Genomic DNA, 480,000 nt, shown 5'->3' with positions numbered 1-480,000 from the left:
TGTGCACTGTGGTAGTAATAGGCTTCCCTCTGGGCTGACTGGGAGCGGGAGGAGGACACGGTGAAGGGGAGAGAGTAAGCCGTGCGCTCCGACTGAGTGATGAGGACAGCGGGAGACAGAGGCAGAGCTGACACAGGTGCTTTAGACACGGACAGACGGGAGGAGGTGACGGGGATGGAGGGGGAGACGTGAAGAGGGAGGTGGTGATCGAAGAGGACGGATAATCTTCACAGAGTGATGACTGTGTCTGATATCCGGATGGCACAGAGAAACAATGTGCGACTATACAAAGGGGTAATTTACCAGTATTGTCTGTCTGTTTTACAGTTTTACATTTAAAATCTATGCGACTCTATTCATCCTGGATCATCGAGGTGAGCTCCAAGTTGATCGAAATGCGGTTAACTTCATCTAGGTCTCTTCAATTTTGTGCACACAGCTTTTTTAGCAGCAACAGGCAAATAATTTCAGTAGTTTCACTTCTCAGCCTCAAGTTGTTGGGGCTGGACCCTTCAGACACTATATTGCAACGATTGGTTAATTAATATGTATGTCAATCAGCAACTTTTTGATAGTCTGTTATTTGCCTGAGGCCTTTGTAGCCACGCTAGTGTGGAATGAGTCAGTCTGTCCACCACTTTGGTCCAGACAGAAATGTCTCAACAACTATCGACATTTTGCATTCGTGGTCCCCAGAATTAACCCTACAAACGCTGGTTTCCTTTAGCGCCAACACAAGGTTGACAAAAAGGGGTCCCTCTCAGAATTCATTCTCATAACTTTGGCAATCCCCTGATTATTTATCTAGCACCATCATCAGCACTGAAAAACATGTATCCCCAAAATTAATTACACACCCAGGGGCATTTCAGGACATTCTGGGCTTAGGTTCATGAGGATCCTCTGACTGGAAAAAGCTCTATTTTTATGCACTTTGGCAGCTTATGTACATCCAAAGTACATATGTTAATAATTGAAAAAATTAAGTATGTACCACAAAAACAGTGGTTTACTTTACTTTAATTATTTACTTTAATTATGAGTTGTGATGTTGAAAAATATAAGTTGCTAGTATTTATTATTATATTGAGTAGAAAAAGAAGATTTCACAAGTGCCATCACATTTATTGACTAGAAAACAGTTAACAGTGGCTGAGGGAAATATAATAACTTTTACTCAGCTATATTTTTCTGAGAGTTTGACTTTGCAGACTCAGATTATTAAAACAAATATATAATCAACTAATAAATGATTATCTATTATTATAGATTTAGCCACCCAGCAGTAACGTAGTGAAAATGAGCTCCACTTTTACCAGCTGTAGTAATTAAAGTCATGAACACATTAATGCAATAATATGACATATTATTCTGCATAATGAGTCCTTTTACTTTAGAATCTTTAAGTCCATTTTTATTATACTTTTGTATTTTGACTTGAGTAATATTTTGAATGCAGGACTTTTACATGTAATACTCATACTGTAGTATACTTAAGTAGAGTGTTTCTTCCATCACTGTATGCGAACACCATTTTATGGAAATATTAAAAGGGTTTTCTCTCAGATGATGCGCTGTTTTCTCTCTCCACGGTGACTTTAATAAAACAAATTCTCCCTGATGCTAAAATGAGTCGCTCAGCGATGCAGTTTGTTTTGGAGACACTCAGTAACGTGGAGAGGTTTGTAGAACAAAATTAAACGGCACCCGCAAACATCATGAAGATGGAAATGTAGCCTAAACGTCATATCATAAATCATATATACTCACTTCTTGCTGTTTCTCCTATAATCTCCCTGCTTAGATGATGCACACTTTGAATTGCATGTTACCTACTCCATATGCTTCTTCACACGTGGGTTTTAATTTAAATTTAATTTAAAATTATATTTTGGTGCTATAAAACATTCAGGGATTAATGTGGAGAAATGACCTGGTGATGGCGCTGGCTTACACTATTCTGCCAATTCATATAATTCAGCATTTCAAATGATTTTGTTTGACTTATGGAAGAAACAATGGCCATTTTCATTCAGTTTTTTCTTGTGGTTTGAATGCAGACATTGCTCCCTTCTAAAACCAAACCTACACCCTGTGTGTTTATGTGTGTGTCTTATACGTGGTCCGTGTGTGGTACGTGACAGCGGAGGTCGAAGGACGGGGTGCTTGCCCTCTGCTCCATGTTATGTTGTGATGTAAAATGGCTGCTCTCCATTGAGCGAGGTTCAGCTGAGATTAGCAACGCTTGAGAAAAATAGGGGCGAGAGAGAGGAAGAGCAAAAAGAGGAAAAAAAAGAAAAACGAGGACGAGGGAGCGAGTGTGGAGGAGCTGGAGTGGATGGTGTGTGAAAGAAGTAATCAAGTGAAGTTAGGCGGCAGCAGCGGGAGAGAGACTGAGGTATGGAGAAGGTGAGAAAGAGAGAGAAACTGTGAGAGGCTGTCAGATAAAAATAGTCAGGAGTCTCCCACTTCTAATGCTGCTACAGAAAATGCTCTTTCAAATGTGTCACATTTTGGGGGGAGTTTTTGTCAGCACTGCTGCTTTGTGGTGCGTTCAGTGCTTGTTGGTGTGGTATTTGTTCCTCAAGTTCTGCCAGGTCCAGCTCCCACTCAAGGGTGAGAAGTTATCAGCATCTTAATTCATACGAGCTTCTTTCTTTCCGCCATCTTTAACATCGAGCGTGGACAATCACATAAACTGAGGGCTTCTTCTTGTTTTGGACACCACTAACTAATCTGAACTAACCATCTCTGCGTGAAAATGTAGATGATATGATGACTTGGTTTGCGACTACTTCATGCTGCCAGCAGGGGTCTCTGTCTCACCACTAAACCAAGATGGCAGCAGTGACCAGTGCCTCGGTTGCTGTAACGCCGAGGTTTGATCCCCGCAGTGAGCTGCTGTCAGTTAATGTCTCTACAACGGCAAAGAGATGTTTTGATGTGTAGGGACTAGTCTGTCTGACTGATTCATCTTCTGCTCTCTCTCTCTCACTCTCTTTTTCTGTCTCTCTCTCTCATTCTCTCCTGTGAACCCTGTTTCCTTGACAACCGTGTGCAAGAATGTAGACCTGTGTCACTTTCTACATCTGTGCACTGCCACTCCCAACGCTGGTGATGTTCAGTGAGCTTTTTGAGTGTGTTTTTCTTGTAATTTACCGGAGACGCAGCATAGAACCCGTGAGTGGTTGAGCCCGGCGAGCGGTTAAGCGCGAGGGAATAGCAGGATGAGAATTAATGAATGCATGAAAAAAAGGGGGGAGAAATGCAGGTTGAAATTAATGAACAGTCAAATCAGCTGTAACTAATTAGACACTGGCTCATAACTTAATCATCGAGACGCTCTACTGTAAAACACTTTCTGCGGCCCGCGCTTAAACCACTTTAGCCGAAGTGTGTGTGTTCGCTGAATTAGAATCGGAGTCGACTTAATCGTCCAAATAGTTGATACAGGATCAGGTAATGTATGATTAATACGTTTCTCTATATAGAGGCATCTATTTCAAATATGCATGGAGTTCATGAGTGTTCTCCTGTCAGGGCATTGCTTGTTTCAACTAAAAGAAGTGTGGAGTGTGGGTGAAGAAATGACACTTACACCTGAAAACACTTCATGTTGTTGGTTGCACATTTATAATAATAGTACATGGTGCTGGTGTATACAAGAAGCAGCATCAGTAAGATCACACAAACTTATAATGCTGCACATTACTGCACAAATACTGAGTGTTGTATTCGGAAGTTTGGGGACTTGCAAGAATCACACTGAATGGTTCAAATCAAAACTTAAAAAAAGGGAGTCCCCCTTAATGATGCTGTCTACTGTAGGTGGGAAATGTGATCCATTTAGTTAAATCAGACAAGACTTTAACAGTTTGTGGTGAGAGGTTAACAATCACCAAGCAAATGACAATGACAACATTAACAATACGGTCAAATTGATATTCCTTTGCCGTATAAAAGCACTGGAAGGTGTTTCTGACTCCATTCAAGTGGAGGCACTGTGAACTCCAACAGAGAGGGGAGGGACAAAACAGGCTGTCATGTATAAATAGAAAGAATCAGCGCACACAGTGTTATGCTGGAGGAAAAAAAGGGTCTCTTGAATTTGAGTTGAGTAAGCAGTGACTGGGGGTTTTTATTAGGAGGAAATAGAGCGTTTAATTTCATGCTAATTCTTTGCATTAGTTCCAAATGTGGCTTAAAAAGTCCCTCTGAGTGCCTGAACTTTCATGTGCATGTGTGTTTGAGACACAGAGAAAAGGGGTCTGAGCCCCCAGCAGTCCTTGTCTAAATCCTGCCTCTTCCTTCCTCCATCAGCTGATCACAAGCTGCTCTGTCTCCTCCTCATCCTCCTCCTCCACCTCCATCCTGCATCATCATTTTTGTCTCATTCTGTCTCGTCTTTCCCTCTGATCAAAATCATCCATGTTTACGTCAACCCCTACTTGTCCCTGTAAATCCTTCCCTCTCTTCTCTCTCTCTCTCTCTCCTTACCCCTGGTCCCTGCTGTCTCTCGCCCCGGCTGCAGTTAGAGCCGGCTGACTAGCGGAGTGCTGTTGTCCCGAGTGGAGGGCAGAGGGAGCAGCAAAGAAATCTCATCTAGCCCTGCTATACTCCGTGCCGATCAGGACTCAGAGGAACTAGCCTCTTCTCTTTTTTTTTAAATCCTCACCGCCCACTCTTTCCATCACTCCTCGTCCTCTCTACCTGTCTCTGTCTCTCTTTTTTATGGGGGGTCTGTTTGAGGGATCTGATATGTTTAACCTTCACCATGAACCCAACAGTGAAGATCCACCTTCAGAATGGGACCCACTTTAACACCTACATGTACCAGGTAGGGACTCGGCACCCTTACGGCTTGTGGATGTTACCGGTGAAGGATTGTCTCCAGCTCAGATAGCTCTCTCTGTGGTCTCCATGTGTCCTTGCCTGAGTATTGATTTCACTGCTGATGACTGTTTTCTAGGACTGAGATATGGCCTCCTCTCCACCTCTTCCTTTCTCCTTTTCCACCACCATGCCTCAATCAAGCTGCAAACAGCGATTCATGTTTTGCAGTGATGCATATTGCCTTTAGAAACGTAGGCACACCCCCCTCCACTGAGGCTTTTCGCTGTTTAATGTGACTAGTTGCATGTTTTCAACCTCCAATTGTCCAAGAAAATAAAGGAGATTAATATTTCTATCGTGCACTGATGGGAAATTCTCTTTATTTCCCGTTACTGCTGTGCGTGCTTGGTTTTATTTAGCAAGTATATTGCAGCATACAATGCACGCAAAGAGACAGAATCTGCTGTGATGCACAACAAAATCTCTTTGTGTAGCTCCTTTCATGCGAGTCTTCCCTTCTCTTCCTCCCCGTGTGTCTTTGCCCCTCTTTCCGGTGCAGGTTTTGTTTTTCTTTACTGAAGAAAACCAGGATACATGAATGGATGCTATTCTGGGCTCAGGCCTTCAATGGGCACAGAGGAGGAGAGAGAAAGTTGGAAAACTTGACACTCGTGTTTGCTGAACTATAAGAAAATGATATTTTGAGAAACAGACGGAGAGACACAGTCGATGTGTCAGCTATGCAGTGAAAATGCTGCGTCAATTAACTTAATGGCCAACAGTCTGGGTATTAAATTACTTTGAATATGCATATTTACACAGTGGTGGGTCCAAAGTAGTTAAAACTCTTCTAGTTGTGCTTGGGATTACACATAGTGATCCCCCTTTGTCCAAGGTGTTCAGAGTGGGATTTATGGTGTTGTATTCAAAGCCAAGCACGTTTGTTGATGCGTTATCGGCGCTTCAGAAGTGAGTCCAGAGCTGGCATGGCTTCAGTCAGTCTTGGTATTATCCCTGATGTGCTTCACTTAGGCTTATGACTCACAAATATTATGCAGACGCATAATTGTACCACATCTGTCTCAGCCTTGACAAATCTTTTTTTTTTTTTTTTTTTTGCTTTCCTTCATTTACTTTTCTATGTTCTGCATTCTGCAGGCTTTTTAGAAAAGTTTTCAACGGGAGCTGGGGTGGAGATCTGTCAAGTGCTGCAGTCAGCTGCTTCCCTCCGCGGCGTCTAGAGCCGTCACACCATCACACAGGAGGAATCACTCTCAGCAGCGTTGTGCTCCTTTGTTTCAGACAACGTGTGCACCCACATGGTTGTGTGTCCGCGTCCGCCTGTTGAGACGATCACGCAAAGTTTGCATGCTGCTCAGTCGCTTCCATTTCCCTAATGAGTGGTCGCCATGCCAACAGCCACCGTGTGCTTGGTGGCGTCATCGACGGATTACTCACAGCCCCGTCGGGCCGACACCCAGGCAAGGTGTTGTGGTGGCGTGTTTGTGAGATTTGCCAGAGGAAGGTCGAGTCCACCTCTCTGCCGCTTGCTGCCTCGCTCTCTCTCTCTGCAGTGGTGAAGAGTTACAGAACTGTGATATCCGAGTCTCCCCCGGGGACTCGCCCCCCGTCACCGGCCCCCGCATTCATCTTCGGTGTGGCACTCCTTAGTGAATTACCTCGATTTACATCAGAGTTAATTTAGTGTCTTTCGGTGCGAGCGGGCGAGAGGAGGTCGGTTACTCAGGGCGATCTCTGATGAGATATCTCCTCCGTCTCCCTCCTCCACAGCAAGCGATCGTTTCTGTTTGATTCACTGGCAAAGCTCAATCTCATCGGTGAGTCCGTTTACATTGTGGAATTTGTATCACTTTCCTCCAGTTTAACACCTTGGTTTCTGGATCACGCGTTCTGGAACGCAGCGCTGACTTTTTGTGACATTATTACTGAATGACTGAAGGAAACACAGCAAAAGCAAAACTGACGAAGTGACTCCAGTTAGTAATGGAGGCAATGCTAAAAATATAAACAACTAACACCCATTACTGTGCTCAAGAAACATGAATTCATCTACTCATGTTGTTTCTTTCCGAGATGCCAAACAATCCGATTGCCCGCGATATGCATTTGGGCTGTTAGCATCCTCACATTATCAGAAAAGATACCGTGTACCACAAACCTACCCTGTAGACAAAGCTGAGGGCTTGTTGCTCTGTGCATTCATATGATTTACCGTGTCTGTTATCGACAATGCATCCCCAGAGTTGTTTGTCGATGGTGTGTGGTGATTTACAATTCTGTATCTCTCACCCAGCCTCGTCTAAATGCACTTTTGTTAGTACTTTCCTATTTTCCCCTCAACGACCTTCAGCAAACTGCAGCGAACAAAGCGAACTACTTTCATTCATACGTTCCTATTTTCCCCCGAATGACCTTCAGCGAGGTGCAGAGAAGAAAACGTGAACTTTCTGCTGAGAGCGAAGGCAAAGACAGCAGTAGTGAAAGCAAACGTGTGTTGAGAGGGAGAGGTTTTTCTCAGAGAGAAATATTAATTATAAATATCAATATTAATGAGAAAATAATGTATTCAAGACAACAGATTGTCTGGTTGCATTGCAGTCAAACAATTAGTAAACAACATTTAGGTTTATGGTTTGTGAGGTTACAGGAAGAAAATAGTAAAATATGTAGCAAAACAAAACAAAAACAGACATAAAAATGAACAAAAATATAAACGCAGCACTTTTGTTTTTGCTCATATTTTTCATGCTCCTCTTTTCTCTGTTTTACTGACTAACCCTGATAGCCTCCATGCTGTAAGCCTGTGTTGGACATTGCAAGTCATATGGCCAGTCAAAGTTACAGCATTACAAGTAATTGAGTAGCTCTTATGAGAGCATTCTGGAAGATATTGTAGAATAACACCGTCACACCACAATAGATATTCTATCTTTTCTTTCTCTTTTCTCGTTTCACACCACTTTTAATTGGAAAAGGGTTTCTTCAATTGGTGCTTAAATGATAGTGAGGATGTCACACTGGGCCTTTAACAGCAATTATGTTATTACTCAGTGTAGTCATTATTAGCTACTTGATTAGTGGTGCAGTTTTCAATAGAAGTAATTGTACTTTTTTTCATTGAGATCAAGATCTCCTTTGCCAGAGAGGACATACGAATAAGACAACAAAACACAGCCAGTCATAAACAAGCACATACACACGCCATCAGAAATATCCATCCATCCATCCATCCATCCATCCATCCATTGTCTACCGCTTATCCTGTATTCAGGGTCACGGGGGGCTGGAGTCGATCCCAGCTGTCATTGGGTGAAGGCAGGGTTCACTCTGGACAGGACACCAGTCTATCACAGGGCCAACATGTAGAGACAAACAACCATTCACACTCACATTCACACCTACGGACAATTTAGAGTCACCAATGAACCTATCCCCATCCTGCATGTCTTTGGACTGTGGGAGGAAGCCAGAGAACCCGGAGAGAACCCACGCTTACACGGGGAGAACATGCAAACTCCACACAGAAGGAACCCGGGGATCGAACCCGGGACCCTCTTGCTGTGAGGCGAGAGTGCTACCCACTACACCACCGTGCAGCCCCACATCAGAAATAATCACAAATATATGTAAAAAAGGTTAAAAAACATGATTTCAGCCACATTAACACAGTCAAATGCGTCCTGCCACAGTTACCCATCCCATTCAACTCAGTGGATCTCTCTCTCTCTCTCTCTCTCTCTCACACACACACACACACACACACTCTCACTCACACACACACACACACACACACACACACACACACACACACACACACACACACATTCTTACTGTATATTGGTTTCAAACAACACAGACGTATAGTTGAAATGTTGAAATAAAACGTGGGTGTTGCTGACCATTGTATTGTGTTACATGGTTCAGGTGTGTGGTGTATTTCCACTGTGTTGACATTTCAGCACATTACACACACGGACACAGACACACACATCCTAGTACAGAATAAGCACACTCTCTCTCTCTTTTTTTCTCTCTCTCTCTCTCACTCTCTCTCTCACACACACACACACACGCGCAGCATTTTTTTTCATCCTTTAATCCCAAACTGCTTAAGGAACCGAAGGGGAGAAATCCCTTTACAATGTCTGTGCTCAGCAGTGTTCGGTAACCACTTGCTATCTGGCATTGTGATTGGAGGCAGAGGAGCTGCGTTCCTCCAGAACCTCCGCTCTATATACCTTCTCTCTGACAGATGTGTTGTCAGAGAGCTGCTCTCTGTATCACACTGATGCTGGGATTTGTCATAGCTCATGCAGTTTAGGTGAAGCTGATTGCACAGTGTGCATGGTGGTAGCATGAGTGTAAGTGTGTGTGTGTGTGTGTGTGTGTGTCAGACAGACCTCCATAAGAAATTAAAGAGGAGAGTGTTTTCCAGACAGCGGTGTGTTATACTTTATATCTAGCATGTGTCTGTTCTGTTACATAATATCCCTCGCAGGTTATGTATTCATACCTTGATCTATTTGTTATATGTCAGTGCATGTTCCCACGTGTTCTGAGGCAGTATGTGGGGAGATACGGGCAGAAAGCTCCTGAAAGGCAGAAGGATGAAGGGATGAACTAGAGAGCGCGGGAGGTGGCCTGTTGAGCTTTTTTGCCATGATTGAAAGAGACAGCGAGCTCTAACATCTGTTGGTGGATTTGGGCTGAGCTCCTGTCTATTGGTGCTCCCCTGTGGAATAAGGGAAAGTAAAATGAACACGCTGACCCATTTCCCCCCCCCCCCCCCCCCCTTTTCCTCCTGATGCTCCTTCCCTTTCTCTTCCCACTCCACTGATTTGTTTTTCTGGTTGCAACGTGATGGGCAGGGTCAACAGAGATCCAGATCATTTTAGATGAGTTTGTGTGTATAAAAGTGTGTGTTTGTCTCAGATCTGTGATTTACATTTTTATTATCATCCCAGTTAAGCTTGTATTTATGCTTGCCTTGACATTAATGCTGTTTTTATATCTTTTATCAAAATGTAAAACACTACAGGTCAGTTTTTAGGACAAATATTCACATTTTTCTCCTGATCCCTTAATATTGAGCATCCAAGCTTGATTTCTTTTCATTAACCTACATTGGGGCTTTTTTCCTACAAAGTACAACTCCACAATGCATACTTAAGCTATTCTTGTCTGCAGCAGTCAGGAGGGATGCCTGAGTCAGTCAACCCCCCCGCGGGTCTCACAGGTCGGGCAGGTTCGCGCCGAGCTGAAGATAAAATATCACTGGGTCAGACGGCTGGGTCAAAAAACAAAGCAGTGCTCTGACGAAGCTATTAATAACTTATAGAAAGATGACATGCATTAGTCCACCTTCTTGTCCCCTCACACACACACACACACACACACACACACACACACACACACACACACACACACACACACACACACACACACACACTGCAGTGTGTTGGTAGTTTGCAGGTCGAGTTGGATTCGTTTGGTTAACGTATATTTTTACAGGTCAGGCGGTACAGATTGGCTCTCATGGGTGGGTGCTTGTACTAAAAAAATGCTGAGCCGTGCAGCATAACTCTTCAGAGTGTGAAAAAAGGGGAAATATTCATAACACACCCACATAGCAAACCGGGGTCTCTAACAAGACCACACTTTCATTGGCCGTTACCATCAGTTTACTACTGTGAAACCTAAGACCAGAACACGTTATAAACAAGCATCTTGCCCTGAAATTATAAACTATGTTAATAGTTTTTATTGTGGTCAGAGACCCTCTTCGTACTTTAGTTATCCATTTACACCTGTTCTTGATAGGCCCAGCCAGGTGTCAGGTGTATTGATGGCAATACAACTTTGATTTTAAAGTTATTTTTTGGGCCTTTTTGCCTTTATTCAGATAGGACAGCATGAGAGTGGAAGGGGGAGAGAGAGGGCCGCTGCAGTGAGGACTTCGCCTCAGTACGTGGGGTGCAAATCTACCGACTGAGCTCTCCGGCGTCCCCATATTTTTAGAGCAGCAAAGTGGAACGCTCACACTTCCAACTCTATAGGAGAATTTCTTCGTCATGCCAAATGTTTGGGTCATCATCAGTGAGAAACTTGTGATATTAGTTGTACAGTATGGGCAAAAGCAGGGACTCACATTTCACCCCTTTTCTTCCACTGATCTGAAGAGTGTGAGAATTAGTTTACGCTGCTGTGATTTATCGGAGCAGGACAGAATGTGGAGACATTATAATCCCAAACCAGAGCAGGTGAAGCTTATTATTTTCAGCAAAAGACATCTGACATTGTCAGGATTTATAAAACTCTTTACAAATGGTTTGACTGTTGTCTTGCAGTGAAGTACTAGTACATCAAGCTGATTGCTACACACATATTTTTTTTTTGCATATATATATATATATATATATATATATATATATATATCAAAAATGAAAAACTGCCAGGTAAAAAGCTATTAAAGTTTATATACTGTAAAAACCAAACACACAGCAGGTTACTGCTGCAGTTCCATCACAGCTTTCTCCCAAACTATTAAATTTAATGAAGCCAACTCTTTACAGCTCCAAAAGGGCATAAAATGTCCATCAATATGTGGTTGGTGGTGGAGCTGTGGAAAGGTGGTGCCACTATCTTGATTGGAGTGGGAGACGGCTGCCATGAAACTACATGATGTAACTCACTGCACGCTCAACGCGCTTGCGGATGTTAAGGGGATGATGTGTAACGTTGGTGAACTAAACACCTTTAAATGTTGGGAGCTGTTTCCTTGCTCCATCCGGCATTTTATGCATCCATTGCAACTACATTGCAACAAAAGGATGATAGCATTACAGCATAGAGTATTAACAAAGAAGTCATCAGTATCTCAGAATTCTGTCTGCACTGCATGCCATCCGTTCATATAAGATGATTGAATTTCTGACAGACTGAGTGGATCCCGATCAACCAGAAACCATTGCAGTCCAAATTCTAGTTGCTAATTGGTCGAGTTTTTCCAAACATGGATATTATGGATGTCTGGAGTGCTAAAAAGCTTCAGTGAAGTGCATGGCCATCTGTCCAAATTGAGGCACGGGAATATCAATAAATCAAATGGCTCTCCAGTTAAATAGGCCTTTCTCACACAGCTGAGAATGACTTGTAATGGAAAGTGAAAGGTCCATCTATCATTACCGGGGACTGTATTTTATGGATGAATATGATTGTCAGAGAGAGGAAGATGACTCTGTTTTCATGCCATTGTATTTGCTTTTTGGACAACATGGACTTTGTCCATATTCAGTGCTGCATATTTATGAGTAATGGGAAAGACGACATGGACTGACAGTTGACTGTAATGAATATTGTATACCCTTGTCCCATTTCAGCAAGAAAAATAAATTATAAAGAATAAATTAAAATCATTATCTGTTTTTCAGATGTGGAACAAGCGGTTTAACCGGAATGTGGTATTCAAATAAAAGTACTGTTACTTTATTTGACTCAAATGTTAGAAGGCTTCTTGTTTAAAACTGAACTTAAGTAAAAGCAAAAAGTAGGTCAGTTAAAGTATACTATGAGTTAACTGATGATATATATTTCTGTTAAACAAGAGAACATATTTAGGCTAAAACAAGACCTCTCCTGTCCAAATCAACAGACACTCTGCAGTCTGTGGTCATCAATTATATAAATATATAGCTGCCTTTTTAAGTGTAGGATCACAAGAATGAACCAGAAACAAGACAAAACTCAGAAAATGTAACAAAGTTGATTGAAAATAATTTAAAGTTGTACTCACATGTCCAACACCGCAAAGTCCTCCACAATCTGCTCTTCACGGTACTCACTCCTCTCACCTATAAACGGTCCCAGTATAACCAGTCCACTCGGCCTCTCTGGTCCCAGTACAACCAGTCCACTCTGCCTCTCTGGTCCCAGTACAACCAGTCCACTCGGCCTCTCTGGTCCCAGTGGTCCACTCTGCCTCTCTGGTCCCAGTACAACCAGTCCAATCGGCCTCTCTGGTCCCAGTAGTCCACTCTGCCTCTCTGGTCCCAGTATAAACAATCCACTCGGCCTCTCTGGTCCCAGTATAAACAGTCCACTCGGCCTCTCTGGTCCCAGTACAACCAGTCCACTCGGCCTCTCTGGTCCCAGTCAGTCAATGAAGTGAAGTCACGTTGGAGGATCCGAGGAGGATGTTAGCATTTAGCATGTTAGCATTTAGCATGTTAGGCGGACCTAGCTTGCATCCTGACTGTTCAGGTCTCGAACATCGTGATGTCACTTCACGTTCGCGATGGTTTATTAAATCAATCATTCATTAAGATGGATGCAGCCTTTTCTTTCACAATGTCAAAGTTCAATAATGCTCTTTATAACCACACCCACTACGTGAGGCTTCATGTGATTGTGCTTGGAGTGACCCGTTAGACCCGCCAACTCTGCGAACGAAAACATTTATGACGTATCATTCGGAGTGTCGCCTCTCTGGACGGATGGACGTATGGAGAGAAACTCTGCCCTCATGCGGCCGCAGACACAACTGCAGCTTCCTTTTCCTCCACATATTTTGAGTTTACCGGCAGCCAGCATCCGTTATTTTGCATTGCTGCCACCTTGTGGAACTAGTCCGACAGGCTACTGTTGGTAGAACTCCAAGGTTGTGTCTAAAATCACCCATTCAACCCGCACTGAGTATCCAGGGAGTTCTGTGTCCAAGACTATAAAGAGGAGGAAAAGAGTGAGTTGTGAGTTTTTTCGGACAAAGTCTCAGTGAAATGACCTGGAGGTATCTAAGTGGCAGCCATGATAAGAATTCTCTAAATGCGTAGGAAATGTGCTTCCATGCTTCCTTTCCTATCTCCTTTGCACAAGCAACATTTAAAGTGACACACCTTTTGGCCGTTCTTTAAAATCCAACGATATGCCCATTCTGCATTTTTCCTAATGTCCTCTGTCCTCGCGTGGTTTCCTTCCATCTCTCTAGAGAGGGATTTAGATGTCTTGTAATCCTGACTGAACGCACAACTCCAAGTTTCCCTTCGACAAACTTTCTCACCACGTGGGACTCTTTAAAAATCGTGTCTGTTGTCGTCACAGCAACGATCCTAACCAGTGTCCCTTCTTTTCTCATTGACTGAGTAGAATCACTTGAATTATAATTCCTCTTCCTATTAATTTCAAATCCTCTCTCATTTCGTGCTCCGATGCCTTTCCCCCCTCCATCACGTAAATCCGTCACCAACGCGAACGTCGTTCCCCCTCAGCCGCGCCGTGACCCTGCAGCTCCTTCTCTGCTTATTCTCACCCAGTTCATCAGGACTGTTCATGGAACTTTTGTTTCTACTCTGTACTGGAGACAACACAGTGTAGAGAACAATACTTTTGATAAACAGTAAGAATTAAAGTAAAAATACTGAATTGTGTTTGCCTGTTTTTTCCACGTAGTCACACTGCTATATGGCCTCTTCCTTTTGTACTTACTGCTGTTTATATGGCTTTGAAAACCCAGAGGTGGCCGCTGCGGTGGGCAGAGACAGCTGAGATTGCGTTTATGTAGATCAGATAGCACATTGCCATTTCAGTCATCTCCACCCACTCAGACCACCTCTTATCGCAGGCACGCAGAAAGCTTTTCCCAAACAGCAGACAACAAGTTTTCTTTTAGGAAGCCGGCCTGAACTGCCCACTATTTAAGCCCACCCTCGCTTCACCTGCTGAGAAGTATTCTTGTGTGCTTGTGCCACCAAAATTGTGTCAGAAACCTGTCAACCACACCTACCTACAGATTACAGCTGCATCATGTGCATCATGTTGATCGCTGATACTATATTAACCTGTTTGGATGTGTGTGTGTGTGTGTGTGTGTGTAGGAGTTTGCCACCCTGACGAAGGAGCTGAACATATGCCGGGAGCAGCTGCTGGAGAAAGAGGAGGAAATATCTGAGCTGAAAGCTGAAAGGAACAACACCAGGGTATGTGGGTGCATGTGTGTGTGATGATGCTGATAAAAACAAAAAAACATTCTAAGCTTGAAATTAGTATTCTCTGTGGGTGTGTATGGATTCATGTGTGTGTGTGTGTGTGTGTGTGTGTGTGTGTGTGCGTAGCTGCTGTTGGAGCACCTGGAGTGTCTGGTGTCTCGTCACGAACGCAGTCTGAGGATGACAGTGGTGAAGAGACAGGCACCCCCACCTTCTGGAGTCTCCAGCGAGGTGGAGGTCCTCAAAGCCTTGAAGTCGCTGTTTGAACACCACAAGGCTCTGGATGAAAAGGTGGACACACACACACACACACACACACACACACACACACACACACACACACACACACACACACACACACACACACACACACACACACACACACACACACACACACACACACACACACACACACACACACACACACACACACACACACACACACACACACACGGGTTGCAGTCTGTTAGAACAAATAAAAGCAGGGGAAACGTTGCCTTATAGTGTGTTGCCCTCCTCCTCACTAACTGATTCTGATTTATTCAGTTTTTCTGTTTGTTTTCTCATTGCTAAGCTGTTAATAAACCTCATCACTTCCTGTGTTTCTGAGTAAAACTTAGAAAAAGTTAAAAGGAAAAGATTGTTGCTGAAAGGCTTTTAATAGGGAGGAAGTCTTTAGTTTTGCATTAACAGCAATATACAGTGTATATATATATATATATATATATATATATATATATATATATATATATATCCCCTCATGCTTCTGGACTTTGTGTTTATGTGTGTGTTCTTGATTTGGTTGTTAGGTACGTGAGAGGCTTCGGGTGGCTCTGGAGCGGGTGTCCACTCTGGAGGGACAGCTAGCAACAAACACACAAGAGGTGAGATGTGAGAATGTGACTGAGTGTGTGTGTGTGTGTGTGTGTGTGTGTGTGTGTGTGTGTGTGTGTGTGTGTGTGTGAGTGTGTGTGTGTGTGTTCCTATGTGTGGTTACTTGAAAGTGAAACATCTGTTCAGTCCCTCGCAGATATCCTGTCTGATCTGATGATGCTTCAATTGTCACACTGGGCAGGATGCTTTTCTCAGCCCTCACTCACACACTCTCTCTCACACACACACACACACACACACACACACACACACACACACACACACACACACACACACACACACACACACACACACACACACACACACACACACACACACACACACACACACACACACACACAAACTCGCCTTCCGTACCCGTCTCTTTATAAATGTAGTCAAAGAAATGATTCTAAAGATAAAATGATGCTAAATATTCATAGCGGTCTTTGTTCAAACAGAATCCCAGTGAGTTATGTAAGATTTAAAGTCAAAGCTTGTTAAGTTGCACTGATCACACAGTTTTTATAAGAGGAACGGACCCTCACTGAAGCGACCCCCTCCCTCCTCTATTGTCGTTCGTATTTGTAGTTATGTAAAAATACGGTAGGGCATGTTGTCTGAAGCTTGCTGGCAGCCTGAGAGCCAGGCTTCCCCTCTGGGAGGCACATTTTTTTGTTCTTGGATTCACTGAGGGAGAAGAAAATCTACTGTAGTAAACGTGTGAGTTTATTCAATGTTCTTTTTATTCTCTCTCTTTTTTAATCTTCATTGCAGTTGAACATGGTGAGACAAAGGAAGGATGGTGACTCAGTGGAGCGAACAGATGGATCCAAACCAACATGGAAGGTCTTCCTGGCTGTGTGATTGTTTTTCTGCTCTGTGCTATCTCATGTCCCGCCAACAGTATTTAGTCTGTCTGGCTGTCAGTCACTGTCTTTGCGTCTTATCTTTCCTCACACACACACACACACACACACACACACACACACACACACACACACAGACGGTAATACCTTAATGGAGTTAAATGCAGCATGAATCCTCCTTTACCTTTCTGAGAAATCTGATAACGTGTTACATTCTGAAAACATTAAAAGCACGGGGGGACAAGGCTCTTTAGCCGAGGCCTGAAAAGAGCACGCGTTATGTAAGTGTGTCTGGATGCGTCCACGGGGAGTAATAGACCTCCCTGAACAGCAGAGCCTCTTTGTATCTGGATGGGCCGGCGGCCGAGGAGGAACAGCACAAGAGCCACTTAATCCATCCCTATCATTTTGACTTCAGGATAAAGAAAGCAAACACAGTGTCAAAATGTGGGGCTTTCAAGGAATAATGAAACAATGACGTACTAATAAGAGATCAAGGAGAAGACTGTATCAAAGGATGGCCGGGAGAGGACGAGCGTTAGAGGAAGCATGTCTCACTTTCATGCCATCAAGTGATCCCGTCCACATGTACGTTCTCAGCAGGAACCCTAACCAAGACCATCTTAGAGCCATGATGTTTCCTTCACACTCACCAGGGGCCGTGCAATGCCGTTTCCAACGTCCCTGGGAGTAAATCTAATGAGTTTATGTGGCTAAACTGGAATTATGCACAATTGCAGAAATCACCAGGTGTTTTTATTACACAACCTCAGACCCTTTAGGCCTACCCCCCCCCCCCCCCCAGCGTCTGTATATGTTTCTATACGGTATTCATGAGCAGGCATAATTGGAACATGAGGGGGTGGGGGGGTCCCACTAACTTTGCTGCCCACTGTGTTGCCTGTCTGTATATGCGTCCCCGAAGGTTCGCTTAATTAAGGCCCTGGAATTAACGGCTCTTTGAGTTGTATAGAGGAGAGAAACAACATCAAAACAACAAGATGGCAGCCTAACCTCACACAGCCCACCCTCGTATGCAAAACACCCAGCACTTTTATATCTAGGTCATCTAACTTTGAACAGTTCTGCAACAACCCTCAGTACCCGTAGAACGTGCATTTATTGCCAGTCGTTTTGTGTGTGTCCACCTCACAGAGACTTCCCAACGGCTCCATAGATGCCCACGATGATGGCAGCCGGGTGTCTGAGCTCCAGGAGCTGCTGGATCGGACCAATAAGGAGCTGGCCCAGAGCCGTGACCACTCTGCCACTCTCAGCGGCCGCATGGCCGACCTCGAGGCGGAGCTGGCGAACGCACGCCGAGAACTGAGCCGCAGCGAGGAGCTGTCGATCAAACAGCAGAGGGAACAGAGAGAGGTAACAGTAAATAAAGGAAACATGCTTTTGTTCTGGGAGTGAGGACCGAGAACAACGGGTTACAAAAACCTGACGTTTTTAAGGAAAAAGATCATCAATTTAGTATTACATTCTTCTATATTAATACATTACTTCATTATCTTTAGAAATGCACCTTTGTTTCCCAAACTATTGAGATTGTCCTGTATGCTAACTGTAAAAATAGAACATATTCTGAAAGTGTATATAGATAATGTATATTAAATTATATAAATTTGGACATATGTGTTGAGATAACACTGGTTATGGCTTTTGGCCTCTACATGCACTTTGTTGTAGTTTGTCTCTCATGATCTCCCTGCTGTTGTTGTGACTCTGCACCCACAGAGAGAGGATATGGAGGAGAGGATAACAACGCTAGAGAAACGCTACCTGGCAGCTCAGCGGGAGACCACACACATCCACGACCTCAACGACAAACTAGAGAATGAACTGGCCACCAAGGACTCGCTGCACCGACAGGTAATACTACAACAATACTAGCTGCACAGTGTAACTGAACGGGATTCAAGCCCTGATAATAGAAACTACAACAACACAGTGAGTGTATTATTGTCTGTGTGTAAGCGAGTAATAGAAACATCCTCCTCAAAGGTTCATGTGTAGTTCAGGATCAGTTCAGCCTCACATAACACCAGGAACATCCTCCGTTTGTGACCGGTTTTTGTCATGCCCTCGCTACTCGCTGGCTGCACACTACACTGATTACACCTCGCTTGTGATTGCACTAATGTGTCCTTCTTCTTTCTTTGCCCTGTGTGTGTGTGTATGTGCATGCTTGTGTGTGTGTGTATGCATATGTGTGTGTCAGAGCGAGGAAAAGGTGCGCCAGCTGCAGGACATGCTGGAGATGGCAGAGCAGAGGCTGGCTCAAACCATGAGGAAGGCTGAGACACTTCCAGAGGTGGAAGCTGAGCTAGCACAAAGAGTGGCAGCACTTTCCAAGGTAACGCACACACACACACACACACACACTGTCCCAGAGCTTACATTGGCAGTTGTACTTACATGTAAGTGTCTCCCCCTGCAGGCTGAGGAGCGCCATGGCAACGTGGAGGAGCGGCTCAGACAGCTGGAGTCACAACTGGAGGAGAAGAACCAAGAGCTCGGAAGGGTGTGTGAGCATATATATATACGTGTGTGTGAGTTTGTGCGTGTGCACCCGCCCTGCAGGGTTTCTCTGACCTCTCCCTCTGTGTGTGTGTGTGTGTGTGTGTGTGTGTGTGTGTGTGTGTGTGTGTGTGTGTGTGTGTGTGTGTGTGTGTGTGTGTGTGTGTGTGTGTGTGTGTGTGTGAGAGAGAGAGAGAGCTGATGGTTCACATTAGTTGGAAGCCTTGACTCATGGCTCTGTGCTCCTTCATGCATACGCATACACAAACACACAGGACAGACACACATATCAAGAGCACTCCATTTTCCCTGTGCATTGTTGCGTGAATTTGAACCAAATCCACATATCTTGCTGCAACACAGTCCTGATTGGCTGCTATCTTTAGAAACTGAATAATTCACACAAGGCTAATTTCTCTCTCTCTCTGTGTGTGTGTGTGTGTGTGTGTGTGTGTGTGTGTGTGTGTGTGTGTGTGTGTGTGTGTGTGTGCACTGCCATCACTATATTTAGTTAAAGGAGGTATTTGAGGGTGAAGATATGTTTGTTTGTGTGTGTGTTAATTTTAACGAAATTAACATTGAATACATGCACAGCATACCAATTTAAGAGAAGGCATTTAACCCTTTTCATCGTCACGTAGATGACTGTAATTAAATCACTGTGGGCCAAGAGGACCCACGTATATCTGGTAGCTGGTGATCATGGGCTAAATACACACTTCATCCTTTAATCCATGCAGAGATGCTTGATTATCTGCACAAATAAACCCCAAATGAGTGTGTATCAAAGAGAAGATTTGATGATGTCACCCCCCCCCCCTTCAGGCTCGTCAGAGAGAGAAAATGAATGAAGAGCACAACAAGCGCTTGTCTGACACCGTGGATCGTCTGCTCACCGAGTCCAATGAGAGACTGCAGCTCCATTTGAAAGAACGCATGGCTGCCCTGGAGGACAAGGCAAGGCCTCTACACATGCATTCATCTAAGCAGTTCACAATGCTGTTTGCCTCACAGGACAAATGAATATACAGTGTGGCACATGTTCTTCTTGGACGTGACATATTTTGTTTTGACACACTTTCGTGATCTCTTTTGTGTAGAACTCCCTCATTCAGGACCTTGAGAACTGCCAGAAACAGCTTGAAGAATTCCATCACACCAGGGTCAGTGAGACTCACCTATCACACCCAACTTACATGCCCCGTATCAGCAGCATATTCTCTCAAGTGCTGGCTAACTCAGCTGCAGCCCATGGGGCAATCACAAATGAATGCATTGTTGGTGACAAAGGCCGGGCAGGCTTGTAAAGCTAACAGGAGTCCAGACAACCTAAACTAGCTCATGGTGTCGACACATGCATAATGAGAATAAGAGGTCCGACCCTTGGGTTTCTGAAAATATGGCCCCACTGAGCAATATAGTTGAATGTTCTGTTAATACCTCTCTACTTTTAAGTCAAATTATAAATGCACGACTTTAATCTCTACTTTTACTTGTAATGGTGTACCCTTGAGGAATAGTTATTGCTATGAATACATTGCCCATAATGCCCCTTCTCCCCCCCAGGAACGGCTAATTGGGGAGATTGAGAAGCTGAGGAATGAGATTGACCACTTGAAACGCCGAAGTGGAGCGTTCGGAGATGGAGCTCACCCTCGGTACACGCGGAAAACACTGTACACCTCCTCCACATGTCACTGCATACACACACACACACCCTCTGAAATGCTGCTGTTTACATCACTGATGGAAAGCTATTCTGTGTATATCCCAGGTCTCACCTGGGTAGCTCCAGCGACCTTCGCTTCTCCGTGGTGGAGGGCCAAGATGGCCACTATAGCACAACTGTGATCAGGCGGGCACAGAAGGGTAGAATGTCAGCGCTACGAGACGACCCCAACAAGGTGTTAATGATGTCTTTATCGGGCCGAAGCATACAGATCACAAGATCATGTGTCAACTGTTCTTTCTAACCACACGCAGCTCCTTTCCAAGTGCTTTTTTCCAAGTTCATGTCTGCTTTGCTAACAAGCGTCGGTGCTTGGCTGTCTGACTCACCATTCTCTACTAACCTCTCTGTCTCTCTGTCACCTGCTGCCATGGACATGCTGTCTGATGTAAGTTCCCTGTTCATCCATTTCTTCCCATTACTGCCCACGTACCACGAGTGTCGTGATGTATTTTATACATGTATGTGTTTTATCAAAACGAATGCATACAGCACATTCTTTTCCGATGCACTCATTCTTGTATTTAACACGTTTTACTGCATCTACATATGTAAAGACTCTTGTTTGTTGTGTCCAGGTGTGTGCTGTGTTTGAGCAGGACTACCCGTCTCTGCGCGGGAGCGTCAGCCACCTCCTCGGCAGCGACATCGAGGCAGAGTCGGACTTGGACGACGACGTGAGCTCCACCCTTCTTTCCCCCAGCGGCCAATCAGACGCTCAGACTCTCGCTCTCATGCTGCAGGAGCAGCTCGATGCTATCAATGAAGAGATAAGGTGACAAAGCGCAGGCACATGAGAAAACAGCACATGACGGTTTCATGAGCCCCATGGGGGGGGAAACTGGGCCAGCGCAGCAGCCAGATAATAACGGAGAACAAAGTATTCAAGATAACACGGGCAATAATTACAAGAAAATGAACATATTGGTGACTTAAAGGTGCTGCTGCTCTTTCTAGTTAATGCAATGCATGAAAGCCTGTAGTCAGACACATCTGATGGTGGACTCCTCACTCTTGGGCTCTGTTTCCTGCTGGGAGAGGATGCTGTGTATTGCAGTTTACAGTAAACTCAGTCCTCTTGTGACAGAATATGCTTCTGGGGAGGAGTTGCCAAATAGATGGTGATTATGCTGCAGAGGAGCCAGACTGCCTTGAAGAAATACAACAAAAAAATGCCTGTATGGGAAATTGTATTTTTATAAGGCACTATTTGCCAGGTTTTTTTCATACAGTAAATGATAAATGATTATTCCCCAGATTGATTGAATAAATAAGAAAAACAAATACAAGTCAGAGCCAAGAGATTTCATTTTGAGCTTTTTAACTGTTGTTAGTTGATTGATTGATGTAATATAATAATAATGTGTGTGCGCAGGATGATCCAGGTGGAGAGGGAGTCAGCGGAGCTCCGCTCTGACGAGATTGAGTCTCGCGTGAACAGCGGCAGCATGGACGGACTCAACGTGACGCTTCGACCCCGGGCGCTGCCCACCTCCGCCACCGCCCAGTCCCTGGCCTCATCGTCCTCCCCCCCCACCAGCGGCCACTCCACACCTAAGCACCACTCACGTAACGCCAGCCATCAGCTAGGCATCATGACCCTGGTCAGAGAGCACACACACGGGCCCGTTATGTCACACAAGCAGTATGTTCCTTTTAAAAAAAGCTCTCTCTGTAACCCTGTGTTGTTTTGTTTGATAGCCAAGCGACTTGAGGAAACACCGCAGGAAAGTAGCAGTAAGTTTGCAAACAAAACAAAACCTTGTATTGTTTTTTCTTTTCGTCCAAATGGCTTTTGTGACTGAGCTGATTTTTTTTTTTTTGGCGACTCTTCTAGTCTCCAGTTGAAGTGGACAAGGCTACCATCAAGTGTGAGACATCGCCCCCGTCGTCTCCCCGCAGTTTACGGCTAGAAACCAATTTCGCCCAGTTCACAGGCAGTCTAGAGGACGGCAGAGGGTAAACACACACACACACACACACACACACACACACACACACACACACACACACACACACACACACACACACACACACACACACACACACACACACACACACAAACAAGTTGCATGGTGTGATAAATCAGCATCAGTACAGCAGTCAGATCATTTTACGAGTCATCTTCAACTTTCCACCAACAACTTTGGAAGATTGTAGTGACTGGAACTGGATGTAAGACTTTCTCTCTGCTTCACACACAAAAACGAGTGTTTACCTGCCTTATTCAGAGTCGACAATAATAAAGACTTTGGTGTAGCATCGTTTCCTCTGTTTAAACTATTTGCAGCAAGACGAAGAAAGGCATCAAGTCATCTATTGGCCGATTGTTTGGGAAGAAGGAGAAGGGTCGAATGGAGCAGACTCTCGGGAGGGACGGACAGCTTATACCGACGTTAACAGGTTAGACTACGTACCGTGTGCCACACAAACAGTGGGAGATTGTGTGTCATTTACAGAGATACAAAACTACACCGTTTTTCTTTTTTACAGACTTTGATATGGGCATCGGTGACACCATGACTCTGGGAAAACTAGGCACACAGGCTGAGAGGGACCGCAGGATGAAGAAAAAGTAAAAGCATCCTTTCTGTCCCTGAATGTGTTCTTTATGTTCACTGAGCCTTTTCTTCGTTACGTCTCACTTCTATCTTTCTTTGTCCTTTTTTTAATTTCCATGTTAAGACACGAGCTTCTGGAAGATGCCAGGAAAAGAGGACTGCCGTTTGCCCATTGGGACGGTCCGACTGTCGTCTCTTGGCTAGAGGTACTCCCCTAATCTACCTTTGTATTGACCAGGGAATAATGTATTTCACAAAAAAACACTTTTTGTCTCACTGCTTATACATCTAATACGATGATAAATAGTTATAACTCTAGACTGACCATTATAGCCTTAGCTGCGGTCGCTTGCCCTTCTCTCTGACCTTTTTTTGGGTGACAATGGTGGTGACGTTGACTGTCTCGATGACCCTTGCCAGCTATGGGTGGGAATGCCAGCGTGGTATGTGGCAGCCTGTCGTGCCAACGTGAAGAGCGGGGCCATCATGTCAGCTCTGTCCGACACGGAGATTCAGAGGGAGATCGGCATCAGCAACCCCCTGCACCGACTCAAACTCCGCCTGGCCATCCAGGAGATGGTCTCCCTCACCAGCCCGTCTGCACCACTTACCTCCAGAACGGTAAAACAATACAACAGATTCACATGTGCAAACACGAAAACAGCAATGACATATAAACGAGCAACATGTATAAAGAAAGAAAAGTGACCCAGAATTGTGAATATGAACACATTACCCGACACAAAACCCTCTAGAACCTCCTCCACTGTTAGACGTAACCTTCCCTCTGCACCCTGGGGTGATGACCCCTTCACTCTACACCTTTGCTTTTTTTTATTCTTCTGTTCAGACCACAATACAGGGTTGACTTGTCCTTTTCCACTGCCATCAATTGCATGGGCTTCTGTGGAAAAAACGACACACACAAATAGTGCCCTATATAGCTACCTGCCTGAAATACACTCCCTCCCTTGGCATCACTCAACACCATGTTTGTCGGTGTGTGTGTGTGTGTGTGTGTGTGTGTGTGTGTGTGTGTGTGTGTGTGTGTGTGTGTGTGTGAGAATGTGTTTGTGCACATGGGGGTCGGTTTGTGTGAAAATATATACGATTGCATCCTTGGATGTGTGTTTTTGTGCGCATATGGGTGCTTGTTGTGTGCGTGTGTATGTGTTCGGGTGTGTGTTTTCGTCCTCTGCGCAGTCCTCCGGAAATGTGTGGGTGACTCATGAAGAGATGGAGAACCTGGCTTCCTCCACTAAAGCGGTCAGTACCATCTGGGTGCTCCCCCACCACCCGACACTCTCTCACACTCACACTGTCCCCACCGTGACACACATATGTCATCTCCCGGAAGACCCCTTTAAATACACCCTACGTCATACACGCACACGGTGCTCGTGCTGGTATTTGTATGTGGGTGTCGGATATAACTGTCATAACTGTGGAGGTATAATGAAGGTTAACTGCATCTGAATGTGGAATGTGCTTGTCTTTAGTCATCCCCTGTCTCTCTGATCTTGTGTATTGTCTCTGCCATGCTGCCACTCAGGACAATGAGGAGGGCAGCTGGGCACAGGTGAGGTCGCTGATCGCCACCTTCTGGCCAACACCTTTGATCTACAATGCTGTTTCTTGATTATATTTCTTTATGACTTTATTTTGACTAAAATCAGAGACTTTTTGTGTGTTAATTTGCTTTGGATTTTCAATGTTGTGGTTCTTTAATATATTTTATTTTTGATTGTTGATTCACTGACGCTCACTTAGGGTAACGCTTACCTTAGAATTAAGGATAGGCACAATCAACTGAGGCTTAAGCCTACAACTTAACTTCTGGCGTGCACGTTGTTCTTTTTAGTAAGCAGTGGCTTCCTTCGTGGTGTCATAGATACCCTGCTTGTTCAATGTTTTACGTATTGTAAACTCATGAACATGAGATGTTAGCCAGTTCCAATGTTGCCTACAAATCTTTGGCTGTCATTCGGGGTCGTTTCTTTACCTCATTGATGAGTCTTCGTTATGCTCTTGGTGTCATTTTGACTGGGCGCCCACTTCTTGGTAGAGTAGCAACAGTCCCAAAGTGTCTCCATTTGTAAATTGTATGCCTACCAATAGACCGGTGAATTTCTAAAGCCTTTGAAATAACTTTGTAACCCTCGCCAGCTTTATGTAAAATCAACAATTCTTGATCTTAGCTCTTTTTGGCGAGGCATGGCTCACATTAGCGTGTCCTTCTTGTGCAGAGCAAACTCCAAAGGTTTGAGGGGTTTTTATCACTCAGAGTAGCTGTAGTCCACACCTCCAAACTTATCATCTTAACGAGACTCCAGGTGTGCTAAAACCTGACTCCAATTAGCTTTTTTGAGGTCATTAAATCAAGGGTTCACATACTTTTTCCACAAGCACTATGAGTTTTTTTGGTTGTTTTCATTACATAGACATGAAAGTTCAAAAAATGTCATGTTATTATTTCAGACACATTATATTTGTCAATACCCTTGACTTAGATGAAGATCAGATCACATTTTATGACAAATTGAATCAGAAAACCATGAAATTCAAAAAGGTCCACATACTTGTTCTTGCCACTACATATGCAACACATTTTGTAACATTTTTATCCATTTAGATATATTAAATGTAAGATTTTATTAGTTTTGCCACTTCAGTAGTTTTTCTAAAACTGAGATCAGCCTCTCTCTCTTTCTGTTGCACACATTAGTAGCATTATGTACTCTTCTCCCTGTAGACTCTGGCATATGGCGATATGAATCATGAGTGGATAGGGAATGAGTGGCTGCCCAGCCTCGGTCTGCCTCAGTACCGCTCCTACTTCATGGAGTGTCTGGTGGACGCACGCATGCTGGATCACCTGACCAAGAAGGACCTGAGGAGCCACCTCAAGATGGTGGACAGCTTCCATAGGTCTGTAGCTGTAGGGCCGTTTGATCATCTGCTAACTGGACATATAGGCTAGCAATGGCAATGAGATGGCTAATGATGGGCTTGTGTTTTTTCTGTGTGTGTGTGTGTGTGTGTGTGTGTGTGTGTGTGTGTGTGTGTGTGTGTGTGTGTGTGTGTGTGTGTACCAGGGCTAGTTTGCAGTATGGGATTATGTGCTTGAAGAGACTCAATTATGACAGGAAAGACCTGGAGCGCCGGAGAGAGGACAGCCAACATGACATGAAAGGTACAATTTACACACACCCTGATACACACAGTGACAACAAAGCAAGCGCACACACACACGTTCAAACACTAAAGCGCACACATCCATAGTCACATCGGGCCACCTAGTGGATTTGCCTGATACTGTCAAGTTGGCCTGAGCATTGAAACAGCTGCACCTCAGACTGTCAAAAAGCCAGCTGAAGCAGGCTCACAATCTTATGATCCAAAGCCCCACATACCAAGAGACACAAACACACACACACATGCACGCATACACACACACTTAGCTAGCCCTCTCGCCCTTTTGACCTTGAGTTCTGCACATGAACTTGACTCAGCTGTCATGTCAAATCAGAGTCCTGCCCTGGTTATACACACACACACACACACACACACACTCACACACTCACACACACGCCGCCTGTTCAAACTTGGAAAGCTGGCTAACAGCTGTGCTTTAAATGAACAAAGGGAGTGTGCCGTTGAGTTGACACTATGTGGACATGCACATTATCTCTTTATCTCTCTCTCTTTCTCTCTCTATCTCTCTTACTCAAAATCAAGTTGCTCATATTTTTCTGGAAAGCATTGTTTGCTGTGATGCTCGATATAATTTGACGCTACAGTACCTGACGCCTGAGCTGCTCTCTGTTACTGTAGACGTGTTGGTGTGGACCAATGAACAGGTGATCCACTGGGTGCTGTCCATTGGTTTAAGGGAGTATAGCGGCAACCTGTTGGAGAGCGGCATCCACGGATCGCTCATCTCTCTGGACGAGACCTTCGACTACAGCAGCCTGGCGCTCATCCTGCAGATCCCAATGCAGAACACACAGGTGGTTACAGGGGGGGAGAAAGTTAGTTCTCTAAGCAGTCTTAATGTAATGTAAAATATGTTAAGATTTATTTCATTTTGTATGACAACATCCTACACATTCAACACTTTTCTTCCCAGCCAAGTGAGCTCATGCCTGGACCTTTTGGCCTTTCTAGACCCGATCCATCTTCCAACAGTCACAGTTGTCAAGTTTTTAATGAGATTAGTTGATTTACCTTGCAGTGACGGGGCGGTTTGTGAGCTTTTCACAGCCGGCCGCATGTCGCCAACATTTACTTCCTCCTGACATTCTGTATCGGTTGTTCTCTGATCAAATAGCCTCTGTTCGTTGTCCCCCCCTACAGGCTTCACTAGGCCTACAGATTACCTGCCAACAGTTTCATATTCACAGGTGAAAATATGGCTCGTGGTTAAAGAGGCACTTCAAGAGCTTTCGCTGACATTCTGCCAGCAGCTCCTGTTCATTTCTGACCCTGGTTGGTTAACACACGTCTACACTGTATCTGCTGCTCCACAGGCCCGGCAGGTGCTGGAGAGAGAGTTCAACAACCTGTTAGCCTTGGGGACCGACCGTCGACTAGAGGAGGTGACCTCTGAAGCTACAGCTTTCATCAAATACTCATTGGAAGAAGAAAAAAGGTCGCCTGACCTCACTTTCTTCTCTCTCCCTGTAGAGTGGAGATGACAAGACTTTTCGGCGCTCTCCATCGTGGCGCAAGAGGTTTCGGGCTCGCGAAGGAGGGTTGGGGATGAGCATGATGGCGGGCTCCATGGAAACGCTGCCTGCTGGCTTCCGCATGCCCTCCATGTCCATGCCGCCCTCTGTGAATTTGATGGCCAAGAAACAGCTCCAGCCTGAAGGTGTGTTCCACCGCTAACCTTGTGTTGTCCTGAGTGTGTCGACATGCTTCTCTTCTGCTTGTTCCGACTGACTAACTGCACGCTGTGTCTTCTCTGTCCCGCTGCGCTCAAAACCCCCTCTCTGCCACGCCCGCTCAAGCTCCTCCCCCGGCCACGCCGAGACTCGACCCCTCAGCCGTGCGGACCTATTCATGCTAACTCCTCCGCTTACTAACAGGAGCGCTAATGCTAACAGGTAAGCTAACAAAACACATAACCGGAAACCGCTGCACTTACACGCTGCTTTCAACCAGCATTGCCCAGCTGTACGGCACGTGGTGTGAACTTCACAATACCATACTTATATCATACAGGTTTACATCTGTAAAAGGAAAGTGCTATTGATTTTTGCTAAGACAGTTGCTTACACCGATTTAATTTAGCTACCTGCTTGTGCTACAAAGCACAAATTCAGCCTTTCTCTTCCATCCTTCCTCACTTCCCTCACCTTTTTTCTCTCCTCCAGTGCATTCTCATTACCTATACGGACACATGCTTGCGGCCTTTTGAGAGTGATATGCCAAATCTGGAGAGGAAGTCCTGGGTGCCACTGGGGAGGGGTCTTTAACCCCTTGCTGCTGCCCGGCCTCGCCTCCCATCCTTCACCTCTCACCTCTCCTTCGGACATGTGCAATACAGAGGCCAACTCTGACCTTTGAACTCTTTGAGAGTGCCCATTGGCTGCGCTCGCTGCTGTAAAGGAGACTCATCCCCGTCTCTCCCAGTTTACCCCAGTGCTCCCAGTAGCCTTGTTGTTGTGGTGTTGTGCTCCCGCTCCCCTGGTCTCAGCTCTCGGTTCTTGTCCTGGTTCTAATCCCTCAACAAGTCCAAACCAATCTTCCAGTGTCATCATGTACTCGGCAACACAAACGTTATTTTGTGTAAAAAAACAAAACAGAAAACAAACAAAGATTAATAGGGATGGTGACAAGTCGTTGATTTGGACTTGGGAATGATGAATACTTGTATAAATGGCAGATCCCACTGCACATTGCCCCTCTACCGGTTATGCAAGGTATTACTCATTTAGCGTCTGTACATAAAATGGATGACTTATGTTTTTTATAGAAATATTATATATATATATATATATATATATTGGAAATATATATGAAAAATAATATAATATCATTGCTGTATGAAACCCAATGCCCTGTATTCAATAGTGACTGTTCTTTCTCTCTCTCTCTCTCTCTCTCTCTCTCTCTCTCTCTCTCTCTCTCTCTCTCTCTCTCTCTCGTTCTCTCTCTCTTTGTCGGACCTTTGTGTGTCTTTTTGCTGTATGCTGTAAGTGTGTGAATTGTTAGTGGGATGGTCTCACTAAGGAGGGGGTGTGTTTCTACAAGGACTCTTCACAGGTTCATGGGTCCAATTTCAGACTTCTCTCTTTTGCCTCTTCTCCTGTACTTTCCTTTATCCTCCACCTCCTCCTCCTCTTTTGACACTATGTAGCTGTTACCTCTCCTCTTTTCGCCTCTCTCGCCTTCAGTATGACACTATGTAGCCTAGAATAGAGAGAATCCTTTAATATGAAGTGTGTGTGTGTGAGTGAGTGAGTGCGCATGTGTGTGAGTGAGTGAGTTAGCGAGTCTCTCTGCTCGAGACTTGTTGTGTTTGAAAGGCCGACCCCAGCCGTGTGACCATGACTTTTTTTTTTTTTCTGTGGATGGGTAGTGTGAACACTGTAGCTCCTCTCTGTTGATTCCTTACTTTCTCTCAAATCAAACTGTAAACTGCTGCTCGACATCAGCCAATGATATACACGTTCAACTGCTCAATGTGACGGACTCTTCTTGTGCTGTTTCCGTCACCTCCCGTTTAGTTTCCATGGAGACGTGCCACTGAGCAGTCAGTACTCTCGGGTGAGCGACTCTTCATCCAATGAGAACACAGCATATGAACCAGTAAAGTGCTGGATGGGTGTACAATCGTTTTATTTATTTTTGATTTCAAAGTTTTTCCAAGGTGTCTAAAAGGTGTAATGTGCTATGTGGCAGCTACGAGTACTGTGTCTTTATTCCAGGTGTGAAACAATGCTGACAAATCAAGATTTTATTATTTGGCTATTTAAAAAAAGTGAACTGTATTTATGACACTATATAGACATGAGTAAAGCTGTTTTTTAAAGATGTTGGCTGTTGTGTTCATTTTGAGGTTGTCACGGTCAAAATATGTACAAACAATGTATTGAAAATGGTCTTTATTGGAGGAATTGGACAGAAAATATCACTTTTCAGAACATCTACAAGTACACAACAAATCTTAGTTATAAAAGTCAAAAATAAGTTAGCAAAAAATAAAATGGCAAAACCACTCTGTAGAAAAAGGGAACGTATTTACATCACTAGCATTCATAACCAGTTTAAATTAAGCAGATCTTGGTCAAAACTGCCATGGTACATATTGGCCCCACAAATTAACACACACAAAAAGAATGAAAGATCAGGGAGAGGTTTCAAAAAGAGGAAAACGTAAATTAAGTAAGGAGAAAACCAGGGTTTTTCATTCCTCTGTGGCTCTATCAGACTGAAGGCAAGCCCAATGGAGATCCACTCTAGTTACTAGGCTTTGGGTTCATGCAGTTAAGTCCTTGAATCTCTAGTTAGACGAAGCCCCGGTGGCTCTGACACGTCTAGACCGCAGGATAAGGCAGGGAATAAAGGGAATAAGGCCTCATTGTGAACAGGAGGAATTCGGTTTGGCTAGCAGACCCATTGATCAGCAGAGATACAATTCAAATAAATCAACATCTTAAATTTGTTTAGCATAAGACACTCAGATCAGTAGAGTTGGAAAAAAATAAATTAAATTGGACCAGTTATCAGCGTGCTTTGCCAATTGTCATTCTCCTTTTTGTCTGTGGCTCTCTGTGCATCTATGGGTCCGCTGTCCGGAGGGTCTATTTGGGAATGTCCACAGGAAAGGTCACGGGTCCGCCTGCTGCGGTGATGCCCTCCACGATGGAGGTCAGGGCACGCATGTTCCCCTGCTCTGGAGAGTCAGCAGCGCTCAGGAGATCTGCAAGGAGACCCGGTGGCACGTTAACTGAGCACTGGGTCTGTTTTATGCTGTCTTAACGAGAAGGTGCGTGAGCTGTACTCACCCTCGCTGCTGTAGCTCTGCGTGCACTGCTCTGGAGTGCTGCTCCACTCCGGGCTACTGCAGCAGGTGCTGCCTGAACTGGGCTCACTCGACGACACCTGTTACCATGGAGATGCACACACAGACGTTGCTGTCAGTCACTCGTGTGTTATGACATGGCACACCCCCCCTGCCCCGCACAGAAACACTGCCACACACTACAGCGCGGTGTAATACCACACACGCACCGACACTGAAGCATCACAACATGATGAACATGAGCATCTCTTCCATCAGAAAACACAGTTGTAAATAGAAGAGATTTGCCAGATTGATCTATATTCCTGTCTGATCAGTTTGCTATCGTTGTGTCTTTGAACCTTCAAATAAGTGAAAGCCTTCTATAGTCTTAACACAACTGAATACCTCGTTCTAATCTTAAAAATGTCTTTAAATAAATGTGAGACAATGAGAGGAAGTGAATCTGTTCATTCTATGCCTAAATGCGTAGACGGATACACCAGCCATTCACCCCAAACCGTCATGGTGATCTAATGGGAAGCAGGCTTTAAGTATCAGTTTGTCTCACATTGTCAAGATCATTTACTTTAACCATTTTTTAAATTTTTGTATCACTTCCTCTGCTTCACATCTCCTCTTTGTCTTAACATCTCCTGCCTTTATGGATTTCCCTGCCTGTCCTCTCTGTTTTTCTTTTGGCTCTGCTCTCAGTCATCAATGAGTGACCTTCTACTCCCAATCATCCGTCCTCCGTCCTACTCACTCTGGGCTGGGCAGCGCTGGGTCGGTAGTGCAATCCCTGCTGTCCCGTCTCAGTGTCCTGCTGGTTGAGGGAAGACACCAGGGCCTGCAGCCTTTCGATGTACTGGATGGCACTCCGCAAGATCTCCACCTTGGGCAGCCTCTGGTTTGGGTTCATCAGGGTGCTCCTCTTCAGAGCGTCGAAGGCCTCGTTCACCTTCTTCAGACGCCTCTTCTCCCTCATCGTGGCAGCTCTCCGGCGGTCCATGGTGACTGTCTTCCTTTTGCACAGCTTACAGGCCCAGGGCAGGCACTGACCCGGGCAGTGGGGTTCGGACTGAGGTGACAGGCTGGACGGAGAGGCTTTGTCCTCCATTCCTGTCACCCCAACTCCAACACCCCCAGACAGACTCCCGCACAAGCCCATCATGGAGTTCCTATCCTGGTAGGTGGATTGGTCATACCCCCCAGGCAAGCGAGAGGGGAAGTAGCTGTCCCCTCCCTCGTAAAAGCGCTGGTCGGGGAAGAAATACGGGTTGGTCTCGAAAAGCTCCATCCTGGACAACGCTGTGGTCTGAAGGCGGTAAAGATTCCTGCTTCCCCTGGACCTGCCCTACTGTACGTGTGGTTCGGTCCTGTGCCTGGAGCGTGTGTGTCGGAGTGTACGTGCGTGCGCCTGTCTTCGTCTGACTTTGTGATGAGTGGAAGACGTGTGGAGAACAACTGGTGTGGAGCAACTGTAGCCTGGCATTTAAACCCCTCTGCCTGCTGCAGGATCACAGGGTTAAATTTAGCACGAGCCCCCAGAAACCTGACACGACGTTTAGCTGTTGCTGCACATCTACACTTCACATCTCTGTTGGGCCCTGCCCGGCGAGGGCTTTAGGGCCCGTCCCTGTGTGTGTGTGTGTGTGTGTGTGTGTGTGTGTGAGTGTGTGTGTGTGTGTGTGTGTGTGTGTGTGTGTGTGTGTGTGAGTGTGTCTTACGGGGCCGGGATATGATCAAGTTGCTGAGGAAATGGGAGAGATAACTCGGGATCAAAGATGAGCGTCTTAATGAGCTAATCCTAGACTCGCGCCTCCCTCCATGACATACACATGAAGTCCCCCGCCATGGGGGGCTGAGGAGCGGGGGCACTCGGGACAGTCTGGGGACAGCTGTCACTTCAACTAGGAGCCAATGATAAGCAATGACAAGAAGTTGTTTGGCTCCTAGTTCTAGAAGGGAAGGAAATGAGATTGTTGGTTGAGAGGGATCAACTAGTGCTGAATATGTAAACATTTAGGAGGTAAAGAAGCACATTCCTTTGTTGGGTCTTGATTTTTTTACGTAACCACATTCATATCTACTGACTTTCCTTCTGAGATGATTGCACAGGGTGATGCAAGTGACCTTCTGGGCTATACTGGACTCAGAGTCAGGCAGGCCTGCGCAGGACCAGACAAAGCGTCGTACAGTAAGGCGAGTTGACACCGGCTCCTGTTACTCTCAGAAATCGCGGGACAGTAATCAGATGTCCCCACAGAGGTACAGTCTTCTTCCTTGTCCTGACCTCTTCCAGTTAGTCACAGTGTTAGCCTAGCCACCGGGTGTTAATCCATCCAGGACATGTCTCACTTAATAGCTCACCGGCTAATTCGGACCGGCTTCCGCTAACACGGACAAACAGCCAAAACACACATTTCTGTCATCAGAGAAGTGGCCTGGAAGGACAGGCATAGTGCGGGATGTGTTACATTCCTGTGTATTATTACCATCATTTCATCACAGTTATACACCTGGAAGGAAATGTTGGTGGAGACAGGGAGGCAGTGGCAGCACTATGTGGGCTATTGGTGCCTGGTGCATACATACTACGAAGTCAAGCCTGAGACATATTTGTCTTTGCTTTCCTTCTTTCTAACAGAGACTTAAAAATGCTAAGAACTACATTCTTAATACTATTTTTCTCAAAATGAGAAGACACAATTCTAAAAATAAGTAATAAGTAGCCAAACATCAATAAATACAGTTAAAACAAAACAAAAAAATACTGTTCAATAATTAAAATGGAGTGTAAAAAGGAATATAGAACTATATATATTTCCTTTAACCTCCAATCAGTTAATTGAATCTGATGTATTTAAATTTTCTATAATAAAGCTCATTTCCAAAATTTCCTATGTTCGTCACCATGTTTCTAACTTTCTGTATGCTAAATAGAGACAATAACATGAACACAGGCCAGATAGGAATTAAGAGGAATAGTGGTCAGCTAGCTCACCTGAAAACACACACACAGCACCAGCCTTTAGTGGCAGTAATGCTGTACTTTATATCGCTGTCGCATCACTAAACTCTAGTTAGAGTTAATGGTTAACATTCTAGTTGGCAAGCTAAATAAAATGTAATTGATTACATTTTAAATGTAGCTGTGAAACTAGGAAATAAAATTTGAGTATGGAGGTATAACGGCATAGGAGTAAAGAATATTTATGACTTTCTTTATTTGGAAATGTGTTTCCTGATATTCCGATGAGGCACCTGTAGCAGCTCGCTAATAGCTGACAGTAAACGGTACAGTTGTAAGTCACTCTTGTAAGACAAACTAAGAACACGGACTGTTTATCACGTAACAAATATGTCAAGGCAGACATGTTGACATTTAGAAAACATCAATAATGTTATTTACTGGTGAGTTTTATGGAAGTGTGTCAGTTCCAGGATGATGGCATGGTGCATGCTGGCTCAATGGGGCAATCATTTACATGCACACCAAACGCAACAGAGCAGTGATGATCATTGTAACTAATTACAGTCTGTGTATTTCCTGCTACTCTGAGTTTAAATGGCTGCTGTTAGAGAGCGCTCACAGCTGTATGGGACTCTTAATTAGTGCTTTATTAGAGGCAGCCATGTAGGAGACCCAAATACATGTAAACACACACCAAAAGACAAATATATGGCATTTCATCTGCTACTGGTGCCTGTTTTTTTTCTCAATTCACTAGTATTTGACCTATTGTTATCGCATTATGAGTACTTACTCCAGTCCTTTACCTATTCTTTATTTATGCTTCCTAATTTAAGGAGATTAACAATGTTGTTTAAAATCTGTTGCCCGTTGAGTGAAAGTTTCCCACTCAATGTAAGATGAAATGATGTGTTGATGTAGACACAGGAACCCTCTGGGGTGCAAGGCATCAGTCTGGCTGGACTGGCTGGTGGTCTAGTCCCGGGCTTTGGGGTCTAGTTTAAGACAGAGTGCAGAGTGGAGGCTTGGCGCAGGGCTGCGATGGGCTGTCAGGTTAGTCCGTGATGGATCGCCACTGATGGTGGAGAGAGTACAAAGACGGCTGTGTTGCTCTCTGGGGTCCAGCAGGGAGGGGGTCTGCAGTGTGTCAGAGTCACTCCTAACCCTCTGTCATCGTAACCCATTGTCAGCAGAACTGGTGAACTGTGTGTGTGTGTGTGTGTGTGTGTGTGTGTGTGTGTGTGTTGTAGTCGTTTTTCGGCACACTCGCGTGTCTTGTTTGAGGAACAAGTCCCCTCTCAGCATTTTGAAGTGAACACTTGAGATTCAGTAAACCGGAGACCGGGTGTTTGTATATCTTCCATCCTAAAGTCAGTGAAGACGTCAAACTAGACTAAAATAATACAGATCTATATTTACTGAAGTGACAACTGGTATTATAACTAGATTAGATGTGTCTATCTTTTTTGAGACTTCATATTTCAAAATATTTCATAATAAAATATATTTGAATATTTACAATCACATTTGATTTTACTTTTAAGAGCACATCAATCAATGGAGCAAAAAGCAATAAACCTCCCATGTGCTGTAAGGTCGTTTGAAACGGAGATAACTGGGATTTAAAGCAGTAGAAGCCAAATCATTTACACTTATAAAATATTTACACTCAAAATCCCCTTTGAATGTGTGTTTGGGTCCCTGTGTGTATGTGTGTGCGTGCGTGTGTGTGTGTGTGTGTGTGTGTGTGTGTGCGTGTGCAGGGATTGCCCTGTCACTGGCAACACTGTTCCACTTCTCCTCAGTGACAAGCAGCAGCACATTGTGGGACAGCTGAGCAGGGGGGAGGAGGGGGGAGGAGGGGGAGGGATCAGTCCTCCTCACCCCAGGTTCGCCTCAAGATAATCACTGACCTGGAGAACTGTCATCTGAGCACAGTTGGGAAATCTCCAATATGTAAGAGGAGAATAACACAACAACCGTAAAGGCGTGTCGATTAAAGAGGGATAAACAAGGACCTCACAGATACAATATGATACAAACTAAAGATTGCCAAATTACACTACATTCAATGGAATATGTGTTTGGTGATGATTTTTACAGTTATATTTTCTTAATGAAGAAGATTCCAAGAAAATAACCATATGATGTGGTACAAATTATAGGGAAAATACAGAATATTTATGATACACCTTAGAAGCATTTGTTGTCCTCCAGAAAAATATCCTAAAGCTGAAAGCAATTTATTTAAACCAAAGTCATTTATTTGATTTAAAAACTCCAAAAACACATTGAGGGAGAATCCTAATCTTCAGTGGTGCCAAGGTATACATACATTAAGTGGAGACAAAAGCAAAATCAAACAGTAATAAAAGAAGAGTGCATGGCTATGAAATTATTAATTGTTTCAATTATTAATAATTATTATGTGTTTGAATTGTAAGTTGCTGCTGTGCACTGACCAAGGTTCTCCCCGGGTTAGCTAGCAATTATTTGGAATTAATTCATTACTTACAGCAAACTGGGAAAGAAAAAGATTGTTGGTACCTTGCAAGTACATTTAAGTATAGAACATAGTTGTAGGAGGAATATGGGATACATATTTTAAAGAACACGCAGTAAACTGTCGTTCTGTATTTCTCCTCGTCTGCTTTGTTCTGTTTGACTGGATTCATGCAACAACGTTCGTGGTCTGGTTAAGTGCCTTTCAGAGGGGACACGGTCACCATAGTGACAGCAACAGATGCCAGACTGTGTCACCTCAGAGACTGTATCTTTACTGTCGCCATCATAGCTGCACATCCGTTACTGAACCTTTTGACAAGGTTTTACATACTAATACATTACTCTTCTGTCAGATTATGTCGATTCTATAGACGACTTACAATAAATGCTGAACGATGACAACGCAGATGACCGGCAACACAACACAACCAAAGCAGATCAATCATCAACTACTCTGAGGTATATGAATGGGAACAGTCAGAGATTATTACTACTCTACTATGTTACATGCACTAATTCTGTTGAGTAATAGGACCTTACATAAGCTGCAGTGCTCTGCCATTTGACTGATGCCTCAAGGTGATGTGACACTACTACGGCCCAGCTAATCATCAGGAGAATACTCCCATTCATTGCCGTTCGGAATGAAGTGCCCACACCTGTGTTTTCACAGGACTCTGGAGGCCCGGAGAAAGCTTTCTAAGTCAGGGGGAAACAGTAGTTCTGTGGCCCAGCCATGCTGCTGCTCACTGGGGCTTTTATCGCAGGGTAATCCCCTACAACAAACAGAATGGCCGGCATGTGCATACGCAGCTGTCGCCGTCTTAGTGCAAGTGGTGTCATGTTAAATCACAGGAATGGACTGAGCCCCTGAGCCATCCGTTGCCCTTCCCTTCGCTGGCATCCCGCTCACTGCGAGGCTCCGGCACACATGGACAAACACATATACATGCTCATACCTACGTACGTTACCCACTTCCCACCAACATACTTTGCGGCACATGGCAGCCCCCTAAGTTATTCACTGTGAATAACCTGCGCTTGACCGCCACAAACAACCGGATTGTTTACGTGACATATATTCCAATACTTCCACAGGTTGTAGGGTAACTCCAAATAGGCGCGGCATGTCAATCAGGGAGGTATCTGATAGGGTAAAGCCAGACCCTCATAAAAATCTATCCAGCTTAATTTGAAGGCAATTTACACCTCGACATTGCCCATGTGTAAACCGCAATCTGCATTGCTCCTCCAGGACGACACAGCTGAATCCTGTCTGAGGCCAGTGATGTGTATACGTCTGCAGTGTTGTGAGATATGAGTGGATACTAGCTATGCGGAAACTATGTCCTGAACCCAGTCGGGCCCAGCTTCCATATATCATCTTCCATATCAGTCCTGCTGCTGTTGGTTCAAGGAAAGCTCAATTGTGTTTCTCCTCTAATCTCATTTTGATGTGTCGCGTCACTGTTTCCCCCTTGTGTCAACTCTTATTTTGAAATTCTCTTTGTCTTTATGGCTTTTTATGTATCTCTAGCTCCACTGACCTTCTCCCATGTCAGCAGTGGGACAAATTTAGCGGCCTGGTTTCTGGAGAGACCAAATAGTCGGGACACAACAGAGGGAAAGTGTGTGTGTGTGTGTGTGTGTGTGTGTGTGTGTGTGTGGAGGGGAGACAGAAAGGTCCAGTACACACAGATACAGTTACAAATATCCAGACACACAACCAGAAGAAAGAAAAGACGGGTAAACATGCTGGAGGTATGCAAACGAAGGACACAGGAGGACGATGACGCAGAAATACCATGTATATTTATAATATTTATAAGGTATTTATAAAGTCAGTAAGAGCAATAAAATGACAAAAATGGGCAAAAGCATGGGAGCAATGTTCAACAGAAAGCTTCCACTTAACTATTTTCCCCTCTAGGAAGTATTGCTTACGCCATAGGGGATAAAGAGAGAATGTGTTGTTATTCTGGGATGTTGGGCTGGAGGTATTGTTTCTATGGAAACATGTAGATCCCCTACCACTCCCTGTGCCGTGCCATTCTAGAACTGCCGAGCTCCGGGTGCCATTTAACCAGGGGCGTCGAACCATTCTTCGTATCTACGCTCTGTGACGTGCCAGGCGCTGCGGACAAAGCAGTATGCCGTTCTTGAATTAGATGCAGAGCGAGGAAAGCATTTTAGTCAGGCTTTTAATTCTGTGGGTGAATCACAGGGAGGACAGCATCGTGTGACAGATGCCACCAAGTACTGCATTATAAAGGCATGCATGACTTTTACTTTAGTATTAAAGTGTATTGGTATGTTTACCAAAGTAGGGGATCGGAGTCCTCCATCACTGATGTTCACTGTGAAGCACTTTGAGTAAAACTAAAAAAATGGCTTTAAAAATGACACATTTAATGGAAATATCTATACAAGAAGGCTTTAGTCATCACTTTCAGATGGTTGAGTGGTTCACGTGGGACTTTCCACACTCAAGGAATATTCCCTAATGGGTAATAATTATAACACCCTGGAGTAACATAGCTGCAGTACGCACAAGTCAGAAAGCAGAAACGTTCCTACAAAATACAGTATGTACTGTACTAGAAGATGAGGTGTCTGTCCCAAAAATAAGGGGGACACACGGTGGTTGGAAAGTGAGTAAGAGTTACAGGTGCCGGAGTCCAAGCAAGAAAGAGAGGACACATGACAGCTGTCCTGTCATACAACCACTTATTCTTCAAAACACACAAACACACAGCTTCCCTTAGTAATCAACCATCGCTCTGGTCAGCGAGTGAATAAATGAAACGCTTGATGGCTTTACAAAACAACTCCTTTTATTCCATGACAGGTAGAAAAAACAAACAACTATATTAGCTGTATCAGGTTTGAACACATTAGAATCTTAATGTCAATAATTGCAACAAATCAGTCATTCTGAGCCACTATCAATGGTATGTTTAGGCCAAGCTATTTTATGAGGTCTGTATCAGGAGAAAGTTGGTTTCTCTTGCACAATCAGGATGATAAATACAGCAGGCTACATTAATCTGTTATATATCTCTCTCACCAGCTCAGTGCCGGCTCTAGTCACGACGGGAGGCATGCTCTATATATGCTTTACATGTTATTACCGTTACTTTACAGCGTCTGTGGGCACCAGATACCATACTGAGACATCTCCCCACCTGCTGGCAGAAAGATAAAGCGCAAGTAAAGAGCAGATCAAAGAACTTTGATATTCCTTCTTTGCAAAGCAGAGCCAAGAGTTAAATGCTTACTGTAACTGGACATCTTGCTTTGCTAGCGTCGTAGAGCAAACTATCTGTATATAATATCTGGAGACAGCTCACACGCTTACAGAAAGCAAATCATTTCTACGTGGTCAGGCAATATAATCTTCAAAAGAAAGCGGAGCCATTAAAACAAAAGCTATAATAATATACAAATTAATGGTCAAAATCATTACATGGCAGTGTAACGCTGAAATCAAACCTCCCGACTCACAAGAAGTACTCCAATGTCATTTTCATACAAGGGACATCTTGTACAACTTAGCCTATTTTCTTAAAGACTTTCCGTATATATCTTTTGAGAAATCGTATCTGTAAAATTACATATTAGAGCTCTTTAACAAGTGCCGCCTTGTCCTGCTTCATTAGAGGTCATGGTCATCTAAATAATTCAAACTGAATCATAAATATATTAAATACAAAATATACAGAAATTGTTCCTCATACAACCAGGAAGAGATGTAAAGTACCCTTTCTGAATGACAACATTTAAACATTAACCAACAACATAACACTGCAGGCAACTGTCAGCAGTGGCTTGGCAATTGTAAATACAGTTTTGAATACATATTAACATCAAATTTCTACCCCCCTCCCCTAGAGAAAATTACATGTAATACTTCAGCTGTGCATTCTCAAGCAGGTTAAATTCAATTCTACATTTTAAAATATAATGTTGAGAGGAACAGGACTTAAGCCACCCACATTTCTATTTTACAGTACATTCAATTAAACTAATTACCTTTTTCTTTTAAATAAAAGCTTCGGAGGATACTTCTATGGTGCTGCAACTGTTCACAACAAAACCACGGATTTAAGACCGTCTCCTGTTCTTCCTTCAATATTGTATTCATAACTCAAATCTCTGAGCCACAACAAATTGCGATATAAAATCTTTTTTTTCTTCTTTTAAAAGAACAAAATGGCCCAGAAGATGCTTAAAGAAATACTCTTTTAGTTAAATACCTGCACTGATCTTTCTATTTCTTACCAGATGATGGCTGAAGTTAAATCTATGGGGAAAGAAAACCAAACAAAACTAACAGAACTAAGGCAAGCAATACTAGTTTTAAATGGCACTATTTAATGCAATGTAAAAATGAGAAAATACACAGCCCTAAAAAAAAAAAGTCTTCATGAAAGCAAATAGCTTACATAACCGTGCACTCCTAGGTGACCCTCTTATAAATAAATAAATACTTCTGCCTTTATACGTCCCTCATTTAAATGTGGCGACAAAACAAACATTTGGTATGAAAAACTCTTATGTCCAAGGTTTCATCTAACAATACTTCAGAGGCAGTGTGATGAAGAATCAACCATGCAACCAAGAGCAAGCTTCGCCAAGTGCTATACTTTGTGTATAACAGTGTACGATTTAAGGGTAAGGTGCACCGTTGTGTGCGTCTATGAGCAGAGTGTGTACCAGCATGCATCTGTATGGTCAAATGTGTTTGTGTTGTACTTTGTTCTTGTTGAGGTTTCCAGAGCCTGACAGATGTGAGCGTGTGCTTTTTAGAGAATGAATATCTTAATAACTTTTTGAATGATCTTCCCACATCCTGGACAAGGAGCCTGGAACTTGTGGAGCTTTCTTGCACATGGGAAACAGGTTATCAGGTGCGCCGTACGTCCATGTATTATATTTCCATTGCGTGGTCGCACTCGACACAGCTTGCAAGGCTCCAGCAGTGCCTCAGGCCTAACCTCTTCAATCTCCATGCCCTGATTTTCCTGACTGCCCCCTCCTGAGAGGTGCTGATCCTTGTGGAAGCTGGAGAGCCAAGGCCCCTTGCCTTTTCCCGAAGCCATAGTGGGCAGTGGTCGGTCAGCTGTCGAGTGGGAAGGCAAGATGACAGGGTCAGAGACTGTCCTGCTGCAGTCTGGGACATCAATACCCGTGTCACTGTCATCTTCCTCATCATTGGTGGTGAGAGAGCTGCACACTGGGATGTCAGGTACAGAAAGGGAATGGGCGAGTCGGGGGACATCTTTATACCAGTTCTTACGTAGAGCCCAGCAGCGAACACAGTACCTCTGCAAAGGTGTGTTATACTTCCTGCACTCAGTGCACTGCCATGCGTCCTAATGATGAAGGTAGACAAAAGTCACACATCTAAACAAGTTTTAGTCTACAACTAATCACAACTAGGGATGCACCGATACTGTATTCATGTACTCATACTCATAAAACTACTCCAACACAACCCTAGCTGAGACCAAGTAAATGAGACATTAACCTCTCATCGGATGAGCCTAACAAGTTGCCCAGCTGCAACAATAACTGGATGCACAGCATGTGGACAAAACACATTCCCTAGTGAGACTCCACCACATCAATTAAATTAGCTGTGAAGTTGTCAGCTGTGGGTCTGCAGTACAGCGAGTATGAAGTCAGCAGTAACATTACAGCTGTAAATGTAGCAGTGTAGTGTGTGTACAGTTTATTTGTTGGTGAATTAATGGTACAACTCCTCAAGACCTGCAAAGACACACAAGCCAGATTCCTGTGTCTTGCTTGTCAACCAGCTTATAATTAAAGTGAAGGAGGTTAGCCCTGAAGTGAGAAGCAACTCTGGCTGCTCAGGGACACTTTAAGTGGGCTGAGATTTAAGCTGGACCAGCACTATTCTTCTGCACTAAGTGACAAGCTGGTTATTGTAAGAACTGTACTGGAATTGTTGAGTACTCATATTGGTACTCTGTATTGGCAAATACTGACACGTAAGTACATGGTCTGAAAATAGTGGTATCGGTGCATCTCCAATCAAAACCTGGAAAAAAAAACCATACAAACCTGTATGGAGATCTCTGTGTCAGTGTCATCACTTAGGCACTGTAAATCCTCATCTGGCTCCTCCTGCATCTGGATTAATAAAACATTTTATTGAACATCTCATAACAGAATCCTCACTCTCATCTGGTAAGGGCATGACCAATGAATAAGTCCTAAACAAACTCTAACCTCTCGATCTGCTTTCTCCTCCTTCCCTCCTCCATCATCATCCTCAGGTAGAGCCTCCCCGTCTCCTGCGCTCCCTTCCTCCAGTGCAGCCTCTTTCATCTCCACACTCACCTGTTCACTCCCGCCCTCGGTCAGAAACCAGAGGTCATCGGTGGTGTCTGACACGATGGCTGTGTCCTCCTCCTGTGCAGGAGACAGCTGAGACATCAGTCAGACCACCACTGTTTAACTCCGATTCACAGCAATTGTCAACAAGTGTTTTGTGTTGAAGTGTGAAATCTCCCAACTTAACCCTGAACCAGCAGTGATGAGATGAGATGAATTTTCTAACACATGGTTTCTTACTTGGTTGGTGTGGATGTCAGTGGAACCATTGCTCCTACGGCTGTAGTTGCTACGGAGATTACCCAGAAACCACCAGGGCAGGCCAGAGAGGTCCCATTCATCCAAAGTAACATCCAATTTGGGTCGTTTGCACGCGGACCGTGGCAGGCCTTCAAGGGAGTCTGAAGAGGTTTTGAACCGTTAAATTCAGCAATTTGAGCAGGTCTTCTCCTGGGCATATTTGGGACTGTTGTGCTTACCATCGTCTGCCTCCCGAGGTCGTCGCTGGGAAGGGGTCGGCAGGAGAGGCACATCAATGTCAGCCTCCAGCCCTGCCTTGACCACACCTCCACACATCTAGGAGCAAATGTGAACGACAAAAGAAAATTAGAACACAGAGCCATAACTGAGTACTTGAAGGACTCGCAGCTCCTTTTCAAGATGGCCTCAGGGTATGGGGTGGTGGTATAGGGAACATGGGGCTGGGCAATTAGGGTATGGACCAGTGGGGAGGGAGGTAAAAAAAAAAATTCAAATATATATAATCTTGTGAAAAGAAATTAAGAAATTGTACCAATTAAAACAGTGATGGAGCTAGTGCATCAAAATTAAAAATCCAATCCAAATTATAGGATTTAAGTAATGACTTATTATAAGAACATGTTTTCACATGAGAAAGGAAATGGAAGCAGTGAATCTCGTTTCTACCATGATAACAGTTATTCACTGCTGAAAGAGGAAATATAAACCTTGGTAGGTGATACATGTATGATTTAATAAAAACATGGAATTTGAAACATGCAGTAATTGAAAATACAGTAACTAATTTGATAAAGACAGTGAGGACAGCCTAAAATCTGATAGCTAGCTCAACAAGGGTTAGACAAAGCCTAAAACGTAAGTAGGTGTTTCCAGGTGGATTTTGGAGGGAGTTGGAAAGAAAGGGGTAGGAACACGGGGGTGGGTTATTGTCAGGCCTGTAGCTGGATCAGGAGCTGAGATCCTCCAGTTTCGGAGCAGAGAAGAGAACTCTGAGACAGACAGAGAGGGTTTCTCTGCCCCCCATCCACTGGGTGGTGCTGGTGGATTGATAAGTGTACCACCAGACCAAACCAAGGATGGGGTTGTACAGAGACGGTGCCACTCTGTACAAATGCACACCAACGAAGACAGCAGCCCTTACCTCCCCTCCACATTACACACATGCAGACAGCAGCTCATCTTATAGTCTTAGCAACCTGGTATTCCACCAAGCCGACTGGTCTCAATCCAGCACTCTGATCAGTGCATATTTTGACCAACAAAACAAATATATTATTTATAAATAGCTTTGCCTGCCAGTCCTGTCCCTTTAATTCACAAGTGCTGTGTGTAATGAGGTGAGACAAGTTTTGGGGTCTCTGTTTCTCCTTAGCACCATGCTTCGGTTTTACCTGACCACGATCCTCCACTCCGCCCTCTACACATTCACGGCCCACAGAAAGATTCTCTGCAGCTTCTGCATTTCAGATGAGACACAGTAACAGAAAAAGGACACTCCCACCCTTTAATTATATCATAATAGACTATAGTAGCTTTGTTGGACAAGCTGGAAATGGCGTTCTGGTCCCCCCATCTCCAAGAGATGCACAAACTTTCACAAGCACACAATGTATGCAAAAAGAAAGCTGAAGAATATATATATATATATATATATATATATATATATATATATATAATTACCATATACTCATAATATACCCATTCAAGAAATAGAATGTTAAAGATGCAAATAAAATTTTGAATCAAACACAAAAGGGAAGAGGAAAAAGACAATTGAATTTCAAGTCATTATAAATGTTCAATATACTAACTACAATATACAAAATATATTCATACATTGCTAGTTTTGACGATGCCCTGGCAGAAACATTACTTCACATGAATAATGAATAAAGCATAAAATTAATGTGTCACTTACCAGAACAACCAAGCACAATTAAGTATTTCTTGAGCATGTCGTACACGGGGCTGTAAATAGAGAATAGGAGAGTTTAGACTGGACCTCCATATTTGAGATGTATACGTTTAGTGTTATAATCGAGCATCTCTGAGCATTAATCAGGAGCTCCAATTTGGGTGCAGTGATTACCTCGGGTTTTTGACGGAGAAACTCTCCACCTCCAGCAGTTCTCCCAAAGGGTCATCCTGGCAGTGGACTATGTGCTGCCTCTGTTTGTCATACAGCTGCTTCCCCATGATGTACTGACCCAAGTAGTGCATCACCTACACGAAATACTCAATATCAGATATCACAAGGCACCTAGAGGGTCCAGTTTTAAATGACTACTAAATACTGGAATAACCATTTCTCAATTATGAGCTGGTAAAACAGGCTACATACTAACACACTTGACATGTCACCTAAAAACGTACCTCTTTTAGTGTGAAAACTTCTTCCTGGGCTCCGGCAACACGCAGAATCTGCAGGAGAGGGGCTTTTGGTTGTACCTGGGGGGGATGGGGGACACACACAGGACATCCGCTTAGCATTAAATATCAACATATGTTACAGTCCAAGCAGCGTCATAGTTTTGTTTAATCGTACCTGACTTCCCTCTCCAGGCAGCGTCCTGCATGATGAGCTTGGTGCCGGAGGCTGGGCTGATAGGGAGCTCATAGTAAACGAACAAAGTCTGAAATACAGAATTATAACATGGAAGATGACTCGGCATTCAAATTACATATAATCCCCGAAAATGCTAACGTTTTATATCACATAACGCTGACGTCTTTACGTTACACGCAATACCAACGCCCACAAGGCCATATTTTATCTTAAGTTGGTCACATCATTGTACGCAGTAACATTTTTCATTAATTACATTTAATGGCAACGCTTATGAAGCTAAAACAATTTAGCAACGTCAAATATGTTTGCAGCTAAAGGGACTGCGCCAAAATGAACCAGCTTACCAGACAGCTGCCTGGATGGTTTCGTTACACCACTCCACCATTACTTATTCCCCCTTTTGCCAGTTACCTACTGTCTTCAAATAACAAAAGGCCAACATTCCGAGCCAGCGTAACGTTGAATAAACTGATTAAAATATATATGCACAATTCCAACCATTAACGTTACGCGCTATTCGCATGTGGACTGGAGCATCTGGGTAACAGTGGCAGGTGACAAAGCAACGAGCATTCCCAGCAAACGTGTTAGCTAGCTAACGTAACGGCAGGGCTAGCGTTAGCTGAGCTAGCTGGCTAGCTACTTCCTGAACTATAACGTTCGTTGAAAAAGTATCTCACCGGGATGAGTTGACATTACTTAACAGCTACTACATTGTTCCGCACGCACTGTTGCCGTTACAACCGGCCGGCGTCTGGAAAATACGCAGATAGCTTATAAATATTGGGGTTTTCAACTCTAGCTTACTCTTAACTACCAACGGACAGTTAGCATAGCTGAACTACAGATTCAAAATGACAGATATGGCCACACAACTTCCGGTTGAACATCTACGTAGACTGAGAGTGTGGCGCCCCCTACAGTTTGAACAGCTCGGAATACTTATAGGTAACTCGATTAGTAATTCTAGTTTCCACTTTGCTAAATAACGTTTCATGTAAAAAATTTGAATCATATATGGTGCTGCGCTGGTCTATCATTTATATTTTGTAATATTGCCGTATTAATAAACCCTAGTTACAGCCTAAAACACATTTATAAAGCCCATTTTTAAGTGCTACTGACATTTGCTGTCCTTAAATATTAATATATATTAAGTAAACACTGAGTTAGTAATCTGCTTGCGCTTAATTCATATTGATTGTTCCATCTTTGTTTATAACCTTGGTGTAGCTAGTTGTGTTAGTTGGGTTAACGTGTGTGTGTTGTGAGTTTGAATGGTTGTCTGTCTCTACATGTCAGCCCTGTGATAGACTGGCGTCCTGTCCAGGGTGTACCCTGCCTTCGCCCAATGACAGCTGGGATCGGCTCCAGCCCCCCCGCGACCCTGAATACAGGATAAGCGGTAGACAATGGATGGATGAATGGATGGATGGATGGACTTTGAATCAAAAATGACTCCTTTTGTAGAAATTGCAGGAACAATAACCCAAGTGAACAGATGTAAGAGAGATTTTGTTACTTCCTTGAATAAATGCAAACATTGTTATAAATCATTTGTGCTACAGAATCGTTTAATTCAGATACACTCATCTATGATATTCTAGCAAACGGTCAAGAAAACAAGACGGAATGAAGATCACAACTAACGGCCGGAATACTTTACAAAAATTAGATGTACAAAGAGACACAAATGCAACTTTTTCACAGATCTGTAGTTACAGTGCAAATAAATCATTGAATCCAGTAAATAGCTGGGTTTGTTCTTGCTGACAGTTGTGTAAATAAAGAAACGTCAAGCATATGAATTTGCTGTCATATCTGACAAAGTCTAGCCAACAGTCCTTGAGAATACGCCTCTACATTAGGCCAGCTTATAACAATAGCTTATTCGCTGGGATATTATTGACTCTGCTAGAGAATACAAGCATTGGCCGGAAGCCCTCCATGTGTCAAAGTTACAGCTTTTACATTAAAGATAATAGAAATGGTAGCCAGCATACATCTCATCTTAATAACTCATATATCACAGTGAAGTGTCTACTGGGGGAAAATATGTAATTCAATTAATTTAATAACGTTTATGTGTATTATGGCCACCAGACACATTTCTTAAAGTAGTTCTGTTATCGTTATCGACTATTAAATTCAGATGCACAGTGTATATAAGAACACTGGCTAATAGAAGCTTTAATAAAGCAGCATCAGTATCATCAGAATTGTTCATACTGCTAATATTAAGCTGTACAAACAGCATGATGCGACTATTTCTCTGTTATAATATAGTAACAGGAACAAGCCGGCATGGTCTCTAAAAACACTTGATTATCTTGATGATTATGCCTACACTTAAGATCATTAGACAAATGCATATTGGTGTTGGCTGATATGGGGAATGTATCAGCCAAATAAAAAAAAATAACACAATAAAATCAACATATTGGTGCATCTTGTTAAGCAAAGAAAAAAATTCAAGTAAAAGGTTGGGTGTGAGCATTACTTCGATACTTCATATAATGCTGGGCTAAGGTCAGGTTTGACCTCTACAACCTCACCTCTACAATTATAAAAGTGCTTTGGCAATAATTCAAGTCTTTCATTTTCAAGACACATACAGGGGAGTAAAAGACATTGCTTGTATAAAGATGACCTGTATAAAAAAATAGTTTGCATGTTATGTCTTCACAACGATGGCGGGCCTTTTAACATTTATTCAAAAGATTTAAAAAGGCACTATAAATGAGAAACTAGCATTAATTTCTTCGTTACTTAGTAACTCATTTCTTAGTAACTACTTTTATTGTTTGTCGACATCATTTATCTGGTAGCTGATATAGTGACAAGTTCTTCTGAAATAAGCACTAGTAGTCAGTAATTTGGGTTTTACTATCTAAAAGGTATTTGCCCTTATTATGTCCTGGTTACATGTACATTCTAGTCTGACTCGTCCATCAACTATTTAATAATATTAAAAAGAAAACAAAAATGGTAACAGTATAAATAACTTTTGACTATTCAAATATCTGTAATACCTATATATTTTTTAATGAAATTCAAAAATAACCTTCTCTATGAAAAATATATTTCTATTATTTTAATAAAAGACGATGATAGCGTACTGTAAGGTTCATATCTAAAGTGCATCGCTTGATTAAAATTCTGGTCCATTTCTACTGGAAACAATATACTGTGTATGGTAAAAAAAAAAAAACACATGTCAGAATTAGTGACCCTTAACATTAAAGGAGGCACTATTGCTCTCAGAAGCTGCTATTAACATGAAAAGTGCTCATTTCTAAAGAACTTGTGACTAACAGGTAACTCACAGTGAGAAACGTTTGTGTTCAAATGGCCGCCATGCACAACAGGACTGTATCTTGTATTACATTTACTAAAGTACAAAAACTAAAACTAAATATCTGATTTAAAATACCGATTATTATTTGCTGTGTTGTGTTGCTTGGCTGTTCCCTAAGTCTTATCGTATAAAACGTTCTGCAAGCCTCTATCTAGCCTCTGTATTGTGCTTCTGCAGTGCATCACGATATGGAAGGCCGTCTCTTCTCAGGTCAGCATGAAAAAAAAACATACAGAGCACAATAGAGCACATATTCAGACTCACTGGTCTTTACAGAAATCTTTGTGACAGAAACAACAAAAGCTCTCCGGGGACCCCAGAGGATTTTCTTCCGTTCTGCACTGGGTTAGTCCCCCTCCCAAAACCACCAGTTGGCCTTTTTGTAGGAAACTCAGCCGATAGGAAGCCATGTTGTTGAGTCTTCCAGCCACCAGGGGACAGCAAGAAGTGAGAAGCAGATGTTAATCGGCACGTGGGAGCAGCAGGAGTGCCCAGGCATCAGGAAAGACTGTGTTAAATTTAGAGCCTTAGTGAAGAAATCCACCTTATTCTAAGAGGTCCTGTGGAGAGACATAACACAAGTTCATTATTTTATAGATAATCACAAACTCTACCGAAAGTAGGGACTTGTACACAGTATCAAGATACCTGATCTGAGTCTTCGTTGTACTGCACTTTCCCCGTCTCCATGTAGTGAGTGTCAATGTCATCGACTCCTTCGATTTTATCTGCCTCAACATGTTCCCTCATAACAGAGTATCGGTGCACAAGAAACCTGAAGATGATGACATGAGCGCATATTAGAAACAGAATTGAAATACAGTGTTTGCAGTGTTTTAAGTGTGTATTAGGGGTGTATGGCGAGATGAAATGTATTTAACTGACCGTCCTCCGCAGACATACTTCTTCACAAGCCAAACGCCTGCGACGGCGCTCGTCAGAAGCATTGCTATGACAACCATCACTATGACAGCGGCGTTTGGTGCACTGTCTTCAGTCTGTTAGTAACAGAAACGTGAAGAAAAATCACAATGCCGAATAGAAAATCATTCACATGACAAAACATTTACCAAGCATCGTGTCTCTCACAGAACATGCAGTGACTGTGATTATGCTGCTGAAACCTGACACTCTGCAACACTGGCTATTTACCATCCCTGTTTGTTACTGCATGGACAACAGGGTGTGTTCAAGAGCCTGAGGATGCCAGGTTGTAAAAAAAGAAGACATTTACAATACTGGTATAGCTCAGTTCATCTTTTGATTTGAGTGAAATTCGTTCTTCTACAATGGCTTGATAGCATCCAGCTGGAGAATAACCACCACCAACTTGATGCACCCGACTCCTAATATGGGCATTAAGGCCATCAATTAACAAAAACATTAATTTGCACTTTCTTTTGCAGATTTTCTAGAAATGTTAAGATTTACACTCCATTTGGGAATAAACTTGTCTCATGTCACTTAATTATCCAGTCTTGCCTTCAGTGTTGAAATGCTGAAGAGCAGATGATGTTCTACTGTGTAGAAGGCCCACATAGTCTGATTCTCAGAATGAGCAGAACTGACCAGAGAATTTGGTTGAAGGGCGTTGCTGGTGCACATCCTCCTCATGTTCGTCTCCTTCCTGTCTGGCTGGAAGTCTCCTTCACACTGATCTCCTGGAATCTTCCGGTAGCTTAAATGTTCGGAGAAACAGAGAGGTAAACTAAAGACAAGATTCATACCACTTATTTTCTGTGTATTGGCGGGCAAGTTACAGCCGAAGAAAGAGAGAGCACAGATGAAAACAAGCATCCTCACCCACTGGTCTGCAGCTGTTCGGTGGTCCCGTTTAGGCAGAACTCAAGAGGACGACCCTTCATCTCCTCCTGCTCCACACACTCAGAGCTGTTCTCTGGCCGGTAATATCCAAAGTCACTGTCAAACAAAGCAGAAGCTTTCTTAGAAATGTACAGAGACAAATTCTGTTCTCTCTTCTAATGGTTGCACGAAACCCAGGATGAAAATAGACTTCTTTATGTTGTAGACGGCTCAAAAAAATTAAAGGAACATTAATTCGTTCATCAATCTGATTTGTGATTTAAGTCTCCCCTTGATGTTTTCAAGCGGTGCGTTGCACAGAAACATACCAGTGATAATCGTCTATTGTACAGGGACACGGGGACAGCTTCTTAGTGGCGGCATAGTCCCTTCCGTTCCAGCAGACGGAGTCTTTCCGCAGGCGTAGAAAGGTCTCTTTATAGCCCAGCACGCAACCATCATTAGACCCACTGGGGTCTGCAGAGTGAGCTAGCCACTGGACATAGTCTCCTTCGGTACCTGCACACACATTGACAAATATATTCATATATATACACATAGCTATATGTTGCATCCATATATGGTCATATACTCACAGTCTCTATTGAGGAGCTTCCTGAAGTCTACGGTGACGACCACCCATTTACTGAAGTCGCTGCTGTAGCCCCACAGGCTAACGTTCATAGAGCGAGAGCCGGGCTCACTGTCCATCCCGCTGAAGTGAAGTGGGTCGCTGGTGAAGTTGTATGTATGCCAGCACTGTCCCTCATCTGTGGAGAACCTGAAGGTGTCGGGGACAAAGAATGGGGGGGAAAGAGCCCATAAAGAAAATAAAGAATACTACAATAAACACATTGACTAGTATACTCAAGTTATATTCACTTGATCTGGTTGATAGGTGAGTGGGTGTGCTCCATAGCCACCAGAAGCCCCCCAGAGTCCAGTATAGCATAATGGTGGGGGCCTTTGAGAGCCAGCAGCCACGAGTAGCCCCCATCGTCAGACACGTACACATCAGGGGAGAGTGTGGACTCCGCGTCTCCAGTGCTGCCTGAACAAACAGAGGCCAGATGGTGTTATGCGACATTTAATCATGCCGTGAGTGGAATGATGAAGACATCTTTTTTTTTTGTTTTTTTTTGTTACCATGGGCCAGAATGAGGCCCACGGCACTGGGCTGAGAGAGAGGCAGCATGGGGACATTCATCTTCATGGTGGTGCTGTAGGAGGCATGAATGTGCAGCCTGCACTGTAAAGACAACAATCATTAAGGCAGTGTTGGCACCAAGTTCACATGCTCACTGAAGACGCTCTAATACATACTAATGTTAAAATTCCATTAAAATAAAACAGAACAGATTTAATAAAAGTCATCACATAAATAAAACACACCAGACATAATGAAGAATACATGTACATCACGATTAAAATCTATATATTAATTATTATATACTTTATATTATCATTATATTATTTAATATACTGTCAATAAATCTGTAATTGGCTCACTCTGTTAGGCCTGTTGGTCAAGGTCTCCGTGTCACAGTGGCTGTTCTGTGGTCTGCGCAGCATCTGCCATTTTGCTCCTTGGTCAAAGGTGATCACCGTCTCCATCGTACCATCTGCAATCAATGACAAAAATAAAACCGCATTCCCAAGCTCGAACCAAAGATAGCCAGAATGGAAATTACTTTGTGTTATTAAATGAAAAGTTGATCATATGATATTTAAAAGTGTTCACCGAGCATAACCAGAAGTACATATTGTGTAGAGTGCTGACCCACCCTCCGTGAGCACGCTGGTCATGTAGACGCCCCTGAGTGAACTTATTACAGTGAAGTCGGTGTCGCTTCCTGTTGTCGTGTAAAGATGGCGCTCCAGAGACTTGGAGAACACAAACCCTCTGTCATCAGACACGTAGATGGTTCCAATGCCGGAGTCTGGTACACACACACACACACAGAGACACACACACACACACAGAGACACACACACACACACACACACACACACACACACACACACACACACACACACACACACACACACACACACACACACACACACACACACACACACACACACACACACACACACACACACACACACACAGGTTTGGATTATCCACTGTGTGACGTCCCCCAGCCTTCTTCTTACTGACATCATCATCTATCATCTTTAAGGCCATCCTCACTGGTTCTGACCTCCAGGGTTGTCCACGTGCATGAATATCATGTCCTGATTGGCCGCCAGGATGGAGTAGAACTGCTCGTGGTTGACTGTAGGAAGCTGGGCCATGTTCCACACCTCCCCACCGTCCACCGACACGTGTATCATACGCTCTGTACCCTGTACACACATTCACATGGAAATGTTGTGATGGCTACTTCCCTACAGCTTCATAACGTACACAGAAACATGGAAAGAGAAGCCACGTTAAAATGCCAGTGCAACCAAATCATGATAACGGGTTGGTTGCAGGAGGATAATATGCACCAATCCTGTTTCCTACCTGCTGTTAACATGCGATTTGTATCTGGATAAAATATCTGGACGATGGCATTCCATCCACAGGCCTTTGCATTTACATCTTGTATCAATACAGTTTGATTTTACCTGCATTTTAACTGCGTGATCAGACCTAAATATGCAAATGAGTTCATTGGGTCTGGTGGTCAATAGTCAAGTCAAACCAAGAAATGCCGTGGAAAGGAGTCATTCATTTTGAATCACTTTCTGCTAGGGGACATCTGATAGCTCCAGCTACCAAATGTAGCTTTAGCCTCCCATCTCCAGCCTGCAGGTTTTGATCAGAATGCAATGTTGCATAGTTTACACCGTACATTAACATATGCTTTTTCTTATTCAGATATATATCGCATGTTAACATCAGGGGCTAAATGGGGTTAAGAAAGGCTGGAAACCACTTGTGGTAAGTGAGAAAATGTGTTTTTAGCTGACCGCTTGAGCATTTACCTCATAAAATGCACAGAGGGAGGTAGTGTTTTTACAAAAATGTTACGAGTGCATGTAGAGATACTCTGCGAAGAAAAAACTGCAAGGAAGATTCACAGCAAAACAAATATTCTGCCCTCAGAATCAGTTAACGGGAAAGAGGCACACAACACACACACACACCCACACAACACACACACACACACCTACCGTGCCAGTCATGATGGAGGCAAAAACAAAGCGCCCTCCCAGTACAAAGGAGTAAACTCTTGTTGCAATGGTCTGGAAACTTCGGCCATAGTCTGCCGTCTTCCTTAACTCCAACATTCCTTTATTATGATCTAACAGAAAGAGAGTGGAGTCACCAGAAGCATCGCAGAATTTTAAATGTACGGATGACTATGCTGGCTTTACTTACTGCATGATCCATTGTAGTTTGTTGTGAAGTAAATGCTGTTTTTTGGACCCCTAGAGGTGAGAAAAAGAAACGGTGAAGGAAGGATTGTGGGGGAAGGAAAGATGTAGTTGTGCTCACATTTTTAAACATCTAAAAGTTGTCCAAGTTCAAATATATATCTGCGTTTGGAATTTGTAGAGATCACAGATTACGGTGGTGGTTTCTTCTAATTACTGTGCGGGCGAGGCTCACATCGACCCCCAGGCCTTCAAGGCCTCTCTGGCTGCGTTTGCTGCCAAAGGGGTCGAAGGTTTTCACGCTGCAAAGATTCTGCCAGTTGAAGGACTGTGGGCTGAATAAGAATGCCTCTGCTGACTCATGGTTCACAGTTACAGCAGCCTCAGCTCCCTCTTACTGCAGTCAATTTAAGTTAGGAACCTAAATAAAAGCTGTGGTAACACAGAGCTATCACAATGTTCCCACAATGCAGCGCTAACAACCACAGGCTGACACCGCAACCTCACATGAACTTTGGTGGCCAAATGAAACAAGTCAGGGGAGTGATCCAGACCGTGGGGAGAAAAACAGCTGGAATAACAAAAATGGACAAAGAACACACAAATACACTCCTGTGATAGCAAAAACAAAGATGCAAATGGACATTGGCCATCTATTAAGGCCCGTATGAAGGTTAGAAGGGGGGTGCTGGTGTCAGAGAAGGAGAAGTTATGTATTTGTTATTTTATTAATTCATATATATATATTCTTTTCTTGCAAGAATAACCTCTTTCTGTATATATCAATATATATAATATATATTTTCCATATAAAGAGTGCATCAACAATCAAGTCTCTACATCATCAGGGCCAATATGATGATTTATAGTTGCACCATTATACTGGTCAACGGTTGCCTCCACTGTATTCTGTATTTCAACAGAACAGTAAAATTAAATTAATCATAAAACTGCGATATCATCAGGGTTTTTGCGGGGGAAGGACAAAACCAAAGGAGGCCCCCTCCCCCACCACAATCATTCTCTTAAAGTCTGCTTTACTTGGTTCTTCATTATTCCACCCGTTACATATCTGCACCAACAACCCACATGTCACATATAATTTATAATGAATTATGCAACTGATGATGTCGAGGACAATTCTCACCATCGGACCAAACAAACACTGTCATGGATCTTCCTCCAGGTGGCACCAAAGTCCTCAGACAGCCACAGGTCCAGCTGGAGGGGGAAGGATCGGTCAGTAAAAACAAAAAAAAACAAAAAAGAGTTCATAAACTTCTGAGTAATAAGTTACGCCTAATCAAGAATGTAGTCATTTGAGAGAGTACTGCAACATCCAAATAAAGAGAGCTGGGCAGGTCCAGTTAAGTATATTTCTTTAAAACTCGAGCTGAGCCTCGGTTCGGTCTGAAGAATGAAGCTGCTACCGTGATGCTGAGCGTCAGAAGAACGCTGCAGTCTCCGGGGTTGTACAGCATCTGAATGAGGGGCTCGAACGGCAGGTCGGTTGGAACGAAGGTCATGCCAAAGTCCTGTGAGCGAAACAGTTTAAACCCCCCGATTTCTGACACATCTCCAGTGAGCATCACCTGAAAGCGAACACAGAGAGGAGCTGTGAGGAGTGTCTGATTATGAAGCAAAAGATACGAACCATGATAACAACACACTTGGGCTCACCTTGCCAGAGTGGTCGGGACTGATGGCGATGCCGAACTCACTCTGGATGAAGGTGTCGTTGATCAGGTGAGTCACGTCTGTGAACGTCTTCCCGTAGTCTTCACTAACACGGCGACAAAGTTGCAGTTAGACCCTCCAAGCACACTCATGACAAATCATTTAGTTTAGTGTGGGCTCGACCGCCGGGCGTCTCTCACCTCCTGTAGAGGTTGGACTGGCCGAAGCGCATCATGAACAACGGCACCTTGAACGTCGTTAACACCAGCAGCACCTGGAAGGAGAAAAGCAGGGAAAGTCTCCATTTCATCTTTTAGTTTTTATTTATTTTCATTCATACGCGTTCACTCATGTAAACAAACTCACCCCAGATCCATCTCCCACCCAGGCCAGGGACAGGGAACCCATGTTCCTCACTTTGAAGGTGAACTGGAATGGAAAAAACAAAAAGGAACGTTCTGAGAAAAATATCAATGAGTCATTCTCTATAAATGTTTCTGCGCTTGGATTATTTGAGTCCCGTGTGATATTGTTTGCCTAATACTGTGTGGAAATAACACACCCAATGTTCCAGAGTTTAGTCTGAAATATACAAAATACAAGAGTTTGTTTGTGTGTGTGTGTGTGTGTGTGTGTGTGTGTGTGTGTGTGTGTGTGTGTGTGTGTGTGTGTGTGTGTGTGTGTGCGTGTGTGTTTCCGTCACTTGCTGATCGGAACAGAATGAATTGTTCTTACTGTCCAAAGTAACTCAGCCATTTGGATGCGCTCTGCGTGTGTGACCTACATTCCCCCCTAAATGACAAAGCCGAGGCCAGAGAACAAAACAATTACCGATGTCCTACGCACAGCAAGACACACACACACGCACACACACACACACACTCTAGACTGGATGCATTCTATTCTGGGAATAAACAACATTTTCACACATGCATTAATAGAGTAATAGAACTCAGTGTTAACACAACCGGATTTGTTTTATTTCACAACAAGGGAACTGACTGCAAACAACATTCCAGGCTATTCATCCAGGACATTCAAGTGTTTGGTCATTTCAGCAATGCACTCAGCCACCGGTTTCTCCCCTCCTCTCTTTTGCTGGCAGGGCAGAGATGTTTACAAGGTGAGCCCAGCCCCGTAGAGTCTGCATACAGCTCTATAAAGCCACAGGAGACCGCCAGGTCTGGCTGCTGGAAACTCCTGGTTAATAGGTCCAGTGGAAACTGGCCGGCCCCCGGCTGTCCAAGTGTGTGAACACAACTTTCCATCTCCCTCCCCCCCCCCCCCCCCCCCCGAATCCAACTTATTCTTTCATCACTTAATCAGTTAATTGCTTGACAACTCAACCTCCCCTGAATTCGCAGTCACCCGTTCAATCTGTTGATCAGCTAAAAAATGTAAAGCACGATGTGTTGATTTCCTCCCAACGGTCTCATTTAACCAAAATCGGAAAATCTCTCTCTCTATGCCCATATTTCCTACTCTTCTCCCTTTGTGTCTAGTTGGTAAAAAAAACAAAGTAAAGTAATATCTCTTGTGAATTAAATGTCAGTGTTATGGTCAGACTTGAAGTTTAAGACGGACACAGGTCTGGATTCACAAAATGTCTAGTTTGATTCATAATACTTACTGATGTCGGTAGACAATGTCATTGAGTCGTCATGGTAACTAAAGAAGTGGGCACACAAGCAATATTTCTGGGCCCTCCCATCTGTAATATATAATAATGTACTAGACATGCTAGCAGCTCTGGGAGGCTATAACAAGCCCCCTTTACATAGTGGCCAAATGGTGGAATTACAACTAATGGGTCCATCATGTGATGCCATGGGGCCCAAAAAGACTTTTCTACATATAAATACATTAGGAAAGAGGTGTTTGTACTGGGAAGTTACTGTTACTGTTACAAACACTTAACTTCTTATTTAAAATCGTAACATCTTATCTTATCTTCCTTCCTCCTGTCATGTGAAAGCCTGAGAATGAAGCTGGATCGAGGTCTGGGAGGCGGGGTTAAAGGGTCGGCTAGGTGCACTCTACCTGAAGATCCCAATGACTTTAATCAAACTTTTTGTGCATCATGCCCACTGAGAAACATTCATAGTAATGAACTGTCCAGTTGGTTTTATAGATCCATGGGCTTTACTTTGTACACTTTGTGCTAAATCCTAATGTCAGCATGCTCACAATCTGAACACGTTGCATTTTTATAACGTTCTACAACATTCACAAATTACTAAACATAACAGTAATGATGAAATGTACTTATGTTTAAAAATGACTACAGGTAGATATGATGAAATGTGTTTTTTAAAACTCAAAAATCTGCTGTAGCACATTGGGTAAGCGCTCCAACAGAGGAAAATCAGACAAAATGTAGCTACCCAAAAAAAGCAAAACCACACAAGCTGCACACCCGTCCTGGAAGTGACTGGTGGTATGCAAAGACCTGCAGAAACATGGACAGGATTCAAGTTGTGTGTTGTCTTAGGATCAAGCTTTTGCAAATGTTGCTGCCAGTTTGACACCGGCGGGGTGTTTTCCACATGAGTTCCTCTGAACCTCGACCAGCTACAGTTCACTGAGACTGGAACCCAAACAAATCAACAATATCATAATAACACGGTTCAGTGAGAAAGTTATGTCTGAGTGAAACCGCAGAGACAGCGAAGAAAAGACACTTATTGGACCGTGAAAACATCAAGAGATAAATGTTAGACCCGCCTGGACATGACCTCACAAACCAGACGTGACCTCACGATGTATCATGCTGAAGTTAAGGGTTCACATCTGCTCTGAAAAAAGGCTCCTCAGCTCCTTCAGCATTGGACACACACACACACGCGCACGGTGATACACACTGTTGGTGGGCGGGAGCACAGTGAAGTCCTCCCTCAGAGGTCAGACACCAACACAATGAGCTCCTTATTGCCTCCGCCCCGGGTTTTAACCTTTCTGCTTCAGCCATGTTTACACACATATGACTTCAGAAGAGGAGGTCAAACACTCACGGCTCTGATCTACACATTAACCCGTTTACACCGATCCTCCGACGCCAGGCAGAGATGTAAAAGGGGGTCATGTTAATGTCCATTCAGTTATTATTGTTCACGAAAACCAAGAATAAATGCAGAACACAGAACTACACACAATACACATCATTCCTACGCCTTTTAAATCTCTCTCTCTCTCTGTGTGTGTGTGTGTGTGTGTGTGTGTGTGTGTGAGAGTGTGTGTGTGTGTGTGTGTGTGTGTGTGTGTGTGTGTGTGTGTGTGTGTGTGAAATATCATCTCTGCTGCTTTTCTTGGTGCTCCAACAGCTGGCTGTGACCCAGTTATGCTTTATACTGAAAACAGGACGTACTACGTTCTTTTGGCCAGAGGGGATAGAGGATGGGATGGAGTGAAGGGGGGGGGGGGGGGGGGGGGGGCAAACAGCAAGCTACTTATAAACCAGACCGTCAACAAGAACCCTAAACAATCTTACAAAAAAATAAAATGAGGCAAAGATCGGGCTGGCTGACAAAACACATCCTGTCGTCTATCTTGGGCCCAAAATAGCACAGAATGTAGGGGTAGGTTGGACTCTGATCTGTCAACTTACACAGCATATCAAAATCTAAGGAGTACATACTACTGATTTACATGCGGTTACTGTCCCCCCTGTATATTTGTGAGGGAGAGAAGCCCAGAAGGAGACGGGAGAGACCTGCTGTCAGCGAGCACGGCGAATCGCTTTCATGCTCAAAAGATAGCCCAGGTGTCTGAGCCACAGACATGATGCAATGTCCACACACACACACACACACACACACACACACACACACACACACACACACACACACACACACACACACACACACACACACACACACACACACACACACACACACACACACACACACACACACACACACACACACACACACACACACACACACACAGGAAGACTGTCCTGTGGAGCTCTGAAACTTTTGACCAAGCTGTTATTCTTGAACATTCCTCCGGACATCTGGGTTGTTCTCGTTGTGCTTCCTATTACAACACGGTCCGTACTGAAACAACACAAGGTGTCCTCTGGTCTATTATAATGTGGAATCGGGGTTCAAATGAGAAAGAGTTCTAGAAGTCTAGAAGAAAGGCAATGCAAAAAAAAAAAGACAAAAAAGAAACAGCAACAAAAGATGCTGATGTTGTCGAATGCTGTCACATTGGTTTTGGATGTCCAATAAATCTGAAGACTTCTGTTAGGAAACTGGAAGAGGACCAGCATCTAAATGATAATAATGAAAATGTAATTACATCCTCCATTCATCATTAGACAATGGGAATAACGGATCTGACCTAAAACCAGTGGAACAGGTGACTGTCAGGAAATTAACTGTCAGATTATTTTGCCATTCTTAAATCAAAACATCTGTCAGTTTCACCTCCAATACACTCATTTTCTCCACTTTGCATCATGTTGAAATTGATCGGATTTTTTGAAAAATCTATTCATCATTTCTGTAATTTTTACACACGTCCTTGATTATTTTCTCTGTCAAATATATCAGTAAATTGATCTTCAGGTTTTGTTATTTTCAGGCAAAACAAGCAAATTGAAGACATCACCATGAGGTGGTAGAATTTAAACTTTCTTTCTCCAATATTTCTTTTAACAAAACATTTTTATAGACTAAATTATCAATCAAGAAAAGTGTGTGTGTGTGTGTGTGTGTGTGTGTGTGAGACCATGTGCTCTGGGAAACGATTTTCATGTAAAGACCATAATTTAATCAAACAATTAATTGAGAATAATCAATTCATCCATACTTTAAACCCGTATGATGCATCAAGAGAATTTGATCAACTAATTAATATTCATTATCAGTTATTGTGCAATGATTTAGTCGATCAATTAAAACTGTTTTTGTGACAAATAAAGTACTTTTATTACAGAGGAGAAGCACAAAACCTTTTCTTGCATCAATGAGGTCGATCTGTTTGAGTGTGTGTGACGTGAAAGTGTGAGTGAGGTTGTTTACAGTGACGACGGACTCCATGTGCCGAGTGACCAAAGACGCGTCGAAGAAGCCTGCGAGTTAAATCCGACTGCAGCGAACACAAAGACTACTCCCGGTAGAAGTTAACGTTGTGATGGTGGGTTAAAAGCGGGACCTCGTTAAAAGTCACTTACAGAATGGGTGTTGTTCTGCAGTGTTGCCTCCATTCCGGGCAGCGCGGTGCACGTCTGTTCATTCAGTCCAGCGCTGCGTTTCGAGAGCTCCGACTCCTCCAAAGCGTGTCGCTCCTCATCACTGACCGACAGCAGCCTCCTCCTCGCCTCGGAGAACTTCTCTCCCTCGTGGAAGTCCGTTCCCAGCGCGGACGTAAACAACCCGAGCGCCAAAATGCAAGATACGGAGATCATGTTTACAAGAGCGCTGCCCCAACTTTGTTTGGACTCGGAGACTCGCTTTTTCAGTCCCAACAGTCCGGCTCCACATGCCCCCCGCTCATTAGCGAATGCATCTTCAATAACGGCCCATCCACCGTGGACGAAGATTGGTCGGGACCAGAATAACCTGCAATCTCATTGGACGACAGGAATCTTCCTCTGCCGAGATGTCAAGTGTTTCCTGGTGTTACGCTGCCCCCTGGTGGAAAGACCGTGCAAAGACCAGGAGAACTTTTTTAATCGTTTTTTTTCCTTTGAATTTGAATTCCAAGAAACGAAGAACAAAACGTTTTGATGCCAATGCTCAATAGGATTCATTCAATTTAGTCTTAAAATAAACATATGCCAATATTTGATTTTTGTCTGGTCTTTTTGAATACGACAGCACATTTATCAGAGGCCATAAATAGTCGTATTAGTTAAGTGATCAAATGGAATGCAAAAAGAAATATTAAGCTTAATAATTTCAACCTCCAATCAAATGGTTGTAAATGTGCCCCCTTTTCACCATCAATCAGTTGGTTTAATTAACTAAAAACAAATGTATTTTACACTTCTATTATTAATTAAAAGTTGTGAGGAATTTAGGGCATTTTGAGTGAGGAAATAGATACATGATTAATGTGTGTAAATACCCATACATACACAGTAATTGCAAAATGAATTAGCTAGTGAAAGATACAATCATCAAATAAATGAAGATATTTTATCAACTGATTCATTTTATAAGAAAATAATAGTTTTGAAGTTGCTTGCAAACAGTGGTCATAAAACTAAACTGTGATGTAAATAATTGATATTGTTTGTATTATTAATGGAGCCATTGGGGGAAACAACAAGATATTGGGGATGGCATAAATGGTCAGCAGGCTGCACCCCCAGTGGGTAGCACTGTCGCCTCACAGCGAGAGATTCACGGTTTAGGTTCCTTCTGTGTAGAGTTTGCATGTTCTCCCCGTGTAAGCGTGGGTTCTCGCCGGGTTCTCCGGCTTCCTCCCACAGTCCAAAGACATGCAGAATGGGGATAGGTTCATTGGCGACTCTAAATTGGCCGTAGGTGTGAATGTGAGTGTAAATGGTTGTCTGTCCTCCCCCCCCCCCCCGAGAACCAGATAAGCGGTAGACGATGGATGGATGGATAAAAAAAAAATATATTTTGGGTTGTTCATACTTGAAATAAGAAATACACAAAATATGAAGAGCCAGACCTTTGTGAATACAACAGTTTAATTGAAGTATTGATTCGTAACAAAAAATACCCCCCCCCCCCCCCCCCCTCCTGCCACTCAATTGTTAGCACTGGTCACAATCCTGTAGAGTTGCACAGATTGCAGAAGTACAGTAGACAAGAAGTAAATTAGCACATTACAAAGAGAAATCTCTATGCAATCCAAGAACAATGTGAATGTAGCAAGGAGAATGTGCTGATCCGATGGAAAGTTGTGGTTGTATTGTGACATTGAGCCCAGGACTTCTTCCATACTTCCATTTCCTCTCCTGCCAAGAACTCACACCAAGACTTTCAGGTTTTCTAGATATCCTTGATTACATCTTCCAGCTCCTCTTTGGAATACATGTGGAAGGTCTTGCCGGGCTCTACCGTTGCCAGCTACACAAGAGACAGATGAAGAAAACCTGCATGAGAACTGGGGAACTCTGGCAGCACAGCACACAGAACCTTTAAATCAGTCATTCAGAAACTGGGCGAGAAGGAATGAACGAACCTCAATGTTGGTGGCGTTGAGCTTCTCTTCCATCACCTGCTTCAGAATGGTGAGAGAAGACTTGATGGCGTCTTTTAATGTCATGGACTGCAAGTTATCCAGGGAGAGAGGGACAAACAAAAGATACAACTCATCAGTCCTGATGATTTGCACATCTTACCTTTACTTGATGAAAACATTTTTAATTTCATTAGATCTTTGAAAACAATTTACTAAGTAACACACAGGATATCAGCTCATTAATATTGCAATTGGCTCAGCTAATGTTCCTGTTAAATAAAAACATGTGGTGTTTACCTTGTGGTAGACCTCTTGCAGAGAGCTCTGTGCTCCCTCAGATGCTGAGCCAATGGCCCGGGCATCACACTGCACAAAGGTTCCTGATGGGTCCATGTGGTACCTGCATTCACAAACCAAGAACAGTGAAGTCTCATTGAAGTCAGAATTAAAGGTGAGCATGCTTCTGTATGTATGGTGCAAAAATGGCTCATCTTTACTTACAGCTGGGGTCCTTTTTCATCAACTCCCCCAAAAAGAAGTGCAACGCCAAATGGTCGACTCTGGAAAGATGACAGCACAGAGGAACAGAGCAGAGAGAGGACTGCTGGTTATGGTAGTTTACTTGAACACCATGAAACATTATGCTTTAAATAAAAAAACAAACAAACATTGGCTTGAGCATGGGTATTTCAGCATTGGAAATTAGACAAGTTACTGACCATGGCACCAGGATCAGCATCCTCCTCTCCAAACTGCAGCGCCAGGTTGGACACAGCCTGAGTCACACTCTCCACTGTCATCGTCTCATTGTACGTGAACCAGTGGTTCTGAGGAGGGATACATTCAAATTTAGTGCAATAAAAAAAAAACAGATCAAGAAACTACTCATATTACAGAGTACTCAGGATTCATACCTGTGTTTCCACTCTTGCTTTGTCAATCAGAGTCTTGGCATCAGCTATCAAGCCACTCATGGCACACCCTTTTAGGTAGAAAGAAAAAATGTTCATGCTATAGCGTAAAGCAACAACAACAAACAACAAAATGTAATTGATTCATGTTATCTGAAGGAACATTATTATGCAAGATATAGGGGTGACATGTAAGGGATATGACTGAAACAGCATCATATCAATTAAACAATATGATGAAGGTGTCTGTTTTACTGCGGGGGAATAAAAAACACAAAATATTTGAGCAGCTACTCAACATTGACCTAATACTTTCATTTCATTGCTATTTTTTAAAATCATGTTTAAATTAGCATTTTGTTGCTTCCTCTATTTACATTTCTGTGTTCCTCAAAGTTTGTATGTAAAACTAATACAAATGTGTTTTGTACATCAACTGTTTACCGTATCTAACTGGTTATCGACCTCATAATTACAGAGGCCGGCAAACGACACTGTCAAGTTAACGTCAGTGAATACACTCAAGCACTCGTCTTCAGTCAGGTGCACGTTTGAGGTAAATCTGTGTTTGAGCTGAAGTGCAGTTTAAGGTCAGTCTTGTCACTCACCAATATGACTGTCAATCTCCACGATCTTTTCAATGCTGTTGGGTTCCATCAGCGGAGAGGTGATCCTCTTCTCCACAGCCAGACATACGCCCTCTGTGGTCTGGATACCGATGGCTGTGGAGCCCAACTGGGAAAGGAAAGACATGTGAGCTTCAAGGTGGACTTTTTTTTTTGTAAAAAAAAAAAAAAGAGAAAAATAGTTAACTTTAGGTGATCCGTATGCAATACTCACTTTGATGGCCTCTATGGCATATTCAACCTGGAACAATCTTCCTTCAGGAGAGAATGTGTTCACACCTCTGAGAGACCGAAATGAAATGATTAGTAAGAACAGAGGAAAACAATGAGTTGCCAACAAATCAATAGATGTAACATTAATACGTTGGGATTGTGTTTAGATTCACCACGTAAAGCTATCAGTGTTTTAGTGGCCTGTGTTGGGCGGAATACCACATTTAAAAATACATTACGTTTTCCTGGTTGAATTGATTTTTTTCTATATAAAAGTAGCGATACCGAAAGTGAAAGCAAACTAATTGTTTGCGAAGTGACTAGCTAGATGGAAACAAAAGTACTTCGATGTTTCTTCGAGCAGGGAAATGCCAGTTAAAATAAAAAACATCTTAACATAATTGTGCTTTCTTAGGTTTGCTTGTTCCACCCGAGAAGCGCTCAACAAATGACAAAGCAGTTTGCATCAAACATACCTGTCATATTCCGATCTTGTCAAAAACATCTTTCAAAGATTGACACGGGGCCTGCAAAAAGAGAAGATTGGTTTATGTAAGACTGCAGCATATAAATACTTAAAGCGATTGTTTGCTTCGAGTTTGCGGTGACACCGGGTGATTAGCTGGCTAAAGCTAGCTGCGATACAGAGCAAGCATGCTAGCTAACTGACGCAGCCGATTACTCAAACCGACTGAAAAATGCTCACACAAGTCTAACATCGACATGCGGAAATTAAAATAACATTTTAAATAACAGACATATACAATTCTGAGAGATTCTTCTGAATAATTACACTTGTTAGACTTATTTACCTCCAAACATAAACCCTTGAATGAGTTCGCTTGTTTCAGGGGAAGCGTCTGAGGTGTAACATCCAAACGCGTCGGTTGACAACCAAACCGGAAACGAAGGTTCCGCCTGTGCAGCCGTGAGCATACATACCACCACACACTTTTAAAAATCAGTTATTATAACACTGATGTGAAAAATCATGTGATACATTCACCTTGTACATAAGAGGGCTGATAATGTGTGATAATGTCTTTAACAAAAATAGAATATAAAATGATGTCCGTCTATATAATATAGGCCATTCACTGTCACGGAAGCCACGGAATATAAAGTGTGTACAATACAAAACAGAGTTTATAATCTGATACTACTGATATTCTCAGGGTATGTCACATTTTGAAGGCCGCTTGGGCAGTTCCACACTTCAACCAGAATCAGGATGGTAAAATCACAATGGTTACATGACGTCAATAGTGATATTTCTAAAAACCAGTAGTGTTAAACCCGTCCACTACGGTCCCATATGGTCTAGCGGTTAGGATTCCTGGTTTTCACCCAGGCGGCCCGGGTTCGACTCCCGGTATGGGAACTACCTTTTTAGGATAACGTCATAATAAATTAAGCAAAAGGAGAACGTCCACATCTGATCACACGAATTGACAAAGAAACGGAGAAAAACACCTCCTTATAAGAGCCTTCATTTTTACAGAGCGCGTGCTCGTCGTAGCATGAAATCAGCCACTAGGGGTCGCCTTTGAGCTGAATCACAAGCAGTAGTACATGTGGACACTGAGCTTCGCAGGTCAAATAGGTGAAGTATTGCGCTGGACAGTAAATGTGATATGGTGTGCCTTAACATGCCTTACATTGTTACGAACATCGTGTTTGGAGGAATAATAAAACGATTAAGTGTAGTTTATCGTCTCGTGTAGGTTTCATCACTAAGTTTGACCTCTCTATCAATATTACTATATGTAGAGATCCAGCATTGGTGGAAAACGTATTTAGATACTTAAATATTTACAACAACAATAATAATAATAATAATAATAATAATAATAATAATAATAATAATAATAATAATAATAATAATAATAATAATAATAATGGGGAATATTATATTTATTTATATAATATTTCATATTTCACATTATTATTATTATTATTATTATTATTATTATTATTATTATTATTATTATTATTATTATTATTATTTCTCTTGGGATGTTGTAGGCTACTATTATAAATGTTGTAGTTTTGTGACGAGAGGTGTCGTGCAGGCCGGTGGTGTTGGGTTTCATTTCCCGGGTGGGATCAGTTCAGTTCGCTCCTGGTTTTGTTCTGTGTTGAAGCCCTAACGTGGCGGCGCCTGGTACTTCTTCAAACTCTGAACTCAAATCAACTGCTGCTGCTTCTGCGAATGGATAAAGACTACGTGTTTTCTCGCCATCGGGACCATCTGCCAGGTGCACAGCCTTCACGAGCCTCCGTACCATTACAATTGTCAACATGAAGCCCGAGAGGGAGGACATCCTTTTTCAGGCTCTCCTGTTGATCCACAGTAAGTAGACGGGAGCTTGGTTTGTGCAGCATTAAGTGCGTGCATCCATAACTTAAAACAATTATTGTTGTAAAATCGTAGCCTATCTAAGAAAAAAACAATCTACACCTGTAAACATTTGATTAAATTCATATTCATTCATTGTTTTCCATATTTCCTCTTTTTCTGTGAGTTAATTCAGCTTTATAGTTTAATTTCACTTTTATCTGAGTATGTATTTTTCAGACTAATATTGAAGCCAGACCTGAAGCTTTTCTCCCGTCCTCCACCTTCACACACACATTCCTGTCAGATGAGTTTTACTGACTCAGTGTCCAAACCATCAAGAGTCATTCTCTTAACTGCACACTATGAATATTAGTCAAAGAGTAGACTTGCCATTAATGTTTTCAATCGGGAAATTGTGTGTTGTTGATCTCATTAGCTGAATTATTTTATTAATTGAACCAAATTCACCTCTTGTTTTATCTGAATGTAAAGCCTTCCAACATGTGGGAGTTACACATTTCAACACTATATGAGGTTGCAGTCTGACAGGGTCTGTTGAAGTGATTATTACTGTTCACACTCCCACTGTTTCTGTTTCAGTCCATGTGGCCTGCCTCTCCACTGCAGGTATGTTTCTCTTTGTGTGTGCATTTATGAATTGTATCTATTCTTTAGTAAATCCAGAATGCTTCAGAGTTTTAACTCTCTCCGTCCTTCAGTGTCGGGTCAGTCGGACAGCAGCAGCAGTGTGGTGGTGGCAGGGTACAATCTGAGCGCTCCCACCGGGTCCAGCGTGGTGCTGCAGTGTGTGAGCGGTCGCATGGTGTGGACCAGGGACAGGGTGAGGGACAGGCAGAGGGTGGTCCACTGGGACATGTACCGGACCCGTCCAGACTACGCCATGGAGAGGGTGCTGGACATGTTCTCCGCAGGGATCCAGAGGATCTACAACTCCTACAACCAGGGCCGAGTCGGCCTCAGCCAAAGCGCCTTCAGGGATGGAAACTTCTCCCTTGTCATCAAAGGTCAACCCCACTGTCTTTGACTCTCATGTATGTAGCTGTTGATGAATCAGTCGAATTATAATTGACATTCCTTTGTCAGTCTGATTTATCACAGCTCTATTTTTATGCCATTTTCACTACTGCTCCCTCAAAAAAACAAGTTGCATAAACTTAAATATATACTTTTATAATACTTTTATACTTTTAGGATGTATTTTGTAACTCTCCATCAGTTTTGGTTCATACCAGAATCAAAATCCAAATGTAGAAGAATTGTTCTTGAGATGGGTTTTACATCAGTGACCATAAATTGCCTTCCTGTATTTGTTGAATTTGCATTTTGTCTGGTAACCCAGATCTTAATGTATCCCATCTCAAGAGACTTAATACTTTAATTCACAAAAATGTGCTCTGTGGTCAGTCTTTGTTTTGGGCGGGGTGAATCACCACATGTTTCAAAACCTGCTGTTTTAAAAAGTGCATTCAAGGGCTTGTGGGAAAACTCCATAACATCCAAAATGTGTAAGGTGATGTTTTTTTTCCGCATGTGATCACAGACGTGCAGATGAACGACAGAGGTCTGTACTCCTGTAACCTCCACCATCTCTACTGCCACCTGTACGAGACAGTCAGAGTGCAGCTCAACGTCACTAAATCACGTACGTATCGCACCAACAATCAGCATCCTCAGACCCAACAACTATGAAGCTGACTCGGTTTTGTCTTTTGCACACATAAAGGTCGTAAAGAGCAGCGCTTCTGGGACGGACACAAGGCGGTGTACGTGGTGCTGCTCGGTAGCACCGTGGTGCTGCCCTGCGTCAACCGGCGTAACGTGTGGACGGACTGGAGCGAGGAAGAGGAGGACCAGCAGGTGAGTGGACTGCCGTGAGCTTGTTTGTGGGTTTTCTTCAGACGTTGGGTCTCAGTCTAGACTTGCTTTTCATTTAAATGCGATTGTGTGATATTTGCTGAACAATGTACCTCCCTCTCTCACCTCTGTGTCCTCCAGGTGGTTCACTGGGACCGTCAGTCCCCAGGGATCAGCCACGACCGCGCTGACCGGCTGGTGGACCTGTACGCCTCCGGGGAGCAGCGTAGCTACGGACCGCTGTTCCTCCAGAGGAAGATGAACATCAGCAATCAAGCCTTCTCGGACGGAGACTTTTCACTTTCCATATCTCGCCTGCAGGTGTGTGTGTGTGTGTGTGTGTAAACATGCTGTGTGTGTGTACATGTATACAGTGTTTCCAGAACACGTGGAACCTTCATTAGTAACGCAGCTCTTTATTGCTCCATCGGGAAAATGAGGTCGGCAGTCAAAGTGAGTTGAGCTCCATCTTTTTCTTCAAGACACTAACGACAGTAACATACCAGACTAAACCTGTCCAAAACGACTTCCTACCGGCCCCCGCGTTGTCATTTGTAGTGATAGCAAGCAGGGAGAAGTTTACAGACACGTTTTAAGAATCTCCAAGTCCCTGGTATTTTTTGATAGAGCATATAAATCAGAACATTTTGGTTAAATGCAAGCAAAGCAGGCTCAACAAGGTGTTGTTTTATGTTAAAAAGTGACAATGACTGTTGTCAGTCGCTGTAATTATCCAGGCAAGAATGCGATGGATCATTTCTCTATCGGCCTCTCAGAGTTTTGAAGTGTTTTCAAATCCCCATTGCACAAATGAGTGTTAACTCGACACAGATGTGGACAAACAGTCATTACTTGACTCGACAAAAAATAATGAAGCTTATAAGCAGTGAACAAAGTGAACGAAACATGCCTGCCTTATTCCGCTATCTGTGGGATGCTAGCACTGTGTAGTACTTTTACAGGCAACCATTTAGCATTCATGTTAGCCACGCTAGCAGCACGTCTCTTAGAATGACAATGTTGGCGGGTCATCCTACCACTTTGATTCCCATCAGCCCCAGCTGGACTTTGTGTGTGCAACCAATCAGTAATATCACAACATGCATCCATCAATCGATATTCAAACTTCGAGGAAGCTGTGTGTGAAGCCAGTCCACTGTAGCTCCATATCACTCAACTTTTTAATTAATAATTATAAATATAAAACAGCAGAAAAACCTTAAGTTGGATTTAGGTGCTGTCTTATGTTAGTGGTTTTCATCGGAAGGCACATAAAGTATAATATCAATATGTGTGTGTGTATGTGTGTGTGTGTTTGTGTGTGTGTGTGTGTGTGTGTGTGTGTGTGTGTGTGTTTGTCTGCCTGTCAACACACAGCCCACAGACCAGGGGATGTACTCCTGCCACCTTCATCACCATTACTGTGGTTTACACGAGAGAAGAGAGTTTCACCTCACAGTGGAAGCACCAGTGATTCAGACCACCCTGCCAGCCAAAGCACTGCCCAGCGAAGACAAAGGTAACACACACACACACACACACACACACACACACACACACACACACAAATATACAATACATCCACCCAACACAAACACTGGCTCCAGTCGTCAGTGTGAGTGCCATAGCAGAGAAGATGTTTTATGACTTAGTGGATTTGAACTATCATGTGTATAATTAGGATAAAAAACACCCACATCCGTTGTTTCCTTCACTATTCCCCTCTGCCGTCTTGTTTTGTCCTCATGCTTCATCTCTGCCTCAGAATGTCCACAGAGCAAAGTTACAGTACAGAGGAAGAAGAGATGAGAGGAGGAGGGGGGGCTCTTACGTCTGAACTTTTCTGTTTATTCACAAGAGATTTCTTTCTTGCGCCGTCAGCCTGTCTGACGCCAGACCCCTGAAACCACATGCTCCCTCTGGACCCAGTCCTCCAATCCTCAACCTCATCACCTTCCTTCTCACCCTCCGCTCGCCACTATTTCACCATCATGCCCCTAAACAGTACTTTTTCTTTGTTATGCATATATGGGCCATGAGGGAGACGTTTGTCTTCAGTGCATTTCTGCTTTGTTTTCTGCTTGTTCCTCTCTGTTTCTCCTCTCTCAATGCTCCTGCAGGTCTGTGCTTTGACCTGAATAAGAAATGATTTCTCGAGGTTCATAGAAAGGGGGGGGGGGGGAGAGACAGAAGAGATCACGTTGGCATGCAAGCTGCCTACCTCAAATTCTTGTGGAATGAGAGAATTTTTCGGTGCATGTGTGTGTGTGTGTTTCCAGTGAAGGTAACTGAAGCAAAGCCCATAATGACAGATATATCAATGTGGGAAAGTCATTGAAAGAGGTTTAGGAAATTAGAAATGCCTGTGGTCAAGTCCATCTGTGTGTGTGTGTTTGTGTGTGTGTGTGTGTGTGTGTGTGTGTGTGTGTGTGTGTGTGTGTGTGTGTGTGTGTGTGTGTGTGTGTGTGTGTGTGTGTGCGCACCCAAGTGCGATCTCATTTCGGTGGAATTTCTCGGATGAAATCTTTGGACACAATTCATCTTTAACTCCCCGACTTGTATTAATACAGTAGGATTGCTCCATGGGAATTTAAATGGTAAGAAACTAAATGCATACATGATTTATCGCCACTGCAGGAGTGGGTTTGCACAGTTTCTTCCTCTTTGCTCTCAACCCACTGTAGACTTTTCTAATCGTCTTATCTGCTCCCGTTTTGCCCTCTCCGACTGTCTGCTGCTCTGTTGATTTTGGCGCAGCTTGACATTCTGCAGAAGTTTCACTCTTCCGTCCAGCCTTCTCTCTTTTTTCCCACATGCTCAGCTTTGTTTATTTTCATCACACTCCTTTCACTCGCTCTCTTCCATTTTTTATTCTTTCTTTTTGCCTTTCCTTACGAAGAAAGAGAAGTGTTTTTGGTGGGGGTTTTTATGGACAAGAGCAGGAAGTTTGCTTCATCTGCGCCGCAGCTGACAACACAGACAGACTGAGACGGACAGTGATGAAGATTCTTGAGAGGCAGATGCACAAAGAAAGAAGGAGGGGCAGGGGCGAGGAGTCTGTTGATGAAATAAGGAGAGGAGATGTAGGTCATTCCTCCCTCCCTCCCTCCCTCCCTCCCATCAGAGTAATTTCACAGGAAAACCAGTCTAAACACAAACACATATGTTCCCATCCAGCCATGAGTCAGCAGTAAATGGCTTTAAACTACATAAAAGGATGTAATGTGATGAACATGTTGTTGTCGTGTTCTCTGTATTTGTTCATTATGCTCGTGTTTGGGATCAAGGACTTTTCTAGCTTCTCTTTGAGAGGCAAACCTCGGGAGAAACATCTCAGCATCCCCCTTCTCTCCCTTGGCTCTCCTCCTCCGTTCCACCCCTCTGTCCTTCCTTCACTCCTCTTCCTCTCCCGACGTTTCTGTGTTTTACTGCCAGGAAAAGTAAATCACACCATGGCTTTCTGTCTGGATTCCATTTTGGCTCAAATATGTTGAGTCTGAGGTCCACAGCTGCTTCTTGCCTTGCACTTTAAAAAAGAAAAGGGCAAAATGAAAGCAGGCTTTTTTTTTCACCCCCTCTGCTTCGCAACACTTCGCAGGACCTCATATATCACCTCATGCTCAATTATTCCAGCCCTGGAAATGTGGTCAGCATTTATTTATAGCCAGAAAATGTCATTGCATGAAAAAATGTTTTTACGATTCACAAAGTGTTAGAGCTCATATGGAATCGCACACACACAACAACAAATGCACATGCAGCCACATGCACACGGAAAAGGAAAATGATTTTTGTTAGACGTGGATTCTCCAGCGTTTGATGTAGCGTGACACTGTAAACACACATTAGACACAAGCCACAGAATGCCCGCGGAACAGAGACCAGATTCATTTGATCCAGTCTTTGTTCAGTTTAAAAACAAAATGGTAGCAAAAATGAGGTTATGTAAGACATATTGGTTGGGACTAGATGATTAAAAAACAGATGTATCATTCATGCACTGAAAAGAGAATATTTTCTTCTTTAAATTGTTTCCTTTTTTTAAATGAAGAAATCATCATTTTTTCCCACAGTTTCAATCTGGTCACTTGAGCTAAACATGAGCTTGCTTAACAAGCTCATAATGACAACATGTTGATAGTTTGCAAATTGTTAACACTGTTGTTATCTAAGTTTAGCCAAATACAATGCTCAGCCGAGGTTGATGGAAGTGGTCGCTGAAATATTTCACAACTTAAAACTTAAACCTTAAAGTTTGCAGTGGATTAAGTGTTAACCAAAAATAGAACAAGTCATCCAAAGAGGGATCTGAATATGCCCACATGTTATGAGAATCCATCGAATAGTTATATTCCAAACGACTCAAACCTACAAAAGTCAACTGTTTAGAGGAGTTACAAGAAAAGTCAAGGGGTCAATATTGAACAACTATTTAACAGGGAACCATGAACGTCTGGACCAAAGTGTCAATCCAACAAGGAGATAAAAGAAAATTGGCCTGCTGGTGGCGCTAGAGGAAAAGTCAGAGTATCACCAAAGCAAATAGGATTGATTCTCTAGTTGTCGTCTGCTTAAAATGTCCAAGAGTTGTCAAGATTTCAGTCCGGACTGAAGTGCTGCATGGACACAGGGAACCTGCAGAAAGTTAGCCACTCCACAAACAAAGTGTTGTGTTACTCATGAGGTGTGTCATGTCAGTTCGATGTCTGATCTTGTTGATTCGAGAACCTCCCGATGACACATGCTTCTGTTTATGAGAGAAAAGCTGGAGAAGAGCGGAACATTAACTGCTGACTGTTGTGATCTCTGCTCTGCTCAGACGCCACTAAGCCTGAATCACCGCGAGTCATCAACGTTATTCTGCCAGACCAGAGACACCACTTTCTCCTGCCGCTCGGCTACGTCCTCACCTCCTTCCTGCTCCTGGCCTTCATCATCCTCATCATCATCCTCATCACACGCAGACGTAGAACCAAAGGTCCGCAGCTGCAGTCCCACTGTAGATTTACATTAACATTTTCTGGATCTCATCTCATGTTCTTGTGTTTTCAGAGTTTTACCCCCAGACATCCATGAGGTGAGAACACACACATCACGCACACACACACACACACAAGCGTTCCCTTTAACACACACTTCTCTGTCTTACCATGGTAGGTCCAGCAGAAGTCACAGCAGCTCAGAAGAGTTTGAGATGGACGTTACTGAAGTGACTGTAAGCAGTCGGGAGGAGAGAAGACTTGGTGAGTCAGAAGAAAGAGGGGGAAAGTGGCTTTTGACTCTATTATGTGTTTTGACTTCATCCTGTGTGATCTTAGACTACAAGAACAACCTGCTGAGAGAGAAGGTGCACACGAACACTCAGCCGAAAGTCATTGATCTTGACAAAGGTAACGCACACACACACATGCAGAATCAGCTTTCATGCCTCACTTCCGTCCTCCTCAACCTAATTCTGTGTCTTTTTTTCTTTGTAGAAATGCAGAAATTTTCCAAGTGAGGACGGGACGTAGAAAAAGCAGACGTGGAGTCACTGGCTGGTCCAGAGGCTGCACTCCGAACACGTCCACGCTGCCGCCTGCACAGGCAGGAGAGACGGCAGGAGACGTAACTTCATGAAATGCAGAAAGTCTTGCGTAGGTCTTGTGTTTTCAAAGTGTATTAGACGAAGAAAAATTGATTTGTTTTCTTTAATTGTGCTCGGACCACTGTGCACGGCACAATAGCGCCACCCAGAGGGGAGCCTAAACAGAGCCTTGACTATTAAATGGAGGAGCAATTTCTGCATAAACTAAATAAAGTTGCGATTGAGGGAATTGGAAGTATCGGCTACATTACAGCTTTGATCATTATTCCTCAAGATTCACAAAATATATTTTCCCTTCTTTTCTACTCACATATCCATCTTGGCTTAACTGACTGGACTGAAGCACCACTGAAGCTGCTATCAGTGTGTCTGCTTCTGTAGGCTTCGATTAGCTGCACGATAACTGACCGATGAAGCCGTGTATGAGTAATGTTTTATTTCGCTGCTCAGACTGTGTTTTTGCGCAATTTTACTTTCTTACGTGTATTAAAATGCAATGTTTGACGCAAATGTTTAACTGAAGTCGGTTATTATTACATTGTTGCATTAAATTGGCTTGAGTGTTATAAACTATGCCAATGGAGAAATATGTAATGTTTCGATGTTATCCTTGTTTTGCCATCTTATTTTAGATAAAAGATATTGAGTCAGGGGATAGGTTGATTGATGACTCTAAATTGCCCGTAGGTGTGAATGTGAGCGTGAATGGTTGTTTGTCTCTCCATGTCGGCCCTGTGATAGACTGGTTACCTGTCCAGGGTGTACCCTGCCTTCGCCCAATGACAGCTGGGATCGGCTCCAGCCCCCCCGTGACCCTAAATACAGGATAAGCGGTAGACAATGGATGGATGGATGGATGGATATTGAGTCAACAATTTACCCCAATAACTTGTCTCGAGCCACCATGTGATTTTGTAGAAAGTAAACTCTGTCTCTTTGTGGTTTCAATTACATTCATGTTCACACTTTGCTGCTGATGTGGGCCTTTTTTGAATGTTTTGTGTTTAGCCTGCACCTACTGGTAGCACTCATGAGCATATATAGTAAAATTGTATCAGCATAGCTATTTGTTATGGTTTGTGTATTGTGCTTAACAGACAGCCACACGCTAGTACACGTTACGTACATAGTTCATTTATTCATTCCTTTGCGTCACAAACAAACAGTCCCTGAATTCAAGACAAATGGCTTTTTGTACATGTTGTGGAGTTTGTTTTGTGTCCTTTTTTCTAGAAAATACATGACACTGTAATATACTTAGAATTTTTAAAAATGGTAGAAAACCCTGGGCTGTCTTGCACCGTTGCACAACTGTTTCGAAGAAAGCAGCTCTCAAAATCGCTCAGCGTGGACCCTGTTTCTCTCCCCCCCACACACACTCTGACGCACACACACACACTCTGACGCACACACACAATCTTAAGTACGTGAAAAAGAGTTACAACATTCACAGATAAAATGGGTTTATTTACCCGCTATCTGTCTCTTTCTCACACACACACACGCACACACACACGCACACACGCACACACAGTCAAATAGACACAGAGCCTAAGAGGAAATTAAATCATTAAGTAAACCCAGGATCAGAGGACATTTGGGGCTGTGCTGTGTGTTTACAATTAAAAGGTAAGCTACAGATACTGTAGGATGATAACCAGGACACTGAGGGAGAAAGGACTCGCTACAGGCGTTTTGGACATTGGGGAGGACTTGCGTTGTAGCATTAAATTCACTTTGAAGTGATCATCATGTGTGCAGTTGTTCGTGAGTCAGAGTAACATAAAAGCGGAGGTTCTAGATGAGATGAAAACAAGTCATGAAATAAGAGAATACACCCCAATAACAATCAACAAGAGGAGAATCTGAAGATCATTAACGGAGTGCAGCGAATGCGTTTTTGTCTTCGTGTTCATCAAAACAATCTACCATCCTCCGACGATGGTAAGTTACTATGCCGTTGAAGAAGTTGATTTGGTACACGTACTGTACAACCTGCACTCCAAGTCTCTGGAGAAGAGTCTGGCGTGTGTTCTGAGACTCAAACTGGGCCAACACGGTCTTTGTCAGCCAGTCACACTCGTCCGTCAGACCGGGCGTGTGCTCATGTTCAGGGGCAGCCGCCGTGGGACCATCTTCCAATATTGAGTGTCATGTGGTCCATGTTGCCAGTTGGTCGGTTTTAAATACAAGGTAAACCCCTACAGGGGTCCATGAACACAAAAAGTAGAGCGGTATAATATTTAAAGTTCTAGAAAGGCAGCCACATTAGGCTGACTGAGAAAAAAAAATGCCCATCTCTTTTGCTCCCTCTGTTCCTCAGAGCCTGATCCAGCCTGTGATACCTTTGTCACACACGTCAAAACGTCAAACTAAAGCATAGGGACCCACTCCTCATGATTGGTCAGAAGAGATGCATGGTGGGAGTTGTGGAGGTTCCTGGCAGGGCTGGTTAGCTGTGAGCTGGGTGGTTGGTTGTTTTGGGGTCTAGGTCTCTCAGTTGACCACAGGTGCGATGTAGTCCTGGTGGGGGCTCTCTAGATGGGGTGAGCTATCGGTAGCAGTAGGGTGGGGTGAGTGGGAGACCCCTGGTCCCGAGTTGCAACTCACACAACCCTGTGAGACACAAAGATACAATCAACATGTGTTCCTGTGAGCAGAAAGATTACTTTGTGGTGAGTGCCTGCGATCGGAGATCCCAACCTGCGTGTCTATCTCCTGCGGGATGGTGTGCTGTTGGATCCAGGGATGGACCTCAGCCAGCTCCTCCTTCTGCTCCTGGTTCAACCAGGGCTGGAGGGGCTGAAGCACCCGAAGCTTCTCCCTGTCCTCTGCCAACACCTCGTTCTGGTCCCTGGAGAAGAGAAAAGACAAGATACAAGACCAGTAAGAAGGGTTAAATCATCTACACATGTAAGACAATACATTTTCTGGAATTTACATTTACAAAAGGAGGGACTGCCATCCCCAAAAGATGGTGATTCAAATCAAACTGATGCACTACTTGGGTTGAAATGTTGCTTTTATGGTCTCGTTTCAATGTGTGATCCCAAGGCAAATGCTGACATTTTATTTGTCTTCATCGCGAGAGGAATGGAAATGGTATTGTGCATGTACCTGGTGTGGATCTGGTATGTCATCATGACATGCTCAGGCGTCTGCTGGATCATGTCCCACAGCGAGTTCTCCGCCCGAGTGTCGAAGCCGTGTTGGTTTTCTGCCGGCGCCTCCTGGCTCTTACGGGCTTTGTGCGATGTGTCGGATGAATCATTGCTGGCAAAGTATTTGCTGCTGTTGCTGCTGCCTGTAAACCAGGGAATGCTCTTCATCAGTCACTTCAACCTACTAGTAAGTGAAACTGTTGCTCTTCTGTCTTGCATTGTCCTCGACTGCAGATTTTTTCTACTATCAATCTTTTTTTTGTTTTTCTTTTACAAATATTGCCGAGGGGACAGTGTTTGTTTATGTGTGTTGAATGCTTGTTTTCCCTCTTACCAGTGTGTGAGGTGGAGGTTCCATTGGAGCCAGATCCAGATCCAGAGCCCAGGGAGCCTCGGGACTCCCCTGACCCAGACCCTGAGGCATTGGAGCCGGTCCCTGACCTGGCATCCTCCTGCAGCAGCATGTCGAGCAGCTCACTGGATGTAGACTGGGCATCATGGTTCCCAGCCACATCAGGGTTATCACCCTAAACAAAGCAAAGGTCAGAACAGCCGGTCAGAACTAAGTCAAGTGCTTGTGCTGTGAATACATTGTAGTGTATTTACCGGGCATGTATGACTGACCTGATTGTCATGATGTTTGTGGAGGCTGTCTGCACGGTTGTGCCCGGTGCTGCTCTGCCCTTCACTCAGCTTTGGAAGCTCCTCCTGCAGCAAGTTGAGCTGCAGCGGAGAACTCGAGCGAGAGCTGGAGAATAAAGCCCGGGGACCAGCTTCCTCCTCCTCTTCCCCGACAGAGGAGCTAGCTCTAGGTGAGCAAAACAGAGGGCCCGGGCAGGTCTGAGTATGGGGGCCAGGCTGGGCTTGGAACTGGGGCTGAGGGAAGGGTACATTCTCAGGAGCAAAGCCTGCCATGGTGACAGGTGCTTGGGGAAACATGGAAGGAGCAGACTGTGGGTAAATGGACGGGTAACCTGGAGTGAATGTTGGGTAGCTGGGCAGGATGACAGCCATAACCGGCGTCATGTAAGGGTTGATGGCCTGGACAGGAGCAATGGGCTGCATGTGGGGAAAGTTCTGGGTATTCTGCAGATTCTGAAAGGGCTCCATCTGGAATCGCTGCATGCCCGGCAGGCTCGGAGCAGACTGCATCATATTGAAGTTGTAGCTGAGCTGGGTTTGGTCAGGAGGCTGCAGCACCATGGGGATTGATACAGGCAGCTGTTGTGGTCTTGGCGGTTGCGCCGGACCAGGCTGCTCTGCCATCATGGGGAAGAATGGAGCCTGGAGTGGGGGTGCCTGGCTGTAAGACACCCCCATCTGGGGCTGGGAGGACTCTGAGGAGGGCCAGGAGGATTTTGGGACATGGCGAGGAGGGCCAGCTGGGGAAGCATAGCTGTCGGAGGAACCCTGGGGTTTGGGGCGCTTATGTCTGGGCTTTCCTCTCCGAGAGCAGTTCAACCCACCAGCACTCACTGGGCGTAAGTGGTCGCCTGTGGTGAGACGGATATTCGTTCGGTTAAGGTGTCCTTTAAAAATGTATATTTAGAGGTCACTAAATCCACACATGCCGTCACATTTATATATAAAAACATACCTGGGGTTTGGGAGTGAGCCATCGAGCTGTTGTCCAGCTGCAGATAGGAGCTGTAGGGGCTCTGCAGGATGCGATGGCGGAATCGATCCACATATTCTTGCTCTTCGTTCTGTGTATGAGCTGACAGCACCTCCTTGGTGAGACCTATAAACCTTCGTTCCTCTGTGGAGGGGCTCGGAGTGGGACGGACCGGGGTCGGAGCAGCATCAGCAGGCTCGCTGTCCATTGGGACGTCCTCCAATGCCGTAGCCTCTGTGGGAGAACATTGAGGAAAAAAACAACTGTCAATAGACGGTTTACAGGCATTTCCTCCTAAGAAATTCCTAATAGATAATAGGGATGCAACGGTTCTCAATATAATATTTAACCGTATGGTACGCCATGCGCGGTTCAACATGCAATTGTGAATTGAGGTATTTTTTAGAACCGTGTACGTATTGAACCGTGGGCTAACTCTATTGCATCACTAATAGATAATGATTCAAAATATTTCTGAAGAAAGATTTAACTGTCATGTGCAGTTTACTAACCCTCTGAGACCTGAGGGACCCTTCAATCCCAGCTAACATTATTGTCTTTAAGAGGCTGTAGTGGGCTGAGGAGGGAATTTCCCCACAGCGTATCTGGGATTTACTGGATGTACTGGCATGTACAAAACTGCAAAATTGGTTATTTCAGCCATGATTGATGAATCTTTCAATGTCTACATGAAGGTAAGTGCCGTCCCTCTCCGGCATGTACAGCCTCATTTGGTGTCACCTAGAGTGAAGATATCATGGTATCATATGAAACTACTTCCTAATGAATCCACCGGTACCAACCATGTCATGCTAGCTTGTCGGGAAGGGGGCTGAATAATGTTCCAAATATAGGCCAAAAACCATTAATTTTGTTGCATGCAGTATACATTATATAAATATCCCTGGTCTCCCCCTTAAACAAAGAAAAAAACAGGTCTATGTGGGTCTCTAAGGATTAATATGCAAGATATACAAAACAGTTGCAAAAGAGCATCTGACTGACCACCAGGATCTGACACACATATGTAGGGGTATATGTACCTGATTCAGGCTGTGGCACATGGACGATGGTGCTGCTGTACGAACACTGGCTGGTGACAGAGACTACACTCATGGCCTTAGTGGACATTGTGATGTCTGTCAGAGGTGCTCCAACAACCGCTGCTGACGACGGGGCCACCGACGCCGCAATGTCCAACACCACTGGTCGATGAGGAGAAACAAGTCTAACAGTTAATGTGACCCAAATAAGCCAAGAGTAAATTGTGTGTTGTATGTCACATGTTTATACCATCTGAGCTGGCCTGAGCTGTGTCAGTGGCTCCAGCAGGCTTGTCATCTTCTGAGGAAGAGGATGAGGAAGAGGAGGTGGCCAGCGAGTGAGAGTCACTCTTTCGTTTGAGGGCTGGGCCTGTACAACTCTCCAAATATCTGGAACACAAGCACACACAATTAATGTTGACAGAAATGATGTTCTCTAGCATGAGATGTACTGAAATAATCGATAAAAGACGATGCAACACCTGATGATGTTGTCCACACAGTTGATCTGCTGATAGGAGGGAATGTGTGTCTGCTTCCTTCCTTCTTCGGGTTCTCGGACCTTAGGTTTAGAGACCTTAGGGGGCAGACGTGCTGTGGGAATAAAGGATACTTTTAATATAATATTGAATTATTTACATAATAAAATAAAGTATGTTTTGCGTTTTGTATTCGCACTTGGGGGTGCATTACCTTTGGCTGGTTTGCCAAGGAGACTGATTTTGTGGTTGGAATCCAGGAAAGCCTGCTGACCCCAACCCTTGACTCTATTCACATCAGCACAGATCTGCTGCAAAGTCACCTGCAAAAACACCCATACAATGTTTTGCATTATTATCATCCTTGGCGACACCATTTCCACTGGCTTCCTGGCTTGTGATGACACTGTGATGTCTCACCGGTTGCTGGTGCGAGTCCTCCCACATGTTCCCGTTGCTGTCACTTGAAGAAGCAGCGCTGATGTAGTGCTCGTGAGAACCGTTACTACCCAAACTGCCATAACCACTGGAACCATTGTTATGGACCGGCTGTGGAGGAGAGACACAATTAAGTGAAGTTACTGGAGAAACGGACGCAGAAATAGACAGTGTTTGTATTAATAATCTATGGATATCTATTAGAGTTCTCAACGGGCCTGAAAATTACAGCCCGACCCGACCCGGCCCGCGGGTTTTTAAACCCGAACCCGACGCAGCCCGACACACCAGCATGAATTGTCGGCCCGAACCCGACCCCCCGCGCGCCTGCATTGTTTTCCTCATACACTTGTTATCACGATCAGACAGACAGCAGACGTGAATTCAAATGAAACTTAAGGTGCGTGTCCACAGGGGCGATTTTAAACGCGAGTGGACGCGCTGCTTCCCGGTATTGCACACTTGGCAGGCTGCCACGAGAGGATGATTGACAGGCGCTCTCCTTTAAACAACACATTTTTGCGAGCGTTTGCGAGCGTTCCCGAGGCGGCGAGTCGAGCCCGGCGCCTCTGATTAGCATAAAGTAGATTCGACTTCAACTTTAGGCAAATGAGGAGCGGCCAACTCGCGCGCCGTCTCTCGACATTCGCCGCGACGCTACCAGAATGCATTGCACAGCTTTTCACATAGACAATGAATGGGACGCGGGGAAACACCGCTGCCTGTGGACACGCACCTTGACTCTGCCCCATGAAGCAGGCAGCCAGATTGACCAAACGTGAACAGCGATGATTCACAGCAAACAATATATAATTTACAACCTACAATTTTTTTTATTTTTTAATGAAATGTGTTTTATAAAAAAAGGAAGCCCGAGGCCCGACCCGACCCGGCTCATTTGCGTATTTTTTCGGCCCGGACCCGGCCCGAAACTTCGGGTCCCGTCGGGTTTGTCGGGCTGGGCCGACCCGTTGAGAACTCTAATATCTATGGTGTGTGGTCCAGGACTGCAACTTGCTTTCACTATCTATGAATCTATGTGTATATAAGTAAGCCAATATGTATATAGTTAGGCAATAAAAGAATGGTGAAAAAGACCCATAATGGCCATCAAGTCAATTATTATTAATGAATACACTATGACATCTGGGAGTGTGCAAAGGAACTTTTGTACAGCCTCGTCTCTACAATTATTCATCATAACATGTTACCGATTTGCAGTCTAATAATGCTTATAATCACGTATTAATCAAAGAATATAACTATACACATCAGAAACAATAAAGTACACAAATTCTGTCAGTCACTAGAATTTGATTCCCCCAGTTGGGCCCCACACCACAACTGTCCAATGTCCAAACACCGGTCAGTTGTTATTACCATGTTGACTCTAAAACGTCAGTGTCAACAGGAACTGAGAGGCAACAATGTATATATTTTTTCCATTGGCATTAACCAAACTCTCTGAGTCACTAGAATTGTATTCTATTAAATATTATTCTGAACTCCACTAACCTGCAGGAAAAGCTTATAGATCTTTGCTTGCAGATCTTTTATTTCCTCATGGCTGACTGGGACGTCCTCCGTAGTTGGTGCAGCAAACACATCCTCATTCAGTGGACTCCTGGTGACAAAAGATGACAACACGTTGATGTTTATTAATTTAATAACCAATCACCAACAACAATGCTACAGCGTTTTCCAAATAAAATCGGGCAGTTACAGGAGAGGCAGTGCAAATATCAAACCCTCGACCTGAGCACATAGAAAGCAATAAATAGACTGTAGACTTTAGTTTCATTTTGGGCTGCTGCTACTTACGTCCTGACTTTGTGCCGTCCAATGATGAAGGCCACTTTGCGGCTCCAAGGGTTGATGTAGCTGGACCAGCTGGTGTCCAAGGTGATGTGGTCTCCATTCTGACAGCGAAGACGTACCGGGGAGTGCTCAAACGGAGACTGGCCGGCATACTTCAACACTACACGTGACATGGAGAGTGTGAGTGAGGAAACAGAAAAAGAAACGGGAGTTGTGAAGATGTAGCAGACTATATTACTGATCAGTCACTATAAGCAACACTGTGTGAAACCTTGAGTGGATTAGGGGAACAACTAAGTTTTTAGTCACTGGTTAATCTAATTATTAGGTTTTCAATTAACCAATTATTTGTTTAGCATGTCTAATGTCAAAATCAATAAAATCAAATCAAAATCAAATTCTCATCTCATAATAATATGTTCTATTTTTAAACTTCCTCTTACCTTTACGGTGCATGGACAGCATGAGGAGTCGGTCGTCTGGGTGAATGCAAGTCAGCAACGATGTGCCAATCAGATCCTGGGGAAGGTATCCTAGCAACGGCACTGCCCTGTGGTTTATGAGCAAATTAGCTTCATCAACACACCGCCATGTTTAATTCTCAATGGAAACTCTTGATTGTGAACATGTTTGTGTGTGTACTGACCTGTCATCCACTTCCAGGAACACACAGCCAGGTGAGTGTGTGGTGGTGAAGATGCGCTTGTCCATGGGGATCCGAGGTGCTGCATGAGATCAATGATTGGAACGTGTCAAAGGGATCTCGTTACGTTACGGATGTGTGTCCAAACACAAGACAAAAAAAAAAGTAAATCAATTGTTGTCTACTATTCATTGGGAAAGGCTCCCAAAAATTGTACCCTCATATCCAGAGATGATGCGTTCAGCCAGCGCCAGACAGCACGGCTCCTCCTCTACCCCGCTGCTTCCTGTTTTCTGCACCGTCAGTAGGTAGGGTGTCACCCGAAACGGATTGTAGCGCATCTCACCCTCACAGTCCTTCCCACCCCTTAAACAAGCAAATTAAATTAAACTATTAACCAGCCGTTCTTTACGGAAATATTTTGGTAAAGATTGCTGATTTTGGTCTTTGAATTAATGTTCTGAATAAATCTGTAGGATTCATATTTCCATATTTATTGTGAAATGATGAGTGAATTTAAGAAAATCCTAGAATATAGATACTGACCTGATTCTGCAGAAGAAAGACTTGACCTGGGCAGAGTCAAACAGGACCCCCGCTGAGACAAAGAACAGGGAAAAGTTAGTTATCACCCAGTTCTTTGGATACTTTCAATTACCTGCAATAATTCAATTATATATATAAAAAAAACACTTAAATTAAGACAGAAAATATCTATTACACATGGTTGTGAAATCAAATTTACAGAAAATCTAAACAGAACATGAAAAAAAAATGTAACTTCCAGTTATTCATATGGAAGTTACAACTACCACACCTAGGGAAACAATGCAAAAAGCTATATAGCTGCAAAAACTGCTATCATAAACTAAACAAATCATAAAAAAGAGAAAACATAAACAAAAAAGAAAGCCTTTTCAAAACATGATTAAAGCACCTGTGTGAGAGTTACTCCAGGGTGGGAGATGTGGCTGGGCCGTGTACGAGTAGAAGACATTCACATCCTGGTGGAAGAGCAGCTCCACAAACTTGGCCGACTCCAGGAACTTCCTCTTGCAGCAAAGGATGCTGGGAGTCTGCTCCGATGCGTGCAGCACACGGCCGCTCGACAGCGAGAAAACCACAACGAAGGAGTCCTATAGACAGACACAGAAACGTACGCACGCACATGTAGAAACACAACCACACAAGCGAGCCAAGTCACGGACACACAAAAGCAGTGAACACACTCACACACATGCCAAGGCGTGAGGCAAATAATCATGTGCATGTATGTATGCGAGTGTGTTTGTGAGTGTGATTATACCGTGTTTTTAAGGGTGTGTTCAGATGTGACTCTCTCCAACTCATCCAGGGTGCAAACAGTGGCATCTCTCCTCTCATCCTGGCTATTTTGCATCAGCAGTTTGTAGTAGTCGCTATTGGCTACAGAGGACAACAAAAACACATGCTGCTTTGAAACAAGACCAAATAATAGCAGGCTTGTTGGAGAGAAAAAAGGAGAAAAACCCATTTCGTTACACTACACTACCATTTCAAAGAGAAACTAAGCGTAACATCGGCTTCCGTTTTACCTTGTACTTGTTTGACACAGTTGAGTGCGTATTGTAAGGCCTCCACAGTGCTGGCTTTGCTGCGATTGCGTTTTTCTGATGGAATCCTCTTCTTCATCTCAGCCACGGTGACCATCACCTCTCTGTGGGCCTGCCCTCGGCTACCATCCGTATTCTCACTGCTTCACACACATCCAGAGAGTTGGACTTAATTAATGCAGTAGCAAACAGGTTGTAAGCTCTGATTTAAAATTAATTAAATTTGGATCTAAAGTTTTCTGGGGGTTTGTTCTGTGTGTACCTAGAGATTAATATTGCAACGGTATTGTAGAGTTGACTATTGGTGCTTTCACAAAATAATAATTTGGTTTAGAAATTAGAAATGTGGATATAATGTCAGAATGGATAAAGGCAAACAATCGAACAGACTTGTCTGGCAAGTTCTAAAATCAGGAAAAGACAACAAGTATGCTGTATTAACAATTCCACAATCTAAAACTATGTTAAAATTAAATGATTTAATATTGATATATTTCACAGCCCTGTTCTCCATGACAGTTTTGATTCTGGGGACAGTGAGGTGAACTGTCTCAGACGATCTGAGAGGTCTGGAGAGTTCATAGCAGAGCAGCAGATCAGAAATGTATTTTGTCCCAAAACCATTTCAAACCTAATAAACTAACAATAAAAACAGTTTGACAAATGGGCATGTGGTAAAATTACAATCCAATATGTGTAAATATTCATCACAGTTACAGACAAAATGTTTCAACTTTGACCTTCCGATGTGTGCATTCATGGGTTCACTGTAGAATTAGCAACATGTAATGTTTTATTTATTTATTTGTTTGTTTGTTTATTTCGGGCATGTCAATTAAATCTCATCACACTTCATCTTTGTTCAAATAATAATGTAACAAGTTATCCAGCCAAACTATTGACTTTTTTAAAAATCTGTATGATCAATTTGACTGAGTACAAATTTATTATGGATATAGCTGAATGCCACTGCTATGGTGCATTTTAAAACTTGTTCTAAGATGAATGAAGACATGTGGCAGCATCTAATGTCACTGTTGTACGATGCATATACAAAGAAGTTAAGGCACAATCAGGTAAATACCTCTTGGTTGAAGCTGAGACACTACCAGGGCTGTGATTGGCTGAGGAAGAGAGGTCATGCGATCCACTAATCATCTCCTCGTCTTCCTGCCCCACTTCTCCACCTGAAGCTCCGCTTTCCTCCCCCCCGAGGGGCTCTGAATGCACCCTTCCGTTCTGTTGCCCTGACAACAACTTTGCCTCATCTCCACTTCCTCCTGTGGCTGATGGAAATACAGGCTCCTCCCCATCTGGACCGCTGTCAACTCCAGGCATCTCTGTGGTTTGGTCAAACATCAATACAAATTTGTCCAATTGTCAGTAGGGTTCTTCATATGTTCAGTGAGGTTTCCATGTGGTGACAATAGATTGTTGTTCATTCAATCAGCGTTGAATGTAGGATGTGAGGATCTGCCCTGCACACTGTAAAATAAAAGGAAATAATGCGAGGTGATAAGAAACAGTATCAAAAGAGGTTTGCAGAAACATTGAAAAAAATAACACATTTCTTGGAAACTTTCTCAGCTGAGAGTGTTTTGAACAGCCTTCATTTTTCCAGTGAATCATCAAACCCTCTCAGAATGAACATGTTGTACAAAACTCGGACACACCTACGTTTGGGAAGTATGATTTCATACAATGAAAAGCACAGGAGTAATTAATAACATTAGTGATTGCTGCATTCTATTCAGGTGTGCCAACTTCCAGCTTGGCTTCAACTGGAACACTGGAGGAAGCAGATCATAAATGTAAATAGTTAAACCTGTGCTGAGCTTTTCCTGCTACAACTGTCAAAATATCTACTGAATAAGGGAAATCCCCAAATTAAAATGTCAAAATCTTCAAAAAGTCAGACATGGCAAACAACGACAAAAAAAAGAATGTAAAAACAAAAACAACAACCTAGACCTCTGGACAACAAGACCATGTTTTTCACAATGTAAAAAAACCACAATGTTCTCGTTATCAAATGCTGTTGGACTGACTATCAAACTGGCTCACTGCTTTCTGACTGACTACCATTTTAAGATTCACATGTGGGCCATATTCCATCTATCAATACTGCCAACATTAATAACAAAATAATAATGTGATATGGGATGGGACGATAAAGGATTTTATCGTGCATGATATGAAACATAATTAACGATCATGATGCATTTCCATTATCAGGATTGAAAAAGCAGTTTGGCTCGCTATCATTGTAGAGAAAAATAGAGCCTGATTAAAAACTACAGGATACAAAACAAATACAAAAACAAAATGATTTATTACGTAAGGAGACCTTATGATTCATGATGATCTTATTTCAGATTATTTGTCACTAAAAATTATTTTAACTAAAATAAGTTATCTTAACTGTGATGCAATGAAACAATATTTGTTCTTAATAAACTATAAAGTGATTCCAGTATGTTTTAGTGCCATTTTAAGCACATTTTGATGATTGTAGGGATGATATCGTGAATCACAATTATTTTGGCCAACATAATCAATGTAATACAAGCATAATCAGTGAGAAACTTTCCTCATCTTTCCCCTGATTCAAATACAGCACAAATCCCCTGCAGACAGATAAAGATTAGGCTAACCCATCCCACATAGGTTCAAATTCAGACACAGTCCAAATGGCCTGTTTGTGTTTATGGTGTATTTTTCAGAAATCAAGCCCAAAATAATAATCATTACAAAGAGAACTTAACTAAATTAATTTAGCTATTCCAGACAACTGCCTTTGGGCAGCCATCATAAAAGCAGTTATTAAAAAAACAAAGAAAAACTACAGCTACCGCCACACACAGCTATAATGTCTCGAGTAAAAGAAGGATAGCTTATACACTCCGAATTGAGCAAGCTGGTTATGTAATACTGCAGTGACGACCTGTTGAACGACACAAGATATTTTCACTGGCTCTTTTTTAATCTCTCAGTGCGTCTCCCTCTTTGTCCGTGTCTCACTTGTTTTGTCTCACTACTGTGAATCAGAACCAGGTTCATTAGGCCAAGTACGCACGCACAAACAAGGAATTGTGCACTGTTTTTAACCTAAGCAAAAGCTAGGACAATATAAATAAGAAATTAAATTAAGAAAAATAAAGAAATAAAATGTCTATAAACAAGTTGTAAATAAAACAAATAGTGCTAAGAAATAAATACCGAATAGACTGGATGATTATATACAGTATTTATATGTAAATATAAATATATATTACAAATTAAATAAATATATATTACAAATTAAATGTCCTACATTTTGACAGAATAATAGGTTGTACATATTTTATACTATATTGTATATACAGTGTACAGGATTTATAGATTGACAGATAATATGTACATTAAAAAACTAATTGTATATTATAAACTGAAAAATGACAATATAATGGCAGCATTGGATATTTTTACCATGAACATTTGCTTATAATATCTACGTTATTGGGGGGAAAAATTATGTGTGTGTGTGTGTGTGTGTGTGTGTGTGTGTGTGTGTGTGTGTGTGTGTGTGTGTGTGTGTGTGTGAGAGTGAGTTAAAGGTACAGACAGAAGAGTTGTGGCTGCCCTGTCGCCAACCTTCAGTATGTTTATTGTTTACAATCAGATTACACCAGTTTAAAAGCTCACAGCTCATGTTCTTTTTAATTTAGTAACTTTAAACATGCTATAGTGCTGTGAACATGTAAACTTATATGCTTCAATTATATGACATTGTATAGTTCCATGCTATTTTTTTTATTTATTAAATTGACAATTAAACTAACTATTATGAATCTCTTCTCATTCCTTTAGGTGATGATAATAATAATACAAATATTACTATCAGAATTATTGTGTAATGCTGTATTTCCCAGGGCAACAACATTTGGTTATTAAATCACAATGTTGGCCTATGTAAGGACACAGATTGGCAAAATATAAATGTTGTCTGTCTACACCTCATTGTTATTGATTTCACAAATGAAAATACTGCACTTGTTAAGATTTTGGTGAAAATGGGCTTCTGTCAAATATGTATGTGTTGAGGTACATGCAGTCAAAGGTAGCATAGGGACCCTGTAAGGGCATCTATATATATATATAGGTGCACCTCAGACCCCAGCTTACTACTACAATTGACTAAACATACACAAATACAACTCATATGAAAGAGCTTTTCAGCGATCATGCCTACCTGCTTAAAAGGCTTTCACCCAGTAGAAAAGAAGACCTTCAATAACAGCTCACGACCCACTGTTCCTACTCAAAACAAACCTGACACTAGTTTGACGACTCACTACCCCCTCCCTTCATGAACCCAGTAACCTTAGTAAACCCAGTAACCTTAGTAAACCCAGTAACCACTACTAACGTGACACCATCCACGTCTTCAGGCTTAACGCCGGCAGTCATGTACGCTCCACCACCTACAACTCAAGCGCACAACTATGGCGTTATTGAAACGTCATTACTGCGTGTGTTGATTACGTTTATGACGCACGAACATGTGAATATCAATACAGAATGTGAACATTGGTAAATCCGAGCACCAGTAACATTGTAAGTAAGATACGGTTTCGTTAAATATTGATCACTGTGTAACGTCATCTGCAAGTGCATACGCTAGTATGATGAGTGCACTTGTGATTTGTGTAAGCGTGTCAGAGCAACAGTAGCTAACGTTCAGGTTAGTTACTTCACCGCTGACGTATGCAGAATAAGACATTATTTAGTTAACATATCAGCAACACACACTAGCGACCACTGCTTACAGCCAAGTCACGTTGTACTATTCGGAGTTGTGAAGTATCCCGCTAAAACTACACGATACACAATGAGAAGAGTATGCTGGGATTAAAATAAAAAAACAAGACAACGGACATATTTCATTTGTTTACATCCTGTTCTCTCTGGTTGGTGCCGTGGGCGAGGTGACTAGCTTAGTCTGTTTAGCCAACTCGCTAACGACACCTCAAATCACGGGTGCTCTGATGGGATATTTACCTTTTATGAATCCATGTTGGTCTCCGCTTCAATATCCGATAAATAATATTCTATAAAGTTGATCACATGGCCGCACTATAGGTATTGTTTTAATGATGTCCAAGTCACGTACGTTAGCTAAACCGTCATCGATTTCGAAGCGCTTCACACATTTGTGCAACGTGAGGCCGCCGCAATATAACCCCGCCCACTCCACGGCGATTGGACAGAATAATTTGCATCTGTCATATGATTGGACGTACAACCGGTCAGTGGGCGTGTCTAACCATGTGTTCTGTCTTGTCCTGCTGGTTCACGTGGAACTCAGTGTTACGCAACAGAAGAACAACAAGAGCGCTGTAGGCTGCGCCAGCCCCGATCCACTACTTGATCGTTGCATCCACCCTCTACTACTGAATGGACAAAACAGCTATACGGTTCAGTTGATGCACTTCACACATCTTGTTGCATTTGACAAGACATGTCGACTTTTATTTTTTTGTAATTTGTATTGAATTGTACATACTGTCATGGTGCTCATATGTGAATGTTTGCCTGTCACCCATGGCCTGTTCATATCTGTTGGTTTTGGAGCATTGGTCAAACAAAAACGAATTAAAAATGCCACCATAGGTGCTCTGAGAATGCTACTTTGGTGTTGTTTTATTTATCTCATACAGTGTTGTCTGTTATGTCTTTGACATGCATGTTAATAGAGCAGGCAAGAGGATTACTAACTGGGAAAAGCCCACTGCCCCAGACTCTCAGCGGTTCAAAAGAATCATTCCCCATGTGATGTTTGGAATTAGCTTATTTACACAGTTCATTTGTGCCTTAGGTCCACCTCCATGATCAATCCAGACCCGATTGTTGTTCAAAGTTTTATGGCTGGGTCTCATGGGTCTGCTAGTAAATAGGCTGAATGTTCATAAGAGAAAGCTAGACATAAGATGGCATTGGTAATAACAGACCATTTATTTTTTCTATGGAAAAGTTAGCAATGACGTAACCCTACATAACTGCTTTTCTTAGAATATTTCTGGTGTCAGTGAGAGTCAGGTGGTGGCCAGTGAGCTGCTCAGCAGTGAGCACACTATATGCAATTTAATGAATTAATAAGGAAGTGTGGCTGTATCCGGCTCCAACAGAGGAATCAAGGATGATACAGCCACCAATAACGCTGGACCAGCACTAGCCATGTGACAGCAAGTCATAGCGCTAAGGTTGATAAGAGTAACCTTTGTCACTGATAGATAAAAAACAAACTAAAAAAGCAGACGCTTTGAGAATTAAGTTGCATCATCTTCTTTTCTTTCTTTTTTTTGCAAAAGGCATTCATGGCCAAAGATGCACTTATTTTCAAATCCAGTCCCAGATGTGAGACATAAGCAAGGGCTGGAAGTGGCTGGGTGTGGACATAAGAGAATGATGACAATTCCACACTACTGTGATAAAAGCCTGTTCCACGAATGCATTTTCAGTGGCCTTGAATATATTGTTTCCTATATTGTTTAATCACTACAGTTTGGGTATATCTACATTAATTTGGAAATCATTTTTAAGAGCCCATCCTTGTATACTGTTAATTTTAATTAACATACATGCATGCACTGTTAAGGCCAACTAGCTACTAATAAGATAATGTCATAAAAACATATTGAAAAGGCAACGTCAACAGTTGTAATGTCATCATTACATTTTCAGACAGAGTGAAATGAATGCACAAAATAACTCCAAATGGTTTTATCTCATTAAAATACATTTATTTTAATAAGATGAAGGCAACAGCAGGGAATGCAATCATCCAGTGTTGGTACATAACACCGTCATTGCACAACAAAGTTTTTCTCTACACTCAAACGCGTATGATCTTCGGCAGTAGTGAGCCCCGACACAAATACTATACTATCTTCTTAAAGTTAATTCTACTTATATTGCAAAAAAAGAACAGCTATCGTTAGAGATATGATAAAACTAAAATATCACACGTGAGAAGAGCTTTGCATTGATCTGCTACGATGAATGCAGTGTGACTAAACAAAAGACTTTATTAAAGGTTAATAAGCTCAGCTGAATAAGCAAGCAGCACAGTATTTGTTTTGACAGTTCAGTTCACTGGTTTGTATACGTATATGATCCATAAGGCACAGCTGTAATTTGGATGTTCTCCATTGGATTGGAGAAACCCAAGGCATCTGTCTAATACTACATTTGTACCATTTGTGTTTGAATATAATCACAAAGGCAAACTGTCTGGCACATCCTTCAGAGCACCTGACTGAGACACTTTGCCACTTTTAACCCAGTGTAGCACTTATTTGACTTTTTAAAACACAGTTTTCTAGCCTTGCCTAGCTGTGAGGCTGTAGGCCTTAACAGAGGCACTTATCTAAAGACAAACTCATACTAGTTGTTTACTGTAACTAACTCCTACCTGAATGGAAGATGACAAGGTCAGTTATGATCAGTTGGTTCAACAGTGTGATACTAGATAGCTTATTTGTTGTTGGGTGACCAATGAAGTTCTTCTTTATTAAATCCAAAATCAAACGTCTCACACAGAAATTAGACTAAACCATGTGCATAAATAAAATACGGGATCACATCCCACCATTCCACATCGACCGTAACCACCAACGGGAGGAGTCTGTCTATATGTATGTATATCTGCCTGTTCTACAACCATTAATCCAATCGACTTCACACTTGCTGTTTGTATTGCTGGGGGCCAGAGTAAATGCAGTGTCATGAGATCTATGGGACATATTTATTAGCAGTGCGTTATGTACTCACTGTGTAGTGTATTGAGAGGGAACTCCTAACTGTTACACTGCCGAAAAATATGCTGAGTCACAGCTCGCTCTCCGTCAATATTGAGCTTTTCCACCCAATTGAGGTGCACTTGGCACCATAATGACCTTAATAGGGGATGCAGCTATGTCATGGCATGTGTATCGCTCAGGACCCAAGGAGGCGCAATGTTGAGCGTGAAGTTATTTGGATGAGTGGTTGTCGAGAAAGGTGCAAGCAGCAACACCGGAGGCCAAGCAATTCAGTTTCTGTTTGAACAGGCACAGCAAAAACTCATGAAATGAGTTACCAGAGATTTCTTTAAATGAGGGGGAAACAAAACAAAATATTGGCATCTGTACAAAGGTGTATGTATTGGAAAGGAGCATTTGTTCAATGATATGCAAGGTTACTGTTACAATCTAAACAAACACAGAACAGCATACTCTTAAAGGCACTTCTCTTAGCCTGGCACACAAAATCAATGGCTATTAATAAAAAACAAAAAAGTAAATATGAGTCGAGGAGTTTACAACAACATTCTTCACGTCCAGTCCTGAGGTTGAAGTAGGTGTGTGTGTGTGGGTGTGTACATGCAATTTGATGATTCAGTTGTACTTTTTTTTTTTTAAATAGGTAATGGTTGAGTTTAATTATCAATCCGTTCCTGTTTTCTTTGGCAAGTGGCATGGAACTGTAAGTTTAAAGATGTCTGTTATGGTGTATTAATGCAGAGTAAAACTCTGGTATTATGACAATCATTTACTCAGGCACTCAGGCACACACACACACACCAAACCAGGACAAAGAATGAAGACCCCCCCTGGGAGGAGAAAAAGCAGCCAGTGATCATTGGACGTCTTCCTCCGAGACATTAATTATGTACGTTGCTCCCCTCCTCTTCATCATTTCCTCCCCTCCTTCTCTTGTTTCGGTTTTAGGAATACCTCCAAACTATGAATAAAGTAGATAAGAACATTTTAGATTAAAGACTTATATCAAGTAATTCGTTTTACCAAGAAAGTAAGAATGTAATGACAAACAAGAGTATTTCCGATTTCATTAAAGTACCTATGAACATATTGAACATGACAGTGACATCTATATCCAAGATCAATTAAATAAGGAATTAAAATGACTACATAAAGTTCTATGAACATAAATTAATTGAGAATCTAAGAGAATCTTTTGAAAATCTGAAGCAACACATTCTGATACAAGTGTCGATGAAACGCAGGCTTGATACTCACTAATAATGATGATGATGATGATCACAATGACAGCTATCAGGATGGCCCACATCTGTAAGGGGTAATGGTACAGCAAATTCAGTGCCACACACATTAAGTGGAATTAGTATGGCAATATATTATTTGATACTGATTTTTTTCCCCACTCAAGTTCACTATTAATAGTGGTACATGTATGTAACATATGTCGTATAGGGTAATTAAATGATTCATTGGGTGAATATTAATTAAAGCTGTAGGGGGGGATTGTGGGGAGCGATCGCCGAGCAGTTTGGGATCGGGGACGTACTGCGGTCGGGGTGAGAGAGAAATACTTTTTTCAAACCTTTCAAATAGTAGACTACAGCTATAAGGGTGAGGATTTTTCAAGACTAACAGAAGACAACTACCTGTAGGGGACTTCAAGTAGGGACTTCATTTTAGATCAGTTAGTGATTTCATTTACAGTGGTAAAAAATTGGTGTTTTTATGGGAGCCAAACTGTATTAAGGCACCTTGCAGTTCTTCCACCAGTATTTCCTTTTCAGCTTGGCAGCACTGGTCTCGAACTGGGAGGCTCCAGCCTGCAGTGCGTCTGCTCTGTCATCCAGTTCGGACAGCTTCTGGTCACGTTCCAGCACTTTGTCCACATTGACGCGCATAATATCCACCACCTATGCGCGCCACAAAACACACACACACACACACATTGTAAAGTATAGGAAAAAAAATACTTTTACCTTTTCAGATCACTCCCCTGGTCATATAGTGCACTTAGGTTTCAATATGTTTTGATATCAAAATAGATCTTTTTGATAATCATCAAAGAATCTTTTCTTCATGTAAAACAAAATCTGAAGTGTGTTACATAAGCCAGTACCAACCAATTTCAACAAATAATATGATAATCCATCCATCAATTATCTTAAAGGGGCCCTATTATGCTCCTTTTCAACAAGTTAATATAAGTTATTGATGTCTCCAAACCTGGTCTTTAAATTACTCAAATGGAAAAAACAACCAGAACATGTATTTCAGAGTGGCTCATACTCCTCATTTTCACCCCACCCCTGCAAACTGGTGATTCTGACGGGGTGTAGACTTATGCTAATGAGACCCTGCTCCTCCTGAGGAAGTGGTTGCGTCTCTCCGCCCCGTGCTGTCCACGTCCTGCTTGTTGCCATGGTTATGGTTCTACGCTACAAACAATACAGCGGTTCAGCCGTACCGCTTCAAACCAGACTCCGACCCAGAACAAGAAGCAGCTCCTGTAGAAGTTCTGATGCCGTGGATGCAGCCGGACGTATCTGAATGGTTAGTTAACATGTCTGTGTAACGTTTTGGACGGTAACTCAATGTGTGTGTTAGCGTAGCTAGCGCTAGCCACAATGACGCTAATGCGGCTTTCTTCCCTCTATAAGTAACGTATCTGTGAGATATTTTGGCAACAAGCAATATCGTAAGTAGTGCTGTGTTGTTGACAGTTTACAGTTGCATGTTTTCCAAATGGGGACGTAACAGAATATTTAAACGGATGAAAACCCGATGAAAACAGCGACCTGTATGCGGGCAGTTTGTTTACATCATTAACGAGATTAAAAACCTGATCCCTACAATACAAGGGACAGGATTAGGTCAGTATCATGTCGTCCTCCAGAATTATGTGCTGAATTTTAAATATAGGCCGTGTGCTGTGTTTTATAAACATGATTGTGCCTCATCTCAACATTACGAGCCAAACTTACTGTTACAAAATTCAAACATGAAGTTTACTGCTCATCCACCTCAGCTTGTCAGTAAAGTTACCATATTCACACGATTTATGTTGTTGAAATGCTCAAATTATGCACTATATTCGTTTAGGTGCATGTTGGGTAATCTTGACTACTAGACCTTATTGAAGATCAACAAAGCATCATAGCCTCATTTTTTTAATTTTTTTTTACACTTTGTAGAATTGATTGGAAATGCACCCATATAAGATAAGATAAGATAAGATAAGATAAGATAAGATAGTCCTTTATTCATCCTGCAGTGGGGAAATTTACAACGTTACAGCAGCACGACAGTAAAGATAAGGATAATAATAATAAACATGCATTAACAAGAAAAGTACAATATAAAAAAGTACAATATAAAAAAAGATATCAACACTAAGACTATATAAAGAAAGTGCCCATAATGCCAATATATCTTACTGTACACAGTAAATAAGGTGCTTAATGACAGAGTTCACATAAAATCAGACATGCATGCATGTGCACACACACCGTATTGCAAACTACACATAACCCATATGTTCCACTGATCCACAAACCTCACAACTGCCCCTCCTCTCAGACAGAGCAGCAGGAGGGAGACAAGTGTGTAGGGCCATGCAGATCTTACATAACCATGGAGGCAGTGATTATATAAGCCTCTGGCAGCCAACTGGAGGCTTGGTGTGACATGCTCAGGTTAAAGTTCTGTGTAGGAGGGGCTAACATCAGCAATATCACACCAAGAAAGAGAACAGTCAAGAAGATTTAGAACAAAACCACAAGAGGAGTGAGATTTAGCAGCAATTTTTTCCTGGTGGCCTCACTGACATGGTTTTGAATATAATTTTTCTCTGGCATGTGAGCGGACACGTGGAGGTAGAGCATTAGAGAGCTACTAATTCCACATTGTGGTGATTCATGACACTGTTGCCAAGGGTTATGCAAGTCTCTTCTTCTCCAGAAAGACATTAGGGAAGAAGGGAGTCTGAGGGGAGGGGGTTTCAATAATACGAGTGGGCTCATTGTGGAAAAAATTATGCATCATACCTCATCCACCTGGGCCTGGGTCTGCTGCAAGCGTTTGTTGCCTGACGCTGCGCCAGAACCTTCTGGACCGGCTGCTGACCTGGTGAAATTATGACAATTAAGTGTAGCTATTAGTCTTCTATTGTCTTCTGTTACGTTTCACAAAGCACAAGTTGTCTGTCCCATAGCTATTCCCGAATCAGTCAAAACCATTGAAAATATTTGTTAATAAATGAATTAGTCATTACACACCTGTGACTTTAGAAGTTTTAAAGAAACACTGAAGCACAAAATACAGTCTATTCAATCTGATATCAACACAGATATGATGGGTAATAATGGGCCTTGGTATGCCCGCCCAATTAACTTTAGTAGAAATGGCACCAACGTCTGGCTCCAAAGCAAAATGAGAATGCTGTCACGATGAGGTAATGGTGTATTCTGGTCCCCACAGTCCTTTTCTTGCAGTGGTTAGCTACTGCCACCCTCTGACATGAAACAGCATTGCTCTGCCCAATTCATTTCCTCAAGTATAACAATCCATGACGTAACTCTTTCCAAAAGGAAGACAAACACCAAACCCAACAATGATGAATAGACGGGCTAATCTTTATAATTATGTGCCTCGTCTAAATCAGTGTGTGATGTCTCAAAATGTCTTGATCTGTTTGAACAACTGTCCAAAACCCAAATATATTTAGGTCACTATTATCGAAGACAGAAAAAAACCTGTGAATGACCTGTTGATTAGAAATTGATTAGATTATTAATAAACTGTTGATCGAATAATCTGATACCTCACTTTGCAATGTCACCATATTTATCCCTGTAATTTATATATTTTTTTATAAAATAGATACGCATGACAAATGACAAACAGCACAGGTGTAATGAACATGAATAGTGACTTAATTCAATTTTAGATATTGCACAGTAACAGGGCACAAAAACTGTATGACATACAATATAGCGCCATACACTATATCGCAAGTATTCACTCACCGATCCAAATAATTGCTCCTAAATATTCCACAGTCAACTGTCAGTGGGATTATAACAAAGTGAAAGTGATTGGGACGGAGCGGGATAAGCGGATGCTGAGGCACATAGTGCGCAAAGGTCGCTAACTTTCTGCAGAGTCTACAGACCTCCAAACTTCATGTGGCCTTCAGATTAGCTCGAGAACAGTGCATAGATCCCATGTATCCTTCCACTAATTTCACCAAGTCCATGACTGTCACCTCTCTCCGACCCATTTTAATACATTTACCGCCAACCGATTTGACACAAACATTACAAGTGATAAGAGGTCAACCTTTTGTTTTACTAGGATAACACAGTAACTATCACCTCACCTTTCTAATTATATGCATTTACTTAAGGGTTTCCGCAAGATTGAGATGTATTCATGTAGCCTACATAAAACTGTCCAAAGCAATTTCCTGGTCTGTTAAGGCAGTTTTTTCTCGTCACTGTCATGCTGTAAAGCTTACACTTAGGTGATGTTAAGACTCTGAAATTAATCGACTCTGAAAAGAGCTTGTTCTAGTCCTGCTCTGTATGAAAAATGTCCTGATATAACTTTTGTTGTGATAGGACACTATAAGTAAAATTACATTTAACTGAATTATGGGGCTTAGTTTCACTTCAATGTTTTACAGTTTGTTCATGCAAATGCATAAGGAATAGAATCAAAGGGCTGTATGCTTCACTTCCCTTTATCAGAATATTTTCTGTAATTTGTCGTGCGTCTCAATGTTCACATTTTCACATACACAAAACACAACTTTTAACCAAACAACAACAACACCCTACAGTGTGCCATTTGATTGCTGCCTTTTACATTCCGTGTTTTGTCCAAATTCACTGCAATTTACTTAGAACCCAAAATTATTTAGTAGTTTGAGGAACAAAACGGTTACTCAACCCGTTTAGTCAAGTCTATGGATCTCTAAATCTGTTGTGTGATGGTAAAAGCGGATATTCTTTTGGTGTAAAATGGAACAGGTCTGGTGTAATATTACCATCCACAGACGAGTTATTAGGAATCCCACTGCTTTTCTTGGCAAGAACCATCCTGTGTAACATTCAAGTGTGAGGTGCCCATGTAGTGGGACTGCCACGTACTGAATAGTGAACTGTGAAACTGCAGCATATCAAACACTTTTTCATGACAATCAGTGACAATATTAATTTAATAAATAATCCCAACATTAAGACAAATTGTTTACAACACTGTGTCAATTGCTGGTTTAATAAAAACACCATATATTTCAACAAAATAACGTTGAAAAATCGAGGTTATTTATTTATTTATTCTACATTTGGAACTAACTTTACATGAATCACTTTAGACAGAATTCCTACGCAGGGTGCTAGGTAGGAGTAGGGTGCTGGGTGGGAGTGGATGAACGGACGGGGGAGGTTAACAGGAATAAGTAAACAAAGGAATATGACTTGGCATGTGTTATTTCCATTGCAATCACCAAAGTTTGATAGAGTTAAAGATGTCAACAAGGCTTTACTTACTCCTAGTAACACCACTTTAATTACCCTCTCGTACTCACGCTTATTGACTAAAGTTACTAACAAAAGGTCAACAACTAATACATTTCCTGTTAAAAATGGACATTGTTAACACAAACGCTGACGTTGCTTTGCTCAAATTGTTAGTTATTCCCAATTACAGTTGCAATACTTGAAACCGCAACTTACTACGAGATGTTTTAAATTCGCCTTCATCGTTAACTGACTGTTTTCGCATAACTTAGGTATTAACTAGGTCAACCAAAACGAAAGCCCAAACCATAAGGTAAGGCTAAGCTAGCATTAAGATCATTGTCCAACGTTTACATTGAAAAATGGCACATGTGGACTTTAGAAAAGCCCGCTATTGTATTCTTTAATTGTCCACTTAACTAGCAAATCGACGTTCACGCAGTTTGTGTTGGGCAAACTTACAAAGCTCTAATGTTACGCTGCGATAGTTAGCTTAGCTAAATCTTGAAACAACCGTCCCAGCACTTGTTGCGTGCTAACGTTAGTTACAAAGTTTTGGGCGTTGCTCTTTTTCTTTTTCACCAAACTAACCGGAAGGCCTGTACGTTAGGCAGGTTTCACCAAGTAAGATTTGTGTTTACAAAACTTTGTTAGAAACTTGATAGACTTACATTGTGAAGAGAAAATTCTTTGAACGACACCGACGCTGTTTCTTCCGCAAGCTAAAGCTAAAGTGTCAAGCCGTAACAGTTACTGGTTGTTATGCTGCCTTCGGGTGCTATCGGAAATAGTAGTATTACACATGCAAACGACAGATAGCGTCCATCAATCTAAAAACACAGTCAATTGTGAATCTTCATTGGTATTTACTGAACCAAGATGTTATGACAATTCATATTAAGATAATATTTTCTTACATTTGACCACAATTAATATATTAAAACTACATTTCAAAGCCGATGTGTGGTGTTCCGTATTCACTGTGTTATCATTTCCAAAGTAATCCTGTGCTACTCGATTTCTCAGGTAAAGTATCATTCAACAAGTCGAATCATATCAACCGGTACATTTTGTTATCAGATTAGAAGGTATTTGTATTTACTACTTTTAAAAAAACTTGTGATTTACGGTGTGAACGTGGAGGCAGCATTAAAGAGGCAGTAGCCTTTCGTCCTCCGTACATAGTTACAATTATCACCGCATAACATTGGATTATGACTTTAAAGCGAGCTTGTAATTGGAAATATGGTACGATAGAGGATTATTCATTAAAATAGAGAAGTAACGCCTTAAATCTGTCTATTTTCACTCTGCATTCATTCTATTGGTCAACTGTCAACAAGACATGCGAGGAGAAGCTCGTGATCAGCATGTGACATGTGGGAACTAAAACGTTACATTTTATATTTAAAACGTTAGGAGTATCCTTCTACACGTGTTTCATAGCTGTAAAAATGTTACTTGACGTGGTCCCAAAATGATTTCTGGAGATTTTATTGTTCAAATGTGGAATATTTGGAATAAGAAAGAAAACTGCTGGATCATATTTTGTGCATTCCTCTGACTTAAAATAGAAACTACAGAAGTGTTTGTTTCTTTGTTTCGGATATGAATTCATTACAGGAAACACAGTGTGAGCTGATAATAATACCAACCCAACAATAACAGCACACAGGACACACGGTCCAAACAAAGGAGATGATGACACAGGCTTGTTGACAACCCTCTGGAAAGATTTTGATCTCCCAAGAGCCAAATAATTAATTTTGTACACGCCCTGTGACAGCATTTGCAAATAATTCACGTCATGGTGGCATTTTACTAAGACCTTTAATGTTACAGTCCTTTTAATTAACAAATGATAAAACAAAATGCATGTAGCAATGTGTATATGTATGTATTCATATACGCTTATATACATTTATTAAAAATATTCATATAAAGCTTCCTATTAAGAATGGTTAGTTTGCACTGAATGTGCTCTGAAGCTTCATGGGAGGTCAAATATATATTTAAATATTAGTCACAACATTATACTACAAAATAATCCAATATTGAACCTTTTTAACCATTGAAAAATTACATTGTATGTATTGAAACAGTGTTTACAAGATATCATCAATTCAATTTTCTAACACTGGATATTTTTCTACTTCCAACTCAGTAACAAGTCAGTTACTGAGCTGTAAACAAGTAACACTATCAAGTACAAAACTTAAAACAATATACAACTAGAGATAACAAAGAAATGTTCTTCATCACTGTTGTTAATATTTGGATGAAATTAAAGTCAGCATGCAAATTAATCCGTGAAACAAACCTTTGATCATAGGTTCATATTTGTGATTATATTTTATTCTTGTGTATCTCTAGTTGTAAAGTTTTTGGCTGATATGTAATCAATCAAAGTTGCCCTTGTACCAGCACACACTCGAGCTTCCCTCGACCAAACAACATCGTTGCACTCTCCCTTTTGGCTACATTCCAGATCCTTCACCCACCACAGCTTCTCCCCCAGGCCTCTGCAACAAGACATACTTTGTTGTAAAGCCTTTATTCATACAGTTCTTGTATAATATAACTTTTATTTATTCATCAAAAATAACACAATGAAGTTAACATTCAAAGCTGAACTACAACTTACATCATGTTTTTCTTTCTGAGCAGCACCTCCATTATACAGCAGGCTGGACCTCTCCTCCTATAAATAAGTTCTTATATTTAGGCCAAAAAATGTATAAAATGCACAAAAACACCAGGCTTTCATTGAGAATAGTATCCATGAAAAAGTGGTTAATGGCATGATGACTTTATGTGAAACAGAGAAACAACATGCGTTTAAATCTTCTACAAAATGACAAATCCTAGTCGAACACATTGCTCCTCTGTTGGCTTTCATGCTGGTCACCTGATATTCGCAGCAGGTGCACTAAGTAACAAAGATGTTAATGGCCTGCCTTCACTCTGTCTTCTCATGGCAAGCCTGGTATGTAGGAACACAGTAATGGTAAACGCCTCAGTGACTTGTTCGATTGAGTTACACCATATGCCTGTTGAGTGCTTCTCAACCTTTGAATCCCGACTTGGTCATTATTTGCATTCCCATGTGGATAAAATATCTCTCTGGGCAGAGACCCAGCTACAGAGTGATGGCCCACTTTTGATTGAAACCTTCCTGTTGACATTGTCTATAGTTACTGACATCTTCATTTGTTTTGGAAAAATGAGATCCTGCACCGTAATTCTGTGGTAAGATCAGATCAGTCTAAATTTAAATTGGAACTAATTTGATTTAAAATATATGTTTTTTCAGGTATCTTATACATGAAAGTCCCGTTTTGCATAAAATGTGAAAGGAAGTACTATTTGAAGAGAACTTACATATCCTCCATCTTCGGCTTGCATCAGTTCCCCAGCCTCGCTGACCTCTGTACTGCAGCCTCCATGAAAGCACTCAGATTCACGCTTCTCTCTTGTTTTTTGAAGGAAGTCTGTCGCTGTTGATTTTCTCAGCAGCACTGTCATGGGGAACACAGATGCATTCATGTCGCAGATAGCTGGTTACATTTTCTCTTGATACCAAGTCATGCCATGTCACAAAATCACCTCACCTCCATTACAGATATAAGGGAATACGAGCATCACGGTCAGCAGTGTTGCAGCCATGTCCTCGTGCAGACTCTTCAACTCTCACACACTTGAGTTTTGAGCCCCTTTGTAGCCCTTGGATCTTTGTGATGGTCACCTGAGAAATGTCCACGCCCACCACCCGCCCAGCTTCATTCCCAATGGGACTACATCCATCACATGGATTCATACAGAGCATTGGGGACTGGGGGGAACAAATTGTGTTTTGAAAGCCTCGAAAAAGTGATGTTGTGTGTTATTTTAGTCCATGTGCAGATTCCTAAGAAGTGGAACATGAACAAATGGTAGCTAACTGGTATTATTTAGGTTTAAAGCACCTACAATTTTAAGTACAGCTATGAATCGAGAGAACACCTCCACCTGCCTGTGTCTGACCTGTATTTACAATGAAATCCAGCAATACTTAAGAACTGTGCTGAGTGCCAAGGACTCCTTACATATTATTTTCGAATCAATATTTGTACATGTGGTATCGGTTTCAGGTCATATAAACTGTGACACTGATGAAAAGTCCACTCAGGTTGGAATCGATCCATTCATTTTCTGATCCGTAGCGAGAACACCGACTGATCCTTTTATATGTAGACTTCAGCGCCTGACGGCCCCTCTTGAAAAACGCGAGGAAAAAGGTGAAATCTTGGACATACGTTCACAATTCGTGTTAAAAAAGAACGAGCTAGCCAGGAGTCGAACCTAGAATCTTCTGATCCGTAGTCAGACGCGTTATCCATTGCGCCACTAGCCCGTTGCATAACGCTGCTCCTATGAGATATATATAGACCAACTGCAGTCTGATTAACGGAATCGCTGATTAACATTCTCGAGCACCAACTGAGTAAATGTGACAGCAGGCATGTGTAATTATCTTTAAAATGCTCACAGACCCTGAAGTTTGCAGTGAAACAGCCAGGAAATGGATTCTCTAAAGGAAAAGGAAACTCCTCGAGCGATCCTGTGTCCGTATTGACACTAGAGGGCGCCACTGATTCATTATAAACTTAGTCTCTCATCGTTTGTCATTGTTTGGTGCCGAGACTTCAAGAGCATTATTTGTTGCATTAAAAAAAACACCACTCTTACACCGTTGAGAGTTTTACTGCGAAAATGAACACGCAGATCTGAATGCATGCGTCCTTTATGTGTTACTCCTGGTCTCATTTCAAAGGCCAGATGCACAGTTGCACATTTGCACAGTGTGAATGGGCTGATCCATCGATTCAAGGTATTGAAGCTGGAGGAGGGAGCAAGGACCGCTCACTGCAGAGAAGTTACCATCTTTCTGGAGCTATTTCTGCTGTGTAAGGCGTTTGCTTAAATTTGACTCCTGTGAACGTCAGTGGAATCAGCATTGACGTCTTTTTTCTTCTTCGTGATTTCATCCACCAACCGCATCTTGCGCGCCCCCCTAAACCAACACTCGTTTTAATCTCTCTGTCGGATTATGTGGATTATTTTGCTGTTTATTCTGGCAGCGGCGGGTCCTGATGGGAGCTGGGGGTGTCAACTGCCCCGCGACTGGAGACCGCAGACAGAAGCGTGCCGCGCCGAGCTGGCGCAGATCATAGTCTTCGCTAAGGTGTTGGCGCTGCACAAGGAGTCTTACAATGTGTACAACAACTACCTGCCCGTCCTGCCGTCCGACGACGACTTGCTTTTCACTGCCGAGATTGAGCTGCTGTGCGACCAGGCGTGGGGCAGCATGCTGGAAGTCCCCGCCGGCTCCAGGTTCAACGTCACCGGCCTGGGCTACTTCACCTGCTTCTCCTACAGTGTCACCAAAAACAACAACTACTACTTCTTTCTGAGGTGAGACCAATATTTTTGCTTTACCAAATTTTCTCCTCAAGAGAAAATATAATGCTGTTGGAAGTGTTGCACAAATGTGTCTGTGTGCTTGAGAATCAGGCATCATCCTTGTGAAGACAAAGGATGCAGGACTGCTTCCTTTTTAGTGAAATGCATTGCCATGAATGGCAAAAAGTTACTCTATAAATGTAAGAAACAATGGGGCAAGCATACAAAAGAAAATGATGATTTCATATGCAAATAAATACACATTCATCACCATTCCCTGTTTTATGCATACCATCATTTTCATTATTCTTTTGAGAAATTGTATTCCAGGATTTTTGGGGGCATCGTTGCTTTTATTCAATAGTGAACAGATGAAAGAAGACAGAAACTATAGGGAGAGAGACAGGGGGTGACACTGAGTTGAACCAGGGGGATGTAGCCATCACAGTATTTAGTCTTAACTGCTATGCTATGCGATACTTGAGTAATATATTGATATGTTATAAAATCCATGGATTGAACCTCACCTCCTCCTCTCTCCAATGGAAACTCTTCAGACCTGGAGATCTGGAGAAATAAGGACTCTCACAGGATTCAATCAATCACCAGTAATGAAAGGATGTCAAGAGCAGAAGATTGGCATCATCCACATATATTCTCTTTTAATCAACTGTCCGTGTGTTACCATATTGATTTTAGGTTAATAATATATTCAATATACTGCCAAACAATCCACTTAGATAAAAAAAAATATGGCAGGTTCGTGCTGAAATGTCAGCGTTGGACAGAAACAACACTGTTCCTCGGGAAACGTCTATTGCATTCCAGCCAGTGTAATTACAGAGCCAGACATTTCCCAAAAACTTGAAGGTAAATCCAGCCGGTATAGGAACACCTTTTGTCCTGCTGAAAACACACCAGTTCCCCACTGGAAGGGAACGTGTGCTGACAGGCCTCAACAATATTTCTCTCTGCTTTTTCTCTCAAACAGATGAAGAGTTAGATATTCAGAGGGGGGCACTGAAAAGCATTCCTGGAGTTTAATGTTTGGGCTGTCCCACATGAGGGTCTGCAACAGGGCCAACTACAATAATATTCTTTATAGCATATGGTACACATCATATGCACGGACTCGCACTCACATTGTGCGATGGAGAATCGCCCGATGACGGCTAAAAGACTGTTAGGATGATGTCACTGGTTTTAATTGTTTACACCTCCAGGGATGACTTAACCAGGTGAAAACATCCGGACATTATCCACGTCACCAACAGAGCTACCTCCATCGGAAAACTTCCTGAAGCTAAAGTCCCAGCAAAGCTGATGATTAAGAAGCAATGATTGCTCCGGTAAACTGAAGCAGTGGTCTTCTTCCAGGGTTTAGTGCAACTTCCCATCCTCCCTGGAAAAAGACTTGAGCCTATAGACCTATGGGGGAAAAGTTCAGATGGGTTTTGAAGCAATGTTTGTGTCCAACCAAATTCTATTAGTGAACTTTTGAGAATTTTATGGTGAAAGCATGATCTGCCCTACGCCTCTGATTGGCTTACCCCGTTATTTTTACCCTAAACCCTAACCAATCTCTCTCACTCACAATATCACCCAACCAACAGAAGCAACCAGTACCAGCCAATCAGAGGCAGTGTAGGCTGTGTCATGACTTTGCCATCCTGGGGGGTAAATACGGGCTATTGGTCTTCTCATCTAAGTGAAAAAACAAATAAGAGTATTTCTGTCTGAACTATTTTTAACGTTTTCATCGAGCTATTGGTAGATTTTTCAGACGTTTCAGATTAAGGAGTGTTGTTGTGGCCACTCCACGACGCCGAGCCAGATATACGAGCCAAAACTCAAAAGTTCTCATCGCAGTCTCCAGTGGACGTCTATTTCCTGTTATAAAAGCCCCAACAACACTTATCTCAGACCAAAAATAGTCTTTGCAATCAATCATGAGTATAAGCTCCCCGGACAGGACAAATCTGAGTCTGTAGCGTGGAGGAAAATGCAGCTCAGGATCTCCCTTGGGCCCTTTAACTGAAACAGACTGTCTGTTCTATTTGTGCCTTACATAAACTGTCACTCACTATCAAGGTTTTTTCTATGTTACATTTTTACAATGCGTTGTAAAAAAAAGGGTTTTATGTCATTATTAAATCCAGATTATCCATGTCCAGATTGCTCTGGTTCCTCTGGATCCCCAGTTCCTTCTGACCTCCTGGTCACTGTGCTCATGCCTGACCTTTAACCTCTTCTGGTGAAGCAAAACATCAGCTTTCTCTGTGCTCTCTCGACATGCGCACACACACCAGCGTGCGCACGCACACATCAACACACAGTCGCTGAGGAACACCCAAACTTTTGATGTCCCTGGAGGGATGCGAGATGGAATCCAGATGTATGGAAACATGCTGCTTCAAGACTTCCTCCCTCGCACACTTCACGTTGCAGGAGAAGACATGAAACATGCACAGTAAAATAGCATTTGCTTGTCATTTCCTGGCTTAACTCATCCACATAATGCTTGCATAAAAAAATAAACCAGGGTCATATGTCTGTTTTCTTTTTAACTGTTGACATATGTCTGTCTGTCCTTTATGAATAAGTAAAACCTGTCAGGTTGCTTGCATCTGAAATCTCGACGACATGAAGATTAAGCGCTACATATCCTTGCTGCTCACGACTGCTGCATCTGCTCCTGTGTTTGCACTCGTCTAACTTTTTACCATACGTTTCTTTTTTTCTCTGTCTTTGTTCACAACTGTATCAATATGATATGTTCCTTTTCTGCCATTCAGGATGGATGAGGACTACAATATTATCCCTCATGGAGTGAACTTCCAGGACCCCATCTTCGCCGACACCGCAGAGAACCACCGCACGTTTGCCAGCCTTTTTCAGTTCGCCAACTGCACGTCCGGGACTCAGGTCCACAGCTACGCCCCAGAGTATGAGGCTCAGGAGGACAGTCGGGTACGTAGCCCCTCAGAACCACGGCCCATTAGCTGCCTCCTACTGTGGTTTGCCTCTTTTGAAGAGGAGAAGTTGGTGATAAGGACATTTACTTGATTGGCTCCACAAGTGGTTTGGGGAAAATAGCGAAGGGAGCCACAATAGCCTAAAGTACTGTGGTACACACATAAAAGGATTCAGTATTACATCCTGTTGTTTTCAAAGGAGTACTATGTAGCTGGCAACCCCCGATGCATGGTAAAGCACACATTTTCTGAGGTTTTTGGCCACACAAAGAACTCACTATGTTTGACTGAAAACTCGACTTTAAACAGCATTGTGTTAGCCGACACTTTGGCAGACCGTTTTGTTGTCTAAAGGAGTATTTTCTTATGGCCAAAGATGACAGCTCCCACGTAGAAGTAAGTGACGGTCATGTGGCGACGTGTCCAGTCGACTACAATGGCCCTTGTTAACTATAAAACACTAAAGTTAGAAGAAACAGTGTGTGGACCAGAACACAAGTCTAACCACAAGGTTTGATGAATATTGAGTGTTTTTGGACTGGAACAACCAAGGCTCTAAATGCTAGGAAATCACTGACTAAAGTAAAAGCATGGAAAGCATCACAAAAGCAAATTCATCTCAAAATAGCTCCTGTATTACACAGGACAATGCAGATTGATGTGTTTTATTTTTTTAATGCTTATGACAAAATTACTTGAATCAATAAGCTTCATTGCTTCACGTTTGATTGATGAAAGCTCATTTTTACTATAACACCGTTGGCGAACACCAACACCTGGTGCTCCTTGACTCTGTAAGTTTCCTGCATCGCGTCCCAGAGTCCATGTGTCAGTATATAAATGGTTTCCAGCCACTGAACGCTGCTTTTTCCCCCTTTAATGAATCCAAACCTTTTGCCTAATCCCCATGATTTAGGTCAGTCTTCTTCGTCTGTTTCTAATCATTTGCTGACTACTCATAAAAGCAAAAATCCACTAGGGGAAAAGAGAATGCAAACATGGTTTGTATTTCCACTAAGTACAAACGTTTGGGTGATTATAATTGCAGAGCAGCATTTAGATATCAAGGCTGCTTTCTTAGATCATTCTCATGATTCGATTTCCTCTCCAGCAAAAATAAAAACAGACTTTGTTTTCACTGGTACTGCGTAACCAATGTTTACACATCTGACCTGAACTTGCAGTTAGACATCACATTATTCAGGTTCCACCAAATTGAATCAGGATGCAGTCATCTTGACATCTAATGCCAAACAGTATCCGTAATACAAACATTATGTGAACAATGTACTCACCAACACTAATGAAGAAACATCAGCCTTTAAGGGCTACACACATATCCTGCATACAAAGGCAAAATGAGTATTTCCCCCTCTGATGTCAATGGAATCATTGTAAAATCTAGGCGTCATATATATGCGACTGTCCATCCGTAAGCCATTAGAATCTATTAAAACTTTCACTCCCAAGTTTATGACTGGAGGTCACATTTAAATACCGACCGCTGCATTTGATATGATACATGAGATCACTTTCACTCATTGAGAGACTTAATCACCTCTGGTCTATATTTATCTCCAAAACACGCGTTGGAAAATTGCCATATCATATCTCGTCTTTGTCTCTCTGGAGCTCCGGCCCATACTTAATCTTCCCTGATGATTGATTCATGCTTATGGAACAATATATCAAAATACGACTGTAGGAAAGAGTGCTTTTCCTGTTAGTGCAGTGGTCTACATATGTATCTCCTTTAATTGAGCCTTCTTTTTCATCTATTATTCTGTCCTGTGTATCTGTCTGCTGTTATTATTCTCTCTTATTTCTCAATGTATCTGTAATTAGCTTTTTTTTATCAAGCTCCAACCCAGACCTGAGGTACACACACGTGTTTATTATTACCCTTATGTAGTATTTCTTCTATGAATGTCACATTGATGAAACCCAGAGGCGGCTTTATATTGTCTGTGTCTCATTTTGGAGTATTTGTCCACACTGCAGCCTAGCCTGAAACACTGTAAGCCTGGACTAACTGAAAGGCGACCTTGTGTTTGAGTGAAGGTCGTACCTGAGTGCTCAGAATGACGGCGACGTGCCATTTTACACCTCCAGCTTTACACAACTTGATCGTTCGGCTCCAGAACTTCATCTATGGAACTATGGAGTTTCATACTGCTTTCCAGTCCCTAATGGGACATAAGTAAGAGCACACGGGAAAGAATCAGCAACTAATATTACAGAGAGTAATGCACTAACCAGTGATGTGGGCTGGCAGCCAGCGGCACATTTTTAACATTTCCTCAAAACCCTCAGCGGTTGTTATCTGATGGGAGGGAATATACATCAGTGTTTCACGCTGGTCCCATGTGGAAGCATTAGGATCCGTAGAGGAAATCCACACTCAGGCAGACAGGCATGCAGTCAGGGGCAGCTGGATCTCATTTTTTCACCTTGGAAAAAGGTCCGGGCCCTTTGGATCGTCTGTCGCAGGTTCGCAGGCATGTTGGGTTTCATCTCGCAGTGGTGTCTCGCTGAATATGTTGTGTAACAATTTCACATCAGAGCATAAAGTAACTCTTAAAGTTTCATCCCACTGCAGTTTTTCCCTTTTTGTTCTTTTATCCGGCTACAGCATCCAAACTTCCTTTCACTTTCTTTGACTCACTCATACACAAACAGTGGAATATGCTGAAAGACATGGCACAGAGCCTGCCAGATGTGTTCTCTCATAGGAGTCGTACAAAGGAACTAAATCTGACACTATTATTTAGTATGTGATGTAATGACATAACCCTCTGTAAATGATTTCATTCAAAAGGCAGAGCGCGATGAAAATCTGTTGTAAATCTTGCAGAATATAAACCGATACTGTCACCTGAAAGTGACAATAGTAATGTAACACTTACTCAAATGCTCCTCATGCTTTTCCTGATATTTCAAATGTATTTATAGTACAAATTGTAATAAACAAAGCGTTTCCTCTTCTCCTCACAGTTGTTGTGCTCCGCGGTGCAGAAGGCTCTGTTCGAGGAGGAGGAGCGGGTCTGGACTCTCTCCCAGAAGGTGCGCTCCTTAGAGAAAGCCAATGACCACCTGAGGGAGAAGGTGAAGACCATGAAACGTCTGCTCCGCCAGGCCCAACGAGGGACAACTAAAGAGCAGCAGACCCTTAGCCTCAAACAGCTCTACGAGTCGAGGACGCCCCAAACCCACCCCGATCAGGACACTACCCAGGACCGGAGGACCCCGCCGCTAAAAAAGGTCCTCTCCAGGACGCTAAAAAACTAGACTACAATTCACAGTAGTGATGAGTTACACGATCTAATTCCATTCTCCATGTCTTAATGAATATGCTTGTTTCAGGATGCATTCCAAATTTGACCAAACTTCACCTGTACAGCCTTTTCCTTTTAAAATGTACCCGTGCCATTGAGACTGTCACCTTCAAATAGAGCTTTCATGCCTATTTACACCCATATCCGTACTCTCTCTCTTTCTGTGCGAGTGTGTTGGGAGGGCGGGGCTTTCACTTGGCCTATTTTGTGTCCCCGGACAAACTAAAGTGAAGGATTAACTGAGATAAAGGATTTTAATTGTTTCATGGGAGTAAGAGCCCTTCATTTAAATCTCCTCAAGCTTTATTCCACGCCATTAGTCCAACGTGACCTCTCTGAGTCACTTTGTTAGTTCAGTTTAGTGGCAGCACAGACAGTTCAAACTTGGCACGCGGATGCACTCTTGAACAATATGTGGACAATGTTAAAACCTGTTGTTTCTGTGCTGGACACATTATGCATTGTATAAATATTAGAATTTGTTAATGACTTCAGAAACACTAGCATTAAAATGCTCCAAATGAACGCCTGTCTTCTGAGGGTCCACTCATGAACATGTCTGTGTAAATGAGCCTATACTGTGCCAAAGTTTAAAACGCTGCAAGATTTAACACATCGTCACACCATTCCTTTCTGCCTTCGCCTGCGTTCATTTACTTGTATCTATTTATACCGTAAAAACTATCCCAATGTGTATGATTTTTTTTAATTCAGTGAATTGTTTCCCAAGAGTGCCTTTTCCCCCCTAAGCTCTTCCTTTATGCAAGTCTGTTCATACACATTGTACCGAATGAAAGTGTGTTTTTTGTATTGGGAAACAGAGTGCTGAGCACTCAGTGAGTCCAGCCAGTGAGCCTGGCATGGTACAGGATTGGCCTTTTCTGTGTCAGAAATTAAAGTTTTGCATTCATTTTACTTTATGTATTTGCTTTAATTATTATTTCTGCTTCTTTTTAACTACAACATGTGGTTTGCTTTGCCTATAGCATAATCATTCGTGTAATAGTTACTGTAGTTTTTTTTTTTAAGAAATAAATGAACGTTTACAAAACTTCTTTTGTGGTTATTTTTTGCCTTCAGTGGGAAAAGAGATGAAAAAGTGACTTTAGTTGCAATCTAGAAATGCAGATCTGGGTGTGTTAAAGAGAGTTAAAGTGTTTTTTGCTTATTGCCTCATTGACTTTTCCAGACTTGCCCTCGATCAGTTTCTTGTAACAATTTGGAACATGTTTCCTCGTAGGTGCAAACAACAGTGTCAAGTTTTCTCTTTCAGTCTGCCCGGTATTTTAAATAAACGTGTCTAGCCAAACACCAGAACAAAATCATGAATTTCAAGTAAAAGTCTCAAACCTCAGTTGTAACATTTCCTGCTTTCCATGTATTCAAGTCAGAAATGATAAATGGTTTTTGGCGCGCACAACGTGTTTCGCGTGATTCAGTGCTAATAAATCAAAAGAACCGGTGCAAATGTAAAAGCAACATGAAGCAGCGTAAAGACGAATTGGCCATATGACCTCTTCCTCTCAAGCTTTTGTCGAGTCGTAGGTCCGGTGCACTTTGAGAGAGAACACAGGACCATTTCAGATGCAAAATCATTCTGGCAGATGAAATTTTCAACGCGATTTCAAGGAGAGCAGAACCAAATTTCTTCCATATGGCGGCGTCGCATAAAACCGGGGGGGTGAGAGGGCTTGTACGGCAAGAGGAGAAAGAAAAAAAAAAGTCAGCAATTCTCTCACAGGATTGCTCCGCAGTACGGCGGACATGTAGGAGCTTTCCTCTGGCGCATCGTTTGACCTCCTGAGCAAAGACAGAACACGTTGAGGAGACCAGCTTCCCCTCTTGTCTCATCATTCGCTCTTTCTTCTCCCCGTGAAACCTTTGCATCAGACAAACCTTAGCCTGCAGCCAATTGTCAAAATCCCATGAACCCGGGCCAAAGATGATATACACACACTGCTTTCTCAACGTAAACCACCGCGCGCAGCCAAGCTGCAAAACAGATGTCAGGCAGTACGACGGCCTAGTGGTGGTCCCCTTCAGAGGAGCTGGCTATCTGTGGACACGGTTTATTTAACCAGCCTTGTTCCATGTTTTGGAATGCTGTTACCTTCTCTGGCTGATCTGGTTTCATGTTTATTCTTGTATTGATAACCACAGATCATTTGAATAGTTACTACAGTATTTATTTAAAAAAAATATATAGATTTTGTTTCCCCTTTTCTGTTCATGTTTTCTCAAGGAGCTACACTCCAGTCTTTCACCTCTTGTCATTCATCGCTCTGCGTGAAGTCCATCTGAGACGTCCCTGAGCTCTCTAACCCTCCTTTGACTCCATTGTTTCTGGTGATTACTTGGGTCTGCACTTGGAGAGTCGTTGTTTCCTTTTTAGAAAAGAAGACATAGATCTTTGTGTTTTCAATTATTCGCCCCTGTTACATAAAAAAAGCCTCTCTGGTTATACAAGTGGCTCAGTGCTCAGCGGTGCTTCTGACCACAAACGTAAGCCTGGTGATAAAGGCAGGGGATCATCCTCTGGGGACCATAAATGATGCTGCTGATTTTAACAGATATTATGCACAATAGTCATTCATATCAGACATTCAGTCTGTCATCTGCTCCACAAAGTGAACATTAAGCAGCAGCTCCGTGAACACGGCTTCATTTCGAGTGGAAACGCTTCCTCATCATCTCTTCACACTCCACCAGCTGTGCTCTGGCAAATGAGGAGGTGATTTTTCATTGTTGCCGGTTCACGTCTGTATCAATAAGGATGATTGATGTGTGTGTGTTTGCCCTCGGAGACCTCTGCTGTTCCAGTCAAACTAAAATTACAATGCTGGGTTTTTAAACTTTGTGAAGCCAAAAAGAGTGAGCTCACTTTTTTTTTTTTACTTAAAGGCAAAATAATGACCAAAACATCGGATTCAATTCCACAACCAAGTCACGCAGAAGAATTTCACTCTTCATTGTTTTCACTCTTTTTCTAAAGACTACACACACACTTTATTTCACCTCAGCAGCACTAAGTGTATACTTTAGTTGTTCTGTCATAAATGAAAACTGTGAAAACAACCTAATTCTTTCCCTCCCTCGTCCTCCTCTCCCCCTTTCTTCCTCCCTCCATCCTTTTCTTCTAATTATTCCTTTCTTCATCTGGGTTGCTGACGAGGCCTACGGGAGGAATTTTGCACCATGTGTTTGTTGTTGGTGCTGTTTTTATATCTATGGTGAGACTCTGGGATGTTAAGTTTATATTGCCGTTTTTTCCACCCTCAATGTTTACAGCATTTCTGAGTGATTGTGCAGGATTTGAGGTTTTTCTTGGTTTCAATCTGGACTGAATGTAAAGTACTTGTGAGTGTGATGCCGTTCTTTGTGAATCCACCAGTTGTGTGAGTTACTGGTGGTTGATCTTGATAAACACTGAGGTGTTGCATGCATCTCAGTTCCAGAGTATACATGAGTCGGCCAGTGCTCTGATCATTAGTATCACGCTGGACAGATCCCCAGTCTATCACAGGGCTGACAAATAGAGACAGACAACCGTTCACGCTCACATTCACAATGTGGGAGGAAGCCGGCGTACAGAGAGAACCAATGCTAACAAGGGGAAAACATGCAAACTCCACACAGAAGGAACCAGAAACCAGATTTGAACCCTAGCCCCCCCTCGCTGGGTCAAAGCTGATGGTGATGGAGACCAGAAGAGTCTCCGTCAAGTGTAAACCAGTACTGTGTTCAAAAGAATCTGTTGTTGCAGGTTTTAGGAACCATGTAAGTTTATCGTAGGACGGATAAGCAAAAGCAAAATGTTTATATGTGAAGCACATAGAACAAAAATAATGTTGCACAAAAAGAAAACACCAGATGATCAAAAGTAAATGTAGCTCATTAAAGTTCTTCCATTCCATCAATACATTCATGGATTATGAGGTGTTTTTTGTAATTTTTTAGTGCCTTGAAATCAATCCATCTGACATGAGTCACCGGGCGTGTTACTGCAGATTTCATTTGCAGCTCTGTTGATCAACAGCACTCTTTGCACCTACAAACCCATCCTGTGAAATAAGGGTGATTGTTTGAGCACAAATCACCGCCTGAGAAAAGCACCGTCCTGCATTGTGTGTTAGTATGTGTGTTTTTGCTTGCGACCGACTGGTAGACGGGGCTTTATTTAATAAGAAAAAATGTTCCGGGTGTTTTATCTCAAGTACTTTTGTCATGAATGGGATCAGCATTTGTCTAGTGGTAGACATTTTAAGCTTTTATGTAAACAAGGATAGAAATCGATGACAATGTGGAGAGAAACAGAAATATTCCAGAGAGTAGCTGCTGTGTTGGACCTGATCAGAGTGCATAAATTAATGAAGAAAACACAGACACACAACTTTCTCAGATTTCTCTGTTGGCAAACCCAGCGACTTCGACTCGATGTGACTTCAGACGACCCAGAACTCCACTCTGCATCCTGTCTGATGTCTGCTTTGATCATTGCTCCCACAACAATCCGTCCAATCACATTTTAAACGTGCAAATTTGTGGAATTTGTATTTTTCATGTTTTCCTTCCTGACAGTGTGTTTCCTTTTCATCTGCGGTGCTCGGGGACTGTGTTGTCAAGTGGACACAGTCGGATTAAACTCCAAGCACAGGCCCCGTATCAGATGTATTACTAATGCAAGTAACATGGATGTCAAATTTCTGGTGATGTTTGACCCTAATTGCAGGCTGAATTTTCCGAAAAAGTGGAAAATTAGTGGCTTTTTTCTTACCGCCAGATGCTCCAAATCCTGCTCTCCATCCTCTCTATTATTACCAACTGTGGTTTGCACAGTCATGAGGGTCTGAAACTTTTCAGAAAATTTGCTTTTGGCTTTGACTTCGGGAGCTGCTCTATCTGCGATGTTGCTCCAAGAAGGCTCTGAGTTCAGTCTGTGCTTTTTAAGAAAGAGATCCCTGAATATCTTCTTGGAGGATTTGAACACATTTTGAAGAAACGTTTCACTCAGACCTTCTAAAAGGAGTCTTTTGCAGCTAGTGGACGGTTCACCAACTGCACGTCACTCATCTCCAGGCTACAAAGAGGGAGGGTGACTCACTGTGTAGTTAAGTCTCTTTCCCTCTGCTGTGCTCGCCAGCACCTCGGGGACTTTGACTTGCTCAACCTCAAACAGCCTGCTTCTACTCCTAAAACAATGTGAGGCCAAAGGACCCAGGCGAATTGGAAGTGGAAAATCTTTTCACACTAATGACTTTTGTCTGTTTTTCCGTGTTTTGTTCCAAAGAAAATATTTGGCCAAGATGCTCTGAGCTGATCTGAAGCTGCATCCAAAACAAATCCACGACTCAGATATGAGTGTGTGATGAGGCGCGGAGGGAAAGACACGCTTGTGTCTGTACATATTGGGTATTTTGTTCATAAAGCTCTAAAAGTATTGACACGACTATTTGTCAGTAGCTCTCAGGCTGCCTGTGTGTGTTAGTTTGTGTGCAGTTTTAAATCACGATAGGTTCCTGCTGACAGACAGGAGGGCAAAGTGTGCTCTTGCTCTTTAACTCTGCACACAACACATTTCATTTCAAACTTTAACTCATCACTTTGACAGAAGGTGAAACAGTCAACCTCGAAGAATGAAAGGTTACAAAGAGATTTCCGATTGGAGTTACAGTAACTTATCAGTTAGCTTCATATTAATTGGCCAGGAACAGGATGTCACTGGATCATCATTTAGTTTATGAGCAAAACTAATAACACTAAACCAAGATGGTGAACATGGCAAACATTATAAAGAGCTGAAGTCCCTCCCCTTTCAGTCTCCCACATGGGATCCTGTTTTAGGGGAAAATGTGTGCGTAGACAATGACGAGAGGTTAATGTTTTTTGGATTCCGTTTGAATAATACCATGAATTACATGTATGACAAACTAATTTCTCAAGTCAAGAAATATGTTTTTAGTAGGGTTGTTGTAGGGACCATTAAGTTCTGTGTAAAACTGTCACTTACTTACTTTTGGGTGTCTAGTCTAGCATATTTTCACAGCCTTAATCTTGAATATTTTTATCACTAAATGCAACTTCTTTAGGATGCAAAATCTGTCTCTCGCTGTTGACTACCGTCCATATTTTTGTTTCTGAAATAAGGTCCAGTGCTGATCCACCGGAAGGGGCGGGACTTTGCCTCTCAATTCCTACTTAGCACCAGAATGTTAGAATTGGCATTGTGAGCACGTTAGCATGTTGATTTTAGCATTTCATTTCAAGCACCGGCTGAATAAACTAAGGAGGATATCTGTCCAAAAATAAAGACCTCAAAGGCACACAAGTGGACAAAAAGACAGCAACCTCCCTCACACTCGCTCAAAGCACTCAAACAGCTCAACAGTTTAAATTCTGCATGCTAGCATGTATACCTTTTCTCATTTGATAGAAATCGATTCACCATTCTCATTACACAAGGAATTTGCTCATTAGATGTTTTTTAATGCTGACTTTGCTCAGATCAGTCAACTTTGCAACTGATGAAGTCATTCATACTGGTGTCTTTTTGGCTTGTTTCTCTGTATTGAGTCTCCATTTCACATTCCATGCAAGCATGGGCAAACAGTGCTCCTGGATGTGATGTGCAGTCTTCATCATGGTGCTGCTGCTCGAGAGGAAATTAAACCCAGCCATAGCGCTACGTGTGCTCGCTTGAAAACCGTCTTCTGGTCCCATCCTTGATTTAGTCGTACTGTTCCACGTGGTGCCAAGTTTCACTCTTGGCCATGTTTCACTTCATTTTTTCCCACTCTTCCACATCGAAAACACCGCCTGCATCTTTCAGCACTCTCTACCTTGTGATCCATGCGATTCCTCTCCCATTATTTTGAATCGGTCTCTTGTTCCTGGTTAGACCACATCATTTTTACTTCGTCTACTGTCTCCTGAATGAGGTCGACCATCAGCTCTCAGCACAAACGCTCAAGAGAGCCAAACCGCAAGCCTCAATTACCCAGCATTCCTTGGAGAGGACGAGAGAGGCCTCATGTAGCAGACTATGAAATTAACATTCATGACAAACCTCTCAAGCCACACAACTATTTCATGAGATCAACAGTTGCCGAATTTCGCCATTGAGAAAAGTATCAGTGCTTTTGTATTGTTGGTTAAAACTTTTCTTGCTGGTTTCTTGTTTCTGACAAACTTTAAAAATAACATATTATGATACTATTCTGCCCTACAAAGCCAAAGCGACATTAAGTCAAAATGTAGAAATGTATTTCCCCACAAAACATTATTTTTAGGATAGCATATAAATATGTAATAAAAAGAACAGTTTTGTTCTTGGGAGAAAAAAAAGGGGCCCACTTTACAGCTAATAGGCAACTACCTGGGGTTCCCAACTAAAATAATGTATTATTTGCAAAATAGTTGTTACTTTTCTAACTCGCTGTACCCCGAAATAACTTCCAAAAGGCTTTTTTAATATATGTAATCAATTGTATAGTACTAAACTGTGTACTTCTACTGAGAATACCACCGAGTACTACATTTACTTGACAGAAAAATGTTTCACTGCAGATTCAGAAGCAGAGGGCCCTCAATCCACTAAATCTGCCTCTGGAAAACACGACCAACCAGCGGTTATTTGCGGTCAGAAACACGGGTGAAATAGCTACTAAGTGGAGGTAATTTCTAAATAGGCATATTAGTCTCTTGCTTTGACATAACCACCAGGGCTATAAAGTAGAGTGTGGATTTAATGAGTGGAGGTAGTAAAGTTATTAGTGTTATAAGTTAGTATCAACTCTCAATCGTAGTCTATCCAGCATTATGTAATGTATAAGGTTAGTCTATCCAGTATTATGTAATGTATAAGGTTAGTCTATCCAGTATTATGTAATGTATAAGGTTAGTCTATCCAGCATTATGTAATGTATAAGGTTAGTCTATCCAGCATCAATGTAATGTATAAGGTTAGTCTATCCAGCATCAATGTAATGTATAAGGTTAGTCTATCCAGCATTATGTAATGTATAAGGTTAGTCTATCCAGTATTATGTAATGTATAAGGTTAGTCTATCCAGTATTATGTAATGTATAAGGTTAGTCTATCCAGTATTATATAATGTATAAGGTTAGTCTATCCAGCATTATATAATGTATAAGGTTAGTCTATCCAGCATTATGTAATGTATAAGGTTAGTCTATCCAGCATCAATGTAATGTATAAGGTAAGTCTATCCAGCATCATATAATGTATAAGGTTAGTCTATCCAGCATTATGTAATGTATAAGGTTAGTCTATCCAGCATCATATAATGTATAAGGTTAGTCTATCCAGCATTATGTAATGTATAAGGTTAGTCTATCCAGCATCATATAATGTATAAGGTTAGTCTATCCAGCATTATATAATGTATAAGGTTAGTCTATCCAGCATCATATAATGTATAAGGTTAGTCTATCCAGCATTATGTAATGTATAAGGTTAGTCTATCCAGCATCAATATAATGTATAAGGTTAGTCTATCCAGCATCAATGTAATGTATAAGGTTAGTCTATCCAGCATTATGTAATGTATAAGGTTAGTCTATCCAGCATCAATATAATGTATAAGGTTAGTCTATCCAGCATTATGTAATGTATAAGGTTAGTCTATCCAGCATTATATAATGTATAAGGTTAGTCTATCCAGCATCAATGTAATGTATAAGGTTAGTCTATCCAGCATTATATAATGTATAAGGTTAGTCTATCCAGCATCAATGTAATGTATAAGGTTAGTCTATCCAGCATTATATAATGTATAAGGTTAGTCTATCCAGCATCAATATAATGTATAAGGTTAGTCTATCCAGCATTATATAATGTATAAGGTTAGTCTATCCAGCATTATGTAATGTATAAGGTTAGTCTATCCAGCATTATATAATGTATAAGGTTAGTCTATCCAGCATCAATATAATGTATAAGGTTAGTCTATCCAGCATTATATAATGTATAAGGTTAGTCTATCCAGCATTATATAATGTATAAGGTTAGTCTATCCAGCATCAATGTAATGTATAAGGTTAGTCTATCCAGCATTATATAATGTATAAGGTTAGTCTATCCAGTATTATATAATGTATAAGGTTAGTCTATCCAGCATTATATAATGTATAAGGTTAGTCTATCCAGCATCAATGTAATGTATAAGGTTAGTCTATCCAGTATTATATAATGTATAAGGTTAGTCTATCCAGTATTATATAATGTATAAGGTTAGTCTATCCAGCATTATATAATGTATAAGGTTAGTCTATCCAGCATCAATATAATGTATAAGGTTAGTCTATCCAGCATTATATAATGTATAAGGTTAGTCTATCCAGCATCAATGTAATGTATAAGGTTAGTCTATCCAGCATTATATAATGTATAAGGTTAGTCTATCCAGTATTATATAATGTATAAGGTTAGTCTATCCAGCATTATATAATGTATAAGGTTAGTCTATCCAGCATCAATATAATGTATAAGGTTAGTCTATCCAGCATTATATAATGTATAAGGTTAGTCTATCCAGCATCAATATAATGTATAAGGTTAGTCTATCCAGCATCAATATAATGTATAAGGTTAGTCTATCCAGCATCAATATAATGTATAAGGTTAGTCTATCCAGCATCAATGTAATGTATAAGGTTAGTCTATCCAGCATCAATGTAATGTATAAGGTTAGTCTATCCAGCATTATATAATGTATAAGGTTAGTCTATCCAGCATTATGTAATGTATAAGGTTAGTCTATCCAGCATCAATGTAATGTATAAGGTTAGTCTATCCAGCATTATATAATGTATAAGGTTAGTCTATCCAGCATCAATATAATGTATAAGGTTAGTCTATCCAGCATTATGTAATGTATAAGGTTAGTCTATCCAGCATCATATAATGTATAAGGTTAGTCTATCCAGCATTATATAATGTATAAGGTTAGTCTATCCAGCATCAATGTAATGTATAAGGTTAGTCTATCCAGCATTATATAATGTATAAGGTTAGTCTATCCAGCATCAATGTAATGTATAAGGTTAGTCTATCCAGCATTATGTAATGTATAAGGTTAGTCTATCCAGCATTATGTAATGTATAAGGTTAGTCTATCCAGCATCATATAATGTATAAGGTTAGTCTATCCAGCATTATATAATGTATAAGGTTAGTCTATCCAGCATCAATATAATGTATAAGGTTAGTCTATCCAGCATCAATATAATGTATAAGGTTAGTCTATCCAGCATCAATATAATGTATAAGGTTAGTCTATCCAGCATCAATATAATGTATAAGGTTAGTCTATCCAGCATTATATAATGTATAAGGTTAGTCTATCCAGCATTATGTAATGTATAAGGTTAGTCTATCCAGCATCAATATAATGTATAAGGTTAGTCTATCCAGCATTATATAATGTATAAGGTTAGTCTATCCAGCATCAATATAATGTATAAGGTTAGTCTACCCAGCATTATGTAATGTATAAGGTTAGTCTATCCAGTATTATATAATGTATAAGGTTAGTCTATCCAGTATTATATAATGTATAAGGTTAGTCTATCCAGCATTATGTAATGTATAAGGTTAGTCTATCCAGCATCATATAATGTATAAGGTTAGTCTATCCAGCATTATGTAATGTATAAGGTTAGTCTATCCAGCATTATGTAATGTATAAGGTTAGTCTATCCAGCATCATATAATGTATAAGGTTAGTCTATCCAGCATTATGTAATGTATAAGGTTAGTCTATCCAGCATCATATAATGTATAAGGTTAGTCTATCCAGCATTATATAATGTATAAGGTTAGTCTATCCAGCATTATGTAATGTATAAGGTTAGTCTATCCAGCATCAATATAATGTATAAGGTTAGTCTATCCAGCATCATATAATGTATAAGGTTAGTCTATCCAGCATTATGTAATGTATAAGGTTAGTCTATCCAGCATTATGTAATGTATAAGGTTAGTCTATCCAGCATCATATAATGTATAAGGTTAGTCTATCCAGCATTATATAATGTATAAGGTTAGTCTATCCAGCATTATATAATGTATAAGGTTAGTCTATCCAGCATCATATAATGTATAAGGTTAGTCTATCCAGCATTATGTAATGTATAAGGTTAGTCTATCCAGCATTATATAATGTATAAGGTTAGTCTATCCAGCATCAATGTAATGTATAAGGTTAGTCTATCCAGCATTATGTTATGTATAAGGTTAGTCTATCCAGCATCAATATAATGTATAAGGTTAGTCTATCCAGCATTATGTAATGTATAAGGTTAGTCTATCCAGCATCAATATAATGTATAAGGTTAGTCTATCCAGCATCATATAATGTATAAGGTTAGTCTATCCAGCATTATGTAATGTATAAGGTTAGTCTATCCAGCATCATATAATGTATAAGGTTAGTCTATCCAGCATTATGTTATGTATAAGGTTAGTCTATCCAGCATCAATATAATGTATAAGGTTAGTCTATCCAGCATTATGTAATGTATAAGGTTAGTCTATCCAGCATTATATAATGTATAAGGTTAGTCTATCCAGCATCATATAATGTATAAGGTTAGTCTATCCAGCATCAATATAATGTATAAGGTTAGTCTATCCAGCATCATATAATGTATAAGGTTAGTCTATCCAGCATTATGTAATGTATAAGGTTAGTCTATCCAGCATCATATAATGTATAAGGTTAGTCTATCCAGCATCATATAATGTATAAGGTTAGTCTATCCAGCATTATGTAATGTATAAGGTTAGTCTATCCAGCATTATGTAATGTATAAGGTTAGTCTATCCAGCATTATGTAATGTATAAGGTTAGTCTATCCAGCATCATATAATGTATAAGGTTAGTCTATCCAGCATCAATATAATGTATAAGGTTAGTCTATCCAGCATCATATAGTAAGTAGGCTACCTGGTTTGTCATAATAGTGTTAAACATGTGTGACAAGAAATATACGCTTACAAAATGTCTCTTACAAATGGACTCAGACAGATTCTTAATGCATAGACAGGAATTTTACTGTATTGTTCACTTACAAATCTGTGTCAAGCACAAGTCACTGGCTTTCACACTGAGCAGTATGGCCACTTTTCAACAACCCATGATGCATTGCATCTGTGTATTACAGCAGGTACAGTAGCCCGAAACAGCATATTTTAAAAAGGCAACATATTTATGGTACAAATACTCATATGACAAATCTTATCACGCATTGGTCATTCCCGACAAGCGTTTAATGAGTGTTCAAAGGAGAAACCTTCACACAAATCATCTCTTCCCTTCAGGCTGATGCACCGGAAAATCCACCAATGAAATGTATGTTTGCCGTACCACCTTTAATATGTTTCCTACCAAGGTAGTTGAGTGGAGAGGTCATGTTTCATTGCACTGGAATGTAACCATATGAGTTTTCTGTTTTTTGTTGAGTTTGTCTGTTCAATCCTCCTCCAGTGCTCAATTATAACAAACTATTCTCTTATAGTGAAATTATTTCTTGAAATAAATTTTTCATTTAAGGTTTGTAGGAAAACATTTTGGGTATTTTTGGGATTGTGTGTGTAATAAAATAAAATGAATAAACATCAATAGGCAAATTACGGAGCTAAATAGGACTGCAGGAGATAATAATGATAATGCTAGTGTTTGTGGCTATAATTCAAAATTAGCTAAGCTGTTATATTAACATAAGTTTAATTGTGATATTGTCAGTCTTCCCACAACCGCCTCCATGCCTCAGCTTTCCTCATCTTGTTTGGGTCTTCCTCTATCACAGTAATTCATGAAGCACGAAAGAGTCACACTGAAAATCCCCAAACACCTAAATCAGTCTTTTAACTATGCAGTATGCCAGCAGTTACATTACTGTCCAAATACACGACGACACCTGTCTTATACGAGTACAGAATAAAGCTCATAGATGTCAAAGCAGCACGTTGAACTTGACTTGCCTGTTTGAAACGTAAAATACAACTTTTGTTGCTCTTTACTCATCTGCGTGACAAACTTTTGAAGATAATCTTGAACTTGTTAAAAGAGTAAAACAGAATCTCTCCTTTTCCAAGCACTCATCTCACAGCAACATTAGTTACATCATTACAAGCAGTGCACACACTATTCATCGTTGCTCGTGGTATTGACACATTTCAAGCTACATCATGCAAATCACACCGTTACCAAATGTCTACAGTGCAGTATCGGAGAGAGAATTTAACGGTTAAAAAGAAAGTGCGATCCTGTCAAAGACAGGATAGAGCGATCAGAGGACGGATGAAGTGGAAGATCTCAGCATCAATTACTGCCTTAGTGGAGATCTATCCAGGATAGTTTCTGTCTTTAACAGGCTGCAACATGAAGTACAGAGGATTGGAACAAATTGAGTGTTAAGATATCTAAATCCGATACTCAACTATGTTCTCCTCTGAACAAGTGAAATAGTAAAAGAGCATAAACGTGACCATAAAAAGCACCGATGGATGTGCAGTAAAGATGTAGTCAATCTGATGCATATTCACATTCTTAAATCCAGGTTTCCTGTCTAAACAGGCTGCATGTGGAAGAAAAGTGCCTTGAAAAGAACATAAGACGAAAAGGATTGTAATGACAGAACATGTTCACGGATGCATATCTTATTCTGGTTGCTGTTTTTTGCATTCAAATCTACTTAAGTAGTCAGTCTAGTCTTGTGTATGCCAGGACACTGATCAATGCTTTTTGAGTTTTGCAATTGCAGTTTTTTTTTGCACAAAATGTACTGTAAGATTTGTGTTGAAATACACGAGGACAGTTCTTGACCTGGCAAAATATTCATAATATTTCCTAAAAACATGTATTTGAAGTTTTAAAAAAAGAAATTAAGTTTTCCAGAAAGGTTTTGACAATATAATTGTGTCATATGTAATATTGATGTTTTTGTCACGTAAAATATATGGCAGTGTACATTATGCACGCAGTCCCCTTATGAGATTACAGTACGTAAATTTGAGACAAAAAGCTAAAAATGTGATACATACAAAAGTCTGTGCTGCAAGAGACATAACATTTCAGAAGCTACCCGAAAAATAAACCTGTCCTCCTAAAGGCACCTTAGACAAAGATATATATCCCTGTGATCGAGTGGTTAAAGGGATTCTGGGTTGAGAAAAGAGAAGGGACAAGCCTTTAGCTCTCAAAAAAACCTAGCTGCATGGAAACACTGTATCGCCAGAAGAAAGGCTACATAGTAGATGGATGGAGTTTTCATTGCATAAACTATTGTTACTGATTGTCTAAAAGCACGACTTAAAGACATAGAATGCAGAACGTTTGTCTCATTTGAAATACTGCAACATGGCAAAATGCTCTATGCCTTTCCACCTTTAACAACTTTGCAAACGACACTCCCATCTTTCGCTTCGTACTGCGATACTGCATTTCTGCAAGAGGGTATATTTCTAAGATAACAAAACATGCTAGGGGGGAAATCTCTCCTGATCATGCAGATGTTGTCTCTGGATTCACGCTCCACTGTGGGAGGTTAAAAAGACAACCCAAAAATATAGAAAACAATAAAAATGAACAAAGAGACAGGTTGAATCAAAAAACATGAGTTTGTCCAACAAGCTCGGTCCTGCTTCTGCAAAAACAATCCCCCCCCCGACATGCTGGTGGAGGAGGTTATCTTCCCCTACTTCCTCTGTCTCCTCTCCCCATTTCCACTCATCCCAAACTACCAGCCCAGTCTGTAAAAGTAATCCTCCGGTGCATCATCATCATAATCATCATCATCAAGTCTCCCTACTCCTCCTTTCATCCCATTTTAGGTCTTCCTTCTCAGGCTGGACAGGCTTGCTCCCCCTGCAGGTGTGAGGTTGGAATTACGCTGTATTCCTAACCAGATAAGAGGGGAGATGGTGCCTCCAGTTCCACCGAGGGGGTTAAAATTGGAAAGTCACTGGGATTGATCAGGCAAGTAATTGGAGCAGGTGCAGGGATCACACCCTGCTGGTCGGGTGGCAGCGGTAGGTGGTGCTGTTGGCTAGAGGGTCAGCGCCGCCTTCCGTATTCTGGGAGCACCCTCCTTCGCAACACGTGCCTGAGAGAGAAGGAGGACATGCCATCAGTACTGTCCGATAAATAATACATTAGAAATGGCAACAGCTGCAGTTCAAACAGTCCCCCCCTGTGAGTGGCTGCTTATTTACTGCTCTATTACAGTGTGTACCTGCATCTTCTTCTGGCAGGGTGGGGTTGGGACCCTCGTGGCTGGTGCCCAACTGGAGACGCCTCATGTGACGGACCACTGCTGTGGCGTTGAATGCTTGCTACAGAAGAAAAGACACACATGCAACGTATGGCATAAATCATGATATAAGGAAATCAAAGTACATCAAGACAAACTAGAAGTTGGAGTTACCTTCCATTTGCTCTTTGCAAAGTTCTTCTTGATCTGAGCACTGACGGACTCGTGGATGTTCTTCTCCAGAGCCGTATCCCCGGCAATCCTGACAAACAGGGGAAAGGAAACATGAGAGTAAGTGTGCCATAGAGAGAAGTCACTTTTAATAATCAGTGTATCATGATAGAGGAGTACCAGGGGTGCTGCAGAGCCTGATCACAGGTGTAACGCATGTTGGGGTCTTTCTCCATCAGGTGGACTATAAAGTCTTTAGCTGTATAGAAAAAGAAAAGCCAAAATAAAGTAAATATTACACAAATCACCAATTATATTAATATTATAACATTCCAGTGCTTCCAGTGATTAGAAAACTAATCTTGAGGTAATTCCAATATGCCAGAAAATTGACTGCAGCATCAATTGTATATTTAGATCTAGATGTTGGAGAGAGCAGAGCAACAAGGATCAAGTCCAAGAGCCAGGACCGGGGAAATCGACACAAGATCAGTGACTTGCCTTGTGGGCTCAACACCTGTGAGGCGAAAGGTAGGGACTGGATGACTTTTTTACTGTCTAAGTGAAGCTCTTGCTGTATGAGAAAGAGGTTGACTGACTGGAAAAACACTTGAATAATAAGTGGTGTCTGACTTGTACTTGCTCAAGGTGAGACTTGTCAGGGGGTGAGTGGATACTCAACAGTCCTGGCTGCTTACTGTTTGCATATAATTGTGCCAAAAAGTTGTTCAGAGTATTGAGTCTTCTTAAAGGAGAAGGTGCAGGAGAGGACTTACTTTAAAACTTTTAGATTCAAATGTTTTACTTATCTATATGTGGCCACTTATCTTATTCCAGTATTTATCAAGGCAATATTTTATACTAGGTTTGGCAAAGATAAGTGTACTTTGAAAACAGCTCAACATCATTCCTGAATGAAGAACATTTCAGCTGAAATTATTGTAATTTTCTTACAAATAAAAATAAAAAATTTCTGAAAAGTTTGCAATTTAATATTCAACATCATTTTCAGGGATTTTTTCATGACTGGAAGTTGCATTAAAGACCGTACATTTTCCAGGACATGTGTGGGATGCTCAACACTCACATATGATCATTATCGGCAATGATTCGTTGTGGTTTCCTTCTTTTGACAAATGTACTTATTGTAAGTCGCTTTGGACAAAAGCGTCTGCTAAATGACCTAAATGTAATGAAATGTAATGTAATATGATAGAAAGAATGAAGCTACTAGTGAAAACAAGTTCAAAAAGTATGTTCAGTAAGGAGATGAGGATGATGGTTTCAGGGAACTTCCCAAACAGATAAAGAGGAATGCAGTAGGTTTGGGCAAGACAGGCCCAGGACCGGTTCCAAGATGATCCTGAGATCAAGGAAGTAGACAAATAGATGTCGTGGCTGTTTCCCCAGTGAATTTTTCTAAATGATGCACCTCAAAAAGTGATGCTTCTAAAGCGCTTAATGCACACTTGGAGATCTACACATCTTAAGAGATGTATATAGTGATGAGTAGACTGAAGAAAAAATAACTACATAAGTACTGTACCTGAATCCGAGATATCATCCCAGTAGGGAGAATCAAACTCGTATTCTGCCTTCAGGATCTGTTCGAACAGTTTGGCATCGTTCTCATCATAGAACGGAGGGTACCCACACAACCTGAGACACACAGGAAAGCAGATGTCATGTTGTTTCTGTGAGGAACATCACGGGAGCTTCAAATGACAGTCACAGATGTAATAAAAGCAGTTAGTGTGCAACACAACGAGATGATCATGAACGCATCAATTACTATAATACATCTATTCATCATGTGTTAGGCCAGGTTCACATACTCACAGAATATAGGCTATGACACCAATAGACCAGCAGTCCACTGCTTTACTGTAGGGTTTCTGAGCCAACACTTCAGGGGCTGGAAGAACACAACAAGGTGATACAATTAAAATAAATGTTTAATGATGTCTGACATCATTAGTATGTAATCCGTCAAAGTTATTCATTTTGTAGTTGAGGATGTGAATAAAAAAAACATGTTTTTACGAAGCTAAAATGACAAAATGATAATAAACGAATAAATCATGCCTTGTATATCTATCCTGTAGAGTTTCCTGTAGAGAGTATTCACTTAAAGCTATTCCATTACTATACTGCATTACCTAGTACTGCATGGTATAGTCTTCCCAATTTAACATTTCATTCATTCCTTAATTCTTTACCAACATATCCAGGTGTTCCACACGCTGTCGACATCACACTATCAGAGCCCTCGATTTTAGACAGACCAAAGTCACTGATCATGATCTTGGAGTCTTCATCCATGCTGTAGTACAGCAGATTCTCAGGCTGCAACAGGAACGAACACAACCAAAACCAGAAACGTTGAAGAGAGTGACATCAAAACAAATCGTGCAAGTTTTTCCTGAATACACAAAAGCATATAGATTTTTGGCTCGAGTCAAAAATGTATAGTGATACTCAGGTCCCTTGACTGACCTTGAGGTCACGGTGCACAATGCCCATGTCGTGGAGGTATTTGACGGCATCCAGAATCTGCTGAATGAGCTTACTGGCATCTTTCTCTGTGTAGAAACCCTTCTCTATGATTCGATCGAAGAGTTCCCCGCCGGACACCCTGCGCAAAGAGGGAACGATTCATTCATTAAAGCAAAGTGCAGCGGGAGGAATTTATAGTCCAGTATGGAAACAATAACTATAACATCAGGAAATAACAATAAATTAGAGACAGCTAAAGATTTTACTTGTTGGTGGTTGCAACAGAGGAATAGTGAGATGAAGTCTGAAAGTATGAAAAGGCATGGTGTGAACTTATTATTTTTGTGAATAAGAAAAACTGCCAGACTCTGAGAGAGAAAAGGCATGAGGGAAATATGAAATAGGGACTTTGTTAAATAAATACCCACATATCCAAACAAGGAAACATGTTTGTTTGTTCAAGGTTTTAAATAGCTGCTACAACACTGTTATACTGTTAACAATTCTAGCAAACAAATACATAAAGACGGATGAGACAAAAGTAGTGAAAAACGCCCATTGTGGTTTGATGATGCCTTCTTGATATTAGACTTAGAAGCCACTAGGTGGAGACTTCACTCTGTCTACAGAAAACCTGAAGCAGTTTGCTTGAGCCTCCAATATTAAGATATATATATATATCCAATACACACACACACACACACACACACACACACACACACACACACACACACACACACACACACACAGGTGGGTGTTACATAAAAGAGTGTGCAACCATGATTCAGAGTGAACACTAACACTATTATGAGGGAACGGGCGTATATTAACAGGTAAAGGGGACGTACTTGCAGTAAGAAAATCATTTCCTGCTGGTACTTGATAAATGCTCACCCACCCTCTCTGTCTTTCATGTCTCTGATTTGCCGCTGACTGTGATTAAGACATGAATTATTTATATTTTCTCGAGTCTTGCAGTTAACAGCGCTTCTGCTCCATGATCGCTCCTTTCTCTGGTTCTCTCCCGCTCCCTCTCTGACATTTCGGTCGTTGAGGTGGGTGGGAGGCTGTCAGGCTGCTGGTGTGAGGGCGAACTCCCCACCGGTGTTCACGAGTAGTCATAGTACAATGTGTGTGTTTCAATTAAATGAGATGGCATGTGACGTGCAGCGTGTGGGACAGAGACACACAAACCCACACATGTGAATACTCACAGTTGCATGACAAGGTAGAGGTGTGATTTACTTTCAAAGATTTCATCCAGAGTTACAATATTGGCATGTTTAATCCTGTGGAGAAGGAGAGAAGAGGAGTTATTATTATTATTTAGCCACTAGCTTCACCCAACGGTCACACGTGACCCGCTGTTTGGTGGCATTCAGCTCCCTAATTGGCTGAACTCTGTGCTCTGCTGCCCCTTGAGACCCGTGGGTGCAGTGACAGAGGTGAAAAGATGACTCACCAGATTGAGATCAGTATGGCGACAGTGTGTATATTACCTGTATGACACTCAGTGGCCACTTTATTAGGCACACCTGTACAATCTAATGCAATTTCATACAACAGCTCTGCCACGATCTATACCTTTACAAAGGCTGAAAAGGGTATATACAGTACCTATTTAAGTGTCTCATTAGCATGCATGTATATAATATAACAAAGTGGGAGAGTCACACAATTTTACTCAATATTGAGCAACATTGCATTTTACTATTAACTTGTTCTTGTTTCCATAATGCATAATGCGCAGCTTGTTAAACTATGGTGATATCAGAGACTTGAGGACATAATGTCTATTTAAATCTGTCTTTTCCTAAAAATATTTTTTGTTTTAAATGGTCGTCTCACATTTCACAGTAATAAATGTTGTGTGTTAAATCTCAGTCACACCAAAATGTGTTCATAACGTTGATCTTCCAATCCGTACTTACTATCATTCACTCATCATATATTCAAAACATGGTTATATTTCTAAAATTAATGTACAGTATGATAAAAAAAAGTATTGTTCTGTTATCGTACCATAACTCGGGTATCATAAATAAATCATAATCATAAAAAAATGTCAGGTGATATCTCGTCCTAGAGGCTTGTGCACGTTGGTGTGTATTATCATACCATTTCCACCTTGTGACAACGCTGATACTCTAAATTTAAAGGTGCCCTGTTGAGTTTTCTAAACAAACGCAAGTTATGTTTACATTCCGTGTCTTTCACCACAGCACATTAAGTTTAGCCTTGAGGTCTAACAAACATGATGAGTGCATTTCCATTCTCATAAAGCATTTTCAAAGCCTGTTTTTAAAACATCTTGTGATAATATTTGTTTGTGTGCACCCCATAGCTTTAATTCACCTCACTGTCACCTCCCTGCTTGAGCGTTATGCTGTTGACTTGAGGGTTGGAGGACAAAGACGACACAAGGCCATGTGTCCGAGCTGCACCAGAGGTAACCGTGTACAGTATGAGTCAGCAGGAGCTATTGTTGGATTAGCAATGACTCTTATCCAGATTGTAACAATACATGGACACCTTCATTCATCTGCTTAGCTCCGTATGGAAGGAGAGCTGCAGCCGGTGAAGGATGAATGATGGATTAAACCTGCCGAATGAGCAGACACGTGTAAAGCGTGTGAGCTCGAGCATGCACTTTTACACACGGTCGCAGAAGAACACACGCAGTATAATTTGAATATCTGTGCAGCTGTGTTTGTGATGGTAGTCAGTGGTCATGGCAAATTTGCAAATGTCTATTGGGGGTTGGTGAGTCATCTCAACATAGAAGTCAGCGTATTAGAGAACAGAGTTGCCAGCTCTGCAGCTAGTAACGACAACATCCGACAGCTGGGTGAGACTGGCAGATATACTGATTGCTAAATTCCTATATTCTGTTGAGTTCCTCACGTCATTTAAAAACACAGCCTCAGTTCAAATGCATTACATTTTTTTATTTAGTTTTTGTACATTTATTTTTGTATTCTGTTTGTCACGGCTTTGACACAATTTTTATTTTCCTGCGAGGACCATAATTTAATGTTTCCTGCAGTATCTGCAGGGTCATTATCAAAGTTCCTGTGATCGGAGGACGTGCTTTTTTCAATGGGCTGTGGTCAGAAACACACAATCAAGAACATGATAATAAGTCTTATCAAACATGTCATGTCTGTGTTTGAGTAAATATTTGGTCTGGATAAAATGGGAAGAGGAAAAACAGCCACCAATCTGATGGTATCATAACATTAGCCGCACATAAATCTACCTCACTGTAAATCTTCAGTGTTGTGAGGGATAACAAAATGTAGACAGCATGTTTTATTATATGGGATTAGTGATTTTCAACAATTACACGATCAGTTTAGTGTTAGCAATAGTTCAGACTTATTGTTAGTTGGACTTGGCTGTTGTAATTACACTGTTAATTGGACTGAATAATCCAAATAGAGGAAATATACTTTCAATCTGAGGAATGTTAATATATTTCACTATTTTTTTTGCTTGCAATTAAATTTAAAGCATCAGAAAATATGTGGTTCTCAACTCCTAAATGTGGCTAGAAATAAGACTGATGGTAGCAATGAGACTGAATCTAAACAGTAAAGGTGTGAGCCATGAAACCAAAACAATAATGTGAAAGATTGCAAGTGTGGGGTGATACATCTCTGTGAGTTCATCACTATGAGCCACGCCTTTCACATTGCATGTAGTCGTTTCATCCATTGTTGATATAAAAGTACTGATTAAGGCAGCATTATGGAAATAGAAGCCAGTCAGACTTTGTCCCCATGCTCTGTGTACCGAGGAGTTGAGGACGGTGTGTTAAAATGAGTAATGGAACCGTCATATGAGAATACACAAACTTCAGACAAAGCGAGGGAACCATGATTTTCAGGCCAAGTTTACCTCACTTCACTCCATTTGTCAAAAATGTTGCTTACTAACCCCCACCTCCCTCATTCCACCAGCCTCACCTCAGGAGGGATCATAGCTGTATATTGGCTGGAGTTGTGTCTCCTGTAACCCAGGCAACAAGAGCTCTAAAAATAACTATGGGACCCAATGTAGATCAGCCAGTTTCACTACGGCCTGTAATTCCCCACATCTGAGGAGAAGTATGTTGCAACTGCTCCACAATTACAAGGAGTGTTATTGCCACTTGCCTTTGTCTTTATATAATAAAACCGAAAATGTGTGCTTGAGCTGGGAGAAGAGGAATCATATGTGGTAGATTTGGTTCCCGAGCCACACAGGCTGAGCTACTGCCGCCCCTAAATGAGGTGACTCAGTTGAGAAATGCATTGTTTTTATTGTTATGTGTGCTTAAAGGGTTAAAGTTAAAGGGTCACTTTACCTAAATTACCAAAAACTCACCGATAGGTAAATACTATTGCAATGATGGCCACCACATTGAAAGATTAAACAATACAGCCACAGCGGTGTCTTTTTTTTCTCCAGAAGCTGCTTGTCAGGTTAAACCACAGGACATGTTGTCAACCGTATTCACAGGAACTGTTTCTTCAGTAGAATAGTTCCAATGAAGACACCTACGGCCTGTGGTTTCCTGAAAATTCATGTTTCCTGATAAACAAGGCGTTGGAATTTCTACTCAGATGGTTGTGTAACAACTCTTTCCTTACTGAATCTAAATGGTCCTCATTTATACAGCGCTTTTCTCCAAAGCGCTTTACAGTAATGACTGACATTCACCCATTCACTCACACATTCACACACCGACGGCGGAGTCAGCCACGCAGGGCGACACCCAGCTCGTCGGGGGCAATTAGGGTGGGGTGTCTTGCTCAGGGACACCAGGCACTCAGCTAGGAGGAGCCGGGGATCGAACCGGCAATCTTGCGGTTGCCAGCCAACCCGCTCTACCTCCTGAGCTAATCCCCCCCCATCTGAAACTATCAATCTTAATATATAGATCCAAGCTTTACAGTGATCGAGTGAAAGTAGATACAGCTCAATGTGATGCTAATGATGATACGACATGCATCATATTACTACAGTGAATGACATATATATATCTAGTAACATGATGCAACTTAAATGATGCAGTAATGGAGATACACTGATGTAAAAGGCACCACCTTGGACTTTGTGGTTAGTATTTGAGATAGAGGGTCATGCTGTACATCACTAAACATCTAAAGGTTTGTTATACAATACAGACTGGCTTAAAAATGCATGTTTATATTATATAACAATATACATCCGGTTATATTGGTTACTAAATAAATATATGGTCTATTATTGCTAATTTCTCAAATCATGGACGTCCACTTACTTGTGCAGGACAGCTATCTCGTTCTCAATGCTGTTTTCCTTGCCCTCTAAAGCCTTCTTGGGGATACACTTGATAGCCACCAATTTCTGGGTCCTCTTCTCCTCCGCCAGGACCACCTCAGAGAAGGCTCCTCTGAAACACAAACACACAGGTCAGTCTGTCAGACCTCCGTCCATTTATCTTCGGGTGCAGAACTCTTTACATGCCTCTGTGACATTGTGGAGACAAAAAAAGGGAAACTCCTGCTTTGATGTTAAATTGGCCCAACTTCCCCAATAACTTGGATACTTACATCTAAGTGCTGGTAGACATTCTAGCCTGATAATTGTGCAGATTGTGTTTATTTTTAACGTCCGCCTCCTCCTCAAGTCTTTGGGTTACTGTTGACTCAGGTTTTGGAGAAGGGACAACTCAGTGGGATGATTTGGAAGCAACAATATCAAATGCTGAGGTTTATCTTGGCAACAGATTTTGATACTGGTTTTAAACTTATTAAACTTACTCAGTCAACTGGATGGCCACATTGTCATTTAGTGGAAAAAGAGTTGTGCAACTAGAGTTGCTCCATAAACAATCACACAAAAACACCACATTTTACCAAAGACGTGCTCATAATTTTCTTGGAAATCTGTCATTCAGAATAAAAAACATAAATTTACCAAGACCAAAACGAATAAGTCCACTTATCGACTAGGGGAGGCCTTTCACTTATCAGGCATTTGAATGTATATTTAACCATCTAGTACTGTATGGCGTCAAATGTGTACAGATAACACTGCACAACAGACTTATGGTTGTAATATAAGGAAATACTAACTCTACTCGGACACTTTTCTACAATAAAAACATTTTTTTCTCTTTTTCTCTGGTGGTGTCTTCCTGCCAACTAAAATCAATATTGGAAAAACAAGTATAGCAACAGTACTCAAACTCGCAGTTCTTTTTTAGTATTTTCCCACGACCCATTTAACAGTGGAGGCACATATCTTAAAACCTCTGGCGTTTTGGCAGAGGTCCAGCGATTTTCTGACTCACATCCAAAGCTGTACAATAACTACATGGAATTCTGACCCACAATTCTAGGTTTGGACTGAACTTAAAACAAAGCAATTATTTGTACAACTGCAAGGAGACAGGAAGGGAGGGAACCTGCTGGCCTTCTGAACCTTATGTGCTGCTGGTGAAGATGAAGCAGCATTGGGGCGACATTCCTGCCCGACACTGTCAGTTTCATATCGTCTCATGTTTCGTGTGATGAACATATCCATTCTCAATCCAGTTGATTTAATGGTAAATAAGCTCTTCTGTGGTGTCAGATTCATTCAAGGTATAATGTTCATGGGAGATTAGGCAACATAGTGTCTATACTATGTTTGAAATATATGAAATAACACACACTTTTGATCTAAACTTGATCTAAATCGCAATTATAAAAAAGTGTTGAAAATCACATTGGCACCAGTTTCTAATGTCTATGTTGTGCATTAATGAACCTAAATATCATGCTCTTACATCAATGTTCCTACAATAGCCATAACCGTGGTAGCAACCTGTCAATCAGAAGGCAGCCACGCCCTCAAGCATACCCTGCTTTATGGTCCATTTTACTCTAAATGGAACCATAATTTACTAAATAAACATAATGCTTCATTGGGGAACACTTGAAACTAGAAATTGAGGCCATTAACTCATGTTTACAATGTTTACTGAGATAATAAATCAAGTGAGAAGTAGATAGTAGTCATTTTCTCATAGACTTCTATACAATCAGACTCATTTTTGCAAAAGAGGAGTCGCCCCTGATGGCCAGCAGAGAGAATGCGATTTGTCATTACTTGATTGTTTTACTAAAAACAGATGTTTATCTGTGATACAATAAAAAAGATCTGTTTCTGACAACTAAATGTAAAGAAATTCCAGTATGTTTTAGTGCCATTTCAAGAGTTTTAAGCATATTTGGGGAGGGTATTTGCTAGTGCTTGTTGACTCCAGGGAAGTGAAGTTAGGTTATATGTGATCCAGCATTCATGTAGCGCTGCCCCCATTGCTACAAAGAGCACTGTCCCCATGATTATTCAATGTTTATTAATATTGAAAATGATATTGTTAAGTTCAAATTGCACCAAATTCTACAAACCCTCCATGGGGTCCTCAGCAATACGTATGATACATGAGATATACCACACAGAGACAGACAGACAAACACAGATTACCATTCAAAGCTTATCTGAAGAGGAAAGCAAACTTTCTGGATGAAGGTTGCATTTTCACAGGGAAGTTTGCACATCAGATCTTACTCACACTTCCTCATGTTTTGCTACCACGCAGTCAGTCACTCTACATCAACTCCAATGTGTGTTTTGGAATGGTCCATTATCTTATCAGTATGCTAACAGTGCTGCCAATTAATGCTGGCGATGCCAGCATCTCTGTCCCCTCAGTGTGATGGTAAGGTTGAATGAAACTTAGATCTCCTGCATCACAGTTGGGAATCATACAAACACACAAAGACAAGACAATTTAACACCGCTACCTGCTGGTCTACCTGAAGTTTAAAGCAAAACTGTAGGTGTGTGTGTGTGTGTGTGTGTGTGTGTGTGTGTGTGTGTGTGTGTGTGTGTCTGTGTGTGAATGTCAACTGTCTTACAGTATCGCCTCAGCCACATATAGCTGTATGTGTGGGCAGAGAGAAACCATGATGGTTTGGAGATACTTTATCAGCGTTGCAAACGAGGAAGGACTGCATGGTTCCACGCCACTGTGACCAGAAAAGAAAGTTCATGACCGACAGAACACAACTCTAGTGTAAAGCCACTGCTGCCCAGAAAAATCATGCTGTCTATTACCAACACTTGTAAGCACATTGTAGTTTACTAATGTTTTTTATTTCCCCCATAACTCAACAAACCTGAATACTGCGACATGATTGATATTTTGATCCACAGTGTGTCAAATCACATTTGTGCTGTTACCCAGCTCTGAACTGCAAAATTGTCTATTCTCCTCAGGCAGACCCTCTGGGTTTTTTAACAGGAAATTAAGTGTGTATTTTCTACACCAAGCACGCAGCATGCAATTTGACTTCCACATGTTTATCTTGGTGCTGCTGTATTTACCTTGGCTTCCTGGCCAAACAACTATGGGGGATTTATGATTCCATTTTCCTTTCTTTTTTTTTACATCTACATTTGGAAAATGGCACCAATCACTGCACAATTCTTGAAGAGCCATTCTCAGATCAAGGGTTTTCTTGTTTATTTGGGGGCAAAAAGTGAATACGATAAGGTCGAAACAAGGGTTTCCAACCCAGTGATGGCTATAGAAAAAGGTAAATATTTTAAATAGTTAAAGGAGCAGTAAATATTAGTAGGTAACTATGGTAGCTACTATTATGTAATTACTTAAAAGTATATATTTAATTTCTGATTTCTTAAAATACTTTATCTAGAGTGACTGACATTTATGTTCTCTGGTGTTATTAACTACAAAATCACAAAGCGAACACAACGTTGAACCCGTTTCCTGATCAAAGTAACAATTATCCTGGGAGTGAGGCCTTGTGTTCACATCTCAACAAAAAAGTAAAACTGTCACAGAAAGGCCATTAGCTTTGGCAGAGATCCAGCTGTGTGGAGGAGTTTGTCAGTGCTACAAATTCCTTTGTAGCATCTGGAGAATTCCGTTGACATTCTCCATGCTCCCACGAAGGGGCTCTGGGTAAGTGTCAAACAGTGGTTCTACACAAACATGGAGAAAATCTGAGAACATTAATGTGTCTTTGACTATGGATAGTCACACTGTCCGGTTGTTTGCAAACCTATTCCAGGGGCACATATTTGTCTTGTGAAGTAATGACACACTGCAACATGTTTTACTTTTAAGTTAATTATTCCTCAAAGTACAGTAAGTGACGCGACCCTAGTTTGGCTGGACTGCAGACAAAGCCTTTTATTCAGAGTTAGTTCGACACATTTTTTTCATGCAGCCCTGAAAATACTTCCTTCTTCTGAATGTCAGAGAGTAGCAGGTAGCATTGTTGCTCAACGTGACAGCAATGTGTTGAACAATCATTTAAAACAGGTGAATTGTGCATAGTGTAGACAATACAGCGCTTTCCATAAAACAAGGCTTTTTTGCCCATGATGATATTTATTCTGGGCATGAATAACTATATTCAGTTATTGGCTGGCAACACTTTGCTTAGTTCTTCTATAAACGCCTTTGCCTACAACATGAACTCCCCGTTGTATCATCCAAGGGATAAATGTTGAGATGAGAAAGATTTTCATTAGTACTACTGAAGAAGAGTAAGGGGATGAGCAGGAGGAAAAAATAAAGAACTTTTCAGTTTGATAATGCTGAGTTTGTTTGGGGAAAAATACTGCTGATGAACATGCTTCCACACCACTGCCCCGTCTCTCATCCACTCACTCATCCAAGTTTCTTTCTACAACTACTTTTGCTGTGAGTCACTACTGTAAGGATGGAACCGTAGAAGATGCCGGCAGCTGTGGGGCTTAGTTGATTAGGGCAAAACAAATGACCTTCTAGTGGAGAAAAACCCTCAAATAAAAGTCCATTTCTAGCCTGCGTACAAAATGCAGGCCCAGAAAATATGAAAAGTATAATTGTGATGAATATTTGATGAGTGCTGAGTAGTGTGGTGAGTTTGCTGAGAGCTTAATCCTAACTCAGGTTTCATCTGGATTATAAAGTAAACAACTCTATTTGCTGAGCTGTTCCTGTTCCTAACAGGACATTCATTCTTATCTCCACCATGGGACATGTGTCCAGGAAGAGGACACACACACACACACCCACACACACCCAGTACCACTTCTATTAGCCACTAAACCCTCAATAAAGACATGCTTACTGATACTATCCAAACAGTAGGGCATGTTCTCAGTTCAAATTCACTGTGCAAACACGTTACACAAGTGTTTAAATATTGAGAGACAGCACCAAAATGTAAATATCATGAGTCTCGAACAGAGTAAATACTTACATTGTGCAATTGTGCACATATTCTGTATCTAACACTGTTCTGTACAAATAATGGACACGAAGCAGCCTTTAACCTTTCACTGATGAAAAATGTTTGCATAGTTAATTCACACAGCTCTACATTACATCAATCTTTTTTTTGTCTCTGAATAAGGTGCTTGCTTAAAATACAGACTCGGCGTTGCTTGGTTTCTGTTGCTACAAGCAACCTTTTCATGTATGTTTCCCACGATAGTTCAATTGTAGCATCAAAGAAATTCAAATCCAAAGAATTAGGATCTCATGACGTTGTGCACACGTTTGTGCGCATACAACAAACTCACAGGCACATAAATGCAAACGTTTACTAGCAGACCATTATAAGAAGCTGTGGTTAATTCCACACAGTTAAAACCAGCGGGGCTCCGGGGATTTCCAATCACAACAACAACAAAGACGGTAAACATATTGTTATTACCGGTACTGAGACAATTTTACATGCAATTATCACAAGACAAACACAACCTGCATGGTCTTTTTGCAGGGCCGTGCAGGGCCCACTCTCTATATGCTCTTACACTCTCTTCTCTTTTTATGAAAACTGTTTTTGTCCTTTGTTACCATCTGCTGTGTTGCCTAGGTGTCTGTGCCAAGGCAGACATGCACGGTACAATTCGCATGTGTTAAAGTGAACTCAAATAGTACTAAAGATTTTCAATATCAAAGGAAGCTTTCCTAAAATGCGGTGGTGGTTTGGGAATACAGAGCTTCCCGACTATATTTCATGTATTTCTTCCCCTATAAATCCCACAATTCTCAAAATCCAACCAATTGTGCCATCTGTCCTGCTGGGAAGTTGGTCAGGAAAGTATGCAAGCAGATGACAAAATGGTAACCGTGGAAAGGTCAGAGAGACATAGGGGTGGACCATCTGGTCCAATCAGAGCTGAGAGATACCCAACTGTGATTCTGGCCCTGACACGTAAAAAGACCATCTTTGCTCTGTGGGCCCTCCAAACACAAAGACCTGCAAAACCAAACAACAATTGCTCATCTTATCTGAAAATTAAAACATGTATAACAACTTAGCGTAAGCAAGTATGAGCTTGATTTAATATAGACATGAATGTTACTTCTAGCTACTAATACTCTAAAGAACCTCTTCACCACATCAACTTTATATGATAAAAATATATGTTGCATTTACAGCTTGTTGTACTGCCCCCAAGTGGACAAATAAATTAGCTAATGCAGGTTTAAGTTAATTAGTTCGTTAATGCTGTTGATTATTGCTTTGGTTGCATACTGAACTGAAAAACATTTCGTCTACTTTGACTATGATCTCCTGGTACCGTCATGTTTTTCTCACTCTCATTTTAATAATCTCTTCTTCATATGAGTGTTGCCATGGTGCTGGTATGTTTGACTCACTGCCAGTTACTGTCCCTTGGCTGAAGACCTCAGTGCACTGCTCTCCACAGTCCACACTATGGCTCACCCAGAGGAAATGTCATGACCGTATTAAGAAATATAACACATAAATATTGTGCACTGATATCAGGACACTGGATTTCCAATATTTCTCCGACTTTTCCTCCCCACCCTATTTCACAAACATTTCTGTCCATCGGTCACTCTGAATGTGGGAATGACTTTGTAATTATGTAAAATGCAAACAACGGTAAATCTAGGTATACATATCAATGTTTTGACTTTGTTTAGGGTCAGTGTGTGATGTACATCGTGGTTGTGTGATGAGATCTTATACATTGTTAAATGTTTGAAGTGTCCTGATCACTCAGATGATATGGTGAACAGGTTTATGTGGTTTATTAGGAGCTAATTCTTAAATAGAAAGAGGATTTTGTACACAGATTATTATTATCAACTCTGTATCTCTACACAGTTCCTCCGCCAGATTTAGCTGGTTTGGTTCTAGTCTAGTTCCGTGTCAACGCTCTGAACAATACAGTTTCCAGCAGCAACATAGGCCAGTCTTTTGAACTAAAAAACCTCTGATAACCCAACTGTAAGCTATCACCTTACACCAAAGACAGACCAAATTAACAAGGAGCTGCAAAAGAATGCTCAACATCTAGCGAGCCCAACACAAATATTTTGCCCGGGAGAGGAAAATGGAGCCGAAACCAGTGCAAACGTCAGACTTCAACTATGTCAAGCTACAGGCAGACAGAAACACGAGTCCGACGGGAGGACAAAGTACCCCCGAGGTGGATGCAGAGTATTGTGTACTTATGCATTAGCTGTTTAGAGGCTCAATTAATACTACTTAATTCAACTTACTGAAAGGGATTGCTTCTCACACACACACACACACACACACACACACACACACACACACACACACACACACACACACACACACACACACACACAACAACAATATATCCAAATTAGATAGTGGATTGTAATTAAGCTGCAAAGCAAATAACTGGTTTCCCTATGGATTTCTAGGACCAGAGATTAAAAAAAGCACAAGGAAAGTCATACCAGTTTGCTGATATGTGGATCGCTTGTAATGTGAAGAATATGGGCAATAAGGGATTATAAGAATAGCAAAGGACTGTGGGAAGATGTGCGCGACAAGCCTGCAAGTGTACTTTAAATTGTTAGAGGGGATATATTGCTGTGAGCAGATGGAGCTACATAAGTGGGCCAGGCAGTGTGGGCATACGTGTGTGTGCGTGTGTGTGTGTGTGTGTGTGTATGTGTGTGTGTGTGTGTGTATTCCAAGAACTGCAGGCTATGCCATGCTGAGCTGTACTGAGACGTAGGCTTCTGTTCGAATTAGGTCAGGGCAGGGCTGAAGGGTTGAGGGTGCAATAAGCAGGGATGGATTTTCAGGATTGGGTTGGGAATTGTTTCACGTTGTCATTGTTCAAAAAAGAGATGTGATTTATTCTTGCAACTAATCATTAGGTGATTTTATTTCATATCTTGAACATTTAGCTCGAAGGTGACAAGGAGGGTATCTGCACGCATTGAGCATGAATAATGTCTGAGCGCTAAATCAAGAAAAAGATGCAGAGAGACGAGATTAGAAGAGAGATGGAGGGAGAGGGAGAGAGAGAGAGAGAGAGAGACAGAGAGACAGAGAGAGAGAGGCAGTAGCATTACAAAAGAATGATGGCTCTTATGGCTGAGACAATTACAAGGGCAGACATTGTAAATTGTTGTGCTTTAAGGTGCAATTTGTGTGCCTCCTCTTTAATGAAGGGAATTATTAGCTCTATTCTCATTTAAAAAATTAGACACAATAAAACCATTAAACAAAAGCGAAGGTTAACAAAAAAAAAAGTAAAGTAATTCATTCTTCTCATTCTTTAGAAAGGCCAGTGGTGTGCATGTGGGACACCTTGTAGAGAAAAAGAGTAATCATTAAGGAAACATAAGGACGAGTGAAATAGTAATAAGCGATATCACGTGAATACAATGATTATGAAATACATATGTAATATAAATAAAATAAAACTTATGGGGGGATGGAAGAGTTAGGACAGACACAAAAAGAGAAGCATGGAGAGAGAAACAGAGATGAAAAATAGATGAAGTGGGACAGCTCTCATGCTGGGAGGCTCATCTGCTCTATAAAGGTGTCTGTTTCCTTTTGTCGGAACCGCTTTTTAATTCATCATTTCAAATTCATATTATTCTGACTCAGTACACAAACACTAATGAATAATGAAAGAGCAACTAAAATAGTACAGTAGCCCATTTCTGAACGAGTTCCACCTCCAGGTTGTAGAACTGCATGCTGACATTAAAGTGTGGTGACAAATGGACGGGTGGTTACGGGCTGCTTTGCCTACTCGCTATCTGTCATTCCTGTGATGTCTATCAGGGAGATAGACATCACATCGCAATGAAGCAAATTACATTTAACAATAGGGATTCAGATCATTATGTAAAGTAGGGGTCGGAGACATTGTTCAGGCATACATTACAATATGTTGTAATATATCGTAATAATTTGGTATGAAGATTGATTCAAAACACATTTTGCTTCGTGGATGATTTGATTGTTAATATTAATGCACAATTATGCATGTTCAATCAGTTTGGCATGTCACAACACAAGTTCTGAATGTTCATGCTGTATTTAACCTTAAGCACATTCCTTAGTTCGTAAAAGGTTCTAGCAGACTCAAGTTAATGCCCTCTGCCTTTGAGTTGAAGTGGCACCTTAACCTGTATCATCTGTGCAGGTATTAATAAAGTAAATAAAGTAATATGTCAAATACAGCTAAATAAAATAAATTACATTTCTCCTTTAAATATAGAAGTTACATAGGTGACTCACTGCATATGCTTTTGTGTGTTGCACCTCAGTTTACTAATGGTGTTGTTGTTATATTATCTACCACCTGGCTGTTTGTACAGTATTTCATGAATCCCCAGGACATAATAGACGCAAATACTCGGACCTCTCTGTATTAATGAGCCAGTATGTTTGTTGCATAGTTAAAGATACGTCTGAGAGGGGAGTAAACATTTGGCAATAACATACAGAATATGCATTATTGTTGTCCATGTCATAATTTAATTCAAGTGCATTTGACGTTAAGGCTGAGTCTCCGCAATTTATAGACTTTTACTAATGCCTCTGCAGGCAAAAGTGCACACATACAGCCAATGAGTGTGGCGTTATTGAACCTTTCCACTCAGAAGCAGAGAGCCCTCAGCTCGAGTGGTAAATTAGCGTTAAAACCCATGTAATGTAGCTGAGAGGCATGAGTGTGAGGGCACAACTGGAGCAAAAGATCCCTGCCTGTGTCCCTGCCCTGGATTTGTGAATCAAAAAACATCTAAACACTGTGTGGATTCTAGTAGAGGAAAGAACATACAGAACAACTATCAAATACATATGCACTCGTCGACGTACACAACAGAGCGGAAAAACAGACCAAAACAAGTGTTGTCTCTCCCTCATCCACAAACACATGCTTCCTAAATCAATTTTGGCCAATAAGCTGATCATACGGCCAGTGAGCGCCGGCTGCTGGGTCATCGTTCGACATGAGTGACAGAAACAGGCGGGGGCTAATCCATCAGCCCTAACGATTTTAGATGATTACACCACGCTCCCTACTTCCTCCCCTACCCCATCACTCCATCTCCTCGGTGTTTAGCAATGTATTCTGGGCTGTAAATGCCAAGAATTCCCCTCGCTGCACTCTGCATTCATTCAAATGTCAGAAAAGGCAACATTCCCACACTGGGCCATCAGCCAAGTGTGGGAATGTTGAAATAAAAAACAAACAACAAAACACAGCGTTGCGGTTTGCTGTATTGCATTTAGGGATCTTTATAATAACACATTCTACAGTATATGACATCTATATCACAGGAAACACCGATTCAGAGATATTTATTCCTAATGACTACATCTGTCATCGACCCGTGAGTTGTTTGAGATAGACATGAAAGTAGAATTGGTGCATTGCTATAAATACTTTCTGCTGTCATGTAATAGATTTACAGCAAAATACAGAAAATATCAATATCAATTTCCCAAATACGAGACCTATGAATATATAAGCAGCCAGGTTTGAATGATGAGATACTGAACAATATATGCTGGAGAGTGCAGGGAAAGTCAATATTTTAAATTAAGCCAAGGGAACCCAAACATTCTCAGCAAGAAGGTGGGGTGGGTATTCCTGTGAACGTATGACATGGCATGAAAGGTTGTTTTATTTATTTTTTTTCTTTTAATTTTGAGAGCAAAAGCTAGCAGATAATTGTGACATAGCTGCTTTAATGTTACCAACAATGTAACTGGAAGTATAGATTGTTATCGACAATAACCCAGCGAACACAGTGGCAAACCAGGAAACAGTGATAGAGCAGGTGACAGGGATGGGGAGCTAAAATGGAGCTTAGTACAGAGAGAGAAAGACAGAGACACACACACACGCACACACACTAGCACACACACACACACACACACACACACACACACACACACACACACACACACACACACACACACACACACACACACACACACACACACAGCAAGTCTCATTATTATTACTTGACGCTTTGGCAATATTGTCTTTCTTACAATCATACCAATAAAGCATAATGAATTGGGGGGGGGGGGGGGGGGGGAGAGAGAGAGACAGAGAGAGAGAGAGAAAGAGAGAGAAAGAGAGAGACAGAGAGAGAGAGAGAGAGAGAGAGAGAGAGAGAGGGTGAGGCTAGATTAACATAAGCAACAGAAATGAGAAAAAGAAGGGGGGCAAAAGAGGATTTGAGTTCATTGCAGTGACAGTGCGGTTGCCTCTGTGTGCATTATTAATTCCCATCTGTGTTGATTACAAAAACATGTGGCAGCAGCTGGGGATTCACAGGACTACTGGTATCTGGTTTATCATTACTATTTGTGTCTCCTACGTCCGACGTTTTAAAGACATAATCAAATGTAAGAACTATTTGTTTTTGCGAGTGTACCATATCATATCACATGCTCTAAAAAAGTATTCATTACATCTAAACAGGCTCCAGAAATAAAGATTAATATCTGGATGACGCTGGATGATTTTTTTCTGTTTTTCTGTCAAAGAGAGAGTGAGTTCATCTCTTGCACAATGCACACATATACACCGGTTGGAGGATTATTAATAGCAAATCAAAAACTTTGTTTCCATAGTGACTGTTTGAGTCCATTATGGAAAGTGTTTCCTGTTGTTACCAAGACAACAATCCTGCAATGGCGAATGAATGTGGCAGAGTGATGTGGCGAGCTGGTGATCTCTCCATAAACAACCTCTGCTCTAAAGTGGAGGGATGACAATCAGTGGGTTTGAGGGACCGGAAATCATTTTTGATGTAGGCACCCATCAGTTGTGCTTTTATATATATATATATATATATATATATATATATGCAAATTAAATTTGGTTTGATATTGCTATATTTAGCTGCATATAATATCCCACTTGTGTCTACAGTATGTATGGTGCAGGCAAAATTATCTAAACATTTCATTAATCAGACTTTAAGTTGGAAATATTAATACATATTACACATATTAGAGTCACTAGCCACATTAGTTTGCGTAACATTAACATTGACATTCCAGTCATCCCTATTAAGTTATTTGGACTGAGGACCACTGTTGTTCTTTCTAATGCATTTTTTGTTCAACCTTGCTGAAATTTGCAGAAGGAATTTGGCTTTTACAGTAGAAATAATGAGTGAGTTACTTCAGTCCTTTTCATTGGGCGAACACAATTTCGTTGAACTGTATTTGCATCAGGGACTAAATGAAGGTTAAGGAAGGCTTCAAAAACTGACAAAACATGCTTAGGTTTAATCTTGGATTCAGTTTGTGTTCACGTAACTTAACCCTGGGCCAACAAGGATGTGGGTATTTGTAAAAGGTGCATCGAGTGAGACACCTTGGATAAACATCCTGTCTTATGACACTCAGCAGATATGATTAAGGATCATAAGACAGAGTAGTAGGCTTCAAAGTTGCGCTGTCAGAGTAACTTGTTCCTTGGGAATAAACTAGGGTCCAAATTGCTTCTGCCAATTTGGGAAAGCCTGGCAAACAGTTCATTGTGTGATGGATAGCAGGACCATTTAGACAGGAGGACAAAGTCAACCCCAGAAAGGGTCAAGAGGACAGGATTGGTCCTGTCTTGGTGATAGAATATGCTCTATTATTGCAAGTGCCAAATTACACTTGGGTTTTAACAAGTGGACTTTGTAGCTACTGTAATTATGTTCATGCTCACTGGCGTGAATATAGAATAGACTGCCATATAAGTCGGGGTGAGAGATGCAGCGACAAGTAGCAGGTATTGCATCATGATCTCCAAAAACCAAGCATTCCCATTTTGAGACAAATGGACACACACCCGTGACACACACACACACACTCAAAAGTTAAGAGGTTTAAGTGAGATTCCAAGGCACCAAGAGAAGCAGAACAGCAGTTACGGCACAGATAGATCCATCAGAACTAACACACAAAAGAAAAAAGAAATATTGTCTTAAAATAACATTTAAAACTCATGCCTCACAGTATAAAACCAGCCCTACCCCTCTCTAAATGTCTCACCAGCTACATAGACAAAACACACCGTGAAACTAGAATTGGATGTCATCTACATGAGGTCAAGTAAAACTCATTACTGTAAATGTGTAGTTAAATTGTGTTGTGCTACCTTTAATAATTCATTTTTGATGAAGTAGGTCTAGCTGTATTGTGCCTTGGTGCAAACCTTGAGAGTAACTACTTCAATACATAAGTACATCTGTAAAATTGAATGCAATCTAATATAGCAGTCCAGTAATAGCTCCATCTTTGTGAAGTGTATCAAACTGAGTTTTCTTTGACACCGTGCCAGAGGTGTTAACTCAACTCCACAGTACGCATATGCAGTGTTACTGTTCCCCTTTGAACTGCATTTGCTTAAGACACGTTTCTAATGTTCTGTCTACAAATCATTTACACACAGAGAGCTGATTATCAGCCTCTCAATGTAATGCTTTGTGGCTAGTTTGTTGACAGTGGTAATCGTTAACCAGCACTGACAGACTGTCATAATTACTTTAAATATGGCTTTTTAAAATGTTACAGAGGTTTATATGATTTTGTAGAAGCGTTAACAAGAAGTACAAAAACAGCTGTTTGCATTAGCATTGCAAAAAGAGGCGGTCTAAGCAGCTGAAAATGTGCATCCAGATTCATGCCAAGACAAATATGTTACCAAAATGCACTGCACCATCTGATCCACATTAACACAAACGTCTCTGTGCCGCTCCACCTACCTTGGCATAAGCAGATTGGTTATGTGTTCCATGAAGTTACCAAACCACTCAAAGGTGGAAACACTTACCACATGTGTGCTTTTTGCACCACATCAGGTTCCCATTAGAGCCTGTTGTGTCCGATTAAGGACAAAGCTGTTTATCTGGGGACACTGACGGGAGCAGCCCAGCTTACATATACGTCCACACATTTACAAAACACAGCAAAACCTTGTCAGAAGGCTTGCTGTGCTGTAATGTATTCGTGGTCAATTCTGACCAAATAGGGTCTATCGAGTTAGTAGAGCAATAATTAACTAATCAACTGCCTAAATACTTGCACGATCATTTCTAAAAATCAATCATACAAAAGCTTTGGGGTCAGAAAGAAAACAAATGCAATTTTTCTGTCTTTTGTCCATTCTGGAAAAAGGCTAACAGATATGCATGAAATGCATGATTAAAATGTAAAAAACATGCAGCCTTTATTCAAACCGTGACATTGTTTCCCAGCGTGTGAAAAAGCAAAGCGGAAACAAAAGTGTTTTTGCCACTGGCACTGACACACTTACGTTCCCAGGATCTCTTTGAAGTCATACTGATCCTTCACATCTGTGGTCTTCTTTTTCCAGGCATGGCAATCGTCACCCAGTGGCATCTTCTTAGTGTTACGGTCAGAAACAATACTATTGAAATAAAAAACAGGACAAGGGGGAGAAGCTCATTAATACCGACATATAACAATCCCCCACCTGCAGATAATACAATATGTACTTTCACTGCCCACTTTTTTTTATAGTTGATTCTATTAATGGTTTAATGGCTGAGGTTTGCATTAGCCCTGTGGGTGTGTTGTGGTCACACAATAAAGTGAAGTAATTGACTAATTGTTTAGCACCATCCCATCTGATGATGCCAAAAAGATAACTGTTCAAAGCCTGAGAGTTAGCCTACAATATTACAGGAAGCTTGAGAAACAGACCGTTGCAAAATGTGGTTAGTCTGAGACAATTGCATGGCAGGTGGTTTAAAAATTTGGTAAATTCTGCTTCCTCCAATTTTCACACGCAGAAGAGATAACATGACAGAGGATATAGAACACAGGTCAGTCCTGCATCTTTAGGGTGGTTGCTGCAATGTTGCTACTTTCAACATGGCAGACAGTGCAGAAGAACTGGTCAAAATGTACAGAATGTATTTTCTTTATTCTGACATGTTAGGGAGATTTGTCCTGCAGTCATGTTCAAGTATGATGAGAGTAGAATTTGTAGTAGAGAGGGCTAAAAGTCATGGCCAATACCTACTAGGTTACTAAACTATATAGTCACTCGAATAACCCAACTGTTAGTGTAGAAGAATGAGTTCAAATATACAGTGGTTTACATTTTTCAAAACCATAGCCAAGCAGTGTAAGAGCTGGATACATCTCTGGTGCTTTATTTGGTGTAACAATGGCATTGTCACACAATTGTATGACTGAAACGCGAAGATGAGCCTCTGTCTGAAAGACACATTGTCGTGAAGAGCCCAAACTCCAAAGCTTATCTATCTATACAATGTCAGCTTATCTGTAATGTGTGTGAGACTTTACTGAGCTTGTGTAATACTCAAGTTTAAGGGAGGTGATAAAAAAAAACTGGGCCAAATCAAAAATAATTCCAAGGTGTAAAGCATAAACACACTCCTACCTTTACAAGTTTAAACAAAAAAAAGACACAAGCAACGTTAATTCTACTTTTGTCTCACTCGCTCATTATTTTCAGAAGAAGTTAACGTTCAGATGTTTGTCCTCACCACACGCTCATGAGCAGGGGATGATCACAGAGAGCCCTGCTGTCACAGCTATCAACATCTAAACCCAGAAAGTGCCTTTAACTCAAGACCTGCAAGACTAAAATAGCCCTGTTCATATCAGCATGCCTCGCTCCTCCTCTGTTCCTGCTGCCTGCCTGGCAACTTCACAGTCTGTCTATGGGAGATGATGTAATGTGTTGTTCTGGACTGTACGAGAGCCATTTCATTAAATCATTTATATAATGGGGGGAATTAATAATTTCACTATTAGTTCAGAGTCAACTCATTTAAATGCCGAATGTCACGTATGAGTGGCATTAAGCAACACACAGTGGTAGGATTAACACTGCTGTTTTTCTCGGAAGAAATGCGTAAAAGGACACAACCTCTTCAAGCTGCATTAAGGTGCATTGATTGCTGCACACGTGCACACATAAACATGATGGTCCTCTCGCCGCCTTCACTAATGTCAGAAGGCTTTATACATGTTGCCTAGGAAACCCAAAGGAGCTGCTATGGTATCTGAGAGTCGACGTTTCTTTAGTGTCTGATGGCAAGTGGCAGCTAAGGTGGGAATCATTCTGGTCAACTTCAATGGCTCGCTGCATTGTTATGTTTAGTTTAAACACACACACGCGCACACACGCGCACACACGCACACACACACGCACACAAAAGCATCGGCTGTGTAGTTATTGGATATGCATTAGAAGGACATATCACACCCAAGAGGCAATGAAACGCGATACAACCTGATCAGGTAAACACTACATACAGCATCTGATATAAACTCAAAAGTGTACAGTTGAACATTTACATTGATATCATTCATTATTTCGGCCACTGCATTTTGCATGCCATTTAAAGCAACTGAAGCAGAAGGAAGTATCTGTAAACTTGGCATGCAAAGTCATGTGCTTATAGGAAGCAGAAAGAGGAAGTTCAGTTTAAATGTGTGTGAAAGCTTTGCCAGTAAATCTGCTGTATTGTGGCCTTTGTTCCTCTAATAGCCAGTGTTGGAGATAAACAAACAATACATAGCAGACTGTAACTCTATTCCTCTGCACATCTTCAACTTGACACCAGTCTCTTTCTTTGAGAATTGAGGATCCATTACAGAGCATGATTTTCTTTCAAATGCTTTCATTGAAAAATTATCTGGAGTAGATCAATGTCTGAAAAACACAAACGAATACAGGACAGTTTTTGTGCAAAGAATAGGGTCATTTTTTTAGATTGTTGTTGACATTGTGTGTGTAGTGCTCTTACTAACTGACTATAGCTGTACATTACATACATATTTTTTGAAAACTATGCAAATAGTCATTTATTTCTTATTTAAGAAGTTTTAAATGCAAATATCAATCATTTGATGATTAAAGCCTCTTACATGTCAAGATTTGTTTGCTTTCCTCTATTTCAAATTCATATAACCTGAAACACTTTTTTGACTATAACATTTAAAAAAAAGCTATATCAAACATTACTTTAGGCTGTGATAAAGGCTTGATTAATGATATGATTAATTCATGCACTGAAAAGATATATTAAGAAAATAAAAATACTAGTTAACAGCTCCGATCTTTTCCCCTGGCCATTATTATTTAGGCAGGGAATTACAGTACATCTGTAGTAAGTAGAGTAGAGAGTCGTAAGTGACACTAAAAAAGAAGTGCAACAGCACAGCACCATTTTGAAGAAACACTGAAGCCGCCAGAGAAAAACTGCAGAGCAGAGCAGCTTTCACATACTGCTTGTTTGAAGCATCTCACTTCGTTCATATGGAGATTCATGTTAATTAATGCACTGAGAATGTGTGACATTGATCGTCAAAGTAATTTAAACACTAAAGTAATATGAATTCTATGAATGCATCAACCCTCGCTTGTCAGTGGTTGTGTTCATTTTCAAAATCTACAGGAAAAAACAACGTGCACCTAAATCTTCTTCATAACACTTGGATTTCACTTCAGTGGCACAACAAACAACGTTTTAAATTACATTTCAAACAACTGGGGTTTTTTAGAACAAAGTTGACAGGCAAATGCTTTAAACGAGGTGAAGGTTCAAGTTTAAGACATCTAGGGGCAAGTTTAAAAATGTGGGAGAGTAGAGGAGAGAGACACATGCAGGTATCGTATGAGCATGTAGAAGGCCAAAAACAGCCCCTCCATGTCCACCGATGACATGAGTTTTGGCCAATGGGTAAATATAAGCTGCTCAACAAAACAAAAAAACCCAAGAAGCAAAAGGATCAAAGAGGCTGGAGATAGGAAGATGCATGATACCATCATCACATTCCTTGACAAGTATGTGACATGCAACACTCATTCTTTCTTTAAGGTTTACACAAAACAGGGTCGCTGTACTCACTGGTTTCCCATTCCTGTGTTGTGCAGTGGACAGAAGAAACACACACACACACACGCACATACGACCACAGTTAAATGTGACGAAAGGACATGTGGTTATGGTGTCAGAGCGTGAAACTTGCAATGGTGTTTGGCAACCCTTGCGTACACACACACACACAAACACACACACACACAAACAACATGAACAGACAAACTGAAAGTGAAATTACAACTTGAACAAACGTGTTTCTGAAGTGCAGATAACAAACTAACAAGTTCTGATTTGTCTTTAAACGCCGACAGATATTGTTTTGTTTTGGCTGCCGTTTACTACTATCATGTCATATCTCAACTCAAAGCTGTGAGGAATTCTGCTGCCAAGTTAAGAACAACGACATACATCCACGCTAAAGCAGATTCACTACACCAGAAGACAAATACTTTGTATAGTGATGTTACTACTTATTTCCAGGGCCTCGTTACGTCAGGCACATAGTTACATCTCTGAGCTTTTAAAGCTTTCAGAGCTGCAGAACACAGGACCCTCCTGATCAATCAGAAATCTGGTCTGAACACTAAAGCTCTCCGAGACCATTCTCTCCGAGGTTTGGGATCACATTTCATACGGTATAATGCATTTCCGAGGAAAGGTAATCCTTTTTCTAACCCCAAATGTTTTTTTCCTTTTTTTTTTCTTAATTGCTATAATTGTTTCTTTGGAAATCTGGGTGTATCAGGAAGAGATAAACACATTGACTGCGGTGAAATGCATACAGCTCAAATAAGCTGGAGCCTGCAAAACAAAACTCCATTCACACATTTAGTGAAATGAATGATTCATTGGGTCAAACTGTCAAAAGATCCCTGCAGTGGGGGCGTGTGCTTTTTCCTGCGTGCCAATAGTAAGATGTTTAATAGCATGAACAGAGAGAAAGCAGGGGAGATGCAGTTATTAACTTGTTCACTTCACCAAAATTAATTTCAGAATAACTGATCCGCACCATCGCTCACTTAACCAAGGCTCTTGGTGCCTTTCCAGAAACTGCACTGCCCTCGATCTATTAACCCCATGCATTCACTGGCTGACCGGCGAACACAGAGAGATTTACTAACAGCAGTCTAATTGATCAGCTGGTGTCAATGACGCACAACAAATCTCCTCTTAAAGGGAGCTTATTCATTGATAAGCAGACAAGATCCCATAGACAATAGAGGTGAAGAGGTGAGGGAAAGGGAGAAGGAAACAGAGGGAAAGGGAAATTAGGGAAGGGGTGAAAACTACAAATACATGTCATGTTTACGGAAAACACCTTCATGTCCTTTCTTCTGTAAAAACAAAATGTAATAACACAACCAAGCCCAAAGTTATTAGATCATACTGTACTTGAATTTATTACATTATATAAATTCATAGTTATTTATACTGGGGGTTGTATGGAAGAAGATAAGCAGTCCATCACTTCAGTCCCTCAGATATCCCTCCAGTTACGGTCAGGTGCTTTGCGTGATTGACAGTTAACGTTACATCTGCACGACGAGGCCGACGGTCAACTTCAGCAGCCCCATGTAGTGACGCTAAAAAACGACTTCTAGTGAGTCACAGTATCTCCCTCAAAGAAGAGTTGTCAAAACGTTGCTTTAAATGAAAGGTTCCCCCCCATATAAAGGCGTGAACGTACAGCGCACGTTAATGTTAGCTAACGTTACTGATAAATGTCGTTAGAAAAGCGGCTGTCAAAAAACTCTTGGCGAGAAACCACGCTCCAATATCCACCTCGCCTTCGGGGGAAGAGTCACATTTAAAGTTTCGTGTCACGACAGTGTGGTGGCAGTCCTTCCTACCTGAAATGTAACAGTCCGTAGGGTCCAGCGGCCGTCCGTCTGTCCGTCTCTACAACTCGAAGCGCTCTCACACGGAATCTGTACTTGGCAACCCTCACCAGCAGGCTCATCCTGACGTCACCTCGGGGCAGCGCGGCGAACGGACCAATCGGCGCTCGAGCTGCGGCGGACAGGTACACGGTTCTGCGACGCTATTGGTCAACCCCCCTCTCTGCCTCCACCCCAGCTATACTTCATCTACGATAAAAGACTTGGGGGTTTGTTGGTGGCGCGTCGCGATAATGGTTATGACAAATGACCCCTGCTGCTTAAAACACTCATGCTGCTGTCAAACATGGTGATGATGAAAGTCATTAGCAGTTGTAAAATGATCTGTTGTAAGTAGTAGACTAATGGCAGTCCCACTAATGAGAATAAACCTGCTGTGACAATAGACTTCTCTAAAACTGTGGAAAACATACTTATTGAAGTTCATAATCTAGATTTGGTCCAGTGTTAAAGTGCACAAACTCAAAAATAACCGATTGTTTCTCATATCAGCCTGTTAGATTAGTAGTAGGCTAAGTAAAGGTGGTTTTGTGACATCAAACTTCATTTGACCCTGAGACATTTTCATATCTTATTGCTTAAACATTCATACAGCAGCAATACTAGGCTCATTCATTTGTTCACATTTAGTATTTCGTCCTGTGTCACGCTTCAATTGCATACGACATCTTGTCTGTGTTTATCTTTTGTTATTTCACTTTATTTTATTTTATTTCATGGCATTCGTTGTTGTTTTCTTGTGTCCATATTCATACTCAATTTAATCTTTTTTTTGTCTTGGTTATTATGTGAGTTGTGTCTTTGAACAAGTATGTTTTTTAAATGACAGAATGGAAACCTCAATGTCGCACCAAATAATAATCTTTTGTGACGTTGCTTCAAAATAAAGCCCAGAATAAAGCCCACACACGCTCCTTATCCATTCACCCTGCTAGGTCCGAACAGACTTGGGTACATTGAATTGGTACTGTCTCAGCTTGTGGTGGTAGTGCTCCATCTAGTGGACTACAAGGCACCAAACAGACGGTCAAGTCTATGAAAAGTCTACGCAAACAATCTGATCGAAAATATAAGTTGCGAAGACAAAGCCCAGGTGCTGCGGATCCGTTCTGGTGCACGTTTAGGCTAAGTAGACGTTAAATATTAGTCCTGTGCTATTACATTTTTTAAATGGATGTACAGACAATCGAAGTTGTATTACTTTAATTCTTATATTTTTTTTGTCTTTTCATGACAGACATAGCAGGCATGTTATAGCAGAAAGAGTACAGATGTACATGTTTTAGAAATTGTGGTTCAGTAATTGCAAAACACTGTAATAAAGCCTCGAGACGTCCCTGTGGTGGTTGTTCTACATGCAGACGCTAGGTGGTGCTGTGGTGCACACAGCGCTGTGTTTTTCCGGTTGGACCCTCTCTCCATCGTCGGCACTGAGCTGACAGTTGCCTAGTGACGAAAAACTATCGATTGCTGCTTCCTGCGTATTCGAAATCTCATCGCTGGCACTGTGAGCTAGTGCGAAGTTTTCCCAAGCAGATTCTTTTCGTCCATCTCGCGTCTGCAGCGGGAGGATGGGACGAAATAAAACCGTTATTGTTGGCGGAAATGTGTCGTAGTGCTTTCAGCGTTCCGGCTCGCGTTTTTATGAAGCGTTTCGAAGAACGATGAATAATTATATGTTCATTAGGGTCGTCGGGAAAGGGAGCTACGGGGAGGTGAACTTGGTGAAACACAAAACAGACCGAAAACAGGTGAGAAACGATACTTATGACGGACTTAATTCAGCCCATAATAATTAAAAAGAGCATCGTGACGTTATGGCTTTGATGCTACAAAGATCCAGCTAAGCTTCAACTAGCTTAAAGTTAGCTAACGCAGGCTAAAACCTTACTGATTTGTTTCGGCGTTACGCACTCTTACATTATGTTTGAGAGTTACAGAGCGACCAACGTAATGTTCGCACACAAGAATTGACGAAACAAAGTCAAATGTTAGTAAAGGCAATGCATGCTGTTATTTACATGGCAATAATACCCAGTTGGGCCAGTGGAAGTTGTCTCCTGTATGCAGTGGTCCCTGAAAGAGTCCTTGAAGGGTTTGAGACAACTTTATACTTTAACTTTAAGAAACTGAAGCTGGATAATGCATTTTTACTAACCATCATGGTGACTGTTATTCCCTCCCTCTAAAGGAAGTTTGTAGTTTCAAGCAGGCCATAACAAACAAATATTCAGGTGCCCACCTCTTGTGTTAGTGTATCAAGGCTTCAGTGGATCATAGATAGGGTTTGTCTTTCCCTGGCCTACATCAGTGATTCATTTTTGCCAAAATAATATGTGTAAATGTGATTAAAACTAAGTTTAGTTGCAATCTGGTTAGAGATGCTTCAGTTTCGCCAACTTTCTATAGAATGTCAAATACTGTGTTTTTGTCCATAGTGTCCAATTCATGGAGAGTGACTGTAAATGATTCATGTTTTCCAGTATGTTATCAAGAAGCTGAATTTAACCACCTCCTCCAAGCGGGAACGGCGTTCTGCAGAACAGGAGGCACAGCTTCTGTCCCAGCTGCGACATCCTAACATCGTGACATACCGGGAGTCCTGGGAAGGAGATGACTGCCAGCTGTACATTGCGATGGGTTTCTGTGAAGGCGGGGACCTATATCATCGACTAAAACAGCAAAAGGGCGAACTCTTACCAGAGAGGCAGGTGGTGGAGTGGTTCGTCCAGATAGCCATGGCACTGCAGGTATTTATTGAAAGTGAAGTCCATGCCAGGTCATACATAATGTATTTCTTTCATACAAGTAGTGGTATCTGAAGTCACTGGTGATTTTGCTTTGCAGTACCTGCATGAGAGGAACATTCTTCACCGGGACCTTAAAACACAGAACATCTTCCTGACCAAGACTAACATAATCAAAGTTGGGGACCTTGGCATCGCACGGGTATTGGAGAACCAGAATGATATGGCGAGCACACTCATAGGGACCCCTTACTACATGAGTCCAGAGCTTTTCTCCAATAAACCCTATAACCACAAGGTAATATGGTTGTCTGCGCTTACTCTGTATTTGTGAATGGTCATAGGAACTACTTTATAGATGGATCTTATTTGTTTCTAGTCAGATGTATGGGCCCTGGGCTGCTGTGTGTATGAAATGTCCACACTGAAACACGCCTTCAATGCCAAGGACATGAACTCCCTGGTTTATCGCATTGTCGAAGGAAAGGTGGGTTTTAATCCATTTTCATATATTTTAGTAGATATTCTATTGTGGTCAAGTTTGATGGTTTTTATATTTCCTGATACATAATTATGATTTTCCAGGTAAAAACAATCTTGTTTTTTACAAACAGATACATCATTTAGTATTTCATCTGAGTCTGAAGTTTGTAATTTGTGTCAGAAGAGTTCAGGGAATTTTTTCTAGCTTCATGAACAGACTAGAGTTTGGAATAGTCATGCCCTTGTCCCAAGTAACCACAGATGGAAAAGCTGTGGGGTTATTGATCGGTAACTTAAGCCATCTTGATCGGGAGTTTAATAATTTATTCTCTCTCTTCTTCAATACAATATGGTATTTTTCTGAAATCTAATTCTGGAAATATCTTTGGCAAAATAGTTTCACAATGATTAATAACACTTTTCTCTGGTTTTCTCATCAGCTGCCACAGATGCCCAGCAGGTATGATACCCAGCTGGGGGAACTGATCAAGATCATGCTGTGTAAGAAACCTGAAGACAGACCGGATGTCAAACTCATCCTCAGGCAGCCTTACATCAAACGGCAAATTGCTATGTTCCTCGAGGCCACCAAAGAGTAGGTGGCACCGACGGCACACTGCCTTGCTGTTATTTCTAATTTCTGTAAAGCAATTTATTGTATGCAAATTTAATTTAATTCTGTGTTCAACTGGGATCATTTTCTTCAGTCAGATATCAGTTTCAGTTTAGTAGAATCTATATTATTCTAACATGTTTGTGTTTGATTTATTTCTTACCAGAAAAACTGCCAAGTCAAGAAAGAAAGCCATGGATGGTGACTGTAGGGCCAAGGCTGTAGTGTCACATCTGCCAAAACCTGAGAGAATTTCCCAGCCTGAACCTCCAGCCAGGGTGAAAAGTGTGAGTGTTTGATATTATAATATTTTAGAATATTCCTATGAGTGTATTGAATTACTGTTGTCACTTATTGAAATGTGTCCTATGAGTTCCTTGTATTTTGTATATTCTCTCTTATAATAGAACTTCTGATGTCATGCAGGGAATTGTCCGCTTTAATTAGGTTTTTTGTTTTTTTTCCCCTCTTCATGCTCAGAAAGAAGAAAAATCACAGCAACATAAAGTTCGGAATGGCGTTGGAGACTGCACTCCAGTCCAAACACCTCAGCCACCCAGACCCTCTTCACCTGATGGTCTAAAAGCCAGCATCGTATCCCTGGCAACGGTCAGCAACATTAATATTGATGTCCAACTGCAGGAGGATGAGGAACAGATGAAGAGACAGGTGCACGGGCCCCAGCTAGCTGTGTCATACCACCGTGCAGGGAATGAACCTGTGCCTCACGGTGCGTACAAAGACAGCAGGGGAAGAGGGAAACCAGATCCCTCTCCCCCTCCCTCCCCTGTAAAGCCCCCTCTGAAGTCGGTATCAGGTGTTGGCAGTCGCAGAGCAGACAAAAGGAGGCCATCCACTGGATTGGTAGACAATTATCCACAGGCCATGCCGAACCCTGGAGATACATTTTCTGTCTGTGTGGAGAAAAAGATGTCAGATGTGGATGAAAAGGATGATACCATGGAGTTGCTTAAAGAGGCTAACATGCAGAACCCAAAGATGGAAGTGGAGAGAGGAGAGAGGAGATCTGCAAACAATTCCAGTATAGAAAATATCGAAATGGTTGTAGAAGTGAATATGGATGATAAAATGGACACCTTTCTCAAGGGAGCTCCAACACAACACCATACCTCAGACAGCCAAGTAAGTGCTCTTAGTAATGTGTGTGTTTTTCACAGGAAGTGTTCGTGTCTATTTTATCATCAATTATTATGTTCAGACATCCAATACACTGGAAGAAGTAATGCAAGTCACATTGTTAGTAAAGGTAATGTATGTTGATATTCACATGGCAATAATTCCCAGTTTGACTGACTGTTTTAGAGAGTGAAAGTTGTTTCCTGTCTGCACTGTACCCTGAAAATGTTCTTGAAGTGTTTGAGAAAACAGGAAATGTATTTGAACCCATTCAACCTTAAGAAACTGGAGCTGGATAATTGATATTGACTTAATTTATGTCTTTGTAGGAAATCCTAGATTCTACTGAAAAGCTGTTAGAGCCGTTCCCTCCAACGCTGGTGAGTATTAAAATTCTCGTACTAAATCCGTGGACTGTTGCCAGAATAAAGTCCATAAGCTGACTGTGTAACACTGCTAACGGCCAATGGCACAAAGTGAGGACGTTTTTCTTGTGAATATTTTTGCCACAATGGGAAATGTGTAATTGTGTCTGTTAAAGGAGCCTGTTTGGGAGGAATCTCCCTTACCAGCCAGTAAGCTAGACCAGCGAGACACCACTCCATGCCAAACTCCCCAGTACATCTCACCAGAACCGTCCATGTCACAGCAGCACAGCCGGAAGGACATAAGACGGACACATGGAGACCAGGACAAGGTATAACTAGAAACAAGGCTATTTTTAGGTATTTAGAACTCCAGAAAAACTTTCTACTTTTTGCTGATCTGCAGTAAAGTCTGTTGTTCTCAAACTGACCATCATAATGCATTTGTGAATAGACCCTGACAATTTATGCTGAGTTTGAGCCAACCAATAAACATGACAAATGTGACATTTAAAATAACACAATGATCAATAGTCATTGAGGTTGATTCAATTAATCTTTTGTTAATCTTAATTGAACTTGATTTTTATGAATATATTTGCCTCCTGTTAGTCCAAGAAGACTGCTCCGAGACCTTTACCTCCACCTCCTGTTAGGAGCATAGCAGTGGAGGGGAGGAAGAGGAGCAGGAGGAGCACAGATAGTGTAGGTGTAACCTCCACATCAGTTACTTCCTCCAAGGACGGATTCTTACCACGGCCACAGGTGAGTGATCCTCCTCTCGCACACTGTATATTTTGAAATGTACATTTCTGAATATCCATTTTGCCTAAGACTCATTTTATGTGCAAGTAAAATATTCTAATATTTCTTAAATCAATCTTTAAAATGTTTTGATTCTTTTTTTCAGTAAGTGTAAAGCAAGTCCACAGTTGTACAATAGAAAACAATATTTTACCACTGTTCTTTGTGGTGGTCACCTCGACATATTGCTGTATTCTTGCTGAAAGCAGATGCAGTGTATCAATTACAGAAGTCTGGGTCAATTTTATTCTCAGGATCGTCCTCTGTCTGCCAGAGAGAGAAGAAGACTGAGGCAGTCCCAGGAGACTACCAGCCAACCAGGTAGTTACTGTCTGTTCCTAACTGAAACCTAAAATGTATAGTTGGCCTATAACAAAAAACAACAACTGTAAAATGTAAGTTATTGGAGGCTTGAATACAGCAATTAAAAAACAACAATTTAGTAATCCTAGAAAATACTCATGCTCACTTGCACATCCACTGGGAAACAAACATGCATATGCGCATTTTAAGTAAAGTATTCTGTACATTATTACAAATCTATAAATGAAAAAAAGAGTAGGAGGTAGTTTAATTTTTTTTCTTGATTACCTTTTAGCAGGTGGTAGTGTTGTTAGAAGGGCATCTTATGATGTCACTTCCACCAAGGATGAACACTACAACGCTCAAGATGCGAGATCTGCTTCAGACTCCATCACTGAGACCAACTGTAAGGTACTGACACCTCATCACATGACATTCAATTGTACATCATAAAAAGGGGAATGCACCTTTTGAATGTCTACTGGTATGACCAAAAAAAAACCGCTGAATGTGCTCTGTGAGTCTAATCTGATCATTTTGCAGTTAATTTAAGATAGAAGTCTTGTTTCAAAATGTCTGTCACAACAGTGGGATGTGTTTGATTACAGCATGATAAGTTGCTGGAGCGACGGTCGGATGAAGACGAGTGCAGCTCATCCACAAGTTCCACAGACCGTTCAGAGGGAGACTGCAGAGAAAGGTGAGAGCATAGGAATCGGGAGGGAAAAACTAAATTTAAATCTCCTCACCATCCTGCTTTGCTATTCATATTATTAACTCTGGGAAGTCTATGTTAAGATATTTTCTGTTTCACATTGCTTGAGTAAATTTGCTGCATAATCTGTGATTCATGTCATCTGCAGGAACGGTGAATCCAGCGACATACAGGATTTAGTCCACATGATGACCCAGACTCTGAGAATGGATATTGGAGACGGTGTGAGTGAGGTGGACAAAGGCATATTTGGCTCTACAGCATTGCCAGAATTCAAACTGAACAGGAAGTACAGAGATACCCTGGTGCTTCATGGGAAGGCTCGAGAGGAAGCGGAGAGCTTGTCACTTGGTGAAATACCAATCGGTTAGATACCTTGATCGAATTCTCTTGTCATCGGTCTGCCACTCTTTAGCTTGCTTGTGTTTAACCAGCTTCTCTCTCCGAAAGGCTCCACTTCTGGTCCAGCCAAGTTAAGGAGAGCTATACAACACCTGAGAACAGATGTGGTGAAGGGCCTGGGGGTCAAGCTGCTGGACAAAGTGCTGGAAATCATGGAGGTGGAGGATGACACCACACGAGAAGTATGATTTTAAAGTAGTAAAATACATCACACAAAATCATATATACTGTACCAATGGTTTAACATTTCAGGAGGAGTAACTAAATAGCTATGAAGTAACAGACCAGCTCATATCTACTCTACTTCTACTTTATCTAAATAGAGAAGTGATATGTGTATATGTGTGATATTACACCCATATCACACCATAGAATACATTAACTTGCCCATGTACAATTTCATCTTTTTCTCAGTGAAGTTCAAACCCAGTTTGTATAGAACTCAAGCAGTTAATTCGCCTGTGCTTCGTTTCCAAATGATCAGTTTGCATCCTTTTTCTCACTGCAGCTGTGCCTTCGTGACCAGTTGGGGGATGAGAAGTACCAAGCGTTTGCCGTCATGGTGAGGCAGCTGAAATTCTTTGAGGATATTGCCATCAAGGTTTAGAGAAAATGCTGTATATGTGGGAGCATACACATTTGCATTTCTGTGACATCACTTGTGAGAAGAGGCAAGCATCTTTACAGATTATGCAACAGGAAACTTCATCTTTGGAGAAATGTTACAGCTTTCAAGTAGAAACTTTTATGATTGGGCAACTGGTCAATATTGTTCCAAGGAAATTAATTTGTTTCCGACTGCTTTTGTATCACGTTCCTCCTGCGCTTGTATGAACAAGTATGTAAATAACTTTGTACATTTTATTTTTTACTTCATTCTTCAAACACAGAATTTGTAATTATTCCTGTAATTTCCAGGATGTCTATGCAGAGATTGAGTCATGTTAAAGCACTCCTTGTCCTTCCACTGTCTGTATATTGGATATTCATGTTTATTCTAGAATTTCAATTACTGTTTTACCTATGCTGTATCTTTAGAAGAAACTTCTTCTCACTTCTGCTGTAGTGTAATGTAGATTTATTTTATGTTAACATTTGAATCTTTTCTAATAAATTCCAAATTAATTGTTTGTTTGCAGCCATTTTCTACAATGTAGAGAACCACAATAAAACAAATGTTATGGCTACCAAAAAATTGCAATAAATTAGATATGCCCCTTTGTGCACAATAACATACTCCTGCATGAGAACCCATAATTATAAATGCAAAAGAAACAAACCATTTATAAAACAGAATCAGATGTTTATTATTTTGTCATTGTAACAATGTTTTCTTTCCAAATGTTAAGCGTGAGACTATTGAAAAAAGTTTCTGATTTACAGGCTGTAACAGCCGAGCAGGGTCAGGTCTGAGTTATTTGTGCTTCTTCTTCTTGAGAGTTTCCTGGGGCTTTTGGCTGGACTCCCCGCTGATCTCTGGTATAATTGGCTGCCAGGGCAGAGGACTCTTTCTGTACATAGGCCATGGAGGCAGCGTCAACTACAGGAGGGAACAAGAAGATATTATATAATATTAGCTGTTGTTTATGCCCCTCTAGAAGAAGTCTTTACATGGCATACAACCACAAGAGCCAATGTGCAATCATGTTTCAACTTGTCCTAACCCATGGCATTGTCTAGTGTTAACAGATTAGTAAGTATATAGCGTTATGCATTTTTCATTGACCACAAAATCAACTTACCACACATGATATCGCAAAGCCAGCCAAGACGATGTACACTGTCCATCCAAACTGTTCAATGATCAGCCCATACACGAATCCAATCACCTGGAAAGACAATACTAACAATATCAGCGTCCCTGACAACAGGTAAAACTCAGTATCAAGCTAATGGTTTGTTTTGTATTGCTACTTGGCGTGTGTCATGGTTAGTTACCGCTGAGATGAGTATTATTCCTTGGAAAATCTGTTCAGCCAGTTTCTGGCCTTTATAATCCTGTAACAGAAGAGACGGGGAAACATTAATTAGGCAATATTAATAACAAAACCAGTACACAGTGAGGATAGGAGGGCAGTGGCTCTTTAATAGCTGGTGAAACTCCCGTGCTGCTTAATAGCTTTATCTGACGTTACAATAACGTTAGGGAGAGATTAAAATACGCCGGCGGAATGAAAAATACACTTAGTGACGTTCCTAAAATGAATGCTGCAACGACAAGCTAACGATTACTTTACTAAGTCAACAGCTGCTAAACTAGACAGCACCTAACAAAGGTTAACGTCGTGTTCGGTATGTCACTGGTATAAACCAGAAATGACAGAAACATTGGATGGTTGGTTAACTTCTAGCTTTGTAACGCTAGCATCAGCCAATGAAACATTAATTCAACCACTGCACCGTTGTACCGTTAGCTTGACAGCACGACGTGATGCTAAGCTACGATAACTCTGCAGCTCCACATCAAATGCGCTAATGGTCTCTTACCATGTGCGAGGGAATGGACTTGAATATGCCAAGCATCTTTCCACTTGAAGCAAACAATCATACACCAACAGTATATGGTTCAAACGGTTGCAGGATGATCGCAAACCGAAACACTTTGACTTCCGGTTTCAAAAAGATACGTCGTTTTGTGAAGGACCCTTCTTCCAGCTAGACGTATCTGTAAAGGATCGGGATTGGTTGCAGTGCGTTGTGTTGTTGATAAATGTGGTTTGGTGTTAGTGGAACGTTTTGCCTGTCTCAATACCTGCCCGTCAATATGTTCAGCGTCTTTAAGCTATTGTAGTTTAAGCATACGATGTTACCTTGTATTTCCAGTCACTAAATAACATCTACTCACTCAATTCAACTCGTAATTATTATTTTTATTTTCTGGAACCAGCAAGTTAATATCATTTTACAATCAGGCAAACGCCTGGGCATCTATTACTACGTGAATTTAAGAAGGCGGATAAATGTGTTGCTGTTGAGTTGGCAGTTTGGCTTTAGCGTGTATTACTTATGCTGAACTGTTCAGATTTTTTAAGAGCTAACATCACCTGCGCTGTATATATATATTTTTAATTTAAGCATATGAACGCAATTAAAAGCCACTCGTGTGCACACGGTCCCGTTTTGTGTGTATGGCGTCGCCACGCAGCGGTGCAGCGACAAGCCGGGTTCACCTCAGTCCTCATTAGCTAGCCGGCTAATACAAATTGGGCTGCACTCAGATCTACTTTGACATTTTTGTTTTAACCTTTTTTTTTTTTTTTTTTTTTTTTTTTAATTATCACGAATGAGACCGTTGTCATGACACTGAGGAAAGGTGAGTCTGTCTGGAGAAAGTTAGTCTGTAAACATGTGTAGATAGTGCACTGAAAATGTAAGACAATAGTTAAATAGGAACTAGTAGACTAATACTGAGGCGCACTGGTCACTATTACATTTAACATTGCTCTCCAGTATATTTGTGTCTTTCACAGTTGCCACCTTGACACTGCTGTTGCCATCATTCACATCAGCTCCTCTCTGTGTGTTTCAGTAAACGTGGTCATCATTTTGCTGCTGGTTGTGGCCTTCATGATCATAGTGCAACGAAATCTCCTCAACCTCGGTGACATTTTACAAAAAGAACACCCAGGTGTGTTTATCTTGGTGCTGGGGAAGTATACTTTGCGTCAGCTGCTCTTTATCTCCGAATAACAAGTGTTTTGTTGTGAACATCAGACAAAGTCAGTCTATTAAATTGAAACCATGGATGTGGTTTGTGAATTGTTTTTTTTTCTTCGTCTAGAAACGGGGATGATTCTTCCATTTGAATCCGAGTTGTCTCCGGAGCTCAGACTGGAGTCTGAGAGGACAGGAGAGGAGATCCCCATCCTCATCACTGCCGCTGAGGAAAGACTTGGAGCTGTGGTTGCCGCCATGAACAGCATCTACCAGAACAGTAAAGCCAATGTCGTCTTCACCATCGTGACTCTGAATGACACAGTGGATCACCTTAAGTAAGACAATAGAGCATGTCTGTCTTGCAACATGCATTCCATTATGTTGCCTCAGGCAAATTCATGCAGCTCTCTTTGTCTTGAAGAGACATTTGTGAGAAGTGACTTGTTTATTGTTGAAGTAACAATTGTCTTTTTTTTTTCTTGTTTTACCAACAGCGTGTGGCTTAGTAAGACGCAGCTAAAAAATGTCAAATATAAGATCGTTATTTTCAATCCTGAGGTCCTCAATGGGAAGATATCTATAGAGCATCAGAAGCTGCAAGCTGTCAAACCGGTGGGACTACTGAACTGAATGTTTTCTCTCTGTGCCAGAAGACATATTAATTATACTGTTTACCAATGTTTGTCTCTTGCACACTTAATTTTAATTGTCTGTTTTACAGTTGACTTTTGCCAGATTTTATCTACCTGTATACATACCTGATGCTGAGAAAGCAATCTATTTGGATGATGATACCATTGTACAAGGTAAGACCATCTTGCCTGGCCAACAGCTGGGCCATAGCCTGGCCATAAACTTAATGAAGATTGTTTCACAGCTACTTGTCATCCCGAAAACTTGTTTTCATGCCCCTGATTCACTCATCAAATCCCAAAACTATACATGTTGTAGCAGTAAGAGAATATGTTCTCTGGAAGGGAATGAATTAATGGATTTTGACTGTTCTATTTGAACTCAGGGGACATTCGGGAACTTTTTGAAATCAACCTCAAATCAGGACACGCAGCTGCATTTTCTGATGACTGCGATTCAGCGTCTGCTAAGGGCATCGTTCGAGGCGCTGGAAATCAGGTGGACCATCTCTTTTTTTCAGTTGTGTAAAAAAAAAAGAAATATGAGGATGTGGAATGTTTATAGCGACTATGGGGACATTTGATCAAACAATGCATCTCCTCCAATAGAATAACTATATAGGTTTCCTGGACTTCAAAAAGGAGGCTATCAAGAAGCTGGGGATGAGGGCCAACACATGCTCGTTCAATCCTGGGGTCATCATCGCCAACCTTACTGAGTGGAGGAACCAGAACATCACCCGCCAACTGGAGCACTGGATGGAGCTCGACACGCGGTAACTCACTCACACCGGTGGAAATATGCATGAACATGAGGCTAGTGGCACCTTTCTGTTCTTATTGAGCTAAAGTTGTTTGTTTTTCTTTAGGGAGAATCTGTACAGTAAGGCACTGGCAGAGAGTATCACCACCCCCCCACTCCTCATTGTTTTCTACAAACGTCACTCCACGATCAATCCGATGTGGCACGTCAGGCATCTTGGTGAGTTAGTAACTGATAAGAAACTAGAATAAAATTCTCGATGTACCACTGGCTGTAACTGATTTTACAAATGGACAGCCCTGGTTCTGGTTTCCCTGGGTGATTTGTGTGATACTACCCAAAACTTGTGCTACCTGAGTATTTTGAGAAGCTTTTAAAACGTTTTTAAAGAAATGGTTCAACATATCGACAGAGGTGTCGATCTTCTTGCGTAACTTTTGGCAAGAATGCAAATAACCATACTTCCCAAAGGGTCTTCGAAGCAGTTTTCTGTTGTAAAATCAGTTTAATTATACCAGAAATCATAATTGAAGATGTGTTCTTCAAGGATACAAGTTTTCAGCTTAAAGGATTTTAAATGTTTATGTGAAATACAATAGACCGTAGGATACATATGATTGGATAACCTTGTTTTTTAGGTACTACAGGTGCTGGAAACCGCTACTCCCCACAGTTTGTGAAAGCTGCCAAACTCCTCCACTGGAATGGACACTACAAGCCCTGGGGGAGCACATCCTCATTTTCTCACGTGTGGGACAAGTGGTTCATTCCGGACCCCACAGGAAAGTTTCATCCAGTGCGAAAACACACAGCAGAAAACTAGACTGTCAAATTGGTTTTAGGAACTTTCGAGGAGCCAAGCCCTCCCAGACCCAACAGGACCACACCTTGAGGTATCTCAGGAACAAAGTAAGGCCTTTTCACAGTTCTGTCATACAAATATGTAGACCTGTATACTCCCATGTTTCCTTGAACATGTGTTTTTCTATACCAACTTTCTTATTATTGCTAAGAGTGCAGAAATATTTCATATTTCTTTAGTCCAGAAACTTGGTGCCCTTGACTTTGCTTTGAGCCACGTGTTGCATCTGAAGGGTACCACCTTAACAGACCTGTATCAACCAATCCAAGTCAGCAGTAAATGCCTTGTGAAATTGTGCCAAGACAACCACATACAACTTAAGTTGTCATCAAAGTAATGACAACTTAAGTAGGTTTGTTTACACGCAGCTTAATTTGCATATTAGTTTATAATAACCTCAGCTATAATGGTGTAGTAGTCAATCACGCAGTTTATAATTTCTTCAAACACACCCATCTGAATTGTAATCACGTTAGCTATGCCGATACCTCATTCATTACCTCAATTCAATACATCCTGTCAGTTTGTACTGTTTTTACTGAATTGCACATACTTATCAAATCTTTTTAACCGTATTCTGTGCAGCATTTCCATAAGGCAATGCTGTTCAACTACTTAGTTATTCTGGAACATTAATACAGTGCAGCTGCGGTTAAGTGTGCTGCCATTTTGATTTGTCCAGCTTGTCAACTATGCCACAAATGGAACACTAAAATCTGTACTGTACTGTAGCTCATGCTGACCTTGGTGTGGTTTTAACTTTATATGTACAGACCACTAAGCAAACTGCACCTCTGCAGTAATTGAAGAACATGTTTGCACAATATTTTCATGCTTTATATCCGTCGGGGAATTTTGTATACATTGAAAAGCACTCGCTTTGCTGGTGTAAATATTTGTCTTTGTAAAGTACATGAAATAAAACTATCATTTAAATCTTGTCATTTTTTTCCTGTGCTGTAACAAACCTGGTTATGAGCCGTGTCAAGTTTTTGTAATACTTGACAAAAAGGGGGCATGAAATAATTAAGATCAATGAGTTAAAAAGGTGCTACAGCATCAAACTCAGTTGTAGTGTAACTTCATGATTTTGCATTAACAGATTGAGGCTTTGTAGAGTGTTTCATACGTTTATAGTACATTGTCTATGTACAGTATTCTGCATCAATACAAAATTACACATGACCTCTGGATATTTAACACAAGCAATCTTAGACATCTGAGAAATAGTCGTATATATACATGAACACATAATAGATGTCAATTTTCTGGCTAAATATTAGTCCCAGACAATTCAATTCAGCGGTCAACTGAAAAATGTCAGGGACGAAGGTCAGTCCTCGTCTGTACACCGTCTTCCAGGTTCACAGGAAGGGCACAAACGCCACCAGTTCGCCCTAAAACCACAACTAGGAAGTGCCTTTTGAACAGATTCTGAATCAAATTTGCTGATCGTGGTGTGGTCAAAGACAGACTGATGGTTATTTCTTACATCAGCATGTTTGTGTATGCTGGAAAAAAAAAAAAGTCTCACAACCACCAGACAAAGCTCATTTAAAATCAGTGTTAAAGTCATAGGCGTCATCGGTTGTAGCTGCACTGAGGCTGACGTCAATGGGGAGAGACTGGAACTGCACATGTTCTGGAAGGCAAGAAAAAAATCACTTTAAAAAAAAATCTGACCCAATAGGAGATTCTAGTAATAAAAAGACATTTTTGAAACAGATCTTACTTTTGAGTGGCGGCACCTGCGGATTCTCTGGTGCTTCCGTTTTATTTGCCTCCTCAGCAACTTGTTCAGGCTGCAAAAAAAAAGCACTAGTTTCAACTATTTGAATTCCAACACTCCCCAAGATACAGTGATTTCAATGAGGTCCAGCCATCAGGATCAGAGTTGGATTAGAAGTCTTCATCAACAAATCGAGACTTGCGTTTTTGTCCTCATTTCCAGGAGACCAGTGCAAGAATTGTTTAAAAAAAAAAATACATCTATTAATACCTCATTCTCTGCGGCACCACGTTTTTCTTCAGAGAGGTCGTCGACACTCAGCAGGCCTGCAGTTGGGCCTTTGGAGATGAAGCCGATACTGCTGGCCTGGCTTGGGAATTTAACACCTAAAATGCAAAAGTTCTATTCAGTAACATGGACCGAGGAGACTGTATAACTAGCTCCAGTATATGGACATGCCCAGAGTGTAAAATCCCATTAGTGGGCCCAAGAGGCCGTGTTGCTTGAAAGAATCAAATTAAACATCGCCAGTACCTTTGAGAGTTTCTTCGTTGCCCCTTTTCAAATAGTTTAGATCCCAGCCTTTCTGCATCTCTGCGACGACTGCATCGGACATGTAGGCAGGGCGGACGGGGGTCTCCGGTGCCTTACAGTGGTAGCTCATCTTGGCTCTGAGGAAACATACTAATGTTAGATCAAGACATAGCACCCCCTCTCTTCTTTATTAATTAACACTAATGCAGTTATCCTGGCAGTGTTGGGATCAGAGTTGGATTAGAAGTCTTCATTATGAAATCCAGATTTGCGTATTTGTCCTCATTTCCACACTGTTTAAACTACGGCTGCCCACCCTTCCGTATTCATACAAACACTCACCCTGTCCAGTCAGCAAGGAACGCTGTGGCTGCCTGCTCTGTGCTTGGGACTCCACCCTTCTGCAAATATCCACGCTTTTTGGCGAACAAGGTTAAAAACTCCAGAGAGTTTCGGAAGTCTGGGATATTATACTGAAGCATGATCTGAAACCAGGAGCACACATGACCTGAATTAATTACATTTACAACATCCAAGTGTTTAACCAGATCATACATTACTCAAAATCTCTCCAGTGACTGGACATCCTCCTACCTGGCTGTGGTCACACTGTTTGAGCACAGTCCTGACGGCCTCCAGCACAGTCTCCTGGCCCTCCTCCACCTGCAAGCTCCTCAGAGCCATGGAGGCCGGTGGGTTGGACGGTGATGCCGTAACTCCTGGGCTGTCTATTAGCTTTACATTCTTCAAGATGTGCACCTCCTGCATGGATCTGAGGGGTGGTAAACAATAACATGTGAATATTGGGTTTAACAACAAAAAAGGGGGCCTAAAAATAATTCCAAAAAACAATTTGAACATAATTCAGTGTCCATATTGCTTCAAATTTGTAATTGGGAACTCTGCTAAATATGCACTCCGATACTGTAACTCATACCAGAGACAATGCTATATGTTTCAAGCTAGTTTTTTTACTCACTTTGTGACGCCTCTCTTGATGCCGACATTGCATGCAAGGATGCCCTTCATACTGTTGATAAGACTGCTTTTTCCCACATTAGGAAACCCTGAGGGTACAAGGAGGAACATGTCAAAGATTAGCATTCACATTATAAACTGAGCAAATTAAATTAACCACAATCAATACAGTATATTTATATCACAGAGCTGTGCAGTAAATTATTTTAAGTCCTGATAGAATTCAATACTTAATCTAAATCCACAAATTACATAATAAAAAAAAAACTGCTTACCAACTACGCCAACTCTGAGTTGAGCTTCATTCTCTTTCTTGGCAGCAAATTTTGTAAGGAATTCAGTGAGGCAAGTGTTTCCAAAGCAGACTGCTGCTCGGGATTTGTCCAGGACTTCATTGGATGCCACTATTCTGCTCTTCCTGGCTTGCTGATGAAAGACACAACCAGATAAGTAAAATACTTTTGAGTACCATCCACAAACGTTTTTTTTGGGGGCTTGCATGCATGCATGCACATATTGGGCAATATTTCTAATTAAAAAAAGCAAAAAAAGCAAGCGTTTTGTTCACAAACACTACACAACAGCTCTGCTCATGACAAAGCCATTTAATTGAGTGGTTTGTGAGTTACTCTTGGAGGTTATAACCAGTTATAACAGCACAAGCTGCTCAACCTTCTCAGTCCTCCATATTACAACAATGTATGACCACGTTTGATCTGGTTGACCCTTCACACATTGGACATACAACAGACTTTTAAAATCCATCTCTTACCACTGTTTTATCTTTGATCTGTGTTGATGCTTTGAACGCCACAACTGGACACTCCAGTTTTAAGCACTCGATCCACCTCCCAACATTTTCCTTTGGTACCAGATCTAAAACACAGAATATCATACATTTAGAGTCCAGACAAGCCCACTTTTATTCAAATAACGAAGCACAAAGCTGCTCATCAGTGTTTATGTGAATTAATATGGCAGCGTCTCGTGTCCTTTTACCTATTTTGCTTAAAACCAAAAGTAGTTTCTTGTTGCCTTCCCTCTGCAGCACTGCTTCCTCCAGCTGTGGACACCTGCTCCCCAGTGGATCACGTGCATCAAGCACTTCTATTACTACATCGGATGTATCAATTACCTGAAGAAGTAAACGGATCAGATAAGATGATGAAAGTCATACCTTTTCTACAGTAAAAGGCTGACTGGTATTGGGAAGTTTTACCTTATTTAATTCAGAGCAAAGGTACGGTTTTGAGTTTTTATCTGGGGCACCTGGTTTCTCCGACGGCTTTTCAACCTCATCCTATGGAAACAAAAGAAAAGTTAGTCATCAGGGAACATAATACAAATCTGAACTGAATAATGACTTTAATGTTTGCCTTTTACCTCCCGAGCCTTCTTGGCCTTCGGCTCTGTTGCTTTACTTGCGGCGACCTTCTCCTTTTTTCTCTTCTGCGCTCTCTTCTCTATTTTAGATAGTCTCTTTTTCTCTTTCTCTGCCTCAACCTGTGAGAAAAAACATTTCAGGTGAGTAAAACAGCAGGTCCACCACAAAAGCACTGTCCATGCCTGTTTCCCAAAATCTTCTTAAGGCTCATACGATCTTAGGCCTAAATGACACTTCATTTATACAAGGTAGGTGTGATAAACTGCACAGGAGCAGGGAAGTTTGTTCACAAACAAACTACACAGCAGCTCTGCTTATGACAGAGCCACTTAATTGAGTGGTTTGTGTGTTACTCTTGGAGGTTATAACCAGTTATAACAGCACAAGCTGCTCAACCTTCTCAGTCCTCCATATTACAACAATGTATGACCACATTTGATCTTAATAAACTGTAAGAGGGGAGTCAGAGGATACACTTTAAAAGCACTGTCCAGGCCTGTTTGCCCAAAACTGCGTAAGGCTCACTTGATCTTAGACAGCCCATCTGACAAATGACACATTAATACACGGTAGGTAGGATAAACTGCACAAGTGCAGCAATGGTGCCAACCTGCAGTCTCCTCTGCTCTGCCTCCCTGAGGACTTCCTCTTTGAAAGGAGCGCTGCTGGGCACGCCGGGGTCCTTCTTCACTCGTTTGCTCACTCCTTTCTTCTTTGCCTCTTTTCGTAGCTTTTTGGCGTGATCCCGGACCTAAACACACAAACGTAACTCGATTTCTTGTAAACATTAAAATGTCCAAATTAGCTACATTGAAGTAGCGCTAAAGTTAGCGGCCTCGTTTCTTCCACGCAGGCCTTATAGTCCGAAACACATTAAACTCGTATCTTCACGGTTATGGCTGACTGTTAAATACACTCACCTTCTGCTGTATTTTATACCGTTTGGAACACGAGAGCCGCTTACTTGCTTTCTTTAACTCTGGAGACAAAAGGTAAAATTAAATTAGTTAAACGTGGGTTGAATAGTTCGCTAAAAAAGAATCTAAAGCAGACCAACAGCTAGCTGGCTAGTTCGCTACATTGATTAACCGAACAATAAAGACTTACAAAGGTGTTTTTGTGAGCTCGTGTACATTAATGTAAAATCGCTATCGGCGCTCACTTACTTGGTCGTTTCATCGTGGAGCTGCGAGCCTGCCAATGTGACTACCACACACTTGTCTGGCACGTGGAGGAGAGACCGGAATTCATGTCACGTCATTTCCGCTTTTGTGGTGCAAATTTCGCCGCCTGCCGAGCAGGAGTACTTTATGCTCATTCGGTAGAATTGTAATACTGTATGGAGGATATGGGGTCATAATTTAATTTAATTTAATTTAATTTAATTTAATTTAATTTGCATTTAAAAAAAACTATATTTAAGTATCTACAGCGAACCCAAACATTCAATGAGTTAATCCCAGCAATTTAATGTAATTTGTATATTGATTGGATCTCTCTTGACCACTTGTATACTGCAATGTTGGTGTCCATGTATCTGGCCTATAATCCAAAGGCTATACACACAAATACACATAAGCATGAACCACACGTACATGTATCATGTAGCTAGATGCCAAACAGGGTTGTTTATATTTAGGACTTCTATTATTACTCACATGGCATATTTTCACACAAAGGTGCAGAATGCTTTGTTTGTTTCATGCAATAATGTCAGAGCTGGTTGGTTGCACTGGGATGAGAACAACAGTGAGAACCAAACTGTTAGGATTGTTATGTTGAATATCCTTTTATTTGTGCATTTTTAAGTATGTAAGTGATCAACTATTTCAACAAGGTAAATAATAACACACCAAAAGTGAATGTTATACTTCAGATGGTGGTAGAGGAATCTACCTTTAGACCTTGAGGAGTTTTGAGGAGTTTTATGTATGTGGGTGTATGTGTTTATTTCTTTAAAACAATGTATCATAAGATGTATGGGATGTATGGAAGCCCATTTCAGCCACTGTCAGAAAAAAAAGAGAAACTTAGTATCTCAAAATAGTAATACAATTTAGAAAATAAAAATCAAGTAATAATCAAGTTTCTCTTTTTTTCTGACAATGGCCTTCCATGGAAAAGTGGGCAGCTAGTTTTTTATTTATTTATATATGCTGAGCATTCAATTTCTTCTTAAAACGTGTAACATAAAACCACACGTTAATACCACCGACGTTAAACTTCTAAACTGCTATCATATACAATCGTAATGATCTGTAATGCTACTTTCACATCATTGTAATATGTTACGGTGATGTCACGGTGATAGCAGCAGGTGTTGCACCATATTCAGTAACCCCGTCGAATTCTGAGACCTGATTAGAAATAGTGGGGTCACAAAAAGAATCTTGGGGGGGTTGAAGGAGAAGGCGAGGAAGAAGACATAACTCCGGGTCACGTGATTGGGTCGATCATCTTTTTGGTCCATTTTGGATGATAGCAAGAGCTCCGTGCAACCCAAGAAAATGACCAAACTGCAGTTTTTAAACGTCTTTTTGACTGAGCGTCTCATGCTCGCTGCGCAGGAGATCTACAAATCTGTCGAGGACACTATTTTGGAGTACCAGGAGGAGATAGCGATCAGGGAGCGGGAGAACGACCATTTGAGACGCAGACTGCGAGACGCTGGGATTGAAATATGGCCAGGTTAGCTCCGCTGAAAGCTAACGGTGCAGTTGCGCACCTTTATCTGCCGAGTCTGTTGGGAGGCATTGTGTAGTGAAATATCAATGACTGCGTAGAGGACAAATGCAACAACACGAGAAGTGGTGTCAGAGGAACTCCCCCTCACTTTCAAACAAGTTAACTTTAGCCGTTAGCAAGCTAGTTGATCTTAGCTGCTGTTGTTGTGGAGTGGCTAGCGCGTTAGCAACCTTTGTTCGTTAGCCAACCAGCTAGCCTAGCCTACACCCGGGGTTAGCATTTAGCTATGTTTATACTTTACACTAGTGTGCGTTTCGGTGTAGGCAGTGCACTAATTTACGTTTTTTTTCATAGGGCAGGACAGATTGAAGTTACCTCTGAGAGCACGTCTTGACATCATACACTTGTTGTGTCATAGTGTTTGTTTACTCCAATTTAAAAACTCCCCATCCAGAGTAGACCCAAGGCTGAAGCTGCAAGTGATGCTAAAGGTGTCATTGTAATATAATTCTGAATAAGTAAAGTCCTCTTAATTTCAATCAGTTTGTACATATTTTCTAATTTGCATGACACTGGAATTTTTTTTTTTTTAAGGTAACAGTGTTGCAAACCCACTATGAATTAATTGTATAACGTTACAACACTTAAAAGATCAAGGGAGTCAATACCTACATACAGTATTGGGCTGCCTTCTCAGGATTTCCATTGATTGTTTTATAGCAGTTAAATACATTAATTAGTGCGTCTATTGCTTGGGTTTTTATTTTGGTAAACTAAATCGATCACAAGACCGTGTGTAAAGATTTGGGTGAGTTTGTTGGGGAAAAGCCAGTGCCTACATCAACAGTTAGTTTAGACATGCTGTGTATCACCATAGTTAACCATTTCTATATGCACATTTCTTTTAAAACATTTTTGTTTATTTCCGTTGACGAGGTAGTGAGTTCAGCTTTTTGCACTGTGCCATTGACACTGTTTTGTTTGCAGCAATGAAGGGAATATTTTCATCTTATTCTTCCTCCTGTTGTTTTCTCAGATCGTCCGTCCATGGCGCTGTTGGATGAGGAGGATAGTGAGCATCCACGCCGCGAATGGAGTCCCAGCATGGGGCATGAAGAGCGCATCCCTATTCAGATTAAGGATAAAAGGGATCTCCGGGCTAACCAAGGAGAAGAACAGCTTCGTGGCCATGGCTCTTGCAGCACACCAGAGAACTTGTTCACTCCCCCGCGTGTTTCGAATGAATATCCCCAGGAAGCCCCCCACACATCCAACCTCCCTCAGAGTCAAGGTGTGGAGAACAGGGAGAGAGATCCTGCATCTCGAGGCTCCTCGAGGCATGTGAAGGTAGAGAGTCAAGGAGGCCACAGAGGCTCTACTTCCTCCAACAGTGGTGCCCAGCCACTCGCACCAGTCAACCCAAACTGCTCAAATGAGAACAACATTGATATTATTGGGGTGGAGAATGGCGGACAGATGGGTGGTGTTAAGGGAAATGGAACTGGAGCCAACAGAGGACAAGCCTCGCACATGCGCAACCAAGGAGCCAATGCTGTGGACTGCCCTCATCAAAAATCCCCCCTACAAGGTCACGTATCTTCTTTTTCCTGCAAGGTCTGTGGTGAGGCGTTTAGTCACGTTGGCCACTTGCATGTGCATGTACAAGTGCACACGCGAGAAAAACCGTACCGCTGTGGGGTATGTGGGAAATGCTGCAGCTCCTCTGGCAGACTGCAGGAGCACCAGCGTAGTCACACGGGAGAAAAACCATTTCGCTGCCAGATTTGTGGAAAGGGCTTCACACAGATGGCACACTTGAAGGTACATATGAGGATCCATACTGGGGAGAAGCCATACAGTTGCCCTGTGTGTGGCAAATGCTTCAGCCGTTCTGACAAAATCAAAAGGCATCTCCAGACCCATAGTCGCGAGGGAACATATTTCTCAGGGCAATGATGTTAAGTGTGTTGTTGAACAACCTGGGTTGCAAATCTCATTGATGAAGGAAACTTTCCTACAAAAAGCTAAAATCGCTGCCATTAAAACGAGGATTTTTTTCTTCCTACTTTCCAAGAAGTAAAGATTCTGCAAATCTTAGGGAAAGTTTCTTATCTAATCGAACACTTCTCCATGCCATAGTCCCTCAATAGAATTTATATTAGCCAGTTTAGTACGTCATTTACTTAATTTTGTACTTGTCACTGAGTATTAAATCTCTAAGACACAATTTGAGTTATTAGCTAGCTTTTCTGAATTATCTAGCCTTTCCTTTATAATTAGCATGATGAAGTCTTCCACACATGCCTTGAAACTGAAATGCATTAAGAAATGCAACAATGTTCAACACGGTCATGGCTTAGTATCAACCGGTCATTTAATTTCCAAGTTTACACTTGAGGTTAAAATCTGCAGACTTGACATCATTTTGTAATCATTATTTTAGGACCTAAAAATAATAGTCAGTGCATGACATTATCTCCATTTTCTCAATTAACTAGAGAATTGATGGTCTGACAAAGGAAGCCTGTGTGCCATCTACCAGTTACACTGCCAGTCATTTTTTTATTTTTTTATTGAAGAAATGCCACAAAATTTAGACCGACAAAAAGCTACTCAAATGTGCCCGTAAACCTTGGGCTTGACTGACTTGCAAGGAAGAGTCAGATGTAGCACTTATCTCCATCTTTTTTTTAACTTACTTTTTAATCGGAGTGCTGTTACGTTGTTGCAGAGCCAAATACTGCCACCTCACACTGTCAGTGCTTCATGTTGTCCTTTGAAATATGGATCAATCCATTGTGGGACTGCGCCACTATTTTATGAAATAAGGTGATATTCAGTAAAATTACCATCAGTCTCGAGCTACCATTTGATTTTGGAATTTTGTGGTGTCTTTTTTTTAATTTTTTTATGTAATGACATGCACTATGGCATCTGTCTAAAACGGTGCAGAAATTCACTCTATAATAGGGCTGTACAGTATTAGCTGAACTTATCTGTTTTTTCAGGGCTCTCAGTCTGCAAAGATTTATGTTCACTTGTGTTTTCACCACAATAGTCATTAACGTGTGAGGTAATTTTGGAGTGGCCTCGGTCGTGGTTGATTTTCAGAGGTGATGGTTGGTTTATCATGGAATCAGGTACTTCCTCTGCCCAATCTTGGACCGACTCCCTGAACAGCAGACCCCACAGTCACCTTTCTCCTCTCAGGACTAATGCTGCATTCATAACATGAGGGAATACTAGAAATGCTAATGACTGACTTGAAACAGCTATTATAAAAGTCAGAAACTCAGGGTTTGTGAGTTTTCTTGTGGAATTTGTCCCTGTTTGTTGCAGAAATAAACATAACTTTTTAAAACATAAAATAACGATTTGCATCTGAACTTCCTGCAAGAAGATGAACTTAATGAATATAATGCGTTCGGAGTGTGTCAGAGCTCAGTTGATGCACAACATTGAACCCTCCATGCGTGATGAATGCAGCATGAGACGACTACAGTATGTCCTAACAGCTGACCAGCAGCCCTTCACTCACAGTCTTCTCTGGGACACTTGGTCCCCCTGCACACACACACTCTAATGTACAGTGTTGTATCATTGCATATTAAATGTTATTTTTTAATAAAGTAGTAATTGAGTATACATTGTCTTTGTCTTGTATTGCATGCAAATGCTTGGGTATTGCTAATAACATTAGCAATGCCTTTGTATTCACATGCACCAGTGAGTTGTGACAGTGAGCTGGCATGCACAAGGAATTTAAACTCCTAAATTTAATGTAGCCACCTAATAAATATATTATGGAAATGTGGCTCTTTTCCACATAACATTGGGAAAAGGTGTACAACAAAAAAATAAACTGGTATTTTGCACACTGGTTCACTGTGACACTGCCTTGTCTTACCGGGACAATTGACTACAGAGCCAGCGTTAATGTTATCAGTAGCACCTGTGTTTTCCCTACTATGACAACTCAAAGGCCCTTGCCCAATGTCCCATCTAAGGCCTTAATGTTAACCTTGAGTTTGAGAGGCTGTGAGGGTTTGCAATGGCTTAAATATATACAAATGGGACAGAACTTAAAGTAAAGCTTTAATGACACAAAATCATGTTATCTAAAATGTAGGTTTTTATTGTTATTGTATTGCCTTCCTTCATCTTCTGGGCTCTTGTTATCCCAGACGAGACGTAATTGTCAAATAATCTATTCTTATGTTTGAGTTAAAACATCTTCCATAAGAAAAATATTTAAAAAATAAAATAAATGGTTGATAAATACTGGTAAGCCAGTTGTGTAATTTAGCATATTCCTCTGATTTCAAGTGAATTATGTTCCATATGAAATCACTTTGTAAATGTAATATGTCACTCATGTGCCATCCTCTTTGTTCATACTAAAACGTTCCAATTGTAGTAACGGCTCTACAACACCTGGTGGGGTACTTTCCATTTAAATGTTTTTCCTGAGCTCCCCAATACATTTATAACTAAGATGAGAAGCAAATAAAGCATACTTTCCCAGAGGAACAACTGGGATCTGCAATTAGCCATCATGAGATCATAGAGCCTTATAGTATTGCTCTACACATAGTGATGTCACTGGTAACCGCTAATGTAACTGTGTCTGGTTGTATACAGCCTTGTGCTGGACTATGTTTTTACACATGGCAGCCTCCATGCATTAATGTTGAAGCAGAGAGAGACAGTCAGTAAAGTCCATAAAAAGATTTTATGCATCACTAAATCATTCAGAACGACTACAATATGTTTCCAATGACATCTTCATGGTATTTGCATCTTGAGATCTGAAGGGAAACACAGTTCTGTGATATTTATCACGGTTATAAAAGGTAGTTCTGTTTCTATGTCGACTCTAAAGGCTCGTCTGCCACACTTGCAGGCAGATGTCACATCTCGTCGAGGTGCTGGCAGGCAGGAAGTGGTGGATATGCACGGCAGGAATAACCAGGAGGTCCGGCGCTATAGCCAGGAGGCTGAGGGTGATATTTTATTTACTCATATTAAATGTCAGTAGCCACAACACAGAGGCTACTGAGATAAACTTCCCTTTTAGATCAGTCTGGCAGTCCAGTGTAAGAATGGGTCTACTCCGTTATTGTGTGATTTCATTCACACAGGCAACACACCAGAACCCTGGCATCAACATCAGATGATGACATGTGTGAAGGGATTCATGTGAGGATCCCTGTCATTCATTCATTCAGTGCCAGTGTTGGCTTCCACCTCTAAATACACAAATACGTTGCTAAGTGCTAACAAATAAATGTACATCACGCTCAATAGAAAACATAAAAAGCATCACATCTTTGAAACAGTTGTCGTCACCACAGACGCTCATGACTCACCTCAGCATTTCATTAATAAATTCCATCTCTCTCGTTTTGTCTTCTATCACAAATACATGTATTACAGTGTAGTTAACACTTCCTTTGGCAGAAAGTATTTCAACTGTAAAATGATCACAGTGAACCTGGTGTCACCACTTGATGTCCAACAGAAATATAGTGAGTTGATATTTATAGCTTGATTCATCATTGCGATTTCAATTATAGTCATTGTAGCCTAATTTTGTTCCCAGACAATTTGTTTAAATATCACAACTGGGAGGGGCCAAGCAATGTCCTTTATTTGTCTCTTAAAATAGCAGAGCATAAATATTTTATGAGCTACAGATATGTCAATGTGACAGCTGTTCATCGATTGAGTGAGCTCTGAGATGAGTGTTCTCCGGGGATCTTACTCAAATGTTGATGGATATCCAGCTTAAGAGTTCAAGTGAAGATGTATGTTCATAGCCAACAAGTCTGGCATGAATATTAAGCTCCATATGGTCAGGAGCTGCATGAAGGTAAGAAGCAGAGATCATTAGAGAGGGATAGGAGTTAAGTGTCACATTTTTAAATAGATCTCTGACACTAGATGCATATACATTTAGCTTCAGAACAGTCTTTAAGAAATAAATCTGAGCTGTTTGTCCTATAATGTATCTCTATGGACGTTAAAATACACATGGTGTACGTGTATCGTGTGTAGAGTATGTTGTTGGTTCTGTTTTTACAAGTCACTGTCAGCTTTGTGTGTCAGATACACGTGTTTTCTGAATGTCTATTGACTTTCACTGCAGAGGAGCAGCCTTCATGTGTCCAGAGGTCTGCAGGGGGATGGAAACGGTTTCTGGTGGCCTTTAGGCTCCAGGCCCAGAGTTTCTCTCTGCCCAGGCAGTGCTTTTATTTAATTGAGAACACAGTGTAAAAACCCTTAGTTTACCATGACAGCATATTCATTCAACTTAATGATACATGGGAAAATGGGAACCATAGTTTTGCATGAAGCAGGAAACAGCTCAGCTCTTTCCTGCCGTTTCTAAATTGGTGGATGACTAAATGTCGAACTCGACCGTCTGGTTTGACTTTTTTGGGGAAGATGTAGATTCACTTTCTGTGCCATCACCATCATTGCCATACAACCAAGAAATTCCAGGAAGTCCCTGCGTCCGGCCAAGAAAAAAACGTTCTTTTGTTACACTTCAGCTGTTTAGCAATTGAGCAAATGAGTTTCCTTGGAAACGAATAAAAGCTATATTTACATTCAGTGTAAAAACTATGCTTTTCCAAAATGGAAATGATGTATTTCCTTCCTCAGAAAACAAGCAAAATAAGCAAATTTTACAAAAATGTCAAACTACTCCTTTAAACTGGCAAATAAACTTCCAGCAAGTAACAGTTCGCAACAATAGTAAAAAAAAAAAAGAACACCTCTGCTCCAGTATTATAACAGAGCATATCACAAAACTGTTGCCAATCAATGCACGCTATATCACAAGAGACAACATCGTGATGTCTCAATATTTGTCTCACCCTGAATCATGGGCCAAATGTAGATCAGTCAGTTATTCAGTCAGATGATGCTCTCCATCTGCTATTGCGTGCTGTTTGCTTGCTCAGAGTTTGGATTGCCACAATGGCAGCAGATGTATCATTAAAATATGGTAAATATTTACTCAAATGCAGCTGGCAGGGTGGGTTTGATTCAGGAGTTGTGGAATTATGTTAAGTAAACACCAACAACCGCTATTCTAGCGATGAATTGATGCTCACTTGCTCATAATAATCGAATGCAGCAAAGCTTTAAGTATGTTCATTCATGTAAGAGGGAGTGTATAAGGATATCCCTCAGAAATGTCAGATAACAGGTTGCTGCTTATCTTGGTTGGCTGGTTCATTTATTGCAGCTTGACTGAAGCCATCAGTTTTCTCCTGAGCAGATGATTCAGGTCAGCCTTGAAAACGGTTTGATGGAATAGGTAGACAACTGTGTTTGTAACTCCATCATGGAGTGACCATGTTAAGGCTCTTATTTAGACATCACATTTTGACAAAACTGTTTTTTAGATTATAGTTCTGCTTACCAACTCTGCTTTTCTGTTCATGTCGTCTTACCCATGTCGTCTTACTCAGCTTATTACCTTGTGAGAACAATCTAATCGATCCAATACACGATATCTCTGAGGATTTCATTTTCCAGCTATCTCTGCACACACACACACACACACACACACACACACACACACACACACACACACACACACACACACACACACACACACACACTGGTGAAACAAATGAATGATATGTCAATATTTTTTCACACCTCACATATCCTGCAGCCTGGCCGCTCTATGACACATTGATTTTTCCTTCACAGAGCGGAGACGGCAGGATTACGCCTGGATCTCCCTGTTAAATCTCACAATACAACTCCACCTCTGTAGGAAATGGAAGCATTTATTGTACATTGGCGGGAGTTTAAGGGATTTGAGGGCCAGCCAGGAAGATGTGGCTGCAATAATGAATAATATTGAAGTGAATAATACTTCTTGAATCCCTATACAGAGATAGTAAGGTTACAAAGGTGTTGTAGTCAGAAGCTAATTTTGGGGTTCACTGAGCACTGTTACTGTAGCAATTATAGCTTATTACCTTCTGTAAATATTTAAATTTAATGTTGAGTGGCACAGATGAAAACTCAACAACTAATGATTGAGTTGTCAATCCCTCCTTTTGATTTTGATCCCTTAAATCACCAAGGTTCTCATGTTATAGAGCTTTGGCTTTACACTAATACACCCTTTTTGACTAATTATATATAATCTCCCCCAAAATACAAATAACTATCAGAGGAAATGAATATGTCCCTAATAGGATTACATATCTCAGTCACAAATCTCATCAATACAGTACCCACTTGAGTTTTGTTTCTGCCAGCTTTTGGAAAGAGCTGCAGGGAAATGCTTGAATGCTGCTTGAAATTGAGCTGTTCAAAAGCTCACAGGGGCGAAACGCATAAATAGACGGAAGAATCCAAATTTGAATACATAACTCCAAGCCTAATGAGGTATTTGGAGAATTATTGTTGTGCAGGAAAGCCAACACAGGATTCTGTTCATCTGTTCATCTGACGTTGGAGTTCATTCAAGAACAATGTGGACATAAATTGATTCCACCCCATCATGGATTCAGGAGAGGAATCAGGCATTTGCAGCCATTCTTATGTTTGATGCATTGTTCAGCACAGTCAAATATCTGTTTTTCCACTCAGGTGCCCAACAGATCAAATACTCCTTTCATCCTCCTATCTGCGGTTGCTCCCTTGTTCTATTTAACCCAATCTCTACCTCTTTCCTAACATAATAACATCCTTTTTATTTGTCCACTCTCCGCCTCGCCACGCCTCTGTCCTTCCCCCACCCCATCCATCACTTGCTCCTCTGCTCTCACTCTTACTTACAGCCTCGCCATCTCTCGGCCCTGCCGTCATATTTTACAACAGTCTTTTAATGTTGATGTGCCGAGGTGCACATGCGCTACCATAAGTCTCCGGGATTACATGCACAGTCGTATTTCTGACCCCCCACCCCCCCATCCAGTCAAACAGGGAAATCTGTGTCTCTTTTCCACCTGCTGGCAGTGATCGCCTGTAAGTGGCAAAATAAATCACCCAGCTTCAGATTTTCATGAGGGATAGCAAATCAACAGGGAGGGACAATACTAAGCATTATGCTCCAGATGTGGTTGGCCGCCCTTAGATGCTTGACAAAACAGATGAAACACACCGGCAGCTTGCTGGTTGGAGCTGAAACAAACAAACAAAATCCTGGGCTATAAATTGAATGTATAAAATATGTTTCACATGTATTTATTGATTTTTAGCATTCTACAATGTGTTTATTTGGTCTACTGTGTGCTTAATGTGTGTTTATTTGCTCATGAAACCTGCAAACATTAGCATGCCTTGGTAACTTAGGCTACCAACTACAAGCATTTCATAATTTTTTTAAGGTCAAAGGTTACGTGCTCCAGTATGTCCTTCATCCCTGTTCAAAGTTACAAATCCAGGCCTAACTATAATGCTACTCCTTTATTTCCATATTACGTGAATCATCCATCACCTTGTGAGCATGCTAAAGTTTTGCCTGCTACTAGCAATAGCCTCATCCTTGCAGCATGTAGGCCTAGTTACCATATTACAGACCCTTTGACAGGTTTGGTTGATTTCAAATAAATTAGCCGTGACAGCTTTTCCACCACCTCAAAGAGTCAGTCAGTATTAGCTTAAAAGTTAGCTTGATCCAGGTAATAATAATAATAAAAAAATGAAATCATTTCAGCTGAAAAAAAAAAAAAAACACTGTGGCTGCTGGCTGGAAATGAGAAGCCTGCTCTTTTTCACTGTGAAAAGAAATTCCATGCATGTTATGCAATCACTCATTGTTAAAACGCTGCAACTTTCAAGTGGCAAATCTGCCACAGTAAACCATGAATGCCTTGTGAGAATGGAAAGCTTAACAGATGGCAGTAAAGGTAATTAAGGAGGCGAGGCTTGTTCTCCATCATTTTTGCTTTAAATGTAAGCATTTACTCGTGGTTCCATTCTGGAAACTGTTACCAGCACCTGTTATGGTGCTGTTCACGCAAAATCCACAAAAAGGCACTCAGTATTATTTCAGCTATCAAGCAATGCATTTACATCACATTACAACAATCCTGAGCTTGGCTTCAGGCACATTGTTTGATTCAAGATGGTCATTAGTTTCACAACCATCCATTTCTGGGAAAGTAGTGCAACTTAAAAATGTATTACAAGAATCTTGCCAGTAACCTTTAGAGAGGTCAGATTTTCTTTGGCAAATTGCTACCAGGCTACTCTGAATTTATTGTAAGCTAGTGAAAAGCGGGAATTAATACTGATGACGTTTAGTTTGGTTACTACTTTATAAGAGGAAGGGAAAGAGGGCAGGAGAGAACAGATGAGAGGACGAGGGAGTCTTGGTTGACTGGGCACCGAGTTTAGTGGGCCTCATTAGAGATGAAGCTACATAAAAGGGGACGCTCGCTAACAACCCCGGTGCTTTGACCCCAGTGGGGCGAAGGGGGCAACACGGTCCAGAAAGAACAAGCTCAGATGAATACATCAAAATGAGGGGTGCCCCTCTCGGTTCCCTGGGGATCCTCTGTTGTTAACCCTCCCAGAAATGGTTTATCCTGATGAAAGAATTACCGTGAAAATCAGTAACATCAATGAACTCATTTAACCCATTAAACAGGCTGGCCTCGCTCCAGGAGCGGATAAAGGATTTTAGGAAGATAATAGGTGATAGAAGTTATTTACAGCACTCTTTCTCCAGCATCCTGCCAAGAGCTGGATCGACAATGAATATACCTTTAATACTTTCAAGCCATAAAGATACATCCATCCTGTTCATAAAGCAAGTTCATTGCTTGTGCTCCCATAAAAGAAAAAGTAGGTAAAATTTAGATATGGCTCGTTTAAAAAAAAAAAAGTATATTATACAGTATAAATATAGTATAAATATTCAAATTTCAGGCTTTTTGAACTATTTTCTTAGAGACTGCAGCTTTGCCACTGAGGAGAACTCCTTTAGTTAAGGGTTCATGCAAGTCATACATATGTGGAGCATGAAATGCAATAAAATGTAGCTCAGGAAACTATTCTAAAAAAAACGATAAGATCGATGAGCTCTTGAGTGTATCGTCAAAGTGCTCTCTCTTCCACCCTCCATCGAATCAACAATCATGCCGTTTCAAGTTGCACTGCATAATGTCTGGGCACTCAAATGCCTTTATTACATATTAATAAATAGTCTTTTTCTTTCTGCTAAATAGCTGAAACCTAATATGTACCCCATATAGCTACACTTATATTCCAACATATGGGCATCTTATTTTGTTCAGAGCTGCATGATTTAATGTATATTATTGTTCAGCTGGTAACTTTCCTTATTGTTAAAATGAGTTCTTTAGTACAGTTTCTTCAATGCAAGGTACATTTAATCAAACATGACACATATTTTACCTCACATTACAATGTAACATTTACCAGTTTATTCAATGACAGGTGAAGATGAACCCTCTGATTGTATTTCTCAAGAGGACTCACCAAAACCCCAAATCCTGATGTTCATGATGTGACATCATGAACTTTGGAACATTCCAAAATAGCATTTTTATAATGAGCACACGGTGACAAATTAAAGTCTTGTTAACGGTGTAAGTTAGCTCCCATCCCTACAAATATCCCTCGGCGTATCCTCGGGGGGATCTCTACATGTCAGTCGCCGAGATGAGTTTATCAAAATGTCAGAATGAAACACACAGGAGCGAGCTGAAGCGGAGACACGGAGGCCTTCCAGTCTGCGAGCGTCTCGGCTCGGCTCCTCAGAGAGGAGCAGTCAGTCACGCTGGCGTCTTTCTGCATGAGCGGTCCGGCTGTTCTTTGAGGCGCTGACGTATCAAACAAATGTCAGAGCACCGACCACCACATCTACGGCATCTACAGCTGTCCAAGCTGCAAAGATTTCAGCCCTCTCTTATCACGCTCCTCTCTCATTACACTGCTGGTGAAGTGCACTGCTACAAAAAGAGAAGTATTGCTTGCCATCAGAACTTTGAATTCAATTTTAGATAAGCCTTTCTCGTGTGTGTGTGGTGATTTCCTTTGTGAAATCAACCTTCTCTAAATCTAAAGGTCACCTGGATGGATGTTTCACGGAGACTCTGCTCTCTTCACATCCTGCCAGCAGGTTTTCCTAACCTGCAATCTCTAACCAACATAGTGTCTGGAACCCTCCAGCGCTGACATTTGTCGCGGCCAAAGTGCTGTATCACAGACACAACGACCTACCTGGGGAGAGCGGGGCGCCAAACTATTTGAAGACATCAAGTGTCACTGCCATAAAATGTTAATCAGGGAAATGCATCACCCAGAATTCAGCTGTGCCTCCATCCAAACATATTCAGCAGGGGCAACAGACACTTACCCCCCTATGGATGCATCAGAATAAAGCAGACATTGAGTTTCCTGATGGTTTGACACATCACAATCATATCACACTGAGAGCAGAAATATACATTCACAGTAGAATCAAAGCTGAATGGAAACTCACACAACACAAACAAGTCATAACACGGATTAATACATTCATAATGGGTTAGTATTTGCTTTCTAGATGAGAAGAGTTAGATGAGAAAACCAATACCACTCTCATGAGAGGTATCGATATATATTTCCCAAAAGTGTAACTGCTCCTTTGATGTGAAATCTGAAAGTTTTGTTTCTAGGAGACATTGTGGCGGCAGGATGTCAACATGCCAGAAATCCACTTAGCTTATAAGCTGACCAGAGTCCTCATGGAGTGACATTTAGGAGAGTCCTTTGAAGGATAAAAATAACAGAAGGTCCTTCAACCACCACTAAAATACATAAATGATTGATGCTGTCAGCAAAGTGAGTGACATGCACGTTTCTCTTCTGATCCCAGGAGAATTCGCTTTGGGTAAATACAGTTCTGTTGTCAAGGTATGTAAATGTATCCGTCTATGGGAAAAGTACAAAACGCTGTTGTAATTTGGACCCCAAAGTAAAGGATTCATAAAAGCATCCACACACATACCACATTCTAACATAGCAGGTGTAGGAGACTGCTCTCCCAGTGCTGTGGTGTGCAGCATTACAATGAGTCAAGAAATAGCTCTGAGAAGGAGGAGGGAGTGGTAGAATGAAGGGAAGGGGCTTCAGGTGATGGAAGAAAAGGTAAATCAAGAGTGAAAGTGTGAATTGTTTCATTGTGTTATTTTCTCGAGCAATAGAGAGGATAAACAAAGCAAAGAGATCACAGAGACGAAGGATTATATTCTATATTCTCTGTTCACTCTCATAACTGTGGTGACGTTTTAACCGATTAAGAAAATCATATCTTATGTTGAAAACACTTTTCCCCTTTCCACATGTTGATTAATTGCCTTATTAAAGCTTTTTTTTTTCAGTTCCCTGATTGTCTCTTTGGGATTCTCTGATACACGAGTGCAACCAACTGGTCTTAATGGTGGGTGGACGCTGCTGGAGAATGAAACATGTTAGATCATCTGCTCAGGCCACAACACAACCTCTAAACTATTTGCTGACAGCAAGGACGTATGAGTGTGGGCTTGTTTGCAATTTACAATTAATCTCACACCAGAGTGCCACGGTGACTCAAGACAGTGTGTTGACGCCGTTTCCTCTTAGCTAAGCAGTTTTCTTAATGAAAATGACCTTCAGCAAACTGCTTCTCTCGCAAGATCACCGTTTCCTCCGCTTGGGGTAAATCAGTGACTTAATCAGTGTGTGACGCAATAGGAGTGTTTTTGGGAAATGTTGTGGTTTTGGGTGTTTTTTGCCCAGGCACATCTCCCGTGGTTACCTAGCAACCTCATGGTGACAGCAAGACTCCAAGAAGTCATAGCACACAGCTGAGAAATACTCCTGCACGAATGACTGGCCAAAGAAAAATGTTGATTTTACACTTTGTTTTTTAAGAAATGGATTAAAACAAAGAGAGTTATTTAAAATGTATTTTAGTGGCCTTTGAGGAACACCATTTCCCAGTAACCCTACAGTTTAACAACCTTAATGTGCATTTTTTATTTAGCAAATCAAAAAGAAAATAATTAGTGCCAACAGCGGTTTATCTTGATGCGCTCTACTCAGAATATTTGCCAAACAACAGTGGATATAAATGTGCATCAAATCACATTTTGAGGTGACAATTTTCAAGCAATTTAGTTCAAATTTGGGCTACATTTGGATGGAAACCTGACTTATGACTTTAGGAGACCATCGATGGATGTTAAAATCTTTTGACACCTTTACACCTGGCTTCTTTCCAATAGCCTGCATTTCACCCAGAAGATTATCATTTGTAATAATGATTGGTTCTCTCATAAACAGCCTGAATTGTCTGTGAGAGAAAGAGGGAAGAAAAAGGGTTAACCCGGTAAAAGGTTTGGACTGGAGAGCAACCTTTACAATAATCAAAGTGAATGTGTACTAAAAAACTGAGGTTAAGTGGAATAAAAATACATATCCAGCAATATCTATTAGAGGGCAATATAATGCCAAAGTCTTTCGGTGGGTGGCTAATGAATTTATATTCTGGCAGCCCTCAGTAGATTCATCTAAACTATGCTGTGCACAGACTGACCTTGTGAAGTGATTCAGCTGAGATATTGGAATGCGAATGCTACATCTTGATTTGCATGCGTTTCCAATTAAGATGGAAAGCCGGTGCTGTTAGTTTAAACAACAGAGAAGCAAAGACTCAGTGAATCATAAGCTTGTCAGCATCCACTGTGTGGATTTAGTTTCATCGCTCTACAATCAGGAGAGCTTAAAGGAACAATCTGGTCTTGTCTTCTTGAGGCCCTCTCTGACCCTTAATTACTCTGCAATCAATCTGTTTCTCAAGTCAAGTGTCTGAGAAGTGATGTCTGTTGTCTTCCTCGTGAATAAGCAGGCAGACATTACATTGTTACAGCTTAATAGACCTGCTTCCACTTCGTCAAGAAAAACAAGCTTTTATTTTGTCACAGAGGGAGTGAAATGTGACACGAAGGATAAAGGTCGCAGCGGGATTTCCATGCTAAGCCAGGAGGCAGCACGCAGCAGGGCGGCGCTAAGTGGGAACAATTTTGTGATTTGGTCTTAAGGAGAAGAAAATAGCTTTAACCGCGACTGAATTGACATCAACAGGAGCTGAAGACGAGAAATCTTTTTCTCTTTTTATTTCACAGTAAGACGAGGAACGTTCTCAATAATGGACAGATTAGGTGTCTGTGAAATGATCTTTAAAGTTGCTGATTTATTTTAATTCTTGAAAGGAAAGCAATTGTTTTCTATCATTTTAATTTTTATGTCTTGATGGTGCTTTGAACGATCTTACTCACGGAAGTCTTGGACTGGAACTTCAACGCCTTGTGGCTGACAGTTTGCAGATGAAGACTTTGGAGAGCTCAGAGAAGTAATAACACACAATCAGTCAGAATATAAATCTATTTACATCTTACAACTAATGCCCAACATCCTTTTATTGTGAGCAAAACTCATTTCCCTGGGGGCTCATCTAAATGATGGATGGAGGGTGCCGAGGTAAACCACCGACCGCTCACTGCGTGTTGAGAGAGGACGGAGTGGTACCGAATCTATCCAGAAACCTGACATCTATTTAAGAAATGCAAAAGCATAAACTTTGCCTGGCAGGGAAGGAATATTTCTTGTTTATATGAATGTTTTTCTGGCTGTTGAAATCATTGTTGGGGTCAAAAGTTTGATCTGGCTTCACACCGCTGATCTCAGTTTTCTGAACGTGTGGGGGGCTGGAGCTGATCCCAGCTGACATGGGAGGGACAGCAGGGTTCACCCTGGACACCCTGCCCCCCCGCGACCCTGAATACAGGATAAAGCGACGATGGATGGATGGTGTTACATTGGTGGAGTGACCCTTTAAGTATTTTTAATTTATTCAGGCAGACGAAACGCTGTCATGAGGATAGAGAGAGGGAACGCTAGAAGGGAAGGCGTGACAATGTGCCAAGTGGATGAATTAAACATGAAACTACTTTAATCATTTTAATGTGTGCTCTGTGCTCATTTAAATTTTAAATATTTAAGTGATGACTAGAAAAATTGGAATGTCAAGGTCGAAAAGTAAGAAAAAAATGAAGAAAAAGAAGAAATGTTTTAATCCAAAGAAAATGCCACAAACAAGCGGAGAGAAATCACTTTTCTCCATGCGACGTCATACCTATCTTCAAAGCGGACACGGAGAACTTCTGCAAGCGTCTTTTCCAGGAAATAGCACAGGAGCAGACCTCATATTTCAACCACAAACAAGAAACAGGCCGTCAGGTGCCAGAGAGCCTTTTCACCTCCCAGAAGGGCCGGCTGATTGGCCACGGCCACTTTCTCTTCCCAATGAGCCAAACCACGATGATGTAATGGGCTTCATCAAAACCAGCATTGTTAGAGAACTGTTACAGTTTTTTCTCCCCTTGTCTATCATCTTAATTGGGGCACGGTGGGCAAGTTGCAGGTTCGTCACACTTAGTTACATCCACAGTAATAGCCATGGGTCACCACATTGACTCTGCCAATAAAAAAACCCAAAACAAAGCGACTGTGTGAAGCAGAGTTTTGAAAATATAACGTTTCTGCCCATATCCGTATCAAACCCTACTGTCAGAGCATGTTGTCTGCTTCAACGTAAATTACATGGGCTTCAACACATGTTTCATCTCAGAGTGTATTCACATAGCAAGTTGAGTAAATGCCACACAAAGCCAGAGAGGAGTAAGTTACACAAGAGGAGAGGGAAAGCAGGTGACAGCCTACGTCAGACACTGGCCAGTACCAGCTACCCAAGCACTTTGTATGCAAATCTCGTTTTTTTCTCATCAAATTGATGCAAAGTGAAACATGTCATACAGGTTTGCAGTCTTGCTGCAAATTATGTGCCGGGTCCTGCTGAGGAGACTATCAGAGTCTAATTATTTTGTAGCCCACTCTCTGTCAACACGCCACGGGGGACTGAGAGGGTGTAGGCTGATGGACGGGTCGTCGGAGGGGCTCAGGGAGAAAAACAACACACCCAAAGGCCGATCGGTGGTCACCAGGAGAGGAGCTGGCAGGTGAGGGTTCGGCTGTCAGGCTGATGCTCCGGCCTGTCAGAGTTGTTGTGAAAGAGGCTGGCTTTTAAAAAACTTCATTTAAGAAGCTTCATGTAACATTTACATATGGGATAATCTCTTTTCTTTCAAATAAAATGAATGAGAGAATGTGATAAATATCTTACACAATACAACAAAGCAAGATTTGTTCTAAGTATTTGAAATGCCAGACACTCGTTCATTCCTCCGAGGCTTACGTGGCTGTGTTTCTGAGAGTATTTGTACACTGATAATGAGCAGATACGTGTGTTTATACTTCTTATCTTTTATAGACTAGATGAGAGAAAACAGATTAAAAGGGATTTGAAGATCCCCTTTTCCACAGACCGCTGATCCAAAGCGTTTGCTTCGCGGCTCAGAGAGATCTCTGTTGAATGTCGTGAACGTGTCCAACTGGCCGCTAACTCAACCTTGACTCAGAGCTCTGTGTTTACATTTCTGCTGATACGCGTGACTTTACTCTTTGTTAGAACTGTAATTCAAGATATTCCAGAAATGAGACATAAAGTAACTCGTCCTCACGGCGGCTGATCAGCTTCTTGGACTGCAATCAGCAACAATGTTACATTAGCACAGCTTCCACCAAGACCACCCAGTCTCATCCGAACATACTGTGCAAAACACATTAGTATTATATAAAAGGAGGCAGGGTTGAGACAGACACACACTCAGACAAATAATTTGTTTTATTTAGAAACAAAAGAAAGCAAAGAAAAAGAAATAAGCAGGTTAAAAGCTAGTGTTTACTCATTATTGTGCTCCATGTGGGATTTTCTTTTGAAGAGATACTATAAACACCACATGGCTCCAAAATGAATAATTAGCATGTTGTTTACCAGAACCTGAGACATGAAACAACCCTATCTCCTCAGGGGGAATAATGAGAAATGAAATGTGGCAATGGAAAATGTGTGAAATGTATTGTTGAAAATGTCAAATAGATATCTGCAACTAAATACATTCAAACGCATAATTAGACAGATAATGAGAGCAGAGAGTGTGTTGGTTTGTTGGTGTTTTATTGCTCTAAAGGGTTTGATGATGAAAAGCAGTGTAGAACCGACACAGACCGTCTACCGTAGCCACACTCGCTGTCGTCTCACTGTCACTACATTCCTGATTGGATAGACATGCTCAGACCTGCTTTATTTGCGACCTGCTTTATTTGCTCAATACAAATCATCTAATGTCTAGTTTTTTACACAGTAGGTGGTCACTGGTTTCAATAGAGAAAGTTGAATAAATGCAACCACCGATCCATACCTGTCCAACGATCATGAGATGATAAGAGCAGATTTTCTCTGTCGTCGCCTCTTTATTCTTCTCTGGCCTCTCTGTGTTGGACTATTGGCCGTGTCTCCCCCCCCGCTGTGTGTTTGTTTCATTGTGTGGATGATGTTCTTCAGTTTTCTTGTGGGTAATCGTAGCCTGTCCTACTGGTTACAGGGTGGTGATGAATGGCTCACGTGGTATCTGTTTGGTGACACCTGGATGCTACTTTACTTCCTTCCGGGACCATTTCCATTTCCATGCATATTTTTTGGTATCTACAGTATATTATAATTGTATTATGTTGTTCTGTATCCATCCTCTATTGCATGTCACTCTTCCTGATTTATACATTTTTTTGCTGATGTGTTTTTGTACAGATTGCTGTTAAATAAATCATCATATTTAGACTTCTCTTCTTTGATTCTGCAGTTCAAATGATCACCACATTAGGGGAGGCACATTAAAATGAACACAGTGCAGTAAAACATCACCACTATGACGTCAGCGCTGAAACATATCATTTAATGTGCACCTCGCCTGGCCAACGAACGTAATACACATAATAAAAATTGACTTCATGGCAGAACGGCTGTATTGGATTGCATTGATTGTGCTGGTGTACCTTATAGAGTGGCTGTGACGCCCCGCTCGCTGCCTTGGAGGCTGCTGGCTGACAACGGAGGGTCGTCAGCCTGATTAAGCTCACCTGGACCTTCCAGGCTATAAAAGCTGGTTTGCATGCTTATAGTCTCTCTCCCTTGCTGCAGCAGATGTCCACCTTGTGTTAATGTTGTTTGGTTTTGAATCTTCACCTCCTCTACTACAGCGTTAGGTTCCTTTTAGGTTAGTAAATCATGTTTGTGTTGAAGTAGAACCTTGAGCGGACTGTGTTTTTGTCACATTTCCTGAGACAGTTTGTGACAAATGAGGGCCTCGGAAGCAAGAATCACCCCTAGACCCGACACTGAGTCTATATTATGCAACAGTTTCCCCAGTACTCCCCGTGGAGAATAAAAATGATTTGAGTGCCCCTTTAAAAATGAATACAAACATGCTGCATATAAAAAATAGCTTTAGTGCGAGGTACCACCACCCAGGAATGTTTCATGCTTGTAATGTTTTGAGCATTTCTTTCACGTCAGCAGCAGACATTCCTCTCAGGATTACCAAGCCTCCCCTGCCTCAAACATTAACGCATCACTGAACATTTCGCCCTGTTTCTAATACTCCACACATGCCACGTCAGTGTTTAATGGACCATGAATGTATTGAAAATCAAGTCTTGGTGTTCTCAAATGATTTAATTCATTGCTAAACTAATTTAGTTTTTCAGGTATTGCAGCTCTACATTTTTTGTATGCAGTGAGAGGACACAAAGGCATCTGCTGCATGGCCAGATCCCTTCACTCACCATCTGCCCGGAATCTAGCCGCTCCTCCCATCACTGACATTTTCAATTTCCTCTCCATCTTTACTTCAATCCAGCTTGATGCTTCCAACTTCTCTCTTACTCCTCTCCTTTAATATTTCATGAGGTTTAAGGGCATCTGGCAACAGTCAAGGTGATACTTTAATTTTTTATATAATACTAAAGTTTCTGGTTTCAGGTGTTTTGGGTTAGTTTATACTTTACATATGCACATAAACTCTGTTTTCATCTGCCGCTGCATGGAAACGTCATTGGATTTCTTAAAAAAAAAAATGTCTCAATGGTATGCTGAGTCATTGTACATCTGGTTTGATGAGTACAAACTGTATGTCCTGTATTTGTTTGTGCCTTGATGGTGCAATACATCAGAACAGTAGTGCTAGTTGTTCAACTTGATTCTTCCAATGAATTGACAAGTGGGTTGAAAGAATTTTTACAGTGTCACAAGAGACTGAAACGTGTCCCATTGGAAAACTCAAAATACAATTTTCCATCAGTCATAAAGCTTGATAAGGTTTTTGGAACAAAGTGTATTTTGTTATGATCTTGCTGTGACCGTATCTGCTATGCGTCATATTATTTCTATCTTTACCACCCCTGTAGGTTAATAGGAGACTACCCATGGTCAACAACAAGACTCCATGACGACTGGACCACGAAGACTCACACGCAGGAATCGGGCAAAACAGTTCAAAGTTCAAAATCTCCGGTTTAAAGCAGCCAGAGGTCGTACACAGAAAACCGGAAAGCCACAGGCAAAAAATCACAATGTCCAATCACCAGTGTAAATTCAGTTAAGCTGGGTCAAAATTTCAATAACATAACATTTGGGTCAATGTAATCAATAGAATGAAGGCCTGGGGAAAAAACACATAACATATTATTGTTTTCTTAATGTCAAACAGAACCGACCAGCTCCCTTTTAAAGGGCAAGTCAAATGAAAAAGATAATATGAAAGGAGGAGAGGCTGAATATTGACTTTTTGAAGAACAACATGTTGAAGGACTCCCTGGTACACACGCCTCTGTTACAAGAAGTAACATATTGAGAGGGAGGTTGGCATGTTACCCGCTGATGCAACACACTTGGGAGATGGGGAGTAGAACAGAACCGTCATTCCATCAGGATCCTGAGAGGGTGCACTGTTTGATTTGTTTTTGTCCCGGTGCTTTTCCCATAAACTTAACTGCCTTCATCAAGAGATGTGAGAGCTGGCCAAAGCCTGAAAAGGCCTACCAGCTGCTATCACCACCACCACTGTCAGACTAAAACGCTGTGTCACAAGGGCGATACAGAGTCCAGTCCTGAAGCCGGAGGTGTCAAAAGACATTCTACGCTCAAGTAGAAGATACTTGTGTCAAAAAACACTCTGGTAAAAATAGAAGTACTGATTTAACTTCCTTACTCAAGTAAAAGGGAAAAGGTACAGGCTCTGAAATGTACTCAAAGTAGTAAAAAGTATCCCCATGAAGGACATTTCTAGTAATAAGTAATAATGTAGTCTTTCTTTTCATTTAAACCCTTCCAGGTTAAGCAGAATAATATTTTTGTTATGAATTGTTCGTGCCAGATACACAGCATTAGAGTCTCCCCACTAGGATCATGTCATAACCAGTTCCCTCTCCCTTCATATCTGTACATGAATACAGCAAAGCACTTACATACACAAGCCAGCAGCTATTTAACAACTGCTGCTGCAGAGTGCCATGCCTGAACAATCCTGTTCAGAAAAGACATTAGCTGTTGGTTACGGGTGAGTGAATAAGCAGCTTAGAGCTTCTTTTTTTTGCTGCTTGTAACAAACGCAAATAAAATCTTAGATTTTGAGGTACACAGATCCAGTGATGAGGTATTGTTTGAAATCAACAGTCTGTACCAACCTGGTAAATCTGATAAGTAGATGATACTACTTTCCAGATTGAGGCCAACACGAGCCACAACCATTACATATGAGCTCACAAGGCCAAGAGTACATAGAAGACATGGATGAGTTTTAGATATGCAGTCTGTAAATGTAAGTTGTCCCAGACAGTAAACTTACACCTCACCGCTGTCAAGAGCTCTTAAGAGAGAAAGAGGGAGTGAATAGTTTTCTCCACATTGTGCCAAGTAGATAAAAGGAAAGATATTATGTTGGAGAATAAAACAATAAGTACATTTGTCGGAAGAAAGTGCAACAGTATCTCACTATCAGTACAGTAAGGATTTCACAAGAACATAACCCAACTGCACGTGAGCCTCAGGTCACGAACTGATGGGCGGAAAGAGTCCTTCAGAGTTTCCTGGTAGAGAGCAGAATTCATGGTTACATTAAGTTGTAAAACCACCATGTTTGGTCCAGGTCCTGAAGCAGCCAATCAGCCCCAGACCATCACACTAAAACCACCATGTTTGGTCCAGGTCCCGAAGCAGCCAAGCAGCCCCAGACCATCACACTAAAACCACCATGTTTGGTCCAGGTCCTGAAGCAGCCAAGCAGCCCCAGACCATCACACTAAAACCATCATGTTTGGTCCAGGTCCTGAAGCAGCCAAGCAGCCCCAGACCATCACACTAAAACCACCATGTTTGGTCCAGGTCCTGAAGCAGCCAAGCAGCCCCAGACCATCACACTAAAACCATCATGTTTGGTCCAGGTCCTGAAGCAGCCAAGCAGCCCCAGACCATCACACTAAAACCACCATGTTTGGTCCAGGTCCTGAAGCAGCCAAGCAGCCCCAGACCATCACACTAAAACCATCATGTTTGGTCCAGGTCCTGAAGCAGCCAATCAGCCCAAGACCATCACACTAAAACCACCATGTTTGGTCCAGGTCCTGAAGCAGCAAAGGAGCCCCAGACCATCACACTAAAACCACCATGTTTGGTCCAGGTCCTGAAGCAGCAAAGGAGCCCCAGACCATCACACTAAAACCACCATGTTTGGTCCAGGTCCTGAAGCAGCCAAGCAGCCCCAGACCATCACACTAAAACCACCATGTTTGACTGTTGGTATGATCTTCTTATTGTGGGATGATGTGTTAGATTTCCACCAGATGAAACGTGTCTTGACCCATGTCTTCCAAAAAGTTCCTTTGACATATCCCAAAGGTCTTGGGGGTCATCAAGATATTTTGTTGGCAAATGTGAGACGAGCCTTTGTGTTTGTTATGGACAGCAGTGGTCGTCATCTCACAGCTCTCCCATGGGTGCATTCTTTACCCTTTACCCTTCTTATTGTGGAATCATGAACACTGACCTTAACTGAGGCAAGTGAGGCCTGCAGTCCTTTAGATGTTATTCTGGGCTCTTTTGGGACCTTCTGGATGAGTCGTTGATGTGCTCTTTGTGGAGTTTTGGTGGCTGGTCGGTCCCGTGAAGGTTCACCACCCTCCATGTTCTCTCCATTTGTTAATAATGGCTCTCACTGTGGTCCATTGGATTCCCAGAGCCTTAGAAGTGGCTTTGTAACCCTTTCTAGGCTGATAAATGGCAAAGATTCTTTCCCTCATTTGTACTTTTGATTTGTTTTCACAGCAGTGCACATATATGCATTTCAGATACAAAAGACACATGGTATAGAGATAAGACAGGAACGGTTGTGTTGAACATTAATAATACTAAGAACGTTAGTTATGTGGACAATTGAACCAGTTTTTTTTAGTAGAACAAAACTTCTAAATTTGACCACCTTCACCCAAATTACAGGGGGTCTGATATGAATATTGATCTTGCATTACAATCAAGTACTGTACAGTCCTGATCATGTCATCATTCAAATCTCCCTGATTAGAGATGGAGGCAGCAGTTTGATATATCAAATCTAACTCGCAAACAGACAATAATCTCTAAACTTGACGCTGACACAAAACAATTCAGTGCTCTTCAGGTAAGTGTTAGATCACGCTCTAGTAAGAATTTTTACTTCATTGTTTCCCAATATGGATGACAATTTTTATTTCTCACTGAATGCTGGCTGTCCACTGCCTCAGCTTCACTTATCAAAGACTGTAGCTTCTTATTCTCTGCTAGAGAAGGAAAAAGGGGAACCAGACACATGGTGATTCAGTGCTTTGTGTGAACACTGATGACTGATGATTTAAAGAATGTTAGAGGTTTAGGCAAGAGGACAAAGCTGTGAAAGGTTACTGCATACACAGGAAGGTCTTGATGATGTGATACAAAAGAAGATAGTCATTAAAACTATGTTGTGTGTGTATATATATACTGTATATATATATATATATACATATATATGCCATGCACTCAGCTGTTCCCCTGATGGTTCCCCTCTCTACTGACTGGGGGTTGGGTAAAGTGGGCGAGGAGTCAGCAGTCAGCATTCAATCAATAGCAGTATTAAACAGGCAATAAAAGGTGTTTTAAGGGAATGTGAGTCACTGCAACCACTGGCGGTCCACGAGCATGCAGCCTTGAATGAACCCCCCAAATATTCCACCGTTTGGTGCAGCTAGATGCCAGATCAGCAGTGGACAGACACAGAGATGCACACATGACCGTGGAGATAATAATGATAAAGGGAGAATTCAACATTGTGCTCTATTGCTGCAGTGATGTGATGATGAGATTGGCAGAGCGGCAGGAACACAGATCACTGTGGGGCTGTTGCTCAGAGGGAGAGCGGGTCGTCCTCCAATTGCAGGTGAATGTGTAGATCCTGTCGGCAGGCGGCTCCTCTGCCATCAGTGTATGAATGTGTGTGAATGGGTAAAAGAGACTGAATGTAGTGTTAAGCACCTTCAGTAGCTAGTAGCTTAAAAGTGCTATATAAACGCAGGCCCATTTACCATTACACGTTTCATTTTCAGCTCACAATCTGTTGAATCCTGCAGCACACAAAGGGTTATAGTATAGTACGAGACTCACCCCGGCAGGAAAGTGTCTGAACAATCCCCTTTCATTTACGCCGGGTCGGAGAGGGATGATGAGGAGCTGCACGTTCTCCCCATAAATTGTCATGCTTCAACAGACGCCACAGATTCAACACCACGGGCCTCAAAGCAAGCAGGGAAACATCCAGCTGGCCTGTGAAGGTTCACTTCTTGGAAGGACAGAGGACATGTTGTCAGCATATTGTTATGATCTGCCATGCACAGAAAACAGGTGATGAAAACGGTCAGCTGTAACACAAAAACAGCCTTAGTCATTTTACTCCAAAAAAAGAGACTCTTTTTATACTTAATTTTGATATTGCACAATTGCACAATAAATAATACACTTCCATAGTTCCAATACAATACATAACAGCTTGTTTAACCCCTGCATGACCCGTAAATGACAGAGTGAGATCTGAATTACATCATGAAGGCGCTAGGCTATCAACCCAGCATCATTCAAAGGTTTCTATTGCTCATTTTTAAGAACGTTTTCTATGTCGCTTTTTTCTGTGTACTTAAATTATACTACATATATATGAATAGTAAGGTCACAGCTGCTAAGTGGGCCCTTGTGAAAAACACACATCACCTTTCAGTTTCCAGCTACTGCGTGACATACCTGGATTACTTAGCTCAGGAGGTAGAGTGGGTTGGCTGGCAACCGCAAGATTGCCAGTTCGATCCAGTTCGGCTCCTCCTGAGTGCTTGGTGTCCCTGAGCAAGACACCTCACCCTAATTGCTCCTGACGAGCTGGCTGTCGCCCTGCGTGGTTGACTCTGCCGTCGGTATGCAAATGTGTGTGTGAATTGGTGAATGTCATTCCTGTAAAGCGCTTTGGATAAACACTATATAAATGAGGACCATTTACCATTTATGAGAACCATTTTACTGCAGACCCCTGTTTCTGAGATTGGACTCTTTTTTTCCTCCATGTCAGCTGTTGTGCATTTGCATACAGTGTGTAGAAGAGATTCATTTCTTTGTTACTGTGAAAAATAGATACTTCTGCTATTCCTCCCAGACTCCTCTGATAAAAAAATACTTTTTTTGTCATCTGGTGGGGAATTGTTCATTAGTAGAGCCTGCTTTATGAGAGGCTTCATGGTATTTCTACTGTGACCGTTTGCAGATGCATCATCATGGTCATATATCATAAATATTTAGTTGTTCCAGCCAAGATAAGACCTTGTAAGTCTGTTAAGGCAATAACTGAGGAAAAAAGGTCCGGTACGGTAAGAGGAGGGATGACAGGAACATAATACACTTTTACACTAAGCTGGTAAAACAAACATCTGCTCAACATATAAAACACAGTAATGTAGAAGAGGCCCAGTGATGAAGACCACTGATTAAGCTGCCTGGAAGACAACAGAGCACCTTTACAAGCAAACAAAATGATTCTTCAGATATGAGCCAGTTTTATTTTTAAATGTTACATTTTTTTTTCACTTTTAAAATAAGTAAATGGTAAAAATGTGGCATTGTAGTGAGACTTCACCAATGTGAGACACTATTTATACTGATCTATTAAAATATGAATAATTATTTTTTAATATTTGAGTTTTATCCAAATTTCATACTGTAATTTAAAGCTGTTTTCTTTTCTTTCCTGTTGCAAGTTATCAGAGCTGTAACAGATATTATCTACACTGTTCCATAAAAGTGGAATTAAGCACACGCACATGTTGCATTTTAATATATGACCAAAAAAATGTGAGAAATGTGAAAAGTACATCTTTAATAAAATTGCATATTTATATTTCACAAATTCAAAAAATGACCAGTTTTTTTACTCATTTAGTCACCAGCATGAGGTTTCTAAAGTAAAGTTGGGTCAGAGTGCCCATGTGTTGAGTGTCCCAGGTTTGGTGGAAATTATCTTGTAGGTTTGATGAAGGTCAGTGAGGAGTAACAGCTGATGAAGAATGATGAATGATGAAGAACATCAATCATTCTCAGACCTTCACTGTCATCAAGGTGAGAGAAAGAGGTCGTGGCACGACCAGGTCGTCAGAGCGACGGTCTGTATTTGGAGAAGATGGACTGCATTCGCAGTCAAATACAATGCAGATGAAGATGAATCCTGTGAACAGGATGAATAGCCTATCTGTATAAACTCATGCTTTATATGCCCCTTGTTTATGAGTCTCATTTGCATCTAGATTGGTTCGTGTGTGTCTTCCAACTGAGTCCTGCTGACGCCAAACCGACGTTGTCCTGTATTGGTTTATTCTCCCTCTAATACAAAACATGTGAGCATTTGTCTTCACCCTGTCTCCTTTCTTAGCATCCCCTCAGAGTGTCAAAGCTTCACAGGCTTATACTTGTCATGCACTCTTCACTCAGCCTGCAACTAGTCGCACTGAAGAAAGGCATGCAGGGATATCGTTTATAATCACATTTGTATCTAAATAAGTGTTTGTGTCCCATTAAAAGTGAGTCTAAATTATCAAAGCAAGTGGGAAATATTGTGCCATTCCTAGTACAACTTTGACTGTGGCTATAAGATGCTCCTCACATATGAATTCATGTTTGGTATTCTCCTCCTCGGTGTGTCCACTCCCATAGAGGGCGAGCTTTCAGTCACACAACTTCACAGAAAGGAGATCAAGAGACATCACTAATCTGAACTCTGGGTAACATTTATACAAACCGAGATTATTTCACAATAAACAATATCTCCGGGGGAAAAGAATACTTGCTGCGGCCAATGGTTTCCAAGAAGATAAGCCCTGATGGAGTACATAACTATCCAAATGACTCAGCTTCAGCTGGAAATGACGATGGACCTAACTGGGAATGAATTATTTTTTATTTTCATGCACGTCTGACATTGATGAAAGGTTACACCGTTCCCTGACGCATCCGGTATCCCGGGTCCCGTTCTGTCCCTCCGCCAGGGGCCACTTAATTCTCGGAATCACCGCCTCGGACCGTATGGAGACCGAGCGCTGCGTCTTGCGCGCGGCTCGATGTCCTGGACGGGATCCTGAAACAATTCAGAGCAACAGTCACCAGCCCTAACTCTCTGGGGAGGTGAAACATGCGAAGCCTTAGTCTGGGTGTCTCACTCGGAGCCCGCAAACTCAAACAGGGAACTCCGTCGACGCGTCCGGGCTGTTTCTCCGCTGAGCGCGCGCTCCTCCGGCTCCCGTGAACATGCCGTCGGGTCTGCCTTCCTCCAAAGCCCTCTACATCGGGATGGAGGTGGTGATCGCGGTGTCGTCGGTCATCGGTAATGTGATGGTGGTCTGGGCTGTGCGCATTAACCGGTCCCTGAGGGACACCACGTTTTGTTTCATCGTCTCCCTGGCCTTGGCTGACATTGCGGTCGGGGCTCTTGTCATCCCGCTCGCCATAGCCATCAGCATCGGATTCAAGACGCACTTTTACAGCTGCCTGCTGGTCGCCTGCACCGTGCTCGTCCTCACTCAAAGTTCAATCCTGGCGCTTCTGGCCATCGCCATCGACCGCTATCTGCGAGTCAAAATACCCATGAGGTAGGCCTAAAGGTGAATTTCTTCTAGTTCGCATTATCTTGTCTCATTTACAGAAGCCTTTGTGTCTGGTCCGCTGCTCGGACCAAGGGCACCCACCGGAGCGGCCATGCACGCTTTTCATTTGGGCTCCAGCTGGAAATAGACATGAATATGCCGTGTGCAGGTGTGTCTCGTGATTTTAATTAATTTTCAGTATAGCATTAATAAAAGGCTGCATTAATCTGTTTGGCATCTCTGTAATATCTCTGCTGGAAACTACACGGGCAGTGAATGAGTCATTGATTTTCACATTTATAAACGGTTTTTAATCTAAATTCTAATTATATTTAGATTTATCACTTTTATTTTCAGTCACTTAACACCGCCAACACACAATTTCATCCCAGACATAAACTGTAAACTGAAACAAAGTAATACATCTTACATTAATTCGGCTATAGGATTGTTTTTTACATATATTTAGTATTTATAGGCCCATTCGGCACTTTTAAAGCTGTTGAATTTCACAGCCTGAGCACGTGAAGCTCATAAATGTTGTACCTCTTTCTTCATTCCTTTCTTCATTTTTAAACGGTAAATGTTATCAGCTAGAACTCCTCTTTACCTTATACTTTAATTGAAAACTAAGTGTCTACTTCAAGTTGGCTAACTGGACAATGAGCCTTGACAAGAATGCATGATTGGTCAATCGGCTTATGGTGGCTGCTTGATGGATTGCATCATTTCTCAAGCTGGCAACCAACACACACATAGAAACATGCACACTCACGTAGTGCACTCGCTTACTTGGTTACATTAGCAACTGGAGGAATAAAAAAACTATTGTGTGGTAAGATCTTGGTATTATTGGCTTTACCGCTTTCATCAGTGAGCCAAAAATGGGATCCCCCTCCCATCCCCCTACCTATACCACTTTAGAGAGAGCCACAGTTTAACAGGCATTGATTGCTTTTTATAGCGGCGCTGGTTTGGAAGCACCCTGTCATGATAAGTTTGTTGTGTCTGAGATTTGAAAATGTCCCAAGTATTGCTTGTGGGTTTATCTGGAAGATAGGGATTTAGCAGGTGAAAATCCCTCAGGAAAGTAGAAATAGATGGGGCACAGTCGACTCCAGAAAGTCATTTTTGGCAGCGTAGACAGCTGATCTGTATGCAGACAGTCAGCCGAGTTTTACAAGCGGCTGGACAGAGCGTTATAAAGTCGATACAAAAACTTTGGTCACATATGGGAATGCATTAAACATCCTTTGAGTATTCTTCATACATCCTGTGTTGTGTCTGACTCGCCCTGCATTAGTGTTCTAGGTTATCCAGGGAACAGGCATGGTAAGAAGAAAGAAAACATATGCACGAGAGTGAAAGCAGGAATGAGCGAGATCATTTAGCCCTGTCGTCTGCTGAGTCAGCACTTACTGTTTAGAGCTAAAGGCTGAATAACAAAAAAAAACCCGGCCCAGTCTAACCACACTGATCTTTCATGTCCGCTCGACAATGACTAATTCATCACTGTCCAGTAGCAGACCGTTGTGTGGGAGAGACAGGATGAGTGACATCCTCAGAATTGCAGAGAGTTACGCAAGGCAACAACTCCCACAGTTTTCTGAACAGCTGAAGTTGGTTTTTTTTAATGAATCAGTTGGTACTTGTCACTGGGCGTCGGCATTTTAATCTTTCAAGTCAATGTTCATGTCAATGTACTACTTGTGGCTATTGTTGTTATCTGTAACGTTTTATGCTGCTGTCTTTGTCAGGTCGCCATTGTGAAAGAGTGTTAACCTCCACAGGTCTTACCTGGCTAAACGTGGGTTGGATAAAACAAATAAAATACAAATAATTAGCTTCACAAAGGGAGTATATGTTTGAAATCTTGTGCAGTGAATTACGTGGTGTTGGACTGAATTAAAACCATGATCTTCTCTCTTGTTGCCATAGCTACAAGCGGGTGGTGACTCCTTGGCGAGCTGGCATGGCCGTGTTGTTGTGTTGGCTGGTGTCCATCGTAGTGGGCCTCACGCCCATGTTGGGTTGGAATAACCTGCAGCTTCTCCGTAACAACGGCTCCCTGGTCTCTGATGCCCTCGTGGTGACTTGTGAGTTTGAGACAGTCATCAGCATGGACTACATGGTGTACTTCAACTTTTTTGGCTGGGTGCTGCCCCCTCTGCTCCTCATGCTGGCCATCTATGTCGAGATTTTCTACATGATCCATAAGCAGCTCAACAAGAAGGTGAGGGGTTTCTCTTCATGTGGTCGCTTTGTTTGATATGCAGCCAATAAAAGACATTAAAGAAGACTTAATGTGAACTTATTAGACTAAAGCTAAAGTTATATGCTGACGATCTTCTCCCTTATCTCTCTGTAGGTGACGGCTAGCCACACGGACCCCAGACGCTACTTTGGCAAGGAGCTCAAGCTAGCCAAGTCGCTCGCCCTCGTTCTTTTCCTCTTCGCGGTCAGCTGGCTCCCTCTTCACATCCTCAACTGCATCACCCTGTTTTACACCAACTGCAATAAGCCAATATTCCTCATTTACATTGCCATCATCCTCTCACATGGCAACTCGGCTGTCAACCCCATCGTGTACGCTTTCCGCATCAAGAAATTCCGCACAGCGTTCCGGAAAATTTGGAAACAGTACGTGCTTTGTCAGGATCCGGTCGGCCGGCTTCCTCAAAGAGGCAGCCAGAGAGGACAAAGTCATGAGAGGAGGCTCAGGCAGAATGATGATGATGATGATGATTTGTGACCCTTGGCAACTAATTGGATTGCTGTGTAACTGTTAAGTTTCAAACTACTGGTTCGCAGAATGGAAAAGACTCTGTTACGTACTTGGTAACTTGTCAAAATGGCCTTAATGGCACAATGTCACAGGGATGAAAGTGACGAGGGAATGCCATCATGGATCGACTGATTACTTCCATCCAACACATTCTGAGAGGGTAGGATGGCTAATTGGCATGGAGACTGGATTAACATCCTAAATCAGACTTTGATTCAAATAGAACTGATTGTTTATTTCTCCGCTGGCTGACAAAATGAAGATGATGCCGTGAAGAAGATGAGGGGCTTCTCATCAGTTTCAACACCAACCTGTTGAATCAGAAAGGGTATATCTGTAGCACACGCAGTACAAATACTACAAATAGTGTATGCTGTATTGTATTTTTGATCTGAATTAATGCTCATGGCCTTTTTTTATGTGAATGATCACAATTGTCTGTGGCCTTAAGGACAAAAAAGGTTAAACAAATGTGTTAATAGTGAATCTGGTCAATCAGTGGTGGGCAAACAAACAAAAATAGTGATTTGAGATGACCAGGACACAGGATGTGCTGCATGCTGTCTGGATGGATAAAAACATGGAGAATTGACCCTTACAGATGTGTGGCGCAATCCAGTGTGTGTGAAGGCTACCTTTGATGACGTCGTTGAGACCATTTGACTGACGGTATGACTCAAGCAGCACTCACACTAAAATAAAAAATACTTGATGCACCTCTTTAAATATTCATGGACATGGACAATGGTTTAATAATACTGTGGAGCCACCCATTAGTAATTATTTAACTATAGCTACAGGACTGTGAATCGAAGGAATGATGGGGCTCCTCCAGTAAGCTAAATTTGATCTGGGTGATAATCTTTTTAACCCTATGATGTACCTCGATTGTACATTTATCAGCCGGCCCTTTCCATGACTAGCAGATGTTTTCACTTACCTTTGTCACATTTCCCTCGGATTCTTTGTGGGAAAAGTAGGTATACCAATGTAGCATCATCTCGTTCTTGCTGTAATTTCTGAGAGTAAACTGACCCTTGTTTTCCTTTATACAATAAGTGAGATTCAACATGAAAGATTCATGTTGAGATTGGACTGCTGACACGTCATACATAATACATAATATGTACTGTATGTAACTAATATATGTATACATGTTAATGGGAGATACTGTATAATATTCTATCTCTGACACTGTCTCTGACAGATGTGCAGGCAGATTGGGAATTCCACCCTGCAAGCATCTCATTAGATGACATTTAAATGGAGACAGGAAAGCAAACAAAGTAGCAGCATATGGTTAGCACTGATTTAAATTCATAATGCTGTATATTCATTAGCAGGTGGAAGCATCAAAATCCACTCTGGAGCCACACATTGATGTTCTGTCACTCGGCAGAGAGCTGCTCATAGTTGGTTAACAATAATAGGTTATAGGTGGTTTTGGAGTCCGAGGGAGAGGTGGGACAGGGTGGGATCAGAATCACATTTATTGACCAAGTATTCATGGACATGCAAGGAATTTGTCTCCTGAAGTCTGACTGAGTTATCTCACCTGAGTTAATTTCATCGTCAACATCACCACAATGCTTTCCCATCAAATAAACAGGCCTGTTAATGTGACCCTGTTGATTCCTGTCTTAACCTACTGTGCTACTGTGTGCTGTAACAGAACACACACACACACACACACACACTGTATTTCCAATGCTGCCTTTGTACAAATGTTTCCATGTGATTCTTTTCTCAATTTGTGTTCCTGTGAAATGCTTTTAAAGCCGTTGTGTGTAGAATTGATTGTAAAGCATAAAGATTTTAAACCTATAGCATATTTTTAGTCTGTGTGTGTGTGCCCACCTCTGTTGACCTTTTCTGCATCCTATCTGAAACCAAGTCACTGTTTTTGCGAAGCATCTTCCCTACCTAAAAAATTCAATTTACATAACAAACTGACTTATTTAATGTGAAATACTTATTTTAATCTTTTTGTGACACATTGTCAAATACAGTATCTTTTTTTATACTACCACTGGGGGGTGCCAAAGTTGGACTTTATAAATTCTACTCATGGTGGCTTTAGGTTTCGTTCTGTTTACTTTGATAAATTACTCACAATTTGAGCAATATTCTCAAATGTACATGAACAATATCAAAAGATAATCAATAGCTTCAGTATTGTATCCATATAGGGACCGTTTGTTATTAAACAGTGGACACTCAAATTTTGCCAGTGCAGTTTGTGTTAACTGCTGTGCTGTTGGAAAATACACTTACATCAAACAGAAAGAAAATAATGGTGTTATTGAGTCTTGTTGATATTCGACAGACGTTCTTTGCAGAATGTAACAACAACAATTGACAGCTAAGAGATCTTTGTTTTAAGAAAACCTAAGAGACCAGCGGAGTCTCCCATAACATCGTTAATCTACACTATGCTTCATTTCTGCAACAGCCATCATTAATGTTAATGATTCCACCTGTAATTTCTCTGCTTTGATAAGTCACAATATCTGTTGTGAAACAATGTGCAAGAATCTCAGACATTTGGGAACAACAAAGACATAAGAGTACACAGATTCAGGTATGTTTTCAGGTATGTTTTCATGGCAATGAACTGAATGAATAATGTTATGATACATCTCTTCAGGGCCCATTAATATTTATCTGAGAATTGCAGTCCAGTGTGTTTGTGATTTCAATATAAAAATGATGTAAAACTTATTCTAAATGAAGGTCCTTTTAAATGGAGCTTTAAAAGGAAATGTTTGTTCAACTATTGACCCAATTAATAGAGGATTCAGCTATTTCTGAGTTCAAACAGGATTTTATCCTGTGAAGTCTTTCGCTGTGGATCTGCCTCCCAGCTGGTCCAGAACTGCCCTGCCACGTCTCACAGAGTTAGTGTGGAGCTGATGCCGACTGCCAAACAGCAGCAGAGGTATGGCTTCGCAGACAGCTTGACTTCGGGAGTAGTTGTGAATATCATCCACATGCCAAGAATGCAAAGGCTGTAAAAGACTTCAAATAGAAGTCATAGGCTACATGACAAGCAAATTTATGTCACTTCAGATGAATTGTTCTGGGAAGAAGGTATACGGTGCATGTGTGGTGTGTCGACACTTTCACCCTTGACTTTCCTCCTGCCTTTACATCCCAGTGTGAACTGCAGCCAGAGAGCTGCAGGCTCTGTGATCCCGACAACAAAGAAAACAAGGAAACAAAAAATATTTTTTTAAATGTCCCTTCCTCCAGAAATGCTTCTTGTAAAAGTAAAAGAAATGTGCACAGAAACAGCAAAGACATTGGATCCAGGCTTGTTTGGTGCCTTCTTGTGCATTATGTTACAAAGTGGTGAGTTCTGCACTCTGCTGGTTACTGGGCAGAAGTTAAATCACATACTAGGCAACACTAGGCTGAGGAGACTTAAAGTAAGATAACACTGTAGTTTACTTACATGTTTGCAAATTACATTGAGTTTCATGTAAAAAAAAAACTAAAGAGGGTGGACTGAAAATGTAAAAAAAAAAACTTCAATAGTAGTGTAGGTATTTAGGGTGTAAATGCCCAATGAGCTACTATATCCTACTATATTTAGTAGCATATAAAATAACACAGAAAGATGCATGGGATTCTATCAGTGTTGAAGTGTTAGTGTAATATTTATTTATTTCAAAATATTACAATGCTTTGTAAAATACAGTGGAAACCACTAATGATCACGTTTGGTCAAAGTTTATTTCTCTAAGCCAATGATTATTACAATTGTTTTAAATGTTTATTTCTCATAAATTTCCACCCAAATGACACTTATATATTTATAATATGAAAATAAAATTATGAAACAGACTTATTAAATACTGAATTTGAATGACTAGTTTAAACACTGAATTACTTTATACTGTGCTGTGTATGATTCATAAATGATTCAAACAGCGTTTGCGTAGAATGATTCTGTCCCAAGCTTTTTGATCCATATAAGCATTTAATCACTGTAAGCTGTTTCCACTGTAATAAAATACTTATCAATTATAAAAGTAAAAAGTAATTTAAATCCTATAGCATACAATCAAATGCAATGACCAATTATTTTGCACAAACTAGTACATGTTATTATGAAAATATGTTTGCATGGAAAATTTGAATTATTAGTTATCGTTTATAAAATGCTGAAAATAAATTGTAAAACAAACAAAAAACCTCAAATGGCACACAGAAATGAATAATTCACTTATCATTTCAAAGTTTCACATTTTTATTGAAATCTTTTTTTAAAAATTACAAAAAAGGAAAGGTCCCATCTTCCCACCAAATTTCTATCAAGCTGTGAATAATAAACTGCCTATGAAACATTTCATTTTAATGTGCAAGATATCAAAGTTTCCAAACATAACACATGTCTCCCAGTTAACTGTAAACAAACATGTATAAAACTTACACAGTACATGTTGATATTTGGGTTTGAATAGTCCATTTTAAATGTCTCACTCAATGGAAATGTTGCTGATGATGATGATGCTTTGTCTAAAATGGTGGGATAAACATACACGGAATACAGTTGTGATTAAGACATTCAGCAGACTTTTTCACAAAGACAATGAGGGTTTAATAGCTTGGCCTACTAGAATACCCGTATTCCCGTTTAGTGAAAGGAAAAGTATACCTCCACCTATACCTCAAATCATAGCTTGGTTGAGCCCCCCAAATGGCATGTCATGATTGAGTACAAACAGATTAGACCCATCTGGATGCCAAAGTGAGAGCATGGTGGATTCCACGGCTTCATTTTTACATGATGACTTGGCAAGAGCATTTTTTGTACTGTGATTTGATTATCAGAAGGCATGAAAGACACCAGCAAAGTTAAATCATTTAAATGAATATTCAATTCAAGTGAGAAATGCAGATGCCCAATAGATGAACCCACATGGATGATAATAAATACACAAAATTAGAGCCTACACCATAGATCATTCTAGAAAACTCCTCAAGATTATACTGGTGCAACCAGTGACATAGTGGAGATCTAGCCGCAAGATTTAGTGTCTTCTGATGAAAAAACATATTTATTTAAGAATGAGAGTCACTGATTTAAATCTTGTTTGTGTGTTCATCAGGAAGTGAAATTATTTTTCACAAGGGCGGTGGCAATCTGTTTTTATCAACTCTGAAAACACATAATCACATTAACCTTTGAAGTGCATCAGGGACATGCAATAAGGGGTTATTGCCAGATTGTCTAAAAAAGAAACTTTGTGTGAAAGCACTAAAGTTGTGATGAGGAGGTTTACTGTGTGATCTGCTCTCCGTCTGCGATAATATCACCCTGAATAGACAGATTGCAAACTCATACAGCGGCTCCACAAGTGAAAGATTATCATTCTGGTGGGCATGTAGAGAGGCTGCTTTGGCAAGATTCAGTCTCAAATCACTTTGTCCTGAAACAAACCAAACAAACACAAAATAAGAGATTAGCAAAACACTCATGGGATTTCAAAACGGAAGTACAACGTAAGGATGCAGATGCACAGCTGTGAACGTTTAAGTTTTGTACTGCAATATTATGTGTATTCAAGTAGTAACTGGCTGCAGTATTATAAGAAGACAGGAATTTACAATCCCAGAAAGTCACGGTGACAATCTTTGTATTTTACTTACAGTATTTAAAAATAATGTTGTCTACTACTTCCTGCAAAGTTAAGGCAGAGAGGTCTGTTCAACTCTGCCTGATGCAGCAGGTGAAAGAGGTCATTTCAGTTTCATTTCACAAGAATTAAACCGACATGAAGGAAGTGTTACAACGACTGCTGGGTAAGCATGAGGGCACAAGATCATAATGCTGTATTGCTTAAGTCATCCAAAGTCCATTCAGGCTTGATGGTTTATAGAAATGCAAAACGAAACTGTGTGATGCTCTTTTTTTTCGTATGTGTGCTTAATTGTGCAGGTGAATGTGTGAGGGGATAGGAGGACGATTGGTGGACGGTCGGGTGGCATGCTGCTACACAATTAGAACTGGTTCCCAGACTAGACTGGATTGGCAGGCTCACCAGGTCCCCAGCTTCAAAAAGCACCCTAGACGGCGGCGGCATGGCAGAGAGGGGCATTTCCTCATCGTCACTTTCTCCCCAACCAGCCACATCATTTGCGAATGTTTAGTTATATGTGGACTGCCAATTTGGTTCTTCGTTTTCTCCTCTTTATGTTAGGTTGGGAGGTTAGAGTTTGTCCTTTTGTTTCTTGAAGTTTTAACAGGTCATATTGATCCTTCCTCAGTTAGTTTGTTATGTTTGTTATTCTGTAAGGTAACCTTAGTTTCATTGTGGTACATGTGATTTAATTACCCGTGTAATAAATGATCTTGTTATCACATCAAAAACCTGACTGGCGTTGTATGGCTGCTTGGGACGAGGGGAGGATGGGGGCTCAACTTTGTGTTGCGTCTTTGGTCCCGTAGCTGGGGCGTAACACTAATCATCAGGCAGGGTTATATAATTATATCATAAGTTGATTGCTAGTATAAATGGTGATACTGCATTTAGAAGTCGGTGGGGACACAATATAAAAACGTCCTCGACTGACATAATTTGGTTTGCGCAGCAATTGCAGTGTTTGCGAAACTGGGTGTGGTGTATAAAATATATGAAGGACTGGGCAATGATTTCAATATGATGATTTGTCATCTTTTTGGTTTGTCGTATGCTCTTGACCTCTTGTGTGAGTCTACAAGTCTCTTGCAGAGAGTTCCTGCTTCACTTTGCCCCGCCTTGCAGAGCCCATTCTTTGCTGCTCGCAACTTTAAACTTACAAAGGGTTGGTGCAGTGGTTCAAAGCCTTGACCTAACAATTAACATCTAATATCAAACATCACCTTTATCTTTTATTATTATAATGTTATCATAGTTTTCCAGTTATCCTGTGAAATTGATCGCAATTTAGAAGAAAAAAAGAACCCTTACCCATCCACCTTGCTGAGACACCCATGGGCCGACACGCCTGTTGAGGAATGCTGTCATGGCACTCTGGATTTTACTTTTCAACTCTGGGGATGATTTCTTCATATAAAGTCCAAAGGCCACTGAGGCCCTGATCAGCTGCATCTCTGAAGCCAGATCAGCCTGCTGGGCGACGTTAGTCTGGCAGATGGCCTCCACGCCACTTCCAAACGCTGCTTCTAAGGCCTGGGGAAAGATGAGAGAGAAGTCCAGATATTATAATAAACAGAAACAGAAAAACATATCCTGACTTAATGTTGGATCTATTTCCAAATGTTTTGATTAATCTCTTAATGGTGTGCTGCTTTGCTATTATTTTTAACATAAACAACACAAATGTATCTGAAAAATTGCTGATTTGAAAATTCATAGTTTTGAGTCAGTCACAGAACAGTGTAATGAGTCGATAGTTTTCACTTGACACTAGTTTAGTACAAAGAAGAGACTGTTCCTTTAAAAAACTGTTGACACTTTATAACCGAGACATGGCTGGAAAACACCGGATGCAAATGAGAAAACACTGTTAGTAATATAGTTATTCTCACTTAAAAAAAAAAAAAACTACATTTCAATCGACTTTGCAGTGCATCTCACAACAAAATAGTCAACTTAAGTTTAAGAAAACGGGTATTAATCTTCAAAATATGATGCTTCCCCTAGTTTTTAGTTTCAAATTTTCACATAACCTATGATCCTGTGAACGCCAATTTGGATTAACATTAAAAAAAACTTTAGATAAGATAATACTTTATTGATCCCCAGTGGAGAAATGTGGGTGTTGCAGCAGCAAAGGGACATAACAAACGTAATATAAATAATGAATAATAATATTAAATACAAAAAGAAATGAATATAATAAAATGATTGGTGTGTGTACCTCTTGGGCTGCTGCTTGCCTCAGGTCAGCCATTGCAGCTTTAAATTGGGCATTGTCATTCAGGGTATCTGCCACACTCCTCAGTCTGTCAGCTATCAGGACTGGGTCAAAAGTGTCATCTGAAAAAAAAAAATACATACATGCTTACAGTCAGTGACAGCAGGCTAAACATCTGTATGCATTGTACTGAGCACAGACATAATTGAGAGTTCTCAGCCCACTTGTATGTCCTCAATAACAAGCTAATACTAAAGAGGTTAATAGCGACATAAAGGAGCCTTTATCGTCGTCTAGACGGGTCCAATGTCACCCATTAAAGCATTTAAAACACAAGCGCTGGACGCTTCTTTATACATGCAGGCTACGTGTGTGCGTATATGTATTATTAACTCGTCTTCAACATCAACTGTACCAGAGTCAAACAGTATACAGTAAAACCTACTGTGTGAAACACAAGGGTCCACCACCTCACGTTTTGTAATTAGCTGAAAATGAAGGTTAATCTACTGTAGCTAACGTTAACCGTTAACGTATCCCGTCTCAGTACGGACGGTTTATCACTCTCTCCCGCCGGAACAGTAACGTAACGTCAGAGCATTCACGGACAGGAAAACCGAACCAACCGTTGCTAGCTCCCGCGGGGCTGTCGACCTCCAACGTAGCGCTGGATTGACAACACCTGTCATGCTCCTCGTCCTCGTCCTCAAGCAGATATTTGATTATCTGTGTCGTTTGCCACTCGAGTTCATAAGGTGCAGTTGGAGCCATTGCTGCTCAAGAAATGTCCTTTCACAGCGCGCAGCCGCAGACTGACGTGCTCTTGGACTTCCGGTGTAGAAGCCACACAGCCAGACCTCACCTGCAGTTACTCATTTAGACCCGCAGTGAAAGTAGAATTTGCAGGTGAAAGTAGAATTTGCAGGTATCTGTAGTTATTTATTTTTCTGACATCTTATAAATTACAAAAGCTGTCATGTTTACTCCTTACATTTTTAAAACAGACTTTAGTTTTAATGCATTTGAGGAGAATTACCCTTTTTTTAATTAATATGACGTGACGTTCAGTTAGCCTAGATGTACAAATGTCCTTCAAAGTGGTACTTTTTAAATATTCTTTGAATAAATAATAATAATAATATTAATAATAATAATAATAATAATAATAATAATAATAATAATAATAATAATAATAATAATTGTACTTCTACTATACAATGTCTACAGATAGGCTACTTTTGACACCTCTGCTGCTTCGTAGTGTTTAGTGTCTGTTAATGTGTCTGTGGAGGACTGCAGGTCTGAACATTGGACTTTGTTCCACATTTCAGCACGATTATTATTATTAGTGATCATTACTGAGTTTCAGGGGACAGAGATGGCCTCTATAGTGGCATCTATCCATGCAGATGCACTTATAGATTTTATTGTCCAGGCTTTGAGGTGGACCATTTTTCTTTTGATTTTAGAAACAACCCCCTATCAAATTGGAAATTCCATTCATGTCAATTGAACTGGGAACGTGGAAGCAGAAATCCCAGAGACTGCTATCATAATACCTTGACAATAAGAGAAAATTAATTTCCATTAAAGCTGCAGTATTTCATAGTGGTGCATGGTAACTGCATGCCTTGCCTTGCATTGGCTGAACTCTGGGCTAGTCAATATAATGATTGTAGAATGTGATAGGCAGTATCAGCTCATGTTTACACCAAAGAAAGTCAGTCAGCTTCTCCAAACTGGATTAAAAGTGGATGATTGAAAGTAGCGAGAGGCGCCGCGGGGTGCACCACGGACAGGTGGCCAGTCTGCCACAGTGCTGATACATAGACAGACAACCAACCTGGGCTTGTTGTGAGGCGACACTAACCACTGTGTCACTGTGCCACCCTGGAAAGAATAATCAAAAACTAATGAAACAGAATAATGATGCTCCATCAGCTAGGGTTATGGAATCAAAAAGAAGGCCCATTATTAGGTTGGAAAAAAAAAATAACATGCAGGAATAACTTTAGTGGGAATAATTTGAATGCTTTTATGACCGGAGAGCTCAAAAACCTTAGTAACAAAGCTCTGATTGCACGATATGCAAACATAAAACACCTTTTCCTACTGCGCGTTAAATTTAAAAGTCATGCATGAACACTTGACATAAGTGTTCAATCAGGAATGACAGGACATTCAGGACATTGAGCTCACTTTTTTGTTTTTTTTTAATCCTAACCATTTAATTAGAGACTGATTTACACCTGGGGTGCTCAGATATAACTGTCATTAATTACATAGGGGGACAAGATTCACACTGAGACAACAAGATTCCTAGAGAGGGAAGTAAACTCAAAACATCATCATTAGACTGTGACCCAACTTTACTTGCATTGTATATTAAATGAAAACAACAACAAAAATGATATAAAAGTTTAAAAAAAGTGAGACTCAGTTTTGATCACTGATCACCTGCCAAACACATCTTACATACTGTTGTGTTTTCCCCCCAGAAGATGGCGATGTTTGCCTACTATGTTCTTTGATATCTGCTGCCCCTCCCTGGTTCACAGTTACTCACCAAAAAAATCTATTTAATTTCTGCAGCGTCTACATGATTCACATTTTAAGTAAAATAGTTAGGGTTCATGCATATATGTTAGAGCCTGGTGTGCTCATCAGCATGATAACATGCAGTGATAAGCAACAACACCACAGTACCACAAAGTGCATCCACAACAGTAAGCTTCAATCACCACCAGGTGATTTCCATCTGACAGTAACTCATCTAATCCATGGTTATCAGCAAGCATGAGGATGCAAATATTTTATTGTCATATCACAACATTTTGTACATTAAAAGGGAGCAACATTTTAAAACTCAGGTCCTGAGTCCAGATACTTGCAATATTAATACGAATTATGCATGCAGTGGCCTGCAGTGTAGGTCAAAGATAACAAACATAAATTATTCAGTGTTGATACTATCAAGTGATTACTATCATGATTTATAATCCTAAAGATAATAATCCATCATGTGAATCGTGTCACAAACCGACTCAGGCCAATTGAAAGTAGGACTGAATTATATATATATAGATTATATGAAAATAATGTTATATATATAATTTGATGATGTTTCCTCTGCTATTTGGCTTGGTATCTACTTTGCTAGTCTCAGTTCACGTGTTTTCCCATATTATGGTGTATTCCTCTCTCTCTCCACACAGGAGCCAATCACTAATCAGGATGTGCTTTATTAACCCAACCCCATACAACTCTGCATGCATCTTGTGACACTGATGCCCACATTAAACCATAACCTTTCACAGCACCAAAGACTAAAGCCATGTAGGGAGGTTTTGTTAGGTTTGTCGTTAATAATGATTTTAGGTTCAATCATCAGATAAGGCAGCATGAGATTTGACAAAGAAGCAAATAACAGAGCAAAACAGGCTGATGGTCAGAAAACTAAGACAGGCAGCAACATAGACAACTTGGATTCAGACTCTAGAGTGTTTAAGTATTGGCTGTTAGAGGGCAGCTGAGCAGGGAAAGTGAGGTCACAGATTGTGACTGGTGGTCAGGAGGTGGAAACCTGGCATGGGAGGAGATTGATAAAACAGAGAAGATATGACAGTGGATGGTGGGAGCGCTGCTGCCAGCAGCATCAGTTTGTTTTTCGGTGTATGTGATTGTAGGACCAAAGGGAGTCATTTTTGTGGCTGTTGAATCAGGAGGAGCCAGAGAAGAGACGCTTTCAATTCGTTCCATCTTAGGGGGGGATCCTCTCCTCTCTGTGTAATAAAAACCTGGTCAATAGTTGCAGGTGTTTTTAGTTTTCCTCCAGTGCTTGAACCAGTAAGCATTCCCAGCACGTCACTCATGACTCATTCCACCATGTTGCTTTGTGATCTTTGATGTTTTTAGAAAAGCAGGCAGTCCTGGTTTGAAATTGGCCTTTTGGACTCATATTCCCTCCTAAATCTCTCATTTAGTCCTTTAGAACAATTACGTCTTTGTGTCAAACACCACTTCCTTTTGTGTGCCATTATGCCCACTTCATCCTTCATTATACTGCACAAGAGATATGACCTATGATAAATAAATTTACTTAGTAGGCATAGCCTTTTGTCCTAAATTTGAGGTAATTGTACCTTGTCATTTTTTTGCTACAATAAACTTCTGCCCCACTATGACAGTAGGTCTACATCAAGCAATATTTAATTAGGTCCACCTTAACGAGCTGCAATGTTAAAGTGATGGAACACATTAATGCACCAATAATTCAAATCCAACTACATACTATATCATTCTGAAATGGGCTATTCTGCATTATGACTTATTTTCATCCTTCGCCCAATGTCATCCCCCCCCTGCGATAAAGCGGTAGACAATGGATGGATGGATGGACTTCTTTTCATTTTGCTATTAGCTAACCTCTATTGCAAACCCCTGCTACATCTACTGAAAATATCATTAGCAAGCCAGCTAGGGTAGCTAGCATCTGTCCACGTGACTTCACGAAGCATCTGGCCTCGCAATCAAATCAGAAGTTTGCCTCGCGACGGTGACAGCTCTTCTCCCACGGACCGTCCCTCCCTCCGCTCAGACACCCGGGGCCACGTCTTCACACCAGCAAAGATAAGTGCTTGCTGTTTATGCTTAGAGTGTGGCTGCTGCTGCTCTGAGATGTTGGCGTCTGCTAAGTTTTGCTCACAGTGCTGCTAAATCTTCGGGTTGTTATGTTGAGTTGAGTTGCACGAGCTTATTTGTTTATTTGGCGCATTTATCTCGCCGCCTCGTCGTGGTGCATCACCACTGTTAATTAACCTAATGTTGACATATAAATATTCATGCATGGCTATTGTGATCTATGGGCTGAATTGATTTCCCCGCAGGTTGGGGAGCTCGCTGCAAACACGTTAATATTGAATATTTGCTTTAGGGATGTAAACTGTTGTCTCGTTGTGTATAATGGCCTGATTATGGGTGTACTCACCATCAGTGATGCACACTAGACTGCATGTCCTCTTGGAGAATTGGCTCAACACGGCTTCTGTCACAAAGGACATTTGCTGCACACACTTGTGTCACAGAAATATAAAAACCTCCAAATATAAAGCTCCCCTCTTAACAGCTGAGCCTATTTTGTACAGTTTCCACACTGCCACACATTAACCTGTACTCATTGCCAAGTTTCTATCCACTTATATATCCGTAAGTGATGATGGTGCTGTGCAGTACGACAGTACAACAAGAATAGACCAAGTGCTGTTATGAGTGTGAAATGTAGTTATTTTGTGTGTGTGTAAGTGTGTGTGTATATATATATGTATGTATGTATGTATATATATTATATCACATGACAAAACGAGAGCATCATTGCGAAATGGAAAAATCCATCCATCCATTGTCTACCGCTTATCCTGTATTCAGGGTCGCGGGGGGCTGGAGCCGATCCCAGCTGTCATTGGGTGAAGGCAGGGTACACCCTGGACAGGACGCCAGTCTATCACAGGGCTGACATGTAGAGACAAACAACCATTCACACTCACATTCACACCTACGGGACATTTAGAGTCATCAATGAACCTATCCCCATCCTGCATGTCTTTGGACTGTGGGAGGAAGCCGGAGAACCCGGAGAGAACCCATGCTTACATGGGGAGAACATGCAAACTCCACACAGAAGGAACCCGAACCCTACCCGGGAATCAAACCAGAAAAATCTTTTTTTTTTATTATCTTGTTTTCATAATCGTTGGAAGCCAAATTCGTAATTGAGATTAAAATGTGATTAATCGAGCAGCCCTATGGTGAATAGAAAAGAACACTACACTGCATTTTTCTGACATGGAGACAAACTTTTTGGCTATTTCTGTTGGCGTTTATCTTTTAAGATTATAACTTTTTTTGGGCTTCAGTGTTCCAGCTGAATAACTGCAGATGCTGTGACCTCTCTGTGTCACCTCACATGTATCATGCTGTTTGTGATATTCAGTTCCACATTGACTTATTAGCCTGAATGGGGGGGTGTCTGGGTTTGGGGGACAGAAGCTACTGCCCTTCTTGTCTGGGTGAGTGCCCTTTTCAAATGGCAAATCAAAACATGTTTTCCTTATTTGTTGGCTGCATCATCTGGCTGAAATAGAAGAAATGATGCAGATTTGAGCAAAAATCTGTTTTGTTTTACTGGATTTTTAAAAGTGAGTAATTGAAATAAACCTTCTGTCGCATCATCCATAACCATGAGGACACATTTAGACAAAGGCCACCAGTTAATCTGGCTACCAGCTGATTCATTGCTCTGGAAAGTTGAAGCTGAAATCATTTTTTGTCTTGTTTTAGCATTCACTGTCAAGTGTGATATCCATAACTTCTCAAGAACCAACTCGCATGTGGTTCTACCCCTAGGTCCTCTCGATGTAGGTCACGCTGGACGCCCCCTCAGTCTTTGCACAAGCTCGCCAGGTGTGTGAATCACCTCCACTGTGAGAGGAGCAGCTGCATGAAACTCCTCAACGCCTCACGTTATACTGCGCAGAGTGCCATTCCCCCAACAGCTAGTAAACTGGCAGCAGCAACAGTCAAGAGGACAGGAGCATAGAGTGTGAGATCTAATGGTCGCATTATACGCTGCAATCCGGTCATTCTTTATGCATCATAGAGCTCCCTAAGGACTGCTGGGTCCCACTTATCCTCATGTGGTTTCTGCAAGACTTCCCTCATAGGGTGTCACCTTTCTAGGTATTTGAAGAGAGACTGGGAGGAATCGTTGCACGCAAACCAAGCAGTCTGTGATCGGTGGGGCAGATGTAGGGAAAAACGCCACGAGGACAAACACAAGAGAGACAGAGATCTGGGAATTTCATATAGGAATTTGTCACGTTCTGTCATCATGAACACAGCTTTATCAGACCCGTTGCTTTCAGCGGTGCTAGCTGTATAAGTCTGACGTGCTCACGTTGAGGAGTAAATCCACGGAAGTTAAAACAGAATCAATAGCATGACCACGATGTCTGTGTTTTACTGGAGCTAGAATCTCTAAACCCTGACAGGAAGCATGCAAAATGCATCATTATTGGTTATCAATAAGATGGCTGGCTTCAATACGTTGGGGTATTAAATAGAAAAAAGAACAGGGCGAGATATTTGCCCAGCTGATTGATGGTTGCAGAAGGGATGAGCTCACTCATGGATTAATTTTTTTTCATTGGCTGAGACATTAATAGGGTGACATTTCTGAGTTTCTGTGTGACTTTCCATTCACAGTGAGGTTTTGGATGCTGAGAGTGTGTTTGGGGCTCAATTATGATGCCTGTGGTTAAATTCTGATGAACATCTGTTGATATTAGACACTCATTCAATGACTCTAGCCACTGCCAAGTCATATAACTGCTTTATTGGCAGTGGTCAGATAATAGTTAGATAATACAGCTACTAGATGTGTGGGAGACAGTGGACACAACAGCGGCCTGGGGAGTACGACCACACAGCTGCTGCAGAAAGGTTAAAGGCCAACCTGCTGTCCTGTGCCAAAGCACACGTGCTGTTTGGTGCCCGCCATCCATTAGGCAACCCCGTAAGGGCAAAGAGTGAATCTTGGGTGAACTAAGACGGATCTAGCAAACTGTTTGAGGTGTTTATTTCTGTGAAACACTCTAGTAGCTGGTGTGGGGAAACCGTAAATGTGTAATACATATCTTTTGTTTTCAGGACTAGGGATGTCCTAATTGAGTTTTGCATGGCCAGCCAAGTCCTGATACATTATATTGACCATATCATGTATCATATTAAAATAACGGCTGTTATTGTTATTTCATCAATCTGTGGAATGAAGGTTAAGTTGGAGTATGCAACTCCTGAAGATGACGCAGCAATCAATTAGAGATAGGATGTAGCATTACAACAATGTCTGATGTTTCTAAAATAACAGTAGTTTCAAAAGCTTTTCCACCCTGCTGACATTTAGATGAGAGTTTATTGAGCCCACTCATATCTGTCAGTAATCAACCATTTCACAAATGCGTCCCATTTATTTATCGAAGTAAACTTTGACCAAAGTGGTTGCCCAGCAATGCTATTCCTTTGAAATGGACCTTTCTCATTTCTCGATTATGTGTCTTTTTCGTCTCCTCGCTCTTCGATAATCCGGCATGTGATTTGGAAATTGATCTCAGCGCCCCATTTTAAAGGATGTCCCAATTCCTACAAAGCATCTTGAGGGGCGAGGAGGCTTGCTGGAGGAACTTTAAGCGCGCAAATACTGGTGTATCTGTTTCTGCATCTGTGGCGTGTTTTCCTCCAGTTTTCGTTTTTATTTTTAGGGATAAAATGAACATATTGGGGAGCTTTAGAGGTGCTAGCATCTTATTTTTTCTTCTTTTTGACCAACTTCTGACATTTTAAATAATAGTATATGAACCATAATAGTATATGAACACATAGCTTGTGTCAAAGTAAGACCACTGGCAGTGACTGTCTTTCAGATAGTATGTTGACAGCTGCAATGTAGTTTTATATTTTTGTTCCTGAAAGTTTGTTGTTTGAGAACTATTGTGCATAGACTTGGACCGCATGCACTTGAGCACTTGCACAACAAAAAGCCATTTGAGGAGGATGACAGCGGAGTAACTTATTTTTATCCAACCGTTATTAAACAATCTTTCATGCTCTTTAGTTCTGCATTATTGTCTCAGCCGATGAATAATAAGGTGCAGTAACTTAGTAATCATCCAAGTAAAAAAAAAAAAGTACGTCTAAAAACTTTGGAACTGATTCTTTTTCTCCTACCTTGTTACTTCCTTTTGACCCAGAAACTAAATATACTCCAGACATCTCTAGAGTGTGTTCAAGTGTATTTCTTCCAGGCAGTAAATTCCAGTGGAAGTGTGTCCAGGAAAGCCCAGTGAAATACCACACTGTTGATGTGGATGTTTAATGAGAGAACTCTTGAGATGAGTGTATGTGTTGTTTGTCGGTGCCGCATGCATCACCAGCTATGTTCAGAGCAGCGCTACATCTGCACCTGCTGAGAGGATGGCGTCAGCTGCAGTGAATGCATTTTATATTCAGTTTTTGGGTTTAATTCAGTTCTATGACAGCTGTCATCCCTTCCACCACAGTCTGCTGAGTGAAGATATGCACATAGAACATAATGCAAACTGAATAATTTAAGAAGGCAAAACTGTGTGAGCTGGAAAAGAAAGTTTCTTCCCACTCTTGGATGGGAGGGATATGGACAAAACTTAAAACTTCTAAAAAAATATATATATATTATACAGTGCCTCGCTCAAGGACACTTCAACATGTGGACAGGAGGAGCTGGGGATTGAACCACCAAAACTGTGATTGAGAGATGAGACAATAGTTAATCTCGGTGAATTCCCATTATCGGGATGATCATATATCATCACGAGTGAATTGAAAAAGCTGTCTAGCTCACTATCATAGTAGAGTAGTGAAAAATAAAGCTTAACATATATATATATATATATATATATTGAAAGAACAGACTCATACAATGGTGCTGTTTATTTAATGTATTCATTACTTTTTTTTCTTTGTACTTTTACTTGTACTCTTCAATGCAAAATAATAATAAATACATGTGTTCAATCTATGATGCAATAGAAAGATTTGTTTATTAACAAAATGTAAAGTGATACCAATACGTTTAGTACCATTTTAAACATATGTCGATGATTACCTGGATAATATAGAATCACAATTATTTTGTCCAGGATAATGACATTTTCATTACACTTTGAATCAGATACTGATATAAGGACCGGTTGTGGTAAAGGCAAACAAAACCTTTCATTTGGAGATGTTTGCAAATTATAGCTTAGAGCAGTAATGGCTATGACTCTGTCATCATTCAGAATCTTCAGCATCTCACACTGATTATAAAAACCTATTTGGACTCAACACAATCTCATTATCCGCCTCTTTATTCTGATGGAGATGAGACTAAAAATGTAGATTAAAATCAACTTTATCAAACAACAAATTAGCCATTGAGGGCTAATTTAACGCTTTTGTATGCCTTACACCTACATGGTGATTTAGCCTCTTAAACCTTCCATGCTCACTAAATCTGATATACATTATCCTGCATTATGCAGAAACCTCTTAGGGTATGAGTCTAGAGAGCATGCGTGCCGCATTGACGACATTATGTTTTCCGTACGCTAATATGTACAGACTTTAATGACCTGTAGCTTTCTTTAGTGGTTTTATGTTGTGAAGTTCAAAGAACGGTGTGGACTCAACCCCCTCTCAACTAATCCGCAACCACCGGCCTTAAAATTGTTCTTTTCAGGAACAAATTACAACACCGACCACTGAAATGAAAATGTAAGGCTCCAAAAACTTTTATAAAAGTAGTCAGTTTTTAATTAATTTTGAGTTAAGGCAATCCAATACAAAGCATTTCACAACCCACCATATGACACTAATCATGTACAATAAAAACCCATTTCAAGAAATGTAGGGAGTCATGCAAATCAGAAAACCAAATAGATATAAAGACAAATTGTGGACAAAAGAAAAAGTTTCCACTGTAAAACGCTCATTTAGCTACAGTTTTTAATAACCACTGATGTGACAAGAAATGTTTGGAGAACCAGGCACAAGAGAGAAGAAACTGAGCTTGCTGCCGTGCTCGGCACTGACATGCATGTCATCTGGCGGATCCCTGTAATGCAGATAGCGGCACTTTTCCATGTACCTCGAGAAAACATGCAGTCGATCCAGCACACTAATAAATCAGGCTATTAGGAGGTCAACGTGATGGCGTGGACGCCAGGAGCGATGGCTTGTCGTACAAACTCACAAAAAATAGATAAATAAATATCTTCAATAACAGTAATATTCCCAAAAATATATCAGGCGTTTACAATGAGCACTCCTCGTGAGGATAAAGTGCTGTTTGGATCTATACGCAAACCAGTTGTTTATACACAACATTCTAATAGAAGTCCACTCTTTTCTTTTCACTGGGGAAATTAACTACCAACAATTTACAAGCAAATAGCTGCTTTGATCACCATCAGATATCTCTTCCAATAGCCGTAGCAATCCACCTGAGCTGCTTTTCAACCGGCTTTAATGTTATTAAGGCCTTTAATTTGCTACATTAGACATTTGAATAGAACCATTTCAGTTGATATTAATTATGCCTCATTTTGTCATGGTTGTTGAGGGCACCTTTTACAGTTTATTACCCAATGTAGCATTGTTGTACTCGTCATGTTAAAGCAGAAACCAAAAATTAATGTTGATCATGTTCACCATCTTAGTTTTGTGCTTCAGCAAGCTAACATCTGCTGTATTTTGTGATAAATAAAACATATTGGACTTATTTGAAGGGATGATGTACCCTGAACCCTAATTTCATGACAATCCATCCGGTTGTCGTGGAGACATTCAGTCTGGACCAAAGTGGTAGACATTGGCGTCCGCAAGTGCAAAGCCCAAAGTAGAAAGGCTTAAGATGTGGCTAGCGGACTGTGTCACTGTAAACAATAAGTGCTGGAAAGAAACATTAACTGCAACTTGAGCAGAAATACTATGTGATCGATGATTTGTGTCTTAAATACGTTCTTAAGCTCTCCTTGCTCTACTTATGATCTTCCTCACGATCGTGGATTGTGTTCCTTAGATGTCTTAACTTTAACGGGGATGATCTGATCTCTGCATGTTCATAAGGCAACACATCATAGCACCATCAGGGATTTGCTGTTTCACCGTTGTGCAAGGACACATCTCAAACGACGAGCTTTCTTACTGATGCGGTGAAATTGGATTTGCTCCTTGAAAGCCACTTTGTTTTCACTCCTTCACACTCAACGTCACGGACGGTGGGAGGCTACAGAAAGCCGGACTAAAATTAGCACAAAGGGGTCTCTCTTTACCCTCCGGTGTAGACAGATCGTTAATGTGTTAACATGTCAAACACTTAAACGGAATGTAATGAACATAAATCCTTATGCTCTGGAGACCACTCGGGAACTGTCTAGAGACGTTGTTGTAATGCACTGCGCCATGAAATGTAAGTCTCCGGGGAGGAAGACTGGCTGTGATCGCTGTGTGAACTTTATGATGACGGAGGTCATGTGGCCCACTGATGCGTGGTCGCTGGGGGCTTACACATTTCCACTGACACCCGAGTCTTTGAGTTGCAGAGGTGTTGTGATCACATCAGGGCTGGTTGGACCTGCTATTGGGCCCCGGGGCAGAAATAAGATGTGTTGCCCTAAACCAATAATCCAACCAGTGTTCGTACATTGGAGCGCCACCTGTCTCCCAATGTTTGCTATCTGTCAGTTAGTGATATTTTGATAAAAGCATACATTTATTTTTATTAATAATCTATTGCATCAATGTAAGAATCAAATGAAACTAGATTTTGACACATTGCCTCTCTACAAGATTAATTATTGCCTTCAGATGCTTACTGTCCACGGATGTTGTGCTTTAGTGGTGTGTATTAAAAGTATATATTTAGTGGTTGTTTTACCAGAATGGTACTCTGTCTATATAGTTTTTAGGACATGGTTTGTTGTTTTTTGTGTCCTTTATTTATTTTTCCTGTTTCACGGTCTGTCTTTTACTATTATGGTAATGTATTTTGTATTTATTCTTTGTTACAAAACCAATACACTACCCACAAAAAGCAGATCATCATGAACCGTCATCTTTTTGTGTTGGGGATTCATCCTTACTGAACGAAAACCCTTATAGTAGCCTGAGTCATATTTTCAGTACATTATGTTGAATTGCAGCTGCAGTACAAAGACATTTGACTTGCATGAATGAATTGGGTACGTTCCTCAGACCAACGGCAGCGCTCAGAGGGATTAAATATGATTAACCCGGTAGCATCATTATAATCCTACCCTTGGTATAGAAACAGGTTGTGCTTTTTATATGCAATCACTTGAAAATAATTGGTGACCACTTCAAAACAGATCTATCAAATGCCCATGCCACTCTGAATTACACTGGAGAATAAATATACTGGGATATGGGTAATTAACGTCTCATACAACATGCTCAGATACACATTTACCTAATAAAGACCAGAAGAGGTGACACCTCATGGTATGAAAAGCCTGATTCATGTTCGTAATGTAATGAACACAATGGATACTTATTCCTCTATCGTAACCAATGCGTTAGCCAATATGGAGGTAATCCCCAAATATAAAAACTAATCCCAGAATGGAAAAGGTGCCTAAAAAATATCACTGCATTAGGCCACACCAATGACTGACGAGCAAGGCTTGGGTCAAAGCACACATGTCCTGGTACAATTAGAGAAACAACCACAGACAGGCACAAGTTTAAATCACAACATGACCATTTTGAACCAACCTGCCGTCAAATTAGACATGAAACAGTCACTGCCTCCGCGTCAGATTAAAAGGCTTTCACTAACAAGTCCTGGAAAATTTGAACCTCTGTAGGAAATGAAAATATTACAGAACCCCCCCCCCCCCCCACCACCACAAAAAAAAAAAGATTTGCCCCAATTGTCCCTGGAAGGATACGGCACAAAATTCAACACCCATTTCCTGGCGGATCAGCAAAAACAACCAGGAGGTAGAGAGTTCCCACTGGACTCTGAGTGGCTGCTGCATGCTGTCAGTCCTCAGTGAAGGGCTAAGAGGAGGGCTTCAGATCTGCGTGTGGTGGTGTGTGTGTCCGGGTGGTGTGTAGGGGGGTGGCGCCGGGTTGGGTTTGATCCCCCGGCTTTTCATGTAAGAGATGAACTGGTCCGGGATCTCTGCTAGCACGTCTTTGGCGAGCCGAGCCATGCTCAACACGTGGTTGCCCGTCCGGTCCATGTAATCTCTGAAGGGAACGAACTGAGGAAGAAGAGAAGCAAGTGGATTATGATTATGTGCTGTAGGACTTAAAGGAATGCTGAACTTCATCCCCAACATGGACATTTGTGTATTGATGAAGTCAATTAAATGGGTGGGCGTGTTTAACAAAACAGACTATATCAGAACGTCCGATTACAAATGTAATATGCTTTATACTTTCTACACACTACACACTAAAAACCTTACTATTTAAAACACACTAGCCACGCTACTCATCTGTTTTACATTGTAAGGTTTTTTGGATTCTTCATTCACCACGGGGGCAAGAAAATCACAAATTCAAGGAAACCTCCTGTTAGTCACCATTCGCCAGATATGATCTTTCACTAATCCTGCACTCCCCCGAGGGGTGAGAGGAAATAAATGAGCCCAAGTTAAAAAAAGAAAAAAGAAGATATTTGTTCTAGAGGGTGAAAACATAACCGGATTTTCTTATGTAATTATTTTGTCAATTTGCCCAGATAATTGAGAAACCACCCAAACCTTAAATCTCTGCTATAAAAACAGCACACCGTCCTTTGCCCACTATCCAGTAACTTAACGCCTTGGTTTTGACACTGCAACTATAGGATGATGATGAGTCGGGTTCTGTGATTAAGACACATGCGGTTTCAGAGACATATAATGTAAAACTTTCCAGCGTGCTTGTCTCTGTGGGAATTCACAGGAAGCACGCAGATGTCCTAATCTGTTAGAGATGCTGGGGCCAACAGATGGTGTTTTGTCAGAAACAGACATTTAAATGTATCAGCAAAACTGAGGCAACAGCAGGGAAGTAAAACGCTAATGTAAAAATATGACACACGCAGTACATACTCTAAACTAATGGAAACACTGTTGCCTGTAAATGGCGATCGGTGGTTCATGGCCAAAGACGGCATGAGCTGAGCTTGGTGAATGTTTATGGACAGAATGATCTGGCCGTTGTTTCCTGAAGTTCTGTGAACTTGTTTTTTTTCCAGTTCCTCGCCTCTCCATCCAAAGTGAATACAGTCAAAGTTACTTTCACGCTGTAAAGGGCGGTCACCTGGACAATGTCTCTCTCTGCCAGTTTCCCCCGGGATGAGATCCGGATGTCATCACCATCCAGCTCCACCATAGCTGGAAGACACAAGGTCACACACATGCATGGATGCACACACACACACACACATACACAGTGCCAGACGAATGTCTTATTTAGAGCAAAGACAAGGTAGATATACACTACTAATGTAGAGGTTTATTTATAACACATCGTAGTGCTGCATCTTTTCGTTTAGGCATTAGTGAAGGAAAGGGTGTTGAGTTGCACAGCTTAATTCTGTCTTGTATCTAATCAACTAATAAGCCCTTCATTCTAGTCTCCGTGCAGTTTAGAATCATCTGCGCTAAACACTGCAAACCCAGCAATTAACCCCAGCCATTTCTTCTACAGTTATGCCTGCATCCACCCACGCGCGCCCTCCTCTACTCGCGCAAATGAGTTTATACCAGGATTTCTCCCTCCAATGTTTATCTGAATTGGTGCCAGAGAGGTTAATGCTGGCTGTTACGGTAATAGACAGAGTTGTTATAAACTTAAATGTCAATTATTTGCCCATGTTTTAATCTTTTTAACTGATGAATGCAGATGGACTAAACATATAACACTGCAGAAGTTTTTATATGAGATGTTTTCTCTACTATGACATCCCGTATGCCCTTGCTATGAAAATTACCAGAATATTTCATCTTTACGATCATGCAACAGTCAAAATGAAAGTCATCGTACCGTCGAACTCTGCCTGACCCACTCCAACTATGATGATGGACATAGGAAGCTTGGCACCCTGCAGAGACATAAATAAAGAGAACAAGTGGGAAAACATCTTAGCTAAACATCCACACATTATTTTTTACTCATAGAGGGAGAGACGCTTGTCCATATCACCACTGACCTGAAGCGCTCTTTACTATTACATGCTCACCCACGTAGATTACAACCGCGCTAATGTTCTGTATCGCATTTTAACAAGCAGAGTGACCTTCAATTAAGAAAAGGCCTCCAGAGAGAAAAAGGGGACAGGAAGTCAGAGAAAGACAGCGAAATAAAGAGATGCTTCAACTGAAACTTATTTCCGTCTCTGCTTTCCTTATCCCAGATGTTTTATGTCCCTGAATCCAATTTGTTTTTGTCCTATGAAAGCTCCCCAGCTCTTATCTTGGGGTGACACACATTTGCCCAGTGAATGTTATCATGCTAGGGAGAGGAGATTAAACTCGGTGACAACACTAGCAGCATCCCCTGAAATAATGGGACGTGTCAGTAGTACCAGTAAGTAATACCAGTACTGGAGCTGATGGAATACAAAAAGAGCTGTGTTTTGACATAATAAACTCTTCAGAAGCTGAACGAAAGGAGACATTCTCCTCCCTGTGAAAAAATAAATGTTAGCAGACACCTTGATAAAGTCTTAACGGCATTATGTGGCATTTGTGAGCTGGGAGTGGAGGGAGAGGGAGGAGCTGCCAACTTTTATCAGTACAGCACCCATCCGGAGACGCCCACCCAGCCACTCCCGAGCCACGCCTCCAGTCAGACAGCAGGGAGTCTTCTCAACACAAATCACCATCTTAATTTAGCATGCTAACATTTGCTAATCAGGACTAAACATAAAACATAGGCAGCACCAATCTCATAACCCATTAGTCTGATGACGGATCAGCCTCTGGGTCAAGACCTCGTTTACTGCTCATTGTTTACACTCAGGTTAGCGACTTGAGATGCATGACTGACTGTAGTTGGAGCTGAGGGACAACAACATGTACGACTGCTCAGATGGCATTTACAGCGAATAAAGCCGTCCAGACTGACAATGTGCTGCAATGTTAGCTGCCAGCCGCCGGCTCAGCCGTCGCCATGTTGAGAGCCATTAAGAGCCAGTAGAATTCAGTCTCATATACTTTTTCAAGGACGAGACTGATGGAAATGCCATTTGACGTGACTATGAAAATAGATAAAAAGTTAATGGAACGGCAAAGTTAATGAACAGTCCAACCTGAGAGACCAGAGAGTGTGATGGTTAAGTTAATCAAATATCAGAGTTGGTTGTAGCACCGCACTATCCTCAGAGAGGGTTGTCTTATCTTGTGACTAACATACAGGCATACATACATACATTTGCTTCCGCAATGTGTTAACTTATGCAATTGGATTTCTTTGTAGAACTGTAAGATGACGTTGTTCCACTCACGTTAGAGAGAGATGGGTCTTCAAATCCATCTGCCTCTTTGCTTTTATTCTGTTCTACACTGAATTTTCTGACAGAATTTCTCCGCAATAGATTGCAGCGTAAATACAAAAGCCTCAATTATGCGTAATGAGTTTTTCCTGCAGACACATTTTTTCACAACGCGGTTCAACGTGTGCAGGTTTATCTCTGGCACTGGATAAATGTACCAGGCGAAAGCCGTTTCTGTCGACGCCACCTCAGCCGCAGCACATCAGTGCTATTATCAGTGTTCAACGCGACTGCTGTCAGAGCCTGTCCGCCCACGCACACACAGACACTCATACATGCAGATATATATTTATATGCACACATCAAATAGGACCAAAAATAACCTGGCAGTCCACCATGCCCCACTTTTGCCATTCTCCTGGCACTTTGCAGTGGAGATCCAGTGTAACGAGACAACAAAACACACCATCAATCAACAGTCATTACTCTAACAGCTGAGTATGTGCTGCTTCAGTCCAAATGTCATGCTTACTTCTGGAGAGGCGACCTCAGTCACACCTCTCATTGGCTGTCTGAGAGCTCAGCTCAGAGACGAGTTTAAGGCAGCAGATTGAGGACACTTAAAAAGCCAGCCGAGTGCAAATTTTACGGTATTAGGAGAAGCACATCCAGTTGTTAGAATGAAACGTCTTGTTGTGACATGTTGACATACTGAACTGTGTTGAAAAGGACAATGGATGTGATACAAAATAATGCTTTCAATTTTCAGAATACTTGTCACTGTTAAGTTGCCTTATACTTACTATCCAGGGGAACATTGAATTCATCTGTGATAATCTACTTTTTTGTTGATGAATGCCATTATTATGGTTTCTTTACTTGCAGTGCTTCAATTATTTTTGCTTTAAACGTATTCAATATTAAAGTTATTAATCATGCACACATAGAGCACATACTTCCAAGACCGTACAGTTCTTTAAATGTGGTACAACAGAAAAAAAAACCCACTTGGTGGATGTCACAAGCTCCATTAAACACTAATTGCCAATTAAGGCTGTCTCTAGTCACACATGTCTAGAGGGTCCTGCATTTGTGAAACCTAACCTTGTTCATGCTGGACAATGTCTGGAAACATAATGCAGAGTGTGAAAAATGTGGCTGCTGTTTTTAAATGCAGCGCCTTGATCGATGCAACTTTATTTTCAGTCTTTTTTGCACAACATCATGTAGCTATCAGCTTCATTTTAAAATTCACTTTCACAGTGTTCTTATTCAGAAACACTAAGTCAGTTGAATGTGGGTTTTCCAACCCACATGAACTTAATTAGCTGGCTGGCTACATGATAAATTCTGCTTACAGTTGTCATTTCAGCCGACAAAATGGACAGTTGCTGTTAGAAACCAGACGCTGCTTTTGTCCACCCTTATGGCTGTAAAACTGCATATGTGCACACTGTGTAATGGTGCACATCTACTGTACGCCACCAATTTGCATAAACTCGCGTCTGTCCCTCCAGTCGCTTGTGGGCGGGGGTGTCCTACAATCCCCGGCCCTCTCCTCTACCAGCTCCACTCAAAGATCATAAATATGACATATTTACTGAAAAGCAACAAAACTGCTTTCTGTCATGAATAAATGAGGACCCCTCCTCATTTAAATATAAAAAAAAAAGCTGTTGAAATGCCTTGTGCTGGTGTTAACGAAGTGGATTCTGGATGAAATAAAGTTAACGCTACTTCTGCTCTGGCTAAGAATTTTTGACATGGATAGATTATCCATCCATCCATTATCTGTAACCGCTTGTCCTGTATTGCTTGTCCTTGCTTGTCCTGGGGGGGATTATTCGGATAGATCATCAGCTATGACACAATTATCAATACCATTGATTTAGCATTTCCTGGTTGTACACACAACTGTTCAGAAAGTCTCCAGTGCTCCAGCTTGATTGGCTGTGATAACGTGACCGTTTGAATTTTTTTCCATACACAATGAAGTGGAGCACATGTTTTGACACCAGTCTGGTCGCATGCAGTGGACATTCACTGTAACTAAGTAGGCAGGGTTAAGGGATTATTTACTAGCTAACTATTAATTATTGTGTGATATGCTTTAAGTTCATTACGTTGAGGGAAGTGAAATCATGATAGGATCATAAAATACTGGAATTTGGATCCTGCCAGAATCCCCATGTTTATGCAGAGCAATGGACCATGGAGCCTGTTGTAGTAATGGAGAGGCCTGTACAGTTCTTGTTGCTGGTCTCTTGGTTCTTCTTGGTTTCACATCGCCAGGTATGCCGTTACCTCTAACACAAAGTGAATGGAGGTAAAATGAATGTGAAGGGCTTTTTGTTGAAGCATACGGTAACTAGTAGAAGAAAAGAAGCAATCAAAGGCAGCACAGAGGATTTGGTTATAGACTGATTGTGACAGAAGTATTGAGCAGGCAGATGATGAGATTTAAATCTGTGAGAGTGCTTTGTATTTGTCAGTGAGGGAGAGAAACGACCCGTGAGCAGAGGAGGGGGATGCTGGGTGATTGACAGGTGGATTTCTGTAGAAACGCAGAATAGTTGCGACTGATAATGAATCCCCAACATGAATTTCTGTGAGTGAAAACATGGAGGACCCATGATACATAATCTCACATCATCTCACTCTCGCACATTGAACGAAACATCTGCATGCATAGTGCAAACCCGCTCCAGATGTAAATATTCAACACCCAGAGAGTAGTGCACATTCAGGCTTTTCTCACATCCATCTCACTTCGTTGGTGGAGTTACCTTCCGGCATGAATAAATATGACGGAAGACTTTTATAGAACCTCAGCGGTGTGTCCTCCCTTGCCCAGGATCCGTGGAGAGTTAAAGGGAAAGCAGTCAAAGCATCAGTAGACAGAGGCAGTGAGATAGAGCAGCAGGCAAGATCTTAAAAGGAAGGTGTGGCTGTTCTAATGTTTTGACTAACAGTCGCAAATTCCCTTTAAATCCAGTCTGCTGGGTGTTCTGTGCCTGCGGCGGGCTGAGGAGGAGGAGGACAAAAGAGGAAGAGACCAAGGAAGAGGAAAGGAAAGCAGACTACTATTTTAAGATGAAAAAAAAAAGGTTATGACAAGTGCTGAGGAAGGCTCGGAGGAAAAAAGCACAATGATGAGTCTTGTATTTACAAAGGTAGGTTCATCACTTCAATAGGGCCCTATGAAATCCGTTTGAATTTTTTCCAGATTCCGTTTTATGTTTCCCAAATGCTGTTTCCCTTTTTACTTGTTCTAAATTCTGTGTTTTACAATTTAAGAGCATTTTTTTTTCCATCAAATGGTGTCTAATCATGAGTTTGATGAATCAAAATTAAGACATTTACTGAAGAAACATTGTAGTAGTTCTAATTCTAATTCCTTGTCATTCAGAGAGCATACAAATGTGCATAAATATGCAAGTGTATGTGCATCATATACGGAGAAGTCACAATATACCACCCACTTTTTCTTTCGGCTGAGGAGCGGTGGCAAACACTTATCATGTTAGGGAAAACCCTGATTTTTTGTAAAATGTATCCATATTTTGACAAATTCCTTGAACTGCCGAGTTTTACAGTTGATTCCATTTCATTGTCAGATTCTGTGATTCCGTCCGCATATATAGGGCCCTACTTCAAGTGCTGTATTTCATCAATGTGGTCACAACCATTAACTTAGTCTTGGGGTACCTTGGTATGGGTATAAGTCATTAGTTATTGATCTTGCAGAAGACAATGTCAGTAACGTGAAGCCATTATGCCGATCCCTGCTACCATCACTCGATTCCCTCTCTTTGAATCTGAGTGACGACCAAAATGAACCCTTGGGCTGCATATTTTCCCATGAGAGAGAACGCTAGAGCTAATCAGAGACACAGTGCATCAAATCATTTCTTGTGAAATATTCATATATTGGTGATCAGCGATCAATGCTTTTAGTTGAAACCAAAATAAGGATTTTCTGCTTTTCCCTTATCAGAATATCAAACCTCTGATCTAACTCTCGACAAAATAGCAAAAGAGCATATTTCCCAAAATTTCAATACATTTTTCACTTCAAAGGTACTTCCTTCTAGTTTATACCAGAAGAAACATTCCATATCTAAAGTATGGTGCCCCCCCCCTTCCCATTCTTACATTCACAATGGCCTCTTTGGTCTGGGCCATGTCGGAAATGACGCCATCTGTGATGATGAGGAGCACAAAGTACTGAGAGCCATCCTGCACCGCGGCTGCATACCTGCACACACACACACACACACACACACACACACACACACACACACGGAAATTAGCTGTATAATCCTTTTTAATCCAAAAACCAAACCGACCTAAGGATTTATTGATGGATTTATCTAAACATTGATGTAGAAAATAAATCCGTGACAATAAATGTGTTATGCATTCTCACTAGCAGGCAAATTCAATATTGTTTTTGTCTTCGCTGGGCTTCAGGTTTATTAAAATGTCTCACAAATACTCACTGATTAATCAGACCAAACAATCAAAAATGTAATGCAAAGCTTTTTCCTCTGTTTGACTCACAGATTAACACATTTGTTAAGAATATTTTTTATACTTCAGTTCACCTACTGAAATGCTAAATACCAACACTGGTTTTGTATCCTCGCAGCTACGGCTGCCTGCTGCAGTTTAAAAATGGACTCCGTTTTTTTTATCACAATGACATTTTTAATTACAGCAGCGCGTTGGCGTATCAGATGGAGAATTGTTTGGATATGGCTGAACAAATGAGATGGCGAGAGAAGCAGGTGGGTGTTGGGGCCACAAGAATCCAGTTGGATCATGTCCCAGTTTGCATGCTTTTTTTAATGTGTTATTATATGTGATTGTCAGTGTATGTTAATGGCCACGAGCCCAGCTGTTCCTTCAACTAAATCCTCCACTAGCCGTCAGCCCATCTCCATTTATATTCAAGTGCGTAACGTTGTGTTTGTGGTGTCTGGCAGGAGAGATGTTGTCAGTGCACTGGGTCAGAAAATCAAAGCCAAAGCAGGCCAGCTTTTATTCTGATAACTTTAATCAAATACTGTCGATATTGTCCTAATCTAATAATTTGTATGTGAACATTGTGTCCTTGTTGCTTTGCCACTTTAGAAGCAATTCACCAGCTGCATTGTTCTCACCTGGCAACATGATTCACCACAGGAGCAAAGTTAGTCGGCCCGTACAGCTGCACGGTCTTTAGACTCTGGTGGTATGCCTCTAAGATGCCCTCAATACCATTGCAGTACGGATTTTCCATGTTTCCATTCTGGAAAAGGGGAGACACTGTGAAAGTAAATTTCGTGGATTTGGTGAATGCATTTATCAAACAAAGAAACATTAAGATCTTTATCAAAGTGCACTTGTATTATTAGATGTTGTTTACTTGGTTCTGATCAAGAGGTTCATGCACAAAATCCATCAATTAAAACAAACACAAAATACATAGGAAATTCAGTTGAAAAAGGTTGACGTCACCAGTGGAAACTCGTGCGAAACTCGTCCATCAGGCGGCAGCTTGGCTCCAAAACCCAAAGCAGGGAACATCTTGTCACTGTCGTAGTCCTGAATGATCTCCCCAACAGCCTTCAGGGCCATGGCGTAGGCGTTCAGCTGGTAGGGGTTCATGTAGTGCAGCGAAGTGGATTGGGAGGGGTTTCCTGTCGACCAATCCATCAATCTCAGGGTGATTGGGGGGGTAATGAGGGACAAAGACGGCAGTTCTAGAATACTGCTTTCGTGCAACAATGCAAAATAACAATGTTGTTTGCTGCAGCAATGGATCTCAATTAACATGATTCCTGTCAAGTAGAGCTTTAAAGTCTTCAGAGATGATGAATCATAATTTGAAATTCATAAGTTTGTGGCACAATCAAGGGCAATCCATGAACAAACAGTGGGAGGAAAGCCACTGCGAAAATTGGACACTTCCATTAATTAACTGAGCGTTTAGAAAGCTTGTCAATAGGGGTAACCTTCTCAAAATACCCTCTGTAATAATGCACCACGAAGTCATTCGGCATTAACAGCCCAGCTGGGATATTCTGAGCGTGTTTCAGAAAATATTGCTGTCATTTCACCCAGTGAGCTTGTAGGTGACATATGCTCACCATCTGATCTCCTAGCGTCTGCTATCTGGTAGCAGACATCTTTGGTCCAGCTGTGTGCTCGCATGATCCGACACAAGTGATCTTATCTGGAGTCTAGAAAGTAACGACGAATCCTATGTCACCTTGACCAATGTTGTGGTTGGAAATCTCAACAGTTGGGACTGTTCTCCAAACCCCTGGCCCTTAGTTACTGTTGCTATGCCTGTAAAGATTTCCGTTTCTGCACGGCACATGGTTTATTAACCGTTTCAGCAACAATGAAGTGCTCTGACGAATGTGATCTTCAAACTCCCTTTCCAAACTGGAAGTTGGAATGTGTCGAATTATGTAAATTGACATCTGCTCCTGGTGATCACATTGTGCCTACATTTTAGTCTTTGCTGTTTTCTAATATAATGTAGCAGCAGTCTAGACAAACATCAACCACTATTTACATAGCAAGGCTTCTTGGAACAGTTCTCCCACTCGGCGCCTCAGCCGGTCATGTAAGTGTCAAAATACGTTGTTATTTGTGTTATTATTGTGCTTTTATAACCGATATGTCTGAGTTTGGCTCTTACTGCACATTAAACAGTCCAGTTTTCAATGACATTGACTTAGTATTGTGTAACAAGCTGATTAACCATGCTTTTATTATTGATAAACATATTATATACTTGGATGAAAAGTGGCACCTGGGTATAATGTTGGTTATTAACCTCTGTCACATACTGATACGTTAAGCATCAGTGCTCTTGCAATTAAAAAAATCACCATAGACACGTCAAGCTAATGTACTGCTGCAATGTACTGTGGGACTAGTGTAATGCAGGACTGTGTGAGGAAGCTGGAGAACCTGTAGAGAACCCACACTAACAGGGAGAACATGCACACAGGAGGAACTCAAACACTGGCCTTTCTTGCTGTGAGGCGACATTTGAATTAAATTAACGCTTAAAGACACGTGACTAAGGTCTCGGTTACAGACGCTAAGCTATAATTGGACTGTAGCTGTTCTGGGGATGACTTGAGCAACAATCAATTGGGAAGTTTTGTCTAACTGACAGAACTGAAGAGCAAGACCTTTTCCTTTCAGATGAATCTTTTGGACAATTGTGTGTTCAGGCATCATTAATGGCATAGGTAGTGTAATTTGTCTTAAGTGTGGTCCTTTCATGTCAAGCTGAGGGTTTGCTTTATTTTATTTTTGCTAAAATGCTATAATCTTTATATAGGGGGCATTTGACAGAGCATTTGGGAGGAAGGGAGATGGAGGAAGGGCCATCACTTATAGTGACAATGTGTGTACAGTTTGTGCGCCCACACTGTCTGTTTGTGTGATTGATTCTGAGATCGGACATGCCACAGTCAAAGAGCACTGCTATCTATTCTTGCCTCCCCCCTCCCGCACACACACACACACACACACACCTTGCCGTTAGTATCACTCACCATTAGATGCTGTGAAATCGATGGCCACAGTGAAATTGATCTGCGTCCTATAAGGGGGATGGAGAGGAGGACATGAGGGGGGAAAAATCAACGACAGAGACCAGCCAGCAATAACAACGAGCCAGGCCTCATTAAATTCAAGTGCTCTCACACTCCGCCACACACACGTTAACTGAAAATGTGTGATAAGTGAAAACATGGAACATCACACAATGTATGGCAATTCTTTCTTGTATAGGCTAGTTACAAACGGATTCATATTTAATAGCCATCTGTATTTTCCATCTGCATTAAGACGCGGTTCAGCCGCTCAGTCGACAAATAAGTTTGCAGTGATTACACTTTTATCTGACTCTCACTTCCCGTGAGTAGGTGCAGTCTCCTTTGAGACTTTGAGCTGGGTAACAAGTAATTGATGGAGCACTTAAGAGCAAATCATAATCCAATTTCCCCGCTGATGAAGCACTCGCCTCTTTTTGCTAATTTATGACAATGAGACGAGGCCTTCGGGGGCCCGAATGACACCCTCTCATTATCTATGGGAGCCATCAGAGAGGAGGGCGAAAGAATGAAAATAAAGTGAACGCGTTAAAGATTCACATTAACCTTTCAGTTTGGTGGGGGGATGGAGAATATGCCACAGCCTGATCCATGTTAACCTTACCGATTATTATAACTTTATTGTTACCAAGCGGTGCACAACTCTTGATGAAATGAGAATTAACATTTTTGGTAAGAATTGAGATCACGATTCTCTCAAGCTTTCTCATGGGAACGTGTTCATATCTTTCTGCAACCAAAACAAACAATTTCTATTGATCTATCAATGGATCAATCTCCCCATCAATCCATATACATCAATCTCGCAAAAACACAATGGAACATATTCATCTAAGCCAGTTTCGTTAATAAAACTGTTCATTGACTACACAAGAAGCAATCTGATATTGTTTTTTGCAGCCTGCATTAAAGGTAACACAAACGTGCCTTGCATGCCCAGCCACGATATGTTCGCTAAAATGTTGGTGATGTTCAAGGTTAAGTGGTCAACTCTATCTCATGGAGCACAGCCAAGGCTATTTAGATTACTAATTTTGTCGCAAACAAACAGCCAGACCCTATAATAAAAACAATATGTCTGGTAGAGCGACTGCATTTACAACGTTAGCGTTGTTGTGTCTTCCTCCCCCGTAACCGCCACCAAAGATTGGACTCTTTGCGGTGACCCAGACTGATCTCTCGGATGGCTTTGATTGGTTGAGTGTTTGCAAAGTGGTAAATTCAGGAGCGTTAAAGTGCAGCAAGGATGAATGATCAGCACTCATTGGAAATATGCAACTCTCTCTTGAAACGGGGGTTGCAATCTTTCAAAGATGAATCACGCTGCTCTAGTGTTGCTATATCCCTCCACTATGTGTGTGTGAGCCTTTGAGCTAAATGCCACTATTTAAAAAAGAAAAGAAAAACTCACACGTCTTTTGTAGACGTTCTGTTGAACTATTGTAAAATGATTCTCATTGACACTTCAAAATGACACTGCAGTCAGGTTGAGACTTTTACTGCTGTTCTTTATGAACCTGATACGAGTGCACTGAACCATAATCAGAGACGAGAGATGGCCTCTATCATTATAGTACAAGCATAAAATACCTCGTTCCTTAAGCTGCCCACCCTGCCGCACACTTGGAGTGATACTTTTGAGTTATGTGAATAGCCAAATTATCCTCGTCCTTTGATGATTACAGTGGTTGTCAAACGAGACATAAAGGCTGTCTGGGTTCACTTATGTCATGATGAAAGGTGTAACACCTAATATTACAGGAAAGTGCTGTAACAGCTAGCGTAGGAAACACGTGTTTTCTCTCTCTGGTGCCTGGACACGGCTTGATATCATATAGAACTGTCGACGCGTTTCATGTCTTTTATCATCTTCTATCCATCATTGCCTCCGCTCTGATCAATTTCCATGGGGGGGACCAAAGGGGACCACAGGCACAGGAGACCAAATTGTCTACCTGAATCTAATGTGATTTCACGTCGAAAAAGTGATGTGTTGCCATGACAATATACTTTCTGCCAGTGAGTGATGTGGAACAAGTTCAAAATTGATATATAAGATACTAAGCTACGATGTCGGGCGACATTGTGCAGACATGCCTTATATATGACATAATTTCTTAATCAAGGGATTCATATCAAATTCAAAACTATTATTCAGCAGCCCAAATGCGAAAGAGAGGCCATTGAGTGAACGATATAGAAGTTGGTGTCATTCTACCATATATCTATCCTTGGAAGATTTGGATAAAATGTTTTAAATTATAGTAAGGGTGGAAGATTTGCAACCTATAGAAAGGGGGGCGTTGGAGCTTAATGGTTATGGACACCAATGACGACGGCTTGAGAAGAATACAGCAGAGAAGATGGCCGTGATATGGCAATAAAGACAATGATTAAAGAAGCTATGCAAGAATTTCAATCAAGTATCTCACAGTACGACAGCAGCATAAAATTAAATGAGTGTTGTTGGCGGTTTTAGAGTAAGCTTTAAAGCGAATCTGTCCTGCCGTGGAACCATGCGTGAGCAACCTTTTAGCTTTGTCTAACAAATAAAGAACATAAATTCACAAATTTATGAACTCCTCCTCCTTTATGAACTTATGATCATCTTATTTATTTGTCATATATGTTCCCAAAAAAGAGGTGTGTGTCTGCGACGCAATAAAAATATAATTATAACAAAATATACAGGGTAACCAGTATGTTTAAATTCCATTTTCGGAACTTTGTAGCATTTTTGGGTAATTGTTGTGATAATATCGTGAATCCCAATTTTTTTCACTAGGATAATCGCAACATGACATTTTCATATCATCCCAACGTAGGCGTTGGTCCCGTCCATGGCGCTGATTAGTTTATTGTTGCACCCCCCCCCCCCACTCGAACTTCGCGGAGGCGGATTCAAGGGTGGCAAGCTTATACAGTTTAAGCGACACACTTTCCTCATATCATCTATTTTCTAAAGAGCAGGAGGCTCCACATCTGCAAGAACCAACTCGCTAATGTTCGTTCGGTAAGTGCCACACTAATGTTAGGGGGCGGACTGATGGGGATGATATCTTTGAAGCGAGGCTGCTAAACCTTAAGGTTATTGTATCATAGATCAGCCAAAGCCAGGAACTGTCAGAGGAATCTGTCACACTTGTCAGCTCTGCCACAGCTCATAAAGCCCATGACAGCCTACCCGCTGGGATGGGACAGTGGAGATCAAAGCAGAGCCCAATCTGCCTGAAAGGCATACTTCACCTGAGACATACTTGATATTCTTAAGTCAAGTCCCGGCTCTAAAACTCAACTGAAGTCTGAAGACAGTTTGGCCTTACCTAGCGCATTTGCAATGTATCAGACAACATCTACTGTTAATGTATTAAACAGATGAATAAAGTTAATTAATTTCCTACTACCGTAAATCTTCTAAAACGGACTACCAGTAGAATGAATAAACAAGATTTTGTGTCTATTTGAACCTATAAAATACTAGGTTCATTTATTGAAAAAGTCTCCTCTTTGGCTCCGCAGCTGCCATATTACCGTAAACAATGTTAGCCGTTTTTAAACGCTAGTTGACGCGCCGCTTTCCAGTATTGCACGCTTGGTGGGCTGCCACTAGGATGATTGACAGGTGCTCTCCTTCATACAATCATGCGTACACTTCATGGCTGCACCTGATTGGACGAACGCTTTCACTGGTGGCCTGTCTGTTTCAAACCGACCAACATGTTGGCTCGTTTGGAAACTTTCTCTTTATTTTACGAAAATAGTTCACCATGGAACCATAGTTCACAATGTGTTTCTGAAAACATTTTATGAGAGAAATAAACTATGCAGTTCCTGAATCTGTCTTTATTTTAGATCGACAACGGTCAGTTTAAACGATTTTCGAGAGCTTGTGGGAAGCGGCGCCCCTTCTCTCGAAACTCGCCGCGACACGAAGGCATTGCACGGCTTCTTACATACCGTAAATCCTCTAATATAGACAATGAATGGGAAGCGTGGAAATAACGCTGCCTGTGGACACGTACCTTCAGCCAAAATCTCTGTGACATGAAGGCATTGCACGGCTGACAATGAATGGGAAATGTGGAAATAACGCTGCGTGTTGACACGTACCTTCAGCCAAAATCTCACGCTGAACTAAGTTAAAAACTTGAGAGCCCTGCTGTAGCTATGGCTTGGATTCGTTAGCAAACATTGCGCCCCTGTGGTACTTGCATGGTACTATCACAAGCATAATGTTGAGGCCTGCCCAGAAAAACATTGGTTCTTATAATAGCCCCGGCCTCCATTAGAGACCGGCCTTTATTTACCTCCGCCAACAGCGAGACTGGCCAATGTTAGAGACCCAGCTCGTGATAGAATACAGGCCTATATTAGAGTATTTACGGTATTTTAGTTATTATTCAGTATTAAGACAACTTTCTATAATAGTTTGCATCTGCCATTAATCCTTTTTTTCTTGATGAATGTCGTGTCTCCAATACATTTATCAGCACATCGCTGGTTAACACAAGTGGTTTAAAATGGTGCTTCGTATGATTCTTTGTGGAGAAACTTAGTTTTACAGATCCATCGATTAAATCAACCATTTACCGCATATATGATGTCATTCCCACTCACCCTCCTTTGATGTAATCTAAGAAAGTGAACTCTGACTCCACTGAGAATGAGAGCAGGGTCACCTGGAATTGAGGACAAGGAGAAACATTTGATTAAACATAGTGCTAATTATCTTTTTCCTCTTGAATACAAAACCACATGAAGTTCCGCACTTGACACCCGCTTTAGTAAAGGACGTGAGAAAGCTGGATTCTGATTAATTTACATTGCCAGAGGACAAGATTGAAGATTGGGTGAGATGCATTTGTATGCATTAAGTGCAGATCCCCACACTGCTTAATATGTTGTGCGAAAATTGGTGTCTCAATTGGTTGTTGGTGTGGCTCAGTGTGGATCTGTCATATCTTAGAATGTCCTTCAAGTTCTGCTGTGCCTTAATCTTTCATTTTGTCCCATTTACACACTCACACAAGCTCCTGCTGCACAATCACAGAGTCCCAAGTATGTAATGGGCAGTGTGTTTGTGTACAGGAAATGCAAATACACACAAATGACTATTAAGTCCAAGTTTTTACGCTGAATCAGCAAAGCTCGTATGCTTTTTTTACCAAATGTTTTAAATAACTGGTGTCTGTGAGATGACAATTAATGAGGACATTTACTTTTTAAAACCTTTTTCTCACAACATAGAAAGCCCAGATAGGTAATAAAATAGCTAATTAAAGAGGGAATCATTTAACAGAGGGGAAGTGTGGAACAGAAAAGAGGCATAGTGACAGCCTGTGTTTGGTGCTGGAGCCTTACTCACCGTCCCAGAGTTGGCATATTTCTTTTTCTTCATTTTCTTCTTGGTGTTAATCACCTGAAAACAAACAAAAGGTACAGTAACTCAAAAATGAAAATACATTATTAATATTGCTATATCATATAACACAATTATTTCAATTTATTCACATGACTGTATGTATATAAAATACCACAATACATGTACTGTATGTGTTAACCAGTGTGCGTAATTAACTATTTTAATTGTTTTAGTTTAGCTACAATTAGTTACAGAAACATATAATTAAGTAAAATATTGTTTGGAAAAAATCCTTGAGAAATTTGCTCTTTTGGCTCTGGAGTAGTTTACTTGCTTTGCCACACTTGACTTCGACCCACTTATGTCACTCAAGATCACTTCAACCTCTCCATCAAGCTCCTACTGATTGACATCCCCATAAACCACACTGCACTCTCCGTAACCAGGCACCGACATCTCTTTGCCATGGTGTCTTCCATGTGCAGCCATATCATAATTCAGTGGTGTTACTTCAGTCACGACTTTTCTCTGTTCTGTATGAGATACTCCTCTTTGTAATAAGCCTGTGTCAGCATTACTTCTCTGTTTCTTTCTTCAAACACTTCCACATTCCTCTGGAAATCATCCTCTCCCATCATAAGCAAGGTCTTGTAAGCTACCCAGTGCTTCCGTTATTCACAGCTTATTCCTGCTACTGAGTTCTTGCCCCCAGGCGTTGCCTGATTCATCTTTCTATCACAGGAGCGAGCAATGAGTATAACAACAGAGGGAAACCAGGAGGAATTATGCTCTAGTGGGATACCATCATTCCATCATCACTGTTGGTACTGCTGCCGACATGAATGTCTTTCTCCCCAAATTCATAAACTGTATCAATTTGCTCCTTGTTTCATCTCTCCTCTGTGTTCTTAAAGTGATGGTTCGGAGTGAAATGCACCCTAGGTAATTTCCACCATGACATCCAGCCAAACACCCCCTCGGAAGCATTTTTAGCAATGGTCAACATTGGTCAGGATAGGGCTATTAGCTGAATGGCTTAGTACTGGCGCGAATGGTACATTATGTATTTCTCGTAAATTACCCCACTAATAATGCATGGAATGTTACCAAACTTCTGCAGTAGTACACATAGGGTCTGTACTCACAAAACGAGGCATTTGAAAGTTTGTAAGTACACCAGGAGTTTATTTAAAAGAACACTTCCCTGATAGCTTCTATCCTCTGCTGCTAACGCTACCGCAGCGTCCAAGCCACTTCCGTGTGTACCCAGCTGTTGCCGTCACGCGAGTTTCACGCGAGAGTATGAAAAGCGTTGGGCCACATGTAAAATAATAAACCCCACACAGTGACTTCTTTATACTATTTCTCCAACCTCTGGTTTCCTTATCTTGTGCACCATTTATTGGTCGCTCCTTCTAACCTAGTCAACCATATCCTGCATCGAAGGTAGGGTAGGATCTAAAGTGACCACATACGTCACATACTCAATGTAGTGCATTGCCCAAGCCAAATAGTATTTCTTCTCCTACAGTCACACACACCTCTCCCCAACACACACTACTTCAATGTTTTTCCTTTGCCTGTTCTTACCACACCAGGCTCCACATGAAACGCATATGTGCTGCTGTCTCGATTTTCTTCCACTAGGTCTGGGACACACTTGCATGTTGTTAACTTTAACAACTTCAGTTTGACTGGTTTCATTTCAGCTCGGCATATGGCATTGGCTGACACCCAAAGCCACTTGACATCAACCTTGGGCATCTCTCCAGCCTCTACTTCCATCCTCACCACAACACTCCCAAACTCTATCATTCTTGTATCAACCCACATTATCCCAGCTTCACTTAAAGTATCTTGTGTTGGATGCTGTTCACATTCAGACTTCCTTCTTCACCTGGTACCATTCTAGCTTCACATTTATTGTCTTACCCATACAACAGATAATAAAACTTCCTGTAATTTCTTGCTGGATTTGACTCGCATTACTCCTCTCATGTTCATGCAATCACATACTTGTGTGCAGTTTGTCCATCAAAGTGTCACATGTTAACATTCAGGTTCATACTTTTATATTTTGTATGTATTTCATATTCTACTAGAACATGTTTAGATGCTTTAATGTTTAAAAAACATTATTTTTAACCTTCTGTTTGAAAGGCTGCATTTTACGGGCCATCCCTTTAAGCCCCCCTCCCCAAAAAGCCCAGTCTACTATGATTGGCTTGTGAGAATAATATGGTTCATCTTTTCAAAGGTAGTTCTCAAGCCGTGGGTAAAGATGTGTGATGGTATAGTCTAATCAGGAAGGGAAACCAAATCTGAATGACCTGTTAGATCACATATTTTCTGATCAAGGCGGCCAAAAAAACACTGACTCACAGTTTGTGGGTTGGTAGGTCCCCCAGATAACCGAATGTATGTGCACAAGAATTGAAAAAGTGAGTTTTTCATATGTCCCCTTTTGAGGAAACCGAGAAAAATGTGTGTGGAAAGTGTAGATCTTGTAGGAATACAAAAACACTTTATCTCAAGTATCTTATACATGTTTGTCACAGTATTACACAGGACAGGTTTTGAAATCCAAAGACAAATCTGAGGCTACAAAGAATCGTTGGGTGAGACAGGCATAAGCCTTAAGACTTATATTTACTGTACAGCTATTCCTCTGGCTCTAGAACAAGAGAGGAATGTCAATCCTGAGACCAAAGACGTCACAGCTCATTACCTCAATCCGTTACAGCTGCTAGGCATGAAAGTGACAGCCCCTAATTTAACATGGAGGGATGGCAATTTGTCTGACACACTGAACAATCTGCTGATGCAAAAACTAAAGGGCCTTTCAGTCTCACCGGGAGGTAGAAAGGAATCAAGAGTAGTGTATAATGAAGCTGCCTTCCAAAAGACAGGTATTTGTCCTTTGACTGGAGGCCACCGAACCAAACAAGCCTCTAGGTATTGATGTGTCCTCCTTTATGGTAAGACGTTGACTTTCAGATTTCTTTTACAAAGGTGCATGTTCAATGGTAGCCTTCATACTCTTGTCTTAAAACATCCTTCTTTGTAAATTAACAATAAATTCTGCTCTGTCAAATATCAGATCGATAAACACATCACACATGTCATTTTCAGGCCTCTCACATCACCCTTGGATTCTGCGACATTTCGATGAGTTGGGTTTCTGATTTGCATACAGAGCTTTGTGATGTTAAGCTATCCCAAGAGAAGTAATGCTATTATCATTCTAAATCGCTAGATTGCTTCATATCAATCCTGTTTCACGCTGCTGCGAATAGCTCAATTTCTATGTGTCTGCATCCAGGTGATTATAGTAAAATAAATAATAAAAGTATTTTAATTGGATGTACAACAGCTTGTGGAAGATGGCTCAAATACTGTACCATACAATTCCCCTAAATGGATTAGGAATGTATGGATGTTATTTTGTAAGTCGAATAAATGCATTGGTTTGCCGCAGGAGTAGAAGATGGAAAGGAATTTGCTCAAGTAATGGAAAAACAGTGCAACAGTGATGTCAGAGATAGAAATGTCACCGGTGTCAGAAATGGGATCCAAGTGGACGCCGTAGAGAGATTCAAGGTCTCAGGAGCCAACAGACACGTTGTTGAAATTTTAAAACACTAGCGTTACTCACCTCATACACATTGAACTGGCTCTGCCCTCGAGCTAGCTCTCGGTAGCTGGTCGTGAAATCCCCAATGAAGTCATGGCTTGGAATAGGAATGAAAGAAAAGAAACACCAGTGAGTTCGAAAAAAATATCAGATACAAATAACAGGATGGATGGCGGGACCAAAATGTGAAACAGGAAAAACTTTTACATTAAGCATGGCTTATGTTTGAGTTTTTGAATCGAAGATTGCTGTCAGACTCACCTGCCATCCCTATCCCAATCGTACACCTCCACCTTGATTGTTCTGGAAAAAAACAGAAACAGATTTCAGTTTGCCTCGGGTGGCTTGCTGATATCGCCGCAGATTGCGCATATAGGACAGTCGTGCTGCTGCGGTGGAAATGCACCTGGAGACGGCCAGCCAACCCACCCGTTAAGAAGTGTAAAAATATTTTCTGTTCATGATGAGACTGCGAAGGAACAGCATTGACTTTGGTGGGTTGCCACAGTCTCAGGAATTAATGGGGAACACTGAAGGGGAAGATTTGATAGGGAGGGTGATGCTGTTCAACAATCCAGAGGCTGCAACAGCAGACATTGTCACCCCTAAACTTAAATTGAGATCAGGGGACAGTAGGCTGACCTGAGGGACGTGGAGGCAGAGTAAGGGGTTAGGAGGTCTGTAATATAGGAGGGGGCGTTCTATTTAGAGCTTTATCGAAAAGCAGGGGAAGCCTTAAAATCAATTCTGAACTGCACTGGCAGCAAGTGGAGGGAGTTAATATAGTATCTCATCCAGTGTTGGACCAGTTGCAGGAGGGACGGGTATGACTGACTAATCCCAGTGTACAAGGATTTGCAATAGTCCAGCTGGGAGGAAAAAAAGGCATGGTTGACTTTCTTAAGATATTTGAATGAGAGAAACGGCTTGATTATGGCAATAGTACCAAGCTGGAAAAAAACCTACTGCATTAAGATTGTTGGAGCATTTACGGGAAACTGTGCATGTCTGAATTGGTGCCATGGTTTCATCACGCTGGGGAAATATAACCAATCTCCTCAGTAACAACTTAATTAGCAGTATAAAGGCTTCTGCATGAGACAGCAACCACAGATGTATGATCCTGTTTCTCTTGTCAAGCTTTTGTGCCAAATACAAAAAGCTCAGTAGTATCACTATTGAGTTGTACAAGGAAAGGAAACATTGAGGATGGTTATTTATGTATTTACCTAAAAGATTTTGTTGTTCAGTTTGGTGTGGTAATGACTGAATAATTCAGCCTGTTCAGTGGATCTTTAAGTGACAATGAGGAACACTTTTGTGATGATTTTGGCGTACACATGGACAAAAGCGGTAGTGTTTCCGATCACCAGAGTTCCTTCAGAGAACTGCGGAGTCTTAGTTATGGTTCTCCAATGCCTCCCTTCCCCCAAGCTATATTAACCTGACCTACCAGATGGTTTGTTACACAGAATCATCCGAGAAGCAGTGATTGGAAACTGTTTAGAAAAGGGCAGGCACTTTAAAAAAATAAAAAATACCTGTTTGAATGAACCATGTGTCAATCAAAATCACTCTTACTGAAGGGAGTCGGGAGAAGAGTGACAAACATCCTTTCTTACAAGAAACGCCATCAATAGCGTTCGTTGCTCTTTTTTCAATCAATAAATACTCTCCATTTCTGACGTAACTAATGCTATTACACCTTTTCTTGTCGTCTCATCTTGTGACATTGCGAGAAGGTAACAGCGATACGGCCTGGAATGACTACTGCAATTATTTTTCAAAAATGATTAGGATTACTTCGAGATGGTTTCATAATCCGGTTAAAAGTTCCCTCAGTCACTTTAAGTAATTATTGGTCTCTGGAAATACATAGCTTTTTTTAATATCATACTGGAGTCGGTTCATATAATTTCTTTTAAAAGCAAGTGTTTTGAAATAGTGATAAGGGAACCCTGAAATCAATTAAATTAGCTGTAAGACTCTTCTAAAACTGGAATACTTGCCAGCTTTAAGACAAGACACAGCAACTGGCTGCACATTGTTAGAGAAAAGTCAACTTGTTGGAGCAGTTCACTCCAACAATCGTAACTTGCAAACTGCAGTGCAATGAGATAAAGAACATAAGAGAAAGACGGTGACAATTTGCACAAATGCAGCAGAAACAATGTCCCTGCAGAGGGTAAAAAAAACTTTTTTTGGCACTTTCACTCCTGAGTCACATTGATCTCACCCCCATGTCTCCTCCTCTCCCCCACTTCGTCTTTCACAAGTTCTGACACCAGCCCAGATCCAAAGAAAATGGAAGCAAGCGGTACATCAGAGACTCTTTTCCCCTTCACTGAGGAATTGAAAGATGCCAGAAATAATCCCAACTTCCTCCCTGCCACCTGGCCCCTGTCATTCTGTGGTGACAGTTTGTTCTTTTGAGGTTATCATCAAGGCTGCAACAGAGAAATTTGCACCTAGGCGGTAGAAACAGAATGCTTCTCTTCTGGTGTGGAACAAAAAAGAGGGAATAGGTAGAAAATGGATACAGAAAGAAAGGGAAGGGCAGAAAAAATGTACCTCTTCCCCTTACCAATCTTTTTATATGCTAAATGCAAGTGGTGCACATATGACTAATAAGCACACCATGATGCCACCTCAAACCATTTACCATCATTTTATTTCAAATCCTTACTACAGCCGTATCCAAGGACTACTTGAGTGGCTCCATCAACTCTCAGAACAATATACACTCCAAAACTAATCTGCCACAGATATCCTCAGCTGCTATTCTAAGGCATCTTTAATAAACATGACTCATCTTCCGTAATGGAGGTGCATATAATTGAGGTGGGGAAAAAAGGGAGACTGCATTTCTTCAGCTCCAATGTCAGATCACCCTTTGATCTTTTGCTAGAGACGGACATGGACTTGCTTGAGTCACCTGAGCTGGAATGATGATGTGTAAGCATTTGATCTTTTTGATGCTTTTGGGAGAATTATCGGCATAAGAATGTATACCATATGGACCATCTACACAAAAGAAACGCAATAAAGGATATATATAGTAGAGAGATGAATAATGGGAATTTATATTTCAATTTCCATTATTCAACAACATGGAAGCACCATCCATTTCCCTCCACTTTCTTCACACTCCCTCCTCCTCCTCGACTTACGCGTCTGAAACACTTTTGACATATTGGATTTTGTTTTTTCTTCTGTAATTCACTGCAAGTATACTTGTCTTTGCTGCCCGTGATCAGTTATTCTCCTCTCCTTCATTTCTCTGCCTGTCCTCCTCCCCTATCCCTGTGCTTTCCTTCTTTCTACTCTCCTCTTCTTTGCCAAAAAGGACGTGTGTGTGTGTGTGTGTGTTTGGATGGATGGATTTTGCTCCCTGTCACCAGAGACCCAACTGGACTCGGCTACTTGAAGGACAGTCTGCCAATCAGTGTGCCACCGAGTCGCCATCCAACACAGTTGGAAGGTGGAGGTCTTTTTATTTTTTTTTATCCTTGTCTGTGTTTTCAAGATATTCTAAAAGGTTATGAATAGATGACAGACTAAAATCAAGCAGCAACCTCTGGTGCTCAGAAATGAAGCCAACGTGGGAGTGCCAAAACTCCCATTTCCTTAAATGGCCGATTGACACAGCTCCAAAAGTGAGTTTAGTACAATCCCTGCAGACACTCATGTTAAAATGCCAAAACTTAATAGCAGAAATGAATCGCCTGTACAAAAAACGTTTTAGACTCTTGCTGTAGGAGAATTATTCATACAAACAATATGGCTTGCTGTACAGTCAAATGCTCACCGGGCGTCCTGCTGGCAAGTTATTGCACACATTGAATTGCATTTCACTGGAGTTGTAAGGTTACCTTGTAGGATTTCATGTGACAAATAAATTGATTGATTTTTGAGTGAAATTCGAACGTTACTTTATTTTATTTTTATGTTACACAAGGTTAACGTTACCCAGCTAGCAACACATATGCTAGTCTTTGCTAGCTTGGTAGCTTGTAGCAAAGTGGCTGTGTTTAAGCAACCAGGCTTAATTCACCTCCATCGCCACTTCACCTCATTGCTACTTTTTTCCCTCAGCTGCTCGAGTCACTACCAAGATACAGTCTATAGCCCCTTTTACACTGCCTTTTTGTTGCAGGAGTATCACGCCCTTTTCTCTGCCCCATCGTCAGTGTAATAGAATATTATGCCTCTGAGATGGCAACCGAGGCAGTGACAGAGCCACATCAGAGGCGACACGAGTCCAGCTACTGTTCTTTGTAAATGGAGCGAGGCGGGAAAAGATGTAACGTGGCGGTGGATTAAACAAGCTCAAAGCATAGATCCGAAGAAGATAGAAAGCTGGAAGTTGCTCGTACGAGGCCACTGTTATACACATCAACATGTTTATGATGCATAGCAACTTCGCTTGCGGTTGAAGAGTCATGTAATATACGAGATGAGCAAAAGTTCACCTTTCATTGTTGCTTGAGCTAATCGGATAGGACTTGGCTTGGAAACTGGTTTGGATGCACAACATAAATCATCCGGTTTTAGAAAAAAAGTGCACCTCTATGTGCCTCTACGTGCACGGAGATCCTGTTGTTTGTTTTGCAAAAATATCAACAAAGCCCGGGGTCATCCTGTCCAATCAGCACGCAGGGCTGTGTTTGTGCACACAGAACCTCTCTGCCCTCGGGTCGTCCCAATATCACAGGGGGGAGGCGGAGGGAAATAGCAACAAGCTTCTAATTCCTCGGTTAAAAACCGAAACGAGGAGGTCCAAAACGACCAACGAAAAGAAAACACCGGTGGAAAATAAGGATAAAAAGAAAGATTGCGACGGTGCCCTTGATAAAACGAGAGTCAACATCTGACCCGCGTTTCAAAGGTGGCGTGATCTAAGGGACTTCAAAGGGCACGGAGTTGAGGGGAAGGAGCTCAGTGGTCGTGGGGGAGGAGCGTGAGAGTTGTAAACATTCAAAATCTGACAGAGTGCCCTCGATCCGCCAGACTTGCCGACTGGGACGTTAAGACACAGGAATATCACTGAGAGATACGATGGAACTGAAATCCAAAGTGCATTTTCTGTTTTCTGACTTGACGGTTTAAGATACATTTTCTTTAAAATAGGTTCAGGGTTGAAGAGGCTGCTTCATAATGAAGAGAATAAAATAAAAAAATGTATCTTACATTACAGTCGAGTGCACGACTATTTTCAGATGTAATTTCAGGTGATGCAATTGGCTCGAAAGACGCTCGATAGACGCATAATTTCTTTTCCTCTCTTGCTTTCTTTTGTCAGTTTGGAGAGCAGAGTGCCCTTTTTGGAAACGCCCTTTATTGAAACCACTCCAAGCTCGCCTTTTGCCCTTTGGTGCATCTAACAAGAAAGAGATGTCCAAAGTAAATCACAGATCTAATTAGAGCACGGTAAATCAGCAGGAGGTCATCTACTGACATACTTGAGCAGGCCACTACTCTCAACAGACAGAGGTGCTTCGATGTGCCGGAGTGAGAGATAACGAGAAGTTGCAGCCACAGTTACGACCACGCCGCCCAGCTACAGCATCAATATACATAGCAATGCTTCTTATGCACGTAATCTGCATATTGTGCAACTCTTACTATTTAGAATTTTCTAATGCACTTTCATCTAAAACAGTGTTGGTTCTAGCAATGATTTACATAATTTATCCATCCGATCGATGGTTGCAGCTACTGATAGTTTGGGAGTCAGCAGAGAATAGAGATATGTTTGTGCAGGATGACCTTCAAGAATAATGTGCCAATGTTCCGTTCTACGGTTGTATGAGGATGACAAACCAATTTTCTCCTACAAACTGCAATGACGTGCACGGAAACCAAATCGTAACGCACCATGGTACACTGAATCCAACAATTTCAAAGAAGTTGAACTTGCATGCATATTTAAAATCACCATAATCAACCACTAATTAAAGTGGCTAAATCAGTGTTTTCCTTGCAACAAAAGAAAACCAGCACTTGTTTCTTTTATAGAAACCTGCTTTACCCCTAAGTCCTCTATAAGACACTCAATAGGAAACAAAATGTATGTACTGATAAGTAAACCCATGTATTTATACATTTAATACCACATGACTAGAGAACAAGTATTAAGAATAAGCATTTTTTTCATCTTGCTGCATCCAGCTCCACATAGTCATATTAATAATGAATAACTCCAGAGGCTGTGAGTTTTTAACTAAATGTCCAGACTCGCCCGCTTCCCCTGTGTCACCGAGTGGCACTGCCGTGGGCTCTGCGGATCCACAATTTATTTGCTTGAGTCCACAAGGGGCCTCAGGTGACCTGCAGACTTCCAGAGCAACCTCTCTGAATTATTTGGATGTGTTTGTTATAGTATGTAAAGTTGGACAGGGATTGGTTGGTATTTCTCCATCTACGGTGTGAGGGTTCTCATTTAATGGTTTAATGTGAATGCAACAATTGGGCATCACATACAAGGGGAACATCTTCATACAACCGTGCTTTTTAAACCACTGCTGGTTTCTGCTCTCCAATTTGTTTGAATGTAGACTTTTGATACATGTAATAATTGGTTTGGACTGAGTTAGTTGATTTCATTCCCTGGCTCTTTAGGGCATTTACATCAGCACTTTTCAAATGACTGAAAGCTCTCCATCAGTTGATGGATGTAAAATATAATTACATAGAATTTTCAAAGAATTGAAAGCCTTCAGAACCTTGTTTCTTCTTTGAAAACATTTATTTATAAGTGGGTCTTAAGAACTATATAATTAAGAAGACAGACAGACCTTCCCACTTGCCCATCATTTTTTTACTCCTCACCCACACACAAAATGTATACAACCTGTTTATAGCACTAGTGTTGGTGAGACTTCAAGACAAAAAATTCAGACTGTTTCAGTTGGTGGCTTGTCACATTCTATTACACTCGAGTGTGGACATGTGTGTTTGTGTGCGCATGTTTGCATGGCACAGGAAAGAAGTATCTTTGATGCCCGGCTTAGTTCCTTGTGTGTAATTGGCTCTGACAGGAGAGTAACCCTTTCTTGGGCTCATGTGTGATTAGCTGGCTCACACGAATCCACGTAACATTTCTGTATTGAATACTTCCCGAGACAACCCCATCAATAGCTCTGTTCCCGCGTGTTTGGGATTCATCTCAGCTTTCTGAACACATACCAGGTTCTCGGCATTCTCAGTAATTAGGGTCTGACTGCATACAAAGAAGATAGAGGAGACAGACACCTTCGCAAAAAGAGACGAGAAAAGGGGAAGAGGCAGAAAGAAGATACGGTATGCTGCATGAAATATTTCCCCCCACAAAAGTAATCTGTCTGTCACTCCAGTTTCATCTTCCCTCACAGCTCCTTCATGATTTGGCTTGTTTTCTTCCCAGCACTGTCTTTTAAATTAGGCAGGCAGATAAGCTGGGGAGAACTGGATTCATATCCCCTCTAACACAACATGTCTACATTAATTATGAGCCAACTGGGAAGAGCAACCGCTCATTATTTTTGATAAATTTAGTTAATAATGTGATCCGAATGGTTTTATAAATATAAAAACAAAAAGCAATAATAAATACACCAAGTTAAAGGCTATTAGGAGTATTAAATGCTGTGAATGATGTTTTGCCTTTTCATTTCCTCATATCAACTTTCCTAATAGTCTTTGTTTTGCACTCCTAACATTCATTATGTTATATTTTCGCTGCAAACGGTCACAAGTAGATATGATCAAGAAGTTAACAAAACTAACATTAGCTCCATGAGTCAGTTGATAACCAGTCAGTAACCACTGGGTCTAAAAAGGGAAGCCAATGCAGAAGGGGCTTATACTGTTTATTCTAATAGCCAGCAGGGGGCGACTCTTCAGGTTGCAAAAAGAAGTCTGATTCCATAGAAGTCTATGAGGAAATGACCCTACTCACTTGATTTATGGCCTGGCCAATGGCTGTTGGTTTCAAGTATTCTTCAATACAGCAGGATGATCATTTAGTCAATGATGGTACCATGTAGAGTGAAACAGACCATAAGGCAGGGTGTGCTTTACGGGGCGACTACCTTGTGATTGACACCCTGTCTGGGTGTTTTCTGTTTTCGTATGGGAACATCATTTTTGGACAAAGGGCTTTAGTTTAGTCAACAGTCAGTTTACACACTGTAACTTATTGTAAGTGTTGTATAAGTTTATAGAAGAGATACAACACAAGGAGGTCATTGGAGATTAGGGAGGCTCATTGTGCGTGACTCGTGCTACTCTAGCAGAGATCAATACCGAGGGATGTCCTAAGCACACAGAGGCAGAACTAATGCGACAGTAGAAACAAGTGGAGGCTTAACGCTGCACAATGTTCAATTGATTTCTGCTGGTTAAACTCCCCCCCCTGCTCAGGGCGTGGTAATGGCTGCCATCAGTAAGAAGTTTATCAGTCAGAGAGATTTTCATTAGAGCCATGAAGGCAGTCAATAGATTGAGCCAACAGAAATCAATGAAGGCATAAGATATGAATGGGGTCAGCATTATCAACTATTCAAAGAGCATGCAATATTCCCTTTATGTGTGATAGGATAGGATAGAGAGAGAGAGGGGATAAATGGAGTCAGCAGTGAAAGGATTATCAGCGGTGATGGGGATCAGAGGGTGGGATGAACATGGAGGTTGCATTGTACCTGTCGTAGTCTCCATTGCAGAGCGCTCGCACTGGGATAGCGAAAGGCTGCCACACTGGATTTAACGTGTTCTTCACCACCTCTGTTTTATGGCAGATAGTAAACCTAAAGGGGGAGGGAAGTTAGGAAAATAGTTCTTCAGAATGGAGGCAGAGAAAGAAATGTTAATATTATTTGTTAATTACACAAGAGAGACGAATATGCAAATAAGGGGAGGGGCACACGGCTGACGGAGCGGAGGAGACAGAAGAACAATGTCACATCCTACAGTGATGGGTGAGATGCTTTAAATAGGAGCGTATCCAGCTTTGTTTACCGCTTGGCTCGTCTCCCAGCTACATTGTGTTTTAGACCACAGAGAATAATTTGATATTTCAGTCTGGGTTTTAAATCCTTTCCCTTGACCTCAAGTCTGACAATGACATGCAAATGGTTTTCTCTGATATCCGAAATGTCTCGCAGAGTATAGAGCCACATAAATTCCTATCAAATACCCCCCAAATACCCTTTCTAAAAGCAACAGGGCATATCACAATTTGAACAAATTTTTATTTATTTTTTTCACCCAAAGCCTTGGATTTCCTACGCCCCACAAGTGCCTCAAGCCTTTTAAAACCCTGTTAGTCCTTTTGCCGGCCAGGCCTCTAATTTGAACCCCCTCTAGCAACCGACAACAGATACTTCTAGCACATCTGTGGGGATCCATTTCCCACCCTGTTATGTATGAAGAAAAAAACTGAGAAAAGGTGGAAGACGGCTAATGAACCACTTGCTACAGCATCTCCGGCTAGATAGGGCTGATGCTGCCACAACTGCACAGTCCCTTGGGAGAGGCTGAACAGCACTCTGGGAAGGCGTGAATAGATGGGTCGTGCATCCCTACGTCAATTGCCTTGGAGACTGACAGCGTTTTTTCCTACTGCTGGAAAATGCAGATTGTGGGGTTTTTCCTCACTTTTTTTTTTTTACATTACTGCCTGTCTTTCTTATTTGCTCTCCCTGAGTCATTTATGTAAGGCATTGTCATGGGAGTTGTGTTGTAAACAGGATACTTGGCTCTGCATGCAGCCTCTTAAGTTGTGCACGCCTCAGTAACCACTGCAGCTCTTCTCTCATTCTCCACATATAATTATCATCCCTCTCTACTGTATCTCCTCTAATGTTCCTTCTGTTTTTTGCCTCTCCCTGTTCCTCAGATGATTTCCATTTGAATAATTTATTATGGCACAGTTACCTTTTACGAAATTGTACCGGTACTTGCAGCCAACCTTTCACAACACTTGGAATGACAAAAGAAAATCACATCAAGCACTCACGTTCCGTCCTCATTGCTTCTATAGAAGACCATGAACGGGTCCGACTTGCCAAAGAAGTCCTTCTTGTCCAGCTTGTTGGCACAGAACTGCATTGTGGCACTGTCCTGCATGGATGCATGGAGATGTGGGGAGAGGAGTGTGAGATGGGTTGGGGGCGAAAGGGTATATCCTAATTTATTAATAATTATAGAATGGAGGGTATTATATATGTGGCCTATTTCGGTCTTCTTCCCCTGCTTCTTATTTATAGCATATTGCATGTTTCCATGCCATTATGAACCATTAAAACCCAGCCAACGACCAACCAAAAACAATAAAGTGAAAGCGCTACAGGGCATGCTGTTGATTCACAGTGGGATTTCACAGAACTCGCTATACCCAAAATATCAGTATCAAAAATATTGCTTGATGTAGATTCAGGGTTGAGTAGCATTAAAATGCCCCTTCTTTACCACTATAAAGGTACTGGCAGGTTGCTGATGAAGCACGTGATTTTAAATCACCACATAATGCAGAATACTCAAAGTTAAGGTACTTAGAGCTGTTAATAATGAACATGAATGAAGTAGAAGAACAAAAACAATGTTGACTTCAGTTGGGTGATTGGGTCAACATGTTTCACCATCAGCCGACATGTCACCACCTAACTGCTGGAAACACGCACAATTTGTTTCAGCAGGTGTGTAAAAATAGGTGGACTCAATGTCCAGGTTCATACTCACGCACAAATGTGCAGATATCGTTCACACTAAACACTTAATACAAATGCCCACCAATGTAACACAGCTGCTGGAAAACAACCCAAAAAAGGCTCAGAGAACAAGTTCACGATTCCATTTTACTTTGGAAAAATATTGTCTGCTTGTTTGTATGGGAGTGTAGACAGACGGTATGACTGTTGTTTTAGCCTGTGTAGTGTAGCGTGACTGTCACCTGCTTCCACTATGAACTATTGGCAGTCAGCCTACCATACACTCTAGCTTTATCTATAACCACAGCCTAATGGTGTGTGTGTGTGTGTGTGTGTGTGTGTGTGTGTGTGTGTGTGTGTGTGTGTGTGTGTGTGTGTGTGTGTGTGTGTGTGTGTGTGTGTGCGCGTGTGTGTGAGTGTTCAAGTATGCAGGCATTGTAATCCCCAACCATAGTACCTTATCCGCCGACCTGCGGTCCTGCTCACATTAGTGCCAGCTGCTTACCAAGTCTAATTCTGGCATGAGTAATGATCGTCAGGCTAACTTCTTCTGATAGCTGTCACAGCATCTGGAAACCATCAGATGCTTCAACTATATTTCAGCCTCAGAGAAACATCAAACACAAAGCACAGTTTCTGCTCTGGACTTTGTATCTTCCTTGTACTGCTTTGCTTCTTGTTTTAACCAGTGAAATATCCAGAATGTTTAGATATCATGTCGGTAAAATATTATGTTGTTGTTGTTACATACAAAGTATAGTCCTAGTTTTCTAGTTATTGAGTAAAGAATTGCAAGATCAATCCATCATACTGTAAGACATATTTTTAATTAATTACCACTACAACTACTCTAATCACAATGCATGTTATTAATCATGATTAGTACTTATTACATCCTTAGTTACAGTTACGTTCCAGAAAGGTCAGTATAGCTAACCTTCCAGTTTATGGTCTAGCCTTGCAAGCCAAGCAAGTTAAAGCAGTAAACGTTGATTGAGCTTATCATCTACTATGCAAATGAGAGAACTGTTTAAAACAGTTCACAGAAGATAAATCCAGTGCAGCAGAACCTGAGATATCCTCTTTTTTTATTCCACCCCACTTCCTACTCATAACCTGGTCAAAACTACCCATAATACATCTCAACTAGTGTCACTTTGGTTAAAAATGCGAGTTTAATGTAGATTCTCACAGGCCACAGAGGTCTAGTAAGCTCACCTATTTATTTTTAACTCCACATCCCCAGATTTTGTTGTCATTTCCAAACCAGTCTTCAGCCCCAACTGACGCTGACTCAAGTGACATGAATTTGTTACCTTTATGACCACGAATGTGTTAAATTCCGTTTCTGAAAGTCAGCATGCAGCCTTTTCAATCTTTCAATCTTTCAATCAGTAGACCCACCGTTTTCCATCATGCTCTACTTTTTCAACCGCATGCTGCTTCTCTGCTATTCAGAAGATTGCTGTTTACATAACCAGATTAAATCAGACTTTTTAAATGTTGCTCCATATTATCACCTGCATTCCTAAATTATGAACATAATGATTGCAGCTACAAACCACAGGTGCAGTTTGAACTTTTAGTGACTCAAATTGCATTGTACTATTATCATTAGCTTGGAACAAAACAAATAATCTGTGAACAAAATTCTTTATGCACAGTATATGAAAAATCTACTGTGAACTAATGAATACAATACATAGCAATAAGTTTACCCTTTTAATAAATCTAAGACCCGCAACAGATGCTGGGAGATTAATTCTCACTACAAACCACCTCTTACTCTTTCTCTGTAATACGCCTTCTCTCACAAATAAGCCTGATTATGCATTTTCTCCACCAGTTGTTTATCATGAAATATAGCACTTTTACCAAACCCAAACATAAATCTCTTGGCTGCTGTTGAGGCTTGTACTACTTGTTTGCTATCACCCCTCCCTGTTCTCTGCTCTCCTTGTGTGGTCGCAGTGCAGGGACAGGGGCGACTTATCTCCAGCGTATGGGCTGTGGCTAATCTCTGAAAGCAGCGGGTTCATTACATGCCATAACGGTAAATTGCTGTTGCTGTCAAGGTTCGAGGCCTTACGCCGGGCATTCCTTGTGTCGCTAATGATAGCTTAATAGTTTTTTAATGTTACAGCTTGCACCTTGTGTTCTGGCCGTGTGCCGAGCGGCAAATCAGCTCAAAGAACGTGCGCAGGGAGGCAAGTGTGACAGACTGGGCGAGAGCGTTTCTGTGCACGTATGCCAAATGCCCGTTTCAATTCCTGAATGCATCTTGCCACGGCGTCCACTCTGTGTCTTTATCGCGCACAGCCAGGCACCACGCAGCATGATCACAACCTCTCCACTCCGGCAGCAAGAGGAACTTTATCTGTGTTCCTGCTCCCACCTCGAGGATAGATGCACACACACACACACATCTGCCATTTGACACATCCCTCCTACACATAAGACGCACTCTGTTTCATTCTCTTAAAAACACTCCTTTAATCCTCCAGGGGGAATGTTGGCAGAAGCCATGATTGACACACAAGCAGCTGGATGCTTATGTCATCTGAATATGCGACGGTAGAAATACTTGCCGTGGCGACATATTTCATTTCTGAAGCTTTCTATCTTTTATCGCTGGATACTGGGTGTTCGTGTTCTATTCTCTACAAGTACTGACTGTGACATCGTATCTCTACACATGAAAGCACTGTTCAAGCTTACATTTGCTCCAGATTGCAGCAACCATTGTTAAAAAAAAAACCCTGTTACTACTGCAAGCTAAAGCCTACAGACCCCGGTGTGAAAGTGAACCACCACATCTCATCGTGATCGAGACAGAACACAATGAAATGAAGGAACACCGTTTCTGTAAAGCCGATTAGTGCTTTATTCACTGTTGCAATCAATAAAAAGCAAAAGCAGCTTGTGTATATGTTCAGTATACATTCAGCAGCTTGCGTAGCATAGAGCATGCTAAGGCTATTTAAGTAGGTGCTAACATGCTAATGTTCGCTCCACTGGTTTTATCCATAGAAACATATAGTATGACTATTATACAACACGATTAGCTCAAAACCCACAAAAACAGCCTTAAAATGGTGCAAATCTTAAACCATTGCATGAGAGTCTATGAGCCGGTTAGTTTTCGGACCCTGGTTAGTGCTGGCCAATGCTATGCTGTGATTGGCCAGGCTGCGTTCGAGAACAGGGCTTAGCTCCTTGGTGCTGCTTGTTACACCCAATTGTCATTTTGTCAGCTTTGTATCAGTTTAACATGACAGAGGTTAGTAATTGCAAACACAAGATACTGTAGAAATCCAATGAAGTTGCTGATCGGGTTGCTCACAAAGTAAATGCAGGTTTCGGTATATCAAAGAAGCAACGTTTCCGCTCTGAGGGAGGACACACCGGGAAACCTCTGCGGGCCTAATAGGCACATAAAAGCATTTATGGTGATGGAATGTGTTGAGGATATTAAATATTCATCTGCTCCTGCCTCATTAAGGTTCTGCAGCACGAACGCACCCTCTTGCAGAGGTCTGTGATCAACAGCCATTTGCTAATATGGAGTGAATCAGTGTATCAATATTTAAAGAGGGGGGCAAGGCTGGATAGAGACACGTCTACTGCCTCAGAGGACTATTGGAGGACTTTTTGTGACAGGAGTGTGTGTGAGTGTGTGTGTGTCTGTGTGACTGCAGAAAGAGTCCCTTTTACACTGCCTTTTCGTTGCAGAAGTATTATTATTTTCATTGGAATCACATAAGCATGATTTAGTGTGATCCAGTGTGTTTGTGTCCCATTGGGGAAAAATGTGGGGGGAAAAAGATGCATGGCAAAGGCAAAATTGTGGAAAACAAGGTAGTAACTTGAGGCCAAAGTGATGAGTTTGGAGGGGAGAAGAGGGGGAGGCGGACATAACATTGTAAGCAATGACAAATGACTCGCTACTGTTTGTGTGGTGGCTCCCTGTGTGTTCGCTGTGAATCCACATGAGAACACACTCAAATATAGCCTCCACACACCGCCCTCAGCGATTACACATTCCTTTTTTTAAAAAAAAAGGTAATTCCTTGCCTAGATAAGCTTCCTCTTGTCTTTTAAGCCACAGGATGTAAAATCTGTGATTCATGTTGTTTTGTAGCATTTAATAAAGGATCGTCAAACCTCGTACGGAGCATCGCTTGTTCTCTGCTCATGCTAAAGGAAAGCCTGTTCCAGTGTGCTCTGTCGCTAATGTGGTCACTGCTGCCTTTCGGATTTATTACACAATACGAAGTAAAATCTAGAAGCATCAAAGAAGGTGTTGATGGGAAGCAAGGGAAGCGAGGCGAACAGCTGTGGATCTGTCGTGTAAGATTTGCTTCATGAGAAAACGTTTTATCAACCTTGTTTTCCAAATGACATGAATATGCAATCAAAGAATCACAAAAAGTGGAGGGCCTGGAAGAAACGAGGGCAAAAAACACAGCACATCTATGCTGTCAGTTGTTGGACGTCTCCATTGGTTTTTGTAATGAAAAGATGCAGTCTGAAAAACATTACAGCGGTTAAAGTTGTGCACATAAATCAAAATGAAAATTCTCTCTGGGTTTTATCGGCTTGTTCGTGTGATGGAGCTTTATCTCAAAGCGAGAGGGAACACAGAAAGATGCTCCAGGCAAAATTGCACAATAATAATAAACAATAATAATCAAAATAATTCCCTCATGGACCAGCTTTAAGATTTCTTTGTTGTATGGAGCTGCAACAGGACTGGGATCCTATTCATTTGTGGGGTTCAGCAATGCAGTATAATTATTCCTAATGTGAGCAGCATAAGCACATTGTCATTAAATCTCTCTAAACTCTAAGTTTGTATATTCTGCAATTAGCAACAACATCACCTCTTTACATTTCCAATGCATTAGTCGTGTTTGCCACAAATCCTGCAGGATCAGAGTTAACCGTTGTAGACCTCTACTTTGAAGACTGCTTAGGAATGAAGCCCCCAAAAATGTATATGGATTTTAATGTATTTGCAAAGAACCGTAGCCACCCCTGGAAATTGATTGCTTTGGTTATGTCTATAGTGTTAAAAATGGGAGTTAATCAAATTAATGTAACTGATAGTTAAAGGTGTTGAGATTGCTACGAAAACTTTTGACAACCATTTAAAAATACTTAATTAGATAACTTTACTGTACGGCTCATAAACTTGAAGAAATGGGGGAACAATCTCTTCCTAATCACCTCTTCTGTTCCTCAAGCTCATGATATTTTGTCCATATGGTGCAAATATATCAAAATCAGATTCAGAAAATGCAAAATGATGAGACATTTTTTCTCCTACCCTACATTTGGTTGCTAAATTGGTTGTAGCCTTTGGCACTATACTGATAAATTATTGTCAGTATAGTGCGTCGTGTAGATCCTGCAGGGTCGTACAAGATGGAACGTTAGCTGCAATATTCGTAATCAGTTTGTATCCAGTTAAGCTCGCTGCTGCAAAGGATGTGATTGGTCATCCAGGGCTGCCTATGTTTTTTCCAGCACAGTGGAGATTATAAAAGACCACAATAGCCAAAATGTAGGGTACAAAAAGGGCACCCTAAGTCTGTTCCAGCAAAGCAACATTTATTTATTCAGTTTGTTAACTTCAACTGCTTTCATTGATCATTATTCTCATGATGACACGTTTTAAAACTACCTAAGATCAGCTTCTCATGAGAATCTTAATGATCTAAAATGATGTCTCAAGAATAAACCTGCCAAGTCGAATCAATGAAAGCTGAAGACCCCAGAGTCTCAATAAAAGCAAAAGAATGTTTTTGCCATTTTAGTGAGAAATAATATAAAGTTGCAGTCTTTTAAAAACAGAGAAACACAAACTGCACACCACACAACACATAGATGCTGGATCTTTGTGTTGTATTTTCCTACTGCAAGGTATGTGAGTAAAAAAGAAAAAAACTCTCACAGACACTAAGCCTGCATCATGAATGGGAACTGATGAATAATGTCTGTTCATGAATGCTAAATCTGTGCTAACCTCTTCAAGCCACCCAGAACCACCAGTGGGTCCATCATTACAAGATCACACTGTGCAGACAAGTGTTTAGCATAAACAGCAGAACTTCACTTTAAATTCTAGTTAGATTGTAATTCTAGTCAAGATTTCAGTGTTTCAGTGTTCAGTATGTCAAGTTGAACAACAGAGAACGGTGTGGAATTATACACAAGAAATCTTAGATTTGGATATTTGAAGTTGAGGCTTCTTGGGGGCAACAGAAACAGGCCATAAACAACATTGACGTGTTGCCTTTTTTTTTTTTTTTTTTTTTCTCGATATTATGGTGTTTTTTGGGAACAGCTTCTTATTTACACACACAGCAGTCACGGGCAACATTAGCATTCATTTTAAGTTGCATTTTCTGGCCATATGGTGCATGTAAATTCAATATTCAGTCTCTTTTCAGCTCTGTTTTGGTCTCCACCAACTAACAGCTCTTTAGCTGCTAAATGCGGTGCAATATTGTGCTGCTTGAACCAGGCTTTCCACGTTAATGTAGGTGGGTTTGTTTGTCAAGTATCTTAGGGTGTAGGTCATGGTAGCGTTGGGATTAGTTAAAATTAGGGTTAGGATTAGGACTATGATTAGCATTAGGATGGTAGCAGTTAGGGTTAGTGCAAGTTAATATAATGTCTCCAAAAGTCATGAAAACACGACTGTGTGTGTGTGTGTGAGAGAGAGAGAGAGAGAGATAGTACTTATATATCTAAGTATATATGTCTAAGTTTCATACTAAATTGTTTTTATCTCATACATCAAATTAAAGAATACATAAAGACTGAGAATCTAAGTGATTTAAACAAAAAATAAGTTCGAAATGTTCTCAAAATCAGTTACTCTTGTCTATTAGCTGTGCGTTGGATGTATTGGCCCTCTAAACATTCATCCTGCTCAGTCCCCTTAATGTGCAAAGACTGTTTAACCAGGCTTCACTGACAGATGTTTGCCTGCTAATGTGTTTTTGGCGGCAGAGATTATCATGGCTTACTCACTCGACAATTGCTCAGCTCCTCTGCGGAGAGGACGATATTGCCACATTTCTTCCCTTGGATCCCTCTGTGGAGTAAAAGAGAGAAAACAATAACATAAATTAAAGGAAACATCTATTTGTCCACTCTTGGCTCATAAGTGATCATTGAAGGCAGCTGCAAGTAAAGGCAGTTGGAAGAAGATCTTCTTTAGTTCTCTAGTCAAGTAAATTTGATGCAGCTCATCCCGACATTTTCTGTCTCACTCACTCACACGCTCAAAAATTACACATTGTAATATTACTCAACAAAGCCAATTCTTGTGAGGTATCTCACAAGAACTTTAACTGGCTGTATTCTAAACCATTTTTTCTTTTATACCTGGCTGACAAGTACTTATATCCTATATTTCTGATTTGTCACAAGCAGTTTTGGATTCAGGGCAAAGGTCCAGTCATCATTTAAGCTGGCAAACATGCACAACATCACAGTTCATATTGCTCAATGACATCACCTCTTGTCTTCATTGTAGGAACAGTAAATTATAATATAATTATATAAATAAGAGTGACGAATCAATCTACCTTCTCTTGTTCAGAACACAGAAGGCAAAGCAGCTGAGAAATATGATCTAACCTCATAACCTCACCCAGTTTATGCATTTGTGAGCCTCTCAGCAGTTTCTACTTTCCTAGTTTGACTTGACTCTGGGTTTTCCTGAAAGGTCCAATGAGGATTGAATATTTTGGAAATCAATTCAAGACAAAACCTAAGACAGTATCTACCAGAGGTGTGGACTTGAGACAGATGACTTGGACTCGAGTCAGACTCTATAAAGAGACTTGCAACTCTACTTGGACTTTAACATCAGTAACTCATGACTTCACTTGGACCCGAGCCTTTTGACTTGAAAAGACTTGCTATTTTCCCCAAAACCCAAAGATTAAAAAGTATGTTGATGTGGACCTCCCTCTCTCTCTCTCTCTCTCTCTCTCTCTCTCTCTCTCTCTCTCTCTCTCTCTCTCTCTCTCTCTCTGTGTTTATGTGCATCTCTGTGTGTGTGTGTGTGTGTGTGTGTGTGTGTGCGTGCGTGCTGTCGGCACAACATCAAATCAAATTAGATCCACGTTGTTTTGATCCGACGGCATCCATCCAATCAAATTGCAGGACAACCAATGAAGAAGAACTGTCAAACAACGCGCCAGTTGGCAAAAACGATACCAAAGATGGTTTCGTTGGGGTATAAAAACTACGAGGTGATCAACAAAAAACAAATTGCAATATGCAAAACATGTAGGTGAAGATTACAGACGGAGACGCAACAACATCCAACTTTGTTCGACATTTGAAGTTGCACAAAGCACAGTAAGTTCTGAATGAAAGCTAACGCTAGGTTATCGGCTAAGTACTTCAGAGATTTGAGAATCTGAAAGGCCATCTAAAGCTCAACCTTCTTGTCACTCTTATCACACTTGACTCAAACAGGACACAGAGAGGGAAAGGCCAGTTTCTTTGAAGCCAGAATGTTTGTGTTTTTTCAGGATTTCCTATCGTGCTACTATGTACATTGTGTCCTCAGTCCTTTAGCTGCTCAGGTGATGGGCACAATTGAATCATAATTGGAGTTTGTGTATTAAATTATGAGAAGTTGTAAATGCTGACACACTAGCCAGCTGTGTTTAACAGTTAAAATGTTTAGCTTGTAATATATTTCTCTCTAGTGGGTCGCTTGCTGTCCCCTTGAGGGAATTCAAAACCGTTTCATTTTCGGCGTCATCAACTTCTCCCATTTAGGGTTTTTAACCGTAAAAAAAAAAAAAAACCTCTAACCCAAAATCGAAATCTAAAGTCATAACCTTTTAAAGAGGATATTATTAATCCTAAATTAATACTAGTTAGAAAATATTAGCAGTATTTCCTAGATTTTAGGATAGCATGGAGCAAAACTAACATCCATTTGCTGCGCTGCATGTTCTTCAGTCTTGTTCTTAGAGTGCTTTTCAGCCGAAAATTGACGGGACAACTTGGGGTTGTGGTTGAAAGCCTGATCCTGTGGCTGTGCACCACGTTGTTATTTGTAGCCGTAGCTGCTGCTCTGCAGCTACTGTGCAGCCACAGCTTGTCAGCACAGCGCAGACTCACTTGTGGAACCCAAGGCGTTGATTTGAGCTTCTCAGTAGCCTTTAGATAAAGGGTATGGAATGGGAATGGATTTGGCCACAGGAGGTGAAGGAAGGAAGGAAGTTGTGAGACGGATGTAGATAAGTGGCTGATGGTGTGCCAAATGTCTATATGTATGTGTGCAAGACTTTAGAGATTAAAAAAAAACTCTCACAGTCACCCATGTTACCAGGATGGTTTTACCACCTTAAGATCAATCTCCTCTATCACTGTGTGGATTAAAGGTCTCCATGTACCTTTTTAAACACACACACACACACACACACACACACACACACACACACACACACACACACACACACACACAGCTCTGCACAAAGAACAGAAGCCACTGGTGCACACAGCTGGAGAACACTTAATCCAGTTTTGCGACTTCTGCATGTTGAGAGCAAAACCCGAGTCCATCAAGTCAAGTCGATCTATCATTTGTGGAAACGGTCATGAGCTTGCAGCTGGAAATACTACTGTAAGCATCTACATTTGGGCTCTCCTTCACTAACAGTATCTCCTACTGTGCTTTGCTAAAGACGTTGAGGCAAAAACAAAATAGCCACCATGGTTACATTTACTGCACTGGCAAGACTTTTTAAAATCCAACAATGCAGACATTCGGATTATGTTCGGGTGGATGAAGGAGAAGGCTGCGTCCGATATGTGTTGTTAGGTTAAGACCGCTTTCACACTTGGTTAAGGTTGGGCAAAGATCATGGTTTCAGGAAGTATTTTAAAAGTCGACATATACCATGCTTCAAATCAGCATTGACATGTTTAATACTTAAACAAGACTTAAGTTGCATAAACAAACCATATTAATCTAAATCATGCATTCATTCAACAGCGGAGTCAGTAATGACCACGGTGAACTTCACAGTCCTGTGAGACAGTTTGTTAGCTTTCAGGCAGATAAATGAAAGATGATACATTTTGTGGGTAACCAGGAGAAATAGTTTGTTTAATGGGAGCAAAAGGCCTTAATATAATATGGGAGCATATTTTATTTCTACACAAGTCTCGTATTGACAAAAAGATGGATGTTAACTCTAAATTATTTAAACAACACCGTTGATTCAAAACCTAAAACGATTTCAACCATGCGACAGACGGCCCTTTGGCAGCATGGTACTGCAGACAAAAATCTGATTTTTCAGCTCAGTTTCATATGAGGAAGCCAGAAGAGGAAGGAAAGAGTTACACGGTCTCTCTTTCTTGGTAATGTTAAAAGCTTTGGCTCAGCATTCTGAACAAGATGGAGACAGAATTAAAAGGTGATATAAAGCATAATGAGTTGCAGTGAATACGGATAGATGGATGTGCAGGTGCTGGGTTAACAATTATGGGGTTTTTGATGCAGAATGTAATCTGATTCCCAGATTTTTACGTGTGTGTTTGTGTGTGTGTGTGTGTGTCCTTAATCTTTTGCTCTCCGTTTCCAAGGTTGTATCTAACCATATTTATTATTTTGTAAATGTTCATAATTCTGTTGATGAATGAAGAAATCAAATCAGTTGGTGTTAATGAAAAAAATAAGAAAATATTACAAGGAGGTAAAAAATGATGGAATAAGATCTCATTTGCACCGTGTAATTGATTTGCAACAGTAAACGAAAAAAAAAATGATCAGACTTGATTAAGAATTTGTTGTAGTCGCTGAGGATAGACCACCATGGGTGCCATGCAAGACTCTGCTCCCCCATATTATGGAAAACCTGAAACAATAATCTAATACATTTGTCAGGCTGGCAGTTTTATTCTTTGAACTGCACCTGTGCAAATTAGAAAGGTCTTAACTCAGGACGCCTGAAAAGAAAGTACTTCTTATTTTTTTTTCGGTTGTCTTAGAAGAATAAAAGCAGCCGTGCATGCATAATATAACCTCCCCATTAACACAATGCTTCAAAGACCCACAGGATACACACACATGGGCTTTTGAACCTCCGATACGACAAAGGAGAGTTGTATATTGGCTGAGGGCGCGCACACACACACACACACACACACATACACACACACACACACACACACACACACACACACACACGCCTAGGAACATGGAAACCTAGAACTAACATTTGCACCTAATCCCTCCCTCAAAGCGTAAAGACCCACTGACATAGTCACACACACTCAATTTTTGTTCACAGTAGTGAAAATCTGTAATTACAGAAAACTTCAGGGAGTCCAAACCAAAGCAAAAGAATAAACCTACTCTGAATAAAGAACACCTACATTAATTTTGGCAAGAGGCATATGAGAAGGAGGATTGAAAGGATGGCAACTACTGGGTTTATTTTCCAGCTTACAACATCTGCTTGTAATCGTGAGCTGTCACAGCACGTGTAATGCTTACCATTTTCAACATCTTAGTTAAGCACATTAGCACGGCAACCTTTCCTAATTAGGGGATCACCAAAAACCTTAGGAATCATTCTCTGAGAGCCATGCATGTTTGTACGAAATTCAATCTTAATCCGTCCAGTAGTTTTGTCCCATGTTTATGGGACATCGTGCATGATTCTAACATTCTCTTTCTTCTCTTCTCATTCTGAACTTAAGTTAAACATTTCACATTATTATGAATGTGTGATTGAACTCCCGACTCCTCACCAGTCAAGGGTTCAAGTAGAACCACAAATTCATTCATGTAACTTGGAGCACAATTACTCGTGTCCTGGGCTAAGGGCCATTATACATAATCAGACTTTCATGAGAGTGACATAGTGCTGGAGGCCTTCCAGAAGAACACTCTTACAAAGCGGTCTTCAGCAGAGCATTGATTCACTCTGTGCAACAGCTTGACTGAGAGCCTGAAATATTCACTTTATTAACAAAGACAAATGAGAGAGTTTGAACCGGGAGAGAAGGACACCCAAGTTGAAAAAAGAACAGTGTGGCCAACAGTTCTCCAAGGCATTTCATTTTTGCACAAGTTGCAGAGATGTTTATATTAAAAATGCACTGAAGCAAAAATGAGAGAGAGAGAGAGAGAGAGAGAGAGAGAGAGAGAGAGAGAGAGAGAGAGAGAGAGAGAGAGAGAGAGAGAGCTTGGGGTAACCAAAGACCACAAAGTACAAAAGGGCTTCAAACACCCAAATCATTATGATTGTTGTTGGTTTTTTTCCACATTTTTCAATGTATAAATTCAGCACGAGTTGAAAAATACACGCATTTCAGGTACTTATTTTTCAGTGTGCGGCAGAGAATAAGGTGTTATTTTAACAATAGCTATTCAAATATATCTGTAGATGCTTTCATCTGTTTGTGACCACAGCCATCACATCTATGTACAGAATACACTAAATAGACACACAGAATAACAGGACAAAGGGTGTTGCATGTTTAAGAAACCAGCAGATTGTTTCATACTGGAGTCTTGTAATTATTATCATTATATATTGCCTCCCATTTGAAATCTGTGGCACTTTTCTTGGATCATTTTCATTAATCATTAATCATCATACGTTTCCGTGTTGTGCTTTTTTGAAATTCCTATTTGGATTCATCGTAACACAGTGAGTAGATTGGTTTGGCAAAACCATAGTATTTTTCATTATGGGGAATGCATATGAAAATGATAGGAAATTAGCAAACATCACCTGAAATCGTCCTTATTTTAAGATCTCAAGAACGATTTCCTGCTCTCACAGAAAAAAAATCCTTACTTGCCACCATTTTTCACTTGAGGCCAGCTGGGCGATAATTCAATTTAATAATTGATTGTCTTTAAATGGAATCATTGCAATAAAATCATATATCAAGCTGTCATGATACACAATGAAACTGATAACACTGACTTATTATAGCAAGCACAGATTTATCTGAAAGTCTGAAGGGGTAAAACATTCTGCTTATCGGAAATAAACTATTGTCTTCAGCTGATTACTCTGTTTGTGTGAACGCATGTTAACACCATCACCGTTTAGCTGGAGATATACATTAATTTTTTCTCTATAATTTACTTGATTCTGTCACCATGATAGAAGATTTTAGCGAAAACGCTCAGCCCTATAGGCAGGAAGCAGTCAGTTCAGACATAAGGAGGCTGTAATACCTGTGTGCTGCATTTAAATATCTGTTCCATTCATTTCACTGCAGTTTCGTCTACAGGGAGAATTGGTCTGTAACAAGAACAGCTTTGACATAGATTTGATGTCGGAGCACCAGAATGTTTTTTGCGTCTGCACCATCTTCTGAACTTGAGATCCGTACTCAACACCTTACGTCAGAATTGTGCCATCAGAAAGATTTCCCTTCTGGCATTTTCTGACAGTTTGAAAGCAATTCATCAAGTTATAACCTGACATATAGCTCCCACTTGATCTTATCTCACAACAAAATATGTTTGCATCCTGGCACTCATCCATCAAATTGTGCAGGAGATGGGCAGCACACTTAACAGCATCGTCTTTGTGAAGTCTTTCCGACGGTAATCCACTTCCCTTAGAAGCCTTGTGCTAATTGACACCATAAGAACCGGAGGAGGGATCATTCAACCATGTGACGTTACCGTGGACTACCATCAATGACCACATTAAACAGAGTGAGAACAACCTCACCAGGAATCTTCTTCTGCTTCTAATATGAAGGCTAATATTACACGATTAGTTTAAAATCTGTAATGGAAAGCATGAACACTTCGCAGGTCGTGAGGAAATTGAATGAGCCGACCGTGTTTGTATTGTTATTGCATACTTATAGCTATAATACCAATCTGCAGCTGCACAAGTGCTCCGTTTCCTCTCATTGCTAGGTTCCCACCCACAGCTCACACAGTCCATTCCACTCTGCAGCTTTTGTCTAAAATGGTGATCAAGAATAAAAGGCCGCAGAGCTTTTCACCTTCTCCGTGGCTTGTACCAATCTTCAGGCCACAAACTGCACACTGTGATCGAGCTGAGTGGAGCCAGGAAAGCAAAGGCACCACGGGGGAGTGCTTCAGGGAGCCCACCGCAGATGGTGATAATCGGCTGCTATTAAAACGAACCGAATGATCATCTGTGTGTTTCGGGGGGCTGAAAGGTGAACGGGTGCTGAAAGTGAGGCTGTAAATCTAGAGGACACTTGCTGAGGATGGATACTACCGGCTGTTGTTAGAATATCTCCAAAAAACTACTTGTGGCAAACTCATTTTAGGGATACTTACCAATTTGAGTGCTTACCAATTTGAATTAGGCTCTAAAGAAAACATGTTGAAAACAGGTGTTCAAGGTTATAGCTTTTGGAATGGGCGAATGAAAATATTTTCTGTTCATTTAGAAATGTGCAAACAATACAAATGTGGAAAAACACAATACAGTTAAACCAAGGATAGGGCTGGGTGGTTCGACAATATGGTATTAAACATGGCAATGACCCCAAAATAGTATTATTATAAGTAGTAGTATTATACAAAGAAAATTGAATGCAAAATGTAACACAAGAGAGTAAAACGGCATGTGTGTGTCCTGGCAAAGGTTATAGGAAGGTTTACTGAACGCAGCTTCTTTCTGATCATTTCAGGATCACATGCAGGTTCAAGCAGATCAGCTCAGATTCTCTTGTATAATCTCATAAATCAAAGCTAATGTGGACAGCTCGCGTGGTGCTGGGCATGATAGAAAAGTGATGACGTGGAGTCAAAAGTTGTTCACACAAAGAACTTTACGTTTAATTCTGGTCGAGAACTCAAAGCTTCAAACAAAGATGACAAAATGGCGATAGTCGTCTTAGGGATATATGGATGAAAAGATACACATGACATCTAAAGTATTTTCCATTTTAAGTGCTGCTGTAAAACTTGGCATCTTGGGGATGAATGTTTCCCCGGGCGTATTGTGAAGTGAAAGTGGTGGAAATCATACTCTCATGAAGGTTGGAAATGGCTCTAACTTTTAAAACATTTCATACTCAAATAAAGTATCACAGTATAAGAGTTAAAGGAGATGGAGAGGCAGAGAAGGAAAATGTTACGCCTGCAAATTTAAACAATATAACCATAGCCTAAGGAGGTGTATCATTTCTGGGCCCGTTGCAGAAGCACACAGATATGTGTGTTAAATGAATCAGTGCCAAATTACGGTACCTGACTGGACCTAACCCCCATTAACACTGTTAACTCTGCCAGCAATGTTGCCGGTATCCACAATGCTGGCTGCTATTTCGGCTCCATGTTTGCTTGTGATGTCAGACGTGTGATTCGTGTGCAGGTAATCCCGTCCCTGACACTGAATTTAATGTCTCGCTTTAACCAACCCAAACAATTCCTTAACCAGACCATGACGTCTTCCTGCTCTTAACCATAAACCATTTACCATGTGTGTTATTATGACATTGCACAAGGCAAACGTGTTGCATTGAATGTAAAAAAACAAAAACGTGACCGAATGTAATACAGGGTTTTGTAGAATTGTCCAATATTGAATTTCTGCTCTGGCGATAGGGTTGGCACTTCAATAGGATGTTCTTTACTAAATCTGATGCTTTATTGACCTTATATGGCCTTATTCCCCTTTCATTTCTCTGATCCCCTTTTGATTGCCGCGGTGATGCACCCTCAGCACAGCATGACAGAAGAGGTACCAATTAGTGAAAGCACAGGGACTCAGGTCTTCGGTATTAGTGTTTTCAGCTCATTTTTGCTTCCAATCAGACTAACGAGCCAAAGAAGAATTAGAGTGAGGATTTACTTTGAGTTCACTTGGAAGGATTATGTTATGTTACAAAGGGCTGGCTGTATAAGTAAGTACTAGCTACCTTTCACATGCAAAGTGTGAGAAGTATCAACATGATACGTGATCATTAAAGCGAGTAGGTCATTTGGAAAAACCACAGACTTTGAATCGTTGCCTAACGGAAAAAGCCCCGCCCCCTTCGTTCAGACCTCCATTCAAAGCCGCCGCCCCAGAACGCCAAACGAGTGCTCGAGATCGGCAGAGTTCCTGCAATCAGGAAGTAATCATCGTCAGACAGGCAGGCAGGTTCAATTATTGCCTCTGGCCCGACGTTTTTAATTGGACAGGGTTTTTACAGTCCTGCCACGGCCACAGATTATATTTTTTAAAATGTTTTATATCAGAGCATTTAATGTATTCATTACTATTGGTATGCTACGAGGATTTCATGTAATATAACAAAGTGTTTCTGATTAGAAAGACCTACTGAACCTTTAAGCTCCTACTCTAGTTAGTTTCATCAAGTATAATTTTGCAAACATTAATGAACAGACACATGTTGACAAAGTTTAACATCGCCATCTCAAGCAATATCAGCAAAAGCTTGTGTTTAGCTTGTTTAGTTTTACCTTCTAAATGGTGGTTAAATGATAATTAAACCATTTATAAGTAAGCAAGTCCTCTACCAAGCAATCAATTTATAATTAAAACAGCAATGTCACGTTTTTTGTTCGTATTTCCTCTGTTGATTGAGTTTAAGTCTCTTACTCTTTCTTTCTCCATTGCATGTCACATGCAAGTACAATTACACATGCGGTTAACACGATCACTCTTATTCTACATTAAAGAAAATGTAGAAAATCCAGTGAGTGATTATCTTTGGCAAAGATGGCAGCCAAGACATTCATATATAGCCACGTTATAGGAGCCCAACAGTAGTAGTTCTTACTTTTCTTACACTATTTTACCTCATCGCCTCCCTCACTGACTCCTTTTCCTAATGGAGTCGTTTGGATTCTCCCAAAAGACTCTTGTGGTGTCATAAATGATTGTGTCCTTGACAATGATTTGCAATAATCCACCAAGAAGGGACATGGACGCCTCATTATATGACAGTTTATGAATGTCTTCAGTGTGACAAACGTGTCAACTACTGACACAATAGAACAATAAACAGTCAGGTTGTAATGTCACATTGACACATTCATGAATTGCTTTCTTCAGCCGTGTGTGTGTGTGTGTGTGTGTGTGTGTGTGTGTGTGTGTGTGTGTGTGTGTGTGCGTGTGTGTGTGTGTGTGTGTGTGTGTGTAGCTGTGCTTTGCTGGCTGGGTGTTGTTTCTGCCGAGTGGACTGAATTTGAACCAAAGAGGGGGGAATGTGGTGAGCGATATTCCCATTAGGAGTGGAGTGCTCTGCTACACCCAGTACCCATTAAAAAATGCCTATTTGGTAACGCACACACAAAGGAGTAAAGACTTGCCTGGTGAACGGAGATACTGAGGATTACCAGGGTTCAGGCAGGATTTCTCTGAAAATTCCTGCGGCAGATTTCAGTGTGGGAAGGCAGACATGTCTCTCTGACGAAGGAACATCACCGTTGAAACCATCACTCATCTCCTGCCGTATCATTCAGGAGGTGAACACTTTCGATGCATTCAGGGGCCAGGCGTGTTTCTTCCACACCACCAGCTCTGTAACCTTTCAAACTGGACACAAGCCCAACCATCACAAACATTGGACGATGTGCAGCGAAGCGGCCTCTCTCTGACACAATTACCAACTTCGCTAACTCCGCCGAAGGGAAAAGTGAATCGCTACTCCATCGACGTAAGGACAGACACACACACACTCCCACCTGAGACGCCCACCTCCTCAATTACTCCACCGCTGATTCTACAATACCTCAGCCGTTCCAGACATCATTTGACTTTATTACAGCGGCCACCGGAGAGACGGTGCCATTAATCAAATAGAAGAGTAGAAGAGTGAGCAGCCACCCAGGAAGCAAAGAAGTGAACTGAAATGGCTGCTGGGGTTCTGCTTCTGCCTGAGAGAGTGACCCAGCATCCATCATGCCTCAAATGAAGCACACATTGCATCAAGAGGCAGCGCTGCAATGTCTTTCAAGGTAGAGCAGCTGTGATGTACAGCGAGCCACATTCCTACCTGGATATAAAGGTAGTTAGAGTCACATCAGCTGTAATTATGGGGCCGTGGGCACTTGACTGATGCGCCTTATTGCAGTTTGCAGTTGATATCCCATTTCTCTCTGTAGCCCCTCCGACTGACAGAGCAGAAGCTGTCTAGCAATTATCTGGAACTGAGATTTCAAAACAAGTTAGATGAGGAGTAGCTCGTTGAAAAGAAGTCAATATCCAAAGAGGGACACATGAAACGGGCTTGACAAATTTAATTACATGTTTTCTCTCTTCCACTTTGTTGATCGTCACAAACGGAGAAGGTGAAATGCCTTTAAACCTTTTTTTTTTTTTTCTAAAGAACCCTTTTTCCGACTTTCTGTTGGGGAGCAAATGACACCTCAGGCAATTAGCATCGTAACAATGGCAGCCAATCTCTCTAATACTTTGTTTGCCATTGATGCTGCTGAGTCCTCTAATTCGTTTTGGAGGGAAATAAATGCCATTTGCCAAAATCGCTCTCTCCAAATGTTTAAACAGGCTGTGCTTTAGTGCAGGAGTGTCGTGTTCTGTGGATTTCAAACCAGATGACTGTGAGTTTTTAAGTTCACTGTAACCTGATAAAACGCTTGATCCTCAGCAGCACGCCCGAGTTTGTTAATTCAGCCCGGGAAACCTCATCTGTCGAGTTGATTGATTGCTCCAATTCAATCAACGATGACAGAAAAGTTGTTTTCCTAACAGATGGCTTGGCGTGGAGAGGGAGTGATCAATCGCTGCCTGCAGGAGGAGGAAACGGAGTTTTGCTCAGAGATATTAGACACAAGGGTATCAATACTGGATGAGCTCTCATCCTGACAACAAACACCCTTTTTTCGTTCCAAGGCAGTGGTGCAGGAAAAACCTGTTTGCCATTTGTCGTGAATAGGTCTGCAGGGGGTTACCTGTCCTGCATGAGGATCCTGCTCACGGCCAGGATGAACACAACCTGTGTGGAATCATGAAGTCCCTTCATTATTTCAATAAGACAACGACACCGGCACAGCAGGGGCACAAATGCAGGGTTACAATCTGGCTCAACGTTTGTCATATTATTGTTATCCCTGGATGGATATAGACGCGGACAGCTGTTCTGATACCAACTGTGTGAAGTGGGCAGCTGCCCCATGGCCTTAGGGGCCCCAAGGGCCACATATCAATAATTAATTTCATTTGTGGTACTTGGTTAATTGCAAATTTGATGGGGATTGTGCGTCACTTATAGCTAATTAGTGCTTCGGAGTGGGTTAATTTGGACATGTCGTCACATCGTACATATGCAGATGTGATCTCACGTTTGCAGATGACATTTACGGTTTGACTAGGAGACCAACGGGTTGCACGGACTGTTGTATATGGGCAGGTGATGAAATTGACATAACACGGACCCTACACTATGCAGATGCAGAAAGTATAGTATAAGCTGTAGTTAATGACTGCCTTCTCAGTTATCGTGCACATGATTGTGGAACATTGCCATCCTATCTTTTAATAAGGCGGCCATATAAAGAAATGTAATCATATTATTACACCAGATCATCCACACTGTCCACCGTGATGAATACCCAGGAGAGAAAGTGACCACTTTTAATAAAATGCAACAAATGAAACCTGTTCATATTTCACAAGCTCTTACTGCAATAAATACAACCAAAGAGCTTTTGAGTTTATTGCAAAGACAACACACATTGTGCTCTCTTGTTATAAGAGTGACTTGCTTGTAATGACATTTGAGCTAATTCCTATTGACGTAAACTAACAAAACACAAAAAACAAATTAAACTGAGCAGCCAGACAGAAAATTAATATTATCCTTATTACCTTTCCAGATCAAACGGTCCAGTTTTTTTATATTAAAGAAGAAATATGTTTTTCTTTTGGCGTCTCTTCATGCTGCCTTCATTTATTTTCTCAATTTCACTCATTTTTATTACTGTCAATGTGCAACAAAGCTACTGAGTAATCAGGTTTTTTTTCTCTGTTTTAAAGATACACTTACCTCTTAGTTGCAGCCACCAGCTCCTACATGCACATTTAACCTTTACTTTCACATTTTTAATTAATGCAATATAAAGTGCTTGTGTGGGTCAGCTAATTTAAGATTAATTAATCCAATAGATTGTGTTAAGGTTAGACTCTGAACTACAACATTTAATGCTCAAAGCATGTGACTTTGAATGCTTCTTCTAAAAATAATCAACAAAAGAGCTAATTTGTATGAATCCCAGTTGAACCACTCTTCAAAAAAAAGATCCTTAATTGCTCTCTGTCTAACATGACCCTGCAATCGATGGCAGAATTAATATGAGTATGTCGTCCCTCTCTCTCGCCCCTTTAAGTCCTCCCGCAATAAAAGGCCAAAATTATAACTTTAAAAAATGAATGTGTTTCTGAGATGTATTTATATACTATATTTGAAATGTTGCTGTTTTCATCTTGGGTGACCCACCCCCCAACAAAGAATATTAGGACATAACCCCCCTTATTTTCCTCCGGTGGTCCATTCCATAAATACCGAACGGTCCCTTATCAACTTCTAATATAAGCTAGTGCACTATGGCTTTGAACATGAACCTCATTGTTCAAACAGATTCCCTTTTGATTTCAGTCTTTGCTGTCAGAGAGGTTTCTCGATTGAGCTGGTGATGCTCCTGAGGGCCACATTTCCATGAAGCTCCAGTGCCAATGAACCATCCGTTTCACTTCACCTAGTCCCTCCAACATGAGCTGCCCTGGGCATTACAGCCATCACTTTTCATCACAGCATCAAAGACTTCCCTGACAGTTGCAAAGCAGGAGCTGGAGGGGCTTGTTGAAAAGATGTCCTCCTTTCCCTTTCTTCCTTCCATCCCTTCCTTCCTGCCCTCCTTCTTGGAAACACTGGTTTGATTAAAATAACACTAACTAATTAATGTGACAAAGCAGCAGCAAGTACAAATTGCAGTCACACTGAGAAAAGATGTTTCTTCCACAGCCATCAATTAACTACCCCTTGATGTTAACACAGCCTGTGATTGACACAAGCAATAAAGTTAAGCCAACAGAGTATAGGTGCATAAGTGAGTTTAAAAAGCTGGTAATCTCAGCATCTAATAGATTAATACTCATAGAAACAATAAAAATAATGTCAACCGGCTGCAAATGATATTATTGCCTATACAGGGACCTGTAATACCCTCATGCTGAAGGGATCCTGACTTGTAACCAAATTTGCCTTGAATCTAACTTTGTGACCCAATTTGCGAAGTGCTATCTGTAGCCCCCCTTTTCCCTTCATCTAATATCTGCTGCAGCCATATTCAACAGATACTTCCCAAGAGACAGAGAGGCAGCTGCAGCTTCCTATCAGACAAGACCCTAAAGAGAGACATAGTGTGAGGAAAGGAAGAGGTACTCATGCGGAAAAAGGAGCCCTCTAGTAGTAATTACGCTCTTGGCCATTACTCTTTTTTAGACCATCGAAATCCCCCCAAGGAAATAAGCCTTACGCCTCATATTTACTGTATGATCGTAGGAAACCTCCTACTGCACTACAGTCATTCCCCGAACAGACATTATTCGCGTGACAGTGACCCGGGCCACCAATGAAGCTTTCCCCAGAGAGCGAGCAAAGCACTGCCACTGGATCTAGCGTGTGTGTGTGTGTGTGTGTGTGTGTGTGTGTGTGTGTGTGTGTGTGTGTGTGTGTGTGTGTGTGTGTGTGTGTGTGTGTGTGTGTGTGTGTGCGTGATCATGTGTCAGCAGACAGAAGTCTCTTTGTGGAAGCGATGCCGTTGGAGAGACTTGATTTATCACTCGGTGTTAGAGAAAGAAAGAAGCTGAGAGGGAGGCGATATGACATCTTTATCAGTCCGCTGTTCCAGACCTCCATTAGCACACGATGCCAGAGGAGGGAAAACACAGATGGGTGTGTGTGTGTGTGTGTCAGATAGGATTGTATTGTCCACATACTGGTGCTCACACTTGTTAACTTGGATTTCTGCTTGGATTTCTTTTTAATCGTGTCTTTCTTGTGTCTCTATCTTCTATGTCTGATGTTTGTGTGGTGCAATTTTTTTTTAATTGAGGGAGTCAGTAGAGTAAAATTCTCCATGATGACTTCCTGTAAACAAAGTCCAGTTACTATGATGTAAACCAGCTATCTGGTGTGTGGAACTGCACGCATAGCAAAATAACTCAACCACACAGGCAGCCAACGACATACAAATCCAGTGTTCAAGCTGAGAACTCAATTCTCATAAACAGAACAAAGGTCACTTTTTTTCCATGGAAGCCAAAAAATATGTGAGAGCCTTGTCATAGAAAAACATCAGTTTTTTTTGTTTCAGGGACTGTGTTCGTGTGCATCTGCATATCCAATCGGTAACGATGAGGCACATTGGAGCACGGCTCGCTCAAGGAATAGCTGGTAGCCATACCAACTGAAATAGATGTGGGGTTTTATGACAGGTGAGGTGAAGGGGAAAGAGGGGGAGAGAGAGCGGCGATGAGAAGCAGAAAATGGGAAAAGACGAGTACAAAGATACAGCTGCAGTCAGCCGAACACACGTTGGCCTGCAGAGAGAATCCGATTCAATTTTGAAACCTGCTGGAGAAGTCTGAACAGACAGGAGGAATGGAAATCACCTCTCCCCAAGAGTTATCGCTGAGCTGCTCTTGAGCAAGCTACATTAGCTCGGCGGCTGATAGTTGAGGAGTGTGATTGAGCTGGGTGACTCACGGCAGGTGTCGGTGTGTATTATGCATCTGGATGAGTAATGGAGCAGTGCTTTGCTGACGGAGGCATCTCCCCCATAGACAGAACAAACAAAAAACCCCAGAAATGTCAGAAACACGGCTTCGACTACTTTAGGTCTGAACTGATTCTCACAACGGCGACGTGCCCTTTAAGAACGCATGAATCAATTGTGTTAAACTGGGAAGAAAGCCAGTAGAGTCCATTACTCTGGCTCGTGTAAGTGGATTCCAAGTTAAAATTATATCTGACAGAGGATGGCAGAAAGGAGAGGATCAAATCTTGGCGGCTATGATGAGAATTATTTCAGGAGTAAAAGGATCCATCAGGGATCAGCGTTGTGATATAAAGTAGAAAAATAATAACTGCCCTTGTGCAAATATCCCGAGCAGCTTGGGATATAATATAGTTTTAATATCAAAGGTCATGTTCTGATGCATCGGCCCTTACACCCGCCAACACCGCCTATGGCGATTTGATATCCCGTAATGACATTTTTCTGGTTCTCACTTTCTCTGATAAGCTCAAACACATCTCCAACACCACACTTGGCGACGGAGGCATGGCTTCTGGCCATGTTTGCAAGCCTCCGCTCCCAGTGTGGCTTCCCAGGACAGAGCTCAGCATGTTGCGCATTTCACTATAATCCACAAGCTGCCCACAATTCAGCACAGAAATATGTGATCGTTGATGTTTTTGTTTTGCAATTTCATAGGTGATGGATGCTATTTCACTTTCAATATAGCAAGTGAGGGAAAACACTTTGATAGCATGTGGAATTGAAGAGTTTGCAAGAAAAATGCTGTCAAACCCACAGAAACATCCTACTTGTATTATTTTTTTTTCAGAAGGTGAGGGTGGAGAAAGCTTACTGTGATCTAAAAATAAATAAATTCTGAAGTATTTTATTTTATTGTATTTTTAGCCCTATTTGTAGATTTGTAGATGTATTTATTTTTCTTTAATGGAACAATACATATAAATGTACATTTACATGTAAATTCATGAGATTATAGCGAGGTGGCTATATAATTTCATTCCATTGGACACACCAAGTAATTTCTATACTAAAGGTTGGATTGGCCCGTGCCTACTAAACATTCTCTCACACAAACATCAAGTATTTATAGTGCATGGATTACTATTAGATGACACCCGTTGGAAATAATCTAGAAGGCTGTGGCACTGACAGTATTGTTAAAAAAAACAACCTTTGACCTACATTGTGTTTCAGTGACAGTTTGCAAAACACATCTGTAAGCTTTAGATGTCAATTCGTGGCAAAAAAAAAAGAACCCAAAATTACCCTTTAATTTCTTCCAGATTATCTCTTATCTCTAAACTGCAATAAATAGCATCACTGAGCCATCTATTGCAGTTAAGTATATGATTATATCACGATAATCCCAATACACTCCATCCCATCTCAAAGGTTATTAAGCTGCAGATAATATAGTACCTTTAACTTCATCCTGGAGTGCCTGAAGCCAGCTGCCGGAGATAGCGAGGCTGGTGTCAGGCTTGGTTTGTCAGGCTCGGATTGCCATCATACCCAGCTGGGTATCCCGCCTCTGCACACATGCCTCTATTCACATTCACAAATAATTTCCTTCCATTTTGCTGCTGCGCTCTAGTAATCCTCACTGACGTTCGGGGAATATCGAAACAGCGAAAGGCCAAGAATACTCACAGCCTCCTCCTCATCCCCTCCCAGCTTCCTAATGTCTTTTCTATGTTGTCTCCACTTTCCTCTTCTCGACTCTTGTTTGCCTCTTTCTAGTACTAATTCAACTTCCTTGCATCTCCCTCTCATCCGTATTTCCTTATAACATGATGCTGAGTGTGTAATGCTACACTGCATTGATCTAAGGGTTACACAATGCATTGTCTGAACCAGTAGTGTCACATGGATAAAAAACACAGCCAACAATAAGTGCCCATTGCTATACCATTTCATTGGAATATGGTTCTTAAACACAATGTAAAAACTACACAACCACAACCAGAGTATTCTGCAGTGTCTGACAGTAGGTGGCCTGAAGATGGGAAAGCAACAAGCAGTCTGGATGTTTGGGTGAAGCTCAGAGGGAAAGCTGAAGTGAATGACAACAGTTGTCCCCCGGCTGCTTTTCTGTCATCAGTGTGTGCCTGAGTGAGCCATTTAACCCCCGTCTGCTGCAGTGAAGCTGCTCCGTGGGCTTTGGTTGGAAAATTGCCGTGTTTTATGCTCGGCTCCAGGATGCTCGCGGTGCTGGAATAGGGAGTGCCTTGCAGTAAAACAGTGTGTGTGTGTACACAGTCGGAACATCCCTGAATAAATTAAAGCAATGAAAAACACAATATTTTCCCTCTTTGATTTGCTACGCCCAAGGTTTCATCGATTTCTTTCTTTCATTTGAAAGATGTCCGTTGCTTCTTGTGTTTGCTGAGGGTTGGAGGTTGGTGGTTAAGCTTGGCTGGACTCGACAGGTTCGTTATGTCTTTCCAACACGAGATGTGATTTCCTTTTTTTTTCTATCTGGTTTGTGTGCTCTATTGCGTCATGTGGTTTTGGAGCAGATTTTTCATTGCTGGTTCCTTTAGGCACACTTTGTAATGAAGAGATCTACAATTGTATATAAATGCTGCAATGAAGTATGGCTCAAGGTAGGTTTGGGCAATTGATGAGAAAATATGAAATATGACACAGTTGGAGGTCTTGGAGATCTTACAAATTGCGGCAGCGTGTTTTTGAAGTTTACTTTTAACTGTTCAAACAAAGTGTTAAGCATAGTTTCTGAAGTGGGACAGGGACATGTAAGGATGGACAAAGCTCTGGACCAGGTTGCTTGTAGTTACGGTAAAATGATCCATTCACCAACTTGGCATCACTGTGTGGCTGTATTTAGCATTGCTAAGATGCTAACAGACAAATTACAATTTTGACCCGATGATGGCGCCAAATTATTGCCATTTATATGTATGTATGTACATGTAGAATTACCTCTGCCAATAATCGGATTTATCCTCGTAAGCGAAGAATTTCTTATTTGTATTTACATTGGACGGGCTTCCATGTCATTCCGCCATTTTGAAAACTATAACCACCGAGGAGGGACATCAACGCCTAAACGCGTTTTCGTTCAGAGCCGTGACTGAAAGGAGATGACATCAGCGACAGGCGCTTTCAGACACGGGTGAGCGTGCAGGACCGGCTCTCCCCTGGGGCGGACAGCGACTTTTTCATCCGCCCGTGATGCAACCATCCCGGACACCGGTGCGCCCACGTCCCCCCGGAGCTCCTGGAGAGCGACTTTTGCCCGTGGTGGACGTCCCGGGACGACCTTGTGCTTTCTACACTCAGTTTTGTAGAGCAATATAAGCACTTTAGTAACATTCGGTTGTTGTGTGTCTCGTTGTTAGCTGATGCTATAGACTACGACATAGTAATGGAAGGCTACCAAAAATAAACCAAATATACTGGTGAAGTGGTATATGACAACATGTTGTCATAGCTTCTTGCTACATAACGGCTACCGTAGTTGCAACAAAGCACCTATTCGTTTGAATGCAAAATACAATTTCACCACCTACACACTGTCTCTTTAATAATAAATCTGAAACCAAATGTACTAAAACTCTGCACTAAAGTCACAGCTGCCTGGAGCAATAGCGCTGTGAGAGGATAAACACCGAGTAAAGTGTAGCAGTTACGTGGCCAACTGATTGTTTCTGCGTAGAAGGTAGTCCAGTGCTGCTCTTCGTCATTGCTTGTGAAGCAATAAGCATGGATTGGAATAAGCAGTGAAATTAGCTTGTAATCAAACTGTTTGCATTCAGACATTTTCTCTTACCGTTATCAGCAAACTGGGAATTGAATGGAAAATAAGCAATTTGCTGCATTGACAGGTTTTTGCTGTGCTTGCGGTGCAAGACAAAAACTATTTTGCACAATTAATTTCTCACTCGTGAGAGCACTTTGTTTGCGGTGATACTTGAACAGAACAGTAGCAGCTTGCTAATTTGGCTGTTTGAGTCGTTCCAAGTTGTACTGCTCATGTTAATATTACAGCCCACGTTTCCCTCTCACAGTGAGGTGCTGGCTACTCTAAATGCAGGGACATGGTTTTGTTTCCCCCCCTCAAGCCAGTGCAGAATCATGTATCATTCATAGCTTATCCCAAAACCTCCACCCCCTTTATGACTTCAGGCACCCCCTAGTTTTGCGAACCACTTGCTTAAAGTATTATAGCTCACAGGGGAAAGATCTTGCCTCGTCATTACAATTAGGAATGCCGGAGGCTAGAAATATGTATACATAAAGTATTAGTCTATAGCCTCCACAAGGGCAGAGATATGCTACACCCTCCGCCTCCGTGTGGATGCACGGCTCTGTTTTATGAATCTTAATTCTAACTAAATTGCATAGGCCTTATTTCCAGCCCCACATATAGGGATTGGAACCCCTAATCAAGTGTTGACATATTTACCTGGTACATTTTCACCCAAATGTGAGGCTATTAACAGCAACAATATAATAAATTGTAATTCACAACACTGTAAATCATCATCAACAGTGATTGCAATACATAAAGATAAAAGAAAAAACCCAATGATGTGCGAGAACACTTAAAGGAGACCAATTACAAAAAATAATAATATAATTGAGCTCACAAAAGGAATTAATAATAATGATGTTCATAATTTGCAAATTGCTTGGCAATTGTTATATAACACACAGTGTAACTTGACAAAAACTGAATTATTTAGCATTTTACATTCCAGCTTACATACTGTGACTTATGTGTGAGATGTGCACATTTTCACTGCATGTCCTGTTTTAAGTTTCTGTGTGGATCATTTTAACGTGCATGTAGAGTCTCCAAACGAAATATAAATGAAAGGAAATGGCATTTTGCACCTAGCTTTGTCTTTGCACTGTCATTTTAAATTGTTTTTTCTATGTAAATATATATGACAAAGAGAATGATAATCTCTAATATAATATGCAGTTGAGGCCTGTGGCAAGAGAGGACTGTAAAATCTGAAGCAATCATAAAAGAGCAGAACACCTTTGATGTTCAGATGAAACAAATGTGTTGTTTGGCAGAAGTGCTCTGTTTCTTTCTCTCGCTCTCTCTCACTCACTCTCACACACACACACACACACACACACACACACACACACACACACACACACACACACACACACACACACACACACACACACACAAGCGTGAAGTGGAGAAGTCACATGTTGCATCACGTTATGAACACAAAAACCTGTAAACTAGAAGGTGCTTCATATTAATATCAAACAACACGGTGTTCAGAATCATTATAAACATATCAATCACACCTTTTCTGCTTGGACATTGAAATATATTGAAAAAGGTCAACCGGTGTGATCGTCAAACCCTAGACTAGGTTTCTGTTGGCCTTTAGTTGACCTCAAAAGGAGCATTGTACACGTAAGGTAAAGTTAAACACATCAACTGCAACGTTTTAATTGTGTCACCCATCAAAGTCTACGCCATCAAATAACATCACTCACTATTGTTTTTCCAGGCTGCCAAACGCTCTTTGTGGGATTAATGATGATTAATTATGATTGTCTGCTAACGTTTCACCTGCTGAGTGAACGAGGTAATTGTTGACAATTTCAAAGAATTCATTTCTGCTAAAGTTGGACTGTCTGGCTGGACTTTTATATGTTAACATAATAATACAGAATACATGTAGATACACTATTCTGTTGTCATGTATGCATATTACACACACACACACAGAGACACATGCTGGCACGTACACCACATTCTTTGACTCTGTGCCGTTCTGTGTTTCCTGCGGTGCTTCTGCGGCTGCAAACGGAATCTGTAAATAATAAAGTGAAGTAAACAGACTGACGAGGGCCTTTTGAGGCCACACAATCTGACACATTCATTATTAGTCAGTGTTAATTAATCCTGCCTAACAATTCAATTCAACCATCTCAAGATGTTGATGCCAGAATGCACAAATGAATAAGTAACTGCAAAACCAATCAACACGGAGGCCTCTGTTGACATTGAGACACCTGGGAACAACTATTTTGTCATTGAGGGAAAAGCCTCTTCAACATTACGCCCACATTCACACATGACATAATAAAGGGCTGTAAAACCATGTGGTCATTCCAACACATTTTTGTGTCATTCATGGGTTAGTTAGCTCATCAAAATACAAATATTCACTCAATTAATAGGAGCTATGTTTGAATACCTCCTGCAATATTGACTTCCATTCATGTTAGTCATTCTCACTGCATATTGTCTACTGCGTTTACACTAACGCTTCCTCTTTTGCCTTTTCATTGTGTTCTGCTTCTCTGTACAATCTAGACCAGCAATTATGGGTTGTTCTGAGTGTCCTCATTGTTGTCTCTGCCTACAAACAAACACACAGCCACTCACCATACAGTCATTGATGTCACCTATTCTCCTCCGCCGTGTCTCGCACGCTCTCCTTTTCCTTTCATTCCATATTCAATTGTCTGCTGCTTAATTAACAAGCACTAATTTCAGGAAGATTAAAGCCATTACCATTAGTCAGTGAAAAGACAGCGGGGGGGTACACTGCATTTATGCCATTTAACCAAGGAACAGGATTCATGAAATCAATTAAATTGTGTGTTTGTGTGCGTGTGTGTGTGTGTGTGTGTGCATGCATGTGTGTTTGTGCAGTGTATTAGAGGCCAAGAGAAGGGAATACGATCCTCTTAACACAGGTTGTGTGTTTGTGACCGAGAAACAGCTACTTCAACACTCACCTCAAGACAATTGAAGTGAAAGTCTTGTGTGTGCAGGTGAAAAGAGTAGCAGACAAACATGAAAAACTAACAGATGCTCTAAAACATTCTCCCATTGCCTCCAGACAACTTAGACAAATGCCTTGACATTTCCAAGCAATGAAATTTAAATCACTCTTCATTTCCACAAAAACATGAAAACGAACTCCATTGGGTCGCACATCTACCAGGGCAATGCATCACTGTCTGTGTGTGTGTGTGTGTGTGTGTGTGTGTGTGTGTGTGTGTGTGTGTGTGTGTGTGTGTGTGTGTGTGTGTGTGTGTGCGTGGGTGTGTCCTCAGTGACAAAACAAAGCCCTTTCTCAACATCATAACTCCAAAAGTTGCTGAACAAACTAAAACGCACGGGAGGTTAATATCTCACGGTGTTTGAATTTGAGGAAGTTCCACCAAACTCACATAATAGAACTGGTCCCAGTATCCGTTTCATAAAAATGTGTCAAAACTAAAAACAGAACATTCTATGATCAGTCAATAACAGCCATGAAAAGAAAAACTGCGTGAAACAACAAGACGATGCTTCACCCAGGGTTGTGTTAGTTTGGTAGCTGCCGACTTTGTGTTTTTTCTGGAAAGAAAGATTAAAGGCTGCCTCAAGAATACAATTTGGCAAGCAGTTGTGTTATCTCTCAGCTGCAGATTGTCTTAAATTAAAAATGAATAAATTGGCAAGAAATCTATTTCCTTTTCTAACCATGCCATATAAATTCTCAGCTCAGAAAGAACATGTTTGATATTAAACTTAAATTGTAATAATGCTATTAAGCTTAACGCTCTCTCAAACCTCGTTTATATTTGCTCTGCTTAAGTCCCTTTAAGTAAGCAACATCAATAGTGCATGCACATGGGGAAATACACACGCCAAGTGTCACAAAAGTGTTCTTGCAACAGATCTGCAACTGTGTCATCATCAAGGGTGTGCTGTGGGGCGAGACACATACATTTGGTATGCTCCATACTGACCTGGACAATTATTAATATACGATTCAACAAATTAGTCAAATCAGCAGAGCTTAGAATGCAGGTTAATCAATGAGTTCAAGGCATCTCAAACTGTTAAAAGTTGAATGTCAGTCTTCATGTATATAAATATATAATAAATATTCCCTCTCAATGTTCTCCATGGTAACGTATTCAGAGCTGAGAACTGGCACATCTCGTCGAATGTGACATTTAAATGACTTCACCTGAATTACACAAGAGCCCAGCGGATAGATAATGATGATGATGAATGATGGACGTGTAAAGACAGATTATAGGATATCCCATTAACACTACATGTGAGAGCATGAGCGGAGGAGATGAGCTGTAATTTGGGTAATTTTGCTCCACACTTCAACCCTTTTTTCTTTAATGACAACAATTATCTGAGGAAGACATCTGTAGGATGTGTTGGTTCCCGCTCCCTTTCCTTCCTCCTTTGTCTGATCAATGTTTTTCTAAATCTGTGTTTACTATCCTTCCTTCTGTTCGTGCTCCTGCAATTTCAATCACGGCGTCTCCGTGCCCCTCGCTCAGTTTCCCCTCAGTCCAAATGATGCCAAATTTATGATACCTGAGGATGGTCATGGTTGTTGTGTTTGAGACCAAAGCAAGCGCAGTATGGTGTTCCTAAATCACACATTTAGGTATTTAGCTCTTACTCACCCCAGTGGTTTCTCCAGTCGACTGGCTGGTGATCCAACAATCTCCCCAAGAGTACAGAACGCCTGCCCCAAAAAGTCCTGGAGGAAAGGAAGGAAAGAAGTAAGGAAGGGGGGGGGGGGGGCATGTTGGTGAGGAAGAAAGACAGGAAATCAGAGTATAGTCAGACAGAAAATCATCCCTGGAACTCGTGCAAATGAGAAATTGAAGAATTTCTTTCTGCCAAAGAAGCTCTTTCATGCTCCTTCAAATTGCAATGCACACGTCTAACCAAAAGAAATTCAATTTATTTATGTATATATATATATGGTTAAAAAAAATTGGATATGTCTTTGATTTTAGTCTGCAAAGCGTAATGACTTGCTGTCAGCTGTGAAACAGAAAAGAATGTCCCCTTATTGCTCAAAGACATCACATGCAGTTTTGATGTGAAATGTACAATGTTTCTTCTTTCTAGTAAGCACGGTTGGATGCAGTGGTTCCCAACTGGTCTAGACTCGGGGGCCAGAATTTTCCATGCACACACATAAAACCCATTCAGTTCATTGAAGTACCTAAAACTTGCATTCCTTCAAATGACAAGCAGGGGGCGGCTCCTCTGATAGCATAAAAAATTCTGTAGTCTGTAATTTATAACCTCATAATGTAAACATGAGTTTGTGGTCTCCATCCATCCATCCATTTTCTACCGCTTATCCTGTATTCAGGGTCGCGGGGGGGCTGGAGCCGATCCCAGCTGTCATTGGGCGAAGGCAGGGTACACCCTGGACAGGACGCCAGTCTATCACAGGGCCGACATGTAGAGACAGACAACCATTCATACTCACATTCACACCTACGGGCCATTTAGAGTCATCAATGAACCTATCCCCATCCTGCATGTCTTTGGACTGTGGGAGGAAGCCGGAGAACCCGGAGAGAACCCACGCTTACAAGGGGAGAACATGCAAACTCCACACAGAAGGAACCCGGGCCGACCCGGGAATCGAACCCGGGACCCTCTTGCTGTGAGGCGACAGTGCTACCCACTACACCACCATGCAGCCCAGTTTGTGGTCTCGATCTCTTCAATTCAGCATGATGGTCATTTAATTAATTAAATTATATTATATTTATAGTGTCATATCACAGAAGTCATCTCAGGACACCTAACATATTGGACAGGACTAGAATATGCTCATGATTTTCAGAGTTAATACATTTTCAAAATCACCCAGGAGCAAGCGTTACATAATAAGTTGGTGGTACCATTTAGAGCTTCGCCCAACGCATCACCTTCTGTTCCGGCTCCCCGGCTCGCTCCATTCACAAAGAGGCCGGCTCGCCTGGTTTGGCCTCTGTTGCAGCTCTGTGTCTACCTCCATTACCGCCTCAGAGGCGTAACGATTCTGACACCCCTTTCCGTCTCCGTACCTTTAACAATGACGACGGTGCTGAAAGAAGGAGTGATATTCCCGCAACGAGAAGCCGTGTAAAAGGGTCTAATGGTGACAACTCGCCTGTTGAGAACCACTGCTTTAATGAATTATGGAGGACAGGGATTCACAGCACCATGAATAATGACAACGTGATTTATAGTGCAGGGCGTTAATGTGGAGCCCTTGAAGAGACACGTGACGTAGTTTCAGTCAATGGCATGTCTCTAATCATTTTATTTGAATGAATCACAGCAAGAATGTGGGACATCCAAAAGAATCTTAACTGTGGCCTTGTCAGACAGGTACTGACATCAGCCAACAGGGTGTTTCTGTTCCGTGAGTCTCTTCTCTCTTATGCCCACTGATTCCACTTCATGTTACAAGGAAGAACCTGGAAAATCATGTTTCAAAAACATGCTACTAAGTATTCATTTTTCATATGGCCACTGTGGAGTTCTTTAAGACCTCGATGGTGGTGGAGAGTTGCACAGGTTTGCTTGCCTCCTTAAGTTTTTTTATTTTTAATTTCGATCAGTGATGTCATCCTACCTCCTGAGAAAAGGATCATTAAGGTGAGACAGCAGCCATGCAGTGTCAGAAGTGAGAGAGGTGCTGGGACCTACGTTGAGTTCTGCAGGCTTCCAGAAAGGTTGGGCGGCAGCAGCAACAACAGCAATGACAACAACAGTAACAACAAAGCACATCATATACCAACACCAAACCAAATACCTAGCACTCCTAGCACTGCTCAAGACGACCAAGTGAGAGTGGAAAGGCAGCATGCTGAGCCAGAGGCCTGTACTACGAAGCGAGTTCAACATACCCAGGGTGTCTTTCAGTTATCCAGCTTAAGTAACCCTAACAAAGGCAATCGGAGATAAGTGGTCACACAACGCTGGTTATAAACTTGGTAAGTCAACCCAGGGTTTACCTGTCCAGCTATGAGCGCGTGCACATGAAAGAGGCGGCGTTTGCAGCATTTGACCAATCACAAACATGGATCAGTCTACGGGCAGCGGAGCGGCGTATTTCACATACGAGGAGCAAACCATAATCTAACAGAAATATGAAGAAGTTAAACATATAATACAGGCAAAAAGCAACAATTTTATCTGCCAAATGCAGGAAGGACAGCTGGCAAAAACTCACCGACTGTGTGAATTCTTAAGTCGTATTAATAGTATAAATAGTGTTAATAGTCATATAGTATAACTGCCCCATCATAAGAGCACTACTAGATCTGATTGATTAATTGAATGTGATAAGTGCGCTGATAGCTCAGTGGCAGAGTTACCGCCCCACGTACCGAGGCTCCCTGCAGCCGTCCCGGGTTTGAATCCGCCCTGCGGCCCTCTTTTAAATTATGTAGTCGCTCTCTCTCCCCCTTTAACTCTCACCCTGTCCTCCCTTAATAAAAGGCCAAAAAACTTTGCTAGGATGTATTCTTATAACGTGGTGTATGACAATATCAGCCTAATTCTTTCAGCTGTAATCCCAGCGGTGTAAAACGGACTTGGGAGCAAATAAAATACATATAAAAACATAATCCAAAGTGGTAAGTAGGCTGTACGCTGACACAGATAAGTCATTCAGACGAGAATCTGGATCTCTCATAAAAAATATTGTAAGGGAAAGAAAAAGGGTTTTGCAGGTCACTCTAGTTCTCCTAAGAGACCCTCTCACGATCCACTGAGCTTCTTCTTTTTTTTGTCCGCGCACCAAGAGAGCTGATTGGTCAGTAGGTGGTGTTTTTCTACATGTTGATCTCTTATCAGGAACATAACCTGCTCCTGAACAGGTTAGCTCTGCAGCGTAAGTTACCATGGCGATCTACCCCGGTAAGAAGTGAACCAGCGTCGTATGACAGAAAACCCAGAGTTAACCCTGAAGTTACCTCACTAAACCCAAATCCTGCTTCGTAGTACAGGCCTCAGAACTAAAAACCCAACGCACACGAAGAGTTAAAGCTAGTGATGAAAAAATGCAAACCTCGTTCATCCAAATACGTCAAATAATCAAACGTGATTATTTCAAAGTTTTGTTAAATGCTTTCTTTCACCATAGTTTCCAGCCAAATGGATAAAAACAACGTATCCTTCTGTAGTGAAACAAAAAATAATGTAATATAGTGCTTAAAATGGAAACTAGGGGTTAAAAGCATTGCATAATCCAAGCTTTGACAGTATAGCAAGTTAAACGCTTATCACTGCAATACTAATACTAGGACAAATACAAAAAGAGACTTTCATAGATATATAGAAATATAATAGGCTTATTTAGAGCACAATTAGAGTATGGATAACACCTATTAAAGTCTGAAAACAAAAACATTGAATAATGAGAAGAAATAAAGAGAAAAATGCATTTGGATACTTCTGAGATCAGGCAATGAAAAAGGGTTTGCTTTAATTCATCGAGAAGAAAGCATGCAGTGTGCAACACCCAATTAAAACAAACAGAACAGCATAAACATCGCCACCATTAAACCACTGATAAAGAGTTTGACAGATTTTAAATCACTCTGAAAGCCACATTCCATCAAGCAATGTTTGCTTCCTTCTTTTTTTAGAGCCATTCAAGCCAATAATTCAGACTTGACTGAAAACTGCCCTCCATTTATCTGTGGTTCAAGGTTAACATACGTGCACTCACGTGTTTGGACAGGTCTGGGCTTTTGGAGTCAACATCGTACCTGCAGAAGACACAAAATAAAAGCAGCAAAGCCATTTAAAAAGCTGTAGAGGAGAATCCTATCTAAGTGATCTACTCTTAAAGGCGAGATTTAAAACAATCTAGTGATCTCTCGTCATAATCTCACAGTGCTGAGCACATTTTGGCTTTTCAGATGTTTTTGTTCGTAGGTTTGTTTGTTGAATTTGTCTCAAACATCTCCAGCTGTAATTGGGGCTATGAATTAAAATGAAATAGAAAGGATGCAAGACAAGATAAAATATATATTTTGTTGTTTTAATTTGCTTAGTTGAAAGCTTTGGAAGAAGTGTCGAAAGAGGTGTGTAGCGATAAAATAAAAATAAGACAAAAGGCCACCATTATCGCACACAAAAATTCTGACTGAGCCAAGATAAAGGATATCTTTTTTCTATGGATGAGGCAGAGTAATTGGGCGAAGGTTCAACGAGACCTTTTCCCTCTTCCATGATAATGAGTGGTGGACCTGATATTATTTGCATGTGAATATAAAGCTATGAAAGTGAAGGAAACGGAGCAGATTATGCGATGCACCAAGATTAAACGCCTGATGAAACGACAGATCCTGTTTGCCTGGAGATCGTTCATGGCTGCACACATTTACAATATTTATGAGTTACTCACAATTAATTGAAAATAATACATCAAATGATATACTGTCCAGTTGGTAATGGGATCTACTTTTTATATCGTGTGGTGGTATGATGACATAATGGTGGGTTGTGCTAAGGGTTTCCGGGGAGCTGGGAATTGTTGTTTTAAAAGTTAAAATGAATCATTTGTATCGATGAATGAGCTTAACACACAGCAAGTGTTTAGGCAGCCATCTTTCTTCGTTGTCCAGCCGGTACGGAGCTGGCCGACTGCTAATTATGTCACTGCTTTGCACAATGAAAACCTGCCAGATCAACGCTGGTGCTGCTCTGTTCACATATATTATACATATATATATATATATATATAGAGAGAGAGAGAGAGAGAGAGAGAGAGAGAGAGAGAGAGAGAGAGAGAGAGAGAGAGAGAGAGAGAGAGAGACTGAAAGTGTTTTTTCCTTTTTCTGATGAGCTCACTATGAAGTCCTCTACATAGAATTCCCTGTATAGTGAGTTGTTGAAGACATAAAAATAGGGTAGTGTTAGCTGGGGTGAATAGTAATGTTCCTCTAACATAGCTCCTTATGAGATGGTTTAGATGCTTATCAAAGAAAAATCGACTTTGTTTTACGAAAGAAAAGGATTTGAAGCTGCAATAACCAAGTTTGATGGATGTAAATCTCTTTCAAGGAAACTTAGCAATGACCAGATAAAGAGCTGGTCATACCGTTCAATGAAACCTGTGACCCCACAGAAAAATATAGTGGGCGACTAACATGCCCCATGCCTATCTTCTGTAGGTAGCTCACTGCTTATACGTCGATATTGAACCATTAGCTTGTAGCGTACTTGAGAGCACACAAACATGCAGTCAATCTATTCCTCATATTTCTGCACTTGTGTTTTTGGTTTTGTAAATGATGAAAAAAAGAGACGGCACCTCCAAACACATATATTGCACCTGGTTGCTAATCTATGATCGGGCAATTGCCATCGGGGGTGGGGAGTGTTCCCCCCGAATGATCAGAGTCTTAAGGCAATAGCAGGTCTCTCAATGAGCACAGAGCAGAAGGAGAAAAAGATCCACCACGGTGAATGAGGACAGAGGGCAGGAAAGAAGATTCATGATGAGACTTCAAAGCAAAATCACTCACAAGTCGAAGCGAAGGTTCTGCTTCTCCTCAAAAAAGTAGTCCAAGATGTACTTTCGAACAAAGTCTGGGTTTAGGGTGTTGTCTATCACCTCTGTTCTGCCAAACTGGAAGGGAAAAGAGAGATGGAGGTGAGGAGAGAGGAGGAAGGAAAGCAAGAGAGCACAACATTGTTGAATAAACAAATCCAGTTTGTGCCCCTGTCACCTTGCACTTAACCTTTTTTATTATTATTTTTTTTTTTTTCTCTCTTTCTCAGACTCGCACTGATAACACAAGCATACACCTAGAGGCCTGATTAATGGAGGTGCTTTCACACGCTGCTGCTGTGCAGAGAAAGCCAGGGGTGTGTTTCCTGGTTCCTTGATCTTTATTCCCCCTCCCACATTAATTATACAGGATATCCCACTCACTAACAGAAAGAAGGAGATATGGGGAGAGAGAGAGAGAGAGAGAGAGAGAGAGAGAGAGAGAGAGAGAGAGAGAGAGAGAGAGAGAGAGAGAGAGAGAGAGAGAGAGAGAGAGAGAGGGTGGAAAAAAAGAGAAGATGTAGGAAGAAAAGGGTGCAAAAGTGGAGTGGAGGATTTGTGCGGTAAAGGGAGGGGGAGGGGAATGGTAGTGGTGGTAGTGGGAAAGGAGAGAAAGGCGGTGATTAAGGCCTTCTAATTAGTAGGATCTTCACTCCCAAAGTGCCAATTGGAGGAAAAGATGCCAGATAAAAGGCTGGCGAAGACTCAGCGACACCACATGCATATAATGAACAAAAAAACTGCTGAAGAATTTCAAATATAAGAAACAGCGCATACATAAATCATTTAAATTCCCCCTGGAATTACACATTTTAATCAAACACTCCGAGTGGGAAGTTTTCAGCAGCGGTTGGTGAACGCAATGGAGTAAGTCGACATTTGTGGCCTGTAGCGCATACTGAAGGCATCGATACCTCCATTCTTATTCATTCCTTTGTAGGAAGTGGCTTGTTGTAAAATGTCATTGTAGCTGTTGCTGGAAAGGTTGTTAGAAGTGTAACCCACGCAGAGATCAACAAAAAGCCCCAGGTGGTCAGTGTGTTACTCATTCAGGAATATCCATCTGAGCGTATTAACCAGAATATCACTGGGCTGCCAGACTTATATTTATATTGAACTCAATTTAAATGACTCAACAATTTGCTATTAATGAAATTACTTTGAAATTCCCAGCTGACACAAGGTGAACCTGAGGCATTGCTCATAAAAACATCAGGTCCAGGTTACCTGCAGCACTTAATGTCATTAAACATAGTATTTAGTTAAATATTTATTTAAAAGAGAAAGGAATTCAAAGAACAAACTCTTAATTCCAGTCCCTTCATTAATTATCACATCAAACAGCTGTGCAAAGTTCAAATAAACACTACAATAAACTAATCCTTATCTTAATCCTTCATTAGTTTTGTTACACCTCCTTAGTGATTCAATCCATGCACTCATTGAAATCAGAGCATTGCTTTTTTTATGCTTCTTTTACTCCAGTGTACAATAAAGGTCGTATCATAAAACTGAACTACAAAAACTGTATTTGGGCCAAACATGCCCCGTTTTATTGGAAAACTACAATTCCAATCAATGCCAATGAAGCCATTTGCAAGCAGGAGTCTGTTATTCCAAAAATATAGACAGCAGATACTGTAGGCGGATGTGTGAGTTAACTTTGTCTTTTCAATCAATACAGTGAAAACAACGAACACAATGTGGGCAATTAGAACAACACAAATGCAGTAAAACAGTAAAACACTTCTATATTGTTCCGCAAACACCCCTTTGAACTGTTTTTTTAAGGTTATTTATTTCTCTGTGAACCCACTGACTTTACATCTAAATTTAACACCGGAGAAAAGTAGAGGAAAGGTGAATCCGTGAGCCACCTTCACTTTCCAAGAGACCAAGAGGTGTTGATGAGGCTGCGAGCGCATGTTAGTAAAGAGGCAGCTGATGGCCAAGATGAGCTCCGTAATGTGATTTCCCCGCAGAGTGGAAGAGACAATACCGCGCTGCAGAGTTCATTAGATACTGCTGGCTGCTGGTCTAATGAGGATCTGGCATGAAGTCCCTGACCTGCACCCTCAACATGTAGACACAGATGCAGAGCAGCTTGCACACCTACAGTCCAATATGGCAAATTGAACTCTTCGGGGTAGCAACAGCTACTGTAAAAGACCTTCAGTGTCAGATATTGAAATGTGAAAACGTCCTTAAAACACACACGCACACACTGTGGGTGAGAGGTGTGAAATTACGACAGGACAAGAGTCTAATCCTTCATTATTTTTGTGTGTTTTTGGGGTTTGAAATCTGACAAAGATTTCATTATCTTCTTCCCCGGAGCACACATGCAAATCACCACTGGGGATTTGTGCTGTGTGGACGTCCTGCAGTTCTTTGGCCAGCGGATTTTTATTCTCTTAGAAACCGCGGGTAACGTGGTGATGAGCTTGGTGGAGTCTCGTGTCCTCGCAGAGAGAGGTAAATGACCAAATGTGAATTAGTGTGGACTAACTGCGTGTGTTGTGTGTGTGAATAAGCACTGGGGTGTGTTTAAGATTCCCCCAAGACAGAGAGAGAGACAGAATCACATAGAATAATGAACAGCCCCCCAGCAATGATAGAGAGTTAAGGGCACTTTGGTTGTTGAGGGAGGAGAAAGAGCCAAACAGTCAGCTGGAAACCATTTCTTCCCATTTTCCCCAATGAAATGTGGCTTCACAGGAAAATACAGTACATCCCGAGGTTTGTTAGAGCTTAGAGCTTCGAGCTGTGATTGTGCGTGTAAATGTGCAGTAGATGACACAAAGAAATAGACACATGCACACAATGGCGCAGCTATATAAACTCCCATAGGGCGCCAACAGCATGTGGTCGCCTTCGGCGTCCCAAACAAATTAGTCACTGGGATAAAGAGGAAAATGGTCAGCAATGGTGTGTCTTCATAAAGCTGTGCTGTCACCACCATCGCCACTTGTTCGGTCTCTTACCTTCACATGAGCAGGGAAAAACAGCTCTTCACCATTTTGGTGAAAGCATTGTGGGTTTTGCTTTCTTGCAACAGTCCTGCGCTGATCTATGCAGGGCGCTATGGGGCCACAGTACACCAAAGGTAATTTGTAGGAATTCAAGTTTGGCTGTCAAGGACAAGGACAAATGGATGAGATCTGTTCAAGCTCCCAGAACCTGCTTTGGCCCGCGAAGAATCGCAGGTCACGTGATGACCACTGACCCAAAGAGCAGAGACTTTGTCCATATACCAAAAATTAAACAAACAAACACACAAAATAGCTGTAAATGATCAGAAGTTTATCTATTAAGCCCAATAAAAGCTAAGGTTTTGAACAACAATGTTGGGAAATTATGCAATATAACAGCGCTGTACACATGCTGTAATTCCCCTACTGTGCTATCGGTGTCATATTCAGATGTATCTCTTTGATGTACATCAGAAGATAAATCACTGGAGTTCTGCAAAAGAAAAGATTTTCAAGAGTTCTCAAGTTACTCTTTTATCATGCTAATCCTGATTTGTCATAACTGACTTCCAACATTATAGGGCTTTGATTGATTCCACTCCTGGTGTCATTATTTCCTCTCTTCTGATAAAAAGGTGGTTCTGAAACCTCAGAAACAGATGTATTAGAGAGGAGAACGCTCAGAGGATAATGTGTCTGTTTTGAACGGTGCTCTCAGTACTCTACTGAGGTTGTGTTCGTCAATACAGAGAGCAGCGCCAAGCAGGCGCCTGGTAAACGTCGCCTATGACCTAAGGCTGTTCTCACACTTTGCTCTAGATACTTGAGTCCGAACCGGAGTCATTACTGCGAGTCATTTCCTCATCTTATAAAAAATGCTTCAAAGAATGAACTATGAAGTGAAAATGTCACATAGAAAGTAACAGTAACTTTCACCAAACATGCCGAACTCTGACGGGAACTGGCCTTCATTACCTAGAATGAACATGCGCAACCAAAAAATCATGCATAGCTGTGACTTCCTTCATCTAATCGAGAATCTCCCAAGAGAGCACCAAACGCATTAACAGAGTAGTTGGAAATCATCGTCAAATGTGACTCGAGCCTAACCGGTCTGCTAGAAGTTCCTGTCAGAAAACATTATTTCCAAGTCCTCGGTAAGTGTTTGGCTTCAGTTAATCCACCAGAGGTTTGGGAGCCTCAAGCAGCGTCACCTGGAGCCGCCGTCAGCACCCGCCATCTCGTCACACTGTCATTACACATGTGACGTTTCTATTTCCGTGAACATGACGAATGACGTGTTGGTTTGGCTTGAAAATAATCTAAGTGAAATGGTCGTTATATAATAGCATTCTGTGTTGTTGATTGGATTCACGGCTGTCCTCAATCGTTTGTCAAGCAGAGTTTCTATTTCTGAGGAAGTGCAAAGTTTTACATGTCCGTATACGTGTGCGAACGCCTTTGCTTTAAGTATACGCACATATGCGTACGCATTCTCACGCGCCCACAACGAGTCCCACGCAGTCGCTCTGCTATACTTCAATGAAAGCCCACACAGCCATCTGCTTTGGCTGGGTAAACACACAAGCAGGCAATGAGGGTCATCAGACTGTATAAATACATATAAAGTCCATTAAAGTATGATCCATTATACATGCACAGTGGATCAAATCTGTAAGGATATCTACTACCACTTTGATTTATTGGCAATTTGCATTGCAGGGGTGAGTAAGGATGTCAAATATGGGGGCTGACATCAAAGACAACCACTCTGTTACGGGATAGGCATGCACGCAAATATGTTTTGAGTGTAATACACACACAGAGACACTTCCAGGAATAAACAAAACAAAAAGGTTGCAGTTATTCATAGCTACACAAAGGGTCGTATAAACTAGGCGCAAACACGAGCAATGCAAAAATCACATATTCACACTTCTTTCTTTCTTCATTCTCTGCACGTCTTGTCCTTGTTGACTGTGATGACCAAGTGTGTGTCCAAATTTACCGAGCCAGAAACTTCACCAATAACTTTTGAGTCTCTTGAGACTCATTTTTCTGCCTCAGTGCCGGAGACGGAGGCATTATATTGTTGGGCTGTCCATCCATTCGGTCCATTCTTGTGAACGCGATGTCTCAGGAACACCTCGAGGGAATTTCTTCAAATGTCACACAAACGCCCACCCAGACTTGTGGATTAAGTTATTTGATTTTGAAGGTCAAGGTTGCTGTGACCTCACGTCCGTCCCATTCTCATTATATGCCGAGATCACCTTGAGAAAATTGATTGAAATTTGGCACAAATGTCCACTTGAACTCCAGGATGAACTGATTTAAAAATGATGGTCAAATCTCACTGTGACAACACGAAAACACATTTTGGCTATAATGGCAGAATTCATGTGCTATTTGTGACAATTTGAAACAAATGTCTTAGAGGATACAATTATGTGATGATGAAAGTGATGACATTAGGAACAGACATGGATGTAAACTGCAACATGACTGGGGGGCGAAGGCATACAACCACAAAGCACTACGTCACCTACTTAAACCTATTCGATCATATGTTATGCTAATATAAATTAGTGTTATTATACTAGGTCCTACTTTATCTTTTCTAGTGTTTTTTTGTCATTCTCTTCACCTCCCGTGAAAAGACCAAAACCAACAATAAGTCACTCCATCTCTTAATAGTTTTAGTCTTCCCTACATACATTCTGCAAATATGTAGTTTGATATATAGTTATTTTCTAATAATCTCGCCACTGGAGTTAGTCATGGTAGCAACCATGACTCAAACTCAGGAGTAAACTGTTCATATGTTGAGGACTGTCAGCCCTGTGATAGACTGGCGTCCTGTCCAGGGTGTACCCTGCCTTCACCCAATGACAGCTGGGCCCCCCCCGCCACCCTGAATACAGGATAAGCGGTAGACAATGGATGGATGGATGGATGGATGTTGAGGACTATTTACAACCGTAGATTTGTTTGACGCCTGAGAAATGTGTGTTCATAGCAGCTGGTGATGTTTGAAGGATTGACTCAAAATGTTCATGATAAAACATTTTTTAAAAATGTGTGTATTTAATAGTTTTAAGAAACAACAGTGGAGCTCTATGGATCAATTCATTGTGGCTTTTGGTCTTTTTCATGAGATTGTATGGCCAATGAGAAACATTTTGGATATCGCCAGCATTATTCTTAAAAGTGCTTTTTGATTTATTCTTTTTTTTTTATCAATAACAAATGTTTGGTTGTAGTGGGTGGAATAATGTAAAACAAATGCTTCCAGCTTTAAAGTAAATGATTGCTTCCTTTAAATATTAAGTTAGTTTACTCTTTGGCATCATCATTAAATGTTTTAACGATTTTATTTTACATGCCTTTTTTTTACTTGCAAGATAATTAATTGTCAAACAGACAGAATGGTCAGAAAATAAGTGGACAGTTAACTGCATAAAGGCACAGTAAGGGCCGTCTTCCCAGCGCGCCGTTTAGTCCCCAAAGTGTCAACATATTGATCATTACATTGCGAGGATTTTTCTAAGTTGGCATAAACCTCCAATTAGAGAATATTTTGCCGTTGTTTTCAGACAACTGACAGCCCAACAGCTTAAATGAAGCGTTAAAGTCATGCTCACAGTGAAAGGATGGATAGAACGTCTACCAACACACGCAGTTACAACAAACGCATATTCAGAACAGCAATAACTTAATTGGACATACAGTAACACATTTCCTTCCTTTTTATGTGTGTGTGTGTGTGTGTGTGTGTGTGTGTGTGTGTGTGTGTGTGTGTGTGTGTGTGCGTGTGTGTGTGTACACTCACCTCTCTCCACTGTTTGGTTTCAACACCTTGTGTATAAAGCACGCATACTGTGAAAACAAAGCACCAGATAGAGAGGAGAAGAGATTAAATGAGGGCAAAGAGAAAGAAAAGAGGAGAAGACAATCAGAGGTTTGCAGGCAGATTCTGAATAGGAAATCAATGTGAGGGTTTTAGCTTCATTACAGTGAACAAACAGCCATGGCACTCTGAGCAAATCAATGATTTCCCAAATCACAAGGCAACAAATCCACAAAAAAACCAGAGGAGAGAATGTCTACACCGGTTTGACATCAGAGCAACATGCAATGTACTCACATGGATCTGACTTGGAGAATGTGTCTTTATCCAGCAGATTTCTGAAACCGAGAAAGAGGACAGAAACCATTTTTACACGGTGACAAAGAACCTCTTGTTCATACTGACATGTTGCCATAACAGAGGTATGAAGTGGTCAATTCATATGTTTTTTGTTATCATTGCATTTTTCAGATTTTTGTGCATACATAGCATACATGGTTTCATGCAGCTTGCATTTCAACACATCACAGCATAGCGGTCTGTGGTCTCCCGGCGCCGTGGGATAGTATGTTACATTTCATACAGAGACCGAACAAACTACGAGTAAAACCAGAGACTGTCGGTGGAACAACGAGACAGTCGCTGCCGTATTTATGCCGAGACTACGTTATGTTCAGTGTTTACGTAGCCGCTACGGTGTTAGCCTAGCTTAGCTCTGAGCGAGTCGAACACAAAAACAAGCATTTTTAGTAAGTTATTTTCATATCGTCTTAACGGACAGACTTAACAAACCATGACTTCGGACTTTTTACTAATCGTCGTTTCTTCGGCATACTCTTTAGCCGTAAATTGTTATTAAATCACAACGCTGCATTTCCGAGTTTCTGAATAAAAATAATCGATTTTTGAATCGATTCAGAATCGTCCGCATCGCGATGCATCTAAGAATCAATTTCCCCCCACCCCTATGTATTATACATACAAGTGGGTTCAGTCATTTTGGCTGATCAGACCTAAGCTGAGGTTGAGATATGGTGGGAATAAATCCTTCAAATTAAAAGTAGGTTGTTTGTTCATGTGTTTGTTTATACTGTGAAAACACGTCACAAACATCACTAAGTTAACATTACAATAAGTCAACAACACTCTGGGACACAAACACATGTCTCGAACACAAGTCTCCTGATTGAATGTCGACCCATGCGTGTTTGTTTTGGCGTTGAACTACGACATCACACTCCCTGAGCATTTTATGGGTTTACATTGTAGTTAATCGACACCCCGGTGCGTCTCATACAAACGCCTGGATGCCTACCCTACAGTGTGCACTTTTGAACAAAGTTCAAATCAATATACCCATTTGGTTCTAGTATAAATCAATACGTCTCTATGTGCTACTTAAAGGTAGCTTCACCGTGGTGCTGGAGGTAATAGCAGAGATCGAGTTCTGTATGTCTAAGAGATAAGAGAGCACTTACTGTAAACATGAATCCACAGTCGTATAGTGCCTGTGTTACATTCACAAAGTGTCTTTGTGATGTGAACAAACATTTAATGACTGTAAAATCAGCTAGCAGACATATCAGCACAGGAGATTGTTGGGTTTGGAAGCCCGTACAATAGCTGCCTGATTAACAGAATGCCTGCGTGTTTACTGAATGCTCATCTCTTTCTCGGCCCTCCTAAGAACCAACGCCTCTCCGTTTGTGATGCCATTCAGTGTGTAAACCTGTACTCTACATATTAAATTAAAAACGCTTCCAAGGTAACAAACCGTGTAAGACTATTTTTCATCCTGTGGATTTTAGAGGCAAATTTGTTTAAAAAATATGTCAGCCTGTTTGTCTAAATTGTAATTAGTACCATTAATCCCAGACTAATGGTAATTAATAGGTGCTAACTGTCTTTACGGAACATAAACCTTTTTCCAAGATACACAACACAGCACCCAATTCATTGATTGAATACAATGTTCTCCTTATACATACATTATATTTCTTTTTTCTCTTACTCAGCCTTTTCCAATGCATTTTCTACACATCTATGTGTCTCTCAAACTTAATCTATCAACCTCCGCCCGCCTTTCCAGTGTCCATGTTACAACTCCATCAAGCTTGCTTGACCTTTTCATTATGCCTGCCAGAGGCTGCTGTGAACCCAACTCGATTACCCTCTTTGTTTTCTTTGGCTCCCTTAGTCACTGCGGTGACATGAGAGCCCACACTCGAGATGCCAAAGCCCTCCGGCATCTCTTGATTTTTGTTTCGGTTTCTTTCTTGTTTCATTTTCCTCTGCAATCTCTCTTGTCATAAATCTTCAGCTCTGCTCTTTCATCAGCCTCAATCTATTTTGATCTTTTCTCTGCTTCTGAATTTCTTCCCCCCTCCTTCTATTTTGAGTCAGTTGAAAGGACAATTACTGATAAAAAAAAAAACAGGAAATCCTGGAATGTTTTTCATCTCACATTCAGAGTTTCAAAGATGATATTTTCTGATGAGTCCAGGGTTCCAAGCAAAATAGCTTTTTATTACAATTTGCTCACAATTTAAAACAAAATGGATTTGATTCAACCAAAGCAATATAATTAAATATGCAAACATATTTTTCAATTTATCATGCTTGCATGCAAAAAGGATCCGGAGCATATTACGATTGGAAGCTTTGTTTCCTTGAAATTATTCAGGTCTTCTCCAAATACACAGTCAGTTACATTTGGACCCTTTCCAGCCACCAAGCCATCCTGACAACCCTCAAAGGCTACATTAGCACACAACAGCAAACCCTGTTTATTTCTGCTCCATTGTTATCGTATGAGTGTTAATCCTCAAGTAAATACAACATTACACGTTATAAATATTGTCAACTGCCATGCAGTATGATGAGATCTATCTGTTTGGTTGTTCTCAACTCACCTTGTGCTGCTTTTGATTGCAAAAAGCCAAGATGGTGAAACTCAGGGTTTCTACAGTCTACTGTCTATGGTCATGACATCGATGTCCAGCTTTGTGCTCTGCTTAGTTACTTAGTAGAACATCTGACACCCAAGCATGCAAACATCCAACCGATTATTGTTGTATTTCCTCCCTTTCTCCCTCTTTTATTCCTAATTTAGTTCATGGTTTTTCTGCATACTGGTGCAAAGTGAATCAGCCCATATGTCATCAACCACTGCCTCCTCTATATCAATGTAGTTTCCACCTCCTGCTTATATGTCAGCTTTGTATTACAGCCCTCTGATGCTCTCTCCATTGTCTTTTATGTTAAACTAAGCCTCAAATTGCTTTCATCCCTGTGCCACTGCTCGTTATTTTCCAACATTCAGCATAGATATTTTAAATCACTCTATCCAAGTTGACATGATGGGTTCAAATAAAAAAAAAAAACTACAGACAGTTCATAGAAGAAAGCGTTTCATCCCTGCCCATTATGCATTTTTTTTTTTTTTTTTTTTACTGATGATTAATACAGTATAACACTGATGTGATAAAAGATTTTCTGGAAACAAAGTCGCCCTCATGCTGATGTAGTCTAGTGGCCTCATGCTATCCTATGAAAACCTTTAAGGCCAACAGTGACTTTATTTCAGCACCGACATATTTGTGATCTCACGTCTCTTTTATTAGAAGCCATCTTTTATAGCAATAGCGTCTGAAGTATGAAGATGGCCGGCAAACGCCACATAAAGTACATTATATCTTTCATAAATGATGATGGAAAGCTGTGTCTGCCACTCAACAGTGTTGCATGCCTGTACTTATAATTGGTGAGGAAGATGGATTAATACTTAATCTTGCCAATAAGCCAAAGATGATTGTCTGTAGAGCACGAGCAGCTTATGTTACTATGTACTTAAAATGCAGTCTTTTATATGAAGATGAATAAGCAGATTTAAGGCCAGAGGTTCATATTAGGCTACTAAAAGCAGTTTGTGAGACAGACGCCCTGAACGCATCCTTTTGTTGAATATTGTCATATATTTTTAAGTTGTTGCTGCATGTTAATATTACATTGGATGTCGCAAAGATCAAATGAAGAATGGCCATCATGGTGCTTGCCATCATCAAAGAAAATCTTATCTATCTATCTAGCCTATCCATCTAAAAATGAAAAGCCTTTTCATTATTCATGAAAACAATGTGAGGCACTTGGTTTATGCCGATTAGCAAACAATGCAATTGAAACAAAAAAAAACCCTCTCGATAATTACAGCTTCATTACACATCATTGTAATCACAACAGCATCAAAAAAGACAAGACCGACAGAATATACTTTAACGTATTTACTATGAGTGGGCTCATTTCCTGCTGCCATTGAATAATGAAAAGCATTTGGTGCCATTAAATTATTAAAAGCTTCTATTTTATAACGTGTACACTTTAGAACCTCTGCTGTCGTCCTCAGACTAAACCGTTTTCATATCAGCGCATTTCATTTCAAGTGCATTATAATTGCTGTCTGGAAATAGGAATACAAATAAACAATAATGATAAATATGGTCTTGCATTTTATGAATAAACGGAGGACTGAATTACCTGAACCCAAAGCCTCAGAAGCTCTGTGTGTTACTGAAAGAAAGAGTAACCTTGGTGTCAGCGTGCGGTAGCTCCATACACAGCGTGTCTGAATGCTTTACCACGTACAAGCTATTGGATTTTCACTTTTAACGTAAAAATTCTGCAGGAAGTCTTCTGTTTTATTGGAGGAAAAAGGCAAACGTGTCTCCTGCTGTACGGATGAAATTATTGCTGTGGAAATGAATATTATGCTGGATTTACCAGTAAGCTCTTGCTGTGTAGGCTACAGGTAATTTCACCTCCTTCAACGTGTTTTATTACACCGACTTTATTTGTTTGTTTTTACCTCAGGGTATTTTTTGAAACTTGGCCGGTATTTGCACGCTGGCTTTCTTATGTGAATTTACACCTTTAACTAGCCCATAAATTGGCATCCGAGGTAATCTTCATGACAACCTCCCATGTACAGCAGAGATGGGTGAAACAGTTCCTTCATTTCTCGGATGCATCGTGATTCAGTAACGAGTTTGCGTAGGGAGTGTGTGAGTGTCGGTGTGAGCAGATGAGAGACAGCGGTCGCAGCAGATAGTTTAAATTTAGTAGTGAAGATATCAAGAGACTGAAGTGGAGTAGCGTTTGCGGTTTGTGCACGAACAACCGCTGCAGCTCCTCGAGACTAACAGGCGTGTCCTTGTTTCCTGGCTGCGGAGGGAAGCCACCGAGGTTACAGCAGCGGCTCCGGACCGAGTATCGACTCCGTCCCCGGAGACAAAAACAAATTGTCTCCCCTCTGCTTTGAAGCAGGAAAAGCTAACACCTGTACCAAATTTGTAACACCAGGCTATACGTCTCTTACAGCTGATGGTGAAACAGAAGGGAAATGTTTTAAGTCACACACTGACAAAAAAAAAATGTAAATTGTATATAGAATTAAAAGATTGTGATGGAAATTGCATAGTCGTCATAAGGTGCCAAGAGGTTCCCTAATATACAGCACATGCATACACATACACATACATCTGTGAATGAAAACAACCAGGAAGTGGGACAGAGGCACGTCAAAAGGCTGCTTTATCCGCAGCTTCAAACGCCGACACCCAGCCCGCAGGAGCTCAACCGGAGCGCACCCGAATGTAGGTCTGCTCAAACAAAAGCTCATCAAAGCGATTCTTTTATTACCCCGTGTCAAGTGCAACCCCCACAACATATGCCTTTCCATCCGCAAATCCCAAGTCAACAATGGTCATGCCCTGAATTCTGAAGTCAATCTCGCCCAAAATGCTCATTTCAAACGATATTAAGCTTCATCAGTTTTTGAAGATGCTCTCAAAGAAGTGCACGGCTTCAGGGTTGCAGACGGTGGTAATTACTGCAAAATACTCTTTTACTTGTACTTAAATCTCCTGATCCTTTCCCATAAAGATGTGAACAGAAAATCAATAAAAGAGACATATGGAAGTCCTGAAAAAGATTAAGATTGCTCCAACATTATACCAGCATGATTAAAAAAAAATCTAATTAAAGGCAATTTAGCCTTCAATATGCCTTGAAGAGCAACAATCAACGTAATACTGGGGCATCATAACAACTATGACAGGAAATATTTAAAATGTGTCACCAGATTTGCATTAGGTGTTACATAATCGGTTTCAAAAGGGAATGGCAACACCGAAGGGGGTTTGAAACTAACTTCCTGAAACACAACTTCCCTTATGCAAATGAGGTTATGAAAAGATTTGAGATGTGCAGGGGCAGGGTTTTGGGTGTGTATGTCTCCGTGCACAAGGGAATTTGTGAAATGGAGAGAGCAGCAATGTAAGAGAAAATCAAATGTAAGAACAAGAAAAGGAGACGAGAAAATCTGTGTCAGAGAACGTGTGTGTGTGTGTGTGTGTGTGTGTGTGTGTGTGAGGGGGAGTCGGAAAGAGAGAGAAATGAAGTCCTCGGAGATAAGATCAGAAATAGACGGCGTATAACGGAGTTCCTCGTGCACTGGGAGGAGAAACAATCCCCCGTTAGACAGACATACAGACAAAGCTGACTTTATTTGCAGAGATCTGACACAAGCCACAATAATTGGACAGCCCCTCACTCTAACCTGTGCTGAGAATAGGAGTGATAAATGTGTGGTGCCTTTTTTCCGAGAGGCGTTTCAAGACTTGACAATTGAGCTGATGAGATTCTTAACTTGGAAGCAAAGTCAGCATAAATGTTCTGCCACAGGCTAATACTGTAAGTTAAACTCTGGGAGCTTAAAGTTCCAGTGAAACGGAAGTTAGAGCCTCTTTAGCTTCAGTACTGTGACTATTCCTCAGTTAAATGGAATATGTGAGTGGAGAGTTACAAGAGGGATATGAATCAAATCCTTTGCATTTGCTTGGATTGCTCAATAAGTGGGCGGGCTTAGAACGTTGATATGATATTGTGGCGTGATATTAATGGTCAAAATTGGAGTAAGTACGTGCCATATTTTGTAATTGGAATATGAATTTAAACATTTTATTTCATATATTATTAAATCAGTACACAACATGAGCAGTAATGTGATCTAAAAGGGTTAAAAAAAAAAAAAGGGGTCTTGCAGAAGCCAATGTGCCTACAGCCAGCATACCACTGCATTGCATTTAAATAATGCTTCCAAACACAGTATTCCCTGGAAATGTACATCCAAGAAAAACTGTGATATGCATGTGTGCATCGAGGGTGAAAGGTTCCCATCGAGGGTGTATTTTCCTGGTGCAAGGAGGACAGCTTGTGGGTGTAGAATGAATCTATACTGTACATATAGCGCAGGTTTTGTGCTTGACCTCTTGCCTGCACACAATGCAGCACAACTCAACACAAGGGGGAGGTGTGTGTGTGTGTGTGTGTGTGTGTGTGTGTGTGTGTGTGTGTGTGTGTGTGTGTGTGTGTGTGTGTGTGTGTGTGTGTGTGTGTGTGTGTGTGTGTGTGTGTGTGTGTGGATTATCACCTGCAGAACTGAATAGATAATGAAACGCATAAAACTGAAATGAAGCTAAACAGATTTTGTATTGGCAAAGTTAGAGCTATGCTTAATGCTCTGCTATGGTGCAGCTAAAGAGCTTCTAATCAACTGTTATACACTATTGTTCGGTTTTAATATAAGCCTAAATGTCACTGCAGGCTAGAGGTATCCATACACGTTGAAGCTCCAGTATTGCTTATACTTTTGTATGTTTGACAAATCCCAGGCTGACGAATCCCTTTTAAATACATTTTGGTAAAAACAAATGCGAGTTAAGCTAAAACAGTACATCTTTTTCTTTTATTATTATTCCTTGAAAGTCTTATGTTTTGAAAAGCTTTTCATCCATCAATGACAATTTGTCACTAAAGAAAAGCAGAAAGAGGCCAACTGTTTTCCTCAAGGGCATTTAAGCTCGGGAGGATTGTAAGGCTATCCTCACACAGTTGAATGAAACACGCGTTGCCAGTGAGACAAAATGAAAGGAATAGGTGGATGGTAGCGGTGGATGACAGAGGGAGGGAGGAGTTAACGAGGAGGGAAGAACAAGGTAAAAAAAAAAAAAAAGAGGTGAGCTTAGAGAGAGGAGTTATAGTGGAAGATGAAAGGGGGACGGGCAGATGGGGAGGGGGAAATAGGTAATGTAAAGGAAGCAATAGAGGAAAGTGTGGAGGTGGAAGAAGGAGGGTAATCTGTTTATAAAAGCGAGAGAGGAGCGTTGGGTAACACATTATGCAGCACGGTGTTATTAAAGCTTTCACCGGCGCTTCATCACTGTCTTTCATCTTATCACTGTCCTGTCATTTGTAGCTCCCTTGTTATTACTTGGCTGTCGTATAATTTTGCTGATAGCCATATTTGTTATCGTCATTATTTTGCTTTAATAGTAACCTTAACATCCACATATTGTAACATTTACAATAACTGGGAGATGCTCCTCTAAAATTCCGTTGTCTAATCCATCTTTCTATAATATAAAGACTGGCAGTAATTCATAAATACAAACTCTCTTCATACCCTCGATCACCTGAGTCCAAACTGCTGCCTGTAGTGCTGTCAGATCGATGGCAGACCCAAGCAGGATCGTTTTTCCCACCAGCCGTTGAATTATTCAGGCCGGGAGTTTCTCTGGGGAGATTCCTGCTCAGCCGTCCAGACAGACGCAGCCAACTCTGCAGCGTGGCAGGGAAGCTCGGGATCATCCCAACAGCATGGATTGTGCCATAGCATCGGTCAACAGAGGTCAGGTGACACACAGTATGTATAAAGGGCACAGGTAGGACTCTGACAAACTGTGGATCATTGATCATTTATAGTTTGCGTCCATATTGTAACACGTTTTTTTGTTTGCAAAGTCATCAGTTAAACGTGACGTTGTTAGTATTTTGTAGGTAAAGCAGCAAACGGTATGAAACACTGCGAAGAGTCCCAAGAAATTTCCAGCTCTCTCTGCCATGATAATTTATGCTGGAGGGAGATATTTATGCTGGAAGATTCTTGAGATGAAAAGCTGAATTGAAATGAAAGTGAGTCCATACTTTAAAGATAAAAAAAGAAGAAAAAAGTGTTGGGACTGCTTCAAAGTAGGTCAGTGTAAAATGTGTGATTGTTTAAGTGAAGACTGAGGGGGAGAATTCACAAAGAATGGGTTGTGGCCGCTGATAGCACCATATATCGTGAGTCATTTTTGACCAATATCTGCCGTGTCTCGAGGTCCGCTTCATAGAAAATATTATGCTAACGATGTTACAGCGGAAACGCAGCCATTAAGTTGTGCAGCAGAGTCCAATTGTCTGGGTTAGGGTTAGCTCCTAACCCGATGCTGAACCGAGGTGAAATAATACATCCACACTGAAGATAATATTCTGTTATTTTAAGAGTTTTCAGAGATATTTTTGAAGAATCTGGCCACAGCAATGATTAGGAGGGTTGCACATTTACAGATGAGGCACTGCAGCATGACTTAAGTGACTATTTCAATTCAATGTAGTTAAAATGTTCTAATGTATTTAAAAAAAGCTTTATTAAATGTTTCATGATATAAATGATATAACTGTGTCCGTCTCTAAATGTCAGCCCTGTGATAGACTGCCGTCCTGTCCAGGGTGAACCCTGCCTTCACCCAATGACAGCTGGGATTGTCTCCAGACCCCCGCGACCCTGAATACAGGATAAGCGGTAGACAATGGATAGATGGATGATATAACTGTCATTGCATCTGTCAGTGACAGTACAGTTTTGTATTATTTGTGCAGATTTGAGGACCACAAAAGCAGCACAATCTTTTTGTGAATTCGGCCCTGAGACTTACAGCCGAGCTAGCAGCTCTCTGAGGCTGTGCGCACATGGGCGAAGTTAGCCTTCTGGGCTTTCTTTCAGATAAATTATTATTTTAGCTCAAACCTGATCCTAACTAAGCAGTTTTGTTGCCTAAACCTAAGGTTTTTTAGGCTGAAAGCCCTGAGGTCTAACTTCTCCCACGTGCTATCTGCTCAAATGCTAATGTAAGGCTGCTAACATGCTGATACAACATTCAATAGTTATAATGTTTTTCAATTTTAGTTGTAGCATGTCAGCATTCTATGCTGCTAATTAGAGCTAAACAAAGTTGAGGCCGATGGGAATGTTTTGCAGATATTTGGTCAAATTGGACAACTTGAGATTTTGAAGTGAGAGTGATGCTATGAAAATGACCAAAGTTATTTAAATTCATAATTTAGAATTATGCAATTAAATCTATCACATTATTGTTGTTATATGTCAGTTTAGAATGATGTGGTGGTCAAGCAGATGGATGAAAAAATAGATGTTAATTAAATAACACTGTTACTGTGAAAAAAGAAAAAGCCATTTAATAGAGTTTCAGCTAATGCTCTCAGAATTTGGAGGTGCTAGCATTGCAGCAACATCTTTTGAGAGCTACATTCTTTTGAGAGCTGACAGAAAACTGTACACGTAGCTTTATTTACAGTCATTTGTTTGAATTGAAATCCTCAACAATAACCGTCCTAAACCATCACAAATGCAATCACGTCTTCATGAATGCAGCCAGGAGAACAAGTTTTGCACTCACACACACACACATCCCATATCTGTTTTCCCTCAGGGTGCCGGTAGCTTGATAATCAAATCCAGTTATCTCACCCACACATTTTTCACACATCTCTAGCCTCGCTGTACACACAGGACCATCCTTCCCAATCTTCCCATCCTGCACTGGGGGGCACGGAGCCAGAGGCCACATAGCACCGCAGGCTGAGAATAGGCAAAATAATCTCACATCTGCTGGGAGTGAACTCGATCATGTGTCAGTTATTACAAGATGCTGATTAGCCCACCGTTTGTGACATTACAAACAACAAAGACTGCATTTGACTGCAAAAAAAAGGATTAAATTAATGATATTGCTTATTTTTACGGCGTGTTTGGACTCTGTTTTGACAAATAAAGTCAAAGCTGCTGCAGTGAGGCTAATGGTGGTGAACTGTTTCTGCTCGTTGGCTCCATCAGATTCCAATAGGGAGGAATACGGGCAGATTCACACCTGAGGACATAAACATGGAGCACACTAAGCTCATTAGCTGAAGCCTACCAGCTATTGTTTCTAATTTTAGGAAAAACGCCGACTCACATGACCATCACCATGCCAGAAAAAATGTGTGCAAAATGCTGCAACCTGTGCAGATACATTTCTTGAAATATGTCGGACCAGCCATCTCCCGACTCTTGACACCATTACGCATTCTTGCTGTTGCTCCACCAACAACTGCATTTAGCCAGCACGCCATGCGAAACAAATTAGTGCTCCATTAGGATGCATCCCTTGTAGTGTATGTGGTCCTAGAGAAGATGGAAAAAGACAGATCCTCCTAATTGCCAGGTGTCCACAGCTGTGACATCTTCCTCAATAGCTCTGAGTTCGGGCATTTACCTGCCATTACTCCATCACATATGCTGTGGACAGATGCTTCCACCGCTGCACAATGGGTGCATTTCACACAGCTAAATGTGCATGCACCAGTGTTGCAGAAGGTTTCCGATGCGATGAGTATGTTGGGTGCTTTTATGTTTTACTTTAGATTTCAGGCAAAAATAATGAAATCTCTTTCAGGTGTGTCTTTGAGGTGACTTTGGAAAGATATGCAACAATTGAAAAAAAAAACACCACAAAACCTTTGCTGGAAAAGGTTGTTTTTTATTTATAGGCAATTTCACACATATCACACATGTTCAAAATGCCAACGGGGATTTACTGCAGCACAGCAAATCTGTGATTTAGTGAAGTTAATGATGTGTGAATATCATATTTTTCACATTGATGACTTATATTCTGACCTTGCATTGTCATTGGCAGCTCCTAGTACATCGACTTCCCTGCATCAGGTTTAATGAATGACTATAATGATGCCAGTGGATGCAATGGTTATCTCCTCATCCTTTATGAGCAAACTGAAGTAATGTTCATTTACTTTTAGATTGTTGTTGATCACTCATCGGTAATTATCTTGAACCATTTAACAGGTCATCTCATACAAATACTTGATCTGTTTCCTGACTGATTTTATTTACTGTGAGCTCAAAGACGTTTAGTTCCTGCAGGTAAGTGGCTTCTCAGCTTTGTTGGGTTTACAGAAGCGCCAACCGAAATGAGATACCAATCCCTCCATCCAGGGTTACTTTGATAAAATGCTAATTTAGGAGCCGAGACAAGCGAGTCATAGATCCTGGTCAGATGTTCATAATGGCTCCTCCAATTAGGCAGATGAGTCGGTGATTCACCACAGGGAGATCAAACATATAAAGACACTCGAAGATTAAAAAACAATCAACAAAGTTTGGCAGTAGAAACTGTATGAATGCAAGTGTTCTTGTTTGTTAGTTATTTTATTTGATTTAAAATGCAAATTGCAGTGTTTGTTATTCCAACACATTGCTGCTCATCGAGATGTGAAAATCATGGTCCTGTGACCATAATTATGAACTTCTTTCTAAGCTGTAATTAGGCTTTTTCAACCAAATTTTGGTGGCATGGAAACATCCGTACACTCCTGTAGTTATAATTTCCCCACAAAAATTGAAACTTTCACCCATCGCAATGAAGCTGGCTGTGACATCGCTGATCAAAGCTGTGATAATATTTTGATGCCACGCTGAAATGACGAAGAGAAAAAAAAGAAAATGTAATGGAGTCTGGCTTACTTTCACATACAGGAAAACTACTTTGAAGGTTGGCCTTTTAGGATGTCAAAAAGGAGGACACAGCAGACGAATATCTTGTTAATTATGGATCAGCGTGAAGAGAATCCTTTGGGGCGCCCAGATTGCTCACCTGGGAGAGTCGGCACATATATCAAGGCTGGATTCTTACCGCAGGGGCCCGGGTTTGAATCCAGCCCTTTAGTGCATGTTACCCCCCCCCCACCCAAAATAGAATTATTTGATCATTATTTGATTTTTTTACCAAATGAATACAGCTTTGTGTAAAAAATCCTAAAGGTCATAGAATATATGTTCCTTCTGTTCCAACTGCCAGTCAGAACCGAACTTGACTGGCAGTTGTTTGCTTTACAGAAAACGTTACATGTCATAGCTCTAAGTACCAAATAGAGCCCACAGCCTCCATCCCTGAACTGAAATTCATTTTAACCTTCTAACAGATTTTCTGGCCAAGGTCTTTTTTAAGCTTTTTGGGATGCAGAGAGGAGTGTGTGTGTGTGTGTGTGTGTGTGTGTGTGTGTGTGTGTGTGTGTGTGTGTGTGTGTGTGTGTGTGTGTGTGTGTGTGTGTGTGTGTGTGTGTGTGTTTTGGTGGTCATTCATTTCCACCAGTCCTTCCCTGATAAATTTGACTTTGACTTCCATGACTCTTCTCTTGCCAGCCAGCGTGTCAGTTAGAGGGCACAGATCAAAGCCCCCTTACAGCCACTCAGCAACTCGAGCCAGCATGACGTTGAGCCATCATTAACACACACGCAGTGTTACCTCCCTCCCTTTTGAACTTAACATCACTTATGTTCAGCCGCCGTCGACCATAGGCGGGGGCGGGGGGGGACGGGTCTCTCATCCGTGCCCAAAAGACGAGGTATATACAAGTGTGCAAGATGGGAAAAAATGTGATGGGCACAGAAATGAGACAGTTAATTCTCGGCAAGCTACCAGAACTGATTATAGCCATGGCTGTCAAATGAACAGTGCTGCTGTCAAGTCTGGAATTATTGGGTGTCGAGTGAGGAGTGAGAGATAAAAATCAACGTCTTTATAATATCATGGTGACGAGAGGATCATTAAGAGCAAAGATGGTGACTTTTTGGGGGTTTTTGTTAAGATAAAACAAGCAAGTAAAGGGAAATTCTGCTTGGCATGTGCCCGTCTAATCTTTTCATGCCTGAAGTCCACTGTATTGATTTAGTGAAAGCATTAGTCACAGTCTGTCCATCAGTGTACATAAGACACTGAAAGAAAAGGCATTTAGTCAGGCAAAAACAAAAAACAGCACTGAACTGTGAAAGATAGTAAATGGGGCTCAGAAATTATGTTTGCTGTCTAAAAATCACTCACCCAAGGTGTAAGTAAGTAAGTAAGTGGGCAGAAAATAATTGATTTTGTTCTGCCATGTGAAGAGAAGACGGAGCTTTGTGCTCTAAAAGCATCCAAATGTCTTCTTGCAAACAGCTCCACATACAATATGCTGTCTGTAGATCAATGCAGTCTTGGAGGCGGGGGGGGGAATGTACTTTTGTAAGCAGAAACAACAACTGTGGTGCATTTTATATATGAACTGCTTCCAAGCTTCATAAAGCTTTTTAATTTGTCTCTGCATTGCTGTTACAAAACAGCCTTAGCGCACTCAGTGACCACACGGCGGTCTCAAGAACAGAGTATACCAGCAAAGCAAAGGAGGTGGAATGGAAAGGTTGTGGGCTACATTCTCCGGATTGTGTACAATGTCCCCCATGAGTCCAGGTCTGTGTAGGGCCACAGTCTCCGGCACTGCTCCAGCTTAATAACACTGCAGTTTATACAGAGTGAACCTTGAGAAGTCAAAGGAACAAGATCTGAGTCGCCCCAACACGAAAAAAATCCTATAAGTTAAGACTAAAACTGAGAATGCAAACTAGAAGCAGATGATCCCCACAGCTAAGGACAAGTGTGTGTGTGTGTGTGTGTGTGTGTGTGTGTGTGTGTGTGTGTGTGTGTGTGTGTGTGTGTGTGTGTGTGTGTGTGTGTGTGTGTGTGTGTGTGTGTGTGTGTGTGTGTGTGTGTGTCTGTCCTCTATGGCTACACAAAGCTTGAGGTTAAACAGTAAATCATCACTGTATTTGAGGGTTGGTGTTATATTAGAATTTTCAGATATTGGTCTATTATTATTGTAACTATTATTTGTCTCAAAATTCTATTTGTCTATTATTTTTCTATAGAAAATCCATTTCATGCTTTCCCTTGTTTTGCCTTGCTTAATTTAATCATGCAAAATTTAAATCTCTCTCTCCACTCTTTAACTCTCTTCTTTGGTCTTTTTCTTGACCTCGTATACACTAAAGATCACTTAACCACGAGAATTACTGGAATATTAAAGCTCTGAAAAGTATGCTTCAGAATTGTATGTCAAATGTATATATAACTTGAGACTGTCAAACCTTTTCCTGTACATGATGATCAAATCATAGCTCAGCAACCATAATTAGACACGACAGCTTCAGAGTTTTGCACATGCCAGATGGTTACTCTGTTTCTAAAGACTTTGGAGGTTTGTCTTTTCCAAAAAGAAACATATGAGAACTAAAAAGCAAGGTATAGATTTCACAGCGTGTGTGTTCAGTGTTTCCCAAAGTTTGTTTCTGGGGACCAGCTGGGATCGGCTCCAGCCCCCCCGTGACCCTGAATACAGGATAAGCGGTAGACAATGGATGGATGGATGGATGGATGGATGTTTCTGGGGACCCACTTTTTTCTAACCAATTCACAATATGCTTTATCTGTGAATAAATGTTCCTGACCATTACTTTATCTTATGTTATCTTGAATAGGTCAACCAGCTTTTCAAAAAGATATATGTATATATATGTATATATAACTTAGATGTATACCCCTCTAATTGAAAAAATGTACACATGTTAAATACTTAATTTAAATGAGCCAAAATAAATGCATTTAGGCCGAGTCATTCTTTTAATTTCCTCATCTGTAAAACAAGGTGAATGCGATGGCCTTTAATAAAAGCTCCAATATTATCAGTCAGCTAATGATCAGAGCAATACGAACACCCAGGTTCCCTCATGTGGTTTAAAGGTGTACTGCAGGTGAAAGGACACGTTTGCTACCTGTTTGTACCGTGAAACTTGGCCATTCCATAGTAGCTACTGCGTGATTCATTGGAATTTTGTTCTATAGGTTCATCATTTAAGTGGTGCTTTCCCTCCAACACTCGTTGGGTTTGTATTGAAAGATCTTTGTTTTTCTCATTTATGCTCACATTCACATAAATGACACCTGCAGCTCCTGCGCTGTTGGGCATAATAAAACTGAATTATCCGCCAAGAGCAGAATTTTAACTTTCACTTCTCTTGGAACATGCGGGCCTCTCATTTGCATTACTTAATGAATCCACCTGCCTGTACTCCAGTTGTAATGACAAACATGATTCCCTCCATATGTTTCTCATCTCAGTCTGTCTTTGTTTATCTGCTCCTCACCATCCATGCTATTTTCCCTCTCTCCCTGCCTCTATCTCTCCTCCACACATTTTTCTCTCTCTTCTAACCAGCTCAGGTTAGTTAGGCTGTGTGGCATTGGGCACTGTGCCCAGTCTGTTGTGCAACAAAATCACTGACAGCATGAGGAGTGTGAGAGAGGCACGGAGAGAGGTTTGTGTTGCAGATTGCAACACTGAGCCCGTGTTTTGTGCACTACATTCTTCATATGGTTAATTAGCGTCGATGATACTCGCCGTGCAGCGGGTTGTCGCAACACAAAGTGCTTCAATCTAGAAGAGATGTGATGAGAATGAGCATGCGAAATCAGAGCGATCATATGTTGTGGCGTCAGATCTCCCAGAGGCTTTTGATACACCGGGCGAGATGCTTTTAAAATCTACCCCCAATCCGTTAGGAATGCTGAAACCAGGGTCCTCCCAAGCACAAAGCTGTATGCCAATGCAGACCAGCCAGACATTTAGCAGAGGAATTTAATGATAGCGACACATGCAATGCCCTGCACTCAGGAAACAAGATAAGACAGCTGTTAAGAAACCATGCACTAACCACAGGAATTGTAACATTATAGCAACCAATTAGTGTCAAATTCAGCAGCTAGATCGATCCTATCGAATGTCTTAGATTAGGTGTCACTCTAGAGAACAGGACTACTATTGGCTTGAGAATCTCAGGAATCTGGTTGCCTGGCTGTATGGAATTCTTGCATTGGCTGTTCAGGCTGCAGCACACAGTAATGCCAGATGAGCTCTTTGCTTATCAATATCGCTCTCAGCAGCTGGTGCTCCTCCATTGACTGACCTCTTCAATGCACGAGCCAGACAGACTCTCCTCAGCTGACTGGAGAGGCTCACAAATGGCTGTGGGGGCACATTAGACGCGTAAGTACTTCTTTATTATGTTTGAAATCGGAGAACAGACTTGTTTGTGAAAGGCAATGGAAGGATTTAACAATTGAACAAGAAGAGTGTGTCTTGGTTTTATGACTGTAGGACTTACACCCTCCACCTTACTATCCGCATGCCAAACCATCAGTTTCCTGTAATTTCTCCCCAGGAAACAAACCATTGACTGATAAGTCCTTTGAGGGACAAAAAGAAAGAAAGGAAAAAACAGGTTGTATTTTGGCCCCATAACTCCTCATCCTTTCTTTCTGTTTTAGTGTCAAACCGGTTTATCGGTATTCTATTTCGGACAGAACTGCGACTCCTGAAGGCTGTGCTTTCCCACAAAACAAATGTGCTGGACACGACACATCAAACAAAGTGAGAGATGTGAACCTAGTGACAGATGTATCCCAAGGGATGCCTGTTCATATATAAAGTAGGCAACTAAAACCATGACTGCCTGTATTAGTAGGGAACAGATCACCAATGCAGAAGAGTGCACATGAATACAACTTCCTGCCACCGAATCCTTCAATCATCTAACCTCCCTCAATGAAAGACAAACCGATTCCTACTATTTGCCCCTTTTTTACTTACAGATCCAGCACCTAATCGGGCCTTTCCATTTGTCATTGGTCCCGATAATAATCCGTTGTCAAAAGCAGGGGGTGTAGCCTGTAATAAGGGGTATTAACCCCGGAGGCAACAGCTGTCATCATGGCTTGGGAGGTTTTAAAGAGTCTGTGTACATGATGACAAGGGGAGAATAGTGAAGACGAAGACCCAACAGGGAGCCTCCGTCTCTGACTCACACAACATCTGTACAAAGGGTTTGGAGGATTTGCGAGGCATTGAACTTTTATTAGAAGTGCTTGAATGTGACAGTATGATTTAGCTGTTGATTTATTCGGCTTCATGAGCGCCTCATCCAGTAGCTTACCATTGAACACCGCAAGAATCACAGTGCATGTAGGGTAATTGGATTTAAGGCGATTAGAACAACCCTTCTGCATATTTCAGGTGTGGTAAAACCTCATTAGCTGCAATTCATTACAATCGTACGTCAAGTATGATCACAATAAACCCGCCTACTGATCAGTAAGCTTGTTTCCAATAGTTACATGTGTATTTCATACGGACTAGAGCATATCACGCACATTTCCTTAAAAGCCAGAATGTATCCATCAAATGTATGCTTGTCTAAATTCTTTTTCAGCCTTTGGTGCTACATCACAGACACACACACACACACACACACACACACACACACACACACACACACACACACACACACAATAAAGCAGGTAGAAAAAGCATCACCCCTTTTGATGAATTATTCCTTCTGCCCAAACTCCTTTCCTTGGTAGGAACGGTCTACACTACTAATTTGCCTGTCTCCCTCTATTCTAACACACACATCAGTAGATAATCACTGACACGCACACACATACATACAAATCTAAGAAATAATTTGCATAAACGCAGGGGGTTGTCAGAATAGGACTCGTCATTTACCTGAATGGTGCCTAATTGCGCATCAGCAAGGCGTGTAGCCCCAATCGCATCATCATTACAAGCAGAAAAGCACAAGATCTCAAACCATGCAGGGGACTGGCACACACTTCGCTTGCCGTCCTTTCTGGCTGAAACCAAAAACATTCTTCACTATCGCCCACCATTTTCTACACAACACAAACAAGCAAACGGTTCATTCAGTAAATTGAAACACTAATTTCTTGCCAGTGTGTGTGTGTGTGAGAGAGAGAGAGGTTTTCTTCTTTTTTTTTGCTCTGAGCTGGGAAATGTGGCAGCGAGATTCTCTGAACGTCTGAAAGCCCATCAATAATGCACACAGCTTGTTATAGCTCACACTTACTCTGCCTCGATGGCTCCAACCTAAAACCCAGCATCAAACACCAGAGAGATGTTGTCTCTTAGTGTGTGTGTGTGTGTGTGTGTGTGTGTGTGTGTGAGTGTGTGTGTGTGTGTCAGTGTCAGGAATGCAAACACATACCAGCACTAGAATCTAAGAGGCAAAAGGTGTTGAAAGCCTTGATTTTAAAACCTTAATGGCAAGAGGAGTGAACGCTGATCAAGCGCTGTGGGGAGATTCATTCGGTCCAAGAGGATTTATTCTCCTGAAGTACTTTCTCAAAGGGAAAATAATTATGAAAGAATAAAGAATATGACTACGATTGAGGTCAGGGATACAGGCGGCGTGTGGATGTAAATTTTTGAATCCTTTAACATCCAGTACTTTGTAAAGAGTGCAGACGAGTGAAGAAAAGAGGCTTTCAGTGCTCTGATGATGCTGAAACCAGCCAGTGGTTACAATGGGCACATGAGCTTCAAGATATGGAAGGCTTTGTATGACAAGATGTTATTACAGCAAACTGTGTGTCTTATGTATAGTAGAGTCCTAGATGTTTTAACGTTGGTAGGTAGAGCCCAAACGCAGCAATGAACAAAATCTTTGTCAACCTTAAATGGCTTACCAATAGTGATAACTTGGCTGGTGCACACACACACACACACACACACACACACACACACACACACATACACTAACACACATGAACACACACACAAACACACACACACACACAAAGACACACACACACACGAACACACACACACACACACACACACACACACACACACACACACACACACACACTAACACACATGAACACACACACACAAACACACACACACACACCTTTTATTATAAGGCGTCAGTGAGAATGACTTAATCCTCAGACCCCCATACTTATGGCAGGTCGGAAACGCCTTCAGTACGAGGTGTTTTTTCTTCACTTTTTCTCACAGAAATGCACACAAATCAAACGAATGATCAAAAGAAATGAAATGCTTCCCGTCAAGAGCCTCAGTAGACACAACTTTCTAGATAAGTAGATCCTCGGTCCCCACCCAAAGCCCAGCGCGTATTATAGCGTGTTTAATAAGTTGTCTCTATTAAATATCAATGAACAATTCAACGCAAATCCCGTAGAAATTCCGGGGCGTTGTCACAACTTTCCCATCTCGCGACCAACTTTCCTGGCCGTCGGTTGGACTCACCTGCAGGAGACGGTGATCTCCACTTTGGTGGCGGGGATGTTGCCGGTGATCGGGTCGAAGTCGTACACCGATGACATCTCCTCTAGCTTGTCCATTACGTCTCCCTCTAGCATCTCCATCTCCATCGCCAGAGCTCGGGGTGACCCGGGTCTGATCCGGTTGCCGCACAGCCTGGACCTGACGGAGCGCGTCGAGTCTCCGGAGACCAGATCGGAGACCAGACGGCCTCCGGTGCGAGCGGGTGAAGCCGCCACTTCACAGATGTTGAAGCTGGAGAGGAGGGACCGAGGGGAGCACTCGGCGACTGGACACGCGTGAGAAAAGGCAGAGGCGCACTTGGTTAATTGTCCGTGTAACGTCAGTGAATGTGTTCAAAAACAATGCGGGGAAAGTGTGTGAGGGTGTTGTTGCGTCCTCACATCACATGGAGAGGTGTCCTCCTCTCTGTGCCTCGTCTCCAGTCTGCGCAGAGCAGAGCGTGTGAGGAGAAAAGACTAGATACACTCAAACACACCCCACATCCTCCCTCCTCCCACACGGAATTACACTCAAGTGCTGGCAACCCTGACCAAGCCCCGGCGCTGCTGCCGTCGCCCTGCAACAGCCTCGGTGCTCACCGGGAGCGAAGGAGCGACTGCATGGGAATTAAAACGACGCGCTCTCTTTTTTTATATTTAAGACTTTATTTGAGTTTTGGTGAAACACGGTCCTCTCCTAACGGGCCGGTTGTAAAGGTGTGGTCGATGTTTTTATTGGATCGTTTTCACCCCCCCCCCCCCCCCCAAAAACAAAAAAACAAGTAGCCTATTCTTACAGACGAGTCTGAAAGGCAGTACACTTGAACTGCTCTCAGCCAATAACAATAGAGAGCTTTGTTCGATGGGTCGACTAGAGGGGGAAAATATTTCAGCACCACAGCAATGGACAGCTCCCAGAAAAAAACAGCTAATACTGTACAGGAGAGGAAAAGCAGCAGACCAGTATCCAGGCACTTACTAATCCTGTAATAGTGAATAATTACTGCGCAAAGCAAAAAAAAAAAAAAAAAAAAAATGTTGATATGACTTAAAATTGCAACTATATTCCTTCCCATTGTGTGAAATGTATTAGTTTTCTGTGGTGAAATAAATGCATGACATTTTAAGAAATGCTGTTACCAATTAAAATGTGTTCATGCTGGCTGATTTAAAATCAATATTAATTACAATGAGGGAATTACATCGAGATTTAATGGCCACCATCCATCATTGGCCTGTTGTAAGACCAATAAACCACATTGTAATGAATATGCAAAACTGGTGCAACTGCCTGCCAAAAAAGTGATGGGTTTGTCATTTCTAACTGCAGTTCCTAAATGCATGCTGTGTATGTGTGTGTGTGTGTGTGTGTGTGTGTGTGTGTGTGTGTGTGTGTGTGTGTGTGTGTGTGTGTGTGTGTGTGTGTGTGTGTGTTGTCTTTTTTCATGCATAAACAAAGGACTCACACATATATAGCTAAATGCACAAAAACACAAGTCATAAATAAGCAAATAACCAGCTGTTTCCCACAGATTGCTGGATGCATCAGGAAACAAATCACTTCGAACCAACTTGGAAAACTACAGTAGAGTTCACAGTTGTTGTTGCTGCCAGTTCGTAATAAACAAAACAACATATCTGAATGGAGCCGTCTTGTTGAGTGATCCATAGCGAAGACTTGCGAAACACCTCTTGACATCTCCTTTAAAAGCAACGATCTTCACCTTTTGGTCTATATGGATAAAGAGACATCACATTTCCATATACTGTTTCTGTGTCTCTTACCCTAAATCACACAAGCACATCACGAACACACACACACACACACACACATACAGATGCACACATACACACAGCTATAAAAAATTTTTTTACTTTTTTAACAGGATGCAGAAATGCACAATTTTTTCCTGCGAAGAGCACCTTGCATCTGGATTCTGGAAATCAATTTATACCGACATATGACGCTTCTGCCCACATAGCCCCCCCCCCCCCCCCCCCCCCCCACACACACACGCACACACACACACACATACGAGCAGAAACAAACAAACACAATCATTCCTTCAGCGGCATGCACCCGTGGCACATATAAAGCCTAATTATTTCCTCATATGTCAGTGAACCACCCGTAAACAGAATGCCACACACATCTACATACACTACTGTTTCTCTACCAGGATGATTCATGTATTTTAAGGGCTTGCTGTTTAGTGTGGGTGAGCACATTATTGTGTGGGTGAGCACATTATTGCAGATGTTCCAGTAGTGGGTTGGCAGGAGCAGAGCCAGAGGACAAAGAAACAAAAGAAAAAGAAACGGAAGGAAGAAGTCCTTCACAACAGCCTTAAGTAGCAGCCTGAGGTTTTGCAAATGCACACAAACTGGGATTCCAGATCTCAAATTTCCATCCATCCATCCATTGTCTACCGCTTATCCTGTATTCAGTGTCACGGGGGGGCTGGAAACGATCCCAGCTGTCATTGGGCGAAGGCAGGGTACACCCTGGACAGGTCGCTGGTCTATCACAGGGCCAACATGTAGAGACAAACAACCATTCACGCTCACATTCACACCTACGGGCAATTTAGAGTCATCAATGAACCTATCCCCAGATCTCAAGTTTAATTAATAAAAACAAGTGCCTATTTCCATTTCTTCACCTGCTTTGAATGTAATGCAAAGGGGGGTGTTGTTGAAATTGAGAAATGTTTGTCTCAATGGATATTTTTTTGATTATTTAACGTTGTCTTTTTATAATTTTTTTCATGCACCCATTTTGAATGCAATCAACGAGTTTAATGGGTGTTAGTAGTGTTTACCACTACTAATGCTTCAGACACCTTCAACGTTGTGAAACTGAAGTGGAAAGATGAGGCAATAACACTACTTGGTTGGTTTGAGGAAAAGATTGTTGTTTGGGATTAAATAAGTTCATTTTCTTTACCTAATCAGATGTTTTGATTGCCAACAGACTATACTATATTTGTCCATAGCATAATGTAAGACCAAATATCAGAGCCAGTGGAAAGAAATTGCTGTTGCCAATTCCCAGGAAACAAAAAACATGTCACGCCTATTTCTGGATGTCGTAAGGAGCCAGCTTGTTGAGTGATTGATAGCAAAGACTTCCAAAACAGTGGATATCTTCTTTAAATGCTAAACCAATTGCGATGGACCAGGAGGTGGTCAATGCTTTTTACCGCTGGTCACATTAATAACACCATAGGGGATTCAAATGTCCCTTTTCCTTGGCTCCCTGCAGTTTCCTAAGCACTAATTACTGTGTTTATGCTTACTTGCGTCATGCTATCCAAAAATATCGCCTTTCTGGAAGCAATTATGCAAAAAACAGACAAATGCCCTGTCAAGCAAGTGAAGCTCCTAACAATAAAATATGTGTTTTTATTTCCCCCTCACAACCTGCTAAATAAAGACATTTGTTTACTCCGTTAATCACATTCCTCGGATCTTTTAACATGTATCACAATTCACTAATTATTATGTGTTAAATGTCAAAGACCTGATCATGAATACAGGAAGTTGTCAGCAATTGCTAGTTAATCAGGGAATCTCTTGGTTTATTTAGCTAGCCTCTGACACATTTAAAATGCACCCATCCCTCTTTGACACCAGCCTGTTTGGGAAACCTGTGGCTGCTGGAGGAGTTCATGAAAAGAATCAGTGGCCAGTGGTGTTTCGGTTGTCCCTTGATAGACAGTATTCCTCCTGCTGTCTAGGAAATGATGCTCTATTTTGATGCATATTTTAGTGTTTGGTGAATAAATGATTCTCATGTGTAACTGGCTAAATGAAGATGACATTATTTCATGCTGAGGTCTTTCTTGTTGGAACAAGGCAGGTTGAAGAATTTGTTTTTTTAATTAATTAAATAATTATTTTTTTTAAAAGGCTTGATATCATGTAACGTGATGCTGAGGCTTCTGCTGTTGGGATTCATCCCCCCAAAATGTGATGATAAAGCTCCCTTTGCACAAACTGTTTATACAGCACCAAAATGATTCAGTGATATTTAGCATGTACTGCTCTCCAGGTATTGTGTTTGGAAAAGAATGGGAAAAGACTTTCTAATGTAGAAATGTTGAATGTTACAATGATTACAGTACAGCCCATTTGGTGCATCTCCATGTGTAGGGTATGGCAGTATCTAGCAGGGGGGTTGCAGATTGCAATCAACTGAAATTTCTCCTGTGCTAGGGACATAAAACCTATGATGGCGGATGCAAAAACATGAGAACCTGAATGGCCCTCTCCAGAGTGGTTTTGTCCATTCTGGGCTACTGTAGGAATGTGACTAGGATCAGTATGTACATATGAATGTCTCTTTTTAATGTAATTAAATCACGGCAATTCTTATTTTCAGGTGTGTATACTTACTTATACTTAAAACATAATATTGTATTGTATTTCTGCCAATAGATCCCCCTTCTACACATTGTTCTTTTAAGCGCACATCAACTAACTGAAGATCGATGATAGAGCTGGTTTTAATCTGACTGACTGCTGAGACTTTCTCTCTGCTCTGCTTGGGGGGGGGGGGGGGGGGGGGTTGGTAAACCGAAGTTCCAAAGGGCCACATGTTCCCTCCCAGAGTGTAATCTGCTTTGTAGACCACTGGTGCGTTGGCAAACATCACAGAGAAGCCTTTTATGAATAATCGCTCTGAGATGGACAAGCAAACACAGAAGGACCCATGGAGACACACATCTACACACACACACACACACACACACACACACTAGGTATTTATGGGAGGCCACTGCAACCTATGTGGCTGATTGACTGGCTAACGGCTCAGCGCTCCCTCAAGCTGTAGCAGTGGGGATTCAAAGAGCTGGCTGTTGGAATCCAGCTGCAAAACAATAATACCGGTAATAGAAATAAGCAAGCTTTTCCTGAGAGCGTCTACAGTGATGCAGTGACACGCGAGCACTCAAACTAATGATGAACTCCTCCATTCAACACTTGCTGCTGCACTTGATCAGATACTCAGCCAAAGTGCAGCTACTCATCTAAAAGTTTTAATGGTGCAATAGCTTCTCCGCCGTGGACTGTAACAGTTCAGGGCTGAGCCCTCCAGGGATGCCGCCGGGGCTCTGCTCCTCTCTATTTTTACCAATGGAGCATATGTTGAGTCGGTTTAAATTCAGATTAATACCAGACTGAGCAAAGAACTCTTGCAGGCAAAGTTTCCACCAGGGACTTTTTAAGAAACCAAGAGAGAGAAATCTGCTCACTGGCTGCTTGATGCCACCACATTGGATACTCTCACTTCTGTCATTCTGGCTCAGTTACACACCGCATTTATTCAATTATGTCCGCCTCTAACAGCCACTTTGAGACTGACGTTGCATCGTTAATTAAATGAAACTGAATGAACAGGAGAAGCTTTGATTGATAATGGATGGATGGATGATAACATTAGCAGCCTACAGCTACATCTTGTTTATTGTTTATTTGATATTTCCAAAATGGTCTGAGGCGAAACACATTGTTTGTATGTCTCCTAAAACACCAATAAATACAGTTGTTATTATACTGCTGAGAAGATATTTTAGACAGGCAACCTCCCCATGGTGTAATAGTGCTGCTTGCTGGGATATACTTCACCTCCACTATTCTTTAAAGTCATAGTTCCCGAATTGGGGAAATACCTTAATTTGCTTTCTTTTGTTGTTGCAACTCATTTTGAATTAATTCATGGATATGTCAGTGTAAATCTCACTGGACAAACTGTGCTGGTTAATGTATGCCTGCAAACTTGTGTTGTCCTGCTGATGCTGCAATTCCTCCGATCTGTAATGTGACAAGGGAATTGAGAATATATTTTTCCATCTCATGTATTTGAAAGCACTTCTTTTCTTGGGGGGATCACAAAAATGTTTCAAAATAAAATCAACAATCCGACAGCTATGGCTGTGTTCGAAACATGTAGTGTGGAACTGTTAAATCAATTAATTTTGCAGCATGCAAGGCCAGGCTTAGCAATCCAACAACCTGTGAATCCATGGGCGTCGCCACCATATATTTGCCATTAAAATATGAGTGCATGACGGGTCTTATTTGTCCAGCGCTCTTTTCATTGCTTCATGGTGAAATCCGTTCCACTTATAGTAAGAGAATATCCACTACTACTTGGTCAATGAGTTGACGCCAGCAACAGGGCCGGACTGGCCATCGGGAGATGCGGCCCCTCCCAACTTGGACTGCTCCACTTTTTGTTCAATCTGATTGGCTCAGTCTGACCCTTGGCCGTCACTGACTTGGAGATGAGAAACAAATGGGTGGCGTAGATAATTTAAGTAGCTGAAAGAAGGCCTTGTGTAAATTAACAATGCACAATGCAGATTAATATTTAGGCTATCATGAGTGTATGCCACTATGTGATATACACTGTGCAAAAGCTTGTTTTGATTCTGTAGTCAGTTGTATAACTACTATTGCAAAGGGGTTAAAAAATGTCAGTATAACAATGACAGGCCTATTTAATTCTCATTTTCATTTCTAGGAACAAGAGACATTAGATAAAGAGATATCTTCTAAAAACATGTTAGAATGCACCAGAATGTGAAGAAATTGCATCTACTCAATTCCAAAATTTTCGGGGCGAGGACCCCCAGACCCCCATGACCCCCACACCAGTTAAATGCTGCTGCCGCCCCTGTGTGAATCACTCAACAAAGACAAAAAAAAATAAAATCATGTTGCAATATTCTAAAATATACCACTTTTTCTTGTTCTTCATGACCAGAGTTTGTTTTCATTTATAAGATACATATAGCTCCTCGTCCCCTTTAAGTTGAGCTGAAATACTGACATATTTCTGTGTGAAACAGGAGAGGCAGACGGACCCTAACGCTGGCAGGAATTCTATTTGATCAGCATTTTTCATTTCAGTTCGACGTTTAGCAATGTATTCTAACAGCTCATGGTGAATGAAGGCATCAACGAGGTGAGAATGTTACAAAAAGTTGCTCACACTGCAACAAAACAGTGGATACCCCTACAAATATTATATACGTAATATAACAGGGTCCTGTTAATTTTATAATGGATATTTGCATTGTGATGTTTAATCAAATCATCAGGGAAATGAAAACCTCTCATCTCCAACCTTGGCCTCTTGTCGGATTTTTACAACATAATACATTTATGACATGTTATTCACATCACAAACTGTCACTTTGATGCACTCTGAGAATAGTTTAGCCTACGCTCTGTGTTTTTTATGATACATATGAAAACAGCATAATTGGTTTTTGATATTATATTTTAAAAACATGTGTTTTAAGCTGTGCTTTGTTTTTTGTTTGTTTAAAGAAAACAGTGTTGGATGGTAACAATAGCCAGGTGTTCTGATAAGGAGGTGGATAATGTTTGACAGGACTGTTGTGACGACTGATCAAAGGTCCATGTCTGTTTTCCTGTCAGATCCACCGTCACACTTCAGGGGGATTTCTGTCCGTGAGGAAGTGTAAATCCGATCCGGGTGAGTGTGTCTCTGAGAATACTCTCCCTCAATACTTCAGAAGAGTTGACAAACTGCTTTCCATCACATGTGCACATGTTAAAGGCTTTTTAGGAGCATCTGGTGTTCAGCATCATGGTGGAACTGGCCTTCTACCCGGGGGTGGCACTGATGTATTTCTTCGGAGTGATGAAAGCAACGCAGGACGACCGGGTGGAGCTGGATGACCGCGCGTCGATGAACGTCTTCTGCCTGTTCGTGTTGGCACAGCCGCTGTGTCTGGTACTGGGAGGATACACTGGCATGGCTACTTACCTCCTCACATCTCTGGTCTCCTACAACTTCCTGCCTTGGAGGAAGGCGGAAACGACCGCGAAGGGAAAAGAAGCAAAGAAGAAGAAGACCAAGTGAGACCAAGACATGTATGCTAAATGAACATGAACAGAGTGAATTGAAACAGGTTGCGTGAAAAAAATGTATAAAGAATAAGCATTCAATGTCAAAATCTTATCTATATGAATAAATGAATGTTACTCAACCATGCAGTAGTTATTTAACCTTTTACTGTATTTTCTCCTTTTTCTGTATTTCTCTTTCCATTTCAGTTATCAAGAAATATTTGGAAATATATTTGCAAACCTTCTTTTTTATTATATCATATTTATTATTATTTCATATGTAAATCATGACATTTTTATGAACACTTCTGTGTGCATGCATAAAAAAGTGAGTTATTTGTATTGGCGTATTTGACATATTTCCGTTAGATGGATACCCAACTCAACACGAATGTAATCAAACATTGAATTAATCATGTATTTGAGTCAGTCAAGTGTGTTGTGAAGGATGGTTGCATCCACATGTAATGTTAATGATTACTTAAATTATCAATGCCCATCTGGTGATGGACGTTAGTTCGAGCTATGCACACACGTAATCTTTCTCTATACTTGCCGCCTTGAAATACACAAATATATAAATAAGATTAAATATTCAAGCACAGTATACACCCTCATGAGTACTGCCTGCAAATGTCACCCACAAAAACATCATTATTTCGAATACATTACTTTTTAAAATAATCCTCCTATGTTCATGAATGAAAGCACGTCCCTCTGATGTTCCTAAACCTGGTAGTGTGTGTGTGTCTGTGTGTGTGTGTGTGTGTGTGTGTGTGTGTATAACCAGGCTCAAAGAGAGAGTGTATAATGGGATTAGACTGTGTTATTGAGTTGATAGTCCGAGGCTTTGTCTAGCAGCCTCCCAGGTGTTCGCTGTGTGTATCTGAGAAACAGTGGGAATTATTATGGAAGATCTTCATGACTTCCCTCGGCATTAAAACCCTCTTTGTTCATGTCGGATGAAGTCCAGGCTCGCACAATGTTCCTCCCTTATTTTTCTTCTTATAAGTGGGAATTTACATGTGTCGAGCATTCGTTAAGGTTACTGTTATTAGCGTTGCAAGAATATATGTGAAAATCCACAAGAAAATGTTTGTTCCATTTGCTTTATAACTGTATATGAGCAGGGTGTTCTCCGTTCATCTCAGTTATTTTCACCTCAGCGGTTCTGCCTTCTGCATCCTCCTTTATTTAAAAGTGTCATAAATAATCCTCCCCCTTTTTAGAGCATTCCTCTTATTCTCAGCCAGTCCTTTCTCTAAACGACTTCCCCTCGTTGTTGTTCATCTGTTCATCCCAATCCCTGTCATCCAACTTTGTTTCGACGCTGCTGATAATCATCAGTCTAATTTATTGGTCTATTTCAGTTCCTTTGCATCATCTCATCTCACTCTCATTATCATAGACAAGAGCTGAATATACCGTTCGACAGAAAAAGCCTTTTATATCCATAAAGTTACAAATTGTTACGGGGTAATTTCTGTCATTTCCTTTTTATGACCACTTCATCACCGTGATAATACAAGTTACTAATGACTCAGCGACAGTTTGAAATTAGATGGACTAAAGTGACGTGATTCATTTTCCACTTTTCCTGGTGGATTTTTTTGGCATAGTTTAATCACTTGAGCACTTCCAAATTGTATTTCACCTAACCAAAATAGAAAGTAAATGTGTTGCTACCCTACTACTGTGGTGACTAGACTAGAGCCAAGGGTTCCTCAATACCTTTGTCCCTTTTTTAAATGTATTCACTTAAACATGCACATGATTTATAGGTGGAAATTGTATGGGAAATCAATTCCCCAAAAGGTATGTATTGTATGCCTAAGTAGGGAGACCAGTTATAAGGTGTGTGCTCTGGAGAGGTATTTGGAATGCTAAGGGACAATTCAGGTAAAAAAAATGGAGTCCAAAACCAGAAGATCTGGACTACAAACCAGAAAAAGACTGCAACAGGAATACCAGTAACGGTGAGGGAATGCCTCCATCTCGCTCAGATGAACTGAACACATTGTTTGCACACTCTGAGAACAATTAAGCCATGCAACGCACCTGGAACTCATGGCATCCCGGAGGTCTCGAGGTGTGTGCAAAGCAACTGGAACATGTGGTCACAGACATTTCAACCTCTCTCTGCTCCAGTCTGCTGTCCCAAAATGTACAAAAGACCAAGGCCCAGAGCAACGACCGCCTGTAGCACTCCCCCCCACCATCATGAGGTGCTTTGTTATTTAAATCCCTCCACCTCCTTCCTCACTGACTCACTGGACCCACTCCAGTTTGCTTACAGGCCAAATAGATCTGCAGAAGATGCCAGACTCCCAGCTGGTCCAGAGGGACACCGTGTGAATAAACTATAGTGCAGGATTCAATTACCATTGTGCCTTTCAAACCCACCATCAAGCTCAGAGAGTTGGGAATCAACAGCACCCTCTGTGATTGGATCCTGGGCTTCCTGGCAGCCAGACCCCAGGCGGTGTGGATTGGCACTCAGGCATCACCACATCCTCCACCTGACTCCAGTCCACTCTCCTCTCACCTCCTAACATGACTATAAATCAATGAAGATTAAACAAAAACATATGATCATTCATAAAATATAATACTCTTCAGATTCTACAAACAGAAGTATCCATCAGTATAGTAAACTCCACCTCAATCAGTTGAAACATCAAAGTATAAGTAATAATATTTCAATAATATAATATAATAATAGTATAACTTTGAAAGGTACAATTGTGCCCAACATGTACTTTTTATTTCTGTATAGTGTACTGTGAATATTTTTCTTGTACTAAGGTGTAGTTTAATACAGGTCTATAATAACAGTCCTGCATTCAGAGCAATTTCACGAAGAGCAATTTCATGAAGCAATATTGCTTCTTTTACTTAAATAATAATTTTGAGATACTATATTATGGTTGTTAAAATTAATGCATTTAAATGCATCTGAAATATTACTTCTTTTTCACTTGGTGGGTGATGTTTGGACTTTGAAATTGCATTGACTCTGGAAATTTTGAGCGTATTCTAGTCCTGCTCAATGTGTTGAGTGTCCTGAGATGACTTCTGTTGTGACATGACACTATAAATAAAATTGAATTGAAAAATTGAATTGAATACTTTCATGACATGCTTAAATATGACTTTTTTTTAACTTTCATGATATACTTAAATATGACTTTTTATAACTTTCATGACACTAAAACTTCACTTTTTAACTTACTATAATAGGACTTTTTATAACTTTCATGACACACTAAAATATCACTTTTTGAACTTACTATAATATGACTTTTTCGAACTTTCATGACATACTAAAATATTTTTTTAACTTTCATGATGTAATAAATATGACTTTTTTTTTTACTTTTATGACATACTACAAACATACATATACTTTATATAAATTTGATGACAATAAATATTACTTTTGTTACTTTATTATAATATGATGTTCATAGCTTGCATGACATACTATAATATGACTTCATTTTTTTACTTTAATTACATACTATAATGGTATTTTTTTTATAAATTTTATGACTTACTAGACACGATGCACGATGGTGTAGTGGCTAGCACTGTTGCCTACAAGCGAGAGGGTCCCGGGTTCGATTCCTGGTTTGGGTTCCTTCTGTGTGGAGTTAGCATATCCTCCCCGTGAGTGTGGGTTCTCTGGCTTCCTCCCACCATCCAATAACGCGCAGGATGGGGATAGCTTCATTGATGACTCTGTGAATGGTTGCCTGTTTCTACATGTCGGCTCTGCGATGGACTGGCGACCTGTCCAGGGTTCATGACGTACTAGTTTGATTTTTTTTTTACTTTCATGACATACGATGACATAATTATAGACATACTATAATATAACTTTTTTTTACTTTCATGACATACTATTATATGACTGCTGTTTACATGTGCTGACAAACAAAATGAAAGTGCTTCACAAGATACAGATGCAGAAAAACAAGACAAACATTTATACACAGAATGGACACACATGCAAATACAGAGGACGTAAATAAATGACCACCTATACGAAGGTAAGCAGAGAAGGGTTATTGATATTTTTGGAGAACTGACTAAACCTGATTTACCTGTACTGTAAAATGGTCTTAAATGATTATGATTATGATTATTAAAGCATTCTTAAATATAACTTGACTTAAGATGCTTCGGCCCTGGTTAATTACAGGATTTTAACTTGTACTTCTGGACTTATAATAATTTTAGTTTCCCCACTAGTAAGCATAATCAACATGAGGCCTTCCCTATCCTCTCAGGGTATTTTGCTGAATTTTAAATAGATTTTTATCGTCACATGACGATGGATAGAGTTGGAAAGAGACCGATGGAACAGCAAGTAAGAACAGACTTACTGGAGCTTTGTGTAGGATAATGAAAAATACGAATACATTCAAATGCAGTTTCAGGAGTTTATAATGTAGAGAGAGCAGATGGAGCAAATACAGCCGGGATGAGATGGGTCTTCTGCATGGATATTTATTTGTTTTATGACTGGCATCTTCAAATGATTTTCGTCTCCTCTGAGGCTCTAATGGCCGTCGTACATCACAGTGCTTGTGTCTCCCGTCGCGAGTGGGACAAGCGCAACCCGACACGAGTTAATGACCAGAGTTTGCAAAGGAAATGAAGATGTATGATTTCTGACTCTGCATCTCGAGTCCTGAAGTAGAGATAAATGCATCAGGATGAAAAACATCTCCCCAAGCCTTTATCCCATCCTTTACAACCCATTTGGCCGTTTCTCCCAAATGATCAACACACTCTGCATCCATCTGCAAGGTAAAGGATCATTTTCTTTCACGGCTGCTTTTTTCTTCTACCTAACTTCAGAGAGAGGAGATCGACATGGTGTAATCTCCAATTAGCTGAGTAAATACCATTAAAAGAATATATTATAAAGGATAATGCATTACTGCAATCTTGTGAAAATCGTACTTTTCGCTTTATAATCCAAACTACATATGAAAGAATACAACGTTCACACCAGAAGACTCAAACGACAGTCGTTCTTAACTTATTTATTTTCTCGAGAGAATGTTGGAGCCTTCATTAAATATTTACTTACATTATTTACAGTGAGATATTTTACATGGCGTGGTCACATGCACATTGTCATAAAAAAAAAAAACTGTACACACATTTACACTCATTTAAGAGGGAGAAGTCCGTGCAATAAAAGGCACAAATGACCTTTGACCCTGCATTTATGTCCCATGAGTATACAGTATATTTCACAGACACATACGTGAGCTCAATATGACAACACACGCCCGGAGAAAAACGACTTGAGCAGCTGCAGAGAAGACCTTTGTGTGTGTGTGCGTGTGTGTGTGTGTGTGATAGTGATCCGAAAGCAGTAAAGTGGCCTCTTGATTGTGTCTAAATGCACTTCCATTCCCTCAGCAGCCCGAGGCAAAGTTCAAAGTCGTTTTCAGCAATACTACTAAAGTGAGCTGAGACGACGTCTGATGTAGAACGGAGTTCCACAATCTATAGGACGAGCTACAATCCTCAATTTAGGTCTGTTACATATTCAGGATATTAAGTGAATGATTATCAATATCCTACGTACACATTCTGCTTCTTTAAGGCAGTAGAGCTTGTTGGCTGAGGCACGAGGCTGAAGCTGAGCTGACTACTTGGGTTTCGCTCCCTAGTTGCCATACCGGACTGGAAATGCTACAGGTGGTAATCCCACCATCAGAATGACTGGCAGCTCTTCTTATGGATCTGTCCCGTAGTCCTACACCAGACATACTGGTTACACCACTACACATTGATTTTTTTTTTTTGTATGTGAGTATTTGAGCAGGCTTTATTTTGCCTTCACTCTATTGGCGATTTGCTAACCCCCACCCCCAAGCTGAGATTGTCCAATCATAGCTTAGCGTTGCCCTCAATTATACCTATAGTGGTTTTAAAGTGTGAGCAAGGCATCAGCTGTTCAAGTGAGTTTAAGCTGTGATCAAATAGCGTTCCAATTTCAAAGGGACCTACAACAGATACTCTTTATTCTTATTGATTATACTGTATACTGGTGGAGTATTGATCAAACACTACCACCTGCTTAATGGTACATTTAGTGTGAAAATATCCCTTTATGAAAGGATATTTCATCTGGTGGGATTTTTCCACCATTGATTATTGCAGGAGAAATAGATTTATGTTCGAGCTTGTCATTCTGTGTGGCATCTTTGTGGTCAGCGTTATTTAGAACAATATCCGCATATCAGCAGACATCCAGGGAAATAAGCATGAAGGCTCTCGTGAGCGCCTACAAAGGTATGCATGCTGCTCTGTCAAAGAGAAAATCCTCAGGGAACATTTGCAATAAAAAGGGGACTTTAAAGAGCGGGACTGTCTTTCTATTCCTTGACTTTTATCTTACACACTGTATATCAGCACAAATATTAACATCATTAATTTCTAAACCTACTGTAGAGCTACACAGGTGTACACTTTTCAGTACAATTTCAGTGCTTTAAGCCTCATTCAGGACTCATAAACTCCGTCTTTGTAAACTAAGTCTATTTAATAGGCTTGATGCATATCTGGAAAACTGAGTATTCATAGAAGTGTTCATCATCCAAAGTGCATGTAAAATGACAAAGATTACTCTGAGGCCAGCTGATGAGGAAGATGTCAGTTTCGACTCATATCTCCTCTGTAATATTAAAAAAAAAGGTAATGACACACCTATTTACACAGCATCTAGCAATGACGTAACGCTGTCTCACAGGGTAACTGTGAGTGGGGCTGATTCTGCTCGTCTATAATAAATATTTAGAGCAAGCATCTTTTTGTGGAGCACGCACATTTTGTACGCATAGTCGATTGACGGTCAGTGCTTCAGAATCCAAACAAATCCTAAGATTTTAGATAGCAAATGCACACAGGTATTAAGCATTAACAACAGCAGGGGAATTACACGTCGACTAAACTGCTCCGTTTTGAGGGGGCCGATCGCACTAACCTCATGCATCCTTCAGCAAATGTACACGCACAGGGCCCCCAAAAGAGTGCCTAAAGCTACAGTACTACAGATTTTCTAGATTTTCTTAAGTCTAGAAGAGGACATAAAATTCACCACAAAGCAGGTGAGCAGAGTCAGTTTGGCTAATGAGCACAGATAAATACATAGTGTGCAGTGAAGGGCCCAGTGGATTCGGACTCAAGGCCTACAGTATATACAACCCATTATGTTATGGAGGTTAATTTCCCTCCTGACCACAGTTTGTACCGCTCACTCCAGTTCAACTGCTGTACAATTACCATAATTTATGTATATTTTAAACAAGTAATTATGGTCAGAATTCAGTGCACATCCTCTCAAGAGTTGCAAGACTTTCAGCTTTGGCCCGATTGGGAAGATAACATTAAACATGTGTTCATTTTGTACAGAAAAAAAAACAGTACATAGATATTGAGTAAATATTGATCAAATGAAAAAGCAAAGCATGGAGATGAGTCAAAAAGGGGGTAATACATGATAGTACCATCTTCTCAAAGTAATAATAAACAAAACAATCCCTCAAACAAGGCATTTGGTCAATTCAGAGCTAGTTAAATTCACAGGGTAACCTTCCTCCAAACTTTACCTGAGTTTCTAAGCATGGCAAAATATTAAATCCAAGAATCTTTAACAAATCCCCCCCACCACCCCCTCTCATCCCAACACACTGCAACCACCGACAACACAAAACAAAACCCATATCATTTCTTTTGGAGAACGTAAGCAGCATCAAACTCATGTTGGCTACATCAACAATCAGCACGCTCTCTCTTAGAGGAGACATGTCAGGACGATTTAACTGACCTGTCACCTGTGACTGCAGTTTTATGATCCAAGCTTTGTTTGATTAAACAACATATGGTTCTGGGTCTTTTAAGGAAAGGTGCACTAAATGACCATGGTTTGTTTTTTGTTTTTTTCAACAGAAGGAGAGAGATTACAGAGCAAAACAACACTCAATGGCGCTTTGAAATATAAAAAGACATGAACTATGGCTTTGATCGAGCTTTAAGACATATGCATGACAAGGAGCTTTTTGAACACTGTGTGAAAACAAAACAAAGTCCAATTTGTTGAACTGAAAGTGCATGTGAATGCTTACTTTTATCCATATTGAGAGCAAATTGATAAATTAATTGACGTCTAGGACTTGGGTTATTATTGCTGCCTGTATGAGTATGTATATGCATACAGTATGCGTGTGTCAGTGCAGCACTGCAGTGCTGAAGGTTTTTCATTAAAGAGACACTAAATCACACACAGTGAGCACTGCCAAGACCTATCAAGCAAGATGGATAACCGAAACATCCACTGAAATCATTGTGCATCCACGGTTTGTGCATATGTGTGTTGCCCACACACATATTTTGCACACACAAAAAAAAAAAAACATTTGTACATCAGTGCACGGGTGCAGGAAGTTTCTTCTGCTCTTTAAATGTAGCAGCAAGTAGTGGGTGGAAGAAAATTATAATTCTAATAAGAAATCCCTCCCAGTTATGACCTACTTTCTCTAAGTCTCCAAGTAATCTTGCCTGAAAAGCAGCCGGAGCTAAGAGACCTCTAATTAAATTGGCTTTCCCAGAGAAGTTCAGTATAGCTGAGAAGGAGGTGGACACTTCAGTAAGGCTGGTCAGTCTAATACAGTCTCTCACCTCAAAGATCAGAGTGGAGCTGAAAGGAGGCAGGGGGGAACTGACAGGGCTCCTATTACCACTCAGGTGGAGGATAAATGGCAGGTATGGGCCACATATTGTAGGATGGTCGGGATAATGATCTGGTACTTTGGCCTCAACGGAGCACCCCGACTCACAAACATCTTAAGAGTGTGTGTGCTGTAGGTACGTTCCGTGTCATGTGTTTTTTTTTTGTTTTTTTTGTGCCACAGTTAGCACTTTACAGAGCAGATATTATAACCCGGTCAGATCCTCTGGGGGCTAGTGCTACCTTAGTTGTGCTGCTGGACATGTGCTTTGCTGTTTGCAGGGTCAGCAGCAAGACAGTCTTATAGCCAGAGGGCCACAGAGGACACATTCACACAGAGATGAAGAGCCAGCCATTAAACAGAGACTTCAAAATGTCAAGCACCGTGTGTTTGTACAGAGACCCGTAAAAACGTCCCCTCCCACCTCACGCCAAAGTCCAAAACATCTGAGGTAGGGGAAATAATAAATTAGTCAGTCATTAAAAAAAAATTATTGTGGAACACAGTAATGTCTCGACTTGAAATAAAAGTGATTGGAGGGCATTTCCAGGCTACAAAACGGGACATCCAGCGACGGTGTTCTGTAATCGTCCGGTGACGTATAAGTTTCTTCTATTGATCAGGCAGCATGAGCCTGTATCATTCCCCAAACGACGCTAATAACATCAACGGTCTGGAACGGAGGAAGAGGAGGAAATGGCCAGAGGTCCAAGTTGTTCATTAACGTTCCTGGAGGATTTAAATTTGTCCCGTGCCATGGCTCAGACAGCACACACATGAATACCCACATCTTATTGAGCAAAATCATCTGTCACTCGTTCCGCAAGGATTCTGAAACCTTGGTGGAAGAACAGAAGGACACTTTTTTCCTTTTGCCTTTTAATACCAGGCTGCGGTCGTTTTCATGTCAGGGGAGAGAAATTGTTCTGTCCGCGGCCGGGGAAGATGCGGTTTATATTGTCCAAACGTAACCCTGAATGGCACTTTAAAATTGGCAGTAATAAAATCTGAGAGGCAAATCGCTGTTTGCCTTTGAATACGTTTTGCACCTTGACTGAGGAGAAAGGCCTTCATTGCCCCGGGTCTTCAGTTTCACGTCTTATTTGAAGTGAACAGGTCACAGATGGGAGGCTCGTACAAGCTGGAGCAAGATGTCTGACGGAAGAACTACTTCTAGTGTCACCTCTTCCTCCACACCTTCGACGACCAGATCTTCACTGTCTTGTCGCTAGAGAGAGAGAGGGAGGGAGAGTGAGGAAGAGAGAAAGAAGGGGGGGGGGGCATCAATCAGGCAGTCTTCCCTTTCAAAACAAATCATTGTACATCAGACGCAGCACAAAGAGATTGAAATCAAAGTCTACCCGGCACGCACACGCCCCCACACACACTTCATTAAAGACCCTTTTCATGGTGTCAGTAAAAAAAAACAACAACACCTCTCCAACATCTCAGAATAAGTAGGATTCATAACTCTGGAACAAGCAAATCTAATCAACCTGCTCTCTACTCTCAACTGACCGGGCAATTTAATTTTCACTTTCCTGCACATTCCCTGGATTTTAATCATAACACCTTGCACTGATCAATCAGGAAGCACCCAGGAGAGCTTCATGTTTCCCATCGACACTAGCCGAAGGAGTGAGCTGTGCTCTTTGGTCGGTGTTTTTGGAGATGCTAAATATCAATTGAGTGGATTGTGTCTGAAAGGGTAATGGTGAAGGCGTAAATAAAGAATTCCACTTTTGGAGAAACACACTTCCAGCCCAGTTATTTCCTCTCATGTGTGTACGTTATATGTCAAGTTAGCTTAGCTTAGCATAAAGAGATGAAACAGGGAAATTCCACCTGCCAGCACATCTCGAGGTTAATCCCAAATTTTTAAAAAGTGTAAAAGTGGGGTTTTACTGCGGTTACATGCTAGCGTTAGGCTAGTTATTTCCACAATTTTTCAGCCCAACACTCTAATTTTTACATAAGAGAAAAAGGGTTATTCTGAGGAGAACTATGAATCGCTTGTTCAGTCAAACTCACAGCCAGGATCTAAGACTCAAAAATAGAAGTTAAACACCAGCAGCTGCATGTTTAAAAAACAAAAGATCAGAAAACAGCAGAAAAGAATGAGTAAAAGAGGGACTGAAACAGAACAGAAACAAACAACGGTACTGCCCAGGTAAAGAGATATAAAACTAGGAGAAAAGGAAGACATTAAGGAAAAGAAGGTGAAGTTGAGAGAATACCAGAGGAAGGGAGGGTTGGTCAGAGCAGAGGCAATCATGGGAGGCTGGTGGCTCGGCCCTTGATGGCCAGGACCCGTCGAGGAAGACATGGGGTCAGACCCGGCACATAGTTCCACAACTTCACCCTGCAGTCACTGGGGTCGGGGAGCGGGAGGACGAGGATGAGGACGAGGAAGGACAACAGCGTAGGAGTGGGTAGGCAGAGTTAAAAGAGACCAAACAAGAGGAAACGTTTGTCAAGATGATGGAAGAGTTGGAGATGATAAAGATTACGAGGCGATGCAACAAATAGGACAGGAAGAAGAGAAAGTAGATGTTAGTCAACAACAGCGAAAGGCCACCAGCTGAACCAGAAGTGAAAATATTAATCAACACAGTCCGCAGAATGTTCCACTCGGATACAGACAAACCGTAAACAAGCATTATCTGATCCAGCTATAGAGCGCTGCGCAACACCGATTTGGAGAGAAACAGGATGTGTTATCCCACTCTCTGAGCTTTAGAGGTTGACACACACCTGCAGATTAATGCTTGAGATGAAACAAGCATGAATCATAAACCAGTATTTCGTTCACATTGTCTCCCTCTCCCTCCTCTAAACCCTTCTGATAAGGCTGCTGATAATTCGATATTTTTGTTATTGTCAACACATTCCACAAAAGGCCAATACCCACGACTGACTTCTCTCTCTCTCTCTCTCTCTCTCTCTCTCTCTCTCTCTCTCTCTCTCTCTCTCTCTCTCTCTCTCTCTCTCTCTCTCTCTCTCTCTCTCTCTCTCTCTCTCTCTCTCTCTCTCTCTCTCTCTCTCTCTCTCTCTCTCTCTCAGTCACATTTGTTGATACTGATGACTTAAAATCTAAATCTATTCATTTATGACCACATTTTTAATATTTAACAATTTTTGGATTGGGAACAGTGGATCACTTTAGTTTTTTTTTTTTTTTTGTCTCCAACAGGAGTAAACACTGCATTTGTTGTGGACTATTTTCAGCAGTGGATTAACACATATTTGGAGCTCTATTGAATATTTGAAGAAACAATTGAGCTCTATGTCACATAGAAATAAGACATATCAGTCAGACAATACATGGCAGAAGGATGAATTCATTGTCGGATCGTTTTTGTCACAGAATTGACAAAAAGGAAAATGGAGAATATTGCCAGTCTTATCATGCTTGGATATGACACTTTAATCTGTGAACACTTTGTACTTTGTTAATGTGAATAAATAATAAATAAATGTCTGTTTTAAGAAATAAATTAGTAAGCCACATTTCAAGAAAATGCTGGAGAGACAATTAAAAATGAATAGCATTTGATGGACATCAATTTACAGAGGAGTGCACAACAAACTTTTCTTTTACCTGGACGCAGTGAAAATCTGTCTGGAGTTCGTACATATGGCGTTGATGGGGCTCTCATGACCTCTGACCTCGCCTATGGGGGTGAAGTTCTCTACGTTCCACACCTTCAGCATGCCGCCCCTGCAGGCGCTCAGCAGCATGGGCCGGGCCGGGACATAAGCCAGAGCGCACACCCAGTCCTTGTGGGCGTTGGGGATTTGCTGCGAGTCGAAGCAGAGAGACATAAAGACAGAGAGGCAAAGATATTAGACTGCAGTGGCAGAAAATTTATTTATAATGGATGTAAATCATCATCAGTAAAGCAGTGTGTTTATTTTTATGGAAACTGCACAGCTCACTAATACCAGTACTGTATTCAGACTCAATACCGGAGTTATTCTTAGCTCCTGTGTCTGCACGCTCAGTATTTTCCAACGGCTTGATCCCGAAGTCTATATGACCTTTTAGACAATCAAATAGTACTGTTTTTTGCTATTGTATTGGTTTAATTGTTCATGCAGCTCAAAGTCACAGATCGCTAGGAAAATAAAACTGTAACACACCGACGAAAACATCTGATAAATACCTTCTAAAGTGACATCCCACCTTTTATCACGCAGTGTTGTCTTGATTAAAGATAAAATTAAGAACAGCGTGAACAATGTCTATGATAATGCAGCAGTGCACAGGTGAGATGTTAAACAAGAAGATGAGGTTTGTTCTGTATTTAAAAACAAAATGCTATTTAGATTTTATATGCAAATTTAACTTAATCTTTGCTGCTGTTTAAAAAAAATGTATTCTGTTTATCTCAACCAACTGTGATGATTAATTGAGCTCTAGAGAGGAACCCATGCAGATAACTTTCAACATGTTTATCTACTTTTTCATGTTGCATTTTAAGATTAGCTTTCAATCACAATAACACTGTAAATAAAGTTAATTTCCAGTATTGTTTCCATTAGCTAGCCCACATAATATGACTATTTTTTCACAGTGGAGTTTGCAGTGTGTTGTTTTTTTAGACAGTAAATTATAAATTCTACATCTATTCCTGATTTGCATGCAGGTCTATTTCAGCTCTTTTTCTTGAAATCTACAACAGAGGACCCATAAGCTTGAATATGTATTTTTCCACTTCAGTTTTGAGTCAGATCCTAATAATAAACCACTATTATTTGTACCTTAGGTGATTTCATCTTGAAACAGAGCTCAGGTTGTTTGCTGTTTTAGTGATTCTTACAGAACAATAGTCCGAACCAAGAATGATTGTAATACTGTGACTGACGGCATCCAAATTTGATATCACATTGCTTTGTATAGGCAATGGTGTAGTATGGTATTTAAAAACAGCATGAGCAGCTCTCAATCATTTAGTATGATTCATAATACAACACTAGTTCTACTTGAGACAGAAATGGCAAAATGTTGCCACAAACAGATGGAAACAATGTTGACATGACAGGTAGGTAGAAGGTAGAAGGAACTCCTGTATTGGTGTTGCGTTCTTGAACGTTTAAAAGTCCATGTTTCTGCCCTTGGGCAGAAAACTGATGCTTTAAACTGGTATGTGTGTTTATGAGCCTTTCAGTTTGCCTAAAGGAGTCTTTCATTGCAAGGAAACAAGTAGTTATTGGCCACTGATACAACAGCTTTTGTTCATTTTGTCCATTCTCTATTAAAGCGACACTGATAATCTGGCTGGGCTGATAAATGGTCTGATAAATCATTTGATATTAGTTTATATACTGTAAGTATTCAAGTTTGTGTCAGCCAAAAATAAATGCCGGTACAGAAATAAAAAAGGTCATTTAGAAGCAGCATCTCTACTCTGTCTGCCAGGGAACACTGACATGTTGTTCAAATGTAAAATATCACAGTAGTAGAAAAATGGGTCAGGCTCTTTACATGTTGTTGGCTGTTTAATAGATAGCCATGGTGAATGTGGTTAATTAATTAATGTGCAGAGCTAGATGATGTTGATTACTTTTTCTTAGCTCCCTAATATTAAACATCTGGGTTCCTTCTTGTTGGAAACTAATCTCGACGTGTATTTTAAACTAATTGGATACATTTTAAATGGGTATAAAATATAGCATCATTTTAGTGCAATGTATTTTAAGTTTTGTCATTCATAGTTGGGATCCATAGGCCAGAAAACGTTAGGATATTAGAAATCCTTCCTTAATACAAAAGGAAAATAGAGGAAACCATTGTAAAGTCAATTCTCCCCCGCCATCATACCCACGGCTAGCTGGGAGTGCAATAAAAGCTGTAAAAGGGGGAATAGCAGTGAAACACACACAAACTTGAAATACTTTTTGGGAGGTTTATTATTTATCAAGCAATTGGGAATCACTAAACTACAGAGTTGAGTAATTATAAACAAATTGCTTCACCTATTCCCCCAAGAAAGAGCCCTATGGCGGTTGCATTTAAACAGAGGGGTTAGAGCAGAACAGCTCGCAGCAGTCCTGAAGGAGGCAGAATCTACTGTAATATATTCTATTGCACCCCAAGCCACAATTTGATCCTATTACATAATTAGACAGAGACTACAGCGTTTGAGAAGCTGTAAAATGGATTGTGTTGGCTGCTTCACAAATGAGGTTGAGGTCATATGCCGCAGACCACAGCACTAACGGAGTTGATTTAATTCAGCCTTTGAATGGAAACTATAATGACTTATGTTGTCGTTCTCTCTGTTCGGATCCACAAAGACTAAATAGAACTTATGCAAACTAGAAAGCACTGCTCAGAATGCATATTACCGCGCATGCAAATGAGTAAGCCATATCCGCCCACAAGGTGCATTGTTATGCACTATTAACATGTGCAGCGCCTCCGGAAGATACATCATCTTGACATCACAGTTGTCAACATATGCATACAAAAGACACACACACACACACACACACACTTCCTGTCTGACACCTGTGGGTCTGATGCATGTGGGCTCTAATGCCCTGACATGACAACACTCCGTTGACCTTCCCCACAGAGAGAACACTCCGGCTAAAGGGAGACATGAAGGGAGCTGTCCGCCAACTAAATCCTCAACGGGCAGCACAGTTTAACTGTCACCGCCAAGCCTGTGTCAGATAACGAGGAAAATACAATCTCTACCGGGACTGTGTGTGGGCAGAAGGTGTGTGTGTGTGTGTGTGTGTGTGTGTGTGTGTGTGTGTGTGTGTGTGTGTGTGTGTCATTTTCTTTTATCAAATTGCTATGATAGGGCTGCGACTAATGGTTATTTAAATTCTCAAGTAAGCAGTTTTTCAATTCATCATTTGAAGAAAAAAAAAGAAAAACATGAAGATATCTACAAATTGCTTGTTTCCCCAACCAATGATTATTTCATAATTAAATACACTAACTAGTGACATGGTTCACAGAATGACAATGTCAGACAAATATCTACAACTATTTGAAGGACTGCCATTAAAGACATTCATATCCCCCTCAGGAGAGGTTGCAGTAACTTTGGTAATCCCCTGAATATTCATTTAGTGTCACCTTCATGTCAAAATGTTACTTTGAATGTGTCCAAAGTAACGTATCCTTTGGTTTAAAATAAGGCGAATATGTGTAAATGTTAACATGCTGACACCCTTAACGATGATGTTGAACATGATTAATATTATTAACATCTGCACTTTAACTGTCATTGTGAGCATGTTGGCATCCTGGCATTAACATTATTTACCTAATTGCAGCCTGACAAACCTGCTATCAACTCAGACTCATAGTTGTCTTGTTGCTTGATTAATATTTTAATCAATCAGTTGATTATCAAAATCACGACTCCACACTCCTTTAAATGCAACACCCTCACAGATACGAATAATTTCCCTACATTAGTCTCTCAAAGCACATTTAAACTCCATTGGCCCTCTATCTGCACTACGTGCACCACCAAAGGGTCAAGAGGTCATGAATTAATAGCTTGAGAGGAGTATGTGTTCTGCATGCTTCTTCTACCTGCAGGCTGACAGCCTTTAACATCAGGAGAAGCACTGGAGCACAGCTAGGGGTTTAAAGTCTGATGTATTAACTCCAAATCCACACGAATATCAAATATACTTCCTGCGGACCTCATATACTGTGTGGAACAGACAACACCTTCATTTTAAATGACGCCCTAGCAAGTGTCTGAATGTCTTCAACATGGTAATGTGTGACATGTTTTTCACACAGCTGTCAGAGGTCCAACAACACTGTATTCGATATGCATTGCCCCAAACCCATCCATGGTCCTGAATTTCAGCTGTCTAAAAGCTGCTCAAATGAGCTCAGGCTGTTTCTGTGCTTGCACCTTTAAATGCTAATGAGCTCCGTCTCCCTCCTTACTGAAGCAGTCCGATGTGAAGTGGTTAGCACACACATACAAGCTAACACAAACCGTAGCTGGCACATTGTCATTAAAAATGAAACGCAACCACCGTCTCTTCTGTTCTTCTGTAGCTGGGACAGAATATAAGCACGCTGATTTGTACAACCAACAACAGAGCAATTTGCGTGTCTAGCTGTGAACGACGACATTGTGAAACACCGCTATCTCACTGCTGTCTCACTGCAGGACACACCGAACTTCACCTCAGTGATGAACGCCCCCTCTCAGATATCTCCTATCATAGCGCAGGAGGTCGGCCTATGCAAATGACTCCCTTCGTTACGTAACGACGGGAGCTGAATCTGAACAGCCTGTAGGAGCGCTGTTGTACCAGAGGGGGGGCTGCAGAGACCATGCAGGAGTCGCTTGTTTTCCTCATCCTGGGAGTTGACATGCTCAGGGAGGACCAGTTTATAGGTGTAGAGACCAGAGAAAACCTGTTTTTCATAATATGGGACCTTTAAGAAAAAGCCCCTTCATCCAGAACACAAACCTTTAACACATACTCTACATGCAGACACCCACCTGAGTGAGTTCCTGCTGATCCAGATCCCATTTCTTGATACCGTTGTCTCTGGACCCGCTGAACAGCACGTCTCCCTGGACAGCCAAACACTCGATGCCATCATAGTGGGGGGGCTCAAAGTTATGAGCTGGACCTATATTACCCATAGTTCCCTCTGTCACGTCAAACACCTGCGGAGAGAACAGGGAGCAGGAGACTCTAAACGATATGTCTGCATTTTACCTGTCTGAATGTGTGTGTGTGTGTGTGTGTGTGTATGTATGTGTGTGTCCCCACGTGACACCGTCGTGACTGGAGTCCCCATGATGTATAAAAACCATGTACGTGTGTGTATGTGTGTGTCCCCACGATGTTGCAAAAACGTGTGTGTGTGTGTGCGGTACCTTGACATAATGGTCTTTAGAGCCAGTGATTACTTGGTCTTTGCCCAGCAGAGACTGTCCAACTGTCAGACACATGACAGAGCCGATGTGGCCCATCAGCTTCCCCATCCCTTGCATCCTACACACACACACACACACACACACACACACACACACACACACACACACACACACACACACACACACACACACACACACACACACACACACACACACACACACACACACACACTGTGAAATACATCACCTACAAGAATGTGATTTTTCAAGGTTTCACTAAATGAAATCACTTTCCGTCTCACCAGTGAAGTAAAACTGTTGAGACACAGTGATGCCAAAAGCAGAGATGAGACTGTAGAAATGTTTAATGCATTCATTTTTCATTTCTGGGGGGCGTTGTGCATCATTAATTGGGTCTGAGCCCCTCAGCATTAACTGTCTGGTCCAATCTGTTAATCATTTCCCTCTAGACACATAAGGAGTGAGGAGAAGATAGCAGTGCTTCTGGATTTCAAAAGTAGGAGCCGCGTTGCAGAAAATATATTCACTTTACACAGACCAGTGCCGAGTTCCTGCAATTTCTTTTGACAGCCTTTTCAATTTTAGAGTCGGCCGTTAATCAGCTCTCTGGTTGATTAACATCCAACAGGCAAATATAAACCGCACATCGTCATCTAAAATAGTTAAGAACTGGCTGTGACCAACTGAATAAATGAACAAATGTACCTGTTGAGATCCCACATGCGAACAGTGTTTCCAGCAGCAGCGTAGAGCACAGATCCTGACGGGTTGAGGGCGATCTGGTTAATTTGACACTCGCCCTGTGCGAAGGTAATTGTTCGGGTGGTGGTGCCTGCACATGCGTCACCTGAAACCACCTGCCCGGATGAACTGTGGCATTAAAGAGAAGCCAAAATAGTTGGAGAGAGATTGGCCAAGTAGGAGGATATAAATAATAAAAGGGGGGCATGACGTAGAGGAACAAATTTACATCACATTTTGTCACTTTTCTGAAAAGCTGAAAAAGACTCTCCCTAAATCCCTTATGTCAAATATCTCCCCAGGTTGTATTTTTTTTTTTTTTTTTTTTTTAAGTTTAACTGCTCCAAACCGTTCCACCTTGCTGGTTGCAGAGAGGAAACTTACGTTAGCGTGCGGACACACTTGGCAGAGTCGCGGATGTCCCACACCTTGATGTAGGAGGTGGAGACAGAGAAGACCAAACAGGAGGAAGGACAATATTTGACTGACACCACGTTGTTTGGGTGGCCTTTGAGGGTGACGATCTCTTGACCCGTTACCAGGTTCCACATCTTGCAGGTGCGATCTGCGGAAGGAAAGAAGGGCAGTTCAAATACTCTCTTTGAGTGGACAGTTCAATGTACATTATACTGCATTAGGAACTGATGCAGCTGCTGTTGTATGGAGTGTTGTATGAATTTTCTTTCATCCATGTGTCTGACTGACTCTCTTTGTTGTGTGGTGCAGTTTGTTATTTCTTATGTCCAGTGAGTCGAAGACAGATTTCCACCCCGGTGGACAATAAAGATCTATTCTATTAAATGGATCGGATTATTCCAGTCTTGCGATCGTTTTTGCTCCATGACTCATTGCTATTTCCCAAGATGTAGAACCAACCTTTTAGTGCTGCAATACTCATTTAGTCATCGTGTTATTGGCCTCAAAGTGAAAACAGATCCATTAAAAGAGCTTGAAAATATATTTACTACAGTTAGTGGTACCTTTAGATCCGGTGAATAGCAGCTCATCCGTAGCATCCACACACAGGACTGGCTTTGAATGGCCCTCGGCTACAGAAACACACTGCAAGGGTGCCGTCCGACCCCCCTTCACACCCCCGATGGGATTGATCGAGCCCCTAAAGGTCACACACACCAAGGTCACAGTGTGTTCAATATAAATCAGTGGAGATGATTTCCTTCCACGTTTACAGATGTGTGCATTTTAAAACAGGCCGATCACAAACATGCACACAAGACACAAATATTCTTCCCAACATACAGAGATGATACAAACCTCATTGGATACATACGGATGATGTTCTCCACTAAAACTAGAAATATGCAATCAGACAACTTCCTGCTGGAGCCCAACCCTTCCCTGCTCTCCTTTCGTTGTGGAACAGACCAATTAAGGCACTACACCAGTAAGAGCTGCTTTCTTTACCGCCACTCTCACATACACACACGCACACACACGCACACACACACACAACCCCCCCCCCCCAATCTATGTCCCACTGACAGGCCCGGGTCCCAGAGTGCCTGGAGAGCAGTCAGCAGAGTGAGAAGAAGAAGAGGGAAGAATGTGGGAAAATTGGTCCCCAGTGGACTTCCTAATGACACCAGTGGTGGTTAGTGTGAGTTTGTGTGTGTGTGTGTGTGTGTGTGTGTGTGTGTGTGTGTGTGTGTGTGTGTGTGTGTGTGTGTGTGTGTGTGTGAGAGACAGAGAGAGAATGAGGTAGAGAGCAGAACAGTGAAGGAGAGCCAGAGGATGTGAGTAGTGAAAAGAGAATATGTGATTACACACAAAACTCTGGTTTTGTTTCTGCACAGGGTGAGTAAAACAAAGAAGACAAAGGTGGCAACATGCTCCTCTTCTGTGCCTGCACATTCCCCCCCCCCACACACACACACACACACACACACACACACACACACACACACACACACACACACACACACACACACACACACACACACCAATACGAACGTCAAATGAAAAATTAAAACACTGAACCGTACTTTCTGTGTGTCTTGTTTTAGTGTAAAAATGCCAACCCAAATCAAAAACTGCCAGTGAAAAAAGATTGCATGCATGTCTGCCAAGTCTCATGACACACAAAAAGAGAAGTGACTTGTGCAGAATGAGTTGAAAACAACAGCCACGGCCAGGAAAACCAACTACACAGCAGCCTGCGACTCAAAAATAAACCACAGACGTCGTCACCGTCACCACATGCAGCATCCATTCTCCACCAGTCAGGTAGGAGCAGACTCTCAGCTCAGCACCTCCACTCGCTTTTTGGGGCCCAGAGAAAAAGGCTGTGTGGTGCATGTGGGTGAGTGGAGTAATGTAACAAGTTGATAACATAATCAGATTATCAGCTTCTGCTGAGCTGCACTACAGAATTAAGATAGCATCACATTAAATCTGCCCCATCCCTCTTTTTGATCCAATTCCATTATCGGAAAGACAAATGATAGAAATGACAAGAGGGGAAGGACGTTTTTTTGGTTTTTTTTAATTTGAGGATTTGAGGTGTAGTTTTCATTTGAATGAACCGTATCACTCTGAAGGCTGTTCAGCCTATCACATCGTCTGAGAAAGGCCTTATGCTTCATCCTCATTGGTAAATGGGAAGTCAGGTGAAGTAAGGTACTGTTTAACGTTAAAATGAATTAAAACAAAAATAATTTTACCTTATTATAGTAGACCAGAGCCCCTATACTTACAAGCTACTTTTTTCACCTACCAGGGAACCATTATGTTGCATTAATTTTGAATGATTGATCTCCCATTTTTTTCTATAAAGACACCCTGTAAACTACACGTACTACAACATTGCTTCATGCAGCACTCGATTTCTCACATCACGGCGCTGGTCCGGGAAATGTGAAAGTGTCCCCATTCTCTCAGTGTCTGTGGAAGATATAGTGTGCTGTGTTAGGCCCTATGTGAGGGCTTCTAATGGCTGTTGCAGAGCCAAGCACCAAGAGAGCAGCAGACTAATGAAAACGTGGAAGGAGATCAGGAGGAGTGTGTGCTCTTTGCAATACACAGAAAAACAGGCTGAAGGGCCTCGGTGAGAGGTCCATCAATTTGTGTGTGAGAGTGTGAGACAAACACACAGAAATAGATTGATCAGAAAGAAGTGGGGAAAATCATGTTTTTATCATTATTATCTAAAAAATGTTCCCATTTGTATTGAAGTAGTAATTTGAGGAAAAGCATTTTTTACTTTTTGGCTGAAAGTTAGACGAGAAGCTGGTTAACTCTTTGATGCCTGGACACTAAATTTGATACTACAGCCAGTAGTCAATTAGCTTAGCTTAGCATAATGCATGGAGTCAGGGTGAAATAGCTAGCCTAGCTGTAGCCAAAGGTAACTCACTAAATAACATATTGCATTGCGTTTAACTGGCTGCTGGCTACGGCTACAAATCTAACATACATGCATGAAAGACAAACCAATATGGTCATCTAACAGTTAAACAAGCAATTAAGTGTATTTCAAAAATGTTTGAAATAAACATCAATTCATATGTATTTCTGTCAATACTGCATTCTTTACTGAAAAAAAGGATAACAATATGATAGAAAAACACTGACCGTAGTTTGTTGTCTCATGTTTGATTAGAAATATTATTATAATATTATACTACAGTCAACAGAGTTTCTTTAAATATTATTGGTTTCCTGCAGCCTGCAGAAAAGTGGTAAGGTTCATTCAGGTCTTGTGTGCAGGCAACACGGCATCACAGGTGGGAAAGGCCAGCGGGTCGAGAAACCCGAATGTGGTTAAAACATGCACCACAGTGACCTCACCCACAGGGGGGAGGGGGGGGGGGGAGGGGGTGGAGGAGAGGCCAGGCAACACACGGACTACAGGTGAAGACAAAAGAAGACACCAGGTGAGTTAACAGGCAAATGGGGAAACAGAGAGTGACAAACACATTTCCTCTACCTGAGCACCTCTGAGAGCGAGGAGTCGCTGTCATCCGACCTGGAGGCAGAAGAGCAGCAGGAGAGGGGAGGGTGGGGTGGGAAGAGGAAAGGGTTAACCACGCGAAGGAAAGACAGAAGGGTTACTGGAAAGGGGTTAAAGGAGGAGTGACTGTAGGACGGGTTTTAGATAGAAGCAGTGAGGAAACTGGCAGGAAAAGCTCAATTAAAAAATAGAGCTTGTCCAGTGATTATTATTGGGCAGTTTGCTTGTTCCCAAAGATAACCACTGAACGGGCTATATTCCTTGACCACTGTCTGCAGAGGTTTTCCTCAGTAAAGCATGTTTACTGTAGGTCCACCCACACTGAGCGTTAGCTAGTTTAGTGGACTTTTCCCTGGTGGAGTTAGGTCTAACATTGGGTTAAAGGTTTAAAGTAATAGTTGGACATTTTGGCTTACTCACTTTCTGGGCCAGATTTACGTGAGGAAATTGATACCACCACTCTTATGTCTGCCAGTTAGCTTAGCTTAACATTTAAACAGAAAATGAGGGAGCAGCTAGCCTAGCGCTGTAGGAAGCTAACCTAATGCACCTACCTGCACCTGTAAAGCTCACTAATAGACAGGTATCATCTCCTTTCAATTAAAGAGACAACAATTTGTGGTTTCGCATGGGGTTATTTGCTCAGCTAAAGTTAGCCAACTGCTGGCTGTAGCTTCATATTTGGCATACAGACATGAGAGTGGTATCAACATTTTCATTTAACTCTCACCAAGCATGTGAAGAAGCATATGTCCCAAAATGTTCAGCTACTAATTAGAACAAGGCAGAGAGAAGGTACTGAAAGAAAGTAGGACGTCGAGAAGAAACCACTGATAGTCATAAACAAAAGGACAAAGAACTGCACGTTGCCATTTCTACATGTCTGGTCCCACAGCAACCCTTTCCAGCCACTCAGCCAGGAACTGGTGCAGAAAACGGACATAAGGGACGGCAATCAGGTTTAACAGAAGGGAAAATCCAGAATGGAGGTTGTAAATTCACAGGCGGGCCGGCTCAAAGCTGTCGTGGGAAAAATCCAGACCACACCAACACACTACCTCCACTGTGTGTAACAGTGCAATAAAAGTGTTATGATTTTGTAAATATTTTATAGCCTCAGGTTTGTCAAAACGAGAGCCTGTGCATTATACTCTGAGCATGAAATAATAAAACAGAAACGGTTTCGGATGGAGAGAGGGAGCAACATTGTTAAAAGGTGATAGAAATTCCTCATTACTTTGTATTAAGTACTGGTCACAGATATTAGCATATTGATCCCCCCTCCCCTTTTTTTATCAGGCTCTCAAGACAAAATCCTTTTAAAATGCATTAGTTTTGGAGGATGTGAATGTAATGCAAAGATTAAAAACTGTTGTGGAATTCAAAGCCTATTCATCCGTCAGTAGACAAGACGATTTTGTTTAAAATGTATTTTCATCATCCTCATTTTGTATTTCAAATCTGTCAAATGCCTGATCCCCGTCTCATATAGGCAACCGATCTCTTCAAATATGAATTGATCAAAAAACAGAAGCAGAATGCATCCATACAGTCCCAATCACAATAAAAGCACCAACTCTTTTAATGGGTTTTGTGAACTTGCGTAGATACACTTGAGGACATAACAATCTTTTTTTCCTTTGGATAGCAGACGGCTTCTCATTTGGCACCCAATTACACAGAATACACAGACGATTCAGACCGACTTTCTAATTATTTTCTTGATGAATTGGCCCCATTTTGCTTTGAATTTATGCTTGTGTTGATGCATTAAATATCAGAGTTACGTCAGTGTGAGTAGGACATTATCAGGACAGTGAATAGAAGTGAAAATGACGGTTTAAACAATGAATCTTTAGTAAATAAAAATAATTGTGTCCAGTGTTCAAACTTTAACCTCACACACGCATGACTTTACTAAACAAAGAGTGATAATGACAAAATTATGTTAATACCTTCCATCAGATTGCAACAATGAAGATGATCCCTGCGATAACTCACGCCATTTAATCACCCCTGCTTTATGCTCAATAGGAATGCTTCTCCTCTGGGATTTACCAATGTATCCCTAAACATAAATGTCCTCCCACACTGCCACCCTGGGTTAAGTCAAAATGGCTACCACTCGCAACAGCTGCACTGCAAGATGACAAGAGCCAACTCATTTACCTACCCCTGCTCCAGATAATGAGGATCCACAGGCTCCAACACACAAACATTCACACATACAGCACACACACATGCAACCACACACTGATTTTACAAAGCCTCCTCACTAACAAACAGTGGGACAATAAAGATGAGAAATGCTCCGGATTAATAAAGATTACAAAACAAACCACTTTAAAGTGGAGCCAAACGCTGACTGAAATTAACTGCTGACATTTGTCAGAGCTGGAAGCTGGAATTGATTGTGAGCAGGAAGGGACGAGGCCTGTTGCTCATTCCACACTTAACCGCTTCGCAGCCGACATTAACATGCATCTCATGTCCACGTTGTGTATCCACACTCCTCAGTGTGTGTGTGTGTCATCCAGCCACACGCATACACATCGATCATAACCTTTATATATGTAAATAGGATGAAAACACATTTGGGGGAAAAAAAAGCCAATTCAACATTACATGTAACTACAGCGTCAGAAATGAACACATTAAAATGTAATTCCTCAACAACCTGAACATTGTGAGTACTCATTCATTACAGGGCTGCTGTTTATTGGATTAGTTAGTGTACAAATACATTTTTTTTATCTTGTCGAAATGCACATCACGTCGTCTCACAAACATAATATTCAATATTGCTTGTTCCCCCCCAAAAACACAACTGCCCTGACGGCGTTCTCCTACAGAGGGTGGTACTATCTGAGCTGCTTCCCTTTCCTGGGAACTATTGATATTGACACTGCAATTATTACACCTTGTTGTTAGTGTTGCTAAATGCAGCCTGTGCTTACGGTTTGGATTATCAGGTCTTCAAGGTGCACTTGATACCTGGATTCTGTGAATGTTTGCACCATCTGTCCTCCCATGAACTTCATTAAAGCCGGACGGAAAAGCCTTTCCTGTCTCAGAGGGAGATTCATCCGAGATGAGATAAACAGTTGGAATAGCACTCTCTTCTACAACGCCGACCAAAGCACTTTCCTCTTAAAAGGCCTGACAATCGGCTGACCTACAGGGCCAATGCAGACTTTAAACCGTAGAAGAGAAGAACAGAAAAGGAAGACATTGTTTAAAGTGAGATTGAATTGACCAGATAACTAAATGCAGGGAGAAAAAGGACAAAAGCAGTGTGTGTGTGTGTGTTTCTGTGCAAGAGTGTACTCACTTGTCCAGAGCAGAACCTTGGGTTTGGTTGCTGGTGAGCCGCGAGAAGACGTTGCGGTCGTTCCTGGTTCTTAGAGGAGGAGAGGAGGGGGGAGTGTAGCCGTCAGTGGGCCTGATCGTGGGCAGGAGGGGGAGGAAGGTTAAGGATGAGGAAGGACAAGAAGGGAAGAAAATTACATTACACAGTCACAAATGTGATCAATCTGCCAACAGAGTAGCTTAAATGAGAGCATTACAATGCATGTACCTGTAGGAACGGTCGTATGATTTCCTCCTTGTTAGAGGAGAAGTGTCATAACCCCGAGACTGCCTAGGACTGACACACACACACACACACACAAACACACAAAAGCATACTAAGCAAATCTTCAAGGGAGCGCACAGGAGGGAGGATGATACACGTCGGGATACTGTTGGGAATCAATAAGGGTTTTCTGCAGTTTAACAGCATTTCAAGCAGACTAAGCAACGGGCAGAATAATTTCTTTAAATATCAAACTGCACACAGCCAGGCTTCTCATCCCACAGGACAGATGCAAATCTGTCTGATTCATTGGCTTCTCCTTTTCTCTCCCTGAAGCATTTTTATAACCTAAAAATGTCAGGCCTCTGGTCAGTTTCCAATCGTTTTTAACTTGGGAGTGTGCAGCCGGAAAAAGTCACATTCTTGACAACTTCCAGCACCCCAAAATAAAATAATAAATAAGTGTTCTTTCTATTCCACAGGGTGAATAGTGATACTGATGTTTCTATTCCGCTTATTTATCCCGGTAACACATTTCATGTTGAAATAGTAGCAAATGTTTCAGTTCAACTCGTCATTCCTCAACCCTGCTCTTCATCTTGCTCAAGCAACTTCAGCGGGAACAAATGTTTACCAACTTGGGGATTGAAGATGAGCTTTCTTTAGCTGAGGAAAACTAACAAAAACACCCTGCGGTTCCACGCAGTAGAACAGCGATTCCCAAAGGCTACTTGTGCAGGTACTAGGAAAGAAATGTGGACATACATGTAACGGATGAGTGGTTGACCTATATAGCTTAAAGTAATGCAAGCTTATTTGACAGGATGTGGGGTACATCAGACAAAGAAGGTTGGGAACCACTGCAGTGTTCTCATAATCTCACATTGGCTAAAATAAAAGAATGGAGCCTCCACCAGCCTGGTAACACTAAAGGGATATGTCTTGCCAAATCTAAATCAAAAACTCTTATTATTCTCCTGTGCCTTTGACTGGATGGTTTCTCTACTGCACTTTTATTTATTTTGTTGCATTTGGGGCAACTAACCAATTATTACTCCACTAGCTTTTTTAACAAAATTTCTCCAGTGTTATTTTATCTCATTTTCTTCCATCTTAATTGACTTTAATCAAGTAGAACTATGATTCACTTACAAGGTGTGTCCCCTGACAGGTAGGCTTATGGTGCGGGATACCCGGTCCCTGTGGAAGGGGTCTCGTAGGGCCAGGCTAAGCCCCAGACTAGCTTTCCCCAGGCACAGGCCGTCCTCCTGGATGTCTGTCAGCGAGGCCAGAGACTTGGTGATGTGCTGCTGCTTGCTGGCTGATGACGGGTCCAGGATGGGACCCAGGTACTCCGCTGACACTGCCTTCATCTGAGCGGAAAGACGAGGCTCCATCTGGTTGATAAATGAGCACCATTGGAGTTACGGAGGACCATACCAGGGAAAATGAATGTGGGACACAGTGGGATATGAAAAATCTGACACATCAAAAAACATCTCTGACATCATTCAGCAGGGAGAGAATATAAAAACAGTAAAACAAACATGTTAGAAAAGAGACAGCAGCCATTGTCGGGTCAAACAAAGGCTGGAGAGGGAAAACCACAACAACAACAAACCCAATCAGGGATAAATAACACAGAATTAACATGAGAATAAGAGGAACTGATGACAAATCAGGGGTTCTTCATCAGAATATCAAACCAAGCTTCAGGAAGTGGAAGAATCGAAGTGTTTGCTTATACTGCCACCTCATGGTTCCAATAAAAATGGCAGCTGCTTTGACGGACAAACTGTGGCATGTGTGAAGACAGTGCAATTTAGAGCAAGAGTCCCAACATCATCACTCATGATAATACCATCTGACAACATGCAGTGTCATCATGGTTCATAAGCATCTGACCCGGTTAGCACTGCCTGGTGTTTTGAGCACTAACACTAAAAAATTGAGCTATTCTGACATATATAAAATATGGAAGTGATGTTAACATCTGGATTCAAGGAAATTGGACAGAGGACACTCTTTGTGTGTGTGTGTGTGTGTGTGTGTGTGTGTGTGTGTGTGTGTGATTTAAATCTGAAATAAGAGCTATAGTTCAACAATACAAATCAGCTGTACCTTTATTTTGAAATCATCGTGGCTGTTGGATTCTTTCATTTGAGATGCGCTGCAGAAAGAGAGGAATGAAATTTAGGGAACTATAAAGCTCATGGATGTAGAGAGCAATGAGAAATATAGAAGTATTTTTCAGATGAAAATGTTCCGGTATGAGCACAGCTTCTTTTTTTTTTTTTAAAGAGACCAACTTTAGCACATTGTGGTAAACACTGAGTCAGGCTCAGAGGAGGATTTTGTGTAGGAATCTGCAGTCTCACCTGCAGTCAGAGGCTTGGCTGAACTCAGAGGGCTCCTCGTCTGTGCTGGCATAACCATTTTCTGGAAGCAAGCAAACAAACCATTCCACATGCCAGTCTGTATGCGTCACAACATAATGCAGTACCACATTTTCCAATTTCACTGCTTTAAAAAAATATATATATACTCTCTAAAGCTAGGGATCATTTAGTATAGACTCTTTCACACGGACACACAGAGCTAAACGCCACCTACCCTGCTGTACATTGTGGATGAGAGCCTGGAGTTCAGGGATGTATTCTGCCTTCTCCCGCAGGGCATCAAGGATTATGTGGTTGTGAGATGAGCCGATCATATCGGTCTGTCTCAGCTGACCCTCCAGCAGGCGGATCTGAGCCTCCTTTTGAGCCACCTGTAAACTCTGCATGCACACAATGACCAAACAGATCAGAGATTATAACACACACACACACACACACACACACACACACACACACACACAAAAGAGGAACAACTAGATGGCACCACACCCCATTATACAATGCATTGCAACATAAATACATATAAATAACTGGGTTACATTTCTGCAAGTGGCATGACATGAAAATAGTAAAAAACAATGTTAGTTAACTGTAGTCAAACACTTATGATAGGCCAGCATATTAATTTAATTTTGTTTTGTTGTTAAACATATTTTCTTAAACACCTCCAAGAGCGCATATTTAAATAGTTTCAACACTATTGATTTTCCAAAAGTTTCATAATCTGCAAACCCACCTATGGACTCTAGGTCAAGTTTTCATAGGGGCCCTGTATGATAACTCACTTTATCTATGGAAGCCTTCAGGAAGTGGTCCAGCAGGTGGCGTGCTTCAGCCAGAGAGCAGGAGCTTATCACCACTGAGGTGTCCACTGAGTCCAGCTCATCCTGCAGGAAAACACAACGCCAGTCATCACTGGAGGCCTCCTGTCACCACTCACATCTGTGTGTGTGTGTGTGTGTGTGTGTGTGTGTTCATACCTTGCTCTCTTCTATCTGTACAATGGTGGCCTGGCAGTCAGACAGGCTGTCATTGATGTAATCTATGTTGGCGTTCAGAACCTCAATCTCTTCGTTAATTTCCTGAAGGAGACGGTCCTCGGCTTCCGGTCCCTCCCCGTCCGCCATTAGGACCTCCCTCTTATGTGAGAGCGATTCCTGCTGGACTGTCAGCTCCTCTCGCTTCTGACTCATCAAAAACACAAACGCACACAGAGCAAAGAGAGAAAACACAAACATGTTATTTCCACGTATGGAAATGTTATTAAGTGTGTATCTAGTGTAATTAGATCAGATGAGCAAATTGGATTTGACTAATTGTATCACAATACACACATGTGATACAGGTCAAGGTCAAAAATGCGAGGGCCATTCCTACCTTGATAAGTCGATCCATGTCAGCTTCCACGTTAGCGATCGTCATCCTCTGCATGACGATGTCCAGAATGCGGCGCTCGAGTGTTTGCCACTTCTGGCGGGCGGTCTTGGAGAAGCTGCTTGCTCTGCCCGCCACTCCAGCGCTGCCAGGGCCTGCTGGCTTACGCTGCAACTTCTTCCTGCTGCTGGGAAGAGACAACGGGGGAGAGAAGAGAGGAGGGAAGGAATATGAAAGATGTGACAAATACAAAAGAGGTGGGAGAGAAGAGGTAAGAGTAACAAGACGGAGAAAGAATAAACAGATCAATGAAAGACACCAACATTCATTATCTGTAACTGCGTATCCTGTTCAGATTTGTGGGGGGGTTAGTGCTGATCCCAGCTGACATTGGGCAATTTAGAGTCATCAATTAACCTTTCCTGCATGTCTTTAGACTGTGGGAGGAAGGCGAGGTCCTCAGAGAGTATAGTTACAATAATATCAAAGGGCAGTGATAACACATGCACATGTAAAGGATCTTACCTAATGACCCTGGTTCCGTCCATGCTCCCTTCACTCTCGGCCAGATATCCAAACACGTTGTTTTTGTTGTTCCACTGTCTCACCAGCCCACTCACGGACCTCCCGGTCTCCGGTTCGGAGCTGCTTGCTGTAGTGCTGGCCGACAACTCGGCTCCAGAGTCCGTAACTGGAGGGGTCTGGTTCCAGCGAGCCACCCGCCCGGCCACGCGGTCCGACATGGGCTTGGCCAGGCGCCGCAGGGCGGTCACCTCCTGGGTCTTCCTGCGCAGCACCTGCTCCTGCTGACGCTTCTGAGACTCCAGAGCTCGGATCTGGTACTGATGGACAGGAGGCAAAGCGACTGTCCTTTAATATGTGAGTCATTCAGTCTTCATCTACATTTGAAGTATTTTCTCCTGAGGTGAAAAAGACTGCATTTTTACACAACAGGCTAAACTAAGTGTTGATCGTGAGAGGATTTTAAGGCAAAACCCTAAATAAAAGGATTACGAATGAGATCCATGGTATGACATGTTTACACTCAAATTAAGCCCTCTCCTCCGGGGGGAAACTAATAAAGACGGAAATAAATACAGTTAAGCATATATTAATATAAAAAAAACTGAATGCTATTTCTGCATGAGCCACTAGAGGGAGCTGAAGCACTGTAGTATCCACTGCAAAATCCACTGTTTGCAGTGCTGAATATCTCTGTCCAGAACACACACAACCAGACGCAGGCTGACCTCTTGTCGGCGCTGCTCCTTCTTGAGTTGGGCAATCTCACGGTTCCTCTTTGCCTCCACCATCCTCCTCCTCTGCTGCTCCTCCTTCATTTGCTTCATCAGCGTCACCTGGAAACAGAAGAGGTGGTGTTTCTAAGCTGCACTAGTATTCCAGCTTTTACCCCTGCTCCTGCTGCCCCCCCACACACTCTTCTCCATCTTACCTTGGCTTTCTTCATATCGTTGACCTCCGTCTGGAGTTTCTTCAGCTCCCGTTCATACCTCCCCTGGTTTTTGAGGAGACGTGCGTGCTCTTTCTGTGCCACTTGTAGCTTAAGCAGGTCTCGGTTCATCTCCTTAAGACGTTTCTCATAGTCGTGTTTGATCCGGCTAGCCTTCTCCTCCGTGTAGTTCTCCATGGTCACTAGTGTAATAATGTGTATGACCTTTGGTCAGGATGCTTCTTCTATAACTCCCCAAGCAAAATGTGTGAACTAGCAATCGCATCATGCATGGACTTACTGAGATTCTGCAGTACGCGGTCTCTTTCCAGCTGGGTGTCTCGGATCTTGTTCTGCAGTAGAATGAGCTTCTCCTCATACTGAAGTTTTAGCATCAACAGCCTCCGCTGGCTGTTCTCCAGCTCGTCTATCAGCTTCTGTTTGATCTCGATCTCGCAGGTCAGATCAGCCAGGTCCGCCTGAAAGTTGGCTGCAGGTTGGACAAGAGAGGTGGGACAGCGCTTCAACAGAAGGTCAAGTAACATTTCTTTAGTAAGAGATATAGCAGGAAATGTGAAAAGCACCCTTAATTAAAGTCTAAATGTACTGTTCAACCTTTAGTTATTGCTTGAGTCAAGTGCTGCTTCTTTGTGCTTCCTTTAGGAACCATCCATAAGATTGCACATTCATATTCAGCTTTTCACGGTCAACCAGACTGGCAAACTGCACAATGCCATGAATGAAAAAGGTATGTGGATAACATTAAAAAGGACAAAGAGTTTACAGCCATGCTAACGGCTCTGTGACACTGTACTTAGGCACAGCAGCACCTTTAGCTTGCAAAGTACAGCTTTGAGGGGAATGTGACAGGTTTTGCAAAGATTTGGTTAAAAAAAAGAGACGGGGGTTCTCAAAATCATTACGATCCATCATCTAGGAATCATGAATGACTGTTATTTTGTACCCGCAGCTGTCAGAAACGCACCTTTCTCCTCAGAGTCAGAGTCTGAATCAACCAGGCTCTCGTCACTGTCGAACCCGTCCTCCTCCCTTCCCTCCTCTTCATCCTCCCCTTCATCTTCATCACAACCACTCTCCTCCTGCAGCGGGGACATGACATCCTACACACAGAAACAAACACATACATCAGACTTTGTTCCGTTTGTTTCCGTGTTGAATGCCCACACCTGTACCGTACCTCAGCGTAATTGTCGTCTGAATCGATCTCTCCGTTCTGTCCGTTTTGACCACTCTGCCCGTTCTCTCCATTCTCGTGAGTGTGCAGTTTCACCCGTTTCTTCAGACCTTTCTCCAACTCAGGGCTACAGGAGGAGAAAAGCAGGATGTTTGAGCCACGTGGCAGCCGGCGTTGAGACGTCACACAAATAACGTCCCTATTTTCACCTGCGGTTCACAAGTCTATCCAATTCAACTCCACGAGTGCATGCATGTTTTTGTCCATCACCATGTATTACAAGCACTCTCTTTCATGTGAGTGAGATGTCACAGGGCTTTGGGAGTGTTGCCAAGTGATGTGCTCACAGCGAAATCAGACCAAAGTCATTAGCAAAGTCTTCTTCAGCTCATCCTCCCCTCATCTAGCCCTTTTAGCTTTTACGTTTTACTGCCAATTCCCCTTCGCTCCTCCTTTTACAACCACCTGCATCATCTCTAAATCCCCTTCTACCTCTATCTCTATCCCATTAAACCTCAATTAGCCTGTTAGGCTGTGTACTCCTCCCTCGCAAGACCCACTGGCCAACTGAATTAGACCTTTTTGTGTCCACGCCAGTGTTACTACTCAGCACTGGCTGCATCCCAGTTCTATTCAGAAGCCGGCCGTCCCAAAGCACTAATCGACTTGTGATGTGGCTCTTAAGCCAGCGGAGAGAAGCAATGAGGAGGGGAGAGTATATGACCGTGAACAATAATGTACTCATCATGCTCTCTTGGCTTTGGTACATTAAATTAACATTAAGCTGAGATGTTTGGATACATAGGAACATGAGAGCTTCCTGGTACTCTGTTGACGTGTCCTGACTTTTTATTTAAACTGTATAATGTTTTTGGAATTAGCAAGTAAATAAGTAGTAATAAGTAAGTACCTCATCCTCCTCTGCCTCCTCTCCTTCTTTTTCAGCCTCTCGATGTCCAGCTTGGCCCGGCGTAACACGTCCGTCATCTCAGCCTCCATTGAAAACGAAGCAGGGGAGGAGCCAGGCGGGTGGCCGGGGGCGGGGCTAAGAGTGGAGGAAGGGAACAGGGTGCGTGAAGAAAGTCGGGCCGCATGCCGTCGCAACGACTCGTTCATGGCCTCGCTCTCAAGAAGCTTGGATCTGGCGGAGGAGGAAGAGGCGGGGAGAAAAAGATAACTCAATTCATACATCATTTCAACAACAACGTTCAGACCGACGGAAATAACACATTCTTCCACTTATATCTGAAAAGTTCAATTCATAGGCAATAAAATTAACTACATTTTTAAGGGGTTTCCCTTTATAGCCTTGGTGGGTCTACTAGTGTTATCAGTAGCATGTGGTAACTTATCTTAGCTAACATTAGCAAATGTTTACAGCTAGCCTAGCTCTATCCAAATGTAGCATCTACTGATTTACACGTCAGTCTTTGTACAGATTAAACAAACAAGGTCTAACTTGTTTATTACTGAGCTTAAGGGTTGATGGTAGGCAGACCTTTTACCTACCAACAGAGTCATGCTAACTGTTTCCCTTTGTTTACAGTCTTTGTCCTAAGCTTAGCTAACCCGCTAACCAGCAACTACATATTAAACAAACCGTAATGAGAGTGGTACAGGAGCTCATGAGTGTATTTCCCAAAATGTCAAACTATCCTTTAAATTTGTCAAAAGTTAATGACAGTTTGATGATTTCAGTGATTGTAACGCTACAATGGCAGTAAATAAAGGCATCCGAAAAGGTCTGGAGCTCTCACCTAAGTTCTTCAACCTCCCGGATGTAGTTCTGGATTAACGCCCCGATCTCCTCATTGCCCTCACCTGAAGGTCAAAGGCAGAAGGAGGCTCAGGTTAGAGAAAGCTCCCAATGCAATAAGGATGCATTAAAATAAGATAGAAGACAGTAACTGAAGAGCAACAGAGTTCATGTGGCGTTCAAACGTGCAAAGCAGATGCGCGTCTCCCTCACGTACTTGACTTGGTCAGCAGAGAGCTGACCTCATTGGCCAACAGATGTGTTACGCGGGTGTTGAGGTGGTCGATGGTCTCTTGCATGGCCTTCACCCTGAGGCGCAGCGAGTCATTTTCTCTCTGCAGCATCGCGTTCTCCTGATACAGGTCGCTGTATCCCTCTTCACCGTCCTCGCCGGCCACACGCTTCCCCTGCACAGACACGCAAACAGTCAGCGTGAATAACAGCGACTCTGAACACCACAGGGGTTTTATGGCGAAAACAAAAACAGATTCTCAACCTAACACTCTTGCATATACTTGATGTCACGGACCAACCGAACACAGCGCTACTGTTCATCCACCGGTGGCTCTGCAAGCAGCTATTGTTGAATTCTCAGTGATAAATGCTGGAGAAATCCAGTTGTTTAAGTGTTGAATAGAGCCACCAACACACCATTATTTCCCTTATTACCACATCGGGGTCACTTGCAGTCCCTCACCATAGTCATGCATTTACTTCCTTCCAGTAACCGTGGTAACACCCTTAATCACATAATAGACAAACAACCATGCTAAATAATTGCTCGGTTGTTGTAGCCTTGCAGGTCAAGTCTGACGACAACGTGGAGACTTTTTTTTCCCTTCTGCCTTTTTCTTGTCACAGCTGCATGATGGTTCATTTTCATTATAAACTGCATGCATTATAGTAAAGGTACTAATGGATGTGTGTATTCGAGTAAAAATCTTTAATTTGATATAGTGATCAGCTCCTGCTGCATATGTGGTCTGTGTTTTTCTTCCTCACCAACACCCATTACTGTTGTTGTTTCTGTTTTGTTTCTCTCTCTTACCTCCTCATTGCATCAGTTACACTGACAGCCCAGTGTTGTCTCTCTTCTCCAACCTGCCACATATCATTCAGCTGCTTTTATCGTGTTTTTTCTTCCTCATCTTTATTTTTTCCACATTCTTTTTTAATTTCTGTCCCCTTCAATTTTGGGAGATGCTTTCTTATCATCATCATCCATTCCATCTCTCACCGCCTTGTACTCCATCAGTTCCATTTGAAGCCGGGCTATCTCGGCACGAAGGGAGCTGATCTGCTGGCTGGTCTTGTCTTGGTTCACCACCACCTTGTTCTTGATGTTTCGGGCACGATTGGCGTACTTCAGTGTGTTCAGTGTCTCCATGAAGTCCCGGTCCGACGGACTGACACAGGCGATCATCACTGTGTGACTGAAGAGGAAGGAAAGGTTGTAGAAGACATTAACAGCAACTAATTATTCTAATTATCAATTAATCTGCTGATTATTTTGTTGATTTTTAATTTAGTCTCATATGGCATAGAAAATAAGTCATCCATTTATAAAAGTTGGAAAACATCAAATGTTGGCTATTTTGCTTTGAAAAACTGCAGAAATTGAATCGACTATCAAAATAGTGGCAATTAATTTACTGTCAATCGACTAATTGATTAATTGACTTATCGTCTCAGCTCTACAGAGTACCAATGTATTTATACATTATGACTTTCCCTTTGAGAAACAAACTTAATCTTCCACAATATTTATATCATACCAGACTTGATTTCCCTACAATACTATGTATAATTTGTTCCGAGTGTGTGTGTGTGTGTGTGTGTGTGTGCACCTGTTGCCTCCCAATGAGTCCTGCAGAAGACGAGTGAGTTTGGAGTCTCTGTAAGGGACGTGCCCTCCCTTCTTAGCCTGGTCCCCTAAAGAACTGATCACATTGCCCAGCGCCAGCTAAGAAAGAAACACACACACACACACACACACACACACACACACACACACACACACACACACACACACACACACACACACACACACACACACACACACACACACACACACACACACACACACACACACACACACACACACAAAGAAGACGAGAGATAAACAAACCTCATATTTAAATGCATCTGAGTAAAGACAGTGAAGGGCTGATGCTTTTGTCATTTGCTTTGTTTAGATGTTTCCTATCAAACCACCCACATATGGATTAACACACACAAAAACAAACATATTTTATACGTCTATCCGTCTCACCAATCCACAGTTAATGGAGATTCCCTCGCGGGCTCGCTCTCCAGTAGCTCCTGTGCGTTTCAGCCTCTCAGAGCCGGCCAGGTCAACAAAGTGGAACTTGGCCATGAGTGTCTCGAACTCCGGCTGAGTGATGGGGCCGGAGTCAACACCATTCAACTCCCCGTTCTCTCCTTCCCCTCCTCCTCCTCCTCCCCCACCTCCTCCTCCGTTCTGCTGACAGAAAATCCATTAGTTCTTAAGTTGAAACATCTTTTTCAAAAATAGTAATTATTTCATCACCTTTAATGGTACTATGTAATCTTATTAAAAAATAGTAATTATTTAATCACCTTTATGTACTATACTTTAATACTAAATGAATCATCTTTATTCCCTTCAACCCCTCATTCAAAACCCTGAATCTCACCATTTGAGCTTGCTGGCACACTCTCATCTGACAGAGGTGGATGGTGAAGATGGCGTGCGAGCGGGAGCTTGTGGCGTTCATCTGGGTGCTGGCTGTGGTGCGGGACAGAGCACCGAGCTTCAGGCACTGCAGCAGCTGCAACACACACACGCAAAAAAAACAGAGGATGCTTGGTTATGACTGTTTAATTTTGAAGAGGAGAAAACTATGATAAAAACAAAAGACGTAGACTCAAAAAGAGTCAAAAAGATAACGAAGGATAACTGCTGACTCCATGTTTCGTTGCATCAGTGCACACGATCTCTCGCTGATTTCAGAGAAATACAAGCGTCAGCTTACTGAAAGACATTTTTACTTCTTCTTTCATACACACTCAAAATGCTGCCAAAGGCAACACTTTTCTCAGATTTTTGCCCTTTGATATATTGAATTATTGTGTCATTCCACACTCCAACACCATCCACAGGAGAACCCATCTGTCTGAAATTTGGGGAATTTAATGCGCGGATGGCCTCCCCTAAATTAAATCTCTTTTCCGCTTGTCTTTCTACTTTGCTTTAACAATCTGCTTACAACTTTCTTTCTACTCTGTCATACATTTAAGAAGAAGCCAAATAACAGTGTTTACTGAAGCCCTGAATCAGCGCCTGCCACCTTGATGGACCTCTCTGTCAGAGGCTTATCGCATCTCCACTAACAGACTTTACTGCTGTCCATCTACACCGTCACTGTTGACCTGTTCTTGGCAACCATCACTCCCTCATCATATTAGGAAACTTCTCAGAGAAGCTACCCTCAAACAGTCCGGTATCACACATAAAAAAAGCCTCGTGGGTTTAACCAGTCTGGCTAAAAGGCTTCATGTTAGCGGGCAGTCTCCTTATCTTTGAACAATTTCTCTGCGCACCATCATGCCAGACGTTTCGGGCTGCTGGGGATCTCTGGCAGCTCCCCTGCTCTTCCTCAACCAGTCGGCATGGATTCATATCTTCTGTTAACCCTTTGTGATGTATAGCCACTCACTTCTTCATGATCGCAGCATCGATCTGAATGAAATTTGCACCCACCTCCTCTTCTGAGTTCACCAGTCTGGAAGTGACTCCCGTGGTGTAGATGCTGCCACTGGCGTCTTCGTGGATCTTAATGTTGGACTTCCTGCTCCGACTCTCTAGATCTCTGGATCCATCGAACAAGTCCAGGACCTCTTCATTGTACAACTGCCATGAATAGAAGCCACAAATACATACATCTCATTACAGAAATTACAGACAAATACATAACCTTTAAATGATTTAATGAGCAGGTTTTTATACGCTCCACTCTGCCCTTTCTCACAGCTGTGTTTCCTATTTACAAAAAGGTCAAACGAATGACCTCTCAGAAACTAAAGAGGGCAAGGGCCATAGAGGTCAGTCGAAAGCTCAGCTGTCCCCACCTATTGACACACACACACACACACACACACAACACAACACACACACTGTTTACCATCAACAGAGATAACCTTTTGACCTGACAACACACCAAGAAACACATTGACACAACAGAGAGCAGGAAAGACGGGGGAAATAAGGAAGAAGAGAAAGCTAGAAATGTTTCATTTAAATTATTATTATTATTTTATACTTATTAAGCTTATTAAGGTTATCAGATCACACACACACACACACACACACACACACACACACACACACACACACACTGCCCCCAGACAACCCAAACATTCGTCCCCCAGGAACCTCTGGAGGAAATGATTACTTGTCATATTATCTCATTGCTCTAACCCAAGCATCCCTCCCTACCTCTTATCCCTCGCTCTTATCCATCCTCTGACCCACAGCGATGAGGAATTATGTCAGATGTAATGACCAATATTAATCAGGACCAACAAAGCACAGAGCAGACATTCCTGCCCATCTGTCACTGGCTTGTCACTTCCTGTTTATGGAAGAGGGGGCTGATCCTCTCCCCGTCCTGTTCCATCTGGTTAGAGTTAATACATGCATGTGTACCTCTACCCATCCCAGCAAACAAATACATTGTAAGCAAGAATATCAACCCGGCACTGTTAAAATGTGAGATAAGTATCGTTGTACTGTTGTAATGTTCTCTATACAATTGCCCACCTCTAGGAACTGGGCGCTGACTTTAAACTCGGGTGGCTGGACGCCGGCCTCCTGGGCGCGCACCCTCCTGCTCTTGATTCCTTCAAACAGCTGGTTAACAGCCCGCGGGATGATGCCCTGCTCCTGTTGGCCCAGGTTCACATCAAAGCCTGTCCCCATGGTGTAGGTCTTCCCAGAGCCCGTCTGAAACACATTTTATCCACCAAGATGAGATTTACTCCAAACATCCTACATCTACCTAAAAACAACCATTATTTTCTCATGCATATATCGGCACTTAATTAAACTTCAAATAACTGTGTTCGTGTTTTTAAAATCAACCAACCTATTTCTGCATAGGACATTTGTCAGGGTTTGTTTGGGTAGAATAGAGCAGTTTTCCTTATTAAAATCTAAGTTCATGTTTTTGAAAAATATCAAAATTCAAGACTCATACCTGCCCATAAGCGAACACAGTGGCGTTGTAGCCCTCGAAGCAGCCCTCGATGAGCTTGTACACACAGGCCTGGTAGATCTCCCGCTGCTCTGAGTCGATGTCCAGCACAAAGTCATAGGTGAAGGCTTTGTCTTTACCCAGGAGGACCTGCGGTTCTCCGGGTGTGACCAGCGTGCACACGTGGCAGCCCTCGATCTTCTCCTTGGCCATCTGAGGACGAATCCTGGGAGGAGAGCACAAAAGAAGAGAAGAAAGACAGTCAGTGAACGGAGAAAATCTGATTATATCATCATCAATCAAAAAATGTTAAATGGGTGTCACTGTTTTTATGCAGTATGCAGATCAATCCGATCCACAAGTTAGACATGCTCTGCTTTGAACTCATGATCATTGCCAGTGGAATCATTCCAAGTGGGATAATAGAAAACATTAAAGTATAATCTATTTAAAAAAATATGACCTTAAAAAACATCATATGCTTTATTACAGTTAATATCTAATCAAAGATGTTTCTGGTAATATGACTCCTAAAACTAACCTAGCCTATGCAGTTTTCATAGATGGAATAGAATATAGATTAAATGTTTGGGTCCTAATTTAGAAGAAGAACACATTATAGGGAGGGTAGGGGCTCTCTGTCGGTTATTATCAGACACTGACTTCCTCAGGGGTTATTTTCATTTCACACAATAAACACAGGTTTTTCACAGTGGCTAATATATCATCATAAACCCCCTGGAAGCCGTTGTGTTGCGAGCTTCTTGTAGCCCTTTTCGGAAGCCTGGGCAAGTGATGTCAAAGTGATTTTTTAGTGTGTCGTCAAGTTGATCTTTTATTGTGTTTTCTTAATTTGGGCCACCGTATGAAAGATTTTATATCCGTTTACCTCCATGTGCAGTAATACCCATCACCTGTAAACGGACTGTGTACAACACCTACATACCAACTTTATCCTGACCCTATAATAATCCAAAAACATGCATTACATGAGCCCATATTTACCCTTTCATTTCAACGCCCAGCCGTGGCAAACCATGGTAAGGAGCAGTGTCACAAAGTTCATATAAGATGTGTTCACCCATTCACACCAACAAAATCATCAATTTGATTGACTGGTAGATCAAAGTGGAGCCTGGTCTGATACACAAAAGACTAACAAAACCTTCAGACAACTTTATAAAGTGGCACCAAACAGAAATCTGTAACAGAACAACAGTCCTCGGACAGAATCAAGCACTTTTGTTTGTGATATTGACTTAGAAAGTCAAGAGAAAGTGACCGAAATGAGTAATGAAAATGACACTTCAGAGAGAAAACTAGTGCAACCAAGGGCACTGAAGATGATGAGGCAGATAAGTCAGATGCTAATCCTCAGGCCTGCTGGGCTTTCCAATCTGACAGGTAGTTCATTGCAGTTAATTACTTTTTTTTACCAGACATCGTAGTTATAAAATAATCCCTGATTAGATGAGGCTAAAGGGTAGCAGACGCTGTGCCTGAACATCTTTGAACTCGGTGACAGAATGAGGGAAGTATTTAAATTTAGGATCATGTTCATCCCGTTTGCCAGCAGAACGACGGAGAGCCTCGCGGGCGCGGCGGCTCATTAAAGGAGATGTAGCCGTTATAAAGAAGTGACACATCATGTGACGACGCGCGTGTTCACTGTGAGAACACACTGCAGAGGAAAACACGGAGGTTGATTACAATGTACATAAAACAGAAGATCTGTCACATGGCACCCACTGTTAATCTTGGGCTTTCAGCGGTACAATGCAGACACAGTGGGGAGGTAATCACTTTAAGCTGCGGAAAAAGCCGTGAGCCAGCAGTATCGGAGCACTGGGTCCACCTTTATACATGCTAACCCCCCCCCAGCTCAATCTTCAGGGGATGCAAATCATCTCCCCCGCACACAGTGAGACGGCACCGCAGACTCCCGATGGGATGCTATAACAAAGACACACACACATGCTGTATAGTCAAAACAAGAGAGACCCTCGGCCACACACAGCTGCTGCAGGGACAGTGGGCACATCCCAAATACACACAGCCACTCAAGAGACAAATACTGTACACACAGTCCGTCTATCTGCAGTTCACACATGGTTCCTCTCAAGCATGCACGCAAGAACCACACCCACTGCTAACACTCACAATAATCCTTTTACCACACATCGTTACTGCAGACACACACACACACACAGCTGACAACAGCATTTTTTTGGCCCTTTTTCAAGCCTCGAGGCGTCATTGAAGAGGGTCGTCCAGGAAGGAAACAAAGAATATTATAGGTCGGTGTGGCACAGAAAGCAGCTTGCAGATGAGTCCTTTTTATTACTGGATGTGACCTTGACACAGAGGTTAATGCATCTAAAACCACAGATCCCACATGAGGGCCCGTTTAAGCCAATTATTAACATAAAGTGGATACGGCAGGAGGAGGAGGAGTGCACTGACTCTGCACAACAGACTTGTCAGAACATGTGTGTGTGTGTGTGTGTGTGTGTGTGTGTGTGTGTGTGTGTGTGTGTGTGTGTGTGTGTGTTTGTGTGTGTACTGCAGCTGTTGGAGGTCATTCTTCTCTCCTTTTCTATCTGTTTACACTCCATTCTGTCATCCTTGCAGTGCAGTATTTACAGGTCAGAAATGTCAGGTGTAACACATGACAGCTGACATTTAAAAGAAAGAAAGAAAGAAAGAAAGAAAGAAAGAAAGAAAGAAAGAAAGAAAGAAAGAAAGAAAGAAAGAAAGAAAGAAAGAAAGAAAGAAAGAAGTACAAGTTATTTGGACTACAATATTGGTTGGTCATTGTTTTAATTAAGGTAATGGTTAATGTTGTGGAGTATCGTCCATTTACTCACAATCTATTTGACACGCCACATTCTGTAATCATCAGTCCTTCCTCCATTAAGATCATTCACTTTTCATCATCACTTACAGTGAAAAAGCACATCCCAGTAAAACTGCATTTGGATCTGAACTCTTTCCTGCAGAAAGTGCATTTCTGTTTCCACTTCACCTCATCTCTCATTGACCATTGGCTCACTTACGTGGCAGCCTCTGCAGGATCCGTTTCTGCTGTTTAATCCCTGATACATTATAGAGACGTTCAATGAAGCCCAGCACTTTGGTTTTACATTATTAGATATTCCAGATAGAGAAATACAAGGTGCAGACTCAGATTTGACAGATTTATCAGACAAAAAATAATATTAGATATTATATTGTATTATAATATATTAATGTTGGACTTTAGCTCAGCCAAAACATCAAATACATCAGCGAGGGCTCTCTGAAATTGTGGGGGAAACGTGTGTGACATTTTATGCATTAATAATTGATGGAAAACTTTACAGAAAGACCACTTCGTAATGAAAATAACCAGTCTGCTGCCCTGAGTATATTCCATGATAAAATATGTCTACATTTAACAATCTATACGCTTCTCCTGAATGTCTTCTCCATTATCACAGACGAGTAAAATATCCTCAAGACAAGTGTGGCTGAATGTAGGCAAGTCATGACACCATTACCTCTGAATCTCTGCATCAAATGAGAATAGACAAACACACAAACACACACCACATGCACATGCACACACACACACACACACAACAAAGACACAAAAACAACAATGACAGCCTTCCAGTGATCCAGGCGAGTAGAAATAGAACAGCTATAAATAATCAATTCACACATACACTCATGATCCCACCATGGCTCAGCTGGATGAACATTTAAGCCAGCTGCGCCAACAAAAGATGGGATCCATAACATTGATCGGAACAGCATACGACACACACACACACACACACACACACACACACACACACACACACACACACACACACACACACACACACACACACACACACACACACACACACACTCCAAACCACACACTGACACTAAAGAACATTTAGCTGCTAAAAAAAGCTCATAAAAACACGGCAATTAAGTGTCTGTTTGAGGCGTCGAGTGAAACAGAGAGGAGAGTGTGGATCCCTGATGCGGCAAATTAAGTCGTCTATCTCTTCTCATCTTTGCACACGAAATGGAAAATGGTGTAAATCACCTGACGACTAAACAACGTCCCTGATAGAAGTAACACAAAACACACCTTCTTTGGACTTGTGTTTTTTATATACAGATGAATGTATTAGTACCTACATGGTATCTAAACTCATTGCCCCAGTCTTTTGTCAGGGGTCCTAAACCTACTTCTGTCAGAAACTCATTATCTCAAAGCTCTGAGGGAATTCACTTATTACAATAATTATCATACCCAATAGTGCTAATTAGGATCAGACTCATTAAAAAACACACACAAACAAACATGCACAGCAATAACAACATGAGGGGAGGTCGTGGACCTGAACACAGCCCTCAAGACCTTCTTGACATATAGAGTAGCACACATCATCCTGCCTTTGAAATTGTAAAAGACTTCAGATTTCTCTCAAAACCCACTAAGTAGATAAACAGATTAACACCAGAATGAGGTTGAATGGGGAAAGCATCACACAAACCGAAAAGAACCAGTGCCTCGGAAATCCAGCAAATCTAGCTAGCAGAGTTGATTATCTACTGTGACGAACCATGAGATCTACTGTTAGGAGTGAAAAAAAATTGAAATAAGAAATTGTAATATTTGTACAATGAAGCTGGATGAAAAGGCTGTAATGTGATACAGTAGGGCTGTTCGATTTTGCCCAAAAATAAAATCCAGATTTTCTTCTCTCAAAATCCGATTTTCGATTACGATTATTTTGTGAAATGACAAAAGGCGAAGAAATTATTTCAAATATGCTGTTTTTTATCGAACATTTTGCAAATAATTTCCCCATTGGGATTTGAGTGCAAACCTTGCTCTTATTAAACAAAAAATCCCCAAGGGCTTAATATAAAGAACAATTAATGACCTTTCACCATCTGGCTTTGCTCCATGTTATCTTCTTGTAGACCAAAAAAAAACAATCCCTTTGGGATGAAGAGAAAACCCTCACTTTCACATGTATCTTAAGGTGTGTCCGTTAAACAAAAATGAACGAATAAAGTGCAGAACTTTAACTTAACTAAAAAACAGATTTTAAGATGTTCACGTTTTTAACATCGTCCTAACTACATAATCGTGATTACAATTTAAAATCGATTAATCGATCAGGCCTATAATACAGGAATCAAAATATTTAAACACAAAACCATAATAAAAGGAGGAGGATATATGACATTGGGAGCACTAGCAGCAAGCAATTATTAGCTAGGTAAAGACATATTGGAGAATATAATTCAAACAGAAAGTCATCTTGATGAATGCGTAGACATATATGTTGTTTTACTAAAAAGTTTAAGGCTTTTAAGGCTCTTGCTCCATCTCTTGTCATACTTTTAAAAGAAGCCATTTCATTGGCACCATAATATTTTCACTCCGTAACACACTTTGAATGCTAACAGAGTCTTATTCTAGGGGCCAGTTGTTTTTCCTTCAGCTGGCACACTTTATTAGGGTCCAGTTCCCATGGGAACTACACACACTGCTCAGAGACTCCTAATGTGCAATGACAGCATGTGAGCATGAGTGTGTTTATACACCAGTAACATCATACAAAACGGTTTTCTAGTGGCGCAAACACTAGATTACAAAATGCTAATAACTTGATTATACAATAATCCTCACCTGAAATGCAAATTTTGGCTCGCTGTGTCTGTAATGTCTGTGTGTGTGTGTGTGTGTGTGTGTGTGTGTGTGTGTGTGTGTGTGTGTGTGTGTGTGTGTGTGTGTGTGTGTGTTCATGCTCACTCAACCGTCAAAGATGAGACCATTGATAGCCAAAGAGCACATTTCCCTAATGTAAACACTTGAGTAAAAACACAGGACACACACATAAAGAGAGTTAATCATGTTTAAGTTGTCATCCTTTCAGAGCTTCAGCACTGAGCCGGTGGAGAAAACAAACCGCTGCTTCCTGCTTTAACCTTCTGTCCATTTATCAGAAGACAACTCTTCAAGTTTCTTCGATCGTCCCCCCTCCCTGTTTCCATGTTATTTGTTATCTTCTTAGCGTTATCACCACTGCACAGGGAAATATTATGTTGGCTCTTCTTTTCTTCCTGTGCTCCCGTCCTCATCCTCACACCTCTGCCTCTGTTCCGTAGCCCTTCCACAGTTTGTTGCCAGTGAAAACAAGACTATCAGGACAAAAAGCTTGAATGGCACAAGCTGCAGACTGGGGCCTTTTCCATTTCCTCCTTCTCCTGATAACAGCGGGGACTAATGGGGACTTTTTCTCACCGCCTCGCTTCCTCTCCCTCTCTGCTGCTCTTGCTTTCTATCGATCAAATATCACCCTCATAATGGAAACACACATATCCATCATTCGATGCGAGACACAACGCATTGTGTCTGTTCCTTAACAACGGTTATGAATGCAAACACACGGTCACCCCGCTCCTCTTCCAGTAACTGTTGAGAGACGACTCAGCAGTCAGTCTGCCATCCAGGAAAGGCTGCGTTGACAGGTAGACACTGATCAGTGGTGAAGGATGGACGATACGGTAGAAAACCCTGTTTGCACACTAAAGCCTGTATAAGGAGGCTGTAAATTAGAATTGACTTTGTTTTGAGGATCCCACTGATCCTAGATCATTGCCCGAGTCCCGCAGGATCCTCATGAGGACCGGAGAGACTGATCTCCCCTGATTCATGAGAGGCAACAGCCACATATTTGTTTGTCATTCCCCCTATCCCATATTGTACATGTCAGTCCTGTCTTTCCAAACGGGGTCAGACACACATTCACTGTTTCGATTCATGTCACATACACATGGAAGTGTGAAGCAGATGAACGCAATCAAGCACGAGTCTGTGTTCAGTGCAGCGCGTCTGCATGCATCCAAAACAAAATTCAGTGAAAATGACAGCATCAACGGCATTAAAGCTGCGCTAATCTGTTATTTGGAGCACAAACCATCGTTAAAAGAGTGACGTGGAGATGCTCAGCTCAGATGCTCAGCAGCAAATGGCAGACAAAGCCAGTAGATGGTGAACACATTGACCATTTAGAAGCTAAAGGGACAGATATTTTTTCCAGGAGTTGGAGCCCATCAACCATCGGTCTGAAGACAATTTATCCTTTTGGGGCGATGGATGATATTTCAGGTCTATTTAAAAAACCAGTGAAAACAAGACCATCAGGACCAAATATCAGGACTTTTACAAAACACCTCTTTTTTGCGAAGATCGTAAAATATTAATAAAATATTGTATTTATTAATTCATTTTAATAAAACATTTTAATGAAATAAAAACATTGGCAACATTGTGTGAGTCTTGTATTTGTGATTCCTGGAGGCATATTTTTTTAATCGTACTCTATTTTTCACTTCTCTGCAGATATCTGTTCATAGAGATTAGTGGAGACCAAAATAGAACTAAAAGAGGGGTGGACATTGGATGAATACAGAACAGATCTGTGCACCAATACCTCCAGGAATAACTGTCTGAAATAAAATTATTTTGTTACAGATGTGTGTGGACCAAAGACTAATCTTACTGGATTAATAGATCCTAAAGCCACAGTCCTATACTGATGCCCTGCTCTCTCCTCTCCTCTTCACCTGAGTCGACAGAGTAGGAGGTGGTGAGACTTTAATACCCCCTTGTTGTCACCCTACTCATTAATAACCGCTCAGCAGAGACGCATGTAAAACCTGTCCACACATCCCCTCTCCTACTCTCCGCCTCTCTCACACACCTCATTCCATTTGTGCAATGACTATGGGTGCTACTATCTCCTTAATACTGAACCAACAGTTGCATAACACTGTTTACAGTGGAAGAAGTTATTAAGCCCTCCTGATTGAGAACAAACACTTTCACTCTCCACAAAGAAAACGTTGTGATACATGGCATTGCAGGTCAAACCGTCTATAATTATTCTTCTAAAGAACATTAAGGGCACTTAAAAGGTGTTTGCCGTCTAACTCCAGGCCTGTCGGTGCCTGTTGGTCGTAGTCAAGTGGTTTCCCAAACTGCTTCAGGATGCATCCCTGCCGACTTCTCCGTTCCACATGCCCACGCTGCTGCTGGTGGGGTGTTGGCTCCACATACACACCGCAATTACTCATAAAGCCTAACAGCGCTTAGAGCAGTGGCCTCCATTTATCAAACGTGTCACTGAAATTGCCCTTCAAATTAACATGAATATAAAACTATTTGCTGAACATCTACCAAACACAATGCTGTGCAAACTTAGTTGTGAGTGAAAACCAAGTAGGAGCAAAGGCATAATGTTGCGGCAACTAATCTGGGCACGCGATAAAATCATGTCAAATGCCACTGGGTCAGTTACAATTCCATTACTGCATCCACCAAACACACTCACTATGACACTGTGTTAACAAACTGATAAATACCAAATACAAGCCAGGCCTGGAATAAATATAATCACAGTCTTGTAGTGTTATTTACTGAGCAGGGCCTTCTTTGCCTTCTGAAAGAGATTAACTTCATACCACCAGACCAACCGACATTACATAAACAGGAGCACAGTGTCTCCATCTCATTCTGTTCCGTTTGCTCTACCTCCGATTAGTGCTTTGTCATTGTCGGAGTTCAGATTAGGATTAACCCGGCTGGCACGGCAGTGTGTGTGTGTGTGTGTGTGTGTGTGTGTGTGAGGGTGAGAGAGAGAGAGACAGAGAGAGGGAGATATACACAGGATTTTCTGAATATTTTGTTACTTGTTATGAATTAAGAATTTGGTCGCTTTGGTAAGTCACTAAAATCAATTTCCAAGATTCAAAAGAGTCCAAATTAACTAAACATCTTGTGTGTCTCGTTGACTTGCCTTGATAAACTCCATCACTGGAAGCATATCAGGTCATGTCCCCATAGCAACCGGGACAGAATCAATTATTAGACACTCGGAGAGGAGTTTACAAATGTGGGAAGTGACACGACTTTAAAAATAATATTAATAATAGTCATTTTACTTATGGGAAAAGTAAAATAACGATATTCTCTAATGAATCTTCACCAAGGTAAAGTAAGTTAAGGACAAGAAAAGAAGATTATTATATGTATAAAATGATAACAGTTTTTCAGGGATTTTCTGACAGAAATATTAAGGGAGAGAGATGAGGGTTGACATGCAACAAAAGTCCCCGGCCAGACAAACAGCATCTTTAACCTCCTGGCAACACGCGATAGCAGCCTCTGTCCCACCGTCCTATACAGAACGCTCTTTGAACCATTTATCTCCCACCTCTATCGGCCTCTTTCTTGTTCCAACTCCAGACTCACATACAAAGAAAGACAGAAAGGAAAAATGAGAACAAGACGGGGAGAGGGGGGATAATATCGCTATTCATGAAGATTGTCGCATGTTTGACATGAAAAGCCCTGAGAACTCAGGAAATTGGTTTGGCCTATTTTGGGTGAGGAGCTCTGGGCATATCAGTGACTGTGGGATGAAATGTGAGAGGTCCCGAGGTGCAGCGATGGATGGAGGGGAGGCGGACCAGTGGCTGCTAAGGTCAAAACTGAAGGAAAAAAAACAACCTGAGTAATTGAGCAGAATGGATGTGAAATAGCACGTAACTTGTTTCAAGGTCAATTGATCAGTTGGTTGTGCTAATTACTAATGAAATGCATGGAATTTGAACTAGGAACTTTATTTAAGTATAAGTGGAAGTGGATTTATATGCCACACAGAGTTAAATTAAGAAAAAGGTGGAAAAAAAACAAAGCATTTTGAATATATAATACTTCATTTCATACAGTCTATCATATAGACCTACAGCCAAACTGGCAGGGTTGTTCCTTAACAAAATGTGAAGTGATTCCAGGTTGTTTTAGTGGCGTTTTAAGTATATTTTAATGATAATTGGGATATGAATCACAATTAGTTTGGCCAGGATAATCGAGACTTGAAATTTTCATATCGCCTATTACATACAAAGCATTTGACTTTGTTTTTCCACATCTCTCTATATGTATTACACAGAAACCAGAAATAATAGTTAGAAACAGGGAAAACTAGCTGGAAAGATAAAGGCAACGAATAGACGGGCCTGTTATGTCCAAGTGAAAAAATAGGAATATTTATAGTAAATAGGTTTGCATCCTCATTATGCAGTGAAATTCAGTTTTCTGATTGCAATGCTTCGCCCTAAACTATATACATTCAGCATTAATGATCACCTCCCAGTATCTTACAGCTTTCATTAATTAAAGCCTATTCATCAGAGAGTTCCTGTAATACCAACAGATTCTATAAAACACAAGTGCGGAGCAACTGAAAGGATCCCTTTTTGATGATTGAGCTACAGTCGGCATTTCTGTCCTGCTGCTACCCATTTAATCAGTCATCCCATTGATTTCCTGGATCAGCTCTCTGCAGTGATTCCACACATAAAACCATCAACTGTCTCTCTCTCACTCTGTTCAACCCTCTCATCCTTCCGTCTCTATCCATCAAAATCCCTCTAAGACTACTTTCCCTTAACCTCTATGCCGTGCTCTTGTAGCACCAGTCAAGTATCTGTGCATGAGTGCAATAAAACACTCATTCACGGAAAAAAAATCTGCCTCTCGCTTCGGCCTCCGATCCACCTCCACATGGGCCCGACATCCCAGCAGGCTAGCAGGCTGGTAGCCAAACACACACACATTCAGAAGCTTAAATGCCGAGTTTACTCTCTAGGGGGATGGCAGGAAAAAAGCAATGGACACTGAAAAGGGAAGGTTGTGAATGAAATAAGCTGGTATCGAATAAAAGTGGATGAGAGGTGAAAACTGGCATTTAGCATACTCAACCTCCGATCCAGAGAGACACAATGCCAGGATTTGAAAAGAAACAGACGCGTGGACACAAAGGCAGCAGCGGGGTTCAGAGACGAAACAGTCGGCTCAGGTGGGGGGCCACGGGAAGAGAGCGCACTAATGAGGAACACTTGGACAAAATGAGGCAGCGATGCATAAAGAAAGTGGAGACTGGAGCCGACTAAAGTGTGGAATACGTATGCAGGCATTATAAGCAGTGTGTATGTGGAGGAAGTGGGACAGCACTGGCCGTGGACAGCTGGCTCGCCCAGGTGGTGGCGGGCAGACTCGGGGTGGGCACCTTCTGCCACGCCCGTTTGGTGACCGTCTCACCACGCTGACTGCACGTGCCGATTCTCCCCGGGCTGATCCAACAATGTGTCCACAGGGCCATTGTAATGATGACCACAACCTCCATATAAGGGCAATCATCCTCATGCATGTTTGGTCAAACGCTAACTAGAGTTGGAACAATTAGTGAAGTGATAGGAAAATAATCTACGTTAATTGTGAGGATGGCAAAATAATATCTTTAGTTTAAGAGTTGTTCTGAAGCTTTCAGTCACATCACGTGATCTTCATGAGTAGTTGACATGGAATTGTCGACGTTGGAATTTCTTCTGAGCACTTGAAAAGGACTTCTTGTCCATGTTGGCATAAGAATAGATTTCAGACAAAGCAAGAAATGTGATAACTTCGGCCTTCAAGAAATGAGGGCAATGTAAGCGCTTTGAAATTGTGACCGTGGGCTCTGAGAAACAGATGAATAAAACTACTGTTTCGTTGTGTTTTCTGTCGTGTTTTCTGACAATAAAAGCATAAAGATAAAAGCATTTCCATCAATCTAATTCTATAAACTGGTCCTACATGGATACAGTGAACGGTCTTTCAGTTGTAGCGGCATGCGGAACGATAACATACAACCAATGCTTTCATCTGATGCCGCACTAACAGTCCATCCACCTCCACGCTCACAGATAGAGCCACTGTTCATTGCCTTCCCGTTAACCTCTATTACGCTAACCTTGTAGACTGGCGGCCCTGTGGCCCGAGGCACCACTGCCGTTTGGTAACCGGCGATATGGAAGAGCAGGGCTCACATACATGGCGCTCATCGGTTTGACTGGTGTGCGTTGGCATGCCGACGCCGGTTCAAATGAGCGAACTGGTTCATCGACGTTAACATGAGCGTCGTCTTAACTGAGCCAGACTTCAACGACAGGGTTGTCCTACATTTTTCGTCCGACTGCTCCAGCGAGATCAACCCGCTGTCTCCTCCGGGAATTGATTTGCGAAAGACATACAAGATGATCCACAACCGTGACCTCGTTGCTTTCTTTTTTTGTCTGTGGTCCGAGTGAATCCGTGGCTTCAGAGTGGGATCTGTGGGACACTTCAGGGTTTCAAATATCACATTTCTATGCTGATAGTATCAGGTAAAGTGGGACAGAGACAGCATTGGCTACGCACAAAATTGTTATACAAAACCAAGCGGTGAACTACATCAGCTGTGAAATCCTAGGCTTTAACGGTCGAGCCATCAGAGATCGCCGTCTGGGTGTATGTGCCCTCGGGCCTTTCACACAGACGAAACACCCCTCATACTTAAAGCTGTAAAGATCAGTAACAATGTATTACCAAAATGTATTCTAAATGCACCCTGATAATAGTAGTAACGCAATCTTTGATCATCAGCACTCGTGCTGTGGTTACTAGCCTTTGATAGCGGTGAGACGCTAGTATTCTGTCAAAGGCTAGTAACCATCATTCAATTTCAGATCTCTCATTGTTACAGGGGCACATCAGTCCGGATCATTGGAGCTGATTCTGGGTCAACCCTTACCCCACTTCCTCATCCCCCCCCCCCCCCCCCCCCCCACATCTCATTTCCCCTCCCTCCCCCTCGTCTGCTCTGTCTGCTGCTCCATGGGGGAGGTGGAGGCGAGAAATAATCAAATTAGCTTCCTTTGCTACGTTTTCATGACAGACGGCCTTGTCAAGGTCGGGGAGGTGCTAACAGATTCCTGCTGGATTCCAATTAACTTCAACATACTGAAAGAGGACGCACTGGCTATTCAGGTAACATTTGTTGATACTGGATGCTTTTAGCCAAAGTGCTTCCTAGCACCATGACTGTGTATAATTCTAGTGTGGGCCACCGTGTGAATCCCTCGAATCTGGAGAGACTTAGTGATTTACAAACTCTTTTTTGCCAACAGTGACCTTCAGCGTGGCACTGGGAGAGTGGGGACACGGTTTAGAGTTCATAAAAAGATCAAAGATGAAAAGGAAAGCAGTAACAAGAAGCAGTCCTTTTCGCAAAGAGGCAAACATATGGTTTGGCCGACATTTTTGCTGTTAATTATCCAGAGTTTAGCACCGTTGGAACGAAAGCACATGTGAAATAAAAGTTTTTCGCATGTGTGCCTGTATCACGCTCATTTTTCACATCCCTGCGTGTGAATTTATCACATGTTCAACGTGTTTGACGTGATTTTGGATGTGGAATTGATGTTTTCGCACATGGACCTCCATGAATTATTTGAATTATTGACACAAGATACTCGGCTGTATGCATTATTTCCAGAATATAAATGTTTCAAATCAAACAAACACACAGCTGGTGGTTGCGTCCACCTTTTTAGATTCATGCACAGTGTGCGACACTCGCTGCTGAGCTGCAGACTGCTGCCATGACTCTGCTTGTCTGCCTGCTTCCCTGGAGGCTGGTTAGCATCACCACCAGTCCAGCCTCCGACTCTGTCAGACAACATTTAGCATGAGTGCTAATGTAGTCTGGAGCTACGTGTATTTAGCTCGAGGCTGGCCTCTCTTTTTACTTGTCAGGTACGTGCACACATGTATGTCCTCAACCAAATGAGTTCTCCGTCGACTCATATATACAGTTTTGTTGATTAATCGAGTCCTGGATTTAGTCTTTTTTCCACAAAATCACACATTTCAACTGGGCATTGTTTTGATTTTAACAATTCTGATTGGCAATTAACATTCTTCCTTTCGATTCCTGTTCTAATCAATTCTTGATTCTTTGAGGGGTGGAGTAGAAACGGGTCACATGCTTTTTCACAGTGGAAAATTGTATTTATATTTGTCAATTATTTTTACAGTTTTGGAAGCTGCAGCCCATGTGGGTGTTGATGAGAAAAGTATGAACGTCTCTGCCAGATGATGAATTTGCAACCAAACCAAATAGCACAACAGATATATGCAAAAGTCACACCCTGGTCTGGAGTACCATGTATAAATACTACCTACATTATACTACCTTCCATGTTGGAGCCGGTTCTCCACGCCCAATCCTGGAGATATGTTCAAAAGCTACTTAAAAAAAAGTCATTCAGACTAAAGAAATTGAATAATCAACTACAAGGGGCCGACTCAATCACACTGCTGACACATCACAAATGTAAATCAACACTAAGTGCCTTTACTTTCTCAATAGCTGTTTGATGCCAAGTAGTAAATGCTACAGCTTATTAGCTTCTTGCCTGCCATGCTTTATGGGATTACTCAAAATAGTACACTTTATGGGGCAATAGTGTCCTAGACTTGTTTATTTCATCGTTCTAAAACAAAAAGTTGAATTTCTATGTACTTGACATTTTGAAATAAGCACGAGTGTCAACAAAACTTATGCTAACATCAGCATGCTAACATGCTTACAATAGAGATTTAAACATGCCGATGTAATATTTACCGCTAGTAACCCCTAGTTTAGTGCATTAGCATGCTTATTGTTACAAAGTGTGGCACTTCGTTTGAAAGCATTTGGTATAAACCAAAGTATTAGACAAATTAAAGCAGATACATTCCAGTTCATTGGTTATTTAGTGCTGATATCAGCCCTTTTAAAGCCTCGTCCTGCTGTCATCGAACTCAATTCACATCCAACCCAACTACACAAAACAAACTCAGAGACACAAACCCCAGCAGTAATTAAGCTACTTAACGCTGAAGGTGATTATGGGACAGCTGGTCTCACACACACACACACACACACACACACACACACACACACACACACACAGACACACAACCCTGACAGCAGCTCCACTGAAACACGCACACAAACACAATATACAAGACACCACTTCAGGGGTCCTCACATCTTTTGTCTCGTTCATACGTCTACTCTTCCTCGCCAAGCAAAATCTAGTTGAATATGAAAATATCCCTTTCAGATTAACAAAAATGCTGAACTGCATACAGAGTGTGTCTGTGTGTTGAAGTGTATGTTAAAAGAGACAATATAATAATTATACTCTCCTATCACCCGTGATCTATTCCTAGCTCGCAGATTAAGAAAGCAGAGAATATCATTTGTAAGAATATGAAACATTAAAATAGAGAAGTAAACAAACTCTACAGTCTAGACACAACGTGTCCAGTTCAGTCTCTTTCCCTCTCTGTGGGAATAAGGCAAACACGTGCAGCTGCGTCCAAATTATTCATACGTGCGATGCCCAGACACACACACACGTCTGTATAATACACACACACACGTCTGTACACACACACACACACACGTCTGAATACACACACACACACACACACAGCTGATTGTATATCTGACTAAAGAGCTCTTATTTGCACACTACAGTAGCCCGTGTGACAACAGAAGGGACTCTTGCTACTTTGTCCACTCCGCCCTCCCTCTGTCGGCTTCTTCTCTTTGATTTTTCTTTGTATTTGTTGTGAATTGCAGGAAGTGTTGCTCTTTTCAGGGGAGAGAGAGCAGCATGGAAAACAAAGAGGACAACAGAAATTGACTCTGTGAACCTCTTTCCTTCACCCCTTCCTCTCTATAATTATAGCCTGTTCTGCATCCCCATTTACCCTCCAATTCTTTGCCCTTGCTCGGTGCGTATTTGTGTGAATGTGTGTGTGTGCGTGTGTGTGTGTGTGTGTGTGTGTGCAAACTCAGCACAGAGCACAAAGACCTGCAGTGACATCAGAATCATTCACACTGTGTCCTCTGTCTACGCTCACCCGAGAGGTGATCTGTTTAAAGGGTCTCTGCTACGCCTCACCCCCCTCACACACGAGCACACACACACACACACACACACACAGAGCCCCTGTAATTTATAGGTACCCACAACAATGTTAAAACACAAACTGGTTATATGTTTTATCAAAATATTTAGCTCACAGACGGTTCAAAGTGTATTTCACTCTCCCCAAAATGCTCATGAAGAAAGAAAGAAAATATTTTCTGTGCAGACCACACAATCCATGAAAAAAGGATTCCTTGTGTCCAAGCGCCATGAATGATTATAGTTGGGACTGTTTAGAAAGTCAACTCTGATATATGATGAGACCCTGATAACAGAGAAATGCAAATGTGCAGACTAAAGCGCCTTTCATTCCTTACTGAATTCAAATGGATGAATTCAAATAAATACAGGTTTTTTTTTGTGTGTGTGTGTGTGTGTGTGTGTTAGTGTGTGTGTGTGTGTGTGTGTGTGTGTGTGTGTGTGTGTGTGTGTGTGTGTGTGTGTGTGTGTGTGTGTGTGTGTGTGTGTGTGTGTGTGTGTGTGTGTGAGAGTGGGTGAGTTGGAGGTGGAAGGAGTTGAGAAAGGGGCAGAGAAAGCTGGTGGCATTCCAGCATTTTGGTCACAGTTTCACGCTTTCTTTTGCTCGCAGCAGAGACGAGCTTGGGTAAGAGAAAACAAAAGGATGAGGCAAGCATTTCGATGGAAGTTTGAGATGACAGAGATCAAAGTTAGTACACCCAGAATCAATAAGGGATTGCGATGAGTCAGAAACGGCACAAGAGCAGAAAAAATGAATTTATTTTAATTTTATTCAGGCTACAAATCAGAAGAGTGATTGCTAGAAGTTGTATTTTCCTCTTAATGACCTTAACTTCAAAGTCCATTTTTTTCCATTTCACGCACTCACTGACAGTCTTGACAGAATCGTGTCAACGGGCTCATCAGCAGTTCATAAAGCAGGAAGTGAGCAGGAAGTGCACATAGTCCATCAGCAGCCTGACGGGAAGTCATTCTGCAACAGCAGCACACCATTTGGGAGCGCTGCTCATCAACAGACCACTTGCGCAATTCAACTTTAGTGACAACGTCTGGGCCATGTCCCTAATATTTACGACCTATCGGTTAAACTACACAATAAATAAACCACTTCCCTGACAGCCAGGCCGTTTCAGAAACCCACCAATTAGCTTCGTTATACATCTTTCAACAGATGTGCCATTAGCGTAGCGTAGCTCAACAACCTCTCTAACGTCTTTTGCACCTCCTCTGTCACAATCTGCTTTTGAAGCCCTGATCCTATGAGCCTGGCGATCATGCAACCGTTGCTATAGGCCATGAATAATGATGATGATCCAGTATTATTCTTTTTAAGCCCCTTACTGTCCCGACATGTTCTGATTCTTACCCCTCAACGCATCACTAGCAGTTTCTTTTACGACATTCACACAGAACTGTTAGGTGTAATACGTTTGAACTGCAACAACATGCAGGCCAGCGTGAGGAGGAAGTGATGTGCACAGCTGTGGACGGCCAACTCGGGTGTGTTCTCTGTCATGTTTCCTGCTCCTCTCCCCTGGGCGGAGGCCAAATTACTGATCTTCAGTGGCGACTCCCGACAACAAAGCAAAAAAAAAAAGCTTTCACTTTTGACTGTAAATCTGCAGCCAGCTAGTCAATGGGGGGGGTAAATGTTAAGACCAAGTGTAAGAATGCACTCACGAGGAGATTACATTGCAGCACTGCCCTGTGACCAGTACATGCTGTCGGCTGAAAGCCTGCGCTCTCCCACACACAAAAACACACCATTTTCCCACCAGAGTCCAGCCATTTTAAAGCCAACCCCCCTGGGGAGGTGTGTAACCCAGACAGAGCCTGTGTGGCAAAAACGTTAACACACACAGGAAACAGGCGAGACTGGTAGCCTACACAGGACACACGTCCTACAACATGAAAAAAAAAAAACCCTCCCATTTAAAGCCTTTGTGTATCAGCTGTGAGGGGCCCCTTCCGCAGTTGTGTCCCCCGCTACTCCTGTTTTTGTTTTGAAGCCAGTGTTTTGGTCATAGGGGTGGCACAAGTCTGCAGAACGTTTGTGGCTTCATGAAAAACTCCTGTGTTTCTAGAGAGCAATGTACCGGTCTGGTTGATGAACACATTAGCAGAGGACTGTGAAGATAAAGGACAATCTTTTTCTCAGCCTTCCCATGGCCCTCAAGCAAGAAACGTTCTGCGTCATAACCGTCTACAATACCGCATTATCATCATCATTTATCGGCGATTCCTCAAGTCTTTTTCCAGCAACAGAACTCAAAATACGAACGATAGGAAAGCCTCCAGGGAGAGTCTGCTAAGGTGGTAACATCAGGCAGCAGTCACAAGGTCAAAGACCACAACGGTCCTGAACAGATTTGTCTTTGTGTCTATATATGCACAGCTAAGGGGGCTGACTTAGCACTTTGGTGGAAGACGAATGAGTAAGTGGCTGCAGAGAAACGGCAAGAGAGAGATTGATATGCAAATGGCAATTAACGTACTGCTTGTAAATTCTTATAGTTTCAACACAGTAAAATTATTGACATTTATTGCAAACATATGCATGCTCAGAGCCAGCTCTAATGTAAAGCTTCTGGGGGAACTGCAGCGTTCAAAGTGACATCAACGAGAGGAGGCATCGCCGTCGAGGTGAAGCGAAACTGCACATATGACTGTGTGTGAACGCGACTGGGAGTGTGTGTGGGGGTTCGAACGGGTGAGACGCAGGAAATGTAAGAGTCTTCTCGTTCTCAGAGCCTGTCGGACTACGCTTCGGTTTTAAGTGAATGCAGCTGTACGACAATGAAACAGCCAAGCCAGAAGCAATTTAACAACAGCCACTTAGTTGGGAGATACATTACATGCATCGCATCGTGTTTGACTGGAGTACTATGCAGAACCATTGAGCTAAGTTTGTGAGTGTGTGTGTGTGTGTGTGTGTGTGTGTGTGTGTGTGTGTGTGTGTGTGTGTGTGTATGATATCCACATCCATTATGGAGGCAGTCAGGTCTGAGTGCAGGATTGTAGGTCATGTCATGGTTATATGGCCATTGTTTAGGGAAGGCAGTGCAGACATTCAGGAAATGGATGCTGGCGACTCAGACTATGTGTGTGTGTGTGTGTGTGTGTGTGTGTGGTGGTGGTGGTTGACCCACATGACAACCTGGTTGCCCCACCAAATGCATACTCACACATGCACACACAAACAGAGAGTCCTAAACTTTATGCAGCCCTGCCCGAGGGGCTGCACAACATGGGAGCAATTACAAACCGTCCTCTCTTATCAGCAAGCGGCTTTCTCAGGGAACAAAAAAAAGAAAGAGAGAGAGAGAAAAAAGATGCTTGGCGATCGTTGGGAAAACCATGATTGCTTACACAGCAGGAAGTTATCCTTCTCCGTGTTTATTTGCGGGGCTTCCCATTTCCTGTCGAACACGCAGACGGCGGTGGCACTTGCAGGGCATGTCAATTCACCCACAGATCACACATGATGAGAAGGAGGGGCGCGAGCTCGCCCGCCAGCACAGTCACGTAATTACACAGACTGTTTAATTACTATGTGAAGTCTGTGCTAATAAAACTGCAGTCATAACGCCCCCCGTGTTCAATAGACCCTCTTTCGCCAGGTTTGATACATGCTAACACACTGATGATCAATATTGCATCACCAAAAAAAAAAAACAGCTTAACACACGGGCTTCTGTGTAGCCAGATCCGTCACCCTCACTCATTCAGTTACACTCACACAACAAGCCTCTTTCAGACTTCAATCAATAACTTCAGTTGAGCAGCAGCCAACAGCTGTCTCAATGGCTTCTCTTTGCACCTTTTCTCTTCGCTTTCAGCCGACACAGGCCGGCCCACTTCCTGTTACAGTTGTCGCTGTGAACACGCACAAAGGAGACACTCTGGCAGCTGATTGACAAGTGAGTCTGAAATCTCCCCTGGGGAAATGGGACCATCGGTTGTCTTAAAAGGCTGCTCTGCTGCCCCCCCTCCCCATCCTCAACCCCCACTAGGTTCAATCAGCGGTTCCCAAACTGAGGTTGGAGGACCTCAAAGGGGTTCCACGTGAAGAAAAGGTGAATTCCATTATTAATTAGTTGCAGTTGCATTAGATTTACACAAAAACAGAGAGGACGTAAGGGTGCCTGTTTCTCTTGTAACGACCTATTGGGATTCATTAGCTGATGTGACCGGACTAAGCGGGTCTGAGTTAAAAGGACAGTGGGTGTGTCAGACCACCACCTCAGGCCCACACACAGCAAAATGAGCATTTTTTTTTTTTACAGATGCAGCCCAAATCACAGAGGCACTCATTGGCAGCACGTGCACATCTCTCTCAATCTGCATTTAGTCCTGGCACACACACACACAAAATCAACGGGAGGCTAATATCTTCTGATACAAATCCAAAAGCTTTCTCTGCTGCCCGAGCTTTTGGTCGCATTTCCAACAAAGGCAGTGATGAATGACAAGGAGAGCATCCATCTCTTTGTGCTCGGTTCATTTGCAAAGGAAGGATTTTTTTTTTTTAACAACCTCAGCTTACTCAGCCATACACATTTAAGGTGGTCCCTAGACACGCTTTATAAGGCGAGACTGCAGGTATAGTTTAGAATAATAATGCAAAAAAAAAATGTTTGTGGAGAAACGCCCATTCTCCTCCTTGCACCTGGCTGCAGCTGTCCTTGTCACCTCACCCAATGTTAAATCAGGGATGCAAGCTGCTTCACGTATAACAGAATAATGCATTGGAGAACTTATGCCCTCCGACATGCATACAGTCATATGGAGATAGGAGGATGCCGGCAGCACATGCTTTGCCTTATCTGAGCAGAGCACCACCCTATTACAAAACAAGGTGTTCATGTTATTTCCAGCAGCTGTATAGTACAATGTGCAGAGGCAGCGGGGAGTCTAAGCAGTTAAAGAAAAACTATAGGTGTGCGGGATGCATTTAGTGAACTACCAGGGGGCTCAGACACAATGTGGTCTGCTAAGGTCGGCAGATTTCCAGCAGACAGACGTCGCAGACTTACCTCAATGCAACCTTCACGCAGCAGTCGCCCAGGTTCGCCATTATCGCGTTCAGTGTTCCCCGACTGGACGTGGAGTATTTCGGCTTTGTTGTGTCTCCTGCGTGTGTAAAACCGTGCGGTGCTGCGGCGTCGCTGGGCGTCTCAGGTCAGCGGGAGCAGCCGTCAAGACCTGCCGGCTGTGAGCTGCCTCATCGGGACTCCTCCGGTCTTCTTGTCCTCCGCGGTGGCGGTCATTTCTGGCTCACTGGTGTTCGTCACATCGCAGAGTGAAACCCGCTTCTTTTTCGTCTTTCCGTGCTCTGTCTCAGTCGCTACATCCTGTTTAAAAATGTGTAAGAGCGATGCGAGCGCTCCTCTGAAACCACACGGCTTCTCGGAGAGACGCGACCGTCACGTTGAGTCGGCGCTGAGACGGTATACACTGGAGGAGGTGATGCTGCGTTCAGGGGCTGTCGGGAATTTCGACAACCCATTTGGAGCGTCCGTACAGCGGGCTATTATGGCCTCTCCAAAAGCAATACCCTATCTAATTAAAAGGGGGAAATGGTGAAAGTCTGGCACTTTCCACACTCAAACCATTACTATGGATACTAATAGAAGCTGTCTCAGCTGCTGAGTTATATTATGTTAATACAAAACATCCGCGAAAAAAAAAGCATGTACTCCATGGACCAGAGGCGATTCTAGAGTCTGTTGGGGCCCCAAGCAAAATTTTCAGTGGGGCCCTTCTGACTAAACAATAATAATCTTCTAAATAATCTGACGCCAACGAAAGATGTATGAAACCAACGTTTTTTATATTCAAAATGTGCATATATAAATGTCAAGAACAATAAAAACAATATAATAACTAACTAGTTTATTTACACTTTATTTTTATGAGGAGGTCGGTTGAAAAAAAAAGTATCTTTTTTAATTCTGTCTTCCATTGTGGTCTTTAGCGGCAGCGGCGGCGGGGGGGGGGGGGGCATCAAATTGATTTTTTAACATTCATAAAACAGCCCTCGGGCCGAGTCTCGGGGGGCCCCTGGCAACTCGGGGCCCCAAGCAGTTGCCTGCCTTGCCTGTTCACAAACAGCGCCTCTGCCATGGACACACAAGGGCATAGGCATAGGTGAACTAAGTATTCAGATGCTTTGCTTAAAGGGGCATTCCAGCGATTTAGTACGTCAGTTCCATAGAGTTGGGAGACTTACAACATACAAACAAATTGAAAACTGACTTGAAGTGGCCAGTATGGGTCAAGCTCCAAAAACATGGGATCCTACATTTTCTCATAATGCAGCTGGTAGCATGTAACACTTAAACACAGTAAACGTACTTATATGAATTCCACCACTGCACAAATGTGACATGAACGATGTACACACTGTTGTTTTGAATTTAACTACGCTTGCTGCAACACAATATAAAAATACGAGGAACCACTGAAAGCAGCATAATCGCATTCGATTGATATGGATTTGAGCCAACCGCTGAGTTAGCCCCGCCCTCTTTGAACAGTGGAGACCAATCAGCGGGCTCGTCGGGCCTTATGTGGCGCCGCCCCTTGACACACCCACAGCGTGCAGTAAAACTCACACACCTAAAGCACACAGACTGCGGCCACATCTGAGGTCCGTTAAACTGCCATAAACAGGGGGAGACTGTTCCCATGACGGATATGGGGCCACCGGTTCAAACGCCTCGAGGTCAAAGGTTGAAACTCTTGCAGAGATTATTATTGTTCTAGCAGAAGATGGAGTTAATTTGCTCTGGTTTAACTGGGAAGTTACACTCTTCTCACTTCCCTCTCCTGCTGAGTCACATTTCTTGAAAAGGGGAAATTGAAATCACTTCTTTTTCCTTTCTATTTAATCTGGATCTATACCACCACCATCAATTTCCCTCCTCAGCTGAGCCAGGAGAGTTCTTTTTAATTTTTTTTTATTTTTTATTGACACTAACATATGATACAAACTTATGGAGTGAGGGAGTTACACATGAAGGTAAAGTGAGGTCAGTAAATAGAAGTTGAGCCAGGAGAGTTCAATACCAGTAAAGCTGCCCCCAATGACGGAGGTGTAAAATGCTGACAAGATTCAAATGTACAACTTTTCCAAATTCATGACTTCAACGGTGACATCATGTAATGTCTTAACTTCAGTTATTTCTCAATATAACAAGAGAGTTTCTCAACTCAACATACAAGTTAATCTAGGTCCAGCTTAGCCAACCGTGTAATGGTGAATATAAATCAGTTTTCTGTGAGAAAAGTCTCTGCCCAGCCAAACAGCAGTAATTTTTATGTAACAAAACACAGTCTGCCAATGATTGCATGAACTATAAACCCACTGAGGAGCTTATGCCTCTAAGCATGTGTGTGTGTGTGTGTGTGTGCGTGTTTGTGTGTGTGTGCGTGTGTGTTGGTGTCTCAAGGACCAGGTGCCGATGTTATTGCCGTACAGGCTACGATCTCTGGAATTTGTGCAAGTTTCAACATAAGATTAACATCTAGTTATGAGGATAAAGCTTCAATCCTCGTAGATCTGGGAACTAACCACCAGGCACAACAAAACCCACAAACAAGGGTGGCGTGCACACACACACACACACACACACACACACGCACACACTCACCTTATTTCTCTAGAACTTTTAATACAATACCAACTATTACATAATTATTTATTCCCCTTCCAGCGTGTTTACAGTTTTTCAAATCCACCCTGACTGATTTGTTCCCCGTATGCTATCTCCTCCTCCTCAGCACTTTAAAATGTATGAGCACATTTCATAACTGTGCTGTGTGGGTTATAAAACCCCTGAAGTTATTCTAATATTTCAATAGCCAAACTGCATCATAATCCTTATATTTAGGGCTTCATATAGTCAAAATAACGGCACCCTAATTACATAAGAGGCGTTCAAATACAATCAATTTCTGCTGCCCTCGGGTCCTGGCAGTCACGGTGGAGTCAGCAATTTAGCCTCCCTCTTTGGATTTGACACTTTTCCTCTTCAAGCAACACACACGCGTACACACACACACATGCACACACACACATGCACACACACATTTCATGAATACTTGTGGCCCATCCTCTCAGTTCTGCAGCATGTGATTATATCTTGGCCGAAACACAAGACTCTTAAACATAACTTTGTTCAGTCTTTCTGCAGCTTTTTTTCAAATGTTGAATATCGAGACATATTTTTACTGCCCCACTGGTGGAAAGTAATGTAAAAGACACAACATATGCCTCCACTATGTATACACATTGCTCTTTTTTCAGTGGAAAGACAAGAAACGAAAGAGAGAGAGAGGGGAGAGATGGAAGATGGAAGATGAAACTGCACTCTAATGTATTCTCCATCCTTATTCTTTGATGTGTCTATAATCCCTCACATGCATTTTCTATATTTGGCTTTGAAGCTCCATAAACTAATCCCCCATTCTTCACCGTAACAAAACTGTTTGAATTGGCCAGGATTACTAGAACACACATTCAACGACTTCTTCGCAGGAAGAGGTGCGGCACCTAAAAGAAAAAATGAATTACGTGCGGTTGTTTCACGTTCATTTTATTATTTTTATTTTTTTTTGTTGCCTCCCTCTTACATGACTGAGTCTAAGCGTGTGCACAGATGTTTGATGGTGTTTCATGTTTGCATGCGTGTGACAGAGGAGCTGCTTATGTGGTTTAAATTTATGTGTGTCAGCTGCAGTAACATAAAGCAGAGCAGGTCCTTGCCAGGTCTTGGCAATGACGGACCCCCGTAGTGCTTTGTCCCAGCATCACACTGCAGAGCTCAGCTGTCCCTGCTTACAGTAGGAGTGAAAGTATGTCTTTACTGCGAGCTGGCTGATATTTAGCCTTCATCCTTCGGTTCAGTACGTTCTGTATTGGGTTATTGATTTCCTTGCCAAGACATGAAAAGATTGGTTTCTCTCATCTTCTCATCTAACTTCCAGCAAGAAAGTGAAAACGATGATCTAATAATAATAAACATTCTCTCCTCTTTCTCACAGCTACGGTCAGATAGAGAATTGCATCACATTTAAACTATATTCTGATATATATGCACTTTGAGCAGCATAGTGTGCGAGAGCCCAGAAGAGCTTGCGTGTAGAAGATCATACATGCATACCGTTCACTGGTCACAGAGGGCTATAACAGTGGTGAGCGATCAGTAATGACTTGTGAACGTGATCCACTGTCTGGCAGACCTACATTCCAGCGTCCTTCCTCGGGGCTCATGCTGACCCACACTTTGCTCCCTTTCTTGCCCAGGCTGTGATGCTTCCTGCTGGGCTGCGGCGGGGCAGCGGCTGGGGTGGAGGCTGGAGGGTGGTTCACAGTGACTGGCTGCAGCCTCGGGGTGTTTCAGAGAGGTAGTGACACTCATTGACTGATTTATTGCAGCATCACAGGCCATGAGGCAGTGTGTGTGTGTGTGTGTGTGTGTGTGCGTGTGTGCGTATGTGTGTGTGTGTGTGTGTGTGTGTGTGTGTGTGTGTGTGTGTGTGTGTGTGTGTGTGTGTGTGTGTGTGATGAGAAGAGGAGGTCAACAAGGAGTGGTTGTTCTTTGGTCCCCCGCTTCTAGCCTATTTCACAGTTACTCACCCATTTATAAAAGTCAGCTGACAGCTGACCCCAACACAGCTTCAGGAACAAGCTGCTCCAATACTTTAAACATAAAAAAAAATTATATGATACTCAAAGGTTTGTATTCATTCTTTACACACGCAAAGTAGCTGGATGGAACATATTACCCACAATACCAATGTGAATGTGTTCATGACAAAGCACATTAGTAAAAGTCTTCCCGCTTTTGAAAAATAATTCACTTCATGAAACCAGGATTTGAACTGAATCTGTGCTTTTTATAGTCCATTAGAGCACATGTTGGTTTCACTCCCTCATTATAGTCTGTCACTAAATGAGTATGATTACCAAATTATGTAATGTGCTCATCTTACCCCATCACCTTCCCACTCATCTCTCTGGGGGCTTCCGCACCTTGTTTCTATGGAAACAGCCTCTAAAGAAGGCAGGCCAAAAAAGGGACAGGAAGAGATGCTGAAATGACAGAAAAGCCTCTTTGTGCTCTCGCAAGGCCTAAAGAGGGGGTGAAGGGTTAATCACTCATACACACAAGTTCCATCACAGGCAAACGCCATCGCCAGACTCCTGAATTCCCATAGAAGCCATAGAAGCATCGGTTTTTGTTTCAATAAACATCTTGGTGTGTGCAGCTTCTGTTTAAAAGAGTTCCTGTATTAAAATAGCTTCCGGGTCTTGCTTACTATTTGCTGCTCTTTCACGTTATAGTTATTATATCCACTTAGAGAGCTGTGACTATTAGGTCGGATCACATTATGCACGTAGAGAAGAAACCAGACATGCAGCCACACAAAATAAAGAACATGCACATGTACACGGAAAGCATTAAATCCCAGCATCAAACAAACACACACACACGCACACACACAAACACACACACACACACACAAAATATCACGCAATTCACTATCAGATAATTGAATTGCTGCTCCGGAATAACTTGATTATAAACAACCTCCCTCTCACTCTGGGGCGGTGTCACTTAATAAAGCTAAGTGCCTTGACACACCAGCGCCCACACTCATACACACATACAGCAGAGCTATATATCAAACTATTACAGGCCGGATCAACGGTAATAATATATTAACTGGGAACCACTAAAAGATCTCAGACAACAATTATGCATTCTAGGGCAAAAATAGGGCTCTAAGATCAGTACATTATTCAGTCAGCAAGGGGTTTTGTGCACCAGAGTATTGGCTGACTCGGTGTGAAAACTACCAAAAGGTCAAAAATGTCAGCATTAGGCTTGTGACAGCTTCTTTGAGTCAGCTCATCCATGTAAAAGCACTGTGACAATGGAATGTGTTACGATACAGTTAGCAGTATACCTTCACTTAAATTACCTGTGAAATGCTTTGTGGAAGTAAGTGCATTTATAACCCCAGTGTGACAAAACACCATAAACATGCATTTACTCACTGCATTGTCTGACTTTAATGTTGCTAGAATAAATGCTGCAGATGTGAGATACCACTTTAACCAGGTCACCGCACACAATTATACAAATAAAAGGTTAATTGCATCACAAAAAAGGAAGCCTTTGGGTTTATAGGCCACTAAATTTCAGAGGAAATATTGTACGGTTTAGTGTCTGTGAAGGTTCTCAGTCATCCAGTTCATGGTAATCTTTGTACGATTTATTGTAGGCAACTGGACAGTTTACTGTACTTGATAATATAGCAATTTAGCAGATTAAGAGTTTACATCGATTACAAAAATAACATCAGTTTAGAAAATACTATCAATTGTTAGATGTAACTATCACTGTATGTAAGGGCTGTTATTGTTTCACTGTTAATACAGTATTTTCCCATAAATATATATGTTCATCCAGGACTTTGGCTTGTATTTAATATTAACACCTCTGGCCTATTTTAAGTGAGGTACAGGGTTCAAATCCTGCCAGTTTCCCTTTGAATTTGGGATTTGGGGCAAAACAGGAAAGATATTGGTGATGAGGCTCCCTCTAGTGTTAGAATGCAGTACCTGCAAGCTATTCAGACACTAACCAGTGGAAACTGTTGGTGTGTTAGTATGTCTATGTATGTCGATGACTACTACTTGTTGCAGTGAGAATGTTTAGGTATAAAGGAGATGGAACAAAACAACTAATGTGGTTTTAACTATCTGCTCCTTTTTATAGTATTTGAAGCCATATAGGCAGCCCAGCGACGGGTTGGCCATGTCCTCCTTGTTAATTGATTCTGCAGATCTTTTCACCATTAATCATTCATTAGGTTACCCGAGGAAACACGCTGACATGCACAACCATGCACACATTAAACACACTGGAAACACTCTTCACTTGCTCTTGCCGCTGCCCAGTAAGTTACTTTATGAAGACTTAAACATTTTAAGGTTAAGGACATTCTCGAGCGTCTGTATGATCCAGGGGAAGTTAGGACTGTTTCCCTTCCACTCTTTAAAAAGGTCTACAGAAGAAGAAGAACATCCAAGAGGGGCAGACCTTTGAAGAAACCATGCTCCCGGCTGAGGAGGCGGCCAGGATCTACCACACCAACTACGTGCGGAACGCGCGGGCCGTGGGCGTGCTGTGGACGGTCTTCACCATCACCTTCTCCGTCATCACCGTGGTGGTGTTCATCCAGCCCTACTGGATCGGCGACAGCGTCGACACGCCGCAGGCCGGCTACTTCGGCCTCTTCCACTACTGCATCGGCAACGCGCTCACCTCGGAGCTCACGTGCAAAGGGAGCGCGCTGGACTTCGGCTCCATCCCGTCCGGCGCCTTCAAGACCGCCATGTTCTTCGTGGGCATCTCCATGCTGCTGATCGTGGGCAGCATCGTCTGCTTCAGCCTCTTCTTCTTCTGCAACGCGGGGAGCGTCTACAAGATCTGCGCCTGGATGCAGCTGGCCTCCAGTGAGCGCAACTTTGCAACTTTGCGCACATGGAAGTTCATGTGCGTCATATAAAGAAACATGATAGCCTATTTATTTACATTAGGAATACGCTGATAGCATGTAAAAGATACAGCATGAAATATATAAACTATTTCATGCCGGTAGAAAAACAATATAACATTTATAGAGTTTGTAATGTTTAAAACATTCTTATGGGTTGCGTCTGTTTCTTGGTAGCCTATATTTGAGTTTCTATTTATGTCTGCTGCATTCTTCTGGCCTTATAGGTCTTTATTCAGCTCTCATCATCTAAACCAACACAGAAACAAGTCAGAAACACACAGAAATACACACAACCTTACTTGGTTTCTATAATAAATAAGCAAGCAATGGCACATCAATGTGAAAATTAATTAGCTGGAAACTGGAGATGTTAAGTAGCAAATATACTACACTGTAGAAAAAGTGGATTCTTGTGTTCAAAACATTAGTTTAGTATTCCTTAACAGTGCACCACTTTAAAACACGTATAGGTTTAAAATGTCTTATTCCCTAAAGTAACTTTGGCTATCAGTAAAATGTCCCTCTGAGCTCTGGTGGAGCTGAAGTGTAAATCAGCATGACATTAAATTACTTGAGTCAACGTGTTTAGTTACTTCCCATGTCAAAGAGACAACGCCAAACAAAGCCAAATCTCAGGACACTTGGCACCAGTAATTGTGGGCCTTTTGGTCACAGAGCGAAAAAGATGAGGACGTCCGGGCCTCATATGGACATATAAGAAAACTCAGAGGCATGCAGAGGCATGTCCATGAAAGACCACGTCTGACAAGAAGACATGCAGGGAATTAAAAGACAACTTCCAGCAACGCTTGAGTAGTTCCCTTTAACACGGGCACAGAGTGAAACACGATCCTGGCTTTGAAACGTGAAGCAGCTTGTGAACAGATGTAGCTGCAAGTGAAAGGACAAGCCTGTAATGAAAGTAATAATGAGATTAACCTGGAGGTGTGCCGTTACACTTTCTCCTGTCCCTCTTCAAACCCCCCCCCCCCCCCCCCCTCACACACACACACACACACACCTGCCGTTCAGTCAGTGTGTACGCGTGCACTCCAACAAATGCCAGACTTTTAATATTATATTAGTATTTAATATTATACTATATTACACAAATGTACACAAATGTGATATCTATTCAAGTCTCTTAAGTAGTCATATCTCTGCTCCATGACAGTAAGTCAAATTTATAAGTAAATCTTGAGCTGGGTGCTGTAAAAAATGAAGCTTCCATCCATCCATCCATCCACCCACCGCATCTACCGCTTTATCCTGTATTCAGGGTCGTGGGGGGCTGGGGCCGATCCCAGCTGACATTGGGTACACCCTGACAGGACGCCAGTCTATCACAGGGCCGACATGTAGACAACCATTCACACTCACATTCACACCTACGGTCAATTTAGAGTCATCAATTAACCTATCCCCATCCTGCATGTCTTTGGACTGTGGGAGGAAGCCGGAGAACCCGGAGAGAACCCACGCTCACACGGGGTTATCTCCAGGTTGCAGAGAACCCGAACCTGGGAATCGAACCCCAGACCCTCTTTGCTACCCACTACACCACTGTGCAGCCCCCATTAATTAGCTTAGTGAAAGTATATTTCTGTTTTTTTAAGTAGAGTTAATCAGGGCCAACTCAATAGCTTAGGGGTTTACTAGACAATAGAAGTAAGGGGGTGGGGGGGGGGGGTCGCAGTTTAAAGAACAGCTATCTTGAAATTGATGAAGAGACTTGGTCAATTTGACAAAGTGAGCATGAGCGCTTTGAGAAAGTGAAAGTGTGTGTGTGTGTGCTAATGTTTCACCTCGTCACCCGATAGTTCACATGGGTGTCCGTGCTGAGGTGGGACAGACGGCCTTTCTGCAGTCAATTATGGATGAACAAGTTCAGTTGAGTTGAGATGCTCTGGAGTTGCTAGGCAACTCACCTACATGTGTGCATATTTCCTTTTTCTGGTTGCTTCTCTCTCTTGTTTGCCTGTTATTTGCTTCAGCATTGGAGGTGGAGAAGGTGCTTGTGATAATAGCAGCACGATGTGGGTTTGTTTTGAAAAATCTATTTAAAAAAAAATAAGTGAAAAACGCCCATCCCAATTAGGACTAAAGTGGCACTCTCATAATGTTTGTTTTGTCTAACCAACAGAACAAACCTCAAAATGATTAAAACATGTTTAAAGGATTAGAAGGAAGAACATTTACGTCAAAATCCTTTTAAATGTTCAGTTATATAAAAACCTGATTTGAAGCCCAACTCTCCCGTCCTGTGCCTCCCTCTCTCTCAGGCACATGCATGGTGATCGGCTGTATGATCTATCCCGATGGCTGGGACTCGGATGAGGTGAAGCGCATGTGTGGCCAGCGGACTGACAAATACACCCTGGGGAACTGCACAGTGCGCTGGGCCTACATCCTGGCCATCATCAGCATCATGGACTCGCTCACCCTCTCCTTCCTGGCCTTCAGCCTGGGCAGCCGGCAGGATAAGCTGCTGCCAGAGGACTTCCAGGTGGAGGGGAAAGGTACCGGAGGGAAGGGAGGCAGGGGGAAACGGTGGGGTGGGAGAGGGAGAGGGAGACACGGGCTAGATGAGGATAATGTAGCTGGAGTTAAAGGTTTCAGAGGGTTTGGTGCTGGAGGGAAAAGGGAAAGAGGCTGGGCAGCCTTGAAACCTCAAGGGCCTCTGTATAAATGATGACTCACTGAGGTCTGAATAAACACAGAAGAAGTGGCGTCCAGTCGACTAAAATATGTCCACAACAATTGAGTAGATTGCATGCATTTTTATACAGACATACTGGATGGATTGAGGATGAATCCTGGATGGATTGCCATTAAGGTTCCCCAGAGAATTAAGTGTACCTTTGATAGACTGCCCTTTCACCTAGCGCTATCATCATCAAAATGAGTATTTTTCATATACTAATGACCTACTATCACACTAAAGTAATATGGTAAACATTCTACCTGCTAAGCATCAACATGCTTGCATCGTCACTGTGAGCATCAGCTCAAAGCTGTCCTTGAACACAGCCTCGCAGAGCCACTAAAAGGCCTGTAGACTCCTGGTCTTGTTTGGTGTTTGTGTTCAAATCCAGCTGAGCTACTGACTCAAATCTGTCCGTGTCTGAACTGACAAACGCAGTACATTTCCTTCCCTTTCCAGTAATGTTTTTCTCTCACTTCCAGATAACGCCTAGGCCACCGTGGACAACGGAGGGAAGAGATGGACGAGGCTTCACAAGGACCTCTACGGACTCGAGGGATTCAAATGTATTCCAAGGCTACAGGGCAGTTAATTGCCATCTAAAAATAACTTGTACAAGAACTTCATTCTGCCCTTGGAATTCTGACATCTTATCTACAACTTTGAAAAAAAGGGAAAGAGTCACTGCTATGGATTTGCTTTCAGGCATTTAGAGAATTGTCATACAGTTCTTCATTTAACGGAAACTAATAAATGTGATGTGTTTAAGGGTTTGCAGTGATTTTGGTTCGACAGCCTAATAAATTAACAGTTCTCATAATAAACTTGGATCATATATCTGCGAGTATTCAGTGGAAAGAAAATCTAGTTTTCTAGTTTTAGTCAAGCATGGTGACAGAATTTTTTGGGATTTATACCTCTACATGTTCATGTCAGAGAACGGAAACACTGCAGTGGCTATTTATGAAGCTGATACAATCTAGTTCAATATTGAATTATTTCTTTATTTTTATTACCTACAGAAAAAAAAAATCAACAAATAAAGAGACATGGACAGAAAGAGAGGCGACTTTGTAGAAAAACAAGCAAGCATTATTACAGCATCTGTTTTTAGTACAATCTATTTCCAAAGCAAACACCTCCATGTGCAGTGGAAACACTCCAAGCAAAGCTTTAGTTTTCATACAACTGGAAATCTCCTGAACATTCCTCGAGCCATTGCTAAAAATTGTAAAAAAAAAAGAAAGAAAAAAGAAAAAGGCTCAAATCTTTCAGCTTGTGCCTTTGATGTGCAGAGCAGAGGGAGAGACTTAAGGCTGACTCTGTGGTGCACTACACACGGGATGTGGATCCACATACATTTGACTTAATGTGGCCTTTCTTAACAGGCCAGTGATCCAGGTATGAAACAGCAGAAAGGTGTTCTCTTGTACATGAAGAAAGAAAGGAATCTGGATGTTTTTATTTTGTGTATACAAGTGCTTTTTTAAAAAGACAACATAAGAATATGATGAGATTAGTTCGATTTTCCTGGAAAAGATTTCTGACGAGTCTCCAGACTTTGAAATGGATGCTTTCCAATAAAAAAAGCTTTTTTTAAGGATAAAGCTGATTCAACAGTGCTAAGAACATTAGCGTTACGCACACATTTGACTGCCAAACTGGCAAACAAAGACAGATTAGGTTTATTAATGACCTCAATTAAAACAGGATGTGGTTTTGATGGTGATTTTTATTTTTAACACCCTGCCTTCTTCTGCATTTGCAAGTGCAACCGCTCTTTAAATCCGACAGTCCCATTACTTATAGCTAAAAATACAGAGAATGTGCTGCAGAGAAAGAGCTGGAGTCAGGAAAAAAAATAAAAAAAATAGCACGGTCGATAAGTCCTATACAGCGAGTAAAAAAAGAGCCATAAATATAGGAAGAAGACCACAAGTTCGTTCTATCACCAGTGTAATCCAAAACAGGACTAAGACTCAGCAGCAGTCTCTCTCTTTTTATTGTATTTATGAAAATGTGTGGGAAGCCTCCAAGAGCCACGACAGGAGGATGCAGGCGCGATGCAGTCAAAGTCTCGCAGAGGTGAATGTGTTTACTGTATGTTTTCAAGCCCAAGATGTTCAAACCTAATTTCTCCTTTTGCAAGACGTGGGTGGAGGTGTTGGCGGCCGGCCTCTAGGATGCGAGCCAGGCATGGGAGAGACACTGGGCAGCGGTGGCCCTCCTTTCAGTCACCAAGTCCAGCATGGGCAGCAGGAAGGTGCTGAAGGTGTGCGCCTCGTCTTTGGACCACTCGTACTTTTCCACCAGGACGTCAAATAAACCCCACGGCTTCAGCTTGGTGATGTGACGCAGGTCGCCTGGGAGAAAATATCACATATCAATTATTACACTGCTGAACCTGAAGCGCATTACCTATTTAGGGTGCAACATTCTGATTTCATATAAATAACGTGCAAGAGTGTTTTTGGTTGGCATAAGCCCTCTGCACCACCTCTATGAACTGGAAATAGCTACACTCAATTTAATTAGCAAGTTCTGCCCTCAAACTGAGCAGATGGCTCATCCCTTGAGCCATCAGGTGCTCCTTCTAAAAAGATAACTTTTGCACCAAATACCTGAGCATATTTTAATGATGAACATGATTTATCTACAGCAGACAGATGGTGGCAGGGTGGATGGCATGTTTACCTTTCTTGGTGAAAAACTCCTTTGAGTATTTGCCTGCCAAGATCAGCTTCCGAGGAACTTTACCTAGCAGCTCGATGATCAGAGCTATGTGATCTACAAAGAGATGGAGAAACACATAAACAGCGTTGAAGAATGAAGCACAGAGGAAAACAAATGTTTCAATGAATGTTGGAAGTTCTGGCCTCGTTATGATATACTCTACAAAGTCTACAACGTGCCATGTGAACCTGGCATTCTCACTCTTGTCAGGGTGTATTGTTTATTGAAGTTAACCACAAGTTAAAACTTGATCTCTGATGTTTTGGGGGCGGATATCTCCGGGAAGCAGACACTGACCTTCATCTCTGGAGTAGTCTTCTCCAGAGTGGGGTTCAAACAGATAATCTCCAGTAGCAAGCTCAAAGGCCTGAGGACAAAAAACAAAACACAAACACACATTAACTGAATAACCAGTGCATGGTTGGTTCAATCAAAACAACTCCATTTGTGTGGTCAATGAGGTCAAAATCGGGATTACTTTCACTTTTTGTTTTCCTTTATCTTAACGCATAACATTTTGTGTCTATGAGGTCACACCCCCTTGATATCTTGAGTGTTTTGATTCATTCTGAGGGTCAGCAACATTCTGCTGTTACACTAATGTGTGTAGATGACTATTGTGATTATCAAACTCACAAATTGTCTGTATTTCATATTCTAATGTCCTAGGGGTTCTTGCATATGGACATGATAGACATTTCAGCTGACGGCAGTAACCGCGCTGGTGGGGATCACGGCGAGTAAAACCTAGCAACGAACCAATAAAAGAAGAGAAGACTGGAAGCTGCTGTGAACGCCGCAGGTCGAAACCATAAAGAAAAGGCTTTGCAGATATTTTATGGGGGGGAGGAAATGCATTCAACATGTTGTTCATGTTCCTGCCTGAACACAATGTGTTTTCATGACAAATTACTGTCATCGTTTAAATAGCTCTCCAGTTGGTCTTTCCACTCAATCCCTTATAGTTCTGCAGGTATGCTAAGTGTTTGTGACACCCTGCGTCTGTTTTACCATGCAGGCTGTGCTCCAGATGTCTGCTGGTGTGCTGTAGCCGGCTCCTGTTAGCACCTCAAGAGAGCGATACTGCCGCGTCTGGATGTCATCTGTGAAATGTTTGTTCTGCATGAAGAAGAGAGAAATCTTAAATGCTGAGCAAAAGAAATCACTGAGCTGGTGTTTACAAAAGATTTAAAAAAGGTCAGACCGCTCAATTAAACTTCGCTGTCGACTAGAGCTGTCAATTTTCCTCTATAATACTATTTGAATTTCATTCCATATTTTTTTCAATTTTCAAATTCTATTCAAATATTTAATGCTCAATTTCAGCCTATTATTAACTACAATACACAGGCTTATACATTGCCAATGCCATTATCGGCAATGTGGTTGTTTTATTTCCTGTCCACTAGAGGGCCTTCCAAAAACATCACCAATAAATATGTTGAATTACCAACAGGTGACAGCTTTTCTAGAAAAGTAATAATTAAGAAAGTAAAACAACCACATTGCCGTTCTCCTGGGGATGCTGTGTCCCCGTTGCCATGCCTACGCCCTCCTTGTCTCACCGTCAGCTCTACTTTCACTGTCTCACGTACATCCTGCTGCTGGTCTCGTTCCAGATGAATAAGCCGATGGAGACGCGGGTCGATCTAGCTAGCAGTAAGCAGCATGCATTTATCTTTGTCATGACTGCATTCGATTAGTACTGTTTTTCTTTTTACCATTCAAAAGATATCCGATTACCGAAGTTCGTTCCAACAGCACTACTGTCGACAAATCTTTTCAAGGACGCAACAAGAGCACACCAATGAAAAATCAAAAGAGCAACTTCAACTTTGCACTCACCACCCAGCAGGCATTGCCGAGGTCAGCGATCTTAACCTGCAGCTTTTCAGCGTTGAGAGGCTCCAGGGGGTTTACTAACATATTGCCTGATGCTCCTGTCAAAGAGAGGGGAGGAGACTAAGTTTGAGAAGCATGCGAAGAATGTCAGAAAAATTCAGACACATAGAACACCACCAAGAATATTCTAAACCAGCAGAATGCTCATATCTAACTGGGTCGTTCCAAAAATTGGGAATGGAGGCTGGAGAGATTTCAGTTTGCAATGGAAGGTTACATCACAGCGTTCCCTCTACATAACTGGTTAGCAGAGGTTGTTAGCAATGTGCTGGGGAATCCATAAGCATTAGCCTGACTAGCACACTTCCAGGTCTTACTGAACATTGTACAGCACACACCGACTGTGCCACTCCAGTACTGTTACTACTATTCTGAAGTTGTTTTTTTCCTCATTGTAATGCATATTGCCTTATATTTGCTGTAGTGCATATTAACTGGAATGTGGTCATGTGCAATTGATAATCTCATGCTGTTAAATGTGAAAATAAGAAGTGAAATTATAGTGGACTTACAAAAACTAAATGTATAAAATTCACAAAAGAAAATCCCCAAATATCATTGATGCCATTTCATTTGAAACTAAATAAATAAATAAAAAACAGAAGATACAAAATATACAGTATTGTCATACAGTGGTTGAAAAAAGGGTAAAAGTTTAACTCACCACTCTGGCTGTCTTCTTCTTCCTCCCCTCTTTTGTTCTCCTCTTGAGTGTCCATCTCCTCCCCCTTTTTCTCCTCCTCGTCTCCCTCCTTCAGCTCTACGGTGACAGAGTCTGGGCTGACAGAAGCAGGGAGCTGCTGCAGGTCGGTGTCCCCGGATGAACCGTTACAGGTCTGATGCTCTTCTTCGTTACTTAACGTGTCCTGGGTCTCTGTGCTACTTTCTGGTTGATTGGCATTCTGTTGGTCCTCCTGCTCCTCCGTCGACTGCTTGGTCCCTTGTTCCTCCAGACTGGTCTCGCTCTCCGGTGTGGAAGCGTGGCCGTTGCAGTTCACCTCTATCCCATTCTCCTTGGCGGCCGCATTCTCTCTCTGCTCCTCCACCTCTGGTATCTGCTCGGGCTGCTCATGAGGAGTCGAGTCTGTGGTGAAATGCAGTGTGGATTATACAACACCACAAAACCTGAGCCTTTTTTTCAGATGCCTCATGCCATTGGATACCATCTATTCAGGGTGTTAAACCAATACACAATGTTTGACCTAAAACAGTAATTTGTTGTCCTCCGTCTCAGTCTCATTACCTGTGTTAACATGGATGGCAATGTCTTGCAGCGTGGCAGACATACAAAGGGTGGCTGATGACGTATCTTCAGTGGTCTCCGTTGTGGTCTCCGTTGTGGTCTCCGTTGTGGTCTCCTCTTCCTCCTCCTCTTCTCCTCCTTCTGTTGCTCCTCCCTCCATATCCTGGATCCTCTTCTCGAGCAGCTCTGCCTGCTTCCTCTGCTTCTTCTTCATCTTCTTCTTTTTGTTCTTTGACATTTTGGCAATCTTGGAACACAAAAGGAGAGAAAAAAATCAGTTTGTATTCTGACTGAACTTGTAAGTCTCAAATCACTAGATGTGGTAAAAAAACAAAAAACAAAAACATAACTTACTGGTTTGGGTGCTGGGGCTGTACTCACTGTAGAAGACAGGAAAAATCAGAGGATTACTTTAGTGAGCCATATATGTGTCCTATCCTTTGCCTCTCTATAATTAGTATTCCGTTCGGGTGGCTGCGTTGATTCACAACGAGCTGTACTAATAGACTGCTTCTGCAGCGACACCCGGCTCAGTGGGAGTCACACACTCATCTGAACAAGCCTGTAATTTCCATAACCAATCCAGTGGTGACTCACACCGACACACGGCTAAGCACTGCTCTTTTATTAGAAACTTCCACATGCTTTTAAGTTTCTCAATGCTTACATCGAGCACACACAAGAGGATTACACCGCAGACCTTGAACATCAGTGCATTCCTAATTTATGGCTAGGTCGTGCCTCTTGACAATACAATGGTTAGGCCAATTAAGAAACATTACTTGATCAAACGACCTGTTTAGTATTAATGGCAATAATAAGAGATTAATACTGCTGACAATGATCCTGTGAACCACAAAGTAAACTGTATGTCAACAGTGAAAGCCACTGGACATGCTGATCATTCTAAACAGCAAATCTCTTCATTGTCAGCGACCTGCCGATCAAACCACAAAAGTTGCTTATTGGAATCCTGAGGAAATGAAAGGTTGTGACCTGCAGAGCCCGAGGGAGGTGCAGCGCCGGCCTTCTGCCACTGCGTCGCTTCAGCAGCCATTTTCTTGATGTAGGACTCGTTGACGGTTAGCAGAATGTTCTCTGGTTTGATGTCTGTGTGGATGATCTTACACTTGGTGTGGAGGTAGTCTAAACCCTGCAGAACCTGGGATGTGGAAAAAAAGGTCAAAATGAGAGGTGTTTGGAGTAAAGGTGAATGTTGCCTGCTGGGAATTTTAAATAAATAATTCTCAACCTTGCTGTAGCTATACATTACCTGTTTTATGATGCTTTTAACACAAGGTAGGGGCAGGCCTTGATAATTTGATTTAATGATCCACTTCAGTAGATGATAACCCAGCACCTCAAATACCATGCACACATCTGAACAAATACAAGGTCAAGGACTAATAGAACATGAATTCTCAAATGACTTCAATCATTCTCAATCTACAGTAGACCAAAGAATTATACACATAAGAATACAAATAACTACACATTTGTCTTGATCTGGGATTTAAAAGCAAACTTTAAAACAAACATTGAAATTATAACTTAATTTCTCACCAGCTGAGCTCAGCCCAGATTGATAGTCAAAAAAAGATTACAATTTAAATAATATCTATGAGTGTTTCTGCACACACATCATTGCCCACACCTTTCCTATGCACATATTTGAACTTCAATTACCATTCATGGTATTCCATTAAAAAAAAAACTTTCAATATACACCACATAAGTTTCCTGCATGTTGCCTGATTGCCCAGCTTTAGACTGGGTGGTGTGAGGGAGACAGCGATGGAGCGAGTTGTGGTGCATTGGGGACTGTGATGCTTAAAGACGTGCCAAAGCACGCAGCTAGCCGGAAGTCAGATGAACATCTGTGAACCGCTAATAGCAGGGCACAGTGTGAAGTGTAAGAAAATTGCTTTAACTGCCAAATGACTGGCACTCTATGCTTTATTCCGGTAGAACTCTGGCTGAGATATGTTAATATTTAAAAGTAATGCAGACAAATGTGGCTTTCAAACACAATAACAAGGACGAGCGTAATTAATGTCCAGACGGAGATGACACACTTCCATTTGGACGTTCAACACTAAAGTAGCTATTTGCTCTGAACACATGAACTGTTACTTCATAGCAACAAAGGATACGAGTGCCGTTCATGCCAGAAATTTTGAAGTCGTCTAGAAGCTGCACAACTTTCTCTCTGCTGGGGTCATTGGGATCTGTGTTCCTCACCTGGAGAAAACACACACACATAGCAAGGGCTGTGAAAGTTGTGGATACTGGAGTCACTGGAGTGTGGACCACAGTGAAAAGAAGCCTGGCATTGTGACTGTGAGTGCCTTACAGATTTCAGCAGCTTGATCTCATCCAGAGCCGTTTCTGTGTAATGTTCAGCACTCTTTACAACCTTCATGGCTACAAAGCGCTTCTCCCTGAAAAACACACAAAATCAGGGATTTTATTAATCAAAACACATGAACCTATTTTGATGCGTGTATCAATTTATATCAACTAAAGTAACACCAAACCTCACAGTGGATATAAATCTATTAAACTTCTAATAATGTAAAAAAAAAGAAAAAAAAAAGAAGAAGAGGTACCAGGTCTTCACTAGAAGACAAGCCCATTGAGGCAGTTATTTCTCGCCACTGTCGCTGTAACGCTTGCTCCTGGGTGATGTAGGGGCTTTTAAATTGTATTGACTCTGGAAATTCTGAGCATATTCCAGTCTTGCTTAATGTGTTGAGTGTCCTGAGATGACTTCTGTTGTGATATGACACTATAAATAAAATTGAACTGAATAGAACCTACAAACATTATTTCATATCTTAGCAACAGGTATTGAGTATCATGGACTTAATACCTGTTTCTGGGGTTTAGAGAATTCTTAAGCATATAATCTTAAGAATTAAGATTCTCAAGACTCACCTGTTCAGACTTCACCTCGACTCTACATAGCATTAATAGTTCATGCTGCTATATGAATGCTCTGAATGTTGTATATAGCTCCTTTAAGAAACGACACAATGCCGAGGTTGTGGATTGCCAAAATCCCCTCTTATCTTCTGCAAATACGTGCGTCACCATCTGAATGTCACACAGGTGAGTACCGGAGCAACACTTACTGGATGTCCCAGGCCAGCCACACAGTGGAAAAGTGCCCCCAGCCGAGCTTACGGATCACATGGTATCTCCCGTGGAACAGATCTCCAATCTTTACATGGTGATATCCACCTGACCAAAAACAGAAGCAGATACCATCAAACAGTGTTTTTAATTATTTTGTGAGTGTTGTATTACATAAAGTAAAGCTGGCGTGCAAGAGGATTTGACAGAAAATCGCTATCCCACAGATTATGCAGACAAAAAAACAATTATGTCTACTCCAAATGAGGTAATAAATTGTATAATCACTTAAATCTATGACAATACTATTAAAGAGTCACTTTTTATATCATTGTTTTGACACCCCCCACCCTACCTCTGCAATAATCATTGGGGTCCTCCTGCTCATCGTCATCAGAGCCCAGGATCTCCTCATCCTGCTCTGGGACTGGAGAGTCTGCCTGGCCTGGCTGAGAGCCGCCTCCACGACCATGAGGTTCTGGTCTGAGTGGGGAAGACAAATGGAGAGAGGGGGGTGGTAAGGGAGGCCACGTTTAATAATTTTTTGGAATGACAAAACAGTCCTGTAAGTACGAAGGGATCAAAGAACACTGTGAGAAATCCATCCATCCATCCATCGTCTACCGCTTATCCTGTATTCAGGGTCGCGGGGGCTGGAGCCGATCCCAGCTGCTGTGAGAAATAATACTTTCTTTTTTAAAAGACATGAAAAAAGATGCTTTTAAGACTACGGGGAGTTACTGTCTGACATTGACACGTCAGATTTGGGCACACACATCAGGACATTAAAACTGAATATCAAATCGGTATTTGACACAGATATAGGACTATTTGTATAGTCTATATAACTATATAACTAAATTCCAAACAGCCAGTAACGACAGCAAATATGTCTAGGCAAATTATTGTGTCATCATGTTAACACAACTGAAGCAACTTCAAAAAATATAAAATTTTAAATACCAGGAAATGTCAGTGTTTAAAAAGAAAAAAATACAAATACAAATATATTGACTAGCAATATAGTATAGTATAACAGTATAACACCAAGTGACTTAAACATCAGGGATATCAATCTGTCCATTTAGAAAGCTCAAGTCATTTTGTTCTGAAATAATAATACACTGTACATCAGTAAAGATTTTCATTTGTTCATCAAGATCTTATGTGTGATTTAAGTGTTCCCTTAAACAGCTTGAACTCAGCTTGTAGTCGTTTTGCTTTGATGTATTAATAAGTATGAATAACTTACTTTCACCATAGTACTACCATTTGAGACGCATGTTATGTGAATCTGAACAAAGTGGTATTAATTATTAAGTTCTTCATATAGGACAGCTCATCGGAGAGCAAGAGATACCATGTTTGTTTCCATGAAAACCATCACAAAGGATTCTAGTTAGACATTAAACAAGTTAAACAAGATGCCCCTGCAGATTCTGAAGGTGTAGCATGTACTTTCACTGAAATCAGCCTGCACAAACTATCACCTGGGAACACGACAAACACTACCTGAGTCCGTTATTAAAGCATGAAGGACTTGCACACTGAGGGTTTTGTCATACAACATCATCTCTTCCTTGTTTTGTGGTCCATTAAGTAACTTTAAGCAACTTGGTATAGCAAACCACAAGCTATTCAGTTTGTCTAGAAGCAACTATCCTCTTGGTGCTGTCCATGGTGCTGATTTCAATTGACGGCCAACAGCATCTTAACATTATCAAAATCCTTTCAAGTACAAAAAATGTACTTTTAAAAATGCCTTGCTAGGATTACTTTTTTTTAAAAAAAAGCTCAACAAAACAGTCCATCTGTTTGGCTTGTTGTTTGCTTTGTAATGTTATCTCAACACAACAGCTGTACAAAAACTATAGAAGGCCTGCATAGAATACAAAATCAGGAAGGATAGAAGAATAATCAAACAAGAATAGGAATCTGAGCAATTCCTGCACCAACATAGAGTATTATTATCCCACTGTGTCTGTTTTTTAAATTTAAGAACCTAAAATCTCTCAAAGCAGTCCAACATCAGTCCTGTGGGTGACATTTGGATATTATGTTTCAGTTTAAGACACTGAGTCAAACAGTAAACACTGAGTGGTGCTCAGCAGGATTTGGAGCTAATTAAAGTCACATTATACTCTATGAGAGGATTTAAAGTGGCAGTCGGTAAGATTTGAGACACGTTGCTTCTAGCGGCCTCTTTGGTGGTCGATGTAACTGCAGGCGAGCCTCTGGGACCTCATCTTCCTCACCGAACAGTTGGTCGTGCCACACTAAAAGGAGACCCGTCGTTTTCCCTCGTTCGTTGTCACTTTGCCTCTTGATAACTTGCCCTTAGTCTTCTTTCTCTGATCCTCCATTGTGAGTCAGCAGTAATGAATGTACCTGCTCAAACACTTTAGACTAGAGGGAGCCTGACTCAGCAGTTTGAAGTTACCAAATTCCATTTACAATGAAACGCAGCATATGCTTCCATGAGTAGCTCCAGCTGGGCAGACCAACCACTGTTGACTGATGTAATAAGCATTACTAATTTTTAATTTTGTGAGGGGATGTCGCCACAGACACAGAGATACTATTTCTGGGCAAAGCAGCAAGTACAAGCACTTTCATTAGTGGGTCATATGATCAATCACCATTATTTTAACTCGCTCTTTTATAGATAGTAACTTAAAAGACAATTAAATAGATGAAAATGTTATGGAACGCCACTTTAAAGGTTGTATCAGCGATTCTGGGCCGAAACATAAATGATCACATTCATCTGTTTTTACCTCACGATCCGCTAGCTGCCCGCCCCATAAGCAGACCCTCAAAAAAACGCGTCTCTCTAGGCTCCGAGATCGCACACAAAAACAAATGGTACTACCAACACCTCAAAAGCAAAATAAACAGTGTTCCAACCAATCACAGACAAGGGGTGGGTGGCACGTTCATGAAAATGCGGTCCATGATCATTTTCAAAACACGGGAGGGAGGGGCTAGCTGGCTCTGTTTGTTTTGGATCTCGCAATGGAAGTGAGGGCAACCAGAATCACTGATGCAACCTTTAAGCAGCCGACTTAGCCACACACTCTCTGAAGGAAACAGTTTACTCTTAAATGTGTTTTCTGCCTTTGCTTCTAAATTGTGATGGTATAGACATAGAAAATCTGTTTACAATGTTTGTCTGAAGTCCGAGGTGCAGAGATTAATTCATAAATTATATCCTTTACTCTATTTACAAGAAATGACCGAGTTAAATTAAGCTGAATGAAAGTATGGATTATTTTTGAGCCCAATACAAGTTCAGTGTTTTTGATGCAGACACCAATATCAACATGAGTAAAACGAAATGCTACCATTTGCATATCTGCCAACTTGGGAGCTTTGAGATATAATAGCAGTAATCCAAATGTCAACCAATAACATTGGCTTGCTGATATCGGTCTGCCTAATCTGTGTAGGAAGCATCCTCCTAGGACAAAACATGTTCTGTGATTCTGCTTCTACATATTCATCTGCTGTGAGATGTTTCTCTCAAAATTAAAGGTGTCACTAAAGTAGTCACACAAATTATTTCAATTGCTCATGTTTTCAACCAAGAACCAAGCTTGTGTCTCCCTTTGTTTAATAGCAGCAATGAAGAGGGGAATGTTTTTAGGCTTTGTCTTCTCATAATTAGAATAACACTTATTTAAAAGACAAATGTGCGGCCTCCAGTCTCTCTGGGCTTGATTGTGAGTTCATTAATTTCAGCACACAAGTTTTTCAGCCCACACACCATGTGGCGATGGCAGAAAAATAACACTCCATGTATTCGTTTCCTCGCATGCACACAGTGTAAAAATATATCAAAAACACTGGCACAGTCAATCTCATCGCATTAATGCTTCAAACGTGAAAGAAAATTCACCATTCCCTCTCCAGATTGCTGCGTCTCAATACTGAGACAAATACAAGCTTTAGAGTCAGGATTTCTATAATTAACAATAACAAAGAGTAGGCTTCAGTATAATTTTGCAAACAAAAGTTGTGAAAAACTTTGTCAACATGGCTTCTTCACAGCAAAAAACATGTAAATTAATGTAAGCTAACAAAAACTGACTGAATCTCTTTATGTCACTGCTAATGAAACAAACAAACAAAGTAACAGCATAAACCATTGAGGTCTCTGACATGTTTTAACAAGAATCATGTTCATCCATGTCAATGAATGTCGGCTTTGTCTTTTTTTTTGTGTATTTTGCATCTGACCTTCTCTCTGCAGCACCTGCTGCGTTGACAGAACAGACCAGATACTGAATATACTGTACATTTTTGTGGCCTAGCTGATGTGATAAGATGGTGGATATATCCAGAGATTCCAATACTAAAAGTCTTGAATAAGACCAGACCAAAATCATTTCCATTGACTAATATAAAGTGATGAACAAGACTCAAATCACAAGTGTTTCCCTAAACTAAACATGTTCATGATTATCGATTATGACTGAAATGTTCAGTTTTTGTTGACTACCCTTAATACGAAGGATTAAGCTAAAAACAACTGACACAATGACCTTTGATCCCAGGACAAGGATTAGATCTAAAAATAGCTGCCAGAATGAACACTATTTTTAGTAAGCAGAGGGCAAAAAAAGCGATGGAAAGATTAGGGATCTCTATATGAGGGGGGAATATTTAGCAAAGGTTCATGACATAAAAATTACATTTTATCCCAACAGGAGCGTTTACACATTTAACGCCAAAAGACAGCAGATGATCGTGCCCATCAAGATCACGCATTCAAGTTTTTTTCTCACTGCAGTACATCAACAGTCTGACAGAGTTCAATATTGTGTTGGCCAGACAACGTGCACATGAACAAAAAGCATATACTTCAAGGACTTCTGCAACACTTAGAGCTTTCTCAAGATAACCTCCAACTCTGTGGTGTCATGCTTGCCACACACACACGCACACACACACGCGCACACACATAAATCCTGCTCCTACCTGGCAGATGCACGGATGCCCATGGGAGGTGATGGAGGGAAGACGACAGGAGAGAGTGGAGGTGTTAAAAAACCTTCTCACTCCATCCACCACGAGATAAAAATTAGGACTGAAAGAAGCAATGGGGAGAAGGATGGAGAGTGAAAAGTAGAGTGGAGGAGAGAGGGACGAGTGCTGATAACTGAAAAGCAGAGGTTATAGACGAAGGGGGTGGCAAACAGAATGAGAAGAGGGGAAAAGGTGGTGCGAAGATGAGCGCAGAGAGGAGGGGGAGAAGAGAAAGAAGAGGAGAAACGTGGAGGCTCTGCTGCAGGCTGAACACTGATGCTGAGTCCTGGAGCACGCTCTCCGACTCTCTCGCTCACTTTCTCTCCCACACACTCACTCTCTCTCTCTCTCTGTCGGTCTGTCTGACCGAGAACTCTCCTTGGCTGTCGTCAGCCGCTGGCCAAGCCCCCTTCACTGACAGCTGGGAAATGATTGGGTGATGCAGCCCAGCACTGCATTGCAGGTGAGGACGACATCAGTCCCTACCCCTCCTCCGTGTCTGACCAAAACAACACCATTCCCATTAGTTACATGCATCATGCCCCAGCCTCTGCAGGGACTGCTCCACATATTATCACAATCCAGCAATATCTGACCCCTAGATGTAGGAGGGGAATCAGTAAGGAGCCAACACTCGTGTAATTCCATACTTGAGACAATGAAAATAGATTCATTATTAAGTTAAATCTAATATATATATGCTGGAAAAACAAGGCTGCAGTTATTAAAATCCCTCTGTACAATCCCTGGCTGCATAGAGGATAAACCGCACACTGACACCAGGGGCGTGTCTGCAAATGTTTTGCCACCTTTAGCTGTCATGGCTTCTTTCTACAGTGAGTCATTTTAAAAATACGTATCTTTGGGGCCTAAAAAGTGTATCATATACAAACAGTGGCTTAAAACGGGCTAAAAGTCCATTTATGACAGCTTCTGGCAGACTACACTGCAAAAGGGATATGACACCATTGACAGGCAAAAAAGTACAAACATGCTCAACAAAATATATAATATAAGTCATTTTAATGCCAGGTGGCATTTCTTCTTCAAAATGCTAACCAAGTAGTGAAATTAAAAATCGTAATTATTTGGTAAAAGAAGATCAGAATGTTTCCTTTGGATGATAAAGGGTACATTTAATTGTCACTTAGAAAATGTGTACTGGATAAAATCATACAATATATTCAATGTAAAAGGCACCCAAATGTCTGAGCCCAAGCCTTGACAATTTTGAAAAACACGAATAGTGGGCAAGAAGCTGAGAAATTAAACCACACCCACATCTGTATGAAAGCCTTGATGCAGCGTCGACAAATAGGACAGGTATAGCTTCAGTAGCTTGGAAAATCACATGGTATTGAATTTGATGGATTTTATTTTTATCGGGCCACAAACAAAACAAGACAAGAGTTACACCCCGTGATCCCTCCGCTTCACTCCCACCACTGGGAGACTACTATAGACTACTACATGAAAGCAGGCGCCAGCTACGCACCGTTGCAACTGTAGCAACTAAAATTTCTTTAAAAAAATGTTTGTAACAATTTCACTACCAAAAATTACTTTAAGTCCTCTTAAAACCATGCTGACTGTGTCTTATACACCTATTAAGTGGTCTGCTTAACTGTGGTCTGGGCCAGTGATTGTGGCCTAGACCACATAAGACTGAAACAAAATACAGAGCCACAACAACTTGACATCTCCATCACTCCCGTGCGCACATCTGACATGACGGAGTGTGTTAGCGTCTCCTGGTTTCTCTCGGCTGCATTGCTTCCAACCATCCAGCCCTATCAGATCTCTCGGGCAAAATAAACAAGGCACAGAGGAGGAAAGTGCTCTTGGGGATGGAATACGGCCAAAAAGTTTACATCCTCCTCCTCCTCCTCCCACCAGATAAAATCAATGACAAGTGCCTGGGTAGCAGAATGAAACAGCAGCATGAGTTAACTGTACTGGGGTGCACTGCACATAAAGTGTAAACGAGTGTTCTGCAGCACCCTCGTTTGAGCACCTACAGGGTGAAGACAGATCAAGAGTGAGAAATAGGGGGACACAGAGGTAGTGTCGTGGGCTGCAGATGATCAAAGATTTGATGGGTTATGTAATGAACTGCAGCTATGGAGGGAGGAGAGGGAGAGATAAACGCAAAATACAATGAGTGCAATTGTGCTGCTACATGCTCTGCAACGCTGGCTATTCCTGTTCAGTCTCCTGAGTGCACACGTAGGTCCAAAATGATATCCGAGGTACAGAAAATTAGATAAACAAGTGGTTTCATGTCTAAATGATGCAAAACATGGATTGCAGAAATAATGAAAAAAATTGTGTGGGCTATAAGCTCTTTAAACAGCTGGCAGCAGAAATGAACCACATCATCAGACGTCATAGATCAGCAACAATCATCTGCTCCTTAATGAAACATGGATTAGTCCATCAATAAGTCAGCCAAACTATCTAAACTGGCATTCGGTGCACAGTTTTAAATCTGTTTTCTTTCAATCTTGATTCCTTACTCATACCCAAAACACAAGAGACTACTCACTTGCATGTGAGACCGCTGGCTAACTTCACCACAGCTGTATTGATGGAGAAGATCCAGTCCAGGAGCCACATAACCCAGTGGACACACAGCTAAAGCTATTTTACATAAGTCTATACTGAACTTGCAAAGGCAAGCGGCACTTTAAAGCTAGGTGTGGCTCTGGAACCAGGTCTCCTCTCTCTCTCTGCGCCTGAACAGTGGCTGCTGCGTCCTCTCAATAAAGCAGCCACAATACAGCGAGTGTCACAAGAGTGGGAGGGAAGGAGCATAAGGGTTGCAAGGGAAAGAGAGCAAGAGAGAGAGAGGTGTTGATTTATGCTTGGATGCTCGCTACTTGCTTGATGGTTATTGACAGAAATTATAGATTTGCATAACATCACAGTCAATAGGGGATTAGGGCAAAGATACAGGTGCATGATGGTGTCCTAAAAACAACAGGAGTCACATGGAATTCTCGTCTCTTCATATCAGCTCTCGCCGCTGTTCATCAGGCACGATGGCAAAATCAATGATGTAGTAAATACCAATAAAAGAGGCAACAACAGCAACTACAAAGGTGGCATTCTTATTAGGCTTTAATGAGAAACACCACTTATCAACCTCAGCAACATAAGCGTGTAAGTAGCATGTAAACAAACCACATTGACGATGTATCTAGCAAACAAAACACTGAATGGGGCATATGGAAATATTATATCTGTGATTGACTTTACCCTATGACTGGACACAAACTTAGCTAACCCTTGGAAGCATATAATATCGGCATTACAATGTAATGATCTTTGAGATTTGTATGACTTGAGGTTTTCTTTTGTATCAATATTGATTATTTCCACAAGATGGTGGAAGATGTCCGGCGGCGACTGTAACTTAGGCGACTGTAACTTAGGCCATCATTAATGTTAGACAGCCGCTCTTCTATTGGCAAACCAATAAAACAATCAGAAGATGGCCGGATGATCTATATTACTTTTCGAGATTTTGACACTCACATGTGACAGCCCTATTACAGAACTGTCACTTTCTGCCACCAGTTTGGCTCCGCCCAAACAATATGTTGTCGCTAGGCCTGTTCGATTAATCGATTTGAAATCGTAATCGTGATTATGTAGTTAGGAGGACGATGTTAAAAACGTGAAAATCGTAAAATCGATTTTTCAAAAAGTTAAAGTTCTGCACTTCATTTTTGTTTAACGGACACACCTTAAGATACATGTGAAAGTGAGGTTTTTCCTCTTAATCTCAAAGGGATTGTTTTTTTTGTTTTTGTTTACAAGAGGTCTTCAAGAAGATAACATGGAGCAAAGCCAGATGGCAAAAGTTCATTAATTGTTCTTTATATTAATCCCTTGAGGGATTTTTTATTTAAGCAAGGTTTGCACTCAAATCCAAACGGGGAAATTATTTGCAAAATGTTTAATAAAAAACAGCATATTTGAAATAATTTCTTTGCCTTTTGTCATTTCACAAAATAATCGTAATCGAAAATCGGATTTTGAGAGAAGAAAATCGGGATTTTATTTTTGGGCAAAATTGAACAGCCCTAGTTGTCGCTGTTTACACAAAAAGGCCTATATATATATATATATATATATATATATATATATATATATATATATATATATATATTAATATTATAAGTAATCCAGTGACAGGCATCTGTACAGCCACAGATGGGGGGTGATGAGAGAAATTTAGAGATTTAGGAAGCTGGTAGGTGGAGTGGCTTGGTGGTAGTAAAGACGGAGATGAGTAAAACAGATGAGAGGAATCAAAGCAGGGAGGTATATTTATGTGGCTTGCTCCAACGGGGGGAAATGGAAAATTTAGTGGAGGTTGAGTCTCAATATATGTAGAGAAGAAGTGGGAATTGAGGGCTGCAAATGGGTGACAGGGAAACTTACAAGACTGATAGTGGGGATGTGGTGATGCTGTGGTAGTCCATAGTCTGTTCAGACCTGGCATTAACATGCATCTTGGCTGATGCATCTCCACATGCGTCTTGACTGACTGCTTGGGATTGGATCTAAAAAAAAAGTGTCAGAGAGCTGTTCCGGTGCACTCTAGCAGCAAAAGAATGTGACCATGTGCAGCCCAGACCACCGCTGAATGTGATCTAAAAACCTCAATGAGTCCTCAATGCAACGTGGGTGCATTTCATCTGTACTCAGAGCTGTCCAATTGTGATAAGATTGCCTAAATCTGAACAGGGCCAGTGAAGGAAATGAAGGAGAGTTGATGGAGAAAGACTGAATAATTTAAGAGGTCATCATCTGCAGGTCATCAATCAAATGTCTGTTGGGAGAACAAGCAGGTGACCTCAGGACACAGACCAAAGTGGGTTTATGGTTTGGCTCATATGAATCAATCTGGTCCTTTTTGTTTGCGTTAAGTATTTGGCAGTGTTGTCACACATATGAATGCACAATGCATGATGATTATTCATGTGAGAGTCAGTCACAGGGAATACATTTGAGGCTGCTGTTCATTTCTGTTTTACAAGCTGGTGGCCAATCAAGATATTTCTTACCGTGTTTAGCTTGAGGTAATATTAAAACACCAATTAGACTAACGATATACAGCGTACCAGCTCATATAAATGGAATCAATAATGTTGAAAAAAAAGCTTACAACAATAGCGAACATTTAATGCTTCCAAGTCCTTTTCCTTTTCCTAAATGCAAACAGCACTCCCTGCCTTGAATGTTTATAATGAAGTGGTTCTATGAGTAACATGTGAGATGATTAAATTGAGAGGCTCTCACATTTGATTTCAACTGTCTGGGTTCGATTGACCCCAGCTCACCATCTGCATCACCAGTTCCCCTGTCTCCATAATGGACATACGTATGGGTCAGAGTTCCTGTACAGGTACGCACAGTCTCCAATCAAGTTTGTTTTTTATCCAACTATTATCAACTTTTACGTGGGAAGTGGCGCAAACCTTTTTCAAAGTGCATTTAGTGTGTTGCAATGGTTATAAATGAGACCCCTGATGTCTCGACTTCTGTAAAAATTCAGAATAAACAATTATTTGTATTTAATGGGTAACATAAGTGTTTTCCAAATCATTTATTCTGGAGTTCCACTTAAAAAAAAAAAAAAAAAAAAAGACTAACCACAATGTTTCTGACCATTTTTACATCTCATTATCTTGAATAAGGCAAACCAGACATTAGTAAAAGGAGATATAAGTCTGATCATTTTATGCATACCTTATTGAAAACGTATATACTACATGTAAAACACTATATAAATGAGAAAAAATAAATATATTTAGGTGGAGTTAACAGTCTCCCTGTATTTTCTCTCTCATCAGTTAAAACCGAATTTGTGCTAGCCTTTCATATTAAATTAAATGTCATACGTAGGCTAAGGTAGGTAAAATTATCACAACAACATGAACATTCAGCCCCCCTCATGTGGAAATGTATTTGTCGACTCAAATAAAATCTCCTGTGACCCACCAGTGGCTCCCGACCTCTCTTTGAGGAAGACTGAGTTACATAACTTGATATAATTTTCATGGTACATCATGTGTGCATATGTATATATATATATAGTTGTTTGTTATGTCAACTAGGGTGACATTTTGACTAGTTTGAGCAATTTGCAAAACAGCAAATCAACTACTTGACTGTATGACATGCTTTCAAAAAATGAAAATGTATATCATAAGAAATGACTTGAGTACAGATTAATATACAGATATATTCTGATGCTGCATCCACCAGCAGATATGTCTTAACAAACACACCCAAACACGAGCCTAGTGGGGAAATGCAGCTGAGCAGGTCTCAGGAGTGAACCTGCTGCTTTGTGATCCCGGACCAGACAGAGCAAACTGTGACATGAAAACAAGTTTGTCCAACTTACTTTTTGCCAGGTTTCCTGGGCTTTGTCCTCTTCTTCCTTGCTTGCATTGCCAGTACTGGAAAAAAAATGGAAAACACAAATACTTAATTCCACACCATTTTTTCCTCTAAACACGAGGCTGTTGTTGCTCAAAAAGCTATTGTGTGTATTATTCATTATTCTAGATAAAGAGTACCTCGCTGCAGGTGTAAAACAAACAAACAAACTTGTAGTTATATTCGCAACTGTGCGTATAGCTAGCAGGTTAGTTAGCTGAAGTGAACGCCTCTCAAAAAGCTACGTAAACCGGCCTTGGCGGTGTGTTGCCCACAAAAGAGGCATTTTAAATTAGCTGCTAACATTAACTTGGTGGTTTTCACTGCGGATATCACACATGAGTTGCCCTTTATCACGCCGAGCTCTTGTGAATGTATTAATAGCTGAGGTACAATGGGGCTCAGTTTTAACTATAACCTGGATAAAAAGTTTTGGCCCATACTCGTCCGCGGATCAGATGCTAACGTTAGTCTGGTAGCTAGAGCTAGCATACTGTTAACACACACATACACATACAGCGGAGCGCATGGTCCACTTTTACGTTCCATCAACTGTTACAGTTACAGCTGTTAAAACCGTTACGAGAATTCATTTCCCAGAGAAACATATTGGAAGAAACGCGACTGTGTGTTTCCAGTACTACGTGTAAAAAGCATTTTGGAGTAAGTTACAACAACGTTACCTTTTCTTTCCATGCTGCTAACCAGTCAGGAGATAAGCTGCGTTCACGGACTGTTGGAAACGTTGAAACGCTAAAGTGCGCGAAAAGGAACGAGCCAACGGCCAACAGAGTCTGGCTGTAGGGGGCGTCAACGGCTCGTGGTATTTGTGATGCATGTAATGCAGAGCCAATAATAATTGTTGACAGGTTCATATATAAACAGAACATATTTAAATTATATATTGGCATTTTTACATCACAATTTCACCTCATAACATTGAATAAACAGGAAGATTTATCTTTGCTTAATATAGGTTGTAGAGTACATACTTTCATTTTTGGAAGAAATAAAGCTTGGGATCAAATCATTTCCGGGATCCCCTGCAGTAACTCTGCGGACCCCCTGTTGAAGATCTCTGATGTAGGCTATGTACCCTGCTGCCTTGAAGTTCCTGTTCCCTTGTGATTATTTTCTGTTTGTGGTACTACAATGTTGGAAATATGATTCATGTGAGCACAATGTACACTTGTACATGGTCTTAACACTAAATGTTGACACACCTAATACCTACCTACATACCTAACCTACTTGCATTGCAAGCTATAATTTACTAGTGACATCTGCTTAGTTAGCATTAAAAGGCTCTTAGTCATAACAGCCCAAGTAAGACTTTTGTGAGTGTGTTAGTCTAAGTTATATTGTCTTTTAAAAGTCACATTGAAGTCAGTCTTCACCCAAACTCAAAAACAAACAAACAAACAGTCTACAATTGAATTCAGTGCCTCGTCATTCTTTTACTTACTGTGACTATTTTTTATTCCAAAGTTGTTGTTTTAAACTATTTTTCATTTCATGGCAACGCTGGTGAAGCAGTTATAGGTTCTTCACATTTTCATTCTAATGAATTGAACCATTTATTATTGTATGAATATATCATTGACCTTGTGCATTTGGGATTCTGACTGTATTTTTGCATGCATGCACATACTTCATTATTTCTATTTCAAGTTTTTTTCTTTTTTATTTCTGTTTTACCCCCGCGACCCTGAATACAGGATAAGCGGTAGAAAATGGATGGATGGATGGATGGATTTCTGTTTTACTTCACCTTTCTTTCCTACAGGTTTACTCATCCTCCAGGTTGGCAGAGGTTTGGCTCTACTTGTGCAGCGCTGCCACCCAGTGGTGGCATATTGACAGCTAAAACTCACCACTCACGGTTACAGGTTTAAAAAATAGTAGCCTTTATTTTCTAATGGTGGTATTTACAGGTGGTGTGGCATGCTGTCTTGATACATGTGAACATGTAAAAAGATATGAACATATCTCAGGCAAAGAAAGAATAAACCAATAACCATTTTAACTACTGACATTTTGAGATATGGAAAAAGATAAATGTCCAATCTAATGTATGCAGTTTTTTAAAATGACAAAGAATGAGGCTTCAGCATTGCCCTTCAGCATCCAGTGAGTAAACGTACACTCTTTCCCATAAACATGTGCCCTGCTTAATTATTCAAATGAATGACAAATATAGTTCTAGCATTACGCAAAAATAATAATAAAAATCAATATACAAGGATGACAGAAAAACATCAAATCTTGATTTAACACACAAATAATAATAAAATAATACATTAGAAAAAGCAAATTATGAAAACAAGCTGTTGCAAATTAAATTGTAAAGACATTGATATTAGCCAGACTATAGGTGGAGCTTGTATGTCACATGGGAATATGACTCCTAAGATACTGTAGATCATAAAGAAAAAAAATCAGGTCAATAAATGTTTGTAGTCGACTTCAGAATTGAGAGTCTGCTGTTAAGTGGTTTGTTTGTCAATACAAAATGTTGATGTAGTTGTAAAACACATTTTCCTTTGTTGTTTTTTTATTGAATCTATTTTTAAAAATAGTATACTTTCAGAGGGCAATGCCTCAGGGAACACAATACGAGAAATCATTGTTCAATACCTGCTTTAAACCAAAGCAAAATTAACTGGAACAAATCGAACATGAGCAGAGTTGATCAAACTAATTAAAACGATATGGTTGTCCACAACATCTTAATAATATTGTTGACTAAGGATGCACAAGCTGTAACTGCAGTCCCCACGGCATAACTGACTCTTGAGATTATTGACGATACATTTGATTTCTGATACAGTAAGGTTTCCATAAATAATAAAAACAACCTTAAATTCTGACAAATAATATTCTCTTTTACATCGATATACAAACAGCATAACAAAGGATCATAAATACAGGGCAGACTGGTGCCCCAAACATTCAATAAACATCAATAGTACTGTGTTTTATAAATGCAATTTGATTAAAGTACATTGTCAGTTGTGGTGGGAACGTCACATTTCAATAAACGAAGATGCCAAATCCGGCTTTATCATGCAAACGTGTAGCTCGTGATAATGACGACTGTAACATTCTTCTGAAACAGCAGAACAACAGAACTGCTAAAAGAAGAATTGATATGGAGAAAAGAGAAGAAACTAAAACGGGAAATGGATACATAAGCAAAGTCTCCATACGCTCCAAACAATTTTGGTAAAAAAAAAAAAAGGAAAAAGAAAAAGGGACACTGTAAACCTTCAAATCCAATCATAAGAAATATGAAGCCTTGATGTTGCCATGTAGAGGTACATATTTTATATTTTAGCCTACTTGTATTCAACTAGGTACTCTATATTTATATATTTTTATATGCCATTTTAGGCTAAACTCTAGTAATAAAATTCATACTGTCAAAGGGGTCGGCTGAGGTGTGACTCAGCAATTATGACTATTACACAAATACGGTAACTGGTTCGATTGAAGTAGGTACAAATACGGTTCTTTATTTACAGGTCTATGCGATGATAGAAATAACATTTAATTTTGATGTGTGGAGAAAAGTTTAACTTCAACACTGCAGTTTCTAAACATTTCAATCAAACTATAACATTAATCACTGCTAAGTGGTAACTTTTTTTTTTAATAAAATACATATTAGGGGTTCAATTTCTCAAAGATACTGATGTGTAGTTTTTATTTTTCTCAATCAAAGAGGGGATCAATATAAACAATAGATGTCTGAGGTAAAAACTCACTAAAATATAAAGGAGGATTCAAAGTCTGGCTCTGCACCCCGGATGAAGAATAAAATAAAATAAAAACAGCAAAGTGGGGGACAGAACAAACAGGATGCCAAGTTTTTATCCTCAATAAAACCCCAGAGATGAATGACGGCAGGCACTTGAATGTCACGGTTTGTGTGTGTGTGTGTGTGTGTGTGTGTGTGTGTGTGTGTGTGTGTGTGTGTGTGTGTGTGTGTGTGTGAAGAAAATGGTCGATAGTCACAAGAGACTGATAGTCTTTTAAAGAGTGTTTCTTGGAAAACAAAAAAAGATGGAAGAAAAAGTGCCTCCCCCTCTTCAGGATTCCATCTCGTCACCATCAAACGACGGTGGCTCAAAACTGAGTACCTCCTCGTAGGTTAACCCTGGGAAACAATAAACAGCGGAGAGGTTATACACAAACTATTTACATCCACCCATTTTCTTCCCAGCGGCTATAGACCAGTTTCAGGCAACGCGCCAACTTACTCTTCCATTCCTCTATTTCCAGCTCCCGGCTTTCGAAGCTCTGGTCATAGGGCTCCGCTTCGGGCTCATCGTCTGGATCGTGGTACTGGGAAAAATACGGGTGGGCCAAAGCCTCGGATGCGGTGATCCGTTTGTCTGTGTCCAGCACCAGCATCTTCTCCAACAAGTCCACCGCTTGAGGACAGAAATGAGAACAATGATGTGCATGTGAAAAGCAAAAAAAAAAAAAGAACACCTGAAGCTTACATTTCTCTAGTCAAACATTTATAGTAATTGAGGATCATTTAAAATTCTACAAAAAAAGAGTGACTTCATGATTCCACTAGTGGGACTCAGTGAGCCAGGCCTGGTGCAGCCGTGGTGTGTTGCTGAAAAGGGAACTTACCGAGAGGGTTGGCACCAATAAACACATCAGCAAAGTTCCTCTTGGGCATGTGGGGAAGTGAATTAATGTAGTTCCTCGCCTGTGAGAAAAGATCAACAAAACAGCAAAACTATAAAAGACATCACAGTTTGTCATGCTACAGTTTAAAATGGAAAAATGTTTTTCACATTTGCCTGGGACGAAAACATATTACTGTACATCCTTCCTGTAAGGCATGCATCAAGCATTTTGAATGCCACCGTAACTGCACGTTCTACACAAACAAAGCACCCTGGGAAGCCTTGATGAGTAATGCACAGCAAGTCGGAGAGGAAACGGGGAGTAAGTCGAGTGAGAGCAGAGATGCAAACATAAATAATTACTTAAAAACAACACAATGAGTCCAACGATTAGTGTCAGGGGGAGGGGGTGCTCATGGTAAGGTGGAGGCCACGTGTCTCACCTCGTGGCTGGGCATCCTGCTTATGAGGGAGGCTGGGGGCGTCCCCGTCAGGCGCATTATCTGCTGCAGCTGGTTTATATCTATAGCTTGAGAGTCAAGGGGCATCATAACAAGCTTGTGTGTGGAGGGGTGGAAAGGTGGGAAACACACAGGCAAGGTGAGAATCAACAGTTTCACAGAGACCTTCGCCTGACTATAGCAGTGACAGAGTTTTATGGATACTTGCAGTCGGGGCCTCTTGCTGTGTCATATGCTAAATTGCAAATAAAATGCCATTAAAAAAAAAAAAAAAAGACCCTCAAAAATTTAGCCAAGGCAACCCAGTGAAGAAAATATTCCTCTATCAACTCAAATGTTCATAGTGTCTGGTGCGTAACTGATTTTTGGATGCTGCATTAAGATTGAAATAATTCATAACCACTGTATTGTTTCTTAATAAGGGTTAGTTTGTTCTGTATAAATCGGGGAAAACTAAGCAGAGGCACTTTCCTCATAGCATGGCAAATAGAAGCAAGTAGGGCTTAAACTAATGATTGTTTTCATTGCAGATCTGCCGATTATCCTCAGTTAGCCTATGAAATGTCAACAAACAGTGAAAAAGTTGCTTAAGACCACTTAAAAACCCAAACATATGTAGCATTTTTGCTTTTCGGTTTTAAAATGTCTGCAATCATTAGTCTGAGCATCTTTAGGTCAAGGGTAAAATCTGGCACACATCAACATGTGCAGTAGCTTTCTTATAATATGCAAGATCTCTTTTTTGACTTTTTGCTTTGTTTGTAGCCTTTATGCAATTGTGTAAATACTGATGTGATTTAGATTTCGTGTGAGGTCCTATTCTCCCTCACATTCTCACACCCGCACAGAGCCGGGCATGCAGTGAAGGATCGAGTGGGTTGACAGATCATTCAGAGCAGGAATCAAAAACACAATATGCAACAGCAAGGCCCTGCTTGGATCTTGAACAGGAACTTGACCTCAGTAGTGTGTGCCAACGGGTGTGTGTGTCCTCATTACACAGCGTCTTCCTGTGCGTTTCTCTATTAAACGTCGTTATGTGTTCTGCAGCCGCTGAATGGGAAGCTTTGTAGGAGGGAAACAGGAAGGTGTACTGTATCTTGGGAGAAGCAGTTGAGACACCAGTGGGCAGCGCTGAGTCATAGACTGCTCTTAAACTCCCATCACATGCATGCACAGACTCACAAGCCTCCTCACTATCCTGGCATGCAGCTCACAAAAGTCAGTACTCTTTGAGTCAGCATGAGTTAGGTACAATTGTTGCATGTTTGAAACCCTGTGGTGTTCAAGAACGGGATGCATCCACCTTCTACGACCTACAGTACAGGTTGACTCAATTTCAAGTTTGCATGGCGATGACAGCGGTGGAAGGATACGGTCTGTGCCAGGGAAGAGCGTCTGTCCAGTAAGCAGTTCAGCCATGATGCAGCCCACCGACCAGATATCCACTATTACATGGAATGAAGAAAAATGCAGCGTATTGAATACTTATATAATAATATATATCATACAATGTTTCTGTTTGTTTCAGTTAAATTGCATCCAAGCTCAGACTATTCAAAAGCATAACGTAGTTCAATAAGGCTGCACATGGGATGCATGTTCAGTACGCCAACTCTTCTGTTATGTGGCAAATTCAACAATTCGGCATGCGTCTTTTTGTGTCGTCATTGTTGAGCTGTAATTTCTATTTTTGTCACATTATTTTGCGCCGTACATCTGCTGCGACGCCACTCCAAAAAGACTGAGCCAAAGTGTTTGATATGAAAATGTTTCCATTTATATTTAGTGCATTAGATAAAAGACACCAAAAAATGCTGGTGAATAAAAATATTTATGTAGAAGTATTATGCATTACACTAGCAGCACAGCAAAAAGGCGATTTCTATCTATGTGACCATTTAAACAAACAACACAAAGCCACGTCAGAAAGAAACGCCTTGGCTGGCGTTGCACCATAACGTCATGTTGAAACCACCGGATGATGAAAAGCTGGCCTAGTTGATGTGTGTACCTGTCATGTTGTAGTGCATCCAGTTAAGCATGATCTCAGGGGCCCGGTACCATCGCGTGGCAACGTAGCCCGTCATCTCGTCGTCTGTGTGCCGCGCCAAACCAAAGTCCAGGATCTGAGGGAGAAGATGAGGGGAACGGTGTGTATGACTGTACATCTTCCACCCTGCATTATCATCTCAAATCATACATGGTGAACCTTGTTTCAAGGTGAACATTTTCTCACCTTGAGCTCGCAGTCTTCATTCACAGCCAGATTACTGGGCTTCAAGTCCTGAAGAGAAACAGGTTAGAATCAAGACAGGATACAGAAGTAACGAGAGGGTTTACTGTTATCCGCTCTTCCCTGTTGACCATACATCATACTAGCTCATGTGCTACGGCCCTGTGTGACCCTCTTCAGGAGTTGTGATCATCACAAGACTTGTATTATCTGAACAAGAGAATCTGTCAGACTCCAGAACTAAAGCATATTAAAGTGAATTTAACAGTCATGACTTACTCTGTGGATGATATCTGCAGAATGGATGTACTGTTGGGAAAATAACAAAATAATGATGATTAAACTTACATTAAGAAGAACACAATTTAAAATGTATTTAGTTTGCCATTTCTATACCTTCATCATGGTTTACTGTTGTGTGTGTGTGTGTGTGTGTGTGTGTGTGTGTGTGTGTGTGTGTGTGTGTGTGTGTGTGTGTGTGTGTGTGTGTGTGTGTGTGTGTGTGTGTGACCAAACTACTGTAAGTTCTGTACTGTAGTTCAAACATTAACAGGTTATCTAAATGTCTCTTACATAAAAGTTTTTGCTTTTGCAAAGTGCAATAATAAAAGGCTGCATATATCAATGAAAATGAGCAATATCAAAACTGAAATTGAGTTTAACAAGTACAAATATGGTTCAGCAAGTCAAGCAACTATGAAAAACATCAACATGTTGTCCCATTAAGAAAGGATGATTTACAGTAACTTCTGTCCCAGATCGCTTTGGGGTTACTGTGTCAGATCTCAGAGTTTAGTTGTCAACAGAGAGCTTATTATCAGGCACCATAACCATAAAAATCTTTAAATTGGCTGATTCAGTTGGCCATCATTACTAAATCTCAAGTATGTTTCTACAGCTACTCAAGCAAATAAGACCATTTTAGGTCAGTTCAATAAAACAGCCTCCTGATCAAAAGGGACTAAGGTAGCAGTGTGGAGCGGATTTATTGTGTCATGCCGGGAACTTCACTGACCTTTAAGCCTCTAAGAATCTGGTAGATGAGGAACTGGACGTGGTCATCTGTCAGCTTTTGACACTTGACGATGTTGTTGAGGTCTGCACCCATTAGGTGAGTCACCAGGTACCTGCAAATCATACATCTCGTCTTAAACCATTTATCCGGTGTCGGGTTACGCGGGCAGCAGCTTTAGCAGGGCTAAATACTCAGGGCTCATACAGTGCCGATGAAACGTGGTCCCCAAATATCTGCAGCTTTCTTTATTTCTTTTTTACTTGGATTCATTATTGTGTTTTATAAATGTGCTGAAAGAATGCTAGAAAAATAAAATCCCCCCCCCCCCCCCCCCCCCCTTTTTTTTTTTTTTTTTTTTTTTTTTTAAACCATCGGCAGTAATTACTTTATGAAACATTGACTAAATTTACAAATTGTTTACCATAAATTGTAACTTTGCCAATATTAAAGACAGCCTATGGTTTATGTATAAGTCATACACTTTAAGAAAGAAACAAATATGAACAGTGGGGGAAAGAAATGGTTAAGAAAGTTATTTTTTTTATAGTAGACTAGTATAATACAGCCAACACATCAAAAATATAATTGTATATAAATGTGCATTGTGTTAATGCAAATGTTTTTACATGGTACATCTGCTCCATCTGACCTCATTCAACAAGAGACAGTTGTCGGCTGCTCTGAGAACATGTGACTGCATCTGCTTCTCTTACATTGTGCTACAATGATTGGTTGCACAATTGTTTTTATTACTGGTCACATAAAAGAAAAGAGTCACAAAGTGTGTGTGTGTGTGTGTGTGTGTGTGTGTGTGTGTGTGTGTGTGTGTGTGTGTGGCTCATGACGCCACACCATGTTGAGAATTCAAGGACATTGATTGGGTATTCTGTGCACACACACACATGGACACACAGACGCGCACACTGCCAGATGGCTGTTGCCATGGAGACTAGCAGTGATGTGCATAGTGCACAAGTTCACCAGACAATCACCTTGGTAAAACCTGCCAGTTGCTGGACACACGTGAAAGTTATGAGCAGCTGGGCTGTGATGCGTTTGTGACTGTACTTTTGTCGGTTTGAGGGTTCATTGTGTGAGAATGAGGAAAATAAAGGGAGCTTAAGGCGGATGGGAGGCAGACGGGCAGCAGGAAAACTAAGACAGGAGTGAAGGGGCCAAACAAAGTGTCACTTACACATCATTGAACTCCTCTAAGCTTGTCGCCGGTGTGAACACGTCTAATAGACCGATCACCTGAAGGCAAAAAAAAGAGGTCAAAGGTCAGGAAACATTTGTGTGATAGATATTCCAAATAAACAAAATAAATGCAGTTTTCATTTCGTTGGATAAACACCCATTTGATACATTTTAATAACAACATGCAGGCTGTTAATGCACAAACCTGTTTTGACAACAAACGGACAATTAACAACAGCGTTACATTTCTTTCTTTAAAGCCATCCTGTTCTATAATACCTGCAGTTGAGTTGTATTTAGTCAAAGAAGCAGGCAAGACTTGTTTTGTTACACTACTCTAGTTTCAAGGACTCATGCTTGCTATTATGCACTGTGACGTACACTGGGTTATCCTCGCACTCTGTTTTGGGAAACATTCAGTCACATATACAGAACCGATAACAACCACGAGAGACAGTCTGGAGGAAGCAGCGAACATTATCTGCTTGTGCATCATGCTGACAGCAGAGGCACCAGTGTTGTTATGTGATGTGTCTAAGTGGGAACAAAGGAGAACATACATTTTAGACACGTGTGTCGTATTGGATTAGAGCACAATGAACCAGTTTCACATCTATGTTCCAACATAGTTCCAATAACAAGTCGTTTCAAATAGCTTTTAAATCTCGAGCATGTTGCATTTGTTTGTTTTTTTTCATTAACATTACAGCAGATTGATATGTTGAACGTGCCTTTTAGTTGGTAAACATTCCACTTGCAAGATCTTTTACTAAGAAATACTAAGTTCATAACAAAAATAATATGTGAAAGTGACAAAGTATGATAGACTTAGATAATAATTATTTTCACTTTCACATGTTATCAGTTTTGAACAGAGCATAAAAAGAGAGGGAGTGGACAAAAACGGCAAGCACATTAGAGGCTAAATTGTGTGTGTGTGTGTGTGTGTGTGTGTGTGTGTGTGTGTGTCTTGTACATGTATGCACACATTCATACATGTACGCATGCATGCTAGCACACTGGCAGACAGCAGCCCTGAGTGCCTACCCCCCCCTGGAGAGAGAGACAGAGGATGATAGGTATTGTAATAACACAGGAGCAGCCCGCCCACACAGGGCACAAAACCACAGCTGATTGGTGGACCGGAGCAACAACAAACAGCTGATTGGGCGACACAGGCTTTCCAAAAACCTAAACCCAGGGAGTCTCCTGGCAACAGGGAGAGCAAAACACAGAATCCCTCTCCGTGTAAAGCATAGGTAGGTATTAAAATGCTTTGATGCTTTAAGAACAAAAAGCACAGCTTTATGCAATATCCCCTGTGATGATGAAAGAGAAACCGGCAACAACCTGCTAATTTATGATCACGAACAGCAATGTAACCTTTTGAATAAGGTGCCTGCACCACCACACTCGGATGAAAGTTGATTTGATTTTGTCCGTTTTTTTTTACTGACATTTTATACGCCATTGACATCTTGTATTGAGTGATATAGGCACCGATTCTTCATAATCCTAAATAATCCCAGTAAGCTCACGTTAAACCAAATGAATGCACTGAGATATTTTACCAGCTGTACCAGTGCACCGTGCTACACTAATGCACAAACTGCAATCTGTTCCAGTGATGAAATAAAACAGGATCCAGGAGGTGATCTGAAAGCGATGTAAAAAATGAGGTCATGAATAAATGCAAAACTTTCTTCAAATGGGCTTTCATTTTCACCATGGATCAGCTGTACTGTTGTCCTTGAACTGCTGTTGTTTTCTGTGTGTGTGTGTGTGTGTGTGTGTGTGTGTGTGTCAGCAGGTTGATGACACTGGAGAAAGCACCAGTCCACCCTGTCACTCATCAGTTATTCCTCATAACAAGCCATTTCTACCTATTATAATGTCCCGTGTAGTAACCTCTTATACAATGTAAAAATCTAGTCTTGTCCTCTCCCCCTCGCTATTACATAACATAAGATAATCCCTTCTTTACGGTCCAAGTGTTAACGGAATGCACCGGCGCACAGGAAGCAGGAACCGTGTTTATGTTGTGTGTGTGTGTGGGCAAGTGTCTGCAGGCGCTACCTAGTTCCTCCAAATCAACACAGAAAACCAAAACACAAGCAGAGATTGCAAGAGAGGAAGTGAAACCACTACCACTGTAATATTAAAGCCAAACGCCATGAGCCAAAATTGCCGCAGCGCCGAAATGAGAAGGCGACAGAAGGCGGTTGGGACTGCAGTTGTAAACCTGCTGTTGTAACTCTAAGCTCTTCTAACAGGACATCACATCGGCCACGGTCCCCCCTCGCTTGAGGCCAGTGTGCTCATGTGTGTGTTTACACATGAAACTAAAACAAGAAAACGCTTTACGCTTCCTAAGAAGTTGTTGTTTGTCAGGTCCGCTGGAGGGGGAAGTGAGGCGTTAGGTTGCACACTGGATGTTCCTTTGCTGATGAATGCACGTACATTTGGATAATGAAATAGTGAGCCGAGGATCTACAGATTGTTGTCTTCAAATGGACTTGTTAACCTTCACAAAAAGGAGTCTATGTGACTCTGTGTGCGAGAGGAACGATTATGGTTTCTTTGTCGTTGCGGGTCTCCATATCTCCGTACGCATCTCTACAATTCGGAGGGCAGATTAAATTGAGCCCCAGCAATTATTATAAGCTCCAAGTCAACAAGGATGCAGACGGCGTGACAATGTAACCAGTGGTGAATAGTCACTGTGCAAACCTCACATGCACATTAGCGTGAGCACATACGCAATCCTTGCTTAAGAGCTAAACTACAGAACAATGCCTGCTTACACACATGGGAGTCGGGGCCCGGCTGAAGGTTTAAGGCGGCGGTGGCGGCGGCGGATGAGGAGGAGGTGAGGGTAAGGGTTAGGGTTGCAGGTGACTTACATTCTCGTGCTTCATGTGTTTGAGCAGCCGAAGCTCTCTGTAGGTTCTCTTTGCGTGGATGATGGACTGGAAGGGTCTGGACAACTTTTTCACCGCGATCTTCAAGCACATCTTGACGTCGAATACCGCACTGAAAGACACAGAGTTTGAAACTGGTAAAAAAAAAATAAACCAATACATCAGGCTAATAAAGTCATATTGTTTCCCTTCATTTAACTGAAAATAACTGCGTAGGTGGCCTTGAACCCAGTAAACCAAACAAATAATTGCATAACACTGAGCTATTGGATTAGGTTACGCTTCTTATTAAAACACTGCAGCGTAAAAAAAAAGAGCCCCCACCCAGTTGGTTACTGTTGGTAGTCGCTACAAACAACCTCAACAAATCCATGATGTCATGGACCAGTTGCCACCGGCCATTGAAACCATTTCAGCTCCATTTGTTAATGTTTTGTTCTTGGCTCATTTAGGAAAAATGAACTGCAGCAGCTGTTTGTTGAACCGATCCGTCAAACCATTAGTATGAGCATGTTTACAGTATTTCAATCACAAGAACAAAACAATTCAGGTTGTATGAAAATATGTTGCAAACAAACTGTAAAACTGTCAAGATTGCAAAATTAGCAGCTGCTTTTAGTGTATTTCAGTTGAGTAAACTCAAAAGCAGCACCTGCCCACCCTTAGTCTGAGTCATCATTCATCCCTTCATTCATTATTTTACTTATTCATTGTAATGATGTAACAGAATACTTCATTGTCACAGCGGAGGCTGTATGAAAGGAAAAAAAGTGTGGCAAAAAAGAACAAAGGAAGTGTATCGCAGTGAAATGTGCTCCAGTTCTTTTGCTGTGAAACAAACAATAAGCAACTGCTACTAATAACTACTAATAACTAATAATAATAATAATATATAAGGATAGATGGTAACCGTCCTTTTGCCAGGATACAGGATTGACCGAACCAGTAAAAATCAACACGCTTGTCCACAGGCCGACAGACAGACACTATGAGGGCGGTGGAAAGAGAGGCAGATGGGCCTTGCCTCCCCAAGATGTGTGACATTGCTGTATTTCCTGTATCGGTGAGAGAACATAACACACTTACGATAAACCACAATCCTTCCAGGTCAATCACTTAAGCGGCATTAAAAAAACGGAGGATTGCAAAATCAGTTGAAGAAAAACCCCCCAAAACTGCTCAGTGGGCCAAAAAAAGTATTGTTTCCTCTTCATGTGGTGCAAACACGTGGGGGTGGAGAAGAATATATTTGAGTGTGCAAACTACAGAATACCTGCAGGGATGTTTTGGTGCAAGCTGCTGAAAACTATCTGAACTAGTCTCAGCTGCACTGTGGACTTTCAGTCGAGGGTTTGGGACCATGTTAACATTGCGTGCTACAGGAAGAGAGGAGAGTCATTTCCTCTGGACATGTTGCACAAACTGATCCGAGATTTGAACTGTCAAACATACAACTGCCCACGTCTCGAAACTCTGCGTACCTGTGTCTGAGTGCGGGCCAATAGTGGCATTAAAAACTAAATCTATGATGGCGCAGAAAGTTGTCCTCCTAGAGCCGCGTACATATCCAAGAGAGGAACATGAAGATAAGCAGCGTGTTGTTTTTCCCCCCAGTAAGTCCGAGATAATCTCCCACACCCACTGTACTGTGTACAACGAGTAGAACTGGTATGTGTGTCACATTGTGAGAGGAAAAAGAATATACTCCGTAAACACAAAACAAAAGACACGCACGTCGTCTTTTAAAAATCTGATGCTAATCTGCAGGACAAACAAGAAAGGTCTAAGCATACAGCGTCCAATTAGTGTGTAATAAATGGAAGTGCAATTAACGGCCATAAAAACATGTTGTAAAAAGGAGCCGTGATATGAGGCCGGGATCACGGGGGAAGGAGAGGACATCTGCAGCAGCGTTCGGAGCCATTATGATTTACGTATACATTTTACCAATACAAAACACAGCATGTTTCATCTAGAATGGTATATGTCATCTGTAAAATTACTTTTTATTATGATTACTCTCCCATTAAATCTGATCTAAAAGTCAACACCAGATGGGTAGCATATACTGACACAAGATGCTGGACTACAGGGAGATAAGAATCACCAAAACATCCATGGGTACATTGAAATGATGAAGTAGTGAGATTAATAAAAACAACCCTTTTCACAAGCGTTTAACTTCTTAAAGGACCAATTCATTCAATACTTTCTCATCTATGGATGACAGAAATATTACAACATTTAAGAATATCTTTGAAGGGGGGGAAAACTAATCTGTCTGTGCAAATGTTCTCAGACACACATGGAAAACACTGGGTCAGGTATATGGGCCTTTGGTTATTAAGACTTGTTTTTAATCTGTTTATGGTTATGACGGGAACTAACAAGCGTGAGGTGACGGTCAGGTAGAACATTGTGAACTCCAAAGTAACATAACATAACAAGCAAGGGGGAAGAAGAACAAGTTTTTAATGAGCATGTATTCAGACCTGCCTGTAGCTAGGGGAGACATCGCCGGCTCTCGCTATCATAACGCACCTTACTCTCCGACGGTAAACGTGTTGTTGTGCACACAGCAACCTGAGGCGCGGCAATATTTCCCATATAACCCAACTTGACACCTGTTACCGCTCACATTAAGGATGACCTTTTTTTTTTTTTTACCGACGTACACATGGCAAGCAGAATGATTTATTAACCCGGCTCTGTTTAAACAAGCCACGCTTACTGTGATTACGGCCGCAGTGACGGGAAGATAACATAGTTAAGATGTTTACAAGGCAGTAGCAATAATGTCAGTATTTATATCATCCACCTTTGATTAGATTACCATAGGGCACGTACACACGCTCATTTTCCGATCTGCCCAGCCGGCAGAGACTACTGAAAGCAAACCGTAACGTAATAAAGAAGACGTCTCCTTCTGTGTCCACCTTTTTATGCTTGTAAAATGTTTTACACACTAATTTATATAGAGCATTTAGAAATATTAATGCATCTATTAAATAAAAAGGATGCTTTATGGAGAGAAATACGGGCTGAAATAGTGGAATTTTACAAAATTCAAATTGCAAAGTATCTGAACTAAAGACGTTTTTTTGGGATTGTAAAGTCTGATCCATAATATACCAAAATGAATGGTTTTACTCCTGACATCACAGATGCATTCAGTCATGCTCCTCACATGACTGAATGTTGGAGCTAAAGGCATGTCATATTGCTGGTTTTAAACTTAAGCCTCTTGTTTGTTTGGAGAGCTGACAAGTCAGTGAGTATCGGCCAGAACTCTTTGATAGAATTTGCAAATTTGTGCAAAACAGCAAATTAGCTTCATCGTGGGGCTGGGAAATATAATAATATTATATCGCTATCATGATACGAGATGTCTTAGATTTATGTGTATATATATATATATATATACACATACACAAATATACACATGTGTCGCCTTAAATTGGGCCTGTGCAATACATTTCCTAAATTGTCTATGTCTAAGCAATTCAATAGCAGTTTTGAATACCAGTGTGTTTTGTGAATGAGGGGAACATCCAAATAGCGATCAGACGAATGTCGCTATTCTCTCTAATGCGAGAAAAGCAGGAGCTCCTCTTTCTGATGATCAATAACTGCTTTTGATGATTGCTGTGCTGCGTGTGAAGACAAGTGTGCTGCTGTAGCGGTATGCACCCGTTATTCTCACAATTTGTATTATAATTATGTTATTATCTCCAATATCCATTACGATGTTTATTTAAAATGCTTGATAATGTCCAGTGACAAATGTTTACACTAGTCTGTGCATAGGTCATGCCATTTGTTCAAGGCTGGGGAAATATTGTTATAATTTCATCTAAACTGAAAATATTTAGATATTGTTTTTTAAGCCATGATTCATGTTCCTACGCCGAGAGCTAAAACTGAGCAGTTGGTTATATATGCATACGTGTCCCGTGAGACTGCATGTATAGATTCTGTGCTAGTTTCTTCTCAGCTGAGGAGCCTCGACTGAACAACACGAGACACTCACAGTCCATACTGTAATCCAGCCAGTGGCATTCACTGTAAACGCTTTCTTACCACACTAACCCTGGATCACCTCCAAGTCTGACATTTAGAAAATAGAACAAAGGTCAGAAATAAGGAGAAAGCGGCAGACATATTGTATCCGAGTGATTAAAAACATGTTGAAAATCCCCACTTAGTACATGCTTTCAATATTTAAAAAGGTGGGAAGAATTCAAGCCTGGAGCCTGAGGAACGTCACGGCGGTGACAACAAAGACTTTTCCAGCAACAGCCGGGACATGCTGGAGTAGGTGCTGTGAGAGGTTATTTATATATTTCAGATACCTTCTTTTAATGACACCCTGCTATTTGGACCACTTTTGCCTGCATCGTTTATTCTTATTAAGTTAAGAGTCCTCAAAAAAAAAGCTTTGTGAGCAAATCATGTTTCCAAGAGACATGCTGACAACTCCTTTTATTGGTTGGTCAAATACAGAGGGAAACACTAAGGAATGTCCTCAAACTCAGGTACAAAGAAGAGCTGCAGGTGACACAAAGAGCGGCGCAGCTGGCATTCAGTCTGACTGATCATGATGAGAGTCGCTTTCTGGGAAGCTGCTTTTCTTTCCATTTAAGAAAGTTAACACTGTTGAAAGTATTTTTTTTTTTCAATCAATCTTGAGTTCCTGGTTAAAAATAATGTTATTTATTCACGACACAGTGTTAAGTCTCATATAAATGTGCATAAAGAAGACAGTATATAGGTGTTTGCCCTGTGATTGTCCCAAGTGCAACACAATAAGGTTTGCCCTCATTCACCATCGCAAACTACACACACACGCACGCGCAACAGCTGAAGTTGCATTAGAAGCGTCTAAGCAACCGTCGAAGTTAACATGAAGGTACGATGCCGTCCACGGATTTTGTGATGACTAAAGGGCGTCACTGCCCAACCTCGGGACCGTGAGTCACGGCTCTACTACCACAACGGGAGAGAAAGGGTGACATCATTCTAGAGTCATCATCGTCGTCGTCGCATGGGCTCCCGTAGAAAGCTCTCACTGTGCACGAGGGGGGCCTACTTTCCGAAAACCACGTGACCTTCTGGTACTCTGCAGGCTGCACCCAACTGGAAAATGCATAATGTATGCAATGTGCGGGTGCGCGAAGTGCCAGCGTGCGCGTGCGGGACTACAATAGCGTGTTGGGTAGTGGAGAGGGCGATTATATTTCGCTACGTGTTTGGTGAACCCTTCGCTTGCAAACGACCACCGATCGTATTCTCGTGAGGAGGCATCACTTTGCCAGATGATGCAAGCGTGGACACGCCACCGAGCAGCCTTCCGAGAAAGACGCTGTAAAACGATTATAGACGGCAGTCCGTCTGCATGTTTCAAACTGCGTCGGGACTGGATCCCGGAGATGTCAGCGTGCTAACTGCAACGTAACCTACATGCGTTCGCAGGAGTACAAGAGTATAAGTAAGCACAGCAAAAAAAAAAATGTGCACAAAAACAAATCCCCACCCGCCGAAGAAATGCGAGCCAGCCCGAGGCGTGCGCGATCTGTCATCGGCTCATAACAGCCCAAGTAAAAATGTAAACAAACTGCACAACTGATATTTCCCACCCTTTGGCCTCCCTCGGCACCTTTCGCAGATCGATAAGCAGCCCGGGGAAAAGCAACTCTGACGGGCCTCCGCGGGTTGTGGGAACCCGTTTGGCCGTTGTGCAACCGCGCCGTGTTGTCTGCAACAACTGCTTACCATACGGATCCGTAAGCACCGGAGCCGACGGGAGATAAGTTCTGGTACCGCTCCGGGACCTCCCACACGGTTTTGTTGAGCTCCTGTCGGTAGAAAGTGGGTCTCTCCTTCTGCGACATTCCTGCGGATTTACCAGCCGCGCACCGACAAAACAAGCCAGCTGAAACTTCTGCCCCCTCTCTCTCCTCTCCTCCCCGTGTGACACGACGTGGAGTGCTGCTGCTCCCCGATAAAAGACGAAAAGCCGAGACGGTCCTCAATCCCTCCAAACTCCGGCCACCGAGTCGTGCAAAATGCCGTGCAGTTGTGCAAAAATGAAATCCCCGACGCTTCGTGCACGTAGCGGGCGCTTGGAGACAACTTCCTCTACAAAACACGCTAGGGTCAGGAAGCAGACTGGACGAGCTTTCGCTGAATTTCTCGCACTGTTCTCTCGCTTTGCTGGGCGCGCGGAAACGTGAACGCGTACGTCCCTTCGTCACTGCACGCTCCCGGCAATTATTCTTGTTTTTCTCGCGAGAGCTGGGTGGCTATGCGAAAATTGGACCTGTCCCGCTCCTGCTGGGGTGAACTTGATTGGGAATCACCCTCAGGGAACGGTGACCTGTTTAATGACGTGTTATACAATAACACCAGTGTAAAGCGAACCATAACGGAATCCTGACTGAATAATGCAGCGTTATTACATACATTTTGCATATAATATTAACCAAATTAAACTTAGTTTTTTCAAAAGAAATTACGATGCAATTAAGACTTTTTTTGTATACTGATCAACTAAGACTATTTGTATACTGATCAACTAAGACTATTTAATACCAACATATATATATATATATATATATATATATATATACATACACATAATAAATGATTGCACAACTACAAGTATTCACCCATTTATTATGGCACAATACCATGGGTTGATTTTCAGTTACGAAATGAGTTGAATGTGTAAGCAAGGTGTGGCAAGCCTGTAAATTGATATCAAGGGAATTTCCAACAGCTGATTGAGCAATGTGTATAATGACATCATCAAGAATAAAGGGAGAAAGGCCTTTCGATATGTCACAGCAGGAAAGGCACAGGTGTAAAGAATAAATGCATGATGGTACTGTGCTTACTGGGAAACTTCAATGGAAAGGGGACATTGTTAATGTTATTGTTATCACCAATGCATGTGTTTTTTTTCTAATGTGGAAAGTGAAAATGTCGGCTGTGAAAAAGTTCCTATCCTAAAACAAAATGTCCCAACCAGGGGATGGATAGAAGACCATTCCCAAAGAAGTGAATACAAAGGAAGGTTAAATTAACAGAAATATGGCACATTTATAAATCTGCTGGGAGCAGGTTGTCATCAAATGGAAAGCAACAACAGTTTATATATATTATTATTTTTTTTTACATTTGCATGTTGTATTCAGTCCAACACTGCACATCAGCAGAGCTATATCCCACTCACCGTGATGCAGGGTGGGCACCGCCCTATGCTGAGGGGATTTCTATGGGATTTCTCTGCAACAGAAATAGACATCTTGGAGCAAAACCCGAGATGAGACAATTTATTTTACAGCAACCACCCCAAACACGAAGTCAATGCTGCACAAAGTTGGCTTAAAAAAAAGAATGACCATTGGATGACTAACTCCTAATGTTACTTGATAAAGCTTCTGCAGTTTTGCAAAGAAACAAAAAGAATTGAGGATAAATTGCAAGGACCACAAGTACAAATCTGATGCAGAGCAATCCACATACGATAGACACTGCCACTGCTGTCAAACTGCCTCAATACAATTTTTATTTGATGTAGGTGAATATGAAAACATAAATATATTTCAGATTTATACTTAATTTAAATTGATTTGGAGAATTGTTTGCAGTGATTTGTGAAAAAATTGAAATTACACCTACTGCGATTCAACTCAATAAAACATGAAAACCCTCCAAAGGGACTAGTGTGATACATTATATAGGCACTGAATGCCAGTTGAGACATTTTATGAAGACAACACACACAGACATAATCTGATATATGTTGAACTCAAAATTGCAATGCAACCCTTCCCAAAACAATTTAGTAAAAACATTAAATAAGGTGGAAGAATTAAACTCAGAATAACAGTGTGTAGTTAATATGGTATTAAAAGCCTAATTCCTATTTGGCATTGCATTAAAATATTTAAATCTTCTGGCATATCTCATATAGCTATCGAATTTTCACAATAATTTCAGATATGCCTCTTTCTAAATTATTCTTCACGCAATATTCTACAGTTGTGGCAGAACTATGCCTCCTATGTGTCTTACAGTTCAATTTGTAACAATTTGACAATTAAAACATTATACAAGTACATGCGAAAGGAAATACAACACACACTTGTGCAAAATGTGTATTTCAAACCTAAAACATAGCTTAAAAAGAGCTTTATACAACATTCAGAACATTGATATAGCAGCAATCATTACTATGTGCTATGTAAAGATTTTATAATGGAGTAATAACATCCTTAGCTAACCACAATGTCATACTCCCTCTGTGTGTGTGTGTGTGTGTGTGTGTGTGTGTGTGTGTGTGTGTGTGTGTGTGTGTGTGTGTGTGTGTGTGTGTGTGTGTTGTAATCCCAGTTTCTCTGTCTTTTTCTTTTGGCAGTTGGGCCGAACGCGTGTGCATGTTGGTGCATGCGAGTACAGCCTCTATTTTAAACTGTTGGTACTCCCCATTTCTTCCCATCCCGCCCTTCAGACTCTGAATGTTGTATATGGATCTTTTAAGATGCCAAACAGCACTGTTGAGAAAAGGTCAAAGTTAAAAAAAAAAAGAAAACGAAAACATAGTGTACACAAGAACATCATAATATATTAGCTTTGTATATCTTTCCCTTCACCCTTGACACAAGAGGTGATACAGAAAAAAAAGCATAGCTGGGAGCAAGCAGAATTGATCATTTTCAGTATGAATTACACAGAACCTCTGGCAAATCTCTATTGGACATATCTTTTTCCAGATATATACAGCTAGGCTAATTGTAGGTTGTATACATGTATAAGGTATAATGCACACACTGCCCTTCAATCTTCTGCATCCTTCAGTATAAATATTTATGGGGTGTGGATGGAGACTACCAACAGTGTCACCCTACAACCGAATGATCCCATATGTCCCAACAGGCTCTCTCTGTTATAACTGTGGAGAATATTTCAGATGCCCTCAATGTCTGCACACAAATTATCAAGGGAAGAGTTATATACCCAGTCACCAGAAGGGGACAGCACTGGCTAGTCTTTCACATGGGTCCACAGGGCCAATGGGGTTCATCGGTCAGGAAATCCAAGAGGTGTCCCTCTACAAGGATTAGCACATGACCACACAGATGAGTCCATCCCCTGCCTGCACCCATCCAGTGTCCTTTCCAGTCCAGCCTGGCTCTATCATTTTAAGAAGACAACATAGAAAGCCATGGCCATACAGGATATCGCCACGGCAATGTGAAGTCGCGTCCCTATTACCGCAGCTGAGGAGAAAGATGGAGGAAAAAGAGGATGAGTCAATAAGTAACAGGTCAACTACAAACATACAGAAAAAGGAAAATACAGCTATGTTAACAGCTATGTTAACAGTAAAGTGAGTATTGTGGACAAAGTCAAGAGTCTAGCATTTCAGTGTGGTCTGGGAATATTTGGGCAGTGTCACATTTTTTGTCGTTTCGATTATGGTAACAGGATACGAACAATGATGGAGATTAAAGTTTTGGCTTCGAGCATTATAGATTTTTATATGCCTTTTCCCCCACATACATAGGCCTTTTTCATTAACATTCTTATTCCACATGTGTGCAATAACAGATTTTGTTATTGCACACATGTGCAACTTAAAACAATGACTTGATTCTGTTAACAAGATAACAAGTATGCCAATTTTCCAGCTCTGCACACACAGACACAGAAAATATATCAAAGATACTATTCATATGTTTCAGATTTAACTTTGCTGACAATACTTTTAAAATAATTCATTTTCAAGTTTTAGGTATACCAACAGGGACAATTTTGTGTAGAAATAACAATGTTCATTTATCTACCTTTGTAGAAGACGCCCCACACTCCTTTCTTCTCTGACAGCAGCCAGCTGTTGATGCGAGGCACCTTTTTGAGGTATGCACAAGTGCAGATGAACAGCAGGCCAAACACCAGGATGCCATCGAAAGAGTACACTATGGCAGAAGGGGAAAATATTATCACACAGACACATCTGTCTTACCTGCCAGTTCTCCCACAGCACACACATTCCAATACATTTTTTTAGCTGAATTAAATTAGACAAAACAGTCACAGAACTAGAGCAGAATCAAATGTGAAAGGTTGAGTTTACACACATGCCGTTCCACTTAATTTCAACCATCACCCATATATGTATGTCAGTGATTTATCGTCCAGGTTTGAGGGACAGATGATGTTACTGCTGCTTTGTGTCTGATATTGACTCCACTATTCAAAGTAACTTTATTCAAACCCTGTGGATTTCCCTTACACGTAACACAAACTGGGCTGTGGACTGTGGGTATGTCCAGAGTAGCTCGGCGTAGAAGCAATAACGTTAAACATTTCGTTTAAGTTACCCACATAAAACAGCTATGTCAAAGACTAACCGCTGTTGACTCCCATGCTAACATATTTTCTTGTCTGTTTCGATTATTGTTGTTGTCTAGCTATCTGGATGTTGTAGCATTAGCCACCGATACCCTGACCGTTAGTCAAAACTAGTTGGCAAGAAAGATTGTAGCCTGATAATAATACAGTGTTATAGGTTTTAGAAAACTGTGCAATACACATGCAATTGTAACAAACAATTGATTTATTAAAGTGGGTACCGACTAAGAGTGCTGCCCAGGGCCACGTCTACAGCTAGCCTAGCTTCCACGTTAGCCTCCCGTCCAATAAGTAATCAGCTAGCCGAACTTACATGTCACGTCCTTAGCTAGTTGCATAACACATGAAACTTACCATTTGTCATATTCGCAGTTTGCTCTTTGACTATGTATTATGACAGTTTCTTCCTTTACATTAGCAATCCATCATGTAAAATAAAGTGGAGACGCCGTGGACTACTTCGCTTGGCAGTCACTCGGTTGACACTTCCGGTTTCAGTGGTTTACAATTTTCTTTTACGTTTTACGTTTAGTATACATTTAGCATTACTGCCATCTACTGGAATATATGAGTTATTAAATATGAGCAGCCGGGCATTGAACGTATGCTTAAATCGATTGATTGATAAACAATAAGGAATACACGTTATTGACTTTCTCAATCATCTGATACTTGTATTTCGTTTACTCTTCCTTTACATTTATGTAACCATTAATCAAAAAAGGCAGTTGTTTGGAGAATATATGGACAGGACTGGTAATATAGAAATACTGCACACAAGAAATCAGAAATAAAAAATATTAGTGGTACTCAGGGGTTCCCTTGTTCCCTTCTTAATGAATGTGGCCAACACACTGAGCTCTTCCATATGTGACATGGAGGCAGCAGACATGCCTGCAGTAGAAGGAGGATATGCAGGATTAAAAGGTGGTGAAAAATGCTGGCTCTGCTGCAACTCTGAACCTGGACACACCTTGTGTTAGGGACGGATGGGGATTAAACTGAGCTTCCGCCCAGACCACAATGAGCTGAGACCTCTGTAGAGCACATCTCCACCCCATTCTCCCCGAGGTCAGCAAAAAAAAAAAACCTTTTTCTATAACAAGGACTGGTGCTTTCTCCAGTGTTATCAACCTGCTGACACACACACACACAGTAATGCATTTGTACATGCCTCAGCACATTCCTAAACCTATTACTGTACCTATATATTTTAGATATATATTATGTATTGATTGGTCCCAATAAATGTATTTATTTTCACCTGTTCACGTATTTTACATCATTCCTACTATTTGGATTATCACCCTACCATTACTTAATTCGATACTTCTCTATATAATATTTGGTGCAGAACATTGAAATTGTCAGTATTTGTCATGTCCAGTTGTTTACTGTTTTTAATGTGACTCCAGAAAATACCTCCCTTCCTGATCTACAGATTAAAGAACAGCCGTGTTTGTTTTGCTTGTAATTCATGTTGCATCATCCCAATCATTGCACTTAACCTTATCCCTCCATATGTCCTTCTTGCCTTGGAGACAACAGAAGAGTCTCTCCCGGAGAGACTGGAACAAAGGGTCGAAAGACAGTTAATAAGATTTGATCACAGGACAGTGAAGCACACCTGTTCAGGTCAGCTTCGCTGAAGCTGACGCTTGCTGTGTCCTTCTTCCACACTTCTTCTGTGAGAACTGCACATTTCTTTTTGTCAGCAATGCGTCTCTACCATAGCACTCAGGTAAGACTGATTATTTCTTCTGTGGTAGTATTTGTTTTCCCCATGACCTCATATTTGAGTTTGTCTGTGTTTGTTCTGGGTTCAGGTTTTCAAAGAGAAATGGGAGAAAATTGTTAGGGTTTTATAATATAGGGATTAAAATAATTTCTAAAACAGCACATTTGTGTCATGTTGAATATAGTTACAAAACATGTTAACTTTATGTTGCACAATTTGTTGTCTCAGACATGTTTAAATAAGTAGATGAGATGCGTTGATTCCTGTCTTATGACGAGTTAGATTTAAAGGTTAAAATGTTTTGAGTCGATTTGCATGTTTTGTGCAATATAAAAATGTATAAAAGATCTTTCAGTTACTATTTTACTTACCTGCCTGATCTTCTTCCTTCAGGTATCACAACAAACGGCTCTTCAAAATAAAACAGGTAAGATCAAATCAAACCAGCATACAGTCAGTTACAATGCTTTAGTCAAAGAAACAAATGGCATGATCTTCACATTTGGTCAGAATATATAGCCCATCACTTAAAAAGTCACTCTTATAATAACTCATGCAACTTCCAAATAATATAATTTTTTTTATATCGAAGGTCTGCACATATTATATATGTAAAAGAGTTGCCATCATGGATATGTGACCGTGTGTGCTGGCTTGTATTTATATGTGCCAGAGAGACATCACTGCTGGATAGTCCGAGCAAGTCAGGTGACTGAGAGTCCACAACAGGAGTCTGGTGACCTCATCCGTCCCACGAAGATGCCAAATCCCATCCTGGCAACTTACCAACGCAAAGATCTTCACAAAGAGCTGCTCTTCTGCCACACGAGGTGAGAAAACACAGAGTACCTGTTGGTCAGGTCACAGAGGCACCAGCAGTCAAGGAAGTACCTTACACCTCATTTTTCCAGGTGACGTTCTTTACGACTTGTGTGTAGAAAGGACAGGTGGCGATGGCTCAGGAAGCAGCAGGAGTTCAACAGATCAACATTTTATTTGTCTCCTGCCTCAGTCAGAAAATCCGCTTAAGGGCTCCCTCTGTCCAGCTGACTGGCGTTGTGGCCTGGAATAAGCAACATGTTCAGGTGGTGTTTAACACCGATCAAGTCACAAGTACAACACCTTTGACTAATCTCTCATTAGGCGGCCTAGTCCTCTCACTCTGTGCTTTCAGTATATGTGTCTATCTGCATTGGATTAAAATGCAATAGGGAAGAGGTTTCATGGTATTTTTTTAAGGTTGCCACATATTTGTCTAGCGATGTGTATTTTTATCAGTTCTTTGATCCTCAGAGGTCTACTGCCCAGAAAGAAGCCAGAGCTGCAGTGTGTGCTGGAACACAGACGGAGAGAGCAGCACAAGCAGAGGGAGCTGGCCCTCCATCCTCCCTCCGATTTGGAAGCAAAGCTCTGCTCGAGGCAGCAGAGAATTCAAGTTGTGAGTATTTTAGTTCAGAACAACGACAGAAGGCCGCGAGCCCGAGGGATTTCAGCATTTGCCTATATTCAATTTATTTTATGGGCATGTGCGAGCAAGCCTGCAGATGTGGCAAATAGACAATCTATGTAAGGAGGGTGTCCAAACAGATGTTTCTTGTCTTGCAGCACGAGCTGCAGGAGAAGAAGAGGAGCGAGCGCCTGCAGAACGCACCGGAGTTTGTCCGTGTGAGAGGAACCCTGAGACGCAGCCAAACGTTTTCCTTGTGACACCAGCAAAGCCATAAACGAAGAACGTTAACGTGGAACCCAGACGAGTTCCTACTGTTTGCTGCTGTCAGTGGAAAGACTATTTGATTAACAACTGTGTATTTAAGATTGGAATATGAAAATACTGCAGTATTATTTTGAGACTATACAGATGGTAGTTTGGAGTTGTTGAATCCTGCTGTCAAAATTGTTTCCTCTCAAATCTGAGGTGTGTAAAGATATTAAGCCAAAAATGTTATCAAGTCCTCTTGGTTTCGCCTTTTGTAAAGAAACAACGTAATCCTTTCAAACAATAAGCAGAAGTGAGAAGAATACACTTAAAATGTTTAATAAAACATCCAGGGAGGCTGACCAGGTATGTCGAAACAAACACTGAAACTTAGGTAATATTGAATTGCAATCCGTTAGTGACAACAGCGAGAAAATATTTGTCAGCCTTCAGAAAAACATGAACAGCCGTCATTAAACGAGCTTGGGCGCAGCTCTTTTTTTTGCAGCATTCCTCAGCTGTTCCAACACATCGTACCCTTTAAATAACGTTGTACACATTTCACAAGTTTCAGGACACAAGGACTGAGATCAAGGGTGGAGAGCTCAACATCAGGGGGAAAAAAGTCATCATTGAATAATGATTTGTGCACATTAAACTACGTTTCTTGCTTTTTTTTAAAAAGTGACCAAGTGCCAGCTGGTAGTCTGTATCATAGAGTCTATCTGAATCCGTGGTGCACTGCAAACAAACATTCACAAATAACTTGATATCGCCCCACCTTAGTTTTAAAGTATGACCGTCTACTTGGAAATGTTATCCTCACATAAGCTCCAGTATAAGGAAAAAGAAGGCCTGCTGAATAAAACACATTCAACCATTATCTCGTACACATTCTTTACATCTCCAAATACATGACACCTTATTGTTCCATTAACTGTAAACAAAACTTTCACATTTAAAAAAAGTGAACATATCTTACCCATTAAGTCTGTGAATAATAAAATCCCCCCCCCCCCACCAACACATTTATAAATAGAAATTCCAAACACAAGCAGCAACCACAGCCACTGTGCTTCTGTCCCAACTCAATAACAGTGTCTTGTGTTTGCTGCAGATAAATTAACAATAAATAAAACATCAATAGAAATTGCTTTCACCAAAAAATGTAGACATTGTGGCAGGGTAAGATTCTCCCGTCTGTGTGCTATCTACTACACTGAAATAACTTATCTTATAGTGTTGTGTAAATACTTAGTTGTACAGCAGAAGAAGCACATACAGAGGTGAGAAAGAGGCCACCAAATGGTGGAAAGGAGAGCACTGACATGAGGACGGGTCCAAATAACAAGGCCAAAGGCCATAACTGGTCAAAAATGGACACAGGGTTGGAGTTGGCTTCCTGTTCAAGAGTTAAGGGGTAATATTTTTCAGCCAGTTTCCCACTTTTTTTCCCACCTCAAGTTGCAAAACTCATAATGGAATCATAGTTAAGACTTTAATGTTTAAAACTTCATTCTACTTGCAAAAACAGAAACATAAATATTAAAAAAGGTATTAGCCATCCAGATTATACTAGTTCAAGATAAAAAAAAAAGGATTACACTTTGACTTATCAGACCTGGACACAATTAACATGGAGCCCCTAAAGTCCCCTTTCAGATTTGTGAAACCTTTATTATATTTGTGAAAAAAAGGCTGATCAAACTTGGGACTAGATTAACATGGAGACTTCAGAGAGTGAAGGAAATGTCATTGCTTTTCCTCCATCCAGAATACGTTAGACTAGGGCTAGCTCAAAAACCACTATACCTACATTTGTCTATTCTATTCAAAATGAACATGAGATCTCTAAATACTGTTCAAAACACATCCTTAAAGTGGTAAAAACAGAAAAGAATTGAGGTAGACCTGCTCTTACAGTGAAAATGGTCTTTTTTTGTTTTGGCAATTAGAATAAAGGCTCTCCAAATCTGAAATGGGCTTTCGATCAATATTAAGGCATTTACTATGTTTCGGGGAAATCATTTTGAATCATGTAACAGTGGAGAACTGTTTGAAAAACATTATACCTTCATTTTGACTTGGAATATACAAATCAGAAGCTGATTTCAGGGCTTGGCAAAAAGGACCAACATTACGGTATGCCATCCTTCCTTTGGCAGCACTGTGAGGGAGGCACGCTCCAGTCATACACATAGGACAGTCGCAGCTTCACTTCCTCCTTGCAGAGCTTGCCGTCGCGCTGCAGAGTTTGGTGTTTTTCCAACATGTCCTCCAAGCTCTGCTTATGCGTCACCAAGTATTTGTTGTTGCAGCCGCGCGATTTATACTCTGTGTCAAAGCGTGTGTCATGCGTCCGCTGCACATCCACTGGTGCCAGCCAAGCACCCAGTGACACATCCTCACTCTGCCAAGTTTTCAAGTAGCCTGCATTAAGATGCACATAACGTACCAGGTCAGCTGAGAGGAAGTAGCCCCCACCCAGTGCGTAGGGCAGGTAGTAGTCACAAAGCTCCCAGGAGCTTTCCCGCCACTTCCCAGCAGTTTTCACTCGCCCTCTCCCTGAGAAGAAGCCCCAGTACAACCGGCTGGGCTCTTTCCCCTTCAGCTCCTCCTTGAGAAGGTCTAAGCGAGCAAACGTGTCATCATCTGCTTTGAGGACAAACTTGAATTCCACATTCTGGTCCAGCCAGGAGTACATGTGCAGCAGCTTGAGTGTTAAGTTCTCATAAGAATCTCGCAAGTCAGGCAGAAGGAGCAAGTCCTTGTGCCGCCCTTGCTCCGTGTTGAGATTCTGAAGGTCGTCATTGGAAAGCCCTTGAGTTCCCACCACAAACAAAGCCAGAACATCAGAGTCCCGCTTGGCCAGCCAGGTGGTGCGGATGATGCTCCGCCGCTCTGTGTACTTAGGTCCTGTTGCGATGAGGACCACAAGGAACGCTGACAGGTCTTTGGACGCGGAAGCGGGATTGTGCTGCTCTGGACGGAGTTGCAAAGCATTGGCACGAGGGGCAAGGCCTGGAGGATCCTGGTGGCCCTGCTTCAGGGTTTCTGAGGTACATTTGGCCAAAAAGACCAGAACTACAGCAAAGCTACACACAGTGCCGATGACCAGGGCTGTCTTGTGGCGGCACACTAGACGTAACAGATTCATGGTGCAGAGTCTGGCGTGAAAAAACACAAAAGATTGTCTGCGTTAATGTCATTCAAATTGTCAGCAGCCCCAAATTACACTGCAAGCCATAGTTTCTGCAAAGGGAATGAACAAAGAGTTTGACCTATAACTTGAAAGCCTATTTTGTGTTTCTTATCTTATGATGCTTTACGTCTGATTGAAGGTGGGCAATCAGACGTAAAGTACATCACACAGCACTAAACGGCTAGACATGAGAATGTAAACAAACACTGTGCGAGCACCAGATAAGAGGTTTATTGTGTCGTCTCTCGCTTTGTTGATGGTAACACGTGGCATTACATTGGTCGTGGCACATTCAATGCCTTTGTTTTAAATGTTGGCACTGAGGTAACCATTTTTTTGGTCATAAAATACCTTTTTTTTGTTGAATAACGGTAACGTTAGCTACGTACCAAGCTGGCATTACCGTTAGTAACCGTTGTAGCACCATGCGTATTAGTTTTACTGTACGCCGTATACAAGGCTACTGTGTTTAATAATAGCAGTGATTAAAGAGGATTCGTTAGTTACCTGGGCTGACAGGAAAGTAACGTTACCTGTCCCGTGAATGACAGCCAGAGCGGGCCACAGACGGCAGCTTTGCAGGGCTAACGCTAGCTACCGAGATAAAACCCTCTGCGCACTTTGTAAGCTCACCCTGCTGAAAGCAAGCACGCACAGGTCGCTCATATTGGTCTAAACTGGAGATGGAAACCACTAAGTTAGGCGGCGCAGGTTACAATAAGCAGGTTTAATCGTTTACTGGGTGATTTGAGCAAGGTATCGATCTATATATTGTTCGGCTTTTGGTGTAAAAGCCCAGTCAGTTCTGTGGCAAAGAGGAAACGGAGGGAGCACTTTGATGACAGGCAGCCTCTGACTGGCGCATGCGCAGTAGCTCCAGTGTCGGTGCATGGTCGAGTTGGGAGAGCCAGAACAAGATCGGAAGTTATATATTCTGGCTTCAAAATTTGAAAAACAGAAGTTGCATTTGGGAATTCTGTCACTGCAATACATTTAAAGTAACTTTAATAGGATATCCATTCCCTGACAAGTTTCGTATACTATTAATCATTCAGTAACAAGGTGTTTACAAATTGTTGGCACAAATAGTGTCATTTCACACATACTGTATATGCAAATCTGTCATATGTAACAGTTTGTAGCGACTATTTTTTCATTTTTTCAATGCCGCTAAGAGGCTTGGCGGGCTCTTAACTGTTGACGCGCTCGCTGAATTCATTAATCACTCTAGTTGCGTTTTAAAGTATTTATTAAGGCAAATTATGTTAAAAATATGAAAACAAAACGACACGTTCAACAGAAAATATCGGAGCCCCACTCACCTTCTTTGTCTAACGAGAACTGCCGTGGAACTGAACAGGTGAATGAAGGGAAAACCACACCCAGGTGTTAATTAGATAGATAGATAGATAGATAGATAGATAGATAGATAGATAGATAGATAGATAGATAGATAGATAGATAGATAGATAGAAATTCGGGGATAATATCGGAAATAATAGAAACTAAAAGAGCGTGTTTAGGATAAACAAACAATAACACAGACAAAATAATTTTGGCTCCTACATTATTTTGTAATAATTTAAATAGTGTTCACAATTCAATAAAATTGAATTGAATGTATCATGTAAGGTGACCTTGGGTGTTTGAAAGGCGCCAACAAATAAAATGTATTATTATTATTAATTGTTGGCACAAGTAGCCTCGTAGACATTTTCCATATATGTGTCATGTCATCACCTAAATTAGCCTCGTATTGTTTGTATTTTAACAGTGCGTATATTTAATGTTACACACATGTGTTGTGGCAATTTAGTTGTAAATAATCGTCAAAAAATATAACATTTTAGTTTGACATTCAAAAAGAGTATAGGGGGGTTTTATTTTGAAACATGCAAGCGGAAGTCGAATGTTTCAATGCGGGCATTACGCTCGCGGATTGCATTAGCTAGAAAAATAATGGCCTCATCGTAGTAATATACCAGTGTCAGTGTCTTCTGTAATTAACTTAACTTTCAAGAAGCCAACGGGCCGTGTCATGTGAGCTCTTAGCTCGACATATTTATCCGTTACAGAACAGCTGCGTAGCGTTTCTTCACCGGGCGGTAGCTAACTGACGGTTTGCGTTGGACTCGGGACAGCGGCGATGACGCTAAGGAGAATCCGCCGACATCCTCGGACATGTCCACCTTTGCTCGCTATTCTTCTGCTCATTTTGAGTGCGCAGCTGGCGAGAGCGGCCTCCGAATACGACCCCTACAAAATCCTGGGCGTCAGCAGGAGTGCGACTCAACCAGAAATCAAAAGGGCATACAAGAACCTTGCCAAAGAATGGTGAGTGACCGACACGGAGTCCCCTAACGGTAGGCCGGCACATCTCGGCTGCTATCAGATCGCTCCCAATCAGTCAACGGTGTACGTTTGACACCAGGAACTGGTGCTTGTTATCTTAACCCATTACAAGCGTGTCTAACTGGGTGCATTTAACTCTGCATGAGCCACAAGTGAGTCATGTCATATACGGGCTTTCTTTTTTTTTTAGGCATCCAGACAAGAACAAGGACCCTAAAGCTGAGGACATGTTCATCAAGGTCTCCAAGTCATACGAGGTGAGTGAAAAAGTGTCACAACCATGGGTGCAGATGTCACTCTATTTCACACAAGCTCCAGCAATGCCTTCCTGTATGTTTTCTGTTTCCCTTTTCTGAATCATGGGCCACTCCGCAGGTATAACATGAGCAGCACATTCCTCTCACTGGTCGTTTCGTTTCCTCTCACACACACAGATTCTGTCTAATGAGGAACGAAGGTCCAACTTTGACCGCTATGGGCAGATGGAGGACAACCAGCCCTTTGGCCAGTCACAGCATCAAGGCTTCCGCGGCTTCCACAACAGCTTCTACTTTGATGAGTCCTTTTTCCATTTTCCCAGGTACAGGTTCAGTTTTTGTCTTCACTTAATTAGTTGTCGTTTAGTTTGGCTACACTTTAACTTGTCCCACTGGTGCATGCTTGTGAAGACACTGTTGGTACGTGAGTTCAGTCAACACTCCTCTGAGAATACACTCAGAATAAAAGCACCAGTATGCTTTGGACCAAAATCTTGTTTGATAAGGGCAAAACCCTTTCTGTCTCTTTTGGGGAAACATTCTTTCTTCACATTTCCATAGCAGTTTTCCTAAATATATTATTTCCCAGCATGCTGCTGTGTCCAGTCCATAGTGGATTGGTGTAGGTTGGGCTCTTCCCTGTGATTGCTTTTGGTTATTGACAATAATAAAAAAGACAAAAGTATCACCCATTTTAGTTGCGAGTAGTTATTAGTTACTTCAGTCCTGTTTCTCAAACTTGTATGATAAAGTTATGTAGTAAAACATTATGTAAATTAAACCGATAAATACGTCACCAGATAATGGATGACAGAATAATGACATGCAAATCATTTACTGGCTATAGCTTTTTATATGTGAAGATATGCTTTGCCTTTCTATTTCATGTCATTGTGAATAGAATAGCATTTGAAATGTTAGTAAAAGACAAAATACGTAATTTAAAGACATCACATTAAGCTATGCTTGGAATTTGAGTCAGTAGAGTCAGTTGCAGCTCAGAATAAAAAATCTCTATGTAGATAAATATATATACATTTAGATTTTGAGACTAAAAGGAGAACAATTGTTGCACTTTATGTGAAAATTTACAAACAAAAGGGAGAATGATCTCTGTGTCTACCCAGCCTGGTGCACTAAGCAATGACTGAACAATTTGGAGTTAATAATCAGGTCATGTCCTGACAGCCCTCTGTGGGCGCTGTCCCAAAAAAGCCTCACTGTGTTGCTTCCGACCCTCTTCCAGGTCCAGGGACTTTGCAGACAGCAAGTACCTGCTTCACCATGCACAGTTTAACAGCGATGTCCTCCCGGACAGCTACAAGAGGCCGTACCTAATCAAAGTGACCGCCGAGTGGTGCTTTGCGTGCATCCACATTGAGCCTGTCTGGAAGGAGACTGTGCAGGAGCTGGAGCCGCTGGGTAAGTCTGTTGTCACAACACTTCCCAAACACACACCACACACTCTCGGGATAAGGGTTGGTTTTCCTAAAAGCATCATAACGTAAGGTTGGTGTTTGCTCAGTTGCAGGCCATTAGGACAAATGTAATTCCACGTGTTAAGATGCTTTACAGAGTGCCATTTCATTAATTATTCATGAGGGTTTACTTGTTGTTCTTGGTTTCCTCCAATGAAGACTAAAGCCAAGGGAGGAATTAGAAGTACCGTTCCCAGCATCCTTTAGACTTCTCATTCTTAGTCCGTAAAAGAGAAGTGGACTGCCCTGGAAAACATCCCTTTTTATTTATGTACCCAATGCTCATTTCAATTCTAAAGTCGAGTTACTAACTTAAAAAAAATAACGAGTGAAATCTTATTCAGTATTGATGAAATTGGATTCGAAGATATTAAAAAACCCGTAGCCTAAAGTTAGCTCGCATACAGCTACCTCCTGTGTTGCTTGATATAAAGCAAAACCTTCCATGACCTCAATGCTATCACGCAGAGGTTTTTCATTGTTGTCACTTCACCCATTGTTCATCTAAGACTATTGCATGCCATGTCTATCTCTCATGGGAAACTGTCTAATATACGCCCATATTAGAGTGTTTAAAAATCAAGACAAGAAAACGTGTCTTTATGGTCATTTCAAAGTCAGGGTTGCTTGTTTTAATCTGTCACTGTGGTGGTATGGAAACACAGGATTCTGTGAGGCACTAAATACAGATGCATGCATCTTTTATGAACGTGTCCATTCGGCAGTCCCACACTAATTCTTCAGTGCCTAAAAAGAAAAAGCTGTTTAATGTATTCTATATAATAAATTTGAGTTCCTACTTGAGCAGCATCCAATGATTTTGCGGGAATATTGCTGCGTTTTCAGCCACATTTGTTGTAGACTCGTTTGAATATAAAAAAAAAAATCTAAAAATGTCTATGAGCCCATAGTTATGTTACCGGTTTGTCAGAAGTGTCCGTATGAAGGCAGTTCTCTCTGTTTGCTTGTACTGCTATTATTATCCCAAATCAATCATATAACATAATGTGAAATTTGGTTTAGGTTTCACCCCTGAATCTGAAACAAACAGGATCCCTTGCGTTTTGCTCTACTGCATCGGTCTTATTTTTACTACACAGGTATTGGCATTGGCATTGTGGACCTGGGCTATGAGCGACGCCTGGCCAACCAGCTGGGAGCTCACCGCGCTCCCTCCATCATTGGGCTGGTGAACGGCAGGGTGACGTTCTTCCACCAGGCTGTAGTACGGGAGCACCTGCGACAGTTCATTGAGGACCTGCTGCCCCACAAACTGGTAGAAAAGGTAAACACAACCCTATGTCAATATACTGCTATTACATTTGTGTATCTTGTGGTGAGCCGTTGCTTAATTTAGCACAAATGCATTTTGAACTAATTGCCATCGTTTGTCCAGATCACAGATAACAACTACCTGACCTTTCTGGATAGCTGGCAGGTGGAAAATAAGCCAAACATTCTCTTGTTTGACCAAGTCCCTGTTGTTCCTCTACTCTATAAAGTAAGCAATGTATTTCTGCACACGAGTAATGCACTAATTCGACTAAATGTCATAGTGGAAAACAGAGAAAGCTGTTCAGTGTGGCTCTTTAAGCTGGTTCATATTCTGGGATCTGGTTTTCCACCAATGCACAAGAGAGCAGACACATTAGACTAAAGAGGCATCTGTATGAACAGCTTTGTCTAACAAATCAATATTTCCTCCTTTGTTACACAGAGAGAGAATCATTTATTAATTATTGGAACACAGTTCCATCTGATTATATCTGTATACAGTTATGAGTTTATATTCAAACATCTTTCAGTCTCTGTTTATAAAATGTACACCTGTTTTACACCACCTGCATTCATTTGAATGTATTTATTTTTGAGGCTCTCATCTTCCCACTCTACTCTCCAGTTAACAGCGTTTGCCTTCAGAGACTATGTGCGTTTTGGCTACGTGGATCAGGGTGACACGCACAACACCCGGCTGCTGCGGCAGTTCAACATAAACACATACGCCCCCACCATGCTGCTGTTTAAGGAGGACACAGAAAAGCCGGTCGACATCATCCAGGTATGGAAATAAAGAAGCGACCCCTCCAAGTTTTTAAACGGGAGTCAACATATTTTTATAATGTTTGTCATTTTGCAAAACTCCCTTGATACATTTCTTGCTTGATGCCCTTTCACACCCCCTGCAATCCACTCTCTTTCAGGCCAGAGGGATGAAGCGACAGATCATGGATGAGTTTGTCTCCAACAACAAGTTCCTGCAGGTGCCACGGCTGGTCAACCAGCAGCTTTTTGATGAGCTGTGCCCTGTGAAGCAGTTCCATCGACGCAGGAAGTAAGACTTTGGTCCTGTACTAGAATAGGTGGACAGGCATTACAGCGGTCGTCACTGTCGGATGTAATGTTGTGTATGTAGGCTGCTGCCGCTGGTGAATTGACTGGCAATGGTTTCCGCAGGTACTGTGTGCTGCTAATCACTGGGGAGGACCCAGCCTTTCTTCCAGGAAATAAGGCTTTCCTGGACTTCGCATCGGTTAACAGAAAAGACGTGCTGCGGTTTGCGTATGTCTACCAGCGTCAGCAGCAGCCTCTCTGTCAGGCGCTACTCCACAATCAGGCTACACTCTCACCTCAGGTCAGTGGCAGAAACAAATACAGTGTATGACAGCATGTTGTACATCCTCCAACTCACTGCATTTCAACACCACTGGCAGGTGGTGATTCTTGAGAGGCGGAGCCAAGCTGGCAAGGTCATGTACCGCTCCGTAAGTGGTGGCTGGAACGGCAGTGAAGAAGACAAATACCGCCTCCACGAACAGCTGGAGCTCCTTCAGAAAGACCCCACCTATCTGAGCTCAGACGCTACCCTTCCAGAACTCAACAACGAGATGGCCCCGGTAAGACACTGCAGACACACACTCATTTTGGTTTGCTGCCGAGGGTGAAACATTTAACTAATAATGTCGTTTTCTTTTTAATTTTCAACCTCCAGATTTTTATTGTTCAGTGGATGAATGTCGCCTATGATTACATACTTCAAATATACGACGACCTTCTCTACTCAAACTGGTAAGACAGCTAGATTGGATCAGAAGCTGAGTCATGCTTCTGCATCAAGGTGTTGCCTGCTGGGGCTCTGTGGGTACATTGTAGCTGTGATGTAACCCCTTCAAAAATGCAACTGCTGTATGCAGAGGTTACAGGGAGACTGTGAGAGTGTGATTGGTTGCTCTGCGTTTTCTCCTACGTGTTTTAATGATAACATTTTTCTGTCCTTGAGGCGAGAGATGATGCCCATCCTGTCGTTGATCTTCTCTGCTCTCTTCATTCTTTTTGGCACTGTCATCATTCAGGCTTTCAGGTGAGAAACAAATCTAACCTACAGTAGAAACATGTTATTCACCATCTGTTTATGTTATCGTAGATGATTTATTTTTTTTGTATTGCATTTTCAGTGAGCCAGGTGATAGCACACCCCGGAAACCAAAGCCAAAAGAACAGCCACAAACTGAGGAAGATCTATCGAGTAGAGCCACTACTTCAAGGTAATGTAGTGAAATGAAGTGAACACAAGATGAACACAGAATACAGCAGATAGTCGATCCACAGTAGAAAGTCTGTTTTTTTATGGGCATCCTGTTTTACTCACAATATGAACGACAACAAAAGTTAATTATTGGTAGTTGTAATCATTCTGCTCTATTTCTAACAGATTGTAAAAAGAAATAAGGAACATAATCCATATAAAAGTAATCTCTCCTTTGCTGTTCCCTCCCTCTATCGTTCTCATTGGCCCATGCAGCCGACCTCCTAAGAAGGACTTTGTGGAAGTGACAGAACTGACAGACATCACGTACATCAGCAACCTGGTGAAGCTGAGGCCCGGCCACATCAACGTTGTCCTGGTGCTCACCAACACCTCCAAGAATGCTTTGCTCAGGAAGTTTGCCAAGGAGGTTTTTTCTTTCTCTGGGTAAGTCTCAGCGCTGCAGGACATCTGTTTAAAGTTTCTAATATATTCTGTTGTATGTATTCATATCCAAAAAGGAACTAGCCTTGTGAATGCAGACTATAACTAAACACTAAAACTGGTTAAGAAAACAAAAGTCAGTAGTTTTTTTTTTGTCTGCTTGCTTTAGTGATGTTGCAGTTGCTTTCTTTTTTTACGACGGGTATATAAGATAAGATAATCCTTTGTCAGTGGGAATGTACTTATTTATAAACTATATATCATGGAATAATATAAAAATGATGTACTTCTGATTGCATATTTTTTTATCCTAAACCTTCTCCAACTGCAGGACTCAGACCCTCCACTTCTCCTTTCTCAACGCTGATAAGCACCGCCACTGGATGCCTTCGCTTCTACACTCGACCTCTACCGCTATGCAGAGCGAGGGCCACTCAGACGTGGACGAGGAGTCTCCAGACTACAGCGGCCATGTTCTGGCCCTCAACGGCTACAAGAAGTACTTTTGCCTCTTCAGACCCGTCTTCACAGGGGACGATCCCAACGACTCCTCGTCCGAGACCTCATTCTCCTCTGACAGCAGGAGAAAGTCCAGGTCCAGGTCCAGGTCCACCTCCCACTCCCGATCCAGGTCCCATTCCAGGGAGGAAGGTGTCGGACCCAAGAGAGGCTCGAGTAGGGCCACCAGCATCGAAGTCCACCACAAGCTTGACAGACTGGGACTGTGGATGGAGAGGCTAATGGAGGGCACGCTACCCAGATTACAGGTCCCCGCATGGCCCTCCCTCGGCGAATCCACTAACTCCTCCGCAGAGAGCTGAGGTCCAAGTGAGAAAGGTCAGATAGTATTGCCTCCTGATTAAGTTCTTTTAGCAAGAAAACTGCAGAACCACAGTTTTTACATCATTATTTAAGTTCCCTTACGCTGAGGTAGGATGCAAACTGTTTACAGAAGGTCTCATTTCATCTGTTTCATAGTGCGAAGCAGATGGAAATGGATGGCTAAGAGTAGTTTGCCACCACAAACCTTCAAAATGCGCAATGGAGGGAAAGGCTAAGTCTGTGCTGCATGGTGCTGCTTCATGTCTTCTGTACAGGAAAGGAGGGAAAATAAGAAAACAACACTGTAGCACACACATACACAGTCAATCTTCACACGCACACAGGTTGTGTTGAAGGTGGTGTTCCGTCCCTGTTTATGACCCACAAACGTTCCATCAGCCATGGTACACACGTTAGCTGTAGCTAGCTGTGTGTGTGTGTCTGTGTGTGTGGGTGTGGGTGTTACAGATTAGCTCTTGTTCTCTGTGTTTTCCTCTCTTTTTAACTCTTGTCTCAGACAGTTAGGTAAAATCACTTACAGCGCTTACAATAAGCACCTTTTTCACTTCTTAAGTCCTTTGAACCACCAAGAGCCTTTGCTTTTGAACATTTGCTTTGAGCTAGAAGTAATTGACAGCCCTCTATCAATAAGCAACTTAGTCGCATAACACCATTGTTATTTCATTTTTTTTATGTTAATGATTGAACAGGAGTCTTCCTGATATTTGTCTGCTCAGACCAAGTTGCCATGTCTTGCTGCTGTTTGTTTAGGGATTTAACATTAAATATGCTCCCAGCCAAGTTGCTGATGAAGTTAAATATAATTTGGGATAAGTGGGGAATGTTGAAGTCTGCCTTTTTGTTTTTATACTTGCTGTATTCTTTGGGGCTGGTTTAATTTTTTTTTTACGTTGATTGTCTGAGTCGAGGGTAAAAGATAAATCCTACCATATATACTTGCCCTGGTTAGATCTGCACCCTGAAACCACTGTAAATTTCAATGCATGGAACACGCAGACCGTCACCCCCATCTCCCTCCTCCTTTAACTCTGTAATTGAATCATTTGCTGCTCAACAAATATTTGCAGTACACTGTAACTCGTAATCTTTTTCTTCTTGAATAGCCTTTGAACTCCATATGTATCTTTACCCTACTGTGAGAAATGAAGTGTAAATTATTAAAAAGAAACTTTTAAAACAGTTTATTTATTAAAATGTGTGGATACAATATGCCATTTTCTGTCATCCTTCTTTAAACTAAGAACTAAGTAACATTTGTATCGACAACAATACAGCATTCAATGCAAATACGAACATGAAATGCTAATTAAGACACAATGCTTTTTCCAGCTAGTCTGACAATTAGCTTGATGTAACAATAATAATATATCAATCCAGTATAATAATAATATTACAGTATACATAAAGTCAATTTAAATATAAGACGTTCAGCAGATAATACAAGTACAAATATATTCCCATACATTGAACTCCTGATAAACATGAATACATTTTCAGCAACATGTGAATTATACATTGTGCATTTGATGGCGGTTCAAAGAAGCACCACTTGTGTCTGTGTGTGTTTCATGCTCAGTACTCATTAGGAATGTCGAACACTTTCTTCATGGACAGTTCTTCAGGGCCAAAGGAGACGGGCAGCAGCTCATCCACACTCATCTTTAGGTACGAGCCGTCAGGCTTTGACAGGTAGACGGCCCAGTCGGCTCCAAACTGTGAGGGAAATTACATAAAAAGAAACACAGCAAGTAGTCAAAGCAACCCTGGTTAATGATTCGTCTGTGTGGTCCTGACAACAAAATGTTTTTTTTAAAAATTAGAATACATCATCAAAAACTGCACCAGTAGAACCAGCAGAGATTATACCTCTCTTATGAACTGCCTGCAGCCACCACACGGGGAGATGAACTGGTCATTGAGGTCACTGCAGGGAACACGCAAGGTCAAATTCAGTTGAGCAACAAATCTGGAGAAACGTGTTGAAAACAGACCTCTATAAATCTTTGTATTTCTACTGAAGACATGGCTCATACAGGCCTTATCATCATAAAGAGAAGCTTGCATGCTGATCGACATATTCACATGCAACGTTTTCTTGCCACACTTGTTGGTCAACAGTTTTATATAAGACAGACTTTAGTGAAATAATGGGGAATAATGGGGACATTTTGGTAATACAGGAATGGTTTGACGGGTGCCGCCGCCTTGAAATTAGACGTGAACATTACCTCGCAATTGCTATTGCTTTGAAACTCCTGTAGCCTTCGGACACTGCCTTTGATATAGCGTTCCTTTCAGCACACACACCCAGATTGTAACATGCATTCTCCACATTGCAACCTATCAGGGACACAGTGACAGTCATCACTTATTTTTAGTGCATTTGCTTCGGCAAAATAAAACAAGAAAAGAGAGAAAAACAAACAAGCTGGAGTCATTAAAGGAGGCGTTTTCCATCAAATGGGGGTTGTCTATTTACTTCTTCTCATGGTCAAACAGTTATACAACAGGTCATTGCACTCAGCAGGTTGCCATGCTATTTGCCCCCGCTCGGGTACACGTGACTCGCTTTGTTCGGTCCAGCAGCATGAACAAGAGAGTTGCATCTTTGCCTCGTTGTTGACAATCATATAACATCCCCGTCAGTGTGTACAGTGCTGTTGATGCAAGTGACACAATGACAAAAGGTCAACACAACTCATGGGAAGGTTGAGATTTGCTGATCCTGAAAAACGTGACTGTCAATCGATTGGAATGATAAAGACTCATCCTGGTGAGGATTCAATGGGGAGCTGCTTTAGGGAGACGTGATTTATTTTTATTTTTGTGCAATTCAAACATGGCATCATCAACACCTTTACAGGTTCCATCGATACAAAAGGATTGCCAAGTGGAAAAATATTCATATATATTTAAGTTTAAGTTTATATTTAAGTGCTAGACGTGCCTACAATTAAACATTAATGACTTAATAATAAAATAGGATTAACAGGATGACAGGATCAATAAGGGAGACAAGAAACAAAATAAGTATCATACATATTGTACAAGGAGTAAGAGCATAGTTCTGTCTTAGCTGCCATGCAGATCAGTGGGAAATTCCCTCTCACAAACTTTGTGCATTGGCTCCTTAAGTAATTTTTAAAGATTTCATTTTAAATTCACTTATGAAAATAATACATTTAGGGAGACATTATAAAATCCAACCTTTCCTCACCAGTCAGTCCAGTCTTTACGACTGCCTGTTGTCAGGTTCTCACTAACATAGTGCAGCAAAATGAAACTGATCAAGCAAATTATCAATCTTTGTACATTTAATGAATTTGGTTACTTGATCTCAAACAGTAGCATCAAAAGACTCAATGTGGGAAACGTTTGCTGATTCATTAAAGTCTACTTGCTGATAAAGAACGTGATTAGTTTTAGAAAGTTGATACTCAAAAGATGATCAGAGGCTTCATGTGTATCTTACCTGTAAACACACAGTTGTCTAAGGTCAGGAGAGCGGCTCCCACTCTGAATTTGCTGTAAGGACAGTAGGCTTGCTGCTTCGCCTCCTGAGACTGTTGGATCAGCTTCTTGACTGTCTCCTGGGACAAGTGGCTGGAGCTACAGTCCTTAATATGCATCACAGCCCTGCTCAACTTTACTTGGTCCATGATTGCTCTCGGGGTTTGTAATTCTGTTATTGAGTCAGTGAATGAGTCGATGGTAGCTCAGCTTTAAATGGGAAAGGGGGAAGGGGGGCAGGGGGGCAGTCAGCCAATCACTGGCGAGCATGTCGATGCGCTGTCATGAGGCAATGGGAGGCGTTTTGTTGTTGCCATTATTCATATATATGAATAAAATTACTAATTGCCTTTGTTCCTTATCTATTGTGTATTAGGGTGTGATTGTTGACAAATAACAGTGGAGAGACAGTTTGAGAAAATACATATCTTTATTTTTAACTCCAGCTTCTATTTCAGTGGAGAAATGTAGCATTCAAAGACCAACATGACCTGACATGATCCGCACAATCTGTGACTTCTGGACAACGCTACAAACACAAAAGAACAAAATACAAAGTGCATTTAGTTGTAGGAATATATGTCAGACTTTGAATTCATAATAACCCGTTCTCTCTCTCTCTCTCTCAGATGATGTTCACTAAGTTGTAAAAAAAAGTGACTTTTTAAAATAAAATATTTTTCAGCAGTGTTCACACATAGGTGTTTGTTATAGATGATCTATTTCAGCAAATATGTTCATGTACTGTATAAAAGTACTGCATAAAAGACAACTAATATATCCATTAAGGCCTCAGGGTCCATTAGGATCCATCCAAATCTTCATCACAGTCCTGTCTTAGGTGGGTTTGTTATTAAGAGTCTCATCAGCTGTTCTGGGTGACCCAGTCGATCCATCCGAGGTAGTTTCTGACCTTAGTGTAGACTCCAGGGTAGTAAGCATAGGCACAGCCGATGCCCCAGGACACAATGCCCTCAAATCTACCGTTACAAACGAGAGGTCCACCTGAATCACCCTGAGGATGGAAAAGGAAACAGTTCAAAGTTGGTGTTCAGGTTATGCGACACGTTTTGATGTACATTACCCCCCAAAATTGTGCTTGTGTGCTTGTTTCCTTTGTTTTTGTTTCCGCCATCTTGGATTTTTTGCACCCAGTGAATGGAAATGACCGTATTTGGACTGCGGAGGAGGGATGGATGGATTTGGCAACCCCGAGCAGCTAACTTACAACAGGTGTCCGTCAACATCAGTGATGTCTATTTCAGTGTCTGTGTTGAATACTTGGAAAAACAGTTGAAGGGACCTATTTGAGGTTCGGGCCCTATAAGGCTACAAGAGTCAGACACACTATTGTGTAATATGGCTTTGAAGCTTGTTAAGAAAAAGCATAAATGCAGGTACAGAGGGAGACTTAACGTTCCCAGCCTTGAACATGTTATGGCGTTGGTTGTGTGTCAATCTGCAGATGTTAAATAAAGACATTATCTTGTTTGCAATTCTTTTTTTTTTTTTACAGAAAAATGCATCCACACAGTTACTCATTGTTTTTGAACCTTGCCTGTTTTCCCTTTGACATTGATCTTGCCTCACCCTTGTCTGCCTTGTTTGCCTCACTGACTGATCTCCTCTGTACCAAACTCCAGCCAGTAAAGACCGTTTTACCTTACCGGATCGTGTGCTGAGTCATGCTATTGAGTGTGCTTGTGCCCAGCGTAACACAAGTATTTTTTTGTCCTACATTATTACATCATAGGTAACTGATTATGAGTTGCTATACGTGTAAAAACAAAACGTAATGCCTCACCTGACAGGAGTCTTTTCCACCGAAGAGCGAGCCGGCACAGATCATGTTGTTTGTGATCCTGAAGTAGTAGTAGTACCGGCAGTTGTTAAAGATGTCCACGTCCACAGACCTGAGGACAGGTGACAGCCTGTAGCTGTTGAGCCAGGTCACACCCCAGCCGCTGACGGTGCACCGGGCAAGGTCGGCCAAGGGCGGTGAGTTGGGATCTGGCAAAGAGACCGGCTGGACCCAGTTGTTGATGACAGCTGGACGGTCCAGCTGACCCACAGAGAACATATTCTTCACTTAGTGACCACAGAAAGCTCATTCTGAAGGGAGCGTACATTTTTTTTATTTGCATACAAATGTGAGTAAAGAGGGTTATTGCATTTCCAAATGAATGCACTAGAAATTCATTTTTGTTGAAACATTCCCAAATACGTGATACAAAGCAATGAGTCAGCATTCACTAACTTGACACATCTCTGTGTCAATCAATAACCTAAATCACAGGATCTATTTGAAATCCACAGACACAACCCTTTGTCACATTGCACAGTAGTCCCTTACCTTAAGCAGCATGATATCGTTGTCAAATGACCAGTGTTGGTACTGGTAGTGCCTGATGACCACGGAGACCTTGAACACCTGCTCAGTGCCCTCGTCCTTGCCGAGGCGGTGCTCACCCAGGACCACTTTGATCAGGTGACTCCTAAAAGAGCACAGCAGAAGGTGTTGGTGTTTGTTCATCAACGTCACAGATGAGACAACATTTCTTTCAAAGTTGTGTAGTTTTTCAAAGTAAATCAATTAAATATTCGTTCTACACAGCTTTGACATTTGAATGCGAGGTGCAGCATGGACGTTTACTAAATCTGGCCCTGTAGGTCCCCTGGATGTAAAACTGCAGTAACTCACGGCCTCCAGCAGTGGGCGGCAGTCACCACCCACTGCCGATTGATGAGGGTGCCTCCACAGACGTGGTAGTTCATGAACAGGATGGAGGCCTGAAACTTGATGTCGGAGGGAAGCACCTCTACACCCCCGATGATTCTCGTCCCGTACAAACCTAAGAGCCGAGGAGTTGATGAGACACACAGGGACAGATAGGTTTATCCTGCTCTCGAAGAAAAGCTCGTAGCTTTTAGGTTTTACTTCGTGTTACATAAAGTCATCCCTGTGTGACTGAAGGGTTAAAGGTTAAGAAGACAGCGTGTCTCACCTGTTAGGTTGACAACAAGCAGAAGGAGCAATGAGAGGTGACAGGGTGCAGTCAAGTTCATCTTAGTAGCTAATCCAAGAAGAAAGAAGATGGTCAGTTCACAAGCCATGAACATAAAATGTCCAGTAAATCATTTTGCATCTACTTTCTATTTAACTATATGTGTGCCTATGTTAACAAAGTAATACCAGCACTTTGTTCAGGTATCCTGTTTTACCAACCACAATGATCAAAAGCATAAACTTCTGTACATGAGGGTTTTGTTCTGCAGGTTCAAGTCAATACCAAAACCCAAATGTCCAGAATTGATTCTTGATCCTACAGCCTTTAAACTTCTACAACTAAGAACATCTTTGTTCAACATTTTACGTTTGATAATTACCCTGCATTGTCAGAAATGAAGTTTCATTTTTAACTAATTCAACTCCAGCCCGGTGCTTAAGCCGCAGCCCCACAGCTGAGTAACGACAATACACATCACACACGTAACACATGATACGAAGCCGTCTCACCTTATCGAGAATCAAGTAAGTAAACAGTCCTAGCATCCACTCAGTGGCACACACACTCTCACACGCTGCTCTCATACCGCGACGTACAGTGAAGCTTGAGGACTCTCAGGCCTCTTTTATACTGGAAACATGCCCATCACTCTCATTGTTCCGCGCCATTGTCCGCCATATATCTAAGCACACACGGAAAGCCAAGAGCGTGACCTAGTACATGATTTTTTTTTTTTTTTTTTTTCAAACAGCCATCTCTTCCATTTCGTCTCTTTCTAAAGCCTTTGTTCTCAAAGATTCAGCCTATTGTCCAGTAGTGGAGACAAAGTGAAGCTTCACAGAGATGAAACCCAACCAGCCAGAGAAACGTTAGAATATAACCACCAGACGTGTCGTGGGTGTATCCAGTGATGTTGCAGAGGGCATGACAAATGATGTCTGAGTATGATATATTAGCCTCACTCTCAACCTGAGAGGTAGAGTGACATAACGCTTGAAGGAGGAAAAACTTCCTCAGAAACCCCTGTTTACTGGTATTGGGCTGAGAGTTACAGTTACTGAGCCTTTTGTACTCCTGTTTGTCTTCGACTTAGGGTCAACATAAAACAATGAAAGCCAAATCAGTGCCACAGTCTGATCCAGCAGGGATTTAACTCTTGTCTGCAGCGTCCGTCCTCTCCTCTCTCGGCCCTTTCCATCTCCCCAAGTGTCATTTTCAATGTGTTTCTCCACTCTTAGTTCCCACACACAGGGGCGTATGGTTTGTAACTCATAGCCTCCCTACAGTCTACACTCCCCAAGGTGTCATTCCAGCTGTGACAGGGGAAGGTGATAGCATGCTCTGCTCTCCCACAGGTAAAAAAGCTGAGATGACAAACAGCGCCTTTGTGTGTGTGTGTGTGTGTGTGTGTGTGTGTGTGTGTGTGTGTGTGTGTGTGTGTGTGTGTGTGTGTGTGTGTGTGTGTGTGGTAGATGCCTCAAACAAAACGGGATGTGCCGTATAGACATGTGAGTAGTGAGTCTGAAAGGAGCATGTGTTGCTGATATGTAGACATCTGACATGTGACACTTGTTTGCCACATCCAGGCTTTTTGTGTTGAAGGCCGGTAATGTCTTTATTTGTTCAGTGACAAATCCAGTTGAAACTATAGATTTACATTGTTTTTAATAATAAAGCTACACTAAAATATAGTTGCAAAAGTTGCAACATCTTAATTTTGTGAAAGTTTGTACTCATCCAACTAATAATACTGTGTATTTAAAGGGCCAATTTACCCAAATTGAGAAAACAAAACATTTTTTCCATGTTTACTGTAGTATTTTAGAACTCTTGAACGCTTGTTAAGGACATAGTTACCTCTGTATAAATCTGATGGTTTGCTCTGTCTGTATAGAAATGTATAATAGAAGCTGATGTTTGAAGGTGATTGCCTGAGTTCGGGCGAGTGTCGGTCCAGGAAACACCTGACAGCGGGAGGCCACACAAAGCCGTCTCTCCCATTCTACTGGGTGAAGCATCAATTATTTAGCTCGCTCTAAATGTGGGACATGAGGAGGTCAGGCGAGATTCTCCTCCCATGCTGTGGATGATGCTGACTTGCCAGAAGGCTGCTTCTGCTGATGATAATAGTGATGGCGATCAGGCTGACGATAATGAGTTATTATCATTGCAGACATGATGATTCATACTTCATACAGAGGAACACTTGTGCGTCTCGGCTGCGTAGAATACCTCTGTGTCTCCTTGATTCAGATATGAAACTCCCCACAGCTACAAAACAAAGCCACCCACACACACACACACACACACACGCACACACACAGTGGGCTATTGAAACATTTCAGCACGGATAAGCAGGATGATGACACAGACAGAGCTTGCTGATACAGTATAGATGAACCCACTAGGCACAGTACCCTGTGTTTCCATGGCAACAACATAAGGCCTTTCGACAAGTCTGGAGGGTCAGGAGAAAGAGTTGAGATGGTGCCGGGACGGTGCGAGGAAAGGTGGGTGGGGGGGGTGTGCCAGGCAGCTTTTGAAGGTGAACTTTGTTGCTTTCTTTCCTTTTCAATCAATGCTGCAGTGTTGGATCCTGGTGCTGCATGTCATGGTGAGGGATGAAATCAAAAACGTATTTTTCCAGAGGAAACTTGAGGCTAAAGGTGTGATGTGACTGACTCCTACTGTTTCCAGAAAGGACTGGATGCTCAGTGCTGGGCCGGGCACACTGAAGCGGACGCCGGTTTCCTGGCTGCATTGGTTCAGCTGCTGTTATAGTGTTGGATAACGTCCTAAAACCGCCACAGCTACCATGAGCCTGCTCGCGTGTCTATGTTGTGTGCTACTGGACCTCATGGTGGTCCGCGGTGAGTACATGTTTGATTTTTTTTTTTCTGTTTTGATATTGGATTCTGTTGCTGCTGTTGCTTTTCATTCAATTAATGCTGAGAGGGTGTCCAAGTGTTAAACCCATTTTCTAAAAGAATACTAGTTGGATGAGAAGATTGGCTTGGAGCAAAGACTTCCTGGATTTGACACTGGGAACAGGGTTCCTCCAAAATGTTTACATAATGTTATTTTCATCTATATTTAAAAGGAAATATTCTTTACCACTCCCGACATGTCTCCTACTTAGCCTAAAGCCGATGTACAGTTGAACTGTTGCATAAGGCAGACAGGGAGACCCCCCACTCTAATGTCAGAGCCCAGAACGAGGAGGTGGCACCTAGAAGGTCAGGTTATATTGGATTACTTTCATTATACAGTGGCCTCCCAGGTGACAGAAAACCACTAATTGTTAGGTCGGGTCAATGGGCTTGTAGGGGGGGTTAGGAGGGCTTTCTTTGTCTCTGATGACTCTCCATGTTTCTGTAGATGGACTCTTTAAGCATGACTGAAATCCACACCTGGGGAGTTGCCATGTTTCTACATAAGTAGGGGAAAGTATGTTTTGGGAATACGGTCTCTCCATCCGCTTTGGGAAGCATTGACTTGGAATGACATTCAACAGTTGTCAGGAGGCTTTTCTGATGAGAGGCAAAAACATCCCCAAGAATCAACAGTAATATGAAACCCCTCTAAGTTCATCTGCCACGGCGCCTTTTTTACGCCTTTGTGCTTTGTTTTCCATACAGGCCGTGTGCTCACGCAGGGCCGTATAGTAGGTGGTCACACCGCTGCACCAAACTCCATCAAATACATCGTGTCGCTGCAGAGCACCAGGGGCCAACACTTCTGTGGTGGATCACTGGTTCACAGGTACTGGGTGCTTACAGCGGCGCACTGTAACATCGGGTGAGAATGTTCATAGTTCATAGTAGCCTACAACATAGCTGTCATGAATAAACTGAAAAGTTGATCCTTTTTGTTGTTATTGTTAAATCACAAAACCTTATTGTCGTGATCTCTACGTTGGGAAGATAACATGCTTCTTTCTGTTTAAACTCTTTTTTTTTTGCTGTGTTAGCAGGCATTTTTCTCTTGCCGTACAAACAGCGGTTTGCTGCTAGCGTCATAGCTGTTAGCATGGCTGTGGACGATTACCGTTCTAGCCTAACTGGTTAGTTAAAGGAAGGAGCATCAAACAACAATCAAGGCTGTTTTTCTCCCCCATGCATGGATTATCTTTACATACGACTCCCCTCGTAAATCTAAAATCTGACCTTGTCTGAACTTTCCTCAAGGTAAAGATACAATTGTCGCTGAAACACGTAAACAGGCAGTGACATTCTGCTGGCGTTCTCTCAGTGGTCTCCACGGAAGTCAGTGTGGAGAAGCTCACTTGGCATGGTTTTACTCCGTGAGCAGATGGTCTCAACAGATGCCTAAAAGCAAACATCCATTCTGCTAGGTGACGTCGAAACGATGCAAAGTGGTCGTGACGCAAAGTAAACCCGTATACAGGCCAGTAGGCAGTCAAACAGCACTTAGATGCTGACCTTGGCGCATCATCAGTGTGTGTACAGTGTGTGTGTGTGTGTGTGTGTGTGTGTGTGTGTGTGTACAGTGTGTGTGTGTGTGTGTGTACAGTGTGTGTGTGTGTGATTTTGTCTGGATCCTGGCCCTGCCTGCACACAGTAAGCCATTGTTCCCTCACAGACAAACACTTCTGGCTTCATTTGCGTGACTGACTTTGAATCCTGGTTAGATTCGTCATGCATGTCGTTACATATCACTATGGTAGGCTAATAAATCACGATCATAACAGCTCCAATTTATGATGTTGATGTCGCTGATTTCTACTCTGAATGATCAAATCTCAAGGTCGTGGGCTACTTAGTGCTTCATATGTTGGTTAATGTGATGTGAAATGGAAATGCCCTGTGTTTTAGGGCAGAGCATATGATGATAGTGGCGGGCGACTACATTGTAAATACCTTTGAGGGTACTGAGCAGTACGCTAAACCCCGCAGGCTGGTAACCCATCCCCTCTACAACGGGAGCACCAACAATGCTGACATCATGCTCATTAAGGTATACTGCAAAAACTGTTAGCCACACAGCAATGGTTATATGTAATATGGGATGTAGATACATTTGGACAGATTTTGTCATTGATAGTTCGTCTTTTTGTGCTTTGTTTAAATATTTCACTGAACTTTTAACCATAAAAGACATTCATATCTTAATAATGTATTCTAAATTAATAGTATATTTTCACACAATTATATTCATTTTGTTTACTTTTTAATTAAAGAGTCCACCACACCCTGTATGTTATCTACATGACGCCAAATGTCACCAAAAGACCATGAAATCTTGTATTCTTTGTGACAAAGTAGGGAAAGCAATGTATTGAAATACAGGTTAAATATATTGTATGCTCTACAAAGACATTTTTAAGTCTCTGTTTTTCTAAATCAATGAGACCATGTCTTATGTTGATTCCCTTTCAAATTTAAAGTTGCATTGCTATTTTTGGCCACATAGAACAACTTGAAGTTGACATGGTTGTCGAGTAATTAGCGAACCGTTTTAAAGGCCCGGCAGACACAGACAGAGCAACATAATCACTCTTCATCACTTTCCTCGCCAGCAACTCGTTAACTTTGTCTGCCTGCTGTTTGTTGTTGGGCAGATACGGAGGGTTTAGTGGAGAAATAATATTAAAATGAGGGTTTTTGGGCCAAATCTAAAACCATACGAAATTACAATAAAGGTCATGCAGGGGATGATATTTTTTGTTGTTGGTTTAATCACTATAAACTCTTCCGCCATTGATTCATTTTTAATAAAAAGTTGAAATGATCAATGTGTATTTTGATGATGTTTGACGAATGAAGTCTTTTCTCCTTCACTTAACTCTGATTGGAAGCAGTTGCGGGCCCCCATGGTGCTGAACAGGTTCGTGTCTCTGGCGCCTCTCCCCAGGCAGGGGACGGGAGTGGTGGAAGGCTTGGTGTGTCAGGTGTCTGGATGGGGCTACAACAGTCTGGGTGGAGGCCAGGCCCTCTTCACTCTGAGGACGGTCACAGTGCCCATTGTTTCAACCGCCAGGTGTAACGGCAGCGAGTCCTTCAACGGAAACATCACAGCAAACATGATCTGTGCTGGCTACAGGACCGGAGGGAGAGATGCATGCAAGGTACATCGTCTTTCATTGGTGGCTTAAACAGTTTCAGCTGTAAGGTGAGTGGCTGTAGCACACCAGTGGCTGCACAATCTGCTCTAGTGTGACCATTTGATAATTGAAGAGCGATTAAATCAATTTCTAAATAATAAATCCCCCAACGTGACGCCCTTAGTTCCCAGTGTATATCAAATAGCACAGGGTCATCCTTTTTTTCACATCAGAGCGAAACAATAACACAGTGTTGGGAAACTTAACTGGGTGACAGTTAAGGATATACAGTTCATTATGTCAGTGTTGATTCAGCTACAAGCTTTTATTAAGTTATGAAAGTTACAGAGGTGAAGGAAAAACAACTCTTACATAACAGCAGCACTGAAAACCATGCTGTCATTTTAAAGTGCAGACAACAGCGTGCTCTGATTTGGTTTTTGGTATAATGAAAGAACTGCGGCCCCAACCTTTGATGTGAAAAGAAAATTACATGAAATGCAATGTGTCATATACCAGTAGGCTATATTTTGCCTTAGGTAAAGAGCTGAATGACTAATTAAAAAGCGCTATATTTATCCCTGTGGTAGGCAACTTTGCGCGTTGGCATTTCCAAGTGACAGGAATAGTTTATGATTTGATAAACCCTTCATTCCTGTGAGAAGACAGATTTGTTTCTTTAATGTCTCATATTATAAAAAAAACGTCCAAATGGCACACGCAAATTTATCACATTTGTGGGGCATCTTTAGCATGAGATGAACTCACATGCAGGCACATGTTAATACCTGTCGCATGTAAAACAATTAATGTAATGCTGCATTTGTGTTTGGGCATTTCACATGTGATAAAGAAATTCACATGATGAATACATAAAATATTCTGTGCTTCGCATGTGAAATATAGTTTTCTGAGGTATAGTGGGTTTATTTTAGGTCTATTGTGGGAACAGGATGTTCACCTCTGTTAGACCATCATCTTAAATGCCTTGCTTGCTCAGACTTTAGTGTTATTTAGTGTAACTCCACCAAGGACATTAAAAATGGCTTCATAGTAAACTGAGAAACGCCAATCATTCGTTTTTTCATGTGATGTGATAACTGATGGAGGGTGTTGTCTTGTTCCTCCAGGGAGACTCCGGCGGGCCGCTGGTGTGTAGGGGGGGTGTCTACGGCATGGTCTCCTGGGGCAACGGCTGTGGTGATCCTAAGTTTCCAGGAGTCTACACAGCCGTGTCCAAATTCCGCCGGTGGATAGACCAAACCATCTATGGGCCATATCTACGCTGTGGTACATACTGATGAAGAAAACGGAACAGAGAACACGAGAAGTCGCCGTTTATGCCTGAAAATGTTAGTGCTGGCTTGGACCAAAAGTGGTGCAAAATATGAAGAGCTTCCTCTAAACCACTGTTCTGATTATAATGGTAGTTTTCAATAACCAATATAATGGTTATGCATCTTTTATTCTCTTATTATCTGTAGCTGGACAGTAATTTCTAGGAACTACAGTGGGCACTTTATAAGTCATGTAATCCAGTGATGTCAAGTTCATAACTTGTAAAATATGCTATTTTAAGGCAATAAATATTCTAATTTGTGCAGAGTGAGTTGTGTTTTGTCTGTGCTTTAAGCACTGGTTTGAAGAGGGCGGGGCTCCGGTTGGAAAAGGTGATGTCACAAACCTCAATGCTAAACTCAGGGTTTAGCATCATTTGAATGAGAATCTGATGAACATTGTGGAGTTATTTGTGTATTTAAAACAGAGAGAAGCAGACAGAAGACTCTACAATGCGTTGGATTGGATGATTCTGCAGTGAAAACAGGGTAAAAAGGAAGAGGTTGCTAATGCATATCTGTGATTTTTATGAAAACAAAAATACAATATTGGTTTCAGCTGAAAGTGACTTGAGGGTTTAGCTCCTCTTTAAGATTGGAAACACATTTTTCAGGTGCTTAAAAGCAGCTGAAGCATGATGCGAGTGCATACATTATAATAATTGAAAGAAAAATCCCACACGCTTGCAGTGTTGCTCATTTAGATACACTGAGGGGCTTTGCTGCTTACTTGATTTGGTGTGATTACACAGACTTTGTTACTATTCACCGCTTTTTCTTCAGTACATCTTATTTAAAAAAAAGTCAACCACATTGGGATGTTGTGATGGTAACATGTTTGTGGGTTTTGCTTGAATTGCATTGCGTTGTGACCAGCGCCTCTATAGCCCTTATTATATCAAATTAAAACAATCAATATGGAAGGCAATTTACAATATAATGTCGTGAAACTGAACAAGTTGTTATGAAGATGTTCTGATAGAAAAGGTGAGCCTTTGCTATAAGCATGATTTCTGAAAGTCCAGGGAGTGGGTGTGCCATGAATGCACCTCCTCTATGAATAGTCGACGGCATATCAGAGCCATGCTGCAGGCTCTGATATCGCCTTCCATTTCATTGTCTGCGCAATGATATTTGGTTAAATTCCTCTTGAGAAAGAATAGCCCGTGTCAGGACGTAATACCCGTATCCGATTTATGAGATATCTTTGTGCTGCTGTTCCTGGACGACAGATTCATGTAAACACTGCAGACGGTTCAACCTAAAGACAAACCCAGGAGGCTTCACTTCACAAAGCAAACCAGTTTTCGGAGCGCCCTCTGATCTCCTAACGTTACACCCATTGTCAGAACAAAACACCTTCTCAGACTGGATCTTTGTGGACATTTTCAATATGTTTTTTTATCATGAATCATCATCTTCTAAAAGACAGTGTGGGAGGTCAATTTTTGGAATAGTGGAGTTTATGTAGTTATACCTATCACTTGAATTTAAAAAAGAAGCTATTAACATGTCAAATTAATCTGGATCTACTGAGTAAACCCAGTAATACAAAAAATATCATCAAATCCAGAATATGGATTGATTAGATTGTTACCCATCTTCAACATATATCTATATATCCAACCCCCTAGGAGCCTTTATTCTCTAGAAACTGTGGTGAAAACAGCGCAGGCCCCTCGCATTCATCTGGAAGTGCGCCATAGGGCCAAAAGTCACATCTCAGCCTTTAAAACACTGCCATCCTCCGGTGACGTCTGGTGGGAAAAAGCCAATACGTTATGCTCAAATAAATCGCCAAATGTGTAAAACTGTAATAGAGGTCTGGAGACGTGACAACTCTTAACTTGTCGTGTGGTGACACGTAAACGACGTGTTCTTCCTGCACCTGCACCGGGTTCACATGCATTGTGCCATCTCCGAATATATATAAAGTCGCCATTTGTTTGATTGCATCTCGATCCCGGAGAGTGGAGCGTCGGCACGCCACGACTCCGACTGGAAGCTTCTCTGGGCTGCACCAGAAAACCCCCCGTACACGCTCCCTCGCCCAGGTCTCCCCGGGATCCGGGTTTTGCATCGCTCCTCAATTTGCATTTCTTCCTCAGATTTTCCGTGCGAAGGCTTCAGCCGCTCGAAACCAGCGGGCGCGCCACGGCTCTGTTGTACGTGCGCCTCCATTTCCAAAACAGCAATACGCGCAGAGGAAAGAAACAAAGAAAAAGGGAAGGGAAAAAAACAACCATCTGGACATTTTTTTTGAATAATGTTGCCGAAGCTCCACGAGCGAGGAAACTGAGGACATTTGTACTGTTATTTCTGTTGCGTGCCCACGGAGACAGACACGTGTCTTCGGGGGTAAACAGAAAGGGCTAGATCGTGTCGGCAGATAGCATTGTTTTTCTCCCCCCCCCCCCCCCCCTTTTGTTTGTTATAGACGACCGCGTTGAAGCTTGGCGACGAGCTATACATTTCAGTTTGTGCGCCTTGGTGATAAAGACGCATTTGGAGATGTCGGAAGTGCTGCCTTTCAACGAAGAGAAAATGAGTCATTATGGAAATGAGGGCGACGAGGGACACCTTTCCTTCACCTGTCGTCTTCAAGACACCAACAACTTCTTCAACGGATCGCAGAACAAACGTCCGCCGAAACTCGGACAAATAGGCAGGAGCAAACGGGGTAATTATATAATTGAGGCGTTTTCTGTCTGTGTGGCGATGTGTTGAATGCGCACGTAGGTTACCAATGGACCGTAATTAAGGATGGCTTCCCTGTGAAGCCCACAAAGGCGACACCTTCGCCTTGATGTGGTCTTCAGTATGGCGCACATATACATCAGAGACACCTTTGTGTTTGCATGCGTGTGGGATGTATGGTGTTTTTTTAATATTCTATTCGCATTGCAACACAAGTTGGATGCGCAGTGCGTGCTGTTAAATGCCTCCTGAATGCTGCTCAACAGAGTTGTGCTTGAATGTCCCCTCCCCAATGATTGGTTGGAATGATGATCAGATTTCTATGGTTTTGCAATTATGATGTGTGTGTGTGTGTGTGTGTGTGTGTGTGTGTGTGTGTGTGTGTGTGTGTGTGTGTGTGTGTGTGCGCGCGCGCGTGCGTGTGCGTGTTTGCACGATACATTTAGGCAGTGTTCTACGTTGGCTTCTGTGTGTCCTGAATTCCTGATGAAAGCCATGAGATGGTCCTTGAAAATTGAGGCTCTCTTGTGGTGGCACATGCATGCAAAGGGGGCCGAACACACAGCTGCACATGCAGTAGTCCACAGAAACTACATGGACCAACATGGCACACGGGCAGACATGTAGGAATCCCATCTGTAGGTGCACAGCAAGAACAAGCGCAGACATGCACGTTCACAAATGTGCAGCACGCACACACACACACACACACACACGGTCATGCCCATGGTCTCTCACGCATGCACACACACACACCACTTCTGCTCACACAGCACAGTGCTAATGGTTTCTGTGCTTTAATGCCCTTCTGTCAGTCTGTGGTGAGTTTTTTTTTTTTTTTTTTTCCGGAGACGCCACACCAAGATGAGCCTCCCTCATTAACTCTCTCCCCTGTCATCCACAGTTGTGATTGAGGATGAGAATGGCGACGACGAAGCGCTGAAAAATGGAACAGAGAAAACCCCGGCAGAAGCTTAAAGCGTTCGGCGCAAACAACCCCCCCTAAAAGACACTCTTGGAATTTTTTATGGCGATATTTACCAGTTTTAATCCAAAGACACTGTATATAAGCACTTTCTCTCATGTGGCAGCAAGCAGCACTTCCACGCCCTCCTTTCCCAGTCAGCCATGGCCACCCGGGTGAAACGTACTGACAGGGGCAGGAGATGGGAGCGATGGAGACCCCCAGGTGGACCCCCCCTCCCCCCGATCTAACACACACACACACAAATACACCCTCGATTACGGGGTTTTGCCATAAATTCAGAAGCAGGAGAAGACAACAAGAGGGGGGGAACGAGGTGGAGGAAGGAGGCAATGCTGTCGAAATGCAGAAATCAGGGACAGGATACAGAAATCTAATATAAAAACTAAAGCACACACTTCTATCTATCTATCTATATATAAATAAATCAATAAAACCTATGGTACCATTCTTTCTGCTCTTCATTTTGATTGAGGGTGAGTAACAGAGTTTTGTAAATATGGAAAGGGTAGCCCATATTTTCTTGCACAAAGTGGGAAACTGGTTTGTTCTCTGTGTTGAAGACTTTATTTATTGATCCTTTGGAATTTGTCTTTTGCAGTGACCTAAGGCCAGAGGGAGTGTTCTTTTGTATGTTGAGGAAACTTTGAGTGAATGGGATTGACATTTTTTGTTCTTTTTCACTTAATAATTCTCGATGTTGCCTGAGTGTTTTTTGTTACCATACTTTGCAGCTAATGAGTCATTTATATACAGTGTACCTCCCACCTGTTTGTAAGCTTCCCAGGCTTTCACCTGGATTGGTTGATACTGTAACTTGACTGTACACGCCCTATTGATAAACTATTTATATTGCATTGTGCATTATCGTGTGTGCCAAATCTCATGAGGGATAAATACTGTACCAGACAACTTGTTCTTTTTATTTTTGTGCTTTATACATTTTACTCATATAATTCAGTTGTTTTGGTGGGTCGCCAATTTTTAGGGCTCTTTCTTAAAACACTGAGATACCAACTCATGCATGGCAAATATGAAATCATGCATGCACGGCAGAAGTTCTGAAACTCTTGTGTATTCTTGAAGCACCTCGTATACAGCTTTGAATGACAAACCTCGAGAAACAGTCTTAATTCTGCGTTGTACTGTACAATTCACACTGATTTGTACAGTGGCCTAATATCTTGTAATAAAGATTATGACAAAGTACTATTTACTGTTTAGTGTTGATTGTGGTTTAAGGAAATTATGTACTTGATGTTGCTTTCTTTTGTTTTTTAAACTGTTTTAAAAAACTGTAGCAAAAACACATAATCTAGTTTTGTATCGGAAAGATGAAGACACTAGCAAATAGCTCGGCTGACTTTTGGACTTGTTCCTTGTACCGTTTCCCCTGTTGTTTATTGGATTGCCTATCTGGCTGCCAAGGAAGGTCAAGTCATCATTTTCCACTGTGAGAAAGTAGCATCCTATTCTTTGGAGAGACCAGAGATGGGAGGAGACAGAAACTGGGAATAACGAGGAACAAGTAAAACCCATCAAGAATTCGAAATCCACACTGATTTGTCTAAAGGAGATTTGCGACTCTGGGCTCGGACCGCTGCGCAGCAGACCGTGATCTCAGAAAGTACAGTATTGCAAATGATTCTGTGGGGGGGGGGAGAAAAAAAAATGTACACCACTGCTCTCCAATGCAATAAATGTCTGTTTGCATCTCAAATCTCAGCTCCTCTCTTTAATCAAGTCCTCTCTTTAACTCCGTTGCCAGAGATGTAAATGGTGCAGCGGCACCGAAGCATGAGGAACACTGATGAGATGTGACATTTCCAACTCTGCTTTGGTGACTAAATGATTCATGTTGTGTGACGAGCCTCTGTCAACGTACAGCAGATCCGTGCTGGGAACGCATACATGCAGCAGTCGTGCACACACACACGCATCTGATTCAGCTCCAACTGCAGGCGAGACTAAAATATATATAGTCTCTCTCCCTCCCCAGTCTTGATAGACATGAAAGGGGCTGC

The 480,000-nt window shown here is 41.5% G+C and overlaps 30 protein-coding genes and 2 long non-coding RNA genes across 59 annotated transcripts in view; 13 read left to right on the top strand and 19 right to left on the bottom strand.

Annotated features, from left to right (window-relative positions):
- ppfia4 (PTPRF interacting protein alpha 4) overlaps positions 1 to 29,505 on the top strand; it is a 49,385-nt gene extending 19,880 nt beyond the window's left edge. Inside the window, exons 3-31 of one of the 7 annotated variants that reach the window (XM_084032263.1) lie at positions 14,724 to 14,825; positions 14,961 to 15,125; positions 15,644 to 15,718; positions 16,485 to 16,556; positions 17,732 to 17,953; positions 18,320 to 18,454; positions 18,804 to 18,938; positions 19,023 to 19,106; positions 19,928 to 20,059; positions 20,203 to 20,265; positions 20,669 to 20,760; positions 20,877 to 21,006; positions 21,410 to 21,606; positions 22,207 to 22,435; positions 22,533 to 22,568; positions 22,669 to 22,790; positions 23,122 to 23,234; positions 23,325 to 23,406; positions 23,517 to 23,598; positions 23,813 to 24,013; positions 24,596 to 24,658; positions 24,945 to 24,971; positions 26,145 to 26,320; positions 26,488 to 26,585; positions 27,227 to 27,402; positions 27,922 to 27,990; positions 28,079 to 28,265; positions 28,405 to 28,500; positions 28,771 to 29,503. In XM_084032263.1, the coding sequence (XP_083888389.1) occupies positions 14,724 to 14,825; positions 14,961 to 15,125; positions 15,644 to 15,718; positions 16,485 to 16,556; positions 17,732 to 17,953; positions 18,320 to 18,454; positions 18,804 to 18,938; positions 19,023 to 19,106; positions 19,928 to 20,059; positions 20,203 to 20,265; positions 20,669 to 20,760; positions 20,877 to 21,006; positions 21,410 to 21,606; positions 22,207 to 22,435; positions 22,533 to 22,568; positions 22,669 to 22,790; positions 23,122 to 23,234; positions 23,325 to 23,406; positions 23,517 to 23,598; positions 23,813 to 24,013; positions 24,596 to 24,658; positions 24,945 to 24,971; positions 26,145 to 26,320; positions 26,488 to 26,585; positions 27,227 to 27,402; positions 27,922 to 27,990; positions 28,079 to 28,265; positions 28,405 to 28,463 (3,324 nt within the window). In that variant the 3' untranslated portion in view covers positions 28,464 to 28,500; positions 28,771 to 29,503. Of the gene's footprint in view, positions 1 to 14,723; positions 14,826 to 14,960; positions 15,126 to 15,643; positions 15,719 to 16,484; positions 16,557 to 17,731; positions 17,954 to 18,319; positions 18,455 to 18,803; positions 19,107 to 19,927; positions 20,060 to 20,202; positions 20,266 to 20,668; positions 20,761 to 20,876; positions 21,007 to 21,409; positions 21,607 to 22,206; positions 22,436 to 22,532; positions 22,569 to 22,668; positions 22,791 to 23,121; positions 23,235 to 23,324; positions 23,407 to 23,516; positions 23,599 to 23,812; positions 24,014 to 24,595; positions 24,659 to 24,944; positions 24,972 to 26,144; positions 26,321 to 26,487; positions 26,586 to 27,226; positions 27,403 to 27,921; positions 27,991 to 28,078; positions 28,266 to 28,404; positions 28,501 to 28,770 lie in introns of all 7 variants that reach the window. The other 6 variants (XM_084032264.1, XM_084032265.1, XM_084032259.1 and 3 more) reach the window with 6 other exon arrangements.
- A 1,000-nt stretch (positions 29,506 to 30,505) lies between these two features.
- Positions 30,506 to 32,879, bottom strand: myog (myogenin). The gene is made up of 3 exons (XM_084032490.1): positions 32,170 to 32,879; positions 31,408 to 31,504; positions 30,506 to 31,322 (listed from the first exon to the last, which is right to left on the bottom strand). The coding sequence occupies exons 1-3, from the start codon at positions 32,701 to 32,703 to the stop codon at positions 31,204 to 31,206; spliced, it is 750 nt and encodes a 249-aa protein (XP_083888616.1). The 5' UTR covers positions 32,704 to 32,879; the 3' UTR covers positions 30,506 to 31,203.
- A 6,818-nt stretch (positions 32,880 to 39,697) lies between these two features.
- On the bottom strand, positions 39,698 to 46,925 carry mdm4 (MDM4 regulator of p53). 3 transcript variants are annotated; one of them, XM_084032421.1, is made up of 11 exons: positions 46,756 to 46,925; positions 46,052 to 46,139; positions 45,880 to 45,954; positions 45,596 to 45,729; positions 45,425 to 45,474; positions 44,898 to 44,962; positions 43,725 to 43,821; positions 43,486 to 43,646; positions 43,141 to 43,338; positions 42,973 to 43,041; positions 39,698 to 42,260 (listed from the first exon to the last, which is right to left on the bottom strand). In XM_084032421.1, the coding sequence occupies exons 2-11, from the start codon at positions 46,121 to 46,123 to the stop codon at positions 41,691 to 41,693; spliced, it is 1,491 nt and encodes a 496-aa protein (XP_083888547.1). In that variant the 5' UTR covers positions 46,124 to 46,139; positions 46,756 to 46,925; the 3' UTR covers positions 39,698 to 41,690. The 3 variants fall into 3 exon arrangements, with proteins under 3 accessions (XP_083888547.1, XP_083888549.1, XP_083888548.1); XM_084032423.1 differs by having other exon boundaries at positions 43,141 to 43,323; XM_084032422.1 differs by lacking the exon at positions 46,756 to 46,925 and adding an exon at positions 46,420 to 46,621.
- Positions 46,926 to 49,842: 2,917 nt separating this feature from the next.
- LOC311028067 (sortilin-like) lies at positions 49,843 to 61,752 on the bottom strand. Its single transcript, XM_084032337.1, has 20 exons — positions 61,462 to 61,752; positions 56,649 to 56,711; positions 56,483 to 56,556; positions 56,286 to 56,388; positions 56,036 to 56,197; positions 55,753 to 55,826; positions 54,610 to 54,659; positions 54,402 to 54,532; positions 53,441 to 53,585; positions 53,021 to 53,176; positions 52,746 to 52,858; positions 52,383 to 52,485; positions 52,119 to 52,287; positions 51,833 to 52,017; positions 51,566 to 51,755; positions 51,237 to 51,353; positions 51,003 to 51,111; positions 50,319 to 50,431; positions 50,082 to 50,208; positions 49,843 to 49,993 (listed from the first exon to the last, which is right to left on the bottom strand). The coding sequence occupies exons 1-20, from the start codon at positions 61,693 to 61,695 to the stop codon at positions 49,979 to 49,981; spliced, it is 2,433 nt and encodes an 810-aa protein (XP_083888463.1). The 5' UTR covers positions 61,696 to 61,752; the 3' UTR covers positions 49,843 to 49,978.
- Positions 61,753 to 62,996: 1,244 nt separating this feature from the next.
- psma5 (proteasome 20S subunit alpha 5) lies at positions 62,997 to 66,112 on the bottom strand. Its single transcript, XM_084027113.1, has 10 exons — positions 66,009 to 66,112; positions 65,673 to 65,723; positions 65,198 to 65,264; positions 64,966 to 65,092; positions 64,361 to 64,428; positions 64,166 to 64,273; positions 63,948 to 64,006; positions 63,744 to 63,846; positions 63,447 to 63,533; positions 62,997 to 63,331 (listed from the first exon to the last, which is right to left on the bottom strand). The coding sequence occupies exons 2-10, from the start codon at positions 65,699 to 65,701 to the stop codon at positions 63,254 to 63,256; spliced, it is 726 nt and encodes a 241-aa protein (XP_083883239.1). The 5' UTR covers positions 65,702 to 65,723; positions 66,009 to 66,112; the 3' UTR covers positions 62,997 to 63,253.
- A 1,202-nt stretch (positions 66,113 to 67,314) lies between these two features.
- Positions 67,315 to 76,378, top strand: LOC311030710 (matrix remodeling-associated protein 8-like). The gene is made up of 12 exons (XM_084036644.1): positions 67,315 to 67,549; positions 68,138 to 68,164; positions 68,257 to 68,562; positions 69,099 to 69,200; positions 69,282 to 69,415; positions 69,554 to 69,733; positions 70,790 to 70,931; positions 74,232 to 74,390; positions 74,465 to 74,489; positions 74,570 to 74,655; positions 74,731 to 74,802; positions 74,890 to 76,378. The coding sequence occupies exons 1-12, from the start codon at positions 67,498 to 67,500 to the stop codon at positions 74,910 to 74,912; spliced, it is 1,308 nt and encodes a 435-aa protein (XP_083892770.1). The 5' UTR covers positions 67,315 to 67,497; the 3' UTR covers positions 74,913 to 76,378.
- per3 (period circadian clock 3) lies at positions 76,112 to 90,986 on the bottom strand. Of its 2 annotated transcripts, none has more exons than XM_084036592.1 (22): positions 90,829 to 90,986; positions 86,873 to 87,273; positions 85,771 to 85,931; positions 85,503 to 85,621; positions 85,134 to 85,332; positions 84,743 to 84,794; positions 84,414 to 84,562; positions 84,200 to 84,278; positions 83,997 to 84,103; positions 83,557 to 83,713; positions 83,251 to 83,359; positions 81,718 to 81,846; positions 81,512 to 81,620; positions 81,301 to 81,412; positions 81,069 to 81,208; positions 80,819 to 80,980; positions 79,758 to 80,009; positions 78,785 to 79,653; positions 78,495 to 78,687; positions 78,117 to 78,303; positions 77,703 to 77,853; positions 76,112 to 77,615 (listed from the first exon to the last, which is right to left on the bottom strand). In XM_084036592.1, exons 2-22 carry the CDS (start codon positions 87,145 to 87,147, stop codon positions 77,496 to 77,498), a joined length of 3,831 nt encoding a protein of 1,276 aa, XP_083892718.1. In that variant the 5' UTR covers positions 87,148 to 87,273; positions 90,829 to 90,986; the 3' UTR covers positions 76,112 to 77,495. The 2 variants fall into 2 exon arrangements, with proteins under 2 accessions (XP_083892718.1, XP_083892719.1); XM_084036593.1 differs by having other exon boundaries at positions 85,771 to 85,928; positions 90,829 to 90,985.
- Positions 90,987 to 92,545: 1,559 nt separating this feature from the next.
- Positions 92,546 to 100,887, bottom strand: vamp3 (vesicle-associated membrane protein 3 (cellubrevin)). Its single transcript, XM_084024285.1, has 5 exons — positions 100,783 to 100,887; positions 97,634 to 97,712; positions 95,342 to 95,500; positions 94,848 to 94,899; positions 92,546 to 94,551 (listed from the first exon to the last, which is right to left on the bottom strand). Coding segments are annotated over exons 1-5 (309 nt in total). The 5' UTR covers positions 100,785 to 100,887; the 3' UTR covers positions 92,546 to 94,534.
- A 1,575-nt stretch (positions 100,888 to 102,462) lies between these two features.
- LOC311022952 lies at positions 102,463 to 103,839 on the bottom strand. The gene is made up of 4 exons (XR_014598159.1): positions 103,723 to 103,839; positions 103,493 to 103,629; positions 102,756 to 102,812; positions 102,463 to 102,633 (listed from the first exon to the last, which is right to left on the bottom strand). It is a non-coding gene; the product is annotated as an uncharacterized lncRNA (long non-coding RNA).
- A 1,277-nt stretch (positions 103,840 to 105,116) lies between these two features.
- On the top strand, positions 105,117 to 112,881 carry ccdc3b (coiled-coil domain containing 3b). The gene is made up of 3 exons (XM_084024276.1): positions 105,117 to 105,565; positions 108,349 to 108,523; positions 111,523 to 112,881. The coding sequence occupies exons 1-3, from the start codon at positions 105,201 to 105,203 to the stop codon at positions 111,814 to 111,816; spliced, it is 834 nt and encodes a 277-aa protein (XP_083880402.1). The 5' UTR covers positions 105,117 to 105,200; the 3' UTR covers positions 111,817 to 112,881.
- Positions 112,882 to 123,911: 11,030 nt separating this feature from the next.
- camk1b (calcium/calmodulin-dependent protein kinase Ib) lies at positions 123,912 to 155,002 on the bottom strand. 2 transcript variants are annotated; one of them, XM_084021122.1, is made up of 12 exons: positions 154,854 to 155,002; positions 149,436 to 149,549; positions 135,091 to 135,222; positions 131,018 to 131,092; positions 129,804 to 129,942; positions 129,527 to 129,653; positions 129,147 to 129,222; positions 128,854 to 128,966; positions 127,488 to 127,566; positions 127,311 to 127,398; positions 127,119 to 127,218; positions 123,912 to 126,989 (listed from the first exon to the last, which is right to left on the bottom strand). In XM_084021122.1, exons 1-12 carry the CDS (start codon positions 154,961 to 154,963, stop codon positions 126,889 to 126,891), a joined length of 1,254 nt encoding a protein of 417 aa, XP_083877248.1. In that variant the 5' UTR covers positions 154,964 to 155,002; the 3' UTR covers positions 123,912 to 126,888. The 2 variants fall into 2 exon arrangements, with proteins under 2 accessions (XP_083877248.1, XP_083877249.1); XM_084021123.1 differs by lacking the exon at positions 154,854 to 155,002 and adding an exon at positions 153,031 to 153,148.
- A 1,368-nt stretch (positions 155,003 to 156,370) lies between these two features.
- nek4 (NIMA-related kinase 4) lies at positions 156,371 to 163,795 on the top strand. Of its 2 annotated transcripts, none has more exons than XM_084039586.1 (16): positions 156,371 to 156,652; positions 157,385 to 157,651; positions 157,749 to 157,946; positions 158,028 to 158,135; positions 158,572 to 158,726; positions 158,911 to 159,031; positions 159,225 to 159,887; positions 160,211 to 160,261; positions 160,423 to 160,578; positions 160,859 to 161,011; positions 161,305 to 161,371; positions 161,652 to 161,764; positions 161,962 to 162,053; positions 162,217 to 162,434; positions 162,519 to 162,652; positions 162,979 to 163,795. In XM_084039586.1, exons 1-16 carry the CDS (start codon positions 156,566 to 156,568, stop codon positions 163,075 to 163,077), a joined length of 2,682 nt encoding a protein of 893 aa, XP_083895712.1. In that variant the 5' UTR covers positions 156,371 to 156,565; the 3' UTR covers positions 163,078 to 163,795. The 2 variants fall into 2 exon arrangements, with proteins under 2 accessions (XP_083895712.1, XP_083895711.1); XM_084039585.1 differs by having other exon boundaries at positions 161,649 to 161,764; positions 162,979 to 163,794.
- A 14-nt stretch (positions 163,796 to 163,809) lies between these two features.
- spcs1 (signal peptidase complex subunit 1) lies at positions 163,810 to 165,113 on the bottom strand. Its single transcript, XM_084039607.1, has 4 exons — positions 164,958 to 165,113; positions 164,409 to 164,468; positions 164,213 to 164,299; positions 163,810 to 164,010 (listed from the first exon to the last, which is right to left on the bottom strand). Exons 1-4 carry the CDS (start codon positions 164,991 to 164,993, stop codon positions 163,885 to 163,887), a joined length of 309 nt encoding a protein of 102 aa, XP_083895733.1. The 5' UTR covers positions 164,994 to 165,113; the 3' UTR covers positions 163,810 to 163,884.
- A 323-nt stretch (positions 165,114 to 165,436) lies between these two features.
- glt8d1 (glycosyltransferase 8 domain containing 1) lies at positions 165,437 to 169,303 on the top strand. Its single transcript, XM_084024976.1, has 9 exons — positions 165,437 to 165,783; positions 166,000 to 166,098; positions 166,252 to 166,462; positions 166,622 to 166,739; positions 166,849 to 166,933; positions 167,146 to 167,258; positions 167,369 to 167,535; positions 167,629 to 167,741; positions 168,161 to 169,303. Exons 1-9 carry the CDS (start codon positions 165,768 to 165,770, stop codon positions 168,343 to 168,345), a joined length of 1,107 nt encoding a protein of 368 aa, XP_083881102.1. The 5' UTR covers positions 165,437 to 165,767; the 3' UTR covers positions 168,346 to 169,303.
- Positions 169,304 to 169,500: 197 nt separating this feature from the next.
- gnl3 (G protein nucleolar 3) lies at positions 169,501 to 174,243 on the bottom strand. The gene is made up of 15 exons (XM_084036632.1): positions 174,176 to 174,243; positions 173,930 to 173,988; positions 173,620 to 173,760; positions 173,009 to 173,128; positions 172,845 to 172,925; positions 172,625 to 172,760; positions 172,398 to 172,501; positions 171,901 to 172,051; positions 171,627 to 171,714; positions 171,242 to 171,419; positions 170,990 to 171,132; positions 170,648 to 170,784; positions 170,384 to 170,499; positions 170,117 to 170,186; positions 169,501 to 170,026 (listed from the first exon to the last, which is right to left on the bottom strand). Exons 1-15 carry the CDS (start codon positions 174,186 to 174,188, stop codon positions 169,935 to 169,937), a joined length of 1,629 nt encoding a protein of 542 aa, XP_083892758.1. The 5' UTR covers positions 174,189 to 174,243; the 3' UTR covers positions 169,501 to 169,934.
- A 1,161-nt stretch (positions 174,244 to 175,404) lies between these two features.
- LOC311020746 (uncharacterized protein) lies at positions 175,405 to 179,337 on the top strand. The gene is made up of 2 exons (XM_084020948.1): positions 175,405 to 175,697; positions 176,731 to 179,337. Exons 1-2 carry the CDS (start codon positions 175,517 to 175,519, stop codon positions 177,648 to 177,650), a joined length of 1,101 nt encoding a protein of 366 aa, XP_083877074.1. The 5' UTR covers positions 175,405 to 175,516; the 3' UTR covers positions 177,651 to 179,337.
- Positions 179,338 to 202,880: 23,543 nt separating this feature from the next.
- Positions 202,881 to 208,854, top strand: LOC311028481 (adenosine receptor A1-like). The gene is made up of 3 exons (XM_084033090.1): positions 202,881 to 203,858; positions 205,791 to 206,085; positions 206,221 to 208,854. Exons 1-3 carry the CDS (start codon positions 203,518 to 203,520, stop codon positions 206,602 to 206,604), a joined length of 1,020 nt encoding a protein of 339 aa, XP_083889216.1. The 5' UTR covers positions 202,881 to 203,517; the 3' UTR covers positions 206,605 to 208,854.
- Positions 208,855 to 210,865: 2,011 nt separating this feature from the next.
- On the bottom strand, positions 210,866 to 215,310 carry LOC311026337 (uncharacterized protein). Its single transcript, XM_084029850.1, has 4 exons — positions 215,130 to 215,310; positions 214,507 to 214,625; positions 213,594 to 213,815; positions 210,866 to 212,072 (listed from the first exon to the last, which is right to left on the bottom strand). The coding sequence occupies exons 1-4, from the start codon at positions 215,272 to 215,274 to the stop codon at positions 212,058 to 212,060; spliced, it is 501 nt and encodes a 166-aa protein (XP_083885976.1). The 5' UTR covers positions 215,275 to 215,310; the 3' UTR covers positions 210,866 to 212,057.
- A 12,704-nt stretch (positions 215,311 to 228,014) lies between these two features.
- cpne5b (copine Vb) lies at positions 228,015 to 323,260 on the bottom strand. 2 transcript variants are annotated; one of them, XM_084036611.1, is made up of 21 exons: positions 323,027 to 323,260; positions 303,146 to 303,186; positions 302,831 to 302,877; positions 296,001 to 296,104; positions 294,197 to 294,236; positions 292,168 to 292,182; positions 290,130 to 290,206; positions 265,940 to 266,003; positions 258,208 to 258,311; positions 256,892 to 256,996; positions 248,472 to 248,513; positions 248,232 to 248,307; positions 244,580 to 244,633; positions 243,832 to 243,893; positions 239,155 to 239,201; positions 237,092 to 237,273; positions 236,755 to 236,882; positions 235,745 to 235,847; positions 230,140 to 230,197; positions 229,414 to 229,487; positions 228,015 to 228,365 (listed from the first exon to the last, which is right to left on the bottom strand). In XM_084036611.1, exons 1-21 carry the CDS (start codon positions 323,149 to 323,151, stop codon positions 228,174 to 228,176), a joined length of 1,740 nt encoding a protein of 579 aa, XP_083892737.1. In that variant the 5' UTR covers positions 323,152 to 323,260; the 3' UTR covers positions 228,015 to 228,173. The 2 variants fall into 2 exon arrangements, with proteins under 2 accessions (XP_083892737.1, XP_083892738.1); XM_084036612.1 differs by lacking the exon at positions 292,168 to 292,182.
- Positions 323,261 to 330,374: 7,114 nt separating this feature from the next.
- On the top strand, positions 330,375 to 330,891 carry LOC311026515. The gene is made up of 2 exons (XR_014598495.1): positions 330,375 to 330,553; positions 330,638 to 330,891. It is a non-coding gene; the product is annotated as an uncharacterized lncRNA (long non-coding RNA).
- A 5,078-nt stretch (positions 330,892 to 335,969) lies between these two features.
- On the bottom strand, positions 335,970 to 391,583 carry kif21b (kinesin family member 21B). Of its 9 annotated transcripts, none has more exons than XM_084036516.1 (36): positions 391,207 to 391,583; positions 370,286 to 370,508; positions 369,850 to 370,032; positions 368,791 to 368,940; positions 367,724 to 367,858; positions 367,318 to 367,530; positions 366,893 to 367,008; positions 366,283 to 366,478; positions 365,263 to 365,452; positions 365,047 to 365,110; positions 364,200 to 364,430; positions 363,293 to 363,416; positions 363,080 to 363,215; positions 362,396 to 362,584; positions 362,098 to 362,297; positions 361,895 to 362,002; positions 361,170 to 361,486; positions 360,648 to 360,828; positions 360,251 to 360,454; positions 360,056 to 360,157; positions 359,485 to 359,650; positions 359,250 to 359,310; positions 358,993 to 359,041; positions 358,024 to 358,268; positions 356,875 to 356,943; positions 356,629 to 356,739; positions 353,274 to 353,312; positions 350,308 to 350,444; positions 349,712 to 349,892; positions 349,292 to 349,456; positions 348,566 to 348,683; positions 348,182 to 348,352; positions 343,285 to 343,484; positions 341,921 to 342,054; positions 338,656 to 340,911; positions 335,970 to 338,603 (listed from the first exon to the last, which is right to left on the bottom strand). In XM_084036516.1, exons 1-34 carry the CDS (start codon positions 391,245 to 391,247, stop codon positions 341,955 to 341,957), a joined length of 5,115 nt encoding a protein of 1,704 aa, XP_083892642.1. In that variant the 5' UTR covers positions 391,248 to 391,583; the 3' UTR covers positions 335,970 to 338,603; positions 338,656 to 340,911; positions 341,921 to 341,954. The 9 variants fall into 9 exon arrangements, with proteins under 9 accessions (XP_083892642.1, XP_083892647.1, XP_083892640.1 ...); XM_084036521.1 differs by having other exon boundaries at positions 367,318 to 367,527; XM_084036514.1 differs by having other exon boundaries at positions 360,648 to 360,831; positions 391,207 to 391,582.
- A 6,634-nt stretch (positions 391,584 to 398,217) lies between these two features.
- lhfpl5a (LHFPL tetraspan subfamily member 5a) lies at positions 398,218 to 402,360 on the top strand. Its single transcript, XM_084021992.1, has 3 exons — positions 398,218 to 398,702; positions 401,029 to 401,265; positions 401,933 to 402,360. Exons 1-3 carry the CDS (start codon positions 398,300 to 398,302, stop codon positions 401,941 to 401,943), a joined length of 651 nt encoding a protein of 216 aa, XP_083878118.1. The 5' UTR covers positions 398,218 to 398,299; the 3' UTR covers positions 401,944 to 402,360.
- Positions 402,361 to 402,433: 73 nt separating this feature from the next.
- srpk1b (SRSF protein kinase 1b) lies at positions 402,434 to 422,704 on the bottom strand. 3 transcript variants are annotated; one of them, XM_084032020.1, is made up of 16 exons: positions 422,631 to 422,704; positions 421,913 to 421,967; positions 410,819 to 410,946; positions 410,463 to 410,571; positions 409,682 to 409,769; positions 409,482 to 409,569; positions 408,602 to 408,708; positions 408,325 to 408,490; positions 407,683 to 407,708; positions 407,329 to 407,575; positions 406,750 to 407,169; positions 406,029 to 406,123; positions 405,195 to 405,302; positions 404,481 to 404,550; positions 404,145 to 404,237; positions 402,434 to 403,813 (listed from the first exon to the last, which is right to left on the bottom strand). In XM_084032020.1, exons 1-16 carry the CDS (start codon positions 422,641 to 422,643, stop codon positions 403,629 to 403,631), a joined length of 1,998 nt encoding a protein of 665 aa, XP_083888146.1. In that variant the 5' UTR covers positions 422,644 to 422,704; the 3' UTR covers positions 402,434 to 403,628. The 3 variants fall into 3 exon arrangements, with proteins under 3 accessions (XP_083888146.1, XP_083888145.1, XP_083888147.1); XM_084032019.1 differs by lacking the exons at positions 421,913 to 421,967; positions 422,631 to 422,704 and adding an exon at positions 418,037 to 418,182; XM_084032021.1 differs by lacking the exons at positions 421,913 to 421,967; positions 422,631 to 422,704 and adding an exon at positions 415,444 to 415,612.
- Positions 422,705 to 423,830: 1,126 nt separating this feature from the next.
- On the bottom strand, positions 423,831 to 440,630 carry mapk14b (mitogen-activated protein kinase 14b). The gene is made up of 12 exons (XM_084034793.1): positions 440,196 to 440,630; positions 434,406 to 434,535; positions 431,501 to 431,559; positions 430,306 to 430,417; positions 429,570 to 429,599; positions 429,294 to 429,341; positions 429,069 to 429,183; positions 428,431 to 428,502; positions 427,037 to 427,116; positions 426,595 to 426,673; positions 426,210 to 426,383; positions 423,831 to 426,106 (listed from the first exon to the last, which is right to left on the bottom strand). The coding sequence occupies exons 1-12, from the start codon at positions 440,312 to 440,314 to the stop codon at positions 426,039 to 426,041; spliced, it is 1,086 nt and encodes a 361-aa protein (XP_083890919.1). The 5' UTR covers positions 440,315 to 440,630; the 3' UTR covers positions 423,831 to 426,038.
- Positions 440,631 to 441,742: 1,112 nt separating this feature from the next.
- Positions 441,743 to 445,334, bottom strand: tmem167b (transmembrane protein 167B). Its single transcript, XM_084023079.1, has 3 exons — positions 445,197 to 445,334; positions 444,275 to 444,406; positions 441,743 to 443,707 (listed from the first exon to the last, which is right to left on the bottom strand). Exons 1-3 carry the CDS (start codon positions 445,204 to 445,206, stop codon positions 443,625 to 443,627), a joined length of 225 nt encoding a protein of 74 aa, XP_083879205.1. The 5' UTR covers positions 445,207 to 445,334; the 3' UTR covers positions 441,743 to 443,624.
- Positions 445,335 to 447,339: 2,005 nt separating this feature from the next.
- Positions 447,340 to 448,287, top strand: LOC311027572 (protein FAM107B; the record flags this gene model as incomplete). The annotated part of the gene is made up of 3 exons (XM_084031635.1): positions 447,340 to 447,410; positions 447,874 to 448,018; positions 448,186 to 448,287. 3 exons carry the CDS (start codon positions 447,340 to 447,342, stop codon positions 448,285 to 448,287), a joined length of 318 nt encoding a protein of 105 aa, XP_083887761.1.
- Positions 448,288 to 448,624: 337 nt separating this feature from the next.
- On the bottom strand, positions 448,625 to 452,441 carry b3galt6 (UDP-Gal:betaGal beta 1,3-galactosyltransferase polypeptide 6). 2 transcript variants are annotated; one of them, XM_084038356.1, is made up of 2 exons: positions 452,012 to 452,441; positions 448,625 to 451,443 (listed from the first exon to the last, which is right to left on the bottom strand). In XM_084038356.1, the coding sequence occupies exon 2, from the start codon at positions 451,431 to 451,433 to the stop codon at positions 450,414 to 450,416; it is 1,020 nt and encodes a 339-aa protein (XP_083894482.1). In that variant the 5' UTR covers positions 451,434 to 451,443; positions 452,012 to 452,441; the 3' UTR covers positions 448,625 to 450,413. The 2 variants fall into 2 exon arrangements, with proteins under 2 accessions (XP_083894482.1, XP_083894481.1); XM_084038355.1 differs by having other exon boundaries at positions 451,986 to 452,440.
- A 961-nt stretch (positions 452,442 to 453,402) lies between these two features.
- LOC311031540 (dnaJ homolog subfamily C member 16-like) lies at positions 453,403 to 461,584 on the top strand. Its single transcript, XM_084037873.1, has 15 exons — positions 453,403 to 453,812; positions 454,021 to 454,087; positions 454,265 to 454,410; positions 455,334 to 455,509; positions 456,666 to 456,850; positions 456,962 to 457,066; positions 457,466 to 457,624; positions 457,767 to 457,897; positions 458,020 to 458,197; positions 458,277 to 458,459; positions 458,555 to 458,631; positions 458,843 to 458,923; positions 459,018 to 459,107; positions 459,365 to 459,535; positions 459,864 to 461,584. Exons 1-15 carry the CDS (start codon positions 453,625 to 453,627, stop codon positions 460,351 to 460,353), a joined length of 2,427 nt encoding a protein of 808 aa, XP_083893999.1. The 5' UTR covers positions 453,403 to 453,624; the 3' UTR covers positions 460,354 to 461,584.
- Positions 461,585 to 461,726: 142 nt separating this feature from the next.
- cdab (cytidine deaminase b) lies at positions 461,727 to 464,090 on the bottom strand. The gene is made up of 4 exons (XM_084037886.1): positions 463,848 to 464,090; positions 462,604 to 462,715; positions 462,242 to 462,299; positions 461,727 to 462,088 (listed from the first exon to the last, which is right to left on the bottom strand). Exons 1-4 carry the CDS (start codon positions 464,032 to 464,034, stop codon positions 461,948 to 461,950), a joined length of 498 nt encoding a protein of 165 aa, XP_083894012.1. The 5' UTR covers positions 464,035 to 464,090; the 3' UTR covers positions 461,727 to 461,947.
- Positions 464,091 to 464,606: 516 nt separating this feature from the next.
- Positions 464,607 to 467,483, bottom strand: LOC311024880 (trypsin-3-like). The gene is made up of 6 exons (XM_084027455.1): positions 467,403 to 467,483; positions 466,891 to 466,959; positions 466,587 to 466,737; positions 466,239 to 466,380; positions 465,690 to 465,947; positions 464,607 to 464,900 (listed from the first exon to the last, which is right to left on the bottom strand). The coding sequence occupies exons 2-6, from the start codon at positions 466,949 to 466,951 to the stop codon at positions 464,751 to 464,753; spliced, it is 762 nt and encodes a 253-aa protein (XP_083883581.1). The 5' UTR covers positions 466,952 to 466,959; positions 467,403 to 467,483; the 3' UTR covers positions 464,607 to 464,750.
- Positions 467,484 to 469,420: 1,937 nt separating this feature from the next.
- Positions 469,421 to 474,557, top strand: LOC311021970 (trypsin). Of its 5 annotated transcripts, none has more exons than XM_084022929.1 (6): positions 469,421 to 469,507; positions 469,591 to 469,763; positions 470,532 to 470,655; positions 471,810 to 471,870; positions 472,715 to 472,981; positions 474,088 to 474,557. In XM_084022929.1, exons 2-6 carry the CDS (start codon positions 469,709 to 469,711, stop codon positions 474,256 to 474,258), a joined length of 678 nt encoding a protein of 225 aa, XP_083879055.1. In that variant the 5' UTR covers positions 469,421 to 469,507; positions 469,591 to 469,708; the 3' UTR covers positions 474,259 to 474,557. The 5 variants fall into 5 exon arrangements, with proteins under 5 accessions (XP_083879055.1, XP_083879053.1, XP_083879054.1 ...); XM_084022927.1 differs by having other exon boundaries at positions 471,729 to 471,870; XM_084022928.1 differs by having other exon boundaries at positions 470,532 to 470,691.
- Positions 474,558 to 476,336: 1,779 nt separating this feature from the next.
- Positions 476,337 to 479,185, top strand: camk2n1a (calcium/calmodulin dependent protein kinase II inhibitor 1a). The gene is made up of 2 exons (XM_084024457.1): positions 476,337 to 476,974; positions 477,896 to 479,185. Exons 1-2 carry the CDS (start codon positions 476,806 to 476,808, stop codon positions 477,967 to 477,969), a joined length of 243 nt encoding a protein of 80 aa, XP_083880583.1. The 5' UTR covers positions 476,337 to 476,805; the 3' UTR covers positions 477,970 to 479,185.
- The last annotated feature ends 815 nt before the right edge of the window (positions 479,186 to 480,000 follow it).

Source organism: Eutrigla gurnardus, assembly GCF_963514095.1.
Source record: "Eutrigla gurnardus genome assembly, chromosome: 2".
Taxonomy (NCBI): Eukaryota; Metazoa; Chordata; class Actinopteri; order Perciformes; family Triglidae; genus Eutrigla; species Eutrigla gurnardus.
Note: the sequence above shows the minus strand (reverse complement) of the source record. Positions and strands in the feature narration are given on the sequence as shown.

Coding starts and splice junctions, on each gene's coding strand:
- cdab (XM_084037886.1), bottom strand. CDS start 464,034: ATGGACCAAGTAAAGTTGAGCAGGGCTGTGATGCATATTAAGGACTGT. Junction 462,716..463,847: donor AGACAACTGTGTGTTTACAG/GTAAGATACACA, acceptor TGTCCCTGATAG/GTTGCAATGTGGAGAATGCA. Junction 462,300..462,603: donor AAAGCAATAGCAATTGCGAG/GTAATGTTCACG, acceptor TGTTCCCTGCAG/TGACCTCAATGACCAGTTCA.
- vamp3 (XM_084024285.1), bottom strand. Junction 95,501..97,633: donor CCCAGGCCCAGGTGGATGAG/GTATGATGCATA, acceptor TGGCGCGCATAG/GTGGTGGATATTATGCGCGT. Junction 94,900..95,341: donor ACTGGTGGAAGAACTGCAAG/GTGCCTTAATAC, acceptor TACCCCTTACAG/ATGTGGGCCATCCTGATAGC.
- psma5 (XM_084027113.1), bottom strand. CDS start 65,701: ATGTTTTTGACAAGATCGGAATATGACAG. Junction 65,265..65,672: donor ACAAGATCGGAATATGACAG/GTATGTTTGATG, acceptor TCGGTCTCTCAG/AGGTGTGAACACATTCTCTC. Junction 65,093..65,197: donor ATGCCATAGAGGCCATCAAA/GTGAGTATTGCA, acceptor TTCCTTTCCCAG/TTGGGCTCCACAGCCATCGG.
- nek4 (XM_084039585.1), top strand. CDS start 156,566: ATGAATAATTATATGTTCATTAGGGTCGTCGGGAAAGGGAGCTACGGG. Junction 158,727..158,910: donor TTCCTCGAGGCCACCAAAGA/GTAGGTGGCACC, acceptor ATTTCTTACCAG/AAAAACTGCCAAGTCAAGAA. Junction 161,372..161,648: donor GGAGACTACCAGCCAACCAG/GTAGTTACTGTC, acceptor ATTACCTTTTAG/CAGGTGGTAGTGTTGTTAGA.
- kif21b (XM_084036514.1), bottom strand. CDS start 391,247: ATGGCGAACCTGGGCGACTGCTGCGTGAAGGTTGCATTGAG. Junction 370,509..391,206: donor TGCGTGAAGGTTGCATTGAG/GTAAGTCTGCGA, acceptor CTCTCCTCCCAG/GATTCGTCCTCAGATGGCCA. Junction 348,353..348,565: donor CTAAAGACCATTATGTCAAG/GTACCGCACACA, acceptor TTCTCTCCGCAG/GTGTTTGACGTGACAGAGGG.
- LOC311028481 (XM_084033090.1), top strand. CDS start 203,518: ATGCCGTCGGGTCTGCCTTCCTCCAAAGCCCTCTACATCGGGATGGAG. Junction 203,859..205,790: donor CGAGTCAAAATACCCATGAG/GTAGGCCTAAAG, acceptor TTGTTGCCATAG/CTACAAGCGGGTGGTGACTC. Junction 206,086..206,220: donor ATAAGCAGCTCAACAAGAAG/GTGAGGGGTTTC, acceptor ATCTCTCTGTAG/GTGACGGCTAGCCACACGGA.
- b3galt6 (XM_084038356.1), bottom strand. CDS start 451,433: ATGAATCTGTTACGTCTAGTGTGCCGCCACAAGACAGCCCTGGTCATC.
- LOC311024880 (XM_084027455.1), bottom strand. CDS start 466,951: ATGAACTTGACTGCACCCTGTCACCTCTCATTGCTCCTTCTGCTTGTT. Junction 466,738..466,890: donor GCTTGTTGTCAACCTAACAG/GTGAGACACGCT, acceptor CTCGGCTCTTAG/GTTTGTACGGGACGAGAATC. Junction 465,948..466,238: donor ACGATATCATGCTGCTTAAG/GTAAGGGACTAC, acceptor TCTGTGGGTCAG/CTGGACCGTCCAGCTGTCAT.
- LOC311031540 (XM_084037873.1), top strand. CDS start 453,625: ATGACGCTAAGGAGAATCCGCCGACATCCTCGGACATGTCCACCTTTG. Junction 453,813..454,020: donor AAGAACCTTGCCAAAGAATG/GTGAGTGACCGA, acceptor TTTTTTTTTTAG/GCATCCAGACAAGAACAAGG. Junction 457,898..458,019: donor CAGTTCCATCGACGCAGGAA/GTAAGACTTTGG, acceptor TGGTTTCCGCAG/GTACTGTGTGCTGCTAATCA.
- glt8d1 (XM_084024976.1), top strand. Junction 166,934..167,145: donor TGATGATACCATTGTACAAG/GTAAGACCATCT, acceptor ATTTGAACTCAG/GGGACATTCGGGAACTTTTT. Junction 167,742..168,160: donor GTGGCACGTCAGGCATCTTG/GTGAGTTAGTAA, acceptor CTTGTTTTTTAG/GTACTACAGGTGCTGGAAAC.
- lhfpl5a (XM_084021992.1), top strand. CDS start 398,300: ATGCTCCCGGCTGAGGAGGCGGCCAGGATCTACCACACCAACTACGTG. Junction 398,703..401,028: donor CTGGATGCAGCTGGCCTCCA/GTGAGCGCAACT, acceptor CCTCTCTCTCAG/GCACATGCATGGTGATCGGC.
- per3 (XM_084036592.1), bottom strand. CDS start 87,147: ATGTTTGACCAAACCACAGAGATGCCTGGAGTTGACAGCGGTCCAGAT. Junction 84,279..84,413: donor CATCATCTCTGGATATGAGG/GTACAATTTTTG, acceptor GATCTCATGCAG/CACCTCGGATCCCCATGGAC. Junction 81,209..81,300: donor TGTGTGGACAACATCATCAG/GTGTTGCATCGT, acceptor CTTGTGTTCCAG/ATATTTGGAGAGTTGTACAG.
- gnl3 (XM_084036632.1), bottom strand. Junction 172,052..172,397: donor AGATCAAAGATAAAACAGTG/GTAAGAGATGGA, acceptor GTCTTTCATCAG/CAAGCCAGGAAGAGCAGAAT. Junction 170,027..170,116: donor GCAGGTGCCGCCACTCAAAA/GTAAGATCTGTT, acceptor CTTGCCTTCCAG/AACATGTGCAGTTCCAGTCT.
- LOC311030710 (XM_084036644.1), top strand. CDS start 67,498: ATGAAGCCCGAGAGGGAGGACATCCTTTTTCAGGCTCTCCTGTTGATC. Junction 69,201..69,281: donor GCTCAACGTCACTAAATCAC/GTACGTATCGCA, acceptor GCACACATAAAG/GTCGTAAAGAGCAGCGCTTC. Junction 74,391..74,464: donor ACGCAGACGTAGAACCAAAG/GTCCGCAGCTGC, acceptor TTGTGTTTTCAG/AGTTTTACCCCCAGACATCC.
- camk2n1a (XM_084024457.1), top strand. CDS start 476,806: ATGTCGGAAGTGCTGCCTTTCAACGAAGAGAAAATGAGTCATTATGGA. Junction 476,975..477,895: donor AATAGGCAGGAGCAAACGGG/GTAATTATATAA, acceptor TGTCATCCACAG/TTGTGATTGAGGATGAGAAT.
- tmem167b (XM_084023079.1), bottom strand. Junction 443,708..444,274: donor GTGGGGCGTCTTCTACAAAG/GTAGATAAATGA, acceptor CTTTCTCCTCAG/CTGCGGTAATAGGGACGCGA.
- mdm4 (XM_084032421.1), bottom strand. CDS start 46,123: ATGAGCTCCCTATCAGCCCAGCCTCCGGCACCAAGCTCATCATGCAGG. Junction 45,730..45,879: donor AAGTTTTCACACTAAAAGAG/GTACGTTTTTAG, acceptor TATTTCGTGTAG/GTGATGCACTACTTGGGTCA. Junction 44,963..45,424: donor AATTGTGCTTGGTTGTTCTG/GTAAGTGACACA, acceptor TCTGAAATGCAG/AAGCTGCAGAGAATCTTTCT.
- LOC311021970 (XM_084022925.1), top strand. CDS start 469,709: ATGAGCCTGCTCGCGTGTCTATGTTGTGTGCTACTGGACCTCATGGTG. Junction 470,692..471,728: donor GCGGCGCACTGTAACATCGG/GTGAGAATGTTC, acceptor CCTGTGTTTTAG/GGCAGAGCATATGATGATAG. Junction 472,982..474,087: donor GAGGGAGAGATGCATGCAAG/GTACATCGTCTT, acceptor TTGTTCCTCCAG/GGAGACTCCGGCGGGCCGCT.
- LOC311020746 (XM_084020948.1), top strand. CDS start 175,517: ATGACCAAACTGCAGTTTTTAAACGTCTTTTTGACTGAGCGTCTCATG. Junction 175,698..176,730: donor TGGGATTGAAATATGGCCAG/GTTAGCTCCGCT, acceptor TTGTTTTCTCAG/ATCGTCCGTCCATGGCGCTG.
- ccdc3b (XM_084024276.1), top strand. CDS start 105,201: ATGTGGATTATTTTGCTGTTTATTCTGGCAGCGGCGGGTCCTGATGGG. Junction 105,566..108,348: donor AACTACTACTTCTTTCTGAG/GTGAGACCAATA, acceptor TCTGCCATTCAG/GATGGATGAGGACTACAATA. Junction 108,524..111,522: donor AGGCTCAGGAGGACAGTCGG/GTACGTAGCCCC, acceptor TTCTCCTCACAG/TTGTTGTGCTCCGCGGTGCA.
- srpk1b (XM_084032019.1), bottom strand. CDS start 418,107: ATGTGGCTCCTGGACTGGATCTTCTCCATCAATACAGCTGTGGTGAAG. Junction 408,491..408,601: donor TTAAAAGCATCATAAAACAG/GTAATGTATAGC, acceptor TCCACATCCCAG/GTTCTGCAGGGTTTAGACTA. Junction 406,124..406,749: donor AGAAGAAGACAGCCAGAGTG/GTGAGTTAAACT, acceptor TCTCTTTGACAG/GAGCATCAGGCAATATGTTA.
- LOC311028067 (XM_084032337.1), bottom strand. CDS start 61,695: ATGATCTCCGTATCTTGCATTTTGGCGCTCGGGTTGTTTACGTCCGCG. Junction 52,486..52,745: donor TGACCAACAGGCCTAACAGA/GTGAGCCAATTA, acceptor TTGTCTTTACAG/TGCAGGCTGCACATTCATGC. Junction 52,288..52,382: donor GGGCCTCATTCTGGCCCATG/GTAACAAAAAAA, acceptor CTGTTTGTTCAG/GCAGCACTGGAGACGCGGAG.
- LOC311026337 (XM_084029850.1), bottom strand. CDS start 215,274: ATGGCTCCAACTGCACCTTATGAACTCGAGTGGCAAACGACACAGATA. Junction 214,626..215,129: donor CCCCGCGGGAGCTAGCAACG/GTTGGTTCGGTT, acceptor TTTTTTTTTCAG/ATGACACTTTTGACCCAGTC. Junction 213,816..214,506: donor GGCAAGCAGCAGCCCAAGAG/GTACACACACCA, acceptor ATCTTTCCCCAG/GCCTTAGAAGCAGCGTTTGG.
- myog (XM_084032490.1), bottom strand. CDS start 32,703: ATGGAGCTTTTCGAGACCAACCCGTATTTCTTCCCCGACCAGCGCTTT. Junction 31,505..32,169: donor CCAGCGCTGCCCAGCCCAGA/GTGAGTAGGACG, acceptor CCATGGTAACAG/GTGTCGTCGAGTGAGCCCAG. Junction 31,323..31,407: donor GCAGAGCTACAGCAGCGAGG/GTGAGTACAGCT, acceptor GTCTCCTTGCAG/ATCTCCTGAGCGCTGCTGAC.
- mapk14b (XM_084034793.1), bottom strand. CDS start 440,314: ATGTCGCAGAAGGAGAGACCCACTTTCTACCGACAGGAGCTCAACAAA. Junction 434,536..440,195: donor GGTGCTTACGGATCCGTATG/GTAAGCAGTTGT, acceptor TGTGTCTTTCAG/TGCGGTATTCGACGTCAAGA. Junction 426,107..426,209: donor GGAAATAGAGGAATGGAAGA/GTAAGTTGGCGC, acceptor ATTGTTTCCCAG/GGTTAACCTACGAGGAGGTA.
- spcs1 (XM_084039607.1), bottom strand. CDS start 164,993: ATGCTTGGCATATTCAAGTCCATTCCCTCGCACATG. Junction 164,469..164,957: donor AGTCCATTCCCTCGCACATG/GTAAGAGACCAT, acceptor CTTCTGTTACAG/GATTATAAAGGCCAGAAACT. Junction 164,300..164,408: donor GAATAATACTCATCTCAGCG/GTAACTAACCAT, acceptor TTGTCTTTCCAG/GTGATTGGATTCGTGTATGG.
- cpne5b (XM_084036611.1), bottom strand. CDS start 323,151: ATGGAGATGGAGATGCTAGAGGGAGACGTAATGGACAAGCTAGAGGAG. Junction 258,312..265,939: donor AGGAGCTGAGCAATTGTCGA/GTGAGTAAGCCA, acceptor GCATCCATGCAG/GACAGTGCCACAATGCAGTT. Junction 243,894..244,579: donor AATATGCCAACTCTGGGACG/GTGAGTAAGGCT, acceptor CCTCAATTCCAG/GTGACCCTGCTCTCATTCTC.
- camk1b (XM_084021122.1), bottom strand. CDS start 154,963: ATGAGCCTGCTGGTGAGGGTTGCCAAGTACAGATTCCGTGTGAGAGCG. Junction 129,943..131,017: donor CTCTACCTTGTCATGCAACT/GTGAGTATTCAC, acceptor CTCTTTGCGCAG/GGTGTCCGGCGGGGAACTCT. Junction 129,654..129,803: donor TTGTGCACCGTGACCTCAAG/GTCAGTCAAGGG, acceptor TTCCTGTTGCAG/CCTGAGAATCTGCTGTACTA.